The following is a 574,517-nucleotide window of genomic DNA, read 5'->3' as shown; positions in this document are numbered from 1 at the left end:
GTTTTATTGTACCCCAATATCATACAGAACATCGCATTATTCTTTCAAGTTTCATGTGAACAGAAGGACAGAATATTGTCAACCTAAAATCTGCGTCATACGCTTGTCATTTATATTGTACTCAATCCACCAGATCAAGTACTTGCACTTACCACACCCAAAACAAGACAGCCGTTTTGGCCACTGCCCTAATACGAAGACGGTAATTCGTACGCTTAATAGCCCCTATACATCATCAATGAAAGCCTCGAAGAAACGTCTAGGTGGGTAATATTGTAAGTACTCAGAAATAACATTGTAACCCTCTTTTTCTCAGACAGCAAATTAGCAATGCACCCCCGCTAACCAGCACGTAATAAAAATGTTAAAATAAAAGCTAAACGGTGCACGGTTATAAGCCCACGTGATACGCACTTAAACATGTCCAGCACGTCGAGTGGGTCACTTACATGTGTATACTCAATCCAAATTAGTCAGATTTGAAAATGATACCTTGACCACGGGACTACGGAGACACTAGAGATATTTCATGTCGCCTTGGTTGCTTTAACAGTTAACTTTAAAAGTAATATCCAAAAGTAATCTTTAAAAGTAAGTACCAACTACATGTAAGAACCGAACCAGCGCTCTAATGATATTACTCCAGGAACTAATAAAATGCTGTCAACCCCGTTGCAGCACCGTGACCCCCGCTTCAAGTACACCACATCTCACATATCAACTTGTATCATACTAGCCACTCGCATCTTGCGGTCATCGCTCCCCTCTCATTTACAGCTCCTACACTCTCAAACTCTTTCCAAATAATAATAAATTAAATTGAATTTATAGAGTCCAATAAACAGGCGTTTGATGCACGATTCAAAATCTGAACAAGTGCGTCTTTAGTTGAGTCTTGGTGTGGGGCGAGTCTTGAATATGCGCGGGGCGCTAATTCCACAGAATTGGTACAGCGACAGCAAATACCCGCTGACCGTAACAGGTGTTGGTACGCGGGCTTTGAGCAAGATGTAAATGTGAAGTGTAATGAGATCGGAGGCTGATGGACGAGGATGAAACCTTTGACCTGATGAGATCCTTGGGGGCATCGTCAGGTATATCCAGCAAAAAATGAGACCAAGGGGTACCCCCAACATGTCCAATCGCTATGCACACTGCAGACTATTGTTACCTAACACATGCCCCCTGGATGTCTGAAAAGAATTCCTCAGATTCCAGTGAAACAATGACCAACACAAGCACAAAGCAATGGGGTTCTCGATCCGTCTCATATCTTGCTTCAAATTCATCAGGGCAGCAGAAACTGATTATAATGACGACTTACTTCTTACAAAGCAATTCCCGGTTTATTGTATAATTAGATTCTTTGTGTTATTTATGTTAACTGCTGTATCAATAACGAATAGATTCTACATGTACATGTAAAGTACTCGGGGACGTCTGTGAGAAGCACTACATTGGAACCATTTTGTAATAACACTTAGTATTTATCGCTTGTCCATGTTATGTACGAGTTATAACATGGTCATAAATGCTGAATGTAAACATTGCCAACGATTTCCTCATGAACTTGAGCACAAATACGTGTACATGTTAACTGCGTCTCAAAGACCGAGGAAATGTACTGGTAGGCATGTGCAAGCGCAGTATAAACAGTGTGGACCTGTGCACAGACCAGAGATCCATGTAATATTGGGTTAGTTATGGTTATCTGAACTCGCACACACGTCCACGTAGTGTTTTCTCATTGCTGTAAAATCACATCGGGGCATTTTGGGGTCAGTGTCAACTTCGCAACATTGAGGAGAAGACTAGCAATCCAGAAATTCATCATCAAAAAGACTGGGAATTGTCCTAGACTCCTAGTGGGTGAAGGACCACTTTCCCCAAGTTTTCTTAACCAAGGTAGAACAAAGGAATTTTGTCCACACTACATGTTAAACAAGTGTGTGTGGGGGGGTTGCTGTAAGTACAGAACCTATGTAGTGTGCAGATGGCAAAACATGCTGCAGTACTTCATCCTACAGCTATGCGTTCTCAAGGACACAACTCCCCACAACCACTTAAACATACAATGAAGGACATTTTATTACAAGTTGAACCCAGACAGCCTTGCATAATTTATGTACAGACTCACATGACAAGGTGTTTGAATTTACAATATGTACAAATCATTAACTCTGTATACACAGGCCTATGTTACAACTGCAGGTGCAAGGCAGGGAATACATTAGTGATTCGAGATAAACAGAGTACCACTGCATAGCTTAAACTATACATGTGGGTAGACACATGTACATGTACATGCACTGATGTGATTCACAGATGTCTTTATTTACTGCAATAAATATGCATTTACTGTAATGCATATTACTCTACAAAATGGAAGTTACTCTCATTGGCCAAATTTATTCGAGGACTGTTTCTGACACAGTCCAGCTACAAAGAATTAGAAGAAACTCGTCAACAAAAGTGTCTGTCTGAAAGCTATTAGTGGTGACAAAGGAAAGTGCCTTTCATTAACAATGGTGCTGGGAGCGACTGAAAATTGTGGGAGCAACTCAAGACGCAAACAGTAATTCGCCTGTCATTTGACCGCATTTTTCTTTGTTCTTGTTTTTTTTGGTCATTTCCAGGCCTTGTCATACAATTCTCGTATTCTGGGTTAACCCAGGGCATCTTCATCACGGTGTCTCCTCTTGGTTACTGCTTATCCTCACATTACAAGCCTAAACTCTTCCCTTGCTTTCCTGCTTAGGCTCGTATCTTTACAACACATTGTCCCGTGTGCTGCAGCGAAACTACCTTGTCCAGACTGCTACCCAGCCTTCCAATCTTAACTGTCGCACTCTCATACTCCTAGTCCTCATGTTTTCAGATCTGGCCAAAACCTGCCGCCAATTTTCCAATCCTGAAAGTCAGATCATAGTCCCCCCCCCTTTCCCGCTGCCTAATCTTCTGAGCCCTCATCCGGGCGTAGGTACTGCGAAGGGTCTTCAATCTTTTGCAGCTGGGAGGTCTTGAGACGCTCTGAGCACATGGGACAAGAGTCCTCTGAATCCAGTAAACTGTGCAGAGAAACAAAAAATACTCATGGGACTAATGCAAGTCACATGAACACCTTTTTGTTTTATCTTAGATAAATGTCTGCTAAAATGCCTCTGATGGCGAAACTGTTAAAGCAGCATTCTGTTTTTCTTAGCACAGGTGTATGTTCTGGCTACATTTACACTGAATGCAATGACGGAATTTGCCTTCAACTTCTGCATTCAAATTCTCTACACACTGAACATAGAGACAAACTGCCTTTAAATGAGCACACTTCTCATAACAACCTTAATATCGAAGTCTCCCCTCCATTTGTTTGACTCAATCACCTTTTAATGTAATTCCTTTTCAATTCATTTGCTTTCTTTCAACTTGGCCTTTTAATGTAATTCCTTTTCAATTCATTTGCTTTCTTTCAACTTGGAACACACCCCTCAACACCAAGGAGGTTTACATCAATATTTTAAACCTGAATACCTTGAAATATCATTGCTCTGAGCAAATACATTCAGCAAGAGTAATCAGACATTATAATTTTCTTTTCTCACAAAAATACGAAGAATTCATCATAGCTTCATCTGTAAAATCCACAATAAATACTAATTTAAGAGACGACAGAGGATAAATTGTGTCGTTTTTAATTCAAGAGTTGGAAATGAGGGCTTCCATACCTTGTGAACTCTGAATGTAAGGCCGGAAAGTCGCAGTGAGGACAGGCAGAGAAGTCATCTCTCACCACATGCTGTCCCTGTTGCACAAAGAAAAAGCCAGGGGAAAAGGGTGACCCAAACAAAGTGTAAGTTCACAGACCTGTCCATGTAAAATATCTTGATGTATTTCCAGAATACATTGATAACAATAAGAATAACAGGTGTTTTTTTATGTAGCACTTGAAGATCAAATCTCCTATGAAATATTCCAGACACCATCTTAGCTCCCTGGGGAGTGTACAGCTCCATGTAGCTATTTCAGCACAAAGGGCACACGCACCATGACCCCAGGCTAGAGCGCTCTCCAGCACTCCACAATTTCCAAGTTTGTCGCCATTTCGTGTACAAATCAGCAGCAAACTATTCCTACATAGCAGTTGAGAAACTGTACGCACTCCCGTGACTTTGGTGCTACATGTACAGGTATATATGTAATATATTATATTATCATTATTGATATTATATAAGTAACTAAAGAATGAAAATAAATATGTTCAGAGGGGTTAAGTTCCACCTGCTGATAGTTGTAACTTCAGTGTACTGGGGCTTTTTATTTTTTACTAGGAGTGAATTCTGGATTTGAATTCAATCAGTGATTGCCAATGTGAGGTGGTTCTTACAGTGACAATGCAGTATGGGATGTTATTCTTGCACTCAGGGCAGACCAACTCTGTATTCTCCAGGCCATACTTGCAGTACGGGCAAGGTGACGTGGCTTCCTCCTGTTCTGACTTGTCTGGTTTCCTGGAGGAAGGAGTCAAAATGGAGGAGATTGTCGATGAAGCAGAATTTTGCCACTAATCTTCAGTGATGTTTTGGAAATGAAATTACCCCCGTTTCTCAGTATCGACTTCCTCAATGTGCCTCATTTCCTCAAATTACTCGATTTTTCTTGAGAGCAAGCCAGATTTCCTGCAGATATACAATCTGTTTCTAAGATTCTTTGGCAGACTAGAAAAGTCAATAGACTATCAGCACTCCACCAACTTCCATTTTCTACCCAGACAGTACCCATTCTGTGAAGATCAGCCATGAGGTTACATTTTCAGAAATTTTGTTTCTGTTTGCAAGAGAAAGCACAAGCCAGGAATTTTGTGTTAATGTATTCTTCAAAGTGGTATCTATGAAAACGGATAATGTGGGGGGTGCAAGCCTTCCGTGGTTGTGATTGATTTCAATAGTGCAAGACTCTTTAAACTCTTTGCTACGGATGACTGCTACTACAGCACCTTTGTGTGAACATTAGTGCATACCAAGCAGACAGTCTATTCACCATGCAGCTGCTGGTTCAATGGGGCCTGCTGCTGGACAAAGCCCTCCATTCAGGGCATACCACAGCCCAGCAGTCACGGTCAAAATAATCCCATCGTGAACGGGTTAAACAGCCTGTATTATACTCAACACTTATTACTCATTTTCACACAGCACGTCACTTTATCTCGTGTAAAATTACAGCTGAAGGATTTCAATTTTTTTGGAGGGTAGAGAACAGTCTGTGAAAAAAAAAATTAAGAATGAGCTTCTGACTGCTCAGTCAAGATTCCAAGAGTCAAAATACATCAAGAAATTAATCCAAACCTTGAAAAGTGAGTCCAGTCTCTGATTGAAGAAAACCTGTGGCTTTACCTGACAATGGCCTCGATCTTCTTCTTGTACTTGAGGTCAATCTTGTTGCGGTACTCTGGCCTCATCAGCATGGCCGCGTAGCTGAAGGAGGAGTTCTTCAAGCCAGAACGATGGCACTCGATGACTGTAGAGGTTAAGATGGGCACAATGTCTGGGAAAACAAAGATGAAGAAAACAGACTAGTATGCCTCAGCACGAGGACGAAACTTGGAAAGGAGAAAAACTCTGCCATCCTGGAACAAGATGCTTAACTCTGTTGTATCCAAGCACAAGTTTCGGTAGGGTGTAAATGCCATAATGCAGACATGGCAGATGTCATCCACTGTGGATGTCCAAAAGCAGTTACCAGCTAGGAGATATTTATACAAAGTGATTCTAACAGGCCTATCTCACTGACTGAAACTTTTCCAAAAAAGTCTGAACAAAGTTTTCCAAATGCGGACTTGTCCTATAAGTGACCATGTCCTTAAGCAAGAGAAGCACTATGTACCGTTTCTATCCAAACTGGAATGTAATAGGAACCTGTGCGGCCAGATTTGGCTACTGTCCCAGGTAAGTTGCAAAAGTTGTTAACAATGCTGTTGGGATGCTGTTGGAATCAAGATATCAGAAACACTCCATCAATGAAGAAGGCAAAATAATGTGAATCGAAAACCACCTGAAGCTCAACGTTGCAAATCGTGCCCAGATTTCTGCCACTGTTGCATTACGCTACCTCATTGGCCGAGTTCGGGCGGCTTGTTCCCTTATGTTCACGAACAGCTCGATTTGTTGTTCATGGGTCGGCCGCTCGTATGCCGGGAACAAATAACCGGTTATCGCTGGTAGTTAGTGACAAGCAACAGCAACCATGGATGCAGCATGGCGTCGTCCAAGTAGGCTATGTTATTCGAGAGTTAATGTTTTGATGGGCTGAATTCTTTTCTATATAAACAGGAACATTCATTTCTGTGTTACGGAAAATAATTAATGTTAATTTTGCAAAACTTCCCATTGTCTATGGCTTTGGAAGCCATCTCTCTACTTTTGGCAGCTGTTCAAAAGTCAAAATCTCACGAGTTTTTCCGTGTGTTCCTGTAAAACCCTGACGAGGAGGTGGTGTGTGATCCTGATCCGAGAACAGTGTTCTTGAGTCGTGTTCCCGCCGTTCAAGCACGAGAACAAGAAACCCGTGTCAAGAATAGGCCGCCCGAACTCGACCATGGTGTAACGGTGGAGTGCAAAAAAGGGCCCAAACGCACAACTAAGGGAAATCGTTTTAGATGTGCCAAACAAGAAGTAATAAATGGTGCGCCTTGTGCTACTCACGAGCAGGGAACTTGCTGATGTTGTTGGCTACCCTGATCAACATCCTGGCACCCTTCTTGTGATCACCTCGCTTCACGTGGATCTATAGATCATGTCAACAGATAAATACCACTATCTGCCCTGATATCGCAAATGAAATGGCTCAAAAAAATATTGCCAAACTCTGTCAAAATTCAAAAAATTTAAATTTAAGAGACACAGGAGCAGGTTTCCCTTTTTGGTCTGGAAGTTTCCAAGGGACCTTCACTAAACACAGTTCCTCTCTTCACTACTGGATCTCCTTATTTCTTCATACAATGCCCAAATTGCTAGTACACAACGAATCCTTCCAAGAAACTTCTAAAACCAACTGCCTACACGATAACCATGTCACATTTCAGTTTTTTACCCAATAAGAAAAATTGGTGGTGGAAAAACTGTGACAACTCAGACACTTTCTCATTCCATATTGGCAAATGTTGGAATTATTACATTGAAAAAATAGTTTAAATGACGGCAAATAGCAAGCAACAGGTTAACAGGAGACAAACCAAGCACTGTGAGTTTTGACTTGAACCCACGACCTCTTGCTTACTGGTGCAGATGTCTTAACCACTTGACCACCGAGTCTGCTAGGGTCGGCTAGCCGCAGTCAGCTGGCTGGTGTGAGCAAGATGTAGCAGTGGGTACGGCAAACTATTTCAAGATATACCTTGCATCAGGGAGATGTGATTTTTACATACGGGTTTTGCCCTTACCCGACATATAGTCATAAACATGGTATACTCAGAGCTTGTCCAAGGGCTTGCAAAAAAATTGACAAGCTTACATTGGTGGGACTCAAACCCAAAACCTCCTGCTTAAGCCTATTACATCACAAAAAATACAGATCTCGAAAGGCTGCACACAGGTAGAAGTAGACATTCCTGCCAAACCCCAAAAAATAAGAAATTAAATAAATAATCCAATTAGAACCTACCTTGACCAGTATGTAGCTGTGAAGGATCATGAGGTTGGTGGCCATCTCTGTAGGGATTTTAATCTTCTGGCTCTTGAGTTCCCGGTACATGCTGAAGAGAACGTCGTGAGCATTGCGATAATTACCTGAAAGGATGCAAGGTGGAATGGAAAAGATATTAAATAAGGTAAGAAACGAAGACCTCTGTTCAAACACCCAGAGTGTATACAAAGAAACTGTAACAGACTTCCTGACATCTATCATGCAAAGAAGAATCTGGGTTCTAGACTCCAAATAAAAATTAATAGGATCCCTTTACAAAAGCAAGCACAAAACCAGACCAGGATATTTCAGTGAGTGCAACAATGGGAAAATCACACAATCACTACACATGTTACACAACACTATGGTATCTGCCTTGAGCAGGAGCACCCCCTCATCAGTTGAAAAGAGCCATTTGTGAACCAGCGAATTGTGGTTCCCACCAACTGCATCCATTTCGGCCCCCCTCGGGACACATAGGAGGGATCTTTGGTGGTTCAGTTTCTCTCATAGAGTGAATACATACCAGCAATCTGCTCCTCTCTGGCAATGATGATAGCCGTCCTGGCCGCTTCACGATATTGCTTGAGGGCCATGTAGAGACGGAAAAGGTATTTAGCATCCTTGGGCATGCCGTCCGTCTCGCCCATCAAGTAGTCAATCAGCTGGTGGGTCAGCTGGTCGTCTTTGGCACGGCCAACCTGCGAGCGGACAAAGAGGTGGGATTGTGATGATACAGCCTGTGATCAGGCCTGTGGTCTCGACCAACTGGCTATGGACTGCGGTAACACATGCATATCTCTGGGGAAGTGGATGCAGCCACTTGCATAGGCATGTACATGAGATCCAGCTCTAGCCAAGTTCACTTTAACCCTCACACTAAACCCAAGTTACCAAAAAATTAGCATCTCATTTGGGTATTTGAAAAAAAAAGGAAGAGGAGGCTTCTTCATTACTCAAGATGGAATGGTGAGATTTGTCACCCTTTCTGAGGGCAAAATATGAGGATTTTCACAGCAAAAGAAATATTCCAGACTGCCCCAAAAAGGATGCAGGTGGGGACGAGATACTATTGTATTTTTCACATGACCTAACTTTGCAACTCTAACAAACAAGGGAAACCCCCTTCAACCCTTACAGTTTCAATGGCCATCTCCACGGCCTGGTTGTCGTCATTGGTGGTAGGGCAGCGTAGAAAGTGCTTCAGGGCTCGGCCATACTGCTGACACAGTAGGAAGAACTTGCCAGCCATCAGGTGGTTTTTCTCATTCTCAAAGTACAGAGCTATGCTCTGGTAGTCCTCCTGAGTGGCATCTTCACCTGTGCGGAAAAAAAAAACACAAATAAGATCTTGTAGTTAATATCAAGCTGATTACATCAAGCTGATATCAAGGGTGAGAGGAAAACGTAATATTCACAAAATAACCAGCACAGCAGCACAGGGTCTATGGCACACATTTGTGCTTGCCTATAGGTACCCCTTTAAATACCCATTTCTTGTGACCTGTATCAACTTTTATACTTCAAAAACCTTTTAACGCTAACTAAAGATTTTCCACACTTGAAAAAAGATTGTCTGACTAATCATGAAACAAGGAAACAATTCGGACAAAAAACCCCCATTTCGTAAAAAATTCTGATGAGTCCCCCCCTCCGACAGTTGAGCACACCTTCACAACTTATGATCAAATGATACAGGAGATGCTATGCAAATGAGCCAATTGGTATTCCAACAGCGCATATGCAATATGAAGCATGTCTGAGGTCATTTGGACACGCATGTGAAGTCTGTCCTATCAGCGCGGCCATACAGACTTGCACATGTGCTTTGTTCCAGAATGACCTTACTTTTTTGAAATACCCAACTGGCTCATTGTCAGAGCTATGTTCTCACATCTGATTGGGTAAGCCCTCATATGCAAGGTGAGGTCAGGGTGCATTTGAACAACATTTTGATATTAAAGCAGAGACTGTGTGGCCACCAATACACTGGCTGCTCTAAAATGCTTTATTCATGCGAGGGACACTAGGGTTGTGTTCCTACCATCTCAAGTCTTCCTTGAAGATGGAACTGTTTTTTCTTTGAAGGAGCTACAGGCAAGTACACTGACTCACCTTCGTTACTCTCTGTGGTATGAGTAGACCATCATTAAGTTATGTGTGAAGATGACGATGATGGTGGTGGTGGTTAGTGGAAGGAATAAACAAATAAATAAACAAAAGAACTGTGTATCAATGCAGAGAAATAAAAGAGTTATGAAATGAGGGGTGAGGTGATTTTCTGTTAGAGTCATGCAGCAAACTGATGCCTTGGAAATCTTCGAGTGCAGAGCCAATTCGGAAAATAAATGCCTGAAACTGAATCTGGCTTCACAAAAATTACTATTTCTTCTCTAAATAAAAAGAGAGCTTTGATAAGAGTCATTCATCTTTTCGAGGAAAAGACGTGCTGTTGTTAGTAAAGAATTTCAACAACAGGTTGAAGGCAAATGACATCATGTAGACAAAAATGCTTTAAACAGTTTGGTCACCTCAGTCATACATTTCAAATACACGATCCACTGTATCACATATGGCTCCTTAATGACTTGTTCTTCACAATCAAAGATGACAAACAAAAACTCACGTCAAATCAAGTTAGTCAATGAGACACAACATTAATAGAATGGTTGATGAATTTCAATTGTTGAAAGCAAACAAGCTGATGCAAGTGGATGGGCAACGTACCAATGATGTCGGCGTATATCTCCATCTGGTTGTGCTGTTGAGCCAGTTGGAAAGCTTCATCATTGCACTTAGACATGACAAGGAACTGGATGGCCGAACCAAAGTCGTTCAGCTTTTGGAAAAACCTAGCGAGAGAAAAACAGATGAATGGATGATGCATAAGTGGGGAGCCAGGTTGGCGTCGTGCTTTTTTTCTCATCTTTCACCTCCACAGACCAGGTTCGATTCCCAGCTCGGTCCACACATGGATTGGGTTTTCAATCCCTACCTGATTCCATGGGGTTTTACCCAGAATATTCCTCTGGGGTTTTCCTCCCACCTCTAAAAGTGTGAATGCTTCTTATTGTCTCCTCTCTATAGGTTTCTTTAGGCTTACGAGCAACAGTGCCTAGGGCTCTCTTGAGGACTCCTTTGTGTCATTACCAGAAATGATTAAAAATAAGCCTCTCAACTTCAATTCAACTTAAATTTTTAACGCTCTGCTAGTTGGATAAAGACCTCTTTTGAGCAACCGTGAACAACTGTAGAAACTGGGCCAAACTTTGAGGCTCTGCCTAACAAGAAAAGTATGTGGAAATTCTCCTACCTAGCTACCATTTTGGCTCCTTCTACCGATCCTGTCTCTCGGACGATACGTACTGCTTCCTCTGGATTATGCAGGAAGTCCAACTGGATTCTGAAATTAAAAAAAACAGAGATGGTTAACTGTGACCAACACCTGGAAGCATGAAATGTCGTCTTTCAAAGGTAGAACAAAGGACAATGCTTTCGTTTTCTTTTTCTTTCTCTTCCATACCTGATAACATTGTCCCAGTCTTTCGCGTTCTCGTAGGCTAAGGCAGCGTCCTTATGTCTACCATCTGCCTCTTTAGCTTTGGCATACTGGATGTGGATTTTGGGAGATGTAACATTGGGCAGCAGCTCGCCAACTTTGGCCCTGTGGAACAAAATGATGTGTATTGCAGACAGGCATATTAAAAATAGATTTTCTTCTCACTTCCTAAGCCTTGCATAGTCTTGCTCCAAGACTGGGTTTTTCATTTGTTGCCTTTACTGTCAGTCTAGCACGTTAATATTTTAGTTACTTGGAAAAGATAAATCAAGGAGGATATGATCAGTGCGCTTACTGGCCTGCTGATCTCAAGATGTGTAGTGTGTAGCCAAGATATCTGCTCAAAATCTTGTTACAAAGGGCATTCCAAGCATAACTGCTTTCTTACTCTGCTACACGACAATGTTCATTAGCTTTTACAACTTAGACAGCTATGCTTGAATGCCCTTGGAGTATCAAAAGTCACTTTGAGATTTGCAACAAGACTGGTTTTGAACAGATACGTGTACACTACACATGGGGAGATAGGCAAGGCAGCAAGTGTGTTGATTATAGCCCCCTCTATAGAGTACCGAAGTGAATACGTCATGCACACAATTAGTGTGTAAAAGACATTAGCGCAAGAACCAGCGCGTGAACCAACACGGGTGCGTACTCCATTCGTTTGCACTGCACTTTCAGGTTCACAGTGACGTCACACTTCGGTACTCTATTAGTCTGAGAAAGGATCAGGCTAGACAGACAGGTGCAGGGAACAAAAGAAAATCCAGTTTTGGAGCAAAACTGAGCCTTGTATGATACATGGAGTGAAAAGCTGCACAGGAGCACATTTGATTACTTCCCCAGCACTTGTTTTAAGCACGACTGTATCCGATTTGACACTCCGTGAGTTTTCACACTTACTTTGGGCCTGGCTCAAGTAACCAACCTGCCAAGCCATGTTACCTGGCAAGGTATCTCACAATGCAATACAAACACTGGAAAGTTCTTGCCATTACAAATAGTTAAGAAAACTGTTGCAGGTAGGGGCAAAATGCCTGAAGACAAGTAAAGTATGTGAAATAAAGGTAAGATGCATGTATGTGGATGTCCGTTGGTTCTGACAGTTTGAATTCATATTACCAATTACACTTTAGCATGACCTTATGACCCAGTTGAGCACCTTGAGCAGCTAGAGATCTCTCGCTTATTACCACTCATCCCACATGCTCACCTAATGACATCATGGGTAAGTGCAACAGAGGAAATCAAACGTGCTGTTAAAAAGGTCAGGGACAATATCCACCTGGCTGCCAAATACTAAACTTGCTAAGCACTTGAAAGTTCTGCTTGGAAAAAGTTACCAACCAAAACAATACTCCTTGTGTGCTGTCTGTGACTGGTACCCCACTGGCTTTTGTTTGAGAGTCATCTCGCTAAGCAGCAATTCGGCAATGTTAGTCAAACCTAGAAGGTAGTTTCTTTTTGAAAACATGTAATGACTATGTCTGCTTATGACCTACCAGTTTTTGCTGCGTATGTAAACCGAGGCAGCCTTGTCGTAGTACTGTCCCTTCTCATACAGCAGCGCCGACTCTGAGTACTGCTTCATGTTCTCCAGGATGGCAGCGCAGTCACGCTTCAGCGTGCGGCTGGGCATCTTGGTTGCCATGCTAACGCCCCGCCTTATGTCACCCACTCGCAGGGACATGCGAGCCACGCCCGCTGCACACGCCTCATCATGCTCTCGTTGCTGGATGATGAGGAATTTGAAATCAAAGGAAAAACATGAGAGTTTCATTTCCACTTATCACATAAAGTGTCATCAAGAATTGTTGAGGAACGGAAAATTTGGAGGAAGTGCAGATGAAGAAAAACGTTTCTATAAATATTCCGGTTTTAAGAGTATGAATTTTTTTCTTGCTATTCTTTATTCAGAGATACCTGCAGGTGTTAGTAAAAAAAAACTTGGCTTTCATTCTTCCATTTACTCATGCTGACACAAGGTATAGCCAAACCGTGAACAGTGTCTGTTTTAAACTTACACGACTAATCATTACAAACTGGTTGGCCAGAAAATATATCTTCAATCTTACCTCCTTGTCCCTGGTGACACCCTTTTCATAGTGCGCAAGGGCATTTCCATAATCCCCACTGAAACATAGAACACAACCAAATTTATAAAGAACTTTGAAATCAGATTTACAATAATAGAAGGCCTTTTAACACAAGACAAATTTCAGGGTTGACGCAGGGCTGACACAGGGTTGAGGCAGGCTTAAAAACTGGTGAATGTTCACCCTTGAAACTGTTCAACCTCGTGTCAACCCAACGTAGGTGCCAAGGTTCAGTTTGGACACAGTTCAGAAATTTTTGCCGAACTTCGGTTCGGTTCAGGTTGAGACACGCAGACACATATACACTGCACATGGAGACATCGAAGAGCACACTACGACCGTGCCGTATAGTACTTCTGTGTGTAAACAACATTTATACAAGCAATAAATCTCCTCTCCATCCCCATCCATGAGACTTCGAAGTGAACACAACTTTTTTTCTTAACTGTTTCCCCCAAGTTTGTTTAGGAATTAAAATTCCATGGAAAAATGCTGTCGGAGGTGTGACAGTTTCCAACCGTGTTTTGCCGACCCAAAGCGGTGTGTTTGGACCACGCTTGACTCAACAAAACAATCATGCTACGATCGTTTCGTAGGATATGTGAAAACTGAAAGAAAAACAGCATGCTCAAATGGGAGTTTCCTCCTTTACAGGATACAAGATCAAATTAGATTTGGAGCCAACTGTGTTTTGGTTATTTTCGCAAAACAGATTCAACTGCCAAACCATGGCTTTTGATGTATTAGAAGAACTTTGGTATCAAGTCAGCATTGGCAAACATAATATTAAATCTGAATGTGCATAAGCACAATTAGGTGTAGTGAGAATTTCGAATTATTGTGCAGCAGAAATGCCGTATGTTGCATGTTCTTGGTTAATTATTAGCAAATTCTCACCACCGGGTTTTTACAACCATCGCGTGATGCGGGGTCATCGTAAGTTAACTGTACATGTATGTATATTAACCTGTTCAGTACATTTATAGTACGTGTGTACACACAAATGTGCCGAGCAGCAGTGTGGCAGAACTCGTTATCCATTTTCCTTGTGTTTGCTTTTTTATCATGTTTTCGTGGAATATTCGACAATTTTTGGTTCGGTTCAGCAGTTTGGCTGCAGCACTACCTGCATCAAGCACAAGATTGACTTCAACCCTGCTCGAATTCAACCCTGCTCTGGACCAGAGTTGAGATTTTTGCAATCCAGGTAAAAAATCTTTCATGCTTATTCAACTTACCCCAATAAGCTCACTTTGCACAAAACAAGTGTGAATCAATGCCAAACACAGGGTTGAAAAATCAAATTTACAAGGCAAAGCCGTCATGGGTTCACCCAGGGTAAAGTTCAACCTGAATTGGGAGGCTGCAGTGTGAAACCGCCATCATAAATTTGTGATCCAAGTTCAACAAACCGGTCTACTCACGTGAACTCCAGCTGCTGAGCATATTCCTTAGAGATGTATGGTATCTGGGCTGGTGACAACGTCTTGGCCAGCTTGAGAGCCTGATCCCAATGGAGAAGATCTCGCCTCATCTGGAAATCAATCAAAATAACCTAGCCTTACAGAGATCTCAAGAGAAAACGCGCAAAGAAATATGTACAAAACAAACCCAAGTTTGTTTTTTGATTATTAACTGAATATCACAACTTGAATATTCGAAGTTGGTAAGAAATACAAACTCTGTTGGTAAATTATAAGGAAACACATATTTGATAAACTCCTTTTGGCAAATCAAAGTTGTTTTTGCAGGCAACAATTTACAACACCACATTACGGTTGGCTATCAACTGATAACCAGGAACTCCCCCCGTCCCTCACAAGAGTGCGATTCGAGCAAACCTCTAGAGCAGTGATGGGACGGCTGGATGCCAGGAACAGATCCTGAGCCAAGTTGAAGTCTCCCTGGAACATGGCCAGGTGGCCCGACAGGAGATTGCGGTCATCGATGCCCTGTAACGAGTAGACACAGAAATGAGCAATACCCTCACATAAGCATTGGTAATGTAAGGAAGTTTTACACTGCTTTGCTGCCAGATTGAGAAACCCACATTATCAGCAAAAAAAAAAATCCAAATTAAAATACCAAAAACAACAAAAGTCTTTCCATCTGAGAACAATATCACAGCCACCAGTGATCAGAACCAACTAATGTAGGAATAATTTCAACTAATACAAATCAGGAGCTCTGCAGCCCGTAATTTACCTATTTAAATAGGGGATGAAAGACGCTGCGACTGAAATAAACTAATTCTGTAAAAACAAACTAACTTTACATTGATTGCCACTGGAATGATTTACTTTAAAAGAAAACTAAGCTCTTGAAGGATTCCATTTTCATGCTCACCATGATTTTCTGCAGTGACAACACCATACCTGCCTCTCCAATGTTACAGTAGACCCGAACAGCTGTTAAGATTAGAATCAACTTTGAAATCAGCCATACAAAACAAGTGTTGTAGTCGAGACCATTGCAAGACCTGACACAGACTAAGACCAGACACCAAAACCATTCATCCTGTCACAAGTAACAGGGTGAACAATGACAAAGGAATACTGTTGTTGCAGTTCATTTGAATAGCTTGTGACTTGACTTCAGACTGGAGGTCTCGTGTTGGTCTTGTGATGGTCTGAAGAGGTCTCAACTGCAAGACTGTACAAAACTCTGTTGATTTCTCATATTTTGTTTCTGGCAAAAATCCTGTTTCAAAGTTTTAGCTGCAACTTAGAATATGGTGTCACAAAAAAGTTCCAATGACGGCCTATGCCCTTGCATCAATGTATATTCATAAACTCTGTATTCTCAGTGTTGGTCCAAAACCTTTCAAAACACTTTAAAAGTTTACATGGGTGGGACTCGAACCCACGACCTCCTGCATAGTAATGCAGATGTCTTAACACTTGACTACCAAGCTTGCCAGGACAGGATGGCCAGCTCAAGTCAAATGTAGCAGCAGGTACCAAAGATGCCATTTACTTCCAAAGATCACACTTTGCATCACAGAGATGTTCACTTTTAATGCCAGATTTTGCCCTTGAATCCATCCACTTGGTTACTTTTACATTTCCAACGGCAGGACGAAAGCCAAAATGGCCGGGGAAAAGAAACTGAAAGCCACGACATATTAAGGACACAGCTTGACAAGGTGGACTTACCAAACTCTAATTCCAAGTGCATTACAGCTGCCTTGGCCAGTTCTCTCCACAAGTCCTTGTTGTTGGCTAACTGGCACAACATCCAGGCCTCTTTGAAGCGTTTCAACTTGATGCATTTCTCTATCGCTTCCTTCAACTGCAGTAAGGCAAAATGTTTGCCACACATTTTGATGACTGGTTCTACTGATAAGGAATACCTAGACAACTCAAACCACTTCAGTCCTTGGACAATGACCCTGGATGTAGAAGCAATCGTTTCCATACTGAGATTAAGAATTTCTGAAAAGATATCTGCAATCGACCGTGACTGTTTTGCAAATGACTGGGGATTTTTGAAGGCTTCATAGGGCACTACGATATACGTTAGCCAAGGACAACTGCAATGAATATATGCTGTCATTTGCACACTCTACACACTATGGATACAATGCAATGTGCAAATATGGTTACCTCGAACCTTGGCTTCAAAATAATTTGGAAAAAAATGCAGGATAAGCAAGGCTTACATTGGGTGTCATACGGTAGAAAAAAAACTGTGGGGGGGGGTCAGGCATTGCGATCAAAGTTAATATCAAAGACTATATAGAGCCATGTAGCGGTGCAGGACTGAGAACTTCACCATGAATGCGTGTAAAATGTTGTAATCGCCTGGGTGCCATTCGAACAAGCAATAAGCCTGCACAGTGCATGTTAATGCATAGCACCACACCAGGCACGCACACCTGGTGAGCCTCTGCATTGACGTTCCCTGCACTTTGCTTGCTTGAATGGCACCCATGGTGATTACACCTTTTAGGTGGAGTCCTCCATCTTGGCCGCTAAGCGGCGCTTTAGGATCTTTGGTTAATACTTTCATTGCATGGATAATTTACAGGGTGCACCGAATGTTTAGATGATGAAAGTTGCTTACATCATCTGGCTTGAGGTCATGCGGTCTCTCCAGGAAGTTGTGGGAGCTGAGCTGCACCAATGCCGTCTTGCCACTCTGTGTCTGACATGTCATCTCGCCGTTGTACAGCATCAAGGGCTGCTGGGCAAATGGTAGCTTGGTGGTTCCAGCGAGGGTTACCGCTGGGCCTGACAAACACAGTGTGGTTGGTTAATTGGGATGGGTGATGACTGTATGTTATCATTTATATCTGCAAAGTAGAATCGCTTCACTTGAGGTTATACTGGAGACATCAAGTGAGAGATCTTGGCCATGATGTTGGGATAATTCTTGAAGCCCACGTCAGACTTAAAGTCGAACTTTAAGCTTAACAGAGATCTTGGAGCTTTATATTTTGAGATAAATACTTGACAGCAATGGCTTTTCCTCCAATCAGTTGATGTAAACCACCTGTCAAAACGCCCGAAGAAACTGATGAATTACCATCACAATCACTCAAGTCTTAAATACCTTTGATAGTTCCACCCACCTCTCACTGTTTCCCTGGAATACAGGTAGGTGTACAGCTTGTCTTCATCGTACGCTACAAAGACCCCCTTGTCGTAGGGCCAGTTCTCCCACAGGACGCCCTTCACTGTAGGTGAGAAGTCAGGGATCTCCAAGATCTGGTCGTTGACCTACAGCACAGGTAAATGTTGCAATCACGATTGACATTTTACTTTGATATGATAAATTTATTGTCCCCATTCTGAAAGTTGTTTTACACTGGAGTAAGAGTAGGCCCCAATAATCACAATTATTATTACAAACAACTAAATATTACATCTGAACAATCTATTACAACAGACGTTTGTAATGAAATTCTCTTATAAACAACAACCACAGTCAATAAACAATACAAAGTAAACAATGGAAATGGCATTTGGGTAATTCCAGATATTAGTAGTCCATTTTTTCATGTCCCTGTCACATCTGACATATGATTTTGTAAGTTCAGAACACATTTCTAATTTCTAAGAGTGATGAATTAATGCAAATTACCTGCCAAACAAATAGTAATAACTGGAAATCAATTCTGGTGATATTTCCATGTCAAATAATAGGGCTTATTCAATTCGAATAGTTCACTATTCGAATATTCGACCTTATATTTGATCAAATATCAGAATATTCAGTCGTACTGACCGGCAGAGTATTGATGAACAAACCATATACAAAATCAGTTGCAATAACATTCACAATTGTACATTATAGTCAATATAATAGCTTCTCACATCTAGGAGTATCTTCAGCCACGAGTTAGCAAGATTTAGGAGATGAACAATACTTTTTGCCCTTTTGTAAATTTCTGTTCCTTTAAAATTGTTAAATGAATTTACTTTTTGAATCATTGTAAGATTTCTGTCACTTTTCATTTGAATCTGCTTGAAACAAGCCTCCGTATGCGATTTTTCTCATTTAAAAAAAAAAGAAAATTTTCCCTTCCTTTTCATGAATTTTGCATTTGAATATTCAAATTCGAAAAATAATATTCAAATATTCGATAATCGATCAAATATTTGGTTATTTGGATATTCAGTACAGCCCTATGAAATGACAAAGGTCAGATGTAAAAGGGACACAAAAATGCCACACTTTTGGACCCCTAATTTCTGGAATCACCCATTTAGTAGTGGAATCTGCTACAAATGGTAAGTAGTGAAGTCTACTGAAATCTACTCATTTGCATCTTTTGTTTCAATAAGGCCGACACATTATGTCCCTATCATCAAACTATCTGTGCTACTGACATTTTATCAAATCACCACACTGTTGAAGAAATGAATCGAATCTGGTACAAATGACTGTCTATAGCGAGCTTTGTTGCTGCAGGGAACACAAAGGTACGGTACCAGATCTGTTATAACTACAACAGATATGTACATATACATGTACACATAGGCTCCATGCTCAACAATCCACTCACCAGTTACCTGGCTGACTGCCTGATTTCAACCAACATAATTATTCCAAGTCTAAGACAATTAGTCAGGGATAGAAACCACTAGTGTGACCAGGGATAGTTTATCACCTCCCCTGATAAGAAGGTACTACAGAAATGAAGAACAGCATTTGTGCAACCAAAACAGTACAAATACTTACTAGTGACAAAGTTGCTGCTATGCAACACGGAAGCTTGTCATGCCTCTATCTTGCATAGTGTTTTTCCATTGGCCCAAAATAATCATGTGACAGGGTGACATCCAAGCAAGTCACACTCCTGTTAAACATTTCATCAGCCAGTGTAGCATGATATCGCACGCATGCACGCACGTGCCTCTACAGCGTACAGGATAATGCAGGGACTGCTAATAGCTAATGTTCAAGTATTCTTTTGTCAGCCTTAATTTCCCTCAGAAAAGCAAGTGAAAAACATCATAAAGACAGACAAATGATCAAACAAATGACCGCTGTGATGTGGGACATAACGTTTTGAACACCCTCGGGTACAAATAGAGTGCCAAGTGAAAACGTCGCATCCTACCTCACTGCAGTCAACAATTATTACATCTAACACTGAGGCCCTTGCATTCAGCTCTCTGTGTTTCCTCTCATCACCTGCCAACCCTCCAGACTTACCGGGTTGTAGACGAAGCCGTCGCTCTTGTCATCAATGAAAATCAGTCTGGTGCCGCTGGGGTCAGGGAACACCTTGCGGATCCCCACCTCGTGCCTGAATTCATTCACAAACTGCCAGTCCTCAAGGTAGAAAAACATCAGCTCCCCATTCTGCAAGGGAAATGCAGTGTCCAAATCAGAGTGGCACTTGGTTGTAACAACTGTCTCATGACTTGCAATTAACTCTGCAAATTCACCTACATAAAGGAAAGGATCAAAATAGCTCACATCGTTAGAAGTGCTCACCAGTGCCTACAGCTTTGCAATTCTACACACCTTGTTCCTTCCCACACTGGAACTCAGTGGTCTAGACAGAGGCAGGTTGCAGTTTGAAGCATGCAATCAGGGAGCGGCCTACAAAATCTCTCCACATCAAAAGGATGAAACGCTGTTTGTACTCACTGTGGTGCCATAGACGAGGAAGTCAGAGGTGAGGGCGTGGCAAGTGATGCCTCCCTGCCCATCCTCAGGAAACAATCTTGTCTCTCTCTCCTCATTGTCGCCTGATCCTTCTGTTTCAATCTGTTGGGTAATCAATTCACACACCTTTATCAAAGCGCATTTGGAAAGGTAAAATACAAACAAGCAGCTGAAAATACTTTGCTAACAATGACTCGAAATATGATGTACACGTCAAAAACATTCGAGGGCAGTACATTTCGATTCTGGCAGAATATCTCTCAAAGACAAAAATGACAAGGAGACAGAAACAGACAAGCACACGTTGAATCAGCCCAGTGCAAATAAAACCACAGATGCTACTTCAATGTCACATTAGTAGACTCATGAAACTGATCCTGGGTTCCCTGAATTTCTTCCGCCTCATCATTTAAATGTTATTCAGAGCATTTAAACAGAATTTCCTGATCTACACCTGCAACCTCTTCATTCCAGGTCTTGACCTCACTCACCAGATGTAACTGCACACTGTTTTCAAAGTAGACAGCGGCATAGTCTGCATTGAGACACATGCTGATGATGGTACCTAAGTACTCTCTATCCTTCAACTTCTCCGGCCCTGCAAACAGATTTTTTCCCCAAAAAATCACAGTTAGGAAAACAAAGGTTTCCAAATGGAACAATTCTCTGTGCAAAATAATTTGAAGTCTGCAATACTGATTCAAGACACTTTGCCTTTGGAAAAAAGACACAATTACGGGTAAAAACCTTAGTTGATTCTTGGCATGTATTCCTAGAAATGAGATAAGGTAACATAAGATAAGTTGAGATAAGATAAATGAACAGGAAACAAAAATTGAAGAATCAAAACAATGCAGTTAAACAAAAAACACAGGTACTAAACAAAGACGAACTGAATTTCCAAGAATCCAGTTAGCAGCAATGTTAGATTCATTTTCCCTGGCTTTTCCCAGGGATAGTTCCCACTGTCAAATAAACCAGATACATCTTCCCAGGAGACTCCAAGATGAAATAAACAGCATGAAGTCCCTTGAGAGCTTCTTGCTGACCATTGGCACAAGATTTGCCTTCATCCTGGATGATGAGCCAGGATTTATGGCCAGCTGTTTATCCGATATTTCTAGCATCAGTCTTGCAGCATCTTTCATGCTGGGAGTGACGTCAGATGTGGAAAACCAGAGAGGAGCCACTCTGTTTTAGTCATTCATATTTCACACACCAACCCATTCCAATAGAAAAGTTACAACTGCGACCCCCTAAGAATATTTGCTTCTTAACAATGCACCTGTTGTTACCATTTTCACGAAATTTCACGATTTTCCAAAAGAGACAAAAGTCACACGAATTTTAGAGCTGTCATGAACAGAAAAAAGTATTTGTTTACAAAATAAACAAATTAAACTGATTTCTGTTAACATTAGTTTGTAGTTTTGTGTCATTTAAGATCCCTTCTTTCAGCAAGTAGCATTGGAATACTAAATACTGGAGAAATAAACATTTGAGGAAGAGAACACCTTCAAATGTGATTTTGTCAAAAACTGGTTTTTTTACTCTGTGGCGACTTTTGTCTCTTCATGAAAACAGTGACGATGTGTACAAAGGTCACTCATTTGAAAGGTCAACTTTTGGAGAGGAGAGCACAAAATCAAATTACATCAGAATTTGGCATGCCACCTGTTATCAACACAGCATTAGTGCTCACCGACACAAACATGGATATTAAAACACTAGTATGCCATTATCAATCTTAGTGACAAACATCAATATTGATGTGGGGATCAAGTCTATGGGGAAACCACGTAGACCAAACCTATTCTTCCTGCAACGGATCTTACAAGTATAAATCACTAGCCTCTATAATTGTTGGTACACGTACATGTATGTTGTGACGGATTTTGCACGATTGTGATCCTTAATGGACCAGTATGAAAGCTGGAGGAGTTACCTGGCAACCACTGAGCAGTAAGATATCTCCTCATTATGTTTGCTCTTTGTTACTGCCAAATGTGGCCACTTGTGGCAAATTTGTAGAGGTCTGTGAACGCCGCAGGTGAACTTTGTGACCAAAATGCATCATATCCAACCATTCATCAATGCCTCGGACCATGACTGTGTACACGTAGGAAGCCATGATGAAGTGCCTATGTAGCTCTACAACCTCTTTGTGTGCATTGTGCAGCTGTGATAACTTAGTGCCTTTTTAATAATTGAACTGCCCTCCCGCTTAGCTATAAATGTATTGAGAGGGTCCACTCTGATGGATGGCTGTACGTCTTCGTTTATGTGTGACTTGTGCAGAAAGATTTCTTAATAGTGAGCAAGATCTGAAAATCCCCAGTGTCATTCGAACAGTAACACAATTTCACTTTTTTTCTTTATCTAAGTCATATAAACTGGCACAACAAAATTGTTAGCAAACATTAAACAACATATTTGGAAACTTGATGATAAAAAGGACCTCAAATGTTCAAGAGTGGGACGGGAAGATTAATGTTCAACAAGTATAAAATGGTTTCACAAGAAACTTCAATATCACAAAGTAAACAGTAGGGCTGAGTCAATTCAAATAATTCACTATTTGAATATTCGCCCTTCAATTCGATCAAATATCCGAATATTCAGTCGTACCAACCGGCAGATATTGACAAACGAACCATACACAAAATTAGTTGCAATGACACACAATTGTACATTATAATCACTATAATAGCTTCTCATGTCTAGAAGTATTTCCATCCACGATTTAGCAAGAATGTAGAGATGAACAATACTTCATGTCCTGTTGAAAATGTCTATTCCTTTTAAGTTATTTAATGAATAATTCATTTTTAGAATCGTTGTATTATTTCTGTTGCTTTTCATTTGAATCTGCTTGAAACTAGCCTCCATAATGCAATTTTTTTCATTTAAAACAAAAGAAAATTCTTCCTTCCTTTTCATGAATATTCAAATTCGGAAAAAATTGTTCCAGTATTTGATAATTGATCAAATATTCAGATATTCGACACAGCCCTAGTAAACAGCAAAATCTTGTCATAGAATTCAAAATGTGAAGTTGTATCTAATAAACTGTTAGTTATGAACACGAACGATTACTTGTGCCAACTTCATGCAAGAAAAATCAACCAATTTTAACCATTACTATGGAAATGCTTTTTGAGCAATTCACTCTCTGAATACTCAATTCAACCATTTTTGCCCGACTTACGTTCTTCATCTGATTCTTCCGATGGCTCGGATAACTCAGGTTCTAGGTCAAGAGTATGTACAGGGACTTGGGTTGAACTGCCTGTTGGGTTTGTCCCCGGGTTTAGGTGGGGTTAGGTGCAACTGAGTTAGGCTGGTTTGCAGATGGGGTTGAGGTTGGGATGATTAAGATTGGCATGGCAATAGGCTGGACAGAGATGAATTGTTACAAGCTGGGAGTGGGGTGGGGTTTGATCAAGTTGCAAGTACATTGGGTTGAGATTGGAATGAGTAAGATTGGAAAGGGGTGGGACAGATGGGGCTCGACAGGGCTGAGTTAGTCATAAGTTCCGAGTTGGATTGGGTTTGATTGGCTTACACTGGGTTGAGAGATTGGGTAAAGTCTGTTGGGTTCATCTCTGGGGGGGGTTGGGATGGGAAGGGTTAAGATTCTCTGAAAATTCACCAGAAAACAGTTACATTTTGCTGAATATTTTAACTCAAAGAAGTCTTTGCTTTCCCAACATATTCTGATAAGTCTTTCATAATCATAGACAGCACAATGCAGGGCTGGTAACAAAACCCAAGCTGCAGCACAGAGAGAAGCTGAATAAACACAAAGTCCTTTCAACCAAGACTTCATTTCCTACTGCTCACACTTGATTTAGTAACATGCCCTAATTATGTGCCATACAGGAACTTATATAATGAAGGTATGATTAAGCAAACACTGTGACTAGTCACCTGGAGTCTCTTGCTCATTTCCTCCATACACCTGCTTCACTATGAAAGGGAACTTGATAAAGTCAATCATATCATGGCGGGGCCTGGACATGGTTGGTACTAATGGATGGAAGCCTTGTACGTTTTAACTCCAAGGAAACCAAAGAATGGCTTGAATAATGTGCAGTATTATTTGATTTTCTGTCTAGTCTTTGTAGACACAGAAATGCATCAATTTCTACAACAGGTACTCTTACCTTCAATACGTAGGTTTTTGACAACACGCCTTTAATTTCCAGAGTGTTGTATTTTGGTGACATTAAAAATACCACAACATATGAATTCCGATACCTGTCCATAATACATTTTCTTAGCTTCACTCTACAGAATCTTACAGTGTAATGAAGAAGTCCTCTCTCAAAATGTCTGTAATTTCTATTCAGTTTTTGCAAATACACACACAATAGGGGTTTGCACTTCCAGTAACCATGCCAACAAAACTACCTCTTGATTGGAATAGGGGTGTTTAGTGCTTTTGCAAATTACTTCATATTATTATGCTGAGTGTACCTTTTTCTCCAAGTAGGTAGAACCAGGCCCTGTTGTTCATCCCCACTGCTAAATGGTAGGGTCCAAGAGCAACAAACGTAGGCTCAATTTCAATGTTGATGGGGATGGAGGGTTCCTGTTTGGAAGAATATTGGGCAATATTGAATTTTGTTGGTAAGAAATGCATCCCAAAGGGTAGTAAATAAAAAGGCTTTTAAATGTCAATCTGCCATTTCAAAGAACCACATGTCAGAGATTTGTGTGAAAAATGAAAGAATAGCAAAGTGGTACAGAACAGGCAGATTGAAATGGACAGATAATGTAGCGACGCGAAGATTGGAAGGAGAGTCTGGATGCTTTGTGTAGGTCACAGTGGTACAAATGCACAAAGCTGAAACTATGAAGACACTTATAGCAGGTCGTATCAGTACTTGGCATGAAAGTACACAAAAAAACGGCACTGCTGATCTCTGTATCCATTATCGTGGTGAATGAAAACCGTAAAAAAATGATACATTGTTTAAATTTACGGATACAGATATTGTTTCTCGTTAGACTGTGCTTCTCCGTGAACAATTTCAATCAGTAATTGTTGGACATGAGCATCGTGAAACTGAACTTACAAGCTGAGGAAGAGTGTTGAGAGTCTGTGAAGAATTTGATTTGACAATGTCGCAAGTGGACATGGCAAAAGACGTGGTACCGGAGGAACTGATCAAGCACAGCTCAGAAAGCATGCAAAACAGATGTATAAATGGCGACAGACAAGATGGGTGATACACTTTTCAGCATTGAGCTAGGAATGCATTCGTGAACAGACTTAACCACTACACAACAGACTGGCATAGGTTTCTACAGATCTAGCATTGGAAGTTGCCCACTGAGAGTGACATGTCTGTCCGAGTTGAAAGATGGAGAAGAAACATGAACACATGTTGATAAGTAGAAAACTTGCCTTCCGGCGACCAACTCGTCGCTACAGATTATAGATTTGTGCAAAGTATGGGGAAAAAAATTAATCATAAAATACTTGTTTATAAATTCCAATAATTACATGTCAAGAGCAACTACAAAAAACATGTGTAACACAGATTTGAAGTTAGTAATATTTGTCTCAGACAGAATGAAAACCGAAGTACAAATCTGATAAGAATGAAAAGTGACTTCAAGATCTGTGCAGTTATGATGCCTAACTAGCAGTTAGTTCTTGATGAAAAGTTATGACAATGTATTATGAAACCTCATACTGGCAACAAACAAAAACAGGACTCAAAATTTGCATATGAATCAAAGCACAAAATGATGTGCAACAAAATTTCAACCATGGTATTTTTCATTGAACACAACACAACGTTTCCGTTGTGACTAGAATTTGTGACTACATGTGCAACTCATACATTCAAGCAACGCGCTACATGTGACTTAAAGAAAAAACACTCTTGTCGTAATCATTCAAAGCAGGGAGGTCAAAGTTAGGGTCAACGATGAAAACATTGCAAGTAGTTGGTTATGAGTCAGTATGAGACTGCTGAGGGTTAATACTGAAAAAATGGTCCAAAAATCACGCTTCAATTTTCACTGAGGAATTTAAAAAGATGTGAAGGAAATAAAATCCATGCAACACACGCTGACTGTCTCACACCAGTATCAAGACCAATCCTATGAACCTATGAACTAGTCAGTCGGCAAGAAAACCAGTGCTTTTTTTTCCTGACGCTGATCTTTGCTGATATCCATAAGTAAAACAACGGGGGAGGTGGCAGGGCAGCAATTCAGTACTAAATTGGGAATTTTCAAAGGCAAGGACCACAGATGCAACACTAAGACAACTCATCCTTGTGCTGTGCTGATGATTTTTAAAAAGGCACCGATGATGTTCTTTGTCTTAATGGAAAGTGAGTCAGGGTACCTGCTCCACTTGGTTCACCACGGTGACCTCTAGCAGGGAGGTCAGAAAGGCCAGTCTGGTGCCTTGGGAGTCGCCCAAGACTGGTAGCTTGGTCAGGTAGACGTACAAGGAGCCTCGGGATGAACTGACTGCCATGAGTTGGCCGTCATCTGTCCAGCCGATCTGACCCAGACCTTTAGTCTCTTCGTCCAAGGTCACAATGGAGTACACCTCCTTCAAGTCCGACAGGTCGTGGATCTTGACACTGGAAGCAAGAAAAGAACAGACAATTACAAAGACTTTGACTTGAAAACCATTGAGGAATCTGGTTGTGGTGACATAATTTAAGTAACCCTTGCCTTAAAAGATTCCAAAAATTAATCCTAAGGTCTTGGAGGATTTGGCAACACTGATTAAGGTGGGATGTGTCACCACATTTTAACACAAAGGTGGATTTCGGAGAACACAGGACTGGACTGTCGGTCAATCAGTAAAGCCCAAAGGAAAGACCTACAACAGGAATCTGACGCTCACAGAACCTCAGACAATCCCCATACAAATTGCCTTGGGTCTTTAAGGTAACACTTCTGCATGTAAATTGAAGTTGTTGAATCGCGGCCCCTTCGGCATGTCTGCAGGGAGTCTGATTCTAATGCAGGCTGACAAACTTTGGTGTCTTGAAGTAAATCTCAGATGTGAAGTAAACAACAAAAGTGGACAGTACCAGTTATCTCCACAGGAGGCAGCCTTGTTGAGAGCCAGTGATATAGCGATGGAGGACAGGTAGTCCTTGTGGTTGCGAGCTTGGAAGAGCTCCTGGCCAATCTCCTTGAGATGGGTGGAGATGACGATGAAGTAGCCATTGGAGAAACCTAGCATGATGTAGCCATCACCGTACCTAAGCAGAATAATACATGGTCACAGAAGCTGTGCTTACGCCATAAATATGGCGAGAAGGGTTGATGTCATTAACAAGTCTAGAACTGAACAAGGACAAATGCTTATGTATTCCTTTCACTGAGGAAAATTTGAGCGCAAATCAGGCAAAGGTCTGGAAGACCTTGTGACTGTCAACATTAACCCTGCACATATTCACACACAATGAAGATGCTTGATGACTACCGTCAAGCTATGGACACATTCAGGACAGGATCATCCTGTCCTGAATGAAGACACCTGCACAACATTATTCAGGTAGAATGGAGTCCTTTCAAGAGAATTCAGGTAATCCTCTGAGAAAGATCTGGTGAACACTCAACCATGTTTCAGTACCATTTGTAGGCGACGATGGCCCCATATCTCTGTTGGAATGCTAGCTCTATAGGATTGTCAGGATCGTCAATGTTGAATAGGAACAGTGTCTTCTTGCCAACGCTGGCGCTCACCTAAAACAAACAAGATATCACATGATCCTGATGTTCCATCTGGCAAAGTGTGACAGTCAGATAGCAGAACAAGTGAAAGAGTTTCAATATCGTTTACAAGACAGTTAGGCAGCAAGTATGTTATCTCATACTAACAGTGGTTTCCCCTTGGGAAGTTCTCTCATCCGTTTTCATTTCAGAGAACTGCAAGTCACTTGGGTCCATCCTCACCACGGTCTGCACAAAAAAAGTTAACCAAAACATCACCAATAAAGTCAGTCACTGACAATTTGAGGGAAACCTCCAACACACTGAGATGAGCTGATCCCCAAACAAAGTCTGTCGATCCAACTGCTAACCTCGGTTAATTGATATGAGGTTTAAGCATCAGCAACATCATTTCGATTGCACAATTCCGGAGGACAAGAGCCCGCACCACTGTCTGTGTTGTCACTAACGAAGGTGCAACATTGGAAGAAAAAGGACTATGCATTGATGAGTCATGGGCAATAACTACGTGTAGTTCCAAGTGCAGGTTTAAGTACAGACTCACCTGTTTGACAGTATCCCCTTCTGCATTACTGATGGTGATGTTCTTGTCCTCGCTGCCCAGGGCCAGCAAGTTCTGAGCACTCCATGCACCGCACAGGATTTTCTTGGTGTGCTTGCCAAGTATTGGCACTTTCCTGAGGGAAATGCATCAATGTGTTGGTAATGCAGAAAGCAGTTTACTAACGGAATAAATATGTGCTCAGCCAGTCTTAAACATGCATTTAAGACTGACTTTAGGAGAATGGACGTGACTAACAATCAAGCCACAGGCGAGGGCAGTATCAGCATTCTTTCCCCTGAGCAAGGTCTTAAAAGTTAATTTAAGACCGGCCAAGCACATAATTCCCATTCATAAATACCTTTTTCTTCAGAGAGTCAAAAGAAGTCAACATACGATGGATTTTCAATGATTTTGTTCAAAAACTTTACTTTCATTTTCCCGGACACCCTTGTCCATTTTATGGTACATTCCTTTTGAAAGTTGTCCAACAGAATCCCCTTCAATGAACTTGGTGCGCGCATGGCACGTTGCGTGCACACAGACTCCTGACCAAACAGGCTCAATTAAACTGTCTTGTATCCATGAGCCAGCACATGATTTACGCAGCGAGCATTATCACTTCTCAGCAGGCATTTTCAAATGTTAATACACGGTCACATGACACGTTTCGACCAACAGGAATAGAAAAACTGTCCCAGGTATTTATGAATACTCATTTTCACATGTCTATCACCAAAAGTCTTGTATTAAAGATGCAGACACAATCTTTGCCAAGCAAAATCTAGCTGAAAACCAATCACAAACCAAACAACCGCACGGCAGCTTGGCAGCCAACCTGTTTTTGCTATGCAAGTATTAATTTAGGCGCTCAGCCATTTTTTTTTTTTTTTTGCTAAGCAACTCTGAGTGGGACAAGCCAAGCTGCTAAGCTCAAACACACAGCCCTTACCTTGACGTCTGGTGGTTGTATATAAGCAAGTTGCCCTTGCTAGTGCCGATGGCCAGCTGCGGGCCAACCTTGGACCACAGCAGGAAGCACAGTGTGTCCTTGAAGCCGCTGTCCACCTGGCCAGTCCGGTGGGTGTTGGCATCCCACAAGAAGACCACGCTGCTCCGGTCACAGATCATGGCCAGAGTGTCACCGTCCTTGTCCCAGCCCAGGCCCGTGCATGTGCTGCAGGAAGGGGAAAAGTTCCAACTGATGACGGACCCTGACATGGAATGTCGTGGTAGACTGTGCGGTCTTGTTCACAGGGAATGTTTCTCTTGACTGAATGCATATAGCTGGATGTAATCACATTTGAATGAATTTGTCTGACACAACATAGGTCACAACAATGTGTGTTATTTTGCACCATGACCAAGATGATGCATTACAGTGAAAGATTTTGATTGAATACCTTGACTGTCAAGAAGTAAGCAGGATATCGTAAATTTCCTCAGTTCCACTGCCAAATATACAACAGCTAATCCTTACATCAATCAGAAAACAGCAAACTGCACCTCCATTATATGGACAGTATGACTGTTTTTAAAGAGGCAATGGTAGCGAGTTCTAATTCAATCTCACTGACTACTCACCCTGGGAGGCTGATTTCATCTTTGAGTTCCCCATGCCGATCATACAAATGGACTGAGTTGTTCAGACCTGTTGTGGCCAGGTAGTTGCCAAGTGTTGTCTGCCATGCAAACAGTATCTGGCCTAAGCCATGGGTCTTCTCAGTCAGGGTAAAAACCCGCTGCAAAGGAAATAAAAGGGGAAGCTCCAGTGATCCACCAGACTAAAAGGGGGGAGTCTCAAACATGAACTTTAATTTACCATTTGGTGTTGTGTCTTATTACATTTCATGATGCCATAAAGGCAACACTGTATTGTGAAAATCAATGTGCCGGTAATTACAAACAACGCAATTCAAGCAAGTCGGTGACTGAGTCACAAACATTTATCAAATAGAAGCCTGCTGGCACCCGCGTAAATACATACCAGTACAGTGAAATAGCGAGAAAAAATAGACTGGGTCGAACTCCCGTCCCCAATCCCAAAATAATAGTGACTCAGTCTCAATAACGCAATGTACAGAATCCAATGGTGCAGAATGCGTAATTCTGGGGTGCGACTTGTAACCAGTCTATGTATGAAAGTGGTCTGGTGCCACGTTTTTAGAATCACACAACTCAACTACGTTGATACAGTTGCTATACCATGTTGTATATGGGGCGATGCAAAACCAGTCCGTGAAAAAAATAGTGCTTGGTGCGGCTGGCCGGCCGTTGACAGAAACACTAGTGCTAAACGGTAACTTGAAAGTTAAATACAACTTTAACCCTAACAGTCCTCAATCCTTCACCTGTTAGAGGACTGAGGACTGTTAGGGTTAAAATACATGTAGGTGCCTAGTGGTCGTTTAAGAGGGGCACGTCAGCCAAGTGGCCAAAAAGGAAGTGCTATTTTTAAAGGTCATCACAGTAATTCACTGGGGCATTGCGGCAGTGGCCACTGGTGACCGCTGTAAAGATCAAAGCCAGTGCTAGACTGATAATACAGAGATAGACCAATTGCACAGATAGACTGATCGCACCCAACACAGTCACTTTTAGACTATTAACCTCATTCCCCACAAACAACACTTCTGTAGATCCTAAGTTTCACTGACATCTTGACTTCAGTCTTTACTTTGAACAGCTTCTTTGCTACCAAACAACTGAAACTCATTTTATATGTTTTGTGACAAAATACATGTATGTACATAAAAAAGAAAAAGGGGCACATTCCACCAGACTCAAAATAATACCTCTTCACTTTTTCTTTGAAAGTGACAGAATAAAAATTGAGTGACTGGAGAGAATTCTGTATTGGATCATCAAAATTTTTGAGTGCCATAAATACCAACAAAATTTAAGGCCTCTTGTACCCAACAACTACATTTATGAGGCTTTTATATTCAATGTTCATTCATTTATAAAGCACAAATTTCACACAGATATGTTCAAATGCCCTGTACAATGAAGATGGGTGAGCCAATGGCTAACAAGGGCACCTCAGCAGCCGCCAAATGACCCTCTTACAAATAAAGAGGAGACAATTAAAAGCAGGGAGGGACTGAAAACCCAATCTACATGTAAACCGAACTAGGAATCGAAGAGGTGAAAGGTGGGGAAAGAACTTCTTTGCCAACCTGACTCCCCAAGGTTTTTCATTATGGAAAGACGGAATAACCCCAAAGTTCTACAGAAAGGATACGCTCTGGAGTCTTTAAATTTTAATGTTCATGAAACTTGAAATTGCAATGGCCTTACACAGAATTCTTGCCAAACTGTTTAGTTTCATTCAAAGTCAATGAAAATACCGCTGCAGCATCCTTACTCAAAATGTGAGGTAGCAAAATATTTATAAATTCATAGGCCTAACAGTCATCATCTAATTCTTAAATTCATAGATACTATACTTTACAGACTAAACAATGCTGCATAATATTTAATGTATAAAAAATGGGAAAGAATCTCATATGCGGAAAACACTTGATACCCATGTGCACAAACCAGTAGGCCCCAGGCTAGTACTATAACGGCTTCTCTGTCATACATATATTCAGGCTGTGTAGACAGGAGCCAAAGAAATTGTGAATAGACTGTATTCGCTGCGTTCCCAATTTCAGTCATATTCCCCAACGTAGTGTATTTATTGGAAAACATTAAATTCATAGAACCAGACTATATTCTACAGTTTCATTCCGACCCCCCAAAATCACCTGGTACCATCCCATTAGAGGCTTAAAATTTATACTGCACATTCAGGAATACGACTGAAGTTTGGGATTCCACAATTAGGGTCTATTAACAACAGAAATACAGACATAAATCGACTGGTTTGTTTACATAGGGCCTAAGTGATCAACCCTTGAAAACCATCTTGCCAACCCCCTAGCATGGCTTTAATACTAAGGTCCTCCAACACACACTAGCAAACAGTCCCATAGTTTGATGAGTGTTTTCTAAGTAAGCCTAGGGCCTAATGCTTCGGAATTTTCTAAACTACATTTTACTTTTTAGGACAAAATGCTAATTTCACTTTTTTTCAAATATGATGCTATCATCGATGGTGTCGGAAATGCGTGCCTAACTAATGCACTAATCATTCCATAAAATGCCATTTCACGGTTGTTTACCGTTGCTAGAGAGCAATGTTGGGGAGATAGATTCATCTGGAAAACCCTGCCAAGTCACAACATACATGTATTTACTGTTCTTTCAGCCAAAGAGAGCTGAGGAAGCTAGAGACCATTTGCTTCAAAACCTACCTTCATAGTGGAATTACAACAGCTTTTTTTTATCAGTGAAAACAAAACGGGTCGTTGACACTTAACTTCACGGAATTCGGCCCGCTGCAAGTATGTGCATTCCCATCATGCATTGCGAGTATCTCACTCAATGTGGGCGGGGTACTGGGCTCATCAAGGTGTGGGAGTCATTCTTTTTTCTTTTCTTTTTTATTCAGGTTTAAACAAACTAGACTGGCCCTCATACATCATTAACTGTGTATTCACGTTCTTTTCACACGAGGACAGGGTCGCCCTTTGAGCGAGCAGAGTCATCCTGTCGGACCTCTCTCGTAATCCATTTATATTTTAAGGGTAGTAGATTACAGAAAAGTTAACCAAATTCGTATGAGAATGACAGTAACATACAACTTGATCATGCGGTTGCTTCTTCAGATACTCTTGTGATACTCGCTAGTGACGTGAATTCATACTAGTGAGTGCAAGGGCAGATGCGGGGGGTAGTGAGGGCCTGAGAAAGGAAAAACAATGAGGGTGAAGCTTTTTGTTAACAAGGGATATTTCCCTTCATTCGAAAAGCGGGTAAAAGGCCCCTAAATGTAGCCTCACCCCTCAGAAAGGTCATACAAGGTTACACTGGCAAAAAATAATTAGTTCTTTACCCTCCCGAAAAAACAAGTTCCCCCCCCCTCAAAAATTTGGTTCTGGATATGGATCCGCCTTCAGGGGAACGGTGAGTGGGGTATGGCACGGGGTATGGTAGGGCAGGGCACATGCGGTGATCGTGATGAGAAAAGTCCTCCCGTGCTTACACGGCGCTTTGAACATTTTGGCACACTTTGTTCTTCGTTTTCGTCGCTGTCTTGGAAAATCCGGCTTGGGGCTGTTGCAACAAATAACCCCCCCATACAATTTCTATCTCTCATCATGGCACAGTGATGTGAGAGACTAACCAAATGGCCCAACCCCTTGCCACAAAGATAGGGTATACATTATAACCTATCCCCCTCGATTTACGCACACACTTGCCTGCTCTACACCTACACCAACCGTGAATAAAATACATACACATTAAAATGAATAACAGAGTCACAGGCTACAGGCGATGTACATATACTATCTACTGGATGCTGTGTTGAATTTTCAGTGAAAATTTAATTTGTATCCCTTGTCGGAGGCTGTATCGCCACTCTTACGTGTACCCGATTAACTGTGGACTCATTGCGTTCCTCCGGCGGGAGATATTTATTATGAGCATCTGTCTACCATAACCATCCATGTTTGTTTCACTTGATGGAACCCTTCTTGAAGCAAAATTCTATCTCACGGCTGTCGTCACCCATGATTACTGGAAAATGAAAGCTCAACATTCTGAAGTAAAAAAATTAGCGACAGTAATTGAGTATTACTGAAACGAGTCTCGTTTTCATCACCCGATCGGGCGGAGTAAGGACCGCATGCATTGTGTGTCGGTGTCGTGAAAAGCGCAGTCAGTCTCGTCAAAATATAGGTAGGTTCCTTAGGCACTCAGGGCTGTCTTCTTGTGATATAGTGGAATGAAGTACAGAGACAAGATATCACACATCAAGTGACTGGCAATCCCTGTGCTCTGTGTTATATATTTGTTTGTTTTGTTTTTGTTTTTTTGTTTTGTTTTTTCTTTTAATGGAGCTTTCAGCTACTCAGGCTATTTGCGCCAGTAACTACACGTTCATCATAACCTTTATTAAATCAGCGTCACTTTACAGAGATAAGAAGAAGGTCCAGTTTTAGAGGCAGGAGGAAACCGGAGTACCCGGAGAAAACCTGCGAGGGCGAGTATGGACTGGAAACCAAATGCACTTAAAGCCTGGGCCAAGCCGGGACTCATTGGTGCAAAGCTAGGAAAGAACCGCTATGCTGACCCGCTCCCCCTGCTCTAAATTGAGTCACTTTTTTAAATGGGGGGGGCAAATCCCTAATGGTTGGTACATCGGTATACATGTAGACACAGGTGTTACAGGGCAAAGAGACCTAATCGTTGAGAAGGATTCTCATGGTTCAATAAAGTTCGGACAAAAGGGATGAAAAAATAATGAGGTCAATTATTAGTAAAAGTGACGCAGGTGCTGTCCATCAAGATTGCAGGATGCTGCATAGGCCTACACAACGTGCGCGCACAGGGATGGACTAAAATGCCTTCACATGGAAGCTACGTACTTATAGACTACCGAATCATTAAAAAAAATCGCCCCTTCGCGAGTGGGCAAGAGACGTTGCCTTCCAAGAAATACGAAAAATAAAGAAAGGAGGGTGAAAAGAAGACGAAAGATGTTGTTTGAAAACTGATCCGAACTTGTCCCTTTCTAGTCAATACCCCGAGAAAAATCGTGGCCAAGCCCATGCCTTGAGCCTGCATTTGAATGCACGTTGCAAACGTTCTCATTTCATACTTTCAATGTTAATAAAATAGTTCGGATTGATTCTCTCTCACAACCAACGCGAACGAAAACAAATACTATTTCCCGGTACTAGTTTTTCATTAATGAGTGTGGCTCGGGCACAGATCGCCAGGTCAATTGGTGTTACATGTATTTACCCAAGGGAGCTTGTAAGGCGCGACGTACGTCAGCGCTTATCCACAGATAGAGGAGGTCTTGGAGATTTTCCCAGAAGATTGAAGCTGCACGGTGAAAGATGCAGCAACGAAACGAAGAATGCGATTACATCGCATACCGGGGAGCCCGCAGAGATAGAAATCAGGTCACCCGTTCCATCAGATGATAGAAAACCATCAAAGTATAAATCCAATGAACAAGGCAAACCAGTGAAAAAGGGATCTGAATTGGGGATAAGTCTGGATTCGAGCGTGAGTTTCAATAAGAAATTGACATTAAATTGTTCTACTACCTCTCAGCATATTAAGCATTTTGATAAACTGACGTTTTGCGTGGGCGATTTGCCTTGATGAAAGTTCTGTTAGGTACCGTTGCTGAAAGGGAAGGTTTGCTGATCCCGTCCAAGTGCATTCAAGACACGTCTGCCTTCAGCGTTTTGAGATGTTTTTCACTGTATTTCGAGTCCAGTTCGTGCGTTGAAGGGATTCGAATGTTCTGAAATTACGTATACTGTTACTCCGCAGGAAAATATCTTCTACCGGTATTGAGCATTTGGTTGAATTTGAGGGAAATTACTTCGGACCTTGGAAGCTAACACAGTCATCTGTCACAATGAAAGAGTTAAGATCATACGTTTCTAGTACGTGTTCGAGTGTACGCGTATTTAGGCTACCACAATATATGTCATGATTGTCTCATAATCTATATAGAATGCTGGGGCCAGAGAAGAACGATTCCCTGTCCAGCACCCCACCAAAGAGCTTGTTCAAAGGGAATAAACAAAAGAAACTGCAAATACATACTCCTAGACTTATATCATCGTCAGAAAATATGCAGTGGAAGGCATCCTTCATTTTCAGGCAGTTCAATCTGAAAACACGATTTCCCTGCAAAATGTTTATCTCATACCAGAGGAGTGTTACCAACAGTAGTTTACTCTTTGGTAAAAGTGCCACGCTATAGATAATTATTACGGACAAATTCACTCCTTCCCCTTGAGATACAGGCGTGGGATCTAAATGTATTTCAGTCCATTTATGAACACCTCACCTTTACTTGAGTCACCATCAGGCCATCGGCTTTCATACATCGAGGATCCGCCCGTGTTGGCAGTGAGATGCCACAGCTTCGGACCGCCCGTAACCTTTGATCCCATCCCCGGCGAGCAGACGCAGCGTCCGGTGGGGAGAGAGAGGGGGACGTAGGGGATGGAGGAGTCCTTGGAACAGCGTTCTTCTTATCATGAGAGACGGTTTTTGAGGTGGACGCCACCGAACCTGACGCTGAAGTCTTTGTGCTCCGGAATCTGAAGCGAGAGCTTGCCGACATGCTGCCTGGTCGCCCAGGCATCGATTATGGTCACGATCGCTTCGGCGGGCGTTTGCTCTCTGAATATGACCCAAAGAGCCGGCACTTAGATCACACTATTCAGCTTCCTCTCAAGCTTGGCCTGCAACTGACCTCTCCATTGCAAGGTCAACATTCATTTTTATACCTCAACTGCTCCTCATCAATTTTTCTCTTCTATAACTGTACTACCTCCACAAGGTCAAGGGTTTGGAAGCTGGACTGCTCGGCTCGCAAACTCAAAGTCACGATCAATACTCTTATCCGTCACTGCATCTGTTAAGATTCCGATGTCACCACGTCATGGACAGCCTGAGCAAAATTTATCTTCGAGTACCGCATACTCTCGTTGAAGCCGGAAGGCATTCAAGCACGTGTCTCGATCATTTTGCATTATTCTTCCACTGTAAATAAGTACTAACGCTCCTCCACTGCGGCATCGCTTCGCTGGTCAATTTCATCATCAATATTCAGCTGCAATCGTTAGCACATTGTATTTATGGCATTTGGGGAGTACCCGTCCGTTTCATTCAATGTATTTCAGCCTTAGTGAGCCTCTTTCCCTCGAAATGCAGTTTCGTGCTGAAGGGGCACGAAATATTGGTGTTCTTTTTGCTTGAACAGAGGGAAACAATGATGACGACGAAATACTGGTCTCTTGAACCCTGCGCCAATAAAAATAATACGTAGCGCCGCGCAGCGCATGCTCGCTCAATGAATATGATCGCATGCATGCATGCGATCATACGCACTGCAAAGCTCAATATGACGTCAGCGGGCGGTGCAAATTAAGAGCCTGGGTCACCCACGGCACCTGCGGACACGAGACACCACTGAACACAAATCTCATCAAAATCAAATCTTTCCAACAGCTTACAGGGAAGCTGTCAGGGGTTGGTTCGGCATCATTATAAAACTCTGTATTATTCTCTGAATAGTGTTCAAGATATCCGCCTTGAGCAGTTCTAAGCACCCTCTCATCGATTCTCATCGCTTGAAAAGAGCCATGTTGGTCGGGAGTGTTCACCAGTTTTGCTGGTAGCAATGCTAACTTAACGCCTACATTTCATAACCGTTTGTGAACCAACGAAGTGCAGTTCTGACCCACGAAGCCTCCGTCTAGGAAAATTGTGTCCTCTCTTGGTCCAACTTGGGGTTCATATGATTAAAACTAGCTTGTTGAAAATGGTGTGTTTTCATGTGTTCAAAACATAACAAGATGAACGTGATACGAAGAATGTCCTACCCGTTGAGACTGATGTCAAAGTTCACTTTAAACAGAATGCGGAGGTGGTTACAATATTTCAGTCAATTAATACATTAAATGAAACACTTTCTGACTATTTACAGGACCGGTTTTCATCGATCAATCAGTGAAACTGGGAAGTTCAATCAACTAAGCGATATCAACGAATTTTCACAAGAATAACTACGTACTTTTATTAACAAGCCTTAGTTTTAACACCGAAGAAGAAATATGTTGCTATTCCTTCCTTAATGACTTTGAAAAAAGACCCAACTGAACCCAAACTTAAACGGCACTGACCTACTCTGATGGTCCATCATGGACCAGCGAAATCCATTTCACTCAATCCTAGCAGACGACGCCCCGTTGGTGGCAATGAAAACCCGAGAGGGCGCTTGTCAGGAAGCTGCGGCTCCGATTTGGGTCCAGAGTATTCTCAGGCAACAAAACTTTTGACCATGCGGACAAGATGGGTCGACGGATGTGGAAATTACTCATGCTCGTTTTCTTCATTTTGGTGGTCCTTTTAAACATTTTCGTGATTGGAATTTCACCGGAGGAGAAAATGTTTAACGACTTCATCATCAAGTATGGTAAAACGTACAAGAATGGGTCGATAGAATATCAAAAACGCTTTGGAATTTTTAAGGTAAATTGACCATCCTTGTTGACAGCGGATAATTGACAGATCCGTGATCCCTGATCATGTGATTACACAGCCCATGTGATTTTGCAGCGACAGGTCATGTTCACCGGTATACAGATGAGATTTTAAAATTTGTTTTTGGCACATCTGACCGTGTTTGCAGTGATCTTCGGAGCTGTGACTATGTAAATTGAAGTGAACAGTGAAGGCTCCACTGCCTGGTCATCACCACTACGTAGGCCTACAATTTTACAAACCGACATACATGCAGCCTACCCCCAAAATGACTATGATGATAATGTCACGTCTTCCTTTACCCTTCCCACAATGTCTTTCTACCATTGTGCAAAATCACTCATGCGGTATCAGCAATAAGAGTTATTGTTTACAAATTACAGTGTCATGTTTTAGATGAAGTGTCATCTTTTAGATGAATTGTGTTGAGTGTAAGATGCATAAACTTGGATAAGGTTGAGAAAATTTCTATAGAAATTGGTCAATAATAGTTTGGCCAGCCCAACTGCAGCACTACAGTTGGGACTGTACTTGGGACACACACTACTGTTGGAACGTATTGCCAAACAACTTCCATTCAACATGTGGCATATCATTGAATTTGTGTACATGTACATGTATATGAACATGATTTACGGCTTGGGATAAAACTGAAATAACCTCAGGAAAGTTGTTCTTATGGCTTACCATAGTTTCAAAACTTATCATATTTACAAAACTCAGAATCATGGTGGCAATGGCTAGATACAGAACTCTTTCCTAAACTAAACATGCTAAAGCTAAAAGCCAGATGTAAATGCTCAGTACTATAATCTACCAAGAAATGGTACTTGAGATTAATTTTTAAAAAGATGTTTTGTGAGTCAAGTCATTTTTCTCCTAGTTTATGTTATAAATTTCTTATCAATGTTAAATTTTCAGCCAAGCAATATATGGTAGGAAGGTTTCAAATGCGGGAAGATACGGATGCCAGTAATTATTCCCTACAGTGACCCATTAGCCATCAGAAAGCAAAAACATGTTCAGAAAAGTTCAATTTAGGAGGGAAAAAAACCAAGTCGTTCCTGAGAAAACACTTAGAATTTTCAGACCAGTCTTATAGGCTTGGTGCACGGGGTGTCAAGTAGCATCCATATATGGAACTCTTTCTTTCAAATTGATTGTCCACCTTCCTTGCCTGTCCATTACCAGCCACTCTATCACCCAAGTGTTTTGTCATGATTAGTGAGCTTTTTAACCGATAAAGATAAAAGGTGCAGGGCAACATAGTAAAATCTCTTATTGTTTGTTTGTACTTACTGGCTTTTGTTCTTTTTTCACATAAATCATTCTGCTTATGTGCACAAAACACAGGAAAGTCTGGCACGTCACAAATGGTTGAATTCCTATCGTACTGGCCCTCACGATGCCTTTTACGGGGTAACCCAGTTTGCTGACTTGACCCAGAAGGAGTTTGCATCCTCTTTGCTCGGTGGAAGGGCGGGACGACCAGCTTTTGTGTTGAGCAGACCCAAGTCAGACCATCAGGGGAAAGTCACAGAAACAGCCCAGCCGAATAAAGACATCCCCAAAAAGTATACTTTGTGAGTAGCCCTATCACTCCGGAATTCTCTGATTTTTCAGTGGAAGTTTCCATCTACTGTAAGAGTTTAAGAATAAGTACATGTATACCTGAACTTTTATTGTACATAGTTAACTTTCATTAAAAAGCAAGATTGCTGGGACAAGCTAAATGACATTGCCACATCCAAATACGTGTAATTTCAGAACAAACGAATTCAAAAGATCAGGACCCTCAGAAGTTACTCTTTATGATAGTATGTTTGTTTCAACAGTGCTCATCTTGTGAAATAATTGTCATCTATGGAAATCAGAAAAATACCTATAATTGTGTTTACCATGTCCAAGTCCTGCGTCTTTCACCAATTTTTCCTACTATTGAAGATATATCACTTGCTGGCTGAAAATGTGTATTTCAATGCACACTGTGCATTTGTTAGCATTGCTGGTCATTCATCATCTGAACATTCCTTACTTCTATTGGGACTGCAGTAAAACACATTCCGAATTTGACTAATTATTTATGTAGTAATAAGTAATTCTCATCAAGAGGTGATTGTACTATAAATAGACTGTGTGTCCTTTATTAACTTGATCGGGAAAATATCTGATGAGATAATGATTCTTTTCTTCAGTCCAAACACTGCTTGTCTGTTCATTCTTTGCAGACAAGGGAGACACCCACCTGTGTTAACATCAGTCAAGAACCAAGGGACGGTAAGTTAAAGGAACCAGGAAATGAAGTTTTCTTAGAATCACTTTTTGTGTATTTCTGTAATGTTCTTCCTTGTATGAAGACTGTTTGACATCTTTTTTGAGTTACATGAACTGAACGGTGCACTTTTCCAAACATGAAAAAAATAGACCAAGCATTTCTGGACAAGTGAGGGCGCTTTTGCTTTGATGTAAATCCAGGAAGACATGGTTCAGGTTGCATGTTTCCATGTTCAAATTGTGAACCCCAAATTTGCTATCTGGGAACATTTCTGTGAAAAGGATTTTTGCTGGATTATTGCCATACTTACACAGCAATAAATTGCTAAAAAGAAAATAAGAAATTTTTCTGCACAAATCAGTGCAACATTGAGATTCAGTGCCTTGGATGACATCATAGTTTTCCTCATGAATATGCAAATGTCATTAGCATAAAACCCCAAAAGCATCAAAATATGGGTTAAAATTGCAAAACAAAAATTTAAAATGTGGTTAATTGAAACCCAAAGATGCAATTTCAAGGGTTTTTAGTAAAATTTATAAAAATATTTCTATTCCCTTGTTCCTTTAAAGAAGCACAGCTACCCTGGCAGTGCTATACAAATATAATATGGTCTTAGGGTGCATAGTTGATGTTGACAAACTAATTCCTGAGGTAGACCCAAGGAACTAGTTTGTCAACTTCCAATAGAGGCTTTGCGTGGTAGCCATCATTACAGGGCAGTGCTTTTGTTCAAAAGGGCACGTACAAAGGAGATTTACACGGTGTACCTGTGGAGCAAAAGAACTACCCTGCAAGATGGCTACCATGCAAAGACTCAATACCAAGGGGAGCTAATATCAACTATTCGAGCAAAATAAACCGTGTTGTTGTTTTACCGTACTTCATGCATATTCAGTTCACCGCTATGAAAGAAAACACATCCAGTCCATCATCACTGGACTCTCTCAACAGTTATGTATGCTGCGATTTTTTTACACGTGTAGCTAGGGGGATGTCCCCCTCTCCCATGTGTACTACACCTGTGCGATAGTTCCTCAATTGCTTTGTAAAGTGCATACACAGACAAACTAGCATGTGATTAACATCTGCACATGGGTATTTACTCTGTGTCTGAGCTTACCTGCGGGGTTGACAAACTGAGCAAATATTGCGGATGAGGCATGATGGTGGATTTTCCAGTCAGAATTCAGCTCTGGATCATGAATATGTATGAGGCATAGTGATTTTACTTGTCAAAGCATTAGATGGGATAGTGCTTAGAAATCAAATGTACATGTACATTGATCAAACCACATTGGATTGTTTTTGCTTCCTATATGCATCACTTGTCTACACATCCGTTATCTACATGTAAATGCCTGCTGCACATTGACGATGCTTCTGCAGTGCGGAGGATGTTGGTAAGTGATTCAAGTATGTTGGAGTGTGGAGAGTCACTGTCCTCCAGTATCTCCTTAATGTCACACACGTGGCAGAGAAGGATATACATGTACTTTGCCTATTGTGAGCACCAACTTGAGTGTATTCAGGTGGGATGGAAGGGGTGGACAGAATTCTGCCATTCTGCCACCACCTGTTCAGTGTAGTAGTTTCAATTTGCAGCGTTTTATTTACTGATTGAGTTTTATTAACCCCTTCATCCGAACCAGAACTGTCCGCAGCGGTGGCTTTGTGTGAGCATAAGTGCATACCACACATACAGTCTATTCGCCATGCAGCTGTTGGTTCAATGTGGGCCTGCTGCTGGACAGAGCTTTGCATACTGGGCATACCACAGCCCAGTAGTCATGGTCAGAAGAATTCCGACCGGAAGGGGTTAATAAGGTAGTGAGCAATACGACACAAAGAAAATGCTTCAAAATGATGGATACAGTAACAAAGACACCAAGAGAGAAATTCACAGTTAATAACAGTTACATTCTCTGAGGTTAGTCGGTCCACATATTCAGAGCGCTGTTTCTCTAAACACGGAGAACAACTCCCCCTGTCTTTCCTAGTCGAATTCAAGAGAATCATACAGCAGAGTGGTGAGCCTGATGATTTGAATCAAACCAAACCAACATAACCTATTCGCTGTATTCAGCAGAAATGATGCGTGGTGATTGAAACGACTGTCGAGGGAGGAAATGGCACACCAACCAGCTGTGTACATGCAGTACAGTCAGGAATCTATTAAAAACTGTTGTGTTACAGTTCAACTAAACCAAGCCACGATTGGCGACCAAAATGTCCAAACACAAGTGTGTTTGTGTATGTAGCGTGTGCACATAATACCCATTTGTGCAGGCCGCGGTGCTAGCTAGTCAATTTCTGCCCTTACAGGGTTCATCTTCCTCCCACCCCTTCTCCGTGTATCCGTTCAGGGCTTTCAGTATCGTGGAGTGCCTGGAGACCCAGCATGCCCTCAAGACCCGCACCCTGTATGACCTGAGTGCTCAGCAGGTCCTGGACTGCAACAACGTGGGCAGCGATCACGGCTGCAGTGGGGGCAACCTCTGCGAAACCCTTAAATGGCTTAACTCCACCAAGGAGAAGGTGGTCCTGTCAAAGGACTACCCTTACAAGCAGAAGTCAGAGTCTTGTGACATAGTGGCCATGTAAGACTTCTGTTGTGTTACATATCTGATTCCTTATCCTCCGAGGAAAATTTATCAACAGTTAAATACCATAACAGACACAAATTTGGAGCTAGAATTAGAACTCTTTTTACCGTCTGAAGCGTCACAGGAACTGTAATAATTGGTCCAGTACACCCTTAAATCCAAACTTCATAAACTTGCATTAATGTGCATTGTATGAATGGTTTTATGCTGCCACTGGAGGCAGGTCATTCTCTACCTCTGATTGGCAGTTGTTGTTTATGTATTTATATTGAATTCTCCTAAGTATTCTTAACCTTGAGACATACTATTGTAGGGAGGAAGCATTGTCTGTAAAGAAATTTGCTCACTAAGAATATGTGTGATTTACAATAGCACGCCTCCAAGAGTTTGAAACATGTTAGCCAATCACAGTGTGCAAAATCTGTTGACCCTTTCCAAATGTGCATTGGTTGACAAATTGTGTGCATTGTGATTGGCCAATGCGTTGCAAACTCTTGGAGATGCTCTTTTGTAAAATGCCTGTATTGCTGTCTGGTTCCCTCATTCAGCACCCACTTCCTCATCTCACTGAAAGAAATGTAGGCTTACACCAAAAACTTCACATTTTCCTGAAATTTTTCCAACTCATTTTCACATGGACATATGTAGGCTAAAAAATTGAACACTTTTCCCCGAAACTCAGAAAGAATTAGGGTCTCTAAAGTTTATTTCCTTCTGAAAAACATTATGGTTGCCCTAAAAAACAGATCTCCTCTGTGGGGAGGGGGATCTGCAACTGTTTTGGGATGTAAAGAAATGCACAATTACAAAATATGTGTCAGTTGTAAATCTGTAAGGTTTCAAATTTTTTCTTGTTTTCAGATCGCATGGACTGGTGTATCTGAAAAATTATACTTGCCATCAGTGAGTATTCAGATTTTGTTTGTAGATATTTGCCAATTCCTTGTCAAACCTTGAGCCATTTTGAAGTCTAACTGCATGCAATTGTGGAAATTGTGTTAAAAAGGTAGTGTGAGTTCGTTTATTGTAAATACATCTAATCACAATGAGTTTCGATTTAAGGCAAAAAAGTATGGAAGAGCATAGGTATGTACCAATTCGAGTTGGAGGGGAACTTGGCCAGCCCACCATTAGTCGGCTATGGCTTGAAATGACACCAGACTATATAGAAAGTAGCTGTAGCCACTGCCATAGGCACGTGTGTAAACATTAGCCACAGCTACGTAATCCAGACAAGTCCTCTTTTTCTTAACATATCCTAGGTACGCAGGCGAGGAGCAAGAGATGGTGTCCCTTATATACAGGCATGGCCCGTTGCTGGCAGCGATCGATGCAACATCGTTCCAGGACTACATGGGAGGAATTATCCAGCATCACTGTACGGCTCATTATGACAATCACGCTGTGCAGATTGTGGGCTACGACCAAACAGGTAAAGTGGATTTTATTGTTGAAATTCCTTGAATAGGTGAGAATGTCACCGTGGCTCACAGCTTCCCCCCCCAAAAAAAAAAAACCCCAGAATAGGAATGACGATGCTTAAAATTGTTAATTTCAGAGACTTGAGGGAAAAGCTGGAATCAGTTTCTGGAGGACATCCATAGAATCAAATGGGAATTCGAAACACAATGTTCCTGATGCCTTGAAACAGTTCAAGATGATATTTTTAGGGGAGGTAAACTGTTCCCGCAAAATCTCAGTGATAAATTCAGGAGCTAAGGAAGACGGCTCTTCCTCATCCTGCATCTCACCTCTACTGGTGATACATGTACTTTCCGTCATTGCTGCATCACTGAATGGCAGTCAAAAAATGCCTCAAAAGTTTAAAAAGTAATGGTGATATCACTCCATAATACTGTTGAACAAATGAACTGTGAGGTTCAGCCATCTCATCAAGAATGCAGTTAAATTCCAATAGAGGGTTTGCATGACTGTCATGTTGCAGGCCTGTGCTTTTATTCCACACGGTATGCACAAAGGAAGCTTCCCTTTAACAAAACTGCCCTGCAAGATAGCTAACATGCAAAGCCTCTGTTAAGAGTTACATCTTCACTGATCTCCAGCACTGTTTACACCACTCCTTCCATCACAACTCTGCGCATTACAGGTCCAATCCCTTTCTATATCGTCCGCAACTCCTGGGGTGCCACCTGGGGTCTGGGTGGATATCTTCACATCAAGATAGGCGGTAACCTGTGTGGCATTGCTAATGCTGTAGGAAGTGTGAATACCAACTGAGACGTGCTCCTGCCTTCAGACAAAAGTTGCGAAGACAAGGCAAGAAACTAAGCTTCTCATAAGACAGCAGTGCACCTTGGTATTGACCTATTAATTAAACAGCTACACTGATTTCTTGGAGAATGTGTACCACATAATTTAAAATAATGGATATTGCATCCCACGGACAAAAAGTTCCAATAAGAAACAACTCATGGAATTCTGCATGAATTGCTCATAAAATGGGTTTTCCATCTCAACAAATGCTCCATCTCTACAAGCACTGGAGGAGGATATTCCTCTCCTCTATGTGACCACTGCAACATACGCACTAAAACTACTATAGCCTTGGTCAAGGCGTTTGTCATTCGTCACAGTGAAGCGCACGGCAGCGTGCACCTGCCGCTTAAAATCAAGGCGAAGAGAAACCTCACGCAGTCTAAGAAATATGCACCAAGGCGTTTGTCCTGGCTGAACCAGGACGAATGCCTTGGCGCAACTGTCCGTGGAAACTGTATTGGGCAGTGCTCATTATGCTGATGACAAGAGCCAATGTCTTCACCCTAACCTTCCCCAACCACACAGAATTAAACAATAGTAAAGTGTTTAATTCTGTGGGGATAGGTCTGATAGGCCCATAACAGCTGGCTTTTGCATTGGGTTTGGCATACCTCAGAAAAACAAAGTCCAACAGCCTCTGTGCACAAAGTCCCATATGGGTGTTTAACTTTGTACGAATGGGGAAGGTTAGGGCCAGCAACCCTTGGGGGGATAGGGTTAAGTACACTTTTGGATTGGTTCATTGCTACATACTAACCGCATAATTCAAGTTGGTCGTTAGGATAAAGGTTAACTGAACGCACACGTGGCTGTACATGTATATGGCAAGTCGATAATGTTGTTTTTGCCAGCTGATCAGAGTAACCGGAGATCGAGTTTGCCTTTGCCTTGCTTTTCTTTACTGATTGTGATTGATTTTTTTTCAAATGACAAGTACTATGGGCTCTGTATCTGGTCTGAGGTGCTCCGAGCAGACAGGTGCAGCCTGAAAAATAACAGATTTCCCATAGCCTGTTGGCAGATTCACAAAGACATCAAGACCCCGCAGAAAGTATTCGGCACGAAAATCACCCAAAATTAATTCATCTGCAGTGGAATTCAAGCAACAAAATGACTCGTCATGCTGCAGTCGTCTCATAAGCTGGTCCGCCATTAATTTTACATGGTTATCGTACATCCCAGTTCACGTTGATGCATTATGCATATGTATACTTAGCTGTGATTGGTCACTGTGCACTCATGGCACGCCTCCATCTATTCATACTCACATACGAGGTAGTACGCTAGAAATCTAGCACAAAAGTAAAGAAAAACATAAGCTTCCGTGGACGGTTGCACGAAGGCATTCATCCTGGTTCAGCTGATTTGCACATTCCTTAAACCGCGTGAGGTCCCTCTTCGCCTTGATTTCGAGCAGCAGGTGCGCTAAAACTTCCATGACTTCTGTGTGACCAGATTAATTAGCACTCAGCTTACAATATGCTTATATTTCAGGAGTTACGGCACCATTTAGTGTTCATTGTCAGTTTAATCCCTTACGGGCGTGAACTTCTGATGAAAGAATTAGTCTTTACAGTTTCAGTTACATCATAAGAAACTGAATAGAAAATGAAATCAACTTTTTTTTTAATTGTTTAAACTTGTGATTCTGAAATACTTTACCAGTATTCCACTTTTGAACAGTTCACGACAGTCTTCCTAGGTTTTCAGTTAAATTGCAAGTATGCTATATAAATGTTTAATCTGGAAATATCTGGCAGTATTGAAGTGTATTTCTGGGAATATTTCTGGAAGTTGTAACTTGCAGTGTAGCATGATGGTAATGGAAAAGCATACAAGGATACTCTAGCTTTGTTTGTCTTGCTAGACACACAGCAATAAGTCCTCATCATCTACACAATGACTGTCATGATTTGGAAATAAACCTCAAAGAAAACATTTCAAAAAACTGCAAAACCTTTTTTTATTACACTGGTGCTGTCTTGAGTACTTCTTTCTGTCTTCATCTGCCGCTTACACATTCCCAGATTTCATAAAATGTTGTGTCTTCACAACATAGATATTTACATGATTATTGTCGCAGTCTGTAAAACAGCCATTTTTGCCTGTTTCCTTTACACTCTCAAGAGTGCCATTTGATACACCTTTGGTCAATGTGAAAGATGTTTGGAAATGTTACGACTGGTCATTTAGTTTTGTTCCACAATAAATGATGACCAATTCTACAGTCTCCATAACAAATGTGTACAGTATTTTTATCAGTAGTTTTTCTCTTTCAGTACTGTCAGTCAGCATTGACGTGTATGTGTGTTTTGAAAAAAAGATATTGTTTGAGGTAAAGTTCTTTTCTATTTTGATTCTTTTTAAGCCATTTGTAATAACAGTGTGTAATCATAAAATGATTGACTCTTGCTTACCAGTATGCCAAGAATACATGTATATATGCAGAAATCTGTGTCACAATTGTTTTTAATAGAAATGCATTTGAAATGCAAAACATGTAACCAAAATAAAAGGTGAATATACCATACAATTACAACGTACAGTGTAATAGTGATGTTTACTTCATGGATACCCAATACAATTTCCCCCTCCCCAACTTCTCAATACTCCCAAATCCACTGTCTCCTCCCATGTTGTCTCGGCACATAAGTGGAATATAATCTACTGACGAGCTAAACTGCTCAGAGGTATTTCACTATAAATGTACATACTTGAAACAATCTACAGCCAGTCAGGTGGACCTCTTCAAACCAGAGCGTTAAATATATGTCAGTTGGAGTCAGCATGCCTGACACTGTACAGCAAAAAGGCTGTAAGGGTTTCAGCCTGCCTGTGGCATTTCTTTCTGGGTGTTCCTGAGCAGGACACTGGGCAGTAACCTTCCTTGCTAAGCAGTAAACTATGAGAAGACTGACTGTGATAACAATGATCACAAATTTGATTAGCAATACAAGGTTAATGATATGTCAGTAGTGTATCCAGCTTCCAGGATGCAAACTGGAGATTTTTTTTTTTTAAAGGTTGTCCTTTTTTTTTCATCCCTACACAAATGTGACTTGGCACAACAAAATGAATGTCAAGTAGCATTCTGCTCTTTCCTATTTGAGGGTTCAAAGTCAAATATTGAAGTGGAGCTCAATTTTGGCAGTTTGTAATATTTGGAAAGAGTAACCCTTCTGTTTAATTCCAATTTTGTTAGCAGGATCAGATATTTAAAAATGTCATTTTCTCAGCAATTTTGATGATAGTATTATTCGTGCCAGGTCAGAAATGTTGAAACAATGTCAGAAAAAGAGACGCAAAGCTGCCAGAATATGCCACCTTGTCACCTCATACTTTTACCCCATGCACATGTACATACATGTACCATTGGAAAGCTCTCTTTCTGCTGATTTATAAAATACCAGTATCTCAATTTTTGAAAATTCTGACTTTCAGCTCATTTTGTGATGACAGGTCACAAATTCTCTCCTGTTACAAAGAAAGTTTCTAGTACTGTTTGGTGCTTTCAGTTTTTCAAAAAAAAGTTATAAATAAATAAAATTGAAATAAAGTGACATGTCCCACAGGGACCTCTATCTTTTCAACATGGAAAAAAGACATTTCCCAGAGATTAAGCTAGACAAATACAAAATGGTCATCGAACACTAAATATTTCATGCTATTACACTCTTTAAGAATACCCTTATTGAAAGAATACAAAAAGAGGACTTGCAAAATTACCTTGTATAAGAAAACATCAAAAGAAGTCCTTTAAACACAAACTGCAGTTTGTATGAAATTAAGCACAGCAAAAATATATATTTAAAAAAAACCCAACCAATAGACTTCCAGTGTTATGGGATCAAGGTTTCTGTACGTGTTTCAGTACTTACATATAACTGCTAGTCCGTTGGTGCTGAATGACAAATGAATAAAGTACATCTCCTGTTTCAAACAGTTTCATAGAGGTACAAGGGAATCTAAACTTCAGAACTGAATGCAAGACTAAGGGCCAAGACCAGATCAGCCACAAACCCTGTGCTGTAAAAGAAGAAGTCAGCTGTGAGTTGGGCTTGAAGTCTCCAAACACTCCCCTGTCAGTCATATACATGTAGGTTGTGCGTAGCACTGCGTACTGCATAAAACCAAGGACAACCCTCTATGCTCTGGGATTTAGCGGAAATATAGGTACAGTAATAGGTACCAGTGCAGAGTGCGCCTGTCAAATCGGACACATTTTGATCAAAGCTGCCCTTTTGCTCACGCAGTGGTCAGTCTGGCAGATGCAAGCAGGGTCTTGAGGACAGGGTGGCATTTAATGCAGGGAATACTCAGAAAAACTGCAAGTAAATCCCAAATGAACCGCCTCTCTGTGGTATTCCGCAGAACAAGTCATTCATGGAGGAATTTTTTTCCCGATCAACCCTCACAGGGCTAAATCCTCCAATATCAGTATGATACACACATCCTAAGAAGACAGGGTTAAGCTTATGGGCATCATGTGTCAAGGTAGAGGTGCATTTTTATCAAAGCATCTACTACTACTTTTGGACGGCAAACTGCATGCTTATTCACAAGTATCTGGCCCTTTGGAGATATAACTAATCTACCTAAATCTGCACCATTTTCAACTGGAAACTGGCAAAAGGCACAAGACATTTCAACAGACCTAAAATATTGTGATGTCATGCTTTGTTCACCTGTACTTCCCCATAGGGGTGTGGTGGATCCTATCCCACTATAGGGAAAAGTGCACAAATGAACAACGTCATTATGTTACAAGTGTACTTTTGTAACAGTATTTACTGAAGCCTCTTTTAACGGGTATTCAAGTATGGAATGCACAGAGGATGTAGATCAAAATCTACTTAATGTGCATGGCTGGCAAATATTCCACATCATTTCATACATGTGGCAAAGCAAAATGCAAAGCTAGCTTATGAATATGTATGAGGTATGCATGGAGGAATTATTAGATTCTATTTACAACATGGCAATTCCTTAATTATCTGTCAAGTTAGGAAAACGTGCAACAAAAACTGCAACCTGTTATAGAGCGGCTCAAAGGTACACACTGACTTTTGGAGGCCATTTCCCAACCCGTAACCTTAATCTTTGATACAAATTTATGGTAATTCCTAACTGACTTAAATTCATTGAAAAGCACTAAAAAAACAAATTACAGGAAATGACCCTCCATTTCAGAAATTCACTGATTATTTAAGAAACAAAGACACTCACATATCAATGGTAGTACAAAAGGTAAAAAACTGTACAAATACTACAAAGCTTTTCAAGCCTACTTTATATCCAAACCTGCGATTTATATCCAGAAACACCACTCACCTGTTAACTAACTTTTGGGTAATTCTGTGATGTGAAAACAGCACCTTTTCCCGAAACAGCTTGCACCAAAACACACAGCACAAAAATATATATAAATTCAACAAAATAAATTCAACATTTTGGTTTTAGTTCTCAAAAGAGCCAGAAGAGCAATATTTGTAGGTTATGTACATGCATTTATAATATGTCAACATATTTCATATGAATAAAAAGTCCACATCAAAACTTGATGTTCCATCATATTCCATCAGGTTCCATGTTCCAAAGAGCCTGTAATTCAACCCTCTAAGTGTGTCACCTGCAATGCATTCTATGCACAGAGAATCAGGCAATGCCTACATAGTCAGTTAATACCTGGAATTACAGACTGCACTGAAAAAACTGAATTCTTGCTTTGCAAAGGCTGAAGAAGAAATGTTTGTTCGTTCATGGCAAGTAGGCCTATGCTATTAAGTGACGTCGAGAAGCATTATATATGCCCCCTTACAAAAACAGGGTCGTGTCGTGAGGAGCGGTGATTCTCTACGTGAGTTGACCTTTAAACCTCGCGATCTGTCTCCACTAGAGCTGGAGGAATGTGGAGATTGCCCACGTTGCCGTTGATCTTGCCATACGGAATAGACAGACGGCGCTGCATGTCAGGCGTCAGGGCTGGAATGTACTTCCGAGGAAGGAGAAATGTGGACAGATTGAAAAGATCCACAAACACCTTGTAGCGATCACTGTGAAAAAAATTAAGAACAGAGTGACAGGAAGACATATGGCTTATGAAATCGGGGCTCGTGAAAATTTTTAAAATGTAGATGCCCTTGGGCAGGGGAGTCTTAAATCTGGTTGCCCGAATTTCATTTTCAGTTGCCCGACAAGGAAGTTTTTGCCCTACATGGTCTCCAAGCTTTTAGTAATTACAGTCGTTTTCCTCATTCCAGATCGCTTTAAATAAATACCCACCTTTTTTCTATTGCTCTGCAGCATTACGCGCTAAGACGACTTTTTTCGTTAAAGGTAAAATACAAGTATTGCAGTACAAATTTTGTTTCCAGAAAATTTCAAGAAACGGAATTTTGGCCAAATTTGCAATCTGCGCTTCAATGTTTGTTGACGGTTTGTCAAAAACCAAGGGAGCACAACAAAAATCAACACCTGAAAAAATTCCAGGTCGTTAGGTCACTCACTTCGCGAGATTCCATGAACATTTTGCCTAGTCTCAGATCACGCATGCAAGTACACATACGAACGTCATGAACTCAACTACACGTGCGTAATAGATTTGTACATGATGTAATGAGTTTGTCAACTTTGTGGCATGGGGGGATATGTGGTCGACGGTTCGCTGAGCAGCAAAGTCAAGTCAAAATTTATGCAGACTATCCATTTTAATGCACTGAAATTCTAATATATAAACTAATTCCCTTTAAAATAAGACATGCGTTACTAGAAAATATGCTTGTTACACTTTTTTGGCTGGGTTTACACTTGACTATAATTTTTATGCGTAAAGAAATTTTTGAAGTGATCCAGAACTGGCTAAACCGATCAAGAACTAGGAAAAGTGTTGTTGTCACTTTTGTTGATCCTGTATAAAGACAAAACTAAAAGCTTCAAATTTGAAAACATTCTTGTAGTAACTCCTGCATACACGCACAAGGTAGACCTCTGATCCCATTTCATTGGAAATTGAAGATAGTTGAGCTGTAATATGACTGAATATAGTTTTTGCGATCCGGAAAAAGGAAAATGACTAAATATAGACATGGCTGTGGCTGCTGCGTTGTTCATGCCAACAATTCAACCATGGTGCACGATTCAACCGGATGTACGTGTACCACGGTGCACAATTTGACCGGACGTACCACGGTGCACCTGCCCCAACAAGTACAGTCCTGCAACATCAAGGTTAGGATGTCAATCTTTTTTGTGGTCATTTCTTGTGATCTTTTTTCTGTACACGGTGCTGAAATGTCTAAAATGCCGGGACTGAAATGCAACGCAACAAATGTGTTGCCGAAAACAGGTGCTTGCCCATCAGGCTGGCAGCCTGGAACATTTGGTTGTCTGACAAAATATTGGTTGTCCCGTGACGTCGGACTACCGATTCTGTGAGCCCTGGAAATAACTAACTTTGATTAGATGAGCATTTAGGAAGTATTGAGCACAATCTGATAATGGTTGAATGTAGCCCAGCACAGTACATACACTTCCTGTTCAGAAGTTCGCAAGTAACACACCTACAAATAATTTATTTTTGAGTGAATATGCATGAAGCTAAATTCCGGGATTGGTCAGATGGTAAATGGTAGAACGTATTTGGCTAATTGGTTACCAACCTGGCTGTGGCTTTCAAGTACAAGTAACCGGAGGAGCCACCGGTACCCGGCCTGCCACCAATCATCCTCTGCACCAGCTGGACATGATTCACTGAATAAAGCAGAACAGAATTGCAACTAGCAAAAGCATCGCACAAATCTCTTACTGTCAGTTTTTTACTGGTCAATCTGAAAGTTCGAGATATTCCACAGTTATGATGAATGTGTGTAATGTTGAAGGTGATCACTTCCAGATGTCAGAGTTGAGAAACATACAAACTTAAAAGCACAGGATGTTTTAATCTTCAGACTTGCTGAGAGTTTAAACAGAATTCCACAAAGTACATTTTTGTATTAAATTTTGTTTGGTCAAATGTTTGGAGCATGGGAAATCAAGGTACTCAAATTTGGAATCTTGCTCCTCTAAGTTACTAACCCCTGGAAATAATACACAACTTTTGGTTTCTATGTTTAATAATACCATATATGATGTACACATCTTCACACAACAATCTTAACCTCAAGTTTAACCTCTGTGTGTGCTAGACAGTCAATGGGGAAAAACACGTGTGCATGTTGCTGTCGCTGAAGAGTGCAGACTGCAAACAGATTCTCCTCTGAAAACTTCCAGAATCCCCAGGAGGCAGGGCAGGCCAAAGCCAAGGGCTTCATCAAATGCCACTTTAATGCAGCCAACCAACGACTGAGAAAATATGGGCATGGACTGCCTAAGGTGGCAAGCTGTGACAAAGATGGCATCTAAACTGCAACTGGGAATACCAAGCAGCAAAATGCCAAAGCCAGACGCTGACGTCACAAAGCAGTAATGACACAAGTGACCCCCTGTGCTCCCCAACAGGGGCCAATTTCATAGAGCTGCTTAAACACAAAATTTGCTTAAGCATAAAAAACCTTGCTTGACAAATCTGGTTACCAACCAAAACTCCATGTGATGTAAATTGTTTTGGAATGGTATTCATCTGTCTTTTGGTTAGCATAACAATCACATATTTTGAGCTGGTAACCTTTGTTGTCAAGATTTTCTCGCTTAAGCAAATTCTGTGCTTAAGCAGCTCTATGAAATTGGCCCCTGTTCAATGAGGGAGATCTGCCACACCCATGTACATTACATCCTGCAACCGATTTGCTTGAATACAATGCCTGCTAAATTGAGTTACTCACGTCGCCATTTCATCAGGAGGGAGTCTAGATCCATCAGCAGGGTCAGAAACTGAAATGGCTGGCTGAAACGAGACTCCTCACGATACAGGGATATCAAGAGTGCACCCTGGAGTGCCTTGTGGGAGAACCGTCTGTCTCCTAAATAAACACAAAACACAAATTAGAAGCTTGCCCCTCCCCCCTGAAAAAAAATTGACAGTGGCACATTTCTGATTGAAATGTGGAGAAGATTAAATAATCTATACACTGTGCTGTGTTTATTGGAGATTACATGTATGGTTCATCCCACTAATGAAACTATGACCAATATGTGCAATATTTTGGGGCAAATATAATGAGGAAATAACTGGGCAACATTTGCCTGATTTGAACACGAGTTCTCAGTAGTGTCTCCCACTGCTCATGATATTGAGACTGACACCTTGATCTTTCAGCACATACTACAGAGAGTTTGAAACTCAACACAAAATAATGTACATGTATCCACAGCAAAGTACCCAAAGATAACAAAGACTCTCATGAGAAAATGAGCCCACAAGTACCTTTACTAAGGAAGGAAATCTAGCCATGCTAAGCACAACATTTTGGCTTTATCTAAATATTGAGAGCAATACGTGTATTTCAGTACGAAAGCCCTAGGAGGAACAAATTCTACAAATCTCTACCCGTAAACTGTGTTGAGGACTCAATGTACATTTGTAACCACACAGGTTTTGAGTTGAGCAGGACTCACCCCTGCTCAGCATAGCTTTATGCTTTTCGACATCAAAGACTGATGAAAAGCTCTCCTTGGCTATGTTGTGCTCCTGCATCATGGCTTCTTTTTCATGTCCATCCTCAATCTCCTGGTGGGCAGAATGGAAAACAATGCAGGCGATTCACAACACAGAGCGCCATCAAGAGGTTGCTACAGAAGGGCCACTCTTTGCAGTGCATTGTGGGAAACAGTCAACAAATTCTAATTCGCTGGCTACCCGCAGGGAACCTGACTTATTTCCCATTTTTGTCAGAGAAGGAGATTTCTAAGTGTGTTTGAGTTGCGGTTTAAATAAATCTTTCCTTATTTCTAGTGACAGCATGGAATGTCCCCATCAATCAAAAATTTTCCCTAGTTGTCTACATATAATATGCATGTTCAAATGCAACTCGCAACAACTGGCAGTCATGTTTCTACAAACCATTAACTTGGAAAATGGCCACTCTGTGGCAACTTCTTGGTGGTACATTGTATTCCACGTTGCCTGTTTTGGCCTTAATCACAAGTCGGCCATATTGAATTGAAATCAAGGTCAACTGTACAGCAAATACAAATGAAAGCACTCAAATGAAACTTCTTGATCGTACCACCCCAGAACACTGCTCCTCGAAGAAAATAACAGGAATTCTGCATAAAGTAGACACGAAAACCCAGTAATTTCTGCCCCCAACCACCTCCTAATTACTTCACTTGCATGCCAAGACATTAGAAAGTCAGCCAACACAGCTGTATTGTTTAGAATTTCTGATGCAAGGTGAATTGAATTTATACACCCTCATTACAGCCATTGAAAACCAGTTTACAACTCAAGCTTTGGCTGAATGGCAGCATATCATATAACAGACATAATTTCATGGAAAGTTTTCCTGTCTTTAGAGTGAGGGTTTTGTCAAAAGACGTTTGGTCCATATGCGAAAACTCCAGTGCCAGATAATGTGAAATAAAATCAGGGTATTTTGAAGACACAATACATGTATCACGCGACATGGAGGCGTGAAACCGCTGAGAAACTGCAAGAAATTCTAACCTCAATATCCTTCAGGATGTCCCTCATCATCTCATTCGCGGCAGCCTCAAACTTTGCCCAGAAGTTGAAGCCGCTGGTCTCCAGGCCAGGTGTTCTCTCCAGCCATTGCTGTGGATTTTTTTTAAAATAGGTATATACAAAATGCTGGTCATACGCAATCACCGTGATGATAGGACTGCGACTGTCAGTCAGGTCCTGATGCTTTGGACCAAACAAATCATTCCCTTGTGGTTTAATTGCTACTTTGCACCTGAAACAACCTTTCAAAAACAAGATTGTGGACCATTTTATTTTCAATGAATTCCTTGTTAATAAATAGGCCTACATGTACGTACCGAATGACAGCAATCTTCATTTACAGCAATCTACACATGCACTTTCCTATGAAACCAGTGGAGGGGCCCACAGTCCACTGAACACCATAGGAAAGCAAATTAGTATAACAAAGAGTGGCGTCATCCGTGTAAACCAAAAACATGCTAACATCAGTATAGTACAAAGGAAAAAACAATCACATGTACATGTATTTCATATTAGACACACGTACATGGGTTATTCTTTATCTTTGTGGTATATCCACATTTACGTTGTTTAGTGTCCCTGTCACTTTTAACGGATGATTTGTAAGTTTAAAACACATTCTTTAATTTCCAAGAGTGTTTACGTGATAAAGCAAATTATCTGCTAAACAAATAAATACAGTTTGAAGTCCATATCAAATTTCAGTTCAGGTGTAACAGGGACACCACAAATGCCCCATATATATAGGCTTCAGCCTGAAGTGTAAAACACGCTGGGGAAATTTTGATCTGAAAACCTGTAAAAACCTGTAATGAATCTCATTTCTGAGCAAGCCATTTGTGATCTTATTCACTGAATCTGTTTTACATATTGTTAACTGTTGAATGGGATGGTACCAAACTATTCTAAAATTCATGTGGATTCCAAGCCTCCCTTTCAATTCTGTCCAAATTTGGCATCAAACACTAAAATTTTGATTGATCACAAACATGAAATAATTCATCAGACTAGAGATAGGTTCTAGTTTGACTAGAAATTTCATGTCATTCTTTCATTGATGCATTCAAGTTCCAAAAAAATAGGACTTTATAGCACTTTCAATTTAAATATGGCCAACTCATGAATAAGGTCCATTTCTCTCTCTTTAGGTCCCTTTACACTAGAGCCTGTTATACTGTTACACTGTTAGAGCCTTGTGTCTCAGCTCAAAACCCTGCTCCTTACTCAAGCCCCAACTGGGCATTCATTACACAACCTTAAATGAAATGTACTTTTTACCTGAACAATAGACAGAAGTGAGGGGTCAACCTCCGCTCGTTTGATCTCTGCCAGAAGTTCACCCTTGTGGGCGTGCTCGTAGTTCCTCTTTGAGTATTTCACACGCCACTCCTGTGCCAGAAATGGAGCACCAATTTAACAACCTGAAACCTTGCCAAGATGTTCCTTGAAACATCTCCCCGTTAATTATACCAAAGGTTTTATTTCCAAGCCTGCAGCCAACTCCATTACAATTAAGGTTATAAATGGCAACCTCTAATGAACATCATATTTAGATTGTTTGGTTTTGTTTTCAACTAAACAGCAATTATCTATACAACTGTAATCATGCAGAAAATTGAAGTTGCCAGCTCAGCTAATAAAACTAAATAAAATGTGCATGATTGAGCAAAGTATTTAGAGGACAATCTCCACAGACTTGAGTTTAATACGGCAGTTTTTGTCCATCATATCACATGCATCAATGCTTTTTACAAACAACATTTGGTTGATTAAAGGCATTCTGCTCAAAAGGACTCTTCCACTTGAGAACACTCAGGAAGTAAAGTTCCCTCACAGCAAGAGGGACGGGCTTAATTCATCCCATCCAGGGTTTCATCTAGGATTTCTTAACAGCCCATTCTCCATGGTCCAGTTCAAAAGTACTGGTACCCAATTTCCAGTCCGAAAATGACATTCTATGGCCACATACATGCAATATGATGGAAAGAGTAGGCTGGTTCCCAAACCAGCAAACAGCAATACAGTAAGCTGTGTAACCTGTACACTGGTATCCACAATTCTGTGCACACAACACACAAAGTGGTAGTGGGAACCAGCGACACTGTGACCACCAAACGTGTAATGCACACATATACTGTGCCTGTGTGAAGTGTATGCATGCCAATGACTCGGCATGGATCGGCATGGTCAGTCAGTCAATCGCTCATGTTTTTTAAGAACCATTTTATTGTTTTTTATTGTAGTTTGCATACAATTCAGTCGCTTCAACTACGCAAAACTTTTTACCAAAAATCTACCTGCCATTTTTACTGTTGATGTTCCATATTTCTACGTGTTCTATTTCAATGTCCATTTCGCAATGCGCCAGTGCAAGATCATTCACAATGAATCAAAAGACAGATGGATAAGTCACAAGATGAAATCCTGTTCTCATCTCAGGTGGAAAGTTCCCACAAACTTGACCAAAGAAAGGCAAGTTCCAAGTCCAACGACATTCCTAAGATACAGGCAGAAGTATCTCAACCATTCACTTTCTTTACAACGCTCAGTAATGATGATTTTCCAGACTTTACGACACCGCTTTCATGAAAAAAGATGCAGGTAAAATATACCACAGTGATGCTAGATTAAAAACATGCATAAATCCTCAACAGTTGAAGAAAATCAAATCAACAAATTAGACTTTATTATTGAAAATCAATCCACAGGAACAACCATTTTTTGCTTCAATGTCTCAGAATTACACTTACTGGTTTTATTCCAAGCCTGTTTTCAAGGACCCGGAACTGTTGACTCTCAAAGCCTGAGGCTGGGGCCAGGTAGGTGCGGAACTCCAGGAAGTCCATGGGTGTCATGGTTTCCAAGACATGAATCTGTTCCACCACCACCTTAATGAAAAGAAGAAGACTTGAGGGTTCATTCCCAGGCCACTAAGGTGTGAATTGGATGCTGTAACACGACATGGCTTATATTCCTATCAAGATAAAGATCAATGCAATGATTTTTTTCTTACACTGTTCTGTGCACGGGTGTCACTGTGTCTCTCTCTTCTCTTCAATGGATAAAAACTGTTTGAAATCTTTTTGGAGCTAAGCGTACTGAAAAGTGCACTTTAAAATGTTACAATTGTCTAAACTTTTCTGGACAAGTGAGGGTGCTGTTGCTGTGATATAAATCAAAGAAAACTCTGTGCATCTTACAGGTTTTATGTTCAAGTTAATATTGACGACAAATTTTGCTCTTTTACAAAAACATTTGTAAAAAGAAAGAGCTGCTCACTGGCTTATTGCTATATACTTACACAACAATAATTGTGAAAGGAAAGGAAATTTACGACCAAAAAATGTAACAAATTCCATGACTTTTGTGCACAAATCAATGCAAAATTGAGATTCAGTGCCTGGGATGACATCACAGTTTTGCTCATGTATACATGCAAATTTGCATTAGCATTAAAACAAAAAGGCTCCAAAATACAGATTAGGTTAGCAAAATGGATACTGAAAAGAAGGTTAATTAGAACATTGAGGTGTAATTTCAAGGGCTGTAATTAGGCTGGATATAACATACAAATCTTTGGAAAATGACTACAGCCACTTACTAATGGCTTCCATTAGGGCATGCACTCCTTCAAGTCATTATTACATGTACAACACTGCCATGCACCCTAAAGTTCTGACCATGGCTGGAAAGGGAAGGCTTGGACTACCACAAGAATGGATCAAGGTGATGACAGCCACAATGTGGAAGATCTTACCTTCATGATGGTCACAACACGACCCATGCGTTGGTTAATGATGAGTTGCTTCCTCTCATCAAACGGCACTTGGCTGAGCAGACTGCGGACCGAGTCGATCTCGTACAGAATCTGTTTGAACCACAGCTCATAAACTGCATTGTGCAGGACCGAAAAATGAATTCATGCAATGAAAAATGTGAAACATGGACATTCTTAAATAAGCAAAATTGAAACCAAAAATGTTTTATTATTGGTATACATGTAGCTGTTCAAGGTTTGATCTTCTCTGCATTCTTTGGTTGATTTTTTTCCAATATTTCTAATTTTGCATTTCTACTGGAAAATTAAACAATAAATTCCTTTACTGTATTTTCAAATTTGTTTAAAACAGGCTTTGTTATTCTTGTTATACGACAAAAATTCAGGGAACGGAACTTAACGATAAAAACCCTGAACAATGACGTACAAGTCTTTGTTAACCGAATAATGAGAACAGAAAAGAAACAATGAAAGGCAACAGTAAAGCCAGTGATTAATGAAATGCAAACCTGTTTCAATGCACCCAAAAAAGAGGCATCTTTGCCAAGAAGTCAGTCCAGTGAGAAACACTTCTATGTGTATGTCTGACTTTACAAAAAAGCTTGTACAGTCATTTCAGGCTAATTATTCAGGCCAAACAGACATTGCAAGTTGAAGATTTTCTTGTGGTTGAACAAGATTGCATGATTTACAATATGGAACATAGAAACACACAGATTGGATCTTTTCTTTCAAAAAATTTAAAGACAGCTTGCTTTCAAAATCCTGGCAGAGTACATGAATGAATGATCCACTGTGGCTTTTAAGCACTTACCCTGGTGTATGACAATAAACAAGTGTTCATCATGAACTTTGCAACCCTGTCGCTCCGACTCCAGCTGCTGCGAGCTCAGCACTTTCTCCAGCTGCAGGTACTTGTGGTAATGCAGGGCAGGGTTGTCCTCCTTGCTGGGGCCTGCTGCCCTTTGGATGGCATCACCGCCTCCGCCGTCGCACCCATCACTGCCGTTGTTACTGCTGGAGATGGTATCTTCAAGTCTGTCAAACCAGCAATGCAAAAAGCACCCCATAAGAGTAAATGGTGAGGAATAAGAGCGTTCCACCCTCCAATGTAAAACAAATGGGCAGTATAATACAGCATGAAATAAACTGCATGGTTCCTGCCCCCATTTCATACACACTGTAATTTATTCCCAGTAAGAAAGAGGAAAATAATACAGGGACAGGAACCATTCTAACATTGAACAGCACTGCCAGTAGATGGCGCTTCTTGCACAATCTGTTATGCTCCGCAAATAGCAATTTTTTTTTTGCAAGCATAAATGCAAATAGACTGTTTTATTCTACCGCAAGTTAATTTGTTTATCAATTGAGACTTGGAAGTTGCATGCAAACGTAATGTCCGTGAAGATGGAATTGCCAACATGTAAATCACTCTACCATCATAAGAGTATAAACTTCCATTCAAAACAAAATTACTGGTGAAGTACATGTAGATCTATGAGACCACTGCCACACACATTTCCTTACAGACAAATCCAATCCTTTCCCCACAACCATTTAGTCCTTATTTCTAACCATCAAATCTGTACACGTCATCACTGCCCTTAACAGGACTTGTATTTGCTACTGAGTCCTTCATAACTGTTGCCACACAAAACTGAATGGTTTCAAGAAGTACATGTATTCAACTATGCATAAAGACTGACATTGTATTTTTACAAAATGGACACAACCTTGACCTGCAATTTTGTTTAACCCTACTGACCCAAAACCTGCCATACTCTAAGGGCAGGTTTTGTGAGGTTTTGACAGGTTTAGTACTGTACTTGAGGAACTTGTTGAATTTTGTGTGACTTGGGGTGAAAGGCCCAGGGAGATGGTGTTGGATTCTGTGAGTTTGGACACACACAGGTCACTGTGTGCAGTGTCTGGCTTGCTGCACCGTTTGTTGGACTATGCTTGATTTTGTCAGGTTTGGTACTGTTCAGTGCAAGTCATCCTATACTGCATAGACCCATCCATACCATATCACTCAAACTCCAACGGGCTCATTCTGTTGGAGTTTATCAGGTTTGGTACAGTAACCTGCATGTACAAGTACATAAACAAGTACATGAACTTGTTGGATTTTGTGAGGTTCAGTATGCTTTCTAGTGCAGGAGCCTAGGGGTTAGGGATAATGTGCAAATAGCTTACTTCAATCTGTCCTTCCTCTCAACGAGAAGTTACATGTACATGTTGGCAAGTTTTTTACTGGATTTTTCTTTTTCGATTTTTTTAGTGGATTTTTAAAAACTAAATCAGATTTCTAAAACTTAAATCAAGTTTTTTTTGTTTTTATGATCGGACTAGTCAGCTTAATTATCTATTGCAAAGCAAACAAACTTACTTGTAGGTGGGTTAATTTTCTTTTATTTCATTCATTAAAAATTAAAAAATTTGTATTTAAATCAAGAACTTTAAATCAAGTAAATGGATAGCATGCGTGCACTAAAACACCTACATGTACAGAGAAGACATTTCCTTCAGACAGGTTCTAAGGGTAAAGTGCCACATTTTAAACACGGCTTGGAGATTTGACAAACTAGAGTTCACAGGAATTTATTTACAGGGAACTCTACTGTACTGATACATGTACAGGTGTACCAGTAATTTGACCAGTGAGTGACAAAATGCTGGTATTTTACCTTGCTCTAATGTGTGCAAAAACCAGTCTTGTTTGGTTGTAGCTCCTTTCATTTATTAAGAACGTGTTATTACTCATTTTGGTTCAACTGTACAATGACCAACATTTCCAATCTCAATAAAACACATGTACATGCGCAGTTGTAGAGATGAAAGATAGACTGATACTTTACCATGTTAAACTCAGAAGTGGAAATTTTGAAATGGAATGAAATAAAATGAAATCAAGATTTTAAATCCTTCCATGATCTTCACCCACCGAATCTAAACAGCTGATTTAAATACCAGTAACAACTGGTGGATTGAACAGAACCGAAAAATCCTGCCAACCCAGACCATGTGCAACATATGTTTGCATGTTTCTTATCAATAGTTGGAACTGAAAGGCTCACAAAAGGTTATTTGCCATTTCAAATGTGACAAACCTAGAAAAAGTCATAAATCGGCTGAAACAAATATAAAGTTGCAACAGTTTTGCCTTTTAAATAAATATTTTAAAATGTTGATTTAAATCAGTGTTTTTTTAAATAATCATTTGATTTAAATCACAATTTAAATTGGTAATTCAAATCAAGGTGATTTAATTTGACCAACCCTGCTATCCACATGTACAGCACGTCAAACATTGACTTACTTATGATGGTAATGTACCAATTGGGTTTAGGGCTACAATAAATTTTGATCCATTTTCGGACTTCACTTTTCAGTGCTGAGTTTTACATTCCCTTGTGCAGAATGACACTAAAATCTACCAAAAATTTTAAAGGTTAAATCTGACATATTTGGGAATTTCATCTTCCACACAAATCTTTCAAGATTATTCTCAGATAACATACAGGAAGAAAAACTGTGTACAAACTGATAGACGCAACTTTTGATATATAAATATGTAAAAAAGATGAACAGTTCAATGACATCTACAGAGAAATGGTTATGAGCAAATGTGCCTTGGTGTATTGTCAGAGGATGTAATTTTAATTGGAATTATAAAAAAAATTACCAGAAAACCATAAAAAAGTAAAAATTGGTTTAGCAAGTCATGCGTGTATTACATGGGGGGTTTCAAGCCAACCTTTCTCCTGACATGAACGGACAGCTCATGGTGCAGTCTTCAAGCTGTGATACGTCCTGTGAAGATCAGTGGTCAAACTTATCAACTCAGATGATTCTCTGTAGAGACAGGGTGAAAAAACAACAAATATTATTTATTATGACTTCTTTAGCTTTGCAGAGTCAGTGATGGAGTGAAATACACATGGTGTGCAGGGACATTTAACAGCAAACCATTTCGAAATGATGTGGTTGTTAACAATATGTTAAGGAGTGAGACATTCGTTAATGCCTTCAAGCGCATATGTTGCATGTGCATGCTCTATGCCAAAGGAAACCTGTAAAGAAAAATTTTGGGTAAAATCATGCCCCGTCCGAGCAGACTCCGCTCCCGAAATGACACCCTCTCTCTATGAGTTGATTGTAGTCTCCAGGTCAGTTCCCGGTTATGCCTGAACCTAAAGGACTGTTTCAAGTGCATACATGTACTGTATGTTGAACGTGCATGCTCTATGCCAAAGGAAACCAGTGAAGACAAATTTCTGGTAAAATCATGCCTTAAAATACAATAACAAACAAATCCAAAAAATGCACTGGGACGGTGCCAGTGATTAATGACTAGCTGTCTCAACAGTCATCCACACAAAACACTGATTCAAACAGTACCAAAGATGGTTCACACACTCTGATTGGTCTCTGAGCCTGTCACCTGTCACATTGGTGGTTTGAACAAGAACAAGAACATAAAAGTGTACTGGACCAGTTTTAAGGAAGGGTTCACAAAATCTGTCGATCAATGTACATGTATGCTGGGGCAGCTGACTGGTTCAACCGTTGAACATTTCCTTACTATCATCACAAATCTCCTACCTCCATGGTTTCATACACATACATTGTACAAGCAACACAACTTTATGAGAAGTTTGTTTTGGTAGACTTAGCTGAACTACAAATTGACTGCTACAAGGTATACACACACAGTAACCAGCAACCTGTTTTTGTTTTAAATACTGCTCTGTGGCAGGGCCTGAGATATCAAGTTCCTTCCCAGCCATGAAATATGGTACATTGAGAATACAGAGAGTGAAAGTACATCGTGTATGTCTACTCCTCCTTGGATGGGCTGCCAGTCTATTGCAAGCTACATGTATAGTGCCAATCCCACGCTGAGACAGGCAACTTGAAGCTATGGCCAGCTGGTGGACATGAACCCCTGACACTCAGGTCAGGAGTCACAAACTTTAACCACCTGGCCACCTGCACCCCACCCATAAGGCCTTAGAGTGCTGAGGTTGCAATAAGAAACACTGTACAAATATCAAACAAATGATTTTCCAGAATCAGAATGTACTGTAAAAGTGAACCATGTACACGTATGCACGAGTACATTGAAATCCCTGGAAATGTCTGTAAATGGCACAGGTAGGCCTACTGTACGTATGCATGTGTCACCCCCAGGTGGTCAATGTGTATGTTGACCTACATTACAATACATGTACATCTTGTCTTCCAAAAAGAATATACATGTAAACTGCTCATGGTTAAACTATGCCTTTGAAAATGGAAAGGGCCTTGCCCTGATGGTGGACAGAGCTGAGGGTGAGGTCTATTGTCCTTCCTCTATGACAACAATAATGCCATCCAATTAACTGTACCATATAGCATAAGTCTCCCGAGTGCATTGATGTGTTTTGATCTGGGAATTGAAATACATGCACCGGTAAGCTGGAAGCTATTTCGAACATAGGCACAGTATGAATGTACATGTACAGTATTTGGGTATTACTGCATTTCTACTGATATTTTTAGAGATGGATGAAAACACTGTATTTACTAATCATAGGGCATTTTCAAAAGGAGTCGATATGGCTTAGACTTCGGTTTCGCTGGTTCCAGTCAGAGCTTGAACATGTGGTTTTGAACTCTGCTTCAAAACTACTGGAACTAGAGAACCTGAACTTTAAGCTGAATCCACTCATTTCCAAAATGCCCCAAGAGGTTCTTTCAGACTTTGCACTAGTTCTGGCAAAAAAATTGAATAACTAAATTAAAAAAAAAAATCAAATGGAAGCAGGTCTCTATCTTTTTGGTTGGGTTTCGGATATCCAAGAACAAGTACTCATTACATATGGAAAAACTTTGGCAAAGCCTTTTTAAGTGTACAATGCACATTCTTCACATTTTTTTTAGTCACTTGCACACCAGTACATGTGCAAGTACACATATACTTGTTATATCACGGTCATAGATGGTGAATTTTTATTGATCATGAACTGATCACGTGATATCTCACAAGCACGCATGTAACATTCAAGCATCGCACGCACTGGCGATGTTGCCGGGCCACAAAAATGATGGATCACAGTGATCTTTCATTGAGTTGATGTGTCGCGTCGACTGCGTAGTAATTGTGTGACCTTGGGTACATGTACGAGGGTAAATAGCCGCGGTGTACTACTTCGCTTGTGGAACACAAGTATGCTCTGATCACTGCTTCTGCTGTGAATGTCATTGCCGTTTAAAACTCATGCCATTGTACACGAACATGTGTACTCTTCAATCTTTTCCATACTGTTCAACGGATCTTGTTTGTAAATGGGTCATTCCATGAGGTTGGAGCACAATTTGTGACGGTGTTCATTGTTACGTGGGTTCCGCTAAAATGAACAGCTACATGTATTTCCCAGCATGTGAATTCCACATTGACATTGTTATACATCTTGCAAGGTAGAATACAGACATGTGTGTTATTTTTACAGAGTAAATGACCAACCGTACTCTACAGGTGATAAAAGTTACCCATGTAACAAGGACACAGTCACAAAGTGTGCCCCAACCTCATGAAATTACCCAAACAATATCTTGAAATTCAACCACTACACAAAGCCCCAATCTTTTATGGATCACAAGTTTCTCTGGTGAACAAGTTTGTTATAAATCCTAGATTTCTCCCCTCCTGCAAAAAACATAAAAACAATCAAAGATTTTCCTTCAAATCTAGATCTAATTTACTGTTCACATGTTTCAATTTGTCAAAGTGTTTTAATTTACACGTATCTTGCAATAAATTACGGATACAAGATCATTCCAGTGAAATCTATGACCATGGTATAACAAAACAATTGATGCCAGCAGTGACAGGGTCCATGGGTTTTGTACACCCTCGGGGGCAAATGGCACCCTTGGCTTTGCCTCAAGTGCCATTTGCCTCCTCAGGTGTACAAAACACCATGGACCCCTTCAACACAGGTAAATGTACATGCAGTCTGTTCAACATGTCAATCATGGCTATCAAATGTGATGCACTTGTTGTACACTTATACACGTACATGTACACGTACATGCTGCTTGTGTTCTGCAATGACTTGGCCGTGATCTTACATGTACTGTACGACCTCTCCTTCATGTCCTTGGGGAAACAGCAAGCAGCTGAATGCGACAGATAAAAAATGCCACAAGTGATATTTCATCTTTAAATTGTTCAAAATAGAAAACATATTGAAAATTTTAATTGTTTAAAAATGTGCATTTTTCAATTGCAGTACCATAAGGAGATTTCTGACAATTTTATTACATTTCAGAGGAGCAGAAAGTTGAACAAAATAAATATACATATTTGTGAGCAAATTTCCTGCAACAACCCTATAATATATACATGAACATCTACATTAACTTGTAATCTGTTCTGGTCTACCGGATGAAGTCCATTGTTCACAGCTGTTGATTTAATTCTTCTCCCTTTAATCACCAACAAATGGATTGATCACTGTCTCGCAGGCTGTGGAGCGATAAGCTGCTTTCTGCATTTGTGTCCCAGTTATACATTCACTCAACATCTGTCAGAACAGGGAAATGTAATGTAGGTCAACATACACATTGACCACCTGGGGGTGACACCTGCATATGTACAGTAGGCCTACCCGTGCCATTTACAGACATTTCCAGGGATTTCACACTTTTTATATGCACATTAGGCCTATAGGTTGGGGAATGAAAGCCTCACAAATGTACAACTAAAGCATAGGTGATGAATGAAGACTTGGTTTGCAGGTGCTCAATCTTGGACATGCTGTGGGTGTAATTTTGTTTTCAGCGGGAATTCACTCTTTCACAAAACGTAATCTACATTCGAAATAAGTTACATGTATGTATGATGTTGGAAAACACCTGTTCAACTTTCCTTTAATTGAAACATACAGAGGCAAATGCACGCGTAACACTAAAGTGAGCACTTGCTGGAAAAAAAAAAGTTTAAATCACATACGTACATACAGTAAAGTGTACCTTCCAAACTTTCAGCAAAACATTCTTAGCTATGTAAACAGGAAACCACAGTCAAACAGTGGAATTTATGACAAAACATACAATGTATTGCAGGGCACTGTTGCCTTTCACGTTTTGCCTTGCTCATGCAAACAAAAGGTACCAGTAGTATTTTGTATACACATGCACAATAACAGCCATTTTAATGCAATGCTAGTAGGTGAATGTTTTCTTAAAGCAGAGTTCTAGATAAGAAAAAGATTCTTCAACTACATGTATGACTGCTCCTGTGATCTTGAATCATTGCATGCATGGTAGAAATGAATTAATCATATCCATACTGAACCTAGCAGGGTCTAACAAAGTGTTATTACAAAATTCTCAATACTACTTTGTTTAAACTTCAAAATATGGAAGGCCTGACATTTCGATCCCAAATGCCTTTGAGAAAGATTTTGCAAGGATCGAAATGTCAGGCCCTCCATATTTTGAGATTTTTACCTTTGAGAAAGATTCTGCAAGGATCGAAACGTCAGGCCCTCCATATTTTGAGATTTTTACCTTTGAGAAAGATTTTGTTAGGATCGAAACGTCAGGCCCTCCATATTTTGAGATTTTTACCTTTGAGAAAGATTCTGCTAGGATCGAAATGTCATGCCCTCCATATTTTGAGATTTTTGCTTCTGAGAAAGATTCTGCCAGGATCGAAACGTCGGGCCCTCCATATTTTGAGATTTGTATTTTAGGTCATTGTAGTCAGCAAGCAGTTTGCAGCAATTTTGTATTACATATCTTTGTTTAAACTTCATATTTTTAGAAAGAACACCACTGTCACACTATGGACACATTTCAATATAATGGAAAAGGAAAGAGGATACAGGAAATGACAAAAATCCAAGGACACCACCTACGGTAGAAAATATATACGTGTACATACATGCAAGGGGTTTCCAGAATTGTTTGCATTGCACGGAACAAATAAATTCAATAAAAAAAGCAACTGATTAAACCAGGCACTGTACATGTACCTCAGAGGCTGGCATGTTACCCTTCTGAACAGTCCCCAATCCCCCCAATTTTAATATGACTTTTACACACTAGAGGGTCAGGGTTACTGTCCCATCACAACTTAAAAGTGTCGCAAACATGATTAACTTTGACAAGAGACACTTGATAATTTGAGGGGGATGCTAGTGAAGAAAGAAGGGTTCAGCACCTAAAGTAGGAAGATTAGGTTTATGAAATATTGGATGTCTAGGGTCAAGGATGTTGATGACACTCAAAAAATTTAAATCAGGATGATTCACAAGTCTGGAATTCTTTGCTCAGTTTCCTCATCCCTTACATGTAGTTTAGGCCCACAAACAGTGGAGTACACGGTACATGTACATTATGTACACCACTCATAGCAGTTTGTGACTTGTACTACATTAACTTTGGCCTGCATGCGTAACAACAATCTTTTGAGTGAATCCAGATACGATAAATAGAAAACTGACTAGAGGATCGTCAACTACTGTGTCAACTACTTCCAGAACTGTGAGGCATTACTCGCACACAGTGTGGTGCCTCACAGTTCTGGGAGAATGTGTAAACTATGTAGGGGGTTGATAGTATTCCTCTTTTTCGAATTTTGCATGGGATCGGTCATACTTAAATTTGAAAAAGTAGAATACTAAGGCTCCACTGAGTAGACCTACTTTTTCATACTTTTTCCCTCAAAAAGGAAAGAGTTCCCATGTCACAGACCTCACCTGACACTTTGCGAACACACCCTATGACAAAACTAGTCTGAAAAAATCAAGTAGTTTCCAATAAATTTTTGAAAATTTTCCCTGCTATAATCTTGACCTTTTACAGAATATTATCACTTTCTGATCTCTGATAAACCACTAAAACAAGTTCCAGAAAGAGTTCCATTTACAGAAGCTACTTGAAACCTCGTGTACAAACTCTGTGAGACTGGTCTGAAAAATTTAAGTGTTTTCTCAGTTAACGACTTCATGGTATTTTCCCTCCTAAACTGAACTTTACCGGACATACACATGTATTTTGCTTTCGGGTGGCTAACGGGTCACTGTAGGGAATAATTACTGGCGTTCGCATATATGCAACTCTTCCTCAAGTTACTCTATCAAGGTAAGACCAGTGCTTTTCGTTGTCAAAATCCACACACGTTTGATTGTTAACACATCTTCTTTTACGCATGAAAATAACTGAATAATTTGTTGCCAAGTTGTTAATTGATGCCTGCTGAAGCCACAGACATGACAGACTTCAGTACCAGATGACCCTCCCCCCCCCAAAAAAAAATGATTTCTCAACTCTCGCTTTGTGTAGCCCAGCCGTAGTTTTCCTCTATGGTTTTCATGGTCTGAAAATGACAACAATGTGAAGTTTACAAACCAAAAGGAGTGAAATTAAAGTGTGTATACGCACCAATACAACAGCAGTCAGTACATCGATGAGGAACGTTTCTTCGCCATTCAGGGAAGAGTAGGCTTCAAAGAGCAAAGCCTCTTTATAACTAAAGCTAGCGTTCCTTTCAATATGCGCAACGAGCCGGCGCCGGCCGAAGAATTGAACCATAGGGACTGGACATGTGAGCTAGCTGTACATATATGCTCTTAAACGTTATGTAAATGAATGACGTTTACTTGTTTTTAATTTTATTCACGCGAATAGAGTGGCACACAACGGTCCCCAACACATCGTAGGAATTTTTCACGATACATGTTATTCGCGCACACGTTGAGGGCGGGCTTCAAAATAATAATGAATGAAAAATCTTTTACAGCAGGTCTAGCGGACCAAGCTGAAATTGGCACGAAATTCGGGCCGGATTTTCGGCTAGCCTGATTTTCGGCTGGACGCTATTTTTACGGCTGCAAGCAACCCTTCACGTAACCGGCTAGAAATTCTACGGAGGCCGATCACGGCATAGCAGAAAGAGCACATAAACGTCCACAAACAAATTACAGACAAAAAGTAATGTTTAAATAAACCCTTCGCCGGAATATATCTTAGCTATGAAACAACGTGAACAACTGAGATTTTTTTTCACTAACAGGAAATACAGACGGAATGTGTACGAAAAAACACAAAGCCTTCATGCAAAATGGATGAGGGCGCAAGTACAGACAACGATGGCCCCAAAATAATGCCTTCGCGAACGGGTTCGCAATTTGTATACTGTCAATTTCTCTTCTATTAAGGAAGTTGGAGGCACACAAACTCGGTGATTTCTAAAGAAGCATGGAATTTAATGGCAGAAATATAAAATATTGCCGGAACCTATTTAGAAAGTGTGAAATGCGAAAAAGCAAAAATCGAAATTGCCCTATAATATTGATTTCAGGAGTCAGCGCACCCGATTAGGAACACAGACGGGAAAAATCGGTTTCTGGGCTGATGTCCGTTTTCAAACGATTTTGTACCGTCCTAGATTTCAAAAAAGTGTGATTTTCTCTTGAGGAATGTGTAGGGGGGACCCCTGGGCACACTTAATTAGCGCCCCGAATGATTCGGCCAACAGGCTGTCTCAGCCCAATTGATTTCAGGAGTCAACGCACCCGATTAGGAACACAGACGGGAAAAATTGGTTTCTGGGCTGATGTCCGTTTTCAAACGATTTTGTACCGTCCTAGATTTCAAAAAAGTGTGATTTTCTCTTGAGGAATGTGTAGGGGGACCCCTGGGCACACTTAATTAGCGCCCCGAATGATTCGGCCAACAGGCTGTCTCAGCCCAATTGATTTCAGGAGTCAACGCACCCGATTAGGAACACAGACGGGGAAAATCGCTTTCTGGGCTGATGTCCGTTTTCAAACGAGTTTTTGTACCGTCCTAGATTTCAAAAAAGTGTGATCTGCCCATAGGCGTTCTCAGCTGATTTGTATCAACAGTCTCTGACACGTCGTTGCGCCAGCATGCAGATAACATTATGGTTTTGTCAGTTTAAATTCAATGGGGTTGATAGGGAAGAAGGTCCAGTGTATGAGCTTCCCAGATAGAAAGTTGTGCATTTTTGTATGTGAGTAGGAGGATAATGGCTGTCCAGTCTCCTTCAATGCAACGACTGCCTATTGGTAATGTCTGCCTGCCACCATGTACTGTGGTGTATTTGGTAGATCGGAAGTTTAGCTGCCACCCGGCGACGCAAGGGCTCGTTTATTTATTTTGGAGTGTCCCCTTGTAATTCTGTTAATTAATTACTTATACTGTTGACTCGCGTTTGTAAGGTACAATGTCGCGTTTAGGGGTTAAGTGAAGTGAACATTGTTCGCCACCATGATTTTTTCCCGACTGTTTTGTTGATATTAGCAGTTTTCTCTGTGGCTAAGTAAATAACAACGGATATACCGGTATGTTACTCTTGCGAGCAAACTTCTAAGAATGATCAGTTAATTATGATTATTTTGTCGGACTGTCCTAATTGTTACAACAAGCTTGCTGCAATGAATAAGATTTAACAGGACAACGCATGTTTTTCAGCAACATCAAAAGGGCCTGTGGCTAATGTGTTTTAATATGTATATAATACAGTGGGGGACAACAACATGGACAGAAAAATTGATTACTTTAAGTTTTCATGCACTGTTGGGGGTACCAAGGGGGAAGGAAAGTGTATAGGTGAGTTTCATGAAATTTGAAGTTTCATTTGTCATGACTTACAAATCAACAGCGGTCTCCTCCAAGGCCATGATAGAAGATAGGTAACGCATGTCAACACAGCTGGTCCATTAGATTAGTGTTTCCCACCACAGCACAGTACAGGGTGGCGGGCGAATTACGTGTTGACAGACATTACCAATACTCAATAAGCAGTCGTTGCATTGAAGGAGACTGGACAGGTATTATCTTCCTACTCACATACAAAAATGCACAACTTTCTATCTGGGAAGCTCATACACTAGACCTTCCTCCCTATCAACCCATTGAATTTAAACTGACAAAACCTTAATGTTATCTGCATGCTGGCGCAACGACGTGTCAGAGACTGTTGATACAAATCAGCTGAGAACGCCTGTGGGCAGATCACACTTTTTTGAAATCTAGGACGGTACAAAAACTCGTTTGAAAACGGACATCAGCCCAGAAAGCGATTTTCCCCGTCTGTGTTCCTAATCGGGTGCGTTGACTCCTGAAATCAATATTATAGGGCAATTTCGATTTTTGCTTTTTCGCATTTCACACTTTCTAAATAGTTTCCGGCAATATTTTATATTTCTGCCATTAAATTCCATGCTTCTTTAGAAATCACCGAGTTTGTGTGCCTCCAACTTCCTTAATAGAAGAGAAATTGACAGTATACAAATTGCGAACCCGTTCGCGAAGGCATTATTTTGGGGCCATCGTTGTGTGTACTTGCGCCCTCATCCATTTTGCATGAAGGCTTTGTGTTTTTTCGTACACATTCCGTCTGTATTTCCTGTCAGTGAAAAAAAATCTCAGTTGTTCACGTTGTTTCATAGCTAAGATATATTCCGGCGAAGGGTTTATTTAAACATTACTTTTTGTCTGTAATTTGTTTGTGGACGTTTATGGGCTCTTTCTGCTATGCCGTGATCGGCCTCCGTAGAATTTCTAGCCGGTTACGTGAAGGGTTGCTTGCAGCCGTAAAAATAGCGTCCAGCCGAAAATCAGGCTAGCCGAAAATCCGGCCCGAATTTCGTGCCAATTTCAGCTTGGTGTCTAGCGGATACGGTAGATTAGCACCTAGCAAGTGCAGTGACAGCGCTGTGCCACCTCCTTAGCCTCCCTCCTTGGTCGGAGAAAAGTGCTGAAACATCATGGACAGATTCGAATGGGGCACTGGAAACATGCTGCAGGGAGAGACACAAGTGAAGCAGCAGCATGGAGTACGACTTCACGATGGATCAGACAAGGTTCGAGGCAGTTTTGTTGATTAATGGAGTCCATGGAGGCAGTGCACTCGCAGTAGTACTTGATGACTACCACCAGGGGGGATGGGAGGGACCACTACAGTACCTGTGTCGTAGAAAAATATATGTATGAAATACATATGTCATAAACTGCCTGCTGCATGCTGTACATTGACAACAGTGATAAAAACCCCAATCTCAGGTGTTCAAGACTGTGAAGACACACATCGAATTGGAAGCTTATTTCCTAATCTTTCATTTTCCTTTCAATTTTTGGCATTGGCATGATTGGCGGTTTCACATGTTTAACTGATGACATTTGAAGATCCGTTTCGTGATGGTCACCCCTACCCCCAGAACTGTGGGGTCTGATGTCTATCCTGCACGATTTTGGTAAAATAACGAGATTTGAAATGCCGGCAAACAACAATAACATGGCCATCATTGCCGTTACCATTGGAGTCTATGGTAAAATTGTTTTTGATCGTTATTTTGGAAAATTGCCACGGTAAGCATAAAATTTGCCACGGTGAATCGATGGCAATTTTTAATGGTAGCATTTTCATTTATAAAGTAAACCTTGGCAAAACTTTACTTTATTCGCATAAACGTTTTCATTTTCAGAATTGAACTCGCTGGCCCACCAAATTCAACACATCCAGTGAAAATTTCAACCGAAAAATCTCCTTGATCCGTTTTTAAGGATACCAAATGAAAGGAAAGTTTCATTTAGATCTTGGGTAGCATGTTTCCTGTAAATCTGATCAATCAGAGCAATTTGTATTGAAGGTTTTGGCCAATAAGATCGATGTCATCTGCGAACCATGATCTAAAAATAGTTCAAAAATTACGTCATCGTTGCACAAACGAGCGGCGTATGCATAGTCTGGCGGCGTCGCTAGATTGTGGTTTGGTGCCTGACCGTCAGTGGTGCGGACTGGTGCATAAACATAGACAGCAACCAGTCCAAAGTACTAGTACCATAGCCATTCAACATTCCATTGCAAACTAGAGCAGTTTGGAAGCCTCCGTTTTGTCCAGTATTTTCACGAAAAAAAGCTGGTATTCCACTCATAGCTTCTGTCCTTGTTTACAAGCCATCCAGTCTACATAATATGCCCAATACCAGAGAATTTGACAGCAGATTCATTATTTGGTCTGTGCAAGTACTTTTGGGCCTAGTTACTGGACTGCAACCTTCTTACTTGTTCATATGTGTCCTTGATTCTCCCATAAAATCTGACCACCCAAGGCTTTGAAACAGTATTTTCTGAAAAAACTACTTAGCAGTTGAAATTTCTTGAAAGTTGTATTTTTATGATTCACATTCTTTCATGAGAGCAATCCACAGAGCAAAGTTGCTTCCCTATTTGCCCAGGAGCAGAGAGGATTGGACATTACTGTGGTTAAACTTCCTGCCTACATGTAAATCTCCACAGCTGGTGCTCTTGGAAATATGTGATGGTCAAGACAATATATATTTATTTAAACCGCATGTCATGTAAACATTTAGGGGACCACAACTAAACCTTGTGGAACCCATTTATGACAGATCACGTATTCACCGATACCTTCTGCCATAAAGGCTTCAAAAGTTACATCTGCTGCAATTTTCTTAATCTTTTAGAGTGTACAATATACATGTGTACATGTGCGACCACACAGCTGGAACGGCCACACATGATAAACTAGTCGTACTTCATTTGTGTTTTAATGCACAGACAGCAGCTTGTCAGTGGAGGATATGGCACTGTGTAAAGTGTTGTTTGTTTGTTTGTTCTTCAGACTGCTTTTGACCGAGGCATCATCACGCTAACAACCCATCGCATGATATGGACAAACTCAGTTCAACAGGTAAAACACACAAGTGTGATGTACATGTACGTAACGCTTTATCAGAGGTGAAACTCAAAAAGGAACACCATGGAATAGTTTCTTTTACTGTGACATAAATCTGAAAAACGAATGGAGTTTTTACTAGATTTCCAACTAGTCAGCTCCAGTTGACCAAAGAGCAAAATGTCAGGTTTGTTTCAGAACCATGCCACTGTGGAAGAACCCAATACCCATGGGTGTCTCAGCAAAAACATCCATCACTCTTAGGGAAACAGACGCAGGTAACTAGCATCAAGATAATTCCCATTCTTTTGTTTTCTTATTTTTTTCTTTGTTTTCCGATTTTTAGAACTGTAGAAATATAATAATTGTTCTTGCAGACCACAATTATATGCTTACCTTTGTCTCTGGTGGTGTATGCCGAAGAAGTCCCTCAAGGTAGAGGAAAGAGGTAGGTGCAGGAGTGTCACGAGAATGTTTCTAAGAATCGATGACTGGAAAAGGAATTCAAGAGGTGAGACAAGCTTGGAATGTAACTAATTCCTAGCCATATTTTAGTCCCTTTTTAACCAGACATTTTTCCTGCAACTTTTATGTGAAATTCACATCTAGGTATTTGTTCATTGTAACCATTTTATCATTGTAAATCTGTATAACATTTTTTGCAGCAGGTTGAGAATAGAATAACGGTGGGATCAAGGTGAAGGATTTCCTCAAATAAACATCTTGTAATATGCTAATGCTGGAAATTTTGCAGTGTCATTAGAGAAGTTATTTTCTCTTGCCCCTGTTATTTGCAAGCTCGATGGTTTAGAACCTGTGGCTTCAAATTGTAAGGGTCCAGCAATATATTTTTATATTGCAGCCCTCAGATAGCCTGTCATCTGTACCCTTCCCCACCTGACAAGCCCCCAGGCCCGGTCATGATGAGTGGTCATTCCTACATCCAACTCACTTTCAAGGAGGCAGGCGAGACAGAGGTATGTGGTCCTCAGCTTGGATGTCTCAAGAAAAAAATGGCAGGACAGGTTCGAGCGCAAACTATGTTCAACCATCTGTCAATTACATTTTAAACAATGCGCATGCGCAATACAGTTACACCCAAAGGTCCCTGGTCAATCTACTTCATAAAACCTGGTCATTACTTACATTTAGATGCCTGACACCAACTCTTGTGACATACTTAGTCAATGACATCTTGCACAGTTATTTTCATGTGAATGGTTCCCTCTGTACTGATGTATAGTATATTGGCCATTGTTGATTAACCAGCAGTGCGACCGTGCTCCAGGATCTGGTTCCAGATGGTCAACTAGATAGTCCAAACCATCCATGGTTCAGGCAGTGTTTGTCAAACTGTAGTTAGCTTTAGTCGTTGCTTGAACTTGCTGTAGCTGCCGACTGAAAGGAGATTTAACAGTCATGGTAAAGAATGGTTTTGTTCATCAGATATCCACACAGAAAGTTTGACTGACGGATGAGGTGGCAAGAGAATGTATTTCAGGCATAAGTATCATTAGAACACACTCAATGTAGTCACAAATTATTTGCCAAAAGAGGGTTTGCATGGCTGCCATCTTGCAGGCTAAAGCTTTTGTTCCACAGGGTATGCAAAAACGAGGTTTACCTGTAGAACAAAAGAACTGCCTTGCAAGATGGCTACCACACAAAGCCTCTGTTATCTAAAATGCGTATGTATAGAAAATTGGGAACTTGAATATTATCACATTTTTTTAGATTTTGATTGTCAGATCCTGTTCATTCAAGTTGATCACAGAAGCAAAGAAAAATGTAACGAACAACAACTTTTAGAAGCATCGATGGTGGTGATATTTTGTTAGATTGTCACTGTGATCATTATCGTGTAGTTTTTCAGATGCCTCACCGAGGAACTGTCCAGAAAGCGTTGGGAATACATGCCCGCACCAAAAGCCGCTGGAAAGGTTGGTGCTTAGTAACATTCACCGATTATATGGTACATTTTCATTGACAAAATCATCTGTTATCCCTAAACAGAACTTTGTCACTAGAATTTCCCTCTTTTATTGTTGATGCATCTTTTTAAAGCACCTAATCAGTTGTTTGTTTAGCATTTTATGCTAAGAATTTGGTAGTACATGAAACCGGCAATACATGCTTCCAGCCTTATATAGCTTCATCATGTTTTATTTTGTACTGTGTAGATTTATAAATACTGTCAATTACTTTAATGTATGGAACAGCCTAGAGCGATCCATGCTGGTATCGTTGGCATCGAGAGGAACCTTGAGAAAAAGTGGAGGGACACCGATGAAAACATATCCAAGGTATGTATGGCAAAAAATGTAGATCCATGTTCATTTGACGTAAATACCAAGGCATGATTTACACAGTCTTTGAAAGTTGAATTAAAGCTTTTGGTAAAATACAGGGACCTCTAGTTGGACAACAATGTTCTTGGTGTGTGTTCCTTATCCTACCACAGCTTGATAGTGTAGGATAAAGACCGGGTTTTTTTCAGACATGAGAGAAATTGCGGGTTTAATGGAAGTATTTGGAATATTTTGCGAGCACTTCTTTACAAGAATTGTATTGTTCTTCCTTCTAGGCCTTTGAAGACCTAAACAAGTTAATGACAAAGGTGAGTTCATGCAGTTTTGAAAACATCTGTACAAAGTTCTTGTTAATAAAGGGTGAGTCTTTGCATTTTTGTCTCTGAGAAAATTAAGAGGTAACTGGCAATAGATTTGAACCACGAACCTGTTATTCTAGAAAAGCATTCTATTTCACAGCAACTGCTAGTAATGTAAAGCAGAGCAAAAATACAGCTATTTAACCCTAACACTCCTCAATCCTTCACCTGTTGGAGGACTGAGGACCCTAACACTCCTCAATCCTTCACCTGTTGGAGGACTGAGGACCCTAACACTCCTCAATCCTTCACCTGTTGGAGGACTGAGGACTGTTAGGGTTAACATAGTTTGCTCTTAAACCTATTTATTAACCCTGACGTCACCTACTGGTCAAGATTCTATTAAAATTGTAATTTTACCCCTGAGGTTAGAATTAAAGTGGTTTGTGTCACCCAGTGCAGTCATTTTGAAATCCACATTTCTTTATTTTTTATGCAGGCTAAGGAAATGGTTGATTTGTCCCGAACAATAGCCAACAAGATCAAAGACAAGCAAGGAAATATCACTGAGGATGAGGTAACTCTTTCACGTGTGAATCACACATGATGTTCATTTGTGTGTCGTGATTGGTATTTTGGTGTTTCATCGCTAGCAGTTCTGTAGCATGAAAAGAGCCAGACACTTCTAAAGGATATTTGCCGATCCCAGAAGAGACAAAATTTCCGGTAAATGGAGTGGGGTGGCAGGGTGGCTTGTGTGTAAAGTATTCGCCTCTCACCACTGTGGTCCGGGGTTCGATTCCCTGCCCTGCCGTATGTGGGTAGAGTCGTTTGTTGATTGTCTCCTGTGCCACGAGGGTTTTTCTGTTGGTTCTCCGGTTTACCACCCTCTGCAAAAAACCAGCATTTACCATCTCGGGCTGTGCTTCATGGTCAATTTGAGTCATCTGCTGGCTGCCTATGGCACCCAAGCAGATATTCGGCACGACCATGTTGTAGCTGCGTTCTTCGCAATTCAGCCTACGGGCTGCGAGTAAGGATGATTAGCCCCGCCCCAATAATAACAGTAAAAAAATGGCAAAAGGGTATATTCGACAGGCAGATATCGGGCAGCCACTGTTGTGATTCCAAGTAACGTTCTTCCTCTTAACAAGGAGCATGAGAAACTAAGGACATGCTTTTAACCTCTGCAGTTATTTTAAAGTCCTCCTAAACCTCGTCATTTGCATTTGAACTGTGGTGCAGCCATTGATGACAAAGGCAACATGTCTTTTCAATGTGCAGACAGTACAATTCAAGTCTTACCTGTTGAGCTTGGGCATAGCCAACCCTGTCACCAGAGAGACCCACGGCACAGGTACCAAATACCATGAGGAACTAGCTAAGCAGCTGGCAGATGTACTAACCAAACCAATAGAGGTAAGATCAGTCCCTCGCCATCATTTTTCTCCTGTTTGACCCATCTAGTGCCCACCCTGTCGGTTGCCCCCATCTTCTCTTCTTGCTCCAGTTCTTGAAAATATGAAACGGCTGTGCGATGGCAACTTGTTTGCAGTGAAATCTTCATCAAGGGTCTGCCTTGTTTTGCAAATTCTGTAGGAGAGTGGTGGAATGATGGCATTGTCTGATGTGTACTGCAGAATCAACAGAGCACGGGGAATGGAGGTGAGATTCCAGATTTGATAAGGAGGGGAATATTTTGAGTAAGGTACAGTAAGTTACTTTACTATTTACACAGGTATTTTCCTTACGCAGAAGCTTCAGAAGAATGTTTACCTTTTCCAAATATAATCACATACAGAATAATGTTTATTCAGACATTCAAAGTTTTCAGCTTTTATTTAATGTTTTCCCCTTTTCGAACTAGCCATTTCGGAGGTTCCACATTTTATGACTTGGGCAGCATCCAAATCTGTGGTCCAGAACTAGGTCTATGTCTTTGCTCTGTTGGAAATACATGGAGACATACTGACAGCAGACCTCTCCTACATACAAAAGAGGTACTAGAGTGCTTTTGCTTGTCTTTGCCGACAGCTGCTTTCTCCCGATGATCTGGTTGCCGCCTGCCAGCAGTTTGAGGCCCTTAGGCTGCCCCTCAGGCTGCGGGTTTTTAGCAGTGGTGTCATGGTGATTGAACTGATCTCCAAGGGAGAGGAAGCCATCATCAGACAGACAGCTGAACTGGTAAGAGCAAAGCCTCAGCCTCTTTTGAGCGCAATGTCATAAAACCTGGTCCCATCTACAAACGTATATACAGTGATTGTTGCTTGTAAGGTTAAAGCTATGTAAAGTACTAAATGATCATACGTGGTTGTCAGTTTTTATTCATTTAGACATGAACTATAAACACCTGTTCTTGTCATGCAGTATGTTGTAATTGCTTTTAAACTCTAATAACTTTCAGTTTGGATATTTTAATCTTCATTCAAAAACAAATTGAAAGTGGACTTGAAGCTCTCTTAGTTCACATCGATGAAATACTATTTCCCACATTCAGAAAACCTGCCCCTTTTCCCCCAACATTTTGAAGGTACAGTCCATCATTTGCCATTTGTGCATTATGTTCCTTTATTATGGCAACAAAATTACTCAAAATCTAAAGAAGGGAGCCTAAGAACAAACGTGAAGAAGTTTCAGCTCAGTGAATACTGTATATTTGAGAAAAAAAATATTGTCGGATTATGATGTCACATCAAAAGTTGCCGGGTGACATTTTAAATTCTACTCAAATTCAGTGTCTGGGGCACATTCTTACACTCAGTTGAATGCAGCTACACAATGTCACACACTGAATTGACGGATTAAAGAATCGCATATGTTTGTCATGGCAAAACACATGCGCAAGCTTCTAATGGTGGCTTTCCAAAAATGCATCTTTAGATGCATCACGGGAAAAGGCCTCCTTTCATTGTTATCTTCAAAATGATAGCCTCTTAGAAAGAATAATTTCACAAGGAATTTAGTCCCATAACTATCTTTAAATCAAGTATGCTTTTCAGTAATAATTTTGTCAGTTACTTTTTGGATAACTGCAAATGATGGACTGTACCTTTAAACCCAATACACATTTTTACTAATGTAAAACTTTCGACTTCTTTCAGCTCGGAGAAAAGACATCTCTGAGCCCAGATGAGCTTTCCCAAAGTGCCGGCATCTCCATTCTACTGGCTAAAGGAAGGTGAGGTTTGTTATGATGACCATACGGTGTTGGTAGAAACATTTGAGAATTACTGAATTGCCCATGTAGTTTTTAACAAAGTTATTGAAGTGAAAGGGAAGAACACCATAGTGGAAGCAGCCAGGTTATGTCCCGTTTATATTCTTGCCAAGTTTGCAAAGTCCGTGAACACCGTAGTGTGACCAAGGCCACTAACGAGAATTGTTTATTGTTTGCAAATTCACTTATTTGTCAGAATTAGCCTCATACTTTTCATCTGCAAGAAAAATGATGTCAAAACTAGATTCTTTGGTACATGAATTAAAGATCAAAACAAATCGCATTATTTTTTTACTCGTGTTCCTTCTCAGTCTATGTTCCTTTGATGATGGTTCAGTCCAAATGTTGATTGAAGCATACATTCCCCTTCATTGGTTGGATTTGCAGGTTGTTGGCCACCGAGGAGGCCGGACAAGCATGCCGGGATGAATCTGTCGAGGGGATCCGATTCTTTCCAAACCTGTTTCTCAATCCGCCGACCAGATGATCTTTCCACTTGCGTTTTTGACTGGTGATTATCTGGCAGTGGTTCTTTGCAGCTCTTAAATCTGTTTATATGAAAAATGGCTGTGTGTGGCATATCAACCCCTGCATTGAAAACACTGGTATTGTTTCTTAGAAAGTAGAAAAAACCAAATATGAACACTGGGGCTGTGTGGCCAATAGCCTGTCTGTTAGTGATGTGAGAAGTCTTTATAATTTAAGCTCCCAATATAAGTTGTGCATCTACTGTAATCCAATGGATGTGCAGTCGGTCTGATGTCTAACTCTAGGTACTTTTAATCATGCACTCTTTAGGCCCCTTTCTCTAAACTCAGTCCTAGGACTCTGTTTAGTCATTGTCTCATATAACTTATTATCACTGTGCACTTTTGTCAGCCAAACGTACTGGTTGTCATCAAAAGCAGATAAATACTTTTTACCAACAAACTACAAGCAAGCTTTCTCCTGAAAGGTTTGTCTCATAAAGATGTCCATGATTAGCCCGATAAAGTTTCAGTGTGGACTGGATCCAGTTAATAAAACAAAGGAAAGGCCTGTGGTACAAGGAGTTTTAAAAAAGATTAATTCAGATTTGAATTTAGTCAAAACAGTGCTACATCAATGAGGTGGAATCTTTTTTTTAAGAAACAATCCCGTTTTAATCAGCTGGGCAGCTTTCTGTTCTCCCCTCAGACACTGCCCCACCTGCTTATGTAGGGGGCTGGTTACATTTTCCAAGCCGTGGGGAGGGAAATCAGTCACAATCATGGTGAACAACCGGCTTAGTGCACCCAACCTATGCACATCAGGGTATGGTCAGGGATTATCACTTGAAGTTTGCCCATATCTTGGGTTGGACATTCCAGTGGGGAAAGACAGCAAGAAGCTTCAGAGGCATGTAACTATGGCCGGTGCATTTCATACTGAGACATGTCCCCCAACTCTCCAAGGATCATGTTGGAAATTGTGATAACCAAAGAGATGTGGAGTTTTGGCTTTGTGGACAAATAAAATATATCATGTTCAATTTACACTCATTTGTGTATTTGTATGTGTTGTTTTGTTTGGTATATCAATGCTGCAATGTAACTTAGGCTTGACAGCCTTGAAAAAAATTAACAACGTCTAGTTCCTGGATTAAGAAGATAATGTTTTATGAGCTACGGTCGACATGACAACATGGCAAGATGTTTTAATGTGATAACTCCGATTGGCCATTATTTACAGGTAACTGCTTGGAAGCAGTCTTCAGTAATTTTCCTAATGCTAACATACAGCCTTTGTGCGAGGAAAATTAGTCCATAAATAGTAAATGTAATGCCAAAGTTTCTGAACTTTCTCTCAAGTTATCCCAGAAAGCAGAAAGAGCCCTATGATTTCAATATTGTCCAAGGGGACAACCCCAGCCCCCAGCTAAGCCCCTTCCTCCTGGTGAGCAGCTACCCCTCCCTCATTGACATAAACCAAAAGCATCTACTTGACCCCCCCCCAGCTGGCACTGTTGCCGCCTCTAACACCAGAGGCTCGCGACGGGATGCCCCCCCCCCATCAAGACGTGATCTATGTCAAGCCCTGGCCCCGTGCCCTGATAGCAAGATTTGCCCCTGCTCAGTTAACCATTCTGGGTTTTATTTGTTTCTTTCCCCTGGGGGTACAAACTGGTTAGCAGGCAGGGGGTGGGGATTCATCCATGCAGGCCCCCTCCACAACATGCATTGTGATTTGTTAGATTTCGTCAAAGGTATTCCAAATTGATATACATTCCAATGTATTTTTACTGTTCTTGTTTATTACGAGAACAATCATCATCCAAAACCACGGCCTCTCCCCCCTCCAATATCCTGCTGACATGTATACATCTGGTCCCATAATGAAGACTAAGAAAAAGATTCTCAAACTTCATACTAAAACGAAACGCAGTACCTGCGGGATTTCTGTGTCTCATTAATCCCTCATAAAGATAAATGACCCCTTGACACGCCCACCCCACTAGACTTCTTTCCTCACCTCTTGTTTGGGGGTACAAATTCTAATCTCTACTTCTTTCTTGATGGAATAATTATATCATATGGTTCCTTTCCAATTACAGACTCCCATGCAGCTTCCCTGTAACTGTCTTCATGACAAAACTTGAGTTTAAAATGGGGAAAGCGAGCGTTTTTGGAAACTCCATCCAACAAGCTATAATTTCCGGATAGTGGTTCGACTGAATAAGTCTATGGAACCAGTCCAAACCGGTTTGATGACAGACACATTCCTCAGCCCACCGGACGCAACTTATTTAAATGAGCAATTGTTTTAGACCAATGAAGTTGGCCATATTGACAAGCACCGGTTTTCCATACACTTATTGGTTACAAGTGTTTCAAGAATGACATCACTCATCCTACATCGTCTGATTCGTGTTGGTAAAAAAGTAGGGCCTCAAATTCAATAAAATCAATACTTTGCACCACAAATGCTAATGAATTTATTGGTGGGATTTTGCTCAAAACCCCACCAATAATGCCATCCGCGTGCATAACGTGGCAGACAAAGTTTACTTTGAAGAAAAAGTCGCACAAATTCTTCAAGCGGAGAAATACACTCAGGGTCATCAACCGGAGACGCAAACCCAATGCATGCACGTGTATGTGCAAAATAAGCCCGCCGATCTTTTTACTTCTATCTCATTCCGCGACTCACTTTCATCGAAGCAGGACCTCCAGAATTTTGCGCTCCGTCTCGCCTGGACATTTTCAGACTTTCGAAACGTTCATGAAACGTCAAAGTTATCTTTCCTTGGATGTTATGGACGGGATGATTTATCTCCAACAGCTGTCAGTGAAAATTTCAAATGAAACACATCTTTTCTTCGGATAATTGAATTTGTCTCACCATGCTCATCTCCAGCCACCGTGTGCGGATTCCTCTTCCTCCCAGGGTCGATTTCCCGCCGAGTCAACCCAATTTCAATCTGCGAGTCCGGCACGTCCGAGACAGCCACTCGTTTTTCAATTCCTTGGGAATTCCTCAAGCTCACAGGAGTAAGTTTAACATCCGCAAAACTGAACTGAAACTGAACTTAGCTTGCAAGCTTATTTCACACTGAACTTGAACTGAATTAACTTGAACTAGAACACAACTGAAATGAAACTTTTAATGTACTGTGGATTTTTGTGACATGTCTGCTCATCGTGCCGATGTCGTCATTTTGGGGATTGCTATTCAAGCTTAGGTACATACCCACAATGGCCAGCACGGGTGAGTCTTTCCATTAACAAGACCGGGGTAAGTGAAGCTTAAAATTTCCTTGAAAAATATTCACGAAATATCATGGTAGAGCGTAAACAAAATATTCTTAAATCCAACTTTGCCTTAACTTTAAAATGCCTTTTAAAGTTGTGTTAAGTTTAAAGGCCCAGGGACTTTGAATTGTCCTCAGCAAATTGCTTAAAATAGAGATACCACACATAAGGACTTTGTTGAATTTTGACTAATTCCAGACGTGCATGAGATAAGGCCGTTTATAGTTTCAAAACCCATTCAGCGTTAGTCTGAAAGTTAATTTGCATATCAATTAGTGGAACGTGCACTGACATTGCGTTGGCACGTGCTGATAAGATAGTGGGCGTGACTACAGGCTCTGCCAATTCCATGTTGATTGACAGTTGAAATTTGAAAGACATTGGAATGTTGGCGCAAGCCAGGTGCTGCTTACCAAGCGAACTTTTTCTTGGGTTCAAAATGTAGCTATTCAACACAATTAATTGTTGCCCATAGAACCAGGTTTTCTTGTTAATAAAACATCCATTGTCATCACAGAGCAGAGAACTCCTTAAAAGTGAACCATGGGTATTTATGAAATAATTGGACCAGTAGAGTGGTAATGTAAATTAATGACTGAAGCAGCAACACCTCCCATTGAGTTTTTCTTTTAACTCATAGTTCTAAGCTTGCTCTTATCTCAATTATAACTACGTGGGCTAAATAATTGTATTCAGCAGGGTAGCATTCCAGTGGTAATTGTGCAATGATTGGTATTTTCCTTGAATTCAAAGCTTAATAAATAACACTGCTCATCCTATGCCGGTACTTTCAGGAAACTGTTTAAAAGAATCGACATAAATCGCGGACAGCACGAATAAAAAACGGAACCAACAATATTTCCCACATTGTCAAACCGACTTTTTCTTGGGAAACTCGTTTTCTAGAAGAATATGACATTTGGCAGAGTCAAGGTTAATTTAAATAACTCCATATCATTGGCGCTTTAGCAGATACTAATACACAAAAAAAATGATGGGCGTTTTTCAAGTATGCAGACTTCGGGTAGACTTGCAGACTTTTTCATGGATGAGTGGAGGGTTGGTAGGGATGCAGAGGCAGCGTGCGTGCATTCAGCGACTGCAACGCCAAGCAGCAGCTTCAAGTAGGCGGCAGGTTGTTGAAAGTGCGGTTTTGTGAGTGTATTAGTTAGGTGTTCAGTTTAGGTGGTAGTTAACTTAGACTAGGTATCTCCGGAATCTGTTTGCTTTTACCACAGAAAAACCTTACCCCGTCGCGAAATAAGTCGGGTCATGGCAGGTCAAAGTAAAATCCAAGGGAAATGAAATCCGAAATTAAAGGCAATTGGTGGTCAGGTCAGTGTTTGTTTTACGTTTAACCGGACGTAACAATCGCGCAGCTCGAAGTCGTGTTCGCATAATTATCCGCTGTATAATATTAATGTAGGGAAAACTGTGTTAAACTGTGAGAGGAAGAGCAGTTGCTGAAGGAAATGGTGAGCGAGAAAAGTTCGCTGCGAACATGTGCATAGCCAGCGTGCCAGCAGCGCCATGTAGGGTGGAGGGGCAGTTCAACTAGTTTGGGGTGTGAAAGACATTTGAACAAGCATCTATATGCCTTCGGATGTTGAAGGTTGAAACACGTGTGAACAGAGATCACTCTGTTCATAAAATTACCATGATTGATTTTTTATTGGTCACATTTCCATCTTACATGATTGAATTCGTCTATTTTGTTGAAGAAAAAGTGTGCATCTTAATTCATGATTTTTAACTAAAAATCTGGAAAGGGCGTTTATCACCAAAAAAAGAAGGTTTCTAAAATAATATTAGGTATTACAACTAAAATTGAGCAGACAGTTAAAAATATGTAATGACAGTGTCAAGAAAACCGTAAAAGTGCTGGTGTTGAGCTTTTGTTACAAAAGGCTTGCATGAACTCGTTGAAACTGATAACTGTTTTGTGAAAGTTTAAAGACCGCTGGAATACTGCCCTCTGTCGACCAGGTATGAGATCAAGATAAGTTATTGAAGCCAGCTCAAAGACCCATTATGTAGGAATAAAAAGTTATAATTGTATTAAATGAGACATTACCCGATATAAGAGTAGTCTGCTTGGGAGGCGACTTGGCAAAGAGAACGATAAGTCTACAAGGAGGAAATTTCAGCACAAAGATTTGAAGACGATTTTAGCAGCGTCTGAAACACTGTTTTCACCCACGTAGAATTTTAGCAGTAGGTACACTTTAAATGTAAAAGATACTCGGTGTTAAATTTTGAAGATGAACTGTGGTGAACATCAGTGACAGCGCCTGGTACGTTGTCCATCAAAAAGAACTAGAATCCACATTTTCTATCAAGTATTTTAACCGAAAAGTAAACGATTATATTTTGTATAAGTTAATTTTTGAACGTATGGATCTGCAAACAAGTAGTAATTACACGACTTAGACAATTACTGAGATGAACGTCAATGACAATGCCTGGTACGTTGTCCAACATCTAAAAACCTCGAAGTAACAGTCGATGAGAACCAAGAACTTTACTGTATTATATAAGTTAATTTGAGAATGAATAGAAGTGACAAAAAGAGATTATTGTTGCAAGAGGAAGAGACGAGAAAGAGCTGAGATGAGCTTCAACTACAACGTCTAGTACGTTGCCCATTATCTTAAAAAAACTTATATGAGTTATGTCCAATAACTGACAAACACGAGGTTGCTTATGATTGTATATGATAATTTTGGATGATACAACTCTGACAGGGACAACGAGAAAGATATGAATATGGCAACGCCTGGTACGTTGTCGAGCATCAAAGGAACCGAAAGGAATTATATTTCATAAACACTTATCAGATCTTTATATTCTTTATAATTGTATAAGGTACGCGTATAATGACAACGAATCGGTTAAGAACGAGGAATTACATGGCAAGGAAGACGGCGAACACAACAGACAGTGCCTGGTACGTTGTCAAAATGATTTCATTATTATTGTATAAGTGCTCAGTAGTAACGACTTCCACGCGTAAACCTTATCGTAGGCATCAATGGTAGTAGAAGACTGGAACCATCAATACGGACATTGGCTGGTACTTTGTCCACTTGAATTATTACAATAGAAAATAGGTCAACAAGCAACAGGTACAATAACCAACTTGGAAAAGCGACAATGCCTGGAACGTTGTCGCTCATAGGTCGCCCTCTAGGTATATTACTAGCGGCGATTTCGAAAAGCCCTGTTCTACAGGAGGTAAGAAATACTCAATTCAGCATGGGACAGATGCAACATTAAGCACTTCTCAAAGGAAGACATGACTATTACCACTCAAATTTCCAAAGGAGTTCTCTGTGGAAAATGATAATCAGCATGGAATGAGAAGAAAGAGAAATGGTGGTATTAACCTAGCTGTCAAAATGTGGGATTGGTGCTGCCTGTGGACATGCAATTAAAATGTATTTCCTGAAACTTGGAAGAGAATTTCTGATAGTGTACAGAGATATTTTAAACACAAGTTACTTCAAAGGATTCTCGACATAATCATCTCAGATAAAGAAAAAATAAATGTAAACAGTTTTAACAATAGAAATAAATTAGGCTCATTATAACTGTATAAAGGTTACAACTCCGTAGAAAATAGTATTCAAATTAACATTCATTTGTAATATATATATATATCCATAAACTTACGCAGTTGGTTTTCCGAGCGACTGCAATACTGTGCGGAAATAAAATGAAATTAATAAAGTGGAAGAAAATTTTTTTTAATTTAAACATTTACCTAAGCTTATACGAGGATTTGTTCCCTTTTAAGTGTTGCACGATCGTTGAAGTTTGTACGACGGGAAATAAGAAGCTAAAGCGAAATTTAGAAAATATCGGCCAAAAACTTCTTACTTTTGGCCTATCTTAACTTCATCGCTGCAAATATTACGCCCTGAGGAAGTGATGAAAAATCACAAATTGGAGAAGATTCTTGAAATCAGTGTTGTTTTCTTCTCTCAACCGAAATTCGAACGATATGGCTACAAAACGAAAATGAAGGCAAGTTTCACGAAGAAAATGACGCAAAAATCAAGGGTACTGAAAGAAACAATGCTTGACCAATCAGTGTTGTTTTTTTCTCGACTGAAATTCGTCCGATATGTGTACGAAAATGGCGAGATTACCGGCAAACTTCACGAAGAAAATGATGGTCTATATCACAAAGAAAATGACGCAAAAATCAAGGGTACTGAAAGAAACAATGCTTGACCAATCAGTGTTGTTTTTTTCTCGACTGAAATTCGTCCGATATGTCTACGAAAATGGCGAGATTACCGGCAAACTTCACGAAGAAAATGACGCAAAAATCAAGGGTACTGAAAGAAACAATGCTTGACCAATCAGTGTTGTTTTTTTCTCGACTGAAATTCGTCCGATATATGTACGAAAATGGCGAGATTACCGGCAAACTTCACGAAGAAAATAACGCAAAAATCACGTTACTGAAAGAAACAATGCTTGACCAATCAGTGTTGTTTTTTTTCTCGACTGAAATTCGTCCGATATTTCTACGAAAATGGCGAGATTACCGGCAAACTTCACGAAGAAAATGACGCAAAAATCAAGGGTACTGAAAGAAACAATGCTTGACCAATCAGTGTTGTTTTTTTCTCGACTGAAATTCGTCCGATATTTCTACGAAAATGGCGAGATTACCGGCAAACTTCACGAAGAAAATAACGCAAAAATCACGTTACTGAAAGAAACAATGCTTGACCAATCAGTGTTGTTTTTTTCTCTACAGAAATACGTCCGATATGTGTACGAAAATGGCGAGATTACCGGCAAACTTCACGAAGAAAATGATGGTCTATATCACAAAGAAAATGACGCAAAAATCAAGGGTACTGAAAGAAACAATGCTTGACCAATCAGTGTTGTTTTTTTCTCGACTGAAATTCGTCCGATATGTCTACGAAAATGGCGAGATTACCGGCAAACTTCACGAAGAAAATGACGCAAAAATCAAGGGTACTGAAAGAAACAATGCTTGACCAATCAGTGTTGTTTTTTTCTCTTCTGAAATTCGTCCGATATTTCTACGAAAATGGCGAAGTTACCGGCAAACTTCACGAAGAAAATAACGCAAAAATCACGTTACTGAAAGAAACAATGCTTGACCAATCAGTGTTGTTTTTTTCTCTACAGAAATACGTCCGATATGTGTACGAAAATGGCGAGATTACCGGCAAACTTCACGAAGAAAATAACGCAAAAATCAAGGGTACTGAAAGAAACAATGCTTGACCAATCAGTGTTGTTTTTTTCTCGACTGAAATTCGTTCGATATGTCTACGAAAATGGCGAGATTACCGGCAAACTTCACGAAGAAAATGACGCAAAAATCAAGGGTACTGAAAGAAACAATGCTTGACCAATCAGTGTTGTTTTTTTCTCTACAGAAATACGTTCGATATGTGTACGAAAATGGCGAGATTACCGGCAAACTTCACGAAGAAAATGATGGTCTATATCACAAAGAAAATGACGCAAAAATCAAGGGTACTGAAAGAAACAATGCTTGACCAATCAGTGTTGTTTTTTTCTCGACTGAAATTCGTCCGATATGTGTACGAAAATGGCGAGATTACCGGCAAACTTCACGAAGAAAATAACGCAAAAATCACGTTACTGAAAGAAACAATGCTTGACCAATCAGTGTTGTTTTTTTCTCGACTGAAATTCGTCCGATATTTCTACGAAAATGGCGAAGTTACCGGCAAACTTCATGAAGAAAATAACGCAAAAATCACGTTACTGAAAGAAACAATGCTTGACCAATCAGTGTTGTTTTTTTCTCTACAGAAATACGTCCGATATGTGTACGAAAATGGCGAGATTACCGGCAAACTTCACGAAGAAAATGACGCAAAAATCAAGGGTACTGAAAGAAACAATGCTTGACCAATCAGTGTTGTTTTTTTCTCGACTGAAATTCGTCCGATATGTCTACGAAAATGGCGAGATTACCGGCAAACTTCACGAAGAAAATGACGCAAAAATCAAGGGTACTAAAAGAAACAATGCTTGACCAATCAGTGTTGTTTTTTTCTCGACTGAAATTCGTCCGATATGTCTACGAAAATGGCAAGATTACCGGCAAATTTCACGAAGAAAATGACGCAAAAATCAAGGGTACTGAAAGAAACAATGCTTGACCAATCAGTGTTGTTTTTTTCTCGACTGAAATTCGTTCGATATGTCTACGAAAATGGCGAGATTTCAGGCAAATTTCACGAAGAAAATGACGCAAAAATCAAGGGCACTGAAAGAAACAATGCTTGACCAATCAGTGTTGTTTTTTTCTCTACAGAAATACGTCCGATATGTGTACGAAAATGGCGAGATTACCGGCAAACTTCACGAAGAAAATGATGGTCTATATCACAAAGAAAATGACGCAAAAATCACGTTACTGAAAGAAACAATGCTTGACCAATCAGTGTTGTTTTTTTCTCGACTGAAATTCGTCCGATATGTCTACGAAAATGGCGAGATTACCGGCAAACTTCACGAAGAAAATGACGCAAAAATCAAGGGTACTGAAAGAAACAATGCTTGACCAATCAGTGTTGTTTTTTTCTCGACTGAAATTCGTCCGATATGTGTACGAAAATGGCGAGATTACCGGCAAACTTCACGAAGAAAATAACGCAAAAATCACGTTACTGAAAGAAACAATGCTTGACCAATCAGTGTTGTTTTTTTCTCGACTGAAATTCGTCCGATATTTCTACGAAAATGGCGAAGTTACCGGCAAACTTCATGAAGAAAATAACGCAAAAGTCAAGGGTACTGAAAGAAACAATGCTTGACCAATCAGTGTTGTTTTTTTCTCTACAGAAATACGTCCGATATGTGTACGAAAATGGCGAGATTACCGGCAAACTTCACGAAGAAAATGACGCAAAAATCAAGGGTACTGAAAGAAACAATGCTTGACCAATCAGTGTTGTTTTTTTCTCGACTGAAATTCGTCCGATATGTCTACGAAAATGGCGAGATTACCGGCAAATTTCACGAAGAAAATGACGCAAAAATCAAGGGTACTGAAAGAAACAATGCTTGACCAATCAGTGTTGTTTTTTTCTCGACTGAAATTCGTTCGATATGTCTACGAAAATGGCGAGATTACCGGCAAACTTCACGAAGAAAATAACGCAAAAATCACGTTACTGAAAGAAACAATGCTTGACCAATCAGTGTTGTTTTTTCTCTACTGAAATTCGTCCGATATGTGTACGAAAATGGCGGGATTACCGGCAATATTCACGAAGAAAATGATTTAACTTTGATTTTTGAAATTGCAAGCCTCCGCCTACGAAATGAAAGATAGTCTATGAAATAGTGGACATTATGTGATTACAGAACGTTTTCAACGTATGAAAATGTTATTGCTGATTCAAGTCCGGTCAGTGCAAAGATTGCCAAGTGATAATTTGTTTCACCTTGACTAACTCATGAATTTTGCTCCGTGTGAGCTGAGTGTGAAACAAATTTTTAATTTTCTTAAGGAAAATGAAACTTTTTTGGAAATTGTAATTTTAAAGATTTTAACGTTCTTCCAAGTCAATGTACATGTAAGTCCGATTTACAAAGATCGGCGGGGAAAGTTACAGCTCATATGCTTTCTGTTTTCTTGAAAATATTTTAGAGCCTTTGTAAGACCGGCAGAAAAGGTCGGCAAGAGGTGCATTTCCTCTGTAATTTGTTATATTTGCAACTCGCCATATGATCTTTGTTATTGTAAGCCCGATCTTGAAGTATCGGCGAGAAAATTAACAGCATCCTGAACTCCTCTGTAGAAAAGACGAAAAGTCTGTAAGAATTCGCCACATGTCCATAAGCAGAGCCAAATTCAGCGGTAAAATCTGGTTAAAGAGCAGCTAGCACGTGGTTACTGTCGTAATGCCCATGTAAAGCTGATTTATTTTACGAGGAATATTTAACCAGCCTCGGTACATCTGTGCGTACTTCCAGCCACATCAACTGTAATGTATTAATTCTAGTATTTTTTTTTATAAAAAAGGTAAAATAACTACTGAACGGTGTTTTGTTGAAAGGTAAACTATTACCAAATTGTGTTTTGCTTTGACTGACATAATTCATTTAATGAGTTGCCTACTTGGCTGGGCTTTAGTATTTTATTCCAAGCTCACTTAGCCTAGGTATCCGGGATATGAGGCCAGAGGTCAGGTCAGATGTGACATTGATCAAACAATCATCCTGCTGTAGATGAAACCAAGGAACCGGAAGCAGGGAGGAGGACCAACAGATGAACTGATGACCCTGCTTGTAGAGCATACATTTCCTCATTTTAAGGGTTAGTTTGTTAAAACATGCATAGAACGTATTGTAAACATTGGTGATCCATACCTACCTCTTGATGGTTTTGCCTCTGCATTCACCTGACTGTGGGTTTTTGACCTCTTATTGCAAAATCATCTTTCTGGTTTGTGATTGTATAAATTAAGACTTTCAAAATGCAAATAAGGATGGAAGAAGCTACTTGTATGCATAAAAGCAACACCAGCCAAACAAAGGCAGAGGATAATGAATTGATTTCTCTTCAAGTAAATTAACTGAATGAAGAGACAAATGAAAAGTTAGACATTATTTGTGCCATCTTTCAGTATTAACTGATTCACAAATTTTCTTTCCTCTTTTTGTATGTTACAGAACTTTAGCCAAGAGATCACCAATCCTTGACCAGAGGCCGAGAGAGGTTGGTCCTGTGAGACAATTGAATGACTGCTTCATGCCACCAAAGGCAGAAAATTTGGAACCAACTTAGAAAGATAACCAAGAGACAATGGTGAGATAGACACATATCAGTCCCTAGAAAAAAATGGTATCACTCTAAGCAGGTTGAGCAACTGCTTGAGTGTCTGGTAATTCAAGATTCTGCGGACCTGAACAACAACAAAGTAGCTGAACCTTGAGGTTTCCTTTAATCACAGAATTGAGACAACTAAGCAGTTTCAATCTTGATGTTACATGAACAGTGCATTAGAGCAAAGTTCTATATACATACTAGCACTGATTTCTTCGGAAACCCTCCCCAACAAAATTGCTCAAGATTCTAATCTTTTAAAGATGCTGAACTGAAAGATCATGTTACTAATGCCACCTAGCTCGCCTAGGCCAAGATTTTTTTATTTCACAGATACTTACAAGATGCCACACAGGAAGATGAAACTCAAAAGGATGACAAGTCGTTGATTCAGAGGAGTCAAGAAGGAGACACTGACGAACCCATAGTTGCATTGATGCCGTTACCCATTCTGGAGGTAGGTTCACTTCCAAACAAAGAAATGAGGAGGAAGAACAGTGATTCAAATATTAAACATTCAATTCAATGGAAAGGAGAATTGGGTACTTGAACTGTTAAGTCTGAAACAAAATGTGCATGCACTGTATGTTTGTCATGTGTTCTGATCCTAAGTTTATTTCCATTGTTATTGATTACAAGAAGAAATAGGCCATTTGCTTGGTAGTAACTTTCACAAACTATACATTTGCAATGTACAAAGTACATGCTTGTACCTTCGCTGATTTTCAAGTTGCCTTTCTTCATTAATGCTCTACAGGGTGGATTAAGACCTCAAGGCCTGAATGATAAATCTGGTTGGATGAAGATGAGCCTGCAGCCCATCTGGACAAGGATGACCCATGGCTACTCACATCATAAAAGACAACACTGAAGAACTGGAGCTGGAACTTGGAGGAAGACAAACAGATGAACTGAGGATCTTACTTGTTGTGCCATCATTCAACAAGTCTCTGGGTGAGTAAAATTATTCAAATCTCTTAACTATTGCCTGATTACTAGTCGCAGAAGACACTGCTAAATTATTCTTTCTAAACAGGCCAATAGCAGATTTTATGTTTGTAGCTTAACCCGAACATGACTGTAAACCGAACTACTGAAGATGTTTAAATATTATTGACTCTGAATGTTCACTTTTGACTGTAATTGTGAAATTTAGCTTCAGCTCTCTAACTATTCAGGAACATACATTTTCTTCAAAATCCAAGATACGAGGACCTGTCAGGCCAGAGGAGATTAAAATTGAGCAATCATCCTACTTGGATAAAATGAAGGGACAGAGGAGGGTCACCAGATGAAGTGAGGACCCTGCCTGAAGAGTACATGTGTATACATCTCCTAATTTGAAAGGTTAGTTTGTTAAAATAAGCATAGAGAAAGTATTGTAAATATTGGTGATCCACAGCTCCAATTGCAAAACCAAGATGGAGATGAAGAGGCTACCTGTGTGCATGGCAACCTCACCCAAACTTAGAAGAAGATGGGCGAATTAACTAAGAGACAAACTAAAAAGGTGGATTCATGAAATTGATGGCTGACGGTGTCAAGAATTACTTGTTCCTATAAAAGGTGTTTTGAAAGTCCTTAGTGATATATCTCAATACTGACTGATTCACAAGTTCTCTTTTCTGTCTTTAGTGCATTGCAGACCTCAGCTGAAAGATCACAAATCCTTGACCTGAGGCTGAGAGAGGTTGCTCCAGTGAGACAATTGAATGATTCATGCCACCAAGGGTAGAAATGAGGATTATGAACCAATGCGGCATGATAGCCAAGGAAGACTGGTGAGATGCACACATACCAATCTCTAGACGAATTTTCTCACTGAAAAGTGTTGGGTAATTCAAGATTCTGCTGACCGGAACACTACAGTAGCTAAACTTTGAGGATTCTGTATATCACAAAATTGAAATAACAGAGCAGTGTAATTCGTCCTTGATGGTATATGCAGTGCCAATGCTCAGTACATTGTCATTTACAAGATCAAACCTGTACATGCATACTAGCACTTTTTTCTTCAAAAACCTCCAAGAAAATTGCTCAAAATTCTAACCTTTGAATAAGCCGAAATCGAAAATCATGTTACTAATGCAACCCAGCTAGCCTGGGCCGAGAGTTTTTTTTTCCACAGGAATTTGAAGGATAGCAAATGGGAAGAAAATACTTAAAAGATGAAGCATCATTGATTGTTTGGAGCCAGAATAGCGCTGATGAACCTATATGGTAACCTTGATGCCATGACCAATTCTGGAGGTAGGTTCACTTCCAAAAATAAAAAAAGTGAATTGGTCAGGAAGGAAAGTGATTCAAAAATCAAACATTCAAGTGAATGCCTTTAAGTTATACACCATCAGGACTTCAGAAGAGAACTGGGTATGCCAACTGTTATTTCTGAAACAAATTGCATACTATATGCTTGTCCTATATTTTGATCCTAAAGTTTCCTTCCATTGTTGCTCATTACGAGAATAGTATGTCCTTTGCTTACATAGTTCCTTTATAAATGTTGTAGAACAAGATGAAGACTATTGGGCCTGGACGAGATGGACTGGATGAAGATGAGCCTGCACCCTCCTGGATGAAGACGGGTCTGCACCCTCCTGGATGAAGACGGGTCTGCAGCCTCCTGGATGAAGACGGGTCTGCAGCCTCCTGGATGAAGATGAGCCGGCACCCTCCTGGATGAAGACGGGTCTGCAGCCTCCTGGATGAAGACGGGTCTGCAGCCTCCTGGATGAAGACGGGTCTGCAGCCTCCTGGATGAAGACGGGTCTGCAGCCTCCTGGATGAAGACGGGTCTGCAGCCTCCTGGATGAAGACGGGTCTGCAGCCTCCTGGATGAAGACGGGTCTGCAGCCTCCTGGATGAAGACGGGTCCGCAGCCTCCTGGATGAAGACGGGTCTGCAGCCTCCTGGATGAAGACGGGTCCGCAGCCTCCTGGATGAAGACGGGTCCGCAGCCTCCTGGATGAAGACGGGTCCGCAGCCTCCTGGATGAAGACGGGTCCGCAGCCTCCTGGATGAAGATGAGCCGGCACCCTCCTGGATGAAGACTGGTCTGCACCCTCCTGGATGAAGACAGGTCTGCAGCCTCCTGGATGAAGACGAGCCGGCACCCTCCTGGATGAAGACGGGTCTGCACCCTCCTGGATGAAGACGGGTCTGCAGCCTCCTGGCCTGGATGAGACTGGCTGAATGAAGATGAACCTGCAGCCCATCTGGACAAGGATGACGCATGGCTACTCACCTCATCACAGACAACACTAAGGAACCACAGGTGAAACTGGGAGGAAAACCATGGGTGTTAATTGGTGGGGGACGGGGGGGACATGTCCCACTTTTTCAAGTGGGGGGTTACTATATCAATTGTCCCCCCCCCACTTTTTTCCCAAACCTAAATGAAAATGTATAGGTTGCAAAGGCAATTGTTAAAAAACTGGCTAAAATAGATAAATCATTGTCTCAGATCACACCACAGAGCAATTTATACTCCAAAACTTTCGGGGACCCCTGAGTGGGCCCCGGACCCCACACTGCTCAAAGCTTCGCGCTTCACGCTCACATTTGTTCTGATCAGAACTATGTCCCCCCCCCCACTTTTCAAAATGGATTGATGCCCTTGAGGAAAACAAACAGATGAATTGATGATCCTGCTTGTTATGCATTCAATCAATGCAGTTCTTTGGGTGAATAAAATTCCATTCAACTGAATGAGAAACTACTGCCTGTTTACTAGTAGTAGAATATTCTGCTAACGTACTTCGCGTTCCAAAATGGCCAATCACAATTTTTGTTTGCCATCCTATCAGGGTTTATCAGTACCATTCTGCTTGTGGGTTTAAACTTTTGGTTCTTATTCTGAAATTTAACTTCAGCTCTAGAAATATCAAGGAGACATACCTTTTCCTTAAAAAAACTAAAACAAGGGAGCCCAAGAAAGTGTTTCTGTTTGGAAAGATGCAAGCCAAATGATGACAATATTCTTCTGCTGACTTAATTTCTGCTGATTGAGACTCACTTTTGAAGTAATTTTTTCCACTTTCTCTTTTTTTCTGTAGATTCTTCAAGGCACACATCATCAGCAGATAAGAGGACGGCGAACTACAGCTGCTGAATATAATCACATCCGTGTCTTACTGAAAATAGTGCTTTTGCTGTGTTGTACTTAAGAACAGTGGCACACCCACGATTTATCATGCGGGCTTAGACCAGAATTTACCTCCAAATAGCTCAAGATGCTAAAACCCCTCCCCTGTTTCTCCATAGAGGACTGGGATGTATGTATGGCTATCTATCAGAGCTGATATTTTGAAGTTAAGGCGTATACTGCATCTTTGTTTTTCAAAAAAAAGGAAAAAAAGAAAACCTAAAGGGCTCCCCAAGGTACATCCCCCCCAGCTTGGGTGTGACACTGTTTATGAATGGTCCTTAGTATACAAATAGTGAGTGCTTCTTCACTCCTGTAGTGGAAGGAATAGTTATGAGATGACAGGTGGAATATTCTCTTCCAGAAGGTGAAGCCGAATATTCCATTTCATCTCGTAAAAAATGATCCATTCTGTTGCAGGAATGTGAAACATTCACACCTGTATATTCAACGACTGAATAAAACCTGGCAAAAATCCCCTCATCACATAAAAAAATTAATATAAATTCCTTTCAAACAAATCTGCATAACTTTTGTGATCACGCCATGAATGATATGAACATGAAATTATGGCAGGTAGAATGTTGATCGATCCATTCCTAAACATGGCCAGGTAGATTATTCAGTCGTTAATTAACACAGATGATTCACAATGCAGTTTACCACCCAAAGGTTGTCATGGAGAGGCATTTTTCATGGTGTATTATGGGATGAATAGTCCACAAAATCTCATTCACTAACTGAGCTGTGCAAGGAAAACTTGATTTTTTTTCGAATGTTTGTTTATCATCGTCTTGATTGAAAATTCAAAATTCCTTATTGTGAATAGATGTTAGGTCGTCAAAATGATAGTTTTGTGGGTGCAGAAAACGCCTCAATCAACTATCCCCAAATTACATATAAAATGCACTTAATCATGGCTGCGTGTCGACCTTCAACTTGAAAGTGGCCTGTCCATGGTCAACTCTTGGTGGCGCACTGTATTGGAAATCGCCTGTATTATTTAATACTTAATCATATTATTACAAGTAAAAATCTGTTCAATACTGGGAAATTTCTGAAATTTGTCAAAATTTGATAATGTCATGAGGTGGTTATTATAAGATAAAGGCCTTTCGAGAAGTCTTCAATTTTTTTCACATACCCATCTTTATGTGAAAGGCACAGCTGATTAGAAACCACTTCACTAATCACAAGTAACTGCTTGTTTCTTGTTGGGTATCCAAATGATACATTGGCTCCTTGGAAATCCCATGTCGGGAAATATACAGATAGCAGACATTTATTTAGCCAAGATAATTGTATTTGTAAAATTGTAAATGTAGATTTAGCTTAGAAAGCTTTCTTGATCTCCTGTAAGGTTTTTATTTATGCACACAGAAATTGACTACCTAATTGAAAGAAGGGCCCAACTCCAACAAAACCTTTTTTGAGTTTAAAAATATTCATTTCATTTTCTATTGAAGGAGTTCCAAACGAGACCAACTAACTCTCCTAGGCCAAAATGTTGGAGTTGGGTCTTTCACTTTCAAAATGATTGGAGAGTATTGCCAAAATGAAACAAATACACTACTCAAGAAAAGTTATGGACTTTTTATTTTGTCATTTGACTTTTCCCTGAAACTTCCATTTTGAGAATGTGCATTTGATGTTTTGAAACATTTTTAAATGTTTAATTCCAATGAGAAGACCATCTAGATAAACAAAAATGAAAGAACTAGACCCCACTCATTGCTTGGAAAAAAAATTACAAGTTCAGAAAAAAGTGGTCCTTAACTTTTTTTTAGTACCATAATTTTATCTTCTTTCTTGTCATTCTATTCGTTTGGTTGTCATGTCAGGGAACAAGTTAACACATGACTTAAAATAACTGCAAAATAAAGCTATTATTTTAATGAGACGTACACATGTTAATTAAGTGATTTTTAAACTTTCCTCTCAACATGTTTAACTGCCTTCATTTTCTACAGAAAATGTTCCAAATTTTGTTTTAAAAATGTAAAAATCAGTTCCTCAAAGAAGAGAGGGAATAGTCTCTTTATTCACAACAAGCATGGGTTATTCTGATGTCGGAAATGACTTTTCTCCATAAAGTTAAAGGAGGTGCTTGGCTTTCAGAATCTAAAAGATAACAAGTTTGAAGAGTTTGGAATTTTTGATAAGTTTAGGGGCATTAATGACTCGGAGGGATTCATAACGTTTGTTACCATGAGAAAAAAATTTAAGGTTAGGGAATCTCCCCCATACACAGAGTAAATGTGTTTGCCTGGTGGACTTAAAGCCCTCAATGATGCCATCTGAAATTTTCAGGATCCTTTTTGTCTACATATTCATGGATACACTCAAATGGGTGAGGACATTCTAATTACACGGTGTTCATCAGTTTGTACAGTAACGCTTGTTTGCATGAATTTGCTGAAGCTTGCTCCTATTAACCGATTGTTTGTTTTCTTTTGTTCTGCATGCTGTGTTATGATGTATTAAATTACTGACTGGTTGGTTTGCTTCAAACTGGCAAAAGGATAAACACCGTGTGTTCTGAATGTTGCAATGATGCATTTGAAGAACCCAGGATTGAAAGAAAACATTCGTGGGTTAAAACAAGGATGTACAAAATAGTCAAAAGCAATCTTTCATTTGAACGGTGGCCGGGGGGGTATCCCTGTACTTTGTATCTTTCTACAAATTTCTGTTTTCGCTAAAAGTTAAAAATAAAGTTGACAGCTGTATCCTGGTTGTAGGTCACAAGCAGCTCAACATTAATGGCACCCTTCAAAATTAGAAAATAAAGCAGTAAATTTGGTAGCCCAAAATTCGTAATATCACTTCCCAAAGAAATTTTCTCCCAAAATTTATCTTAACTGAAAGAAAACCCCAAAACAGAAAATCTATTCCTAATTAAAATGTGTTTTTAACCTAAACTGATGGAGAATATTTGTCCTAGCGATAAGATGCCACTTATCAGAGACCAACATTCACTGGGTCTAAACTTGCTCGATAGGAGAAACCAGCACATGATGGATATAAAAATGTTCACTGGATTTCTCTGAAGATCTTGAAATGTAGGGGTCTTGGGAAATGTTTCATGGGAGATACTCTTAATTTAACTGCACTTGGTGCAGAAAGAGTGCATTTTTCATTATTAAACTCAATTATGTAGTTTTTGCCCAAAAAATGGTCAAATTGAACATTTATACTGTAACATTTATTTGTAGTCAAAACCTTTTGTACAAGAATAAATTGTACAGTTATCAGGCAAACTTTGGATGCAAATAACAGTTTGTTTTGTGCATAGTTTAGGGAACCAATTCCAGTGTGCTTGTTTCCAGGAATGGTCATACTAATGTTTTGAGTAAATGTATTAATTATGGTCAACCAACTTACCTCTGTGCATACCATATGCCAGCTTGATTGTTTTACCGTTGACCTCTGCCCTGTCTCCAACAGCTACTCCAACCATCCATACAAGTTTTACTCGTGTTCACAACCCAACAACCCTTAACTTTCCATAAAAACCCATGAACACCAAAGGAATCTTTTGCCACATACCTTATCACCCCCCCCAAAAAAATAAGCTTGCAAAAAATGCATATAATTATAGCATATATGACAATGACAATGAGGGCAGCATACAATATGAACGGTGCCAGGATATGGCTAGTTTCAATCCAATTTTCGCTTAAGTAGCCTTGTTTTAGCTAAGGTAGAAATGACCAATTACTTGACGCTGGGGACAGTTTTGATTTTCTGATGGCGAACTACAAACGGGTGTTCTCGATTCAAGGCATAATTTCCTATACATGTACCTTAGTCACCTGTGGGACTAGAAATCACGATGACTTTTCCATGGGTGCCATTACTCAGTGCTGTAACTCTGAGTCGGGCTTTTGTCCAAAGTTGACCAAATGTTGGCAGAATTGTCTTTGAACATGTTGAAAGGGGAGGTAATGACCAAAAAAGAAAAAGGTAGAGGAAGAAAGAGAGTAATCTGATTTATTTGTAACAGACATCCGTATTAGCCCCCTTTTTACTGTTCCCCAAAAATCCACGATCTACACCACTTCCCACTTGATATCTCGAATTCCCAACAATCATAAAAATGAGGTTGTAACATCTCCTACTTTGCTTGCACGGTGGATGTACCTCCACCCCCATCTCTTCCCAGGGTCATGCCCTGGCCCAGGAAAAATTTGAAACTCCCATCTTCGAAACCATTCCTTTATTTTCTTAAAACACGCAAACTAGGTAGAACACCCCTCTATCTGCGCCGTGCTCGCCCCACCCATAGACCTGGAGGAGAAAAAAACAATATGCCCCACCCAACCTTAAAGTTTAATATAGTACCTGACGATGAGGGCAGTATACATGTACCGGGATCTTTTGATGACAAACATGGCGACTACCAGGAGCGCGGCGAAACGTGCAACAGAAGAAGCAGAACGAGAGCGAAGGGGCGATATTTCGCAGGATGAAAAAGAGGAGAGTGTCCAGGAAAGTGAGGAGCCCGTAAAGCAGTCTGAAGATGCAGAAAAGCCCAAGGTTTTGCCCGTCAAACCAAGAACTTTCCTACGGGAGTTGCTTTCGGAATCCATACTGGGTACGAACTACGATTTCAACAACTTGAACATGTTGAACAGGTGTCGGGACATCTCGTACCCGGGACAACTCGAACCCAAAATTTCACACCTGGGACATCTCGTACCCGGGACAATTCGCACCCGGTAATAACATATACACTTAACTTGCACTTAACTTGATTTACGATTTTGATAAATGTGCTCCAGTAATTAAAACACTTCGGACAATATCACCATACTAGCATGACTAGATTGACTTTGGGTTTTCTTCTTCGTGTGAATTTGTTTCCTAAAAGATTAGTATCAATCACAAACAAGACAAGTAAGGCCCTTTTTACTGTCTGCAAATTGGTGGTTCTGCACAATTCAAGTTTCAGAAATTTGTGTCAGTCACAAAAAAGACAAGAAAAGCTTAATTTTCTCTTGGGTTACAAGTTGTCCTGGGTACGAATTGTGCCGGGTGCAAGTTTTTCCGGGTTCCAGATGTCCAACATTCATTGAACAGATGAACAAGCTCAGAAACGGTCGGCCAAGAACACTATTTGGGACTGCTGTTTAGTGTCACCAAGTGTGGACACACAATTAAAAAATGTTAGAGTTAACAAAGCGTCAAAAACTTGAAAATACCCTCTAAAGATTCAAAAGTAATAATAAAGCAACAGAGGTTTCAGTACTCCAGGAATTTAGGTTTTAGTACTCTAGGAATCATTAAGTTTTTACAGACCTTGAGGACTGACATTTGCAACATACAACTCACTATAGCAAAGTTTTAGCTATTCGGACTGTACCAACTTACTCTGCCATCACAGATATTTATGCAACAAGAGAACCGACGATGTACAGCATGTACAAGTGTTCTGTCTCGCTGTTGACAGCAGATTGACAATTACAGTTTTATCAATCACAAATGCACTTTGTATGCATCACACTGCACATGTGTTGGGCTGATGGCTGAACCATTATCGGAGGATGGGGGTGGAATTCCTTTTTCAAAGCACAACTGTCCATTGTCTCTGTAAACAATTTCAGTTTCCAAATCTGCCTTTATATACAAATTAAGTGTGTGGATGAACCTCCAGGAATACCCCATCTTTTTACAGTGCATCATACAGCTTGCCTCTGCTATATCAGTTCCAAGATAATGACAGAAATAGGGATTTTATTTATTATTTTTTCAATTTTTTTAGCGTTGATATTCAAGAGATATTTGTTGAAATTATTTGTTGAATTTATTCTCCAGGTTTTATATTTTGGTCAGTGTTCCATGGTCTGGCTCCCATGGTGTGGTTTTACCCCATGAATGAGCTTCAGATTACTGGCTACGAAGCATTGGGCCTGATCTGGCTGCTGCCGGTAGTATGCACTGTTGGGGCCATTAGGAATGCTGTCGAAACACGCTGGGGGTTGTTCGTCTTGAGGCTTGTGTGCGTCCTCAGCATTGGGTCATTCCAGGCCTCCACAACTCTACAGCGGCTGGTGTTTCTGACAGTTGGGAATGGAGCAGCGACACTCCTCCTGTGTGGGATGCTGTGGAACAGATCGCTTCACCAGAGGTGATACAGCTTTTGTGTTTCGTCAACAAATTGGTCGCTGTTCAAACTTATCTATACATGTAGGTTTGGCACCTGCTGATGATAATGCAGCAGATGCCAGTGTACATGCAGATGTTATTGGTGTTGAGGTAGAACTTTTGCAGCGCCGCCTACTCTTGATACTTTTTCACTGTTGATGCTTGCTCTGCGTTTGATGTTGGTGATTGTGCTGCTGCTGCACTTTGAGGCTGTTGTAACATAACAGCTGTGCACAGCCATTCACATCTGACACATAGTTTGTTTTCTCGTTTCATTTGCAGATCTTCATCCTTCTGGGGCCTTATGATTGGTTTTTTCGCACTGTTAGTATCTAGAGTATGGTATGTGTCCCTCAACCCAACATGGAGTGATGCACGAGCTAACTCTATCATCATAACCCTGGGAGTCATAGCCACAATTGATCGATTCCTATCAGGTAAAATTGAATTCTGTTAAGAATACTTGACTCTATTTGTGAACTTGACGGGGTCTGTTTTTGTTCACAAGGGAAGGAGAATCGTACTCTAGGTCCAGTATGTTTTTTCTTTTCCACTTTAAAAACACTTTTCAGAGAGATGCCAGGTTTTAGGCAAAGGCCTGATTTCAAGCTCTTTGCTTTGAAATGTTGGCCTAAGACTAACGTAAGGCCTTAAAAATGAAGTATATTTCGGCTTCTCTGGCCTTATTTTTTGGGGGTATGGACAAGGATTAGATTGGCATTCATGTATTCAAGATCTGGGGAAAAATTGACTATCTAAGCCTACTGAGAACCAGTCAAGGTCAGTATCCAATGCAACAAATTTTAGCCTGTAACCAACCATTACCCCTAGTTCAAACAAATTCTGCACCCCTTTTCCTATACTGTGCTTCTACGCAAACTTTCCTGAGAACAGGAGTCCTGGCGTTCAAATAATACTCCCAATTCTTGTGACCGTGTCAGTAAATACGAGCGTTTACTATTTGGGAGTTCCGCAGAATGGATCCATATGTGGAATTTATGGGTACAATTTTCATTAAAACTAAACGTTTTTTTTGCCAACCAGTCCTTTTGCTAGCCATATGTTATCTTTTGTTGAAATTGAAGAAATGATTGATTTACCCTTTTTCTCTGCTACAGTGGAGTACCCTGAGCCCCAAGCAGAGCCTGACCCAGCCATGGCAAGCTCATGGCGGCGGACAGCCATGGGCTTTGGTAGTCTGCTTTTCCTGACCCACTGGCTTTTTGGGGAGGTGTCGGTAATCTGTCGTTGGACAGTGAAGGGGGTTCCATACCCAGGACCCTCCCCTTTTCCAGGAGGGTGAGTAGAAAAATTCAGATCTTTGTACAAGTCCATCCCTCTCCTTACTTCCCTGCCTGAAGCATGAAAGAGATTAGATGCTTTACGATTGGAATGCTACAAGGAAGTGTAGTTTGGGTCAAAAAAGCTGGTCTCATTTTTTCTTTAATTGATGGTTGAAGCCCAAAAGATTGAAGTTGCCAATATTAATTTGAGGCCAAACCGAACAAAACTGTCTGAGCCATTTTTGAGGTTAAACGATATGTTGCACAGGATAAGACAGCAGCAATTCTCAACAGTTTTCACCCACATAATATCTATTTTCATCAAGGTTGCCAAACTGTGTGAACATCAAAGCTGAGATCTGTTTGCTCTAGATAACGCAAACTAACAAGATTACAGAAAAAAATAGGGCACAAGACTCATTTTGCAGATCAGGTCAGTCTTGTTTCTAAGAATACCTCTGCCATTTTTGTTTCTGTTTTCATCAGTGCGGCAGTCTTTGTGGAGCTCCTCACAGGCATGCTGATGTCTTCCAAGAAGGACCTTCCTACCAACTTCCTGTGGTCCTGGTTTATCGGCCTGCACTGCTTTCTGGGCCTGTACTACCTGAATGCCTATCTAGGCTTCTTCTGCGGCCTAATGCTGTCTATGTACGTCATGTCCATCTGGCCTGAGATGGTTGACCGGTTGACTAGCTGTCCTCCAGCCAAGACACTGACTGCAGCCATGGCTATCTACCTCTTTGCGATGCTGTTCTCTGTTTGGACGACAGCTTACAATTTTGTACCTGGTGGCGTTTATACAAGGTCAGTCTAATGCCAAATTTTTTCACACCAGAGATATGTCTAGGTGGACGAGAATATCCAGGAACTTCAACTATTTCTTGATCTCATTCCCAGACTTCTTGTCTTGAAAATAATCAATTCTTGAATCTGTAATGCTGAATAAAAACAGTGTCTGAAAGTGTGTTAGAACAACATTCCACTGAGACCTCACCCGATTTTAGTCATAGTGAGACATTACCAATAAAACCTGTAATGTGTTCTCCTACTGCATCAGGAAATCCTTGTCATAATTGTAAGTTCATCATTTCCACCGGGAACAGTCTTTAAATGTCAGGGTTTGTTACAGAAATATTTGTTTGTACGTATAATGTATATGCTGACATTTTGCCCTTCTAGTTAAAACCCTGGACAGTTTCATAAATTGTTTCAGTATCAGCTGGATGCATATTTGAAGTCCCTACTTAACTTGATTAATTTCCTTCCCAATTTCCTTTGTCCCGAACAGCTAGTACTTAATTCCGAAACCATTTGTTAGCAGGATATGGCTGGCATTTGAAAACTTGTTGTCCAAATTGGGCGTGGGTGGGAAAATTAGAGTGTCTGTAATGGCTTGCAGGGTGTTGAAGAGATTCTTGAACACCGATATCTGTTCAGAGCCACAACCAGTCATGTTTTCTTCCGCCACTTTCATCTTCTTCCAGAGAGCAGACTGGTCTACTGGGTGCCTTTCTCATGTTCAACATTGTTCGAGCGTTACTGCAGGGCAAAGCCAGGGATCACCAGAACCCACTGAGCAAGCACATCGCCTTCCCCAACCTGGATGGAACGGGCACTTATCAGATTTTTGCAGATGCCAAAATATGTGAGTTTTTTAGATGCACCTCTCCTGACCACAAGTAAACTGGTGCTCTCCACTGCCTCAAATGTCAGTATGGATTCTTGAGGCAGTGATGCAGGGAACCAACAATCTCTCTGAAACATTTCCTCACAGAGGTTGCAATTGCACAACACATGGAGTACCAGGTGTTCTTGTGTTTGAGAAGAATGGGAAATACCAGATGGAATACAATTGCCAATATACTGCATGCTTTTTTTGCATGACTTCGTAAACCATTTTTGCAAGGGAAGTTTACCAACAGGAATGGAGATTTCAAGCCTTGAGATCTTCAAACTTTTGTTATTGTTCTGCAGAAATCTTTGATACTAAAAGTTCGTTCCCAGAGAAGTTGTAAATCTATCATCGGTCTTCTCCGTCCAATTTCGTTTAGATTTTGTCCTCCTCCTGGTCATCGGAGGCGGAGGGTTCTTCTCCCGTTTCCACCCCGAGAAGTACCGAGCTCCAGCAAAGGCCAACCCGAGAGAGTTTACCGGCATGGTATGGACGGCTCACTTCATGTATGATAACAGGGGCTGGCCCAGCTATGAAAGGTCTGCCAAAATGATAGAAGACTCAGGTAAGAAGATCTCCATCAGGCCAGCAAGCCAACTAAGCAGTCAGTTTTAGATTTATCTGTTCACCCTGCTTCTCCTACAATTCACCAAGTGATTGCTTCTACCTCTTCAGGATTATTGGCCTCATAACTGACACTCTCTGACTGAGAACCATGCACACTAATGTGAAAGTTAGAAAGCTATGTGTGATATTGATGTGGCCTGTACCTAAAGTAAAACAGGGGAAGTAAATTGCTTTTGAATTTTGTGACTCCACAAAATGGGAGGGTAAATCTCTTGAATGATTATGTGATCCAAAAATGGTCTTTAAGTCAGCCATTCACTGTTGTTCATTAGTCAAAAGACTGACCTCAGCCAACTGAACTGCAGAGAGCGGCACAGTGTCACAAGGGGCAGCACCAGTCAGAACAGGAAAACCTGTGACACCTCTTGTTCCCATTCCAGTGAAATCAGGTGTGCCAGTCCCCCCCCAGGTAGCAACATGGAATGCTACATTTCCTTGCCATTTCTTGTCACTAGGTGCTGACGTGATAGCTCTAATTGAAGCAGATGCCTCTAAGCCGTACCTCGGACTGAATGACATCAGCATGTGGTTTGGGGAAAGGCTGGGAATGTACGATGATTTTGGGCCCTCCACAAAGTCCCACACTTGGGGGTGAGTATTGCACATCACTCAGTTTTGTGTGCCTGCTTATTGATGGTTTGAGGAATTATAAAAAAGAATCAAATTGGTCTTCCAGGGATTTGTGAAGAACGCCGTGTAGGATAATAATTTTCTTTCAAAATTCTTTGAAGAAAACTTGTATTCAGTCTTTGATGCACTGATTGTAAAGTTTCTTCGAAGAATATTTCTCCTGGCTCTCATGCAACACTGGAGACTCAAAACTGGGCTTGACCTTTACAACCCAGACCCCGACCTGGCCTTTGTCTTCTGAGTCATTGTGATTCTTGTGATTCATGGGTCTTGGATTTACCTTGCATAAGCCATTCATTTGTGCTGAATCTTTAAGACTCATGTCCCAACTAGGATTCATGTCTCAACTTGGACTCATGTCTCAACGTGGACTCATGTAAAATGTCTGGAGAGTGAAATATACCTTGGACCACTCCTTGACTTGTGACCACGACCTGATCTTTGATCTGTGTTACGAGGTCATAGACTTGATATTTTCGCATGTCTATTTCTCTCACCATTCAGGAGTCTTTTCCTGTCCAAGTTTCCAATCGTCTACTCAGATCACCTGCTCCTACCCTCTCCCAAAGGGGAATTGGCCCCTGGCCTTCACATGACGGTCAACATATCTGGCAGTCTGGTTGACTTTGTCACCGCTCACATGGGCAACACTGAGTAAGTGGCACAATAGGGTCTGCTCTTTTGATGTCACAGTCATGTTTTCTCTCCAAGGGGCTACTAAAACGTCGGTACAAAAGTAAAAGAGTAATTACCAAAGTGTTCCAAAATCCTACGCACCTGTCAGAACACCAGATAATAACACACATACTACTTAATACTAAATGAAACTACAACCCTATTTGAAGTCAATGGGACAATTGTCCAGTTTAAATGCATGGAGGTTTGTGGAAAAACTAAAAAGTGATATTTCTGCAAACTTCAGCCTCCCATACAACTTGTAGGCAAAATGAGAGTTGTCTTTTGCCAGTCTTTTGTGGGACAGTTGTTGCACCTGGGATCATTTCAGAGAAAGATTTGAGGCTCTGGGTTCTGAAAGTAAGGTTTAATAAGCAAGAGTCAGATTTGCTGTTGGGAACTTCCACTTGATTCCATGTTTCCAAGAACAAGACTTCATTGGCTTGTTATCTTCTGAATATTTTCAAGCTGGTTCATCGCTGCACCTGCTTGTGTGAATTTTCAAAAACATGTTTGTTTTTCAAGATCACATGTTATCCTTGTCTTGTTGTTTTCGCAGGGATGATGTGGACCGAAGGCTGCAGGCCGAGGTGCTCTCTAATATCACCAGAAGGAGGTAACAGTTGACTTTAAAACCATGTACTCTGTGAAGTGAAAGAGAAGTCACGTGATGCTGGGGTTCACCAGCACTATTGATCTCTTTGCATGGGAACCATGCGATCCTCCATACCTTCATGACACATTCTTTGATTTGTGAATAAATCCCCTCGTCCAATACGGGCGATTCATACTAGTGCACCTCTAAGAGTTTACAATGCATTGGCCAATCACAACGCATGAAATCTGTGGACCCTTTTCAAATATGAATTGGGTCAACAGATTCCGCGCATTGTAATTGGTCAATGCGTTGCAAACTCTTGGAGGCGCACTACATGTATTGTGAATCGCCCGTATTGACAGACCAGGTACTGCTTCACTTATCTTCCTTTCTAAAATTAGGACTTGTGGAGGGATACAGAGTGTTAAAATGTATGCAGGAATAAAGGTTGCAAGACGGGATTTCTACACTTGGTTGTTTCTTCCTTGATTGGTCTTAGTTCATTATCCAAAAATTGATTGGAAATTGGAAAGAAGCTATAAACGAAATAAATGGCAACCATTTTTAAGAACCATATCTGGCTTGGAGGTCACATACATGTATTATCATATGTACAGCAATGGTTATATCACCAATATCCACACCACTTCATCTTAATTAATCGTTTAACAAGCATGATATATCAGTGAATGGTGCACGTCAGGGTTGTAGTGGAGACCACTTAAGACCTGCACAAGACCACACAAGACCTCAAGTTTGAATTCAAGCCGCATGCTACTCAAATGATCTGCATTCCCTTGTCGTTGTTCACCCTTTTACTCGTGTCTGGGCTTGTAATGGCCTCAACTACAACACTGATGCAAGTGCACGCATAAGGTCATGATAAATTGTTTTACTGAAGGTCCCCCTCTTACGTCAAACTTTACAGCAAAAACCCTACCGTCTTTATGGGCTACGTCACCTCAGAACCTGGCAGCAGAGACTACACAAAGTTCACCACATTTGGAAAACTCTTGGTAAGCCCAAGCCTGGGTCATATTTTCTCTTCAGTGGTGGTGCAATGTTCATGGGGAGTGGATGATTACTCTTCACAGGGAATTTATGATGGAGGCCATGCCTCTCTTGTCCTAGTAATGTATCCTGCTGAGGAACACAAAATCCATGCATCATTGCTCTTTTGAAATCATTTGCTTCCAAGTTATTCTCTTTTACAAATGTTTTATTGTCTTTCCATTTATTCGGTCCATTTCAGGACATAGATCCCACCGATAAAGACAGGTTTTGTGAGTACATATTCTACAAGGGATTAATCAGGTAAGATGCACAGACTGTGATAACCTGTTGGCTGAGCACAACAGGGAAGTATTTGGCTGAGGGACAAGATCAAAAAGGAAAAGGGTAAATGAAAAAAATGTTGGGGTGAGCTCAGCCAAAATGAGTCTCTGTATCTTTTGTGTTTTATATTTCTTGCTATTATCCTTTAATCTTTTGTTGGTCCTTGGAAAATTATCAAGTTTCAAGCTATTTAAATCCTCCTTGACAAAGGTATTTTGAAGTTACTATTCCTTCCCAGTTAATTTCAAACTTCCTACTTTTGATGGACCTAGTAACAGCTACAAGCTGAGGCCAACTCTTGCCAACTATTAAAACTCTTTGAATCAAAAAGTGGTCCTCGTCTGATGTGCAACAATGGGTCTTCTGCATGTGTTCGTCCACAGGAAGGCTTATGCACGTATTTCCAAGAGTGATCTGAGTGACACAGAAGTGCAGTTGGCCAAGTTTGTAATCCCTGACACCAAAACCTACAGAGATAACGATGCAGTGACAACAAACAAGGAGGATGTGCATGAATCTGAGTGGCTGCCAAAAGTGTAAGTCCTTGCCTTATTGGTTCAAATTGTTTAAATGCTGATACTGTGAAAGCCGTGCATTGTGGAACACTTTTTGGGGTTCCATTTTGCTTTTAAGGATTTTGTTTAGCATAAACTCTCCCAAAGTGTACAGCTAGGTACAACTTCATGGCATTATTTCTGAGCTGTTCGTCAACCTTAAAAACAGTTTTGACATAAATAATTTAATTTGGTTTGTGACGCCACAGATTCGGTTCGCACTACGTCGGTGATTGGCACCAAGACAGTCATCACTACCACATGGACACTCCAAAGTACTTCTACCACAGCAAGGATCATGAGGAGGCCACAAAACCACCAGAGAAACCTAAGAGGGGCGATTCCTAGACTTCAGAAGAGGCACAGTCAACTGAAGTGGGTTTTTTGTTAGTAACAGATGGTTTGGATTTCTAGAAGTTCATGAAAAAGGACTCTGGGTGGGTATGTTTAAATGCAATATTATACGAAATGATTATGCAGTATTTTTGAAAGTTCTTGGTTCAATAGATTATTTCTTCGTGTTTTTGAAAGAGATTTTAATTTTAACCACTTCGTGCCGAGCCAATTTATCCATGTTGATTCTGCTGGGCTGGGTGACTTTTCATTTTTTCTTTTTCAAAATTCTTTAAAAAGTCATAACTTCATTTACTGGATGTTTACACCCACACGAATGACTGTCTGGTGGTATACTTTAATCTCACATACGACAGCAATTGATGCCCGAGTATTTCAGCCAGGCCTGCCGCCTTGTAAAAAGAGCCCAGAGTGTGCGGTATTGTGTAATTTTCTTTTGTTTTCAAAACTGACACCGTGCGCTGCTGATGTCTTTTCAATAGGGGCCAGACTAGAGTGCAGCGGTATTGTATCGCTCATCACTGGAGGCACTTTTATTCCACTCGCACTGAATGCCAAAAACAGTGGTATAATCTTTCAAACAATGACAGATTTCTTCGCTATTGACAACTGAAAAAATGTTGGCAATGCCCAGTAGCTCAGTCTTTTGTTCCAAGTACAGTCTTCGTTACAAGGCCAAGCTCTTTTGTCCGGCTTTGGGCTCCCTGGCGTCATGTATAAAGCCTATGCATCCGAAACCAGGTACCCCAGCACAAAGTGGTTAAAAGGCCTTCCCAAAACACTCTTTCATGAAGTAATAAATTTACAGAAATCCAGGCTTTGGTGTAAATTTATAACTGCCTCCAAAAGTCAGAGAGATTTTTTTTTACGTGAGATGATCAAGTAATGTATTTGTGGTAATTGTTATTCCGTGTTGGTGCATACATTTTTGAGGTTTGTGAAACCTGATTTTAAGAATTGTGAAAAATCATGTAATTTAAATGTTTAATCGAGCAGTGTAATGGTTTCATTCTGCCAAGTTTGTCAGTTGTGAATAATTCATAAAACAGAGGGTTTGGGAAACTTGACAAATATATCTTTTCTAAACAGAATAATTTGGTATCTAAACAAAACAGATCTATCAAAATAATTTTTGTAGTAACAATCATTTTAATAATAAAGTGAGAAATTGTCTCAAATATTTGTAGGCCGGTGTAACAAAATGTCTGAAGAGAAATTCTGTGCCCCAGACTGCATGCATAATTTCTTTATGAACAACTCAAAACAACAGAGCAAGTTGCAATTATAGCAGTTGTTGGTTTAAAGTTGAAGCCTCTGCTTTGGGACTGCCACCCTCTCCTAAAAAGTCTCAGTCAACTTTTGGTTTGCAATCTCAAAGTTACATCCAGCAGTTTTAGTGAAGTATCTTCAGAACTGTCACAGTTGTGAAAGTTTCCCCTGAGAAAAACTATTGGTAAAATGTGGGTGGAAGTTGAAACCTTTTGTATATTGTGGACCATTTTCTCCTAATGCAGTACATACTTGGCCTCTCTGTGGCAATCTCTGAATTACTTGCGTTTATTACTGCATACTGAAAGAGCGTGCAAATTGTCACCCCATTCAGAAAAGCCACCATTCACAAAAGTTGGAATCTTCTCCACATGTAACTTTGAAATTATACCGAAAATGCCTCCTTTAGAGATTTTCATGAAAATGATTCCCTTTTCTTTGCATTATTGCCTCTTTCACGGTTCCTTTTGTGCTTGTAATTTTGACTAGTTTCCCAGAAATGTACACTCTGTTTGTATTTCCCTGTCAGAGCCACTGATCCATTCATTATTAACCAGGAAATATTTATTTCTGATATTTTCTGGCTTTCAAAAATGTACAATGCACAAAAATATTGCAATTAAATTGTATTATCTTTCTTTTTAAAAATACCATTAATAAACCTTTTTTGTGCACAATTCTTCCAGTTTTAGTGATGATACAGCTACTTTTTAGTGAGCAATATTTAGTTTTTGTTCATTCTTTTAATTAAGATTGATGTCACTGGAAGGAAATGAGGTTTCAGTAATGGTATGGATATATACATGTGTGTTACGAGCTTTAAAAACTCATTGTAGTGGTGCTGGTCTGAAGTTAATATACATTCAGTTTGGTTCAGTCACGTAGTAAGTTGAAATGTTCGTTGGGTTCATGTTTTGCACCATTGAGTCCAATTTTTTTATTAACTATGGCTCAGGTCTTGGTCCCAGTAAATGTACAGGGTCCAGTAGTAAAGTGCCGGATGGCACTGGAGAGGTATTTATTCACAGCTTTTAGCCAAGTAAGGACCTTTGGGTGCTGTTTGTAGCTGTGCAGAATTCATCAAGAATACAAGTTCTTATTAGCACTTGGAAGGGAGTGCAGTCTTAAAGGTAGACCTTGACCTAGTACTGCAGGAGAAGTATTGATACATTTGGTTCAGTCTTCTTTTGACTTTTCCTTTATGCACTCCTTAATGTTGATCCTTGACAGTGTAACATTTCATATTGACCCTTGGCCTACACAGAAGCTATCTAACATCAACAATTGTGTAAAGTTCCATTTGGAAATGCAAAGATCTTCCAATTCAGATCTTGTCAAATTGTTTGTATTCAAACTTAAGTAGCAATATGTTTCATATTTAGTGACTGAAATATATCATGGTAACGTGTCGTAGGCTCATCGTTTGTGAAGGCTTCACATACCAGAGTATTAATTACCAGTCAGGATGTGTTGTTTCGAAAGTTAATAGCAAGAGAACCCAAAAATGTGGTGTAATTTTTGGACTCGTAATTTGAATGACTTCTCGTAGATGTGCCCCAGCACAAGGAATCAAAAAGAAAGGGGATATGTAAATTTACGTAGTGTCATTCTTATAAATTTTCAAATTTAGTCGTAGTTGAATAAACCTAGTTTGATAAACAAAGTTTAGAAGTAAAATGTAGCCTTTGATCAAGGCGCCCGCAGCGAAATGGATAGACATCACACTCTGTTCACATGTGTGCTTTGGAGCTGGATTGCTCCCCACCTCTCTGTCATAGGGAAGTGCACATGTAAACAAAGCATGGCGCCATTACGCTATGGTCTATTATTCCCATTGCTTTCATTTTCTGTACCTGCCGATTAAGCTGAATATTCTTGTGTTAAATGGTAATCATTTGAAAGAAAAAAGGGGGAAATTATATTCGCTGATTTTAAAATTGTCAGTGTACTTGGCAGATATTAATGCAAGGGTTGTGTGTGTAATTTTTAGGTCAATAAACTTAGGATTTCAGAGACTGAAAAAATGAAATTTCACTTGTGAAATATTTCACCACTTACATGTTGAATTTCAGGACAGTTAACACAAAGTGCATTCACAGCTTATACAAATCGAACATTTACAAGTACATGTACATACTTATTCGGTATTGTTCATGAGAGTCTTAACTCGACAACTGATCAATATCAATCATGCTCACAAATACTTTTTAAAGTCACTATCTGAACCAGGCTTCTCATACAGGGCATCTTTTCCACTTTCGAGAGAAAAGATACTTCCTTTTTCCCAACCTTTTTCCCTTCTCCTTTGTCATGGTTTCATCACATGCATACAGATTCATACTCCACAAGAGTTTCAATGGTAAGACTTTCTCACTGTAAAAAAGACACTTTTAAATGCATTGATCTACCACCAGGTATTGAGGATAATAACACTGCTTTCTACATATATGTTCTTTTTCTAATTTCCATTTTTACAAATCAGGGTTTCTTTGTCATATAAAGTGACTTTAATTACTTCAAGTATACATGTACACAAGTGCTACCAACTGCTTTGAAAATTACATTTAATGCTCAAATGCATCTTCCTTGAAAACCAAATACAGATCACTTCAGGAAAAAAGTACACTGGTAACAACAACACTGGTAACCATCATTGTTTGATACAGAAGGTTGCCTTAGAAGTTCCTGTGCTGGCCCCTTTTAGCAACTTAGAACGATGAACTCGCTGTTCAAGAAGTACATGTTCATTGTTGACAGTGAGATTGTTGCAGGTTTGACAGATCAACGTCAAGGAGCAGAAGTAGCTAGCAAAAGACATCACTAAACAGCCAAAGCAGGAGCACACCAATCCAGCAACGTCAATGAAATAGAAATGGGCAGCCTTCTCGAAGCTGGGACGAAAGATTGAGAGGTTTTATGCCATATTTGACAAATGTATAAACCAGGCACAGTAGGATTAGTGGATTCAATGATAATGATGATTTATGGGTGAACCCAGAGGACAACTTCTGTGACAAACTCAGTAGGGACAAAAACGTAGCAACTAGAGTACCTTTTTGTACAGGTTAATTCTTCAATCAAAGGGGAACAATGGTTAGGAAAACAATGCAGCACATAGAATTCAAAATGCCAAAAAAAGAGAGCTTCAGCAAAACGTTTCTACACTCCTGGTAAAAACTGTGTAACAAGGCTGGTGCATTTTTGAATATAATGATACTTCAGGATTAATTTGATACAAAGCAAGACAGACTAAATGAGAGCTTGTGATTAAGCAACGAAACAATTTGGATCAACTAAATTTGAACTATAACTAAGGCTTTCAGTAGAATAACCTAAAGTAATTCATGGGTATATATATAAAAAAGAATTTCAAGAAATGCCAACCAAACCTCAGATTTTTTCCTCAAGTTCGTGAAAATGAAATAATTATTGTAACTTCCAACACAGATAATGTATTGCACATTTTCAAATACCTTTCATCATTTGTTGCAACTTTTAGAAAAAATAAAGAAAATCTGATCTAACCGTTCGTTTCATCATTTCTCTACCTCTTTTTAGTGTTGCAGTTTTCAAGGCCATTTCACAATTTACATATGCTGCTAAATATTGTACATATACAACATTGAAATTTTGCAAAGCAATTTTAATCAAATAAACAGAACTATTCCACAAGTACTATCTGTGAAAACTGCATTGATAATTAGTAGCTGGTATAAAATTGCTTAGATTTTTTTCCATGACAATTTGCCCCCCATTAAAACAAAACCTAAATCTTTGGTAACAGAAACTTAGTATACCAATGCATTCTGGGCTTTGAACTTCACATATAGCAGCAAGTCTTTACAATCCTGAAGTATCCCAAACTTTGCTCCTGGATACAGGCAATCAAATTAAATCATACACATCTTTTTCTTTTAAAAAACCTCCATGTTTGGCTCTTTTGTTTTTGAAATGACTTTGCGCCAGTGCGTGATTTGACTACCTTATTCCTAGCTTGAGGTAGTGGTGTCGTCAGATTTGTCCTGATTTGATTCTGCCTCTGTTACATCCTTCTTCTGGCTTGCTCTGTCTGTCTGCTCTAGCGTCTCAGATGATGTGACGGTCGTCTCCTCTCCCTTGGGTCTCTCTGTTTCTCCAGCAGACGAGTTTGCCTCAAAACCAACCTACCAAGAAACCATTTCACCAATGATAGAATCTCTGGAAAGATCCAAGGCCACAATGTTTTGCCAAGGTCAAACACGTGAATTTCAACAATAAAATCATACCATAGTTTACAGGGCCTTATATCAATTGTGAAGGTTAACCAGAACTAACATCTTCGCCTGATTTTAGCAATGTGATTTGTGAAACCGAGGACCAGGCTTGTTAATACCACTTACTCTAAATTGCTCACAGCCAGGATATTTAACCTTTGGTTTTTGCCTGGTATTACAAAACTTGTAAAAATCATAACATAAAGACACTAGACTTGTTGATCATGGAAATCACTACACAAGAAATGGATTAAGTCACTGAGAGCTGGACTGTTTTTTGAGGACTTTTAATTTTAATATACCTCGGTGAAAACTTTTAAAGTTTATATACCTCTTTGAGAACTTTTAAATTTAATATATCCCTTTGAGGACTTTTACTTTTTATGTACCTCTTTGTGTTCTCCTGGGTTGTCTTTCGACTGATCTTCAAAGATGATGTCTTCGGGCTCCGGTGCTGCTGGGAGAAAGTCTTCATCAGGACAGAGTCTCTCAAACAGCCGCTTAGCCTGATGAAGCAAGACAAGACAGGAGACAATACAAGCAGCTAGCAGACATGCTGAATGGAAACATCAACGGTATTCTGCTTGTAGGGATGATGAGCAGTTTAAGTCCTCAGACTGAGTCATCAAGGGGTCAAGAAACCGGATTTACCAGCAGATGTCGTGCTAGAGCTCCTCAATGTAAGTCAAATCGTGAAAGAAATATCAGTTACATCCATGGCTTTTTCTTTGGGGGCACTTTTGCAGATAAGCAAGGAAAGTCAGCTATCTAATGCTTTACAGACACATCCTAATGGTGTTTCAGGTTGAATGGCTTCTGGCTAGTGCCCCCCAAACAGAGATATTGACAAATGGGAAGAGCCACCAACATAAGGCTGGGTAACTCAGTTGGTAGAGCACTGGTGCGGTGTTTCAGAGGCTGCAGGTTCAAATCCTGCTCCAGTCATTTCTTTGTTCATTTTCAAAATCATTCATAAGCTTTCGCTATATGATTTGTTTCATGCTTTACAGACACGTCAGTTGCTCTATTCCTAGGCAAGACTTGGCAACGGCAAGAGTTATTACAACTGGAAATCCCTACTAGCAGAATAGACTTATATGAAAGAAACTTAACAATACCATTCAACCATTGCAGGCCGAATGAAGTAATTAACATGCGATTAGTTTCAGTTGAGGTCAGGTCAGCTTCCAAGTTTAAGGATATTTCCAAACAAAGCTAATGCACTTGTTTGCTGTACCTGTCCTGCTTTTTCTATGTTACTTTCATTTTAAGTTGAAAAGTGGAAGACATGAACAGCTATTCTTTACAAATGACATCTCTCTTGTTACGATGCAAACCTGGAACCATCTCATTTGAGATCAAGTATTCGAAGCTGACATATTCACACAGCATTGGAAAGCAAAACCTTTTCCCCACTGCAAAATGCAAAGCACCATGCCGTCACTACAACACACACCTGTGCTACAGCATGCTCGAATCCTACTGAGGTCCCCGGTCCAGCAGTCACGAGCACGTTACTGGGAAGGCCCACAGCAAGGGCCGAGTCCTCACACACTGAAGCGTCCACCTGGCTGAAGAATAAGGACCAGAGGACCTTGGGCTTGGTGCTGGACTGGTCAGCTTCCTCTGTGGATGTCAAAGTAATTGTGGACAATGTTTGAGGCTTAGCAAGTCTCTTTCATGCTTTAATTTAGTCTGCAAACATAAGTGTTACAATACAAACATAGGACAGACAATTAAAAAGTGAACTAAGACAAGCAAATCTACAAATCTGTTTCTTGTAACAGTCCAAATCAACACCTCTAACTTTTTCTTACTAAATTACAAAGTTTCAGTCACTGGTGCCAATCAAAATCCACTGACACTATTATTTTAGTTTACTTCACTTAAACTTGAGAAACAAGATTTCAACATGTTCACAGCAAACGGCTGCAATTCTCACACATCGAATGACTTCTTTCCAGAGACGTTTTATGCAACGGCATTGAAATAAACCTGCTTGCTTGACTTTTTTCTCATTCTATATTTACCTGAGTTCAGTGGCTGAAATAAACTGTCCAGGGCATTTTGTACATCTGCCTTTGCCTGCCCTGTCCCGGCACATGTGAGATGTACGACAACTACAGCAAAAAAAAGATTGTACAAAATGTCACAATCAATTTTTTGTCTCTTGGGATATGGGAATTTTGAAAGCACCAACAAAATCTGGACACAGAAGCAAGAATTGAAGACTGATACATCAAGAGATGGCAACTGACAGCAATACGTACACATTTCTCTTGGGCAGGCGCATGACCCTGCTCCAAGTTCCAACACTCTGACAGGGTTATTCTGACCAGCAGGGGGCGGAACAGTCAACAGGGTTATCTACAAAATGAAAAACGTGAACTTACTACATGTATTTGGTCTTTAGCAATAGATGATTAACATGTACAATGCACATGGGTTGCATCAATGACCATCACCAAAGCTTTTTTTCAGGTCCTGGGGCCAATAAATAATTCATGAAAGGTAACACCTCAGTGGTGCTCAGGCTTTTCATCATGAAGACTCATTTTCCTTGGACATCCTCTGAATAGAAGTTTTAAATCCTAACCAGAGGAATTTCCCTGCATGTTTACTGCACAGTGGGTTCCCCCCACCCCAGTGAACATTTTTATGTTGTCACCTCCCCTCACATTTCTTGGATCTCAGGTGCTTCAGTGGAATAGATTCTTCAAGGAATCCTTGATTTCATCTGCAAGTTACTGTTATAATAAAGGTACGGCTAATCTCCTGACAAACTGGAAAGCGTACCTCTTCATTGTCTGTTGGTTTGAGGGACCGGTCTGTCAAAAGGATACCTCTAGAAACACTCCTGGGGTTGTAAAAAGGATAAAATATAGTAAACGTAGCTAAAAACATCTGTACATCCAATCTACTCTGAAGTCAAACACATTACAGATGGAGAAGTTTGTATTTCTCTTGAAGGAACAACAGCAATAATATATGCAATGTCTCAGGCTTACCCTAGCGTTGTGTTGGTTGCATGCTGTGGGGCATAGCTACTTTCCATGATCAGGTTGCTGTTAACAAGAAACCAAAACACAAAGCAGGATAACTCAGGGATTACCACTACTCCCTGTGACACATCACATTCCAAACATCAACCATACATAAATTATACCAAATGGTAATGTTGCTTTATACATTTGAAGTTAACTGCTTCGTGCCAGGCCCATTTATCTGTGTTGATTCTGCTGGGCCTGGTGATTTTTTTTTTTTTTTCAAGGTTCTTTAAAAATTCATAATTTCATTTACTAGACGTTTACACCCGAAAGAATGATTGTCTGGTGGTTACTCTAATCAGACAGACAACATCTATTGACACCCGAGTATTTCAGCCAGGCCTGCCACCTCGTAAAAAAGGCCCGGATTGTGCAATGTTATGTAATTTTCTTTTGTTCCCAAAACCGACACAGTGCACCGCTGATGTCTTTTCAATAGGGGCCAGACTAGAGTGCAGCGGTATTGTATCGCTCATCACTGGAGTGCTGGAGCGTTTTGTACCCAGTGGTAATCCGCTCGCACTGAATGCCACAAACAGTGGTATAATCTTTCAAAAAAATGATGGATTTCCTCCGCTATTGACAACTGAAAAAATGCTGGAAATTCCCAGCAGATCAGTCTTTCGTTCCGAGTACAGTCTTTTGTTACAAGGCCCAACTCTTTTTGTCTGGCTTCGGGCAGCTGGCATTCGGTATAAAGAAAACGAACCGAAAGCCAGGTCCCCAGGCAGCAAGTGGTTACGGTCAAAAACTTACTTGCATGTCAGTCTTCTCCCTTCGGAGTCAATGGCCCCTTTGCACCTGGAAGAAAGTTCAAAGGTCACATTTATTAAAAGATCATTTCCTCAACTGGCAAACTAATATCTGAGAAAACAATTTCTGTTTTCCAGAGTAATGTGTTCCTTCAAATTCTGGAGACAGTGGATCTGAATCCAGTCACAGAAAGTTTGGGGGAAAAAGGGTTTAAAAAACCAGCAGGAAACTTACACGTTGTTTTCATCCACGATGAGCGTCTTCAGGTTGGTCCTTAACATGTAGATACCGGCAAACACAGCACACATTCTGCAGAAACCATTGATAATTACAATTTCAAACACTAAACAGAATCTTTTCGGATTCCATAAAATTTCAAAATCAGCCATTGTGTAGAATTGGTTCCATGTACAGCAAAAAACATGGGTCATTTTTTTGTTTCAAACATTCCACAAGAGTATCTTTAACTAGTAACTTGAGAAGTACTAATTTAGTGCAAAAAAAGGAGAATTGAAACTTTCATGAAATCCATTTTAGGAAATGTACCTGCAAAAACACTGAGGAAGCTCGCCACTGCCATAGAGAGTCCAGAGGAAGGCTGTGTTGCCATAGCGACCCAGAGAACGAAGGAAGAACTGCATCGATTTGAGAGCCTGAAAATCAACCGTTACGTTTATGTTGTTGAGACTGGTTATGACTAGCCACTTTCCCCAACAAATGTTCAACCTAAGGCTGAGTCTTAAGGCTGAATGGACTTCAAGAGCTACGGCTACTTCTATTGTCAGCTCTTCTCCATGTATTTCCAATGGAGCAAAGACCAAGCTCTAGACAGCAGCTTTGAATGCAGCCTTAGAGCCCTTCTGTGTATAACAAATCTGCTTTAAAAAACAAATTCTCTGACATTTAGCATAATTTGCCTTGAATTCTATACAAGATATCTATGTCATGTGAGGTACAGCTTCACAAACAGTAGGTTAGTACATTTGGACCAAAGTTGAAAGATCCAATTAAATATAAAAGGAAAACAAGGCAAGAAAGAAGTATTTCATAGTGTTTCAAAAATGCCATTTACATTTCACCCACAATGAGTACCTCTTCTGTCGGAGTGTCTGCAGAAACCATGGCGATGGAGTGCATCACAAAGTGTTGGAGAGTTGGTGTGAGTTTCCTGGACTTCAGGAAATCCTCAAAGGGTCTGTCCCGGAACTCTGACATTCAGAAAGACAAACAAATAAATCAGCTTTAGCCAGGAAGAAAAATATGGTATTCTATGTCTCGATTAACTTTAATCTGTACGCTGGTTTACAAGAGCAAACAGCCAATTTTATGTTCATACATCTCTCACATTGACTCATAATGTTAAACCAAAGCGCAAGACACCATATTAGAAAAGAAAAAATGGTGATATATTTCCATAAATATGAAAAGAAGCCCTGAAAAATGTAGCCTTACCTTCATAGTCTTCGAGTCTATCCTGGTAATTCAGGCAGAACTCTATCAGACGCATCAGCATACGTTTCTCCAGCACACTCACGTACTTGCTGCTGAACACATCTGATCTGGAACAGGGAACCTGCATCGCCCCAAAATGCAGAGTTAACAAGAACTACTCAACTGCATTCAAACACCTACTTGTTTGTCCGTGAAGATTAACAGAAAGTATGTGATCATCTCTCAGATGTATTCCTCTAGGTTGGAAAGAGGCAACATTTTCTTGCAAGTCCTCCTTGTCCTTGTTTGACACACTATAAAGTAATCGGTCACGTATTCCTAGAAATACTTGGATTCACAACAGCTATCTTCGGATAAGCAACTGAGTCTATATGCTATCATCGGATACATACACAAAGTCACTCCATTAGTACCTTTTGTTTTAATACTCTCCATGTGCACAGTAGTGCCATGTCAGGTTGACTGATATAAAACTACACTGAGCATACGAGGATTCATGCCTATCTTACCAGTTCTAGTTTGTCCTTGATGACTGTGAGAATCCTGGTGACTGCTTTGAATTCTGCATATCTGCTGATTCGTGAGGACACCAGCAAATCAACCATGGAACCACGGCAGAACATGAGCTGCAAGTAATATACATGAAATACAATGCATCTCTTTCACCCAAGGATGTACTCTGTCGTCTATCTTTACAGGCTAACATAAAGGGATTTCACATTAGCGTCATCTGCGCATATCAGCATCGATACTGAGGCTCTCTGTGTTGAACTTTTAAGTAAGTTTGTAAGTGTGGCACCACTTCAGTTTAAACCATGCCCACTGCACATGCAGATACATGACCATCGCAGGTACGTTAGTTCGCGGTACACTGCCGTCATTTTTTTCTTTTGATTTTACATGTCGAGTCATCCTGAAAGATTCTTCCACAAAATGTGCAGCCTGAATAGCCTGAATTTTACATACCTTTATGTATTTTGTGTCTTGACTCCTTACTTTCAATCGTCTGATCGTTTTAAGAATTGAAGCTGACACATACAGCCTCGTTTTCAAACAAGGAAGTGCGCAGATCGACGCTAAAAGCGTCGCATTGTGATCCCTCTGTTATAGTGACCAAGAAATCCTACTGAATAGAAAGATAATGATGCCACGTTTTGTTCACGTGTGCTTTCCTATGGCAAAGAGGTGGGATGCAATCTATGTAGTCCCCATAGGAAAGTGCACATGTAAACAAAAGGTGACATCATTATGTTTCAGGTCTTTTAGAACAACTACCTGTTGATTTAGAGTAATCTGGGGAGAAAAATTAGAAGCCATTTTTGCAGTAGCACGACGCTCGTGGACAGGTGGTACCACTGCATTACATGCCTCTTCGATCAAGAGGGTGTCATGATTTGCCAAAAGCAATAAGCATGTCAAGCTTAACCACTTGCCACCGGGGTTCCCAGTACCAGAGAACTGGGCCTTTATTCAAAGCCAGGGTAATTCATCATTGTTTTGAAACAAAAACCATTGTTTTGCCGCTGCCAATGCCTGTGGATTATCCGCGGGGACAAATGCGCTCCAGCACTCCAACTATAAGCGATACAATACCGCTGTGTGCTAGTGAAATCCTGCCGCATTAGTAAAGACAAGACAGCAACACTCTGGGCCAATTTCCGGGACAAAGAAGAAATTATGCAACAACGCACGATGGGGCTCTTTACTGTGCAGCAGGTGTGGCGCTCACGCGTCAATGGAGGGTGCTTGTCAGATTAGACTAGCCACCGGACAGTCATTCATTTGGGTGTACACGTCCAATAAATGAAGATATGAATTTTTAAAGAATTTTGAAACCCCAAAATCGTGAAAAATCGCCTGGCAGTGGGTCATGCATGCCGCTAACTCAACCCAGCATGAAGTGGTCAAGAATGTGCCTCTGGGTACGGTGCTAATGCAGTATGGCGTCTCCTGTGATTAGTCAGTATGGGATATATGAATCCTCATTTAGATTAAGAGAAGTAAAGACAACAGGTGTACCTTTGGTGTTAGGTCAATGTTGAACTTTCTCCACAACTGGCTGATCTCTGCCCATGTCCAATCTCGTCTCTCACTTCTAGTTGCACTTGCACGTTGTCCTTCATCTGCTGAACTCTGACTGCTTGACCCTTGACCTTCATCTCCTTGTGCTTGTGAATCCTGCTCCTGTTGTCCAGCAGGCTCAGGTTCTTGCTCTTCTGAGGGGGTTTCACTCGAACTTGAACCTTCACCTTGTGAATTACGACCTTCGACCTGGTCAGATGACACTGGCTCTGTAGCTGCTACATCATTAGTCCCCGGTTGGTCAATGGAGATTGATGGTGACACAGAACTTGAGGACTCTCGGTCCTCATTGGCCGAGTTCTGGAGAGCCTCCGCTTCCTCGTCCCCACCCTCCGAGTGTGATTGGTCAGCTCCTGTTTGTGCACCTGCAGATGAGGCATAAGCCTCTGGTGCATTCTGGGAAGGGTCCTGCCCCTCTGCCCCCTGTAGATTTGGCTCCTCCTCTGGAGTGGACAAACGAGGGGGTATAATTACCCTCTCAAGACTGGGCAACTCCACACCTGCTCTGAAGTATGAAAAAAAGCAGCAGAAACAATATTTGAAAGGCTCATTAAATTAGCGATTTTGGGAGAACAGAGGGAGTGAGCAGCTTCCCTTCATTTCCATTTTTCCTAAACCTTTGAACTACTCTCTCACCTCACATAGCATGTGGCCTCTAACCCTGTCACTGTTCTACAATTCTGTGGCAGTTCCAGAAAGCTTTCTCCCTCCCCCAGCTGACTGTTATCATGTGGTCCTCCTCCATCTTGATCATCTGAAGCACCTGGCAATACTCCAGTTTCCTAAATTGCAAACAAAAATCCAGAAAACTTTAGAAATCAAATTTTTACTATCCCAAAACTAGTACACAACATGTTAACTCGAACCCTTGAGGCATACCCACAAAGTAAAATCAACATATATCAGCTGAACCCTACAAGTGTTTATACGCTTGACATATTTCACTCAGTTTGTGTTGATACTTAAGCAAATGCAATTAAACTTAGCATCAAATCATCCAGAATCGATCAATACCACAGCATGCTTTTTTCAGCAAATATGGGGCAGGGTTTCCACATGCAGCAGACTTGCTGCCCACATGTGGAAAAAGTAATGGATGGGGAAGTCAGGCAAAACATACTTCTGGAGCCTTGTGTTTGTCGATCCACTCCAATAGACTGCGCAGATGGAATGTTGCCCAGTCTCCGCTGTAGTAATCATTCCTGTGCAGGAAAAGACACAATCTGAATTAGTATCAATACAAAATTGTCAAAGTGCTGTTCTTAACATCACCACATAAAATTCTTTCAATTTTTTTCTTTAACTGTATATTGTTTTAAGCATTTAATGAGAGTTAAAGAATAAATCTTTGGTAGCTGACTCGAATCTTGATACTTCTTTCCTTTGACACTCCCCAAATGATTTCTATTTGCTGCTCCTTAATTTTTCATACCTTTTTTTGTATTCAGAGTAAATGCTGCTGAATGTAGCAACATAACTGTCATATTCTTAATTGCATCACTTCCTCTTCAGGCAAATTATCCTAGATTTACACGTGTACCTGTCAAGATGAAGAACCCTGTGACCAATTCTTGCTAGAGCAGCTGCCAAGATGCTCTCTTGTAATCCTGCCAAAGGACAACACCACTAAACTGAATTCACATTGATGAAATCCTCACACTACTGGAGTTCAGGAGTTAGATTTGTCAAAATCTGGATGCTTGGATCACAGCAATGAGAACTGATATTAAAATACATGTATTATTGTCACAAAATATCTGCACACAAATTCCACAGGAAATAATAAAAAATAGACACTGCCTATTAAAAGTAGAAAAATTCCCCAACACTGCCAGAACATCATTACCAAAAACAGTTCAGCTTTATCATCTTCAAGTTCAATGATCCTCACTGCAACAAACAGGACAATAGATCATCTGAATCCAAAGTCTATCGGCTGATACTGGAGACAACATTTGCACCATGAGGGGGGACATGGACAGCGCCTGTCTCTTCCCCCCTCCCCCCCGGAAAAGGTGAATAATAAAAAAGGGGGGATGGCAAAAAGAAATGACAAAGAGACTAAATTGGGTGAAAATCACCAATCTGCTTGAAAATATCTCAACACTGACCCCCTCCCCACTAGTCATTTCTTAGCTGATGAGTGCTTTGCCCCTACCCTAGACCCCCTCCCCCGGCCCTCCAAACTAAGCACGCAAAGGCCTACCACTGCCACTAGGGCCTAGTACCATTGAGAAAAAAGAAACAACTAAGACAAGACAAGTAATTTTCTAATAGGCCTATGTTAAACAAATTGAACATTTTGGAGTTTTATCAAAGCGAACTGTCTCATGATTTTTTGAGAATTTGAGTGCCTTTTTCATCCGTTATGCTCTGTGAACATGCATCACTGCATGATCATCTGATCATTCATCATTCAATTCATGGGCCCCTTGCACGGAGCAGAAGGCCTATTCTTCCTCACAAAAAAATCCACGATCAAAGGATTCCTATAAAGTGAAATGATCACAAAGTGCGCGGATAATATTCATTAACGATTTTCCGACGCAACTGATAAGCATTCACCTGTTCCGAGCACAATCTCATCATATTCTGTGGGCAGCTCGGGAGCAGCCATTTCTTCGCAGGCATAGAAAATCAGTAAATCACGCCTTTCAGTGTGAATCTAAATCCTTGACTGCAATTTTTGCTTGCGTTAAATGCGCGCTTCTCTTGCTCACAGCTATCGGAACCTGACTGCTGCGCCCCCATCATTTCGTGTCGAAGCAGTCAACAGAGGGCGGTACATTCACCGGTTTGTTAACTGGTTCCCGCTTCCGGCCGGGCGAAAAAAAGAGCTCTAAATGCAGCGGGTACCATCCTTTCCTTCGAAAATTGTATGGCACGTGAAATTTTCCTGAGCTGAATCGCGGACACACACTGCGACAATTCACGCTCTGTTTTTTCATATGTAGGCCTCTGCGTAAACATACTTTACAAAGTTCCAGTTGCAGAGATTGTGGCATGTTTGAGAGAATGATTATCTTTAAAAAGTAAGGATAATCGTGAGAGAGGTAACCGTCGTTAAAAACTTTACTCTCACTTGACGTTTGGTTAGAACCTAATGTTCTCAGCGTTGTGCGCGTATATGTATGCGTAACGTCGTCAGCTCAGCTCAGTCAACATTCATTCACTGATTCAGGTCCGTCTGTCCAGTACTACCTGCCTTAGTGACGACTTCATCAAGCCAACACTGTACTACTGGTACTGTATTCATTATTACTATACTAAGCCTACTGAGTACTCACTGCCACTGTCTGCTCGAGTCTGCAGCTGGAAAATGGCTAGTGCTGACGGAGACGGGGTTGGTACGGTCGCCGACCTGCTTGAAAAGACCAAAGTGAAGCAATTTAATGAAGTCTCTTTTGCAGACAAAGGACTGAAGCTGAACACTGCAGATGATGGTATGATTACATCAGGGAATTTCACATTTTTCATTCGTCCATTGTATGATCACGCTGTTTTTTTTATGTACGACATCGGACCAAATGCCATCTCATTCCCCTCGCTGGATGATTGAACATGTACAATGTAGCCCAGTCATTCACTGCCAGTGTTATGAATCTCTCTGTTCCAGTAATGCAAATTTTAATCTGGTCTGTAATCACCTTTTTCCTACCATATTAGTGAGGCCAAAGTCTAAATAGGCCTATTAATATTGCCATTTTGTTGCTTTATTATCCTTCTGTTACTTTCAAACAAATCCTACTGTATAATTTTAGGATATTTCATCCTTTTGTGAATCAAATATGAGTTGTGGCTCTGGCATTTGAGGATTACCAACATAAATTATCCTACCTCATCAAAATCTGGGTATCTTTTTTTACTGGTGTCATGCCACCACTTTCATGATTTTATTCAAAAATCATGCTTCATTTTACTTCCACTTTTCACTCAGCCAAAGTCATAGTGAAAGCTATTGAAGAGTGTAAGGACATTCAGTCCTTGAGACTAGAAGGAAACACTGTAGGAAACCAGGCAGCTGAAGCCATAGCCAAGGCACTGGAGAAAAGACCCGAATTTGAGGTATGTTCCATTATTTTCCAACCATGTGAAATGTACCCTATCTCTTGATACTAAATTATACAGTCGCACACAATTTTCTATTCTGTTAATTGTCATTTATATTAGAGATACCCTGAACATCAGGCCAAGAGACTACTGTATGTTCTGAAGCACCCCCCAGACAAAAATCAGGCAAAATTTACTTACCTCTTCAGCCTAAAACTCTGAATCTTCCAAAGGTTTTGATAACATTAATAAGTATGTTTTCAGTCAAACATTTCAAAGTCTCAGTTCAAAGTTTCAACACGTGAAATGTTACTTAATATAGTAGCATACCCTTGACCTGACTTCAACAACATTACTTTTGCTTATAAACTCAGAAAGGAGAAGACCACTCTATTGTTCCATCACTCTAATTGTGCAGATCTGAACTTTCTTTGCTTCTGGTTCTTTTTTTTTAGCGAGCCAAATGGGCCGATATGTTCACAGGCAGACTTCGCTCTGAAATCCCCCCTGCTCTAGTAAGTGTATTGCATAGTCCACCAATACTACTTCTACACAGCGACAGGTTTTAGTTTATTTCTCGAATTCTGCATTTACATCTGTTGGTCAGTGAAACTGATTTCTCATTGGGCATGGAACCTTGCTTTTAATATTGTGACTGTATGTGACTATTTTGGGAATGAACTTGCGAGTTGAATAAAGAAAATTAGCAAGAAGAGAGAGCAGTGATTTAACCTATATGTATGACTTTCAGATTAGTGTCACAGAGCTGTGCCGATTATCATGCCCAGAGTCATGATATAAGTAGATTGCAAAGACAGGTTGTTGCAATTTAGAGTAGGTAAGTTTGGAAATATACTAGATAAACCCGCAAGAAATTTATTTTTTAAAAAGACTTACTGGCAGTCCTTGTTCATGAATACAAGATGCAACAAGTTTGTGCTGCTGCGTACTTATACCCACCTCTGTAGGTTTCAGGTGAATAAGCTCCCAGGTTTACGAATAGGTGCACTGTACATCTAATTTTGCAGAGAAGTCTAGGAGCTGCCATCATGACAGCAGGTGCCCATCTGGTAGAGCTTGACCTCAGCGACAATGCCTTCGGTCCAGACGGCGTCAAGGCTGTCAAGGATCTCATTGAGAGCCAGGCCTGCTACACCCTGAAGGAGATGAGATTTAACAACAACGGGCTGGGAATAGGAGGGAAGGTATGGGACGTCTTGGTTAAATCTTCAAAGTCACCATTGAAAGCTGTCACTGGGTTTCAGAGTTCAATGTCAATCTCAGTGGCAGTGTCTTCTGCCTAAGCATCAGGAGACATGTACATATGCTCTTGATAGATACATCAATGCAGAATTGAATGTCTTGGTTGAAGTACATGTAGTTGTCAAGAATTTTTTGTTCAGGATTTTAAAGTTGAATTTTGATCAAACCAGCAGTTCCTTTTCTTTAGGTGTCAAAAGAAAAGCAAAAGCAGGCATGTATTTCAGGGATGAAAGAGCCTTAACAACTTCTTTACCCTGTTGATGTTGGCGGCGGTACATTCTGCCAACAAAGGTTCAGATTTGCTTAGAATTCCTAATTTGAGTCCAGTAGAGCCGCTTTTAGTATGGCACAAAGATTATTTCCCTTGCTGTCAGGTGAAAAAGACTTGACAGTGAAAATTTCTTTCTAGGAAACCAATAGATGTCAGATTTCAGAAGATTTTAACCAGGTTTTTAGATAGCTTTGCAAATTTCTCAAGAATTAAATGTTAGTAATGTTTGTGGTTTTTATGTATAAAGATTCCAAGACTTACGTGATTGCATGCAGACTTTCATTGCATTTCTTGCAGCTCTTAGCAGAAGCCCTGATCAGCTGTCACAAGAGCAGCTCGGCTGCAGGCAAACCCCTGGCTCTCTCAGTGTTTTGTCGCTGGACGGAACAGACTGGAGAATCCTGGGGCCATTGCCCTAGGCCAAGCCTTCAAGGTGGGATGATTGTTCACAGTTTAAAACTCAGTTCAACATTGATGGAGTTTCTGAAGCCAGCCTACTCACTTTTCCTGTTTGAGCTAGTAGCATCTAATACATTTCTGCACTCACAAAGATGTTTATTTTGACCCAGTATCTCCAAGGCTTTTTGCCAGGAGCTGTCCTGTCTTGTTTTTCGCTGAGGTCTAAAAGGGCATGAAGTCCTGTGCATTGGTCATACTGCCTGTACTCCACTCCCTGCAGTCCCCCATAATGCACTAAACACTCTGGTAGATTTGAAGGAGCTAGATGGATGTGGATTGTTTGTACTGGGTACATTGAAAATTGAAATTTTGAATCCGGTTTTCTTTGCTTCTAAATTTGTAACTAATTAATGCTGTGTCTTTATTTTTAGACCATAGGGACTTTGGAAGAGGTAGCAGTGCCTCAGAATGGTATCAACCACGAAGGAATAACAGCTCTGGCAGACTCCTTCACACACAATAAGAACCTCAGGGTAGGCACTTTATTGCCAGCTTTGTTCAGTTGATGCTGTCTTATATATTCAAGGGGGAACTAAGTAGATTCATTTATTTTTTTCATTCGATTTTGCAATGGAATCAATGATGCAGGTTTTTGAACATGTGATTATCAGAATGTAGTGAAGACACTGCATCAATGGATCTGTCTCACAGACTTACCTGTCACGCATATTTCACCCAACGAATTATTTCATCTTTTCACAGAGTATCAATCTTCAAGACAACACGTTCACAGAGAAAGGTGCATCTTCAATGGCTGAGGTAAATTTGGACTGTGAAATTTGAGTTAGTGTAGCCATCCACATTCTGTGAAAGTCCTTCAACTACATGGCCTATAGGCTTACATGCTGATGATGTCAAACTCTGTTTAAATGTCCATTTTTCCCTATGAGGGGCCTATGGTCTACTAAGCATCAAGGGCAAGCACACATGTAAACAAAGTGTGGTGTCTTTAGTACAGAGGTATATTACCGGATGTGGCCCATGTTGTATCGTACGTTCAAATTATTTATTGCTAAGCGTCTCTGAGCTGATAAAACGGTGACACGGTATTGAGAGTAATGGACATGTTTGGCCACCATTGTTTGAGAGTAATGGACATGTTTGGCCACCATTGTGTCCTCAGTTGGCACATAGAATAGCTCATGGTTGGCAATATCAGCTTTGAAACAGTGCCTCCCTGGGGATTGGGGATTGTTTTGAGCAACAGTGGTCTCATATCAACTGCTCCTGTCAGGACAAGGTTCCTGTAAGGTGTTTACGGCTACTTGACCCCACAGATCCCCACAATGGTGTAATCTCTGTATTTTGAGCAGGCCCTCAAGAAACTGGAGAAATTGGAGTCCATTAACTTCGGGGACTGCCTGGTGAGGTCGGACGGTGCCATTGCCCTTGCAGAAACCTTCCATCACAGTCTGCCTAACTTGAAGGTGAGCTGTCCCCCCCCTGCAACATGCAGATCAAAGGATTATGATTGAATTTAAAGTCAGATTTCTGCTGTAAAAGATGCTCATGTTATGACACTGCATAACAAAAATGTTGATTTTGACAACTGGAAAATCTAAGAACCGTATCTGTGTGTGTTAAGTTGTCCCAGTCAAACAACATAGAAACCAAAAACATTTTTATGGGAATGTTAAATAGACAGTATCGATGCTCTTAAGAGAGTACTAGTTCCTTCTCAGGTGAAAGAGCGCCCTCGTCAGTTTGCGCACAAAGCACATGACTTACGCTTCCCTTCCCTTGTACAGGAGCTGAACCTGAGCTATGGGGAGATAGACAGGGAAGCCGGCATAAAGCTTGCTGAGAGTATGGAGCGCAAAGAGGCACTCACAGTATTGGAACTGAATGGTGAGATGGCAATTGCTTCAGTAATTGAGGAAATGGTGGATTTGCTTGATGTCTGTTGAGCCGTGACTATTGCCTTGAGAAGAGTATAAATGGAGTGGACAGTTTGACCCCACTGTTGCATAATGTTAAGGTCAAGCAACTTTGTGTGGTGGGCTCTTGGCCAGCGGGAATAACTTGTTGTATAGCGTCATAGCTGTAGCATCCATGTGGCTGAAAATGTAACAGGTCTCATAAAACGAGCTTTGAAGGTTTTTTTTTCAGTAATTTTTGTTGTAGTGTATCGGAAAAAGTGAACTCCGGTCAACTTTCAATCTGATGAAAATGAACGCTTTGTTGGAATAAAAGATGGAGAGTTTCTACTGATTCCCACTGCGCCAAATTCTTTTCATAGCCTCTGGCAGCTTCCCACTCATTTTCTATGGTTGGGTCATAATTGAAAACTGTGTACTGACATTCATTTCCAATCTTATTGTCTTGTTCCTTGGTTTTATAGCGTCACTCTTTTTTCCACTTGAACAAGCACAATTAGAGTTTTTTACACCCTAGGGTCCAGAACAGCTTTCAGCGTAAATATAAAATCTAATGACCTCAATACAGAGTCCCATGTAAGCATTGTAACCTTTGAATATTACAAACTTGACAGTGTTAGTACTTCTGAACCACCCTCCACCTGCTTTTCGGAATGTCATAAGCACATTGCAGTGTTGTTGTGTGTTAGACCTACTGCCACCATTCAAGGGATTTATTGTGTTGTTTTGTTGATAGGAAACATTTTCGGCGAGGAGGGTGTGGAGTTGATTCGCGGTGTTCTGGAAGCAAGGGGTCAGTTGGATGCCCTCGGCTCCTTAAGGTAATTCAGCAGCAGTGTGTACATTGTATGCGTGTTAATTTAAAACTCAAATCACATTTTTAATTAATTACGCTGCATATTGCTGTGGCCATCAGTGCCGGTTTCAGAAGAAGAATTTGGAAAAGGGCCCTGAGTGAGTTGTCACACATATGTGACCTGCCATGGCATAATGAGGAAAGATCCCCATTTATGACTTTTTGAGATATACATATGAGAATAAAGAGAAATGAATGGGCTTTCCAGTGATACCACATTTGTACTCGTAGGCAACTCTGCTCCAAAATACGATGCAAAAAAGACGATGGGAAACATCGCTGTGGTCAAAACTACTTTAGGAGAAAAACAGCTTTGAGAAAAAAGCATGCAACAGTGCTGCAAACGTTAGCCACGAGCATGTTGTGTGAGCTCCATAATCGTTCTCAATCTACATGACCACAGCATAATTATATGCTTATGTCAGCATGAAATGGATGAGTGTTCAACTTTTCTTTATTGAAACTGCATTTGCTGTTCATCTTTTATGGAGCGCTGTTCTTATTTTCTCAAATTCTAGTAACAATCAAAAACTTTGAAGCAACCATATACTGTGAAGATAACAAATGAGGAAATCTTGGCCCTGTGACCACATAATAAAGGATCGTTTTAAATTAAGGATAGATGGCATCACAAGACACATTTTGTATGAATTCCATAGTGATGATGAAGGCGATGACAGTGATTATGAAGATGTGGATGAAGATGAAGACACTGAAGAGGCAGAGGAAGGTGAGGAGGAGGAGGAAGGCGAGGTGAGCACCGACCCAGAGCTACAGGTCAAAGGGGTGAAGGCTGTCATCTCACCACGAAAAGAGGAGACCAGCACAGATGACAAGGAAAATGTGGTGAGTCATTACTTTTTTCTGGAAAAAAAGAATTAGCTTGTGAAAGTAAATGGTAGGCTGGTAGTTGCTGGAATCAAAATTGCTTGTACTCTCATCCTTCAATACCTCTCTAGTTATATTAGGTATTGGGAATTGTGCAGAGGATGGGTGGAGAATCAAAAGGGAAATCCATCTCCATGGCATGGCATGGGACTTGCTACCTTTTTGAAAATTTTAGGACAGAAATGATGTCACTTGGTTTGTGCATGGTGGCAGATTTTGAAGGAATGAGAAATGTTTTCAAGCGAAAGAAACAAGAGGGTTGGATACAGTTCCTCACTCTAAGGTATAAGCATAGAAATAACTGCTCCAAAGAAATAATAAGTTAGATTATCTTTAAAAACTACCCAAAAGCCCCAAACTCTCAAGGATAAGCAAATGTCGCTTGGAATCACACTGGATTTGGCATGGCTTGGGTTGAGCAATCTGTGAGGTCCTCTTTGAGACATTGAAAAAAAACTTGCATAAATTCTTGCAAAACCAACTTTTTTCCTTGATTTTTGTTCCTTCCAATTTGTTCAGAATGCTGGTGGCACAGAGGATCTCACAGAATCATTAGGAAAGCTTGCACTATGAGCCCAGCAGACGCCAAACTGGAAATTAACCCCAGCAAAAGAAAGACGAATGTGATATTTTGCATCTGGACAGCAATACATTGTAAAAATTATTTCCTTAAAATTCGCCAAATTTCGTACATTTCTTCATCAAGGTGTGTAAACATTCATGAGGTCTTTTTAAGTCAAAAATCAGGCATTCTACATTTCGAAAAATTTTGCAATCTGCAGACTTAAAACTGCTAAAACGTTGCCACCAAAACGTGGCCCAAAGAAATATGTCAGGGGCATTGATATTATTTTCAAATGTACATGTATTTTATCATACTATCATACTTCCGCCTTAGAGAAGACTTTGGAAAATGCATGCTTAGTTTCTTAATGAAATATGTGAACTGTAAATCTTGGGGGAAAACTGTTAAGCAGAAGAGTTCTTGTGAATTGTTTTTGTACATATTGTATTTTGAACTGTGTGCCTTGATAAATTATTTAGGTAATATTTCATCTCAGATAGCTGCTTGCTTTTATTTTATTTCTGTAAGAAAACCGTGCGTGTATATTCAAATTCTGCACATGTGCTTTTTTGTATTTTTGAAGCTTTAAAACATGATTGCATGTGAATGTTTATTTGAAAAAAATTTTTTTTATTTCATTTTAAAACATTTAAAAATGTTACTTGTACAGTTTTTAGCACTTTTTAAGGAGACTAGGAGAGGTAAATTTTGTGGTGTTTATATGGAATTTTTGATGGGAAGGAAATACTTGTGCATTGAGTGCCTATCTGCCCATCGCTTCAAAGACAGCAGAGTTGAAAGCTACAATGTATATACAAAATGTCCCTTGTGTGAAGACATACCACCCTCATAAGTTTAAGTACACAGAAAGCACAGATGAAAATGTTACATTATTGTGTCTGTGTCTGTTTTTTGTTTCAGTGTGTTGCGTGATTTGGGGGGGGTTGTTTTTTGTTACATTATTGTGTCTGTGTCTGTTTTTTGTTTCAGTGCGTTGCGTGATTTGGGGGGGGTTGTTTTTTGTTTTAAAGTTAAATAAACGTGTAAAAATGACTCTATCATATCTTTGTCCCACATTTATTTCCAATTGTGTTGTTGAAAGTGAGGTTTGTCAGAGAAATGCAATGGGGGATAGCTGTGAAATTGAAGGCAACAGAGACTTGACAAAGTACATGTATCAGTAATTGAGGCACCATAGTCAAAGAACATGATACAAAATTGCTGGTACCTAGAGGCATTTTATTGTGTGCCTGTGGCAATACAAATCTTTGTAAAACAATTGTATCAAAATAAGGAAATTTATTTTACAAAAACTCTAATTATTCATAAAAGCACATGCTTCGGCATTAATTTAATATTCCTCATGTTTCCTTCATTTCTTGGGTTACTTACCAGACATGCCTTTGTGGGTGGGCTTATTTCATGCTTTGTAGCCCTGTGACGTGGAGTTAGCTATCCTGATATGAAATGATGTCAGAACCAGCAAACGTATGTGCAAAATGCACACATCTGCAACAGTACAGCAGCACCATACAGTGTAAAGGAGGTCTACCAATCCAAACAAATGAAAAAACTGCCAAAAAATAATATTTGTGAGTGGCATTTCATAGAAATCTGAACAAATGTAATGTCTAATCACTTGAAAAATGGAAGACATGGGAAAAACTCTTTTCAAAAATATCTATGACATCTGTAAAAGTTGGAAACTTGGCTTCCTTAAAAACTATGGGGTGGAACTTGTAACTAATGGGTAAGAGTGTCCAGTGATAACCCAGTCACAGAGTTGAATGATGAAAGCCAGATGATTGGTTGCTTGCCAGGTACTAGCCACTGCAGCAGAGTTCCTCTCATTCCCAAGTGCAGACAAGCTAATGGGGATCGGTAAAGACAGGGGGCGCCTCATCTTGAAGGAGCTTGGGGTAAGTTTGGGGTTTTCTTGTCTAATTTCCATCTGAAATCCCAGTATCTTTAGTGTCAATATCAATTTTATTAGACCTTATTTGCAAGGAAGCCATTTTGATCATGGTCTCTGAAATATATCTTGTTCAATGTAATCTGCCAAAAGGGGTGGTGCCAGACTATGTTGGGTTTCACGTTTTTTAAATGTTGCTTAAAAAATTTGATATATAATCACAAATTTAAAGTTTTGAACTTTGTAACTGCTTTCACTTTTATGGTTCATCGAAAGTCCAGATGTAATGTTTTACTTATGTTTGGGCTTGCTTTTTCTTTCAGAGTAATACTGGCGATTATGAGAGGGTCATCCAGGTTTTTGTCCAAGTGGCCTCTGTAATTGATAGCAAAAGGGAGTCTGTGATACAAGCTGTACACGAGGCATCAGGTATGGCATTTCTTCCTCATGTAAAGCTTCTACTCTTTAAGAAACTGCACTTTATGGAAGAAAGAATAAAGAATGATACATCAGTATGTCCATATTTGCAAAGGAAGGAAAACTCATATTGCAAGAATGAAAAGTAGGGAATTAACTGGAACGAATCCCACAAAGAGAGTGATCAGGCCATTTTCCAATCACTTTATTTTAGTTTGTGTTACAGAAGAGTGTATAGCGCACAGAAGCAAACAAAAGGCTGGTCAATAAAAACTCATCACGCTTCATCTCGAATGATGTTCCGAGTAATTTATTGTGGTAATTCACTTTGATAACTGTTAACAGATAAAAGCAATTAAAGTATCATTTAGACAGCTAATAATTTCTTATGCTCTTCTGTTGAATGACAATTATCACAGGATTAACCAAGAATTCGTAAGAATGTATCCATTATGTAAGCTTGTCATTCAAACAGGTGAGACTAAGAATAAATTAACATGCACTCTTCAAAGACAGAAACTTCACGCGAATAATAAACTTCATCTGTGGAAAGGCAAAGTATCTTAAAGTTCTAATATCAGTGATATGGTAAACTCATAAACTATTCTAAAAAATACTTGTGTGTCATACGGCTTACTCCTTTGACCAGCATAGAATCCTTTCCTAGCCCTTAAACATCCCTGTCTAACGCACCTGTGTCTAAACAAACAAGTAGCAGAATATAACTCAAAAGCTCACTTGCCTGAAACTAATACATAACCAGATAAAGCACAAATTTTAACAGTATTTGTCAATCAATTTGTGTAACCAATTAAACTCTTTACATACTATTAAAAAGATACGACAACCTAAAAATGATCTGACAATACAAATGATATCTTTAGTATATGGGATAAATTAACGATTGTATTTTCTTACCCAAATGATGTCAAACGGCCATATCACATCTAGAGACTTCAAAAGTCAATCTTGAAGTGAATTCAAACGGAATATCAAAGTAAGATTGTGATACGTGTGCAAACGTGCCATGTCTTAGAACGCGCTGTAAAAAGTAAAATTAACTGAGCATGCTTCATTATTCAAGCAACATGTGCGCATCCTAGACAGACCCTTACAGCGCGAGTTTTTTATCTTGATATATCACTGTTTAACAACCTGACGGAATAAGGCATGTGGCTGAAAAAGGTTTAGTTCCTGTTGATTTGTATTGCACCAGAGTCTTTTAACAGTCCTGATTCCTCTGATTTAAGAATGATTTTACATATGCCCAGTAAGGGGTAGAGTTAAACCAACAGTGACTCTTCCAACTCGGGACTCTTTTCATTGGTTCGGCGTGCAAAGTTTTTTCTTGTCTAAAACATCCTGCTGGGGGCCCTTATCTGGATTGTTTCAAACCAATCTGGAGGGAGAGCATAATGTACAGATGACTCATTATTGTACTTTGATTTTTTTTCTCTCTTTTTTTGCAGTTAATTTGGTTAATAATTGGGATTAAGCAAACCAGTCATGAAAGTATGTCAAGATATTCATCGCTGTAACTCTGAATGTAATTTTAGTAATTTTTTGCACCTTTATCTGCCTCCATAATTGCTTGAATCACAAGGTTAAGGACTGCATGGCCTGACCACAAGATTGAGTGGATATTTGTGTCCATCTAAGGCAAACAATCACCTTTGGAGAGCTCACAAAATGCTTCCGATAAAAGTATCAATTATTGTGCGCCAAAGAAACCAAGTATGCCATGCTGAGATGATAGGGATGATGATGACATAACCTTGGATTTTCTCTTTATTTTTTCTGCTGTTGGTGTACACAGATGTCATCCTTGAAAAGCTGTTTACCATCGATAAGTGCAATCCTGAGGCAATCGCAAACAGCATTCTGGTTCATCTGGGACTTATCAAGGTAACATTCATTGATATACCCCCTTATGAGCACTGTGAACAAGCACCCACTAAACAGTGAAAGTATGCTACATTATTGTCCTTGTAGGAAAGTCCCTGCCAGGCCATTAATCCAGATGTCTGACAATATTAGTATAAAGGTCTCAATTTAAGCTGGTGTCATACTTCCTTCCCCTTTACTTTTGAGAGTATAACTAGGCTTAGGAGGTTGCCCGGATCCCTCTTCCTCTTAATTCATCTGGGATTTTTTTTGGTTTGAATAAGCCATTAATGGACCTTACTTTCAGCAAGATCAGGATTTATCCAATTTGGGATGAATCCTTGGTAGTAAACAAGACCAGGGGCTACCTTCAGGGGCATTGAACAAGTTGAGGGTCTGTCCAGCTCTGAACCATGCTAAAGTCTTCCATTCTCTGAACAAGCCCAATATCTACCAAGCTCTGAAACCGGTCCATGGTTAGGAAACATTCCTTGACCTACATGTACACACCTGTAAATGAGTCCCAGGTGTTAAGGACTCTGGAACAAGTGTCCATGGTCTACCACTGAATGAGTCTTGATGTTAACCCTCCTGAATCCAGTGAGGTTAATGGTAATTCCATGCAGATATCTTGGGTTTGAAATTATAATTTTTCACAAAAAGTAATCATGTTGGGAAAATAGGCACTGTGGTGAAAGCAGTGATGTTGGAAAACAATGGACATTACATAAAGCATGGCCCTATCTGTACAAGATATTCGTGTGGGATTGCTTTTTGGTGAAAACTTCAGTGAGCTTTGTATTCCACATGATACCAAAAACAGGAAGGTTGCAAAGTTGTCAGTCTGTTACCATAGTAACACGTAGCTTTACTTGATCCTTGTAAAGTCCAAATTTCAAAGGTAATCTCTATGATAGAGGGACACTCCCAACCAAGAGACATCACCGGAGGCTAAGTCTTAACTTAATTGCCACCATATGATGGAAGAGAATGCAATGGGAAAATCCCATCCAATATGCCAGTTTGTTACCCACATAATTGCTCTGAAAAGAATAATTCTTGAATTAGTGTGGAGCACAGTTCATGTGCGATTTCTCGGGAAAAAAATGTCATCATCTACTGCATCGAATCCCTGTAATTTCTGCAATTATTTCCCACTTTTTTACAGAGTGAAGACAAGATCAAGCCTGTACAAAACCCCAGCGGGTTGCTGTTGGCCATGGCGCATGTTGTGAAACAGGACTATTTCCCTAGACACCTGTCGCAGCTCTTCATCACTTTTTTGTCGAGGTAAGTTACTTTCTTGACTTAACGTTGAACACCTCAAATGCAGGAAAGAGACTGTAAAGCCTGAGTACAACTGCCTGATGCATGGATTGTAGTGATCAACCTCTTTATGTGTGAGGTCTTGGTGTTAATAGGCTAATCCAAGAACTTTTTGTTGGTTCACTACGAAGTACCGGTTTTTATTGACTTCAGGAAGTTTCCTAGAGAAACTGCTAAGTAGGATCCTACTGCCACAGTGTGAGAGGGATTTAGCAATCTAAACATTATCAAAGCAGTGAGGTGGCTGTCCTTCATATGGCTCATTGAAACATCCCACTGTCTGTCTTGAAGGTTTTACCCATCCTCTTGAAACAGGGTGTCTACAGTTGGCCCACTGGGTGTCCAAAGACACCCAGACGCCACTCTAGCTAAAATACTGCTCACCATCCCTCCCAGGGACACCAAGAAGTGTGTCCTCAGATCTTACACAACTCATCACTCAACCAGAACAGACTGCTTGAAATTTTATCCATGTTCGTTATTTTGTGCAGGCCTCACCAAGGTCTGGATGTGTGCTTTCAGCCTAAGCATCAGTTTCTTCAGGCTCTCTATTCAATCTGATTACTACTAGTACCAGACGGAGCACTTGTTGGTAAAAACAACGCCACTTGACATTCTTGTAAGACAAACTTTCTCATAGCTTTGATTATAGAGTCACACCAAACACCCCTATGCGCTGAATGGTTGAGCTGGGCCTTGTGGCTGTTGGGCTGAAAGTGAATCTGGTTTGATTCTTGATTACTGTGAAGTTAGTTTGTTAGTCTGCACTCGATGCTCTGGATTTTCTTTAGGTTGAGTCCCTACAATTGAAAATTGGTACCCCAAGCGTGAGTACTGATTACTCCAGGACCAATTGTGCAAAGAAATTGACCGAAATTAAAAGAAATTTAAAGATTAAACTTCAACAGTTTAGCTAAAGATATCTATCTTATTGATGGTCACACAAGGGAGGTGTTGATCCAGTGTGTGAGCTAATTTAAACCCACATCTTTCAAAGAGATGCTGGACTAATGTTGTTTGCGTCTATTGCATGAATGGGCAGTTCGCTCATCGTATGAATCCAAGAAACCTAGCCAAACTTTCATAACATCTAAACACTCTCTGAAATGGAGTGCTTAATATTTCCTCTTTGTGTGCAGTTCACCTTCATTTACATCTGTGTTGTACATGTGTATTTTTAGAGTGGCACTTCCTGTGAAGACTGTTCAAGTGAACTTAGAGAGAAAAAGCATTACCTCGCATTCAGGTTGACACTTGATCTCTGATTTCAACTTCAGTCAGGATCTTTGACATATTTGCACACATTCCTTGCTAAGGTGAGGCCTGATTCTAGAGCTTCATCTTTCCATAGGCTATTTGTTTGCTACAGCTGAAATTTTCGTTTTCAACCAAGATCAAATTTTGAGATATAGTCAGCTCTGTGTTTATACCAAAATGTTACGGCATTTAATCTCACAACAGCCTAGAGGGACTGGAAAGTTTAAATTTACTGCCTAAATTTGACCTCTCCAAAGCAAACTTGAACACTCTGCTCATTCCATGGCCATTATGACTCTGGATTGATGTTTGTCTCGAAAATGCCAGAAAAATTCTGTGAAGCAAAATTCAGTGGGCTATTTTTTCCCGAGATATGATCAAAAAGTGCATCGTGAAGATCCCATAATCTCAAAACTTGAATTTAAATCACTCCATGTAATTTTACACCCTCTTCAGTACATGCTGTTTGAACTTTATACCACTTGACCTCATAGCTCTTGCATGTCACTGAATTAACAAGCACAAACTGATTCAATTTTAGAAAAACCTGTGTAACAATTAAGCAAACCTCAATTCCTCCCAAATATCAAATTTCCACACTGAAAGGAAAACATATTTCATTCAATTTGGAATAGGCAAGATGGGCAGACTAAGATCAAGTGTAATGGGTGATGCCAGCTCAGAATAGACTTGCCTTGTTTAGCATCATGTTGTAAAACAGCTATTGATAAAGAAATACAGCCTACAGATGTGGATGGTCACTGAAAATATTGTTGAAAATTCGCATTTAACACTACCTTGAGTAATCTAGAGAGATTTTGAGAGAGAGTTCTAGAATGCCACCATTTTAAATTTTGTTTGTAAGACACGAATTATTTTTCTTGCGCTATGCATTCAGAATTTGAAAGAAAACAACATCCATTCATTTAAGTTTTATTTCATTACTGGCTCTGTTTTTATGTTGAAATTTTTGTGGGAATTTTACAGCCAATTTTTTTATGTTTCTTTAGCAAAAAATGGTAGAAAACAGCTCACTGATGCCATTTTCAAATTAATGTGTGAGATGTAATCCTCTGATATGGAAGGAACATTCTTTCGTCTGAAGCATTATTTAATGAGTGCATAATTTCTTTGTAAATAAATTAGCATATTAGATTTCATTGAGCAGTGTTGTCTTTGTACATACTTTGGCTTCTCTCAACCCAGATAAAGTTTCGGGAAAAAACAACCTATTAACAATGTGTGTCTCATGCTGGCACAATGTAGGATCTTTTAATAAGGGAATTCAGACTTGGGCTATGTTTGTACTGTGTGCAATTATGCAGTACAAAAAAATGATGAAAAAAAACAGATTTAGACCAAATCTGCATAAATTCACAGTTCACCTTTTTTAAAAGTTCCCAGTTTGTTTATTTAAAGCAGTCATTTGCTAAAACTTTGCACATACATTTGAAACTATGGGTAACTATGAAACTGATAACAAAAGAAATAAAATTGTTAATTTTTTGTACAACCAGATACTTTGGTTCTTTTCTTATTTTTCTGATAAGTACATATTGCTTTTAAGAAACATCACATAGTTTTATTCAAATTTTAGCCAAAAATACCCAAAAACTCAAGAGTTTGGGCGAAAGGAATTTACTAACAATATTACTGGCCTTTTTGTGATTCAAGTTTTTGTGCATAATTAGCCGATTTAAATCACCTTGATTTAAATCACAACCAAAGTCACAATTTAAAGCAATCTTTGAAAGTTATTTCATTTACATCAACATTTTAAATAAATTGAACAAGGCAAAAATGTGCCATAGTTTTTCTACTGATTTCATAACTGTTCCAATTGTTGTCAGCTCTTCATTACACACTGAAGGTTAAACATTGTGGATGCACCTTTGTAACAAGGAATCTATTAGTAGGTTTGTAGATATTTAGTTTGTTCAATCTAAGTCACTTGTTTTGATTGATATCAGCTTTTTGGATTCCATGCAGGAGTTAAATGACCAGTGCATAGTTACTTAATAAAATATAGAAAATGTAAATAATCATAAAAATAATAAAAGTGGTATTAGATATGATATAAAATACACCCAATAGACCTGTCAACGGGTAAAAAATGTACCCTGAGAGGAGCCGTTTATGCACAAATCAGACCAGTTTCAGCTCTCAGCTCACATTATATTATGAATAAGACAGCTTTTTACACACATCAGAGCCTTGTAAATATCAGCTACACGTATTTGTATTTAGCTATGTACATGTACAGCATGTTTGATGGCATTTCCTTCACTCACTGGTCTGTCCATTTTGTACCTCCCAATTAACAAATCCTGTGAAGTCTACTTTGACCCAAACTTTGATCATGATTTAAGGTTTGATATTATACCCTTGGCATCTGTATGTCTGCTGCACGGGTACAAAAACAATGTATGTACTCTAGGACATGCATTTCATGTGGGCTAGACAGTGAATGTAAAGGAAAAAGTTCAAGGTGGTTCTTACTTGCCTTTATCATTTTATGTGACTTTAAACAAATTACTTTGATTTTAATCTTTTAAAGTTAAAGGTACAGTCCACCATTTGTCATGTGTCCGTTATGTTCCTTTGAGGCACCACAAATTATTCAAAATCTAAAGAACGATGCCAAAAGAACAAACTGATTCTAAGAGAAACAATATTCTAGAATTACAATTTCAGATTAAAAGTCATGTTTTGAATTGCGCCCGAATTCTACGTCTCTGACACGTTCTTACATTCATTGGATGCAGCTACACGATGTCACATACTAAGGTGATTATTAAATAATTTAAGGTGCATTTGGGGAAATTTGCCATTAGAAGCATGTGCAGAGCATCACTGGAAATGACCTTTTTTTTTTAGTTTTCTTCAAAGTGACGCTTGCCAGAAAGACTAATTTAAAGGGAGTTGTACCATGACCGTCTTTAAACCATGCTTGTGCAACAGTAATGTCGTCAATGATGGACTGCACCTTTAATTGAAGTTTAATTTACATGTATTTGATATTGTAACATAAGAAAAATAATTGAATGGAATGCACATACAGCTAAATTTGCTTGCATTTGAAAATAAAGTTATCAGACTTATCTTCAATGTAAAAAGATTAAAATCCGATTGGAATCTAATTTCAAAATCCAACTTAAATTTTAAAACGTTTAGGCCTCACGTGTCAAGGAGTAAAACCAAAATGCATTTTGCTTGTTGAAAAGTCTTCCATTCTTGACCAGATTTCCTGAATTCATTCATCTGGTGCACTACTTGATTTTAGTTTCTTAACAGGTAAACTCTCGAAGCCCAACAGCTTACCGCGGAGCGTAGTGCTCGATCGCTGCGCTTTCACCGGCTCTAGTCACTGTGCGAGCAGTGCCATAGTACATGTACACTGTGTATGTGTGTACGTACATGTGCCAGACATCGACAGTGCGTGCAAGTGCAAGCAATGGCGCCACCAACCTTTGAACGTAAACATGACGTCATTTAGTACGGTCTCATCCCGAAAGCGCATGCGCGCCAACTTAAAATATCGCCCAAGAATCTTGTTGCGCATGCGCGTGGATTTTTTTTTTTTGATTGCGCAATCTGACTCGAATCTTTATATATTACTTCCAAATGATCTAAGTAAGAAGAGCGTGTTGGCTTAGTGGTAGGCACTCTAGCGCTCAGACCGGAGGTCCCGGGTTCGAATCCCGCCTCAGACATATGAGGGACTTTTACTTCTTTTTACGTATACGTAACCAGAGCAAAAAGGTGTAAAATTTCCATTTTATTTTATTTTATTTTATCTTCTTCCCTAGACGAACGCCACGGAACTCGGACCTATCGCAGGTCTCCCTGCTTCGGTCATCTCTGGTCCCGGGCCGGACTCGAACCCGGGACTCTCTGACCAGGAGGCAGTATCTCTACCGCCACTGCTGTTCGGGTCCCCGAAGAATCATTACTCGTTCCATATATTTATCTATCAGACTCGACTGAAAAGATGAAAATATAAAAAACCGCCTCCGGGATTCGAACCCGGGTCTCGATGACTAGCAGTTACTTGCCTTACCGCCCAGACCACTGGTGCTTCAAATTAAGCTTTCGGATTTAGATATATAAAGCTATGGTTCACGCGTGGTTAATACAACTTCAAACCTGGATATCATCGCAGTGGACTTCTCAACTCGGAGATAGATCTAATAAGTGGCGCCACCAATATTGGGCAGTATTAAGCATTCGCTCGCATCATACAACCGGCGCTTTGCTCTTAGAGAATTAAATTCCGTGCCCAGTTGACCCCATGACGTCTTGATAAAAATACCCAAATGGATCCCGTGACGCTACCTCCAGCCCTTGGAAGATGGTTGTATCTTGGAGATACAGAAAGTGAGATGTAAAATTAAAGGCATGATCAATCTGACGAAATGGGTGTCCCGAGTGTTGTGCAAAATCGCAGGTGTTTTTTTCACCTAACGTCTGCTTCTATACATCAAGTAAAAGCAACATGAATAACAATCCTGCTGGCTCTGAGCATTTTCTCAGTTGTCGAAAAAAGGTTGACTTTGTATTGGGGGGTTAAGTCAGGCACCAAAGAGGTGCTTTTCCATGAATTTTGGAATGAAGACAACTTGCAGTTCTTGGCCGAAGCTGAACCTGTAATTTGTGACTTCCAGATAATCCTGGACTGAGAGTACAGCTATCTTCCACGAAGCAACAAAGAGGAGGGAGTTACGGCTCAAATTTTAACAATGTTTTCAGCTTTTTTAAGGTAGATTAAATATGTAGTGCGGAGGTTTTCCGCACATGTGGCCCCTCTGGAGTGTTTTCATGCAATTCAGCCATTTCCAACGGCTAGTGTAGCTCTCAGACAATTGTACCTTAAAGCAAGCCACTCCATTTTGTAATTTTTATTTCAAAGCTCTTAACGCATACTTCTCAAAATACATGTATTCGGAGGTGATGTGTAAAAACACTTTCAATAAAGAAAGATGTACGTCTAAATTACAATTCAATTACATCATGTTCACGAGCGCCCAAACCAAAAACTGCTATCAGGATGGAGTAAGCGAACAACATCCTGTTTTTTGGAACTTAAAAAATGACAATGCACAGGAATCATTACCACCCCCTCGTCTTTAGTACTGCAGGGAGAAAAAATTGTTTTGTATGCTTTATGGCAACGATGGAAAAATATTGTTGGTCCCTCAGTGGTTTTTTTTTATCTTGCAGTATTTTTTCTCCAAAAGATGTGATCATTGTCATATAGGAATTGCACTGGGTTTGAAAACACACAATACAGCACAATTATCAGAAGGTTAGCTCTATATGGCTGCATGTCCAAGTAATTTGAAGAAAAATGAATTGGCCAAAATTTGATAATGGTAAATTCCCAAAAATCGGAAATCAAATATCTGAAAAAAATGGAGATTGGAGAAAAATGAAAAATAAATAAATAACTGGTGTCTCAAACATACTGCCAAATTTTTCTGGTATTAAAATCTGCCCAAAAACTGCTTCGTGGGTTAATTTTTTTTTACTTTCTAAAAATCAATAAAAAATGATCTGCTGCCAAAAATATATGATAGGCCTATGCAATGTTGCCTGGGAAGTATCTTCAGGTCAAGTTATGTAGAGATGAAATAAAAATTGAGGTTATCTTACCTGTTAATTTTTAATTAAAAATAGCTGTAAAGCTTTCACAAATACTTTATGCATAGAGCATTAATTACAGGTTTTAAGCTGGATGCTGTCATGCCCACATTATAGACTTTCTTTTAAAAATTTAAAAATTTTTGTTGAAAAAAATCCTTTTGTTCATGGTCACGCACTCAACCTTATTGAAATATAGGCATTAAAAGACGTTTGGGAAAAGTCTTTTCAGGCCTTATTTTATTGCACTGCCATTCAAAAACTGTGGTTGCTAAAGATGATGTAACATTGAATCTGGCTTGAGACCCAAAAATATTGCGCATTTTCTTGAAAGATCTTTTGGGGGGGCTGAAAATGCATCAGGTGATTTATTACAATTTTTATCAATGACTGAATCAAGGCTGCAGAGAGATTATGAAAAACTCCCACAGACTCTGTTTTCCTGATCATATGTCACTCTCTTCAAAGAAATCTTCCTTCTTGCGACTAGACTCCATTCCAGTCTTATTCTTGGCCATCAGTGGTTTCATGGCGGCCTGCAGGCTGTTGTAGAGTCTAGGAAATAGTAGCTCTTGAGAGGCAAGCAGCTGTTTGGTGCGATGACGCTCCTAGAATGACAAACAAAAAAATCACATTTGAATCATAACAAAGGGCTTATTTTACACAGAGTAATAAATGACTGCATGCAAAATTTAATCCTCAAAAAGCCACTTTTTGGACCACCTCACATGTTGAGAGGGGCAGATTCCATCCCAACAACTTCGCTGTCTCTAAAACTTTTTCAAACTTGGCATGCATTTAAAGACACTACTATTCAATACAAATGTTAAGTTTCAACTCGGTCAGACTGATGATGTTGTAATGGCCAATTGAACTTCAAGGCCACATGCAGGTTGACCCATGTACAGTCGAGCACGTCAATGAAAATATACATTTTTATTTGGCTGACCTGTCTCGGAAAAAAAACACTGCACAATAACAGCATGATATTTCAGTCAAAATGACTGCAAGATACTGTTGGAAAACCTCCCAGATGCTCAGCACTGCAATGATATCAGCAAAATGTTAAGGGTAGATTTCAACCCCCCCCCAGCTCTTTTTGGGTTAAACGTCACCATACCTGCTAACTTTGAAAAGCCAGAGATGGGACCACCCATTCTATGAACCTATAGCAAAACAAGCAGCCACACGAGAGCACCCTATTTGCATGCACATGTACACACATGCATGAACATACACCTGCCATTTTGACAGAACAAATGGCGCCTTCGTTTTTGCAAACAGCACCCTTTTTTCTGCAATAGCACCCTCTTTTGCTGGGAATTTTCAATTTTTTTTTCTTTAAATAGAAATTGGAACACTCCAAGTGTAAGTGGTCTGAAAACTGTAAAATTTGAACAATTTCAATTTATTCAGAACAGTTGGCAGGTAAGCATCACAGGCTCTGGAAAAGTAGAACACCTATTGAAAATTAAGCTTTCAGGTTTCCATGTCATTAGTTTCAGGAGCAGGATTTCAATGCTGTGTTGAAATATAAACGTGATATGCTTCACTGAACATCTAATAACGTTGTTGATAAAGCATTTCAGCGCAATAAGCTATGAACAAAAGGTAAGTTCATGACCTTTAGTTATTCATTAAGGTAAGTTCATGACCTTTAGTTATTCATTAGCAACTGAGTACCTTTGGAGCCTCAAAGCAGGCAGGGCAATTCTCTGGAATCACAGGTAGCTTAGCCTGCAAGAATGAGAAGAAAACGGTAAATGGTGGCAAATCTTTTGTTTGTTTTGCTTCTTTTGAGGCCAAATAATTTGCACGCAATAAGCTATTCAAAACATACAAGCTTTACAGCTGAAATTGAAAGACTTCTTGAGGGTGTTGTTATCAATGCAGAAACTAAATTAAACCCCCCATGTGATCATAGTGGTTACTACAGTAATGGGTAGTCGATTTTTAAATGGTCCAGGACCTAGACCTAGACTTTTCACCCTTATTTTAAGAACACTCAATGCTGTTATTGGTAAATTAAGTAAATTAAGTCTTTACCAAGTAATGGCACCGACACTTTCAAGGTATACACACATTTAGAAAATCTACATACCAAAGTAGATATAAGATCTAACTGCTGTTTCAAAACTGACATGGAGAGAAAAGACTCAGAAAAATTGTGCTATCACCTTTTCAGCGAAGTCTCTCAGATCTTTTTCCCTGGTATACACAAATGGCCTGATGACGCGCAAATCACCCTCCCTATACCAACAAAAAGAAGACAAAACACTGTAATCAGATTACATGAAGGTCTACATGTACATCACTGAAAGATGAACATTAAAGGTATTACTGTAACAGACAGAAAGAAGCCTCTCTTTGTAATATTTCTACTTCCAAATTTCTAGATCCTCTGAAATTATGCAAGATAACGGCAACTTGAAAGGACATTCAATTCACTTGGAAGAATTTGCTTACTTGACAGTGTAGTTGGCTTTCATGGTGCGTAAAAGTCCATTGTGAAAGACAGACATCAGGAAACTGTCATGGAAATGGAATGAAGATGAACAGGATGAGGGGTTGAGGGCATTAGCAAAACTGTGACCAGATCTGACAGAACAATTCTCAAGGCCATTTCATTTCATTTGCAGTTTGGAAACTGAACTCTTTGTTTCACTGTTTTTAAACAGTATACCACTGTTTTGGGCATAGTGCGCCTGCGGATTAGCACCGCGCACAAAAGTGCTGCTGGGTCGCACTGATGAGCGACACAGCACTGCTGCATGCTATCCAGCCGCATTTGAAAAAACGCCACTCGCATTCACTGGGAACAAAGGAAATTACGCAACACCTCACAATTCTGGGCTCGCTTTACAGGGCGGCAGGACTGGCTGAAATACTTGGGAGTCAATGAAGGTTGCCTGTCAGCTTAGCCCACCAAACAGTCATTCATGCAGGTGTAAACGTCCATTAAATGAAATGATGAATTTTCGAAGAATTCTGAAAACTGGAAATCTTGAAAATGGCCAGTATGTGCGCACTGCATTTTTAAAAGCACCCAGCAGAAAGTGGTTAAATGGTCTTTACCTCAAAAGTGCTTCTTGTGACTTGCAATTCATTTCATTAGGTAAGGTCAAATCAGCAAGACCTATTCTCTTCATTTTCTTTTTGGTTTTTAAAAACCTCACATTAAATGTTAATAGTGACAAAGCCTATATGCAAAACTTTGACAATAAATCAGGCATATGTGGCTGACGTGAATATCACATGAAAAGACAGCTGACGAGCTTCTGACACCACAAAATTGGACTCCATGCTGTAAAATGTCAGACGATGCTGTGTAGCTTGCTGATAACGACACACTGCACATGTGCAGTAGAGTGCATATGCCAACAATGCATGCAATCGTTTTCCACATGCATTAAGTCCTAACTTGTGGTACCTGAACAACAGACAATTTTACCAGATCAGGAGTCAGCTGTGGTGTTTTCTGTCACATTCAGGATATAAAAAGTCATTTCAGAATAGGATGTCATATCAGAATATCCAATGTCCTGTCAGGATATCAAATGCCTGGGTTTTCAGATCTTTGTAACTATGATACTCATTTAACTGGTGTTGCAATTTCTGCGATGGTAACACCTGTTCAGAACCAACTCACCTCTCCGCTAAGTCATCCAGATGCTGCCCCATAGCCAACACATTGTACCCTTCCCTCCGAGCGCAGGCATAGAGACGGCCTCGCTTCATCCGAGAGCAGAAACTGCAGATGGAGTCGCAGCCACCTTCAAGACCGGCTGCTGTGTCAATGATGCCTAAGAAGGCCAAACCAGGTAGCTCTTCAAACTTTCAAAATGGCTTTAAGTTTAAGCAGTCCATGTATTAGATTTGATATATTTTTCCTTTGTCTTTCCTCAGTTCAACTGGTGTGAGTCTGAAAAACATTTTAATTTACTGTGAGTTTGTACAAGGGTGGACACTACTGAAGATAAAAGTAACACACACCACACAGTAGGCTAATTAATTAAGCAGATATTTTGGAACAGAAGTATTATTTCCAGTACCTGAGGACTAATTTTCTCTCTAATTCCCTATCCTAACGTGTACCTATTTCAAAGTAATAATGTACTTTCCTTACATTGTTCTTCAAAAAAGTATGGCATTCTCAGATTTGCCAAGTATGGAATCAGTGGTCGTGGGTCATAGGCCGAAGTTTGGGGGTCAACTGTTACTCCACCAAGTTCAAACCTGATTCCCTGCAAACAAATACCAAAGTCATTGGAAATACATCAATCAAATGAAATGTTGGAAATGTTGTTATAAAAATAAGGGCAAACACCCGTGTTTGTTTTTTACGAGCCTTTTGGTTAATTTCCCGGCAGCCCAGTTTCATAAATGAAATGTGTACCAAAGTCTGCACTGATAAGAAAGGAACATGTATGTCTATCCCCAGCTACTGACCTTGCTTTTAGCATAAAACTGGTACTGTCTGAGAGTATGCAAGAGAGAGAGACTATCTTTCCCTCCTGACAAGCAAACCAGCACACGGTCACCATCCTGAATCATCTTGTACTCTTCTAAAGCCTGAAGGAAAGCACAATGAAAGCAAGAAAGAAAGCCTGAGAAGTTAAGACACCGCCAAACTCTCCTGACCATTTCTGGCAAAGAATCAGACATGGAGTGAAAATAACCGAGTTGATGAACAAGCAATCTTTTTGCCTCAAATGAAGCAATGTTGTCTTGAATGGTCAGTGTTGGTTTCCTGGACGAAACAAATGTCAGGTTTTTGGAGTGACAGATCACACGTAGCCTGGCATCCAAATAATAAGGAACAGGTGTCTCTACTCTGAATTACTCTTTCAATCAAAAATCGGACCCTAATTCCATTCATTTTGATTACCTGTACTGTTGGTTTGAAGATGCATTTGGGCGGTCTCTGAAAGCCTGACACTCTTCCTGCCACACCACTCTTCTGATCCTTAGATAGCTTTAGCTTTTCAGTACTAGAAGTTAACTCCTCTGAACACAAGTCATGTGGTGAGTTCACAGACTGTGGTAAAGGTATCCTCTGGGAAATTTTGTATGTTTGCTCGGTGGAGTTGGTTCTGCACTGCTCTCTCTTAACATCCACTGACCAATGTTTCTCTGATGTCCCTGTAACTTCCTGAGAGTCATTCATGTTAGGGCAACATCCAGAACAGCCATTTGATTCATTTTCTGTCCTTTGCAGATTATGTGAACTATCCGAGAGATCTGCCCTTAATCCTAGAGCAGTAGTGCTGCTTTCCCGACTAGGAATACTATTTAAAGTTTGCTCCACTCCAGAGAGAGTATCCCTGGTGTTATCTACAACTGGATCAGTGGTTCTCTTCTCCACTGAAAAACTAGGCTGATTGCAATTGGATTGTATGGTCCCAGACTTCAATTTTTCAGTGTTACCATCCCTACATGCCTTTCTTGTTATTGCCGCTGCAGGTTTATTGAGCTGGTAAGCTGAATGGTGTTTAATAATGTTGCATGTTTTACCACTCAAAACAACTGCATCATCGCAGGAAGTCAACAAACATGTGCGAGAAACTGAACTCTGTTTGTCGTTTTTAGCATTCTCTGTTGACAATGACTCATCACTTTTGCTACTTGGAGTCTTTCTAACAGCAATATCCTTTTCTTTATGCTCAATTTGACCTTTGGCATCAGCAACCATTTGGTTTGGAGTTGTGGAGGGGTCATTACCATGCCCTTGTCTAATCTCAACGTCATTGTAGGCATTCTCAGTAAATCCATCTTCAACAGTATTCCGGAATAGCTCAGCACAGCTCAGTTGGTTACAAGCATCATGTGACACCTCCATAGCTATGCACTCAGAGTTTATCTGACTCTCTGTATTGTCACTGGTGAAACACTCTGATGTTGGCTGTGTTGTTCCCAAAGTTTCTTCTACACTGCCAACCATGGAGCAACCTGAACCACAATGCCGTTTCTCGTCCATTTTCGAGTCAAAAGCATTGGCAGGATCCTTCTTTTGTTTGTACTTGACAGGCTCAAAAGGCAGTTTTTTGCGCAAAGCACTATGGGAAGACAGTGACTTGTTGCTCAGTAGACTCCGTGCCTCACTAGGTAACATGAACCACCGCAAGTCAGCAGCCTTGCTGTCAAAGAGCAAACTCTGGTCTGGTAACTGGACTCGCACCTGTAAAGAGAATTATATGAAAATAAAATATTCCAAACAACCTAAAATACACTACTCAAAAAAGTGAAGGACCACTTTTTTCTTAACTTGTAATTTTTTTTCCAAGCAATGAGTGGGGTCTAGTTCTTTCAGTTTTGTTTGCCTAGATGGTGTTCTCATTGAAATAAAAAATGTTTAAAGTATTTCAAAACATCAAATACATACTTTCAGCTGTAAAATATCTCATGTCAAAAAGTATGGACAAAATAAAAAGTGGTCCTGAACTTTTATGAGTAGTGTATAAAAGTGTATCATTAATTGCACAGCTACCTACACTTCTTTATCCAAAGCATCAAACTCAAGATTGTAATTTCAGGCTTGGAGATTTAACAAAGGCAATGACCTCCACCAGTCTCACACTTGATGTGATGTTTTGAAGACAACAGTTTTTTGGGTTTTCTTGAACAGCCTTCAATTAATTTTAATCTGTTCAAATGGTCCTACCCTGCATAATCAAACGTCAAGTAAGAAAGAATGGTTTGTGCATACCTTTTCTGCCTTCTTGAAGATTTCTTCACCAAGTCTTAGACAATCCTGAGAGGGTGAAAGGCAAATTCATACGCCTGTAGCCATGTACATATCCAGAAAGGAATGCAACCTAAGAGGCTCCAATTGCACCGAGTGGCAGAAATACTCACTACCATGATGCCATTGTAGTGATTCTTGGCTGTTGTCCATACACACAAACTTATTACTTATTTGCTTATAAACTTATTTTAAAAGGTTTCAGAAAAAAGATGTCCCACTTTATTACTACGGGTGATTATACCAAATCTGCCAATGTGACCAAAACGCTCTGTACCAAGAGAACAAGTCCCAACCTCTTGCTGAAGTTTGCAGTCCTCCAGGGCAAAGAGTGTAGTATTTGTGCAGCAACACATCATACACATTAATGAAAAAGCCCACCTTTATGGCACTGGGCTGATTTGAGTGCTTCAATCTTCTTTGCATCACGATGCAATTCAGTCAGCCTACATGTATGCGTCAGCACAAAGAATCCTTATCAGTAACCTCCTTCCCTAACCATTCTGGATTTAAATCTGCATATTACCTTATAGTCTGCTGGAAGCCTGCCTTTTGTCTTTAGCACTGGTGGGTCGGGGTACATTATCTTGCCCTCAGAGTAACTAATAGAGCCCAGCCAGCGTCGATCTTGGAATACCTGGTGGTTTCTCTGCTTCCATTCGCCAGTTTCTGGATTAAAAATATACTGTGGATGAAAAAAAGACTTATTATTATTTTTGGTATTTTTTGGTTACACACAAAAAATATTTTGATTAATCAATAATAACAATTTATGGCGAGAGGATATTAGTCAAACAAAGAAGTTTGAAGAGTATCAAACATTTTACTGTGGTTCATGCGAGAATGACCAATGGCTGCATATCATACATCCAGGTCATGTCTTCACTCCAGTCACCTGTGGTAAGAGCTTCCAGGCATGTTGTGCTGTCAAGCTGACAGCATCCAGAACAAACTCAACGCACTCATCATCCATGAAATAGGGAAGGTTAAGTCGCGTAAAGCCAGGTCTATAAAATACAAAAATAACAATCTGCATTAAAATGAACCAAATACATGTAAATTTCTGTATACTGAAATCCTGACCCCAAACAGGAGAGATTACAAATGACACAAATGCTTCTCTGAGTACTGGAACAAATAAGTAAAATGTGGGAAAGGAAACCATTTACAATTCCGCTTGCTAAAGTAAGCTTATGGCAAACTCTGCTACCTACAACTGAATCCTGACTTATGACATATTAACCACTTCATGCCGGGGCATTTTTCAATGTTGATGATGCTGGGCCGGCATGACTATCATTTTTTCCATTTTCAAAATCCGTCAAAAATTCATCATTTCATTTAACGGTCGTTTATAGCCACACCAAGTAATCTTTAGGGACTACTCTAATTGACAGGTGACCTTCATTGACGCCCGAGTATTTCAGCAACGCCAGCAGATTGTAAACAGAGCCCAGATTGTGCGGTGTTGTATAACTGTCTTTTGTTCACGAACCTGGCTCAGTGCACTGCTGACCTCTTTTCAATAGGGGCCAGATTAGCGTGCAGCGGTGCTGTGTGGCTCATCCCTGCGGTGGTGGAGCGCCTTTGTCCCCAGTGGTAATCCGCTCGCTCTAAATGCCCCAAACCCCGGTATACGGTTTCAGAACAAGGCTGGATTATCACCACTTTTGAGAGTGAAAAATGTCGGTAATGCCCAGCAGCTTGGTCTTTTGTTCGGAGTACGGTCTTTTGTTACAGGGCCCTGTTTCCTTTGTCCGAGTTCGGAGACCCCGGCAGGAAGTGGTTAATTAAGTCAGATATTCTTTTTTTTACCTTTGGATCAAAGAATCAAGTACCTTAGTATTTCTCTCTCTGAGTATTCAGTGTAACGTCGTAGGTGTATCCTGTCCAGACGACTATGAGGGAAAAAGGAAACATAACATGAACAAACAAATTGGTTTCAGGGAAAAACATATTTGTCAAATTGAAGGCCCTCAGTGAAAAAGGCTGGGTTGTGTGAACTTGTGGATGGTGTGATTTTTTTGAAATTGGCTTAAAGACTTGAAGATATGATTGGTTGTGTTCTGTAGCTGGAAAAAGTTAAACAACATATCATTCTTTGGGTAATTAGAGGAGAACATGAGTGTGGGTGATGATGCAGCCACAGGAAACACAAGAAAAGGTTGAATAAGCAAGGTTCGATCCCTCAACAGAAAGCGGAATTTAATAAATCAAACCAAAATTAATGGAGGTCAATTCCACAGGCACATTGGCTTACAAAAACTTTTTTGTTTTATTTTCTCTACCTTATCCTGGAAATCAATAATGAAGTAAATTCACCTGTCTTCTAGAAGCACTGCCTCTATCTCCTTGGCCAGTTTCGTGTCAATCCCGAGCAGATCCTGCAGAGCAATTTGGAAACAAAACCAGCATTGACAAGAAGCCTTTTGTGAGTTAAATTTGAATATAATCTGGTATACTGAGTTATCTGGTTGCACATAAACATAACAATTTGAATTCCCCAGACTAAACACACTGTTGCCATACCTCATGATTCGGAGCAAGCTTTTGCTTGTTACATAAGAGACGCCTTGCCTTGATACAGTGTTTTCAATGGATAAGTGTCTTTAGTATGGAGAATTCAAGTTGTTATACTGATGTGAATTTAGAGAACTCTGTGTACCAGATTTCATTCAATTTTAACTCGCAATAGGCTTATTTTGATTCAAATTCCCAACATGCCCAAACGAACCTGAAACCAGTTCAGCTTTTGGCATTACTAATGACGTGCTTTTGGTGAAGCTTGCGAAAAAAATTTATTTCTCGATGAATGCTTTTCTCAGGATTTACTATCATATGGGAGAATGTTCATGCCGAAAAATGTCAGAGATACCTGTGCATAGGGTCCAGCACACGCACAACCACCCCTGGCCTGTATGCCAAAGACATCGTTCAGAACAGCACAGACAAAGTTGTGGTGCAGAAACTGCCCAGTGGTAGGATGTCTGATCAGGAAAGAGAATATAGGAAGACGGGGCACAGCAGTGTTGCCCAGAAGAACCAGACTAGAGCAACCAGACCATCTCCCAAAGGCTCTCCTGAAAAAAACAACAACAAAGAAACATTATTGTGGGAGCCAACTGTCAGGCTGGAATCAAGCCCGCCATGATTAATTTTCATTTTCGATGCAAAGCCCCTCCTGGAAATGTTCTGCTACTTTCCAACCTCAAAGTTCACTGGTAGTTTGAGTAAGTCAGATCACCTCTCTTCACATACAAATTAGACAAGAAACACCCATGGTTTCAATGCCACTCAAGACAGCTCTTGAACCTACTCTCACATAAAGAGCCAAGTCTAACAAAAAGCACTGGAATTGCCCAGCTTACGTTACATGTACAGTGGTGGACAGACTTTACACAGAATACCCACTATCCCATTGCAAATACCCACTATCCCATTGCAAATACCCACTATCCCATTGCAAATACCCACTATCCCATTGCAAATACCCACTATCCCATTGCAACTTCTGTTATGGGTAATTCCAGTAATTAGAGTGCCATTATTTTATGACCCTGTCACATCTGACATATGATTTTGTAAGTTCAGAACACATTTTCTAATATCCAAGAGTGATGAATTCATGCAAATTACCTGCCAAACAAATAGTAAAAGTTTGAAATCAATTCCGGTGATATTTCCATGTCAACTAACAAAGGTCAGAAGTAACAGGGTCACAAAAATGTCCCACTTCTGGACCCCTAATTTCTGGAATTACCCATATATGACTGCAAACCATGGCGTTTACCTGCAGAGGTCCTGTTCCCTGGACATGATGCTATCAGCCCCTAGAGCAGCCTTGAGCTGGAAGACCAGGCCAGCTCGGATGGCCCCAACAATGGACGGTGTGCCCCCTTCCTCTCTCATCTCCACCTGCTTCAAGTACCGATGGTCCTCATGGCTGACCTAAACAAACCAACAAATACACACACAAAGCAGAAAGTTAAGTGGCTAGCGTTGAAGAAGATGGATTTGTGCTGGTCTCTGTCTCAGTCTACAACATGATGGACACATACTGATGTCTCTTTGCATTATACACCTGCAGATGTATAACATACCTGAAACTAATTTCAGCAAATTTTTGTGAGCACATTCACAAACCCTAGACTACTCATATAAGACAGAGAGAAATCCAGAGAAGAAGTTCTTTTTCATATTTACAAATGCATACTTCAACTTATAATTACAGAATTTTTTACATCAATTCTCCGAAATCTTGACGTTAATATTTACTCACATAAACTATAAACTAAAGATACTGCTCCATAAATCCATTTGGCAAAATTATTATTGTTACATATATGTATCAGAATCTGATTTATGAACTCACACCGCATCAACTTTGGTATAAACTTCAAGAAAAGAAACGTCTCTGTCATTTTTTTTCACAATGTATAATTCCCTTTTCTTTCCACATGTGAAAGATATAAGACACTTACTGGTCACATTTAAGATAAACTTTAAATTTTTGAGCAGCATTCCATAAATTACAGAACAATAAAAGGGTTTTCTTTATAAACTCTAAAATTCAAATAAAAACCAACTTCAAAACATTTGTTCCTGCACATTTTCTTGTTTCAGGATGAAAATGCAAAGCTAACTAGGAAACAAATACTGGGAGTGCTGAAAGAGATTAATATCATTGGAACAAGTTGGTCATAAATAATCGAACTTCAAACTGAATTGTGAATTCATCACATTAAAATGAACTCATTGATTCTGCTTTGCAATGTACATGTGCATGCACACTGAACATTCAGAACAAAGTTCAATATTCAGTTTACTGGGTACTGAATGGCATTAACTTGACGTGTGATCCTGCTACATTGTAACACTGAGCCACCAGTTTTATTGTATTCCATGAACAGCATGCATGCACAACCAAACACTACGCCTTCTCAAAGGGCCTACAAAGCCATAGCTCTCCAACAGTGAGATAAACTCCCCTTCTTTAAATAACTCAGCAATCCCTGCCCCTTTCCTTTCTCTAGCTGTCCTTTTTGGGAGGTAAAATGTGGCCCGTGCTGGCATAAATTTCTATAAGTTTCAAGGGAATGTTATTAAAAAGGACATAGAACCATGACCCCTTTTTATGTACATTTTTCTGTTGCCTACTGTACAGTGCAGCGTTTAGCATGAATATATGGATCACTGCACCCACTCATCACAGGAACTGAATAGTGCAGTGTTAGGGCTCATAACACACGTATCTAAGTAGGTACATGTAGGTATAGTGACAAAGGCAATACATAATTGCTCCTATACCTTTCAGCCTGTCCGCCATATTTGCGTTTACTGTTGCAACGTTCACTGGTGAGTACTTTTGCTCTGAATCAAATGCCATGTTTAAAACCTTTGCCCCAAAGATGCCAATTAAGCTGTTTTCTCCACTGTACACATCCACATGTCTATGACCAGGCATGCTTTGATGTCTAATTCTGGGAGCTATGAAGAGGGGTGTGTTGCAATAACCATGTCCTGGTTTGGGGAAGAAGTGAATTACAGAGACAAAGAATGAGACATTTAGTCTTACTCACACAATACAGGCGAAAGGATGGAGAATTAGGCACAAGATAATGCCCATTGAGTGTCTGAATGTGGAATTTGATTTTCAACGATTCCAACAATGCAATTTTTGTTGCTAATTTAATCAGCACTCAGCACTGTCCTCTACTGATTTTTTATTCAGTTTAAAAACAATCTCATTTCTAGAAAAAATGAGGGAAATACCAAAGTCTAGGTTTCACGTCTACATCTCACATGTGTCTCACTTGTGTCAGCACAATTTGACTATACTTTGTCCACAGGTCTTTACACCCTGTGCATATGGAAGAGATTTTTTATCCAGGGGACTGAAAAGGATATCACTCAAGAAGAAATCTTAGATGTTCTACCTTCAATTTCAGTCTATAACTGGTGACTTGATAGTACCGTTATAACTAGTCATGGCTGGTCTGCCGGTGAGTGCAGAGATTGTGCTGGAGAATATCAGCCAAGGTCACCTTGAGTGCCCCATTTGCTGTTGCCGATTCAATCAGCCTAAGATTCTGAACTGCCTGCACAGCTTCTGCAAAAACTGTCTGGAGAAAGTGGTGGCAGGCCATCCAGATCAGAAAGAGATCACGTGTCCTGTCTGCAGGCAGCAGACTGCCATGACAGAAACAGGACTAGCGGGCATCCTCAACAACTTCTCCTTGATGGCATTGGTGGAGGAAGTGGCTCAACAAGAACATCTGGTCAAGAGTCAAAGGTCGCAGGTCACCTGTGAGGAATGTGATGAACAGGAGGTAGCAATATCAAGGTGTTTAGAGTGCAGGGAGTATCTCTGTGATGCTTGTCACAAAGCACACCAGCGCAGCAAGAAAACCAAGAGTCATGAGACAGCGTCCATCGATGACCTCCGGTCTGGGGAGGTTAGCTTTGAAAGTCGGCTGCGGCACGAGGTGCCAAAATGCCAGAAGCATGCATTTCAGGATCTAATTTTCTACTGTCAGACATGCACTAGTCTGATTTGTGCCGCATGTACAGCGCTCGATCACCGTACGTCAGACCATGAAGTTTGCGACGTCGCCGATGCTCTGGCTTCCTGCCAAGAGAAAGTGGCAGAGCTTGTACAGCAGGCAGACCAACACCTCACCACATTCAAAGCCAAGAGAGCCAAGGCACAGAATAGGTATGCTGAGCACAAAAAAATGATTGCCGAGAAGCACGGCATCATTGCAGAGAAGGCAGATATCGTGGTGGCAAGAATCCGCAGGAATGAGCAACTGCTGAAGGAGAAGGTGATCAAAGCATGCAGTGAGCAGGACAAGAAGTTTGAGGATGTACTCAGCCAGCATGAGAAGAATGTGAAGGAGACTGCAGACACACTGGAGAGGGTGACAAGTGTGATGGCCCAGCTCGGCAAGTATGATCTCCTGAAACTGCAACAGTCTCTCTGTAAGAACCTGCAGGATGCAATAAGGAGAACTACTCCTCCAACAGTGTGGGACCTGACAAGGGACGATTTCAGTCAGTCAGGCATGTTCACTACAGCAGAGCTTGGTAAGTTTGGTATTATCAAACTACACAACCAGCTACTTCTCAAAAAGGCCTCAGCCGTTGAAGCTTCAATATTTCCCTTCAATATTTCACTTACTGGTGTTTTAGAAAAAAGCTGAAAGCCTTTAAACATTTCCATAACTTCAGGTAGGGGCTTCCACCTAAAATCCAAACGACCAGCTCCTGTAGGATTCAAAGCCATGTCACAAAGTATATCCTCTTCCAAACCCAAGTCAGTGGCACTAGTTTCCAAAGTTTCTTTTACTTCTCATGAACAACAGCACCTACCAAATTGGACACTGTTGCAGCATGAAGTGCAAATATTCCACCAACTTATTTTCAATAACCCTCTTATATTAGCAAAACTTTCTGGAAAGTTTCTCTTATGAAATCTACAATGTTGCTTGCAGAACTACCTCCACAAAAAATCATTATTTGGGATAGCTTGTCCAGAGTTGTAGAAGCCTATTTTCCTAGTAATTTGATTTACAACCAAATAATTGAACTGTTTGCAAATAAAGTCAGTGGTACAGAAAATAAATAATAAACTTGGGCCTTCAGCTACTAACAAGTGCTTTCCAACTAAACTTTGGGAGCAAGATTTTGATTAGAAAAAAGTTTTCACTTCTTTTCTTAGATGCTGCCAGACCTTTCTTTTGACAAACTTTACTAAATTACCAGCACATGTACTCTCTGCTTGCCAGATGTCCTGTTCAAAGATAAGCCACTTCCTGTGTCTGAGCAAGCCAATCTGATGAAGGTTGGGACCAAGGTGGTGAGAGGACCCGATTGGGAATGGGGCAATCAGGTAAGGTAGGTTCTAGGGTGGTGCAGGTACCCGATTGGGAATGGGATAACCTGGTACATGTAGAGGATGTTCTCGGATGGTGAGGGAGCTTGATTGGGAATGGAACAATCAGCTAAGATAGGTTCTTGGTGGTAACGAACAGACCAACTTGGAATGTGGCAACCAGGAAAGCAAACTGTGTCATTGAGTCACATGATGTACATAAATCTTAAGAAGTAGATGGCTTGACGCGTTGTTACGAGCAGAATCTGTCTTGGATACTGATAGGATCAAATACCATGCCTTAGATTTTATCCAAGTGCAAAATAATAAAAACTGAAACAAAAACGTTTGTATTTTTATAAGGAGTCACAGGTCTTGGTTGACAAAAACACACCTACTAATATGCTTTCTGGGGGCTAAAGATAACAGGAATCTGTCAGTATCAGAAAATATCAGTGACAGGAAAGCATTGTTTATACACAAGTGTGGACTTCTGTTTCAGGATGGCTACCCACCCGGTGAAGGGGTGATCAGTAAAGAACTGAGCACCAATGGCTGGGTCAAAGTACGATGGGACACCCGTCATGCAACAGAGCTGAACTATCGAATGGGGGCTGAAGGGAAATACGACTTGCAACTGGCTTCACACAAGATGTTTGGTGATGGTCTGGATCATTTGGGATAACCCAAGCACACACCCCCCCCCCATCAAAATCCACCAGGAATGTGTCAAAAAAAATTAAAACAACACACTGGAACTTTGCATGAAGTATGCTATAAAAGAATTGCCTGGTTTTATTGTAAAACAAGACTAAACAATCAAAACTACAAATGACAAGGGTATTAAATTCCAATTCAAATGTCAGCTGACAAAAGCCTAAATTTCAGGCTAGTGGATCTGCTTTCACTGTTTCCGTTCTTACTTTAGCTACTCATAAATCATGGAATACTTACAAAGAAGACTGATCCACCACCTCCATCGCTGGGCACTGGGTTCCTGAAGAGGGCTTTCTTGGCGACGAGAATGCCGGGGGTCTCAACACCCCCAACAAACTTGTGAGGCGACAGGAATATTGCATCCTTGTACGCCAGCGAGTGCAGACCCCCACTATGAGCAAAAAACAAAAATTTTTTAGTAATCTGAAGTGAGCAAGTTGTTCAATGCCAAAATTAACAATGGCTGTTTCAGGTCACTTTGACCTCTAACCTTGGGTCACAAATGTTTCATCATGGAAGTGCTGATTCTACCAAAACAATTCAAAAAAGTATTTGCTATGGTCTCAACAAAACATATAAGGATATATTAAAGTCGGAAGGAAGAATAAAAAAAATTCCCTCCCCCCAAAAAAGAAAAGAAGGTATCCCCACTGCTTACTGCCAGGGACAAGGAATTGAAATCAGGGACTTTGCCATTGATAGGACAGCAGAGCCAAAAAAAAGATTTTCTACATTTGTACCGTTAAATTATCTGGCTAATCCGAGACTTCTCAAAATAAAAACTTTCAATTCTGAATCCAGAAGACTGATCCTAGCACCAACTTCACCTAATAATGACTATGGCATACAGTCCTGAATTTGCCGAAGTGCAAGCTAATCAGATGATTGAATCAAGATATTTAATCACTGTGTACAAATTGTACATCAATATCATGAAATACATATAGTTCACATTGTTACCTTCTATGTTGAACAAATGATTGACAAACAAAGCAGGTTAGCCAAACAATAAGTTGCGTGTTCCAAGTAAGAAGGATTTTGATATATTTGTATGCAGACAATTGGAAGCATTATGATTTGTGCCTCTCTCTCATTTATTGTAGATAATCATATGGTTTCTATGTACCGTAAGAACTGTAGATTACACATTGTCATCTTCACACAAGAGTGGAAGTGGGATACCACGCATTCATAAACTGGTTTATGCATGAAATGGCACAGAAAGCACCTGACTGATTTTCAACCAAATGTGCACAAACCAGTAGTGGTGTACATGAAAAAAAATGAACATGCATGCATGATGGATATGTATAGCATTACAGCGCCCTAAATTGTTTTGGATTGTGATTGCTGAGGTTTGTAGTCAAATGAGCACAGTGTTGTATTCGAGTCCATCACAAGTCCAGTCATAAGTCCCTTCAGAAGGCCAGTCCTAAGTATCAGGGTGACCAATGACAAAGGAATGCTTTTGTCAACGCTCATTCGAATAGGTTGTGAATTGGCTTAAGACTGAATGACTTATGATGGACTCCAATACAACACTGCCTGAGCATCAATATGCAACACAAAGAACCTTATCCCTAACCTTCCTCAATCCTCCAACAGGTGAAGGATTCAGGAGGGTTAGGGTTAAGGAAGTAAGTCTTTTACCTGTTGTACATGGGATTCATATTGATGTCTACGTAAGGACCAGCGGTGGCAAAGTCCCAAAATGCAAAGGCTCCGTACTGATGTAGCATCACTGTCACCTTGATGTCATCAGTCAGGATACCAGTAATATTAGAGGCAGCTGAGAAGCAGCCAATTAGCTGGTGACCAGAGGTGTGCCACTTCTGAAACAAAGACAACAAAACACACTTGATGAAGTTGGTGAATCATGAATCAATTTGGTGAATGAAAAAGGTAGCATTTCAGCCCAGCAGAAAACAAACTTACAATACTTTAAACCTAGTGGTTTTTAGGTCAAATGCCCTCCTAGATAATTTGAGCAACAATGCTAGGAATTGATTCTGAATAAGCCATTTGCGAGTTCAATTTGAATAAAATCTAGTGCACTGAGTTATCAGACTGCACATAAACATAACGATTTGAATTCCCCAGACTAAAGACACTGTTGCTGTACCTAGTGATTCGGGGCAAGCTTTTGCATAGCGACCACCATCTCTGGAATGGACTGGTTCCTTTATGCCCTTCTTATCCATTGAGAACAGTGTATTGTTGCAAGGCATCTCTCATGTAACTAAGCAAAAGCTTGCCCCAAATCACGAGGTATAGCAACATTGGTTTTAGTAAGGAGAATTCAAGTTGTTATGTTCATATGAATTTAAAGAACTCAGTGTACAAGATTTGGGTCAAAGTTAACTCGCAAAAGGCTTATTGCACAAACAATGTACATGTACACTGTATGCATCTAATAGTCTGCATGAACCAGAATTTCAACTAAACTAAGTGCTTTAGAGTTCTGTCAGGTTATTTTTCAAACAAAATAACAGTAAGAAGTCTTTTGCAATTTAAATTTGAATAAAATCTGATACACTGAGTTCTTTAAATTTGTGTGAACATAACAATTTGAATTCTTCATTCTAAAGACACTGTTGCTATACCTTGTGATTTGGGACACGCTTTTGCTTAGTTACATAAGAGACGCCTTGCCCCAATACAGTTTCCAATGGATAAGAAGGGCACAGAGGAACCAGTCCATTTTTGAAATGGTGGTCGCTATGCAAAAGCTTGCCCTGAATAACAAAGTATAGGAACCAGAGTTGTAATCCACTCCGTCACAAGTCACTGCAAGTCACCACAAGTCATTCAGCTGCAAGTCAACTCGAATGCTATTTAAATGAACTGTGATAAAAGCATTCCTTTGTTGTTCATCTCTTTAGTTCTACACTGACTCGCAAAATGATTTGTGAGTTGACTTGTGGACCGACTTGTGACAGAAGATCTACAACTCTGATGGCAACAGTGTCCTCAGTCTGGGAAAATTCAATTGTTCTGCTTATGTGCAATCAGATACCTCAGTGTACCAGATTTTATTCCAATTTAACTTTTCATTTCTTTTTTACTTGAATCATTGCCTGGAACCATGTCCAAAACTGCCCTTCTCAGAGAGACAAAGGGGAATCACATACCTCAACTAGAACTTTACCGCACTCAAGTAAATAACCTAATGATCTCATGTTCATATCAATCTAAAGTAGAATTTCTTGGCGAATTCAAATAGATCTCAATTCATTCTTTTATTCCAAAACTCACTTTACCTTTAATTCAGCTTCCAAACAGTTGGTATCAACAAGGCCATCTGCATCCTCAGGGATTCTAACGACCTTGTAGATAATATTAAATAGGAAAAAAGTAAACACTGTTGTGAAAACCCACACATTATAGTTTGCATTTGACTTTAATTCAATATCATGTATTTGTGACTTTTGTACTGAATTTGTTCATTTTCTTAAAAATCAGTAGATTAAAAGATTCTATACTGATCTCTATCAAGGGAGATTGTTTTTACTTCTGTCCCACTTGGAAACAACTGCCTCACTGCCTTGTACTAGAATGAACAAGTCACTGCACTTGATCACCGACCCACCAAGCAGGTGATAGGGATTAACTCAGCTATTGGTCAGGCATACCTTTGCTCCTATCTCTCTCCAGGGTAACAAGTTGGAGTGATGCTCAAATGGACCAACAAACACAACCTTTGGGCATGAAATATGAACAAAACAGTTGTTGAAAAAGTCGATTGGTAGGACATAATTTTCAGTCAGATTAACTTTTTACAAGCATTAATGCCGATCACTCTACACAGCTCAATGAGGCAAGTCCTGTTCTAAACAAGGTGGCAGCTGGTGACACAGATAAATGGCAGAGCATATCATAATTCAAAATAACATTAAGGGCCAGATGATGAAATATATTTCTGATTTCTCTGTTTGTTTTTATAACATATATATATTAAAGTTAACAGTCCTCAGTCTATCACAAGTTAGAGGCTTAATGACCGTTACGGTTAACAACAAAGGTATCTCCATATAACTGTTCATGAAGTTTGCCACTGAAAAATCATTTGCAAAACCTTTCATTACATCTACAATCGCACATTTTCATGATTTAAAGACTCATTCCAAAAATCATCACAAGGACAAACAAATTGAAAATTATATTCCATCTAAGACTGCGATAATTCCAAATCACCATAGACTTTTTGTTGTTTTTACTAATATTTTTAAATGAACCGCTTTCTCTCAGCATCGATGAAATTAGAATATGGCACTCAAGACAAGAATGAGATGAGCACTGTCTCAGGCTGGCAAGTGATTTCATAGGTGTCATACTTTTGAAATGTGCCTCCACTCTGCCAATGAATATGCATTTCAATACTACTGATGCCATTGCTACTTTTGGATGACTTTTACTCTATTATGTCTAAAGGACATGGGATTGCTCGGCTCTGAACTCACTGGTGGGGCCTGCGGATGAAGGCAGTGGATGAGTTTATGAATGGCTGCCGTGCACCCAGTTCCAACAAAGATGACAGCATCATGCTCATTGGCATTGACAGAGTTACGAATAATATCCCTGTAAAAGACAGTAAATAGAACTCTTCAGAGAAAAGAAAGTAAAGGAACTCTTGCAAGCAAAACATATGCAGGTATTCCACACTAAGGTTTCTGAGAATCTCGTCATTCCTTCCATCAGCCACATACTGAGGTATCAATGGCACATTATTACCCATGGTACAGGTGATCTACGGACAAATGGAATTCTGCAATGCAGCACAAGCTGGGGATATATCTGAATGGACATCTTGGATAGACATGAAATGTTTCCCACTGCAGCTCCTATTGTTTTCCTAAGAACATGTCTAAAATTTGTTTGTCTACACTGTGCTCTCAACATTTTCCTGATAATAAATATTAACTTTTGAGTCTAAAAAGTCTGAAATTTGATTATAAAATTAAGATTAGATGCCAAATTTACATGTGAATAATGTTGGCAGTACAATCTGCTTTGCTGACCTGAGCTCCCACACACACACCCCATAGTCTTCTGTTGATAGAAAACTCTTGGGGGCATAAAAGGTAAAGATATAAAGGCCTGACCCCTAAACAGCTGGCCTTTATATTCAATCATCCTGCCAATTTGCCTCCTTATACCTTTTGTAAATAATGCATATTTTGTTTCTAGTTCTGTGGGCAACTGGTACTACCAAATAATTAATCAAATAGAAGTTCCCTTACCTGGCTTCATGTCTGTACAGCGTGGTTTGTAGCGAGGTGACAGTGGTTGTGGTATGGGTGTTGCCATACAGAGGCAGAACCTGACTCCTGATGTAGTCTTCAATCATGTCCAAGGACCTAAATTACAAGTACAAAGACCACTTCATCTCTTCCCCAAAAACAACTGTTCAGCCTAATTGGCTGAAAAAAGTACAAAGAAAGAAGAATGAATGAAGCAATAAAATTCAAACAACATTGGAACTTAAGAAACTGAAGAGTTCTCTCACCTCCCAGATGCTGTGTAATCACAGTATACAACTGGAAAGAAAAAGAAAAAATATATTTGACAAACAGCATTTAATCAATACAATGCATCTTGATGTAAAGTATGATTGACTACTATGATGTCTTGCTGATATCATAGCTGCATTGGGGAATGTCCAAAGCATTCACCAATCACCAGAGACTCAAAGAGCACAGGAGTTTAAGATGAGTATCACTGTGATGTTTGTAGAGGGGGCACCTCCTCCCCCCATCATGACACCAAGGAAGTTTACAATAGGACTGGGCGAAGAGGGCTTGAAAAATCCATGCCTTCACAGTGTGCTCGATATATGTCAATCGTTTGAAAAAAAAAATTGTTTTCAAATTTTTGGCGATTCAGTTTAAATGCCAACGTGTTATTTGATACTTGAAATTATTTTCCAGGAAATGAGATTTGAATTGCTAGTTCTGTTTCTTCTGCTTCTGACAATACGCCAGAGGAAACAAAGGAAACCAGAATTTTGTCCTTTATGTATCCTCCTCAAATTATGGTTACTAAGATGACCAACCATTTTGTCAGTTTCCATTGTGATTCAACTTCAAGCAATTTTTAATAGCTTATGCTTATTGCAAAATTACAGACACTGAATAAAGGGGCTGGGTACACTAAAATGAATTCTTTTTGGATCAAATGATCCAGAACAATCCATGATCCAGAAATGCAGCACCCAATGTACATCTTCAATAAGCAGCTGTAGAGCTGTGTTCCTGTACGGTGTAGAAGAACACTGCCATTTTTGGCTGGGATACATACAGGGACTTGTTGCTGCATTTCCACTCCATCATACCTTCTTTGGCAATGGTGCAGTGCAGCAGGAATCAGTGCAGCGTACTGCACATGTGTTTTCACCATCGTGATTCATAAATGTTTGTAATAAATGGATCGTTAAGAATGGTTTTTCAGGCAACACCAAACAGACCCACAAAAACCTTTTGCTGTAACAGGAATTTTCATGCGATTTCACTGCGACAGATTTTCTCCCCATAGAAATTTGCACATTTTCACCGGGACCAAAGAATTTTATCATAGTGAATTTTGTAATGACGAGAGTAACCAATACTGACAAATAAACTGTGTAGGCCCTAACATGCTAAAAATAAAAAAACAGGTCAAGTCGCCCCAGTTGTTGAGTTGACTTTAGTAAATGGTCAAGTTATCTAATATCCACATAAACTTCAAGTTTTCAAGTATTGTTGATGTAGCCTCACATGGTGGGACCCCTAATGTAGCACACTTTCATTTTTCACTTTTTGTGTCTTAACCACTTCGGACCGGGGCATTTTTCAACGTTGAGGATGCTGGGCCGGCATGACTATCATTTTTTCCGTTTTCAAAATCCTTCAACAATTCATCATTCCATTTAACAGTCGTTTATGGCCGCACGGAGTAATCTTCAGGCACTACTCTAAGTTGACAGCTGACCTTTATTGACGCCCGAATATTTCAGCCAGGCCTGCAGCCTTGTAAACAGAGCCCAGATTGTGTGGTGTTATACAGCTGTCTTTTGTTCACGAACCTGGCTCAGTGCACTGCTGACCTCTTTTCAATAGGGGCCAGATTAGCATGCAGCGGTGCTGTGTGGCTCATCACTGCGGTGGTGGAGAGCTTTTGTCCCCGGTGGTAATCCGCTCGCTCTAAATACCCCAAACCCTGGTATACAGTTTCTAAATAACGCTGGATTATCACCACTTTTGAGAGTGAAAATGTCGGTAATGCCCAGCAGCCTGGTCTTTTGTTCGGAGTACGGTCTTTTGTTACAGGGCCCTGTTTCCTTTGTCCGAGTTCGGAGACCCCGGCCACACATATAAACCATATGGCTCCGATCCCGGAGTCCCCGGCTGGTAGTGGTTAATGGTTATGTGGGTTATGTGTGTGAAAATTCCTTGAGAAGAATGTGACACTTTGACCATTACCTGGCTATGAGGTCGATCAAGCGGAGTGGCAGGGTATGCTGCGATAGTGGGGAAATCCAATTTTGCCTGACTTTCCAACATGCGAAATGAACTCTTTCAAAATGTGCCCCCAAAAGGAAAAGAACTTTCTGATAAACTTGTGAATGGGTAATTGAGAGGAAGTATTGATGCTTTACAAGAACGCCATGGCTGTTGTTATGGCAGCCGTAACACATCTCCCATTTTCTATCATTACGGCACTGCAACTGCACAAGCGCACCAACTAAAGTGCAGATTTCAGACTTTATTTCCCTTAAAAAAACAAATCCTCCAAAGCCTCTGATAAGAAAAGAAAAAAGATTCCTGCTTAGGCCTATACAATTAGAAACCAACGTAAATAAACAATTTTCATATAAAACATGAAATTTAGGCGAACAAAAATAAAATGGTTCAAGCGCAGAGTCAAACTCACACACCAGTGCCGTGGTTCCAAACCTTCCACCTTGACCACTCAGCCACAAGCATTCAGCAATCAAGGTAATTTTAAAATATATAAACCGTTGTGATGATCAACTACATCATCGCACTTGCACAGTTCAGCGCCGTTACAATAGCAAATGGGAGATGCGTTACGGCTGCTGTAAAGATAGACACTTCGTTACACGAATTTATCAACTTCAAGGGATTGTGTAAATGTTCTTGTGGGATTTTCTGGTTTTTTTAAGTGCCCTACATCAGGGAACACTGAGCTAAATTCATGCCCAATTTCCAAATGCCAACACTAGTTTTGGATTTTGAACAAATATTCATGACACCTTAAAATTGTTCACAAACATGACAAAAGCCAAAGGTTCAACACCATCAGTTTTAACTTTTGACCATAAGGAAACCTTGAGGCCACCAGTTTTTAACCAAATGGGTTTTAACTTTTTCAAGAAAAGAGGTTTGGCAATGCTGTGTGAAGAAGAAAGTCATGTGAACGTCGAAGTGACTTAATTGCACCACGTAAGGGACTCCATACCTTTTCGTTTACCAAATGGTCCGTAGAAAGTCGACTCTCTGCCGATAACACTGTTGTTGATATACGAACAGATTTCCGTTATTTCCTCAAATTTTATGACGTTCTTCTTTGAAACGACACGCTCGCCACCTTTTTGTGGCAGAGTGTAAAATGTTCTTTCGCCATGAGGCAAATGGTCAACCAGTTTTCCAAAAGATTTTGCACAAACATGAGTCTCGAGTTCTGCCACGGGAGCTGCCATCTTGAACAAGGTTTTGTACAAAGATCGAAAGAGCGCCGCGTAGCGGCGCTCTTTGGTTTTGTACATGGTTTCAAATTGCCTCATTATACGCGTACGAGGGAGGGCGCTATAAGAAAATAACAGTGACGCATGCGGTGATTGCATGAGTGGTGAGACCAAATAAAAGAAGTCATCTCAGTAAAATTAATGGCTTTACATGAAACAAATCAAAGGTGACAATAAAACAGTAGGCACTGAAATAAAAACCCGGCCTAAAGTCCAGAAGGAAGTAATCTATTTTAAGATAATCCAAACACGAGAGGGCGTAATATATGTTGCCAGGCGTAGATGACTTGCCAAAACTTTTCACCAATCAGATGACCGAAAATAAATGCAATGCAATTCTTTCAGAGCATAGTTTGGTTCCATGACGCATGGACTGGGAATTTCAAGGGCAAACAAGGAAAAACACACTTTCAATCTGTCATGTATTCACCTATGTTTGACACCCTTTTATATCCTTATCAGCATCGATCATGTGTTTTGTTCACTCTCCTGAGCCCTCTGGTTCAGTTTATTTCGAATAGGAAAATTGTACTGAAAGCACAGTGAAGAGAAAAACTGACAAACACTGACACTTTTTCACTACATGGTGAACAACAATTTAACACTGTATTAACCTTTACTCCAAACTTTTAGAAGCAAAAACAAAACTTCAAATAAACTAGCATTTAAACAACTATTGGCATAACTGCTAAACAAATTTTTAAAAGTAACTTTTAGATTCTGGGACAGAAATATCAGCTACTGTTTCAATAATCTGCCAGAAATTGTACATGACTTTTTTCTGATCTAACTGCCGTTTTGCATTTGTCTCCACCCACAGCAATTGTACCACAAACCTTGATAAAGCTTATTATTTTGTCATTAAAAATAAAAACACTTCCGTTTGTGTCAAACCAACTTAGAATGGTCAATAGTGCCACACACATGTAAATGTGCTCTGCATACACAGTAACTTTGCAAAATATACATGTATGGCAATTTTCCCAAAATATCCAACAGCAGTTCTTTGCTGTAAAATTTTCAACTTATTTTATACTAACTTGAAGGTTACACAGTACTTTGAAATTGCAAAGTAAACAATGAAAATCTTCCAAATAAAAATTAATAACTTCTGCCTATTGTGCAAATTTCAAATCTCTGTACACATCAAATATTAATATTACATTAAAAGTGGCCCAAGTGAAAACATAAAAAGTAACAATTTCATTGATATCAAATTCATGTTCCCGCAAAATCACAGTCAACAAACTACAACAAAGATTAAGAGCTATAAACTGCATGTTGCAGTTTGGTGCTCAGCATTTCTTACACGGTAAAAACTAGAACTTTATTTTGTAGTTTGTTAGACTTCTTCTCCAGTTCTTGCATGATTTTTGCAAGGCTTCAATAACGTTACAACTTTTAGGGCGAGTGAGAATGGGGACTAATACCAGAAAAAGCTGGCCAAATTATTGTCAACATTATGTATGCACGCATATGTTCTCTAGTTGTGGGAACAAACACACGTTATTTCACCGATTACATGGGAACAAAACATGTGGGGAAAAGAAAAGTCTCCACGTCTCGGTCCTATTGCCTTACAAAGAAATTGGTACCTTATAATGTATTAAAGACCGGCCCAAGCTTATATTTGTATCTTTGTGGGGAATTTCTATGTTCTCGAGTACTCAAAAAACTTGTGTGTGGAGTGCAGGTTTCAAATCACACCCATCTGAACCAGAATCACTTTCCTGGTGTGTGTTTAAGATCAGAGAAATACACTATGCTTCATTTACAGCTCCACTCATCAGTGAAAGTAAAATTCATATCTGAAAAGGAAATACTTTCTTGAACCTAAAATATGTATTAATGTTTTAAAATGTGAATTCATTATCATTCCAGACCGTTAACAAAGGTTTTGTGATAATAGGATGCAACTAAGCCACCATATAAAATTTCAAGATGGCGTGTCATGGGCGCCGCCATCTTGGATTTAGGTACTGTGCAAAGCACATAATATGCAGTTTCACTAGCTAAGTTTTTCAAAGACATGGTACCACATGAGTTTCTAATCCCAGTTTTCATAAATTCATGTACATTATAAGTAAAATGTACAACAATCGTTTATGGGCATACTGCTATTCTTGTCTAATGAGCTACCACATTTGCACATCGTCACTGTTTTTCATAAGTACATATCCTGATTATACATTCAATGAAAATAGCAAACATAAGACCACTCCGTTATATCTGTGCATCCTTGCAACTCCCGCCACCAAGTTACATTTGGACAGTTTGCAGTTATGAATGTTTGATTATCTCTGAGAATCCTCTTGACTCTTAAAAAAGCACCACAGCTGGTGCGAGTGATTACTAATAATGTGTTCATGCATTCAATATACATTGTGCATTCCAAAGACTTCACTTGGAGTGAATCATGTGTGGCCGTTCAGTACTGTGAACTGTTAATTGTGATGCACTTCATCAAGGCACCTCTCTGCGTGGATGATTTGTCAAAGTGGCGCTGGTCACAGTGGAAGCAGTGCATGGCCGCTCACCTGTATGAATCCTCATATGCCTCCTCAAATCACTACTCTGGGTGAATGATTGATCACAGTGGCTGCATGCATATGGCCGCTCACCTGTATGAATCCTCATATGCATCCTCAAGTTACCACTCCGTGTGAATGATTGATCACAGTGGCTGCATGCGTATGGCCGCTCACCTGTATGAATCCTCATATGCCTCCTCAAGTGACCACTCAGTGTGAATGATTGATCACAGTGGCTGCATGCGTATGGCCGCTCACCTGTATGAATCCTCATATGCCTCCTCAAGTGACCACTCCGTGTGAATGATTGATCACAGTGGCTGCATGCGTATGGCCGCTCACCTGTATGAATCCTCATATGCATCCTCAAGTTACCACTCCGTGTGAATGATTGATCACAGTGGCTGCATGCATATGGCCGCTCACCTGTATGAATCCTCATATGCCTCCTCAAGTTACCACTCAGTGTGAATGATTGATCACAGTGGCTGCATGCGTATGGCCGCTCACCTGTATGAATCCTCATATGCATCCTCAAGTGACCACTCAGTGTGAATGATTGATCACAGTGGCTGCATGCGTATGGCCGCTCACCTGTATGAATCCTCATATGCCTCCTCAAATCACTACTCTGTGTGAATGATTGATCACAGTGGCTGCATGCGTATGGCCGCTCACCTGTATGAATCCTCATATGCCTCCTCAAGTGACCACTCAGTGTGAATGATTGATCACAGTGGCTGCATGCGTATGGCCGCTCACCTGTATGAATCCTCATATGTATCCTCAAGTGACTACTCCATTTGAATGATTTATCACACTGGCTGCATGTATGCAGCATTTTTCCATTTTCTCCATCAACATAACTCTTCATAGATTCACTGCAAGTACTCTTCTTTGTTTTCTCTTTCATGTTGGTGCGTTTTTTATTTGCAACCTCTTGACAAGTTTTTGATAGATGTGTTGCAACTTGATCATGGTGTGTTTTTTGGTTGTGCTCTGTCAAAGATACATCGGTGCTGAAAAACACTCCACACAAACGGCAAACGTACTTCCGCCTGCACTTGGCAGCAGCACTGGGTACAGCTGAGACTGTGGGTTTGAAATCAACTGAAGATTTTTGCTGAAAAGTCCTTTTCCTGAGCCACTTCTTCTTACCACTGAGAGAATGATTCATTTGAGAGGCCACTTTGATGTTACAGGCATTGACATTAAAGGTAGACACCTTGATTTTCTGTGGCTTCAGGTAGTCATACCACTCTTTTGAAGACTGGTGGGAATGCCGAATGTGTGCTGCTAAAAACTTGTAATCAGTGAAGATCTTGCTGCACTTTGGACATGGATGTCGCTCTTTATCTGTGAAGAATGACCAACAAAAAAGATGCTAAATAACAAAAACAAAGCACTTCTTACATTGAATTAAAACCTTTTCAAAAATATTGATTAAGTTATCAGTTTGATATTCAAAGATAAATTCTGCCACGAATAAATCCAAATTAGAGCATGAGAATTCCTTTCAATCAGCCTCCTGCTTTTTTAATATCCAATTTACTACACCGTATCATTCATAACTAATACATATTTCACCATATTCGGTCAGTAAGGACAATTCAATGCAGACAAAAATTTAGTGTTAATGACTACTTGGAAGTTGTCAACATGTTTTATCTTAAAAGAAACACTGACATTGCATCCCGTTTCCCTGTTTTAAAAGCACATGAGTAAAACAAATACAAAATCTTTGATCTTTCAAAAGTAGCTTTTAAATATCAAAACTGCCCACTTTTTTCATTTTGGACATCATCAGCTGTAGTCATCACAATTCCTAGCTCAGTGGCGTATTCCTCCCCATAGAATACCAATAACTCCTGGCCTGGGTGGATTGGCTTGAAACTCCTGTAGTAGATCTGGCCACAGTACTGGTAGGCGATGAGGTTCTGCTCTGCTTCGGAACACGCGCAGTTGACGTATCGCATCCAGTTGCCTTTGTTAGGGTTCTTGCCATCCACATAATGGCTTTTTCCACTGTGACCAAAAACCTGTTAAAGAGCACGTTAAAAATGAATAAATACAAAATCACTGTCTTTTGGGAGGCTTGAGTGAATAAGTGCATTGATGATACTTTGAGCTTGTATATCTGTAACTTTTCTTTTCTTGAAGTACTGAAGGTAAATAAGACTGCTGCCTATACCTCCCATGCGTAGCCACTGTCTTGGCCTACATCTTCTCCCACAATCTCTCCTCCATAAGGTCCAAACCTCACACCTTTGGGAAAAGATTTCTCTGCCCAAACCCCCAGACCAGCATTCTCAATCCCGGCTTCTTTGACAACCAATCCCTGGGGAAGACTTTGCTTGGCGTGTTCTCTGCACCCTTTGGGGACCAGAGAGTCTCCAATGATGGTCAATGGGTGCTGCGGACAGTCTTTCTCGTACAGCTCGTGACAATCTTCACAGTCTGTATTTCAATTGAAAATTCACACAAAATAGCAAAACTCAAAAAATCTACCAATCTATCCCAGATCAGCTTACTCCAAAGGTTTCAGTTTTTAAGATTACAGAGAATTAATGGCCCATCCTCAACAAATAATGACTGCTTTTTGGAGGAAATGCTATGGCACACTATCTTGGTACATTTTGAATGTGGAGTTTTTTTGACATGTTCAAAAAATCATAACTGAAAACTATACGGCAACGTACACACATAGCTGTCATCACTGGGCCCATCCAGTTCCTTGTAGCTTTTTGTAGCACCAACTCGTTGAGGGTATCGGCGTTGTGGTTGCTTTGACCTGTCCAAACCTTTACATTTGTTATGGAAAATGAACACCTTTAGAATTTAGGAAGTTTCAACTTTTACCTGTAGACACTAAACACATTCTTTGTGTGGATGCAATGGGAAAACATTCCTGCTCATACATTTTAATCCATCAAACTTGAAATTTAACAACACTTCCTGATTACAAAGCATAAAAATAATGAATTTCTCAATCAAAACAAAAATTACAAAATATCTATCCAGCCTCCCCCAAAAACATTAGTAACCACTTAAAGTAATTTATATTATATGAGACAACAGACAAATGTGCTATACTACCCACAATTATGAGAGTTTACAAAAAAATTGAAATAATGTATCAAAGTGAGGACTTAACTATTTTGCTGGGGGCTTCAATTGGAGCAATCTCCAGATTTCTCATTGACAGACTGATTCAATATACATGTACATTCCCAAGACCCCTTAGTTCCTCAACCTCCCTTGTGTCATACCTGTTTTTTGGCTCGACTTCTTTTTCAGTTCAGGAGGTGTCAGATCAGATTGGGGATTTTCTACTGGTATTAAGTCACCGTCATCGTTGATTGTCACACGACCAAGGTAGTCAAAAGTGTCTTCATCATCTCTTTGCTTGGGTGCTTTTGAAGAGGGACCCTGTTTCAAATAAAGGTGGGACAAATTGAATGAACAGCAAGTTTACATTACATTGATTTATTTATTAAGAGTATGATACATTTATAAACATGTGCTTTTAACATATAGGAAAAGGTTGTAAGGTTTTATACGGCTAGAGCAGAAGCAATGTGACAGGCTGGTTCCAATAGACACTGCAATTCAAATTTAGACTTTAAAATACGACAGAAAAGACCAGAGTGAAGGTTTGTGTCCTAATGTTTCCACTGAAGGTCCTTAATTTCTGCAATTGTCATTTAAGTGCCCTTTCCTGACAAAGTGATTTAAATTTCATCTTCATCCTTGACGGAAATCAATTACACAATTTCTTACAACTAGTTATGCTGGAACTTTGAGCTAGACACAAACCTTAGATTTCTCGAAGATGGAGCCCAGTTTCTTCTGCTCCTTCACTGGAACAGAAAATGCCCTCTTTTTCCGACACACTGGGAGTCCTGTCAAAACAATTTCAAGCTACTTAAGTATTTTGCCTTTACACTTACATTCCTGCAAATAAAATTCATTTCATGAGGTTGAGCTGGTCAAACAAGCCCAGAACCTCATAAGCATGTTGTTCTTCTAATCCACTTAACATCTTTTTTAGTGAAGAACTTACAATTTACAAATAAAATACCAGTAACAGAAGCCTTTCTGAATACCTCCTGGTGTCCATTCTTCATCACTGTCACTTGAATCCACGTATTTTGGCTTTCTCTTGCGAAATGGCCCATTCATGAACTCTGGCATAGGTACCTTCAGTCCTGAGAACAGATCACGACAAAAAAATGCAATGGACTATCAGAGTGTGACATCATCCCAGTGAACGCCATACAAACGAACGGAGTAGGCACGCGCATTGTCTCACACATGCTGGTTCTTCCGCAAATGCATTTATACACATTATTGTGCTTGTTACATATTCACTTTGGCACTCTATAGATTCCGATGATCTTCTGGAAAATTCACTTATATTGATAAACATACAGAACTTTTCAGCCAAACTTATTTGAATCAATCTGTATTCGGACACTTCTGCTACAAAGGTGATGAGCAAGTTTGGCAGTAAAGTTGAGGAATAAACGTTTTTGGCACACCATCACTTCAAAGGCTAATAAGGAAACCCTGCAATCTAATTCATTCCAAAGGAACAGTATTTTTCAGAAATACATATGAACCTCAAGTCCTTTCATTTTTGGTGAAAAGTCAGACACTGAAATGAAAATCTTTGCAAACTCTGTACTGTCCGTTGAAAAGTGGAACTCACCAATTTCTGTCATCATGTCATAATTTTCTTTGATGTTTCTCAGTCTCAGCTTCTCATATTCTGACAGTTCTTTGTACTGAGCAGCTGTGAAGAATTGCTCAATGTCATCTTCAGTCTTCTTCTTTGACACTGCCATGATGAGAAATATTTCTCCCTCAAGATCAGCAGGGGGAAATGGCCCAGGGATGAGTGTCTCAAGTACCTACAATGAAACAGTAATTTAATTACGATGTGCCACCATATATTTGCAGTTTGACAATTTGTAGTACATGAATGGCTTACATCAGAATAAACAAGGAATACCGTATTAGCATCAACATGACAAATGTTCTTGTTATATTTTTATGTTATATTTTATATATATTTTTATATTTTATAGTATGCTAAAATCTTCTTATCTTTTTTGAATAGAGGCAGATTCTTTTTCTTTTCTACAGAGTGGATTTCTTTTCCAGAGAGGGCAGATCTCTGAATTCTTTTGCTCATTCTTTGTGTCTAAATTGATGGCTGGCATTCAACATGATAAGACACTATTCTAGAGAGTCTAATTTACTGTGTCCAAAATTGTCAGTGTATTAATTCTGCGGTAACTCAGCAGCTAGCTCAACGGCAGTGGAACGGTTTTAAAAGGGGGCCAAGCCCCAGCCATTCTACTGAAAAGAACACACTTATGAAGTTGCAATGTACCTCCAACAGCTCGTAAGCTGATCTACATTGGGGGGGAGCAAAATAACTAACTTTTCAAAGGTGGGGGGGGGGGGGAATGGCCCCCTCTTCTGCTGCTAGTGAGCTAGCTGTAACTTAATGTGAGTTTGGACTTCACAGGACACCTCTGAGTTCTACATCACAAGTGGTACGGTACAATGGACTATATGATTTGTACCTTTCCAAGAAATAACCAACCAAATGTTTCAAAACGTATAGGCCTAAAAGTCTAGGGTGGTAGCTAGGTTTATTCTAAAGTTGGTTCCCACAGTAGGCTCAGGGCCGGTTCATACTCACTGCATATGCACACACGTAGCACGTAATATCATGAATGCCGCATTTGACGTTCATACTTTCATGTTTTCTCAAGTCTCGGCTGCGTGTGGGTATACAACAAAAGTTAAATTTTTCTAATTAGTCCGAATACGCATAGGCCTACATTTGGTGCATATGCACTATCCATTATTTTCACAAACTGCGTGTAAAGGTGCGTATTTTCATTACACACTGCGCTTTCGTTCAGGCACTGCAGCCGCCTCAAAATAGACCTTCGCATTGCGTACATAGTGAATACGCAGCAAGTATGAACTGGCCTAAATGTCCAGTAAAATTATTCTTCTTACACAGTATGCTGTTGGCTCTTTTCAATGAAGAAAGTGATGAAAAATGTCAGTTCAAAACGTGTGTTAATGGCACACTTGTTACAAGATTCAACACCGAGGCTAACAAGTTAATGAATGAAGTTCCACCCTGTAGTTTTGCTTGGATTTATGGGTTCCTGTGACTCTTGACAAACTGTCCAACGTGTCACTGTGTGCGTCGGAAGTCTTGGCAAAATTCTTTCCTAGTAGTAGGCCTAGCCTAGGCCCTAGTAGTAGTAGTACTGGGCATGATGCGACCTAGGCCTAATTTTCTGAAAACAACATTTGTACAGCAAGCCTAGGCCTAAATTCCTTTTTAGATAGGGCCTAGGCTCCAGGGCTACCTTTGAAAACAACACTGTCCAGCTGTCTGAAATTGAAAAACATGAAAATGAAAGCCCTGGGATGCAACAGCCGGCTCTGCATGACAGTTACTCTCAATGGAAAACTTGATTGAAAAAGCAGAGTTTGCGTCACCGGATCATTCAGCCTACCCTATCTCAACAAATTGATTCAAAAAGGCCTAGGACCTAGGCCTAAGTCCTAAGCCCATGCTAGGCCTAACGTTACGTCCTAGCGTTTGGACAGGACCTACGTCTACCACTCAGTACCAGTCTAGGCCAAGACTACACAGTCAAGTGTCGATCTTGTTCATTGTGTTATTTGTTAACGCTTTAGGCTTCCTACCTCAATAACAAACTGTTCCTCTAACAACTGCTGATTGGAGCTGAACTGAGCATTGGTAAATACAAAGAAATAGGCCTAAGTTTTGAAAGTTGGAAATGACCAGCTAGGCCTACTAAGTATTAGCTTATCCCAAGGTACAAACGGACATCGACACACTACATACTACACATGTAGTGTACTGTACTAGCCGCACACGTACGCACGTACTGTGTGTACGTACCACGCGCCGATATATCGTGAACCCAACTTGAAGTTTCCGCGCCTTTCCAAATCTACATTGTACAAGTAGATGATGTTTCCTAAATCTTTACATTGTATTACGATTGAAAATTCACTTCTAACTGCTCGTCTGAAAACCATAGTAAATGATGTCGTCTGCTGCTGTACTTGTAAAGTTTGGTTCGAAGCGCCATTTTCCCTAATTGACCGAGCTCCGTGGCTGCCAATTAAACACGGTGCCGGAATTTCGGTTACATTGTAAGACCTAAGGATATATTATTTCAATAAACTTTTCGGTCCAATTAAATCTTCAGGGGTACGTCGTGAGGGTCCCTCTGAAGCGAACATCAGTTTCGTGCAATACAATACGTGATATTTCGATGTACGTCAGCACAATTTCCACGGCGGACACCGACAGACCCATTGGGAGATTCACCCCCTGAAGTTGATGTGTGTAAACACGGTCCAAGAATTACTTCAAAATGTTAGGGAGATAGGTTTTGGGTACTGGATTTTACGAAGGAGGTAACCCTGAATAAAAGACTGAAACGATCTTCAGTAAATGGTATCACAACAGCGGCGTATCCAGCTTTTTTGGTGTCGGGGGCCAGAGGCCAAATTCAAAAGCAAAAGCGGCTTTCGCACTCATTCGTCATGTTGGGAAGAATGATTAAAAACTCAAAAGGTTTTTCTCTCGGTCTGGATATCCTTGCTTTTATTTGTTGGTGTTTTCTCAGGGGTTTTTAATGCTAATATATGATAAATAAATATACCGATTACTTTTTTTTCTTCTCATATATGAAGTATTCTTTGTAAATAAAAACTTTCCGAACGGCAAGCCCCCCCTCCCCCGCTGGATACACCACTGTACAGGCAGAAACTCACTGTTCATCAACATTTCTAAGTCGCAAGATTTATTGGGTCCTACACAGGTTTATAAGAAATAAAATTACTACAAGCTGTACCAGGTGAAAACATTTAAACATGGTAAAACCAGTATACTTCAGAAACGAGTACATCCAGTGTTCTAATTATTGAAATTAACAAAAACATCTGTGACACCTGAAAGTCATGAATTGACAATATTCTGAAAACATGTTTAAGCTTCAAACCAAGAGTAAATTTTGTTCCGTTCATGTGATGAATATCACAAACATTCATTAAGTTCAAATAAAAGCGCACTGAACCCATTTTACTCCATCATCAGAAATACAAGTGCTAAAAATCTTATAAAGACCGCGCTGCTTCAATTTGTTGTTCCCCTGAATAGTAATAAAAATTATCAAAGAGGCTGAAAAATGTATTCACTTTTAATGGAATGTGTAAAAATTCAACCACAAGCTGTCTGTCTACATGGATGTGTGCCTCACATGTACACTACATTTGAGAGTAGTTGCACTTTTGATAAATTGCAACATTTTACAGTATCAATATAATTTACCAGTTTTGTCCAGTTTTTCAGCTGCTTCGTACCGTCCATAAAAACTGTCTCTCACAAACTATGTATTCAAATATAAAAATGTGATCTTGGCCAAAACTTCTGATAGAAAAGAAACCAAATGAAACACACGGCACTGGCTGGTTTTATACTCAAGTGAAAGTAAATTCCTACACTTTGCTACAATTAAAAAAGTACAAATACTCCTTATATGTAAAATTGATCCTAAAAATCAATCCTCACCAACTCATCTATGCCAGCAATGCTTTCTAAACTACTTTTTTTTGTTTTATAAGGCACTCCGTAAAATACCACAAAAATAGAACTGCAACATAAAACACATACTAGGAATAAAAACATTCTTCCCAAACTGAAATCTTGACTCATAAAGCAAAGAACCTTAAACCAAATATTCCTTCCAATCAAGATATATGTGAAATTGGTAAAATTAAGGAGCATTTCATTAAAAGCCACACTTGACTAACAAAACTCTACAGAGGACTTCGTAACAATAAAACAAAAGATCCCAAACAAACACAAAATCTGAACAGTTGCGTAGGGTATATTAAAAATCCAACCTAAAATACATTTACTGAGCAAACTTGATGTAGCGCTAGACTAAGAAAACGGAAATAAGGGAAATTTACCATTACACAAAATACCACCTCAGTTCACTGCATAAATGTTGTTGAGTTTGGACAAAATTTCAGAACACCTCAAAATGAAGTAAATGTTCAGCATACAGAAAAGCCAGTGATTGATCACGAGGATGACAACTGGGCGTATGCTTTTTATAAACACTTTAACAACTTCTAAAAATCCTATCTCAGAAGGAAATAAAAATTTCATTCATTTTGACTGACAACTTTTCAGTTCTCATTCCTAGAATAGCATTCTAAAAATTCATGTTCGAGGGTGGTGGTAAAAAAGGGTCCCAGATAAAAATCACAAGTCCCTGTGAAAAGTATAATCTTCAAGCATCACAAGATTGTAAAATATGAAGCATTCAAAAATCACTCTTGTATAATCACTCTCTGTAGAAACTGAAACAGTTACTTCGAAGACACCATTCCTGGTAGTGCACAAGTGGTAGCAGGAAGGGGAGAGAGGTGGGGAAACCCTCAACCAAGTTGGCACTTAAGCACTCTTGACATTCAGAGTGACGTGGGCCTTAATACCGCTCAGCTGGGAGGAAGTGAAGCTGACGATGAGGTCGCAAGCACCGACACCCTTAGGGATCAGAGGCACTCTTTGGGTCATCCGACCATTCACTGGGATATGTCTGTCATGACCAAAAAAGAACGCATAAAAAGCGCAGGTTAAACAGAGAGACTGTCTGACATACCTGATGACTGCACAGACAGCAGATATCCGCCCTAATAACATGGGTCTGTGTATGAAACTTTGATCACTTCTCAGCAAATTATTATCCCCATGGTAACTTAGAAAATATTGCTGATCATGATAAGAATAAAACAAAGATTTGTTTCTCATAGAAAAAATACAATCAGAGAAATACTCACTGGTTTCTGTTTGCACTGCAAACATCATAGATTAATTTGCATCTCAAAGAAAATAAATTCTTGTATGTGCTTTTATCCTTGTTATTTTTACAAAAATAATGGAGGAGTTTATTATGCCTATTTAGATTTAAAATGGGGAAAAAATGCATGAAGAACACAATCAAATTCAACACAAAGGGTCCGTTAAAACTTACGGTGCCTTAATGCGTTTAGCGCCTTCCATGATGGATCCCTCCATCAAAATGCTGCAGTCAGTCAATGGGTACGGAAGTGGGTTGGTCAAGGAAATAACTGTAGTCAAGGACTTGCCACGAACTCTTAGTCCCTCTGTCTGCATGGACAAAAATTGGAAGAAATATCTAAGCAGGGTAGTGTACGATTCAGGAACAAAGTAAGCTTATTAAATTTAATACCGACAAACAACTCTTTAATTCAAATAGGCTAATGTTCCATTTTTGATTGTTTTCTTCCAACTATTTAAGTGGAGGGAAATGATCAGTTTCCTTTGCATTGCATTGCTCCCACTGCATGTAAATGGATGAATAATTCTTACTTTGAAACATTTTTTTCTGTGCATTTGCATCTCAAACTAAACCATGAGTAGGAATTTATAATAATATGGAACACCATCAAGTACAGTGGGACGTTACTGTAAAAAATATTAGCATTTGTTCGTTATAACAATTTCAGTTACGGATGTGCACGCATCCGTTCCAAGTGCTAATCCACATTCAAACATGTGCTGGTATGCCCTACAAAGTGCTTTGATTTAAGGATTTGGGGCAAAGCCTACACGAAAAAGGGTGAAAACACCCCTAAAAGAAAGAAAATTCCTGCATTTTTTATTATGTTAATCTCCTTTCATGTTTCACCCTGGGGGTAGTCATCACTAGAAGAGCTGTGAAAAGAAATCAAGTTTTCCTGGAGTCACCGCTTTAAACCGTAATACCTGTTAGAAATGTTTAGTAACGTACCAAATGTTTAGAATAGCGGTGTTCATTATAGCAATGTTCCATTGTATCTTAGTTGATTTCATGGGTATATTTGTCACATTAAATCTGTATTTTTCTTTTCTTTAATCAGATTACTTTTATGTATATATTTTCCCTACAGGTGAATAAAAGTACCCAGTGGAAACCAGTCTTTCTGTATTTTATTACCTTAATTTTTATTGGTTAGTAGTTAAGGCCTAATGGATGTTCAACATACCCTAATTTCACTATGGGGTGTTTTCCTCGTGGAACGAGCCCCACCTGCACCATACAACGATGGGTATGTGTAATGGTTGAGAGGTTAAGTGTGTACAAGGAATGTGTCTTTGTGTTCGGTGCCATGGTTAGATAGCAGTGACATTCTTGCCAGTTTTTTTTTTTTGGGGGGGGGGTGCAGTCCAGTCAGTTGAGACCAGAGCTTGATGGCAGAAGGGTCATGATTTTTCAAAACCATCAAACAGAACGTGACTTTCAAACCTAATCCAGTGTATCAGTGACAGAATTGTTGAGTTTGATCTACATCCTTTTACAAACAGAAACCTGTCTATCATTTCATTCTGATAATGCTGCTTCACCATGGCATGTAAATATGAACTTTGAAGATCAATTTTTGGTATCGTCTTCAAGAATCTGAGGGGTGGTGTAACTGCTGTGTCCTTGTGGCCGGGAAGTGGAGCATAGCACAGTGTACAGAGTGAGGGTCTGCCTGAGCATCAACGTTATTCAGAACTGTGCTTAACTTTTGATACCTTAAGAACATTTTGAAATCATTAACATGTTGTTTAAACAACTTGCAAAGTTGAATGATTAAGTGTACAAAGTCACTAGAAACAGACATCTCAAAAGCTGAATTTCAAGTTGGTCTGAGATTAAGGATTTTGGAGATGAACTTCAGAACTGAATTTTGTGAGAAAGAAGTGAATTGATATCTGTGTTATCGTCGAAATGCAGACATTTGGGAATACATGTAGTTGAAAGTTAACCTAAGTTGGAAATTGAAGCAAGTGGATTGTATGTTAAATAATGGTTATGGTTACTCTGTGTTAAAATTTCAAAACAGCTTTAATTTCCCAACTATCTAAGAACAAGTAAATTTGGGTTGGGAAAGGTCACGTTAAAATTTTACGGAGGAACGGATAATTAGAAACTGTGCAATTACATTGAATCTTAATCCAAGAGTGCACCCACAATTTTTGTGAACTGAACATATTTGTTTTAAAAACCTAATTTTTTTGGGGGGGGGTGGATTTGGTGGAAATAAGTTCATTTAAAGTGTACACAGATTAAAGAGAATTGCCAAGTGATGTCTCATATATGTCATGGGAGTGTATGGCATATTTCTTAACATCAGTTTGTCTGACAGTCACCAAAAATAACTGTGTGACAACAGTGTCCCCTTTTCCATTATTGAGGTAAGGTGCCAAACAAACACCTACAGATTTTGCACAAATCAGTATTCACTGGAAAAAATATTCCCAGCTCAATCATGGATATCTAAATGCTAAAATGTTTCATTCTTGTTAACTGTTACGGCAAACTATATTGTTGGAATTGTCACTGATGTGTTTGTGCATTTTGGATCAATCACACTTATCTACTTTCAACATCATAAGAAAGCAATGGTCACACTTGATGGTCACAAATGAAAACCTACCGTGACATCCAGGTCGGGTTTATCAAGGACACAGTCATACTGCCTGCTGAAAGGCTGCTTGGTTTCCTTGACGGAAGCCATGATGAAGAAGGACACCCCAGCATAATCGGTCAACTGCGGCAAGTATTCAGATGCAGGCACAGTCACTGGGACCACTCTCGCTGGAATACAAAATGACCCAAAACATTTTTCCAAGTTCTGGCATTAGAAATATTTTCTATATTTGTTGAGAAATGTGAAGCTGTCCACACAACACTGTTAGGAGCAAACTGCAGTCAAGCTTTTCTGAAGTTTGCAAAGGCTACAGTAAAGCAGCCACGGAAAGGCTGGTAGTCGGACACTTCTAACTGAAATCAATTAATCAATTGGAGAGACAAAGATTTGATTGAGGGCTGGGGTGGGACTTGGTAGCCCCCTAAAATATAAAGCTGTACATTCCCAATAAGCCTTTTGCAAGTTAAATTTGAATAAAATCTGGTACATTGATTTCTTTAAATTCACGTGAACATAACAATTTGAATTCTGCATACTAAAACCACTGTTGCTATACCTCGTGATCCAGGGCAAACTTGTGCTTAGTTACAGAAGAGACGCCTTGCAACAGTACACTATTCTCAATGGATAAGGACACAAAGGAACCAGTCCATTCCAGAGATAGTGGTCGGTATGCAAAAGCTTGCCCCAAATCACGAGGTAGAGCAACAGTGTCTTTAGCCTTGTCTTTAGTCTGGGGAATTCAAATCACTGTGTTTATGTTTAATCAGATAACTCTGGTACACTGACAGCGTACCAGATTTTCTTCAAATTTAACTTGCAAATGGCTTATTGCCAAGAAACTTGTCTTTTTAAAGTATTTTTAAATCAATAATGAAAGCTGAATTGTGTAAAGTTTTTTAGGTTATTCCATCCTACATTATGCTGGTGCCCTCCCCAAAAAAGGATGGTGGCTGTGCTACTACTGTGAGACAACAAGGTGTTGTCTCCATGGAATGAGGGATGAAGCTTACTCCACACTGACACCAATAATTTTCAAAATCAGCTTCCTCTCAGGCAGCATGATGCCCAACATTCACTCCAGAAATCAGACAGCAATGTGACAACTTTTGGGCCTCAATTGGACGATCTGTCTCTGTTCCTGTTAAAAGGCTGGAACTGAGGAGACAACTGAGGAACTGATGTGAGCCTCTGCAGAGGTCCTTACATTCTTTGCCCTTGAGAGTCAGTACCCCATTGTAGGATGAAACCTTGGCCTTCTTGACTCCTGTGTAATACACACTGTTCCCTGTCACAGCCAAAAACACAGAGCGTGCCTGTAAAAAAGTCAAGTACAGATACACCCATTAATTACCAAGCTGACAGATGCCTGGCAGAGCCATATTCATGTCCACGTACAAAGAGATAATTTATTTTTCCATTCCATTTTAAATGAAGCATATACAAAACATTAGTTACCACCTGGCATGAACTTCTTGTGTGCTACAGCAAACTAACTGTATAAATACAAGAGGACATATCTCTACACAAAATGTTTCAATCCAAATTTATAATTTGCAGCATAATGATAACTTTAAGTTCTCCTAAGCGAGCTCTAAGAAACTGCTTTGAGCAATTCTGGCAACAGCTTTGCCAGTGAAGCACAAGGTCCCGTTTTTAATCAAAATCTAGATCCCCTTAATGGAAAACTTCATTATAAGTCTACAGTTCCAGTAACTGATGACCCAATCATCTCACCTGTTGTGCTTTGTTCACCAAGGTGATGGTAAACTTGATGTCTTTCCCGATGGGGAACTGCTCCGCCATGTCCACATCAAAGACAACATCTCGAGTGAGGTTCTTGAGAATTCTCTTGGCCTTGCGGACATGACTACTGGCCTCCCTAACAGCAATGCGCTCCAACTCCGAACCTGAAACAAGTTTTTCAGGGATAATGGGAGACTGAGACATTGGTGGCAGCAGACATACTGGTCCTTTTTCAAGGTATTGCACATGCTCAGAACTATCCACGCATGCTCAGAACAACATCTGCATGCTCAAAAGTGGTAAAAAGGACCATTTGTCTTTGTTACCACCAAGCGTCTCAAAGTCTCCCATTAATATTCTCCACATTTCATTCAAATTACTCTCCCCAAGTAAGGATTTTTCACTGATGTAAGACAATACCAACCACCAAGCAAAGTTCTCTGTGAAGATAGACAACTTTCAGATCAATCAAAAATAAAAACTGGCAAACTGTCCACAAACCTTCCTTGTACTTGTACTGCAAGGTGATATCTTCACGCTCAAATTTCCCAACAGCTTTCGTGCTGATTTTGCATCCAACATCATCTGAGTCAATATCTATGACCTCTGGAGCCTGGTAAAAAAAAGATTCAGCGTAAAATGCGGAGGCAAAAATTGAGGAAGTAACCTAATTTACAACTACTGCACAATTAATTTGCTGGATTCTTCAGTGACCACCCACAGTCTACACCAAGAGACCAATTGTGCTTGCTACGTCACGTGACCTATACTGCAGTGTTGTAGTCGATTACTTTCTGAGTACCAACGTTCTCCGCAACTGGGTAAGAGGGAATAAGGCCAGAGTGCACAGGCATTTGATGGTAAATGCGCAAAGGTATGATTACAAAATAAATGTTAGACTTCAGACACTCCCAGTTATGTAAAATTTAAGTTTTAAGGAGAAAAGTACTTGGAAAGTACTCGGCCTAGACAGTTAATTTTAATCAAACAGTGATGGTCTGAAGTCATTATGTTGCTTTGTAATTGTAGGGATCTGGGAATTCCCCATCTAATTTAGCGAATTGTGTGACCTTTGAACCTCTTGCACGTCTTCAAGACGTGATTGGGCCTACATGCTTAGAATGTACATGTACAGTACAACTATTTTCTGTAAGTCTTGCCTTTCGGCCGGAAGTGGCCTACAATGTGATACTTTTTTCGGCACAGAAGTCGGGCGGGTTTCCAAGGTTTTTTCGGGAGAGCAGGGAGTGCTGTGCGAGACGAATGGGTGCGTAGACGCCGTGATGGCTCGGCCGGGAATCACACAGATTAGCACCGGTTTAATTGTCCAAGCAGTTGTGATTATAGTGATGGCGAAGCAAAAGAAATCCAGCCTGCTCGAATACCCAAGTCTTTCAGTACCTGCTGAACTTTCTTTTTGCCTGCCTGGCCTCTAATTCCCCCTTCAGTGGCGGACAGACCGCTGCCCCCGAGCGATTGGCCGGGGGCCGGACCGCTACATAATCTTACCTTTATGCATGTACCATCAAATGCCGATGTACTTCAGCTTTGTTCCCTCCTAACTAGTTAAATATTTGGTAGAGAACTTGGTTCTCAAAAAGTATTTGACTACATCACTGGTATACCTGGTATCAAACATCTACAAACATGGCGTCCACCCATAGCAAAGTGTGTTTTAAGTGTTGTTTACCAAAAATAAGGCCAAGTTTCGGTATAGTACTCAGCACATCAGTAGTCCGAGTACAGTACCAACCGTTGGTAAATGACACACTCTGCTATGGAAGGACTCTATGATTGTATGATATCCACTACAGGTCACATAACTTAACGGGCATAATCGACACAGTGTTCCATGATCCCCCAGACCAAGGCTGTACCTTTCTGGATTTAGTGAAGACCTTCCAGTAGACCTTTTCAGCATTGACCTCTGCAAAGGAGAACTTGGTGTCGTAGTTTAGGTGCACGTGACCCTGCTTTATGGCACGCAAGGAAGAGGGACCCATGCAGAACACCCCTGACACAGATATGAAGTCAAGAAAGGAATCATTATTGAAGCAAGCTCTGTTAAATTGTAAGTCATAACAGGACAAAAACCAGTTTGCCAGTGCAGTACATTTGGATACGAATTCCGTGCATTATTCGTAGTATTTTGAGAATGTTATGAAGTGCCTCTGGCCAGGGCCCAATTTTACAGTGCTGCTTACCGCAGAATTCCGCAGTTACAATCTCCATTCTGTGCTAACCGTGCTAACAGGAAAATTCTGCACTGACATTTTAAGCAGAGAATCCTTAGTAACAGGGTGTACCTACGTGCACAAGCATAAATTCCTTGCTAACCCGAGACATGAGTTCACCGTAACCACAGAATCTTCTGCTATGGTAAGTGCCAATTTTTGCTCGTGGTAAGCAGCGGTAAATTGGGCCTAGGGTACACCGATCCAGTCACAGCAAGATGTACTGTAAAACAGAACTAGCATCTATTCCCCAAATCTTTTTTTACTGTTCAACTTGGATAACACTGAGGATACAGTGTTTATAAAAAGGACTAAATAAAATTTTCCATCTACCTGATACAAAAATTATATGTCTTTGAGCTTAAATTTTAGTGTAAGGAGGCAGAAATCAAAGAACCCTTTTATTCTAAAGATAAGATGCCCTTCCATCAGGCAAAATTTGGAGTAACAAAAGTATACTACCCTGTGTAAAATACGCTTCACTCAACAACTTTCTGAAGGCCAGGTGTCTATTTGTGACCCGGTACATCGTAATCAGGAAAAAGTCACCAAGGCCATTTTACATAATGGCCAAGTAAAGTCAGGATGCGTGTAAATGTTGAAAAAAAACAATGTGGCGGTTTCTGTATATTTTGGAAGTGTATGTATGAAAGGTTACCATCAACACACTTGTGATGTGTACCATTTGAAAGCTTATGAAATTCTCTTTCTGACCATGTACATATATTTATACGAAAATGTCAGTTTGAGACCTATTCTTGATTTTGATGTACTGGGTCACATTTTAGGTTGCCTTGTAGGCTACAGAAACAAACACATGAGAATGCCCTTGAAGGGTACAGATGAAGATGACCTTTCTCACCATTGCTGGTCTCCTGTGGTGTGGCATCCACAGCTTGCCAGCCCCCGTAACCTTCTTCAAGGTCTGGCCTAGCCATCCAGCAGTCGTTCCACACGTGGAAATTCCTTCCCAAAACAAAAAAGCAGGAGGATTTCTTTGCTACTTTTCATTGGAAGACTAATCCAACACCAACAAATCTTTGTTAACGACTCCATTCTTCTTGCTAAACCAATTCAGTAAAAACAAAAATTAGTTCTATTTGTGAAAAGTCTGGAGGGGATGTCCTGCAGTTTTATGTGGTTCAAGTTTTTCTGAGATTTAAAGATTTTGCAAATTCCTGCAAAACTGTATTAAAAAATGGGACTTCCATGTTATCTCTAAGCATTTCTTAAATGTAGGCCTATGTTTGACATTTCTCTCACCTTTAGTTTCAAACATAGGCCTTCAGTGCTATCAGAGCAAAATGCAACTGTACCATTTAAAAATACGGCAATTTCTGAATGAAACACTAAATGGATCATTTGCATTTCTGTCAAGGAACAATCTAAACAGAAATGGCATGCAAGTTTTCCAGCCTTGGCAGTGTAAATATGCATAGCGTCAGGCCTGCGTCAAAACACGATGTTGAAAAGATCATGACAGATATCCATACCAGATGCTGTCTTCATCATAGTCATCCAGTGGCTCTGAATTCTCATCATAGTGATAGTCCAGAGTCAGGTTGCCATCCGTGTCATGGGCAGACGCAAAGTTGGTGATAGTCCTTGTGGGTAAACCGAGACTCCTCAACACTGGACAAAGACGTTAACAAACAACTCACACAATTACTGAGGAGAAATGCTGGCCTTTGAAGTTGTATTAGCTGAAACAAAAACTGAGAAGTTGTCACGTATTCTTATTGAGTTGAACAATATTAATAATAGAGTATCTGAAACAACACGCACGTCCAGTCAGGAGGCTGCCAAACACCCAGCACTGGCCATACTTGACAGACTCCTGAGTCTTCATGTACTGGGACAGGATGGCCACACTGCCAGTCCAGAAAGTTGGTGCAATTCCGTCATCATATTCCCCATCCCATCTGCCAAACAGCACCCCATCATCATCCTGGGCATTGACCTATCAACATATCAAAGATGAACAAAAATCAGACACAAGACTTAATGGGACAGCCGAGTTAGATCCTCTGACACACCGTGTGCACTGTGCAGAGTGTCCACTTGAGGTCTGGGCGTGATAGAATCTGGTGTTTTCAGTAGTAAGTTAAGTTACTGCTTATTGTTTTTTATGACATTATCGACAACGGTAGCCAACAATACAACTTATATTATAGACATTCTGGTATCAAATAATGGCGGGTCACAGGCACTGGCGGAGGAAGTGGGGGGGGGGGGGCCAGGGGGTCAGTGCCCCCCCCCTTTTTCCAACTGGGGGTCCTGTAATGGGGTGGGGCTCAATGGATCAACCTATTAATGGCTGATGCCTGTTGGTCTAATAACTGGCCCCCCCCCTTAAAATCATTCCGCAGCCAGTGTTCAAGAGAAACATATGACATCGATGCAAAGGAACTACAAACAACATATCTTCACGACAAGTGAGGTTAAAGAAGAACATTACAGGGTATGCCATTTATTTTTAAACAGCTTCAGTACAGAATGCACTGTACAGCCGACACTTACCAAGGCAGACATAACTCTTGAGACCTGGATGGGGCTCTTACGACTAGAGTCAGGCATGCCTGACTTTTGCAGCAAATACAAGGCACAATCCAAAGACACTTTCTCAAACTACAGGCAAGAAGAAAAACAATACGTACGGTGAACATTTACTTCAGGGTTAGAAATTCAGATAATTAGAAGTCTTAATTCGACTCTATTTCAATAGGAGATATACGTTCAAAGTATTTATGATATTACTGTGATCTTCCAAACAATTGACAATTTTTCACATCTGTGTATACACACAATTTTCTTTTCCAATGAGTTTTAGTGTTTTGCAAGAGGAATTTTAAAGTCGTGATGAGAGGAAAGAGCCGCAGACCAAGTGTCCAAAAACATTTAAATTCCAAGTTTTTAAAATCCAAGAGCAATTTTTCACTGTCCTGCATGGGTCATGTTGGGCAACCAATGTGATATTCATTCAAATTCAAGAACAATGCAAGCAGAGGAAAAAAAATGACAAATGACACAATTTTTATGAAAGTTCATTGTAAAAGCATACCATTTCAGAAGCACAAAATCTATGCAATTTGGATACCTCTGATTTTCAGTTCAGAGCAATCTTTGACACCCAAAACTTTCAGTACTGGCCCATCAACTTATGGCTTTCAACCTGGGCCAATTTCAATGCTTACTGCAAGTGAAAAATATTTCACAAGTTAGCGAGGAATTTCGGCTTGTGTACATACGTACATCCTGCAACTAAAGATTCTGTGCATGGTTAGCGCAGAAAGGAGATTGTAAGAGCAGAATTCTACACCATGAAATTGGGCCCTGACCTCAATGATAATAACACTGAGCAATCATGCACGCACCTGCCCGTAGTTCCACGGTGAACTGCCAATGCGGTACTTGGAGCCATAGAAGTACAGACCGACTTCACTCATGACGTACTCCTGTCGCTTGGCTTCCTCCGCCATATATACACCGTCATCTGAGCAAACATCAGAAGCAAACGTTCCCAAAGTAATTGAGAAATGGAAGAGTACCTCCCAAGATTGTGACAGGCAGACAGTAACACATAATGATGCTCTACTAGAGATGGATATAGTAAGGAGCCATCAGCATTTGTCTGTAATTGTTTCCCATTAACAGTCCAGTTATCGGGATCCACCCAGCCTGGTTTGGAAGATTTACAGTAGGTAATATTTTGACTATTCCTATTATTCCTGTCGAAAAGAACCTGGTGGAATTCATCTTAAATTCCATTTGCAATATGTCTACAGTTGGAGTGCTCTTTGGCAGACCTTTTTAATTGATGGACCAATGGATAGATATACAATAAAACCGATGGAACTCTGGCTCTGATAGAGTTTATGATTTGTAAATATAACATGAGTGGGTTGGCCAATCTGCATACCACACTTCACAGACACCACTTTGCCAATGGCATTAAATAAAGAAGAAAGTACACTTATAGAGAGTCACTGGGTTTTTTGACAGGGAGTGTTACTCACCTTTGCACCATGGGTTGAAAATCATTATCAGCTCCTCAGGAAACTCATACTCATACTCGTCCTCTCCCGTGGTGGTCACAATGAACAGTTTGTAGTAGCCAATCAGAGCCTGCGAGCTGCAGAAGACCTTCAGGGTCACATTGGGGCCCTTGGCACTCTCCACCTTGATGCCCCAATCATCATGATCAGGGTTGGAGGTAACCACAGGGGCCACACAGCGGGTGCCTCTGGTCAAGTTGGCACGGCTCCCTGCCGGCAAACACAGGATATCATGGCCGTGAAAATTTGGAGTCACCTTACGAAGTAACTACAAGTATCTTGTATCCCAAACTTCAAAATTCAGCACCTGTTTTCCCTTGGTTCTACAGATGTGCCGTATTGATTTAAATGTTTCTATTTATTGATTACTGATCACATCAATTAACATACAAAAACAATAAGGTCACTTTCACACAATACCACACACGACATCAACGCTTGAGGGTGCTATTACACAAAAGCAAGGAATGCATCATGGACTTAGATGGAAAAATCAGGAAATTCCTATCTTTACAAGACATAGTACAGTGTTTTTCATTTCTCAATGGCATAAGTGTGAAGTGAAAAACAAGTAAATCAGCTAAACACAGGAAAAGTTGCACGCCTGAAACCCATACCCAACAAGGCCTAAAGGGTTAAGTTGTCAACTTTGCTGCCTAAAGGGCTTAAGTTGTCAACTTTGTTGAACATAAAGAGAGGTAATTGGCAAACTGCACAAAAAAGAAGTCCGCAAATTGATCCAAAAATTTGGGGTCAGTCAAATTTGTCACTGTTTAAAAATTCCCATGTCTATTGCAAAATGGAGTGGAGTCCAGGGAAAATGACTGAAGATTGAACTTTATTTTTCAAGTTGAATATAATTAGATTTCAGGCATTTGGGGTATATGCAGATGTTTCAAATGCCAATAAGTTACTGAAAATGGCTGAAATTCTGTTACTTTTGGCAATGCCTGGCAATAAAACAGGTTTACTAGATGTCTCCCCGGGGAATGAAGAAAACAACATAAAATCAAAGACCACACAGGGGCTCTTCCTCCTAAAAACCATCAGGGGAACACGGCCTCACCCATTCGCAATTCCAGGACAAGCTCATCAGTGCTGGGCTTGTAATCCCTATCAAACTTGACATCGATGTGGAAAGGCTGGCCGCGACGTAAGACCAGACTGTCTACCTTGTACTTGCCGGTCTTGTGCTCCTGCTGGTTTCGATCCCGACACAGGTTCACGGACGACACCTTCAGCTGGGTTTCTAGAGGGAAAAATTGAATGCATTCAGACTTCAGCGCAGGGTCTGATGACAAAAAACGCTGGCACATCTGTATTTGACTTTGGGGAAAGAATTGATTGCTATTACACGTGGTATTTCTTTGTGATAAGTAACCATCCGGTACCAGCATTTTGTAAGCAGTAGGTTGAACAATTTCATTTTCATTGCTGCGTTGTGAAGGGGACCTCAGGTAAAATGAATGCTGTTCCTCAGGTCACCATACAAATTACAAAATATGTTTTTTAAAAAGTTGTTGATGCTTTGCTTTTCTTTACACCTTTCACAATGAGCAGTAGGCAATGAAGAGTCCACATTATACAACTGAGCAATTGAGTGTGGAATCTTCCACCATAAAAGGGAAAGTAGTGTGTTTAGTCTACACAAAGTAGTATTTGAAATTTCACTCTGTGCTTGATTTTGTAATTGTTGACCAAGATATCAAGCTCAAATAAGCAGAGGCTAACAATGAAATTTCAGAGGGCATTATTTCTAAGAACTGATGAGTTTTCCACTCTTTTCAATGCTTAAATAAACTGGTGACAACTTTTCATGCAACTTACTTTTCTCCTTTAAAGTAGGCAAGGTAAGTGGTGTTGCCGGCACATAGCGACGTCCCTGAGAGCGGACTGTTTCCCGTCTGCGTGAATGCGCGTAAGGCTCAAACCTGTCGGTGTAGCCAAAGCGGACAGGTTGTCTGCGGGTGCGTGAGGAACGGCGAACCATTTTTGCTGATTACTGCAGAAAAAAAAAAGGGAAACGAAGCACAACTTACAATCTGAAATTCGTACACACATATATTACAGGGACTGGGAGAAATGATACCTGTCCTTGACTGAGCCAAAGTGGCTTTCACCATGACTCAAATCATATTCTGGTGAATCAAATTTGAGTAATGAGGAACAATAATGCAGACCAAGATATACATGTATTCTACTTGGAAGTTTTCTGTGTAATTCAAAAATATAAAACATTGTACAGGTAGCTATTTTTCTGTATTTCATGAATTCAAAATCCCTGTGCTTTTCAAAGCACGAGAGAATTGTAAGATTCTGTGGAATTGAGCTACGTGATGGAGGAAAATCTTGTGGTAATTAGCATAACCAGTAAAACAAAGAGGTCCTAAATAAGTAATGGCACTTCTAGCACAAAAACATTTGACATTAACCTTACCTATGCCATTAAGCAACTGAATTGACAATATACAAACACAACCAAATGGAAAATTAAATACAAAGATAAAGAACGAGATACATGCAGCATTGATGAGACATCAGACAGTTCCACATACAAACAACCAAAGTTTTAAATGTTACAACGACCATTTAAAAGTGACATGTCCTAAAAGTGAAATTTAGCTGCAAAAAAACCAAAGCATTTCCTTCAAAAACACTTTTATGGAACTGTTTCTGTAACATCATATACAGATGCTCACTTCACAACAAAGTTCATCGTGAAAACAGCCACAACTTGTTACCTGGTCAAGAATACGATAGAGCCTTTCCTACAGAAGAAAAGTACGGAGCAAGGAAGACTGCAGGACTAGCCTCACCACCTGGCAAATGGAGAAGGGACGCTATGATCAATGAACCATGTGTCTATCATGTGTATCCAGATCCTTGGGATTCAATCAGCTTTAGAAGCCTAGGATAATGGCCAAACACAATAGCCATCCGTACTCTACTGGTTCAGCTCACAATACGATACCATCACAATAATGCCTGCACACAATAGTCATTGATTAACCAGGCACCCAAGCTACATGTGTATGGTCACTGAAGCACAGGAGAACTGCATGCAGGGAAAGAGGTGAAGCTAAAACGAGGAGGGGGGCTTATTCCTGAATTGCTGGCTCACTCAAAGCCATCAAAACTGAAAAACAAGCGATCATGATCAATGTTGCAAGAATTGAGGAATTAATCTAAATGGGGGTCGGAGCTTCTTATGGGACTGAATCAAACACCTGCAATGAGAATTTGAAACACAGTATATTATGCTGTTGTAGATTTATTGCTATATATGGCAACTGGTGCCCTGCGTGTCATAAGCAGCATAATCAGCGTCACTCGTAGATTGAGTCTTCATCTTACATTCTGTGTAACTACACAAAGGACGGAGAAAGATATGCAAGAGAAATGCATCAGATAGTTAAGGAAGTCTGCAGAAATGAATGATGGCAAACTAACAACTGTCTTCCCCCAAACAGGATCACAGTACATGTATATTACTTTGAACAAGCACATATTAAGCTCTGTCCGAGAAATTGTATACTGAAGGAGTAAAAGTGAATTTTTTTTACGTACCCATGGTAACTTTTTGAGCAACACTTACAAACCCTAATATGCCAATATTTTCATTTGTATTTTTTTTACCCAGAAGTTTGCTCTAAATATGTATGAGAAAACATGTTAATTTTCAGCACATTTTATTTGTCAAATACATCTGCACTGAGCAAATGGGATAAAACAGAGTCCAATTTGTGACACCAAAGTCCAGTTTTGAATTTACAACATATTTCATCAGTACTTAACAAGACTCTGATCCTTGTACACAGATACATTTGAAGCAACATATCAAGTTATTAGCATTTTTCACCCTCTCCAAATGTAATGAAAACTACAGGACTCTCATCTTTGGAAACTCAGAAAGGGGAGTATCTCAGAATTGTGAGGTCTTCATTTCTTTTTTTCCCTTCTTAAAAGAGATCCTTATCTCTTAAGGTCAACATCTAATGGCCTGCTAAAACTATGGTTGGCCATCAGAACAAAAGTAAAAGAGTAATTCTCTCTAATCTTATGCAACTATCAGAACACCAAATAACACATAATGCTGAATACTAAATGAAACTACACCCCTACTCAACATTAATGTGACAAAACTTTGAACAAACTCAAAGTAAAATTAAAAAACAATCAAAAGATGATATTTCTGCAAACTATGGTCGCCCATTCAAGTTGCAGCACAATGGGATACGGAGTGATCCACACGTATTAGATAAATACTGGTAGTCTGGCCAGTGATGTGCAAGCCACAAAAAAGCTTTCAACGAAGCATGGTGTGAGTGTCTAGTACAGTGGCTTGTAGTAAGTAGTGCATGATTTGGGGATGTGATGAACTCAGGGCAGATGTGCCAGAAAAGCAACAAGTAATAGCTGCACTGTTAATGCTGATTTTTGTATACTGGGACTTCTGAGTACCTATCTAACAGTACCAATTCAGGTTTACATAATCTACAAACATCAATGTACATCACTAAGCCTTTTATTTCATCATTTAAAATCCCCCCCCCAAAAAATAGTATGACCTCAATGCCAGGATACTTCACTATAAATAACTGAATTGCCCTTTGCATTACTATCACGAAAATGCTGAGTGATACAATTGACAGTGGTTAGCTCTCTACGGCAGACCTTTTTTTTTTCTTTCATTTCAACTGCTGTCTGAAATTTAAATAAAGTAACTTTCTACAGCACAGGCCCAGGAAGCAGCATGTCCCGAGACCACAATAGTCACACTTTCAGTCATGCATGGCTTTCATGGACCAATAGGGTACTTGCAATAGAGATTGCTTTCTGAAGAGGAACTCACAATGGAACAGGGCAAAGAAAGGCAGGGAATGGTGGGGAACTGAAAAGCAAAGTACGGGAAAGGAGACAGGGATACCATCCAAACTGAAAACAACAATTAAGGTGGCAAGGGTTGCTCTCAAGCCTTCAAGGGATGGGAGCAATACATGGATTGACTGATACAGGCTGGTGTATATGAGGTAACCAAATTACTTGAAAGGGAACCTTCAAAGGTACCATTCAATGAAAGCCTGAAGATGGAGACAATTTTTAATTGGAAAAGGCTCATTAACCATTTAAGTTTTGTTGTTAGAAGGAATTGGTTCAATTGGATACAAAATTGGATACAAAAGTGGCAATGGGAGGAGGAGACTGGATTCCAAGTAGTGGAAGCTGATAAAGGACACATCTGAGGAAAATTAGGAAACTAAAAGCATGACTTCATCAGAACTACAAAAAAATTAGAGGTCTCCAAAGGTACCCTGCACTCGGCCACATGACTTATAAGTTTTTTTCACAACATATGACCAGAAATGTTTCTAACAATCACTGGATTCAAACTGAATACACTTTCCAACTGATATGAAGAACTACTGAAGGTAAACAGCAGATTTGGCAAGACCACATGCTCTTTTTTCCTTCCAACTCCAGCATTTGAAGTTTAATTCTAACATTTTGGGCAGCTACTCTGCGAACCTTCACACAGCAGGCTACATTAGCATGTAATAAAACAGCTTCATTCTTTCATCAACTGAAGTTGAACAGCCTTGACCCACCTAAGCTTGCCTGTCTGTTAGTAATGCTCCCCAGCCAAAAAAAAAAACCAAGGCCACCTTCTATGGACCAAGCCAGTGACAGGCTTGTGAGACAGCAGAGAATTGTCACTGGTAAATGATGACAGATATTTCAATAAATTAAATCCTTCAAATTCAGCTTCAGATAGTTCTAATATAACCCCATAACAGAACAGCATGCCCACATCAACACAGGTACCTGTGTGTGTTTCCTGTACTCTATGTTACTGTCTATCATCATGGCTTCCATGTAAAATGGTGACATGCTGTGTGTTAAAACAGGGTCAAATGAATATGGTAACATAAATCACTAACCACAGACAGAATGAGCAAATTTTCAATGCCAAAAGTTCACAATTGAGAAAATAAGGTGGATTTACGGAGCAACAGACTAGCAGCTAGAGAAGGACACAGGATTGGCTGGTCCCAGGAGCTGAAGGGGTAGTTGAGTACATCTGCACTTTTGAGCATTTTTAGATCAAGTGCCCCATTTGGCTTATATTTATAATGCATTTTTTTGTAGCTTGAACAAACAGTAACCATAACGATATAAACAGGTTCTGGGAAAACTGAGTTGTGAGGGAGCACAAATTTAACATTCATTTATTGGACATACCAATAGCAATATCTTAAGTCAACAGAAGGCATATGATCTGAGTGGTTCTCAAATAAACTGAAAGTTAATTGTTTGAATTGTTAATGTACACTCCTTTTAAATAACAGCACAAGACAAAAGAAGATTGTTTATTACTGATTCCAATTACAATGGTTTAACCTTATTTTGGATCTCATTCATATCCCAGATACCCTCACCCAAAAAAATCACCATTTTGCTCGAAAATACCACAAATTTACCCCCTCCCACTGCCAATGATTTTTGCTGATAAGCACTTTAACCCTCCCCCAGAAATCCCCTTCCTATGGGAAAACTGCATGATCCCCCCCCCAAAAAAAAACCCTGGCGATGCCCATGATTACAGATTGTGGCCACTATGTTGGAAAGAGGGAGCTAATGGTTTCATCCAAATAAACATGGCCAGGAGCCCTGGCAGCCACCCGGTTAACTTGTATAAATTATGCATGTTTAATTTCTAGTTGGTCCCTACTAAAACACTGGAGGAGGGTCCACCACCTGGAACATAATTGCTGATTCCCACAGAGGCCTTCAGATTATAAACTTTCTATATTATATTACACATGGACATCACTTGACACCCTGTGAACAAACCCTATGAGACTGGTCTGTTTTCTTAGGTAACACCTCAATATTTTCACTGCACAAGTTGACATTTAGAACATTTTATTGCTTTTACATGGCTAAAAGAAACTGCAGTGGAAAATCATACAGTTATGTGCATATGGAATTCACCCCCTTTTTTATGCTAACAATGCAGCATATTCCAGTCAGGACCATGCACAACAATGCCACAAATTCACAGAGTAATGTAGGGTATCATAGTAAACTAAACGTGTGTTTGCATTGTTTGCATGACCCATACCATGACCCCAAGCTTCTAAATCAAGAATCACTGGAGTTTAGGCTAGTGCATGTGCCCAATTTCAGATTTTATGGTTGTTGTGTGTACATGTACAATGTGATAAGTTTGCAGTAGCCCCATGCAAAATATCTCTATCACCTTCAAATCTCAATTATCATGCAGCAGAAATTGGGTTGTTCAGAACAGCTAGTTCATTAAATTCCAAACTATATAAATTTACTAGCAATAGAACAAGTTAACAGAGTTGACAGCAAAAGAGGACTTTTCTATTGACATGCAGAACGCAATGTACCTGCTTCATTGGAAAATTTAACACTTAACAAGATCTTCCTATTACAGAGCATTTTAGGCTAGGTGACCTTTGATAGAGCAAACAGGAAACTGGGCAGTGGAACAATCAGCCAATGACCTCGGCAGGTAAAATGAGTGTGAGCTATACAAGGCATGATTTCAATAAACATATGCCCCTGCATGGCACTAGATCTACTCTGCCTGCAACTCAGGCATCCATGAGGGCCCCTCAACCATTTCTTTTCCACTTTGGTGCGGGAAAAATAATAACCTTAACCATGCAATTGCTAAGGGTCAAAGGTCTTCATATTAATTCAGTTGACCTTGCACTGGCAGGGGCCAGTAAGGACTCCTTTGTTATTGTAGCTATCGTCCATATCTGATCGGGCATTTACCTGGTGCACTGCATAGCTTTGTATTTTCATTAATTATGAAACACCTCAGGCCATATTAATGAATAGGGAACTATACTGTATACAAATATGTAATTATGATTATCATTATTAAAAATTGCAGAGGTTCACAGCATCTATGTTTTGCAGTCTTGAAAAACTGTTGAACCTCATAAGCTATGCCCCAAGTTTACTACAATGTAAATGTTAAATTGTTCATATTAAAATGTACACGCAAAATAAAGTTTTAAAAGTTCTCACCATTAACAAAAGTTGGACGCCATGACAAAACGGACGGCTAGGTAGTAATAATTAGACAAGTCATAAGTGCGGCCAGGGAATTCCCTAGTACAGTAGTAAGTTCCTGGACTACCATTTACAAATTACAATATCATGAAAGTTGCAACTTGCATGCTGCGCTTTTTAGGATGCGCTTGATTTAGCAACATAATTACCCCAAAAAGCACCCGTGGGAAACTGCGCCAACGCCCACATACATCTTTATGATAAACTTCAATCACGCTGCCTAAATGCACTACACTGACGAATACTGTTATTACTTAACGTAGGCTTACCGATCGACATTAACACTTAGAAATCAGCTCTAACGTTACTTACATAAGTTATCACAACTTCACAAGCCCAAAATCATCAGTCGTCGACCGCACTCTCCAAGTAAAAAGTTAACTCCAAGCTTGCTAACACTACAGCCAAAATACCAGCAACCTTTGTGAACCTCCAGTGAACAAAAGGATTTTCGCGCCACATTTATACCACGCGTACGAGGCTACAGGTAGTACGGAAGCGTATCAGGGCCACTTGCACTTTTTTCGAGTTACTATTTCACCGCGGCGAGTTATACGATCTTGCATCAAATTGATATCCCTCCGCAGCGAATATTTCAAGAGTTTCATAAGTCCTATTCAGCGCGCCATCGTTTTTAAATGTATGTACATGTATATTTAGTGTGAAATGCAGTGAGATTTGGTTTTATTTAATTGGAACAAAAGGGAATGTTACATTTCAACAAAGCTTGTTCTCAAACACAAAAGAAAACAACAGAAATCAATTTTTTTGGTATGAATTTCCAAATTCATATGAAGGGCAGACTGTTTTTAATTCCTTCACTGCAAAAACTGTGGTGTTGAAATCAACACTTTTTGGTGTCATCAGATGGACACACCATGGGATGTTACTTTAACACCGCCGGTGTTATTTTGCGCACCTATAAGTGTTACAATGCACTGGAGGGTAAAAGCAACACCAAATAACACCAACATTTTAATACATGTACCAGTGAAAAGTGTTATAGACCTCTGATAACACAGGGGTGCACCCCAGTTGTTGCGGTGTTCCTCCGTTTTCTAAGTGCCAAACAGAAGCAAGCGGACTTGAAAGTTACATTTGAACTTCTATCAGTCGAAATTTATTCATTTATAATACTTAAAATGGAGAACAAAAGCGATACTTTGCTTTGGACGGTTAAAACATTTAGGTTACTTCGTGCCTTCAAGTTAAACCTTTGAATATAATATAAGTGCACACGTGCCATGCGCACTGGGCCGGAAGTGCTAACCCATGTTCAAACGTTAAGATAAACTCCATCCAAGCTCTCGACAAAAAATATGTCATGGATTTGCCCTTCCTGTTACAATGCATATGATATCAATATGGAGGTTTGGTCTGAAATGGTAACACACACTGGCTAAAAGTATGTATGGGCGTTGCCAGAATTTTTTTCGGCGGGGGGGGCAACCATCTGGGTGGGTCAGTTTTCTTTTCTGTTTTTATTAAGCAAATTGATAATTTTGGTACTATTTCATTTCTATTTTTCATTTCTTTGGCTGTCACGGTTCTTTGTAAAAATTTCTTCAGGGTCCCCCCTCGCGGCGCATGAATATTGGCACCGTAATGCTTTCAATAGGCAGTCTGCAAGGGAATCAAAGTAATCTACGACACTTCCGAATATGGAAATTCACACCCCAAATGAGATTTCTTTTTTGTGTATCAAGCTTTGTTGAAATACAAAAACTTTTAATCAATCTAAAATATGTACTGCATTCCACCCTAATGATACATCTGAGAACAACAACATGCTAAATAAGAATTATGAAGCTATAGAAATATTCGCTGGGACGGGATATCAATTGACTCCACGGTAAGATCGTATAACTCGCCGCGGCAAGATGGCGAGTCGCCGCGGCGAGATAGTAACTAAAAGAAAATTGCAAGTGGCCCTTAAACGCTTCCGTACCCCTAGCGCGTTGGGTAAAAAAAAAATCACTTGACGGATTATGCACCCATTCGGTGCGTTCGATTAGCTTACACGTGTAAGTCAAACTTACACGAGAGCGTTCGTTTAGCCATCACGTGATGTTCGTGCCTGCCCTGGTGTCAGCCACCAGTACCCCACCTGGCGAGTGGGTCTCTGGAGGCAGCCCGAGTGTAATGACGTCACGGATGGACTGTTCGAGCATGGACGACCTACATGTGGAACGTGGCGGGGACTTAACCTTTTTCCCAGAATGCCTTTGAAAACACACTGCAGGGTGCAGTGTCCCAATTCAAGGAAAATTCTCCGCCAGGCGGAGGCGCACAGAAAGTACCCGCAGAGATTGTTTCAAAAAGAGGGGTCTGTTTGGGCCAAGAAATAAAGGGAGTGTGTCAGTATGGCCCAGAATTATCTCTGTAGATTCAGGGGCACTCATCTGGGGGCAAAGCAGACAAAAATGGGATTGAAAATTAGTCAGAAGAGCCCCCGCAAGGTGAGGGATGTCATTTAAAAAATGGCCGCTGGGTGGGCTTGGCAACATTCACTTTTGGGGGGATGAGTTTGTTTTGGGCGGATAATTAAGAAATTCATTGGTTAACCTACTAAAAATTGAAAATCAAATGAAACCTGAAGAACCAAACAACACATTGTTTTTTTGTTTGAGAGGCCTCATGGGGCTCCAAACTTGGTTGATTTTACACTATTTTCAATGGAGCTTGAATGGGGTCAGTGCACCAAGTGAGGCTTCTCTTGAGTGTAACACTGGTGTGTTCAGGGAAGCTAATCGAACGCACCCATTATTATTAAGAGCAAGCAAGTGGTTGTTTGCACGGCCTTGATCCGATAACTCGATAATAATGTAACTGGGATGTGTGCGGTGAATCCAGAATTTTTCCGGCGGAGTAAGACCGAAGTCTCATTTTTGCGGACAAAAGGAACAATGAAAAGCATAACATAACACACATTGTTTACAACGGCATTTAGTGTATACGTAAAAAAAATCTGCAGGAAGCTATCTTGTTTTAAAATTAAATTTAGTAATTTTTTTATCATTTACTGAATTTTTTACATTTTTACATCTTTCAGGGTTTTGTCTCAGATCTGCACCTGGATGTGGTCAACAGACCATAACAAAAGCGTTTACACAGACATTTAATAAAAGTTTAAGACTACCAGGACAGAACTGCATTACCCGAACAGCACGTGGGTGCGTTTGCCCACTGGCATAAATGTTTCTAGAGGTATTAGGAAAAACTTGAGAAGTGTTTAAAAAGCGTTGAGAAGGGCAAACGAACAAACTAAAATTTCTCAACCAACAGCCAACAATACTGCACTGGAATCTTTAAAGTAAAACGGTCCCTAAAAACACAAGGATATTAGACCGATCACCCTTTTGACCCCCAGTGACGGCAAAAAAGACTACGAAAACAATTCTTTGCGCTATTTGCGCAATACGATCACGAGGTCGAGAGTTACTAAAGCAGATAATAATGAAGTTTGATGAGTAACTTTACTGTAGGCCTACCTATCATAATTTTAAATGGGTCATCACAAGGAGATCAAATTAGATATTACAATGAGAGAAAAACTGTATCGATATGCTCAAATTTTTCCCTTTGTATGTAGTGCAGAAACGTTTTCCGATTTCTGTAGGATACGTATTTGAACTGATGCGGGGTACCATGTCAACAATTGAACAACTTTATAGATGGCAAATTTCAAGAGCTCACATGCATTCAGTTACAACAACGACCATGTATTCGTGCCCATCTGATCTCCCTTCCCTTCAAGCGACATGGGCACTGACCTATTTGCCGAAGAGGCACATAACGCGCGCGCGCATTCAACGGTCAACTATTCTTTACTCTACACGGTGTGGTGGACGGCTAAAATGCACGTACGCGCCAAGCTTACGAACGCGCCTGTGAGTTGGCGCAACTCAGTTATCTCCCACAATGGAGATTGATGGTGTCACTGTAGTTATGCCGTCTCCCTGAAACTGTGTATATGGGTTCATACACCCCCCCCCCCCGAAATAAATTAAATTTTAAAAGGATAAGTAAAAGATATACAACAAAGAAGTGACGTAAAAGGGAGTAAAAATAAAAACTTTGTTGAAAATGAATCAAAATTTACCATATACACTATGGTTTTTCAGTTTGTTGCTGATGTGTGATGAGTGCTTTGCCCCCCCCCCGAAATTCTCCACCGTAGAAAAAAGTGCTTCCCTGAAAAAAAAAAATCCTAGCAACACCGATGTAAGGGCACCTGGCGCGGGGAGGACCCCCTAATGTGATGCACGAGCTATATACCCTCAGGCTCTTGTGCCTACTTCACCCCCCCCCCGAAAAAAATCTGAAAGGAATTCCAAAGATTCCGCCGACACAAAAGAAGACGCAAAGAGGGGGTCCCCTTTGTCACATATCGCGCACCATATGTAGGGCGGCACAGACAACCCCCTCCCCTCATGCTTACGCCGTGTGATATTGATAATGCCTTGGGTCCCCGACGATTCTTGACGTGCGTTGCGTACGACGGATTATTTAGTAGAGGGCGTCCTGCAGGTTTATCGGTTAGCTATTTTTATCTCCGTCAGACGGGTGTCGGACAGCATAAGAACACGATCGATCACACACTCCTGATCCTCTGCCAATGGGCACTAAAGCAAGCCTAACCAGTTAATCATTTCAAATTATGTAAAAGTATGTGGCCTTATGTATTTGATTCCATTACTCCAGCCTGGCCTAGTATCGTGACTTTTCAGGTCTGTTGTATGCAGAGAGTATAGTTTGGATCTTCGGTACACTTCTGACACAAAGCCAGTCGAAATGCTCAGTATTACGAATGAACCTTAGTTGTTATTCGTGGTTATTTTGCTATGCATCTATTCTGTCCCAGTGTATCGATTTTCATTGTGTCAGCTCTTCTTCAGAATTATGATCGAAGATTCACTGTGATGTTATAGCCTGGTCAAATCCTATAGATTCAGACAATACTTTGCTGAGTAACATACCAACGGACTTGATGCTCATGCCAGGCTATCTGGTCGTCTTGTTGGAGATCAAGTGTTACTGAAGCTGGAAGAGCAAAGGAACATCGAAGTTCTAACTAAGAAATAAGACAGAGCGCATCTCCGAAGAAATTAAGCTTACAAATTGTTCACCGCCGCGTCGATGTAAATAATTATTGTAGTCAGTTGACGCGAAGAACGCGTCCACAAGAAGTAACTTCCGCGGCCTCAGCAAATCTGTCGCAACTGTGTCAAACGGATTTCTAATACGAACTACGGCTGATGATATAGTCACAACGACCACGTAACCATTAACTTCGGTAGCTTGGTTGCAAAAGTTGTTAGATATTTCTGCTTTAGATAATCAATCAATCCATCATGCTTGTCAGGATGATCCTCACCTTCTCCATAGTTTTTTCCCTTCTTCCTTCACTGACCACGGCACAAGGAACCACCATCAGACGAGGAATGGCCAGTGAGTATGGCTTCGTAGAGACGGCTCGCTTCCCGGACTGCGGGGTAGGGGGCTATGGAGCGTTCCTCAACACCACTGCCTACAGCCGGGGCGAGTGCGGGATCAGATGCCTGATGGAAGACGACTGTCTTTCCTTCGAGTGGGGAGAGGAAAATTCCACGTGTAGCTTGTTCGACTACGCTGCACTGCCGCACTTGACACCTAAAAGAGGGATTGTATTCGCCGATAGCGTCGATCCCAAAGTGGTAAGTTTGTCGTTCAATACGTTTGCCAATTACACCTGTGATTTATACAATTGTTTTTTATCAAAAAGGCAAACAATATTTGTGATGTTACAGAAAACACTGCAATGTTCCCTTTACAAAATTTATTCTACAAAATATGTTTAAACACCAGTCAAGGTCTTCACAAAATTCCGCTACGGAACCTTTTGCTGTAAAACAAATATTGCAAACAGATTATTAGAACTCCGCAAATATGAAGTCGGTCAACGTTAAAAAGTGGCTCAGAATTGGTGCAAAAGACAGCACAAGCGTGAAACTGTGACGTCAGGTTTTCGTGCGGCAACTTCGCAAAAGCTGAATACATTTCAACTGGAGCAACATTTCCTGCAAATGCTTCGTGACACCTAAGGCGCCTCGCTTTCGTCTTAATATACGTCCGCTCTTCGAGGGAAAAATTTCAAGAAATCCTCCAAAGGAAATGCGTCACAAGGACTACAACAAATGGGTTGTCGTGACTTACGCATGCAACGCGAAGAGCTAGCCCCCTCCCCCCTCCAGCAATCGTCGCACCGATGTACGCGGGAGCTACCTTAATTTGAGTATGATCATTGTGTCCAGTTAGTTTCGGAGTTCAAGAATGAACTCGCGTTCACATTTTCAGCCTTTGTTATGGTTGCAGTTAAATCCTTTAAATCTATTTCACATTAACAACAAACGTTTTAAATGGAAACAAACGAGTACAACCAACTAGTTTTGGTAGATCGTTCGTTGATCTCTCTCCTTTGCCTTTCATAATTTTATCGGAACTTTCAGCGTACCGGATTACACGTAAATAGGCCTAATATCGCCCTTCGAATTATGTACCTTGACGCAAGAGGTTGAACTGCTTACCTTGGATCGAAACTTGGATTTACATCAAGGTATACAGGTAATTTTGAGGAGAGGCTTATGTTCTTCCTTTTTCAGGGTGAGCAACATCCCTGTGCTGATGACCCGTGCCTAACTGGAAATATCTGCACCGAAGAATGTCATCCTCATGGATATAAATGTCAGTGCCCACCAGGCCTTCAGGGAGACACTTGCAGCGGTAGGTTGGCATTCAAGCTGGTCAGAATCGGGTGTCACCGATTGGCTCCTTGAACTTGGTACAGGACTGATGTTTCACAGATGATCGAAGATTTCAATTTCTCCATCATTTTGCTTAATCGAAACATAATCAAACTGACACATATAATCGGATCAGGACGCTTTACTGCATAATAACGCCGCTAAAAGTATGCCGGGAAACTGTGAGTTTGAAAACTTTTCCCTCTAAGACAGATCTTCGAAGATTACACGGACATGCATTTTGGGTTCTTGCAGATCTTGCGCCAGTGGATGGGGGTTTCTCGGACTGGGGCAACTATTCCGATTGTTCAGCGGTCTGCAGAGCGGTCAGCTACCGGAACTGCAGCAACCCGTGGGTGGTGGCTGACGGCAAAGACTGCGTGGGACCCAACACACGCGAGAAATCCTGCGCCAGTCAACAGTGCAATGGTAGGCCAAGAAATAAATTGGATAGCGGTTATGCTTAGCTCTTAATGGTGATGTCTCTTATTTACAAAAAAAAGGAGATAATTACGAAGATTCAACAAATAAAAAAAAAATGAGAGAGAGAGGGAAAATTCTGTTTATGGATTAATGTTAAAATTGGACCGATTAACCAGGTAGAGTTCTCATTAAAACAGTACAGTAAGGGACCTTATTCCAGCAATCTGGATGAGAACATTGACAGAAACCAAATGTGTAATTGTTCTACCACAAAGTCTGAGCAGAATTGTTAAATTTCAATGCGCCAATTCTAACTAGAAGATGAAGGATGAGAGACCAAGAGCAAACAGTGTGTCAAATTGATAATTTTCTTCCCACGAATTCTTGTCTCTTTTTATTGTTTTAATTTGTACTGTCTGTGTTCAGTGTTAAGTGTTGCAGGCAGCAACATGTCGTTGAGGTGTATAAAGTGTTGTAGAGTAGCATGCCAAGAACTGGAAATTGAAAAAAGCTCATTGTACAAATATTTTAATAATAGTTCTATTTTGATATGAAATGCCAGTAAATGTGAGAAGCCTTTCTGCATATCATTTTATTTTCCTCACAGGTAATCTATAATCAATCAACTATGATGATTTACCTTTGTTACGACGACGAAGGAGTCAACAGTCATAATACATCTCAATCAGTGGCCTACTTCTTTCATAATACTAATCAACTTTTCCTCTTTCATTCCTCCCAGTCTATCCCTATATAGGTTGCTACAAGCACAGCCAGCTAGAGGCAAACTACGATGTTGCCTTGGAAACCAGCAGTAGTGACATGGACATTCCACTGTGTCGGGAAACGTGCGCTGATAGTGGCTACAAACTTGCGGGTGAGTTTTATGATGTGTCAGGGTGAAATATTTCCCATTCCAGGTCCTGCTCTTCTTCCATCTCACTACCAAGTCCAAGACGGGCAAGGGTGTAATATGTTTGCAGAGATGATGATGATGATCAGTAAAGACTTAAAAAAAACTCTTCATCCCTACACAAAGCAAAGGGGGAGACTTTTATATCAAAATATATAAGCCACTACATGTATATCAAAAGCCAATACATCACATGTTTTATCCCAAGCATAGCTCATTCCCACAGAAACCAGTTTTAATGTTGCTTACTATTTCTCCACAAAATATATTAGTTTTTGGTTTCCATTATCCTCTGCATAAGAGTTCCTTTTCCTTATTCCTATTTGCTAGCTCTGAAGGGTCAAAACTGTTACTGCATTCGCAGCATGCAGGCTGTAGACATCTTTGATGAATCCAAATGCACGACCAACTGCCCTGGTGATTCTAGCCAGAAATGTGGGGGTAATACTTACTCCTCTGTGTACAGTGCAGGTAAAGAAAGGATGTTACAAGCCTTGGGTTTGGAAATTACAAAGAGCCATGGAAGACAGGTCAATTAAAAAGAGATTAGACATAATGCCTTTGAAACTCTCAGTAATTCAATATTCTGACAAACTTAAAACTTACAACAATTAGTACATTGTTTCCGTAGTTTTCGAAAGCAACAGCCAAACATACATGGGGGGGCTACTGAGTGGCCTCCTTACAGAGCAGAGGGTGCTCTTTTGGGTGGGTAACTTCCTCAGAACCTTGTGAAGAATCTTCATTCTTTACTTCAGGAATCTTTGCCAGAAGAAATAAGAACAATGTTAGGGGATTTAGGAGAGTGTAAAACCTAAACAGAAATCTTTACTGCTGTCAAATGTGTCAGATCTTTGAAAAAGATAGACAAATCCTTGCCACATTATGAACTGCAATGTTTGAATTTCTAAACAATAAGTTTACTCCCTTTGATTTTGCTTCCATCAGGAATATCCTACTCTGGCACATCCTACAAAGGCTGTTTTTCTGGCAGTATCCAAGATGCCATGGTTATCCAAACCTACACCCCAACAGTGGCCAGCTTGCCCGCAATCAGCAATGGCACCACACCTGAGCCCCCCTCCACCACCCCAGGCTACACAGGCCTGACTGTCCGTGAATGCATGGAGGAATGCCGGGCCGACGGGTACCTCTTTGCTTCCCTGTTCAACAAGACCACATGCAACTGCCACAACTCCCTGGAAGGGATGGACATGAGTTATTCCGAAGGGGCTTGCGACATCGAGTGTCCCGGTGGAGATGACCAGGGGAAGTACTGTGGGGGAAGCCTTGGCTATTCGACATTTCAGATGAACACTGAAGGTAGGTTTTAAAATGATGGTGTATTCAGTGTTCAGTGCCTTTGGCAATACATGTATATTATATCTGGAAGAGATCTACGAATCTATTTGCCAAGTCTGCAGTATTTATGAAATGCTATAGTGCAATCTCTGTTACTTCGGATGCATGCTTTCCAACAACTGATCAGATCACATGGGAGACAACATGAAGCAACACTACACTAGATAGCTCAGCTGGCTGAGAGGTAGCTGATAATAGCATGTAGAAACTTCCAGATTCAAATCCAGCAATCAATTTTCTGTGGCAAACCAAAAACAAAACTTAAGGTTTAGTTTACTCCTGGGTAAAATGAACATTGTAACCTTTAACTCTCAGATACAGAGTTTTGGACTGAGTGGTTCAACTTTGATACACCCTGGGCCGACGGTCACGACATTGAGACCACAGCAGAAGTTCATGACACCATGCCTTGGATCTGTGCCAATCCTGTGGACATTGACTGCCGCAGATTTGATGATATTCCCTATGACCAGACTGGTGATAAATTCAATGTGGAGTGCACTGTCGAGGGAGGCCTCAACTGTACACAAGACTTGCAGGTAGAGAAATGGCTTTCTATAATTCTTTGGTACTTTGTAAATTCTCAACCAACGAGCCACCACAGAATCTTGTGACTCAAAGACAAAGGACTCTAACAGACATTCCTGACCCTGCCATAAAGACCTGAGACACCTTCAAAGTGCTCTCATATATCCACTACAACACAGACATACATGGCAACCACTCAAGATGTTCCTTATCTTGTCCGACATTTTCCACATAGACTTTCCATCATCCTTTACCTGAAAAAAGCCTCTTATGTGTTGTGTTACCTAGAAGGATAATTTGATTGATAACTTACTGGATCATATATTACTTGAAACATGATTGTAATAATTGAAATTTGTATTCCTCAAATTGGGCTCAGTAAAACTACTGAGATCACTTTTGCCCCACGTGTAGAATACAGAAATCAGTGTTGCCAAACAGCTAATTCAATATAACCAATATAGAGTTTAAGGGGATAGTTCACTCTAGATCCAATGGAGAGAGGTATACAGTGAACCAACCAGACAGCTGCACGACAACAGCAAACCAAGATTTGGTTTGCAATAATGACAACTGATTAAATGCTACTTGAAAGAAATACATACACAATAGCAGATTTGCTATGCGATGACAACCACATTACATGACACAATTTCTTTTTTTTGTGCAAGGTGTATTATGTCAACGTGACTTTCAATGTTTCTGACTGGCGCCTGGTGGGAATTGAGGAATCCTACAACGACACGGAACTGAACTGTGAGTGGGTCACACCCACAACTATGGCAGCAAACCTTACCATGGTAAATATAACCATGGGTAATGAGACAGTGGCTAATGAGACCATGGCTAATGAGGTGACTGGAAATGGCACAATGATGGACACCAACGGAACAGATGCCAGTAATGGGTACTTAGTCTGTAACAACCAGACCCTGGTGCTGCAACACAATGTTACAATAAATGAGACATTCTCACGACTGACCTGGAGGATGGATAGGATGTCTCCACAGTGCCAGGACTACAAATTCCGCCTCAAGTGTAGAAACGGTAAGGGGAAAATTACGCCCTGACTTGGTTTCTTGTTTGTGGCTTGAAATTACGCACAAGTCTATGGTAGTGGTTGCACCCACCTCCCACAGAGTCATGTGTAATTTCAAGCTGCAGGCATTCTTTTCAACCAAAGTAGGCTAAGAATTGAAAAAAAGGAAGCCATAGCAACAAAAGACTCGAGTCAGACATGGCTTTATTCTGGCTCTTGCTTCTGGCAGGGGTTATCATATTCCCTTTCTTTTTCATGCAGACAGAGTTCATGTCGCCACATTTGCATATTTTTTAATGCTTTGCTTCAATACAGAACCGGAGAAGATGATTGGCTGCTTCCATGCCGGTGATGTCAACGACACCTTTACAGCAGCTATAGGACTGGACGTGGGCAACTGCAGCAGCCACTGCAGCAGCCTGGGCTACCCGCTGCTGGGCTTGTCCAGTGAGCTCAACCGCTGCTACTGTGGCAACTCCATGAAGAATGACCCCGCCCCTACCAGCCAGTGCTTCCATGCGTGTGGAGCAGCGAGCTATCCATGTGGAGGAATTGCGAAGCAGTCTGTCTACTACGCTGGGGGCAAGTTTGGTCTTGTGTAAAAGGACAATTACTTGCAAACTGTATGAATTATACTAGTAAAATACTGGCTTGTACACTTTCTTATTACTGCCCTCTGTGTCAGCTATTGCAACTCAAGGCAAGAGCAGCAAAGTTTTAGACAATGGGAACAGGAGATGTCCTTTGAAGGACAGTGCACTCGTCTTGGGATAGAGAGAAGTAAGTTTCAAAAGAGCCTACTGCATGACAACGTTGCCAGCATGCTAGGGCTGAGTCACTTCAAATCATTCACAATTTGAACATTTGACCTTCAACTCAATTGAATATTTGACTTTTCAAGATTGGGCCTCGGAAAAAGGAATTAATTTTGCTAGTCCTGGAAAATATATCAAAACATATAAACTAAGGGAAACTTTGTGCTGACATCAAACTGGAACAAATGCCCTCAATATACTGTATTTCATAAACAAGTAAGAAGCAGCACTCTAATTCTTTTTCTGAAAATTATTTCATCTATCTTTCTGTGAACAGATTGTAACCTCGCCTTCAGCATCACCAAAAATCAGATGTCTGGTACCGCAATGCATAACAACGATGCCACAGATGAATATGACCTGTGGTTTGATGCACTGGACCAGAGCCCGACCATTGAACTGAGTAACTTCACCAACATTGGGGTCAACATCCCCTTCCAGCTACAAATTGATCTTGGGCATGTGCGATCCTTCAATAGGGTTAGTTTGTCGTCCAATATGAGGAAGCACCATTGTTTTCAAGTCACGTAAATTCTTCCTTTGTCCTTCACCAGGAAAAGAAATAAACAAACAACTAATGCCACATACTACATAATCCCCCTTGTAATTGGACAGAAATTCACAGGTGTGTTACTTTTGTTTTCAAAAGATGGAGACCAAAGGGATGTACATCTCTGGCATAGCAGCGATGACAGGGGTGACCCAATTCAGAATTGGACACAAGTTAGACCTGAATCATGATACTGAGCTCCTGACTGACAAACAGTCCTTGACAGCAAAGGTAAGCCACAAAATCTCCAGACTGAGAAAGTCAACAAAAACTTGGTTGTCAGATTTTATCGCTTTCCCTCACACTGGGATTCGTATCAAATCAATAGATACACAATCATTCCTTGATCCAAACAGTGCCCCTAAAGTGACCTCAGGATACACGATCACATGATGTGGTTATCATCTTCAGCAAAAGCACAGCAAGACTTGAGACCATTTTAGAATGTACCTCACATATCAGGAAATATCTGTTACGGATAAAAAATAACATGCACTACTTTTCCACAGGTTTTTACGGTGTCTTCTGTTTCTGCCACTACCTCTCACACCATGGGACAACTGGTGACTGCACGCTTCGTCATCATCTATGTAGATGACTATGACATGTTTCCTGGGATCAAACTGGAAATGTATGGCTGCACAGACACCTAGTTTGGTTGGCAGACACTTTCCTTCTCTCACCATGCTTTGGGAAATGGGGGTCCAGTGGGTGGAGAAATGCTTGGACAGATTCTGTGAAGATAGAATATCACTAATGGATAGGGAGTATCATGTAGAATAATGTTTAATTTGTGGGCGTTTTGAGTTGAATTGATTGAGTTTCAAAGTATCTGCTTCTCCCGAGGATGAACTGCAACATTTCATCCTGTTTAATGCTCAGAACAAATCACCTGTACAACCTCATATCCAACCCATCGCCTACCTATTTTGTGGGATAATTTGCAATAGCACTATCTTTGAAGAAATTGATTAAAGACTGGTCAATGCTGAAATGGCAAGTTTGAGTTTGTGGAATAACCCTCTTCTAGAGAATTTAACACTCCTGAATTTTAACAAATTTGCCAAACTAACAATTGGATTAGACAGTGTGAATAGCAGATAGAAGTGATTTCTCATGAAGGAAATTTTAAAAATGCAAAAAAGAGATCAGACTTTTTAAAGGAACAACATTGTAATTTCAGATTATGTCATGGTTTATTTGACCGTGTATATTCTTTAATATGCACATCATTTAGAGGATTTATGTAAGAAGGTTAAAAAGTGTTTGTAATCAGTATGTATACCATAAATACTGAATAAACAATGCTGTGCCTTGAACCTTGGTTTACATTAATGTGCGTTTTTAAAAAGTTTTCTTCATAGCCATTTTCATTATAAAGGAGAGCTAGATTTTATCGGGCAGATAACGCAGCACTGGCAAGAGTGACAAATCATTACAAGACAAGTGCTGTGATTGGTGCCGATCTCCAAGCACAAATCACAATCAATGAAATAGTCCAATCGTAGTGTCCATGAGATGAAAGCAATATGTTGCAGTTCATGTTTTGTATATTGCTACTTCTGTACATTTTAATTGTTCTGTGCAGAATAGAAACAAATGTCAATTTAGCTGCAAAACAATGAAAGCAGCAAAGCAAGCACTCGTAGGCTGATCCTGATCTGTCACATTCTCCATAAGATTCACTGAAAGTCACTTCAGCCATCTTTAACTGCACATTCGAAAGGCAAATGACACATTCTAAGATATCATGGCTAGAGCAAAACATATGTACACAACCTCCCCAACATCTTGAAAATATATGCCAAATGATCACGTCGCTATTCTTGACTTGTACCTTGACACAATTCTGACTTCATGAATAAGTTGGACCAATGTTGAGATGAGACAGATGATCAGCCATATCAGTGTCCTCCTCATCATCTTGTTCATCTTCGTCGTCATCTTCATCATCTTCATCCTCATCACAGTAGGAACCGCCCTCAGCAGCTGCACCATAGTAACCTGCCGTAGAATCAAGTGTACGCATTACTCCCCCGTTACACCCTAGTATGGAGGCAGCATGGCATTGAACCTTGAGAACTAAAGGCATCTGACCAGTGCATGCACCTCCGTGCCTTTGCTTTTTTGTTGCTACCTCTTTTGGGGAGACTGGAGAATTAATCTCCTTAAGGCTTTGGCCATAGGAAATTAAACTTACCTATGCTTATCAATACACTTTTCAGGTTTCAGGTTTATTTCCACAATATATGTAAGTTAAATAATATAGAAGTTAACAACACTAAATTTATAATATTATGGGGAGGTCTGACAAAAAGCTGAAGCTTTTCTTAAACTGTAACGTTAACCGTAGCAGCCCACGATTGTTCACTTCTTAGGAAAATGAGGATTATTGGGGTTAGTTGTTCAGAGCGGCTCTATGTTTCCTTGTGTTTATTTTGGAAAAGATAGCACTGAGCATTTACCATAGCCACCACCATCATCATCATCGTCGTCATATGTGTACCCAAAACTCTGTTCACCACCATCATTCGTCTGTCGACCATAGGCTACTTTCCTCGCTGTAAGGAGTTCAGATGAAAGAGCAGATCATTGCACTTTCTTAAAATGCCAGTTTTAACGACAGGTGTCATGTAAAAAGTCTGGACTCGCAATGCCCTTGACTGGCCCACATACCTCATTGAAGCCACTGGCAGCAGTCTTTCCAAACCGGCAACAAACGTAATACAAAGGCTTGCTCACCATTGTTAAGCAAATCATTTGTGGTTAACAGTTACTACGGCACATCAGCCAATGATCAACTTTGTATCCGGCACAGTAAGATGGCCACCAGTGACCTCAGTGGCTTCAAAAGCATTGCAATTAAAGACATCTTTCTTTGAGGTCTGCAGTTTTTACAGTAAACAGCCTGTGTTTTTATAAATCAAAATGGCTCCTGTATGATATTGTGAGTTCTGTGAAGACACTGTAAATGATTTCAGGAACAATCTATGAAGATCCAGTCTCATACGTGTACTTCATACTGAACAAATTTAAAAATAAATAGCTATTTTAAAGCTCATCAAACAAATATTCAAAAAGCTGGAAAAGTGTTCAGATTAAATGTTTTAAGTTTTTCAGTATATCCGTCTATGAACTGCAACAAAATACAAATCCTGCCACTCTGTGCATTACATCACAGAGTAAAAATAGCATTAACTTTAAAGATGAACCATGAAAAAAAAAGGGAACAAACTGTCTAGAGAGAAAGTTCTGAGGAGGCACTCACTGGACATGCTGAGATCCTTGGTCTCCTTAGTGTCATAGCTGCACTTTGGACAAGGTATGGGCTCCCCACGGTTGTACTTGAAACCCTTGCGCCGAACATGATCCTCACAAAAGCAGACCTGTAAGGAGACATAAACACTCCCAAATTACCTCGTTGTTCATCCAAAGTCAGTAAATTAATATCATTAAGACATGAGACATTGTCATGACACTAAGAAGGGAGACTTGTTGGAAAATGCAGTAGTCAATACACAGCACATGCCCCTATTTGATATTGCTCTACCCGCTCAACCAAAATAAGGAATGTCACCAGTCCTGTCCAGAGCAATCATGTTCTCATTATGATAGTGTACTTATTACAAGACTGCTAAACCCAGTTGCATGTGGTGTTTACCTTACATCGGAGGCAAGAGTACTGGCCCAGCTTGTTACATGATGCACCTGTGAAGCATACAAGACAAAGGACTCTTAAATGGTTGGAGCATCAAGAAGAATATCCGTGTACCATTGACTTTGTACATGGAAGTGGTGGAGAAAGGTAAGGTAACGATGGTTTACAGATAGCGATCCCAACTGTTCATCCCACTGCCAAATGGTTGCATAGCCACCAGGCAGGTGCTACCAGGATAAAAGATTTGGGGTAACATGTACAAAGGGGAACAGTGCATGCTTCCAAAAGGTACATATATGTCCTCTCTCCACCATTATGTTGTTTGTGTCCTTTTCTTCTGTTTTTGTTGTTGATATTATCTTTTATTCACAAATGCTGTTGTCACAAGTTTCTTGTATGGCCCTCTTGTGTTTGGTGTTCTGAAATCACCATATATCACATCTAAACACACATAAGACGAGACCCACACTTCAAGGATTCTGCTTCGACTTGCTGGCACATAGCCTGGTGCTCAAACTGGTCGTCCTCACACAGTGCACAGTCACAGAATGAACACTTGAAGATTCTACCGCCTGTGGGTTTTTCAGAATGACAATATTATACACCGAGAATACTTCATACAGTTGACACTACACATCTTAAAGAAAGATCATATCGCAGTGAGTTTGAGAAAGGTGCTTTAGTATCCTCGAAAGTTTCAGGGAAAAAAAAGTCAGTTTATCATTTGAAATAATGTTAGTAAAACTGTTTCATCGCAGGTCACGAGTGAGGGGAAGTGAAATATTGCAATATATGAAGAGTTCATTTCTTTACCATGGTCCCATACTCCACGCTCACATTCTTTGCATTCCAAGTCTGCAAGTGGGCATTCACAGGCATGGGTTGTCAGACACTTCCTGCCGTGACAGATGAATGCCTCGCAAAAGTCACAAATGGCACCCTGTTTACAAACAAAAGGAAAACACTTCATTGCAAGACCTTTGGAGGGTGCGATCTGGGAGTGCCACATCTGGCTGCCTGGGCAAAAGTGCCACCATAAGAGTGAGGGATGAAAAAAATCTCATATACTTATTCCAAGAGGATTGCTTACCACCATACCAAGCCCAGTAGTGAACTGTCCTGGATGCTTGATGACACAGTCCCCCGTCTTCTGCATGCATTTGACTTTGGCTAGTGGGAAAGAAAACAGGCAAGGTGAGGGACGTGTTGCTTGGCGACGGCTATTTTCTGCAACTGTGAACTTGGCCAAAATGCACACACAATGCAGTTTCAGTCAACTCTGTCAAACATTGGCCACACGGCTTTGTTTGGATGATCCAAGACCACGAAGTAGCATCACTGGTGGTTGTTGGTAAGCACAGGACTGTAGGGTTGAGTCAATTTGAATAATTCACTACTAAAATAATATTCGATCATTGATCGAATATTTGGATATTGCCTAACAGTAACCACAAAGACAGGAAACCCAAACTACTGAAATTATGCTAAAGCCATTGGATTGGTTCTCAGAATTATGCAACAGAGAGAAATACCACATAAAATAACTTTGAAGATCAGGGTTTCAGCTCCTGATTCTAAGCAAGTGTTGAGTTATTCGAAGGGAATTTCTCTTTCAAGTTGGAAACCTTTTTCTTCTCTGACCCTTGTTTAACTGTGGGCCACGATCAAACACGATGAAGTCAAATACTGGTAAACTTCTCACCACAATGCCCACAGACTGGAAGCTTCTGAACAGCGCTACAAAAGTAACAGAATGCACGGTTCTTTTGTCGCCTGTGTCCAAAAAAAAGAGAACGCACTGACAAGAGCTAACAATGAACATTGTTACAAGCCAAAGTGAACAAGCATTGACACAAATGTGACCCAGCCTAACAACTGGATGTTGTCAGGGCTTCTTTTGAGTGATAGGCCTTGACAAGAATCTTGTACAATGGAGACCAATGGGAACCCTTGATATGTTTCACTCACATAGTGTCTATTATCCGGATGACAGACTGAGCAATGCAACCAAAGGGCATTTGAAAACGAGTGGATTTGGCTGAGATTTCGATTTCACTGGTTCCAGTCAGAGCTTGAAGATGTGGTTTTGAGCGCTGCTTCAACATGGCTGCAACCATGGGAACCAAAGTCTAGGCCGAATCCACTTGCTTCGAAAATGCCCAAAGACAGAGCTCACTTTGCTCTTTCTCCATATGCGAGCAAAACTACTGGGGAAAATTGGCCTTAACCCTAACAGTCCTCAATCCTCCAACAATGTGAAGGATTAAGGTCTGTCTGTGTTAAGGCTTATTTTGCAGGATGCCGTAACAAATGTGTCTAGCTGATGTTTGCCAAAGATATATGCTTTCAGCAATCGGCTCTTAGGCAAAATTAATTTGGAACTGGCAGATCAACAAATTCAGAAATAAAAAGGCAACAAAGAGCATTTTTCAAGGGTCTCTTCCCATGGGTCACGACTTCAGGATTGACCTCCAGTTACAGGTACTGCTGTAAGCACAGTAAGACTATGAAACTCTAGCTTCCCTTGCTTGATTTAATGTCTGATAACAAAAATCAAAGGAAGTCAAATGACTGACCTGCCACACTTGTCACACTCCTGTAAAAATCAAAAGAAACAGGAACAAACTTTAGTGATGTGTTTGCACAATGACTCCATTGCTGTCTCTTAATCACAAGGCTCTCTATTTCAAACATAATTGTTTTACCCTTGACTACACTGCACACAAAAGTCTTCCTTGGTTTTTACTGCATAGAGTGACCAGCAACTATCCGGTTCATAAGTGACTTTGTCACAAAGGCGGTCGTGCCATGATTTCCGGGCTCCCATTGGATGATAGTTGTAGTTGCGCTTTAACTTCAGGTTCCATGTTTCATGTGAACGATGATCAGTGCATGTAACTCTATCTGCAGTGCATGTGCAATGGGCATGGTTTAAACTGAAGTGACGTCACACTTACAAACCGGATAACAATAGATGCCCAATTTTTTTCAGAATCATTAACGCTTCCAAGTTTTATTAAATGTGCAGTTTGAGAACTAAAATTTCCCTGAAAATTGAGTCACCAGTCGCTAGATTGCTTTAAAATGTCCAGCAGCAATGACAATGCACATTTTATTTTACCAACAGTATAGTTTGATGTCACTCAGGTCAAACTGTAAGGATTCTCTAACCAATTAACAAAGAACTGTGAGTGGGCACATACCATTGTGAAGTTGCATGGCCATTGAGCAATCTGCCTCTGCTCTGCTCCCTTGCGAATCTCTCGCTGGCGCTCTTTTTGCTTCTCTGCCTTCTTCCGGGCACCTGTCTTCTTCTTTGGCATGATTGGCACGTAGATAGGACTACAAGAGGATACCCTTTAATCTACATTTTGAACATGTTGAAGAAATGAGCTGTTGAGTCAAGCCTCCTGATAATCCTCAATGATTTTGCAACCATAGATAATCACATACTAAGATAATAAAAAAAGTTACTTTGCATAATTGAAAAACACTTTGATTGGTTTGGCATGGAACATGATCAGATGTGATTGAACTTCGCTGATTTACACCCAAAGGAAATGATCATGAGTACCACTTAAGTTGGTTCCCCTCTGACATGTACATACGTACATATGTAATCAACCTGATAGGGTTATAGGCCTGCCAGAAACTGCCCTCTGGATTCTAGAAGTATCCATCTTGAGCAGAGGCACCCCCTCATGGGCTGAAAAGAGCCATGTTGGTGGAGAATGCTCATTTTGTTGAGAGCAACACGACCATTACACATGCATTTCATAGTAATTCGTGAACCAGCCAAGTGCATTTCCCATCAAAGGAACCTCTGTTGCCAGGAAATTTGCGCCCTCTCTTAATCTACCTCGGGCCAACAGGTGTGTTGAGTCTTGAGTTTGGCACTTTTTGGAGCTGGAGTTCATCGTAACAGTGGTAACATAAACATTAAAAGAACACGCCTTTCACTGGAGCACAATGACAACCATGGGAAAAAAATCCTTTAACGGAGTACAGCTTAGGGCACCCTATGTGTAAGCATAGCTCCATGACGTAGGTTATTGGGTCCAGTCAACATAAGTTACCTCTTAACTGTGCGGTTCATCATCTGCCAATTTAGTGAATTGGACAGAAAACCCAGTTCCAGGGGTAAACAGTAGTCGCAAATGGAGCAGCACGGACATCCGGGAGTTTCACAAAATTGTAAGTAGCAACCACACCGCACCAATGAAGACAACTGCAACGAGCGAGCACATACGTACTGATCACAGAAAAGATTGTATAACCTGATCCTCAGACTGGCTGGGGCTTGCGTACATCGCCATGGTTGCTGTTTTCACCGGCACGGTACCTGCCATTTTGTGAGAATCCCAGATGTCCGCACTGTCTCATAGTATGGTAGGCATAACACTGCACTGAATAAGCAATAATCATTCTAGCAATGTGCTTATCCATAGCTTCTTCCCTATTTCCCTCCTCCAGGATGCACTATCCAAGATGTGTTTCACAAAAGTTTTAACAGATTTCCATAGCTTGATTCACCATTGTTCACATGTGATTAGTGAACCTCATACAAGGGCAGTAACATTGAGTCAGGGCCCTCAGTACGTTCCTGTGGGGAGTCATCATGCCACAGTTGGTGGTTGAAATGTTGGGGCATGATCGGCTTAGTCAATTCTGTTTGAGTGAAACTTCTCACTTCACTTCCCCTTTTTTGAACAGTTTTTTCACAACCACGAAGGAGAAAGAAGAGGCAACTGGGTGATTGGCAGAATTATCAACATATCGTGTTCTGAGATGGAGCAATCATGCAAAGATCAAGCAATCATGCCTAATAAAATTGGCGTAGTGCTCCGACTTACCCAACATAGGGCCTATCAATAAAGTTAGGCTGCATTAATACTTTGCTTATTCACTCTTCGTTGAAACTGCCAAGGGTAGGTTTTACCAGGGATTGTATACACAATGGTATACTCGGGGACCCCACAAGTTTTTGGTCATTGCAAAACTGGTGAGTCCCCCAAGAAACATAGGCAACACTCTCTTTATTGCACTGACCCTATTTTTGGAAATTTCCAATTGTAAATTATGAGAAAATGTGGCTTTCTTACTGATAAACTAGCCATACGAATTTGAATCCACCATGCATGTCATGTGTCATATGCATGTTATGTGTCATATGCATGCCATGTGTTAAAACACTCAACAGTTTCCCCTCATAATTTCCCTCAAAACCCTTGCCATTTTTTGGACATCAACCCTACAGTTACTGAGCATGATGTCACAGCACCGAGCATCACCTGCCCAGGTACTTTCTGAACAATAAACCACTACTCCGTAGGCCTACGGAGTAGTGCCTTGCTGCTCTAGGCCTACCCACGTGACATGCATGACCCAGGTGAATTCAAAAATTAAAATGTACTGTGTTATGTGTGGCTCTCCCTAATATTAAAGGAACCAAATTTACAATCCCCAGTTTTACCGTGCAATTATTACGAAGAAATGGGTCGATCTTTCAAGCAATTAACCACCTGAAAGCTGGAGAATGGGCAATATCATTACCTTCCCGTATGACCCCTATGCGCCGATGAAAGTACAAATAGGTCTAAGCTCCCTCAGCCAAAGATTATATAGCGCCGCGTAGCGGCGCAAGATGGGTAATTTGGCCATAAAGGTGTTATCACCATGGGCGCCATTCGAGTGTGAACGTTCATCCGTGTGCGTGCCTGTCGAGGCGCCTGCGCCAGCGCATTAACATGCACTGCGCAGTCGTAGTCCAACCAGAATGGCACCCATGTGATAACAACATTTTACGCGTATTCATGGCGAAGTTCCCCATCTTGCGCCGCTACGCGGCGCTATACGATCTTTGCCTTAGCTATAGCTACGCGGCGCGCACGGTACGTAGTCGGGCTATTGCTGAAAGTACTGTAAAATCTGCATACTGCCCTCACTTGTCAGGTACTCACCAGCTAAGTGTGGGGCTGTTATGCCCCAACTATAGCATAAGTCCCAACTATAGTTGGGACAGTCCCAACTGTAGTGCTGCAGTTGGGCTGGCCCAACTATTGTTGACCAATGTCTGTGGGAAATGTCTCAACATTATCCAAGTCAATGTGTCTCACACTTGAGACACAATTCATCTAAAATGTGGCACTTCATCTGTTCATCTAGCCCTACATGTATGACCAATGACATGATATTTGTGAACAATATGACTTTGGCACATGCTGGACATGGCACGTCATGAACACAGGACCTCTCTGCTGTAGTTGGGCCGGCCCAACTGTAGCGCTCTAGCTGGGACGGGCCCAACTATAGTTGGGACGGGCCCAACTATAGTTGGGACTGATGCTATAGTTGGGGCGTAACAGGGCCAGCTCAGAGGGTAGTAGGCGGGGTAGTCTTTAGACATGAGATTGTCTTTTCACTCGTGCTGTTCTCCCAGTTGAAGAAATATCATCAGTAATACCTACCCTCCAAGGAACAAAATTACAAAAGCTAATTTGATGCTCAAGATGGCAACAGGTCAAGGATAAGTCCCCACACACCTGAAAATGCCTCTCTTTTTATTGTTTGCTAGAAACTTGACCTACACGATTCTTTCATTTCAGTTTGGTTTTGCCAGGGGCCTGATGCTGGGCTAAAGAAATTCTTTTGAACCAAACGGTTCCGTTTGGCTACTTAAAGGCTTCAAGGTGATTGTCCTAGTTGTGTCGTCTTTATATCCTTAATATAATTTTATGTCCCTAACTAGGTGGTCAAACTACTGCACGGTATTAGTTTGCGATACACTTATTCTTGGTTCTCAAATAAAATACATGATACAACGGTAACGAAGTCAGATTATTTCTGGAACGATGTTAAGTCGTGCTAATTGATAATCCCCGTAGCTTATACTTTGTTCATGCTATTGCATCTTTTGTTAGTGTCAAGTACTGTGCCTCGTAAATTTTGTGCGACATGCAGAGTGGTATTCCTCCGGGAACATACACAAATAAAATGGGACACAATGAATTGAATGAAAACAAATACTACATCCTAAACAATGTTGTTCCATGTAGAATTCCTTTCATTCATAGTATTCATATCTTTCTTGGATGATTCAACTTGTTGATTGTTCAGTAATCCCCGGATTGCACTCCGAAGGCGGTATTCCAATGGCCATTCTCTATAAAGATTTCTCTAAAAGATCTTCATAAAGCATTGGTGTAGTGAAGCCTAATAAGAATGACCTTCTTTCGTACCAAAAAAGAGCACAAAACAAAACATTGTCAGCGTAACATAAAAGAGAAAGGAAGACTAGTCTTACATCAACACGTTTAAAATCTACCTTTAAACAAAATAATTGACGAGAATACAGAAAACTAGAAAGCACCGACATCACCTAAACTTGTTTCTATTTTACGCATTTTGTCCTCTTCTCTATTTATACTGATCTGTCCCTCAGGCACGTGCTCTCCTTAACTGTTCAATGCTGGACTCTCTGTTCCTGTTAACATTATTTTGAAACTTCTATGCACTTACTGTCATCATTTTTCCAGTTATGGTCAGTAAGTCACCTGAAAATATTGGTGTAAATTTTTCATGGTCGTTTCAAATTTTATTTCAGGGAGACGGTCAAAACTTCACATATTTTCCATCGGAATGCCACCTTATTGAGAAAAACTACGAACAAGTCCAGGATAATGGTTTCAATAATTGGAATTAAGCTAATGACTATTTCCAAACGGAAACGCGCATTGGGTCAACAGATTTCTCGCATTGTGATTGGCCAACGCGTCTGTAAACTCTTGGAGGTGCACTATTGTGAAAGGCTCGTGTTACTTCTTCATTCCACAACATCTCCGTATTTTACACATACGCCCTCTTCCGGCAATTATTTTACAAGCTTATTAAAAGCACAACGGACTAAAACTAACCACAATGTTTTTATCGGCACGCGTCAAAGTCTACTGCATGTGTCATATTTCCTTGTAATGCAAAGTAAATTGTCTGCTTGCTTTAGACAGACTTCTGACAAACTCACTCTCTAAACAATAGGCCTTCAACTTAGTTCCAACACGTCTGTATAGTTGTTTTAGTCGTGTTTATTACGGCACGGAGTAAGCGGTATTTTCATAACCTCCTTTCACCATTCTTGTACACAAAGATTTATTTGAATTTAATTACATTTTTCCTTCTCAAAAGGGTAAAACTGTCTTGGTTTAATTAATTAGCTTTAATTCGTTTTAGACTTACCCTTGCTGATCATTCCAGTGCATTCTTGTTTATATCTTGATCAGAAAACCGGAAAAAACACATAATCACTTCACAGCAGAATTATGTTCATGTTGAAGTTGAGGTTTAGGTTCAACGTGAAATTAGCTGCAAACATAAACAGTTTAAGTTTGCCTGCTTCATTCCAAGTTCTATCGAATTTCATCAAGTTTGACGAAATTTTGAATAACGGAACCATGGTTCTACGAGAAAGAGTCGGAGACGGAGGTTCTTAACGATGACAACACATTCTGCTCGGCCACGGCGTCTCCACCCAACAGGGAGCACTGCATGCTGCATCTACTGTTGAACTTGTTGAAGTCTTGGTGTGTGGACTCAGTCCTCTTGAGGAAAGACTTCTGGGAAAAGTTTTTAACTCAAGCTGTTGAGAAAAGTCCCTCGGTCAATAAAACACCACGCAAGCGACATCGAGAGTTGACTGACATCGAAAAGAGAGCTTGACTGTAAACATGAACGCGAAATTGGGGCAGACTTTTTGCCAATATCCTTCCTCGTGGAGTGAGTGAGGCGCACAAGTTATTTTTGCACGAGCCTCGTTTCACATCATGTGTTTGTAACCGATGGTGTATTTCCCCGGCTCCGCCAACGCTCTTTCCACGGTTACCTGTCATTGGATGATAGTTCTGGCATCAGATTGTATACAATGAAGTCTCAAGTTTTCAATAACGCGAAACCTGTCAGATGTTTAACGAGTACTCTGCGGTTCGTGTGACTTCCTCATACACGCGTTCGCACCACCGATCGCAGGCTACCATTGGACGAATGTTAGTTGCGTGCCATGCCGTGTAACTCTATGTGCAGTGGGCGTGGTTTAAACTGAAGTGATGTCACACTTACGAACCAATTTAGGTGCATGAGGGTCAGACCAATTTCTCGCATTGTGATTGGCCAACGCATTTGTAAACTCTTGGAGGTGCACTATTGTGAAACGCCAGGATTTCTTCTCCATTCCACAACATTCTCCGTATTTTACACATGCGCCCTCTTCTGGCAACTATTTTACAAGACGATTAAAATAAAGATCAAACGTATTATAAGGCGGAAATGTATTGTTATTTCAGTGCTCTTTCCTTTAGCAGACTCCGGAAACAACATACAAGACGTATCATATAGAAGTGTTATTAATTTAGTCAAAAGAATTTCATTTTAGATCTTATAAAAGGGCATTGAGCTCTACAAAGAGAGATACAAAGATGTTTCTTGTTTGCCCTCTCTTAAAATTGACTATTTGCACTCGCACTCGGAGCCTTAGTCCTGCCAGTTCTTCTCCTACCTGAATATGGTTTGCTGGCCAATCCTGTTTCAACTAATTGTCTGAATTCATCGCAGGTTGTCGACCTAACATGGCATATGAAGCAAGGTATGGGACGGAGAGCACCCCCACCTTTGTGTTGGTCATTGTTTGATCAGAATCTCAGGAATTCTTTAAAGATATCTGGGGTTAACTATAGTCTAGAGTGTGTGTATACTACGGATTTCGAGATACCCTTCTGTCCAGTATCCTGCTTGGTATAAAACATGGTCCTTCCTTCTGTTCCTCTAGAATATCGTGCCAATTGGGAAAGTTTGCTGCATGAGCTAGTTTTAGGAAAATGACATGAATCTCACACGATTTTCGTAGGAATGACTTTAACATGGAGTGCCATCTGTAACTATGATGCCAAACCCCACCCCCACTATCCGGCCGCCGGAGCCTCAGGCCTAGTCTTTTTACCAGTCTGAAGAGACTAGACACAGGAAGCATTCACGCAACACACCGGCGGCTAGTGACGACATCGCGAATGTCATGCGCAAGCGCATTTCAGTCTTTCGCCATATTGGGAAAAATGGGATGGGACGAGTAGATTCGTTGTCATCAATGAAGCTGCCAAGCCGGTTATCACCCATTTCTTAAGAAAACCGAAGCGGGAAATTACTATAATTCACTGCCAACAGCATGCCACAAACTGTCTGAACCCTGCCAGCTTGTGAAAGGGTCCTGTTTTGCAGCCAAGATGGTGCTACAACCGCTGGAATTTAGCGAGTGCTATCTAGACAGTCCCGAATTCAGGGAAAGTTTACACTCGCACGAAAATGAACTGGAACGCACGAACAAGGCGATTAAAGAGTTGATACGGGATGGAAAAGCGCTGTTGAACGCCGCTAGAAGTGAGTACAAAACCTGGGCACAACCTATGAGATGGAGAGCCCATGAGTTTGTGTGCAGAATTTGTTGAGTTTATTAAAAATCATTTAGACCTAGCCTAAATATCGTACGAGATTGATTTGAAAATGGCCTTTTTCATTTTTCTGAATGTTGTCATCAATAAATCTTTTCGACGTTCGCAATGCATTATGGGTGTGGATGACAAACAAGTGATGCATGTTATGCACAACCCTATGGGGGAAGTGAACCAGTCAAAAATTAAGTTACAGTTTTCTACAAAATATTTTTTATGTAGGCCTATCTGCTCATCAACTCACGCATGCATGCGTATTATCAGATTATAGGCCTATAACTTACAAGAAACAGTTTGAAATACTTTTCCAAATATTTATAGGAACAAATCACCCTTAATTGCCCTTTTTTAAGGGTACCAGTCACTCTAAAGGCTGAAAATGAACGTGACTGGTCAAAGCGAGATGAATGAGCTGTAAGCGTAATTTTGATTGGACAATACTAGAACATTAATATTCACGAATTAGTCAAAGCATGATTGTGACAAAAAGTGGTGTTGGTGGAAGGAGTTTTTCAAATTTTCCTTCTCTGCCAAGCTTTAAACTTCGAAGTTGGTGAATATCTTTGTCCCAAATCAATAATCCAACACTTTGTCAGAAGGGGGTGGCTTGAATTGGAGTATAAAATAAAATGGAAACAGATTAATATTTACACTACTCCCATAGGGTTGTGCATGAAATGCATTGCATGTACGTCATCCAAACCCACATTGCATTGCCAACGTCGAAAAGGTTTATCGTCAAGGCCAGGGAACAGGCCTAGGGCAGCAGGCCCGGCAGTAGGCCTTGGCCCTTTTTGACCAGTTGACAGGTTATGACAGAATATTTGGGATTAGGCTTACTATAATTAATATTGTTACATGTTGTACAGTGTAGGCCTCCTATGTGTGTTTGTGACAGTTAATAGTTATGGATCACTTGATTAAATAATTAATTCTAGACTACAGCATGTCATGTAATCAAACCTTTTTCAAGAATTACCTACACTTACTTCATAGTCCCCGAGGATCCCTAAGTCCCTTACCAGAGAAGGATATCTCCATGCCTTTTTCCCCGGACTCTACACCCTTTCATAAAGAAACCTAGGGAATAGTCTGTCTTTTCTGAAAATGGTCACAATAAGCCCCGCAATTTCTTATACAGCTTTGGTAACCTAAACGTACTATGTACTTCAAAACAGCAATCCTCTGATTTTTTCTTCTTGGGAAATTTTGGTCTCAAAAGTATCCTCTCAACTTTGCCATTCATCACCACATGAACTTTCTCCTGATCGTTTCATTCATAATAAACATGTGCATTCTTAGTGCTTGATGTGGCTTCAAAGAACTTCAAGAAACACTGCTCAGGAGTACTTCTTTGGATCGTGTGTGACATCAGTGCTGCATGTCACAGGCATAGCTCAGTGTGCGACCCTATGGTTGGGGGCTACATAAATGTTCATGTACATGTACTTAGATCTGTGCTACAGCTGTATCCACAGTTAACATAAAATCCAGTGTGGGCCTTTTGATGCTAAAATATGGGGTATTCTCAAAAGTGCACTTCCAAGAGTTTGCACCACGTTGGCCAATCACAACACGCGAAATCTGTGGACCCTTTCCAAATGCGCATTGGGTCGACAGATTTTGCGCAGTGTTATTGGCCAACGCGTTTCACACTCTTGGAGGCGCACTATTGTGAAACGCCCATATTACCCATGTTTTGGAAAATTGAATTTCACTCAGTGTTACAAGTGCATTTTGTTTTGCTTTAAAATTTCTTATTTTAATTAATGTTATTTTATTCACCGTGGAAAGAGTTCCATACCCTGCTATCACTTGACACCTTGTGCACACACCCTGTCAGACTGGTCCAAAAACTGTTTTCAAAGGAAATGTTTCAATATTTTCCCAACTAATGTTGATGTTTTAGGACATGTTCTCACCTTCTAATGACTGATGTGTCACTACATAGAGAAATTAGTTATGTCTGTATACAGGAATGGAATTCTTCCCTTAACTGTAACCCTTCATTTTCCAACCATATCCAAAAGTGTGTAATAGACCTGTAGCAAAGTGATGTCATGCCTTGTTTACATGGCACTTTTATATGGCAGTGAGCTGGGACACGATTCATCAAACCTCCAGTTAAAAAAGTATGACATCATCAAGGTTTTGGTCTGTTGTCTTTGGTTTTTGTATTAGTCTCAGCAGTCAAACCAAAAAATCTTGGTGGTAACATATTTATTAAATATGCTAAGCATCACACCTGTTGGATTATATGATTGTGCTGGACTCAGCTGAGTACATGCATTTTCAAGTTCATGTTCAGCAGGGTAGGGGATGTTTTACCCAGTTTTCAAAGAAAGTGCAGATTTTTCTGTAGTTGGTCAATTTGTGTATGTTTGAATTTGTTCGGCTATCAAATACATGTAGTAAAACCCCAGCAGTAGAAACACCAAGCATAGGGTAACACTCAACTTACAAACATTCTCGCCGCTCCTCAGAAATTATACAGACAAACCTATTGAGTAGTGCTGCTGTGTTAATTCCTTGCATTCTATAAAACGTTCAGCAGCATTGCACAGTTTCAGTAAACATGACTTGGCTAATAAGATCTTCACAATAACACTCTCTCTGTAATGACAGCTTTACCGGCAATTTTCGTCGAAAGATTTCACGGACTTCACAAGAATTTCCAATGATGTAAACAACTGGCACATTCTTCAAAGTCTAGTGTAATTGCCTCATCCAGTTTCCTTTTGAAAGGGGAAAACCTTTGGAAAAAACAGATACATGGTGAAGGCATTCATTTACTACAGATACATGGAAGTGTTGCCTAGTGGTAGGAATAAAAAAGAAAGTCTATTTTGAATGCCTCAAATCTAATTAGATCAAACATCCTGTAGCATGCTGCTTTTTTTCTGAGAAGCTAATCACCTGTTGTATTTTCCCGTTGTTAATCAGCGTAATTTGTACATGTACCTATATGTACATGTTTAAAATACAGATCCAGAATTAACTTCCAAGTAAATACAGCTTCCTCTGAAAGACCCTGACATTTATTTAAAAAGGCATCCTGGAAAAAAAGGGGGAAAGCCATGTTTGCACCCCTACAGTATGTGTACATGTACATGTTCAAGGATATGATACAGCTCAGTGATATCCTATTTTTCACATGAAGTGCATTGTTTGTCTCAAATATAAGTAAGGGCTCGTTGGTAATGACAACGACATGTACATGTATTTCAGCTCCTTACTGTGATCTTTGTTTTGCCACCATTGGTGTCACTGCGTTTTCATGATGATGATCCTGTTATCTTAAATTTGCTGAAACCAACAGCTTTTTTTTTGTTGGATGAATTAAGTTGTACAGGGCCCAGGTGCATGTACCAGTATTTCTCAGTGCACGTACATGTACATGTACATGTATCGTACCTGTATAGATTAAGGTTTGATTTCTGGTTGAAGTTTGTATTATGAAGACCCATTGGTTAACTGAATAAGGGGATATGGTGGCAAACTTGTTTTCTGTACACATTTTTATCATTTGGATCATTACACGAGTATGTGTCTCACATCTTAAAACAAGGAAATCTACAGATACTGATACAACAGCCATACTGACATGTTTTGAGGGTGTCTACTTTCCTGCATCTGTGTTTAAAAACAGTTCCTGAAAGTGCTTTTTAATAACAGGCCAAATTCATCATTTTGATTTCAGTGTACAGGCATCTTGGGACTTCAGAGTGGTGAAAAGCTTTATATATTTTTTCTTGCACTGTGTTTTGCTTTCAGCAACTAAGTATTAATTGTGCAAAAAAACGTACATGTAAGTAGATAATGAGGTTACATATGCGCAGAATCCTCCAAGCATTTTTAGGGGATTTTGAGGACCTTGGATATTAGGATACATGTATAATTGTACATATACTGTATGTATTTGCAGCTTTAGCTCTGAAAATGCATATTGCTTATAAATATTTATCACTGGAAAAGCCTTGAAATAGTGAGTAAGCCTTTCCTGTATTAAGGGAACAATATTCTTTTGTTAGGAAAGTTGGAACCCCTTTGTGGGGACAAAAAGTTGTCCCCTTAACATTTGTGTTCCCAATTTTAACTTCTCTATTTCAACAGACGTGTAGTCCCCACAACCTGCGAACATGTGAACATGTGAAACATAAAGAGTGTGCAAAAACAGAAGTAAAATTCATCAAGAACATCTGAATAACACCTGTGCTGCATCTCGTCTGATAATTAAATGCATTTGATGTGAACTACAGTGGAAAAGAAAGAAGAGGAGCTGGCCTACTGGCCAGTGCCTTGTTTTCTGAACACCTGATAAACATCAGAATACCCACCTTTCTGGCCATTATGCAGTGCGTGTCAATCAGGATATTCCACCTGTGGCGATGGTATATAGCTGTCTTGCAGATGAATGATAGACAACACAGAAGATGAGTCATCCCCTCTTCCAATGATGGAATTGAAAATGACAGCTCCATCTCTTTTAAGGGAGTGCTCCGGCCTCCATGGGATGGCTCTGGCTCTGGTGTGTGTGTGTGTGTGGCATAATGTACATGTAATCCAGAGGATTGACATCATCAGGGGAGCAACTTTGAATCCATGTCATAATTGTGCAATAATTTTTTTTTTTTTTTAATCTTTACAAGATGGACTTCTCCAGTGTCGTCCTTGTAATGATGACCAGTACCCTTAAGATACTGACAGTCTTTATTTCCTTTGATGGCCATTTGTTTCTGTGTGTGCTACATTTACACATAGATGTAGTGTGCCCTGTACAATACTGAGAGATTGAATGTTGCCCTCCGATGAAAAAATTAACTACACTGTACAGTATACGTGTACTGTGTATGCATGTAGTCAACCTACGGTATGCAGCAACAATCTCTCCTGGAATTGTAGTATGTGCCTGTCCCTTACCAGCGAAGGTTAAAAACTGCCTGTCCACTCCTCTCCCATGAACATGTTTGAAACTAACACCCCTTGGCGGAAGTTGGTGCATCCAGTTTCTGAGCCCAGAATTTCCATCGCACCCAGTATTTTGGAAGGAAATGTCACCAGTGCAACGGTTTGTCCCAAACGTTGGGGCTTGTAAATTTTCAACCAGCAAAACTGCCTGTCCATTTGTTTCTGCCTGACTTTAGGACCAGTGGATGGCCGGCTAGATGAGATGCCATGCGCAGTACATTTGCATATCGTCCATATACATGTACATGTATGTCCATTACATGCAGATACCAACCAAATCTCATAGTGGCAGGGATAAAAAATATTGTACATTTTGTATCGATTATCTCATCAATAGGCATACATGTAAAATTGGTTGACTACTTGGGGCAGTGCAGTTGGGATAATGTTTCAAAATGAAACCAAAATCGAAAAAATTAAAATAATTAGTGTCTTTACATACTTGCAAGTCTCTTGAAATTCCTGTAAATTTGGACTGTAGTGTACAGTTGAACATCTACTGCAACTGGTGTATGTACATGTACTCAATGTTTGTCCAGGTTTAAAAGACAAGTTTTCAACAATAATTTCATGGTATTAATTTTTGAATCATCCCCCCCCAGATTGTAGGCTTGTTGCATTTTCCTCAGCTTGTACACATGTATATGCACATACTTATACATGTAGTATTATCTGGGGATAAACAGAAAGGCTGTTTGTGAAAATAATTCACTTACACAGCGTATAATTCCTGTCAAAATCAACAGTGCTTCACCAGAACCTGTAAGTACCTGTACCTGTACATGTAGTAAATGTAGGTGTGAACTATGCATGCCAAGGTCAGCACACAATAATGGTATATTGATTGAAATGACCAACCTCACTTTACTTTAGTGACACATCAGGGTGACAAGTGCACTTACATGTATATCGTACTGTATGTATTGATTGTCAGTGCATGCCATTAGATAGTTGTAATTGAACTGTCCTTATCGGTTTAACTGGATACAAATTAAACTGCAATATGTTTCAAATTTCTTTTTTACCAGGACCCATTAATTGCAACAAGAATGCAACACAGATGATACTTTATTACAAATCTGTTTCGCAGGTTCTGTGTTTTTAAATTGTTTGGATGTTCTAAAAGGATTAAAATGTGAATTTAATAAATGGTTACATCAAGTCCTTAAACCTTATTGAAATATATTGGTTGGAGGATTTTCAAACATTACACAACTGCCTTAAGGACCTTTTGCCTGTAGCTCTGAGCCGATGAATATTAGATGGAAATTAGGTCGGAAATCTTGATACATACTCGTAGCAATGACTTTAATGGCACAGCTACATGTAAAATGTCCAATGCACATGTACAGTAATCTACGTTATCTGCAAGTGAAATTTAAAGGTCTTCCACACATGAGTCAGTACCTTTCATTGTCCCACCAAACCAAACCTTGTCTTTTTGGCCTTGGATTATGTTCCAATTCCAGTCAAGGTAAACTCTCCAGCCTCAATGGCTACTCTACATGTACATGTCCTGTATTGGAGTAGTGCACCAATTCATGTCCCAATATTAAATTTACACGAAGTTCAGAGCTCAATAATATGCACACCAACATTACTGGGGTTTCTCATACATGTACAAAATTTAAATTATTGTCTTGTCCTTAATTTCTTTCCATTTCAATTCGATTGTTGGTGGGTGAGCCAATTACCTTTTTAATCATTCACACAAAACCCCCCAAAGTGATACGCGTATGGTTCCCAAGCCTGCTCGCAGCAAGTTTCAAGCGACATCCCTGTACTTTCTCTGGCACTCAGGACCATTTCTTAACTGTGATTTTATCAACTCTACCCTTGGATGGAAGCTCCTGAAACCAAGGCGTTGATCTTGGCCTGTGTTTACACAATCCCACCACATTTTGGGGCCAATTAATCTCCTCTTTTCTCTGAAGAAACTGTGGTGTGGGTATTCTTTTCAATTCATGCTAATGAGCTACCCGGTAAGCACAAATTATCACCGGTACATGTATATGTATATGACTGTGCAGCATTTATCACAGTGGCCACAAGTGCAGCACAAACAAATTGTAATGTACATGTATGGTACAAGTACACATCAGTTAACTGATGCATGATATTTTTTGCATTATACTGTACAGTATTGTACATAATGTGCAGGATGCATTCTGTACAGGCTAGGCTTTACCTGTATATGTCCCTGCATGAGTCACCAGTACAGACTGTAGATGTACATGTACATGTAGTAGAGGCAGTCAGCCTATTTGTTATTGTGCTAATTGGCGTGGAATTGAGAAAGCTGTAGCACACTGATTGATGAGTGACATCATTGCTGGGACTTTTTTTTTTATTTTGATGAGTAATGAGCAGAGGGCTACAGTTTATTTTGATGGTAGATATATACATGTACAAATGTACTTGCACATGTACATGTATGGTACATGGTGTATTGGGCAATAGAACGTCAAATTCAGAAGCATTGGGTAACGCATTCTCCATGTATGTACAATGTACATTATAGAAAAAGGCTGTATTGTGTCATGGTTTTATAGCTGCTTTCGCTGCTGTATAGTAAACTGCACAACATTTCTGAGGTTTTCCACATGCCTTCTGCCATTAACGTACATACATTTAATGTGTGATAGGGGTCAAGGTTTTTGTTGAGACGTTTTTAGTCAAGAAAGAATTTACAGGACAAGTACTTGTAGGTTTCATGAAAGCTTGAGTGTGAACATACCAAGCAGGTTACCTACAGGTAATTAATGCTTACATTTTAAACCTGTTCAAAGTCCAGACTGATGCATACATACATACATGTATGGCTACCAGAGAGGTAACCAGGAATACATGTATAACAACTGTGTAGATGACCACCAAAATAAAAAAGGTGAGTAGTGTACATTAAATGTACTCAGATACCATAGAAAATTACATGTACTGTATGCTAAGCACCCACTCCTAAAGAAGGGGTACGTTCCATTGAAAAGAAAAGTAAGTTTTAGAACGTACTAAAGAAAGGCTAACAATACATACATGTTCATTCTATTTTTAAAGTCAGGATCAGCAGTTTGAATTATTTGTTCGTGGAACAGAAAATGTTTGCTTGTCTTGTCTCTTTGCATATCAGCAGATAATCAGACTATACCTCACACAGGCTACTTGATGGTTGCCCATACCTACACGTACATGCATGACCTGTTCAGTACCCCCACCTCTCATGGTACCTGTTCAGTACCCCCACCTCTCATGGTACCTGTTCAGTACCCCCACCTCTCATGGTACCTGTTCAGCACCCCCACCTCTCATGGTACCTGTTCAGTACCCCCACCTCTCATGGTCACCAATTGTTTGTTGCCCTCCTCTCCGCTAATCTAATTACTGTGTTTGAACCTACATTTACGTGTACATGTACCAGTACATGTATGTTAAGGTTGAACATATTTCTTATGCCCTGCATAGTGTGCTGTCATTGGGGAAGATGCACAATAGCAGCATCACATAAAGGTACATGTACATGTATACTGGTACATGTACTTGTATTTGAACATTGTTTCTGCCATGTGTTACATATAGGTTGGGGCAGTCTCCAACTTCTCATTTCTCATACTACTGTATCAAGTGTAGTGTAAGTTATGCATCCCGACTTACAATTTTACATGTTCATCATTCTTACATACCCAGTGAATGTGCCCCTGCAGTGTTCTCCTGGGGGAGGGGTACGGTAAATAGGCACCTCACCCATGCACCTTTCCCTGACACAGTCCTTACCCTTGCTTACCCATGGTAAGCAAGGGTAAGGACGTATCTGTACATGTAATTGCTTAAGAAATGACACTCAAAAACTGAGACTCAAAACCAAGTTTGCCAGCTGGTTTTAATGGTTTGGGTTTTAAAAGGTAGAGGATTACATGTACATCTTGAAGTACCGGAAAATGACATTTGAATGGTATGAAAACAAATTTTGTTCTATTCAAGTACATGTACAACAGACTTTGTAGCTACATTGAATAGTAGACTGACATTGTTGAAGATACACGCACTGATACATTTAGCCTGTTTCAAAAGGTTTGTTTTTCAGCCATCAATGTACCTGTTAATGTAAACCTGTTCAGCTATTTTGTATAAATTTCCTTTTGGGTCTTTATGTTCTGGTAAATGCTGGTAAATTTTTGTTCTGCATGATTTTGTACCGTACTGGCAACACAGTTGACAACTCCGGGGGTTTGAACTTATATTATGATGCCATGTACACTGTATATGTACTGGTGCCCAACATGTACAGTATGCACACGTACAGTACATACCGGATATCTGTCTTCCTGCCATTGGGCAGCACATGTACATGTACTGTACATTCATTTATCATACGCTGCCCTCCACCTTGGTTGTCGGTCATGATCTCTCCTCTGCAAAGCAAAGCATTTCCTCGAGTTTCCTGTCTGCCATAGAATCTCTGCAGTGTTTTGAGGCATACATGTACATATGTACATGTACCATACGCTCGATACATACTGTATGCAGGGTCGGGGCAAGAAATAATACTTGTGCATAGACACGAAGCTCCACAAAAGAAGTCTGAATTTCTTCAACCTCCTTCCCGTGGGTGTAATTTTGCCGCACCCGTGTTGGTTCCCACCATTCCTTGTGCAATCTTTACCCCTGGTATTGTAAGATTTAAATATCCCACTATTTGGGAAAATTAAATTAGGACTGCAGTCAGTGTGTTTTTGTGCGATGCAGACTTACTATGGAGTCGAGGTTGGAATCGTTTAGAATCATGACTGTGTTCATCATAGAATTCGATTGATGGGGGATGGAGGGGTGTGTCCCTCCCCGGTCCCCCACTTTACCAAGCATTAAATTAATTTCCCCATAGATGCACATAAGTGTGTTTGCTGGCCTTTTCTGACCTACATACATGTGTCCTCCCAGGGGATCAGTGTCCATGCGCCTGTAATAACTTCAAAGCTTGTGTCACCAATGTCCATTTTCAAGAAAACAAAAATAGTATTTTACATGTACATTGTACATATGTAAATGAAGCCACATTTGATGATGCATGAAAATGAGGGCTATAAATAAAGGTCAGTGACTCTTCATACATTCAACTTTGTTCTCAACACTGACAATTATACCAGTACCTCTCAACCATGACTTAAATTTATGAACCACTAAATTAGTAAAAGTAAAAGACATGATTGAAGTTGAAGTTGAAAACTATATTTTGTTCTCTTGGAATGTTGGTCTTTTGAGTAGATTTGTTCTTAGTACAGTACGAGATACTGGTTTAAAACTCATGTAATGTGGCTGACTTTAGCAGGCATCACAAGTCTTTAGCTGAGCATTGAATTCTGCTGGATCCTTCAAAGTGCTTGGAGAATGTACATGTGCACAGTACATGAACAGATTGTAGTTCAAAGTTGGGTTAATATGATGAAGGCACCGGTGCATGTATTTGTGTTCATGTACTTGAATATTGCCCTCACGTCAGCAGTTCTGCATGCACACTCAGCCTATAAATCTTACAGTTGCCAGAGACACATGCATTGATGAAACAACATGAATAATGTTGTGGAGACATACAGTACATGAGGTACATGCAAATACCTGTATATACATTTAATGATGAAAAATGGCCAGGTTTGCTTACACAGTAGGCATCCTGTGCAAGGGTTCATGTGGGGTGAGACGCAGTTCTTCATGTTCCCCGTATCCTATTGTTCCTTCTGTCATGCCTCTGCCAAAAAACACCTGTCCCCTCCGCCTCCCCCAAATGAAAACTTGATTGTTGATTGAGCTCAAAGTGCAATGTACGGGTCCCAGTATGGAGTCAATCTGATAGCTAATATTTGCTGTAGTGGGATCCTGTTGAAGTTTATAAGGGGTTGATGTGTCAGTAATGCAGACAATACACTATATCATTTCCTGTGTCTAGCAGACAAAATTCTTTGAAACTAGATGCAGCTGTTGATTTATGATCATTTGTGCATTGTACTGAGGAACAAACAGCAATTTTTGTGAATTGTGCTCTGAAAATATTCCCAAATCTAGTTTATCCCAATCATTATTGGAGATCTATGGTATGGTAGTTTTGAATGGAGGTTGTTTACATGTAAGAGACTTTCAACAGGAAATTTGTTCAAACCTGATTGTGTTTAGGCAGCCTTTGCAATGTTGTGCATGAATTAACCCAGAACTTCAAAAGATCATCGCGGAATGCCTGCATCTCCGTGACACTAGCTGAGTAATTACTGATATCGTGCAGCATTTTCAACCCATTGCATTTTAGCATGTGATAATAAACACATGATGTGGCTCTCCCTTTTGCTGCACAATATGTGCAGTGTTTATTCGATTACTGGCATGCAGGGCTTTTAAACCTCACCAAACAGGAAAAAAGTGGCCAGATTAGATTTGCATGTAGAACATGTACATACATGTATGTGATCACTTCTGAGAAAATAAAGGGTCAGGTTTCATTTTCATGTTCTTGACCTTTTCTCCCCCATGAGTGAAAGTTTATGCAAATAAGAGCCAGGAAGTTTACTTTAGATGGGATTGGATATGATAAATATTGAGTGTGGAGGCACATGCAATTCAAAAAAATGACATGATATCAAAATCCCAATTACATGCACATGCTGTAATATGAGTGAGAAAAATTTGATTTTTGAAGCTTCATGTTTTCTCTGCAGGGCATAGTGGCTGTGGGTAGCTGCAAAAGGTATAGTGCACAGTAGGTTTATAAGCTCTCAGACCTCGAAAACAAATATTCATCTAATTAATCCACTTGGGCTTGGGTATGACCCCGAGGTAAAAGACCTCTTTAAGAATTGTATTTGGCCTTTCGGAGGAGGGCCTGCATTTTGGGCCTTGATTTGGTGTATGTGCTGGGATCGTGGGGTGCCCCAGGCCTGCCCACTGGCCAGGTGACGTCAATGACAGCATGGTATAATGTTTAGGCATGCGGTGTATAATATCTGCCTGTGGTAGCCCTGTGTAGATGTTGATATGGGATTACAGGGGAACCAGGTAATAAATGTGGCACCCATTCAAGGTGCGGCAGTCTGGGTCGTATTTACAAGTACATGTACTTTGGTTGACAGTGGTTCAAATGCACAAGAGATGTGTTGTTCGATTCGAACTTCATGTATACAAGTGTGTGTGTTTGGAAATGTGCAGATGATATCAATGTTAAATCAAGAATCTCGACAACTGTACACAGCTGTACATGTATTTCTTTACTGTGCCAATAGCACAAACCGTTTAATAGGGTACAGTGCACATGTGAATGTTGCCGGCAGTACATGTGCACATATGTATGTTTTGAGAATACATGTACTTAATATTAATTAGTTCGCACGACAGCTCACGTTATGCTGGTTTTTTTTTTCATACATAGGTCCTATAGGGGTACTTTTCACCTGCTTTACATGTATTTATTGGTCATGAAATATCGGTAGCAGCGGCAAGTACGGTGGGGCCTACCCATTGGTTCAGTGATCACTGTACAGCTGTATGGTCAGTTCAGCCCTGAACACATGTACTTTGTAGTGTGCATACATGTACATGTACTAGGGGAACATGGCCCTAGGTACACATGCATGACCTTGATTGCTTGCAGTTCCATGTACATGAGGGGACAAGAATACACTGTAGATGAATGTAAATATATACATGTATGTGTACGTCAGGTTCCTCAAAATAGGGGCCATTAGATAATGTTCAACTTTGGGATTCATTTTTCCTGAAGTGAACGCAGTGAATTAATTCCCAATGTCTGATGAAATTAGGGAAGCCGTGGCTGATATCTGGAACAATGATGACCGTGCCCATCTTTCAACTTAATTGGAGTTGATTAATTAAAGTCTCGAACATCACCATTTTTGACGGACGTGAACAACTTGTTGAAATTCTAGCCAATAAAATCACATTTTCCTCAAGTACGTTTCCAAAAACGTTTCAAATATGACGTTCGCAACTAATGTATTATACTCATACATTTTTGATGCAGCCAAACTTAAAGATAATTTTCAGTGGTTGAAAGGTATAAGACCTGGCAGATATGCTGGTATAGTGAGAAAGATTTTAAACGGTAAGAGAATGAAGAGAGCCAAACTTTTCTCATCATTTTCCGTCAATTTTGTGCCCTTTTTTTCCCATGGCTTATATTTTTTTAGAGTTATTTCTTAGGTGTTTTAAAATACATCAGTTGAAAAATATGCTGAATTCTCCTTGTTGTTGAGGGAACCTTTGAAATCAAGTCCTCTGGTGCAAACGTTTTGGCGTAAAACTTTAAATGAATTCAACTCCATTTGATTTACACTGGTAGCCAACCAGATGTCCACCAAATGTACATATTATGCCTAATTATCCCCAAATAATCATTTTTATAAATCTGAAGGTGGTAATTTGTATTTTACATGATCAAAGTCACTCTTTTAGAAGTTTTGAAAAGTTACATGCGGAGTTGTTGTTGTAGGTTAATGGCACATATGGCAAACTGATGCCACACTTTTGGACCCCTAATTTCTGGGATTACCCACACATGCTTCCTTAATAGAGTGCACCAATGCATGAATCCCATCGTTGCAAGATATTAAAAATTATGCGAAATGTACGTACAAATTTCACTCTCTCTTTTCAAAACCGTTTCCATAGTGTATGATTTTTGCCTACCAGTATACATGTACATTGCACCTCTGTATTATGTACATTGTCCAAATTTTATCATTTATAACCCATTAAAATCGCACACAGCAGTATCCAACTGAGCTAAACATACTGTGCTAGAACTGTTTAATGTACAACAAAATGTGTAATGTCTTTGTTGTTGAACTGGTAGTTCAACTATTAATTAACATGTCCCAGGGTATGATGCATGTATGAATTTTATACTGAATAAATGAGTATCAAGAACCTGATTAAATTCAAATTTTAACATGTAAATCAAATTTGATTTTAAATTCAGTAGTACATGTACATGTACCATACGTACATGTAAATTGCATGCATTCTAACGTCCAGTTTAATGTTTCAATTTATTTTTGTATGGTACACTACTCATACTAGTTCATGATCTTCCAGTAACTTGCCTTGTGATGATACACAGATGACCAATACTGTATTTTCTCAGCAAAGACATTACAATTTTTTTACACTGTACTAGTACATTTAGCTGAGTTGGATACTGCTGTGTGCGATTCTAATGGGTTGTACAAAATGCCAGACATGTCTGTACATGTTTGAAGGTCTGTGAGCCTTCTTAGAAAAGAAGAGCTGCTCATCATATTTGTTTGTGATTTCCTTCCACTTTGAAGTCTGATGGTAGACTGTATTTTTCATACAATTCAACTATGTCGTGTATACATTGCGCTTTTAAATTTTAGTCATAAAGCTGTCTCATATTTTTTAGAAAGACTTTCAAATGTAGTTGCCCAAATAAACAGGTTTTCCCTTTGAGTAAGGAAAATAAATATCTGTATTTTTAGCAAGGTTGTTTCTGTTACATGTAAATGTACAATTTACAAATCCTCTTGTACATGTTCAGCAGTGGGAGACTTCTGAGACTTGGTACATGTAGCTACAAATATCACCCCTTTCTTATTATTTGCCTCTGCAACGGTCTCATTCATCCACCGTGCTCAGGTCACCTGATTGTAACTGCTTGCGGCCGAGTGACCTGATCTGTAACCGGAATGATGCTCAGTGAATCACCATTTAGGTTCACTTTATGGGTGTGATGTGGTCCTACATCCAATTGTTTTTCTGTGCACGTGGCACTTACATGTACAGACGGCTGTTGAAGTTGGTTTTGCTGTAAGTGGTCATGGGTCCAGTGTCAGATTTGAATTTAGTGTGTTAATACAGTATCTGCGAAATGGGTAGTATCCTCTCAGTTCCTGGGAAAACAGAATTGGCAGCAAGGACCAGCAGGTCCCAGGCCAGCACTATATTAAAAATATGCACCCCCCCCGTGCATCATGAATGTGTACATGTATGTGTGTGGGACTGGAAAAATCAGCACTGCATCTGGTGCATTCTGCCGGAGATCCAAGCATACCATGTTCATGGTGCATACATGTACATGTAAAGTGTGTTGAGTGATACTCTGCAGATATGGAGTACATGTACATGTTCATGCCTGGCACGAGAGCATTGGGTGCTCACAGTACACGCCCCTTTAAGAAGTGCTTAATTTACGAAGTGACTACAGACTGCAGGCTAGGGATGCAGTATGCCAGCAACCACACCATGACCCATGGCAAGGGGGGGGAGAGGGGGAGACTGCAAATCATACAGGGGCAGGCGTCTGGGATCTGAATGGACCATGTAGAGATAAGGCAATGTCAATATTACATTGTGGGATTAAGGACTCTTTGCTTGCACAGATGGTATCCTTGCCACATACATGTACATTGTATGAACCAGTATGCAGCATGCCCTAGGGTCGTGATCCTAGGCACAGACTTCTCTTTATAGTTTATTTTGATATGGTATTCTAAATGGTATTGCTTTTCACACCGTTACATGTACATGTACTTGGGTATTGTGATACACTGTGCATACACCGGTGCTACAGAGGTAGGATGTGCCCATACATGTGGACTTATGTTATACAAATGCACATGTACACATGTAGTGTACCTGTTAAGGTTTGCTCAGACAGATGTTTTGCACACTTGTTTAGGTTTGCTCGTATTTTTAATTTTTGTGTACTATACATGTACATACACATAGAACTTGTACATCCATCCAAGATTAATGTACATGAACCAATACTAAGCATTGCTTTTACACTTGACGTTGTACAGGGTTTGTGACTATTCATATTTTGAAACCTTTGTGACAAATGGCGAGTGGAAAGTAAATTCAAGTAATTGACAATGCAGTTGTTAACTTAATGATGGATGACTGCTTCTGTAACCAGTAATTTTGGCCCGAAAACAATCCACAGTGGCTTCCTCATAAGTCCTCACCTTGACATCCTTGCCTGTGAACCGGTATCAGAAAGGCTCACAAAATTTTTATGAGATTTTCTAGATATTTTTTTCTACTTGAAAATTGACTTGTCACTCACACATGATTAGACCTTGCTTGGATACATGCTACATGTAGTATACAAGTACATGTACTGTTCAGGTGAACCATGTTAATACATGTAGGTCCTTTAGACTTTGCCGTTTACCTGGTTATAGCCGGAAATTTGTATTATTGGGAATGAAAACAAAGAAGAACAAAAGATTAGGACCTAAACAAGTTGTTGTTATGGAGTACCAAAATGTGATGTCACTGTGAGCCAGCAAGTGTAGTGCAAAGGAATGGAGTATGTGCACGTGTTGGTTCATGTGCTGGTTCTCACACTTATGCCTTTTAGATAGATACCGGTACATGTAGATATATTTTTTGTCATTTCCTTTAAGCATATAAAAGAAAATAAAATTTGGTTTCCTGCTGTTATAAATATACATGTACAATCATATTACACATAAATTCATGAGCATAATGTAAACAAATTTATGTTGATATATGTATGACAGGTTAAACCACACAATTGTGCATCTGACGTATTCACTTTGGTATTCTATACTGTAAGCAGAATGTTGTATTACAGAAACAGTGCTCTCATTGATGAGGTTCAACTGTATTGGTTAACTTGAATCTTAACTTAAAACTTAAATCTCATCTGTTTCCACTCTAGGTTTTGGTCATCTGCTCCCACTGATTTTGTCTTAGCACTTGGTTTACTTTCCTGCAGTTGCTTTTTTTCCCAGCGCATTGTAACCTTCGGAAAAATGCGCTTTATAAATGTTATTATTATTGTTATTATTGGTTGAGCTTTGATCGGAGAATTTTGGGGCCTGTCTTTGCCTTCCGATAAACAAAAGTCCTCTTGATAAAGTTGTTACTGTAGAGCTTGAAGTGTAGATAAATAACGAATGGTTTTTCTTTTGTCTCTCCTTTTCTGCACCAGATTTATCCAAAGCCCAGAGGGCTTTCTCAGACACACTCATCAGTTTTAACTTTGAGTGCATCGGGATGTCACAGACAGATGATGAAATTGACATTTGTGAGTATTTGGGAAGGAACTTTGCTCTCTTTGGGAGAAATGTTAAAAAGTTCGTCTTTTGGAAAACGTCAGCTTGGCCTGTTGGTACAGGGAAGGATTTTGTAATCACAATGCAGTCAGATTGTGATAACAGTTACAGAGGATGAAAACACGAGCGTACGTGGACAGCTCCCTTTTGACATACATGTAGATAGAATGTTTACTCTTTCATTTGGCACCATGGGGCTTTGTTTCCAGCTTCCCTGTTCTGTTACAAAAAAAGGGAAGAATTGCCATGTCGGAAGTTTCGGCTGTGCCGGGTTTAAATGTACATGTACAGAATGTGTGATTTTATAACAAAAGCAACCCTTCCTCCCTGCAAGTCAATCCTTTCAGGGTAGATGATGTTCCTGAAATCTTAGAGAGATTTGTTCATTTCATTTCTGTGTGGAGGAGTCACATTTGATGTTGCTGTGGGCTCCCCAATTAAAAGCTCCATGTAGGAATTGTGTTAGCTTTTTTTTTGGGGGGGGTTATTTTGCTTGGATAGCCTGATATCACAGGAAGTATTTTGTGGGTTTTACTGGGGTGAACAGTTGAAGGTGAGGCCCTTCAGTTTCATATAGAGTTTCAAGGGACCTACATTCTATATACTGAGGGGCATGAACTGTTTTTTTGCGTGATGTCCAAAGACAATGTCAAGTGGCATTATGATGTGCTAGTACCCCATACATGCTCTCCACCTGTGTAACATTGAATGGCCTACATGTACATGTATTCAACATGTTTAGAAATTACATTTACAGTCATTTTGATTGGCACCTTTATAATGGATTACCAATTACATGTATGCTGATATACATGCATGTACATGTACAGTGTATGTGTACAGTACATGTGTACAATACGTCCACTCAATTATCAACATGTTACTTACGCATACACCATGTACATGTAACTTCACTGTAGGAAATTAATCTGCTACACATGAACAACAAGAGTGGCACACACACACGTTTCATTCAGAAAAAAAACATGTGTATGAGTCCTCACTGAGGCGTTGGTATTTTGCAAGTTGTCAGACATTGCGCCATGCCAAGCGTCATAAACCAGACCAACGCATTATTGCTTGTAGTAGGTGAGGTTGGGCATTTCCTGTCTGCTGTGTAATGGAAAGCGGACCTTTGACAGCAGGCAACATGAAATCAGAACATCGTTACTATAAACCCATATATACATGTACGTATGCATTGTAGATTTGTATTTTTAAAAAAAATTTGTAACCCACCCTGTGTGTGTAATTCAAGCACTTGCCTTAAGTCACGTGATGTACATGAAACAACAGTTCTGCAAATTTAACCGAAGAATTTAGGGTTAAGATGTGTCAAAGATGGGTCAATCATTTACATGTAAGGTCAACAGTTAAGGTCACATGAAAAGGAAATAGCCCTTAAGTCTAGTTGTAATGGGATAGGAATATAATGATTTGAAGCAGTTCTAGCAGTGATCAGGTGAATATACCTGCCTGGGAGAAATATGAATGTGAGGTTACAATTTAATTGAAGTCAGGTGTGGTTGTGCCTGATAACATGTACCATACATGTGCATAACTCTGTGGCACACGGAAATATGCACAACCATATTGTGTGTATATACATCCGGATTTATTTTCATTTTCATTTCATATCAGTTTCACTGTTGTATAGTATATCATTATCTAGCATTTATGGGGATTCTTTAACAGAGATCAGAAATTCTGGCCTGCCATTTGCAATCAACATTCCAGCATTACAGATGGGACAGGTGGAAAATGGATGAATGTTCTCCAACCATTCTTCTGCCAATAAAGCTCCAATTGGGGTTTCATGAAAAAAGGGGAAAAACACATACCCCTCCACCCTCCAAAATAAAATAAAACATCTAGAAGCAAAACCCTACTTCTTGCTCTGTTCTGATGACAAGAAAAAACACTTAAAGAGAATTTCTCATTCAAAGCTTCAGGGTTTACCCTCAGAGTGTTTGATGATATATTTGCCTTCATGCTTTTGTTCTGCTCTGTGTATTTCGCTTCAGCACAATCTCTGAAGGAGTTTGGGAGGCTCATCGCATCCATCGAAGATGAACGAGATCGCATGGTGAGCATCCAGAGCTTTGGTATTCCATAATATTTTATGACCCAACTTACATGTAACAAAACCAGTCTGAAGTCACCAGGACTCCTTTTAGCAATGCTTGTAGTATAAGATTCCTTCATAATGGAAATCAGTACTTCCACATTTTTAACCTATGTACGTAACAAACAGTTTCATCAGAATGCCAAACTGAATGAAACATCAAAACCTAGAGCCTCATTTTGTGAGATCCAGTCACATTTGATCAGCAACTAGTTGGTTGTACATGTACTGTGCACAGAAACTGATTGCTTGTCAGGCATTAAAAATTTGGTACATTTGCCTGATAAATGTGTTCAATACAATTCATTTTCAGTGTTAAAAAAATGACTTCTGCATCTTTTCAATATCCTACAAAAAGTTGAAAAACGCCCTGAACACTTTCCAGTTCATCCCTATGTAATCCCTTCATATTAGACACCTTAGTTAATGTGTATCTTGAGGATACCATTGGAGTGGTTCCCTTGTCGGTATCGCTTGTGTTCTGATGTCAACGCCATGTACAAGTACCTAGTATTTGCCGAAACAATAAACACAGCAATTGCCAAATGGTCCTTTGACGTTGAAGGATTACTGGGGTTTGAAAGTAAGGCTGTCTAGTTTATTCCAACGAGATCCTTGTTCTGGTTTGGTGTGGGGCATTCTGGTGTGATTCCAAGCTGGGCAGCCTCCGTCATTCCAAAATGGTTAGGATTCCATTCTGACATATTCAGACATATTGCACTGTACATTGTATGACTACGTGTACATGAAGGAACACTTGCCTACCTATTGCCACCAGTGTGTGGCATAATTCACGATGGGTACTTTCGTACATGTACATGTTCACATTCATACATGTAGGTCTACACACACATCTATACATGTAGTTATTTATATGTACGTGTACCGGTACATTACTTAAAGAGGAGCAAGTGTATCATTTTGATATGCACTAATGAACATTTATTGCGCAGTACAGTTGAACTTCATTAATAAGATGTCCTTCAGACTTGGAAAAGTACGTGTACCTTGTTATAACAGGAACCTTGTATTATCAGGAATGAAAAGAAAGGATTGGGACCAAAACATTTCCTTGTTATGAGCAGAATCTTGTATTAACAGTGCTCTTACATATGTATTAATGAGGTTCGACTTTATGCCACAAAAAATATGTACAGTACATGTTGTACGGTGTATACATGTACATGTATGTGGAGTAGCCTGCCTGATTAGTTAAATATCTATTTGTAATGACAAGTATTAAAGTATTAGTACATATATTGATACTGTTCAGTTAGTGAGCTTTGTGGGGAGATTTTGCAGGTAACTTGATTGGAAATGAACCGGATACTTCTGTTGACTAGCGTGGGCACCGTAATTACTGGAGTGTAGAGCCTGTCAGTTTGACATGTACATATGTACATGTAGTGGCAGCAGTTCTACCAGAATGATCCAACCTTCCATATCCTTGTAGTGAGTTCTGAAATTCCTTTCACACTATCAATGGTGTGCATGTTCAGGCTGCCCCTTTTTCCTTGAGGTCTTTCTGATTTCTCACTGCAGTTAATGAATTGTTGCAACTAACCATATACACGTATCTACCAAATACACGGTATGTCTACAATGTACACATACACAGTGTTGTTTTGACTGATGGGCATTTTGCTGGCCATTTGGTCATTCATCCATGAAATCCCAGCACCCCAGCGTTTTTCTGACACACAAGTACCCCTACTTTAACGACAGGGCTCGCAGTCAGTGAGCCACGATTTCAAAACAACCTCTTTTAGGTGATTTACTGAGGCAAATATCTCATTATACACGTTCCATTCCAGCACAATTCCCCATATCCTGTTGCGAAGAACATGTACATCTCTGCCTCATTTAGGACCCACATACTAATATGTATGTGATAGAGATCTATCACCAAATAGAATGCACTTCCTTTGGTATGATGTGGGTTGGTTTTGATTTGGTTTTATTGCCATTTCAAACTACAGGGCTACGTTATTCTTCTCTCAAAAATAACAATGATAGGGTCATGGTGGGGAAATCAATACTTCCAGTTATGTATGAGTACATGTGAGTGAAACCATAGGGCTGTTTCCTTGCTCTATGGTGAAACTCTTGTGGTTATATATTGTGGTGAAGAGAGAAGCTTTATTTGACTCCTTTAACTTTTTATCACATGGCCAGGGTTGGATGACATTTCCATGTTGGGATATACAAGTATTTGCCATTTTTATTTTATCTTTTGTAGATGACTTCACATATTGAAGAATGCTTGAGTTCCAATTAATAACAATAATGGTGTGACTTCATTTAAAATAAGTCCTTAAAAGTTGAGGAACATAATTTCCAATAAATGAACACTGTTCCTTTGAAAATTTGGCTTGAAAGTCAGCTTGGAAATGGAATTTTTTTATGTAGAGATCAAGTATGTAAAAGTGAAAGCTGTCTCTGAAAAATTCTGAGAGGCATCAAAGCGTACTTCAGGGCTCAGTTGATTGGACATTTGAATAGGCAGAAAATTACTACTGTGTAGAGTAATGAATGGAACTTGTGTGCCAACATCACACACATGTACATGTACCTGTACCTACTAGGAGTGTAGACCCGTACACAAAAGAGGTCCACTCAACACAGGTTGTGTGAACCTTCTGTGGACTAAGCCAGGTCCACACAAGATCCCCCCCTCTAAAAAACTGGCTTAGAGGCATTTTAGTGTCAGGGATGTGCAGAACAAAAGGAAGAGGAACAGTGAAGGAAACCATCAACAAAACACCAATTTGAAATACTTTTCTACAGTCAAAGAAAAATTAGTGATGTTATCATGTTTTCTAAACAACACAAAAAAGGAATGTCCATACTGCTGGGTGTCCACTGTAAACCGTGGTGTGTTAGCCTGTGACACGCAGTACACAATCCACAACATCATGGCTGCTACACATGCTCCTGCCAAGCACAATTTCTGTATTCTGCAGCCGGGGTGTGCCTGGTAGCTTTTCACCTGGTACAAGAACAGTGTTGGCCACAGGAATGTGTGCTCAGCCCCTTGGCCTCCGTACTGTGAGTCACTCCACTGAGAAGTTCAGTAGCCTGCAGTTCTAGCAACTTCGGCTTCTATGGAAGAACCCACACATTCTGTGAAAACTACATGTACATGTACTGTACATGAAAGCTTAGACATACATGGACCGCATTTCCCAGTTTTTAGTATTTAATGTAGATTTTATTATTAAAGGTCTGCACCTTATTACAACAATTTCTCACAACTACATGTACATGCACTAATGGTTCTGCTCTGGGGTAAGCTCGTAATTTTTCCGAGTAATTTCTTTTTTTGAGGAACATTTAAGAATGGCCTATACACTTAGAAAGGAAAAGTTTAACTTGACTAGTCAGTATTACTTCCTGGATCTTGAAATCTTGAGAGCAATTGCTCTGCCAAGTGGGTGATTGTTGGAAGAATGCCATGGCATTCCACGAGCATGACCTTTCTCACGACCCTCGGCTGGAGTATACTGCTACCATTCCCTGCTACATGAACTTGTACATGTACATCTGTGCGTCTGCTGTGTTTTATTACTTAAAGTAGGACACTTACTTATTGCCATTGTAAAACTGGAAATGAAGATGTGTTGAGTGATGGGTCTTAGGCTGTGTAATTGCTGGTGGCATTGATTGTTCCTTAATCAGTGTCAGTGCAAATCATGGGCCACATGACTGCCCACACTGCACATCCAGTCATCCAGATTTCAAGAGTTCAGTTTTCCCATCGCTCACCCTGTGGGCAGTCAAGCAAAACTTCTAAACAAAAGTTAAAAAGTCAAGATCCAACACTTGTAAACACGCACATACATGTACAAGTACATACACAGTGTCCCTCAATGCAATATTAATGCAATAATAATACATAAATACCACAAATACTGGCATACACACTCACATATACCATAATTAACTCAAACATGATGAACAACACTTTTAATGCAACAACAACAAATACATACAGGTGGCAATTTGATACAGCCATTTATAAATTAATGAGTACTCATTGGTAGTGGTAACGATTTAAATGGGAAATATGGTCTTTTAGCTATACAATAGGAAATGGTTAACTTTTCCTGTACAGGAAATGTACGCATCTTATGTACGTTATTCTCTCTGTTACATGTACATAATTATTATTTTTTTTTCAATTTTGATTTTTTTTCAATTTTATTATGTGTTGTGAATTCTTTGTTTTGAAGCTGGAACATGCCAAGGATCAGCTCATTGTCCCTCTGGAAGCCTTTCGCAAGGACCAGATCGGCTCAGCAAAGGTAGGCCCTGAACTTACTACGCAGTGTCAAGTGCTTTTGTTTTTTTTTCAACAGAGTCTTTTACCTCTCCTCTGTAAGACCATTGCCCTGTGCCAAAAGAGCTTGCGGTAAGCAAATGACAATTATTTTACCACAACCCTTGAAATTGCTCCGAAATGTGTTTCAATTAACATGATTTTCTATTTTTTTGTTTTGTTATTTTTTGGTGTATTTTGGTGCCCTTCTTTTTTGTTTTATGCAAATGAAAATTTGCATATTCATGAGCAATATCTACATGATGTCATCCCAGGCACTGAGCCTCATTGTTCCATTGATTTGTCCACAAAAACTGCTGGAATTCTTGTTTTCTGTGATGAATTTCCAATTCTCTGGCAAATAAGACTTTTATGAGTTAAATTTGAATAAAATCTGGCACACGCTGAGTTCTTGAAATTCACATGAATATAATTTGAATTCCCTGTGCAAAAGACACTGTTGCTTTACGTCCTGATTGGGGTAAGCTTTTTAGTTACATAAGAGACGCTTTGCACCAATACACTGTTTTCAATGGATAAGAAAGGTACAAAGGAACCAGTCCATTCCAGAGATGGTAGTCGCTGTGCAAAAGGATTTCAAACAGTTTTTATTTACTGATGAAGAATACAAAGATGCACAAAATGTGAGTCCAAGAGGATTTCATGTCATGGATCCCTTAAAATGTTCATATTTGGAGTCCCGTTTTTATGAATCTTTTAGTTTGGGTCAGTTGTTTATACAAGGTTTGTTTTAAAGGAGTGCCACCGTTAATATTTAGCTGCTGCAGCAATTTTGTTCAAACAGATGTTCTATTTTTTGGTTCCTCTCCCTACCTTACTGTCCATGTTATTTTTTTGCCTCATGAGACCCCTAATGATATCTGACCTGTTTAAAAAAAAATTTAACTTTCAGTAATATTTTGGCAAAAGGGTTTTCCCTTTGGTAAATAATAATCTACAATGCTCATTTATTACCCTAGTCTACATTTACCAAGACTTCCCACACACATAAAGCTAAGAGGTACCAGGTACTAATAGAAGTTATAGAATAACAAAGTTTGTGATGATCCCTGAAATTACATCTACCGGTATAACAACAATCCTGATACCTGAAGATACCTTATAATTCCATAACAGTTTTGCCCAAAAGGGAATTTTGTATGAAAGACATTAGAGTTCCACATATTCATTTGCTTAACATGATTTCAGAAGGAAGATTCTCAACTTTAAATCAACAACAATCACAACAGTGATATGAAGCAATCTGCAGACAGTCAACAAAAACAGAAGGGAAACAAATGTGGCAAAATGTTTTTCCTAAGTGATTGAAGTGGAATTCATTGTTCTGTTCCCTCCCTCAGGAGGCCAAGAAGCAGTTTGAGAAGCAGACAGAGAAGTTCTGCAAGTCGCTGGATAACCACGTTGGCCTGACAACGAAGAAGAAGGAGACTTCTCTGCAGGAGGTGAGAGCAAGGATGCAAGATGTCAGGGTGGTTGGTACAGAGAAGACTCCTGCCTGGAAAGTTCTTGGAAGCTTAGTTGAATCCTGAAAGGGAAAAGAGCAGAAGCATCATTATTGGCAGTTTTATTTTACTTCTTTTTTGTTTGAAAATGTCACATTTCTGATGTTGGTCATGAAAACTCTGAATTGCTTTGTTGCCTTTACACAAAAAAAAGTACTCATTCATGAGCTTAGATGTGACGTCATTATCTACTGTAATAGTAAAAAAGCTTCATTGGATTGGGGGAGGCTGTTGTATTAAGCAGCAGTGTGTCTGAGCTTATATAATGAGGTCCAATGAAGTCCGTCTTTGCATGGCAAGGTGATGGTTTCAGAAATTAGCTGTTTTAAGGATTCGTGTGTTTCGAGTGATGTATTTTCTTCAGATTTGTGTGCGGTTTGGAGACTCCAAAGGGGGAGGCACATGTACCTTCAATATTAGAGAATACCAGGGGTTGGTCTCTAGTCGTAACGTGTCTCTTTGATACCCAGGCTGATGCAGCCCTGGAGTTGGAGAGGAGAGAGTTTCACCGAGAGTCCCTGATGTACGCCCGCATCCTGCAAGAGGTCCAGGAGAAGAAGAAGTTTGAGTTTGTGGAGACGGTAAGTGTAGCTACCAGCTTTTTCAGACTTCCATCAGAATTCAGATCTTTGGATCTGGCTTTCAGGTCCGTGAGGTAAGAAGAACTGGACTTTGGGCAAGCTCCGTGCATACCAGACACACCTCATCGCTGGTGTCTAGTCAAGGGAGTGCAGCATGTTAGTATTTTGCCTCTCCTGTGCAGAGGATCAGGGGTTTGAATCCTCTAGTCATATGTTTTGCCCCTTTCAAGTCACTCTATCCTTACTCAGTTTATCCCTCCCCCTCCCCAAGCAAATGTATTTGCATTAGCCGGAAAGCAATCTTTAAAGTGATGCTGCCTGTACTTCATTCACTGCCATTCTGTCTGTGGCCGTTTGAAGGCTGGTTAACTGTGTAATCGCCTGTGTAGTTGATGTGAGAAAATTGACAGAAGTCATTACTTTCACATTAAGACATGTTTTCTGTGAGCAGTCTTCTTCGAATGTAAAGGAGCTGCAGCGCTTATTTTTTTACATGAAAAAAAGTGAACAACACTGAAAAGAAGACTGAGTTTGAGTTCATCTAAAATCAGTCACTCTCATCCTGTGTTCTGATAAGCACACCATGTGGCGTTATTGATTATATGTACGCACTGCATAGACCATACATGTATGTGTACATTCTGACTTACATGTACTCCTTTAAAAATCCTGTCCCTTTAGTATATCGATGCGTGCATCTTTGACCTAGGTTGGTGGTAGAATTTATTGTAAAGAGACATGCTAAAATTTAGAAATACAAAGTGCCATTCAACCTTCGTTGACAAAATTTCTGCTATTGCTGAAGTCGAGATTTTGGAGTGGAAAGTTAGCTGGATGACTCTTAATACTGACTGGTACATGCTCATGCTTCGTGTCACAGTTGAAAACTCAGTCATTTTCACATGGAGACATCAAAGCTAGATGTACCCACAAAAAATGCAAAATATTGAACTAGCAATGACAGGCATTTTATTCCAGTGAAGATGGAGTTGTATTCATATCTGGCTACTATCTGTATTGTAAGAAAAAAATTTCTACCAGATCCAGCACAAACTTTTTTTGCTTTGCTCACTTGGGGTGAAAAATCAGCAAGTTGCCTGTTGGTTTTCCATCGTACAAGATCTACGTGCATAAATCAGCTGCCACAGTTAGTGAATCATTGCATTATTACTGTAAATCCCGTTGTACACAGTGCACATGTATAACTCTTATTTTTGGAAACATTTTGAATCTAAGTGCACCATATGACTGTTAACATTGAGTAATCACATTTTAGTGCCACGTTGTACCCAGCGTGTCGATCCTGTCGTGCACGGGCGTGTTGTCCAAAACAATGATGCATGCTGCTGGTACATGTAGGTTTGCCGTTATCAGATTACCAGATTGCTTTTTCTGTCTTAGTTGTCAAATTCAACATATAAATGTGCCCTTGCAATGAGGAGATGCATTCTAGTTTACTGGTTCCTTTGAAACTGAACAAGTTACATGTATATGTCAATTAGAATTATTCAAAGGTAGACTCCATTATGGTGGCAGCAGTCAACACTTATTGTGTAGGGCCAGTGAAGTTACAAGTCAGAACTTCCTTCATGTAGCAGTCTCTCAGTATTAAGGCAATGCGTAGGGATAATGAAAACAGACTAGTCTTGGTTCATACTGCCTTTCCTCCGATCTGAACATTACTACACCATGACTATACATGGTGGAACTGATATTCTGTTAGATTCTTGGCATATTTAGTGCTGGCCATGAAGACTTATCCAAGGAGACACCATTACCGCGATGGCACCATACTGTCGTGCACGCCGCAATCAGTCTTAAATTTGAGACCCGTGTGCAATTTGGCTAGCCACATTACCCTGCCGATTGAAGAATCATTTAACGTACAGACACTGTGTATGTACAGTGAGAATCCCATTTGGGTTTCCACGCACACGTATGTCTATCCACTGCTGTTCTCCTAAACAGATTGTCCAAAGCTGTCTGACACATGACTTTGATGACTTGCAAAAAGAAAGTCCCTCCCCCGTTGAGAAGGAAGCTGTATCACATGCTCTTTGGTCATAATTCTAAATGAGGAAATAAGCATTTCTTTCCTGTGACAAGCAACCTTTAACAAGAATGTTGCACGTGTGTATACGTGCTTCCCAAATATAGGCAAGCAGTTTTTGACACCATTACTGCATATAAATGTAGGATCTTACTGTTCTTTAGAAGCCCTTTTTTTACCCACTGCAATATCCATCTTTTGTCGTTGTATTCACGTTATATAAAAGCCACACAATTGAGGAAAAACCCCCAATCCTGCAGATGACTGATGACACATGCTTGCCCTTTCCAGCTGAACAGCAACCAACTGTTGAGGTTTGAATCCATATCTATCATTAGTCAGTCTGTAAACACGGTTGAGTGGTTCCAGCAGGTTTTGGTCAGCGATTCATCACTTCACCACCGAACAAACGGGCAATGTGTCACAGGCATTTCATAACTGATTAACCCAGAGATTGGTTGACTTTGTTCTTTTTTCTGTGTGCACAGTTATTGGGATTCATGTACAGCTGGCTGACGTTCTACCATCAAGGTAAACAGACTCTGTTCGGGGAATATATTAGGGTCCAATTTGACAGAATTGCTAAGCAAATGTTAAGGGTTAAAAGGTTAAACAAAAACACAAAACCAGCATGGTGGATTTTTTTTATGAAATAAGCTATCTGCTGGTTATATACCTGCACCTGTAACATGCAATATATAGGTCTTGATTTGTTTGGCAATAACTTGTTTTTGGCTTTTCCAAGTTTTTACAAATGTATATGCTTAGCACATTTTGTTCCTATCAGGTTTATGAAGTGGATATATGAGAAATTGCACAGTAAGGGCAATCAGCCGAAGGGCTTGTTGACTGATAGCCTGTATGTTATTGGTCAAGTCAGTTTTCTGTAGGGGCTTTCACACTAGACGAATTCCCTGGGAAATTCTCGGGGAATTGTGGTCGGTCTGTTAACACAGCCAAAGAAATTCACAGGGAAAAGGTTTTCCCGGGGAATATTTACCCCTGCGCAGGAGTGGGGTTGAAGGAGTAAACCCCGGAATGTTTTCCCGGGGAAAAGCAACTAGTGTGAACTTCAGTCGGTTTGAACGTACCCCACCTTTTTGCGTCAACGGCTAGTGTGTTGAGCCGTAATCTCGAAAGGTCACAGGGTCACAAATAATGCACTATGTAATTGGCGCAGTAATTTAGTATTGTAATGCAGTACCTTTCAAACTCACAACATCACCTTGGAATTGCGCGACGTAAACAACAGCAGCTTGTGCATGTTCGTGGAGCATTGCCAGATTGGACTTCTGTCCACAAGTCATTCGGGAACTTCTGGATGGGTACCCTCCATTTGCACATTTCTGAGGGTTTGATTGCCAGTGTGAAAAAAACGTGCATATTCCTGGGAAATAGTGTCCCTGGGAGTTACCAAATGGGTCTGGTGTGAACGGTTGCTGGGGTTCTGGTGGGGTTAAAAAATCCCAGGGATTTTTCCGGGGATTTACTTCCTGGAGATTGGCTCTGCAGCGTGAAAAGGCCTTTTGAAGGATTCTGTAGAACTCGTAAAACATTCTCAAGAATGAATGAGCTTATGGGATTCATGCTGTTTGCCAAGTTTCAAAATCCTCTCCTAGCTGGATAGGGGTTTTGTCTCTGTTGCGGTAGTTTACGTGCTCACCTTTTGCAATCAGTGTTGTTGTCCATGCAGTTGTCTGTGACTGAAATCTGACGTATGTGATTACTTTTTCATGGTCAGGTCATGAGGTGGCCAGGGAGTTCAAGCCGTACATGACAGAGCTGCAGCTCAAGTTGCAGAATGTAAGTTCTGAACGTGTCGTTGCTGGCTGAAATTTTAAACTCATCCATGACCCCTTATGCACTTGTGAGATGGTACCACCGAGACCCTCTTGTAGTAGAACAGCATTGTGTGCCCACCTGAAGAGGAGAAAGGTGAAACAGTGCGAAGGCCAAAGATTTGTGAACAGTAAATTACCATTGAATTATGATTGATGAAAATGACAGAAGTGTTGCTATTCTTTAAGTGGACTGAGGGATGGGGGAGTGGCCCAGATTTGAAGAAGAGGACAAGTAAGTTATGAAACTTGGATGAGGTTTTCCACATGCCCTTCCGCTCAGTCATTTAGACCACACCTGCTTTATACTCTCTTGTTTTGGCAGATTCGGGCCGGGTTTGACATGACCAAGCAAGAGGCGGAAACTCTGATGAATAAGATGATGGAGGTGAGGGTGTGTATAATCGTTCCCCTTTGTTGTCTTCTTGCATGCTGCATGCCACACCCACATGCCACACCCACTGAAAGAAAAAAATGGATCTGAGAAAAGTGCACTTTCTTTCACATTAGCTTCAAAACTCTCTTTCCGTTGGTGTAGGGTTAACAAGTTGGAAAAATGCAGTTCTTAGAAAAAAAAGGACCTTATATCCTTTTCTATGGTTGGACTGACTAATATCAGGAAAACATTCAAAACTTTTTTCAGAAATTTTACTTTAAAAATGTTTCGCACTGCTACTGAGCAGTGGTTGGCAGAATTCATGCTGGCAAGGTCAAGGGGAATATATGTACTGGTGTATGGTGATTAACTTTGGTATTTCTGTGTTACAGGTGGATGGTATCTTATTGTTTCATGTCTGTTTCATGTTTAGAAAAACCGCAGAAACTGGGACCTGCCTGTGTATAATAAAAACAGTGTCACCAAAATATTGTAAACACAAAGTTTCCTGAAGCCAATTGCGTTTTAATAGTACCTGACCCCAACTGACCCCTCATATTATCACACCTGTTCCACCATGGCTATTCGTGGCACGCACACGCAGGCACATGTATCTACTAACCCAGCCAATCATTTTGAACACCAGAGCCATTTTGCAACATGACATACCTTACAGGTAGAGATCATGATAGCACTCTGTGATACATCCCACATGTGCCTACATGTACATGCATGACAATGTATTGAGTACATGTATGTCAGTGGCTGCACCCTGCCACAGTCCCTGACTAAGGTGGGGTTGGCAGAACACTGAGACACAGGATGTGTCTGAATTGGCAGGCTAGGGCTAGCAATGGCACAAATTGAAATAGGTTTAACCACTACCTGGCCCAGCCACAGCTAACATGCACATGGCCAGTGTACTACTGGTGCATGAGATCTCACCTTGCAAACCAAAGGGGGCATGATGAACTGTAGGAGTTACTCTGTGATTGAACTGTAGGAAATGTTCAATTTTAGAGTTGGCCAAAGTTATTTTTTCACAGTTTCTCTCATTGTTTACTATGAAAGTCCCCAAAAAGCTTCATGTCTAAGAAATGGTGTTGCTTTTTTCTTCAATTAACAAAATCCATTGCTTGATCATCAAGTTTTTGCTGTGAAAAAGACCAAATGTTGTTGGTTTTTTTTTTCCAGAAACCTCATGAACAACTGAAGTCCAACAAAATTCAAGAAGGCTACCTATACATCTACGAGAAAAGTAAGTGTTACCAATTCAACACGCTGTGATTGAAATTTTGAGACCAAATCATGGAGCTCTACAGCAAAACATACTTAAAATTTTTCACAACTGACCACAGTGCTTGGATCATTTTCCTTTCACAGACCAAAAGTGTACTAAATATGTATGAGCAGCCGACTAACAGTTTTCAAATGAAAATATTTGTTCCAGAAGATAATCTACAATATTTGACCGTCGTAGTTGATTTGAACAGGCCCCTCTCTGTACAGTAATTTAATACATTATTTTTGTTTTGGTTTCTGACCACAGATTTAAGAGCAAATGACACAAGTTTATTTTTCGTGTTTTATTCACCAGTGTTTTTTTTTTCTCCCTGAGATATATCCCATGACAAGTAGCACTGCTCGACATTATCCAAAGCTGAAGCTTAACGTGTGCTAACTTTGTCGTTATGTGCAGGGGCACTCGGCTCCAACTGGGTGAAGAACTACTGTCGGTACAACAAGGAAACCAAAGTTCTGAGGATGATTCCCTTTGTCCAAACACTGCCCAGGCCAGTAAGTATCTCTACCGCTGACTCGCCATGTTGTACAATCTTTTTGCCTGTCAGCAGATCCTGAGGAATCGGGGCTCAGTGAACGAGTTCCAAAAATAAATCTATTGTCGGACTCCAGGGAAAAACTAAATCAATGATTTCCCTCGAATGAAAGGAAATCGGTCGGGTTTTAATTTGTTTTATGTGATGCCCACCCAAAACATCAATTTTGGATCTGTCTTTATACATTACAACCTGTCTGAGCATAGGATGACTGTACACTGATAAAAGTGTCCAATAACAGGCAAGCAATATTGTCCCCCTTTTTTGTCTCAGTTAACAGAGGACAAGGTAACGGTCACATCCTGCACAAGGCGAATGACAGACTCCATAGAGAAACGATTCTGCTTTGATATCAACAGCATGGAAAAGTAAGCCTGAAACTAATGATGTCCTTTGAATTGACCATGGTGAAGGTAGATAAACAATCACAGAGCTTGTTCTTAGCGTTGAATATTTTTGCAAATCTGTTGTGTGTAGTTGCTGGGAGATCTGGATGACCTGAGTGATCATAAGAAAAACTCCCAGTGTTTGGAGTTGAGAGGGCTCCTCTGTTTTTGAATTCTTTTCAATTATGAAAGGGTTTCAAAAGAACAGTAATAGGGTGTGCAGTAGGAATGTCACAGGATCATATCCTTTGTGCAGAAATCCAACCCTCGTCCTCCAAGAATGTCAATCTCTGGGGCAAGTACTCCGGTGGGGTCTAGATCTACTCCACAGCCCATGAAGAACCACTGCATGTAACCCAACATGCCTTCTTCTTTATCCCCCCAGGCCTCACATAATCACATTACAAGCAATCACAGAGAGAGAACGCACACAGTGGATGACAGCCATGGGAGGCAAGGAGCCGGTAAGCAACTCAAGAAATGGTGGGGCCAGTCTTCCTAGAGTTACCAGACTCAGTTTTGCACATGTCAGATCTATTTGACCTTTGACCAGTTGTTGCTAAGTGTCAACCAATAGTAGCACCAGGAGTAGCTTTTCTGCAGTTGATGGTCGAAGCTAAGTTTTCAGAGAGGCAGACTTTCAAAATCCAGCATTTCTGGTTTTTACTGTTGCATTTCCAGGTTGGTATCCAGTGATAATTGTAGGCTTATGCCATTTTCAGTAGTTCATAAAATGTCTGTCTTGCGCAGTGTGAAGGCTGTCTTTTGAATTATAATGGCCTCAACTGTTACAAGCCTCAGTCTGTAAGAGTAGCACTCTAAAATGAGGACATCGAGTATCTGTGTTCCCTGTAATCTTCCTGGGCCTGCTGATGAGTTCTCCTGTGTTCGTATTTCTATTTCAGATTTACATAAATCCGGCCCACATCTCGAAGAAAGACGACAGTAAGTAACAGAAAAACGCATTCCATCTTTGTGTTGTTTTCATCTCGAGTCGCAGAAATGGAAAACATTCATTTGAAGACGTTGGAAATTTCTAAGAGTGGCTGTCGCTTTCTTCTCCAACAGACTTGCTCAATGACATAGGCTTCCATTTCATCAAGAAGTGCATAGAAGCCATCGAGAGTCGAGGTGAGTTGGCCACACAGCCTCTCCTCCCTAGAAATTATCCATTTCCACACTGTAATTCCAAGGGATGATACATTGTGAACGTTTCAAGGGGTAGTAATATTCCAGGTATTCATTTGTTGTCTTTAATGTTCCAGGTTTAGATGACCAAGGTCTGTACAGAGTAGTTGGTGTCAACTCAAAAGTCATGAGGTTAACATCTCTTTGTCTTGGTAAGTTCAACCCTCCTTACATATCTGCCAAATCCCACAAGATTCAATATAATTCACAGTAAACCTCGTTGGTTTGGATACTTAAGTAGAAAGCTCTTATAACAAATTCTGCTTCACAGAAAATGTTAAGTGTCGTGGGTGTGTTAGATTATGGTACATATTTTTCTAATTCATGCCCTGCAGTCTTGTCAAGAAGTAAGAGGTATTTTTGGCCCCCTTGTATATAGGAATGCAACGTTGAAGCACGGTAGATGCAACCATTGATTATGTTGTAACAATTGATTGTTCTTCCCATTGTCTGAAGCAGACAAGAGGAAGCCGCAGAATGTCAACTTGTCCGACTCAGGGGAATGGGAAATCAAGACAATCACCAGCGCTTTGAAGAACTATTTCAGGTAGGGAAAAAAGCTAATCTTGTCTTGGATTTTCCCCACAGTTGAACCCTTGAGTCCTGTCAATTTCCCCCATCGGTAAAAACAAAACAAAGGCAAAATGGCTTCCCTTTGATTAATCCTCTTGTTCACCCCTTATACTTTATTTTTTTTGTTTTGCAGGAATTTGCCAGAGCCGCTGATGTCATTCAGGCTGCACGATCAGCTTATAGCTGCAGCAAGTGAGTACCATTTGCCCAATTGGGAAATAACCCATTTGAGAACCACAGTCACACACCAGGGAGCTACATCCAAAGTTTTTTGTGTTTGGGTATAAAATTCTGTCCGATTTACTTGGCTGCAGCTCACACTTACACACAAGTCTATGACAATGGTTGTAGTGATTCCCATGTAGTCGTGTCGAATTCAAGCCCCAGCCATGTAATTCAGACACTGCTTAGACATGTGTGTCTCTGGAAGTTTACGGCTGCATTCCACATTTTCAAAGTAGCGCATAACTGCCAGATACTATCAGATGATCCAGATAAGCCCATTTCTAATTTTGTTCTGTCATGGCAGTTAATGTAAATTGTGGCTGCTTGATAAGTCTGTTACCCAGCAAGTCTTCACAAGGTACCTGCTCTCTTTTGTGTTCGCATTGAATTTTGATGTCCAGTATGCACTCAGCTTTTCAGTTGGTGCTAAAGTGTTTCAGCGTGATGGTCAACGGCATCATTCAAGTGTTATGCACCATCAGTCGGACAGATTTGTACAGGTCTACCTACCTTCCTGTTGGTTTAACTGTCTGATCTGCGGAAAGGTCTTCATATTTGTCCTACATACTGCCAGGTAGCAAAATGGCATTCAGCCATTTCCTGTGCCGTTTTGATGCACATTATCTGTTGAGCCATTTCTGACGTTGTTGACTTTTTGTCTTTTGTCCACAGAGCAAGAGACAAAAACATTAAGAGTGAACGACATCCACGGTCTCGTCCACCAACTAGACGAGCCCAATTTTGAAATGCTGGATCTTCTTATAGCTCACTTAAGAAGGTACTTATTCCACCCCGCTAGCATTCTTTATTAGTTAGCGGTATCTTTCTTTAAAATCATTCACTCAGTTCGGTAATTCCCATTAAACGCGGGCTTGTCAAATTGTTACAGATGCTACACTTTGTTTTTGTGTGTGCTTTCCTACGGTGCTCAGTGGACTGTAAGCTCCACTGGCTCCATAGGAAGGTGCACCTGTCAAAGTGTGATGTCATCACTCATCAGTACAGGTGTGTTATTTTGGCATTGTATACCGGCTTCATTTTTGAGGTAAGCCGATACATAGATGTACAAATAGCTGAGAACCTAGGCAACCTTTGCTCTATTTGGAACTTCATATCTCAAGTGAAGAAGTTTCTCTTAAATGTTTTGAACGGTGTTAGTGTGATGATGGAATGAAATTAAAGGTGTGATTATGGGAACTTCAGTGGCCAGTTATAGCTGGAGCCATTAACCATGGCCATATGCCACACTTTTAATCGTTATTGATGTGACAAAAGAGGATGTCATGTTAACACCCTTGCCAAACTGTTCTCGGCTCACCAGGGTGGCAGACCACTCTGAGGTCAACCTGATGACGGTGACCAACCTTGGCGTGTGCTTTGGGCCGACGTTGATGCGCCCGGAGGAGGAGACAATGAAGGCCATCATGGACATCAAGTTCTCCAACATTGTCATCGAGATCCTCATCAGGCACTATGAAAAGGTGAACTGCTGTTGTAGGTGGACTTCAGAGTGATTGAGATTGACCGGACAGGTGAAATTGAACCAAGTTGGGATACTGTTCCAAAAGATGACAGGGACTTGCAAGATGTACCTTACATTATGAAATGTTCCCACATGATGAAACATACCCAATTAAGACTATTAACTGTTAGCCCTGAGGAACAGAGACCCCCATTGATTTGAATCTTAATCGTGTTCTTTACTAGGCTTTTGGTAAATGCAGTACTTTACAAATTGCGTTAACCCATAATTTACACCTTTGTATTGGTCATCAAGGGCTCACAAAGCTTCTTTCCAATTATATTCAGCAGCTCTTACAAGATTCAGTACAAGGTGTTTTCAAATCACGGTTAGACAGGGTAATGACACTAAGACTATTAAGTGTTTAAGAACAGAATCTGTTAAAATGTTTGCTGTCTTGTTCCTGATGGACATGTTGCTGTTGAGGTTTTCTTGTGCACCAGTTGATAGGATAAGGTTATGGTGCCCTTTGAAAGTTCTTTTTCAATCCATGTTGTTACGTAAGTTGTCCTCATGAAAATGTCACTGCTGACTAACATCAACATTGTTTCTCGTTAGATTTTTAAGACGGCACCAGACAGCGGGGGCAGGTCACAGTTTCGCAACGTTGTTCCTCCTTCCACCTCTGTGCTCCCCAACTCAACTGCCTCGTCCGTCTCCAGCACCTCCTCAGCGCAGATGTCACCCAGGAACGGCAAGCAGCAGCAACCACAGCAGGTGTCCAGGTCAGATCCCATGCCCACCCGGGGCTACCACACCCAGATATCGGCCGGTGGGCGGGACCAGTCGCCCAGACGAACAGGTGAGAAAGTCACCCCTCCGCCGAGACCCGCTGCCCTTCCTAACCCCCCCTATTACACCTCTTCCCCAATCGGCCGAGATGGTCGCCGGCGGTCTTCCCTCACCTTGCCACCTCCCACATCCCCTCCGGTCAGCACGCTGATAGGAAAGTTTGACACGCCCAGGAAGAAGAGCATTGATGATGAATCCTTGAATTACACCAACACACCCCCTAGTCGGGCAAATGCATTAAGGAAAGGTAAGGGAGTGGGCCACCAGGTGGAAAAAGTGCAAAACCCAACCTCTGACAGCGGGAGCAGTAAGTCTGGAATAAACCCTAAACCACTATTGAATAAAAAACCTGAGCATCTTGTCCTTGGACTAGCTAATGCTAAGAATTGCAATGCCCAGACCCCTTCCCCAAAGAGCCCGCTAGAGGGCTTTGTTAAGGTTGACTACCCGTATGCTGATGAAACTCCTCCCGAAAGTCCGGTCTCCTCCCCACATAATCCCCTGGAAAAGAAGGACCCAGGGGCAAAAGCGGTTGCAGCGGATGTCGGGGTAGCCAAGGGTTTGCATATCGGCGTGCGAGGCATTGTAGGGATAAGCATGGGATTGGGCCTTGGTAAAGGCAATACGTCACCAGCCGAGAAAGAGACCACAGTGAAGAACGGAGATGGGGGGAAAGTGGAAAGCCCAAGGGTGGTCAAGCGGCCAATGTCACCGGTCAAAGAGGGTGTTAAGAGCAATGAGGGGGTCAGCCCCAAGAAGGATGGGAACACAGACCCAAGCGGTGATGTGGTGCTGCGAAAGAATAACGGCAGGAAAGCCATGGCCCCAGTATTATCGCGAGTGTCAGGGGTATTCTGTGCCGATCAAACCAATGTTTGAAATCTGAATCCCTTGCATAATGCAATAGAATTTAAAAGCAAAAAACCAAAACGTTAACCACAAGGATGTTTCCACATTTTCAAGTTTCTGTATGGAACTCCCATTTTTAAGAACCAGCCACGGATCCCATTTTTGTGCTCACATTTGATTCCTGTCATTTCTGATCATCCAAATTGACCAGTTCTTACCCCACTTCACTTTCAAAATTTTCAAATTTTCACTGTCAAAATTTGACCTCCATTGCAATTTCACCCAAGTTCTGTCCACTTCCCTGCAGTGTCCACGACTCCCTCTCATTCCTTCCCAACACGCACATGCAAAGCACTTGGGGGAAATACATGGTCTTGCCCGTGGTTTTGCTTCTGCATGTTTCATTTTGTTCCTTGGCACGTTTGTTCTGATTTGTTTTTTTCCCTATTTGGAATGTTGCTTGTTCCAGCTTTGTGGATGCTAAGCATTTTAACAAATTTGTTTGATCACCAAGAAATACGACTTTAGATAATTTATATAAACCGTAGTTTGTGATTCATCTTCTGTGAGTAAAGTGTAGGGTCTAGTTGAATTGAACTTTGAAAAATAGATACCATACTTAGAAACTGTTTCCATGATGTCTCATAAATGTTGAAGTGAGGTGCTGTTTGTGCCATTCAAAGTGTCTGTCTTGTCATGCTGTGTACACATCACCAATATTCAAGTTACTGTGAATGCTTTCTTGTTTGAAACCAGTATACTTACCAAAGCGGCATGCATTATGCAGTAGTTTTGTCCCAACCGTTTTTTAACTGCCCTCGTTGCCGTTTGTAAATTCCACAAGCAAAGGATGATCACTGTTTCAGTTCAGTACTTAAGAAGTTCAGTATTTAATGCATACATATATGTTCATCTGTGCAGATTTTTTATGATCTTCTCATGCCTGTTGTCTCCATATGTTGTAACTTCCTTTGTTTAAAAAGTGTATCTTCCATGAACCTGTACTCAGTGGTTTTTATATTTAAAAGTAGACGTTTTATGTACAAATATTTACAAAACTCAGTTTATTGAAATGAGAATTACTGCCTGAAATAATGTATTTATCTGGTAGGCACTATTTCCCTTAAAATCTCTCAAAACAACACTCAATAAAATGTGAATTTGAAACAGGCTTTGAAGTAGGCACCTCTGCCTAAGATATGCAGACGTTTGGACCTTGTTAATTTTCTGCCATGAAAGGAGGAGGTAAAAATTGTTTTTTTTTAATCGGATGTTATGGTACATCAAGTTGTAAATGTTATCTCAGGGTGGGGGGATTTTTCCTGAGTACATTCCCACTCATTCTCAAAGTGAGGTTAGCTTCAGTTTTTAAATGAAGATATAGGCGTGTAACAGATCCATCAGTGTCGTGTTAATGAAATTTGATTTAGTGTGTGCCTTTGGTAAAATGTGGATTATTTGTAAAGACGTGACTATGCTGCCCTTTGCATTTTGAATTTAGGTTTGGTTTCTTCATTTAAATCAGAAATTACTTTCAGTAAATTACTTCAGTGTCGTCAGGTTATTTGCATACAATGTTTATCTGCAGAATTCACGTCAAACTTGGTGCATATGCTTGCAAGGAATCTGGAAATTTGAAACAAATGTTGTGGAAGGGTGTTTTGTTCAAAAGTCTCTTTGTTTTGTTTGTTTATTGTTTGCTTTTTTTATGTTTGCATTTTTGATTGTTGGAAAAATAACCGAAGCTGGCAGTTTTGTTGGAGTGTTTTGGACTGTAACATCACTGGAGAACAGTATCATTTGGAATTGATGGCACAATTGTCCAGGGTCTTTGCAGTGAAAATTTGCATGCCCCAAGTCAAGTGACTGACATCTGCAGATATCCAGTTGTGCTTGATTTTTAAGTGTGTAGTTCTTGCATTGCCGTCATCACCCACCCATCTGGCCCCTCGCAGCCTCATTCCCGCTAGCTTGCCGTGTCTGTCTCAAAGTGGTGGTTTTATTTTCTCTCCTCCTCCACCCTTGTCATTGTCTGGTGCTTGATCATGTTAACACTTACACAATGTTCAGTGCACTGACCGCTCCGCTTTCAAACTGGATCCCTCATTCTTTGGCATTTGTTCTTTGGTCTCACAAATTGCTGATTTTTTCCAAAATAGAAAATGTCAGTTAACTCCTCTCTTATTGGGGCTTTCTCCATTTGGCTTTTCACCTTTTGCCGTTTAGTTTGCCTTTTTGACTTAATCCCCTCCATTTTTTGGCATGTAACAGTGTTGAACTGAAGTTTTCTGTTAGTTTTTGCCCTAATCGATGGAAAAGTCTTTATCAAATGAGACATAGGAATCTAATGAATGTGAAATATAAGTATGAAGAGTTGAGCGATTATAAACTTTAAAGTGTTGGAAACATCCTGCACCAAAATGGAGATGCGGTCTTCCATAACAAAAACAATGTTAAATGCAAACCAGAAAAAGTTTTGCTTAAGATAACTGTCCAACTTTCAGAATGGCAGTTATGCAAAATAGTGAAGAATTCAGTGCTACCAAGGCAGATCCTGCGAAGCTTTTTTTTGGGGGGGGTTGGAATTTTTCATGGAACCTACTATGGCCTTCCTGATGGGTGAGGCTACACTTTGGGGCTTTTACCGAAATTTTTTTGGGTGGGGGATGGCCTAGATGACCCCCCCTCCCATCCCTGGATTTGCCCTTGATGATACCCTGGCAGTACAGTATTGTAGATGCTTGCTTTCCTGGTATCCTTGGCAAGAAGCAAGGGGTAGTTCTCGTCACCTTTTCACGAGTGCTGTAAGAATGCACGCGCATATAATTTCTAAACAGCACCAAGAAAGATGAAATTTTATGGGTGGCTGATTGGTGGTGTTGCAAATACTACGCTCCTCGTTTTTGAGAGCTATCTTTGTGCCAGATATTTATAAGCTAATTTCTGCATAAATTTCAACTGATGTCCAGCTTTGCAAAGGTCTGCAATTCTTTTCTCGCCAACGTACTCGGAAGACAATCACACTTCATTAGACTGTTCTTCGTATATTACTATTTGAGAAGCAAATATGTGTGAATTTCAAATTATTTCACTTAAAGCAGATACTTCTCAGAACATCTGTAGATTATAGAACCAGATTTATACTCTTTAATGTGTATATTATATGAGGAAATATAACTGTTCGGTCCCTAGGGACCGTCCATAAACATTCACTATAGCCACAGTACTAATGGCATGCATATTGATGGAGCATGAGTATTGGTGTTTGCCTGCCAGATTGTATGCTCTTGTGGTATCAAGCATGCCTTGTGTCATTGGTGTGCATGCATGAACACTGCTGTCTTGCCTGGGAATGAAATAAAGAAAGGCAATGGAAGTTTTTTTCTTGAAGAAAAATGGTGTACATTCTTGTGCAATGTTTTGTCGCGTGCGTGCATCTGGGAATTTTTTTTCCATATTTGAAGAAGAATCGTGTAGACGTGGTTTGTTTGTTAATGCCTGCATTTACTGTATTTAAAAGACAAAAGTAAAAAAAAAACATGGAAATGTAATAACAACCTAAAATCAAATTCAATTCAGGTAGGTAATTGTGTCCTTAGAGGTGTGCACTGGAAATGAAGACGGTGGAAATCTTAGAATTAGTTCAGACTGAAAAGCCAGGACAGTCAAGAAATGCAGAAATGGATTATGGGATTGGAATTTTTAAATGAAAAACTCTTTACCTGATGAAACGTGTTAAACTTGCTCATTCTCATGTTGTCGCAGAATGGATTTCACCTACCGAATTGCTCTATTCCCCCCCAGAGGGTATCCCCCCCCCAGAGGATGCTAAATTTGCTCTCCACGGTCTGTTGTTACCTTGTCACCCTTACACCCTTCCAACAAACACTTGTATCTCTTATCGTTGAGATGTTTCCCTTGTAATGCTGTGTGTGAATTGTTTGTATTGTTTTTGGAGTGTTTTTGATATATCTTTCAGTATTAGTTTTGTTTTTATTGTTTGATAACCTCATCAATACTGATCACTACCCTAATTTTCCAGATTTTTTAGAAACATTGGAGATGCTTTGCGTCAAAGTTTGTTCGAACCTCTGAAATTCAGACTTTGCATTTCACATTTTGCAGGACGAGCGCTACTTATCCATTCTGTCATCAAAATGATTATTTCTACTTGTTTTGTTTGTTCAAGTTTTTTTTTTTTTACTATTCGGCTGTGCACTTGGCACTCTGTAAAAGGAAAAGGGCAAAGAAAATCTTGCACACCTTAACCACTTGCTGCCGGGTGGTTTTAAAAAGCAGTGCACATAATCGGGTCTTTTTCAAGATTTTCAGTTTTCAAAATTCTTTCAAAATTCATCATTTCAATTAATGGACGTTTACATCAACATGAATTACTGTCTTGGGGCCACTCTAGTCTGACAGACAAAATCTATTGATGCCCGAGTATTTCAGCCAGGCCTGCAGCCTTGTAAAAAGGGCCTGGATTGTGCGGTGTTATGTACCATTCTTTTGTATATGAACCTGGCACAGTGCGCTGCTGACCTCTTTTCAATAGGGGCCTGATAAGCATGCAGTGGTGCTGTGTGGCTGATTGCTGCGGTGTTGGAGCGCTTTTGTCCATGGTGGTAATCCGCTCGCAAAACAAGGCTGGATTATCTCCACTATTGAGAGTGAAAAAATGTCAGTAATGCCCAGCAGCCTGGTCTTTTGTTCCGAGTCTTTTGTTACAAGGCCCAGTTCCCTTTGTCCGTTTTCGGAGACCCCAGCCACGCGTATAAACACACGGTGCCCGAAACCCGTGTCCCTAGCGGCAAGTGGTTAAGAGAGGTTCCAACCCCCCAGTTTTCATCTTGCTAACAAGAAGCATGCAGAAACTGCATTCACTTCCACCAGAAACACTCCATTTTCAAACTGGGATAAACCTATGCGTAATAACCAGTGCAGTTCTCGCATCTTTGCTCGCTGCCGTGCTTCATCTGTGGCCACAGATTGAAGGTTGTCTTCTGGGTTCAACCCCACCCCCGCCACTGTTTAGGCTGTTCACTGTTAGGTTGTGCAGAAGAGTAAAATTGTATTCAGTTCACATGTCTGTTGGAAACAAAATCTTAAAGAGGTGTTGTCTGAACGTGAGGCATTTTTGTCCTGATTTTTTGTCTTCCCCAAACCCATCCTCACCCTTGACCTTACAGTGGAACCTCAGTACAGTTCCAGCAGCAGTCGGGAATCCATCAGCTCCCAGTCCTCCATCTCAACTCACTCATCCAGCTCCTCACCACCAACCAATAAGAAGGCCAACTCACTGTCAACAGGTAAGGATCCACCTGCTGAGTGTTCTTGTGTCAAACTGGAAAGAGTTGTTAATGAGGGTATGGTGCACACTAGGGTACCTGTCCTTACACTGACTGTCTGGGTCCATAAGCTTTTCAGCTTTCAAAACTTTTGGCTGCTCAAACAAAATTGGAGTCCTGAAATTCGTATGCTCTAGTACTGCAAGCTGAAACATGACCTTTAAATCTGGGTCCTCATCCAAGTCTAAATTCCTCAGATTATTTGATGCTTTGGACACTTTCCTTCACGCAATCATCAAACTTTTAGTCTGCATTGATATTGAACACCACTTACAAGCAACAACACCAAATCTATGTCTGAACAAGGGCATGTAGACTTGAGTATAAGTCTGAATAACGACCAATAAGGAATTCACTTCAAATTACAAAGGATATTCTGTTATCTCCTTGAGGTATATTTTGAGAATGGCAGTTCGATGTAGCATACATGTCCCGCATGTTTCTTTTTTACTCTGGAAAAACCTCAAGTACAGGATGCATTGTACAACCAAACTCCAGTCAAGCCTCTTTAAACATAATCCTGACTACATGTTGGCCAAATCTGGAAGTACTTCGGTCTTTCAATAGTTTGATTTTATGCGAGCTGTAAACACCTCTATGCTGATCTAATAGTTGGTCCAAGCCCAAGTCTCAATGTTACATACCACTGCCATGTCTTTACTTCCTCTCAGGGTTAGATTCCTTACCCAGAGGCACACCACCCTCCATCAGGAAAATTTACACTTTTTTCTTTGGCAACCGAGTGCAGGAGAGACAGCCCTCTCCCCTGGGTAATAAAGAGATTGGTACCAGGAATGAGCATGATTTGCCTCGTGACTTCGACCTTTTTTTATTTGGTTAGAAGGGTCTTAGGGGGTTTGTCTGTGGATTAAACTATAGGGAAAAGGCCTGGTAGTATTATTTCTATAATTGAAGAGACAGTTTATCAAGTTGGTTTACTCTGACATTGGCTATCTTTGTCATACCCAAGGCTTTTTAAGTGCGCTGATCGGCTGATGACCATTCCGAATAGAATGCCAAATGTTACAACCAATTTTGACCGTGCTTTCAAGGAATCACTGTCAGTGGTTTCACTTGCAGAACTCAAAATTTGAACTAGATTCCAAAGGAATTGAGCAGTGATTAAAGAAGGTCTGCAAAACCAACTCTTTCTGTAAGAACACCATTTGTACAACCCAACTAACGAGGCTCACCCTGTTGATACAAACTCTCCAAGCACCTGGGGAAGGTACTCCCAAACTAACGAGGCAGACAGAGCCCCAGTGTAAGTTTTTTTCTGTAAGAGTCTTCAGTTCCGCATCCCTGGTGCCTTGGAAGTCTCGGGCCTCTGATTCTTGGTGGATGATCACTACTTATCTGAAAAAGAAAATCACATAATCATTTCTAAATCTCTCTATTCCCTTTAAGCACTAGAGCTTAATTAATTTTCAGTAATCTCTGTGTTGTGTGGGCAGATTCTTAACAAATGGGAAACAGAATGGCTGAATATTTTTGATACTGAAATGCTGCATGCATTTATAGCAAAGCTCTGCTTGTGAGAAGAAGAGAACAAATGAAAAATGAGCATTTTTAGCATGTGGCTTTTTGCTCGCTCCGTGCATGCAAGTTATTTTGGGATGCCTTTACTAGTCTGGTTCCTGGTGTGTCTGGTCTCCTGTCTGGACTGATGCAGTAAAAATGGGTGATTTCATTTTTGTTTTCAAGTCTCTGAAAAAAAAGAAAGCTTGAAACTCATGCATAATTGCACGGAGCAGAGCTTGTCCACCCAAAAACAAGAGGATTAAGGGAAGGGATTCTTCTCTTCATGAATTACAAATACCTACATCCTTTCAAGTGTATGGTCAGTAATTCTGACATCTGGGTTTTTGTTTGCCAAGAGAAAGATTGACATCTGTCATTGCATTGCTATACGCATTGATGACCTGTGCAATCATCTACTAACCCTTTGCCATTTTTTTCTTTCATTCCATTTCTCTCTCTCTCTCTCTCTCCATCTCTGATTGGTCCCACACCCTCTTCTGAACCTCTGCATGAAAATGGTTGAACACTATGATTTTGTTACCGCATCTGCCACCTGTACTTCATCTCTTTACATGGGGTTTTACTCCTGAATATTTTTATCCTTAATATCAATCCACAATTTGTTGATTCATTGCTTCCTTTTCATGCGTTGTCCTTACATCCGCTTATTTCATCTCTTTCATATTTTCCTTTACATATTTGACGACCTCATCCATTAACCGTTCATACATCTCCATGTTTAATTAACCACTCAAATTAATCCACCATTTCCTACTTTTTGTATCACATCAACGTATCCACATGTATCCGCCACTATTTATTTTACCCATTCACTACTTATCTTACCAACTTATCAATCATGATCCGTCCACACACATTACTTGTATCCCACTATAACCCATCCACCCTCTGTCTATGTGCCCATCCATGCTTCATCCGTCCAACTCTCCATCATCTTCTACTTACACTGTTCCCCGAATCAATATCACCATTTTTAACCTCCCCCTCCCCACATTTCCTTGCCTGTTTTCATATTTCCTCTCTTCACACCCTCCTGTCACCCATGTCCATAATTGTTCGACTTATCCCTCATTTTTCCCCCCCTCCATTAATGCTGCCATTGCCATCAGTCTTCTGGAGGTCCATTCAAATGCGGAAATACCCCAAGTACCACACATACCACGGTAAAAAGAAAATTGCAGACTATAGATGCCAACACTCTGCATCAGAGTGTTTTTTTTACATGACTGAGTCTTCAGCTTTTTTATGCATTGACTCATTTTTTGTCGCTCCTAGAAGTTCCTTTGTTTGTTAACATCCTTCATATTTTTGAGGTATTTACTTTCTTGGGGAGGTCATATGTCAAGTTGGAAGTTTTGGTTTTAAGTTCCACGTTGCATGGCATGGCATTGTGCATATTAGCTCTTCCGTTGTACAAGTATCGTGTCATTTTGTCGCGTGTAAGTTTTCTTGCTCTTGTGTAATTCGATCTTTGTGTCAATGACAGACTAGTTTGGTGATAAAAACTTGCAGCGTTTACTGCAGTGGAACCATGGTTATGTGCAGGTGATCAGGACACATCAAATACTCATGAACCAACTGGATACTCTGGCTTCGGCTTGCCATAGTGCATGTGCAACTCACTTTCAAAACTTGCTCATGACTTTTGAACTGGTTCCACTGCTGTAACTGTTTCTCCTGAAATTAGTCAGTCTACTTGTAAGCATCTTCCAAAGTAAATTGCATAAACCTGGCAGTCAACGGAAGTGAGTTTTCTCACTCGTTTTGAAAATCTTCCATTGAAGAATGTCCAGTATGGTTGAATTTAATAGTGTCTTTGAGAAAAATTTTTGGTGCAAGAATGGCACTTTAAGAGCCACAGAAGCCTTGCAGCCTGTGTATTTCGCAGTAGTTGTTCAACATTGTTCAATGTAGGAGTCAGTATTGGCAGTATCTTGAATATTCACAGAATTGCTGTTGGTCGTAGAAAACTTTTGAAGAAGTTAGCTGTCCTGAGATGGGCCAAACATTTGGAAGACAGAAGAATCTCCCTTCCTGTATTTTTTCCTTGACTGGTACTGTAGATAGAGTGTTCTGTGGCTTGTTGTTTTTGCATTTGTATTGCCTCGTTTGCTTTTTAATCATGGCATTGAGTTCACCATTTCTTTCAACGTTGTGCATTTGATAATCCTACATGTATCTTGTTTTGATGGAGCTGCTCTTTTTCAGTCAGTCTTGATTTCTGTTGGCCGAGGCTGCCTTACGGTGTTATTGCTTCAATGTGGAAAATTGCATTAAGCTACAGAATGATGGCGTGTTAACTGCTATGCTTGAGGCTGATATGTGTGTGATATGTTCAGTTATACTGAATGAGCTTCAGAATTGATCAGGTGCTTGGCTGGCCGTTCTGTACATCAGCACATTGGCCCTGTGCACAGTGGCACTCTCTGACAATAATACTTTCTGTAGTATGGCTATCTAATGATAAGAAACCAAGGACTTGTTCCAAGGTTCACTACAGCTTTTAGCCCTGGAAACAAGAACAGAAAAAAAATATGATTTGAATGTGAGAAGAAAGTGCATGTGTCTGTCAGGACTGAACACTAGATGGGTGTACCGGCCTACATATAACTGGATGTTAAACTTGGGTAATATTATACAAAATTACCCCCCTTGTCAACAGAAGTATTCTTCATTTGTTATCCATCTTTTTAAGTAGTAGGTATGCAATGTCTACATTCACTGTGCACAGGGTCAATATATGCTGCCTGTGTTGTGATAGCAAACTTGCAAGTTGGGGATACTAACCTGAGCTGTAGGCCTAAAACAACCAATATAATACTGAATTAACTATTTAAAAGTAGTAGATTAAATAGGTTTAATTTTCTCAGTGTTTCTCTTCACTCCTTTTTGGTGATTGTTTAAGGAGACGACGTGTTTCATGTATTTGGTCTTGTAAAAGACCAACTTTCCCAGAACCTCTTGTAAAGGATAAGTTAGTTGTCTTGAAGAATTACTTTGAAACGACTTGATAACAACTTCTCACTTTCCTTTCAAATTTCTTGTTGATCCTTCTTCCTGGCAAACCAGGCAAGACACCACCGTTGAGTCTGCCTGGAAGTCTTGAGGATAACAGGCAGTTGTCTATCATGCCTATATTGAGGCAACCAGGTGATCTGGCTCAGCCTGTCAAAGGTAACTCAGTTGACTACCTTCTGAAAGTCAGTTGACTTTCAGAAGGTAACCTGGCCGGCTGCCTTTTGTGTCATTTACCATTCTAACAACAAGCTGTGGATGAGTGAACAGTTTGTTTAGTGCATGAAAATTGTGCAGTAACTTTGTTTCGTTGCCAAAGTTTGGTTTTGTTTTTTTTGTTTGGGGACTGTACGTGTTGTCCAAACATGGTCACATCATTTCAGGCAGTAATTCTGGCTTCCTGGAGAGCTTCACTTGACAAACCCTGTTGATCACTCTGTAGAGTCAAGCATAGAAAACCTGGTGTCATTTTGCCATAGCTGCTTTGTTTTTTCCTTGTCTTGGTTCTGCCATATTGTCTTGAGTCCGACACAACTTGTGACAAAGTCCATCAAATAGCCCACTAGATTGCCTTCCACAAGCTGTTGGACTTCCTTGGTGGATGACAAGTTTTGGTTAAAGCAATAACTGGATCCTTGCATGTTATGGTATTACTAACTACACAGTCGGCTGGTTATCTTGTGCCCCAGGGTTACTATGCTTATATGGAATGACATGTAGCCAGACTGAGTTAAAAAGTATCCCTTCCACCATGGCGATATTATAGATGACCAACAGTTATTAACCGTAACATGTCTGTAGCTGACAGGAATCACTCTAAGTAGATGTTGCTGCTTTTTTCATGGATAAATCTTGATGTTTCGATGCAGAGTGAAATTGTTTAAAGTATCCTCATCAAGTACGCAGCTTATTCTTTTTTAATACATAGATGGGTATCATTGTTTTTCTTATAAGTTTGCATGAAAATGTCCCTTTTCAACTGCAAGCAATGATGAGTTTAGCAGGTTTCTCTTTGTGTTATGTCATTGGAATGATATTTGGCATGTTGTTTGGCTCATCAGGGGACACCTACTTCAAAATTGTTAAATAGTCTGGTTCTGCTGTTTCAGTGTTAAGACACCAGAAAGTCTTACTCAGAAGTTGTTGAGATGTAATACCACACATGTATGGTGATTTGTGCAAGATGGAAGATACACGGTCGTTACACCTTCTCGTAATTTGTCAGAATTAACTGTTTTCAGTCCTGTAGATTTGTTTCTTTGAAGTTTTAAGTCTCCTTGAGTTGTACTTCTGTTGCTTTGTGTTAGCCTTTTACCCCACTAACCAAACTTTGCATTGCATGGTATATTTACGTACTTACTATGTCTTCCCAATCTGCCCCTTTGTTGCCAAGGACTTGAGCTGTTTGTCAATTCTGGCCAGACTTTCAATTTTGAAGGATGCATACTCACACTGTAAATAGTTTCACTCCAAAATGTTGGATGGAGGCCTGACAACAAAGAATAGCAAACACAGCCGAGAAAACGTTCCTTGTCTTCAGCAGATCTTCCTTGCTTTGCATTTTAATGATATTTTGCCCTTGATGTAAGGGGGGACTGGTGTATTCTTGTGGAAGAAGTAATTAGTGTGTTAAGCTTTGGTGGCGGCTGCAGTGCACACATAGTGTCTGTCACTTGGTCTTTGTGTCTTTTACACTCTGTTTGCAGTCAAAGCTGTCTGTGTCAATTGGGCTTGAAATATGTTAACATTATGTCAGCACAGTTCTGCAAAATCGCATACATGAGCAAGTATTCTTGGCTTGCCAAACTGTGAGGTTTTGTGACATGTTGTGTTATTGCTTATTGGTTCATTCTGGTTCTTGACATGTGTTGTTTATACCTGTGTATTTGTTCCTCGCAAGACCTGTGCAGTTTTTTTGTTTGCATTGAAGCAATTCTGTCTCTACCCTTTGTTCGTTCTTGTTTGACATTTAAATACAACTTTTTTTCCTCCTGTTTCATATGAAGGTGCACCCAGCACTATAACAAGACCTCCGTTAGCGAGAGCAGATGAAATGTGAGTCTATTTTGTTGGTACTATGAAGTTTAGTTCACAATTCACTCAAGAGTCTAATATTGTAAAAACAAAAATGAATAAGGATTTTTTGACAACACATATTGTCTGGAAAGGCCCTCTCTGGTTATAGGCAATGGATTGTTTGAAAACTGCCCTGGAAATAAGTTAGGTAAGTAGAATGGAAGATTGAGCAGTTATTTTGAGTCACTGCTTGGGAGATGAGAAGATAATTAAGAGGGCACAGGATGGGAAAGATTGGCAGAGGAAAGCTATGGAATCAGGTGTATACTTTCAAAAAGGCCACATGGGGACATTGGCTAGGGTTTTAACCAAGTTCACCAGTGTTGGCAGATGATGGGAGGACCGTGTTAACTTTGACTCGAAATTTCTCACATTCAAAGTTCCCCTCTCCACACACAGATTTGATAGGGAGAGCAGAGATGTTCAGATTCGCAACAAGAGTGCTTCCGCCAGCTCCAATACGAGTTCCTCATCAGCCTCACAGTAAGTCCGCCACTTCTCATCGCAGCTGACCCATACAAACCTAGAAACAGACAACCACCTCCGCACCCTCCCAAAAGTGTTGAGGTCACCAACATTTTGTTAGCGATTTGTTCAGTGGTATGGAGTAGAAGGCAAACATGATGCAGGACCAACACACTGCACGCTTCCATTTTTCCCAATGCAAGGAAAATACACATTCGTATGTGTAACTAACAGCTAACCTTTTTCCAAATACACAGGAGCTTTTGCACTTTATAGGCATTCACCAGCTGCCAGTACTTATTCAGTTGGGTGTCACTACTGATAACTTTGATTTTTAAACTAATATAGTTGAAACAACCCCAACAGGCAATCTTGATAAATCTTGACACAATTCTGCTTATTGTTGTATTTGAGAGCTGATGGGGCTCTGAAATTTGAACTTTGGAGTTAAAACTAAATCTAGTCCTTCCTCTAGATAATCCTTTTCAAGTTAGTAAAACACTTGTTTAATTACACCATGTTTTCAAGTGCACAAAGTAGAGCATGATTGACAGTATTAATTGATATACCACCTTGTGACAACTTAGATTGATCACAGATATCCAAACAAAAATAAAAACCACAAATTCGTTTCAACCAAAAACGAATTGACAGCTTTATAGGTTTTTTTTTTATTTGTTAATTAGAAAAAGCCTCTTTGTTGTCCCCACCTCATCAGCCATTACTAATGTCACTGTGCTTCCATGAGAAAAGGATCAGCTACAGCGTTTCAAAGAGTATGAACATTTAAACCAGTTTGTGGTATCAGTACTTCCTTCCGGACACATCCCAATTGACAACTGATATCACTCAGTGAGAAGCTATTAAAGTGTAGACATAGCCTCTGTCCATCAGGTATAGAGTCAGATACCAGCCATATCATTGGAGAAATTTCTGAATGGGATGAACTTCAAGAGTTGACATTGAAGTTGAGCCTCTCTATGTTTAGGTTGAGATTTGCTGGTGATTGTTATAAGGACTCAACAATTATTACATGAAGGCTGATCCAGAAACCAATTTTTTTTTTTGGGGGGGTGGGGAACATTTCTTTGGGAGTACCCGAGAACTTGGGGAATTTCTTAATGTAACCTTGTGGCCTTTTTTTGGGGGGGGGATTTGGGGGGTTGCACCATTTGCAAAGGATGGGAATTGAAATAGTCTCTCATACTTGGCCCTCATTCTGTTTCAAGAACAATATGTGCTTTTGCCCGTCATAGGGCTCATGGCCTCAGTTGTCCCCTGCTCTTAGATCTGCCAGATCCATGCTTAGACTGTGTTAGATATCTTTCCATACCTGTCAGTTGCTGACAAACAAAATGTCTTAGGATCCATACATTCACCCACATTGTGCAGTGAAATCTGAATACTTTTAAACCCAACCTATCATGACCCTTGCTGTTAGTGATAAAAATATAACGTAGAATAGAGCAGCTTGCTTTGTCCTGATCAAAGTGAGTGTCACATCGCCACATTATATGATTTTGTAAATGTCTTGACAGAAGATCTTGACAGAAGAAGTCCATGGTCATCCGCATCATCCGTGTACATGTGTCAACTTCCATATAGACTCTCCATTGGCCATTGTGCAGTGCACTTCTCCTTTTGTCGCTCATCATGGAATCCAGACTTCAACATGAAACATCTCATGCTCACAACATACTGTGCATGCCATGTGAAAAAAAAATGGACTGCCATGAAGTCAAACTGTCAAAAACGATGTTTTTTTTTTCACCGTGATTTTGTTTTTGTTTATTCCTGACCTTGCCTCAGATCCAGCAGTTCTGATACTTCTGGATTCCAACCTCCCAAAAGTGAAATTAGGCGCTTAATTGAGTCAGATCCTAGTAAAAAGTAAGTGAGATGCATGAGCATGAGATAAGTGCATTGCATGGAAAAGAAAAAAGCCCCCTTGTGTCTGCTTGTTAACGTGCCTGTGGTCATCAGATCTGTAACTCTTCTAATAACAAATTAAGAAAAGCCTCTTCCTTTATTCATTGTTTTGTTGTTACGCTCACAGTAGAGTTGACCTTTGAACTTCCGGAATGCACATGAAAAGCCTTTTTCTTTACATGTTTCTGCCAATTAAAGGGTCATAGCGGAAAGTCACTTGTGCAAGTAATGATCTTTTTTTTGTTCTGAGGCTATTACTAAGGTTTCTGAAAAGACTGCCTAACTTTTTTTTGTTGTTTTTTCCTTTTCAATAAGGATTCAAAATAATTGGTTTTCCTTCCCATTTTTCAATAGATTTATGAAGTTTCAGAAATGTGAACTATTAATGAGCAAGACAGACTAATAGATGATAGCTAATGTTGGTGATACCTAATGTAGAGAGATCTGTTGATTGTACACCTGTAGAAGAGCATTGTTTTGGAAACTGCTGACCAAACTATTCATGTGTAACAGGCATAAGTCGTGTGTGTCTTGAATGGGAAATAACAAATTCTGGAATTTTTTCTTGATGTTTCTGTTGTACTACGTGCTGCATAAGACATGCAGGCATGAATCTTGGAACGAGGGATATTTCTTTGATTTTGAACTGTTGGTTTTGCACAAAGGTTTTTCCCGTTTTTGTGTGATTTTTTCCTCCTCAATTTTCTTCTCCCATTTCTCCTCAAACTCCCGTTTCTGTTCATCCGGTTATGCGCTAAAATTAGCTATGTTGTCTTGGCAACAGGGACATTTGTGTGAGGACGTTATATGCATGCGATGCTGACAACGAATCCGAGTTATCGTTTGTTCCCAATGAGATCATTATCAATGGTGAGTTTGTCTGTTTGCATTGAGATCCTCCCCAATGACTGCCTTGATCCCCTGACACTTGCCTGGCTTGAGGGGGGAAAAATGAATTCCCCCTGAGTCTTCACCTTATGTTTCTCTTTAAAAAATGGCGTGCTGACTGCTCCTTGTAATGTGCCAAGCAGCAAGGTGTTCAGACAATTGGCCCACACACATTGCTGAAGCCAGTTTGATTTATGCACCTCTGCCAGGTATCAGACATCCTGTACGCTCAGGTCAACTTTCTTTGTTACTTGTTAAGCTTGGTTGTTCTTAGCTGTTTTTCTTTTTTTTCCCTCCAGTGCTCAAAGCCAGCTGCTAAGAACAGCAGTATGTTGAGCACAGACAGGTTTACATTGCAACAGACCCGTTCCCAGACAAACAAGTTATGTGTGTTACTGACTTTTCAGCAGAGGGTCTTTTTTGTTTGCAGTTTTCACTCAGGAAATAATGAGGATTCATGTTTTAACCAGTTACAAACAAATGTACGCCCTACTGTGTTTGCACTGGTGACCTTTATTTGCTTAAAAACTGTTGGTGCTGAATTTTTTATGCCAAATCTTGCCCAGAAGTTGACATGCTTCATTTAGGGGACATTGGTTAGCTTCCATAAATTAGGCAGAGGATGTGGCGGCATAAAAATCAAGTGCTCTGCAACCCCAATTTTGGAATGTCCTTCAAGCTTAAGAGTCAGTGTTAAAGAAGTGGTGACTTTCATCTCCGAACGAGAGAATGCCCAAAGGTACGAAGTTGTCACTTTTTTGTTCAATGTTTCTGTTTCGTTCATTCCCCAACACAGTTAGAGCTTCAAAGGAGAAAGGCTGGCTACTGGGAACACTGAATGGCAAAACCGGCCTCATCCCAGAAAACTATGTAGAGATACTACCAGGACCAAGTAGCTGCACCTAGCATAGACCCAAATTCTGCTTAGCCTCCATACAAGTAGTTTATAACTAATATATGATATTATGTAAACAAAAATGCATACAGTTTTTAAGAACTTTCCCAAAATGTGTATGTAGTCTGGTGCATCCCCTTAGCAGGATTTTTACCCCAGGACATTTTTAAATGGTGCACATAATACAAACATGTTAGACATTTCTGATGGGAAATTAAGTAGAGTCATGAAATATTGAACCTTTTGAAGGTAAAGATAGGCTGTAATTGTTGGATGTGTCAATGTTTAATAGTCAGGTTGATGTCATCGCCAAGGTAATGGGTTACATGCAACATTTTTCAACATTGTTCATGTTCAATGCCCAATTCTTCCCCATAAAACAACCACCTGTAATAACACTCTAGAAGCAGGACAGACAACAAAGGGCTTGTTAAGAGGGAAGCTAGTCCCAAATATTGCCCTACATATGCCCCCTTGAAAATCTGGCTTTTTTTGAATGAAAAGTGAAAGTATGTTTGTTTGTTTGTTTCTCCTTACAATGAGACCTGTGTACCATAGTTCCTTTCTTCTCACTGACTAGTCTGTGACTCCCCTGAAGTTCAAAGAGAGCAGAGAATTTCACTGACATAATATGGGCCCACAAAATCAAGTGAAAATCTTGAGATTGCGGATTTTCCCAGATTTATGACAGCACTATTAATGCACAGCTCAAGAAAGAGGTGACTTTAAAAACTGCTAAGAATTTATGTAAAAACTTTAAACAAAAAGACAAACACTGCAGTTGCCAAGTTAAGAACATTTGCAACTGATTTATTGAAATGTGGAATCTGATAGAAAACTGTAGTCAGCATTTGATGTTTTTTTAAATTTCAAAATCAACAAACTCAGTGCATTTGAACTTGGCTGTTCTGTCAAACAACTTTGTGCAGCTTTGTCCTTTCATGGGCACGGGTCACTTGTGCTGCTGGTTCCTACCTCTTCCCAGTGTAAGCTAATTATGTGTTTCCTCATTATCAATATTACTCAGTGTCCGGTGAAAAGCAGACAAGATGTAGAAAAGATCCTTGTCTGTGGCATCTGTTCTTTGTGGTCTTTTTCTTCAAAGAAAACTGAATGTCAAAACAGAAGATTTGTACTTAATAGAAAATTGTTTGTTGTAAAGCTTAAGTAACGGATTTCAAATAAGAACTTTTAAAAATATTGTCTACTTCATCGTATTGTGTCAAATTTTGAAAAACAGCAGTTTGGTTTTGGTATGAGTGTAGAGAGTAAGAACTGAATTCTGTTTTGATTTTAGAACACTGTGGCAGGTGTTAAAGGTTGGTAAATGGGGAATATTTGTACTGCAGTAATACACTGTCTTGTTAAATTACAAAAACAATCGAAAGTTATGTATATAATATATTGGTATGTGAATCTGCTGTTATCTCATTGCTGCAGTGTTCTACAGCAGGTAATGAGGGGTGTGTGGATGATCAGTTTTATATATAGCCCCACAGGAGTGGCAAGTAGATTTACCTTTAAGCTTTGAAATTGATGGAGGCTGTATCCAATATATGGGTAATCCCTTGCTGATGGAGGCAGGAATCTTGAATGCCCATTTGCTCAGTCACAGCCGTAGATGTGACAAACCCAATTCCAATTTTGGGCCAGTTTTAATTTGGACCCAGGATGCAGTTTGGCACTGTAGCCCAGTGAGTGATAGACAGGAGTGTGTTGCCTAAGCATCCCTCATCCAGAAAGATAGATTATTGGGGGGGGGGTTGAAGATATTTTGGAGGCACAGCATCCTTCCTAGCAAGATATGACAAACAAATATCTCCCTCCCGTCTATTTATACTACATTCCTTGATGGTGTAGACTTCGTATGTGTAGCTGTACATAGACAAGGGAACTAGTCTAATTCTTTCCCTAAAACTGCTACTTTTTTTGTACAGAGACAATGGCTTAGGCCAATAGAGCAGTTGTGTGTATTTAAATGTTGCCAAGTTCTGTAACTTAAAATTTATTTAAAAAATCAAAATTTTTTATCTTCATGATATAGGGAGTTGTTTTCTTCGTTATGCGTGTGCCGTGGCTCCATTCTTTACCAAAGATGCTTCTTTTTGTTTGAATGACTAGACTGGCTGTATCATGTAGCAGATGTCGTGCATTGCTGGTTGGCATTTCAGTTTATTACAGATGGCTGCGACATGTCAGTCTATGCAAAATCAGTGGCTTTAGTTGTGTGGGTGAAAAGAGAAGAAACTCAGCATGTACATTCTTTTAGAATGCCTCTTCCCTTTTTGGTTGAGTGTTTTTAAAAGCAATTTTTAGCTGATCATTGTGTACAGATCTCCCAAGGGAACATGATGATATAAGCATGTGACTATGTACCAAGAGGTCAATTTGAAACCATTTTTTTCTATAAATTTTTTGTTCGTTTGTTTATTTTTAATTCGTTTATTGTTTTGATTGATCTGGTCTTCATTGGAATAAATGAAGTCCCAAGCATCTTTAATCAGCAGTAGAGACATATCAAAAACGGGGTTTCGTAACTTCAACTTGTTCAAGACTTTTTTGAGTTACTGTATGCAACAGATTTGTTAAAGCAAATCAAAGGATTTCTGAAGGCAAATGTAATTTAGGAAGTTTTTTGTGAATCTCGGATTAGTTTTCTTTTATCGTTATTAATCATTACTCATTAATTATTGTAAATCATTACCCAAATGCAGTGAAGTTCAATGTACGTATCAAAAAATTCTGTTCTCTTTCCTAGTACGTGGCAGGCTATCTCTGAACTGAAATCATATAGTTGTATACCTAGCCTGCTCACTCGAAATAATTTATTGATGTACAAAAAGAACTAACTTTAAACTCCAGTATAAAACTGAGTGGAAAAAATTAATGTGAATATACGTTATGTCACACATCAATGAAATATAAGGCTTGCAGTATGTGAGCCATCCATTTTAAGCCTGTGATTTTTTTAATTCTCCATCGACTCAGCAGTGGGGATTATTACAGTCACAACAGGTTTGCCAACTGTAGTTTTACTTACCACCGATTTTTTTTTCAAAAATTAACACCTATTTTCCTGATTGATTTACTGGCTGTGCACTTTTACTGTTTTTGATTTCAGTTGCAGCTTTTTGTTGTTTTTGATTCCCAACAGTTCGGAAATGTATTTGATATACCTGGTTGTCAGATATTAAAATGTATTCTGTTGTACTCGGATGTGTTTCCCACGTAGGAACCAGACTCTTGATTTAAACCATGTTGGGCAGAATACCATGTCTAGCAGAATCGCTGCATGAATTTTGTTTTGCCATGGCTAGCTCTGCTGTCTGTCTTGTTTGAATATTTTTCTTTCGTATTTGTTTTTTTATCTTTTTCCCGTCAATCATTTTAGGTGTTATACACGTGCACTTTTCTTGTTTGCTTTGCTGGTTGAATCACCGCGATTAAATCTCTTTAAAACAGAACTAGCTTTGTGCAAATAGTGAGGACATATGGATTGCTGTGACATCAGTACATTCAAATAAATCTCATTAATGACTTTTTTATGCTATAGTTGGCCAAAGTCAGCTCATGTTTTTATGGTTACTTTTATTTTCTAGACCATTCCTGTCGTAGATCACTCTTATTGTTGTATAGAGGTACTTTTCTTGCTTACTGTCAGTAAAACAAACAGCGAGATGCAGAGTTGGTCTTAAGCTAGTTAGGCTTGCAGTAAATTGCTTTTTCAAATTAAGAGGAATATTTAAAATTGAATGCATGGATCATAAATAGGTACACATTTGGGTATGTCAAAGCCCTTGGTTGTCGCTGGTTTCATCGTTAATTTGCAATATCTGATTCCGTCATGACGCTTTTTTAATAAACAATTTGTATTTTACTCGCTTAGAACACAACTTTTATTGCTCATCTAGCTGGGCTAATAGAGAGTTTCTGTAGAGTGTCTTTATTTTGTATCTGACTTGAATATTGAGACGTTGTGTATTTTACCTATTTCGGTTTTCATTTTACCCGATGACTGTGAAATAATACGTAATATTGTTATTGAATAATCAAGTAAATTGCCATCATTACTCGAACAGAAGTGGATTTTCCCCCTGTATTATTTTGACTTGTATATTGCCAAATCTGTGGACGCCCTGAGCGTTGCGTTTTTCTTATTCAGTTGAGATTAGCTCTGATAATAAAGAACGGGTCTTGAAACAAAATGGAGGAAAGAAAGTTTTCCTTTAATCTTGAAAAGAATATGTTTTAGTTAGATAAGAGATTCTACGCCTGTCTTTAGTTTTGTGCTCAGTTGCAACGTGTGCATTTCATTAACCCTCCCTCCAATCTTATCTGTCGTGCTTCTGAAGTATTTGCACCCTCCACACATTTACCCAAACCACGATGTTCCCAGGCTCTGGCACTGACTGTTCTTAATATGTTGGGGGCACAATATGTGCAGTCACGTCTGGCAAGGAATTGGAATCTGACGAATAGGCTCAAAACCTTGAGGTGGACAAAAATGACCCCCCCCCTTGCATTCGCTGCCACAGGCTATGGGTCATATCATGCAAACCTGGCATCTCCCTTTTGGAATCCATATCTCGAGTTTATTTCAGACCTGTTTTCTTCTCGGCCACCTTGGAATGATTTCCATACCTGTGATTTCCAAACAAACTTATCATGTATTGTTTCAGGTTTTCCACCACACGCATCTTAAGGAAGCTTCACTCATTTTGAGACTATCCAACCCGACAATTTACCGAATGAACTCCAAACGTTCATTCCCAGGAACCGGGGATATTCATTCGCAAGCACAATACAATGCACTTAGCTAATGTGGGAGAGGTTAGCTGGTTGTTCAGCCAGGCGTGAACTTTGCTTTGCAAAGCCTGATAGCTGCGGAACTCGATATACATGTACATATATGTAACATGACTGCCTTCGTTACTGCGGATATTGTCAATGGGTTTCAAAACCATAAGCTACAACGTGCTAGTTGAAGCTTTGAACATTCAGGCACGTTGTGTCTTTGTATTTAGCAATGGTTACGTACTACATGCAAACGTTATACCTAGTCTTGTACATGCTATCATGATGTGAAAGCTTGACACCAGGTTGTTTGTGCGTGTATCATCTTGCATGCAATGGCTGCTGACGTTTCTACTAGTTGCACTAATAGGTTGGTTAAGATGCTAACTCTCAAATGTCACTTTCAACCAGGACAAGCATGACAGAGGACAACCTCATTCACTGGTTTATCCAAAGTGTTACAACTGAGTTCGGATGCCCCATTTTCAAGACGATGGTGTTCAGTCATGCATGACAGGAGGGATACCATCAAGGTATCATTAGAAAGAATACTGCTTCTACTTTTTGGAGATCCTTATACATTATAATCATATCTCATAGTTTGGGCATATTAACCCCTTTCCTCGGGGTTTGTTTTTTCTGGTGCACCCTGTATAGTGTTCCTCTTAGGTCCGGCGTCACGGTTCGATGACCCCGTTCCCAATTAATAATGCATACACTGAAAGAAAACTCTAATGAGCCCACTACTTCACTTTTCCAGGAGACAGGCCAAGGACTGTTTCGAGTTCACAGTGCACATTCACTCGGTCATAGGCCTACTTCAGTTTCCTGCATGCACATGTGTCATTTTCCGTATCTTTACATCCAGAACAGTTCTCAACTATTGTTAGCCCTTTTCCGGACCGGTGTTCAACCCCCTTGTTCCAATTTCTTGAATCGTTATTAGTTTCTTTGTTCTACTCCTCTTATAATTAAGGAATGTGGTCCCTGCAACTTTGTTATAACGAGATCTACTGTACATGTAGGCCTACGTGTACTTCAAATTTCAAACGGGGGGGGGGGCATAGAGGTATTTAGCCTGGACCTCCGGGGGGCACTCATTGCAAAGTAGGATTTATATCACCACGCTCGTGAAAAGGTGGTGTGCGCATGCCTCTTCGATTGGTCGGGTTTTGTTGTTTGCCAAGTGCACAAGTGCGTCAAGGTTTATTGCCTGTGAGAACGTGCCGTGAGTGCGGTCCCTCTGCACGGTTAGGGCGTCTCTTCGCGATCGCCGACCCCTAGCTACAGGCTGCCCCGCAATACCACAGTATTCCCTTTACCGTGAGCCTATGCTTCCTCATGGGAGAGTCCAACCCGTGTGCGTTCTCAAGAAAATCACAGCTCACTCAATGAAAAAAGATTGGTGAGACACTTCCCCCATAGCCCATCAGCTGGAAATGAAGTAACTTTCATATATCACGTTGACGGTTGTGATCAAAGCTAAATTAGGTCTTTGAAATGCAGTTAAGGAATGTAACTCTATGTAACTGCAAACTGTGAGAGACTACAGATTTCTCATACCGTAGACGGAGTTGCCATCATATCATGGAACATTTCCTTGCCAAACCCGCCTCACCACAGTTTGATGAGTTAACTCGAGCCAGCCGACTGGGCTTCCGATCGAGTGCCCTTAATTAAACGACTACGTACATGTACATTATATAGTTGGGCCACAGCCAGTTCCACATGACGGAACTGTGGTACGTTATGAGGAATGTCACATCGTTTTCAAACGTTATAATTTTCGAACCCATTAAAAGATTCCTTTAGTCACCCACAAATGAGGCCCAAGCCCTGTTCGATTATGGAATGCAAATTTCAATTTCGCCGCGAGTATTTTTCCAACTCACGTGACCTCACCACGTGCAGGGAATTCGCGCTAGCTGTAACGTCATTACATTCCCAAAATGCATTGCTACATGTTGCATAGGAAATGGCGGAGAGATATATCGCCGTGGACGCGGATGACTGGAAGTAGTTTCGTTCAAAATCTAGTCGATTTTCTTCCACGTGTGGTACCTTGGAAGTCATGGCAGCCAATATTATGGTCTGATAATAGTTTCTGCACAATTGATTGAGTTGTACTGATAGTTCAGGTAATGCACAGAGTGATTTTGGGCGGTTATTTCGGGACGAAAGTTCGCGTTTGTTTGACATTCTTGCAGTGCATGCATTGAATAGCGTGCTCGAAAAAGTTTGCACGAAGTGCTATATTCTACGGCTTGTAAGCAAGAAATCACTCCTCAGCAGCTGCCAAAAACCGACCCCTAAATTTAGATACTGTTTTAAAGGCTACTACTAGTGGTAAGGGCTTTGAATCGTGGGTGATCTGCTTGTATGAGTTGTATTTTGGTTTAGTTATATCGACCTCGTGGTGGAACCAGCCTGGTCGTGCTAGTGTTGCATTGTAATTGTGTTCGCCGTTCGGCAGTGTGTAGAATGCCATGCGGTCAATCTCCGTTCATGGTGTACATGTACTGTACATGTACAATGCTGGCCTGGGTTACGTACACACCTGTAGTTTCAGTGATGGGGTGTACATATGTACATTTACAATTCCGTAAGATCCCTTGGTCTATATTTTTGGTTATATGTTTAGGAACAATTTTGGAGCACTTGTAAGAAGATAGGCTTGACAGCTTTGTGATACAATCTCATAGGCATACACATTACCTTGCTCATGTCTATATGTTTGAAGGGACGATGATTAGTACCATGCTATGGGGACATTTGTAAAGTCGTCCTATGCCATTAGCCATGGGTTTTCTATATAAATATCACAAATGAAAAATATAAAAACTGCTGTAAACTGCTTGCTTACTGCAGTAACATGGAATACACAAATCTAGTTCTAGGGCCTGACATTACAATACAAGCAGAATGTTTACATGTACCTTTGAAAGAGTCCGTTAGGATAGAGATGTCAGTGTTCTTATCCAACAATTCTGAAAATTACCACATCATTAAGGTTCACACTTGGCACAAACACGAATGTGAATTGGTGACAAATTGCTGCAAATTTGTAAAAGTTGATCACATTTCACCTCAAGTGAATATTGCAAACATTATTTTGAGACGCGCTATTAAATTCGCTTCTCATTCAGCTTTTACCTGCAGTACGAACCAACATTAAAGTAAGAAATGGTGAAGTAAATTTATTGTGCTGCTTCAATATAGGAAACGTGCAAACATAATGCAAATTGGTAAAATGAAGTACACGTAATGTACATAAGGTACATGTACCGTACCTTGCCAAAGTACACATTACAATACAAAAAACAAACCTAACTGCAATACAACCAATAAAACTGGTATTGAACATGTTACACATTTGCAGAACGTGACTAATTACGATTTGGATTAAGATATCTTTACATGTGATTTGACCTGCAAGTATGCAGTGTTTATAGATTACCCATTGCCTTTTTGTCACATAGGTTTCAGATAATACAAACAGTACTTCTTTTGACACCAATAATCAACCCATTGCATGTAGTCAATGTTGAAATCCTCACAGGAAATATTTGTGCTATAAGTATACTGTACATGTACCTGTCAACCATGTGTACCGTTTGTTCAAGAAGAGTGCGCATTTGTTGCACTTGTAATGAAAAAGTTTCATCTGTGGAAATTTTACGCTGGCTAAGCAAATTTCTCAAAAGTAACTCTGTTTTTCCTTGGGATGTTGCCAATACAGTGATTGTCAAAATAGAATGTATTTTTTCCAGACACCAGCTGAGGAGATTGTTTGCAGTTTCCTCGTAAACCGCATAAAAATTGTGCACAAATTTCCCGACTACATTTCAAATTCTCATTGAAATTAGGTGTCCCAAAACCATAAATGTACATATGTGCCACAAAGTACTCGTACATTACCTCAGTGTCTCCAAATGCATCACGTCTAAACACTTGAGGTGCACAGTTTCAAATTTGTAAATGTGTTTTCTGTCATTTGATTTTATTTGATTTGGTTGGTTCTTCATGTATGGTTCTTCATGTATGGTGTGACAAGACGACACAATCATTATGCAGTATTTTGACTTGTACTGAATGCGAAACTTTCAGAGATAATTGTTGGTACATTTTAAACACATTGTCATGGTACATGCACATATCCTTACATGTCTGGAATTGACGTAATCATGTACGCAAATGGCCTTTCTGAAGTCAGTATAAATGCATACTGCTCTGGAAAATGCTGAAGACCCATTGCCGTTATCAAATCCCTTTATAGCACTAATGGAACAAGTGAAATATCTTTTTTCTCTCGCACATGCAACAGGTACATGCAGCTATATTTTCTTTTATGGGTATTTTGTGACTCGGCATTTTTACATTTTGAGATATCTCTAAAAGCCACCCTAAAATATGGACAACACTAGTCAGGTAATCACTACGGGAAACTGGCAAACAATGTCGGTATATTGCAACAGTGGTAAGCATGCGTGATGCATCTAGAGGGGCAGGCGATAAAACCTTATACTGCGACAGGGCAATACAACCTCAAATTAAATTCATGAACGCTGAAATACATAGACAAGAGATCAAGTTCTGTGAATGCAGAAACCTGCAGCAATTTTGCGACATCAGTTTTTTTCAGTGTGCAGCTATTGAGTTGCATGCATGTACAGTGTAGTGTAAAGATGCTATTTTGGCTTGGATGCATGCATGTAGACTGGTTGCTGCCTTTTGGTCATGCCTTCTTATGCAATGGCACGGCGCAGCAGAAACCGGTGCAGCATTGCTTCAACGCATTAAGCATGATTGCGCATGTTTTTACCACCGCAATAGCGAAACCCAAAGAGAACTGTTGAAAATATTGGAAACATGTACATGTAAGTTCAAATGTTTTGACGTAAAAACATTGTTTTGTGAAGCCAGTGTGTGAATGCTCAGAATGATGGAAAGACTAATGGAGTGGTCATGTTAGAATGGTATGTTTGCTGCCACCAAGCATCTCAAAATTTCCTTTTGTGCCATATTTTATATCTTAAAATGGCACTTTTTCCATTTACGTTTCATGTCAGTGAGAGAATTAGAATGCTTTTTACATCTGTTATATTTGGAGAATTTAAATGAACAACACAAGAACCAATGCTATTCCATTTATGAAATGTACCTCTTTTGTATGCAGGTGTGTCATTATTTCACAGCCAACGATGTCGCCGCTCTCGTTAAACTTGGGTGTCGGATCAAAATTATGACAGGTACGGGCTTTGCATGTACAGTAAATGCTTACATTTGGTGTTGTGGCATTTTCTATGATCTTGCATGGTGATTCGTCCTCGTCATTCAACCAAGAGGGCCCTTTGTTGGACAACAGTGTCTGTGTCTGTCCCTGAATCAAGTGGCTGTGGCTCAGAGCAGCACATGCGTCTATAATAAGTGGTTGCAGCTGCTAGCCAGTGCGCATGTCATAGTCGGCTCCAGCCATAACAGATTCAATTAGTGAAGGGCATTTTCACTAGTTTGCACCCAACCCCATTTGAAATCATGCATACCACTGAAAGTGGGTTTAGCTTAACAGGGAAAAAGTTTCCCCTGACCTGTTAATTGACCTGTCATGCTAAAATTTGTGAAATGTTGCCCAATTACATGATGCAAAATGAACGCAGGATGTGCAAGATCAAAAACAAAATTCAATGTACAAAATGCCACAAGGTTGTCTGAAGGGCATGGCTAACTCACAAATGACAATAAGTCAATTCTGTCTCCCTGTAGGTTAGTCTGTGCCTTCCAGGTAATTCTGTCTCTCTGGCTATTTCTACAAGAAATCAGAAGCAATTTGTATTTTCAAACATCTCGGACGTGTAGAAATTCTCAATCAGATACATTATACATTCAGGGTTGGCCAATTTTAAATCACTTTAATTTAAATCACCAATTTAGATCAAATTTTTAAAAAGCTGATGATGTAAAATCATTTTGAAATTTATGTTGAAAAAGCAACGTTTCAAACAACACAAACTGTTTTTTTTTTCAAGAGGTAATTTTTTTCAGGTTTTGCAGATTTTAAGTTGTAAATCCCCCTGTGATGTCTTGAGCAACACTTAATCTGGGTCGGCAGATTCTTTTTGTTCAATTCAAGCTACTTATTTTGATTTAAATCAGCTTTTTGGATTCAGTGCATGAATTTCATGTAAAAGAATTTATAATCATGATTAAATTTACGTCATTTTAACATTCCACTTCTGACTTCAACATGGTAAAGTATCAGTGTACATGGACATCTACCTTTCATCTCTACAAGTACTCGTGTATTTTATTGAGCTTGGAAATGTTGGTCAAAATTAGTGAAACCAGAACAAAATGATTTTAACCACTTGCCTCCAGGGTTCCCGGTACCGGGTACCTTGGGTTTGTATGCATAGCTGGGGTGTCCGAAATCTGACAAAGGAGCTGGGCCTTGTAACAAAAGACCGTACTCGGAACAAAAGACCGAGCTGCTGGGAATTGCCACCATTTTTCAGCTGGCATTAGCTGAGGTAATCCGTCATTGTTTTGAAACAGTATACCACTGTTTGCGGCATTCAGCACCCGCGGATTATCAGCGGGGACAAAAGTTCACCAGCACTCCACCAATGAGTGATACAGTACCGCTGTATGCTAATCTAGCTGCATTTGAAAAGACGTCACTGCAAGTCAGCAAGCACTGGGCCAATTTTGGGAACGAAGGAAATAATGTAACACCGCAGGATTCTGGGCTGTCTTTACTGGGTGGCAGGCCTGGCTGCAATAACAAAGTGTCAGTGGAGGCAGAGTGGAGGTGGCCTGTCAGATTAGAGGAGACGCCAGACAGTCATTTGTGTGGGTGTGAGCATCCAGTAAATGAAGTTATGAATTTTTGAAGAATTTTGAAAACAGAAAATCTTGAAAATCACCTGGGAACTCATCCCGCATATGCATATTCCACCCAGCAGGAAGTGGTTAATAAAGTTTTAATCAAGCCTTAGTCATTACTCTATTAATCACAAAGGAGCTGGATCACCAACAAAACGAGACTGTTTTTTGCACACATTAGAGCAAAGTAAAATACCAGCATTTCGTACCTACATGTAACTCTAGCATGTAAAATAAATATGTACGTATGTACATGTGGTCGATGGCATTTTTTCACTCATTGGTTATTAGGTTTACACAAATTCCCTTGCTACCTGTATCTCTGACGGAACTTTCTTCTATGCGTGTACATGTAGATGCTACTGCATGCATTTCACCAGGGTTTAGACATTTTATGAGGTGGTTGTGATTTTAATCAAATTACTTGAATTAATTTTTTGATTTAAATCCTGATTTAATTTTGTAACAGAAGAAATAAGTAACAGAAATTAACACACATGCAGCTAATTTGCTTGCTGTGGAATAGATAATAAAAGACGACTTGTCTCCAATATTTATAAAAATTAAAGAAAAAAATACTGATTTAAATCAAAACATTTTTAAAAGTTGCCAACCCTTGTACCATTATGTCTGCAGGTGTACATAATACATTTGACACCCTCGCACTACACCATCATCGCTGCATGTGCTGTAGGTCCAACTAACCTGCTGTACCACAGTGAACCGTCTGATACCATGTCCAACATAGCTAAAAAAAAGTTGATACAATGTAATACACTGTCTGGGGGCCAGATTTAAGACGTTGCACAGGGACTTTTTTTACTAGAAAGACACATTTACTGTAGGGTGGGGGGGCACAATAATAAACAGAAATTTCTTGTCAACTGAGCTAAGAAACGTGAGAAATGTGGCATAATAAATGGGCTTGGGCGCTCTTTCCAACACGGAGGGTTTCTTCCATAAACATTTGTACTGTACAACTTTTAGAAATGTGAAGTGATTTGGGACACCCCCTTTGCATTTGAGTCAAAGAATTTTTCAGGCACTGCTACAAAAAGGTGGCTTTATGTATGCGTGTGTTTCATAGCATGCTGGATGCATGCGTGCCATTCTCTAGGTCACACCCAAATGGAATTAGTAAAAGGGTTGTCAAAATTTCGGTTTTAGATAAAAGTTTAAAGTGTACACAATTTCTTTCAATTTTCACAGCTTAACTTTCAATCCAAGATGTTTGCAGCAAAGTTGAAGATAAATGCAAGGAAGTCCACTCACAGTGGCAAGGTGCATCTTGGAACGCCATCCTTCCAAGATCGACACTGGCAGGATGCATCAAGTTACTCCCCTACTGCTGCACAGGATAGGACAGCAGGCGAGAAGTCGTCGTCTTCCTCGGCTAGCAAATCAAAAGAGAGAACTGTCTGGGATACAAAGTTCACACAGCCTGAACCAGTGCATCCTGAAAGTACTGACGACGTGATTTGGGTGTCAACGAGAACCACAGTAGCTCCCAAATCCTGTCTGAAGCAGAAAGTGAAAGAGGGCGTTTCCAGTTTAGAGCCTCAGTCAAAGCCTGACCGAAATATCTTTTCAGCTCTTGGCAAGCCTGTCAATACCAGCAAGAGGGTGTCTGATAAGAGGCCTTCAGCTGTTGATCGTGGGAGTTTCATGCCACATCAGTCAAGCAGTGCTTCCAGAAGCCTCTCCTGTCCCGGAAAAAGCAGCAGTGAGTTTGTTTTCAAGAAGCCCACAGCACCCCCGCCCTTTTCTCGCACACATATGTCCTTGGCTGGTTCTGGTAACAGAAAGCAGAAGCTTTCCTCAAGCATCACTACACTGTCCAAATCAGGACAGGATCACCCTCAACAAGGGAATAACCTCAAGAGTGGAGGCAGTGTTACCTCCACAGCAAAAGCTCATGCTGGAGGAAAGAACAAGAGACCGCAGTGCAGCATTTCTCTTTCTGAGTTTTCAAAGTCTGATGGAATTATTCCCATTTTGGAAAGGAAAGAGATTTTTACTCCAAAAAGTGCCTTAAGTGGACTCAAAAGTTCCATTGACAGTTCTCTAAATTTAGAACTTGGTGGAAAATGTAAGATGAAACTTTCGTCCCGTGGGCAGCTTGGAAAAGGCAAACTCCAGAATTCAGGGCAAACACAAAGGAAAAGTACAGGAAAGCCTGGTTCTGGGAACCTTGGAAAAAAAGGAGAACGTACAGAGAGCTCTTTTGATGCAATTGAGTCAGGTTTTCACAAGCTTGGAGATATTCATAATATTGAACATTGTGGAGGACTTGGAGATATCGGCGATCTTGGCGGACTTGAAGAAACTGAAGGAGAATTTGGTGGCCTTGGAGAACTTGGAGGATATTGCAATCTGGCAGGGCTTGAAGATATTGCTGGATTTGATGATGTTGGAGATGAAATGAATGGGCTTGAAGAAATTCATAGATGCAGAGAACTGGAAAAACACACGAGCATGAGGTTGAATGCAAGACCAAAAAAAAGTATGGGTGTAGACATTCCCCATTCAACCTTGTCTTCCAAATCACATAAAATTAGTACAGCAAGAGTTGTGTCTCCAAAGCCTTGCCAAACAACAGATAAATTTCATCCAAGGCTGTTGAAGACCATTCACACCAAAAGCACAAGCAGAAAATCTGTGGCCAGAGGTTCCTCCTTAAAAGTTGTGACAAATGGGCCTGCTGTCAAGAAGTCATCAGTCACGCAGAATGCATCAACTGTTGCAAAGAGCCATGTTGTGATTGACCTCTGTAAGCCATCATCCTCACGGAAATCTGTGGGCACACGTGTCAGATCCACAGCAGCTAGCCCTCATCGTCATGGTTACAATTCTCAATTAGTTTCTCATCTTCAACCCAACATAAGCACTGCTCCTGCGATGAATGATGATTGGACACAGGTCCAAAAGAAAGGGTCTACAGGAAGGCTACAATCATCTCATAAATGCAAGTCATCAACAAGTAGGAAGGATGTCCTAACTTCTGAGATCAGTGGTATTTCGCAGAAGACCTCTGACAAGTGTCGGTCACAAAATATAGAAAGCAAAAGCAGTTCTTCAGTAGAGGACACAAGCAATGCCCATATTAACAAAAAAGTATCAGAGAAGATAACCAACTTGGATAAACCAATTGTTCCCCTGGAACGATTGGAAATCCGTTTGAGCCCCATGAAAATTCAGAGTGGAGGCTCGTGGGAGCAGGATGAAATTGACGGTGTATTGTTTACATCCTTCAGCACACAGTATGAACTTGAATCATATCTCAAAATGCATCCTCAAGAGATGTCAGCACATCAGGGTACAGGCACCTGTTGCATGCCCTCCCAACTCCAAGCTAGCAGTCCTGCTGGTAGCAGACCTCCAAATCATCAAAACAAGGTCAAACAGCTTGAGCAGCAACTTACCAAATATTTACGAAGCAGTGCCTGCAATGAAGTCTTGCATCCAAGGCTTGTGCGCCGGGGCTTGTCCATCAGACGTGACTTAATTGGAAATAGAGTGAATAGCATTAATTTGAGAGTATATGGGATTCGCTGGGAATCCAGGAATAAAAAGGGTGTCCGTAAGTCTAGCAAGAGGAATCGTTTGACTGGGTCCAAAAGGCTTAAGCCTTTTTTCAGGACTGCGTGTAAAATGAGCCCCATAAAGAATTGTTCAGCAACTCCAACAACAGGACTGAAAATTAAGTTCACTATGCCAAGGAAGGACTCAAAGGAGGTCAAAGAGTCCAAGGTGAACACAGAGCCTCCCCCTGGCAAGCACACTGAACTGTCAGTGGCAGAAGCAGAATCAGCTACAGAAAAGACAGTTCAGAAAATGCCTCCTGAAGAGAGTATTCCTTTCAAGCCCTTTGAGAAGGAAGTCTTGTCTTCCAAGTCTGCCTTTGTCAGTGATGCTCTGGACAAGTACTTGCTGGATTTGGAAAAGCAGTCGTCAACTGTGACTAGCCCGAGCCATCCTCTTCTCCAAAGCAAGGCTTCCTCAGTCACCTTTAAGATGCCTTCCAAGCAGTCCAGCTACATTAAGACCTTAGACACGGCCCTTAAAGAGAGGCAGATGGCTAAAAACAAATGCAAAGTGCCAACAGTGGCAGAAACAGCTCAGAAGCTTGCCAACAACTTGAAACATACCTCTGCTGTGTTCAAACTTTCAGACCCACAATCCTCCCCTGTGGAAAAAGAATCTCTCAGTTCCAGTGTCAAGGCACTTTCATCAGATTCTATTAAAGCAGGAGATACAGAACTTCCAGTGCAGGACCAAACAGTGAAACCCGACCACCGAGATGTACAAATCAATAAAGTGAATATCTCACCGAAATCCAGACGCAAAGATGCATATCTGGAAGAGAAGAAACGCTTCTTGGAGGAGAGACTGGAGAGTGTGAAAAAGAAGTTGAAAGAAAGCACTGCTTTTCTCAAGAAAATTCCGAATAAAAGCAAATCTCAAACAAGTTGGGCCACCAAATTGAAGATAGTGAATAGCCGGCTGGTTCAGCAGCTGAATTCCCCTGGCCAAAATGCTCATCTCATCAAGGCCAAAGAAGCAGCTTCAAACATCAGTCAGCGGACAGGAATTCAAATAAAGACCGAGAGAGATGCCACAGCAAACGACCATTCTTCAGATTCAGAGCACCAGCCAAGTGTTGATGCCAAAAGTGGAAAAGTTACTGGAAGAGGAAAAAGTAAGGTCACACAGGAGTTTGTGAGACTTGACCAGCAGACTACATGCAACAAGGACTTCTGCCGCCTTGGGTGTGTCTGTGAGAGCATCAACCTCAACTTGCCAGTGGAGCGTTTAACCAAGCACTGTAGGAAGGCGGACTGCATGTTTGATTGCACTTGTCAGCGCAACAATATCCGCATTCTCCGCAACAGGAAGAGGCCCACTATCTTCCAGGAGAAGTCCATGCTCTTCTATGATGGAGTCGGGATGTTCAGCAACAGTAATGTCGGTTTTGTGGAGGAGCCCACTAGCCCACTTGAAGAAAGGGAAAAGCCGGGAATACTCTCAAAATCTGGTGTTGGAACTTGTGCACGGGCTACCATGTACAAGCCGAAACCAAAGCACCAGCCAAAAGAAACAAAAATTGAGGATACTCCAAGCAAACCGGTATCGGGCAATCCCCAAGAAAAGCAGCAGGTTCAAAGAGCAGTCAGTACTGAACCTGAAGCTGCACCACAGCAGAGTCTTCCCAAGCAAGATCCTAGCAGTTCCCATTTACAAATTGTTCCAAAAACACCTTTCCCGATGGTCAAACAGGAGACAGCTCAGTCACAAAAGGGCCGGCCGCCAAACACCTCTGAATCGAGTAAGGCTGTTGTCTCTGAAACAAAGGCTGGGGAAGTGGTTCCCAGTGTTCTTTATGCTCCACTTCAAGTACCACTCTCTGGTAAGAAAGGCACAGTTGTCCTATATGCACCTATCAGCACACTGCCGTACATGGTACAGAAAGTTCCAGTTGTTGCCAACTTGCAACAAACATTCAGCATGCAAGCAGCAGCTGTAGGCAAACCTACCCCAGTATCTGCACTTAACTCTGAACCAAGTGTACAAGTCACTGTGAACAGTGACCCAAAGATTCACAACAATAAGGTGAAGCCTGTAGCTGTAATAAGTCCCACATCTGCAAGCCAGACAGATTGTGATAAAACACCAGTAAGTAGCACTGCAGTCAGTGTGCAGGATGTTCATTCTGTATCACCAGGTGGCACAGAAGATAGTTGTAGAGTGTGCAAGATTTCGGAATCTGGGCAACTCGGTGGTGTTTTTAAAATGTCTTCTCATGAAACTGTAACAAAGCATCACGCATGTATAAAGGAGGTGAATAAACTGTTGAACAAATCAAGTGAGATGCCTGCAAATGTCAGTGCTACGGAGAAAGAAGAAGAAAGGGGACTTACTGTGACCTGCCCCAAGAGTACTACATGTACCGAAAACGACCTAAATGGCAGTGTATGTAGGGCAGAGGGAGCCAACAACCAAGAGTCTGAATCCTCTGAAAAGCATACAAATACCACCATATCGTCATCTTCCCTGCAGGAAGCCAAGGAACTGACCAAAGTTACTGAAAGCAGCACTTTTTCTGATTCTCAAAAGCCCAAGGAAAATGTATCTTCTGAACTGACTAAGAAACTTGAGATTAGTGCTGCCACTGAGCAGAACCAAGTGGACAATCCCACTTCTGCAACCAAATCAAGTTTTGATAGTACCTCTACTTCTGCTACTGAACACCCAAAGACTGTCTCCACATCAGGTGTCCAAGTAAAGGAAGTGTCCCAGGATACTGTGGTAGCATTGAATAGTGTAAGGGAAAAGATAAGTGCCGTTGTTACAAAGATAAAAAGTCCAGTTGGATCACCTACAACCAGCCCAACTGCTGGGTCTTCACATGTCCCATTAAACCTTGTTAAAGCAAACAAACTTTTAAATCAGCAGTCTGTTTCAGAAACCTCTGGTGCTGCAGTTGCAGATACGAACAAGAAGCTCAATTCTATTTCTTTAAGCCTTCCAAAAGTGATTCCAACAAACCCAAATACAACAGTGAGCATGCCTGGCAAGGCTCTAAAAGTTTCAGCATTTTCAAATACTGCAGAGCAAAAGGGAATTGAAGCAAATAAACCAAAGCTAACTAAAACACAAGTCTTTCTCCCGGGGTCGTCGATGTCTGCCATCAACACAAAAAATTCAAGTTCAAGTGCTCGTTCTCCTCTTCTGATTGAAATACAGTCAGAATGCAATTGGTCAAATACAAAAAATGACATTCTCAGCTCCATTGCCAAGCATACATCCAAAGGTGACGGTGCCCCCGGTGTCATCCGTGTTGGTAAATTTCTTGTCGAGATACTCAGCAAAGAAGAACAAAAAAATGTTGCTGTATCTATAAACACGAGTACATTCAAGGAGGGGACACCACTAACTGTGGCAGCCACTTCTAGCAAGACAATTGAGCGTACAACTCCATTTCTTAAAACACCTATAACTTCCCCACTTCAGCTGCCTGGCCTCAAACAGCCTGCCACGAAGCCAGGTCTTGGAACGCATGGTTTACCCAGCAATAACGCCCCACTGACGGACTTCAAGAAATTCACGTTCCTGCCGAGCAATCCTGTCAGCAAGGGGATGAACTTTGCCAAGGCTGGGACCATCACCACCGCAGTGAAACCAAGTAGTGCCCCCTTATTAACCAGCCTTCCCCCAGGAAGCATCTTGCTGTCTGATGGCAAGAAGCCCTCTGGATATCTAGTGCCACTAAAGGCTGTCCAGGATCAGCTAAAAGGTTCATCATCGGCTGCCAGTAGAGATCCTGTTGCAAAGCAGCCACCAAGTCTGTCAACTCCAAGCTCAGTGAATGGTGCATCTGGTGTACCCACAACAGTAATGCCAAGATTGGGCCCAATTGGCTCTGTCAGTTCACAGAATATAACCACAGCAGGTTCCTCCTCTGAACTTTCTTTGAGCAACCTGCAAAAGGCACCAAACATAGCTACTCAAGCCTCTGCAGTACTTACAATCACATCTCCAACTGCAAACTCCCAAACTCAAGCTGTAACATTGACAACTTCTACAGCAAGTTACAGGTGCACTGAAAACACAGGAAAAGCATTTGCTGAGAGGAGCGAGATAAGCAGGACCCCAACCAGTTTGAATCCTGTGAAATCAAATCTCGGGCAAATCACAACAGAAGTGCCTGCAATTGTCCCAGTTTCTGAGAGCCATGTGAGCAACAATCAACACGGGCCTTTCTCCAAAGATCCTGATCCTCTTAAGCTTCAAGATGCCATTTTTCGGGGGGGTACACCTGAAGGGACACATCAGCTTCCTCCATCAGAGGCTAGCCAACCAGAAGTGCCCACAGAGGCTCCTGACTGCGCCATTGACTCTGATGAGTTTGTCGATGTTGAGAGCCTTGATGGCGTGCAGCCAATCAGTCTACTTTCCAAGAAACACAAGCCCCATCTGTTAAAACCCAAGCCAGCCTCACCGAGTCCGCCGATTTTCCCTGTTGCGCTCACCTCGGATGTCCCCCAACCACCAACAACTCATGTTATCATTGCCCCAAAAAGCTCACGCCGAAAGATGGAGCACAAGATGCGCCCCTCCTTGCTCAGTGATGACCCAGTGGAGGAGATTGATGTTGGAACTTACATGGTCCAGAGCCAAGGCCCAGACAAGTTTTCTTTTGGAAAGACAACACCTGCCAGGTTTGCTGCCCCTGGTGTCGGCCAGCCTGGCAACTCCAGACGCGGCAAGAGGAAGAGGAAGTCGCCTGTGATTCAGCAGTCTGTCATGGCACTGGAAGAACCAGAATTCATTGAGTCCTACTACGAGGTTTCCTCTGGTGAAGACGATAAGGCAGAGGATGAACCCAAGCGTTTCAAGAGGGATAAGCCCAACAAGGTGAATGAGTAAATGAATCCTTTTCAGAGGACATGGGACCAACTTAAAGAAACTTTTCATTGGGCATTTTGAAATATATTTATCAATATAAACTACAAACAGATACAGACTGCCCAGCGTTAAGAAGAACATCATCCAAAATAGATCAATCTTCATTGGAAGAGCTGAAAATTTTACCCTATATTTCTGTTATGTCAGGTTTTTTGACAGCAAATGTGCATTATAAGTTGAGAATACCATTTTAATTTTATCGAACATGAATCAAACTTTAAATGGCATGGTGCCAAGTTATACTTAGTATTTCTGTATGTGCCTGAAAATATTTCAAGTATAGGAAAGTACTGTTTGTGCAAATTTTTCCAGGTGTTGCATCTGATCAAAGAGCGCCAGCGACGCAGAGACCAAAGTGACCTCTTTGGAGGCCTGAAGTTCGTCTTGCTGAATGATAAAGACACCAAGGTATCCAAGGTTTCTCTTCTTGCAAAGGTGAGTGTGTAACATTTTCATAATCTTATTATCAAACACTGATCTGTCAGACTGGAGTCTTAAAAATATGTATAAAGTAGATTAGGTCATTGCTTATGAACAGATGAACAAGTCAGGAATGGATTTGGATTTACCAAGGCTTTTTGGAGGTACTACAATAGTGTCAACTTCTAAAACACAGTGGAGTGCGCATGGAAGGTGACTGTCTGCATGCGTGTACTTCCAGTCTACATTGCAGATGTTACCAATGTAGATGGTACCATCTACATTGACAAGTGGCCATGCTGTATTGTCACAATGTTTGTCAGGTTTCCGTTTTACAGTGAGGACGTCTGTTTTCAAAAAGCCTGACCTGTTCTTTTTTTCCCATCGTTCATATCAGGCCTTTGAAGAAATTAAACAGCTGGAATTTAAAGCATTTGAAATCGAGGTGCAGGAAACCAGATTGAAGCAGGAGAATTATCAGAAGCGGAGTAAACTGGCTTCACTGCTTGGTAAGTCCTGAAGTGTAAGAGGCAAACCATTCTTCAAACGTATTTGACTGTTTATCTTCTATTCAACACCCAGGGATCTGCCGCTGCCGGTCGGCGCTGGTCGGGCCCGACCGGCACGCAGAATTGCCGACCGCCACAATCTGCCAAATCAACTTTTCCGACCGGCACGTATTCCCGATAAGAACCCAAATAAAATAGCATCTTGGTCGAGGGATCGATCGTGAAGATATGAAGATCGTGAAGAAACCGTAAAATTTCTTCGTAAATTTCACTTTGCACTGCCATGCATATCGTCTGCGCACCCACGTACGTGCATATGCAACATATCTGGACCAAATATTAACATGAACCAATAAGAGGCTTTGTTACGCGCAATGCACGTGTACATAGTGCGTAATGAATCTTTCCATTGGTTGGAAGGCCACACATAGGCTTGCATATGCAACGCTCTCAGTGCGCGAAGATCGGAAAACCCCCTCTCCATTATGTACAGCATTGTTTGTCTAGTTCCGCATTTTACCCAGTTCCACAACTTGAAAAGAAAATTTTGCTTAACTTTCAGAAAGACAAAATTGCAAATGACCCCATTCACACTTCGTTTAAACACTTAAAAATCTGGCAGAAAAACAATTTTACGTGTACTTGCAAAACTGACAATCGACCGTGACTGTTTTTCGCCGCGCCGACCACGGTTAGCAACATTCGGTGCATGTATTTTCTGCTCGATGTTACATAAAACGATCACTGCGATCGTTTTTTAAACCAACGATCGCACCGCATTCGTTAATTAATGTTTATCCCACGGTGAAAATATTAACTCCGCAATTTTTTTATTCAAAAGTAACAGCATGATTTTGCCTTTTCCGTAAACGAGTACCATATGGCAAGATACACACGCTCAGTATGCACATGACACATGGCCAGATGTGTCAGAAAATCAATATTTATTTCTACTCTTTTTTTTTAATTCAATTGCCCGTCTAAAATTATCACCTCATCCTAGTTGACCAAAATTACAAATTTTCAATTTTTTTATTAAATTTCAGAAATTTCAGACATGAGATCCCTAATTCAAGGCTGTGTATACACAGCTGAAAACACCCAGAAAGTGCTGTTTCCGGACATCTGGGGGCTTTTAGATTCCAAAAATTTTCTGGTACGCTCCGCGCCAACCGATGGTGGCACTCCGCTTAGATAGTCCTGCCGGCACTAAAACCATCCTGGGCAGAACCCTGAACACCCCACCATCACTAATCAAGCAAAGTCTGTCTTGAGCCAGCATGGCTCTTAAGACGTAGGCTGAATCATTTTTATCGGCAGTTTTAATTTTGTTGTATTTTAATCCAAAGGGTGGAGCATTCATATTCTGTAACATTTAATATATGCTTAAGCTTGTCACAAAATATCTGACTGACTAAACTAAAAATCTGAAAAAATACCTGATTTGTTTACTTTCTTTTACTTTCTCAAGGGTTTAATTTACACAATAGTGCACTTTGGGGACTTGATATTTTTCAACATTTTTCCTCTGCAGTTTTCAAAGTGTCATAAGTTATTGGTTTATGATGTTGTCCTTTAATCACCCCAGACTTGAACATCTTGGACTTCCCTTCACCCATCACTGGCCAACAAGACTGTGACTTCGCCGATTATATTGGAGACCTGAATAATGGCAGTGATGGCATGGCATCTACGGCACAGAGTGAAACCACCTCTCAGGATTCTGAATCCGTTGACATGGACACCTCGGATGACGATGCTGACAGGGCAGACTGCGAGGAAGGAATCACGAGGGAGCAGTATGAACAGATGATGGGTCTTCAGTCGCAAGCACCTAAGGTCAAGCCGTGTAACAGTGAGAAAGAAGAGCTGACAGCAGATGTCAGCAGTGATAAACTCCTATCTCAGACACTGAACAGTGATCTCCCCTTGTCAAGTTGGCAGGCACCGGCACGCCATCCAGGCCTGCCAGAGACCGTCCCAGGAGCTAGCACTGTGGCGAGGGTAGTTCCGAAGTCAAAACCAGCCACCAATTCCAAAGAGAACTGCATTGGGGTCCCCTCCAAGCACCCAGTCCCCGTTGCCCTCACCGCACTGCCCTTTGACCTCCACAAGACTAATCCATCAACAGACCCTGAGGTGACAATCCCCATGCCAGATGTAGACCTTCTGATGGAAGTTAGTTCGGGGAATGTTTCACCAGATCCGGAAGAGAAACTGATGGAGTATAGGAAACAAGTTGACTCAAACTCCCCTCCCAGTAACACAACAGAAGTTCTTCCTGTTCAGAGTTCCAGTGGAACTAGTCTACCTGCAAATGAAGTTGGCAGTCCAACTCCTGCTGATCACTCAGCAAACCACTGTAATCAAACAGGCAGTGTTGATACTTCATGCAGCAGAGTTCAAACTAAAGCCAGTAGTGAAGTGGAAATTGCTATTAATGATGCAGACCAGAGTACCCTTAAATTGACAGAATCTCTCAACAGGAGCAGTGATGCCTCACATTTGTCATTATCGGCTTCAGGTGGAGATGCCTCCACAACAGTTGTAAACAAAACTGCCCCTCAAGACGAAATCAGTGTCTTGTCATCAACAGAAGATGAACCCATGGGTAATATGTCTGATCTCAAGAAACTCACCAAAGACATTGAAAAAGTACAGTCAGAAGATACGCACAACAGTGTCGTGACAGAGAATAGTTCCTGTGTGTATCTAGATAGAGACAAAGAAGATGAAGTCACACAGACAGATTTGCCGTCTACCAGTAAAGGGGATGACTTTGGTTTCGTACTCCATGAGGAACCCAGCATAAATCCATCCTTGGGTGACAAACAATCCAAAGCCCCGGGAGAACGCCAAGGATCCCCTTACAAGAGCAACCCATCCAGAGCAGCTGATAGCAAGGCTGCATGTCCAGCTGTAGCCCCCGTCTCAGCCAACCCAGCCAATCTGAGTGTAGTCTCCATTGAAACAAGAGGGGGCGTGGTCCGTGTCACCTGCAACAGTGGGGAGGTCATACCTTTAGCCGTTGTCAAAGCCAGTGCCGACGGCACTATGCAGGTAGCGGTTGAGGGTGACATTTCCTCGGAGAAGGTGGAGGAGCTCTTGTCCAAATCTGAAGTGATGGAGTGCTTGGAGAAAGTGGCTGACAGTGCCTGTGAGAAATTGGAGTCCTGACAGAAATTGGACTTGTGATACTCCTTGGCTACAAAGAGGAACTTTACTGTAACAGTCCTGAATTCTCCAATGGTTGCAGGATTGTGAACTGTTCAGATCAATCAACGTTGTACTTGCAGTTGGGATTTGAAACCATTGTGGTCTCTGTGCACACTATAACCTCATCATTCAGTGAAAAAGTTCAAGTTCAAACAGCTGCTTGGTCAGGGCTTGCTGGCCGTTCCTTTTACATGTATACGCACATTTCTCCCATGTGGATTTGTATGCATGCAGTTGACAAAAATTACCACTGTTGGCTGAAACCAGTGCTGCAGGTTTACGTACTGTGCTTTCATTCACCTCTCATCGGTGCAGTGTCTCTCTTAACCTCCTGGCCCGGAGACAGGCAAAAACTATTTAGGATGGGTGTGTTCAAAAGTTTCAACCCCCCCATCCGTTTCAGCTATCATTAAACAACGCATGGAAATAGGGGCTCAGACAGCACCAAGGGGCTGTCCGTTTCAAAAATGTTGCTGGGAGTCGACAGGCAGTTTTTAATATGGCACGAGAAAGGACGGGCAGATATTATAATCCAAGATGAAACCCTGCATAGGTACATATATGTCAGGTAAATGTGGAATCTCTCTCACAGTTCAAAATCTGTTAAGATGTGGCCTCTGTCATGAAGGCTGTGGGGTTGCGGACAGTTTGGTGTGGAATTTGACGCATACATGTAACATGTCCTTGTTTGACTCTTGGTCAGACAAAAGCAGGATTTGTTGCTGAAATTCGTGATCAGGTTCTGTTTCTGTCGTATTTCTTCCAAATCATGTAACTGAAAGATTGTCTTGGTACATGTATTTTCCCTAGTGCATGAATTTGAAGAGGGCAGTTTTGATGCCAGTGCCAAGATGTTAAAAATGGGAAAATATCTGTTTGGTTTTGGATCCAGCTTTTGTGGAAATCTATATTCATTGCATGAGATCACTGTGCAGTTTCCTAATTCTTTGCAAATAGACATTTGTGTGCATATATGGCTACAGAGAAGCTTGAACGTAAACCTATTCCAATCCAAAATTGATGCTACAAACAATATTGCACCCACCGATGATGCGAGGACAGATTCCATGCAATAAAAGTGTCCAGACCTTTCTCTGTTGCAGTATCCTCATTAGAGTGTGCTTTGATCAGGAGGTATTGTGGGGAAGAAGTTATGTGTATTTATGTTCATAGGTGTCATGATTTCGTTAGTTATTTGCTTTCCACTTGAACCAAGATTTGCATGATCGGTACAAAATGCAAACCAAGTACCAACAATTACGTCCAGTCAAATGTACTTCAAACTTAGTTGTTCTCTCACAGTTTTCTATAAGGAGTTAACCACGTCAGGGAACAGTCAGTAGATGCATTCAACAAAGTATTTCATGTAATGTTTTGGCCCAAAGCAACCCATGCTGGTGAGAGCCATTGCTTATATCACAAAACCGTCTTTAGCTCACTCTTCTTGAAAGGTGTCATAATGGTTTTGTTCTCTTGTAAACGCTCTGAATTAATTTATGTTGCTGCTGGGCTGTCTTCCCTCAGTGTGAAACCTTGCATGTGATATAAACATCTTTGTAAACTGTAAAAAATGATTGCATTGAATCATGTTAATATCGCAAACTCTCTTTCTTGAGTATGAGGGGATTATTTGATGTAAATTTTTTGAAGGCTTCACGTTTTTCTCCCTTTGAGGAATTATGTGACTGGTTGTTTCTTTCTGTATTTTGAATTAAAAAAAAAAGTAATCATTGGAGAGAAACTTTTTTATTCAAAATGGAGAAATATGAATTTGGATTAATTCTAGTCACAATCTTAGCACCCCTTAAACAAAGGTGGAAGGTAAATTGACAAGGTGTTCTGTATGTAGCAAAATTTTTATTTTCTTATACTTGGTTTGTTGTTATTTGATAACATTGATTGAATTATTGCTTGGAGCAAAAGTGTCCACAAAAAAGAGAAACTTTAAATGGGCACTCACATTTTAATTTTGCTTGTGAACTGTTACTTGCATGTTTATTAGTTGTGTTAGTCGTATGTGTACTTTCGTTCAGCAACATATGAAATGTTGAGTGCAATCGCTCATTGTGCGCAATGGCTCGATCTTTGTGCACTATTTGTTAATAATTCTGCCATCAGCCAATCGCGTTTTCTAATTTTCGGTTGTGAAAGATTTTTTCAAAATAGGGACAAATGGGGAGGTTAAAGTTGGAGGTTTCATGCAGAATCGTCCGATCACGCAGAGCAATGTGACCTAAGAATCTGACCTAAATCTTAACAAATATTAAATGAGGATGAGCAACATTACTGAGTGAATTAAAGTAATACTGTGGGAAAGCTATTTTAACAACTGAGTGTAAAATATATTTAACCAAATTGTAATCAAAAGTTAGATGCAGAGTTGAAAAGCAAGTGCTTGAAAAGAGTGATGTACACCAGATGTCGGTGTGTTCTTGTAATATTGTTTTAATATATTCAAAGGAAGTCTCGCTTTATCTTGAATGACTTACCCTAAGCATCTAAGACATTTGGCATATGCACACCTCTGGAACTGACAGATACATGCACATTTATAGTTGGTTGGATTGCTCCCTGGAATTGTGTCTGTACCTGAACAATGCTGATGAAGGCTAGTAGCCAAACAGTGTGCTTTGGACACAGCCTGTGCATAATCTGGTTCCTAAGCCCCCCATTGCAGACCATAAGTAAGGAAGATACCAGTGCTGTATATTGGCAGTATTAGTTTGGACTTTTACTGCTGTTTCCCCAAATGCCAGGACATATATAAAATGTTTTAATTTGGAGTAGCTGTATTTAATTTGAATGACCTGTTTTGGTTTTAATGAACAATTTTTAAATTGCAAGGAAAGTTGTATTGCTTCTCAAAGTAGTAAGGACTTTGGAAGAGGATTTGGTGTAAAAATGAATATTTTGAAAACTTTCATGCTTACCGTAGGTTTGTGTAAATATAAATACATGTACGTGTATTTTGAACCTTTTGATTCTTTTAAGAGAGCTTAATTGTGTATGTGTGTATTAAAAATCTGGAATTATATTTGTTTAATAGAGTAGTTTTGATTAATATGCAACTGCTTTCTTGAGAATCCCATATTTTCTTGTACATGGGTAAATGTACAGGTTGTAATATCTTTTGTTATTTGAACTTCCCTCATGAAGAACTAAATCCTGCATTAAAGTGCACTCCTATGATCAACAATAAATAATGACAAGGAGAGACACATCTTCCACGATCAGGCATAAACTAAAAGGCATTGTTGATGATTCAGGTTTCAGATGTTATGTGAAAAGTTGTATACTGATGCAACTGATATTAGTGTTTGGGGGGGCCTGATCTCCCCCTCCCCCCGTACTTTGCATGTATTGGTAACACACGTCAAGATTTTGCTCGCCTGTCCACGCCCCCTTTAACTAGTCTGAAGACTTTGGGGAATTTTACAGGCTTTTTACTCATTTTTTCAGAGGTTTGAAATGGACCAGGCACACTTTTTCAATCTCCTCCATAGATTTGCAAGGCAGACGCAAATGGCATTTTTTTAGGGGTAGCCCAGATCATGAGGGGCAATGACATTTGAAATGAATTCTTTTTTGTTTCGTTTCTCTGTATTCTCACCGAGGATAGGAAAGGAAATTCAGAAACAGCCATGCAGTTCCACTCCACGTCCGAAAAGTTAAAGATAAATCCCTTGTATTGCAGTTTTCAGTTGATCACTCTGCATTTTTGATGTTTTTTTTAAGTGGAAACTGAACCGTGCCATGCAGAGTTAAGATTCATTATCATACATGGTTAGCGGCAGTGTAAAAGCCATCCAATCAGATCGGACAATGCACCTGCTATGTGTGATGTTTATGCTAATGAGCAGCACGCGCGTTTATCAGAAGCAACTGTGTGCAGTGTTAAATCTGTGATTCAGTAGTCTGGCACCCTCACGATTGTGTGCGTATTTGCGGTCAGCATGCAGAGCACCGATTACTAGTCACTAGGGCAAACATTCCCCAATGCTATGCATGTCACACGCGACTATCGGGAGAGCCGGTGGCCGGAGGATTTCCTTGCATTTGCTTGTTTAGAGCGAAGAGTAAGGCACTCCGAATTCTGAGCCCGTTGAAGAGGCCCAGTCTGCATTGTTTTGATGCTGACCATCGACATCGGTCTAGCATCCGGATCGTTTGCTTGGCTGGTGCTTTTTGTGGTAGCAGCACGGGGGTGTAGGCGATCACCCTGATCACGGTGACTTGGGGGAACGGGTATCTAACAACACTTGCTGTATTTCAGGTAAACTGTTTAGTCAGTTTCTGTGATACAGATGCCTATCCATATCCATGGCTTAGTATTATGTTTCCCATGACTGAACATTACTATTCTGCAGTATTTCCTGCCATATAATATTGATGGCTATGGAAAGTTCGATCATTTTGAAAAGAAAAAATTCTTGTACTTTGTAGGCCTAGTGCGGCTTAAGCATGGAGGAAGGGCTTTCAAATTTGTTCAGTCACTTTTGAAATTAGTGCTGCTTAATAAAAGTGTTGACAGTCGATACAAAATATATCGTCTTCCTCCATAATTAAAAAAAATTAAAAGGATCCAACGAGTGAATTGTTTTTTAATGTTTTTAATGTTCTAATTATTGTTTTCCAAATGTATGTACGTTGATGTGTTCAATGTGGAAAATTAACCTCTGTGCTACAAATAGTGATTTTTATTTAGTAAAAAAATAAAAGGAAGAATGTAGCATCCCAAGAAGGGCACCCCTTCATAAAAGACTTTGACAAGCCATTAGGCCAAGTAAAAAACAAAGTTTCTCGTTGGGGTTTCTCATGTAAGAGGAGGCGGTGCTTTTTATTTTTTCTCATTGGCCAAAATTTGAGATTTTGGGAAATCCTTGGTTCAACAAAATGTTTGTATGATAAATAAATTGTGTTTACACCCCACCCTTTGTTTCCACTGAGTACAATGTACACCTAAACATGCAGCCATAGTACAGACTCTCATGCCTATGGGAGCACTGAAGCGAACAGTAGCTAAGCCAGCTACAATGTATGTGATGTAGAAAGTTACCAAGAGAGTCTGAACAGAGAAGCAAAGGACTTGCACGGACAATCATATAAGTGCATTTCCCATGGATTGTTAGGGATTTTTTTAAACTTTAAAGACATTGTGGTAAATAAAAAATAAGGATAAAATGCACGTGGGTCCAAAAAAGGAAGCGAGAGGGGATGAGAAACAAATTTTTTAAATTTTACTTCGCCTCAGATAGTCATGTTTTGTCAGTCAACCTCAGACGAAATCTAGTGGTGTGGCTCCAGTAAGTAACATTATTGCCCGAGTTTTGGGTCATTGAATGGTTGATCATTTGCTAGTTGGGGAAGAGGCAACCAGTGTTCCCAGGCAAATGTGGAAGCACATTTATAACGTGTACATGTAGATCATAGCAAGCCGTGTGCAATGTTGTTCCCCCACTGTAGATCACAGTGATATTGCACTTGGAAAACAATATTTACCAACCAATTGCCGACTTTGCACCAATTCTATAAACTGGTTGGTGTTTCTGGTGCAAATATGTTGAACAAAATGCATATATGGCACTGTGACAGGGCTCAGTGCCCCTAACGTGGTGTAATTTGATATTTTTGCATTTGGTGCCCTACTAGAGTAATGTTTTTACCTCAGATTTTACAGTAAGTGAAATGTCAACAATCTCTCAGTCTTCCCTTTCATACGAACATGTAGTTGTACCTGCTACAAAGTTCCAAATTCTATGAGCCTGATTTTATGGTTTTTTTCTTTTTCAAAGTGCACAATGAATTATGTAAAATGTGCTCAGAAATAAGAAAATGATTTTCTTTACAAACCTGCAGTTGGGTATGTGAGTGGAGGTACAGGTAATAATGATTTATCAGAATTTACCAACTTTACAGGAATCCTTAAATGTCAAATGCGGGATTTTCTTAAATTTGTTCAAGTGTGCCACATTAAAGAACACTTAGCTGAATTGCTGCCAAATTTTTGGATGCTACCATTTTGAAATTTTCAGCTAAATTTCATGGCGCTGAAATCTTTTACAAAGGTTCAGATCCGTGTACATGCACATATAGCTTCAGTATTTAATGAAGGAATTGGAAGTTTTTCAACTTTGCACTGACACGGAAAGTCCAGGGAAGCGTTAAAATACACCATGCTAGGGGATTCCTCCATATACTCTGTAGTTTGCTTGCATTGTCAACCAAGTGTAATCAAAAATTAGAGAACCTTGAACTTGTGTGTGATGGAATTCTCCCCCCCCCCCAAAAAAAAGTTAGCATTGTGCATATACTAGTTGGTTTCTCCTGGTTACATTATTTACAGATCTGGTTTAGTCAGCATTGTGTTTTCTCCATTTGCCCCTAGTTGTGATCAAATTGTGTCAGAAACAATGCAGATGCTCTAGTAGAATATGGGTGATTCACAATAGTGCGCCACCAAGAGTTTGCGACACGTTGGCCAATTATAGCGCGCAAAATTTGTCGACCCTTTCTAAACGCACATTGGGTCGACAAATTTCATGCACTGTGATTGGCCAACGTGTTGCAAACTCTTGGTGGCGCACTATTGTATTATTGCCTCTCATTGATCTTGGCCTTCATACAATACACGCATTGATTCAGGTTGAGAATTTGATCCCTACGTAAATGAACCATTCATCATAGGTCCACTTATCAAACGTCTCCTACACACATATGGACCACATATGTTATTTTTCTATCTTCTAAAAAAATTCTAATAACTGGGTCCTATTGATCTTCCAGTAACCTGTAAAATCTGTCTTCAGATTGCTGAAATTTGACCAGATGTTTCTGAACTCCTTGATCTGACTTTGAAATCCTGAGTGCTGAAATAAGCAGCATTAAATATTGAGAGTCAAATAGTTTCATACTGCATGTAGGTTTTAGCTGACCCATTGAACTGGGTCAGGAGAAAACATTTCTCAGTTAAAAAATTAAGTATGAACTAAAGTCTGATCCCGTAAAGCCCATACCAAGGTTTGCTGGAATGTCATACATGTTTGTTTGGGATTATCCCCAGTAGCCTTAACATCATTTCTCAACATGAGGACTGATGAAAATATTTCACAGAGTTACTGGAGATAGTGTTAGAGTGGCTTCAGGGATGTTTTCTTGCAAAATTCTGTGGAATTTGTGTGCTAACCATTACAGTTCACATTACAATTCACATTTAAAATAAGGAGCAGGAAAGCAGCACTTTCAGCGGAACAGTATGGGTGCAAATGAAGGCATGATGAACATTGTAGATCTCATCATGGCTGGGCTGTCTGTAACAAGATCAGATGGTTAGAAATCCTCACTAGAAAGCCTGTGACCTGTACAGACAGCATGACTCATGGATATTACGCAAGCATGCAATTAGGCTCTCCCATTGATCAATGTCCGTCCAGAGACAGTGAGCACACACACTCCCTCCCCTCCCATCACATGCAAGCTCGCATTATGCACTTGGGCCCACGGTGTAAGCAGCTGAATTGCTTAATTATGTCAGATTGTCTCCTCGGCGTCTGCGCTGTAAGGTCCCGATGCATGCACGCTGCTGTGAGGACTACATCATCAGTTATATTGGTCCCGCATGAGTCAGTCGGAACACAGGGAAACCTGAGGCTGTTTATGATGCTTGGCGCAGCGATTCCTTGAACCATTTCGTCATCACATTGGACCAGACTGGTGCAGGCAGATTTTCTCGGTGGCACATGTGGATATTTTTCTTTCGTGCTGGTGAGGTTGGGCCAGTAAAAGTGAGCAAACAGGTGTGTGTGTGTTGAGTTGGGGTTTGGGTAAATATTAGACAGAGTCATGGGTTTTTATTTATAGGGCAAAGGTGATATTTCATTTTAAAAAGATTGATCTGTGTTTCACCTTTTGGAGCAGTGCTAAAAAAATCTGTTTTTGCCATTTTACTACGTCATGGTAAGAAATCATCCTTTTGTCTTCGCTGTTAAATGTTGATTTTACATTGTGTTTGTCTGCAAAGAACTTCGTTTTCAAGAAGTACAATGTACTGTAGATTCTTTTCATTGACCATGTTTTTCCATTCACTATTGATAGTTAGTGGATGTTAGATTACTACATGACACTTGAGACTGTTTGTTAAAAAGGCTTTCCTTTTGCCTTGTACCTGCACCGATGGATATTTTGATCATAGAATTGATGGCAGTATTCTTCTCTGTTGATGTGCCCAGGTGACTTGCTACATTTTGGCTACATTTTGTCCAGTCAAGAGGCCGCAGTATCCATCAACATGGCAGACTTATCTCTGACTGAGTTTGAGCATTTTCGGCCCCAGGCAGAGCGTAAGCACCATATGCGCAACGGTATACCCAGTCCCTGCCACAGTGCCCACAACCTCCTCCTCCGCACCTCGCTCCAGAAGCGCACCCTGGAAAAGAAGGCCAAGAAGGTCCGCTTCTACCGCAATGGTGACCGCTTCTTCAAGGGGATCGTCTATGCTGTCTCACCGGAGCGCTTTCGCACGTTTGAGTCGCTCCTGGCCGACCTGACCCGGACGCTGTCGGACAAGTCGCATCTGCCACAGGGGGTCAGGCAGATCCTGAGCATCGATGGCTCCCACAAGATCATGAGCCTGGACCAGCTGGAGGCAGGCGAGAGCTACGTCTGCTCCTCCATCGAGGTCTTCAAGAAGATTGACTACCTCAAGAACAGCGATCCCAGCTGGCGTGTGGGCATCGTGGCCAAGAAGGAGAAGGAGGCAGCAGCAGGGGGTGGGGGCCGGGAGAGCAGCACCCCCATGCCCCGTACCACTGAGGGACTGATCGAGGACAACCGGGAATTCATCAAGCCTAAGCTGGTCACCATCATCAAGAGTGGGGCCAAGCCGCGTAAAGCAGTCAGGATCCTGCTGAACAAGAAAACGGCCCACTCCTTTGATCAGGTGCTGACAGACATCACCGACGCTATCAAGTTGGACTCGGGAGCCGTGAGGAAGCTCTACACACTAGATGGACGACAGGTGAGTTTCACCCACGTACTTTGAAAATGAAATGCAAACTCACCCAATGTTTGACAGGTGATTTGTGGTAGTACAGTTATAGATTGACATTTGGACTTGATCAGACATCAAGCACATAAATGGGGACCCATATATTGAAATCCATGTTACTCTCCACTTGTTTTTATTTCTGAAGATAGTTGTTTAAGATATTTGATTGTGCATGCCATTGTGCAATCGGAGCTTAAATTTATGAATTATGCCAGTTTAGGAGTGACTTGTCCTGAAAATTTTGTGTAGACTTTGTACATTGGTAGGCCTACCATGGAAGTGAAACTGTGGTACAAGTAGAACCCCCTGAAAGTACATGGTAAATTCATTATACTGTTTTTCCTAACTTGATCTTGAAAATCCCTTTCAATTACTGCTTGTCTAATAAAGTGGCTTTCAGAAATTCCAAAGCTTATTATCTTACTAGCTGTGTGCATGATAAATCTAAAAACCAAAAATGCCTGGTGCAGTCTTGCATAAACCTTAGTTATAACACAGCTACGCTACATGTACATTGCTTATTAAGCGTGGGAATATTATTGGATTCTGGTCTGACCACAACTTAACAAAGGATTTGTTCGTCAGCATCCAAGTAGTTCATTCCTTTTTTTCTAAGAGGCACTAGGTGCACATAATGCACATCGTGAATATTTCTTGTTTGTAAATTTTGTTAGATAAAAGTTACTATATTTATACTGTATGTAACCAAAAGCTGACATTCATGTACATGCAGGGATGCATGTTGATGTCTTCAAGAATATGGGCCTTCATCATTGGCTCAACAAGAGAAAAAATCTTCATCTTAGTGGGTATCACCATAGTCCCATGTATTGTCTTGCCCTAGGCAACAAGTTTCACTTTCAGGGGATGTTTGAACAAGAATTTTGCATTCATCTTTCAAAGATGCTTTGATGCATTTGTAGTGTAAATATCAGGTGAAGACAAACTAGAGCTAAATTCACATTGTTAAATGTAAATCTGAAGATAGCTGTCCATCAGTGCCACATACATGTAGGCAGAACAGTCAGGTAATTGCCATAGAACTTGGATACATTGCTAGACTTTTCATTCCCAGCAAGGAGAAGCTTTGGCGCCATCCTGAGGGCAGACATTTTGAATTCACGTGCCTGTGTATGGAAAGACAGTGAAATACATGTAAGATGGAACAAATTTAGCATGAACATGCAAATACAACATGTAAATGTATGCAAATAAAATGCTAGGGCATTGTATCATTCGTATGATGCATTAAAGGCCACAGCACATTTCATCTGCAGCATACAAGTGCATGCGTTTGCACCATTTACTTGATCTGAGCAAAATGACACGCTCATTATAATGATTGTGCATTTAGGTTTCATTGTATCGGCTTTGTTAACACATTTTTTAGAATCCAGACTTAAATATACATGTACAAATAGCCATACAAAAGCCGCACAAAATGTCAAGCTTTCAACTGGTTTTTGATCAAAGGTAGATGCACCTACATGTAGGCTCTAATAATATGTACATGTACAGTGCTGTGACAATATCACCCATTCCAATTATCTTGGTGTTCAGCCCGGCCAACTTGAATGATTTCTTTCCTGAGTGTGTTAGGAGTAGGAATGTAAACATTTGTCTGAAAGGCAAGCTGGTCATACCAGCTTCTAGTGTGTGCAAGTCCAATGATTAATGGATTTATGACTTTCCAGCCAAAAATTTGGAGGACCTTGTTGACCGATTAAGTTGCCATCAATAATATCTCAATTATTTGTTCAGTTTTGTTTTTTATTGGTGCAATAGAAGGCATGTGCAGTGGTGTTGACTCAGGCCTGGCTCAGATGTCAGTCTTGTTGATTCATGGTGCAGATTGCAGAAATTTGATTTCAAGAGTTCACCACACAGACTTTAAATGTTCTCATTTTCACTCAGTGCTTTCTTTGATCTATTAGTTTTTTTCTTTCTTTGCCTCAGATTTTTTTTTCATTTTTTACAGATAACTATTTTTGGTAATGCTGTAATGTGGTTATGATCATGATGCAGTTAATTCTTAGACTTCAAAGAATTCATTATTTTCTTGACATATTACAAATGGCATTTTCAATCTGTTCTTTACCACACCCTTCAAAACTTTTCCACCTTCATATTTGGCTGTTTTCTTCAGTGTGCTTACAGCTTTTAAAGCATAGCCCTCTGTGGTAAAAAGTTGAGAATAGCATTGTAAACAACTGTGTTGCATAGTATTACAGTACAGTAGCATCATGAACTATCATTTTCAGGTAGGTTTAGGACTTATCGAAATCTGTCAACAGATCATTCACCTGTTTTACCATCATTTATTATTAGAAAATGCCTTGATATGGGCTGTCCTTTATTATTCAGATTTTGTAGTCTCAAGTGGGTGTTTGGACTTACACGTACATGTACATGTATGTGTAACTTAATTGGGCTGAACAGTGGCTATCAGTTGGCTTGAAAGGAGAAAGTAGGAGAACATAAATCACTCAGATTTGTAGCATTTAAAAGAGAGATGTGATGAGATGTGAAATGCACTCACATGTTATGTCATGAGCGGATGCACGTGTGCATGGCTTTTCATGACCACCATCACAAGTTCATGAGTTTTGTCTGATGGCTCTGTGGTCTTATCAAAACCCTCCATGATTCAGGGAGGAGGTTTCTTTTGAAATGCGAAGTAACTGTCATCACTGACACAGCTGTGAATTAGAGCAGGAAAAAGGTCAGGATATTAGCCTCATTTTGGGGGCCTTACAATGCGTGCATTACTGGGCCACATTCATTATGTGCGGTTTGTGCCTTGGGCTTCTGAGACCAGACAGGGATGCAAAGCATATTGACACTGCCGGCTCTGTCTCATCCATGACTCATCCCTTTGTGTTTACATTTTCACCTGAAACTCATAAACGCACTTCATCTCCTGCTTGTCCAGCCCATAGTGACATTTGTTACTCATTTTTATAATGAAATATGGTTAATATCTCACCATCATACACGTTATGACAGGTTTGTTGACAGGATTTATGACGAAACGGCACAAACTTATTAATGGATTTCCACTTCCTTTGGGGTTTATTTGTGCAGGGATGACCCAACTGATATTATTAGAGTGCATGTACTTGATCAAACGTTATTAGGATTATAGCACACCAAAGAAAAACTTTTTGAAGTTTGTGAATCTTGCATACAGACACATGGTTCCCAGATGCCAGACATGAAATAATTTTGATGATGCACATGCACAATACCATTCCTCAGTGAGTGTCACATCAGCAAAAGCAAGTCAGTAATGGTCATAAAAGTCAGTGTTGTTGTAAACGTGTCTGTCAATCTCCAGCATCCTTGTGTAAAAGAATTTGCAGTTTTTCTGCTAGGTTCCTAATCAACCAGAGCCTGTTTGTACTTATCAGAGTATGTTGGATTCAGCAGGTTTCACTTAAGGGCAGTGAGGATTGGGGCTTGCATTCCAATCAACTGAATTCATCCATGTAGGATTCTCGTTTCCCTACGGAAGAAGTTCTCTGCCATTTTCATATTTTTCAGGGAAACTAAGGAATGTGGTTGAGCCCTGTTCAAATAACCCAAGATCTGTTGCCATTGTTTTGGACACAGGGCCAGTGTATTGATTCTGCATTTAATGTAACTGACTGAAATGTATCGCACACGCACCACTAAACGCCGTGCATCGATCGGGCATACAACCTGTGCATCTCATTGACAAGTTCTTGGATCTTGCAGCAGAAAACTCATCACTGAGAAATCCCTCATGAAGCTATTTTTACCACATTGGGACCAAATTTCCAGATGAACAGGACAATTACATCTTCCAAATGATGTTAAATATGATATAGAGGCTTTGCATGGTATCCATCTTGCAGAGCAGTTCTTTTGTTGCACAGCAAAACCTCCTTTTGCATACCCTGTGGAACAAAAGCACTTGCCTGCAAGATGGCAGCCATGCAAACCCTCGATGTTAAAATATTACAGGTTCCAAGTACATTCTTTGAAATGTTTGAGAAATCTAATGATCTGGAAATGTCAAAGTGATTCATGAAGCAGCAGGACAGGACATAGCGTATACTAGTGCAGTGTGAAGAATACGGTGTACATACAGATACAATACAGATGCATCAAGAAATATTTATTTTTGTCATGTTGTGAAGCGATCTCATTAAAAAACTGTAATGAAATTGGTATTATAATTTATAAAGTAAATATATTGAGAAGGAATGTTGCTTGAGGGTGATGATGCATCACTCAGACTACAGTCATGATATGTCCAATGCCCAGAATTGGGTTGTTATAAGTTACTGTCTGAAGTGTAATTGACAAGCACTGCAGGCCAAAAACTACATGGAACGTTAAGCCCTGTTTATTGATTCCAGTTGGACATTCTGCATCTCATTCCACATTGACCACTGCAGAATCTCAGGGAATGCGAGTCAGATGAGCTTGAAGGGACAGAATTCACTATGGAATCCAGGTTGGATTTTGAAATCTGACATTCCTTGAACAAAAATTAGCAGTCAAGAAAAGTAGCCTTTGCAGCTGGCAGTTGTTTCTCATTGGCCGTTGAGACAAGCCTTCTGATATGTGCAGTGATGATACTTTATGCTCTTTGTTTTTTTAGCAAAGCTGGAACCATTCTGGAACTGACAGCAACTACGTGTACATATATATTAATGAAAAACAGTTCTACCCCTGTCCATAGACTTACCAATTCCTTTAAGCATGTTGAGCTGACCTGTTATTTAGTATACTCATTACTTCTGGGTTTGCTCAAAGTACAGTTTGCTGCAGTTTAGTCAGTTTCACTGAAATGTCCAGTCAATATCTATATCTAGATTGTACATACGTGTTGATAATAAAAATCCTTCAGAATGTCGAAGGAAAACATTTACAAAGCGTACCACGTGTAGTCATAAATGCTGTTGTTCATTTGTCATTTTTTTCATGTGCATAAATTGCTACATATATTTTTAATCACGTGAGCAGGATTCTGGTTCTTTTTTTAAAAACCTCATGGTTTTGGTTTTTCAGTAATTAAAGCACTTATCAATTACTCTTAGTGCATAGAATTTAGCAAGGGCTATATGACTTAAATAGAAAAGAATGTACATATGCACTTTGACTGCCCTTCTGATGCATCCCAACAGCTGTCAAGCCCCAAGGATTATCAGGGAATGCAGGAAGTACATGTAAATCACCACAGTCTTCTTAATTGGGCAGATCATATGCAGATATAGGCCTGTCATTGGGAATGCATTAAGTGGCTGCCAGTGCAGTATGCAAGGTAATTTACATGCACATGTACAGTATTGTACACATATTGTACACAACAGAGTACTCATATATTATATGTATGCTACCTAGCAGGTGCTTTGTCCAGAAGAAAATGTTCTGATTACATGAAGTATTGACCCAGGCATCACAAATGCAAGCCATATACACAGGTTGATTTAATTATCATATTCTTATGAAAATAATTACATTTATATGCCTTGGTAGTGCATTGTACACTGAGATCAATGAAGAGTCAAAAATGGGTTCGGCACAGTCAGTCGTTCATGAAAAGTGGATATGTACATGTATTAATTATTTCTACATACATGTACATGTAAGTAATTTAAGGTTTTTTATTTTGTTGTAGCTGTCACACTTGGAAGATGTTAATTGTAGACAGTACAAATAAAGACCAATCCCCATAGTATGTGAATTTGTAAAAGCATATTATCACTTGATATAACTTTTGTCTGAATTTAAGGGAAAGAATTCACAAGATGTTTAAAAATACCACATCAAACTTATGAGCCATGCCCATAAGTAGATGCAAAGAAATGGTGGATTTTGTGTGCACGTGGACAAGTTGTATGCAGGTATTAAGTGTCGTTTTTTTTCCACACACTGCAGTGAAATCATTGCCATGAGCAGGGTGTTAGTTTCAGTGGCCTTTCAGAATCTACTTAAGTCAGTGCACTGAAGCACAGATAGCTGGACCTGCATCTTTGCACTTTGGTCATTCGGTTTACATCCAAACAGGGAGACTGTAGCCCCAGGGGAAACTACAGAAACAAAAAAAATTGCCTTTGACTGTGTGATGTGAATGCAGGCTGTCAAGAAAGCTGAGTAATTTAGCTGACAACTTAGGTATAAAAATAAGTTTTATTATCCTAAAGGTGCCTTTCAAAGCTACAAGAATTTGAATGTTATCATCTAGAAAACATAAAATTTTGTGTTGATGGACTTAAAATTCTCCACATGGATGGCATACGTCTTAATGTTTTATTCCGGGGGGGGAGATTTGTAATCTTAATTTCAGATTTCAATATTTTAAATGGCACGTACTGATGCATGAAGAAAACATGGAATTTAATTTGTTGTTAACCCTGTATTATTTAAGTAAGACTTTTTTTGTTGTAAAGTAAAGCATTTCAAGTGCAAAGTCCTGCTTTAAAATCAAAGGTTCTAAGCAATCTGATATTGTTGTGTTTGTTCCATGGCACCGAAAAAAGAAAATTTAAGGCAGAACATCTTGACTAAATCTGCATTAGATACTGGTACATACATGTATGCATGCATGCATGGCCCTCACCCACAAGGAACCTGTAAGTTGTAGTGTGGATTTCCTGTGGGACCATCGGGTAATTAATGAACACCGCAAGCTGAGTAGAGAGAAGCTTATCCAGCAAGTGATGGATAATGGAGATGCTGGAGGATTGATTGCTGGGAAAGTTTGAAATACATTTGTATTGTATTGTTTCACAGTACTTTCTTATCACTGATCTTAGCATCCTGTTTGTTGCAGCAGGTTTGCAGCAAAGTTAATCTGTCCTTTGGGTCATCGCACTTTCACGCATTGAATGTCTAACTGGACTGAGCCTTTGTTCATTGATGGAGCAAGGCTATTGCCACTTGATAAAGGTCACCTCCAGTAACTCCCCTGAGGAACATCTCATAGGGTACCAGGTACCAGTGCAAAGACCAGTGTTGATTGAGGCATCAATTGCTTCTGTTACACTCACAGATGGTTTGATCAAACTTATTCAATTGAAAACTCCCATCCTGGGATTCCTTGATGACATCTGAGAGAAAAAACACCAAAAACCAAATTAAACCTGCTCAACCTCGCCACCCTCTCCAGATGTCCACAGATATGTAAAGTGCTCAATTGGGTAAGGGTTTGAATCCAGGGGAAAATGGTAGTAAATCTCCCAAGCACGACCGTTCATCAAAGTTGGGGGCTAACAAAAGGCCTCAATGTGTGGCCGAGGGATAGAATTTCATTGACAAGAGGCAGAAAGGGGTTCCCACTTGGTGATTGGTATGGGGGAAAAAAATTGTCTGATGTTACTGATCACTGGAACTCCACCCAAGCTTATCCCCAAGGGGGTGAGCCTTGAAAGCCCCAGAAGAGAGAGATGATCTACCCAATTGGAGGAGTGTCACGATTGGCCTGTTTCTATGATTAATTCTTGAGGGGATGGACGTCCCTGTGTTCTCTGTCCAAATTCTGCACATGCAGTAGCCAGAAAAGTGTGGGTTCCTCTTACATGGGCAATAATGATCGGTTAGTCCTTGGAAGAACTCTGCATTTCTTTGTTTACAAAACACAGTGGTCAGATCCATTCAAATGAACAAAAGTTTCCATCCTCCCAATCAAACAGTGGAATAAATGTAAACAAAACATTAATTTACCTGAGCTGTAATGCATCTTGACAGGAAAAACAAAAATTGCAGCATGTGCATTGCTCACAAAGCAAGTCATTTGTCCAAAACTCAGCAGTGGCCTTTCATTCTGTTGAGACTGTGTACATGTACATGTATGTCCTGAGCGGGTAACTCTGAGTGAGGTGAGTCACCCTGCTCAAGTTGGCCTGAGCAATCAATAAGATCTGTTACAACAAACAATCGGCCATTGCCACCCACCCTATTTTACTCACTCCATCAATATTTATGGCAAATTATCAAGTCAGGAATTCCTCCTGGGGAAAAGGGGGGCATTTCACTTCACCCACCCATCATGATCATCCCTCACAGCCCAACACAAAAGATCCGCAGCCTTTGTTTGCGTGCAAATGATAAATTCCTTGAGGAGGGAGACAATCGTGTAAAAATTGTGATGATGCAGGATCATGGCACGCTTGACCATCTGTCGAGAAAATTTCAATTTCCATGTCTTGTGCTTCTGGACTGTAACTGATAAACTCAGAGATACCGGTTCTCCCCAGTTGCCCTGCCGAACCAATCTCAATTAAGCCCCAAATGTTGTACATGTACGTACCTAAACCCATTTTTTTAATCCATACATAAATCAATTAATATATTGCTCCACTGTTTCCATTAGCAGGGGGTCCCGTGAAACTGGTCCCCCTCATTTGTTTGTTTGCACATATGTGCAGATGTTGCTGGGAGATACCGGTGTAATTTTCTCAAAGCAGTTACCATTCTGCATTGGTGATAAATCATTGTGAGAAAAGAATCAATATATCTGGACTGCTGGGAGGTTTTCTGTGATAATCAAGAGACAAAAAGCACTGAATAGTTCACCCAGAATCTGGGCTCTTGATCTTTTGATCTTAAGCGGGAAAAAAAGTTTGTATTGCCATAGAAATTGATTAACTGGAAGGACGAGTGTCTACTTCTGAGCTGTATATACATAGAGAGAGTTGAAGTGCCAACCTCAGACTCTGGAACCAAAATGGCTGTTCATTATGTGGGCATGATCCACTGCCCACTGAGCAGTACACCATGTACCTACAGTGTTCTAATTGTTCATGTGTACTGATGCTTAATCCACCATTTTGGTTCCAACAATTGAGACACTGATGTCACAACTTCCTCTATAAGCAGCTTTCAAGTCTGCCTGTATAAAGAGGGCTCTCTGGTACATGTAAGTTTCTTTGTTGGCATGTTTCTTGTTGATATGTACATGTAACATGAGATTAGGCCAGAGAACCTCATGCCAAATTGTTACAGATGTGAAAAACTTCAGGGTTGGCATGAAATCTAAAAAACATTTCCTTCGGTTTGTCCTTTTTAAAGATCGCTGGACTTCAAGATTTCTTCAAAGATGATGATGTCTTCATTGCTTATGGCCAGGAACGGTATTCTCATGATGACTTTGACATTGCTGCAGAGGGTAAAGCATACATGTATCTCGTGACTGTGTGTACTGTATAACTATAAGTCACATATGCAATCAAAATGATTGTCAATTTAGGATTTGCACATCTTGTGTGTGTCGTCTGCACAGTTTGTCCTTTTCTTAACTATGTTGACCAACAGAGAGTACCTTACATTTTTAGAGGACTGACCTCATCCAAATAATCTGCCTGTCATCATGTGTCAGGCCAGTGTGTTTATTTTCTGTAGGTGTTCTACTGGGATTGCAATTTGCTCATGAGCTGTAAATGCAATGAGTCATACCCTTGTGTCCTCTAGTTCATCTTTGAATGCATGGGTTCTAAGCAAGAGTTAAAGAGGCATTGAATGCAGTCAAAATCCATCTGGTATAGGAGGAAGAGGAGGAGGGGCTTGATAATGCTTCAGCCCCTCCTTCCACTTACTTCAACCACCCCTTTATGCCACTAATGCCTAGTTATCACAGCTGTGCAATGCATTTCAGTTTGTTCAAGGCATAACATGAAACCAATGATCACAGTCCTGCTTTCCATCTACATGTGTAGCAAAGTGCCAAACTTAGTCCACAGCCAGCTTTTTCAACCTCTCGCTGTATTTTATGCTAACCTTTTTGACACTTTGTTGTGTTGAATACTGCCTTTAAGTTTACTGTATCGGTGCACTTTTAGAGGGTATACAGTACATTCCAGAGGCCCTCATGTGATGTCTGAAAAGTGTAAAATTTTCAGCTGTCAAGCCTGTCATCCATAAGTGTGTGTGTACTTTCCACTCGTGAGCACATGAGACCATTTTAAACATCTATAAATTAATGTCACTCCCTGTCACCCTCCAATGGTGATGCGCTAATGTGGACCAGGGACACCTCTCTAATTACTTGCCCTGGACATGCCTAAGCTTAGTAGACTCTGCAGTGGCAATATCAATGTTAAATTAACCATTCTCACGGCACCTGTCACATTTCTGCTTGAGTGGCATCCAGTAGTGAAATTAAATACCATCTTGTTGGCACTTATTATATTCACATATTGTCCTAGAAGGGGAAACCCTTACGATGTTGTTCTCAGTAGGTCATTACACTTTACATAATTGTGCAAAGGTATAATTAGACCCCCCCTATATACAATTCCACTCTTGTGGGCATTTTTGGAACCTTGTGGCACCTGAATTTTTGTTACCATGGGTTATGGACAACATTTTGATCAGTTTGAAACGATTGATTGTATAAAAAGTATAATTGTAAAGTTTAATCTTTAACCCATTTTCAGGTGTGTTAAAAATAAGTCTTGATGCATTGGCCTTTAAACGTTTTACATCATCTGCCTGCCACTTAATTTGCAGAGTGTAAGATTGTCTCTCCATACCGCAACACAAAGCCCAAACAGCGCGTCATGATGAAGAGCCCTGGTACCCCTCGTCGTGCTTCCTCCCCACGACTAGGTGAGTGACCCGCTTGATTTGAGCCCCTTCAGCTCTACGGCCTGGCCCGAACTACTTGAGAATGACAGGGCAAATCTTGCATGTTTACATCATCAAAGATTAGGCTCAAGCAACAGCAGCTAGTTTCATGTACAAGGGTAATTCCAGAAATTAGGGGTCCATTATTTTTCATGTCCCTGTCACATCTGACGTATGATTTTGTAAGTTCAGAACACATTTTTTAATTTCCAAGAGTGATGAAGTAATGCAAATTACCTGCCAAACAAATAGTAATACAGTAAAATCTCGATAAGTCGAAGCCCATTAAGTCTAAACTCCATTTACCTGGACGTCTTTCTGTATTCCTGACAAAAGAATAGGCCTTTATGTACAATAAACTATCCATAACTCGAAACATCAAGAGATTTGGATGCAGCCATGCACCCTCAAGCACTTTGTACATGTATCACGTGACCCAGCACGGAAACCCTGACCGACTGGCCCACGCACTGCGTTATGCGGTAACAGCCCGATCAAGCAAAGCAAATGAATGAATTCTCAAGACGTAGACACAGGTACCGGTACATAACTTCATTGGTTTATTGTTTATTAATGTACCACATAAAAACATGTTTAATGGTGATGTTTGAGGAAAACTTGCACAGTAGGGATAGCCTAAAATCCACTTCCTGTTCAACTCAGCTGGCAGGCCAACTGCCGTAAGCCAGTAAGGTTGCATGTGCACTGAAGCGTGTAACTTTCGATAACTCGAAAGTCGGATAACTCAAACTTTTTGTCCATTCCCCTGAGTTTTCAAGATGTATTTTTGCGTTGGGGAGATGTTAATGTATATATAACGGGTTTGCCCTTACCCAACGCATATTAATAAGCACTGTATGCTCGGTGCTTGTCCGAGAGCTTGCGAAAAAACCTCACAAGCTTACTCAGGTGGGACTCGAACCCACGACCTCCTGCTTACTAGTGCAGATGTCTTAACCACTCGACCACCGAGCTTGCCGGGGTCGGCTGGCTGGTCCGAGTCAAATGAAGCACCAGGTACCGCGAACTATTTTCAAGATGTATTTTTGCGTTGGGGAGATGTTAATTTATATATAACGGGTTTGCCCTTACCCAACGTATATTAATAAGCACTGTATGCTCACTGCTTGTCCGAGAGCTTGCGAAAAAATTAATTGGGTTCGAGTCCCACCCGAGTAAGCTTGTGAGGTTTTTTGCAAGCTCTCGGACAAGCACTGAGCATACAGTGCTTATTAGTATACGTTGGGTAAGGGCAAACTCGTTATATATAAATTAACATTCCCCTGAGCTTGGACTTATTGAGATTTTACTGTAGTTTGAAATCAATTCCGGTGATATTTCCATGTCAAATAACAAAGGTCAGATGAAACAGGGACAAAAATGAGTCTTGGAAATTTTAAAAATATTTCAGATCCTTACCACAAGAACTAAACCCTCTGTAAGTCTAAGGAGTGAGTAGGAAAGTTGATGGAAACATCATTAGCTCAACAACGGGGATAAATTTAGAGTATGTTACGCATGTAGAAGACAAAGAAATGTTCCGCTGTTTGACTTGTTGCAGCTGCCCGCCCTGAGGTTCCTTTTTACCCATCATCAGCCTCCCCTAAGCCTTCCACTGCCATGCAGCTCAAGCCAGTCATCCCAACAAAGCCTGTATCCCAAAGTGGCGTGAGACCTTCCTCTATGGTGTCATCCAAGTCCAAGGTAAGGCAAAGGAGGCAACCTTTGTGCACTGTGTTTGACTTGACTTAATCCCAGCTGAGCTGTTTGAAACCAAGCTCTGTAGAAACCATGGATTAAGATTAGTGCAAGCCCTTTTTTCAGTTTTTCGGGGTCAAAATATTCAGCAAATTGTATGTCTTTTTAGAGGTAGATTGATGCATTTATAAGAGCTCCTCCCCCTTTAGATGTTCTACTGCTGTTCATCACAGCTACATTACCAAATCCACAACCCAGTTTTGAGATGTTAAAGCGGCCAAACATTGAAACAAACCTTGTTGATATAATGTTTTCCCCCAATTTTGTCAATCATTCATTTTCGTTTTATATATAACTATCTCATGTTAGAAAATCCTATATCCTTTTTTATCCAACCCTGTTGATGTTCTCGTAATTTTGTAGCATAAACTGAAACATATTATTTTTTCCTGTAAAAATAAACAAGCAAAAAGTGTGAATCCTCAAAATCTTTCAATGAAATTCTCCGGAAGACATGTATGAGCCACGAAATCCCACTATAGTACTTTCATTAATAATTCCAGTGCTGGCAATTCCCCAGAAAGCCTTTCATCTTCCATATCTTTCATTTCCGGCACACCCCTATTGATCTGTATGTTATCCCAACATCTGCACGGCACATTCAAGACGACTGCTCTTTTTACCAAAGCATCCCCCCTCATTAATTTCATTGATCTGGCTAGCTTCATAATGTCGGTTTCGTATTACTGGCAAGGTGATATGTCTTCATTCTTGTCATGTGTTATGTATTACAGTCTTCAGATGTTGTTGCACTGAGCCTTAGTGATCATTTTCAACCTGCCCTTTCCATTTTATAGTTTTTTTCTTTTCTAAATTGAATATCAAACAAATTAAACTAAGCATATTGGTTACGTCTCTTCACCGACTGTTAATGGATGAGTAAAACATAAATTGAAAGCAAACTATGTTGTTTTGGGGTTTATTTTGGAGAAGGCTAAAAGGAATTCAGATATTTGGTGTCCTGTGTTTCTTCTGTGACACTTTCCAGAAATAAACAGAAAGATGCAGGCAAAACAAAATGTCTTGAGGAGTCCAAGAAAGCTCATTTGTTCTTGCATTCATATACATGTAGGAAGAAGACAGATTTTGACATTCCAAGATTCCAAGTTCTCTTTCACTTAAATCTAGCTCCATCAGTTAGAATCCATCTTCCTTGTGCCACCCTTACACTGAATTTGAATGAATTTTTAAAACTGTTTTCACGCTACAACATTAGAGATTAGATGAGTCACAAAGCCAGTATTCGTCAATGACATTATGGTGACAGATGTTGGATAATGAAGTAGTGTGAGGTTCAGTACCCAGTATTTACCTCTTTAACGGTAGTTTAACCACTTACCACCTGTGATTGAAGGGCACTAAGAGAACTGTGTTCAGTATGTATTTGAGGGAGTGGTTTGAATTTCAAACACAGTTTACACCCTTTCCCTCTTGGTGTGATACTGCAACAAAAAAGGGATATTGCTCTCAGGAAGTGTGCAAAAAACTGATTACAGAATCCAGCCCGAGCATGAAACTTAATCTAAGGCACAAAAAAGATCTTCAATGTGCCATCAGAGAAGCCACCTTCCACCCCACCCCCCTTTCAGAATAAATAATTTATGCTTTTAAGGTAGGAAACGTATACTGCAACACCCCCCCTTCAAGCTTTGTTGCATTATTTCGGAAAAAATGCTGAGCATTTTAATATATTGATACTATGGCAACAGTGTCTGGAGTCTGGATAAGCCAAAGTTCAAATGAGTCAGAGGTTAGAGTAAGTCTATGGACAAAACAAATCTGAATCAAACCCATGCAGGAGGACATATGCCACTTGAAAATGGCTTGCTGATTAGGAAATGTTACTAGCCACTAGCAAGCGGTAAATGGGACTTGATGTTCTATTCAAACGAACATATTTGAAAATCCAGATTGTTTGTCATTTTGTGCACAGGGTAGCAGACGAGGCTCAGGTACTTCAACGAGCACCACAGGGACAGGTGAGCTTTATGTTCCTAATTCATTTTCTGGATGGGCAGAATATTTAATCTTGAGCATCTGGAAGTCACTGGTACCCATCTGTAATGGTTCTGTCCACGTTAAAGTTTTCTATCAGAGAGAATGGTTGAGGCAGTGGACTTTGCTTATTTTTTTCTGGGGTAACCTGTTATTACACCTTTGAGCACAACAAGAAAATGCGTGACATGTTCACTGTCTGTGAAAGTTGGACCACCCGCGTCACTTAACATGCTTTCTTTTGATGATTCCTGTACATCGTCAAGACAATAACTGAAAATGTATATAGATGAATGCTTTTGAACATTGGTATTGTGTACATGCACATAGATGGTAGGGAAGACTAGTATAGCCATGTGGCGCATGTTGAATAAAGGTTGAGACCAACCAACTTCTGTCAGAATCAGCTGCTGGAACATGTCTAGACATTGTCCTGAGTAATCCACGTCTTGCTCTGGTTAACTTGATTGGCCGATGAGTTCATGCATGGTTAAGCTCGGAGAGTGTATGAGGTTGGCTGTTCTGCCTGAGCAGTCTTTGTCTCTGCAGTACTCATCAGGCCCATAGGCCTTTCTCTGGAGTAGCAGTTTGATGTGAGAAAGATCAATTCAGCTGATTACAGCTGATGGCAGGAAGCCATGACCTGGTTTAGATGTCACATGATGAGGAAAACATCCCAGAAGAAGGTGGCAAAAGGGGAACCCACAAGTTCTCACTGACTGAAAAATTTGGGGCTGTTGAATCAAGAGCAAATATTTACTTAGAAAATGAATCATCTACATGTTATGCTGCTACACAATATGTGAAAATGAACTTGAAATTGTTATCTGCTGTATGGTGCATTTGGGGTTTCTGTGGAACCCATGGATTTGACTCTTGGAATGTAATGGTATTGTTTAAGTCCTTAATTTACTGCATCTTTTTCTATCATGGCATTGTCCTAAGTGAGTAGAAGCAGTTGGCTGGATAGCTCAGATAGTTGAACAATGATGCAGTATTCAGAGTGAACTCAGTATTGCCAGTTACTACCTAAGGTTAATTTGATTTCTGTTTTCTTCCTTTGTTTGCACAGGACAAGAGCCTGACCTATCACCCCATGAAGATGGAGTCGATGACGGAGAGGGCGCCCTGTATCAGAAATATGAGGTGGGACGCGTAATCGGTGACGGCAACTTTGCAGTGGTCAAGGAATGCTTGAACAGGTGAAGTTTTTCCATTGTAAAAGTTACAGTCGAGATGGACTGGGAGTGTTACATTCTTAGGCCAAAGAGTAGCTGAAAGAGTAATCACAATGTTGCAGTGCTAGCTTCTTTATTTAAATCTGTTGAAAAATTTTCTGACACTGCGCCATCATGGTATCAAATCTTAATGTTTTTACTTGATCAGGAATTTGAGGGACTTTGTTCCATAAAATTGGCCCATCTGTTTTTCATTTGTGGGGGCTTTTTATTAACTGTTAACAGCAATATATAGCATGTTGTTTCAAAGAGGAATTCATTAGCCAAAGCAACCTCTTTTGTTTAGTGTTCAGTTCAGCTAGATCAGTGGAAATCTGTGTGATCTCATTAGGGTTCAGATTGCTGATTGATGATGGCCTCAAAAATGGAATGCATTGTCTTAATATACATCATATATATATCAAAACCAAATATTTCAGCTTGAGGAGAGGGAAAATGTGGGTTGTGTTCATGATTGTAGACAAAGAAATTCTGTGATGCCAGCTGTGATGATCATTTACATGAAACAGTTATTTTGATTGGCCTTTTTTATCTCAATTTTATATCTCAATTTAATGAAGTTGTTGAAGCCCTGCCAAGTATTTCATTAAGCCCAAAATGCTGTGATAAACATCAAACTTTATTTCAGTAACAGGATTTAAAAGTAAAATTTTCAAAATAGTTTTACTCGAAGACAAAAACTAGACTGGTTAACTTTGGAGTTCGAAGGTGAAGATCCGTAAGGGAAAAAGTATTAGCATAAATGATATAGACATTTTTTGGAAAAGGTTGAAATTTCTTGTGAAAGCAGGTAATTCAGTTATGTACTTCAGCACTGAGACAGCATTTTATATATTCTAGTTATTATATGGAAAGTTATTTTGTAAAAAAAAGCATTGCTTAACATAATTTATTTGCCAAACAGCATTTAAAAAAAGAGAAGGAAACTTGCCCTGGAAAATTGACATTTGCTTTTTGCAAATTTACAGCATTTGGGCTTTTGTTTATAAGATTTAGTTACCAAAAGCTTGCCCCTTTTGTCCGGAAATATGCCTCTTTTGAAATAGATAGAGAAAGATTACCTCATGAGAAAGTATTACAAAAGTATTGAATGCCTTCAAAAGGAAGTGCTTGAGATCAGAACAATTTTATCCCAAATTCAGTATTTTTAGGTGTACTTGCCAAGTACATAGAGTGTTTGGTCTTTTTGCCTGAAATCTCACCAAGTGGAAAAAACGAATTTAATAACCATTTGCTCTATTTCACCATGCTAGAAACTGACACAAAATGCGCTTGGCAAACTCCCTTCTCATCATTGCATGAGTAGCAGTTTTGAAACTTGTCCATTATTCCAGTGTTGTGCAACAGATGAAATTTATTTTGCCTATTAAACTCCATTATCAGCACAGACCATTTTGCTGTTGTCTGCTGCATGCCACATTTTGAACACCCTTCGTATCTTTGTCCATTGTAAGTTCATTTGCCCTATTTCACGGTGGTTGCACAGTGGTTGCCATTGCTAGCTTTTTTGTGGCTGTATATTTTAAATGTGTGGGGGTTTTTGTTTGTTTTTGTTTTTTTTGCTGTTTGTTGCTAATTTGAGTTTGTATATTTTGTATCAGTTTTGCTACTGCTTTTTTTGTTGTTTTTTTCATTTGTAAGCACATTTTCATTTATTGTATTCTTTGCAAGTCATGTCTCACCTGTTCGATGTGTTGGAGTTAAACCTGCCTTTTGTTAAGATTAACATACAATTATTTATCACTAAAAACAGAGGAGTAAAGTAACAGGAAGTAGACACATCATGAAATGTACATATGTGAAGAAAGTTGTTAGTCCTAAACCTTGGATATGAATTCTTAGAAATATCAGGAAACTAGAAGAATTCAACACGGCATTATTCTGCACATATTTTTATACCATCTCTAGTAAAATTGTGGCATTAAGCCCCAAGTAAAGTAATGGTAGTTAAAGCTCTACAGACTAAGTAAATTTCTTCCTGGGAAGATCATGTGATGGAATGGTATAGTTTGACTCTCTACATTTCTAAATGTTCACCATCGTTTTCATGTGATCAGACCTGCTCAAGACTGAACCAGCTGGTATTCATTTTGATACATCACTAAAATTGGAAGGGACCGTTCACTTTGAATTCCGGAGATTAATTTCCTGTCACTGTATCATATGATAAGGAGCAAGCCGTGCACTAGTCACCCTCTGCAGTTGAAAGTCTTTTTTTCCAATTCTGATCTCAAAAGTTGTGTTAACTGTGTGAAGGGTCAGTGCACCAGATATTAGGTGTAGGTCTCATATATGTGCATTGAATTCAAAGGAATGTCCTTCAATGTCCACTGTACTGATAATGAACATACACTGTCTCGCAAAGATGAGTTTGATATGTGCATTATAACTACTCATGTGCCACCCATGTGATGCTGCACATTTGATTCGGCTGGACACCTCTTTGCACCATCTCAGCACAATAACACAGGCATTTGGCTTAACGTTCCCTGACAACTGGTCGCCCAAATTGTGCCAGCTCGGAATTCCGAACGCGACATCCTCAGGCTATCGAGATCAATCAGGCTCACTTGCCGTTAATAATTGCGGGTGTTTGCCCTCTTATTCGAAACAATCCACTGTGGCGCCATAGTTTGGTTTTTGGGGCTCATATACATAGGTTCTATTGGGGGATTTTTACATCGGACAATAATTGACATTGATAGATCGAAGGACAACAGATGAGACAGGAATATTCTTTGTCATTGATTCATTTATTTGAAATAAGTGCCCTATAGTTAAGTCTCTTGGAAACAGTGAAATGTCACTTCTGAATTGAAGAAATATAATGATTTCTCAAATTTTTTAAGAAAGTGGATTCAACATTTCACTGGAATATATTGTCGACTAATGTTTATGTATAGATTAGGAATATACCAAAAGGAATTTGACTTGCAGAAGTCTTTCATAGTATTTAAAACAAAATTAGTGATGAAAAGTTGTCTATTTATCAGTCATTTGAATACATTTTATTCATGACAGGAGTATTGGCCTTTTTGAGAAGAAAATGAATGAAATACAAATATTTTTGGCTGCTGTTTAAGGATAAGAAGTTGTATAGAAATCGAGAGAAGATTGGCCAGCTTAAAGCATTTATTTTATTTATTGAATTTGACTAGTTGCAATTAAGGAGAATATGAGCAAGTACTGATGCAAATTGCTGTCAGAAGGAAACTAATTTTTTCATTTCTTGAACGTATGGTTTAGCATTTGTAAATATTGTACAAAAAAGGTCAAAAAGTGTTTGCTGTGAGGTCTTTGTGCATTAGTAGTAACAAAAAATATGTGAGATAGGTGAAGCAGGGGTAATCGTCTTAGGTAAACATGTGATGTGCAATATGCATGATATTTGTTTTGGGAATTAAAGATTGCAAATGTCATAGTGTTTTGAGAAATTTCATGGTAATTAGTGGTACATGAAATGGCAACTGATACAACGTGATTGTCTGTTCATTGGCAAATTTCAAAGAATTAGGTTTACAGGTAGAAAACATGCTCAGTCTTATTTATTCAGGATGATTGCATGTATCTGATGTAATTCATATGCATTTTGAAAGTTATGACTTCGAGTTTGAAGTACCATTTGAAGCCATGTTGGTGTGTATTTTTTCATATTGGTAGTCTTTCTTTGAACTCTCTACTGGTTAACTTCAAATTTTATTATCTACTTCACAATGGCAATGCTTGGCTGCATATGCATGTGAAGTGACATTTTTTATTGTAAGAAGAAATATGTACACTCCCATGGGCATTTCAAAGGGGATGGGGCATTGCTTTTAAAAAAGAAAAATAAATAAAAAGCCCCAAAAAAGGAACAGAATAAAAAGGGTACTGCAAGAGCAACATAAGGAGGAAAGTAATGAAAATCCCCTACTCAGAAAAACATATATCAGAACTTACTTGTCTACTTCTGTCTATGGTTTAGCAGTATGTTGGAGATGAGCGCCTTGCCCCCGCTCCTCCTAAAAAACTCCTGCCCCTCCCCTTTGAAAGTTCCTAGTGACACCCATGAACACTCCTGTCATCAGTTCTACATAGTGACACCCGAATGAAGAATTCTTTATTGCTGTATTCATTTTCACAGCAGTTGATTAGAAAAGAATGCCGTATTTTGCATGGTTCATATTTTACATAAAACTAAAGGTAAACAAAATTTATATTGACATCAAGAGCCGTTGGTTTTATTTTGACATACATATATATATCAACCGAAGTAAATTACACTCTGCTATTATGTGAAATCTGAGTTGGTCATCCCAGACCCTATAGGCACTGTTTTGACCCTGTTTATGCACTGAATTGTCTGTTTATGTGGCACTTCTTGAGCAGCTTTTGTTTCAATAAATTGTGCTATGCATGAACCAAGATGAAAGCATGGGCTTTGGTGTTCCTTGTATTTTATTTTTGTTGTTGCTTTGTTGTGTACCTCATGACTGTTACTTTTGATTTCACTTATAATCCCCCCCTCATCTGCCCTCGTTACATCTGCCCTCTTCAAAGGAGACTTATTTTATCCCTGGCATCACGTGACTTCCTGTATAAAAAGCAAGCATGTGGCAAGGTGGATGGAATAGAGATTTTGAAAAAATAATAGCGATGCGGACAAGAGTAATTCCAGACATAAGGGGTCCATTTTTTGTGTCCCTGTCAAATGTGACATGATTTTGTCAGTTCAGAACACATTTTCTAATGTCCATGAGTTATGAATTAGTGCAAATTACCTGCCAAACAAATACTTTGAAATCAATTCTGGTGATATTTCCATGTCAGATGTAACAGGGACAAAAATATGTCACACTTTTGGACCCCTAATTTCTGGAATTACCCACAAACAAAATCAACATGGCAAAAGCAAGTAAATTGGACAAAAGTTCTTTCAGTAGGGCAAGCAAACTTGGATGATATGCTCAACTTTGGGGTAAAATTCTCAGCAGAGAAAATCAACAAGTTGTAAAAAGTCTGAGCAAGTTGCTATAAGCAAATTTGTATTAAGCAAGGGAGATTCTGATAATTCAAATCATGTCCAACCAAAGAGTGCAATATGTTTTTAATGTATGATATACAGCAGCTCAACACAATACAGGTATTGAAAAAATTATGAACCTCCAAAATAGCCTTGGACTTTTCGGGCAAATTAGAGAACAAACACAACATCTAACATATCTACTTGTCAGCAGAGCTACATTCAAGTAAGTCACTGTTTAACCTCAGCCAGTCCTTTTCTGGCAACAAAATTCCTTGCCTGAACAGTTCTAGAATGTAGGAAATCGGACAGATAAACAGGCAGGATACATATAAGTACTAGTTTACAGAGCTGTGGGCGAAGAGATATAGGCTCAAAATTGAAAGTGGGTTAATGCAATTTGCATTGCTTAACCTTTGCAAAGGAGTCAAAGAAGTGGCAGCTGACACAAATGCCTTTATAATGTTTGCCTCGTCATAATTATGTTCTGTCTGAAGAAAACTCATCCTTGACTTGTTTACATTATCTCCATTAATGAACGTTTTGAAATGTCTTGCAGTAATTTGTCCAAGTGATAAAACTTGCCCAGGAAATTTCTTATCAAGTTAATCACACAAAATATGTCTTCACAAACCCTGGTTAAGGGGCCAAAATGCCATGTGATCACTAGTACTAGGTTGCACTTAGCTGGAATAGCATATGAATTTGACCTTTACTGAATACTGCATGGCAAGAATCAGTAATCAACACAACACTCACCAACACATTGCCACTTTACAGGGTAACTCACTGATTCTGCAGCCCATTTAATATTTAACTTTGATTTCATATTAGCTGCAATGGATGACTTGTATAGCACCTGAAATTGCTTTCCAGACAGGAAGGACAAATTCCCAGACAGACAAATTAAATCAAGCCAGAGTTATTGAATTGAATGAACATGTATATATATTAATTTGGAATGAAAACCTTTGTCGTCATATTTCTAACAGTTCGAATGAATTGAATCAAAAAAGTCAAAGTTAATTTAGAAGGAAGGAATGTGTGACTCAGATATTGAATTATGTTATAACAAGATACAGAATATCTGTACTCATTATAGGGCACTCATGTCCCCTAATGAGTGAATTGACTAATGAGAAATGTTTCCTAAATTTTTTTTTTTTTAAATGTCGTTCTACCCAAAGTGCCAGAATATTGATAAAGTTATTCAACTACAAGTAGGAGAAGTGAGAAAATAACGGTTAACATCTTAGGTTTGAAGCAAATTTTCCAACAAAAATTCTACAAGACCATTGTCAGTAACAAAACATATGGACCATTGACTGACATGTGGTCTGTAGAGAGCCAAGTTAGTGTTGACAATAAAATTGAATTTTGTATACACTTAATTTAATCCACTACATTACTCCCAGGCATTTCACAGCTGAAGGCCTGTCTTCAAAGAGAATGCATTTTAAGTACAAGCGTGTCAAAAGGGAAATCATTAATGGTCAGTTATGGTCCCTCTCGGGTATTTTTAGTGTCAACATATCAAAGGCAAGGTTTTACCAAGTCGTAAATGAAATCTAATTTAAAACTGCCAGTGATGAAACATGCTATTTCTTAGATTTTAGTTTCAGTATAGCAATTATCTTTCATGGTCTCCATATTCGCTTGCTTGACCAGTTTTTAAATGTATTTCAAGTTTGTAGATCTAAATTTTTATAAGGAGATCTATTTTTGATATATACTTTAATTTTGCCAATTTTTCCCCATTTATATTGAAAAAAAGACCTCAGGCATGGACTTTGCACTCATCATGACTTTAGTCTTAACAAACATACCATACCAAGTATGTGGATTAGATTTTTGTTGAAAAATGGCTTCTCCATGAAGAGAAATGAAGTAGATGTAACAATGCTGGCATTCCAAAATCTGTCCACATCACATAATCATTTTGAGGGCTAACTTTTCATTGAATGATAGATGGTGATACTTTTTGACAAGCATTCTTTGTCAGACGGGTGTCATATTTGACGACCATTGTATTTGTAAAATTGTTATCAAATTGATCATCTAGGACAAAAAAGAAGTACATCTGAAGGTTTTAGTGGTAGGATTTCATACTGTAGGCAATTGCACCATTTAGAACCTCTCTTAACTTGTCGGTGATGGTGGACACTCTTTCAAAGTTTTAATCCTTGATTTGCAGGAGCAGCAAGAATGAATTTGCACTCAAAATCATAAATAAGAGGAAATGCATTGGAAAGGTAAGCTGCAGATACAGATGATGCACATATAAGATTCTTTAAATATCACAGTGCCTTCTGTCATGAATGATTTCACTGCTCACTTTATTCGATTCAGCAGCAATTTTCTGAAAACCCTCTTTGCATCACTTTCTGATTTCCAAAAAATTTCCAATCCTCTTTGTGTCACAGGAGAAAATGATTCAGAGTGAAGTGTCCATCCTGCGCCAGGTCCAACACCCTAACATCATCCGACTGATTGAGGAGTTTGACACTCCGTCTGAGTTATTCCTAGTCATGGAGTTGGTTAAGGTGAGGCAAAATGATGTTGATGGTAAATGTTATCTTTGTTCGTAGGCTTGAATGGTTTGAGTTGAATTGTTCAACTCAAACCAGGCAGCCATGGAAGGCCTTATATGTGCAGGTGCAAGTCTAAAATCTCATAGATTATCTTCCAAAGTGAAGCCAATAAATGTATTGTATTCACTTATCAATCCATAGTTACAGCTTGCGTCTTCCATGAATTTTACTTTAATCCCTAGGGTGGGGATCTGTTTGACGCTATCACCTCTGCCACCAAGTACACAGAGCGAGATGCAGGCTGCATGGTCCACAATCTGTGCAGTGCCCTGAAATACTTGCATTCCATGAACATCGTTCACCGGGACATCAAGCCAGAGAATCTCCTGGTGTGTGAACATGAGGATGGGACTAAGTCACTGAAGCTGGGAGACTTTGGGCTGGCGACCAAAGTTACTGGGCCACTGCGCACGGTGTGTGGGACACCAACTTATGTGGCCCCTGAGATTATTCTAGAGACAGGGTGAGGATATTGCTAAAATACTTTCATTTGTCCAGGCATGGATCCGGGGGGTCAACCCCCCTGCTCTTAAAAAAACAAAGAGAAATAAGGGTTTGTAAAATGGGGAAATTGTAAACTAACGTAAGTGTACTAATACCATTGTAAATGATGTACATCATGTAATTTTTCATCATAATTTCGTGTCTGTAGAAAAAAGACATTAAAAAACAATCCCCGGCCTGACCCCCTCCCGGAAAAATTCCTGGATCCACCCCTGTTGTCCACCTTTTTTTTAATAAACTTTTTTTTTGCAAGTCAGAAATACTCCCATCCATCATCTCGTCATAATTTCAAGATAAGGTTATCCACTTTAATTTAATAGAGGAGAGAGGCAGTTGGAATCTTTGTTGCCGTGAGTTTATACTTTGTAAAATCAATTCTGATGCCTATACAGTTCTGATGTCATATTTCTGAAAGGATTATAATTTGCTCCTGAAGTTGGTAACTCATCTCAAGCTTCTTGGATGCTGATGTGATTGGGGAATACTCTTTAGTCGTATCTTTGATATTCCCCTAGTCTTTTCGATAGGAAATCTTACTATGCTTATATTTCCTTTTCATAATTTGATATTTAAAAAAGATTACTCCTTTGCTCCTGGATTTGCTCTTACATTGAAAGTTTTTTCTCCTTCTGCCCAGAAATGCTGCTGTTTCTGCAGCAAGTTTGTATGATAGAAGGGTTTAAAATGTGATATAATCTAATTTGTGTGCATGACCCTCATTTTCGTTAGGTATGGTTTGAAGGTTGATGTTTGGGCTGCTGGGGTTATCACTTATATCTTACTTTGTGGATTTCCACCATTCAGAAGGTGAGTTGATGACAAGATCTCTAAGAAAATGGTTTAATTCTACAAGAGGGAGTCACAGTGGGGCCTCCTTGATAAATGCATTTCTCGAAAGAGTTTAACTTCTGGATAAGACTGAAAGTTTGTTTTACCCATTGTGTATTTGCAAGAGTGACAAAAATTACAAACAACACTCATGTAGTTTTTTGAGGAAAGAAATAAGACAAGTATACATATTTACGGGACACAAATTATATAATTTTCATGATCTATGGAGTTGTGCACTAAAATGATGGAAATTATGTGGTCTCCTTCCATTCAGAGTATGAGTGCTCGATTTACGTTGTATGTGATAAATTTCTATGCACAGCTCAAGCAATTATTGAGCTAAGGCCCTGGAAAAGTTTAATTCAACAAATTAGTATCTCCTTTTATGTCTTTCCTGCATTCCACCAGTGAGACAAATGACCAGGAGGAGTTGTTTGACCACATCATCGCTGGTGAGTTCCAGTTTATCTCTCCCTACTGGGATTCTATCTCAGAAGTAGCCAAAGACCTGATTTCCTGCATGCTGGAAGTGGATGTCGACAGACGATTCTCAGCCATTCAAGTCATGGATCACCCCTGGGTGGTTGTGAGTATTAACCCACCGTTTTGTTAGCAACCATTGTTTTGGGCTGGAAAAACTGTTACACTTTGGTTCAAGAAGGTACAGGACTACTAATATTGCAGCATTTAGTTGGCAAAGATTTACTATGGAGTCTTTCTTGCCTTAATCCGTCCCTGTCAATCCTCTTGACTTGGAAGATATGCCATTTTTCTGGAACAATTAACTGCAAGAGATGTTTCTTACAAATTCAAAGTTCTACAAATCATAATTGGCTGAGATCGTGTTAAGTAATCACTTACTCTTGTGGGTTTGGAGCAACCACTTATCATGCAGTTCTCTGAGACTGCAAGTTTGCCTGGAAATAAAGTACAGTGCCATTTCCACATCTCAATTTAGAGTGATGACGGTGGGGTTCAACAGCAGATTGATGTCTCTGACAAGCTCAATACGCATTTTAAGATCAAGCCAAAGCAGTCCATCAAAGCCGCTGGCATTGCACTTATTGCTGTGAGTATAATAGTTCATGTTTAGATTGTGATCTAATTCATGCAGAGTTTGTATAACCCTCACCCATTGTACAGACACTTTTGCACCTCATTCACCTTGTACTTCGCACTGAACTCAGTGATTATTTTAACAAATCTAATATAACGCATACAATAGCACATTCATTTAATGCTATAAGGGGCCGAGGGAAAATGTGATCCACCTTCCCAAAAGTAGACTGATAAGTTGGTAACTTCATAAGCCTAAAATAATAACTTCCACTCTTCAGATTTTCATGGGAGTTTTACAGCTATCACCTCCCGTAAGAAGCTTACTGCAGACAGAATTTCGATTTAACATGGATCACTTTAAAGCGTAAAAAACCTGAAGGAGAGGAATTGTCCAACATCACAATTACCGACTTCAGCCTGGTTTTGGGATGGTGGGTCACAAATGTTCACTCCAGCCGTTCAAGGAGACCACGTTAGGCAAAGTTGTTTTGAATTTTGGGTTGAGCAAATTACATTGATTGAAGCATAATATGCCAATACAATACAATACTTGCTCTGGAATAATTGTATGCCAATGAACAAATTGGGCATATCCAGCCCTGTGCTGGCAGACTAAAAATTCATGTAAGTCAACTGTCTTTGTTCCGAGAGTACTTTTCTGAGGCAACATTATCGATACACTGGAAAAGAAAACTGTTAAATACAGTTTTTGAAAAGCTAAATTGTCCTTTTTCCGCTGAAGGCCACTGCTCTGGACAAGGATGGCAAGTTCTTCCAGGGACGTCGACCTAGAGAGGGCGCTGATGGAGCAGAACACACCCCAGATGATGATGAGTACACTTACTGAAGAAGTATCATCATGGTAACACCAAATGATGACTTTCAGTTTAGGGATACAAGGGATAATTTGGGGGTAATTCGGGGAAGAGACATTAAAAACTTTGCAGTGAGATTGTGCAACATCATGTCAAAAAATATCAACATGTAACAAATCATTGAAATAGATACCAAAAATTAACACATTTTTGCATGGAACATCTTGCAACATCTCCCGTTGCCACCAAAGCTTATACTGTCTTGTAATGAAATTGTGTGAATGTTTGCAAAAAGTGTTACAGACCTTGCATCAAAGTTGTGCTTTATTTGCTGACAGCAGAATTTCAATTAAGGCATTCCATTTGCAAACGTTCATATATCAAATAAAATGCTCGTAATTAAAAATCAAACATCCCCCAGAAAGGAGAACAACGTTATTTAATTTAGAGAAACTTGCTGTTTTTTGTAACTTATAATATTCACAGTCAATTGAAAAAAGCATTAACAACAATACCAAAACACAAAGTTCTAAACATTTTTGTAATTTGACTTCAGGTGTTTTTTAGGCATTTTATTCAATGAAATATATTTTCCTCCAAAAGGCAATCATTGGAGAAATCTAATAAATAACTTTAACAAGAACAGTATTTCACATAATGCGCACTGTGCAATATTTTGACCAAGTAAAACATTTTCCTCAATGTAGTTAAATATTTTACATGTAACTCTGCAAAAGCAGCAAGGTCTTTGTTAATTTAATTATAAAAAAATGTGCAATTTGACTAACACTGTATATATCATTAAGTAACTGCTACAAAATATGTTTCAACTTCAACTGAATAATTTTTCATATACGTATACGTAAAGTGATAAATTTCATGTCTCAAGACTGTAGTCAACATGTACATGTATTAAAATTAATGTGAAAAAGGATAAGTGGTTTTTAATTTCGTATTGCTGATTTCAATAACATTGTCCTTGTGTTTAATATTAAGAGCATCATTATGTGTTTTGTTTCTTTTGTCTAATTTCAGTAATATGTTGAAATTACAAAGAAGATATGGTTTGCATTTTTAACAGTTCTTAGTAATTTTCAGCCAATTGTATCCACACAGGAAAAAAGGAGTTCACTTTGCTAATGTTTTTTTAAATTTTAAATGAAGTACTCTTGTTCTGCAGCTGTTTTTCACACTTCGTTTTTTCTCTAATTTACGCTTACAATTATGTATACCTAAACCTTTATCATCAGGGAAATGGAGTGACAGTTCTCGTGGTTTTGGGTGATAGCCGTCTTCTGATATTTATTGGCCATTTCTAACTCAGCAGTTGCATTTTATATGTATATCACCTAAGGATTAGATTCACTTTTGTCTGCACCCTTAGCTACAATCACTTCACCGTTTGAAATCTGATACCGTGAACACTGAGTACAATTATTGGATTGCTATGTTGAACAAGTTTGCCAAAGATTTGTTGGATTTTGGTTTCCCACCGATTATAGGAAGGTCATAGTCATGACGGTCCAGGGGTTGAGATGAGGGCTATGCAAGTACTGAAGAAATTCACGCTTTTGCTTCCTTTTAACAAAAAGAAGTATTTGTAATTTATTGGATGTAGATGTGCCTCCATCATTGCACAGATTGCTGAGCATGATGCATGTAAAGTCAGACAGTTACGTAAAAAATGATGCGTGATTGGGCTGAGGGGCTGTGTTCTCTCAACGGCAAGAGTGAAACGTACTCTCAAAAAGAGTGAGTCTTGTTTAAATCCACTCAGAAAGTGAAAACCACTCAAAGAGAAAAGCCATATAAGGGACAACTTTTTTTCAGTTGTGCCTTATTATGCTCCTTGGAAGAGAGGAAATTTCACTTTTGTAGATTGGCCTTTTTTTAGAGTGGTTTTTCGGATTCACCCTTTTGAGGGTGATTTATTCACTCTTTTGCATTTAGAGACCACTAAGGCAAGAAAAACATTGAATCCATGCTCACATATAATCTTTTTAATAGTCATCCAACATGTTTATTGTAAGATTGCAAAATTTAGAAGCTTTCTAAACGTCATCATTCCATAATCGGAGTGTGCTCTCCAGAATTCGGTTTGCAAAAATGGCTAAAGTGACACGTCCAGTCCCTCACAGTGCCAACTTTGAACAATGCTAAATTTGAACAAACTTTATCTAATGATGATGTAGCCTACTTGATTTTAATACTTTCCAAATGACCATGGACAAAGGTGTACATACTTACTTTATATGTCGCAATCACTGCCAGACCTGTAACTTTGGTACACGTAATTTGCATCAGTGGTTTGGACTTGTGCTTGATTTTAGGCTGTGCAAGTGTTCAATGTGAGTGGTACTGTAAAGCTCTTTAGAGAATTATAAGTATAGTTTCGTTAGTTGGTACAGAAGCAGCAGAACATCACGTGGTTTGTATCTGTGTTTCAGTAGTTTTCAAGTGCAATAAAGCTGTGTATGAAACAAAAACCAATTCATGCCTATTTGCTTACGAAATTAAAGTTGGAGCCAAGGAGATATATGCAGCATTTTGAAATTAGAGGAACAATGCATGACTTGTACTACACTCAAGCAGCTGGTTCATGTGTGTGTCTTTACAGTAAAGTTGGAGTTAATGGGCTAACTTTATGGGAAACTAACTGGGCAAACTGGTGATTTTCAAGCAAAATTTCGTATGTAAACTCTTCATGATAAAGCGTTCACTGATCACCGCGGGTGTATAGCCTTCCTCCATGATCCAACCCCACTTCACAGTTTTGAAGTAATAAACTTTCTCGTATTTTTAATTTTTTAAAAAATTTATTTCTTTTTTATTTTAAGTAAAATTCTGGTCACAAAGGATATAAAGACTTCAAAATATTCGCATTAGAAAGTTATTTTTATGGCCATATGTTTAGACAGTGTCAGAGCGGAGCCTGCGCACGGGCAACGGCGTGCGGTGTGCAGCGTGGATGAATACTACTAGTATTGATTGTCACAACATGAACTGCCGGTTTAAAATTGGCGGGCTGACCTGTCAAAGCAGGTTAATTTTTGTAGCCAATTGGCCATGTTTTTGGAGTTACACGAAATAGCATTGTTTATTTAGTTTGTTATAAAGGTGAAAAAATGGTGGACAAATAACCAGACAACCTGCCTGTTTGTCTGATCAAAGAGCAAGGAAACAGAGTGCGGGCAAAGAAATTAATTGGATTGGAACTAGCTGACTGCCGCTCATCCGGCCAGCTGGCTAGGCTAAGCGTTTAACATGTAATTGTACTGTACTCATACATACATTACGTACATGTACATGTTCGTACATGCTTACAGTACACGCGCATAATACATGTTGCTGTGACTCCTCACTGCCACTCAATCCACTAAAAAGAAGTAGTTCTATCGAACCATTTCTAGAACATGTGGCATAAATTTTGACTTCTGTCGTTGATTTTTCTTTTTCCCCCGTAAAGCTGTATTACCTGATACAAGAAAGGTTTAAACAAAGAAAGGGGTGTTTATTTCTCACGGATCTACCTTTAGCGGATGGATATCCGTTGATTGGATTTGTAAACAGGATTGGTCTTGGTTAAAAATGTACGTGTAGATCAGCTGTGCTTCGTCGTTGACAACGGGCGAATCTTTCCTTTTTTTTTCTTCCGAAATTTGGAGCAGTTATTAGGTGAAAATGAATGCTAAGATGTGCTAATTGGGGCTAGGAGTCTTCACAGACGCTTATGGATAACGCTGATTCGTTCAGCTGTTGCATGTGTCGCTGTTCAGGGCAGAAGGTAATTTTTTCCCGATCTGTACTTTGTCATGTTTGTAATACCAATGTCATGAATGTTGACAACTGCTGCCCAACTGCCATGCCTGAACAAACAAGTAGGCGAAGAGGCCTAGCATGCCTAGGGAATAACGTCGAAATATGTCATGATATATTCTCAAATTATCTGATTTATTTCGGATATCTCATTGGTTCTTAGGCAGAGACGTTGTTTATGACATTGGATGCTGAAATTAATTAGGCCTAGGCCTATTTTTAAATTCAAATGTGCATGGGTTAAAATGTTTGGCGGAAAACCATTAGTTACAGACATCGTTGTTAATCTCTTGGGTGGAGAATTCGGAAGGAATTTGTACCATTTGGCCTACTACACCCCTACTACCAGTCCTAGTAGTTAGGACTCTATGAATCGTCTGTTTAAACATTTTGAGGAAAGAGTTCCATTTACAAACGCCACTTGACACCCTGTGCACAAACCCTATGGAGTATGGGACTGGTCTGAAAAATTCTGTTTTCTAAGTAAACAATTTGATTTTTCCCTCCTAAATTGAACTGTTCTGGACATGCATGTTTTTGCTTTCTTCCGGCTAGTAAGACACTGTTTTAAGACATTTTTAACATAGTTGACAATAGTAAAGTCCAAGAACACTTCATCATTTTCGTAACTACATATATTTCCTCCCATGCTTCCCTTCCATTAATCGATTTCAATCAATATATCCTTGGTCCTCTTATTTCTACACACCTAAGGTTTTGAAACAAGATTTCCAGAAAACTACAATGCGGTTGAAATTTCTTGGAGGTGATTTTAGTTCTACAACTCACAGTCTGTCATCGAAGCAATTCACACAATATGTAATTTTTTTGTGTGCCCAGGCAGCTTTAAATTTTAGTGGGTTCGACCACGTGTGTGTAAAAATTGCTGCCGAAATCTACGCAGCTGGCAGCCTTTGAAATCTATGGTGGCCAAGACATTCTACACAAGATATATTTATTGAAAGAGTGAGTCCTGGTGTTTGGCATCGCAACAGCACATATTTTTTGAATTTTTAAAGCAATTTAAACAGCTTCAAATTGCAAATCTTCCAGTAGTCATTTCCAGTTCATTTGAATAACTTTCTTAAATCAGTAATGGGATGTGAATTTTAATAAAGAACAGTTGCTTTTTATGATATGAGGTTCCTCAGTCTGTCTGTATTTGACACCCTAGCATAATAAATTACAAGTAAAGTTGGAAAGAATTCCATATACGAAGTTCACTTTTTAGGAGAAATTTTTGCTCCAGGACAGATTTAAAAAGGGGCGACATTTATTTTTGGGGGATAGAGATGTGAAAGGGGGTTCAGTAACTTAGGGGGACAGGTTTAAAAAGAAGGGGCCCCACGCAATAAAACGGCAAAAAAGTGAGTCCTTTTGCCGTTGTTTTCCCCGACTATATCCTCTACCGTTTCCATTTTCCTTCACTATCCCGTCCTTTTATTTCTCCACAGTTTTCCTGTCATTAGTACAAGGATTATCACAGTTAGTATACACATTTAATACATTTAATCCAAATTGTGTCGTAAAGGGGAATCGAACCTGCAATGAAGAGAACTGTTAGGTACAGAAATACAGCAGTCTAACTGACCACGCCACACGAGCGCTTGTTGCCGGAGGAAGTCGATATGTTCCATATAAAGTTACGGTTGAATTAAGGGAGGTCACGATGAGGTCAAGATGAATATTTAAAAAAATTAAATATTTATGAAACTGAACATGTAATTATTCACGAATATTTGTATAAATTGGAATATTTAAATATAAATAAATGAGGCTATCCGTTGTTAATATAAGTAGGTTGTGCCAAAGGAAATCAACTAGGTAAGGTACATGTCTGAGCACAATTGACTGTATGACGTGAGTTATCTCCGTCGTATTATGTAAACCAAGAGAGAAAGAACAAGTAGAAATGCAGTCGGTCGTACGAAAGAAGGAATTTCAGTCCAATGCTGTATAAGAACTCAGGCTAGGTGGAGTCTTGCTTCATCCATTAGCAATACATGCACTATGAGCGAGAATTGGAGTCTTACGCGCAATTGGTGAGAGAGGTGACTATCCACACCAGTGGAAGTGACCAGTTTGGGTTCTACCTGGCCGAATACATGTGGCGCTGCCGACATGCAGGAGTAGACCACTTCAATCAAATCCTTCAGGATGTTCTGTACAAGCCTCCCCTCACATTTTAGAGCGCAGATAGCCACACAATAATCTAAAGACAGGTTTCAGCTCCCTTTTCCCCTTCCCTCTGTATAAATATAGAAAAAAACTCCTCCAACTGACAAGCACTCTCTAAAAGAAATTTGCCCCTTTTTTCCTTCTAAACAAATTGTCCAACTTAAACATTGTCGCAAAACACGCACTATTTTCCCCCAAGTAAAAATTGTACATGTACATGTACAGTAGGGCACATTGCGCAGCATTTCGTGAACTGTGTTGATCCATCCAGACAGATGACGGCCCTCTACACTCCTCATGTTGCGGATTCATGCATAAAATTACCTCAATGCTTGTGGCAGCCCAACCCCTGTTCCATAATAGTTCTTTCCGGATATGATTGGGTTCATGCGCACACGTCGTGCGCATTGGCCATGTTCTTCAGAAGCAAAGATGGCCGCCTGTCGATGTAAACCTGGTCCATGTGTAGCTCCAAAAGTGTGCCAAAAACTCCACATTTCTGTCCTATGATGTTCAGCTTTTCAATGCCTATTAGAATCGTCTTCATTCAGCGATCAAAGTAAGGATACTTTTGTAGTAATTACGCGATATTACAGTGAACTTCGTATATGGAATTCTTCCCGTAAAGTCCCTTAATGTGTCCTTTTCTTATTTACTTGTCAGTTTTGACAGGCTTCAGTAGCCCAGCACTGAATATGGTACCCTGTATCTTCCAGTGGTCTGTCCCCTCTTCTGTGCACCCCATGACTCTATATTAACCATCCACCTTGTCTCCAAGTCCCCTCAAAAAGTAAATCTGTAATCATAATCGTGAACAAATGATTTTGTAAGAGAAGAGAAATGTCCTCCGAAAATACCTTCCACACCCCCCACACCCTTGGGTTTATGTCTGTGCCCTTTCACTTTAATCAGATTTGTGCATATCCCACCATGGATTACCTTTATTCATGAATATGGGCAACCCAGTATCAACCCAAGTAATCTAGCTCTCTTCTTGGACAAAATGAAAAACAAACACTAAAAGTGTATCCACCACTAATTTTTATTCACATTCACTCACCTGACAACATAAACAAAAAATTAACATTTTGAAACTTCAAATATAAGCGAAGGGTCCTGTTTGGAACCCTGAAGGGTTGACACCAAGATGACACAAAGAACTTTTAGTTGGGACTCACGACGCGAACTGAAGTATTTGTGTCGGGAAAATTTGCCCAAAAAAGGGTTGTTTATTTCTTTTACACATAGACTAAGATAAAAGGATTAATTTCCAACATTTTGGGGTCATTTGCAAAACTTTTGAACACGAACAAACGATACAAGTGACTGCTGGCTGTTCAATAGGGTGCACGTCAAAAAACGTTCACTGAAAGGTGAGTGTGTAGAAATTAGACTGCGTAAATTTAGGGGGCCTGACAGTACATGTGCAGCCAAGCTCGTACCTCAAATCAGAATGCCCAGATTCACCCCCAAAACAGTGCTAAAATTGTCTGTGTCCACTTAAGGATTCTGTGGGAATCTGCCATTCATTTAGGCTTCTACACTGATTTACATGTACTTGGGATCATCGAACATTCATACCACTTTCTAGATCAAGATGTAGAGCCTTGATGCTGCAACCCATTTCATCCCTTTTGCATAGGCGCACAAAATTTTTGGGCAATATCTGATTGTTACTCATTAGCTTTTTATATATTTAATCTTCCTGAAGTAAACCTAGTTGTATATAATTGTTTTCAGGTGCCGGTGGTTGCTGTGTGTGGGGTGGGCCATGTTACGTTCCTCAGGGAAGGGGCTTCAGGGGAGCATGCTGTTCGGCATGCTCTCTGAGGCCCTGAACAAGGAGCAACAGTTGTGGAGGCCTGTTCTTCTCAAACAGCCCCAGGGAGAGGTATGAATATCATTTTAATTACTTAACGTGGCAACAGTTTTAAGAATGAGCAAATTCTTTTTTTTTTTTCCTTAGAACCTTGTGAGAATAACTGTTTTAGGATTAGGAGATGCCTTCTCAAGAAAGCCAGTTGTCAGATAGACCCGTGTTAAATTAACTTAATTTTAGTGATGTAAAATAATTGCTACTCGTACACGTCTGCTTGGCATTATTACAGAATGAATATTGAGATGAAACAGGGAAAGCACCATGCAAAGTTGACTTGCATCTGTGAGATTACAGGTCAACTCAAGCATTCATTGAAGTGAAAGGATGATAAAATACAGGCCTGATTAAACAGGTTTGCCCTTAACTTTTTTTCTCACCAGCCGGACCAGCAGTGATGGCTTTTTACTAGTCCGCCAGCATTTTCACTAGTCTGTGTCTTCCCCCACATTTCAACAGTCCTTTTGGCACTAGTGTTTTCTGCTCCAAACATCATGCATAACAGTGTGCACTCAGTGCTGACTGTTGTTTAATTGTTGAGTAACCATACATGTACATGTAAATGGCCATGGGAATTATGAATTTCCGGAATATTCCTGAGTATAACTCTACTCAAGCAAATTAAACACACAAGTGGTTACCTGCTGAAAATGGTTGTTTTATTCATAATCCAAGAGACAGAAAAAAATACATATCATTATGAACAGTTTATGTACATACATGTACGTTTTATGCCGAATGCACATGTACACGCACATATGTACTGTACATGAACGCCCAGCGAAATGTACACACACAACATGTTCGTTCTAGACTGTGTCCAGTACCTGTGGGGTGTATTCCACCAAATAGTTGTATTTCTGCGTGTAAGCTCATTAATATTTTGTGAACCTATGGAGTGTTTACAATAAGATATGCCATAATCAAGAGGGATCATAGGAATATTTCTATAAATCCCGAATTTGGGACTGATAATTTCCAGTTCAGGATAGTTCTTTCAAAAGTGATGGAGGCTACATTCAGAGCTGAGTGCATAGTTTTTCTCTTATTTTGGAGGTATCTTCGGTTTTTACTCAAATTTGGCTGGCTGACCAGCATTAAGGCCAAACCCTGTTAAATGTGTTGCGCAGAAAAAGCAGGCATATGCTATTGCTGTTCTGAGGTACTAATTATAAAATGCTAGAGCTCTCATCATGGACCAAGTAATGAAGTTCTCGCCAATGTTAAGGTCAACAGCCATTAGCTTTGATTGCATGCTGAGATTTGATGATCATACATCATCATTTGATTTGCACACTTTGATGTCGCATGGCAACTGTCAAATTGAGGTTAAAAGCAACAGCTTTGAGTATCTGCATATAGATATTTGTGTTTTTGCCACTTTCTACAATTGTTCCCCACTAGCAGTGAATTTATAAATTTTATTTTGACAGAAACACAAAGTGTCAATTTGAGGATATGAAAAAATTACGAGAGAGATCTGTGTTGCATGTGTGAAGTGTACTAAGGGAGAAACTTCAATTGTTTTGGGGAATGAACTCTTTTTTTTATCTTAAATATCATCAAGAAAGTAGGCACAAAATTTCCTGTTGAAAGGTTGAAAACAGGTCAGTTTTTCTGTCAGAGTCGTTTTGGGATCAATTTTCTGTGTAACCAGCTTAAAGCCTGGGAGACCTGCACACTTGCAGATTTTTATATTTCTACAGTGAGTCTGTAAACTTTAACTGCTGGAAGAAAGTTTTTCATGATCTAATTTATTTTTCAAGGAGAATGAGATCCAGCCTAGTCAGAGGGATGAAGCAGTGAAGTGGCTGCTTGAATGGAACCAGAAATTCAGGTATTGCCCCGAAACATTCATGCAAAGCACTGGACTGCTAGACCGGTTCCTCATGGCTGTTAAGGTAAGATACATTCAAAAGTTCATTTGCTTTGAAATTGGAGGTTGCTTGTAAATAGGCTTGCATGTAACACCCACAGGAATGGACACCTGTGTGAGTTTGTTGAACGAGGTAATTTGTTTTCACAGCAGTCAGAGCAACACCTGCTATAAAATAAGAGGGGTCTGTGTACATAGGCATCTTCACTTGCAACAATCATACAATATTTTGAAATGATGATGACCAAGGGATAATGTTTCTGCCACACCTGTAATAATAAACTGTATTTCTTTATATATCCTATTCCTAATGGAATGCCAAAGTCTAAGTCTTGATAAATTCAAAAGTGTATTACTACATGTATCGTGAAATGAAGTAGACATTGAAATTGACATTAGTCAAAGCTGCTCTGAAAAATCTGATCTTTTGACATGCTTGGACTTTTTTTCTGAATAGACAGTGCGTGTGTGTGTGTGTGTGTATGCACTGTGAAGAATACAGATGATTGTATTGCATTCGTTTGCATCGAGTGTTTAGTCACAGGTCAAAGTGCAGCCGTTGGCATTTTGGCTCCATTACAGTTTGTCTGTTGAATTCTCTGCCTGTCAGCTTGGTGTAGTGCAAGCAGTTTGAACACTGTGTAAATGTACATGTATGTCGGCCAAAGGTGATCCGTAGCAAGTCTGTGCTTGACGTCGCACATATTTTGTGAAATCCAACAGGCATATTTGTGGTCACTTTCCTGTCAAAATGTACCTGTACTTCTTCGTGTACTCAGTTTCCAGTACATAGCGGATCAATCCGCAATGGTTAACCCTAACCTTCCCCAACTTTATAGAATTAAACAGTAGTAAAGTGTTTAATTCTGTGGGGATAGGTCTGGTAGGCCCATAACAGCTGGCTTTTGCATTAGGTTTGGCATACCTCAGAAAGAAAAGTCCAACAGCCTCTGTGCGCAAAGTCCAGTATGGGTGTTTAACTTTGTGTGAATGGGGAAGGTTAGGCCAGCAACCCTTGGGGGGGATAGGGTTAAGGAAGTTGCAGGTTCCCCCAGAGGATTTCATCATGACAGAGAGATGCCAAAAGGAAATCCCCAAACCAACAGACAAGTATTGTTGGGTCCAGACACGGTCATCTCCTATTTTTCAGAAAACTCTCTTTCCACAAAGGCCCCAAATAAAAGATCTGATGTACACTTTTTAAAGTTACTGCTGTGCGGTGTGTGAATGTATAAATTTACTGATATTCATGTCTTTGTCACGAATGAGTGGTCTTGCTGGCACAATACAGAATGCCTGCAAAACTGCCTGATCTTTTAAGAATTCCTGTTGTGTTCTATATATGTGCCATTGTACGCTGTGCATTTACACCAGAGAAGGGAAAGCAAGAATACATTTAAAACTTTTATAAACATGTATGTACATTCAAATCGTGCAGTATTTGCAGCCAAAAGTGCATGTGGATAAACTTCTTGGCATTGATTTCAATGAATGTTCATGTGTTAATGCATTGCAGTCTAGGAGTTTGTTCCTCTTTTTTTTATGGTGCCACATATGTACTAGTATATCTTTGTAGTAGCATTTGTTTTCTTACATAAACTTGTTAAACGAGATCATTTAACTTAAATAAAAAATCTCTCCAGGTCTTTAGAATCTAATAATAAATCACTGATTGTGTAGCAGTCTCAGAGGGCAGGGAAAATTTAAGCCCAGGAAAGTTTGAAAGGGAAACAAAGACAACAACATGTGACAGATGGAGAGAGCTAGCAAAGTCCGTTGGTAGGCTTCAGTTCAACCATGTGTACAACACTGGGACACTGTGTATATGGACAGATCAGATTCCTTAGTATAGGAAATGTTTATGACTTGTTATATTTCAAGGCTAACCAGTAGTCATCACATGTACATCACATGCAAAGGAAGAAAAGTCAGTCAGCACGCAGCCTCCCTGTCAGATCAATACATCCATGCATGCAGTGCAGTCAAAGACTTACAGTGCACTATGCGCTCATCAGTATGTCCTTTGTGTTGCCTTCAATAACAAACTCATTTACATTAGAAAGATGGCTTGGTCAATATGGGTTTCCGGCCAACAGCTGTTTTGACAGCTGAGGCTTCATGTGCGCCTATTCGCAGAGGGATATTAAATTATTCTTGTATTCATCTACCAGAGTGCATAAAATTATTGCCTAATTGCTAGGGATATAATGAAATAGTGAATATATTTAAATTGAGAATATAAAAGCACCTTGTTAATTTTGTCAAGCAATTTGAAATATGAAAAGGATATGAGCATTTATTGTGGGTCCGTTGACGACATTGCTTTAATGAGTTTTGCACATTGAGCCGAAACAGTGGATTTTGTTGCCTTTTTTTTTTACTGTGTGTTTGTCTTTTTACAGGCAAGACCCAAGTATTTAAGATGCATTGCCTTCAGTTGTTTCTTCCTGGGTGCCAAGCTAAGAGAAGAAGATGAGGTAACATTTGCTGCCAATTTATTCTTGTGTGGTATTTATTCACTAGCCTTGTTAATTTCACATGTGGTAGAAATCCATTGCCAAATCATTGATTGTTGGAACTTGTTAAACCACCTTACCTTTATTGAGCAATAGTGCTCAGTAAAGGCAAGGTCCACATGCTTGATAACTGTGCAAGCAAAATGGGCTTTTTCGTAATTGTAAATTACCCTCAATCCAAATTTTACAGACTCACGTGCAGGAAAACATGTACAAATAGCAAAAACAGTGATTCATTTATTTTTTTTATGTAGAAGTTAATTGGCAGTGCTTGCTTGACTTGATGCCTAGTTTCATCCATTTAGGGCCCAATTTCATGGCACTGCTTACTGCAAGCGAAAAAATCGACACTTACCATAGCAGAAAATTCTGTGCTTATGGCAAATGTATTTCACAGGTTAGTGTGGAATTTTGGCTTGTGCGCATGCGTACATCCTGTAAACTAAGGATTCTGGGCTTAAAAGGTTAGCGCCATGAAAATAGGCTCAGATGTTACATTAAATCTCAAGTACTAAGTTTAAAGTGCCGGGGTTTTGGTTGACATTTACCTATTTTTCTTCTCTTTCCCCCCCCCCCATCTTTCTGCCAGGATGTCCCGGCTACAGAGGATCTTGTCCAGGGGAGTGGTTGCAGTTTCTCAGTGGGAGAGGTACTTCGAATGGAACTCATTGTCCTGGACAAGCTCAGATGGGACCTTGCCACTGTGACACCACTAGACTTCCTGCAGATTGTGAGTTGAAAACTTGTTTGTATTTATGTTATCTCAGTTTGTCTGGTTTTTTAATAGTTTGGGTGAGTGTTGAGAGGCATAGTTCTATAAAGTTTTGGTATATTGTTCAGTGTACTCCACAACCTAAAATTATAGCAGGGTGGCACACAATGCGAGCACGGAGTGCGAAGCCATTACAGCGTGGGGTCCTGATTCTAGATGCTCCGTGGTGCAATCTGAGGTATTTCCTGAGCACTTTCTTCTGACTCTTTGAATCTAATTTGCTCGTGGTAACAATTTGAAATGAAGGTAAGATTATTATTGGGAAGCAGTGATGTAGTCGAGTACTTTTTGAAAACCAAGTTCTCTACCAAATATTAACTAGTTAGGAGGGAACAAAGCTGAAGTACATCGGCATTTGATGGTACATGCATAAAGGTAAAATTACAAAGCAACACAATGACTTCAGACCATCACTGTTTGATTAAAATTAACTTTTTAGGACAAAAGTACTCGGAAAGTACTCGGCGGAGTACTTTCTGAGTACTTTTCTCCTTAAAACTTAAATTTTACATAACTGGGAGTGTCTGAAGTCTAACATTTATTTTGTAATCATACCTTTGCACATTTACCATCCAATGCCTGTGCACTCTGGCCTTATTCCCTCTTACCCAGCTCAGTATTTTGCGGAGAACGTTGGTACTCGGAAAGTACTCGACTACAACACTGTTAGGAAGTCATCAAAAGTTGATTTTTTTTCTGGTGCATTTTCCTTTTTTAACCAATCGGAACTCGCCATCAAGCAGATGGTTCAGGGATTACATGTACGTACGTGGAACAGCGCGAATAGATGATGTACAGTCACTTCCCCAATTGTGGATCTCAAAAGTAGCGCCATGGTCAGATTCCAGCGACAAAATCCTATAATTCTGGTGAAAAACATGTATGGTCAGTAGTTTACCTCATGTATTGGAAAACTTACAAAATTACTTCAAAAATCTAAGCTTTTAGTTTGGACTTACCAAATTGTCAAAAGTGACAACACTTTCTCTAGATCTGAATTAGGCTTAGGCGGCTCCTTAATTCTCAGAGTCCGTTCCGGCTCCAGCCAAGAATCGCAATTCTGAGTCAGAACCGGCTCGCAAAGATGTCAGGAAAAACATAAGGATTTGATGTTTTGGAGTTGTCACTCATGGGCGTGTGCAGTAGGCCTGCCTGAGTGGTGACTTGGACTCGGATTTGATGTTTGGAGTCAGTTCTTTGAATGTGGAATCGCCGATGGGGGGTACCTGGTTTTTCACAAAAGCAGAGAAGCCGATTCCAAATTTTTTTGGAACCGTGATTCCTCTCGGAAACCGGGAGTACCGCACCAAACTAATCCGAAACGGTTTAACCAGGTCTGAATAGCAAAAATTTTTTTCTTGTATAAAAAGTCAACCAGAGCCATTATAGCAAGCTGATTTTCTAAGTAATAATTTCTTGATTTCGAGAAAATTAGTTCATAAGTAACAATTTCAGTGAATTAAAAAGTGAAACTCGCATAAATTTTGATGAGAGTTTTCAGCTGTACTGCGATCAATCAGGGACTATCCCCCGTGCTACACAGTTGATGAACTCATTATGTCACATATTGTAGTGTGGAATCACTAGATACCCCCTGGTAATATGTTCAACCTTCTGTTTGTGTCTTTGCAGTTCCATGCCATGCTGTTAACTCAGGCCCCTCAGCTGCTGACTGCCTTGGGTCACATGACCCCCTCCCGTCACCTATCCCTACTGACAGGCCGGCTGAGCCAGTGCATGGTCAACCACCAGCTGGCCACCTTCCGGCCCTCGGCCCTGGCCCTGGGCCTGCTCAGCCTGGAGCTGGAGGTGGTCAGTCGGGACTGGCTGATGCTGTCCATGATGTTCCAGAGGCTCATTGGTGTAAGTGGTAGAAAGAGACTCCAGTTCTTCACAGAACTGAGAACTGTTGGGGCTAAAAAAAAACACCACCACCACACTATGCTATATTTGAAAACTTATTTCACTGTTAGTAAATCTGCATATGATGATACCTCAGATAAGGTGATGTTTTTAATGGAATTCACTGGTTCAGAGGTTAGGCAGTGAAACTAGATTTTTTACCAGTTGCATTCATTGAATTCTCCATTACACGGTACTTGTGCTATCGAGCCCTCAAGTGAGGTGACACTATAAATTCAAATGGCTTGTTGATTCGCATTCAAAGGAAGGCCTGTAAGAATGAGAGTATAATCAATTGTATGCGCATGATATCGCCAATTGCTTCCCCGATGGAAATGCCTAAATGTGGTCCACTTTTAAAACATCTGTTGAAGGGATTACGTTTGCTTTCCCCTTGAAATTAGTTTACTTCTTTGAATGCGCAGGTGGATAATCAGCAGCTGATAAGGTGTCGTGAACTCATCACAGCCTCCCTCTTGGGCCATCCAGGCCACAATGCGGTCTACATTATTGCCCCACCCCAGCAACCACATAGCAACCACCACCAAGCCACGGCCAGGGGTCCCCATCCCCATGAGGACCCCAAGACAGCCAAGCGAAAGAATCAGACAGAGGAGGACGACGACATATACGCAAGTATCAAGCGTCTGTACAATGAAGACACAGCACCTCCCAAGCCCCCACCCCAGGGGGATCCACCCCCACCACAGGGGATGTCATCCTCTGTCCTTGGGTCCAGCTGCTCCTCTCAGATGTTGCAGGATCAAGAGGAAGGGATGGCCCCCTGTCCCCCTCTGCAGTCCATTGAGGTCACTTAGTTTGAGTTCATGTGGACTCGTGGTGTGGAACTATTTAGTTCAGTCAGTGAGTGTTCTTGGTGTCCATCATGTCACCTGTTATGATGCTTGGTGTTCAAACAGTTTACCTCAGTTTGTTTGGGTCCTTAGTTGTTTTAAACAGGCTTGAGTTTGAAATGAACATTGAAGAATGAGTTTTATTTTCTTGTCACTTTTCAAAAGTTTTTTGTTCTTTTGTAAATTTTAATGTGTGAAAAGTGTGGCAAAAATGGATAGCTTCTGTCAGTCAAGAACACTTCCAGAGCACTCGCTGGCAAACATACTGTTGGATATTTGATGTTAGTAGTTGTAAATATTTTATTGTGAAAGATAAATGGACAAACATGAATTACAAAGAAGTTTATAAATTCATTGATTTCGTTAAAAGGTAAATGAAAAGGTAAATGAAATACTTTATGGCACATCAGGTAAATTTGGGTTTTGTTTGTGTTGAGAAAACATAAAAAGACACATTGAAGCCATTCAGTAGGAGACTGATGAGACATTTGGTGGCGGTAAACATACTGATCCCATACTGATACCGGTCCACTATTGTTTGTGTCATTTTGAGCTTGCTTACATCCCCTCAAATGTGACACAAACAATATTGGACAAGTCACATGGGACCGTTTTGTTCACTGTCACCTGATATCTCCAACGTCTGTAACTGCTTTGTTTGGGTTTAGGTCTGGTGTCTTAATTTTGCTGCTGCAAGTTAATTCTTGCAAGACAAGAAGGAAGGATGATAATGGGTTTTTTTAATATTTGTCAATCAAGTGCTGCAGCCTGTGTTTCCGTGGGCCATACTTTTTAATCTTTTGAGGGCACTGTTGCCTAATATTTCAAACAGACGTGAATTCCCTTTCATTAGTGTTTTAATTAATTTAATCCCTTGACGTAACCTGCAGAATCTGCAAAAGTGGTCCTGAAGATGTGATCAGCCTCTTTACTAGTTGACAAACAGCTTGTTAGGTGCTCAGATCATCCACATTTATATATTTATTGCAAACATTGTTAAATTGGAAGGGAAGAGACAGATTCATGCGCCTTTTAAATTTAAGAAAGCTTGCAATGTATTAAAGCGCTTGGGCACCTCAGTGATGTTGTCACTTAGGGGTTAAGGGGCTGATTAGCGATCAGGCCACAGGTTTTGGCTGTGACATTGTGCTAGTTATTTTGAATAAACTTAGCACAGTGATTCTGCCCAAACTGAGATGTTCTTGAATGTGTAGTGATCACATGCCTAGAGTTGGATAGAAGCAACCAAAATTCACTGTTTGAAAGCCCTCAATTTGGTCCAGGATGAATGAATTAAGAACATCAGGGATACTGCAAGATGGTTCATACAAGAACCCTCCAGCGATAGTCGTAGTTATTGATACTCATTACATGGTATAGATTCTGGGATATTTTCAACATGCAGACATTTTTCGGGAACATGCACTGTTGTATTAACATAAAAGGCCAGTTGTATAAAATAGTCAATTACACAAACCTGATCAATGCAGAAATGATGTGTCGTAAAAAGCTGTGTGAGGAACATGCACAGCATGGTTTAACTTCGGTTGCAAGTGGATCTGAGTACGCAAATCTACTGAACAGTATTTTTCTCCTCAGCAGTGCCATGAAGATTTTCCTTCTTCAGACAACAGTGCATAATATGAGATGACATCTAGATGGTTTCAGTCTCGCATACAGCCAGAGCCATTTTTGAGAGCTTGATAAATGATGCAGAGACGAATTATAAAATTGCTTTAACAAGGAAGGATTGCTAGCCATTGTAATTTAGCTTCAAGCTTGCACTGTCTGAAAGAAAAAACTAATTAACTGTACATGTATATACACTGTAATAACAAGTGATCATATGCTAACAAACAACCCTACCGTTTTTTGTTTTTTGCAGTGTACCTGATAATCCTTACCAAAGGCTTAAAACATAATATATGCTGGAGTTAGTAATTTATTCGGACGAGTGGAGGGTTTTAATAAGAGATCCATTCTTTCAAACAAGTAATATTTCATGTGAAAGTTTCTACTCTTACATTAAGAGTGACCAGATTGGAAAATTAAAGTAGGTTCAGTTTTTGTGTAAATCTCTAGTGTAAATGGGAAGATTAGATTTTTTCAATTAAGCAAATTCCATCTAGTTCTGGAATCAACTTCGAAAAATTACAGCTCCCTAGGTGTAGTGAAATTGTTAATCTGATATTTATGCATGTGTGTATATTTAATGTTATTTATTTTGGAATTTGCGTTGGTGCTGGAGTGATAAATTATTTCAGTTACCCTTGGGGTTGAAGTATCACTCCCCGAACAACACCTATGTAAATGATTAGGAGAAAAATCAGTTGTAAACTTGTAAAATAGACATTGTGAGATATGTAGTATTTATAAGGATCACTTTTGACAAGTGAAAAAAAAAATTCAAAACTATTGGAAAAAGTATGCAACAAAAATGTCCATGTATTCTTACTTGCCAATTTGTAGGAGCAATGTGAAAATAGTCACCTTGTGTATGAATGTATGTTTTAGTTTTTAGATGTTTTGTACTGAAAAGACCTGGACAAATGTTTGTTGTCATGTTGACCTCTGGAATACATGTATAGATTAAGAACAAAGGTGGAATACATGCATGTAGATTCTGGGGCTTTTACAGAATAATGGTTTCCCCTTTGAACTTTTGAGAACGCTGATTTAATGGGTATTTTAATGGTTCGGTGTTAATTATAACATCTGAACTTGCACCTGTCCTTTTACTCTTGTTTTTAGAGTGTGTCTAAATGTAACTGAATATCTTGAAATAATTCCTTTGACTTTGAAGAGACATCAGAGTATATTGAAGAAATTATAGGTGACCTCCCTTCCAGTTTTGATGTGAGACGTTTTCAGGATGGACAAATTCCAGTTGCAGATCTAAGGACAAGTATATGCAACATTGTATTCAAAACACAGCACAGCACAGCACTTATTTGTTTGGCAAAAGAAAGCTTACGAAGCAGAACTAATGTTATGCCTTGTTAGCGGTTTCCAGCCAACTTTCCTCTCAAGTTCTGTGTGCATTTCTTTATCAGTTGCCAATTTAGTTGCTGTTGCGCAGCTTTCATGGTCATTGGTCCTGTGTATTTGTCCTTCATTGCAAACGGGCTTGTGATACTGGCGTTTGCTTAGCTGTAATTGATATCCTAAAAGTGTTCCAAATTGGATTGATTTCAGGTCAGGTTTGTTACGGTACCCAGTACCTTCTTTTATTCACTTTCCTGACAACACCTAAATAAAAGAAAGAGGAACTTATCTTAATCTTTGACCTGAAATTGTTTTACATTTTTAATTTGTGTTTTGCAACAGTTTCATGGCAACTAGAAATCTGGCTTTTTAACGACAAACCTCTTTTCATTAGAATTTTTGTGACCTAATATAACTTGAATTGGGTGTTTCTGAACAAAATGAACAGGGACGTGAGACTAATAAAGTTAATTTTTTTGGAGAGAACTATTGTGTGAATGTACTTTCATGGTTATTCATTGCATTACGGAACTTCCAAATTCCAATGGATTACTTTGAGTGTCGTACGTATCACACTGCTCAATTCAACTGTATTATGATCTTTCAAACTCGGAATATCCTACAATGTGCCCAAGTTGTTCAATTTACATGTACAACTCTTCATTTATTTCTTTATCAAATGTTTTCTCCAAGACCGTTTCGTCTTTTACTTAGTTCTTTAAATATCTTTTCCAGCAATGAAGTTCCCACCCACACATTTCTGGATGAAAAATTCTAACTTTGAGTTTACTAAATTGTACGGTAAACGAGTACACCTGCAGTCATGGTAGAAATTGTTTTACTCTAAGACAGAGCGCTACCAAGCGACATCACTAATTATATCGCTTAACTTATGTAAAGCGGTACCTATTTTCCATCTTTTTAAAAAAATGTCTCCTACCTCGACCACTTACCATTCATATAATTTATTTTTCAAGCAGAAAACTGGCTTAAAATGAGGGGGTGGAGTGTTGGAGTACATCTTCCACTTCCTCCACATTAAAACAGGCCCCATTCTTCAAATGCAAAAGTACATCAACGGCAGCACAATCCCGGTTAAAGACCCGTTAATAGATTAAAATACTGACGTCTTTCCTCGGCAGTCCTCCGTTGGACTGTGCACAACACACGCTTACATTATCTAATATTTATGTACAAGGTGGTTGCCGGGTTGGTGCTAGCTATTCCCTCTGATATCTACCGGCAGTTCACTCATGGAGGATGGAAAACAGATCTGTTTTCCTTCCTCCATGGTTCACTGTATCATCAAACAATTAATTCGTGCCCATGAATAATGTCATGTAGGTAAGAAGAACAGAGCCTAGCACTGCCGAAAAGCAAAAAAAATGCGAACGTTTTTGGAAGCACATGTAAACGAATAATGGCAATGTAAGTGTAATGCGCACTGAACGCGCTGCCGTGCACCGCTTCGCCCACTGTTTGCCTACAATTTTCAAAATCACAGTGTTATGCGCAAGACTGATGGTCTATGCGTTTGTCTGTGAAAAAAGGGACTGTTAATCTTAAAGGACGCCCTCGTGGTCTATGAAAGGGCGCCCTCAAAATTTCAGTTTTGTCAAAAAAGGAGTTTATTTGAAATGACACCCTCTTTAGCTTTTTCGTTGGAGTTGACAGTTTTCGTGAAGGGCGCCCTCACAAAAGTGTAGCTTCTTTGTAGAACCGACCGCTGGTTTTAAAGGACGCCCCCTTTAGATTCGCCTTGTCCGATCCGGTTCCCAGACCCAATGAATCTGCCTATCTCTTTTCTCTTCGGGCATGGTCTTGGGTCATGGCGTTACTTGACAAAAACGGAGGATGATTCCACTGTTTTCCAAAATTATCCCAAATATTCCGAACTCGTTGCCGTTGACATTCGACTAGTATCGTTAATGTTCGGATATTTTTGTGCAGTTCATTCAACCGACAGGGCCTCCAAGTATCTGGTGACCTTCGAAATAAAAAAAAATCAATGGATTTTATTAAGAGTCTTCAGGAATCTTTAAGTCTGGCATGTCTGGGAACCAGACTAGCAGTGTGGCAGATTCGTCGTGATGCATATATCATATGCCTCGCAGATTCAATAGATTCAAAATGGTTACATAGTCATTGCTAATAGGCCTACAAATTCCAGTTACATATTGAAATGAAGGTAATTTGGGCTACATTTATTTTATCTGGGGTCTAAAAGTTAAACTTATGTCAGTTAACTTTGAATCATCAGGTTGATACAAGTAAGCTGGGGCTGTTTCAACAGTGAGAAGCGTGCATGTCAGGCATCGGGGGTTTACTACTAATCAGTGTCAACACGCCGTCAACATGCGTCAACACAATGATAGTAACGTCAACACTTACAATGCATTGAAAACAGACGTATCGAGCTGTAATGTATACGCTTAGGAATAATTTCTATTTAACCGAGCTTACATTTTACCACATTTCAAGGGAGTTTTCTCATGCGTTTGGACCGTACCATGGTTTACTGTATAAAGGTGACCCCCTGTAGCATAATGGTATGGTCTGTCTGACCGAGTGGCAACATGGCTACCGTCTTTTGTGGCTGTGCGGAGGCTGTTATTTTCGTGAAATAAAGTGGCTTTTGGCCCCAAATGTCGCCCACTGTTGTTAGCCAAATTGTATTTTAGGCATCATATTGCTATCGAATTTAGAACATGATTTGGGTGTGTCGAAGGTGTGTTGACGTTACTATCATGTGTTGACGCGTGTTGACGTTGTGTTGACGTTAATTAGTACGATCGGTCATGGATGTTGGCAACTCGACAACTGTAATCTATATAGGCCTACAGGCCATTATACGTGAGGCGCGGGTGGAAGTCCGATCGATTGATTGCACAAAGATTTGCTACAGCCACCTTTTTTATAAAATACCTCAGAAATTAGGCTTGTTTATCTACTACATGAAATTCTGTCCCATCATTAAGGCCATGTATAGTATTTTACACCATGGCCTCAGCAGATGACTGGGCTGAGCAAACAGTGTCCCAACGGTTGACTTGTCTCACCCTTTTAGGCATGGACGGTTGAGTTGTCTCAATGGTCGAGTTGTCTCATTGGTCGAGTTGGCAAACAGTTGAGTTGTCCAGGCCCGATCGGTCATAGTCGTGCCTGTAACAAGTGTAGGTGTTCAGTGCAATTTTGAAACTTGCACAAATTGATTGTGTAACTTAGCTCTACTGATGGAGCGTTAGTAGGCTCCTCCGAGGATGCATGCATGACTGCCCTGTACGTGGTCGGGGCACAAGACTTGTTGACCATAAAACTGTTGTCGGTCTTTTGGTAGCACAGTACTCCTAAACGTCACGGTCATCTTGTGCTCCGACCACGTATAGAGCACTCATACATGTGTCCTTGGAGGATCATGTTTGTCCATAGAGTTAATGCGCCAGCAAAATCTAGGCACGCGTATTTGAATAAGAGGAGGCGTGGAGAAGTTAAGTGTTTTAGGCTTTGTGTGTTGAGTGAAAACAGTGGATTTTGACAGATTTACAAGTTGGATATACCACCGAAGGTGGCAAAATTGTCTAGTGTTCAGTAGCCATATCTGGGGGCCAGTCAATCGGTATTTGACCATGTGGAACCTAGTTCATTACATGCGTGGTGAGGCCGAGTTTGGGTATGAACTATACAGTACTTCAGCCACTAGGGTGAACTCACTCAAATGGCCGTAGATTGGTAAAATCTTTCAATTTGCCATTGGCAATGACATTTTGTACAGCTGTTTTCATGATAGGTTACACTGGCTGTTGATAATCATTGGCACCACCACCCAATAGGCCTGGTTCCTAATAGGTTCCTAGATGGTCCAAACCATCAACTATTTGGTGTGGTGTTAGTTAAACTGTTTTCAACTTTAGTCCTTGCAGTAAATCGTCCGTGGCAGTGCCTACCTGTCTGGTGCACAGTGGTCACAGAAACTCATTCTCTGCTATACATGCGTGTACTTCAGAATGAAAAGGCTTTAATCTGAATAGACAACTTGATTTCACTCTTCCATTTTTTCTCAATCGATGACTGGTCTTACCAGTTGCACGTATGGTTGAGATTGTTCCAAGGGTCTATATTTAGGTGTTTCATTCATTGAGTTTTTGCATATCCTGTTTTTCCCTCCAGGATTTCTGACAGTCATCAGCTACATGGAGAGAGCATCCACAAGAAAGAAAGGGCCTCGAAGCACCTCATGATAGCCAGCCACATTGTCAAGATGCAGTAAGTTACTCCAGCAAGGGTGGGGAGGGGGGGGGCGTGGTCTGTACTTTCACCTGTACTACCTCCACCAAAGAACAACATGCACTCGAGGGCCATTAACGAGCTCCAAGGTTGAGTGCTGTATGGCAAGACTTGAAGAAATTTTTGTTTTGATCAGAGCTTGATTTTTGAAATTGAAATTGAAAAAAGCCCTTAAATTTTCCAGGGAGAAGAATTCCTATTGCATAGACTTCCACATGAATTAAAAAAAATCCAAGAGACATCCTGAAATAGTTTAGTTATTTTTGAGCAGGAACCAAAAAATCTAAAATGAATTTGCCAAAAAGGGTTAATCCGTTAATTATTGAAGATAAAGTGGCCCAGCTTAGCATTTTTTATCATTTGAAGAACAAATGCAAAACTCATTAGTGACAGGGAATTTGAACCAGAAACTGGACTCTTTTGGCTAATCTTACAAACTTGATTTGTGTTGGCTTTTGAGATGAACTTGCGAGATGGACTGCATGCATAACTTGTGATTTACTGTTCCTGGCACAGCATGGCTCAAGCAAATCACAGAAATTTTCCAAATTAACAATGATCTCTCATCTGACTGTTTACTATGTGCTGCTCTTTAATTTGTTTACAAACTTGAGTCCTGTAAGACAACTCACTTTTTAAAAAATTATTTTTGATAGAATTCAAGCAAATGATGAAGAATATTTTAGGTAAAATAGCCTATAAGCAAGAAAAGGATCGAGTGGCTTCTCATAAAAGATTTTCATTAGTTGTATATGGAGGAAATTATCTTATGATTAACATTGATTCATACATTTAGGAAAGTATTTTTTTATTTTGGTAAACAGTGTTGGGTTGTGCATTGCTCGTATTACAGTTTAGGGTTGCAGACTGTTTTATAATTAATTCTTAATTGAGCATCAGGGTAAATAAACTTAATTTTTGGTGTTCTCTGTTTTTGTTTGAGTTAATCATTACTTAAATAAAATATAAATTCTATCAAATTCGTGAAAAAAGGAATGCAGAATCCTTTTATGTTTCATTCGTTTCACAAGCCCCCTTTTAACATGGACTGAATCCCCTAAGGGTTAAGATTTAATGTAGATTCTTGGCAGAGATATGGCAGAAAAACATACATTTTTTTAAAATGATCAATGCCACTGCATTATTGTATTGAAAATTCGAGTTTGTCCACTGCTACAGTGAAAGATGCTGCCCCATGCAGTTCTTGGAAAATGGCACAAAAAGGTCTGCCACACGTTAAAAGCAAACTGAAGAAAAACACTGTACAAATATCTGTTGAATGCCTTACATGTAGGTGAAATTAAAAATTATGGTATAATCGTCAATTTTTAATGAATTTCTTTTTGTCCACTCAGAAACACAAAACTACTTTAGGCCATTTTTTTCTGCAACTTGAGGAGATTTTTCGGGGGGGGGGCTCTTTTTTAAGTCATGCAATTCAAGACATATTGTTGGCTAATCTTTTTCATGGGCATGGTTTAGAAGAGCAAAATATACAAAAAATTTACATTGAAAAAATTAAAATTAGGATTTTTGGACGGAATTTCAATTTTAGGGGCATAACACATTCCACAATTTAGGTATTTGGTAAAAGAAATTGCAAAGATACTTCATCATTTAAACATTTTTTTACTTTCATTTTAATTTAGCTGAAGTAGTTAAAGCAGTAAATCCAAAAGAAAACTCATTTTTCTACTTTTATTGAAGTACATTTTTGATGAAAAGAGCAGCTGCCATTTCACTGAAATCAGTAACAAAACAAATCCAGCGCGTAAATCCGATATTTACATCATTCAAAAGTTCCATATATATACACATATATATATATATATGGGTAGAAATCCCACTGACCATTAAAAAGTTTTACGCTATACAAAAGGTCACGCCAAACAGAGATATAATACCCGTAGACGGACAACAGCGGGCGCAAGACTGTATAATTTCAGGAAGGTACCATTTTGAAACTGCTACCTAAACCTAAACTCCAGGGGTTGCACACTACTTACTGACCACTCAAAGGGACCAGTTTCTTCTTAACTTGTAATTTTTTTTCCAAGCAATGGGTGGGGTCTAGTTCTTTTCTGTTTGTTTGTCTAGATGGTGTTCTCATTGGAACAAAATTTTTTTTTCATGCTTCAAAACATCAAATGCATATTTACAGCAGAAAAACATCTTATATGAAAAGTATACACAAAATAAAAAGTGGTCCTTGACCTTTTTTTGAGTAGTGTAGCTGACCACAAAATGTGGTCCGGAGACTGGACGACTTTACAACGGAGTATATGTACTATGTATAAGCGTCTGTTTCCAGAATGGCAGTGGACTTCAAGACGTTAGTTTAAAGGTGATCATCTTATTAAAGATGGAAATATCTTCAAAAGTCAAAACTGAAAAGAGGGAAAAAGGTCTTAATATTAAGTGTATTTTGAAGACTGGAGAAGTTTGTCTTCCCGGACTTCTTGAAACAAGTGTATTTATCATTATAAGCAGCTTATGTACTGGTCTGTAACACCAAGGTGCGTAGGTTGTGTTACCGTTTTTATGGATCGGGCGCCGTCTTGATGTAACCGCGACATCATCTGCCGAACCAACAAGTTATTTCTGCAGTTTTGTGTTGAACAGTCTGTAAAACAATTTAAAAAGTGAAGTTGAAAGCAGCAAGTCTAACCCAAATTCAACGCCTCCTTGTCTAAAAAGGCTTGTCGGTCTTTTCTTTGCATGATCTTACAGTACATGTGTCATACAGGACAAGTGTCATTCAGACTTATGTGGGATGTAGCGGTTATGTTGTGTGGATCCGCGGCTGTTACATTACGCGCGGATATGACTTCCCCCCAACTCTGAATGAAATCCATTGGCAAAAAATGACAAATGGCATGGGTGCAAAATAACACTTGAATGTGCCTTTTCATTGACGGTCCAAAGTTAAAAAGGTCAAGAACCCTATAAATGAAATTGTGTGAAACCTAATCGAAGGCTTTTCCAATCAACTGACAGCAAAATACTTGGCACATTAAACCCAGTCCGTACAGTTAGGTAAATCGCACAGTGTGCGGATCTGTATTAATGATCAAACGCATTGTATGCTGCGGATCATAGAACGTTTATCGTGGATAAAATGGAGGGACAGAAATAAATGCTGCCTTGGGCTACAAAAGGACAATTTTATTTGCAGTTTTCGGCAAGGTTTTAGGGCTCCATTTTGTTAATTAACAAGATTTCTGTTTTTTTTTTCGGAAAAAGGCAATGAAGCGAGTCACTGAAAACTGGAATATAGTTTAAAAAAACAACATAAAAACCAAAATAAATCATTATTAAAAAGATACATAATCTATAACCAATTTATGCAAGAGACTTGTAATTTTATTGCTTCTTAAAGCTTTCATAATTCCATGAGTTAATAGACTTGCTGGAGTCTTGTTAAAAGGGCGCCTGCGCTGACTGGCATTGAGCAAGATCTTGTTTGAAAATTACACATACAAAAGCGTCGGGGACCGCGAATTCCAACTGTGCGACCGTAGAACGTTTTACTGAATGTTTGGCGTAATTGTGCATCTCTAGTCATTTTTGCATTCAGGGCCACTCCGCGTGTGCGCTGACTCGAAAGATCGCGCCCAGCGCCCGAGTAGCGCCGATGGCCATGCATAGATATACTAGATTTCTGTGAAGGAAATACGTCACGCTAGGTCACAGCTGACGACGCGCAGGGCATTGTGGGTAAACTCTGCCAGGCGCGCGAGCTCGCTCAATGTGGCGGTTAGCAGTTCGATATTTTTCTTTTTCTTCCTCATTGCTGAAAACATTCTCGCTACACTTTATTCGTTCATCCAAAATTGACCAAGATAACCAACGATTTATATGAAGTATATCAGGGAAAGGCACGCGATCAGCGATACTTAAAAGATAAATTAACACTTTTTGATTGTACCAAAGCCATGTTTTTATCATATAAATCGACACTTTAGCCCATGCCATGGCATTGCTATTAGCTAACCCAAAACTTAAATAATGCTTCGATCGCTACCAGGAAGTGATAACCTCGCGGTTGGAGGTCGTGCACAAAGAGGCTAATCACGTTGCAAAGCCAGGTCCTGTAATTCGGGCACCGGGCGACGAGCGAATCCTTAACCTGCAGTCTCATCAAAAAGCGCAAGCGCGTCGACGTATTTTTGTAGAAGAGCGCATGCGCGCTGACTTTAAAACTGGCCGAAAGTAGATACAAGAAGAGCGCATGCGCGAAGTAGATACAAGAAGTGCGCATGCGCGTCATCTTATTTTTTTTTTGATTGCGCAATCTGACTCGAATCTTTATATATTACTTCCGATGTTAATAAGTAAGAAGAGCGTGTTGGCCTAATGGTAGGCACTCTAGCGCTTGGAACGCTCGGACCGAAGGTCCTGGGTTCGAATCCCGCCTCGGGTACATGAGGGATTTTTATTTCTTTTACTTAGAGCTTGCCAGAGTAAAAAAGTGTAAAATATCCATTTTATTTTATTTTATTTTATCTTGTTCCCTAGACGAGCGATACGGAACTCGGACCTATCGCAGGTTTCCCCGCTTCGGTGGTCTCTGTCCCCGGCCGGACTCGAACCTGGGACCCTCTGACCAGGAGGCAGTATCCCTACCACCACCGCTCTTTGGGTCCCCGAAAGATCAATGTTCGTTCCATATATTTATCTTTGAGACTGGGCAATGAAATTAAAATAGCGCCCTCGCGGCTCGTACCCAGGTCACTATACCAGAATGATCGCGCTCCCGGGATTTCAACGAACACAAATCAGATATGTGTAAACCAGCGGCTTGATACTTTGTCACAAGGGTATTGCACGATGTTTCAGATAGGTGGTCTGGCCCCCACAGTGCACAAAGATCTACAATGCCTCTGTCGGTGCTTCTTGAGTTTGTTGGCAGGCGCATTCAAATAGAATGGATTATTCTGGTAGTCACCTCATTCTGGATCTTGGAACCGGCGCAAATTGTCCTTATGGGCGCAATAGTCTTTTTTGTGCTTGGAAACGCTGGCCTAAAAATATAAATCTGCAACATACACAGAGCTTTGGTTTGGTAAAATGGTACAGGTTTTTGGTTACCGCTGTCACATTTTTAAGGAAAATCTTGTTTGACGCTAACTCCCAAAGGACCATTCAAATCATGCCTGTGCTTGTTGGATTTAGAATGGTTAGGGTTAAATAACGTCTGATGTTTCTTTTTTGGCTCAAAATGCAACAAATTTTAAGCAAAACATTTCCTGAAACAGATCTTGAAAAATGCTGGAAACATTTTGGACGTATAAATTCACACGTACAAGCCTCAGTTGTACAACTTATAACTTACTGAAAATTTTATTCAAATACTTATTTCAATTCTATACCATGAGAAACTACCAAACGTCAGGGGTTTTCAGCAATTTTTACATCAATTCAATTTTAGTCTTTAAACTTCATCAAAATTTACTGATTCATTTTTCCAAGAAACACTTGTCTTAACTTGCAGAGCCTCCCCCCAACAGTGCTGTAAGACGTCCTGGGTTCAGAACATTTATCAAGCATGTATGACACACGGAAAGATACTACTCAATCTCTATCTCCAACTTGACCATTTTTCTACTTAGAGCCAATGGGGCTTGCCTCATTTCCACAAGATTGATGTAATGTCACAGCCTTTTGGTGCTATTTTACTTCAATTAGTTGTATTCTGGAGCTTCCACTCCAAGTTTAAAGAACTATTCATTTTATTCAAAAAGAAAAAAAAGGATTTTCTTTCATATCAGTTGTTGGACTAAACACCATTGGTGCGTGGAATACAAAAAGCTAGGTCAAATGAAATATAAATCAATATGTTGGGCTGCATTCATGATACACAGGCACAATTTAAAAAAGAAATACGAGATCTATGATTCAAACTTATGTATGTATTATACGAGTGACTTCTTCAATTTATTATAGACAAATCGATTGTAATGTTTAACCTTGTCATAAAGAGGTTCCGTCACCACATCCCATTCTTTGTCCTTTCCAAATATCATAGAGAAGTTTGGCAACAGTTAAAACCATTTGACAATTCATTTCTCAAGTATAAAGCACCACATTGGGCCTGCTTCCTGGTCTGACATTTGGAACATTTCCCTCTTTTGGATTTGCATAATGAAAAAAAGACATCACTCATCGGTTGGGGTAGGGGAGGTTGTATATACAGGCCTGTTGCCTTGTTGCCATCTGTATTGCCATCAATAGGCTGCATGTTCCTGCCAATCAGTGATCCTGAGGGTACCTGCCAAGCACTGTCCACACCAGCGTCACTCTTGTGGAAAGATCAAGAAAAACTTAAGACTTCAGTTTGTGCACCTCCAAACCAACTGTTTCTGCATTGTCTAGCTCTTTTCAGAATGGTTAAATCCAGAATGGTTGAATGAGGTCCCAACTTTTTTTGAAGGAAATATAAAGGGGGGGCTGTTTGGTAACCTCAAAGAACTCACTGAAATATGAGATACTGGTCAATTTACTACTCAAAATCAAAGATTCTTCTGACACATTTAGATCGTGGCATCATAATGCAGATTGCTGATGGGTTGCTCACCTTTGGCAAGATAGAGGAATTGGTACCAACATCCATAAGATGGAGGCTTGTAAGTGTTCCTTTCAGTCACTCCTCCATGCATCAGGGGCCACCTACATAAAAACAAATTTTAAACAAGCATTTTTCAAAAATCCTTTGGTCACAAAGACTGTACCAAATGTAATCAAACTCAGATCTGATTCCTATTCATACCCATCTCTCTCACCTTGCATTTGAATCTTATCAAGACAAAAAAATGGAACTATTGAGGGGTTTTCACCTCAACTCTATTAATTTGCCCCCATCCCCCCAAAAACTCTTAAAGGCACAAAAGCACTACTGCTTAAGGGATTGAAGTTCCCAGTGAACTGTGATGGGGATTTCTGCCTTACTTTGTGTAGAAAAGGGACTTACACACTGCTGATATAAACACGACAAAATGATTCTCTAGACCATTTCCGCATTAGTTACCATTAACAGAGAGCATCCACGGCACGTCATTTTGACACACCCTATTCATGTAGTTTGGTATCATTATTTATATGACCATCACACGGATCAAATATTTCACAGTTAGTACTAATCTCCAGGGTGCAAGATGTGTTTTAGCAGCTGAAGCTCAAAATAGCTCTGGCACTTTGTTACTTTGGTCTTAAATGTTCAACTTTTTACATGTACCTTACACATCATACCTCTCCTGGATGATGAGCAAGAAACCTTTAGGCACCAGTGAGCCCTCAGCTATTATTCTCTGCTTTACTTTAAAGTTTTTCAAACAACTTACCTCAGGAAATCCACTCCTTTCCTCCATTGAATCTTGATCTATGAGGTCATCATCTGCTGAATTTAAACTGGACAAAGAATACATACCCCTTAAGCAAAGAAATTTACATCTTTTTTTGAAAATGGGTGGAGGATGTTCGATTGTGCAAAAACGACGATATGATTTGTTGTTACAAATGGATTTGGGGGACAATAAAAAAAATTTACAAATAAAATTTTTATTATGGGTTTTTTAATTTGTTGTTTTTTTATAAGTTCTATTTATAAAAACACCTTTCTGGTGTGTCATTCAAGGTGGATTGGGGTACACGAGTCAAAATTAAGAGGTACAAAGAAACTTCTTGGGTGAACTTGAGTCGAAAGTCACAAAAGGTTGAATTTTAGGTTCATTAATTAAAGCTTTTTAATCAAACATTCTTCATTAAATACTTAATTTGGCTGAGAATAACAAATTTTCGGTCACATGCATGATTACAAAAGCCTCTTCATTTTACAAAACTTTGGAAAATAACAAATTTTAACGTGCCAAAACGTTTCTTTATACAATCCTTTAATATAAAGATCTCTGACATACATGAATGTCTATATTGAAAACTTGCTTGAATTTTTTAGATAGGTGATTCAAAACACATGGTGCGACATTTGACTGATTTCCAATTCCAGAAAGCAGAGAATATATTGGGAAGGTCACGGAAAATAGGCCCACCTTGTGAAGGTCCCAGCTCATCGCTATGACAAGGGAAGCCCCTAACAATGCATTACCACACCCATTACCACTGATTGGTTTGCCTTCTCCAAGAACAGTGCTCTACCTTACAGCGTACCACCCTCTACCCCTGAACGGATGCAACAATAGCAGCATTTGCATTAATTGTGGTAACAGAGCCAGGCTCTTATTTGGCTCGAGCAGAGGTACCCCCTCATTGGTTGAAAAGAGCTATATTGGTCGGGGATGCTCATTTTGTTGGTAGCGACACGGCCCCAACACGTGCATTTCAGTCATTTTGTGAACCAGCTAAGTTCAGTTTCCACCAAAGGTGGCTCTGTTGCTAAGAAAATTGCGCCCTCTCTTGATTCAATTCAAAGCTCATAGAGAGCCACATGACCTACTGCACCTGTACAATTGGCATCCCACATTTGTGGGTCATTGTTAGGACCCCTTTCGCCATTTGTGATTGTTCGCATGTCTTGCATTGGTGTCCAGTGAACTCTGTTATACAGCTCTGGGAAACGATGAAGACTCATGGTTGAGTTTTAAAAATGAATGCACTTGTACAATTTTGAAAATATCTTAGTACAGTTGTTTTAATAAGTTACAATAACAGGTGCACTCTGATTTCACAAGAAAAAACTTATACAACCATAGAATGCTGGCCCTCAGAATTGTTTTTAGTTCATGTTTTTTGTTGGCATTTTAACAATTGTTTAAAACACAACAAAAACCCACTGATACTTTGCCAGTCAATCAATGCAATATGGCACATCTTCCCAGAGTTGCAAACAAAAGTTTCAAGAACTGGTCAAAAGTTTCAAGAACTGGTCAACCCTGCAAGTGGCGCTTCTTGAAAAACTTATTCTTGGTTCTTGCATTCCCGAGTCTTATGCTCACAAGATCCATCTGCACCCTCATGGTTGAAAAAAAAAGGTTGGTTTACCTTTCAAGTAAGCAGATCCTGCTTGTCTCTGTCTCGTTTGGTTTGCATCATTCTGCCGATCATCAATATTCTTTGACAGGAAACAAGGAGAAAAGTTTGGTTTTTGAGTTTTTAAGAGGGGGTAAATGGGAGGGTTAACAAACACATGTGCAATGAGGCCTGTCAGTTCAAATGACCAAAAAATGAACAAAAGTCAAAATACTTTAATACCCTATGGTGAGGTTAATCCTGGAAGGGCTGGGTTATTTTGACCTATCTTACCACTGTAAGTGGGGGCATTCCATGTGCCATGCTGGACTTTTAACCACTTCATGCCAGGGCATTTTTCAATGTTGATGATGCTGGGCCGGCATGACTATCATTTTTTCTGTTTTCAAAATCCTTCAAAAATTCATCATTTCATTTAATAGTCGTTTATAGCTGCACCAAGTAATCTTTAGGCACCACTCTAAGTTGACAGGTTGACCTTCATTGATGCCCGAATATTTCAGCAAGGCCTGCAGCCTTGTAAACAGAGCCCAGATTGTGCGGTGTTATACAACTGTCTTTTGTTCACGAACCTGGCTTAGTACACTGCTGACCTCTTTTCAATAGGGGCCAGATTAGTGTGCAGCGGTGCTGTGTGGCTCATTGCTGCAATGGTGGAGCGCTTTTGTCCCCGGTGCTCTCAATGCCCCAAACCTGGTATAAGGTTTCAAAAACAAGGCTGGATTATCACCACTTTTGAGGGTGAAACATGTCTGTAATGCCCAGTAGCCTGGTCTTTTGTTCGGAGTCCGGTCTTTTGTTACAGGGCCCTGTTCCCTTTGTCCCAGTTCAGAGACCCCGGCCACCCATATAAACCATACGTCTCTGATCCCGGAGTTCCTGGGAGGAAGTGGTTAAAACTTGGCATGCATGAAAAAGCACTCCTTGTTATTTCACGTGAAGTTTGAACTCAATACATAGCGATTCACAATAGCGCACCTCCAAGAGTACACAATGCGTTGGCCAATGACAATGTGCCAAATCTGTTGACCCTTTCCAAACGTGCATTGGTCAACAGATCTCACACACTGTGATTGGCCAATGCGTTACAAACTTTTGGGGCGCACTATTGTGAAACGCTTGTATTGGGCCACAGCGTATGGTTTTGTTGTTACGGTCAACTGAAGTTCAAGCCTACACGTGTGCCAGCCTGTGTACACTGAGCACCACTGTGGAAAAGTTTACATTTTTGGCTGACCCATCTTGGAAAAACTGATGTGGCGCTAGAATGGCATGTTCGATTTTCACATAACTGATGTCAAACTGGCTGCAAAGAGTTACTCTAAAAGTCTAAAAAGCTCAATTCCTGATAAAATTTTACTGGGGCGATATCGGAAAAAATTGCCCTCCCCCAAGGTCAAGGGAGCTTTTTACTGTTACTTTTATACACACACAAATCAAACATCTCGTGTTCTTATAGCTTTTGAAATCAAGGTAAATAGTTTCCTATTATTTCAAAGTCACGTAGGGCTCTGAGCTGTCAATGCATCATTATTGCAAGTAAAATTCCATTTTTATCCATCAAATTAATAACAAAGTGCTATCAAAAGATTTTGCTTCAAGCTTGCGCCGTTTTTAAGAGAATGCTCATTTGGGAGAATGGTTTAAATATTTTTTCCTTACAAGCAACCAAAAGCTAAGAAAAAAAAATACAACAGATTTTGTCTTGTTTTAATACAGAATAAATTAAATACAAAATGTAAAATATGACAATATCAGAAAAACAGAGTTTCTTCAGAGAAGATAAAAACTTTAAAACTTCATCTTTTAACCACAAACTGTCAGCTTTATCTGGAAATGAGGGTATTCAGTTAATATGTAAACACTGATATACAAGTACAGTGGAACGCCGCTATAACGAACAAGACGGGGTCCAAGCTAAATGTTCGGTACAGGGGTCATTCAGTATAGCGAATTTAATTGCCAAATGTTTCGGTGCCATGTTGAACAGCGCCCTCTCTTGTCTAACTGAAGTGCACCCTCTTGTGATACTATATAGTTCGCTGTTTTCAAGTTTAAGGTTTCTAGAAATGTATCTGTTAATTATATATTTTTTTTATTTAATCGTGAGTCTCAAAATTGATACCAAGTTTATCGTAAAAGTCGTGAAGCTACCGCTCAGGATCGATCTCTGATGCATGCTGTGGCAAAACCAGTGTCTATTCAATACCATTGACAACTACTGGCTTTCCCTTTTAATCCTTGGGGAAATAATGGCCACTAGTCACTTTCCAACGTAAAAAACACCAACTGTTTTATCATGTTGACGTTATGGAATTACAAACGGCAACTGAATAGTGTTCGGTAGGTTCTGTGCACAAATTATTGGGAGCCAAGGATGATGTTCGGTACAGCCGAAAGTTCGGTATAGCGGTGTTTGATATAGCGGCGTTCCACTGTAACTGCATACGTGATGTGCATTTATGAAAATAAACGGTTATTCTAGACTGATTTTTTTTACCATTCATCTATGAACAATCAGTGCAAGCTACTATTTTTCCATTAGTTTGTTGCAAAGTGGGGACAAATATTTTTCCAATCAAATTTGACATAACATGCATTCGTACATATACTACAATTGTTGATACATGTACAAGAGTTCTTTTGCAAGAAGTTCCAAGTCTAACTCTTTGTCCATGTTGCAGTGGAATACATACATTCATGTTTTCAGACAGTATTCCGCTCTTCAACTCCTTTGGTCAACTCCATGGACTGCTGTGAGGGGAGCTGGGAGCCCTGTGCAAGTCCACACCTGCAATATTGGTCACCTTGCTCAGCTTCCTTTCAATCTGGTGAAATAAAGTAAGCAAGAGATTCTATTACCACACTGACTTTACATGAACAAGATGCAAGAATGTTTGAAAGAGGAGATACATTTTCCACTTTTTAGAAACTCAGTGTAGAGTGTATAAAACACTTGTAATCCTTACTTTTAGGAAAGGTCTGTTTTGAAATTTTTCTTTCATACATTTAAAAAAAAGATTTTCACAATATCTACAGGTCTAACAATTACCTTTTCAACCTCGGCAGTCTTCTTTCCGTATATGGTACGGTTATTTTTTGGAAATTATGCAAAATATGTACCAGTTTTGACAGTGGCTGTTCTCTAACGTAATATAGGGCCAGGATCCTCAGAGTAAGAAGAAAACTGTATAAGAGTTGAGCTGCTTGCCGGTAAACAGTAATGAAAGAGGAAATGGCGGCATGGCACAGTGTTTCAACAAAAATTACACCTTTAATCTCTCCTGCAGTTTTAGTTTCTTTCTTCTACATCAATACTCTGTCATATTAATGAGTATTCTAGCCTGGAAAGTTTGCTCCCTTAGCATCTCAACAGGCTTCTCCTTTTACAAAAAAATGGACTCTTCCAATTTTCTATTTCATTTATTTCAATGTTTATAATAATTCTTTATTTCTCAAATTCAAGATATCTAAAGTTCAAGATATTTATCTTCATCAGCTTGGGTCACTCAGGTCCCCCCCCCACAAGTTCTGCTTCAGTTTACACACAGGGTTGCTAGATCAGAATATTTTGGAGCGGGAGGTCAATTTTTTTGTGCTAATTGTATGGAGTATTTAGCTAAATTTCAGCTTGGACTAATTCCATTTGCGCTATAAAAAACTGATAAAAACTTGCCTTAATTAATGTAAACTGTTTGAAAAATAATGGAAGTTTCTTTTCAAAAGTCATTAATGTAACGAATGTAACTGGGCAAACATATAAATACAAACATTTTGTTGTGAAAAAGGTTCACGAGAGGTGTTTTGCTAGTAAAAAAAAGACAACAGGATTAAAAAAAAATGTGCAAACTTGTTTTTCTAACTTGCCGAAATAAAATCAGGGTGAGTCAGGAAACCAAAAGCAAAACTATTTTGGCTTCATGTATTGACCTATTTCTGGTATCTCACCATCTTCTAGAAATGTAATTTTCACCCAGAATCTTGATGTTCATTCCTATTTAATTCTTCAAGTGTCAAATTTTCATCTAGATGCGACTCCCAAACCTTCAGCCCCGACGTATTAAATAGCCCATGAATAAATATTTGTCAACTTTCAAAACAATTATACATCAATCTTGTTGAAGAATTGTGATACCATTTAAGTCATTCAAAAATTCTATGGGAAACAGAATTGTTGACTCGAGTCACGTGACTTGGACTCGAGTTGGACCTGAGTCGTTATTTTTGTGACTTGTTACTTGACTTGTAAATACCAACTTTGACCTGTGACTTGCCTTGGACTTGCAAAAAATGACATGTTACCAACCCTAGTCAGACGCTACTCGACCGGCGTCATATATCTTAAATTAAGCTATTCAGTTTACACCTTACGTAAATAAAAATGGACTTCGGCTTGCACGGCTTCTATTGCACCTACCTGCAGCTGTAGATCAGGGCAGAATGCATATCATGCTGTAGACGTGTGACTAGGATAAGCAGCGCCCTCAATACGTCATCATTTCATTTCAATGCTTATTTCCATCCTGCAAAGTACATTTATTAAATTAGAGTTCCAATATGCAACAGATATGTGATAAACTGCAAGAATAGTAATTTCAACACAAGTGAAAAGGGGAGTTACAGAGGCATTGTCGAAATAATTGGAGAAAAGGTGTTCATCTGTCCGAGATTCACAACTCGTGAATTCATAAGTTGCCACCTGGTTCTTTTTGCTTAATATTACAGATGGACAAAATAATGGGCAGCTTGACTTGTACTTGGACAAAGAGACTTGTGACTTGACTTGTGTTTAGACCAAATGACTTGTGACTTGACTTTCCCTGTGACCAAATGACTTGTGACTGGACCTAACGACTTGCGACTTGACTTGGACTTGCATATGACGACTTGTGACTTGACTTGGACTTGCAAAAAATGACTTGCTGCCACCTCTGGGGAAAGAGTTTCATATATGCATATAACTTGGCATTCTCTGCACCATGGAGCTATAGCTCCATGTCTGCACAAACCCTTTCATGCCTAGTATGAGACACGTAGGAAAAATTCTCTAAGTCTATTGTAGGAGGAAGGAAAACGGTAGGGCCTACTTTCCTTCGAAATTTTCCCTGTTTAAACTTTAATTTGACTCTTTAAGACATGCTACTTTCTGATGGCTGTAGGGAGAATTAAGAGATGTGTATGGAACTCTTTCCGAGCGTAGCACTGTGGAAAAACAAATGAACGGTGTTCATTATTACGGCTTTCCAAATCACATACCCCCACAACCAGACAACTGTGGGGTTTGACAGCTCTGGGGGTACCATAGACAGCTAAGCTACTGGGGACCATTTCTCTAAATTTTCGGAGATATTTTCGAAACTTTCTACCAAAGGTAACCACCAATCAACCAGCAAGCCTTATGTTGGTATTTGGATGCAAAAAGGTTGGAATTTCAGGACGAAACCTGCAAACATACCTTAAGCTTTCCATGGCTTGGTCTCATCGACATTGCATTCCTTCGGAGCCCGCGAAGTGCATGGCGTACCATACGGGCACTACATACACGTGATAGTCTTCAGCTTTAATTTTCTGCGTCGGACTGATATTTCAGGGGGAGCTCGGCCTGGTTTTGAACGGGCTGCGCTGTCGGTCTACGCATGGAGAAATGGAGATGGTCTAAGGTTCCCTAAGTTGATTTCACTCTTCGTTAGTAACCATCCCTCCCTTCTCCTGCAACCTCGATTTAGTAAATTCCAAATGAGATTAACCGATGTGAAGTTAGTTCCTCGTTCCTCGTTTGACGTTCGACATTCAACGTTGAACAAGTAACTGTTCCATATTCGAACGTTGAATAAGTTATTTGCTAATTCGAAACTCAACCTCGAATAAATAATTTTCTATCGCGCCACCTCGCCTACTCTGCCCCCCCCCAACCTGTAAGAGAAAGAACATGTGGTATGCAACAACTTGGGTAACATCGTTCTTCGGCGACGAGCTACGGGCGAACAGCTCCAGCTACAGGTCTGCCTTATCATAGTTTTCACTATGCTGTGAAATAGTTTCATGAAAGAAAGGACGTTTTTAGTATTAACCTCTAGTTCTATCTATTAAACGGCAAGTCTTGCGTCCGGGGATTGTTCCACACCAAAGAACCACATACGCCGAGATGGGAGGAGTCCCTCCCCGATTCAAAAGACCAATGACATCAGCTCTGGGCGGGGCATGGGGTTTAGGTGTTTTATATTCATTGTAAAAAAGTTTGGTTTAATTCATTCGTTTTTTACTCTGGTTTAAAGACAAAGAAATGCTCCAACATGACAAAAGGTTGTGAGACCCCTATTCAGAGTCGAAATAGTTTTTCCCCTGGTTGAAATTAAGGTCTTGAGTCTAGCACCCTCTCCAAAGGACAGCGAGAGTATCCTGACCGAAAAGTCGAGTCAGCACTTACTGGTTCTTTTAATAACCACACATCTTCTCAGAGACTTAGTCCATGCTGCAACGGCAAGCCTATTGTGCTATACATCTCATGACTTCACCATGCAAAGCTTCAAATCAACATATATTGGAAACAGCTTGTTTTTTGTCCCTGTTGCACTCCATAGCCATTTAGGCGAGTGCACCCTGAATGTCAAACGGTTACTTATTCAACGTTCGAATATGGAACAGTTACTTGTTCAACGTTGAATGTCGAACGTCAAACGAGGAACTAACTTCACATCGGTATGAGATTAAAGAGAACACCTCGGTCATGGTGATACCTTCATTATTCAGTAACATGTACAACAAAGTTGCTTAAACTTCAGACAGTAACTGTCACTGAGAAATTCGAGATTTTCTGTGAATTTGTTGTCCCTAACACAAAAAATAGAAAACAATAATCGGCTAAGAATTTTTTAAACGGGTGGCCCCCTGTAAGTCCGCGCGCAAATTGTGACAGTACCCAAAAGTTCAAAGGTGACAAGGGGCGGAAATTAGCCTCTATACTGTACTGTCGCAGAACCGACGGGTGAAGAGCACGGACCTTATCTGTGATGGCTCATGTTGAAGTCAGCACCGTTAATTTCGCATACTGCCCCCATCGTCACGAAGAGGTCAGGAGGTAATGTCGACCATGGCAATGGGCGTGGTAGAAATTGTACGCACTTATGAGAGGACCGTTAACTTTGAATGCCGCCCTCATCGCCAGATATTGGTAAGTCTTCGCTGAAGGGAATTGGGCCGGGGTACATTAACTTTGCATACTAGTGCTGCCTTCAGTGTGTGATGTTGGTCATAATTTGGTAAGAGGATTGGACTCGGACTTTAAACAATTAAGCAGATTTTCATTTGGGCAAAGGGCTTGGTTACGAATCGTTGGCCATTTCTTTTGACCACTGAAACAGCTAACTTTAGAAGGCAAATAAAAGTGGTTGCATCACGTATGAAGCTCCGCCTAATTTTCATGAATTCCCCCCCCCCATTACCCGAAGATCCTGCATTCCCCCGCCATTTTAAAACATTATTTTAACTTATTTTTGCATTTTTTCAGTGTATGTGAATAATTACAGTCCCCTGCCACGACCCCTCTCAAACAGATTTTAAGAAGTAAACACAATATACATGTATGTAATTCAAATTTTCTTTCTTTTAATTCTTAGAATGACGTGTAACTGATTTTTTACAAACTATTATTGTGAAAAATTTGATTATGAACAAATAAATAAAATTCCAATATTCAGGGTACTTAGACAAACTGGTTATACTATGATTTTTAGGAAATGTACAGAAATTTGACATTCTTTAAAATTAGATGTTACTTGAGGAATAATACTGCTAAGAAAAATGTTAAAGATTATAAAGGTAGCCCTGCATCCTGGAGAGGACACAACCCCAGAAATGATAATTTTTTTGTGAAATTGAAGACCCGGGCACAAATTGAATTGGGGTCAAAGGAAAGGCAGTGGTGAGCAGCTAGCCCCACTAGAAAACAGAATGTTTAGAAAAATTGTCATACAACACTCAAGGCTTTACAAACATTTTTTTCTGAAAACATTTGGTATCAAAAAACACTCTAAATAACTGTGTTTATCCTTTTGCTTGAAAACAAGGTTAAAAACAACAGCAATCATAAAACTCAAAGCAACCAAAAATTAAAACTTTAAACAAATATAGAAATGCATGCAAACAAATGTAAAAGAAGGATAAACACAGCGTATTATTTCGAGTGTCTGCACACTTTGTGATGTGCTCTCTGAATCAAAAGGAATCCTATTATGTGTAAAGAAACACAATGGGGCTGAACTCTCCAGCCTTCCTTTTAAATTGACAAAGTTCTAACTAGTTTGAATTTCATTCATGACTATTAACTTGATTTGTTTAAATAAAACCAATCTTCACCTCTGAATGTGCATGTAACTGAAAAGTGATTCCAGCCCCTCTATAAATGGTAGCCACTTAAGTCTTTATTTACTCAAACCTTTTTCACCAGCTAGTTCAAACTTTGATACACGTGCTTCATAAAGTGTGTAAAAGTCAAATATCGTCGGGTCAGTGCTATAAGGCCATTATGGCAGTAACAACCTTATAGCACTGATAATTTTAAAATAATTTTAGGGCCCTATTCTAAGCATGAAATAATTTTATAAAGAAACAGACAATGTTTCACATTACTTCATTGATAAAAATCATTTTGGGGGACTGTTTCTCAGATCTTCACCAGGACTTTGCTAGTATTTCAAGTTTTAAAACAATTTCATTAATGACCTTTCAGTGCAAATATTTTGTTAATGACCTTATAGTACTAATACGACGATATATTTGTTGTTTATTAGGAAGTTCAATCATAGCTTTTAAAAGAATTGATTGAAATTGATAGGCAATTTGTAAAAAAATAAACTATTTCTTCAGAAGTTGTCGGTCCTGTGAAAATTACAAAAACCTTCCCTTTTTTTGTTGCCAGAAAGAAAAAGTTGAATCTTATTTATTTTATCATTATCTGCACATAAACCTACAGGCTTCAAACAGAAAAAGGCCTCTTTAGTATTTACATAATTTACTAGCATCAAGCCTGATTCTTACTTCAGGCAAACACGAACGCAAACTTTGAAATTATAATTTGAGATTATTTGTGCTGCACACATTTCAACTGAAGAGAATTTCTTGGCAAATTTTAGTGATGTTAAATTTGTTTCCCTTTGATGTTCGCCTGAAATATGAATTAGCCTTTATAAACCCAAAACCAGTTTCAAAATGTTGCTCAACAAAATGAGTTGCAAGTCTCTAGAGCCTCTTTTAAGGTAACACCTTTGAAAGGATACAGCACAATGTAAATCAGAAAGACTCCTCCGCCATTTTTACCCACATAATGAAAATTTTCATCAGGGTGCTGAACTTAGTGTAATGTCAAACAAAGAGCTCTTTGATCTATCTACTTAATGCAAAAAATGGTAGAATATCTGGCCTCCGGACTCTGAATTTTCACTGATAAATTTGTAATTAAAATGCTGCCAACAGTAATCCTGGTTAATTGCTCAGAGCAAATCTGCATAGAATCTGAACCTTTAGGGCTGATATTTGACTTCTCCAGTCTGCTAGTTGATGCCCACAGTTTCACATGACTCAATTCCAGGACTCAGACTCCATCTTGAGTTGCAATATGTGGCTCAGACTTGACACATCAGGAGAGGACTTGGGTGACTCGAGTCTGGATGCATGTGCCGACAGTGTACTTCCTGCAATAAGAAACAAAGAGGAAAACAAAATGCTGACTCAGTTGAAACTTACTTCATGATGAGCACCACAAGCTCTAACACTTTGTAAGAGTGTTTACAGTGTTGGAGTAGTGTCCTCAAAGCTGAGTACAAAGTACTCTCAGTACTTTAGGTGCTGAGTCCCAAGCCTTTGCAATGGCAGATGGGGGGCAAACAGAGCCATTGACTCCCCAAACGATGCTTTTTTAAAGATGATGAGAGATGGATAGTTTAAAAGAAGCCCCAAATTTGCGGACCCCACCAGAGAAAGCGCATAAAGATTACATGAACAACCTTCAATGCTTTAGCTTCTCTGTATCTTTGCAATGAACTGCAACAAGGATGGTAAGTGTGAACAGGTGCAATGATCACTCACATCATGATCACTCTTCCCTTTCCGTAAGCCAGTATCTACCCCTGTTATAGTGAACCTACCACAACAATCAGCATTGGGGAAGGCAGTCATCGGTCATCTGCAGGTGAGGCTCCTTCCTCATTGGCCAGGGTGATCCTTCTCTGGAGGGTGCAGCCTCTCTGTCCATGCAAATCCATCCAGGTTCCATAGTCTGCAGCTTTTGAAACATCCAAAACAAGGAGGTATCCTGGGTAGAGGGCATCATCCGTATCATAATTTTATTCTTAATTACATTAGTCCAATACAGGATTGTCTTCACCTAAAAAATTTTACACACACAAAGAAGAAAGTCACAGAGTAACTCAAGAAAAAAATGACGGTTTGGGAGTCATCTTTTCTTCCTCACTGTCAATCTCATCCCCACCAGTCATTCCTTTATAATATCAATAGGGGGCCTACACCCATGGAGTATGTACGGTACTTGCAATGCAATCTGGGTCATCAGCCATCTATCGTTCAGCGTTCAGCATCCCTCCTTTCAGTTCCTTAGTTCTGTTTCATTGGTTGAGTTGCAGACACAAAAAGTAGCCTGCTATCCTCCATTGAATCAACTTTCCCCAAATCTGCAGTCTTTATGTTATTAAAAATTATAACAACATTTTTAAAAATCAAAATTAGTACCCACAATGGTATGAATAATTCAGAAACACTCATTTCTGGAAAGAGAGCAAAACCAGCACAAGTGAGTGACTGATCACTTATTTTAGTGTCGTTGAAAGTAAAACAATAATTTCCAAGTTGGGGGGGGGGATTTGTAAGACCATCACGCATCAGCTATTAAAGGACCTGCCCCCTGCTGCTGTCAGTGTCTGGTGCAAGGATATTGTTTTACACACTACTCTCCTCACCTTTGCAAAATAAGCACTGACAAGTACAGCAAGCAGGGTCATCAGTTCATCTGTAGGTCCTACATGCTACTGGTTCATTTGAAAGGTAGGGATGTCATTTCATCAAGCAAAGAGAGTAGCCTCTTCTTCATCCAGCCAACCTTGTCCAGGTTTGCAGTCCTCATCTTTTGGGGAAAAAATGCTGTTAAAGGCCTTAAAATGACGTTTCCACATAGCAGCACAGGGGGGTGGCTGAGGGGCACATTTGCTGCCAATAAAAAAAAATCATCCCTCTGCCATCTTCATCCCACTGAAAATTTGGAAACAAAGAAAGTAATAGTATTATCAAGAAAATACTGGGCCTCGTGCCCCCAATTTAACAATAAGCTCCCCACCTACCCCTGACAGAAAAACCCAGATACCACAAAGTCAACCGATGATTTCAACATTTTTCTGTCAGGTGATGTCCATTTTTATTAGGATGCCAAACTGAGTGACACATTCAAACTCATAACTGGAAGATGGCTAAAACAGTGGTGTAACCAAGGGAGGTGATGAGGCAACTGCCTTAAGTTGAGTTACTTTAGTGTGGACTTAGGCTAAGACCTACAACAGGGTTGAAAAAGGATAAATACAGTTATACAAACTCAGCGGTGTAGTCAGAGGGTGTGGGGACAACTGAGCATGATCCCCGTGGGACCCCCCCCCACAGCCTGACTACAAAACCAGCATTTAAACTCATTTAGTGAGATTCGATCACAAATACGAGAGAAATTCAAATATTATTAATGTAAACAACAAAGCAATTATGAACCTCAGCACTCACTATTTTCTTGGAGGATCAAAGCAATCACCAGTGAGTGCTAAATCACCCATTTTGGTGAAATATTTCTTTCCACATTATTTTTCAATAAACTAACCTGGAAAAAAAAATGGCAAGCACAGCAAATAGATCATCAGCTCAACCGTTGGTCCTCCTCCCTACTTCCAGTTCCTTGGATTCATCAGAAACAGCCCAGGGATCCACGCTGGTTCTAGTGAAACAGTCTGTGGAGTAAAAAAAATCAGCCACTGCATTCTGTGACAAAGTTTCACCACACACTTCTACATTCATCATACCATTACATGTTTATCTCCCATTTCTTGAGGTCCTTTATTTTAGTAAATTCACCTCAAGAATAACAAACAAGCAGCACTGACAAGCAACTAGGCTCAGTTCACTCTTTCATATCTTCCCACCTCTGGCTCCAGTTTCATCTGCGTGATCTTAAGGTCCATCTTCACCCTTGGGAAGCAGTCTCTTCCTTGTCCAATCAGCCTCCACTGGGCTTGTACACCCTCATCCTTTTAGCTGCATGTTTGCTCCAAGTTGCAGTCTGATGGCTTAGCTTAGTGAATGGGGATATAAAAATACTGGGCCTAGCCAAGCTAGGTCACTCATTAGAGTAAACATTATTCCCATTTTATTGATTTAAGCTTACCTAGAAGTTAGGATGATCACCAGTGACAGAATGGGGGGGGGAACCATTGCCATTTTGCATGCCCCCATGCCCCCAGCTGCTCAATATTGAGCCTAAAAACTCACAAAAAATCAGAAAAATAACAGGATCTGTGGAGGGTGAAAGATCAGACTAGCATGGTCAATAACAATTTGAAAAATGACTCCATGGCAATTCAACTTACCATCTTCCAGATGACCCATATTGGTCCAACTGTTTAAATTCAAGGTAAGGATCCAAGACTTGTTTAAGTGTCCTTGCTGATCGGTTTGGATTGCATTTGTAGTAGCCCCGAGTCGAATTTCTTTCATTGCCTTTTTCGTTTATTACGTAACGCGAGTGGTGATGAGGCGCGTCCCATTTCTCTTTAAATAGCCCCTATTGCCACATGTCTCTTTTTCATTCTTTCCTGCATTGCTGATGATCACAGCGGTCGTTTCACTACTCCGCCGCCTGTGCTTCCTTCTGGGTGATTCCGGTTGTTAATTTTTATCCTTCGCGTTTGTCGTCGTGCTGAATTGGGTTGTTTGGCAGTAGCATACAGCTAATATTTTCTGGTGAGCTACAGCGGAGGCATTTTGTTTCATATCTTATTTTATTTGTTACCAAGGTGGTCTATTTATTTTCCTCTTGATATAAAAATTTGTTTACTTTAGTTTGGGAAAGAAGAAAGCTGCATAAAGAAAAACACAGAGAGAGAGACTTCAATTTTTTTTATTTACTTTCTAAGGCGAAGTAGCCACCCAATTATTTTCAAAGGCTAAGTTAGCCACTGTATTTTCTGAGGCAAAGTAGCCTAAAATTTAGCATTCTCTAAACATTTACCTTTATAAATGCAAGTAAAACTATACAAACAACTAATGACATTGACGTGATACTGTGTGACTGCCCTTGCTGATTGACTTAGATTGGGCTTATTTTTTGTAACTTACATTAAATCTGTGGACATTAATTTTGAAGTTGACTTTATGCTGCACTGTCTTGCTGATCGATCAAGGTCAGTCTCAATTTTAAATCAAAGCTATTAAGCGTCCCTGCAGCGATGACTGAAATTTGGATTTTGAAATGGCAACTTCAAAGAGGCGAGTACAAGTTAAAGTAAATGAAATCTACGAATATAAGTCTTAAAGTTGACATGATGCTACATTTTTCTTGGCGGTCAGCCCAGATTTGATTTACTTTTCAAAATTCAATATAAAGACATTACTCTTGAAGTTGAAGATGACATAATGCCTTATTGTCTTTGTACATCGACCCAGATCAGACTTACTTTTAGATTTCAAGTTACCTAAATTCACAAAAATGCTCTTGAAGTGTCACATTGTCTATGTTGATCGATCCAGATCATATTTAATTTCAATAAAGCAAAGGGCCCTGCTGATTGGGGTGGAGTGGCTTGCTTTTAAAAAATGTAACAAACTGTAAACACTACTCTGAACTGTCGTGTTGTCCGCGCCGATAGACCCAGATCGGTAAACATAAATTATTCCCTTTAAGTTGATATGTAACATTTCTCTTGAAATTGACAAGATGCTACACTCTTCTCACTAATCGACTGAGATCAGACTTACTTTCCAAGCTTAAGTCACTTGAATCTACTCTTGAAAATGACGTGTTTTATGTCCTCCTGCCAATTTGCCATTGCCACTGCCAAGTTGGTATGGAATCTGAAAGTATAATTCTCTTGATATTGACGAGATGCTACACTCTTCTCACCGATTGACTGAGATCGGACTACCTTTCAATTACTAATTACGGGCTTACTCTTCAAAATTCAGTTAACAAAATCTGCGACTAATACTCTTGAAGTTGGCCTAATATTTCAGCTTTCTCACAAATCAACCCAATTCGGACTTACTTTCCAAACTTTAACACATGGACACTAGTACTATGGAAGTTAAAGATGATGTAATGCTATATTATTTTTTCTGATCGACCCAGATTGGACTTCCTTTTCAGATGAAAGTTACCTATTGCTTTTGACATGTTACCTAGTGCTGATCTCCAGACTTAATTTTAATCAAATCCAGGAGTCCCTCTTGATGGGGGAAGATTGTCTTTTATTTAACAACTGAAAGCTCTAGACACAACTCTGCAACGTCACATTATCCTCGCCGATCGCCAAAATCGAACTAAGCTTTCTCAGGCTGAGATTACACCCAAGCATTTATTCTTCCCTTTCAGTTGATATGGAATCTGGAAATACTTCTCTTGAAACAGACAAGATGCTACACTCTTCTCACCGATTGACTGAGATCGGACTACCTTTCAATTACTAATTACGGGCTTACTCTTCAAAATTCAGTTAACAAAATCTGCGACTAATACTCTTGAAGTTGGCCTAATATTTCAGCTTTCTCACAAATCAACCCAATTCGGACTTACTTTCCAAAATTTAACACATGGACACTAGTACTATGGAAGTTAAAGATGATGTAATGCTATATTATTTTTTCTGATCGACCCAGATTGGACTTCCTTTTCAGATGAAAGTTACCTATTGCTTTTGACATGTTACCTAGTGCTGATCTCCAGACTTAATTTTAATCAAATCCAGGAGTCCCTCTTGATGGGGGAAGATTGTCTTTTATTTAACAACTGAAAGCTCTAGACACAACTCTGCAACGTCACATTATCCTCGCCGATCGCCAAAATCGAACTAAGCTTTCTCAGGCTGAGATTACACCCAAGCATTTATTCTTCCCTTTCAGTTGATATGGAATCTGGAAATACTTCTCTTGAAACAGACAAGATGCTACACTTTTCTCGCCGATCAACCCAGATCGGGCTTACTTTTTAGAATTTAACTTGTAAACATAACCTCAGAAGTTAATGATGGCCTCATATACATGTAGTCTTTGTCCCTGCTGATCTCCACAGTCCAGACTTAATTTTAATCAAATCCAAAAGTCTCTCTTGATGGGGGAAGATTGTCTTTTATTTTAAAATTGAAAGCTGTTGAAATAACTCTGCATTGTTGCTTTTTCCTCGCCGATCGACACAGATCGGACTTACTTTCTCAGGCCAACATTACACCAATACATTTATCCTACCCTTTATAGTGATATGGAATCTGGAAGTACTTCTCTTGAAACTGACAAGATGCTGCACTTTTGTTGCCGATCAACCCAGATTGGGCTTACTTTTTAGAATTTCACTTGTAAATATAACCTAAGTTAAAGATAGTCTCATATACATGTAGTCTTTGTCTATGCTGATCTCCACAGACCAGACTTAATTTTAATCAAATCCACAAGTCACATCTGAAGGGGGAAGACTGCCTTATATTTCAACAGTTGAAAGCTCTAGAAACGACTCTACAACCTTGCTTTTCCCTCGCAGATCGACCCAAATCGGACTTACTTTCTCAGGCCAAGATCACACCCGAGCATTCATTATTCCCTTGAAGTTGATATGGAATCTGGAAGTACTTCTCTTGAAACTGACAAGATGCTACATTTTTCTCGCCGATCAACCCAGATCGGGCTTACTTTTTAGAATTTAACTTGTAAACATAACCTAAGAAGTTAATGATGGCCTCATATACATGTAGTCTTTGTCCCTGCTGATCTCCACAGACCAGACTTAATTTTAATCAAATCCAGGAGTCCCTCTTGATGGGGGAAGATTGTCTTTTATTTTAACAACTGAAAGCTCTAGAAAAGATTCTACAACCTTGCTTTGTCATTGGCGATCGACCCAAATTGGACTTACTTTCTCAGGCCAAGATCACACCCAAGCATTCATTATTCCTTTTAAGTTGATATGGAATCTGGAAGTACTTCTCTTGAAACTGACAAGATGCTACACTTTTCTCGCCGATCAACCCAGATCGGACTTACTTTTTAGATTTTAACTTGTAAACATAACCTCAGAAGTTAATGAAAGCCTCATATACATGTAGTCTTTGTCCCTGCTGATCTCCACAGTCCAGACTTAATTTTAATCAAATCCACAAGTCCCTCTTGATGGGGGAAGATTGTCTTTTATTTTAACAACTGAAAGCTCTAGAAACGATTCTACAACCTTGCTTTGTCCTTGCCGATCGACCCAAATCGGACTTACTTTCTCAGGCCAAGATCACACCCAAGCATTCATTATTTCCTTTAAGTTGATATGGAATCTGGAAGTACTTCTCTTGAAACTGACAAGATGCTGCACTTTTGTCGCCGATCAACCCAGATCGGACTTACTTTTTAGAATTTAACTTGTAAATATAACCTAAGAAGTTAAAGATAGTCTCATATACATGTAGTCTTTGTCTATGCTGATCTCCACAGACCAGACTTAATTTTAATCAAATCCACAAGTCACATCTGATGGGGGAAACTGCCTTATATTTCAACAGTTGAAAGCTCTAGACACGACTCTACAACCTTGCTTTTTCCTCGCAGATCGACCCAAATCGGACTTACTTTCTCAGGCTGAGATCACACCCGAGCATTTATTATTCCCTTTAAGTTGATATGGAATCTGGAAGTACGTCTCTTGAAACTGACAAGATGCTGCACTTTTCTCGCCGATCAAACCAGATCGGGCTTACTTTTTAGAATTTAACTTGTAAACATAACCTAAGAAATTAATGATGGCCTCATACACATGTAGTCTTTGTCTATGCTGATCTCCACAGACCAGACTTAATTTTAATCAAATCCACAAGTCACATCTGATGGGGGAAGACTGCCTTATATTTCAACAGTTGAAAGCTCTAGACACAACCCTACAACCTTGCTTTTTCATCGCAGATCGACCCAAATCGGACTTACTTTCTCAGGCCAAGATCACACCCGAGCATTCATTATTCCTTTTAAGTTGATATGGAATCTGGAAGTACTTCTCTTGAAACTGACAAGATGCTAAACTTTTCTCGCCGATCAACCCAGATCGGACTTACTTTTTAGATTTTAACTTGTAAACATAACCTCAGAAGTTAATGAAAGCCTCATATACATGTAGTCTTTGTCCCTGCTGATCTCCACAGTCCAGACTTAATTTTAATCAAATCCACAAGTCCCTCTTGATGGGGGAAGACTGTCTTTTATTTTAACATCTGAAAGCTCTAGAAACGATTCTACAACCTTGCTTTGTCCTTGCCGATCGACCCAAATCAGACTTACTTTCTCAGGCCAAAATCACAAACAAGCATTCATTATTTCCTTTAAGTTGATATGGAATCTGGAAGTACTTCTCTTGAAACTGACAAGATGGGGGAAGATTGTCTTTTATTTTAAAATTGAAAGCTGTTGAAATAACTCTGCATTGTTGCTTTTTCCTCGCCGATCAACACAGATCGGACTTACTTTCTCAGGCCAACATTACACCAATACATTTATCCTACCCTTTATAGTGATATGGAATCTGGAAGTACTTCTCTTGAAACTGACAAGATGCTGCACTTTTGTTGCCGATCAAACCAGATCGGGCTTACTTTTTAGAATTTAACTTGTAAACATAACCTAAGAAGTTAATGATGGCCTCATACACATGTAGTCTTTGTCTATGCTGATCTCCACAGACCAGACTTAATTTTAATCAAATCCACAAGTCACATCTGATGGGGGAAGACTGCCTTATATTTCAACAGTTGAAAGCTGTTGAAACAACTCTACAACCTTGCTTTTCCCTCGCAGATCGACCCAAATCGGACTTACTTTCTCAGGCCGAGATCACACCCGAGCATTTATTATTCCCTTTAAGTTGATATGGAATCTGGAAGTACGTCTCTTGAAACTGACAAGATGCTGCACTTTTCTCGCCGATCAAACCAGATTGGGCTTACTTTTTAGAATTTAACTTGTAAACATAACCTAAGAAGTTAATGATGGCCTCATATACATGTAGTCTTTGTCCCTGCTGATCTACACAGACCAGACTTAATTTTAATCAAATCCAGGAGTCCCTCTTGATGGGGGAAGATTGTCTTTTATTTTAAACACTGAAAGCTCTAGAAACGATTCTACAACCTTGCTTTGTCCTTGCCGATCGACCCAAATCGGACTTACTTTCTCAGGCCAAGATCACACCCAAGCATTCATTATTCCTTTTAAGTTGATATGGAATCTGGAAGTACTTCTCTTGAAACTGACAAGATGCTAAACTTTTCTCGCCGATCAACCCAGATCGGACTTACTTTTTAGATTTTAGCTTGTAAACATAACCTCAGAAGTTAATGAAAGCCTCATATACATGTAGTCTTTGTCCCTGCTGATCTCCACAGTCCAGACTTAATTTTAATCAAATCCACAAGTCCCTCTTGATGGGGGAAGATTGTCTTTTATTTTAGCAACTGAAAGCTCTAGAAACGATTCTACAACCTTGCTTTGTCCTTGCCGATCGACCCAAATCGGACTTACTTTCTCGGGCCAAGATCACACCCAAGCATTCATTATTTCCTTTAAGTTGATATGGAATCTGGAATACTTCTCTTGAAACTGACAAGATGCTGCACTTTTGTCGTCGATCAACCCAGATCGGACTTACTTTTTAGAATTTAACTTGTAAATATAACCTAAGAAGTTAAAGATAGTCTCATATACATGTAGTCTTTGTCTATGCTGATCTCCACAGACCAGACTTAATTTTAATCAAATCCACAAGTCACATCTGATGGGGGAAAACTGCCTTATATTTCAACAGTTGAAAGCTCTAGACACGACTCTACAACCTTGCTTTTTCCTCGCAGATCGACCCAAATCGGACTTACTTTCTCAGGCTGAGATCACACCCGAGCATTTATTATTCCCTTTAAGTTGATATGGAATCTGGAAGTACGTCTCTTGAAACTGACAAGATGCTGCACTTTTCTCGCCGATCAAACCAGATCGGGCTTACTTTTTAGAATTTAACTTGTAAACATAACCTAAGAAGTTAATGATGGCCTCATATACATGTAGTCTTTGTCTATGCTGATCTCCACAGACCAGACTTAATTTTAATCAAATCCACAAGTCCCATCTGATGGGGGAAGACTGCCTTATATTTCAACAGTTGAAAGCTCTAGACACAACCCTACAACCTTGCTTTTTCATCGCAGATCGACCCAAATCGGACTTACTTTCTCAGGCCAAGATCACACCCGAGCATTCATTATTCCTTTTAAGTTGATATGGAATCTGGAAGTACTTCTCTTGAAACTGACAAGATGCTACACTTTTCTCGCCGATCAACCCAGATCGGACTTACTTTTTAGATTTTAACTTGTAAACATAACCTCAGAAGTTAATGAAAGCCTCATATACATGTAGTCTTTGTCCCTGCTGATCTCCACAGTCCAGACTTAATTTTAATCAAATCCACAAGTCCCTCTTGATGGGGGAAGACTGTCTTTTATTTTAACATCTGAAAGCTCTAGAAACGATTCTACAACCTTGCTTTGTCCTTGCCGATCGACCCAAATCGGACTTACTTTCTCAGGCCAAAATCACAAACAAGCATTCATTATTTCCTTTAAGTTGATATGGAATCTGGAAGTACTTCTCTTGAAACTGACAAGATGGGGGAAGATTGTCTTTTATTTTAAAATTGAAAGCTGTTGAAACAACTCTGCACTGTTGCTTTTTCCTCGCCTATCGATACAGATCGGACTTACTTTCTCAGGCCAACATTACACCAATACATTTATTATACCCTTTATAGTGATATGGAATCTGGAAGTACTTCTCTTGAAACTGACAAGATGCTGCACTTTTGTCGCCGATCAACCCAGATCGGACTTACTTTTTAGAATTTAACTTGTAAACATAACCTAAGAAGTTAATGATGGCCTCATACACATGTAGTCTTTGTCTATGCTGATCACCACAGACCAGACTTAATTTTAATCAAATCCACAAGTCACATCTGATGGGGGAAGACTGCCTTATATTTCAACAGTTGAAAGCTGTTGAAACAACTCTACAACCTTGCTTTTCCCTCGCAGATCGACCCAAATCGGACTTACTTTCTCAGGCCAAGATCACACCCAAGCATTCACTATTCCTTTTAAGTTGATATGGAATCTGGAAGTACTTCTCTTGAAACTGACAAGATGCTAAACTTTTCTCGCCGATCAACCCAGATCGGACTTACTTTTTAGATTTTAGCTTGTAAACATAACCTCAGAAGTTAATGAAAGCCTCATATACATGTAGTCTTTGTCCCTGCTGATCTCCACAGTCCAGACTTAATTTTAATCAAATCCACAAGTCCCTCTTGATGGGGGAAGATTGTCTTTTATTTTAGCAACTGAAAGCTCTAGAAACGATTCTACAACCTTGCTTTGTCCTTGCCGATCGACCCAAATCGGACTTACTTTCTCGGGCCAAGATCACACCCACGCATTCATTATTTCCTTTAAGTTGATATGGAATCTGGAATACTTCTCTTGAAACTGACAAGATGCTGCACTTTTGTCGTCGATCAACCCAGATCGGACTTACTTTTTAGAATTTAACTTGTAAATATAACCTAAGAAGTTAAAGATAGTCTCATATACATGTAGTCTTTGTCTATGCTGATCTCCACAGACCAGACTTAATTTTAATCAAATCCACAAGTCACATCTGATGGGGGAAAACTGCCTTATATTTCAACAGCTGAAAGCTCTAGACACGACTCTACAACCTTGCTTTTTCCTCGCAGATCGACCCAAATCGGACTTACTTTCTCAGGCTGAGATCACACCCGAGCATTTATTATTCCCTTTAAGTTGATATGGAATCTGGAAGTACGTCTCTTGAAACTGACAAGATGCTGCACTTTTCTCGCCGATCAAACCAGATCGGGCTTACTTTTTAGAATTTAACTTGAAAACATAACCTAAGAAATTAATGATGGCCTCATACACATGTAGTCTTTGTCTATGCTGATCTCCACAGACCAGACTTAATTTTAATCAAATCCACAAGTCCCATCTGATGGGGGAAGACTGCCTTATATTTCAACAGTTGAAAGCTCTAGACACAACCCTACAACCTTGCTTTTTCATCGCAGATCGACCCAAATCGGACTTACTTTCTCAGGCCAAGATCACACCCGAGCATTCATTATTCCTTTTAAGTTGATATGGAATCTGGAAGTACTTCTCTTGAAACTGACAAGATGCTACACTTTTCTCGCCGATCAACCCAGATCGGACTTACTTTTTAGATTTTAACTTGTAAACATAACCTCAGAAGTTAATGAAAGCCTCATATACATGTAGTCTTTGTCCCTGCTGATCTCCACAGTCCAGACTTAATTTTAATCAAATCCAGGAGTCCCTCTTGATGGGGGAAGATTGTCTTTTATTTCAAAATTGAAAGCTGTTGAAACAACTCTGCATTGTTGCTTTTTCCTCGCCGATCGACACAGATCGGACTTACTTTCTCAGGCCAACATTACACCAATACATTTATCCTACCCTTTATAGTGATATGGAATCTGGAAGTACTTCTCTTGAAACTGACAAGATGCTGCACTTTTGTTGCCGATCAACCCAGATCGGGCTTACTTTTTAGAATTTCACTTGTAAATATAACCTAAGTTAAAGATAGTCTCATATTCATGTAGTCTTTGTCTATGCTGATCTCCACAGACCAGACTTAATTTTAATCAAATCCACAAGTCACATCTGAAGGGGGAAGACTGCCTTATATTTCAACAGTTGAAAGCTCTAGAAACGACTCTACAACCTTGCTTTTCCCTCGCAGATCGACCCAAATCGGACTTACTTTCTCAGGCCGAGATCACACCCGAGCATTCATTATTCCCTTGAAGTTGATATGGAATCTGGAAGTACTTCTCTTGAAACTGACAAGATGCTACACTTTTCTCGCCGATCAACCCAGATCGGACTTACTTTTTAGAATTTAACTTGTAAACATAACCTAAGAAGTTAATGAAAGTCTCATATACATGTAGTCTTTGTCTATGCTGATCTCCACAGACCAGACTTAATTTTAATCAAATCCACAAGTCCCTCTTGATGGGGGAAGACTGCCTTATATTTCAACAGTTGAAAGCTCTAGACACAACCCTACAACCTTGCTTTTTCATCGCAGATCGACCCAAATCGGACTTACTTTCTCAGGCCAAGATCACACCCAAGCATTCATTATTCCTTTTAAGTTGATATGGAATCTGGAAGTACTTCTCTTGAAACTGACAAGATGCTACACTTTTCTCGCCGATCAACCCAGATCGGACTTACTTTTTAGATTTTAACTTGTAAACATAACCTCAGAAGTTAATGAAAGCCTCATATACATGTAGTCTTTGTCCCTGCTGATCTCCACAGTCCAGACTTAATTTTAATCAAATCCACAAGTCCCTCTTGATGGGGGAAGACTGTCTTTTATTTTAACATCTGAAAGCTCTAGAAACGATTCTACAACCTTGCTTTGTCCTTGCCGATCGACCCAAATCGGACTTACTTTCTCAGGCCAAAATCACAAACAAGCATTCATTATTTCCTTTAAGTTGATATGGAATCTGGAAGTACTTCTCTTGAAATTGACAATATGCTACACTTATCTCGCCGATCAACCCAGATCGGGCATACTTTTCAGAATTTAACTTGTAAACATAACCTAAGAAGTTAATGAAAGTCTCATATACATGTAGTCTTTGTCTATGCTGATCTCCACAGACCAGACTTAATTTTAATCAAATCCACAAGTCCCTCTTGATGGGGGAAGACTGCCTTATATTTCAACAGTTGAAAGCTCTAGACACAACCCTACAACCTTGCTTTTTCATCGCAGATCGACCCAAATCGGACTTACTTTCTCAGGCCAAGATCACACCCAAGCATTCATTATTCCTTTTAAGTTGATATGGAATCTGGAAGTACTTCTCTTGAAACTGACAAGATGCTACACTTTTCTCGCCGATCAACCCAGATCGGGCTTTCTTTTTTAGAATTTAACTTGTAAACATAACCTAAGAAGTTAATGATGGCCTCATATACATGTAGTCTTTGTCCCTGCTGATCTCCACAGACGAGACTTAATTTTAATCAAATCCACAAGTCACATCTGATGGGGAAAACTGCCTTATATTTCAACAGTTGAAATCTCTAGACACGACTCTACAACCTTGCTTTTTCCTCACAGATCGACCCAAATCGGACTTATTTTCTCAGGCCGAGATCACACCCGAGCATTCATTATTCCCTTGAAATTGATATGGAATCTGGAAGTACTTCTCTTGAAACTGACAAGATGTTGCACTTTTCTCGCCGATCAACCCAGATTGGGCTTACTTTTTAGAATTTAACTTGTAAACATAACCTAAGAAGTTAATGATGGCCTCATATACATGTAGTCTTTGTCCCTGCTGATCTCCACAGTCCAGACTTAATTTTAATCAAATCCAAAAGTCTCTCTTGATGGGGGAAGATTGTCTTTTATTTTAACAACTGAAAGCTCTAGAGATGCTTCTAACACTTGCTTTGTCCTTGCCGATCGACCCAAATCAGACTTACTTTCTCAGGCCAAGATCACAAACAAACATTCATTATTTCCTTTAAGTTGATATGGAATCTGGAAGTACTTCTCTTGAAACTGACAAGATGCTGCACTTTTGTCGCCGATCAACCCAGATCGGGCTTACTTTTTAGAATTTAACTTGTAAATATAACCTAAGAAGTGGTCCACAGACCAGGCGTAATTTTAATCAAATCCACAAGTCACATCTGATGGGGGAAAACTGCCTTATATTTCAACAGTTGAAAGCTCTAGACACGACTCTACAACCTTGCTTTTTCCTCGCAGATCGACCCAAATCGGACTTACTTTCTCAGGCCGAGTTCACACCCAAGCATTCATTATTCCTTTTAAGTTGATATGGAATCTGGAAGTACGTCTCTTGAAACTGACAAGATGCTGCACTTTTGTCGCCGATCAACCCAGATCGGGCTTACTTTTTAGAATTTAACTTGTAAATATAACCTAAGTTAAAGATAGTCTCATATACATGTAGTCTTTGTCTATGCTGATCTCCACAGACCAGACTTAATTTTAATCAAATCCACAAGTCACATCTGATGGGGGAAAACTGCCTTATATTTCAACAGTTGAAAGCTCTAGACACGACTCTACAACCTTGCTTTTTCCTCGCAGATCGACCCAAATCGAACTTACTCTCTCAGGCCAAGATCACACCCGAGCATTTATTATTCCCTTTAAGTTGATATGGAATCTGGAAGTACGTCTCTTGAAACTGACAAGATGCTAAACTTTTCTCGCCGATCAACCCAGATCGGACTTACTTTTTAGATTTTAGCTTGTAAACATAACCTCAGAAGTTAATGAAAGCCTCATATACATGTAGTCTTTGTCCCTGCTGATCTCCACAGTCCAGACTTAATTTTAATCAAATCCACAAGTCCCTCTTGATGGGGGAAGATTGTCTTTTATTTTAGCAACTGAAAGCTCTAGAAACGATTCTACAACCTTGCTTTGTCCTTGCCGATCGACCCAAATCGGACTTACTTTCTCGGGCCAAGATCACACCCAAGCATTCATTATTTCCTTTAAGTTGATATGGAATCTGGAATACTTCTCTTGAAACTGACAAGATGCTGCACTTTTGTCGTCGATCAACCCAGATCGGACTTACTTTTTAGAATTTAACTTGTAAATATAACCTAAGAAGTTAAAGATAGTCTCATATACATGTAGTCTTTGTCTATGCTGATCTCCACAGACCAGACTTAATTTTAATCAAATCCACAAGTCACATCTGATGGGGGAAAACTGCCTTATATTTCAACAGTTGAAAGCTCTAGACACGACTCTACAACCTTGCTTTTTCCTCGCAGATCGACCCAAATCGGACTTACTTTCTCAGGCCAAGATCACACCCGAGCATTCATTATTCCTTTTAAGTTGATATGGAATCTGGAAGTACTTCTCTTGAAACTGACAAGATGCTACACTTTTCTCGCCGATCAACCCAGATCGGACTTACTTTTTAGATTTTAACTTGTAAACATAACCTCAGAAGTTAATGAAAGCCTCATATACATGTAGTCTTTGTCCCTGCTGATCTCCACAGTCCAGACTTAATTTTAATCAAATCCAGGAGTCCCTCTTGATGGGGGAAGATTGTCTTTTATTTCAAAATTGAAAGCTGTTGAAACAACTCTGCATTGTTGCTTTTTCCTCGCCGATCGACACAGATCGGACTTACTTTCTCAGGCCAACATTACACCAGTACATTTATCCTACCCTTTATAGTGATATGGAATCTGGAAGTACTTCTCTTGAAACTGACAAGATGCTGCACTTTTGTCGCCGATCAACCCAGATCGGGCTTACTTTTTAGAATTTAACTTGTAAATATAACCTAAGTTAAAGATAGTCTCATATACATGTATTCTTTGTCTATGCTGATCTCCACAGACCAGACTTAATTTTAATCAAATCCACAAGTCACATCTGATGGGGGAAAACTGCCTTATATTTCAACAGTTGAAAGCTCTAGACACGACTCTACAACCTTGCTTTTTCCTCGCAGATCGACCCAAATCGAACTTGCTCTCTCAGGCCAAGATCACACACGAGCATTTATTATTCCTTTTAAGTTGATATGGAATCTGGAAGTACGTCTCTTGAAACTGACAAGATGCTGCACTTTTCTCGCCGATCAATCCAGATCGGGCTTACTTTTTAGATTTTAACTTGTAAACATAACCTAAGAAGTTAATGATGGCCCCATATACATGTACTCTTTGTCCCTGCTGATCTCCACAGACCAGACTTAATTTTAATCAAATCCAGGAGTCCCTCTTGATGGGGGAAGATTGTCTTTTATTTTAACAACTGAAAGCTCTAGAAACGATTCTACAACCTTGCTTTGTCCTTGCCGATTGACCCAAATCGGACTTACTTTCTCAGGCCAAGATCACACCCAAGCATTCATTATTTCCTTTAAGTTGATATGGAATCTGGAAGTACTTCTCTTGAAATTGACAATATGCTACACTTTTCTTGCCGATCAACCCAGATCGGGCTTACTTTTTAGAATTTAACTTGTAAACATAACCTAAGAAGTTAACGAAAGTCTCATATACATGTAGTCTTTGTCCCTGCTGATCTACACAGACCAGACTTAATTTTAATCAAATCCAGGAGTCCCTCTTGATGGGGGAAGATTGTCTTTTATTTTAAACACTGAAAGCTCTAGAAACGATTCTACAACCTTGCTTTGTCCTTGCCGATCGACCCAAATCGGACTTACTTTCTCAGGCCAAGATCACACCCAAGCATTCATTATTCCTTTTAAGTTGATATGGAATCTGGAAGTACTTCTCTTGAAACTGACAAGATGCTAAACTTTTCTCGCCGATCAACCCAGATCGGACTTACTTTTTAGATTTTAGCTTGTAAACATAACCTCAGAAGTTAATGAAAGCCTCATATACATGTAGTCTTTGTCCCTGCTGATCTCCACAGTCCAGACTTAATTTTAATCAAATCCACAAGTCCCTCTTGATGGGGGAAGATTGTCTTTTATTTTAGCAACTGAAAGCTCTAGAAACGATTCTACAACCTTGCTTTGTCCTTGCCGATCGACCCAAATCGGACTTACTTTCTCGGGCCAAGATCACACCCAAGCATTCATTATTTCCTTTAAGTTGATATGGAATCTGGAATACTTCTCTTGAAACTGACAAGATGCTGCACTTTTGTCGTCGATCAACCCAGATCGGACTTACTTTTTAGAATTTAACTTGTAAATATAACCTAAGAAGTTAAAGATAGTCTCATATACATGTAGTCTTTGTCTATGCTGATCTCCACAGACCAGACTTAATTTTAATCAAATCCACAAGTCACATCTGATGGGGGAAAACTGCCTTATATTTCAACAGTTGAAAGCTCTAGACACGACTCTACAACCTTGCTTTTTCCTCGCAGATCGACCCAAATCGGACTTACTTTCTCAGGCTGAGATCACACCCGAGCATTTATTATTCCCTTTAAGTTGATATGGAATCTGGAAGTACGTCTCTTGAAACTGACAAGATGCTGCATTTTTCTCGCCGATCAATCCAGATCGGGCTTACTTTTTAGAATTTAACTTGTAAACATAACCTAAGAAGTTAATGATGGCCTCATATACATGTAGTCTTTGTCCCTGCTGATCTCCACAGACCAGACTTAATTTTAATCAAATCCAGGAGTCCCTCTTGATGGGGGAAGATTGTCTTTTATTTTAACAACTGAAAGCTCTAGAAAAGATTCTACAACCTTGCTTTGTCATTGGCGATCGACCCAAATTGGACTTACTTTCTCAGGCCAAGATCACACCCAAGCATTCATTATTCCTTTTAAGTTGATATGGAATCTGGAAGTACTTCTCTTGAAACTGACAAGATGCTAAACTTTTCTCGCCGATCAACCCAGATCGGACTTACTTTTTAGATTTTAGCTTGTAAACATAACCTCAGAAGTTAATGAAAGCCTCATATACATGTAGTCTTTGTCCCTGCTGATCTCCACAGTCCAGACTTAATTTTAATCAAATCCACAAGTCCCTCTTGATGGGGGAAGATTGTCTTTTATTTTAGCAACTGAAAGCTCTAGACACGACTCTACAACCTTGCTTTTTCCTCGCAGATCGACCCAAATCGGACTTACTTTCTCAGGCTGAGATCACACCCAAGCATTTATTATTCCCTTTAAGTTGATATGGAATCTGTAAGTACGTCTCTTGAAACTGACAAGATGCTGCACTTTTGTCGCCGATCAACCCAGATCGGGCTTACTTTTTAGAATTTAACTCGTAAATATAACCTAAGAAGTTAAAGATAGTCTCATATTCATGTAGTCTTTGTCTATGCTGATCTCCACAGACCAGACTTAATTTTAATCAAATCCACAAGTCACATCTGATGGGGGAAAACTGCCTTATATTTCAACAGTTGAAAGCTCTAGACACGACTCTACAACCTTGCTTTTTCCTCGCAGATCGACCCAAATCGGACTTACTTTCTCAGGCTGAGATCACACCCGAGCATTTATTATTCCCTTTAAGTTGATATGGAATCTGGAAGTACGTCTCTTGAAACTGACAAGATGCTGCACTTTTCTCGCCGATCAAACCAGATCGGGCTTACTTTTTAGAATTTAACTTGTAAACATAACCTAAGAAATTAATGATGGCCTCATACACATGTAGTCTTTGTCTATGCTGATCTCCACAGACCAGACTTAATTTTAATCAAATCCACAAGTCACATCTGATGGGGGAAAACTGCCTTATATTTCAACAGTTGAAAGCTCTAGACACAACCCTACAACCTTGCTTTTTCATCGCAGATCGACCCAAATCGGACTTACTTTCTCAGGCCAAGATCACACCCGAGCATTCATTATTCCTTTTAAGTTGATATGGAATCTGGAAGTACTTCTCTTGAAACTGACAAGATGCTACACTTTTCTCGCCGATCAACCCAGATCGGACTTACTTTTTAGATTTTAACTTGTAAACATAACCTCAGAAGTTAATGAAAGCCTCATATACATGTAGTCTTTGTCCCTGCTGATCTCCACAGTCCAGACTTAATTTTAATCAAATCCAGGAGTCCCTCTTGATGGGGGAAGATTGTCTTTTATTTCAAAATTGAAAGCTGTTGAAACAACTCTGCATTGTTGCTTTTTCCTCGCCGATCGACACAGATCGGACTTACTTTCTCAGGCCAACATTACACCAATACATTTATCCTACCCTTTATAGTGATATGGAATCTGGAAGTACTTCTCTTGAAACTGACAAGATGCTGCACTTTTGTTGCCGATCAACCCAGATCGGGCTTACTTTTTATAATTTCACTTGTAAATATAACCTAAGTTAAAGATAGTCTCATATTCATGTAGTCTTTGTCTATGCTGATCTCCACAGACCAGGCTTAATTTTAATCAAATCAACAAGTCACATCTGATGGGGGAAGACTGCCTTATATTTGAACAGTTGAAAGCTCTAGACACGACTCTACAACCTTGCTTTTTCCTCGCAGATCGACCCAAATCGGACTTACTTTGTCAGGCTGAGATCACACCCGAGCATTCATTATTCCCTTGAAGTTGATATGGAATCTGGAAGTACTTCTCTTGAAACTGACAAGATGCTACACTTTTCTTGCCGATCAACCCAGATCGGACTTACTTTTTAGATTTTAACTTGTAAACATAACCTCAGAAGTTATTGATAGCCTCATATACATGTAGTCTTTGTCCCTGCTGATCTCCACAGTCCAGACTTAATTTTAATCAAATCCACAAGTCCCTCTTGATGGGGGAAGATTGTCTTTTATTTTAGCAACTGAAAGCTCTAGAAACGATTCTACAACCTTGCTTTGTCCTTGCCGATCGACCCAAATCGGACTTACTTTCTCGGGCCAAGATCACACCCAAGCATTCATTATTTCCTTTAAGTTGATATGGAATCTGGAATACTTCTCTTGAAACTGACAAGATGCTGCACTTTTGTCGTCGATCAACCCAGATCGGACTTACTTTTTAGAATTTAACTTGTAAATATAACCTAAGAAGTTAAAGATAGTCTCATATACATGTAGTCTTTGTCTATGCTGATCTCCACAGACCAGACTTAATTTTAATCAAATCCACAAGTCACATCTGATGGGGGAAAACTGCCTTATATTTCAACAGTTGAAAGCTCTAGACACGACTCTACAACCTTGCTTTTTCCTCGCAGATCGACCCAAATCGGACTTACTTTCTCAGGCCAAGATCACACCCGAGCATTCATTATTCCTTTTAAGTTGATATGGAATCTGGAAGTACTTCTCTTGAAACTGACAAGATGCTACACTTTTCTCGCCGATCAACCCAGATCGGACTTACTTTTTAGATTTTAACTTGTAAACATAACCTCAGAAGTTAATGAAAGCCTCATATACATGTAGTCTTTGTCCCTGCTGATCTCCACAGTCCAGACTTAATTTTAATCAAATCCAGGAGTCCCTCTTGATGGGGGAAGATTGTCTTTTATTTCAAAATTGAAAGCTGTTGAAACAACTCTGCATTGTTGCTTTTTCCTCGCCGATCGACACAGATCGGACTTACTTTCTCAGGCCAACATTACACCAGTACATTTATCCTACCCTTTATAGTGATATGGAATCTAGAAGTACTTCTCTTGAAACTGACAAGATGTTACACTTTTCTCGCCGAACAATCCAGATCGGGCTTACTTTTTAGAATTTAACTTGTAAATATAACCTAAGTTAAAGATTGTCTCATATACATGTAGTCTTTGTCTATGCTGATCTCCACAGACCAGACTTAATTTTAATCAAATCCACAAGTCCCATCTGATGGGGGAAAACTGCCTTATATTTCAACAGTTGAAAGCTCTAGACACGACTCTACAACCTTGCTTTTTCCTCGCAGATCGACCCAAATCGAACTTACTCTCTCAGGCCAAGATCACACCCGAGCATTCATTATTCCCTTTAAGTTGATATGGAATCTGGAAGTACGTCTCTTGAAACTGACAAGATGCTGCACTTTTCTCGCCGATCAATCCAGATCGGGCTTACTTTTTAGATTTTAACTTGTAAACATAACCTCAGAAGTTAATGAAAGCCTCATATACATGTAGTCTTTGTCCCTGCTGATCTCCACAGTCCAGACTTAATTTTAATCAAATCCACAAGTCCCTCTTGATGGGGGAAGATTGTCTTTTATTTTAACAACTGAAAGCTCTAGAAACGATTCTACAACCTTGCTTTGTCCTTGCCGATCGACCCAAATCGGACTTACTTTCTCAGGCCAAGATCACACCCAAGCATTCATTATTTCCTTTAAGTTGATATGGAATCTGGAAGTACTTCTCTTGAAATTGACAATATGCTACACTTTTCTTGCCGATCAACCCAGATCGGGCTTACTTTTTAGAATTTAACTTGTAAACATAACCTAAGAAGTTAACGAAAGTCTCATATACATGTAGTCTTTGTCCCTGCTGATCTACACAGACCAGACTTAATTTTAATCAAATCCAGGAGTCCCTCTTGATGGGGGAAGATTGTCTTTTATTTTAAACACTGAAAGCTCTAGAAACGATTCTACAACCTTGCTTTGTCCTTGCCGATCGACCCAAATCGGACTTACTTTCTCAGGCCAAGATCACACCCAAGCATTCATTATTCCTTTTAAGTTGATATGGAATCTGGAAGTACTTCTCTTGAAACTGACAAGATGCTAAACTTTTCTCGCCGATCAACCCAGATCGGACTTACTTTTTAGATTTTAGCTTGTAAACATAACCTCAGAAGTTAATGAAAGCCTCATATACATGTAGTCTTTGTCCCTGCTGATCTCCACAGTCCAGACTTAATTTTAATCAAATCCACAAGTCCCTCTTGATGGGGGAAGATTGTCTTTTATTTTAGCAACTGAAAGCTCTAGAAACGATTCTACAACCTTGCTTTGTCCTTGCCGATCGACCCAAATCGGACTTACTTTCTCGGGCCAAGATCACACCCAAGCATTCATTATTTCCTTTAAGTTGATATGGAATCTGGAATACTTCTCTTGAAACTGACAAGATGCTGCACTTTTGTCGTCGATCAACCCAGATCGGACTTACTTTTTAGAATTTAACTTGTAAATATAACCTAAGAAGTTAAAGATAGTCTCATATACATGTAGTCTTTGTCTATGCTGATCTCCACAGACCAGACTTAATTTTAATCAAATCCACAAGTCACATCTGATGGGGGAAAACTGCCTTATATTTCAACAGTTGAAAGCTCTAGACACGACTCTACAACCTTGCTTTTTCCTCGCAGATCGACCCAAATTGGACTTACTTTCTCAGGCCGAGATCACACCCGAGCATTTATTATTCCCTTTAAGTTGATATGGAATCTGGAAGTACTTCTCTTGAAACTGACAAGATGCTGCACTTTTCTCGCCGATCAATCCAGATCGGGCTTACTTTTTAGAATTTAACTTGTAAACATAACCTAAGAAGTTAATGATGGCCTCATATACATGTAGTCTTTGTCCCTGCTGATCTCCACAGACCAGACTTAATTTTAATCAAATCCAGGAGTCCCTCTTGATGGGGGAAGATTGTCTTTTATTTTAACAACTGAAAGCTCTAGAAACGATTCTACAACCTTGCTTTGTCCTTGCCGATCGACCCAAATCGGACTTACTTTCTCAGGCCAAGATCACACCCAAGCATTCATTATTCCTTTTAAGTTGATATGGAATCTGGAAGTACTTCTCTTGAAACTGACAAGATGCTAAACTTTTCTCGCCGATCAACCCAGATCGGACTTACTTTTTAGATTTTAGCTTGTAAACATAACCTCAGAAGTTAATGAAAGCCTCATATACATGTAGTCTTTGTCCCTGCTGATCTCCACAGTCCAGACTTAATTTTAATCAAATCCACAAGTCCCTCTTGATGGGGGAAGATTGTCTTTTATTTTAGCAACTGAAAGCTCTAGAAACGATTCTACAACCTTGCTTTGTCCTTGCCGATCGACCCAAATCGGACTTACTTTCTCGGGCCAAGATCACACCCAAGCATTCATTATTTCCTTTAAGTTGATATGGAATCTGGAAGTACTTCTCTTGAAACTGACAAGATGCTGCACTTTTGTCGCCGATCAACCCAGATCGGACTTACTTTTTAGAATTTAACTTGTAAATATAACCTAAGAAGTTAAAGATAGTCTCATATACATGTAGTCTTTGTCTATGCTGATCTCCACAGACCAGACTTAATTTTAATCAAATCCACAAGTCACATCTGATGGGGGAAAACTGCCTTATATTTCAACAGTTGAAAGCTCTAGACACGACTCTACAACCTTGCTTTTTCCTCGCAGATCGACCCAAATCGGACTTACTTTCTCAGGCTGAGATCACACCCGAGCATTTATTATTCCCTTTAAGTTGATATGGAATCTGGAAGTACGTCTCTTGAAACTGACAAGATGCTGCACTTTTCTCGCCGATCAAACCAGATCGGGCTTACTTTTTAGAATTTAACTTGTAAACATAACCTAAGAAATTAATGGTGGCCTCATACACTGTAGTCTTTGTCTATGCTGATCTCCACAGACCAGACTTAATTTTAATCAAATCCACAAGTCACATCTGATGGGGGAAGACTGCCTTATATTTTCAACAGTTGAAAGCTCTAGACACAACCCTACAACCTTGCTTTGTCATTGGCGATCGACCCAAATTGGGCTTACTTTCTCAGGCCAAGATCACACCCAAGCATTCATTATTCCTTTTAAGTTGATATGGAATCTGGAACTACTTCTCTTAAAACTGACAAGATGCTACACTTTTCTCGCCGATCAACCCAGATCGGACTTACTTTTTAGATTTTAACTTGTAAACATAACCTCAGAAGTTAATGAAAGCCTCATATACATGTAGTCTTTGTCCCTGCTGATCTCCACAGTTCAGACTTAATTTTAATCAAATCCAGGAGTCCCTCTTGATGGGGGAAGATTGTCTTTTATTTTAAAATTGAAAGCTGTTGAAACAACTCTGCACTGTTGCTTTTTCCTCGCAGATCGATATAGATCGGACTTACTTTCTCAGGCCAACATTACACCAATACATTTATTATACCCTTTATAGTGATATGGAATCTGGAAGTACTTCTCTTGAAACCGACAAGATGCTGCACTTTTGTCGCCGATCAACCCAGATCGGACTTACTTTTTAGAATTTAACTTGTAAACATAACCTAAGTTAAAGATACTCTCATATACATGTAGTCTTTGTCTATGCTGATCTCCACAGACCAGGCTTAATTTTAATCAAATCCACAAGTCACATCTGATGGGGGAAGACTGCCTTATATTTGAACAGTTGAAAGCTCCAGACCCGGCTGTACAACCTTGCTTTTTCCTCGCAGATCGACCCAAATCGGGACTTACTTTGTCAGGCTGAGATCACACCCGAGCATTCATTATTCCCTTGAAGTTGATATGGAATCTGGAAGTACTTCTCTTGAAACTGACAAGATGCTACACTTTTCTTGCCGATCAACCCAGATCGGACTTACTTTTTAGATTTTAACTTGTAAACATAACCTCAGAAGTTATTGATAGCCTCATATACATGTAGTCTTTGTCCCTGCTGATCTCCACAGTCCAGACTTAATTTTAATCAAATCCACAAGTCCCTCTTGATGGGGGAAGATTGTCTTTTATTTTAAAATTGAAAGCTGTTGAAACAAGTCTGCATTGTTGCTTTTTCCTCGCCGATCGACACAGATCGGACTTACTTTCTCAGGCTGAGATCACACCCGAGCATTTATTATTCCCTTTAAGTTGATATGGAATCTGGAAGTACGTCTCTTGAAACTGACAAGATGCTGCACTTTTCTCGCCGATCAAACCAGATCGGGCTTACTTTTTAGAATTTAACTTGTAAACATAACCTAAGAAGTTAATGATGGCCTCATATACATGTAGTCTTTGTCCCTGCTGATCTCCACAGTCCAGACTTAATTTTAATCAAATCCAGGAGTCCCTCTTGATGGGGGAAGATTGTCTTTTATTTTAACAACTGAAAGCTCTAGAAACGATTCTACAACCTTGCTTTGTCCTTGCCGATTGACCCAAATCGGACTTACTTTCTCAGGCCAAGATCACACCCAAGCATTCATTATTTCCTTTAAGTTGATATGGAATCTGGAAGTACTTCTCTTGAAATTGACAATATGCTACACTTTTCTCGCCGATCAACCCAGATCAGGCTTACTTTTTAGAATTTAACTTGTAAACATAACCTAAGAAGTTAACGAAAGTCTCATATACATGTAGTCTTTGTCCCTGCTGATCTACACAGACCAGACTTAATTTTAATCAAATCCAGGAGTCCCTCTTGATGGGGGAAGATTGTCTTTTATTTTAAACACTGAAAGCTCTAGAAACGATTCTACAACCTTGCTTTGTCCTTGCCGATCGACCCAAATCGGACTTACTTTCTCAGGCCAAGATCACACCCAAGCATTCATTATTCCTTTTAAGTTGATATGGAATCTGGAAGTACTTCTCTTGAAACTGACAAGATGCTAAACTTTTCTCGCCGATCAACCCAGATCGGACTTACTTTTTAGAATTTAACTTGTAAACATAACCTCAGAAGTTAATGAAAGCCTCATATACATGTAGTCTTTGTCCCTGCTGATCTCCACAGTCCAGACTTAATTTTAATCAAATCCACAAGTCCCTCTTGATGGGGGAAGATTGTCTTTTATTTTAGCAACTGAAAGCTCTAGAAACGATTCTACAACCTTGCTTTGTCCTTGCCGATCGACCCAAATCGGACTTACTTTCTCGGGCCAAGATCACACCCAAGCATTCATTATTTCCTTTAAGTTGATATGGAATCTGGAATACTTCTCTTGAAACTGACAAGATGCTGCACTTTTCTCGCCGATCAAACCAGATCGGGCTTACTTTTTAGAATTTAACTTGTAAACATAACCTAAGAAATTAATGATGGCCTCATACACATGTAGTCTTTGTCTATGCTGATCTCCACAGACCAGACTTAATTTTAATCAAATCCACAAGTCACATCTGATGGGGGAAGACTGCCTTATATTTCAACAGTTGAAAGCTCTAGACACAACCCTACAACCTTGCTTTTTCATCGCAGATCGACCCAAATCGGACTTACTTTCTCAGGCCAAGATCACACCCGAGCATTCATTATTCCTTTTAAGTTGATATGGAATCTGGAAGTACTTCTCTTGAAACTGACAAGATGCTACACTTTTCTCGCCGATCAACCCAGATCGGACTTACTTTTTAGATTTTAACTTGTAAACATAACCTCAGAAGTTAATGAAAGCCTCATATACATGTAGTCTTTGTCCCTGCTGATCTCCACAGTCCAGACTTAATTTTAATCAAATCCAGGAGTCCCTCTTGATGGGGGAAGATTGTCTTTTATTTCAAAATTGAAAGCTGTTGAAACAACTCTGCATTGTTGCTTTTTCCTCGCCGATCGACACAGATCGGACTTACTTTCTCAGGCCAACATTACACCAATACATTTATCCTACCCTTTATAGTGATATGGAATCTGGAAGTACTTCTCTTGAAACTGACAAGATGCTGCACTTTTGTTGCCGATCAACCCAGATCGGGCTTACTTTTTAGAATTTCACTTGTAAATATAACCTAAGTTAAAGATAGTCTCATATTCATGTAGTCTTTGTCTATGCTGATCTCCACAGACCAGGCTTAATTTTAATCAAATCAACAAGTCACATCTGATGGGGGAAGACTGCCTTATATTTGAACAGTTGAAAGCTCTAGACACGACTCTACAACCTTGCTTTTTCCTCGCAGATCGACCCAAATCGGACTTACTTTGTCAGGCTGAGATCACACCCGAGCATTCATTATTCCCTTGAAGTTGATATGGAATCTGGAAGTACTTCTCTTGAAACTGACAAGATGCTACACTTTTCTTGCCGATCAACCCAGATCGGACTTACTTTTTAGATTTTAACTTGTAAACATAACCTCAGAAGTTATTGATAGCCTCATATACATGTAGTCTTTGTCCCTGCTGATCTCCACAGTCCAGACTTAATTTTAATCAAATCCACAAGTCCCTCTTGATGGGGGAAGATTGTCTTTTATTTTAAAATTGAAAGCTGTTGAAACAAGTCTGCATTGTTGCTTTTTCCTCGCCGATCGACACAGATCGGACTTACTTTCTCAGGCCAACATTACACCAATACATTTATTATACCCTTTATAGTGATATGGAATCTGGAAGTACTTCTCTTGAAACTGACAAGATGCTGCACTTTTGTCGCCGATCAACCCAGATCGGGCTTACTTTTTAGAATTTAACTTGTAAATATAACCTAAGTTAAAGATAGTCTCATATACATGTATTCTTTGTCTATGCTGATCTCCACAGACCAGACTTAATTTTAATCAAATCCACAAGTCACATCTGATGGGGGAAAACTGCCTTATATTTCAACAGTTGAAAGCTCTAGACACGACTCTACAACCTTGCTTTTTCCTCGCAGATCGACCCAAATCGAACTTACTCTCTCAGGCCAAGATCACACACGAGCATTTATTATTCCCTTTAAGTTGATATGGAATCTGGAAGTACTTCTCTTGAAATTGACAATATGCTACACTTTTCTCGCCGATCAACCCAGATCGGGCTTACTTTTTAGAATTTAACTTGTAAACATAACCTAAGAAGTTAATGAAAGTCTCATATACATGTAGTCTTTGTCTATGCTGATCTCCACAGTCCAGACTTAATTTTAATCAAATCCAGGAGTCCCTCTTGATGGGGGAAGATTGTCTTTTATTTCAAAATTGAAAGCTGTTGAAACAACTCTGCATTGTTGCTTTTTCCTCGCCGATCGACACAGATCGGACTTACTTTCTCAGGCCAACATTACACCAATACATTTATCCTACCCTTTATAGTGATATGGAATCTGGAAGTACTTCTCTTGAAACTGACAAGATGCTGCACTTTTGTTGCCGATCAACCCAGATCGGGCTTACTTTTTAGAATTTCACTTGTAAATATAACCTAAGTTAAAGATAGTCTCATATTCATGTAGTCTTTGTCTATGCTGATCTCCACAGACCAGGCTTAATTTTAATCAAATCAACAAGTCACATCTGATGGGGGAAGACTGCCTTATATTTGAACAGTTGAAAGCTCTAGACACGACTCTACAACCTTGCTTTTTCCTCGCAGATCGACCCAAATCGGACTTACTTTGTCAGGCTGAGATCACACCCGAGCATTCATTATTCCCTTGAAGTTGATATGGAATCTGGAAGTACTTCTCTTGAAACTGACAAGATGCTACACTTTTCTTGCCGATCAACCCAGATCGGACTTACTTTTTAGATTTTAACTTGTAAACATAACCTCAGAAGTTATTGATAGCCTCATATACATGTAGTCTTTGTCCCTGCTGATCTCCACAGTCCAGACTTAATTTTAATCAAATCCACAAGTCCCTCTTGATGGGGGAAGATTGTCTTTTATTTTAAAATTGAAAGCTGTTGAAACAAGTCTGCATTGTTGCTTTTTCCTCGCCGATCGACACAGATCGGACTTACTTTCTCAGGCTGAGATCACACCCGAGCATTTATTATTCCCTTTAAGTTGATATGGAATCTGGAAGTACGTCTCTTGAAACTGACAAGATGCTGCACTTTTCTCGCCGATCAAACCAGATCGGGCTTACTTTTTAGAATTTAACTTGTAAACATAACCTAAGAAGTTAACGAAAGTCTCATATACATGTAGTCTTTGTCCCTGCTGATCTACACAGACCAGACTTAATTTTAATCAAATCCAGGAGTCCCTCTTGATGGGGGAAGATTGTCTTTTATTTTAAACACTGAAAGCTCTAGAAACGATTCTACAACCTTGCTTTGTCCTTGCCGATCGACCCAAATCGGACTTACTTTCTCAGGCCAAGATCACACCCAAGCATTCATTATTCCTTTTAAGTTGATATGGAATCTGGAAGTACTTCTCTTGAAACTGACAAGATGCTAAACTTTTCTCGCCGATCAACCCAGATCGGACTTACTTTTTAGATTTTAGCTTGTAAACATAACCTCAGAAGTTAATGAAAGCCTCATATACATGTAGTCTTTGTCCCTGCTGATCTCCACAGTCCAGACTTAATTTTAATCAAATCCACAAGTCCCTCTTGATGGGGGAAGATTGTCTTTTATTTTAGCAACTGAAAGCTCTAGAAACGATTCTACAACCTTGCTTTGTCCTTGCCGATCGACCCAAATCGGACTTACTTTCTCGGGCCAAGATCACACCCAAGCATTCATTATTTCCTTTAAGTTGATATGGAATCTGGAATACTTCTCTTGAAACTGACAAGATGCTGCACTTTTGTCGTCGATCAACCCAGATCGGACTTACTTTTTAGAATTTAACTTGTAAATATAACCTAAGAAGTTAAAGATAGTCTCATATACATGTAGTCTTTGTCTATGCTGATCTCCACAGACCAGACTTAATTTTAATCAAATCCACAAGTCACATCTGATGGGGGAAAACTGCCTTATATTTCAACAGTTGAAAGCTCTAGACACGACTCTACAACCTTGCTTTTTCCTCGCAGATCGACCCAAATCGGACTTACTTTCTCAGGCCGAGATCACACCCGAGCATTCATTATTCCCTTTAAGTTGATATGGAATCTGGAAGTACGTCTCTTGAAACTGACAAGATGCTGCACTTTTCTCGCCGATCAAACCAGATCGGGCTTACTTTTTAGAATTTAACTTGTAAACATAACCTAAGAAATTAATGATGGCCTCATACACATGTAGTCTTTGTCTATGCTGATCTCCACAGACCAGACTTAATTTTAATCAAATCCACAAGTCACATCTGATGGGGGAAGACTGCCTTATATTTCAACAGTTGAAAGCTCTAGACACAACCCTACAACCTTGCTTTTTCATCGCAGATCGACCCAAATCGGACTTACTTTCTCAGGCCAAGATCACACCCGAGCATTCATTATTCCTTTTAAGTTGATATGGAATCTGGAAGTACTTCTCTTGAAACTGACAAGATGCTACACTTTTCTCGCCGATCAACCCAGATCGGACTTACTTTTTAGATTTTAACTTGTAAACATAACCTCAGAAGTTAATGAAAGCCTCATATACATGTAGTCTTTGTCCCTGCTGATCTCCACAGTCCAGACTTAATTTTAATCAAATCCAGGAGTCCCTCTTGATGGGGGAAGATTGTCTTTTATTTCAAAATTGAAAGCTGTTGAAACAACTCTGCATTGTTGCTTTTTCCTCGCCGATCGACACAGATCGGACTTACTTTCTCAGGCCAACATTACACCAATACATTTATCCTACCCTTTATAGTGATATGGAATCTGGAAGTACTTCTCTTGAAACTGACAAGATGCTGCACTTTTGTTGCCGATCAACCCAGATCGGGCTTACTTTTTAGAATTTCACTTGTAAATATAACCTAAGTTAAAGATAGTCTCATATTCATGTAGTCTTTGTCTATGCTGATCTCCACAGACCAGGCTTAATTTTAATCAAATCAACAAGTCACATCTGATGGGGGAAGACTGCCTTATATTTGAACAGTTGAAAGCTCTAGACACGACTCTACAACCTTGCTTTTTCCTCGCAGATCGACCCAAATCGAACTTACTCTCTCAGGCCAAGATCACACCCGAGCATTTATTATTCCCTTTAAGTTGATATGGAATCTGGAAGTACGTCTCTTGAAACTGACAAGATGCTGCATTTTTCTCGCCGATCAATCCAGATCGGGCTTACTTTTTAGAATTTAACTTGTAAACATAACCTAAGAAGTTAATGAAAGCCTCACATACATGTAGTCTTTGTCCCTGCTGATCTCCACAGTCCAGACTTAATTTTAATCAAATCCACAAGTCCCTCTTGATGGGGAAAGATTGTCTTTTATTTTGAAATTGAAAGCTGTTGAAACAACTCTGCATTGTTGCTTTTTCCTCGCCGATCGACACAGATCGGACTTACTTTCTCAGGCCAACATTACACCAATACATTTATCCTACCCTTTATAGTGATATGGAATCTGGAAGTACTTCTCTTGAAACTGACAAGATGCTGCACTTTTGTTGCCGATCAACCCAGATTGGGCTTACTTTTTAGAATTTCACTTGTAAATATAACCTAAGTTAAAGATAGTCTCATATACATGTAGTCTTTGTCTATGCTGATCTCCACAGACCAGACTTAATTTTAATCAAATCCACAAGTCACATCTGATGGGGGAAAACTGCCTTATATTTCAACAGTTGAAAGCTCTAGACACGACTCTACAACCTTGCTTTTTCCTCGCAGATCGACCCAAATCGAACTTGCTCTCTCAGGCCAAGATCACACACGAGCATTTATTATTCCCTTTAAGTTGATATGGAATCTGGAAGTACTTCTCTTGAAATTGACAATATGCTACACTTTTCTCGCCGATCAACCCAGATCGGGCTTACTTTTTAGAATTTAACTTGTAAACATAACCTCAGAAGTTAATGAAAGCCTCATATACATGTAGTCTTTGTCTATGCTGATCTCCACAGACCAGACTTAATTTTAATCAAATCCACAAGTCCCTCTTGATGGGGGAAGATTGTCTTTTATTTTAACAACTGAAAGCTCTAGAAACGATTCTACAACCTTGCTTTGTCCTTGCCGATCGACCCAAATCGGACTTACTTTCTCAGGCCAAGATCACACCCAAGCATTCATTATTTCCTTTAAGTTGATATGGAATCTGGAAGTACTTCTCTTGAAACTGACAAGATGCTGCACTTTTGTCGCCGATCAACCCAGATCGGACTTACTTTTTAGAATTTAACTTGTAAACATAACCTAAGAAGTTAATGATGGCCTCATATACATGTAGTCTTTGTCTATGCTGATCTCCACAGACCAGACTTAATTTTAATCAAATCCACAAGTCCCATCTGATGGGGGAAAACTGCCTTATATTTCAACAGTTGAAAGCTCTAGACACGACTCTACAACCTTGCTTTTTCCTCGCAGATCGACCCAAATCGGACTTACTTTCTCAGGCCGAGATCACACCCGAGCATTCATTATTCCCTTTAAGTTGATATGGAATCTGGAAGTACTTCTCTTGAAACTGACAAGATGTTGCACTTTTCTCGCCGATCAACCCAGATCGGGCTTACTTTTTAGAATTTAACTTGTAAACATAACCTCAGAAGTTAATGAAAGCCTCATATACATGTAGTCTTTGTCTATGCTGATCTCCACAGTCCAGACTTAATTTTAATCAAATCCAAAAGTCTCTCTTGATGGGGGAAGATTGTCTTTTATTTTAAAATTGAAAGCTGTTGAAATAACTCTGCATTGTTGCTTTTTCCTTGCCGATCGATACAAATCGGACTTACTTTCTCAGGCCAACATTACACCCATACATTTATTATTCCCTTTAAGGTGATATGGAATCTCAAAGTACTTCTCTTCATTTCGACGAAATGCTACACTTTTCTCACGGTTCAACCCAGATCAAGCTTATTTTGGGAAATTTTACTTGTAAACATTACTTTAGCTGAGCGCACTCGCTTGCAGCGGGGTATCTGTGCTTACCACCTCTTTATTCCATTTTTTCTCACTCTATACTTAGGCCTACTACCCTACAAATATAACTATATTATTTTACAGGCGATATCTGTACCGCGAGTACACGATATGGAAGCTGCACAAGAAATGATATTCAGAATTGACTTCTTGACCATATCAGACCTACCAGAAATCAGCCCTTATGTACTAACCTTTGACTTTTTCTCTTACTTTCCTTTGGACTCTCTTTAGCCGATTTTACTTGGACTTTATGAATACCGATTCTCTTCCGCGTGTTCCGAGATGTGGACGATGAGCGCATATAAACCTGAGTATTGTACCACTTGGCTATCTTCAAACATATTACCGCATGATAAATATTTGTTGTCTCATTTTTCCTAATTGCGGCAGACACTAGACCCCATTCTTTCACTATTATCAAGCCATCGTCACGTATGGGTTAATACCTGATTACCTTATTTGAAACAGCATTTTAAGAAATATTTTCACATCATAGTTATTTTTCTCTTACATTGTTATTTCAAAAAAGGTATTGTAAAATTTTGGCACATGTGCATTAAAACGATATTTCAAGGAAGCAATTGAGAAGAAGATTCATTAACTTCCACTGGAATACCAACCTCTCTGGTAAAGTTACTATATATACTGATTCTACAACTAGAAGATCAACTTCTTGGAGTATTTCAAACATAGGCTACATTGTATTGAGTCAAGCCCTAAAAAGCTAGTCAAAAGAAGCTGAAGTTCAACCACAACACAATGAAAACCAGGAGTCTTCTGTACTTCATGACAAAGTTTCGCATGCACGCCACTAGTTTCTTAACAAAAAGGGCCCCAGCTGTTGGTAATTCTCGTGAAGAAAATATGCTGACTGGCTGGTCGGGTCAACCAGGTCAACACCTGGCGGAAAAACTTTTTCTTTGGCTTGAAACCCCAAACTGTCAATCAACAGGATGTAGCCCACGCCGTAATTCTTTTGTTTTCTTCGCACGTGCCAATACCCGCACGCGCCAGACGAATTCTTGTGCCGAATAATAGGACACGTACCGTCAAATGATTTCTTGACCGTTATAAAGTTATAAATCTTAGTTCAACTTGAAATTTAGGACCTAGTTTGTGGTACATAAGCAAGGCAACAGATAACAGGGGGGGAGGTCGCTTAAAATTTATTCGAAGGACACATTTGCATGAAAACTTTTTTAACATAGTTTAGTAGGCCACTAGGCCTAGATCACAAGCCAAAGTCAAGGCAAAAAGTAATACATCTTACTCACCCAGTTTGTGCTCAGACTCACCTCTGCCGACCTATCAGAAGCTCCAGAAGATTTGAACAATTAGGCGGCGGCTTCCAAAACTGTGAGGGATTAACACCAAGTCCATAGAGCTTAAACAGTTAAGGGCCTACGCTTGACGGTGCAGTTCGTTTCGGTTCACTTTGGCATGGGAAGGTGCAATTCAGGTTCAGGGAGAAACGAGCGGCAATTTTCAATTCAATGGACTTGCCTTACAGTTCAAGTCTAATTTCAGTTCACCGTCACACAAACACACCAAGAGGCTGTGCCAAATCTTGAAGAGTGTATGAGCTCCAAATGCCCGTTTTCTTTTGCTTGAAGTCCGCTGTCCCTGTTCAGAGTTTGGATGATCCGTACCGAACACGCTCAATGTAGCCCGTAGTCGACGAAATTCCACTTTGCAGAGTCGCTACTTTTAAGAGAAATGTTCCAAATAGGTTCCAACTTTTGCTAGCGAAGACAACCAGGTTACTCAACTTCAGTGGCAGGTGGTCATGCCAAATGTATTGCCATTTCGTGACAAATTGAATGCAAAAATGTTGCCAAACGTATCCACAATTTTCCTTAAATTGTGCGAATTTGTGCGCTCCAGAAAGTGGACACTTCGAAAGTCCTCTCCTGTTGAAAGTTTACCGCGGAATGAGATAGAAGTAAAAAGACGACAAACCATGTATGCCGCGGACCAAAGATCGTATAGCGCCACATACCTCGTGTGGTGACCCCGAGTATATTTATCCGCCGATGAGAAGTTATTATGATTTTCTGTCTTTATCTAACAAAACATAAGGCAGGATAGGTAGATTAATTAAATCATGAACGATTTGAACAAGCAAATTAGAAAATATTCATAGCATGTTGCGAAAATCTATTTTTTATGAGGCCCTATTTTCCAGAAGTAATTAGAAGCGCTTTGGCGGGACGTTCTGACGTAATGCTGAAACATAATTGCGATTGGTCACAAGTTGGTAGGATGACTGCACCTTGCCAATTTGTGCAACTTGATTGGACTAAAACAACTGCTCAAATAAATTGTGGCAGACGAACACAGGTGGGTTTGGCAGGCTGACAAATGTTAATTTGACACCCCAGAACCGGTTGGAACCGGTTCCATAGACTTATCCAGTCCTTCCATTATCCAAATATTTGTGCTTTGAATCGGCTGAGTTCAGGCGGCTTGTTCTCGTATGTTCGAGAACAACTCGATATGTTACTCTTGCGCTGGCTGCTCGAACGCCGGGAACGTAAAACTAGTTTTCGCCGGTAGTGGTACTTGTACTAAGTAAGAAAAATGGCGGCGTCCGTTACGCTCTTCAAGGGGTTAATGCTTGAATAACTGGGCTGAATTTTTTTCTATTTAAAAAGGAACGTTCATTTCTGTGTTGTGGAAAATTAATGCTGTTCATCTTGCAAACTTCTCATTGTCTCCGGCGTCTGGGCGTTGTAAGCCATCTCACTAATTCTTACGGCTGTTCAAAAATCAAAGTTGAAGTCAGGGATAGTAGAGTATCGAAACATGTATCAAAATATCAATAGCTTAAGCCAAATGGTAATCGTGGTTTTAAAATAGACTAAAGAATGTGAAAAATGTTTTTTAAGGACTGAGGAGAACGATGCTGCTGCATGATTGAAAATTCTTAAACAAAAACCCTGTGGTTTAATGTACTGGAGGCTCACTAATTTCGTTTTTTAAATAAACGGGTGGGTTGCATCACAGAGAGGGCTAGGGATGGGCAACGCCCCCTGTTTGTTCAGGAACTGTGTCCCCTTCACACTCCACTCTCCACCCCGAAATTGGAGACAGGAAGGGTAAAAGAAAAGTGTAGAGATACATTACAAAAGGCTATTCATGGGCGGAGATTTCTTGTCACATGTGGGGTGGGGTGATTTTGTATTCATCTATCGAGCCAGCCTCCATCCTGGGTGAGATCATGATGCTCAGTGTCAAGTGCGGAGTCGGCGGTGCAGGCTACGGGTGCACATTAAGTCAGTGACTTGAAAAGTGTGTGTGTTGGAGGGGGTGATTATATTGGTAATCCCCCCCCCCCAAAAAAAAAAAGTGAGGGGGGATATATCTCTCTTTCCCCCGGTATCTCCGGTATCTGCTTCTGTCCGGAAAATGAGGCCCAAGTAGGCTTGAAAGCTGGACCCAATCATGCACTGACACGCAGCTTTGAATTCAAGGCTTACTTTTGAAGAAAAAAACGCGTCTTCGATAAATTCTTTCAGCATAGAGGTAGACTTTTTTCCTTCTAAGCCGTGTCCGAACGGGCTTCAAGAACTACGGCTAGGTGTACTGTCTGCTCGTCTCCACGCATTTCCAATGGAGTGCAGACCTAGACCTAGCTCTAGACAACAGATTCGGATGCAGCATAGTTTCATGCGGTACCGAAAGCTACCACAACAATGGGGGCGCTTTTTGTGTAAAAGTCTGTCAATTTATCAAGTGTGCATGTGCATGGTATATGATCATCGTGACCATGCAATGATGCATTGTATTTTATTCAGCGAGTCGTCACACTCATGTTGAAGGAAACATCACACACTTTAATTTGATGACATCGAACAGTATATTCACATAGATCTTGATATGTAGCGTCAAGTGGAGTGACAAGCAAGTGATCGGTTCTCTCTGAATATGCTGAACAGAGCTACACTCTGACAAAGGGAAAGATCCACCATTCTGTGAACAGGTGAATATGAATGGAATGTGTAGGCTACACGTAGACTAGTTAGTGGAACACTGTTTCAGGTCCTGGGGACTTTACAAATTACCTGTAGGGCCTAGGCCTACCTTGTTATAATATTTGCCTTGTATAATACTTCTATACAAGGTGGTTGCGGGGCTGGTGCCAGCACTTTCCTGTGATTTCTACTTAAAACACAAAAAAGGCAGAAGAATTAGACCAAGAAAGTCCAACAGTGACAGTTCACTCTCATCAAATGTATTCGTTCTATTGCTGCAAACTCCAAGTGCTTTGAAGTGTACCGATGCAACACAGATCAGCTTTCTGCAGTAGATCAATTATTGACTTGAATTACCTCTACGACACCTTTGTTCAAGCATATAATATGACCTTGTATTAAGAGCACTCTTCTTATCTGTGTTCGACTGTTTTACATCATACGGCATGATATGATGTACGTGTAGCGTATTGATTGCATTGCTCACACCATGTCGTATGAAAATTTACTGACACCAACAGCACATGTAGTCTGACCCCTTCTCTATAGCCCCATAATGTGACCCATTACATCATTACTTTTAATGTATTTACTTAGTCTGTCGCATTTTGACTACTGCTCTCAAATTTGGTCAGAAAGATTGTCTTCACACACAGACAAACTCAGTAAGCTCCAGAAGTATGCCACCAAGTTAAGTTTGAATAAAAGATGTGACACACCCTCAAGAGAATTATTTGAAGAAATAAGCTGGCTTCAATCAGCAAAATGATTTTTATATTTGAGAGCAGTATTCATGTACAAATGGGTAGGCATTCACCGCGTTCAGGGGACAAGTTCTTTTGCTAGGGAAATTTGAACCGAGTTGTGGGGACATTTCCGAGTCCTCACAACATTTTGGTCCCCACAAAATAGGTGAATATCGAGTGTATGTCCGCACAACTACAGCGTATCTTACAGAACATTGTGTTGAAGTTGATTAGATGCACCGGCACGGTACGAGACAGATCAGGTCAGAGCACTTGGTTGTACCTAAGTAAAGAACTGACAGCCATAAGCATTGGCCTTTTGTAACAGCTATTACCATTTGGAACAATTTAGGTTTAAACATTAGATGTTCACCTTCACTGGACATGCTGGAGCATTTTTAAAAGGCTATGAAACAAAGTCTTTCGTCATCTTTTTAATACTCTAGCTATTTTAACGTCCATTTTTTTTTATTCACCGTCTTCATAGCATTTGCCACTTAAGATTCTTTGTAATTTTTCAACTACGTGTAGTTTAATTAATTTTTGTTTTGTTTTATTAATTCAACTCTTACTTTTATTTTTATAATTCAATTTATTATAGATATTCCTGGGTATGTTGTTGGTTTGGTGTTTGCTTGTATAAAGTGTATGTGATTGTGTTGCATTACACTACATTATACTTTTTGCACATCATGAGCTATACATGTATATGTTTTGTTTCTATTATTTTTATCGTCCAGTTTTCATTACTTTTTTATTCCTTGCGTATTCTCTTATCCAGTGTTTTTTTAGTTTTTTAAATCATTTTTTTGTGCTTAGTACTTGTTTTACTATTGTTTTAATGTAATATAATTTGATAACTTTTTCTGCAGGGCCCCATGGAAGACCACATACATGTACATTACTAATGTGAATGGGCAACCCTGAGTAAATAAAAGAAATTAATAAGTATATTACATGTACTGGACTACCTCCCTACATGTACATATAGACAAATCTGACGACCAAAATGAGAAGCCATTACTACAGGGCCATCCTGATCACATACAGGTGGTGTACGCACGTGAAATTCCTCTCAGCGTCTCGTCAGATTTTTCTGAAAGGCAAATGGTATCGACGCTATCGTGTGGCGTGCTGCGATTTCCAAAAGGATGGACTAGTACTACTAGGCTGACTGTTGCACAACACAGTGTTGGGTGGGTTGTGGGTTATATATACTATTATCGTGACAGTTATCATGTTTCTCAAGCGGAATAAAGATTACCTTGATATAGCAGACTTGCTCTGGTTTAATTTATTTTTCTCAGAAAATTTGTGTGCCCATGGTATGCGAGCAGAGATGGAGTCTATTATTCTACAAGGCTTGAAAGCAGAACTTTTTGTTTAAGAATACATGTTAAGAATGGATACTGCTTTGAAAGGAAACAAAGTACATGTAGTCTCATTTTTTTATTTAATGTGTCATATGACTTGTAATTGACTCCATTCCCAGTCGTCTGCTTGAAGATGCCCTACGCTGAGAGAACGAGATTGGGATTAGTTTCACTTCGTCGCCTTACAGTAATTAATAAGGCAAAGAATGGCTTCAAGAATTTTTGCCTCAATCCCAAATGTAGCAACGACTTTATCACTTCAACTGGTATTTGCAGAAGGAATTAAAACGTGAAGGTATCACAAATTTTGCTCTCTTTGCAGACAAATTCTTTTATGGATGCCTGAACAATCCTCAACAATGTCTGCTTTATAGGTCTAATTCTCCAAGAATTATTGTCATCTCATTAGGCCTGAACTTTTTTATTGTGAATATGAAACATTTGTTGCTTGTTAACCTGAATTTACCCTTAATAAACCCTTCCTCACCTGTTTTGGGTAAGGAGCTGCAATATGGCCACCAGCATTGTGACCAAGATGCAGCGGATGGAACTTCAATCAATCAATCGATCAATTTGGCAATTTGGGGGGCATTTTCCAAAGCCAAGGGCCATCTACTGGGGAATGGTACGGAGCACCTATTTTTTGCTACATGGCCATGTGTTGGAACAATGAAAAATTCAATCACACATGATTAATCATCAACCAGTGAGATGACAAGGATTTTTTTAGGCACTTATGAAGCTCATGGCATTTGGATATCTGTTGATTGAACTTTATGTTGTGACTCCGAGTTGTATTTATTTTGCAACTTTGGTTGTAAATTCAAGCTATACACTTGGTTCCATATGTACTGCTGGAGGACTGGCCCAACTTCCCAACTTACAATTTTGCGCTAGTCTGAAGCAGGCTATGTTTAGTAGGCTAGGTCTGATTGGGCCTGGTGCTGATAGTACTTTGACATGTAAGCAGATGATATTGATCTGTGCTAAAGTTAAAGTCAATCACACTGCACTTATTCCACAGTCTTACTTTTGTGCGATGATCAGTCGTGCTGCCATAGTTCAATTACACCATCGATGATCATGCAACTTCTTAACCTAATAGTTTTTTTTTTCAAGAATGGATTTGTGCTGGGGAGATGTTAATTAATTTTGGATTTTTGCCCTGCCTGACGTGTTTAACACTATACACTCTGTGTATGCCCCCTGAAGGCTTGTGAAAAAGATGTCTGCACTAGTAAGCAGGAGGTTGTGGGTTTGAGATCACAAGCATTCAGGGGGCATACACAGTGTCAAATACACGTCAGGTAGGGCAAAAATCCAAAATTAACTAACAGTTTTTGGCATTAGTAATCTCTTTCAGCTGTTGTCTTTACTGTCGAGCCAGACACTGTCAGGTTGCATGTAGCAAATGGAAGTGGTATATTGCCAGCATTTTTTTCTAAAAGCCACATGTTACTTCTGGTAACCTGATCTTGCCCTAATGAAGAAGGGATAGCGTAATGGACATCTGGTAATTGAGCACAAATCATTGCTCTTACCAAACAACATTTAAAACAATCTTCTGCCGCAACCCTATAGAACTGACAAGTTAGCTTATTACTTGCTCATGACTGTCTTTTTGTCAGTTTAAGCTTTGTAACAAACAAGGCCAAGAGATGCTTGTGTATATGTAAGAAACCATGGTACAGTATATGTACATGTAACAGATTTGTTTCAGCTAATGAACACAATGGGAAGGGGACCCCTACATACAATCAATTATCACTGAAAAAGATGAAACGCAACATCTAAAATGCTGGGTAGATTTATTTTCTGTTGTGTTGTACTGATATGTCTGCAATCACGTGTAAATCAATGCTTTATTTATATAATATGTGATTATTTTTGCACCAAAGGTACATTTTTCATGTTTTCTACAAACATGTACATGTACCTGATAGTTACGACAACTGTTTAATAACTTACTTAACTTTGATGCGTGCATAGCATCTGTAAATAAAGCACATTGTAAACGTGTAACATGTGATTTTTGCCATGGGGTTCTAAGTTTTAATTCAACAGTGATACACAAAATAAACACCTTCATGTATATGAAAAGATGATGCAAAGAAATACATACAGTACTAGTTATACTTTCAATTGTGGCCCATTTCAAAGAATGGGAATATGTCGTTCTCACTATTTGTTTTTGTTCTTGAACTGTGTGCAGTGTGAGATTTTTCCCAGCCTTAAATAATCCACTTATGCAAAGTGCAGTGAAGTTCACAGTGTCATTGATTTGGAGAGAATTGGGGAAAGAATAAATCATTAATCAGTATTGATGTCTTCCTGGTGTCTGTGGTCAGGTAGTATATGAAAAATTTGAACATCCAACCAGTTTCACTACGGTATGAGAGCTGCTGAATAGAACGGGGCATTTCCTCATTGAATTGTCACATCACCGATAAAAGCTGAATGTACACTTGAAATATTTATCATGAGCAGGTCAATCAGTGTTCAATATAAGCAGCACAATCCACATATAAGCAACCCTGGCCCCATTTCTCAGTGTGGACAGTCCCAATCAGCCAAGCCTTGTGATGATAACAGGTTGTGTTTGTTTTTCCCCACTCCACAGTTCCAAAGATCACTGCTTTCAGAGGGAACACCCCACAAACATAAGTTCATGCAGTGTGCTTGCTGAGTCCACTGTAGTCTTTCACACTCCCACCGTAAACTGACAGAGCGTTGAGATTTTTGTCTAAAGGAAGAAGTACAATCACTTTAATGATGGGTAAGTAATCCGTTAGACCCAGAGTTCTTTTCATTTTTTATTTTATGTTCACTTTGCACACTAGTATGAAACTACATTGTGCTGTAGCTCCAGTGTTCCGCTTGTGTTGCATTAGTAAATATGAACTTAAATTTTGTTCATATATATACCAGTACGTAGGCATATGTATGGATACATCATCCAAATTACAGTTTTTTTTTTACTGCATTTGCATGTTAGACCTGTGCATGGATCCATACTCAGTCTGGTACTTGCTCACCTGGTGTATAAAGCAAAATGGCAACTGCCATTGAATGGAATGCCATTGAACATGAATGGACCAGTATCCGGTTTGTAAGTGACTTCATCATACATGCGGACGTGTCACGATTTGCAGGCTCCCATTGGTCGATGGCTGAAGTTGTGCATTAACTTGCGGTTCCATGGTTCCATGTAAACGGCGATCAATGCATGTAACTCTGTGCGAAATGCATGTGCAGTGGGCGTGGTTTAAACTGAAGTAACGTCACACTTACAAACCGGATAAATTTGACTTTCAATCGTGAATATGTATGAGATACACATATGATAATCATGCACGTACATGCACAGTACAGTTTGTATTGTTGCAGGCACAGCTCCAACATTCATGACTTTTTAAAACCCTACTAACCTAAATCTAAAGTTTTCTTTTACTGTATTTCATTTTACTCAATCTAGACTATATGTATATTCCAGCTTTTGTGAAATCTTTTTCACCACGTGAGAGTAGTGTTAGTATTTGCATGTTTCTCCCAATGGTTCAATCCACTGTGACAGAATCTCTGGTTCTTTAGGAATGCCAAGTTTCACAAAGCTGTATTAATTACATGTACCACTACCAGAGTGCTAACTCGTCATTCCCTGCACAGAGAAGCTTTGACACCTCCTTTGCATAGACATTTTGAATTCATGCACGTGTATTTGTGGAACATATCGAAATAAGATGGAACAAATTCTAAATTACGTACATATGCTATAAATGCAAAGTTCAAGAAATGACATATGGCCCGTTTTCCATCATTCAGTTATTTTTAAAGTAGCTGCAGCTTATACAAATTCGTTTGAGCAAAACTAAATGCTCATTTTGCATTTCAGGTTTTTTTGACATGTCAACTTTTTTGACGAATTATTTAAGAATACGGACATGCAACAGCCCCACAAAATGTCAAGTTTTTTATAGGTTTGGTCATAATGTGGAAGCGCCCAGCAGGCTGTACTTTGTACTGCAAGTCAGCACTCTATATATACAGCACTATGGCATAGATATTCTGCTTTAGATTGTGGCAATCTACATAACAACCAAGCTTCACTGCTGTACATTGGCTTTTCCCTTCAGTTTAATGTGAATTTCGCATATATGGTGATAGACATTACTCTAAACAAAACATGATTTGCATGTTTGTGTTTGCTGGTATCACATAAAAAGGGTTTTGATTTCAGTTTGATTTCCCCAAATGAATCACATAATTGACTTATGGAACTGACTTACAAAATGGAACAATTTGGTAGAATTTGTGCAAGCTTACTTGGCAAAATGAGGGGCTGAAAAGGAAAACGGTACTTGTTCAAAATTTCATTGTTTGAACTTGCTAAATTTTTTCTTTGTTGTTGGTTTGGTTCATTCTGCATACTATATGTACATTGTACAATCTTCAGTAGATCAAGTTGACAAGGACTACATGAAAAGAGTCAGACATGTTTTGTTCTGTATTAATGATTACATAATAATGTCACCAAAGTCTCATTTGAAGGAAGGAATTGTAATTTGGATGGAAATCCCTGTGATGTAATATTTATCCCCCTCCCTTGCCTCCACGGTATGTGAGTCAGGTGTTTCAATTATTACATGACCACTCTAATGGTTACTGTGTATGTATTTTGTACCTGCATCAGCATGGTCAAAGTCTACATGGATACTGATTATTAAGTATGACACACCCCACCCTATGTCCAGTGTATGTACATGTGCGTGCATTGCATTACATGCATTATGCTTGCTTTTACAGGTAGTTTATTAGCCCAGTAAAATTTTATTTATATCTAAAAAATCCCCTGGTTACAAAGGTAAATTTTTACATGCTGTCAATTAGTCACATGCTGAATTCCTTCAACAAGATCTCTTCACTGATATCCACTTACTATGCTGCTAGGGTAGAGCAATATCAGTGTGTTGTTCAAATGATGATTGACCCGTCCTTTGTGTTAATACTGTGATAAATAAAGCCACAAAAAAAATTGCCTTGTTTCAATTGACCTTGTGTATGGATTGCACTAGGGCACCACACCCAGTGTTGTGTGTGTGCAGGTGTAATTATTGCTGTGCGTGTAAAATTCAGGCTGTAACATGCTAATTATGTGAAGGATAATGATATGACTTTAAATTCCCCATCTGAGTTTGTAATTAGGAAGGACATTAGTACATTTGAAAATTCAAAATATCTACAAGTACATGTATTGTGGCCGCTTAAACTTTGTAAACAATCCATCAATCCTTATTGAGTTGTGTAAACTGTACATGCACTATGGTAGCTCACAGATAGTTAACGGTATGGTACATGCATGTGTACCAGTATGTGCTAGAGCATGCCACTTAAGATGTTTATAACTGATAATCTCCAGATACATGTAGTACCAGAAAACCTCTGCAAAACCAAAGACACTTCCAAGAAATGAGGAATGTATGTTATTATAACGTTTGAAATTATTCTCAGCTGGGATTTTGCAAAAGAAAAACAAATTGTTTTGCTTCCTGTTTCCCTTCTTCACCTATATGTATTTTGATGGTGCATTAAGTTTCTAGGGGAAATATTTGGGAAAATTGTAAAATTTTAACATGAAGAAAAATGTGGCTGTTTTAGTTTGAATGTGGTGCAAAAGGTCCAGCGGACTTGTTTATGCATGCAACTACTGGTAGCACCCTGTAAAGTGTTTGTCATTTCATTTGAATTAAATGGCAGTTGATTTCACTTGCTGTTACCGTATTTTTAACCATGAAACAAATCATATAGCAAAAGGATGAACAAAGAAATTGACTGGAGCAGGATTTGAACCTGCGGCCTCTGTAATACCGTACCAGTGCTCTACTAACTTAGCTATCCAGCCCCATGTTGGTGGCTCTTCCCATTTGTCAAAAATCTCTGTTCGGGATTTGAACCTGCGACCTCTGGAATACCGTACCAGTGCTCTACCAACTGAGCTATCCAGCCCCATGTTGGTGGCTCTTCCCATTTGTCAATATCTCTGTTCAGGGGGCACTAGCCAGAAGCCATTAAACCTGAAACACCATGTAGCCAGGGATCACACCCTGTTACTTTTAACCGGTTAGCAAAATAAATCAGTATAAAACATTGAACCCCCTCCAACAAAAAAACCCAAAAAATCAAACAAACAAATTGCCAAATATCCTTTTTCAGATGCCATGTACATGTAGTTGGAAGCTAAGCTATTATAGTTTTTGTTTTTTTATTGTCTTGTTTATTCAACTGCCATTGCAGGCTGAAGATTTCAAAAGATGTCTGATTTAACTTGGATACTCCTTTTCTTTCTACTCTGTTAAAGGATGTTCAATGAAATACCTGCCCTATGGCTCCATTGTGGCAGCCTTGTTTGTGTACTGTGGCATCGGGCTTTTCTGTGGAGCATCCCTGACCGCACTGAGGGACACTGAAGATATGTTCAGTAAAACTGGACTGGACGCAGAAACAGTGTAAGATGCTACATACAGTTTAACAATGTGTTATGTTATCAATTAATGCAGGGGTGAGATCTGTCAGGATTTTTCCATCAGAATTTTCCCGATTCTCTGGATATTTCAAACAGTCTCTTTTAAGATTTGGGAAACCATAAGTTTACAGGTGAGGGCTTTTTCAAATAAATGTTAAAATAGTACACAAGAACTGGATATTTTTAAGTGGTGCCTTGTATACTATAGCCGACTTGCTGCTGTAGGGCCCTCAAAGCCTCTGGTTTTTTTTTCCATGAATATTTCATTTTCTCTGGGGGAGGGCCCTCCCCCCACTGAGAAATTTTAAAAGGAAATAACCTGGTGATCTTCCACCTTGGTCAATGTTTTAACTGAGTGCCCCCTTCCAGAAAATGAAGGCTCCCAAGTGCCCCCTGTAAGTTGACATGGGATAACGTCTTCATCTGATGTGTTCTACTTGTACATGTACACGCACGACTTTGTGGCCATATAAAAAATGGACATGTTAATATTGGTAAAAGCATTTCCCAACAATTTAGATTTCTAAAAATTTATGTTAATATCCTTGTAGAAAAATCAATATGTGCTGATATATTTTCTGTTAAACTTGAGTACCAGTGTAAATGCATCAGTGGATTAGGATGGGGTGGGGTCGGGGGCATGGCTCCCCAAAGGAGCTGTCCTTTTGTTATTGAAAAATAATGATAAAGGTACACTTTGGGGGGTTATTCGACATACGTTCCCTCTAAAAGCATCCAAAAAGACACAAAATTTAGCCTCACTTCTCAGGACGGCCATAAAATGTTGAAGAAATCTTTGTTTACAGTTAATTACACAAATCTGAAAATAAAACAAACAAAGGTGAGTATCACAAGTACACTCTATGCCAATAATGCTACAAAATTGTTTAGACATTCCATGTACATTTTGCAAGGGTAGATACAGATCTGAATTTCGGGGGGGGGGCAAAATTTTTTGGGGGGCCAAAATATTTGGGAATTAGTCTGCCTATCAATTTTAAACCCTAATACAGTCTATGAGTACATGTCTATACGTGTGTGCTTTGTTAGCGAATGTTATTCAGAACGGTCTCTGTTGTTCCCATTTTGCAAAAACAAAAAGGTTTCAAGTTGGAACTTAAGCATCATACACATACGTGTATATGTAAATGAAAATGTTCCTTTTGTGGAGCACCCTTAAGCAGGGTGCATTAGGTATATATCTCAGCCCTGTCTTGACTAAAGAGCAACAGAAATGAGTTTCTGACTTGCTTGAAGACTGGAAGTTTCTTCTTTCTTCTGTTCTTTACAGAATTTATGCCCTCCGGATTTCTGTCTATGCCATCACACCAGTGGCTGTAGTCATAGCATGTATCTACATCATATTAGGCTATGCAGCGACAAAGCAGAGTAAAGTCCAAGTGTATGACGATGAAGATGTGTGCTGTGGAGGGATGGGCTGTGTCAGCCTGGTAAGTCAAAGTAACACACTGACAGCAACTTGCAATACTAATGCATCTTCAACTACCATGTGTATTTACTTATACTCAGGCTGTGCATATGTTTGGTAGACAAAGGGGTTTTCTTTTGCAAATGGTCTCTCTCAAAATTGGTGCTTTAACCCTTTTTTGCTGCTCCAACTTAATTTCCTGCGTGCTTTCCTATGACGCTAGAGAATGCAACCAGGTACCCGTCAAATCCAAGTCCTCCACATTCCACAGTGACAACTCGATTATGTAAAAAGTATGTGAGTTTGCTAATCTATCCAACCCACCTTGGGTCCATTATCGAGTGTCAGATCAAATGCAAAAAACAATTACTTGTGTATGTATGGTGACTTTATTTGTTTTCTCAACTGCTTGTGACTCAAATTTCACTCGGGTGAAGTTACTCTAGATTACCCAGTTGTGGCATTTCAGTGACTTAACATCCATTGCACCATCTTTTGTGGCACTATTGTGGATACCTGGCTCACTTGTCAGGAAGTTTTAACCCATATTAACTCTTATTCAGATGTTTTAACTGAACAAATTAGGTCTCAAAAGTAAGGCAGCATTCAGTAGTGCAATACTATGCATGCATACATGTATGCATACCAACAACTAAAAAGGCATACATGGTATGCTAATAGCGTATTGCATGATTGAAGGTGCCCAAGGGGTGTACTCATCAAGCATTCATCTCGGGGTGAAGTTGTCCCAAAACTGTCAGACTTTGCAGTAGTCCAAACACTACAGTGGTGTTTACAGTGATTTGAACTTGGTCCACTTAATTCCAAAAATGTTATTTGACTTTGACACAATCTCTGAATCCATTCCCTAAATTTGACTTTCAAATCTTCACCAACTCTGTACAAACCTGAACTTATAGGTCTGTATTAACCAATTAACCAAATCTTTTTCTTAAGCTTTTCAACTCTGGATTCTCTTGTGTTTTCAAACCCTAGGCACTCTATATTTTGTACCTTCTGACTTTCATCTGGCTAGCTCTTGGTGGCGCTTGTACTATCCCCGTGATCTTTACTGTCATGGTGAAAATGTACACAGTATCAGTTACTGGTGCTGATGGCATGGTCCCTGATGGTTCATGTATTTATCTGCAGCAATACGGTAGGTCTAATAGTAGTACTAATCTTGTCTTACCTCTGGTCACTAACTCATCCAATTTTGTGTCTTTCCAGAAACATGATTACCAGAAAGATGGTTCCGGGCAAACTTAAAAACTAGACTCAGTTTTGTTGAGCTGATAATTGTACAGAAATCGGCCAGGCAGCAAAACATCGGAAAATATTTTCTAAATTTCGTGTTGCTTTATCCCTGCTTTTCCAATGACTGTTTTTCTGGCTGTGTTCCACCTTCATCTGTATCTACCGATACATGTGTTTGTATTGTGGAAAAGCAAATAAATCAAATCAAATCTAATCAAAGATTGCTGGCATTTGGCTTGCCTCGGTGGATTTTCCCACTGCTTTTCTGTTTATCAGAGCTAAAAGCCTAAGAGTACAGCTCTCAGTAATGGTTTCACTGTAACGACAACTGAAAAAGAAAAAAGTTTTATGGTACTTTCTTATACATTGTCGGCATTACTGCTAGTTTTGGTTTTGCCGGGAACAAGATCATCATTATTTCACTGTGTGTGTATTTCAACTTGCACAGGTTTTGTTGGCGGAGTGAACACAACACTGTGTGGGCAGACACTGAAAGAATTTGGAGACCTGGTGAGTATTACACAAAGCTTATGTCAAGTGCCATGACAGGAGACTCAGTTTGGAGCCAAACTTCCCAACCCCCTTTTTTCTGTTGTTTGTCATGTCCAAACTAATTTGTGCACAATCAAGCACAGATCAAAAAGTCACCCAGCTTATTGATTGAGATCTGTTGGAGGTACATACTCTAGAGGAGAGCGATAGAATATGAGTTCATAATCTAGATGCAATGTTTCTTGCTCACTGGCTCTTTGCACAAGGTAGGCTGTGTCTAAGATACATGTACTTGGCTATGGTTCAAGATTGCACATGAATCTATGGTTGTGCCGGTGGCCACTTCTAGTGGAGTCTTGTGTTATTTCATGCCGCAGCCAAGCAATTTGGACACAGTCTAACTTACTAGAGTAGAAGAGCTGGGGCGAAGAGCTACCTGGTTCCTGTCTCCCTTATTACTTGCATGTGGAGTGAGAGCCACCACAGAGGACTGGGAGCAGTCTACCCTGACTCCCCGGTTCACGTTCATAAAGGCTGCATCCAAATCTGTTGCATAGAGTTAGGTTGAGGTTTTGGCCTCTTGGAAATGCGCAGGGACATGCTAATGAGTGCTGTGGCTCTGGAAGCACATTTGGCACTCCAAAAAATAAATGAGAAAGTTAATGCTGTACAGATGATTGTCATTGGGTGTCAGCCCAAAAGGGAAGTTGAAACTTGGTAACAAGATGCCTTGTTTGCTGACAGGAAAAACTCATTGGCTTAGCACACAGCCCAGACAAGGGTAAATGTACATTTGTGTGTTCACTAATAAATGGGAGATTTCAGTCCTTGAAAATTTTTCATTTCTGAAGAAACATTCGCACTCTTCATATGTTGATCATGTTACATTCTTTGCTATGTGTTGTTTTGTTTTTGTTTTGATGTAAATTTTGTCAATTCATTTTGGTGTAAGTTTTTTATTGTCGATTAAAAAAATAGAAGACCCTTACTAGTTTTTAGTGGAAATATTTTCCACTCATGAGTATTATGAAATACCATCACAGGTTTTATAGTTTGTCAGTTTTTCGTCAGATTTGAAAGGACCTTGTCATTTTTCTGCTTTTCTATAACAGGCAGGATCCGCTCTTGTCATGTACGCGATTCTGTTGGGGGGCTCTGCTCTGGTTTTACTGGGCCTGGTAAGTAGTATGTGCCAGGAATAGTTTCATGGGAAATGATGGCCAAACTGTCAGGGTTATAGGAGCTCTAATAATTGTATGAAGTCAGCACTAGCACCGTGCAGCTATCTCTTTTTTGAGATGTGAATAATTACATAGATAATAACAGAGAGTTACTACTGCATGGTGCTTTTGCAGGCATCACCTTTTTGTTCAGGGGGTTGAGGCACAAATGTATTGTTGCTCTTTGGATGGAAGTCATTGTCATTTAAGTCCTCATGAGAAATGTGGCTACTTTTTAATCTGTTCGTCCGTGATACTAATTATGCAATTGATTGTTAAACAAGTTCCTGGCTTGGATTTCTATCTAGATTCACTTCCTGATGTGTGGGTCGGCCAACTGGGGCCACGTCAAGGATGGCCTGAAGCGTCGGGACTATGAGTCCCGCCGGCGGCAAGAGGAAGCTGAGCTCCACGAAATGGGCTCTGGCTCCTCCTACTCCAGGGGCCCCCGGGCCAAGGTGTATGACACCAGTATGTCCCAGATGGCTTACAACCCCCAGCTACCCCCCATCGGTGGGTTTGGCGAACAGCAGTACACCCACAGACACCCCTCACAACCCACGCTGTCCACAGAGAGACTTGTGAATGACTATTACTGAAAACAATCGGGGGAAAGCAAGTGGCAGTGCTTGTCAAGAGACAGTGGTCAATTGATCTTTACCCCTCCTATTATCCATTTTTATGTGTACAACTGTATGTGAGAATAGGCATATCATCCTGCACTTGTAATGCTGCGAAATATACACATGTGCAGGCCAAGGGTGGATGGAGGGGGGGTGCATGCCCTCCTCCCCCTGCCCCCAAAACACAAGAATACTATTTTTTTATTTGAGTAATTACAGAAAGGGGATTATTTTGGGTGTCTATTTCGTTTCTCTTTCTTCAAAACACACATAAAATCCCAAGATGTAGCGTCACTCCTCAAACAGGCCATGAAGAGTTACATAACAAAAAATTTGACCCCTCCCCAAAAAAGTAGATTATGGATCTACCCTTGGTGTGGTCAGGGTTCCATGTGCTAGATGGAATCCCTTTTGTCCTTTGACTATCAGATGAGGTTCTGTGGAATATTGGGGCTCTATCTTGTGACTGTATTATACATTTTATTTTAAATGCAGTTCACATTTACTCAGCCATTAAGTGTTCATACTTCAAGACTCTTACTCAGATGTCATTTTTCTGCAAAGCCAGAATAGTGTGACGTCTGGAATAATAGCCAGCTTGCTCATCTGTTTTTTTTCTGTTTTAGCCAAGAGTCACCCAGAATCGATTTAAACCAATCACTGGATTGGGACTACTCGTTAGTAGTGTGTCAGGGGGCCTTATTGCCTCATTCCTTTTTCGTAGATTGAAAAAGGTTCTTCAAGTTAGTGTATAATGCTTTAGATGTGTTTTGCACAGTGTCGAGAATATGCCAAGAATGTTTTCAGCCTTTGCCTTTGATCGAGTCTCCTACAAAGTGTCTAGCTCTTCACTGCAGCTTTGTGAAATAAGCTGTGATGGCAGAATATGTTGAGGCACAAAGTTTTTTTTTGTATTTTTTTTTTATTGGCAACTGATCAGTGAAACATTTCCATTTCTTTTCAGAATGTACAATGAAGGTTTAAGGCCTCAGAATGGGTATCCAGGCACAGGCAAAGTTTTAAAAAAATCACATTTGTAAGTCTTTTGTCCAAACTTTTTACTGACTGTGTGAGGAAAAAGAAATCAGGTTTTTGGTTGAATGGTTTTTGGACAGCCTTGTAACATAGAAACTATTTTTATATTACAAGTAGTGGTTCTCTAGTATTGAAACTGATGTTGACTTTAATGCAGTTTACATGTAGGCTGTATCATGTGATTTGTATTTAAAGTGTATGATAAGATGTTAAGCATGCAATGTATAGTGTGGTGTCAATTGTGCGAATTATATATATATAAAAGATGATGAGCTTTGAGGAGATATTCAAGAAAGTGTTTTTATGTTGCCCTCTGTGAGTTAAACGCATGCCATTTTACTTTAATGCTTCATCTACAGAAATCATTTTCACTTGAAGAAATTTGTTAGATGGTGGATTTTATAGAATTGAAGTTGTGCATGCTCTTGGTACTCCTTGATTAGAGTATTATTTTTGAAACTCAGAGCTGGTACATCAGACAGTAATAAATGACCTTGGGAGTGTCATGCCTTAGTAAACTTCGTTGATTTATTAATAACAGGAAACTTGATGTACAAATAATTGTTAAAAGTGATTGCCAACTTGACGTCATAGATCTTTAGAGCAAGTCATAAGTGTACAAATGACTAACAGCGAGTACTACATAAATTTAAAGGTTTATAATTCTAACTAAATTTGTCGTGTCAAGATGTGAACTTAATCTGCTGAGTGCATGAGGGTTGTTTCATTGACAAAAGTGCGTTGTAGTCAGATTCATTTGGTTGTGTTATTTTGATTTTCGCTTCGCTGTGAACATAATAGTTTAAACAAGCATGTTTGTGAGGCTGACAATTAGGTTAATGATTTTGTCATGAGAATAGGGCAGTTACGCGCTTGTAGTGTTCGAAGATGATTTTAATCTCAAACGATATAGCAATAAAAAAACAAGGCCAAATTTACTTTTAGTATTTATTCATTTGCATATAACTTCGTATAATACTGGGTGATATTGCTGGATGGTGTGTATTTACATGTATACTTTGAGGATTGGAATCCAAGCCGTCCATGTTTTAGTAATGGTTTCGACTGCATTCACTCGACATCGTAAAGCATGATAAAAACTTGCCCGGTAAAATATGTAGTTATATTCTGAAAGATACGATGTGGAAAAAAACAATTCATTTATTTACCTTTTAACCCTTAGGTGTGGGCAAAATGTATAAATTTATGAAGCATTTATTTAAAAAGTATTCAAAGCAGTGTTTAAAAATCAAGCAAATAAGTAACTGAAATTAATATCCCACCTCAAAATTAATTGTGAAGTGCTACATTATGTTTCAGTCTGAAATTTGTATTAATCCTTAATGCTGTTATCAATTATGTTATTTGGGAAATAAAACCACCTTGAGGAATGGAAGAATTCGGCGATTGTTTTCGTTTTTTTGTTAACAGAAAGTTTAATTCCTGTATTGAATTTTGTTACGTTGTCAAAAGACGTTTTTGCGCTTTACAAGCGCCTTCATTATTGAAAATCAACCCTCGCATGTATTAAAAATGAGATTTCTTCTTCATTTTCAAATGTGCACACCATCCACCTGCACCATCATTTGCCTAGAAATTACGGAATTCCATATCTGCCGTCGTCCGTCGCATTTTGCTTTTTCTTGTGTCCCAATTCTGCCATTTACCAGTTCCAAACATGCCATTTTCCGTCGTGCGTCGTCCGTCGTGCGTCGCCTATCAAATGGGTTGCATAGGACCTGCAAAAGCCGGGGTTTAACAAATGACAATGTGACGATTCCATTCACTTCTAAAGATCTTTTCCGAATAAGGCAAGTACAAATCCCACCTGCAAAGCATATACTAGTCACATAATTAATGCCAATAATGCTAGACTACCCTGCCCCTTGACAAGAAAATATCGCCTCTCTGAGAATTCAACCAAGTGTTTTTTAGGGCAATTACCACTTGGTTTAAGTTTAAGAAAATATGACGTGTTGATTTTTGTGGGTGTGTATGCCAGGGTGGATAGACCAATGAGAACAGGTTGTCCAGCACATCAGCATTATTTATGGGGCTAACAAGTAACGTTACTGTTTAAAAGACTTCTGTGAGCCAACCTGCAACTAAAGTCATGTCTAATTTGGAGTATACAGCAGATTTCATCATAGGTATACCCGCCCTCAAAATAATGTTGAATCAGTTCGTCTCTTATGAAAACTATTAAGGAATCAAACATTGTAAATAATCTATTATTTACATTTCGTTCTGTGGGATATCGTGCAGGGACAGACAGGAATATTACATAGGCTATAGACCTAAAGTCAGGCTGTTAACGAGTAAAGTTTCGTCTAGAATAACTAAGTTATCGAGAAAAACAATCTACCACAACAAAAGTCTATTTTGTTAATTTATTTATGTAACCGAAATGGTATTATTTCATATACACGTTACTTAACCGATGTCAGGATATTATTTCTTCTTTCAATTGGAGTTTGACGCTACTGCAAAAACGAATACATGTACAGTACATCTTCTAGTTCTATTGCTAAAATGAGAGTCAGGCATGGTGGATCGATCGAACAAGAACATGTATATGTGAAACGATCAATGGTAAAAGTTAAAAGTACCACTGCGCAATTGTGACAAAAACAAAAACCACGGGCGACGGACGACGGACGACGGGCGACGCACGACGGACGACGGGCGACGCACGACGGCAGATATGGAATTCCATAAGAAATATATATTTATACGAAACTACATGATTTACATTCTTACACCAACAGTTAAAGGTTACACCAGGCGCATATACGGACACACCCCACCCTCTCAACGCCAGCAGTGCTTCCAGACTTCCTGGCGAAGATCTGGAACACTTGTGCCCCCCCCCCAACTGACCCGCCCTATCCAGGCCGCCGTCACCTTTCTTGTGCAAGCAGCACGCCGAGGTGGCCAAACTGCGTGGCCAAACTGCGTTGGCATTTCTGTTATCGAAAACGTAAGGGATGGTGAGGAAGACATCGTCCGAGATATTCTCATCCACACACCTTACAATACACCTCCTTTTAGCCTACTTTTGCAAGCGGGCTTCGGCTGCGGGCATATCCGAACTTAATGGGGCAAGGTTTAGGCAATCTAGCAACCATAATGCAATATTTTCTACCATTCGCCTTCCTTGCGGGCAGCTTTACCTCTTGTGTATTTTTAGATAACCATCCTTATTACCTTCCATACCCCCAGAGATAACCGCTATTTGCCTATGTGATAAAGCTTGCAGTTCGCCATGTTGTTGGCCTGGCTGACCCTTCCCTAACTTCCACCGGAACACATTCACATCTCATCTTCTCTCGCTCAGGTACAAGCGTGATATTCTGAGAGGATGGTCAACCGTCAGGTTAAACTTCAATATTAGAGGACTAGAAGATCGTGTAAAATACAGTTTAGAAACGCACAGTTTTTGTGTTTTTTTGTTATTCAATGAACTCCAAGATTATAAGCTTGATACACATAATTAAAATCACCCATTGGATCAGACCAGATTACCATCTGTTTGTTTGTATACTCCATGGAGACTAGAGAACATCATTAACACTGGACAATATATAGGCCACACCTTGAACGGGCATCTTCATTTATCGTCATCGCACACGATAGGACTAAACTTGAAAGGAATCGATTGTGGCTGTCATTTCATAACTTCGGGGAAGGAGAAAAATTACAGTTGAACTACAGTTCGGCAGACTGCCAAGACCACGGTTTCAAATTGAGGTAACAGTGTTTTAAAATGTCACGTTGAACATCATTATGTTTTCTCCACTGTGACACTGGGTAACCATGATCAATTGGCTCAGGGACATGTCGTCGCGCAACGATCGTCTCAGTTTTATTCAAAATCAGAAATCGAACTTCTGAGCGACTTCGCACTGTAACCCACACAGGACGTTAGATTACTTTACGTCGACATATTTTTTTCACAGTGTCACAAAAATATAGCATCACGGAGCATATGCGCAAGACCAGTGAACTAGCCGATGTCTTGTAACGCCCATCCCTAATGAGTTTCTTTTCTTTTGAAACCTATTCCCTTGGTGGGTTGAATCTTGAAAAAAAAGGCACAAACCTTTATTGAGGAAATCATTGTTAGTTGAATCATGTCACACACTCTTCTCCCTTTAATCACGAGGGTTGGGGATTAGTTTAATTCTCCATGACATTTATCAGTGATCAGAATTTTCACAATCCTATTAGGTCGTGCAGGTGTATTGGTTTCAACGAGAAGTGTAAAGATACTGCATATAGCAAAATAGGAAAATACTTTTGTGTCGACTCGCTGAAAAGAAATTTTAATCTTATCTCCCCACCATGCTAGAATTTAGAGGATCGGCCTCCCTTAAAAACAGAATCAATTATTCTCTTCATTGCTCCGTCTGAATTGAGTGACTACGAACGATTGGGCTCAAACCAACCTGCTTTCCGAGGGTATGAAAAGGAAATTCTGCTCTTCACAGCAAAAGGGAGAAAAACCACACATGTATTCCAATTGGCATTAATTTAACATCGTTCGTGTTCATTAGCAGTATTGATTTTATTTTCTTGCAGAAACACCAACATCTCCCCTCCAGACAACAATGGTTATGTTTCAGTATCCTTCCGTAGTAGCTATGTGCCTGCTGCTAACAAGCTCGCTTGGCGTTACTCTGGCTCAAACAACGGCTGGAGTCACTATGACATTTTTAGGAACTGGGGAACTGACCATGGGTGCTACGGCAACATCTGAGCCACAAACCACGACTGCCGTACTGCAGACCACAGCCGGGCCCGAACCACTGACCACAGGTGTGAGGGTTGGGTCCGAGCAACCAACTACACCTGCCGTACTGCAGACCACGGCCGGGCCCGGACCACTGACCACGGGTGTGAGGGTTGGGTCCGAGCAACCAACTACACCTGCCGTACTGCAGACCACGGCCGGGCCCGGACCACTGACCACGGGTGTGAGGGTTGGGTCCGAGCAACCAACTACACCTGCCGTACTGCAGACCACGGCCGGGCCCGGACCACTGACCACGGGTGTGAGGGTTGGGTCCGAGCAACCAACTACACCTGCCGTACTGCAGACCACGGCCGGGCCCGGACCACTGACCACGGGTGTGAGGGTTGGGTCCGAGCAACCAACTACACCTGCCGTACTGCAGACTACGGCCGGGCCCGGACCACTGACCACGGGTGTGAGGGTTGGGTCCGAGCAACCAACTACACCTGCCGGACTGCAGACCACTGTAGTGCCCGAACCACTGACCACCAGTGCCGCATTGCCGACTACGGGCGGACCCGAGTCTCAAACCACGGGTGGTTTGCAGGCCACAGAAGCCTCCTCGACAGACCTTGCCTCACAGACTACGGCTCTTTCAAATGGCACAACAGACCCCATAACAAGATCCTCGACAGAGACCACTGGCTCCCAACAGACCACGAACAACACTTTACAGAATACCACGCACTCTTCACAGACCACGGAGATCCCACCAACCACAGACACATTACGGAATACCAAGGACGCCTCACACACCACAAGCAGCTCTGGCGAAGACGAAGGCCTGTCACCTGGCGCGCTAGTCGGCATCATCATTGGAAGTGTCGTAGGCGGATGCCTCATCTTAGCGTTAATCATCACCATTTTCCAATTCATCTGTTGCAAGAGCAAGCAGCAGGTAGGAGATATTGAGATGGAGACAAGCAAGTCGGGGATGTCTTCCAAGACGGGCAATGATGACAAAATGGATTTGATAGAGGTTAAGTGAACTTGATGAGAAAGGACTATTAATTATAAAATTCTTAATTGACACTGAAATGCGAGGCAAAACCAGGTTGGTTTCCTTGACAATAAAATCACAGCCATCAAACTACTTGGAGAAAAATAAAATTCTTCATTAACCCTAACAGTCCTCAATCCTCCAACAGGTGAAGGATTGAGGACTGTTAGGGTTAATACACAACTCTATCACACGTTTCTGTTAATTTTAATACGGAAAGAACTATTTCAAGTGGTAGGTTAGTATTTACCATTGAAACATTAGACAAATTACCCGAGTTAGCAATGAAAAACTCTTCAACTGATTATTTTCCTCACAGAGGGCCAAGTTTGTTGAATAGACAGACACCTCTCGACGAATAAGAACACAGATATTTTTCAACAATTTATTGATATTTGCATAAAAATGTACATATTTTGGTAGCTGAAGTTAAGAGTCTGAGTATCTTAAAATACTGATAGATTGTATTGTTTTCAACAAAAAGTTACACTTAAGCTTCAATTAAAAAGAACAAATCATCTGTTCAAAATTCATACTCTAATTCATGACATTTTCACATTCTTTTAGCGAAAAGAAAGATAGCACTGTAAAAGTTTAAAAGGCCAGTGTTGTATTTTCATTTACACATAAAGATTTTACTTGCATTCACTTTTAAACTTTACCATTGATGTTGTAGAAATAAATCGAGTTTGTTTTTACAAAACTCAAATATCGGTTACTCTAATCAGTACATAACTGCTCATTAAGAGACAAAGCTTTTCAAAACCATTAGTCTTGGTTGACAGTTTTAAAATATGAACTCAACTCTGAACTACCATAAAAATTGCAATTTAATTTCTTTTTTTAAGCTGTTTGTTCTTGATGTGGTTGTCAATTGGGTTCTGCAAGGAATTTGCAGTTAACTATATGTTTGGCTGGAAGTGGTTGACAAGCATCACCAATTATGCTGACCTAAGCACTTACAACTTGAACAAAACCAAATACCTTATGAAGCTGGCATGCCATTTTCATTACTCCAAGCCCCTCCTCCTGAACATGGCAGTTGGAAGTCTGAATTTGATTAGACCTACTCAATACTTTTCTGAGGAATCATTCAAAAAATCTGCTTCTCTTCTATGGCCCATCTCTCCAGTAGGCACCTCACCACATGTACCAATTACCCTGTGTCCATATTTCCATGATTGGCATACTGCTGTCTGTTCTTGGATATCCACAGTGACACAAACTGTTGGCATTTTTTGAATGACGCTGCTTCATTTTCATCTCCAGGCAAAGTAAGGATGGTCTCAATAGTCTCCTGAAAATAAAACCGAAATAATAAACCCGTTTTAAGCGACTGAGTAATGTCTCAGTTAATACCAAATAAGATCAGGATACCTGTGTGCTCCTGACGGACTGAAATGAATTGTGTCAAAGTACCTTGCTCAGCGACATAAGTATAAATACTGATGAAGTTCGAAACTGAAACTTAATATCGCCTGATATCAGTTTAATGTAGTTACTGTCCATGCAAAGGCCCTAAACTTTCATAATCCCTCAATTTAAATTTGGATGGGAAAACTAATTTTCAATTCTCTTACAAGTCCATTTGGTAGTTTGACAACAGAGTGCAAACGCTGGTTTAGGTAGTTTTCAGTTCTGCCAGGAAAAGAGAAAATACAGAATAAATTTAATATGACAAATTAATTATTATTTGAAAAATTTTGATGTTTTGAATATCAGTTGAACTGAGCTATAATTAAAACTCACTTCTGAGGTGATTGGCTGCCAGTCAGGTGATGCATCAGGTGATCTTGAAGCACAGTGGCATCTGTTTCCATGGCAACTTGATGAACAGATTTTCCTATAGAAACAGAGGAATTAAATTCTAAAGATATCTCAAGTGAAATACTTGGTCAGATCTCAAATAAAGCTTGGGATATCTGTTGGTTACAGGCTGAAAGCACCCTCACCAGTAATTTACCTTCGATATTCAGGTCCTCTTTCAGGGAACTGGATAGCCTGGATCTCATCTCAAGCAGGTGCATCCGCATTGCTTTGGCCTTGGCAAATCTGGAGACATCCTAAACGTGACAGGAGGGGGAAAGTTAGTCACATACATGTTCGTATCAAAATGACTGACCAAAAAGTGGAATTGACAAGCTCTGCTAGGAAGCTGACTTTGAAGGAAAAAAATGGCTGTCATCATCAAATTCCAATCAAGGGCATGCAAGGCCAAAGGGTCAATTCTTTTGCTAGGAATCTTTGTTGTTGGGATACCACTAGCTTTGATGCACAGCAACCTGCAGCAATTATGGCTTTAAATTGCCAATGTGTGGGGCTCCTGCAGCGAACAGCTGTGTGAATGTACTATCAATCATCACCATTGATAAGTAAATCAGAATGCATGATGAATACAAGTGCATTATTAACAGTTGGTGCACTACATGAGAGCTGAATTACCAAAGGAAAGGCTCACAGGCACAGGGGCAGCCTCTATGATGTTAACACCACTGAGCAGCGAACAGCCACCACTGAGATTTTATAAGTTTTAAGACCATGACAGTCTATCCTAATTTACATGTGTGAAATGAGGTCAATGTTTTTGTAAACCCTGGCAATGTCTACAGCTTTAGCTGTAGTTTTGGCTTAATGCATTCAGTGGTTTAATGAATCTCTGATGCACTACAAAGACACCAAATTGTTCACTCTGAGGCCAATGCTTGGAGCATTTTCATTCACTTTCAGCAGCAAATGAATAAAGATAATTCTTTAGCCTTTAAATGAAGCCTAAACAGGAGAAGGAGCTTTGATTTGGAAAATAGTTTAGTCAGGTAGCAGATGAGTCAGTGACTTCCTGATCAGTGAGTTCCTCCACTCAAGCAACTTACTGAAGATCTCCACAGAACCAACAGTTGATAAGTGAGTTCCCTCACTCAAGCAGCTCACTTTAAAAGCAGTCTACTGAACCAACAGCTGATCAGTGAGTTCCTCCATTCACTGAGTTCTTATCTAGGAATTCACAAGTTGAAACTCCTACTAACCTGCATGAAGATCTGGCTCCTCTGGCTTGCTGCATTCTCCTCTTTAAGTATGGAATTGCTCGCACAGCTGCCATCAGGCATCACATCTTGGTCCAACAGAATGTATTGATTGATAACCTCTCGGTGAAGATCCTGGCCCAGATGAGGGTTCTGCAGTAATGCCTTCCAGTAAATAATATGAAGAATGTTGTAGAAAATTATCACTTTGGTTAAAAAAAGATAAATCACATGCATGGAAAATGTCATATGATTTGTAACCTTTAACTTTGAATGAGGAAGGTATCAATTAAATAGTGTCCCGACAATGTTTTGCAACTTGTAGCTTTCCTTGAATTTTAATCTTTGACAATGGCTGTTCATCACCTAGAACCCAGAAAAACTTTTTTTAACACCAGTTTACCAGGGCAGCAAGTTCTACACACATTAGGTTTATATACATTGAGGTGATGTTGCTCTCCCCTACCCGAAGTAACAACCTCACTGACTGGCCCAGACTTTCAAAGGTAACTTCTGATTGGCTGACAGCTGCTCTGGGCAGATGACCAATCAGGTGCAGTACTCGGTTGAGTTGCTGGATGTTTTGGGGTTTGTTTGCAAGCTTCTTGTGAACCTGTGGTTTTGTGTTTCAAATAAAGAAGATGAAATGTCACCAATTAGATATTTGTGAACCAGATTTCTTGGCTTAATGATCTATGGTACACCAACCATTGGACAATTTAAAACACAGGCAAATCCACAGCGGAAAGAGCCACTCCCCTCTCCTTGCCCCTAACAAATCATATCGAAAGTGACACGACTGCATAATCAAATGGTGGCAGCGAGACCCCTCCCCCTAGTGGCCCCTCTGGCTCCACCCACAGAAATTTACCTGTTCAAAATACTTGGCCCACTGGATGGCTCTCTGCAATGCCTCTGCATTCCACTGCTTAACCTGCTCCCCACCAGCATTCTGTAATGTCTCCAGGAATGTTTGCACATTCTTGGCGATCTCATTCATTGTGTCCAAGGTTGGTGGTCTACAGGCCTGATGTTTCACTATTCACAGCTAGGATACTTTCACCTTACTGTCTAAAAACAAGAACATTACATAAATAAGTGACATCCAATTGTCCATGACAGTATAGTTGCCAAGAACATTACATAAATAAGTGATATTTAATTGTCCATGGCAGTATAGTTGCCAGGTCCCTTATGTTGCCCCTTACTGTGAAAGCCAATCGCACTTGACAATAGATGACGGAATTAGGGACCTGGCGACTACACGGTCATGGACTAGCCTACATGTAGGCCTACTTCCAGGACTGTTGTAAGGTTTTACAGAGATTATTTGGAAGTAGGCCTAGTATAGTAATGGGCTTTGTTTTGCTTCCTCCATCAGTCCATGATCTACATCAAGTACAAAAAGTAAAACGCCTACTTAGTACTAACGCTTTATAGTATCAGTAACAATAACATGACTACAGTAGGCCAACGAACGTTATGCCTAGGTAGGAAGAGACGAAGTGGCACAGTTTCAAAATATATTTTTTCCAAAACATTTTAGGTCGTTTTGCTGTTGTGTAAATTGCCTATATTTACCATTCACCGATGTTTTCTTAGTCCATGGAGCTATCACGGGGACATCTTTTTCAGTTCATGTGGCCGCTGGCTGCTAGCTAGGTGAAAACTGCCTGTGGTGGAATTCTTAATTGGTCAATTTGTTCTAATGGCCCGTTCACCGTACATACGTCACACGTGTTAGACTTCTTACCTGTCGAGGCTTTTTCCTGTGTTGTTGCATGAAAGGTTTGCAAGAAAAAAAAAAGATATGAGATAAACCACTAACCCTACCGTTGAAGCATGATAATGGAAATGATATTTGTTTCTTGTTTTTTAATGTGGTACATGAATAAGTGTAAAATCCCCAGAGTACAATAATACGACCTACCTCCATAAATTCCCTGGAAAGACTTTAATAAACTTTATTTTGCTGAAGCTCTAATCGGGCTGCCTGCCGCAAAGTGGTTCGTATCACATACTTTGTTTATCGTTGTCCTACCTCCGGAGTGTTGTAGCACTAGCGGGACTTGGTTGAACTGACAAGTATGCCTACAAAACTGTCTGTATTTCTATTTGTAAGATGATTAGTAATCATGGCAACTAAATTTGAGTAAGTCTTTCAGTTTGGCTTTTCTTGATAATGTTGAAAAACCTTTCAAAGGTATAAAACTCACCGTTGAACAAGTGGCTGTTGTTGGCGAGGGACGGTGCCCGGCATCTTTGCCGCTGCATCAAATTCGTGAACAATTAGAAAGAATTCCACGCCTGGCTTTAGGCTATAAATAAGTTTACTACGGTCGTGCTATGAGCATCACCAAGCGTCAGTAAGCGTCAATACACACAAGTAGCGTCAACAAAGTGTCAACAACTTGAAAATATCCTCCAAAGATTTCAAAATGGTTTTAGGCCTAGGCCTATCATAATTTTACCGACTCTAACATGTGCTACTTTTTGTGTAAGAGTAACAGGGATTTTTTTTCACAAGTTTCAGATTCACATAGGAAAACGAAAATTTTTAGCAATGTAGGCCTATTATCTTTTCTCTGCAGTCCACATGAAAACAAGATGTCAGCCGGTTGGGCTGCACGAGCAGATCCAACATTGTTGCTAAAATATTATGTTAGATAAATGTCTATAGGCCTAGGCCCTATTGATTATGTAAAAGCCTACTTAGTACTATAAATATGCTTGAATAACTTTTTGATACCTCGTTGATGCTCATTGCTGTTTGTTCATGCTAAATAGCATGACCCCTTTAAGAGTTTTTCTATGTTACAGCCCAACTATAGCATAAAGTCCCTACTATAGTTGGGACAGTCCCAAGTGTAGTGCTGCAGTTGGGATGGCCCAACTATTGTTGACCAAAGTCTGTGGGAAATGCCTCAACATTATCCAATTCCAAGTCAATTAGTCTCACACTTGACACAATTCATCTAAAATGTGGCACTTCATCTGTTCATCTAGCCCTATGACCGATGACATGACATGTGTAAGCAATATGACTTTGGAACATATGCTGGGCACATCATGCACACATGACCTCTCTGCTGTAGTTGGGCCGGCTCAACTGTAGCACTCTAGTTGGGACGGACCCAACTATAGTTGGGACAGGCCCAACTATAGTTGGGACTGACTGATGCTATAGTTGGGGCGTAACATCTGTTTATAAGGCCTACCATGCCTAGGCTACAGACACTGCTTGACACTCTGTGCACAAAATCTATGAGAATGGTCTAAAATATGCTACTTGTTTCCCTTGTGAACACCTCAATATTTTCACTCCTAAGCCTAATTTTGTCTTTTTGGAACATTTGTTGCTTTCTGATAGCTGACAGAAGACTGTAGGAAAAAAATGAGTGGCGATCATATTTTTCAACTTTTGGATTTCAAGTCCAAAATTTGAAGAAAAAAGGTTAGATACATGAAAATGTCTTGGTCCAGCAGTTTTTGATCGTGTAGGCCCATTCACACTTTATGTCATTGTTTTGCAATTAGTTTGGAATTTTTCCCATTACCCTCAAAACTGTGGGGGGGGGGAGTTTCCCATTAAATTACATTGGCGTACTTAGACCCTAGGCCACCATAGCCACATGTAAACTGCAGCGATAGTGTAGGCGCTATATCATTCAAGGCCTACATGTATGACATCTTCGAATGCCAAAATTGTTAAGAATTAAACATTTATTTTCTAGCAATGGCCTCCCATGATTAACTTTTCGGTCCTCCAGACCTTTGCATTGCCATAGAGAGAATACCCATAGCAAAAATGTATTAATCATTTCATCAACCTTAGATATAAGCATGTACATGTATGTGTAATTTGAATTTTGTAAGGAGGGTCAAATGACCGTTGTCCAAAAGAGTAATATATCTGCTGATAATTATATTACATACATGTACACCAAGTCCTAACCCTAGAACAGTGGGGTTCATCGCGTAGATTCGCAGACACAGAGTGCACACTGTACTACCCCATAGTTTAAGGGATCGTCAAGTCCCTTATTTTCTGGCAAGTTACGGTACTGTATAGGCTGGTCACCTGTTTCTCACTCTCTTCACAGAATGAACAACTTGAGGAAGGAGAATGACAAGCTGGAGCAGGATATTGCAGTGATGGAGAATACCCTTTATCAGCAGAAAGCCAGACTACTTGAAGACTCTTCCATCAGTAGTCAAATAAGGTACCAGTAACAACTATTAATGATTTTGTATGAATTTCTTTCAAGACTTAAGAAAACTGTTCTAGTTCTTAGCAGGCTTTGTATGATATTAGATCATGTTCTCTGAAGCAGTGTGGAAATTTAGGTTTTAAATCCTACTTTTACCCTTTCCCTCCATTTGTTTGCAGCAAAGCTACTGGAAACTCAAAGTGGCTGTCTGGTGCTAAAGGTCAGATATCTGGGTATCGATCCCACAAGGAGCTTCTCCAGAATCAAAACCTGTCTGACAAAACTTCAAATGAGCTGGCCAAGCAGGTGACACGAGCCAAAAGTGCAGGGGTCACAGGTCGCTGCAGAAGGGGCCGAACGCAGAGCTTCACTCCAGTCGCATCCAGGAGCCAGGAAGATGTGGCTACTTCACAACCATTCAGGAAGGAGGATAGGGGTGTGCAGCTCACAGTTGCAAAAGGTGTGAGTGGTAGCGAACAAGGGAGGGGGAACATGAGAGTGAAGTCAGCACCAGTGCGACATGGCACAAACAGGAAGGCAGGAGGGGGAGATCAACACAAGAGGGCGCAATCATTGCAGGGAGGCATAAAGATTAATACACTTCTACATTCCCAGAAAACGAGCAAACGGGATAGTCTAATACAGTCAGGTATGTAAAGGGCGTGTGCAATTGTGAATAATAACCTAGGTATTTCAGCTAGGACCCTTCTCCTAAGTCCACTAATTCATCTCCTCTATTACACTAGAAATGTTTAGAATATTATAGACCCATCATAAGAATGTCACGTTCAGTGAGATGTGTGTTCTCATTTTGATTTGCAGGTAAACTAAGCAAAAATGGAGACAGGAGAGTCTCCTTTGACCTGAGTAAGGAAGAGGAATCTCCCTCCTCATCAACATCTCCGAGTAACCCCGTGTCTGACCACGGGCAGCCTGTCATCAAGACAGTGACGAGAAACCCAGCTAATGAAGGCTCCACATCAGTTGAAGGTGCTTCATACTCTGAGAGGATAGCATACCTCAAAGCCAAAGTGATCGCCAAGGCCAGTGCAAATCTGAAACCTGAGCTCCTGTCAAACTTTCCCAAGGAAAAGAAGAAGTTGGCCTCTGGGGGAGTAACATCACAGAGTGGCACTAATAAAGGAAGAAAGAAGGGGGGATATACCTCAGGGTCCTCATATGCCGTCTCTGGCGGAAACACCAAACATGTCCGAAATGCCAAAATGGAACCCACAGCTCAGAAACACAAATCTGCCATTGCAGAAAATCATCAACGCAAACCTATCTCCCATCAAGACTTTTCGGATGCAGCGGGTCATCCCAAGAGGGAGCTGAATGAAGATGATGATGTTGCAGACTTCTTCTTTGATGCCCCTGTCGAGCTTTGGCTGTGCTCACTTCATGTTGAAGACTCGCTGGAGTGTGTCAAAATATTCCGGCACTGCAAAATCACCATGGACAGGGTGCCTACCCTGACAGAGAACCAGCTTATTGAGATGGGTGTGGCTCCTGGGCCATCTCTAGTTAAAATTCTTCAAGGCATTGAGGAATTGAACAAGTCTCGGAAACTGTCATCAGGAGATGCCAAAAGATTATCCCAAAGAGGAAATGAGAGCAACGGACAGTCACTCACCAAGAAATCTGAAGAGACACCTCCAACAACCAAATTTCTAGACCTCACAGGGCGTGACACATTTGAAGAAGTCCTGACACTCAAGGATCCCTCATCACCACCTGCAAGTTCAACTCCTGCCTCGTCAAGTTGGTCTAGCCATGCCCATCTGAATCCAGAACAAAGCAAGAAACCCATCACAGTGGAAATGAGCAGGGACTTGTTGGCCACCGAAATAAAGGGTTCAAAAGAAAGTTGGCTCGCGGAAGAAGACTTGAAAGTTGATTTGCAAGAGGGCACTTGTTCACCAGATTTGAATCGAGGGGAGGAAGATAAGAGTGGTACACACAGGACCAAAATTGGGAAAGGAAATGTCAAAAAGCGGGGAAAATCGCTGTCTGCAGACGTGGTCAACCGCACACTGACATCAGGTAAGGAATCTAATCCTGTGGGTTTCAAAGTGCCCTCTAAGGAGATATTAGGATTTTTGTTCCACTTTGTAAATGGCTGATGAATAGGGCCTTTAATGGGATACGTGTTCAATACAGACTTTGGCTATATAAAAGCTCACATCACTTGTGAATGCTTACTCATGTTTATTAGCTGACTTTACCAATGAGCACCTGTAGTGTTCAGTCACAGTTCATTGCCTGTGATATTGAGCCTGGGCTAATAAGGCTGGATTTTACAGCCCTGAACCTACATGTAAGTTAAGTGGGCAAAAGCCTTGATCTTTAGGATCAGGGACTTGTGAACATCGGCCAATGCCCTTTAATGTGGAGAGAATTTTGCATTATTTACAATGTAGGTAATGTTTTACAGAAACCTTGCCAATAACCTGAAAGACCGTTTTCCTTTGTTAATGATTTGCACTGTGTGCCACTGTGTGAGTTTTGCTTGCCACTTTCATGTTTATTTCATGATATGCAGATTGTTTTATCAGTATGGCCTTCCTTTTGCTTGCTGGCTTTAAATATATTGATGCATGTGCTCAATGAAAGAAATCCTCTATAATACATGTTACTGTTTAATCAATATTGCATTAGTTCTGCTTGTAGATTTCATATTTATTTCATGTCATATTACAGAAACTACCAAGTAATGACACATCAAGAAACAAGTTTTTTGTGCAAACTTTTTATTTCGTGTTCTGCGCAAGGCTTGAATTCAGTACACCTGTCTAAATATAAAATCTGTTTGGATCAATCCAAGTTGGTCTCAGTACAGTTGTGTACAATTTGGTTTTGATGGAACTCTGGTACAACAGTGTAAACTGGGTGTAATGGGTTGTGCACAGAAGTTCACTCTAAATACCGAACATACAAGTGAATGCTCAAGCTTCTTTTCCATCCGTATCCCGTTCAAATCAAAGATACCTCTGCTACTGACAGTGCTGTGAACATATACAAGCATGAGATCATGTTAAAATATGTTATGGTGTGTCATAATTTGTCTATTTCCCTAGATTATACAGTTTTGAGTGCTTCACATGGGTAGAAATACATGTAGTAACAGTAGCCTCAGGAACTTATGCTACATAAGTTTCATGAACTCACCATATGGTCTGATTTTTTATTAACAAGTGACACATGACATGAGGCTGGCAGGAATTACTAATGATTAGCTGATAAAGTTAGTGGTAGGCAGGCAGGCTCTAGTGAAGATTAGGAGCCTCAGCTCAGTGGTGCTATTACCACATGAAATGTTCATACATGGATTTGTTGATGATGATTGGTGATGATATACTTGGTTCACATTCGTATTGAACCAAATGTGATATAAATTGGGGCCTTAAACCCTTGTTAATATTTACATTGTTTAAGGGGCAAATTATGGTACCGGAATCATTGGAATCATGAGAAATCTTCACCTTTGACCCTAAAATTTGTGTATTAGCAGAGGGTGCCCGAACAGATTACTAGTGAAATATCCTGTTGATCAAATAACTTTCGCTGGTTACATACAAACATCAATAAAGATTAGATGTGATGCAAATTATAGAAGAAGAAACAGCGTTAACTAACAACAAAAACTAACAATTTGTCACTAGTGTAGCCTTTGCTCCAACACAGGTTATGCACAGTCATGGTTTTTGCCAAAGTAAGATTCTTTTTTTTTTGGAGAGGTGAATATAGCAGTGTCATAAATTGCCCCAGAACTGCCCATGAATTCTTTTTACAATTTCCCAATCATCTTTCTGTCAATCATCAGGGATCCAGTCAGCAATGACCAAACTCCGACTGAAGCAGGAGCAAGAGGCAAATCAGCAAAGACGCCTGGACCGACTCCGACAGGCCAAGCGGGCCGAGAGAGACAGGCTGGCCCAGCAATATGCCAGACGACAACAGGAGAAGCTTGAACAGTTGCAGGCTGGAGAGGGGGAGGACAGAGTGGGCAGAGCTGGGGAGAAATCAGAGGGTGTGGATGAGAAGTTGTCCTCAGTGGTGGCAAGTGCTAAAGAGCTGCAGGACCGAAGCAGTGAGACGGACGGATTGCCAACCAAAGATATCATGAAATTAAACATTCAAGGTTGGCAGAAGATGTAATAAGTCAAGATTTGTTCAAAGTTTGAGGGTTTCAGTAAATTTCCAACATATCAAGAAACTGAAAATAGAAGAAAGTTTATTTGAAAGAAGGTTCTCTGGCTTAAAAATTTCAGGATTCAAGATTCAGCTTCAGGATTAGTGGAAAACATGATTAGGATCGTTTTTGTAATTTTGGGTTTCGGTATTTTTCCAAACTATAAAGAAATTAAAACTAGTTTTCGAAAGGTATTTCTTTTACTTTGAAGTATTAAAAATGCCTCCATTGCATAAATTTCATTACCTTACTATACTGTTTTGAAGCACCATTCTGTCCCTGTTTTAAAATTCATTTTTTTTCCAGGGGGAGCCCTTCTATCAAGATCTGTGTCATCGAATCAAACTGACCAAGATGATGTGATCACTGAACCTCCCAGAGCCAGGAAGAGCCCGAGACAAACTCCTGAAGAACGACTTGAGGACCTGGAAATAAAAGTGAGTCCACAACTTTTTGTTTGTAATTTCCAACCATGTTCCCCCCTCCCCCTGTGGAATACTCACAGAAGTGACGTCTTTGCTTCTCTAACAGATCCAAGGACTACAACATAAAGACTTCGCATCCACTGTGGCAAGCCAAGTGGAGAAGCTGCAGCAGCAACTGGCATCTCTGAGGAGGGACCTGGCAGCCGCTCACACGTCAGTGTCAGCCTCCTCGGAGCCGGTACGGGCCTCAACTAGGGCAGAGGGCCACATCAAGAGTGCAGGCCCAGCCAGGGGGGTTTACAGCTCCATGTCCAAGACTGAGCTGATGCGGGAGGTTCGGAAGCAGAAGGAACAACATAAGAAACAAATCAGGTGAAGAACCCTTAAATGGCATACAACCGAAAACGTTTCTAACTGAATGAGTTAGAAAGCTCTAGAAATCAATCCTTCAGTTGTTTTGGTATGATATTACAATGTTGGGTGTAACTTTCTGCTGTTGTAATTTGTTGCAGGTTATTGGAGTCTGAATTGGGTCGTCTGAAGCACCGAGATCCAGTCAAAAATTGTGAACTGCCAGAAAGAGACATACTCTACCACGAAGAAGGTACAGTGAGAATTTTGAAGATGAAATGATAACTCACTGAAATCCAATAATTGTAGGGGTGGTAGAGTATCCAGACTCTTTTCTCCTGTTGGTGCTTAAAAAGTGGCTCTTAAAAAGTTGAGGCTGCCGTGTTTGCGTTCATCAATCTGGGGAAATTACTCACAGGGTATTTGTCCAATTCCTTTCAGATCTTATTGGTGAGGGCACATTCTCAAGAGTGTTCCACGGCCTTTTCAATGGTTCAGAGGTCGCCATTAAAAGATTAAAGATTCCACTGGATATTGCTGACCGCAACTATTTTGCAGAAGAGGTTGGTGGAACATTTTTAATAAAACTTCAGTAGTTGTCTTCATGCAACTTGGTGAACTCTTCTTTCAAGCTGAAGTGCCTTTCCTGACTTTGTGATATATATCTGAATCCTTGATTACATCAGGTGAGTCTCCTGCATGAGTTGAGGCATCCTCGTGTGGTCCTACTCCTAGGGGTGTGTGCCACTGGCACACTACCCCTGATGGTCCTGGAGTACATGGCTGGTGGTAGCTTGTATGCTAGAATCCATGACAAGTTAAGGTGAGAAACTCCCAGAAGATCCTGTGCATCACAGTGCTGACATTTTGTGTAAAATGTTTTGGGAAAATGTGCGTGTTTTTTGTAGGTAGGTTGCTTTACTTTGTGTTGTTTGAAATTGATCAAGTTTCAGTCTTCAAGGGTCAGTATTCAGAATGAGGAACTGCAGATATTATGTAAAAAAATCAATGTATGCAATCTTGTGCTTAACGACTGTAAAATTAAAGCAACCATGCAGTAGAACGTTAACTGTGAATGACATTCACAGTACTACTCCAAGCTCAGAGAATTTCCATTGTGCCATCATTGCCCTGATGGTTTATGATTATGATTATGTGTGATGTAGATTTGTCTCTACCTGTTTTCAATGCCACTCCCCACAGGGGTTCTTTAGACCATGTTGCCTACTACCAGATTGCCCGTGACATTGCCCTGGGGATGAATTACCTCCACCGCCATCATCCCCAGGTCCTGCATCTGGACCTCAAGTCCATGAATGTGTTGCTGGGATTGCACGGGAGGGCCAAAATTGGAGATTTTGGTTTTGCTAAACTCAGGTAAAGTTTTTAATACTTCTTGAAAGTGCTGAAAAGTGAAGCATCCTGACAAAGATATTTTGTCTTGTACGGAGGATAAACTCGCACGCTTTTGCTGACATTCGTTTTGAATTGTTGCACCATTTTTTGTGTTGGTGTACAGGTTATATTGCATTGTTTATGCAGATTGTTTAATGTTCCCTCCTATACCAGTGTATCCATTCAGCATCCAGTAACCATGATTCCTTTTGCATACAGTTGCTAATTTCTCATGACTTCAGCATATGATCATTGGAAGTGCTGACAAGGTTGGATCATTACCACAAAATCCCCTCATTTGGAATTGCAGTATCTACTTGCCAGTTGCCATCAGACTTGGTGGTCAAGTGGTTTTGACGTCTGTAACACTAATCTTTCTTGAAATAGACTTCTAAGAAACATTGCTGTCACACAGCAAGTAAATTCAGCATTGCATTATATTCAGTATTTAGGCTTTGACTGGAACAGACTTCCAGAGCTACAACTATGTCTATTGTCAGTGTGCTTCTGTGTATTTCCAAGGAAGTGAAGACTTGGGCCTAGCTCTGGACAAGAGATGTGGATGCAGCTTAGTCTTTTAAAACTTGACTGTCTTGCAGGCATGAGGCAGAAAGCCTGGAGAAGAGCAAAGTTCAAGGTACGCCGGCATGGATGGCACCGGAGCTGATGGAAAATACTGCAAGCAGCCTCACAGACAAGGTACAGGCAAAGCCATATGATGCAGACTGGACACCAGACTGAAAGCGCTTGAACAGGAGGATACTGGCATTTTTTCCATGTAACAGAACCATTGTTAGAGCTAATAGCTTTGTGTCTTTTAAAATGAAGAAAGTAAATGTCTTCCCTGCAAAACTATTCCTGGAAATTCATGATTTTTGTTCCACTAGGTTGATGTGTACAGCTTTGGTGTTATCATGTGGGAGATGCTGACTGGCTTGATTCCTTACAAAGGGCTCTCTGTATTTCAGGTATGCTGGGGGAAAAGATATCAAACTTGAATAGTATCCACTGTGTGTTCAATCCCTGTGTCTCTTATTTCTTTCTAAATGGAATCGGCCTGTCAATTCAGTCTGGAATGGACAAGGTCATGTAAACTATGTGAGGCAGGTTTGGATCTCCCATGGTGAGGTAGTCCACTGCCTCCACTGATGCTGTGCTGTATTCCCGGTCCATGAGCAACAGCACTACATACGTAGTATGTAACATATCCACTGATAAAGTGCACTGACACATACAGAATCTGGATCACAAACGCTGCCCATATGGTTTGCTCAACCTTAATGTGGCAACCAGATTCTGTTATTGTCATGGTAAAGGGGTACATTGGTATGGAACCCACTTTTCAAGACTTAAGTAACATTGCTATATATTCTCTGTAGTTTCATGAGTTTCAAAGCCTTAGATGTGAGTATCCTTGTACGTGGACATGAGCCCAAGCAAACGTGGCTGTCTCAGTTAGGCAGAACCAAGTCTTTAAACTGCTTTGTAATGCAGGTCTTGGATGCAGTGCAGAAAAAGAAGCGGCCAGACATCCCTGAGTCCTGTCCCCAACCCCTGCGATGCCTCATCAAATCTTGCTGGGAACACAAGCCCAACAAACGGCCCTCCTTCAAGGTAGACAGCATTTCTTCCACCACACAATGACAAATTAAAATTTGCAGCTGCACTGCACAAAATGCACTATCATTTGTTACATAGAGCTGGGATCATCTCCTTTTGGCACCCAGCCAGACATGGCATTGATCATTATTCAGAGCAGTAACTGCTTCAAACTGTTGAGCTAAAGGTGCTTATCGTAGTGCTGTAGTACTGTGTACCTTTAAATGAAGAGCTTCCTTCAGTCAAGAATGTCTGTGACAAAGTAAATTCAAGACCTTCAGTTACGCATCTCCTTCTGGTTATCTGCATTTGAGGGTAATTTGACTTTTCTAAATACCATTATCTATTGTTGTAAAATGTTTGAATGAGTTTGATTTAGCATTGAATACTTCGTATTGGAATGCAACATTTATAGTATTTAATATTTAACATCCTATTTAACATTAAATACGGGTATCATTTAACATTAAATAGTTCCTATTCGGGGTCTTGCCTGGTCCTTCTCAGTATCTTAGCCAGCTGATCTCCCTCAAGCAAGCAGGTTGGGTTCTCAGATCTTGTGGCTCGTACTTGTTAACAGATCTAAGAGCCAGAACTATCCACTGTGGTTGGTGTGTCTTCTCCAAAGCAGTGCCTACCATGTGGAAAAAATTCCCAGCTGCACTCTGCCCAAAAAATATCCCAGGACAACTTCAAGAGAAAACTGAAATCTCATTTCGTTCACCAGTTATTTCACTTGGTCTAGAGCATGACTGTTGTCTGTGTGTAGGGGCCTTGGATGGGTTTCTAGATGAATGCATTATATGAATGTATATTGTTGCATTGACCATACTGAGGTAAATATATGCAAAATGTTTTTAACTTTCTTTTGAATACTTTTGAGTGGACTTTATAGCCATATGCTTCATTTCATCAAGACAAAGACAGTATGGCATAAAAAGTTGTAAATATTCTTTTCAAATTCCCAATAGTGACAGTAGTTTTAGAATTTTAGTATCCATTTCACAGACTTGATGATTGAATCCTTGTGTTGCTTGTTTCATCCCCAATGCAGGACATTCTGATATCACTTGAGGCTCTTGCATTCCCGCCGGAGTGGCGGTCTCTCCTGTCAGCTGCCAACATTCCTCGGGAGGCAATGGAAGATCCTGCATCGGCTCGCTCCATCATCGCCCTCGTGGGTGGATCCATAGAGATGACGCAGCGAGAACTTGATGAGGCTGTGCTAGCCTCCCACGAGAGGGCTGTGGATGTGTCAGACGAGGCCCACCCAATCAGGAGGAATAGCAGTAGGTCACCTTCAGGAGGCCGTGAACAGCACCTGGATGACAGGATTGCATTAGCTTTGACTTCAGATTCTATCAGTGAGGATATAGAAGACGATAGTCTGGATGAAGAAACCGATTCTAGTAATAAATACCAAACTCTGCAGGATAGTGGTGATGCTGCCTCAAGACTAAGACTCAATCAGGATGATAGTAAACAGACACCGTCTTCATCCAGGCAACCCACAGAGACTAAAGAGGAATCATCATGTTCTCCCCCAAAAGATGCAGGGATATGCCGCAGCATGGCTAGGCAAGAGGTCCCAGCTCCACCCCCAATCCAGTTGATGGTAGCAAAGCCCTCCCCCATTGATAACAGAAACAATAAGCAGAACCCCGGACAGAGTCCATCCTTCCCAAGGACCAGGTACCAGGACAGTCAGCAGCCATTTGCAGGCCGTGTGAGTCTGGACTCTGGTCTGTTGGCTGCACAACGCAGGAAACTCAGGAGCACGGAGGCGGGTCCCCATCCCAGTCAGCTACCAAGTCTCTCTGAACTTGGAGAGCAGCGGATAACCAGCATAGCAGAAATCCTGAAAAAAGTGCGAGACTTATGTCATTATCTAATCCTGATTTTTTGGGGGGGAGGGGGCATCTTCAGCCTAGACTCGTTGTACAGTCACCAATGATGTGCAGTCACATGGAAAAGTTATCATGACTTTATGCAAACATAGATAGTTGGCAGAGTTTGATCATGTTTAACTTTACCAGTTGTGTGGAGTCGTCAGGGTTAGCCAATGGAAACTCACACATTGACATGACGGGAGTACAACACCCCTCTTGCTTGAGTACCAGTTAGTCAGCCCACCAATCTCATTTATGGCTAATAACTGTCAACAATATTGTCAACAAAATACCAGACATAAATGAAATGATACCAGACATAAATGAAATGCTAGTTAAGCTTAAAGAAAGGACATAACTACCTAAAAAGGCAGTTTACAAGAAAATTGTTCGGGGTTGCAGATTCCATCTTGTTTTGACATTACACACAGTGTCTTCCATGACTGACTGCATATTGACAGTAATTGTTGGGACCAAATTGAAAGGTGGCTTTAGTTTGTCATTAGATTTAACCATAAAAATCCTGTGTAGTGACTGTAAAATCATAAAAGTGCATGTTATGTAAATGAACTTGAAACCTGCCGATCAGCCTGTCATTAAGGCATCTCTTTCCATTTTTTTAAACCAGGCTTTCACTTTTGTGTCATTAAATCAAAGCTGTATAGCATACTGGCATGAGCTGTACACAAGCGTAAATAAAAAAGTATGAGAAAAGCTATGACTCTTTTTGCCTTTTCCCTTTTGCATACTACAGGCAGTGGCTACGAGGAGAACTGCCCTCAGGGAGGATGTTCATAGCCTGGAATACCCAAACAGTGAATCTGTTTGGTCAGCAACCAGTGAAGGTAATTGATAGTACCGGTATTCAATTAACTGAGGTCATTCCATGTGAAGATTGTTTTATGTTTTCATTGCATAATAGACGATCCAAACAAATGATATGAAATATTTCATTGATCACATGCGTAAAAAATCAGCCGTATTTATTTTAAAATGTACTGTGTAAATTTTTCTCAGGAAAAATGGCAATAAGGTTTAAAAAATCTGTCCACAGAACACCCCCCGAAAACAGATATCTAATGGCATTCATGTTCATGTAATGTAGCCTTTTCCCTAGATGGTATTTGGCCCTGGGTACCTTATTTGAACGTTTATCCATTTAGGTTATATCTACATGTACATGATTACTTGGTTTCATTTCATTTCACATTGAGTTGGCGCTTGTTGAGTTTGTGTTAGTTTAGTTGTGCTATGTGAGTGCCTTCAGAAGTGGACACTAGATGTCTCACTGTTAGTTTTCAATTTTTTTATGCACGTCAAAATTGCTTTCGAGGGGAAGGTAATATGTAGCCAGAATGTGGAAACTTGTCTGAAATTTTCCCGGCCGTTGATTGACTGTCTCCATATCAGATCGTGTAAAAAATAGCTGCAGATGAGTACATTTATGAATGTACTGATGTTATATGAGGCACAATGTTTGCAGTGCATAAATGCAGACGGATACAGAGCATAATTTTGATTTTTGTGAGAAAAATGCTGTTCCAAATATGGTTCATAAATTCATAAAACTCCCTTTCGTTCAAGCTGATGTGAGTGCAATAAAGTAATATGTATAACTTGAACATGTTTAATTACCTCAAGATGACTTTATTTTTCTTAATGCCTTTATACTGGGCAGTGTACACATTATTAATTAAACTATGGAGAGCCAGCATATAAAAACAGTTGCAAGGCCATCTTTTCTTTAATTGAACAGCAGAAAGTACAGAGCATAGAGAAATTAATTTAAAGGTCAACAAGATTCAAAAGAAATCATCGCCCGTGACACCTTCATTTTCAAGGGAAACGGCATATCGTTAGATTGTAAATAAACAGTGTGGCGAGTGGAGAGCTACACTTCAAACCGAAAACCGGGATGTATAGCGAACTTGCCACGAATCAGTGACACCAAGGTCAGAAACGTCAACCAATAATCTAGATTTGCTCAACGTATTACTATCAGTTGACGACTGTCTGATATTAAGACAAAGGCCTGAAGCTTGATAACTTGTCAGGTTTTCTGTAGATGACACTAACTGAAGAAAAACGCATTTTTGTGTGTTGCAGCGGATGACATTGATTAACCAGTGACCATTGTATTGACGCTTTTGACCGTCTGTTATTTCTCAATTGGCCTTTGCAAAGAGGAGACTATGAACGGATTAAAGGATGTGCTTTTGCTGTTTTGATATTTGTTTCTGTAGAGTCTTGACAGGAATTGTACCATGTCTAAACTGATGGTGCTAGACTTAGCGTTTAATTCTTTCTAAAAGAACTGTTGTCTAAATTGAGGTCAGTAAAGCTCGAAATATGCTGGTACAGTCCCAACTTTGTATCTGGTCAATTTGCATTGTGCCCTGAGTGTTGATATCTCAACTGGCCAAAGCCTCTCCATTCCCCGGTTAATGTAGAGCTCCGAGTGTCACGTCCTTGACTGCGCGTTATGGTTTGCTGCCCGTTTTTCTAAATCGCTTTAAACTCGCCTTAAGTTCACTGGGCTTTCTTGTATCTTGGTTATGTTATCCATGCGTTTTTAATGTTTTGTTTTGTATCGTCTTGGTTCGTTTGCCTGTTTGCTTATTTGCTTGTCTATTTATTTTGTTTGTTTTTGATAAGCTTGCATGCGTCGTTATTGCAGGCCTTGTTAAAACCCCGTGTGCATTTGGCAAAGGGTTGCATTGAAAGTGTTAACGCTTTGATTCATATCTGAGCAAAACTAAGCGAAAACAACAAAATTACAGTACACAAATTAATAAACGTTTACACATAGTGATATTTTTTCAAGTTTTTGTACCTTTATGTATAATTGGACGTAATGGAGATAATATTGTTAATCAACCTTAACACAGCAAAATTTGAATATATGTTGTAGCCTACAGGCCTATAATAGTACTGCTTTTTAGCAAATCATAAATATCATTGGTCATCGCACAAAATACCCAAGTATGCCCCCTTATAAACATTGAAATCAGTATATAGGTCCTAGAAGAATCGCAAGGTTAATTTATGATACATTCAAGAAGACGCCCTGAAGAAACCCGATCCAATATGAAAAAGACTGCTCGTGCCACCGGACGATGGACCGATAAACAGGTTTAAACCTAATTGTCATCAACCCATGCTTAATACCAACTTTAAGATACATGTATTATGTGATGTTGGTGGGGGCCTATGCGCGGAAAGACGAATAATATTAAACTTATATTGTGCCGAGTGACTACTGTCAGTCTGTAACTTCTGATTCGATTCTTCTTTTGTTCCCTTTTCTGCCCCCCCCATTTCCTTATTTTGCTCCATGTGTATTTTCAGCTTATATTGTCACATGCATGAAAACGTGTAAATAGTTAGTAGGTTAAAGAAACAAATAGATGCTAGACTTTTTAAAAAATATAGAAACAAACGAGAAAAGAGTTGATATTTACACGCCGTGCACAATGCCTGTTTTGTTTCTCAATATTTGAACGTATTTCATGCGTGCATTATGATTGGTAGCTTTTATTGCACGGTTGTGATGTTTTCAGCGTTCGTTTAAGCTAGAATAAACTATACGAATAAAGAAAGTTTCACAAAATATTCTTAATAGGAGTCACTTTTAAAATTGTTCACTGTCAGCCGCCCCAAATGGCCTATTGTACGCTTAATTGTACCGCGCTACTTTGCGTTTATAGTTGACTTCATTAGGAGACACGATGGATAGAAACAGTGCTACATAGCCTATAATAATATACTACAACCCTGCTGAAAGTCTGCCACACAAAAATGTTATAGTTCAAAAGAAATAATTATTACCATAATTAGGGAAGAAACCTTCGAGGAAATTACGTCAAGCAACCTGAACAAAGCATCCCATCCGTCCGGGGTCCTGTAATCTGTGGATATAGGCGAATGGATTAAGGTCCTAAATACACAGACTTGGCCAGCGCATCGTCATCCTTCGAATATTGTAACTTGGAGTACTTTCGTTCGGTCTGGTACCAATCCGAGGTCTCCACGTATTTCAAGTATGCTGGAGATCCTGGCCTGATCATGTTATCAGCCAGGATCACAGTGCCCTTGTGGAGGAGGCTATTTTCCTCAAGAAGTTTGAGATCACGCTTGTAGACGTCTTTCCAGTGGTCCAAAAACACGAAATCGAATGTCTTGACGCGGTAGACTTCGTGCATTAGTTTGATGACCTCGCGAGAATCTCCTTGAATAAGGGTTACCTGTTGAGGGAATTCGAAATACCGGGACTATTTTGACTTCTAGTTCTCTCTCTTAAAATAATGCGGCTCGATGTAAAGAGTCAGCCTCACGGGAAAGTCATTTCTATATATATAAAAAAACAACTTAGGACGAAATCAATTTTAATTTATGTACTATTGACTGTCGCTCCCTAGTTCGTTCATATGTTTTTGCTTAACACTTTGTGCTTCCCTGTCATGTTTCATATTCAAAAGTCAAAAGAATCAAGACTATTCCGTCTTACTTTATCGTCCATTCTGGCAAATTGTATAAACTTTCGGGCGATGTCAGCGTTTTTCTCGTTGAACTCGACCGTCAGAAGCTGGCCGTCCTCGGGCATGACACTAGCAGTCAGCACGGCTGAGTAGCCAAAGTAGGTGCCCAGTTCCAAAGCAACCTTTGGGGCTAGCTCTTTGACGACTGTCCGGACTATTTCACCTGACGTGGAAAGGGGGAGGGGACCCAGGGTGACATGTTGCTTCAAAACTTCGCTTCAAAGTAAGCATGCATGCGCTGAGTCATAGCCATGGCCACTTTCTTTTCAGTTATTCCCTCTTGAAATTTTTAAGAGTCCAGTCACGTAACCTTACCAGAATTCAAAAGAATTTTTTAATAAATTTGGACATCGTATCAAGAAAACACATCCTCTGCGCTGCCTTAGCTTGAACCGTGTATTCATGAATACATGCGAAAGGTGCAGGTATTTGTTACCGGGAATATGGAACTCTGCCGATTTAAAGTTGTTTTTGGTTAATGCACAACTGGCCATGAGTTAACCCATCTGCACAAGGTCTGACAGTCTTGTTTCCCCATCCAACCAAAATACCTTTCATGGCACCAACGTGCATCATCTGTTCGCACTTGTAGCCGTAGTCGTCAGCGGCGCGTATGATGCTTGCTGCGTCTCCCTCCACTGCGTTCTGCACGACGTAGTCCAGCATCTTGCCGGCTCGTTGGGTCATTGCTTCTGCCTGCTCGACCATGCTTGGTGTGCTGCTGTTGCTATGTACGGAGATGCTGCCGTTGGCAGTGTGTCCGGCTGTCGAAAGTGTAGCTGCAACCAGCTGTGTTTCTGTAGATTAAAGCACTCTTGTGACGTCACTCTAGATCTATTCAGAGAGAGTGGATTATACGATCTTGCTATGTATGCGAGCAGTGATTAATAGCCTATTTGTAAATTAAAAATGTGCCATGCCATCCATGAAATCAGTACACAAGCCCCAAGATTTCCATCGAAACAGGCAAGGAAAAAGATAAACGCAGAAAGAATTCAAGGCCAGTTTGGGATCCTTTTGGATTCTGCGTGTGCGAGTTCATTTATTTTGTTTCTACATTAACCCCAACAGTCCTCAGTCCTCCAACAGGTGAAGGGTTGAGGAGCGTTAGGGTTAAGTCATGGACGTTCGACAATAGATGAATGACGAATTACTAATTCGTTATTTCGGATTAGTATCCGAAATAACGAATTACTAATTCGTAATAACGAATTACTAATTCGTAATAATGAATTGCTAATCCGAATAACGAATCACTTGAGACTCCAGGTGGAGCTGTTTTGCATTGATTCCCATGTGATTCGAGGCATGCATGTTTCATACGTCGAAGGATGCACCCCTAAAAATTTATTCCCATAGACACCAATGATAAATCCTTTTATTTCAAAATTATTTCTAAAATACAACTCTCACAGGTGTCCAAGCTGGACAGCAAAATGATATTTGACATGTCGTCTTTCGTGTTCCTTTCAATTTTTGTGGGTTGACCGATGATTTTTGAGAAATTCTCACCCACAGCAGACCACTCCTAAAATAAAGGGAATTTCACTGCCCGGAAAAGTAGCCATTTTCAAAATGCATCCCTCTTCAAAACGGCTAAATAGAGCCTGAAAGTATAGGTCACGCAGCTAGCTTCCGGAATCCTCGCGCGGTCTGCCCATGGGGATTTTACATTGGGCCGTCCTATCACGTTCGATAATTTTTGGAAGAATAATTCCTAACTCAAACCACCCCATGAAACACTCGTGTTGGAATTTAACTTTGTCTTCGTCAAATAATATTTGGGTAAAGTCACCTGGAGATGAGTAAAAAACGAATTTCCGTAACGACCTTTCACGTCCGGCGAAATCGTACCTAGGTCTCCTTGTTCACGCACGTTTGTTTTCACTCCCCGTGCTTTCGTGAAAACGAGATTGTACAACGTTGCAAAGATTAAATACCTACCTGCAGTTGATGGGTTCCAGATTCCGGTGAGCTGACATCACGTAGTTGTTGTCAGCAAAGGTTAGATAAAATATTAGAGTTTTTTATTAGAATTTTTCGTAAAAGTAGAATATTGCTTTAAGTTTATTATCTTATAACTCAATATTATGCAGACTCCATAAAGACTAATGAAAGCCATGTTTGATTCAATATTTCGTTCTTTATTCAGAACATCTTCATTCCTGAAGATGTTCTGAATAAAAAACGAAATATTGAATCAAACATGGCTTTCGTTAGTCTTTATGGAGTCTGCATAATATTGAGTTATCTGAATATTATCAGTGGATCACCTACTGGTTATTATCTTATAATATTCTAAAAATTTTACTGACACACTACCATAAAATTTCAAACTGTAAATGTTTATCTGCGTACGAGACTGCCGCATTGCACTGTTCTTTATGCATTTTAGATTTTCGGAAGCGATGGGTCAGTTTTTGGCAGGTGATTTTTTTTTAGGTCAGGTGATTTTTCAGTTTCTATAAATTGATATAGAAATTTTTCCAACACCCCTTTTGGGAGTTAGATTTTTTAAGAAGTAATCGAACGAAAAAATATTACAAATTCTAAAATCTTTGCACGTTATTATTCCTATCCAAGGGTTCCGGAAGCGCGCCATCAGGGGTCAACTTTCAGGCTCCATAGTGCCTCTTTCGGATCTGACTGCATTCATATTGCTCAGAATTTGAAGCCCTGAGTCCGGGCCAGAGGTACAGAGCCATTTTCTTCAATTCCCCAATCCCATGGCTCTCAAATATAGAATAGTTATGTATAACTCTTATTAATGAGCTCAGTGGACATATTTCTGGTCCATATGCGTGGGTGCACTCCTAATCTCATACAAATCTCTGTGATTTCCATGGCCACGGGTGCCTAGCTCCTGCCTGATGAAAGAGCGCCATTTAAGGGCTCTGTGTATCAGTGTGTAGTTCGTGATTTCGAATTAGCAGTTCGTTATTACGAATTAGTAATTCGTTATTTCGAATTAAAATTTGTTATTTCGAATTAGTAATTCATTATTTCGAATTAGTAATTTATTTCGAATTAGCAATTCGTTATTTCGAATTAGCATGTCGTTATTTCGAATCAGCAATTCGTTATTACGAATTAGCAATTCGTTATTCCGAATTAGTAATTTAGTATTAGGAATAAGTAATTCGTTTAAAAAAGCGTCATGCTAAAAATTATACATCATTGTCACGATTGGGCTTTAGTAGAATCTGTACAGCTCACAGACATATATATTAGGGTATATAGGTCTATGGTACAGCTGCATTGCACTACATGTATTTTCCATGTAGCCGGAAGCAAAAGCAGAAACTCTGACGGGAAGTCTCCATCTTGCCACAAAATGACTTACTACTCGTAAGTACGAAGTTGGTGGGGTATCAACTGTAATATTATTAGTGCTAAAGAAGTGGAAGTAGCGACAAGAACGTCAGGATTTAAGAACTGGGGGAAACGTATCATTCAAATAAACGGGCTGGTATGAAGTACCGAAGTGAATACGTCATGCGCACAATTAGTGTGTAAAAGGCATTAGCGCGAGAACCAGCGCGTGCGTACTCCATTTGTTTGCACTGCGCTGTCTGAGTATGCAGTGCACTTTCACAACAGTGATCACACTGTTCCTTTCTGAATTTAACATCTTATTTTAATGCCGGACATTTAATACATTTATAAACTTTTAACGGCAATGGGCGATATCGATGGAAATGTGTATAGGAGGACGCGACTTGTGCATGACTTCCGGCCAGCGCGGTAAAAACAACCCGAGGTCAACGCACCTTTGCTATGAAAAGCAACGCGTAAAATGCGTTGTTTTCACCTCGCACTGACCCGACGTCACGCAAAGTCGCGTCCGCGAATAGGGGTCACGTTAACTCCAGTAGTGCATTTTCTTTCCACATTCTCTCATGGAGACTCCATGGCTAACAGCGATGGGATCCAACTTTGGGGGAAACAGCACGACCTAAGTTTGGCCCATGAAAATTAATTGACCCATGAGACTTCCTTGGGCTAATGTCTTGGGCAAATCATTACTTTGTCAGTGCGTGGCCCCATTCACGTGACTGTTTAGCGCGCCCGTGCACTCTAGCAAGACAATTTTCTGCACAAGCAATGTCTCATACTACATGTATACATGGCTCACACGCACGCGTTTCCCATCTAGTTTTTATCCTTCGCAACGCAGGGGTGACCGCGCGCTGACAGTGTTGTAACCAAGTCATTTTTTTCCAAGTCGAGTTAAGTCTCGAGTCTTTTGTTTTCAAGTCAAATCTCAAGTCATTTTTCCCCAAGTCAAGTCTCGAGTCTAAAAAATAGCGACTCGGGTCTGACTCCAGTCCGAGTCAGCGACTCGAGTCAACAACACTGCGTGCTAACCACACCGTTAATTCAAACATTCCTTTGTCGCCCTTAATTTGCCTCAGAAAAACACGTGGGAAACATCAAGATAGATAAGACTGAGATATGAGCAAACAATTATTGTTGACTGCTATGATGTGATATGACATTTTACACGAAGGACGCATAGCGCCTAAGCGGTGCGCAGCGACACGTTAGAAGCAGCCACATCCCAAGTTCAACCCATGCACGCAGCAGGTCTAACCATACTTAGCAAATACATACCCTTTAGGCCTATGCTTGTTCAGTTCTAGCCGAGTCCCCTGGTCCTCCACACCAATTCAGCTCTCCACCAATTAGCCCAGACGTTCAGTCGCGAGGTTTATGGAATCTAATAATTTTTGTTACTATTTCAGAGGCACCTTTATTTTCACCTGGGTCACACTCGCACAGTTATGAGAGTCGATGATGACGCAGCTCGAAGACATGTCACTATCCAAGCTGAAAGTCCGTTGTGGCTGTAGGCTTATTATATAGCTCTGTACCAGTTGTGACCCCAATTTACTGTACTATTGTCCTCATGTCAGAGTAGGAGAAGGTCACCTAGTGACAATGATCGCAGTTTCCTCTATGGTCAAATTGTGACCTGAGTGGCCATGACCCCGTGATCACTATGATTAAATTAGCAGTCGAGTCACGTATCATATAAAATTTAAATTGATTTAAATCAACAATTTAAACAACCAGAGCAGAACATAATGTTAAACGATTTACATATCCATCGGGGAAAGGGTTGGAGTGAACATCAATAAAATATTTTGTGCTTTTTACCAGACATAATTGTTTTTTGTTCATGTATATAGTCAATGTTGTTTTACTTACTCGTTTTGCGAGGCAGGACACAGATCTCAAAACAAATTAATAATAACATTTTAACATTTCAACTATAGCCACCACTTCTGAGATGTTGTAACACGCTGATTTTTAAGGACAAAATGTTGGAGGTGACATCCGGCGGTTATTCTCAACTTAGAGTTATAACTCATCTAAAACCATATAGCTCCATGCTAGAACCAACCCATGATGGTGCATCGCGTTGCCAATTCACCATCCACGAAGTTGTTGGACAAGAAATTGTTGCTTATACTCATGTACCTCTCCATCGATTATTAGGGAAGAAAACACTAGACAGTTGTAAAACGATATGTTCACCTTTAGAAAGTTAACTTTTCCCCGAACCACTTCGCAACAACATGCAAGTACATGTGCATGTGTAACGTGCTCGTCATCTCAGTGATACATGTACTGAGAGTCTGTACCACAGATTGTATAGCTTTAGTATAGCGCCGCTCTGGGTGCAGACCACTAATTCAAGTGAGAATTTCTGACCTGCTCATTAGCATTAAAAGTGCCCCCTTCCACAGTATCTTTTGAAAAAGGAGATTGTTTGGCCCCCAAAATGGTGAGATTGTGTAAATCGTTGCTGGGATCAACTCCCTGGGTCTTTGATGAGCTTTCATATGAGAGCAAAATGGCTAAAAACTACGATTGAAAAATGGTCCTAAGTGCCCGAGAAAGTTGAGGGTTGCCACTTGAAAAATGGCTGCAATCAGACTTCGGAAAAATCACTTTTTAAGGGGGTGATTTTGTTTTCTGGGAATAATTAAAAATGTTATTGGTTAACCCCCTAAAAACTGAAAAGAAATTGAAAGATTAGTGACCAGACAAGAATTTCATTTGTGTTTCAGAAATCTCAGGGATGTTGGCGTGCATGCTATTGGGTCCTGAACAGTGCTGATTTTACACTGTTTTCAATGGGGCTTGAATTAGACACATCATGGTTTCAACGTCCCCCCCGCGTTGTGCAAAAACTGCCTAGCCGAAAAACGACTTGAGATCAAGCCGAAAAATGTAGGTCATTGCGCGAGCGCGTGAACGCTTCATTTCCGCCAAGCCTGCAGGAAAAAAAATCGCGGCAATGTTGCGACCAGTGATACGCAAATGTTGGCGTCAATATTCGCAACTGAAGAGCAAGTCGTGAGTTCTGGTCGCAAATATTCGCGACCTGACAGCGAGTCGTGAATTTGGTGTCAATATTCGCGACCGAAGAGTGGGTCGTAAATTTGGTCGCAAATATTGACGTCGATATTGACGATTGGCGATGTCTCTCCAGGGTCACCATACTATATCGCTCATACAAAGCTACAGGTTCAAACGTTTCGGGTAACGGGTTGGAAGCGCAAGTAATTTTCCAATATATTTTATATATGAACTGCATTGTACATTGAAAAAGTGAAATCTAAAAGCAATTCTATTTAGTAGAAATGACTTTGCAGACAATGTATTAAACTTAATTTTGTTAATTTGCCGATGCTGTATTTATAAAATGAGAATGACTGGCGGAATGCCCTCCTTCGTTGTCTTGAGAAAGGATTTAAAGAGTTATTTGTCAACTGAGAAATATGATTTTATGTGTAACGGAAAAAATGGGCTCATTTTATTATAAGTGGGATTCTTTGTTGGTACTTTTCATTGATTAATTGATTTCAAACTATGTTCCTTATGGATTGCATGAAATTATGAATCAATGTTTGTTTGTTCAAATACACTTAATACACTGTCCTGCATGTGAAAAATTACGTTCTTCTACCTGGAATAAAAAATAAATAAAAAATAAATGAAATTGCATTTGAATTACATTGCTCAGCTGTTGCTCGATATATATTTTACATTCATTAATAACACCTTTCATTTCTTGTATATGTCGGGAGCCTTGCTGCGAGTGGCGACCCGGGTGTGATGGCTACGGTCGCTCGCCACCAGGGGCAGAAGAGCTCTACTCTTCTTGGGAGACAGACTTAAGTGGACTCGGGTGAACTTACATATGTTTTATTCCAGCCTCCAGAACTATACAGTCAGGACGTTGTCAATATTGAGGACCAATACAGTAAAATAAAGAGTTCAAGTAAGTCGCTCGCAGCTCCCACTCCCTGCCACAGAACAAGTGACAGATGTCCCCAAGGGAATGATGTCAGGTATTGCGGCCGCTAGCTGATTGAATCGAGCGTTTCAGATAGCTAGAGAGACGGAAGAACTGGTGTATTACATTGGATAGTCATAACTTTGTTTACATATTAATACGCTGTGGAAGAATTCCTCGTACAGAAATATTTAGCCTACATGTGCTTTCATATTCCCAAGTTATAAAGTTCGATGAATTCAATCAATAACTCATTATAGCTTCACTACTTTGCGGTCTCCGACATATACATGTGTTCCCTTTTGTATTCTGTTGTTTGTTCTGGTTTTGTTAATTCCTGCCTCAGGCAATGCTTTCAATGTTTTGTTACCTTTGGTGGCTTTATTATTACTGGCACACATCATAAATACATACAAATTACCACGATGAATAAATAATTGTGATTAATGTAATGTAATGATATACAAAATCAGTGAGAGAGGTGATTCAAATTAAAATACCTTGATTAACCTCAGGAGTCTGGCTATTGAAATTCACACATAAACCCCCATCTCCGTGATTTCTTTTCTATCCCATATAAACTGACTTTGCCACGGCATCTTCCCTGTCAGAATACTCAAATGTAGAGTGGATCAGCTCCGTCTGGTATTTCTCCGAGCTCTGCACGTACTCCAGGTAATCTGGAGCCCCAGGGAAAATGATATTGTCTGCCACGATGACGGTTCCCTTCCTCAGTAGGCCGTGGGACTCCAGGAGTTTCAGGTCCCTCGTGTACAAATTTTTCCAGTGGTCAATGAAGACAAAATCCAAGGTGTCCACGGAGAAATCCTCTCGCAGCTTTGGTATGACGTTCTCTGAACTCCTGCCAACAATTGTGATCTTTGAAAAAATATTTTAAAAATTCTGTAGCACGAAAAAAAAAGAAAAGAAAAGAAAACCCAGCAAAAAAAAATGGGGGGGGTCTGGACGAATTTGTTGCAAAAGCTAGCCACAAGATAACCAATGTCCAATCATCTCCGTGTGTACTGGCTTCACGTCGGTTTAGATTTGAATTAGGCCTATGTCACGTGTTTGTTATGATGTGTATGAAAGGCATCACAACAATTTGCATGACAATTTGTGTGTGATTTAAAGAAATAAACAGCAAACTAACAACATGAAAAGTACAGCCTGAATTCAAGCCCATACATGCACTTTCAACCTCTTTAAATTTTGTCATTGTTGGGAAATCGACTCACTTTTTAGCGGAAGGATAGAGTACTAATGAAATAAAGTATGAGCGTCCATTTTTTGCAGAAAACAGCCAACATGAGCTGCCATGGTCGAAATTATTGCGCCAACGCAGTTAGTGGAAATATTGTCCACTTGCATGATACAAAGGACACTGGAAATGCAAAATCTGAGCCTAACCTCAAAATACCCTAGGGTTGTCTAAAGTGCATGGCCAACACGGAAACAGTTATAGATCAATTCCGCTATCGGTGACAAAAAAATCTACAATTTATTGACCATGATCTACACACCAAAACCCCATTCTGCATACCTTTCCACTCACGTCGGCGCCAGCTAGTTTCACGAACTGCCGGGCAATTTTTTCGTGCTCTTTATCAGCCTCAACGGTGATGTACCGGCTTCCAGGGCGTAAGACACTTGCTAGTAACACTGCTGAGTAGCCGCAGAATGTGCCCAGCTCTAGGCACGTGTTCGGGGCCAACTCTTGGACTAGCTTGCGTACGATGGCCCCTATGATAATTAAACAGAGCGAAACGAAACTCTTCAAGTTTGCCACCGTGGGGTGACGATATTATGTAACATACAGGAAAAAAGTCCTCTCTAATTAACTCAGCAGACTTTTTGCTGAACTCTGCACAGCACAAAAAATGGTTTTCTCGCGTCCTGATGAAAACTTTCAACGTTGAGGGATGTGGTCGAACAACACTGCAATGCATCGTACCTTTCTTATCTCCGATGTGCATCATTTGATTACCCTCCTGGTAGCAGTACCTATCGGTAGTGTCCAGCAGAGCAGCAGCGTCTCCGTCGACTTCTGCGGTGTGCTCCATGAGGTAGTCAAGCAGAGCACTGCCTTTGTTCACATAATTCCTCTTTAAAACAGGCTCTTCCGACATGCCCACGTTTGTTGCTATTGTTAATCCTTACAAGAGAATTCGATGACAAACATGGGTTGAAAGACGATCATTTTGAAAACGGCGAAGCAATTTATCTTTTTTTTTGCTCTTAAACTAAGCCAAGAAGGGCAGTTAATTTGTGCTTCTTTATGCTCCAACGGACGACGGACAAAACAAGTCTGAAACATGGAGTCCAAGGGTTCTTTTCTTTCCAAAACCTCAGGTACTGCACCCCCCAAAATGAATAAACTGAAATACATGTAAATGTGCGATAATGCTACCGCAATTAATTTAATAATTATTCAAAGAGCAATATACATACCTGTGACTCGAAACTGAATTACAGTAACTCTTCGCTTTACCAATACAGATTAATAAGTTAGACGTACACTTCATAAGAGTTTAAGCACCAACTGAGGCGTCGACATATTCCATCGCTGTACATGAATGCCTGCCGTGTCAAGAGGTACCTGATACCATTTTCAACTTTAACCTGTATCTACTACGGAAGCGTAGTTAGAACATTACCGGGTGCATTACTAAGCCTCTCAGGCGAATTCCTATTTCGCCTGGGTAGATTAGGCCTACTCTCGAAATTGTGAAACACACCTGTAGACGAAATACTAATCCGCCCGCGTAATTTTTTTCCTAGCAGGGTTATGGGTAATTACAATAAAATGGGCCTACGTGTATCTTAACCGTTGCGCATGCGTTTTTCGTCTAGGAAGGTTGGGGCAATTATCATAGATGGGGTCCACGAACTTTTAAGTATTATGAAACAACAAAACCATTCCTATGGCTGGCTTGCATGGTAGCTCTGTTGAAAGAGCATTACACTAAGAATTAACAAGCCAAGAGTTCGAGTCTTTAAGTAGTATTTTCCTTTTCTTAGAGAATGTTTGTATAATAGGAAAGTAAAGCCCGACATTTACCTTGGCACTGAAGTTTGTGAGTGTAAACTAAATTGATCGAACTTGCAGTTAACCACTCCCGCATATGATAATTACCCCTAACCTTCCTTGGAAAAGCAATTAACGATCCGTCCTGGCCATGAGAGGGATTTTTTAAAGCCATGTCCAAAGTGCACTTCTGTAATACCATTAGGTAAACATATGAGTGAAATGCGATGGCTGCACCGGTCACTGGCGGATTCACCTTTGGTATATTGCGGTTAGTGCAGGGACCATGCACCGCAGGGTTTAAGTCCCTTCTTATCATAAAAGCAAAAAACAGACGATACGATGAATTTTCCTCTCAATTATTATCTATTTTATTTCGAGGCGATTTCTCACTTTTCATTTAATTATTCAGAGCGTTTTTCTTATGCCCCTTTAGGGAAGGAAATTAACTGCTCACTAAACTGCTTCCGTACTGGCATTTACAGTTTTATCCTTTGTAACAGATTGGTTGGAGTTGATTCCTGTTGCTTTTATCCTAGAGTTTTTTTTTTTACAAGACTCATGTTTTGGTGTGTCTTTACAATGTGTACATTAATATTGAAAATGTTTTAGATATTTCAAGTTCATTAATGCCCATAGTCATGTATATTTGATATTTTAATTTTATTTTTTCTAAATCCCCGTAAATTGCAGTTAACTGCTGTTGGTTACATAAATGAAACAAATAAAAAATAAAAAGTGCCTGCTTTCAAGTAATGTATATTAATTATCATGTTAAATGCTGATAAAAGATGCTCTTTGCCGATTATATAGCAGCATGTATCTGTTTAAAAACATCACATTCAGTTCCCACAGCCAGAGAACAAACATTGACATAAAAGTCGAATAATTTATATACTAAACTCTCCTGGTTTGGAGTGAATAATGCCCGGTCCATTCCTGCCGTTATACGGTCGAAGGACGTATTCGTATTGCAGCTTTTTAAATTACTCTTTTTCCCATCAGACATCGGTCAGTAATTAGCACGAACAGCGACAGGGTGTGCTGGCGACGTGTGAAATCCTTATCACCGCTTTCTCCATGTAATTATTTTTCACTTTCCCAAACATGACACACACAGGCCATCAAACTGTGCTACTCCTCGTAAATGATATTTACGCAAAAACCTATATATGTCTCCGTGTTTCTTTTTATCCAAGATAAACCGACTTCGCCAAGGCATCTTCGATGTCGGAATACTCAACTGTCGAGTGGATCAGCTCCGTCTGGTATTTCTCCGAGCTCTGCACGTACTCCAGGTAATCTGGAACCCCAGGGTATACGACATTGTCTGCCAGGATGACGGTTCCCTTCCTCAGTAGGCCGTGGGACTCCAGGAGTTTCAGGTCCCTCAGATACAGCTTTTTCCAGTGATCGATGAAGACAAAATCCAAGGTGTCCACGGAGAAATCCTCTCGCAGCTTTGGTATCACATCGTTTGACATCCCACCAATAAGTGTGATCTGTGTAAAACAGAAAAGCAAGAGCTTTATACAAAATAAATGCGCAAACGAAGCAGCAACGATCAGGTCAGGCGCCAGATGGAGCGTGGTGGTTGACTCAATGCCAGTCTTTAAGTGCTAGGATAGCTCCAGTTCCTGTACACCTCACCACACACAAATGAACGGAAGGTACCGGTATCGCAATATTTTGTTCAGAGACCAACAGACAATCCGGCGTAGATCCAGGGAGATGAGAATGGATCTTAGGATCACTCCCCTATGTAAAGCCCTTCTAATCCACCCTACTGTCAAACCCATGCACCCCAAAAATCCGGTTAAATTGAAACGGGAACTTTGGTGGATATTAGGTCTAAAACGCGGGGTGAGTTGTCTAATCTAAGCAGCGAACGCGGAAGTCTCTCATATTAGGAGCTAGAAATAAAAAAGGCAAAAATCTGACATCAACGCACACACACTATATCCAGCATTACCTTCTCACTCACGTCGGCTCCAGCTAGTTTAATGAACTGCCGGGCAACATTCTCGCTCCCCTCCTCGGCTTCAACGGTGATGTAGCGGCTTTCAGCAGGTAAGGCACTCGCCATCAAGACCGCCGAGTAGCCACAGTATGTGCCCAGCTCTAAGCAAGTCTTAGGAGCCAACTCGTTGACAATTTTCCATACAATTACACCTTTTACAGCATTTATTAAAAATAAAGAAATCAACAATTATTCAATCAACTGCCGCTCTGCAGGGTATAGTTAAGAGATGTTGCATATTCCCATGTAATTTATGTTTAGCGTTTTGAAAACAGCTCCAAGAAACTGCCGTCCTCCGGCAAGTGATATAAATGAGCGTTTATTTTGCTCTGCGTAGTACTGAAGAGCGTCAAAGAAGCGTAGAGAAAAATTGAGGAGGTGCTCGCCGGATGGTGTGTCCCAAGCTTTCGGTGCAAGGCACCTTCATCAAGGGATTATGGCTTGCTGTAAGGTATACTGTAGGTGGAACAAACGCAGTACTTGGGACACTCCATCAGGTGAATACTTCTTCCAAAAAATTTGTCTACGTTTCATTTTGCTCTGCGTAAACAACGCAAACGCGTGCGAGTATGAGCTGCAGATAATTTTGCCTCGACTTTTTATTCGGGTTTTATCGCTACCCGATGCGCGTTATATTAAGAGTACATAATTTGATTTTCATTCTGATTTCGAATGTTCCACAAACATGCACATCGATTGAAAATGTTTGCCTAGGACGGTGTCAAATTTTCTCCGCTCGGAGAATGAGAAATTTGCGCTCTAGCTCTATGCATGGGAATAATACGTATTGTGATTGCTGTATGTAACATGCAGATCAATGGTTTTGGCATAATGATGTTTGATGTCAAAGAGGATATGACGGACAAAGAAGATGAGAAGCAAGTGTCAACGAAAACAGATTGTGGTTGCAATGGGTGAATGTCTGGATATCAGTGGTTTAGACAGGACTATGGGGCTGCGTGGACATCCGGGAGTTACTGGGAGTTACCGGGAGAATCCCCATAGACTGATCCGATTAGCTAACGCCCGGACTGAAGTGGCACCGCACTCGTACTTGCACATTCTTCAGCTTGACGCACGCGTGCCTTGGCAAATCATGACACCCTATTGGTCGAAGAGGCATATACGCGCGCGTACTGTGCTGCCCACGAGCGTTGTACCATCGCAGTACGTTAAGCGCTGCTTAAGCGAAAAATTTGTTTAAGCGTGAAAAAACCTTGTTTGACAAATCAGGTTGCCAGCAAAAACTTCTTGTGATGTGTATTATTTTGGAATGGTATTTACCCGTCTTTTGTATCACTGAGTTTGAGCTGGTAACCTTTGTTTTTTAAATAAGATTTTTTCGTGCTTAAGCAAATTCTGTGCTTAAGCAGCTCTATGAAATTGGCCCCAGGTTGTCGAATTACACTATCTTTCTGTTAAACTGTCACAGACGAACTAACTTTATACTTTTCCCTACAATCTTGATGTTCAGACTTCCCCAGTTTACATCTAAAGTGTACTGATGTGACCACGCACCTTTCTTGTCTCCCACGTGCATCATGCTACAATTCTCGTAGCAGTACTTGTCAGTAACAGCCAACAAGGCGGTAGGGTCTCCTTCGAATTCTTTGACACACTCCTTAAGGTGGGCCAGTAGTTTCTCTGCTTTCGCAACAAACCCTGGATTCAAGGGCGCTGCAGGCCTACTCATGATCTGTTGAACGCCATACAAAAATGATTTAATTGTACATTTTTTTATGTGTGCATGTATTATACACAGTACATGTATACGCCTTACGGCGACGCCTCCTCAACACGCGAAGCGATCGACTTAACGCAGCGACACGCGACGATTGCATCCTGGCGTGCTGTCGCTCCCTGTTCGTTACTTTTGTATTCTGTTGTCATACAAAGCCATCACCCCTTGCATCGTGGTAATAGCTGTGACGATTTCAGAGGTTTTTCTGGAGAAAAGCTGAAATGTCACGGAAACTTTGCGAGAAATGACCGTTGGCCTACCCCCTTGAACATTTTCAGTGCTGTTCACGCTGTGTCGCCTTGCCCATCATTTCTGCACATGCATGCATATTCAAACTGGGTCTATTCTTCTGAATCGAGCAGCGCTGCAGGTGCATTATTTTGTAGTCCAAATGACAAGAGACTGAGAACTACTGTACATGTACATGTATATCAAGGACGGGGACAAACAGGCCTCAGGCAAAAACAGAAAGATAGAAACAAAGAAAGAAGCAAACGTCGCGTGCTGTTTAACAGGAGCGGTGTACCTTGCGGCTGAGGCTGCTCCTAGTGTACAAATTAGGATGAAACTTCTGGCGGGCACCTGTGGTTAACGTATATTTTTCCTGAGGGTTCACAGAAAGTGTATTACTTATGGATTTCATATGGATTTTGTTTAGGGGTCAGAAGTTGGGAACACGGCAGCGACCGAGCGCGAACTTATATACACTAATCCAGTCCCATTCCCGGCTCACGTGCAGCCAGCGTCACGTGCAGACCTACGAACAAGCATAGAGGAAGGACACAGGAGTATGGTGTACTATTTACGACAAACATTTCTCTCTCTCTTTAGCCTCCCTCCAGGCGACGCAACTACACGACGCGACGGCACGACGGCTCCCTTGCGTCGTGCCGTTGGGTCGCACCGTCGCCTTCTTGCCATTACGTTTGTACACACATGACGTGTCGCGTCGTGCGTCGCGTCGTGCTGTCGCCCGTCGCGTCGTGCTGTCTCAGGTCCTTTCCATGTTGCATTTTTTGCCGCCTAAACGTCGCCCCTTCCGTCGGCCGTCGCGTCGTACCGTCGTGCGTCGTGTCGTGCATTGCATCGCCTATTACGTCCCCAGAAGCATGACGCGACGCACGACGCGACGCGTGCTGTTGCCCTTTGCTTCATGGTGTTAGTAGAGGGCGCCTTTACTGTTTTCCTCAATGTCTCTTTCTTGTCTCCCGTGCTTGCAAAGTACATGCTATTTACTCTGTGGTGTTGATTTGTTCTTGTTTTTATCTCATCCATTCCTCGATTAGGATTAATTTCTGTCATATTTTACTAAGAAAATGAAAAAAAGAGCAAAAGAGAAAATCGGCATACGTAGGAACTGCTCTGATCTCTAAGTAGTACTCCCAATTCTCCAGGCAATTTGTCTAGCAATTGTACGGCTGCAAGTTTCACTACGGGTTTAGGGAGTTACTACCGAGCCTGGTCACTGGCTAGGGAAGTTATCAGCTCCTTCTCAAGGATTCTTGTGACTGGTTGCAAGTTCTGCTACCAACTTCCCACAAGCGCTGCCAAGCAACCCACACAAATTGTATGACCTAATTCTGGGGGAGTTAGGATTTCAGAAAGTGGGGGAGCAAAATCAATTCTATTACATAATTATTAGGAGGATCAAAATTAGAGCAGGAAAAGTTAAAACAACGTTGTGGCTCATGTTATTTATTTCCTGGAGACAAGGCTGATAGTTGGTCGTGACGCTCTTTCTAATCACATTTGATTAAAAAAACAAACCTTTGCTTCAACAACTCACTCTTCATGAAAAAGAGGAGATTGTTTGGCCCCCGAAATGTGAGATTGTGTAAATCGTTGCCAGGATCAACTGCCTGGGTCATTGAGCTGTCCTATGAGAGCAGAATGGCAACTACAACTGAAAAATGGTCCTAAGTGCCCGAGAAGGTTGAGGGTTGCCACTTGAAAGATGGCTGCAATCAGACTTCGGAAAAATCACTTTTCGAGGGTGATTTTGTTTTGTGGGAATAATTAAAAAGGTAATTGGTTAACCCACAATAAATTGAAAAGAAATCGAAAGATTAGGGACTAGACAATAATTTTATTTGTGTTTCAGCATCCCAGGGATGTTGGTATGCATGTTATTTGGCCTAGAACAAAGCCGATCTAATACTGTTTTCAATGGGGCTTGAATTAGTGGACTGTACCTACTATGCAAGTACGAGGCCGGAAATGAAAGAAAAAGTAAAGGCGCCCTCTATAAATACCAAGAAACAAAGGGCGACGCGTCGCGTCGTGCGTCGCGTCGTGCTTCAGGTGAGGTATACGGGGGTCGCGATGCACGACACGACGTACGACGTGACGCACGACGGTACGACGCGACGGGCGACGGAAGGGGCGACGTATAGGCGGCAAAAAGTGCAACATGGAAAGGACCTAAGGCAGCACGACGCGACGGGCGACAGCACGACACGTCGCACGACGTGACGCGACGCGTCGTGTGTGTACAAAAGTAATGGCAAGAAGGCGACGGTACGGCACGACGCAAGGGAGCCGTCGTGCCGTCGCGTCGTCTGGTTGCGTCGCCCGGAGGGAGTCAAGAGAGAGAGAAAAATGTTTGTCGTAAATAGTACACCATACAGGAGTTTGAACTGCCTCGTCTACAACATACAGGCCAATTACCGCTTTCTGGCCATGACAAGAGTAACGGTCTCATTTTTCCAGCGTGCTCGGATTCCGGGCACTAACCGAACACTTCCGAGCGACCCGAACTAGCACAAGGAGGTATGCGCAGTAAGTCCGATTTGTTAACTTTATGGGTGCGCCGAGTTCCTACATCAGAATAATTGCCCGTACCAACCTCGACTATGGGCTACGCGCGCGTTCAAATTAAGATCGCTCAAGGCATTTTAGGCGCCGTCCAGTTGTGTTCTTCGGGGCATATTATTGATAATGTGTACATGATACTTTTTTTGCCATTTTCCCTTAATTGCCTTTTAAATATGAAAGCCGTATCCTCGTACATAAAGGCGGGTGTACATTCGGAACAGGCATTCGATAAAAGGCCCGCCCCACTCCCCAGCATTACCGACACTCAATTCCAACAAATGCATGATCCCCGAAATAAACACCCGTTTGTAAAGGTCTGGCAAGGGGCAGAGTAACTATCTTGCTGAACATTCAAAAATAATGACAGGGGCAAAGTCAAAGTCATTCAATGATCTTCCAGTCTGCTCTGCATAATCTTTCCTCATATGCCACTTAACAATCTTAATTAACAATTAATGCCACTTAACAACCAAAATTTAAATACCCCAATAAAGAGGTATTTCCATCGAGGAAATACATGATTTGTGCAAAAAAATGACTTTATAAAATATAAATCAGTAATGTATAATAAATATTTAATTACACAATTACATTCGTATCCAGAACTAAATTGATTTTAAGAACTTTGGACATTATTTCCACGGATAAATAGCTTTCCCCTCGGGCAGGTTGAGTGCATTGATATATATGATTTAAATACTTACTAAATATATGGGTGGATAACAACAAGCAAAAAACAACCCTAAAAATAAAAGTGGGCAAATTATTTTAAAAGGTAATTGTATTCTTGTACATGCACATTATATGAATGTACTTTTTCCAACGGGAGTCAATTTGAAAAGTTTAACTCTAGGCTGTGGAAGAAAAAGTTGTTCCCATCCACTCATCATGAAAAGTGTATCTCCAGTTGCTAATATTTAAGTTTTAAGGTTTTAAACTTCGTTATTTTTATCGATTTGTTTCTAAAACCACATACTAAGCGAGCAAGACGGACTGTCATCGAGTCTAACACTGCCTGTCCGACCAGTCAGGCACCGCCCCATGTCTGAAAACCAGTCTCTCTTCATGCGTTAGCTGCGTTCAGCACGGCTGCAAACATGTACTGTACAGTACAGGTACATGTACACCGTACATGTACAGTCTGTGAGCGTAAAGCATAGCAGCCGAATTGCAAAGGTTGTTCTCGGTCTTGCCGCGCCTGATTCCAGCAACATGGAGGAAGTTGATAATATAATTATCCACACATTTCGCCAAGTTGGATGGTAAGATATCAGGGGAAACAACGTTAATTTAATTACAAACATATATGTTTGCGCACGAGGCCTACATTTCTGAACTACTGAGAACCGCAAGTCACTACATGTATTCGTGTGAATCGTCCGTTTCCTGCATGGGCTATCTATAGTATCATGACTAACTACTAAACTGGTACTACTAGTCCCTCGACTTTTTATGGGTTCGTAACGTTATGGGTTTTTAAATGCAGCAATACATTCCATAAATTCTGCTTCCAGTTAGGTCAAAAATGGAGGAAAGAAAAGATCAATGCTGCCTGAGTGTTTTCTAAGTAAATGCTTCGGACTTTACTTACCCATTATGACCAATGGTTTACATGGCCCAAAACAATCTGCCTTTCCAAAATAAGGTCGGTCATGTCGTTAGCATATGTTGTAGGCCTATTGTTGGTCAGTTGGTTTTTTTTGTGCTGATTGAATGGGGAAGAAAGCTACCCCAAAAATGCTACAAAAGTGATTAAAACTTATCTTAATAAATTATTCTTGTGAAACACCTACAGTGGACAATTCTTTAGAATAATGCTATTCGGGTGATCACAACGGGAAAATGGCAAACAAATGTCTGCAGGCCTGGGCCTGTATCACGTCTTCTAGCGGGTCACGCGCGCGGCGATAAAACCTCGTGCCGCAGCAGGTAATTTTGCGAAACACGCTCGCTTTAAGTACGAGCAATACAACCTCAAATTAAATTCACGAACAAAGAAAATACATACGTCGACAAGAGATGAAGTTCTGTGAAGCAACTTGCAGAAATTTCTGGCACCTTCGCTGTTTTTCGACGTGCAGCTGTGGAGTTCCGTGCGTGTACACTGCAGTGAAAGGATGCTGTTAAATAACTTTCGGCGGGCCGGGATGAATAGACTGGTTGCCGCAATTCCATCATGCCTTCCATGGCAATGGCACGGCGCGGCGGACACCAGTGCAGCATTAATTAAATGCATGTAGCATTTACACTGCAGGGGTTTTTACCACCGCTGTAACGAAACGTGGAGAGAACTCGTGAAAATAACAGAATTTTTTTTTTCAAAAGTTGAGAATGTTGGTAGGCAAAGTTATAAATGGGTCTATCCACACTACAAGACACATTTGCATGACATTCAATACAAATTACATTACTTTTTGCTTACATGTGTTCTCTGTTTCTGATTATTGCCCCGTAAAGGTATAGATAAATTGAGCAGTATTTGAGGATTTAACATTTGTCACATGGACAGACACTTTGTTTCTTAAATGTGAAAATTAAATTCAAAACACAATTTAAAATTACCTGCAATGTATCAAATACTCTTTTCAGTTTACTTCAGAAAAAAAAATGATTATGTCATAAAAATAATTCCAGTGTAGATAACACTGAAATTTATTTCAAGAAGAAAAATGTAATATTTGTAACTGGACAGACATTTTTCTGGCGTTTTAATTAAAGTATGAAGACAGAATTATTCACAAACTAAACTTGTTTGTTTTCAGTCTTCAAAATCATTTTTGTTAAAAAGACTATTAAACTTCAGCTAAAATGAACACTATGTAAGTTTTTCTCAATGAGTAATGCTTGTTACATGGATAGATGCAATGTTTGTTATGCAGGGGTGTGAGAATTCAGCCTTTTTTGTACACCTAGTCTGAACAAAAGTATGGGAACGTTTATGTTTTAGCTGTTTGCTAGCTGTTTTCAGCTTTAATTTTAAGTGGCCACTCACACCTCTGGTCACATATAATCTGGGGACAGACAGTCTTCTCACTTTCATTTCTGCAAAATGAACTGACTGTCTACTGAATTGTTCGTTATTTTGTTTAATTTGGTTTTGTAGTAAATGTATATGTACTCATAAGATAAGTCTTCCACATTGAGAGGAAAAAATAGTTGTGACAGATGTTACAAAAAAGTGGACAAAAATGTGCACTTCTTAAAATAAAATGGTAGTTTTGTCGTCTGATAGAAAAAACACAGATATGATGTTAGTTCTTATTGTAAAAACTTGTCTCGGAAGAGATATATTTTTGTTGAGGTTGTCTGCTCAAGAAATGGCAAAATCAGCCTGTTTTCATGTTTGTCACTCTGTGGACAGACACCGTGACATACATTATTCCTTAAATAGCTCTCCTTAAATGCCTGCTTAAGATAACTTAAACCTAACCTTCCCGAATCACACAGAATTGAACACCAGTAAAGTGTGTGAACTTGTGACACTGGGAAATGTACCCCTAAATTGTCCAACAGTTTTGTGCACAGTTTACCATATGGTGTTGGAATTTGTGTGAATGGGTATGGTTCTTAGTAAATCACTCTGGGGAGTTACATGTAGGGTTAAAGAAATAAAAAGCCATAGAGTTGGACACATTTCTCAAATGTTACACCTGTAGTACCCATTTTTTAACAGATGAAATGCTTTTCTCCATGAGGATGGTAGTAAAAAATTTAGAAATTTTTGTTTAAATTTGTTTTTCTAACTTGCCAGTAAAAATTTGAGGGTCGCGCTGAAAAGGTTAATTCTTTTAATGGTCAGTCGGGAAATTAGAAGCAGAACTCCTGGGGGGAGCAAAGACCGTTTCCGACTGACCGTTTCCTGAAAAAATCTGAGGTTTTACACACCATCCTCTCATTATCTTGACAACAATGATCCAACCACATTGTGCACTGTGCATGCATCACACAGTGATGTCGAGTGATGTCCATGTGTAGAATTCGTTCAGTGTTTTGTACGCAGAGTTTCCAAGCACTGAGCAGCCATTGTTTGTCTGATCTGTGCAGTGACATTGATGAGGATGTTGTCAGCTTGAGGCAGTTCTCCACCGAGTTGATTATTGAAGCCACAGTCAGATGCCTGAAGATCATCGATGATTCCACCAGCCTCCCCTTGGCTTTGCCTCCGGGCATGTCCGCCCGCTTCCGCATGGGAACAGACCTGGCTAATGCTCTTGTGGTGGGTTGCTTTTGTACATGTATATGTAGGGCATGATAGATCAGCACTATTGCATGATTGTGTCGTTAAATCCAATATGAAATCTGTGATTTAACTTCCCTATTTTGAAACAATGTTCCACAACTGCAAATCAATAGAAAAGTGATTGGCTGATCGTAGAATTATCGGCAAATTGTGAAAGAAGATAACCATCGTGCAAGGGTTGAGCAATCGTTCAGATTCATCGATTATGTCCAACATACACTTATACTTTGCCATTATCAAATCACACATTTTTTTCTAAACAACAGGCATTGAACTGATACCATATAATTGCCCAATTTCACCTTTTACAGCAGGGTGAATGCATGGCTGTGCATCAGGTAGGCTGTCAGCCAGAAAGGCGTGTGATCGCTGTTCAATCTCCATGTCAGATTACTGAGCAGATTTTCAGCTGTTTCTTCTTAGATAAGATTACACTATTTGAAGACTATCTGTACTCACAAAACAGGTTCAGTTTGCAATATTTTCCACATATCATTGCTGGTATTTGTTTTCCATTACACATCTCAATCTAGCCAAATACTTGTTAAGAGTCATTACAAATCTATCAAATGTCTGTCATGATATATTCTACACCGATTTCCCAATGTTTGCTCGTTTAGTCTCTCGGATACAAAGGTGAGATGGGATACCAGACCTTTCTCTACTCCAACGAGGCTGACATCAGGCGAGTCCTGATGTTCTTGGTCGAGAAGTTACCCAAGGACACTGCAGTCACCTCAGATGAGCCGCTAGGTAAAGATGTGCTTCCATTGCAGTTGTGTCCATATGCAAGGCACTTTACTACAATTGCTGTATACATGTAGGAGTAAATGGGAATTTGTGAAGGTGTTGGTCTTCAAGTATCATTTGTTGCAAACCTAGCATGACATAGAGGCTGTAGATGTACATGTACACGTAGTTCAAAGCTTCAGTAGCCTTTGATATCTACTCTGTTTTTACCCATCGTTCTTCTAGTGCATTTGCCCTTTTCAGAAGAAAACTTTTTTATGCCTTTTTTCAGCTGTTTTCAGCTGTCTTTATCATTGGTCAATCTCACCTCTGTAATGCGTGGGCACTGAATGCCGCAAACAGTGGTATACTGTTTCAAAACAATGACGGATTACCTCAGCTAATGCCAGCTGAAAAATGATGGCAATTCCCAGCAGCTCGGTCTTTTGTTCCGAGTACAGTCTCTTGTTACAAGGCCCAGCTCCTTTGTCCGATTATGGGCACCCTTGCTATGTGTACAAACCCAAGGTATCCGGTACGGGGAATTCCGGAGGCAAGTGGTTAATGAAACAAGCACCACAAAAGTCTCTATGACCAGAAAAAGTGGCAATATTAGATTTTTTGTAGCAATTAGTATAATGTCCAAATATACAATGAAACATTTTTAACCCAGCGTTTACACACTAGACTGAATAGCAAAACGTTTTTAGCAGTTTTTTTGCAATCCATGAATTTCAGGTAAATCAGCATTGCTGAATCGTTCTATTGCGGCCAGTATAGCTGATCAAGTACAGACACCCTGGCTTCCCCCATGCTGTAAGAAGCGGGGGATACGATGGCGGACGCCAAAACAGTGGAACAGGGAGGTGAGTGTGCCCTCAGGATTGTTCTATGTGTGTTCGAACCCACCAGCTGTGGCTTGGAGTAAGACATTAGTCTATGGCAATAAATAACAGCTGCCAGCCAGTGGCATTCATAGATAACAGTGTTATTTGTAGCCAAATTCAATTAGTTTGATCACTTTCAACAATTAGCTGAGCACTGAACAATTTTGGCCCAGCAGGAACTGACCAAGCAATTTCTTTAATAGTTGTATTTTTACTTAATATCGGCTTTCCCGGTCAAGTTCACTTTTTAAAAATTGTTCAGTACAGTGTGAGGCTAAGTTGTTTTAAATGGAATGCGCCTTTAGATATACATTACATGTCAAAAAGTGTCATTCAGTTTTTTCCAAGCGGTCAGTCACAAAATAAGTCTAATTCAAACAATCCATTCATTCATTTATTCATTCATTTAAATCTGTCGTCAGCCTTGGGGAGTAGTCGCTCAAGAATTCTAGTTAATCAGCCATCAAACAGGTTTTATTATGCTTCCATTCAAATTCATTTTTTTAATATAGCATGATTCCTGATTCATATTTTATTTTTCTAAGCGGATTTTCTGGGGAAGGAAACAGAAAAGACATAGACAAATACACAAGGAAGCAAGAACAAACTTTGTGTGAGCTCTTGGTTATCTGTGGCATATACTGTATGTACCTTTGATTTCAATTTGCAGATATCTCTTTCAAAGTGTATTTTCCCACAAAAGGAGAAAACAGTGAATAAATGCACAGGGAAACAAAACCATATTTTCATGTTCAAACAGTGGGCTAGCTTTTACATCGCGTATGTTTGGTCCCCATAAACTGCGTGTGTATTTAGTTTGTGTTTGCACATGTGCAACAGTCACATGTGGTCGTCGCCTAAAAAGTTATTCTAGCAGACATATTGGTAGTGACCTACGTGAGGGAATTGTATTGCCGTTTTCCTAAGACCTCGTGTGTGAATAAATTGCCAAGAAGCTATCAAATCTATTTAATAGCTTTTGTGCAAGAAAGACCTTCGGAAAAGAATCAATGAAGTGGGAAGTGAAGTGCCAATTTTACGACAAAGGATATTTATGAAAAAATTAACATTTTTGTACCTAAATTTGTATCTAATTTTCTCAGTTTTGCCGGGTTTACCTTTATGTAACCTTGATGCCTCATGAAAGACCACTAACTCTTATGATCCAAAAATTTAATACTTCCAGGAAGAAAACTATTTCTTTGAAATTCACTTCGTTTTTCATTGGGACCCATTTTTGTCATTTTTAATGTTTTTCACCTTTTTAGTGCCCAATTTTCAGCCTTTTTTTGAATTCCCCCAGAATATCCGTGATACTGTTTGGAAGACTGATGAATCAGAGAGATGCTGAAAACTTTTCATACTTTGGAGAAGAGTACAAAGTTGCAGAAAAACTGTGTCCAAGAAAAATTCATTGCAGCTACACTTTAACTTTCAGATCTGAAACTGTGGGTTTCCTGGGTTCATTATGTCAAATCCCGTCATATCCCAGGCACTAAATCAACTCAAGTCTGAAATCAACGTTGATTTCATGTCCTCACTGCCATAACACCTGTCATAGGTGTGGCAATGTTTTGTACCTATGAATTGTATCTAGACAAGTGTAAGGTCACTCTCCTACTTTATTATTCCAGGGTGCTAGTGGCACACATTTGTTTCACAGTATTGTGGTCACTGTCCCCAGTGGGCTGGATGACCTGTCAAGAAAAATTCCTAAAGGTGAGCAAAAGTGTACCTCAGTTCTCTCTTTCCTGTATGGAATTTATTGTTCTCTGATACGCACACACACATACATGTGTAGACTGCAAAAACAATACATACGATTCACAATAGTGTGCCTCCAAGAGTTTGCAACGCACTGACCAATCCCAGTGCGCGAAATCTGTGGACTGTTTCCATTAAGGCGACAAATTTCACGCACTGTGATCAACAGAAAACATTGTTTGAGAAATGTAGGCACTGACCAAAAAGAAGAGGGGAACCAGTCTCAAGATGTACCCAATGCAAGGCAGTTTGGTTGACAGACCATATTTACTAAACAAATTAATTCTTGGCTTGCCAAATTTCTGCACTCGACCGGTCTATGAAATTAACGCCATGTATTTTGTGCAGGAGCTGTCAGTGTGCATTTGCCATTACCTTGGGACTTCCAGATTCATATAGGTAGCTCTAAGGTCGTGTCCAAATTATTTGGATGTGGCACAGGTGTCTGTGGAAAGTGGCTACAGCCATTACCGTAGACTTGTGTGTAATTGCAAGACACGGCCAAGTAATATTGACACGGCCTAACTTTAATTTTAGTCATGTTGTAAACCATAACTTGTGTGTCGTCCCTGATTGCAGAGGTCAAAAGCTACTACTCTAAAGACCTGCCGCTTGTGTCACAGCAGCCGTCGCGCCACGAGGACACGGCAGCATCGTTGCTTGAAACCAATGCTGCTGAGGTGACAGCAGCGCAAGAGTGGGAGGCAGAATGGAACAGCGCGGGGCTGCAGTCCAGACTGACACCTCAGGTAACCATGGGACAAGTTTGTCAACCGCCAGTCGATTTTGCCCGGTACCCATGTTGTATATGCGCACAGGCTATCATGGAAAATTGATCAGTGGTCGGCAAACGGTTGTCGCTCGAACCTACCCTGTGTTGTGGACTTCCTGTATTTAGCCAAAAATTGTAGCATGTTTTGGCCTTACAGACATGGTTCTAAAAGTCAAATATGGAATGTATTGCCTCAGGGATGTGGTGAACTTTGATTGCAGTGTGCATTTGACTTTCATTTGTATTGAATTTACTTTATAACAATGTGCTTTGCTAGTTCAAGGAGAATGGGGCTAAATGGGATAGACTATGTACAATAGAAGGCAACACTTTGCTTAAGTCCTCCTGTGTTAACCAATGCTGCGTGTGTTAAAATCTCACTTTTTTCAGCACTCAGGCATGTTTCCCCTCAGACCCATTGTGTGTGTGTGACCGATTCACCAATGCCTTATGAGGGGAGACATTCCGGGCTGACGATTCTGTCGATCCAACTTCACAGGAGTACAAGGCCCGCAAGAAGGAGCGGCTACAGAAGAAGATTGCCAGTCAGCTGCAGCAGGACGTCCAGAAGGCTGAAGCAGGAGGAGCCACCACAGTGGGGGCAGCGGATCTACTGCAGTTCCTCAGCAACTTCAGTGACAGGACTCCCAGCAAGCAGCAAGGCAAGGGCTCCCGGTTCACCCACACCTCTAAGCTACAGTTTGCTCAGGTGAGGGCTTCGCCTCTCTGTATTATCCAATGTCCAAATTATCTGACGAGATGAAGATTGGTTAAATGAAGTTTGGTGATGTGAAATGAATGATTCGTCTTATGGGTGTCTTCAGGATGACGACAAGGCCATCTCTCAGATGGGCATTGGGGAGGGCGTGCCCAAGGCAGACACGGAGGAGGAACTGCGCCAGAAGAGAGAAGAGGAACAGCAGGGCCTGCGGGATCAGCTGACCCAACTCACCAATCAGATGGACGTGCTGGAGCTGGACATGAAGAAATTCACAGCCGGAATACAGCAGGTGAGTCGAGGGATTCCTTCTGGTACTCACACTATATTGCTGAGGAAATTCAGTTGACCTTTCCAAACAATTTCACAATTTTAGCCCTTGTTAAATGAAGGGTAAGTTGGTTTGGGGCACCTCAGTAAATGCACATGCAGACTTTACCTGGCACAAGAACAGGTATGCTCTGACACTTTCTGAAGCCATTCATCTATCAATGGTAGTTGTCATACATCCAAATGATTCTGTAGTTGCAATATTTATTTTGGCCTTGTTTGCAAGTGTGCAAACACAGTTCCCAAATCTGTCTATGAATATTAAAATGCAGTGACCCTGGTGTCAAAGGTCATAACCACAACTATTTCTGTTTGAACCCTGCTCTCAACAGATGGAGGAACAGAAGAACCTTGAGGAACGGCAAAATGCCGAGAAAGAGGACACGTACAAAGTCAAGAAAAGAACCATGGATCTTCTTCCTGACGCTGAAAATAACATAGCAAAACTGCAGGTATAAAAACTGTGGATATAAAAAAACATGAAGCCCAACCAGAGGTCTGTGATTTGCGTTGTATAATGTACAGAACAAGTCCGCTGTGTACCATTTTGGCAGAAACCTGTCTGTTGTCAATTGGTGAATGACTTGAGGTTGGGATATTTTGAAATCCCATTTCTTTGCAGTTTCTGTCGATTGGATCTAAGAAAAAATGACTTGCAAGCTTGAGAAATGGGTTTGCGGGTGCACCATGCTGTGATCAAAGTCATTAACCTGGTAAAAGAGTTCACCAGGGATAGTACAAGTTGCTGAGGCGAACCTCGGCTTAAATTAATCATCAGTGAGTGTATTTTGTCCAAAAGACCAAAGTATGTGTGGCATAAAACAGGTTTTATAATTCTCTGTATTTGTTTTTCCTCATCAGGGAGTAGTGGAGTCGAGTGCTCAACGTCTGGTGAGTCTAGCTAAGCAGTGGGAGAAGCACAGGGCTCCCCTCATCGAGGAATACCGGAAACTGAAGGAACAGAATGCTAACAAAGAGGTAAGCCATGCCACATTGAATATCTTAGAAACAAGCTTTTCTTAAGTTAAATATTGTTTTCTTCAGTTGTGTGCTGTTGAGCAATTTGTATTTCAAACTGGTCCCCTACATGAATTTGAGGACCAATTTTTTTTCCTGTCTGTGTCACATCTTCAAACTTTAAACTGTGCTTCGTATTTCAAAAGGTGAATAGTAGATGCACTGAGCAGTTGTGAGGAGGAAATTCATAGGCTCACTCTACTGCGGGAGGAATATAAATCTCCTATTTGAAAGCTTGGCTGGGTCAGCTGCCCAGAGTTACACACATGCAGAGAATCTCTAGCACCGTTTACAAGTCTGTAGATGCTCTGTTTACAAGGACGTTTGTGTTTTGTAGAGTGAGTCGCTGAAGAAGCTGGAGGATATTCAGGCGTTGAGGGACAGGATGAAAGAGGTTGTGGATGAAACCAGGGGCAAGGAGGAACTGCACAAACAACTGGTAGGATTGCTTACTTTATTTCTACCCATCAAAGTTGTCAGACATCAGCCCTTAGGTTGCTGAACCCAGCAAGGTGCAACAGGTGTAGAGATGTTCAGGACCTTGTTGCTTTGGTAGTCGACATCAACAGAATAAACTGCCAGTTCTCAGTGTTTCTGTTGGATCCTGTGGTGACTGGCAGGCTGCGACTAAGACGGCATGGCGTCGGGGATAGTTGACCCATTGGATCAACTGTCTTATTACATCCAGCAGATTTCTGGTTAACATTATACAGGGTCTCAGTGCACTGTGAGGTACTCGCCATTTATTTATCCGAAATTGGCTTCATTGCATTATGTAACATTAAACCAGAAGTATGCGTATATAGTAATATGACTGATTTATCATTGAAAAGATGGCTAGAAACCCCTCCCCAAAAAAACTGTGGTGTTACGATCTTTCGATTATTACAGTCTTCCAGCAGTGGACATTGTCCATCACTCAGTGTTAGAAGAAATGCAGTGAAAGATCTGTAATCCTGTGATTTGACGATTGATTTTCCTCAATTTTGGTTTTGTTGTAGGTCTCCGAGTATGAGCGCATGACCAAGGATGTCAATCGGTCAGCCTACACACGGAGGATATTGGAAATAGTGGCAAACATCAAGAAGCAGAAACAAGAAATCCAAAAGGTAATGATCTTTGTTGTAAATAAGCATATCTGTGTACGTGTCATTCCTGCTTCCATGATATCCTTGAATGTATGACACTCATAAAGACCCAATGATGGAGCACATTTTGATGTTTCCCAAACACTACCTCTGCTGAAATGAATTTATATGACAGGTTAGAACTTTCCAAAGCTGTTGTTGAAATTTCAATAAATGCTGCCATAACCTAAGATGTATTCCCAGATGTAATATGAAAGTAACATGTACTAGTTTCAGATGGGGGATATTCACAAATTAGGTGAGAGTTCATTTGCTATAGAGGTTAAATCTCTCTTTAGTTTTTAGTTTTTTCCATGGAAGTGACCAGTGTTGTAGTCGAGACCACTTAAGACCTTCACAAGACCGGAACAAGACCAACACAAGACCTCCAGTCTAGATTCAAGTCACAAGCTATTCAAATGAACTGCAACAAAAGCATTCCTTTGTCATTGTTCCCCCTGTTTTGTGCCTGGTCTTGTGGTGGTCTCGACTACAACACTGGAAGTGACTCAAAGGCTAAAATGGGTAACATGGCCATAGTAATGGTCAAAATGGGATGAGACGCATGTCACAGTATGATTGTTGGTTTGGATTTGACTTTTGTGTAGGTTCTCGTCGACACCAAGACACTTCAGAAGGAAATCAACCACATGTCAGGGAAGCTGGACCGAACTTTTACCGTCACAGATGAACTTATCTTCAAGGTGAAATATTTAGTTATAGAAATCTTCCTTTTACTCTCTGCAGAACCAGGTTTGTGCAAACCTCTCTTCATTATTGTTCCAGTGTTACATTCTTTATGTTTACTTCACATCTCCAGGATTTTCTTTGTAACTGATTGCAGTATTTCTTATCTTAAGTGTGACATTTGCGAAGAATTGTATTGATGGCTTGTTTTGTGCAACTCAGTGTAATTATGCATCGTCATGTGTAAATATTTGTTCCAAAGAGGCATGGTTTTTCATGTTACACAGTTTTATCTTGCAGCTTGAATGTTCTCCCTGCAATGGCAGGATATAATTGTTGAACTTTTTGTGTTGTTTGTCTTGATGATGCAGGGATTTCACATTTTTAACATTTAATCTGAAAAGATGGAGTGCAACTTCAGTGCCTGTTGTTTCTTTGCATTTAATTCTTGTGTTCTGTGTAGGATGCCAAAAAAGATGAATCAGTCCGCAAGGCGTACAAATACCTGGCAGCCCTTCATGAAGTAAGAAGCCTCTTGGGTTTTCTATTTCAAAATGTGTTTGATTTTTCATCATTTTTAGAAAATATTTCAATCACACCTCACATCTACTTGCATGCTAACAACTTTCGGCCTTCTTTGGCGTACCCTATTCATTTGCCTACCTCTTTGCTTTAACCACTTTCTGTCAAATTGCAGAATTTTGACCAACTCATTAAGACTGTGGAAGAGACAGGCAGCATTGTCAGGGAGATCCGAGATCTTGAAGACCAGGTAAAACTCATGGCATATATATCAAACAAAAAAATATTACATCAGTAATGTATACACGCCGTGAGTGCTATACTTGGGTGAAACCTGCATTTCCAACAGTGAGGATTGAATTTTCTCGACCCTAACCCCCAACCCAACAGCAAGGAAATTTTGAAGCCTGCTGAACCTGACAGAATCCAACAGCTAGAACAAAAGGCCTTTACTGCTCACAGTAACAAGATCTCTAAGAAAGAGCCCGCTGTTGGATACATCATTGGTTTCAGCATGGTTAGGGTTAATCTCCTGAAATGACATTTGTCAAGTTTGTCTGCAAGTCCAAGTTTCCAGATTTAGAATGCAGTCAGTCCACAGGTCAGTTTTCAAGTTAGTTTACAAATCACACCAAAATTAGAGAGATGAACAAGGAATGCCATTGCCTCGTCGCTATCGATCTTTTAAATCACTTGTAAGTTTAGTTAGGAGTGACTAACTTGTGAATGACTTAAGGTGAGTTGTGACTGACTCAATTATAACACATACAATCAAAGCAAAACATACACAGTGCAGAGATACAGCAAAATTCATCACTCTTTCAGAGTTAAGTATTCTGTCATGCATATTTTGTACACTAGTATTGTGCATTACACAAAATATATCTTGTATAATGTAATATTTTCCATTGTGTCTCAGATTGAAACTGAAAGTAACAAGAAAACGATAGCCAATCTGGAAAAGATTACTGCCGACTACAAGGAGATGAAGAAAGAAAACACCGTCTTGATGGTCAAGGTCAAAGGCAAATGAACTGACTCAGCATCATAACTTCCATCCTTCTCATCACTGACAATATTGTGCACACTGCCGGCTTCATTTCAGCAGTCATCACAAGAACTAGAAATGAATTTCCTTTAAGTAGTTTTGTTTCATTCTTTGCTTGAGAACTTCCCCAAAAAGTCTTTAAAAAAAAATCCCTGTGTATTTTGAAAATGTTTCTATTTCCAGAGTGGCATTCCATTGTTCACATGCCTCTGCAGAAAATGATCTAATCATCGTTTTTGTTTACGCCTAAAATAAATTGTTTGAGTTATGAAGTAAACCATAACAAATGGCAACGTGCTGGACAAATGAACATTTATGAGAAGCCATAACAAATTGCGAATGTGCAGACATTGTCCAGCCTGTGTTATCCCAAAACTATTTTGCTAAATGTTTGCTGACTTGCCAATAAAGAATTCTTGTCAATGAAAAGACCGCTAGTACCGATGAGTCAATGAAGACTCATACATTGAAGTGATAAGTGAGAATGTGTATTTTAGCGATGATAGAACTATTATTTTATACAATTAAGAGACAAATTGTGTTGTTATGCCAATGAATTTAGCAAAGTAATGTTTGAGGGATGTTGAATAACAAAATACCATAACAAGAACAATCTAACATACTAGTTACCTTTATTAGCCTCTTTATGAAGTAATGCTTATAAAACTTCGCAAAATAATTCTTTACCATTGTAATGGCCTACATTGTTTTATCTAATACCTTTTATTGTCGGCCGACAGCATAAATTAACATATTCCTTACATGCAATGCTTATTTCAACGTTTCTCAACAGTGAAGTATCTGATATGACTTGGAAGTATTTCAGGAAGAAAGTGCACTGAAGAATTCTTTGATGATAATAAAATGATATACCTCATGTTACACAAACGACACCAGCAAAAATTTTGTACCTGTTTGAATAATTTCGAATTCATGCCAACTATATTACAGTTAAGTCTCCACAGGCAGTGTCAACACTACCTTTTGCCAGCCATCCAAGGACACTGTAGCTAACATCACGACCTTCAACCATTGATCCCCGAAATCACTTTTTCTTATTTTTTCTTACTCCCTGGTCGGTAAGGTTCATCTTTACCCTTATCTTGTGACTCTTTCCGGTAATCTTCCAGTACAGCCTTCCCAGTGTCCTTTGCAGCTCGTTTGGCAACTGCTTTGACGCCAATGTTATTCATATTATTCACGGTGAAACCGATATTTGTGGCAGCATCTAATGAGGTGTCAGTGAAACGGGCAGCATCATCCCCATACCTGAAACAAAGGAGTGGATTTTCTGTGAACATTTTTGCCAATGCGGCAATTTTTTATTTTCCCATACAAACATTCTGGAGCTGCCTTCGAAAAGGGTCAGGGAGTTTCCTCATCTTCCACCCCAGTGACCAAGGTCTGAATCCCACCCAGGTCAGCATGAGGATTTGCATTTTCAGTCCCTACCTGACTGTGGGTTTCCCTAGAACATATACCCAGGGATTTCCTCCCACCTCTAAACTGAATAATTCTTTATAACCTACACTGTACAGGTTTCTTTAGTCTTGAAAGCTACAGCGCCAAGGATACTTTTGAGGAATCCTTGGTCTTGCTGCTAGAAATAGCTAATAATAATAATTGTAGTGAATGCTGCACAATTACATTTTCATTCTGCTTTTCTCAAAGAATCTCCCAGGGTTGTTATTCTTTTTCATTTTTCCTGTTAGTTTTTATTTCAAACTTGGGTAATTGTTAGCTGGCATATAGAGTAAGTGTCTCATCTGTCTAATGTTTGTCTTTTGTGTATAGTAATTAATTAATAGTAACCATGAACTGATTTTAGGGCCCACAATCATAAGATTTGCTTTTAAGTGGGTAGCTCCATGGCTTTCCCACCGTGTCAAATATATTGTTTGAAAATTGAGATGTATGTATGCAAAACTGTGGAAATAAATGATCATGAAAAAAGATGAAATAAGTCAGCTTATATGCACACTGTACATGTTGCAGTACTCGAAACAAATAGGCTTAGACTTCTGATATTCTTGGTCGAAATAAAATAGAATGCTTGCTCATCATTCCACCGTGACGTGCTTAAAACAACAAATTTATTGAAGTACTTATTTCACAGTACATGTATTTGTTCTCTTCAGAGATCTACTCACTTGTGCTGAACAACTTCCACAGTGGCATTGGACATGCTCTTGGCAAGTGACTTAGCAGCTGTCTCCAGCCCATTGTAAACAATACCAAAACCTGCAAATGTCAAAATATCTCCTTTATTTACTGATTTGCCAACACATTGACTTTCATTTGAGATTGTGGAATGCTTTCTTGGAAACTTCAACAATTCCTCTATCTTTTCTTAAAACAGTATCAACAACTCGTGAAACACTTAACAAAGAGTGGGTTGTACCTATCACCACAGTCAAAGAAATTAGAGTAGCTATCATCCAAATATAGATATGTATATTAACAAGTCACAAAATAAAGCTTGTGTTCCTAAGCTGGACACATTGTCATAATTCCTTCTCACCACTCAGGATAAAGACCATTATTGGTGTTTATGATCAAGATTGATACTCAGTTATTCCACACACCTTGAAGACCACTGGCTGCGACCTCCATCACACCATCCACTGTACTGCTCTTCTTTCCATCCTGTTGGTCTTTGCTCTTCAAGAGTTTGTCACTCTGCTCTTTGATGTAGGGGCTCACCTCCTGGGCTAACCTCTTGGTCAAGTAGCAGAGACTGTCCACCATGGCCCCACTCACCTAGAAGAGCACAGATGCATCAAGAAGTTACAGAGTTCCTTCTGCTTTGCTACAGATACAAAATCTACAAAGCATATGCACTGTTGTTGATCTTTTCACACCCCTGATGCAAATCAGAAGTGACAGCAAAGGGTGATTAGCTTGCCTTTCAACTTGCATTAGCTTCTGGAAGTGCCTGAATATTTTTGAAATCTCTCGAACCAGATGTTAGACAACTTACGTAATGGACGCTGCACTATTTGATCATGCAACCTCTCTCATTGGACATTAGTGTGAGGCTGTTATATATCACACAGTGCATGGCTCAGTCCAGTTTTAGGATATAACCCTTCAACAGTTGGAGAATATTGCAGTTGGAGATGCTACACCATGTCAATCCTGACTTTGCACCAGACCATGGATACCGAATCCAAGAAGTCAACAGTCTATTCATCAGTCTGTACCTTTACAGCAATCACCGAGGCTTTCTGAGCATACTCAGCCCCCTTTTGATACTTCCCGTCAATCGAGGCAGGCGCTTCGTTCGTCTTGAGGTTCTGTTTCAGTTTGTCCTTGCCGACACCTATCAGGTAGCTTGTGGCCTCGGCTCCCTTGCCTAACCCCCAGGTGATCCACTCGGCACCTGTGTTTGATTTCCAAAACAGGATCTTCAAGGTGAATATCCAGGCATATATTTTGTCAATGGTAATTACACACAATGCAGTACTTTTCCTAAATGTTTTCACTGATCAGAATTACCTTTGATAGCTCAGTGTTGATAGTGTGTAGATTGGGCTGCTTTTGTAGAATCTTTTGTGGATTACTGTGACTTTTGCTGAAGGCAAATTCATTGACTGATGCTGCTGTGTCATTAAAAATAACTACATGTACTTAAAACCCCACTCTTTTCATTGCCTGTTGCCTGCCTCGATTTAGGCTGCCAACAAATATGGCTCATGTTTATTCATCTTCACTCTTAAATGCCAGCTGAACTACCCACGCTTCTACATCCATTAAGTTGACTGATAAGTTCCCATTTAAATGATTATTGATAATGATCACCGAGTAGTTTGAACACAGAGGACAGAGGAATGAATCCAGTTGCAGGGTCCCAAGGAAATGCCATCTTGCAGAGGAATGTTGGTATTACAAAATGGAAGATTGCCATGGTCACCACTATAGACTGACAAGGGTTGAGCCCGTCACTTTATCATCATTCCATTATCATATCAAAACCAGCCCACAGCTCATCCCCCCCAAAAAAAACTTGCATGATCTTGATTTCCATACCTTTTTTCCCTCTTAAAATAGGATGCCATGAAATCCTATTTTTCCCATTTCCATGACTTTTCTATTACTTTACTTTTCCCCACTGGCTTTCCTAGATTGTGGGAATCCTGCAGTTGGCACCAAGCCCTTACCTACAGCGATGCCCTTGGCTATCTTGGTGCTCACTTTCTCCCCTTCCTCCTCCTTTGTCTGTTCCTGCCCCTCAGCTGGTCGATGCCGAGGGGGTGGGGGTCGGGCTGGGGCTACCCGCTGCTCTCTCAACACCGTCAGTTGCTGGATTGTTTGCTCAAATTCTTGTGTCTTTGATCTGTTTTCAATTAAGAGGCCAGCTTTTTCAGTACACAAACTATATCATGATATATACTCACATGGTGTGGTCATCTGTGAGTGGAATCCAAGAATTACTAGGCTATTAGAATATTTATTCTTACATGTAGCAGTGAAATAAAATGTATGAACTTCTTTTAGTAAATGTTTCATGTTAGAAACTCACACATTGTTTCAGTAGGTCTACTGAATACTGAAATTGCTATAAAATCAACTTTAATTACTTCTTTATAATGTTGACAACTAACCATTATCTGGCAAAATAAAATTGCTTTTACATTTGAAAGACTTCTTTATTTGATCTATGCACACCATGATCATAAGCTTCTGCTTGTACACATTTGTAGCCAAAGGGCTACATTTAACCCCTAGGATGTGTGAAAACTTGTCTTTAAATTGTGGAATTTGGAAATAATTACGGTAAGTAGATCAATTCTAACCTGTCAATGTTTGGATCAAACATCACACCAACACTGGCCCCAGGTACCCTGGACGCCACATCCGGGAAAAGGAATGCACCCTGCCTACTCCTCAGAGCTGGGGATTCCCCAGGAATTAAGGGGTACAGCCAGTCTCCAACCTGCAAGAAAGCTGGCGGCTGATTGGCCCCACCGACGAGTCTGCTGTCCTTGAATTTGTAGATGCGCAGTGCCTCCGGTTGACTCGGTGCACTTACATGCCCCTCCGGGCTGATGAAGAATATCTGGACGCCGTCTGGTACAACAAAGACTTCTGCTGCATCCGCCTGCGTCTGATCGTAAGATGGCGGCTGCTCCAGCTCCAGCAGCTCCTCCTCCAGTCGCAGATTTTCTTCTAGTTCCTGCATCGTCCCTGGGCTGAAGGCACTGTGATGCTCTGTTGAGGGCACCCTCTGCTCTATCTCACGCTCCAACTCTTCTAGTCTGGATTTCATCTGCTGGGTGGTTCTCCGCATCTGGCTCTGCATCCTGTGGGCAGACTCCAGCTCCCTGTCCCTGGGATTGGTTCCACCTCCAAAGGAGATCTCGAGACCCTTAGCGAGATACCTGAGTCCTTCGCTGTAGAGCTGGACAGCCTGGTCCACATTGCCAGCTTCATCTTGTGTCAGAGCACTGGCAATTGCCCCATGGGCCTTCTGGTGGTACTTTCGCAGCAAGTTTAACTGGTTCTCCGTTGCTGTAGTCACAGTTCTGATGCCACTTTCCTCCACTTCTGCCATGATATTGCCCGGAATGCTGTTACCGAAGCAGCTATAAAAATGACACCAAACTTTCATTTAACCCTCCTATGCAAAGATGCAATCTGCACCTAGTTGTCCTATCTGTCAAAATCAGTCAAATGGCATATATGATATGTCCCATTGTCTTTGTAAAGTAGAGAGAGAAGTAGAAGGAATTTTTGACTGGCAGAAACTGTTACAGCAAACACGGCAAAAGGAAGGTTACGGAGCAGAATTCTTTTTGAATGAATCTTATTACAAGTGCATATGCAATGTGTCCTTGCTCTATTGCTCTATGGTAAAATCATATTGAAATTGGAGGATTAAGGACCGTTTGGGTTATAACTGAAATCTGGAAATGTAGATAATGTATATCATGGAGAAAGGAAAACTACTTCCATGTGTATATATAAGTCTAGTATGAGGTAGTTGTCACAAAGGCAGACTCCTGAAAATCAATCAATCAATCCTGCCTGGTTTCCGTTGCTTTCTGCAACACAACCCGACTCTGACTGCAACAACAAAAATGCATGAATTACACCACGATATGATTGCAGGAATTAAAAGTGTAATTTTTATTCCTCCATGACGAATCGCGATTTACAAAGTCTTGCAAGATGAAAATTTGTATCAGTGATCACTTTATTAATTTCGATAGAGTGTTCCTAAACTGGTTTGGGGAATGATCATATCGTCTACGGAGAGGCGTGACAACATTAACATGCGACCCACCACGTGATGATGACGATTCACTGCTTCACTGTATGCACAGCCGAAAACCGTGCACCTTCATGTAGTAGCCTAGGCCCCAAAAGTAAAACGGATAACATTTACTTCGGAGAGGAGGTTGAACACGGCCCGATCTGTATTCTAGCTCTCTTGGGTTTGGCTTGGCATGGTCTGAAGTGTTTATCAGCTCAATCTCTGGGTCTAAATGTCGGATTCGTCGCACTTCCTCCCGGAAGTGTTTCAGTTCTAAGTTAGAACTGGATGTCTTGTATGTACTCGGGTTGTTTTGATGGCGCCACCAATCAGATCTGATTAACAGTAGGGGGCGCTAGTAATATTGCACATCGACAGCACTAGCGTGGGAAATCGCTTTGCTTTTTCCAAAGATATAATTATGAAGAATATTTGTTGGACATCAATCATGTGGCTCTTTTGACACCTGCACTGGCTATCGAAGTAACTACACGTAAAGTAGTATTTTTATATTTACTGTACGTTCATAAGTGACCGGTATCCAGGTGAGATTCTTCATGCTGATATCAAACAAATTATGTAACAATTGGTTTCAAAGCAGTACTAAGGGGCCAGTTTTCTCAACATTACATTCAGACTTATGGACTTTGTAAAGTACAACAGAACAAAAATGAAGGAGGCACGAAACCCAAACAAAACTGTCGACTATGAAAGTTATATAGGGCGCCCTTTGCAACTGTGATGAGGCTTTAAAAAAGACAAAGGTAAAAGACCCACTCTTCTGTCAAGCTGCTGGTTAATGGTATCAGGTAGTTTGAAAGTACCAAGTGATTCAAAGGTTCGTTGGTTTAAAAGTATCTGTGCTTTAAAAGTATATTTTGGTAGTGAAAAAAGTAAAACTGTAAAAACTGTTGGATGAAAAGTATCCGGTAGTCAAAAAGTAGCTGGTGGTTTAAAATCAAAGTAGTAAGCTTATAGCTGGTATCTCGGAAGCAGCTTGAGCTGGTGCTCTAAACGTAGCTGCTGCAGGCAAACAAAACCAGCATGATTGGAAAGAAAGCAATAGAAAATCATGTATGGCTATGTACATGTACTTTTATTGGAATATTGCTGAATATTATGCGTCTCCTGACGGGGATAAGGGTCGTCTTGTGAGTCTACGATGGCTTAAAATTTAAGTGATACTCGATCGTGGCACTGGCATTATTGCAGAGTGGAAATTAGTTCAGCCAGTGTATATTCATATCCCTTACTTTCTAAAGTCACCCTCCTAATATGCATTTGCAATCCATTTGCCAACCCAATCATGCCTCAATTTTGCACCTTTATTTCCTTTTAAAATTATTGGGCAGCAATGTATGGATGACTTTGAAAGGCGCATTTCACAATATCCGCTCCGAACGGAACAAAAGAGGACATGTTTTTTGGGGAGGGGGTACTCACCGCATAGGCGCGCCATCAGGGGCGCAAGTATATGCGCGTTTGACGCGGAGCACGCTGAGTACGCGTAACTAATTTACTATATTTCGGCATGTATGGTCTTTGCGTACACGCAAGAACCCGCTTGTAACCACTTGTCTTTCTTTTCGCCGATTGGGGGTGCACTTCAGCTCGGGACGAATACTCTGGGTTTGGTGGAACGTATGGACGTCAACTGTCCAAAGACTGTTAATTTTGAACGTGTAGGGCGCAGCCTTCGGGAATCTAGGTTAGAAAAAGTCCTCATTCACGTCGATTACGCTGTTTATATTTTTATAGTTGGCATTTTGAATTTTATCCGCGTCTAGCCTACTCTCGGTTCAGCACCACATGTCTGTTTCCATGACTAGGAGAGCTTGTATTCTTCAGCCGAAATTCGTAGGCACAGCTGTTGCATATGCGCATAATTATCTAACGTAAACGTGCCAATTTTTGACGGTAACACAGTACAGTGTAATTCAACAAAAGCCATTACTGTGGTGGCACAATGATCGTTGATATGTGGTACGCGTGCGTTACATGCCTCTTCGACCATGAGGGTGCATTCCACCAAATGGTTGTATTTCTGCGCGCGAGCTCATTAATATTTTGTGATCCCACGGGGTTTTTACAATAAGACATGCCATAGTCAGGAGGCATCATAGAAATATTTCTGTAAATCCCGAATTTGGGACTGATAGTTTCCAGTTCGGGGTATTTCTTTCATAAAAAGCACCAAATTGCGGGCCTATTTTGGATAGGGGCAGGCGGCTACATTCAGAAACGAGCGCTTATAGTTTTACTGCAGTTTTGGGGGTATCTTCCTTGAAAAGCGAATAAAAAAGATTTTCGTGGCTAATCCCCATGAAATTGAAACGAAAAGTGATCTTCTGGCCATAATCTTGAATTTTCAGTAAAAAACGGAGGCCAACCTCTTCACGAGAGCCAACAGGCGGCGCTATTTCGGTCCAATTTTGCACCGTTTTCTACGGGCGCGTATTTGGTGTAGTGCAACCATGATGTCGTGATTAGCCAATTAAGGGTACGCGTGCGTGAAGTTGAACTTGAGAATGTGCGCGTTGAGTACGGTGCCGTCGCAGTGGTTGCGTCTAATCGGAGTAGTCTTTATTATGGAGATCTATTGGAGTGGGCTTTGAATGGTCGATCACGTGCGTGGCCGTGGCATGCCCGCTTGAAGAACAAATTAAAACCAATTCAATGACCGACTGAACCACCAAGTCATGGGAGTAAAGCCCAGCGGGAATGGGGTATTTTTACCCCTTTATTTACCTCGAGGAGGATGGGCTATTGAATCATGTGCCCACGTTTTGTGGTGAGAGAAAAAATAACTGAGGCGGATTGTGAAGAATTTTTCGGACTTTGCAACAACCAAAATGTATTCAATAGTTTTGGTGAAAGGTTTTTCAGGAGTGTAATACATATTACAGATCTCTATTATGAACATACATGGTGTCAGAACCTCTCCCCCACACACCGTACACACGTTTTTTAAATTTTCAAGACCGGTCATTAGTCAAGTCATCTCCCCAAAAAATCCCACATCCCCCATGCATCTCACCCCACCCCCATTTCATGGCAGAAATTTATGCCACTGGTAAAAGTCTACTTTTAGAGCTCCAAAAAGTCGTCGCAAATAAAATCGAAATTTCTGCCAACAGAAACTTGAGATTTTTTAAAACGGGCGACGTGGCTTCATAAAATCTGAAATTCTGCTGACAGAAAATAGAAAAATCAGTCGACAACACCCTGAGTATCAGTTTGACATCTGCTAAGTTTCTAGTTGTCCGCTTACTGTATTCTTGTATTGTATTCTTCCCCTCTGCACCGCCTTGGCTAGTACTGGGATTGTAGGTGTCATGGCGTTGATATGCTTTTGTTATGACAAAAGTGACAACCAAATCGACTTGTTTGCATTAAGTTGCCATACATGTCATCATTTATTTCATGAATTTCATGCACACTTTGCAAGGTGCAATAGGCTTATCTGATATGGTTGTGCAGCAATCCTACCGATGCCCTACGGTCCTGCCGAAATAAAGTTTGGACTTTGAAAAGGTAAATACATAATAGTTGTGATCATAAGCATCCTCACGAACCTTGTCCTAATAAGAGAAGGGTTCCCTATGTAAACGGAGGTCTGACTTACACAGTCACCCATAGGTTTGGGGCTGCCGATTAAAGTGTTCGTAAACTAAACAAAAATTCCAAGAAGAATGCTCAGGTGATTAGTACAGGGCATGAGACTGAACTTGACAAAGACTGTAATTAGCTCACCGTCTCATAGGTCCACCATTGGACATGGAGATCGACCGTGATCCCAGCAGCGTTGAGCAGGGCCAGTCAACCCCCACGCCCTTAGTGCAAGGCGACTCAAGCCCGCGGTCCTGTTGGGCTAATTGGCGGCGATGGGTCCGCCCCGCCTTTTACGTGGCGTACGCTCTTCTCGTTATTGCTACCATCCCGCTGATAATTCTCGACCTCGTCCATGCCAAAAAGCAGAATATTCAGGTCACGCTGGCTGCTGTTGGGTTCTTCGCTATGGTCATCTGTATACCGATATCGCTATGGGGTATAATCAATCACATCGTATGCTACACGAGACCAGACCTCCAGAAGTACATTATCAGGTAAGTCGGCTTGAGTAACTAATCGAATATCGTCTTATAAAATGTGAATGATGAATATTCAGTACAGAATGGTTTCATTTTTACGTTGGGTTTATAGCGCAATCTTACTCAGTATTTTTCCCTTACATTTTCAGGATATTATGGATTGTACCAATCTACGAGGTAAACTGTGTAAGTAGACGAATTGAGGCTTTCATGTTTTTGTAATAATGGACGCGTAAATATCTGCACCAAAAGTGAATGTTTGTCAAGGAATTATTCTGTGATTATCTCTGGCATTCGCGTTTTCCCATAATAAGCCCCCAAACGTCTTGTTTTTGATGTAGTGGTTCGCCCTGCGTTTTCCAGCAGCGGAGATATATTTGGACACACTTCGTCAGCTCTACCAGGCCTACGTTATCTACAATTACGTCTTCTATCTTTTGACATTCTTCGAGGAGGTGCCGAATTTCAAGGAGCGACTGCTCGCTAAACCTCTGATCAAGTCCCCAGCACCATGCTGCTGTGTCAAAGCGGTACCCAATCAAAGGTAAACTGTATACGATTAAGAAGGGGTGTGGTATGTACCTGGCCGTTCTTCATGATGATTGGAGTATTCTGTATTGAACCCTGCTGCGTATAGAATTCCTAGAAGTGTAATAAGTCTTGTTATATCCTGCCTAGTGTTGAAAGCCTTCAGAGTGTTGTTAACAAGAAAGTTGTCAACTAGCAACATTTCTAAGATTTCAAGTGCAATTTATTGAATTTTCTTGCGTTTGAGTAAACTGAGCTTCTTGAAGTTTCGTTTTACAATGGTTTGCATGGAGCAAGCTTGTACCTAGTTAAAAGAACCAGCGGCGCATCCAGCTTTTGGTGTCCGGGGGCAAATTCAACAGAGAATGCGGCTTGGGGCTTGTTCAACATGTTTTTTTTTGGAAGAAAAGAACATCAATAGCCTTACTCACGGCGCTGAAATCCTTGCTTTTTATTTCTTGGTGATGTTTCTAAGGGTTTCGGTGGTAACATTTGATAACTAAACTACCGATATCTTTCTTTCCTACTCCCCTATAAAGTATTCTTATAGTACAAAAGGGAAAAAAATGAGAAAAAATCCGTCAGGGGGTCAAGTTGTCCCCTTCCACCCCCCGCTCGATACGCCAATGAAAAGAACTTTTAAACACTTTTTAAGACGAACTTCCTCAACTGGTGCGCTTTCGAATAGCTTTGCGTAAGAGTAACTTGTGTTGCAAGTACATGCATGTCCGTGTACCACTGATGTGTTATATTCTGGTCCGTAATGAATTCCCTTTTTGAAGCACAGTCATGCCAAATCATCTCTGAAATTATTCAGGACTCAGAGCCAGTCGCTATCTAATGGTTAAGCAAAATCAGCTCTGTTTAGACAGTTTATCTTTTGTTATCAGTCGTTTTGTGACGGTCAACGCTAAACGTCGTCACTCGTGGCATTAACTTTTATCAATCAGACTTTATCTGAGAAGCTTTGCGTCGCCAATTTTGGTTCAGTGACTCAATTTTGGCTCCTTTTTATACAGTTTCTTTCCCCTCACAAACAGTGTGTCACTTTGTAAACAGTACCATGATAAGAACGTTTTCATGATAATCTATTCCTTGAAATTCCAACTTGCGGCTTTGCACATCATATGTTTGAAATATTCCATATTGACTTAAATTGTAAGAATGTTGTGGTGTTTGCTGAGTTTTGTTTTCCACAATAATTTCGGTGGACGACTTTTTGTGCATGTACTGCTCTTTGACCCCCACAGGATAATCAACCGATGCAGGAATGGTGTTCTCAACTATACGGTCATCCGAATTATCTTTTCAGGGATTTCATTGTGAGTACATTGTACGTTCCCTTATTATTGACATGTCAAACTGTTCGCGTGAACGCATGGGGCATCTTAAGAGAGACAAAGCTTTCAGAAAACATCAACAGCGAAAAAAATAAATGAAGGAAATGAATTATAAACAACATTTTTCGTTTCTTCAGAACCCACTTCATGAACATAACGTATTTCTGATTCTGAACAAGACCCCGAAAGGGATTTCTTTATTTTGAGTTCCAACTTTCTCCAGTATCATTGACTTCCCCATTCCATACATGATAATCAAATACTCTTTGTTTTAACTTCCGTAGAGTCACCGATCTTCTTGGCAAGTTCGAGGAAGGAAACTATTCACCCAATTTTGCCTACCTATGGGTGACAATTTGTGTCACTATTTCGCAGATTGTAAGTAGTACATGTATTTTTTCGTCCATATAGTACATATGTCTATGGAAGTTCGTGGGCCCACCATGTGCCCGAACAGCGGTTCTGAATACACTGCATAAGCCGTAATGTTCGTCCTTCCAGTGGGCTATCTTCTGCATGGTTCTCCTCCGCAAGGCTACTCTACAAGAGCTCGAGATGCTGCCCCGCTCAACGGCTCAATTCGTCGGAATACAGATGGTGATCTTCGTTAGTAACTTCCAGTCTGTCATCCTCAATCTCCTGGCCCAGTTCGGGGTCTTCGAGAGATTCGAGGATCCTTTTGCCTTTGCAACTATGCTACAGGTAAGTCTGTGACATTGAGGCTTGTTTTACTAAAGGTGTAAATTCTTGTGGTTTGTATCTATGTTATCTTTTATAAATGTTCATGGTATTGCATTTCACACCTTTTTCATAATACAACAGTGATCTGGCACCAACTGAAGTTTACATTAGAGTCACGGTAAAAGTCAATAATTATGACCAATGGTTCTTGAAATCTCTCGTACAACTACAGTAGACCATGGTGTACTCAACGATATAAGCCATGATACTGTATAAATGGATAAGCATGGGCATAACTAGGATTTTTTTCAGGGGAAGACGGTAAATTCTGAGGCTGTTTTCAGGCAACTTATTTATCATTTATTATTTTTCATCCATTTTCATCTTCCTTTTCATTTTATTCTTTTAAAAAAAATTTTCCCCTCGCGGTGGGTGCAAGCATCCTCTCACCCATTGTTATGTCCACGTGGAAAGGTTAGATGAATGAGAAACTGAATAATGATTGGATAATAATGCTGTATTATATATTGGCTATGAAGTATGCTTTATAGTGGTAAATTGACGACCACCAACCACGAGAGGGCGCCGCCTCTACGCATTATTTCTTTACTGCAGGATTTTCTGATCTGCCTTGAGATGGTCTTAGGCGCCGCTGTTTTCTCCTATTCGTTCGACTATCAGCGCTATAACACCGACAGCGAGCATAAGATGATACTGTCCAAGTCCTTCAAGCACATGTTGAATGTGTCTGATGTCAAGAACAACATTATGGACCACCTCAGATTTGGAGGTAGGGCAGTATATACAAATCTCTCCGATCTTCACAGAAGCCCAAAACAACTCATCAAAAGTGCCTAACGATACTGCTTTTATCAGTTATCGATTTGTTCTGATCATTACGATTTCGCCAAAAAGGTATCGACAGATGGTGAAAAACTACAGTGTCACCTTCTTCTCTTTAAAGCGGTTTTTTTTTCTTCATGACATTTTAAGTCAGTTTCTGTGGAATTTTTCAGACTTCTTCTAGTGGTTTTGACGAAATAGCATCATAAGTATATCAACCAAAAATTAATTTGTGACAGGACATACCTTCCAGAGGAATCATAGCGAAGCCGCAGCCTGGGCAGAGCAACTCTCGCCCAGCACTCCTGATTCTCCTACATCCATACAAGACTTTTTCCCACCGCGAGATGCGGTTCTGAGACCTCGGATCAAGACATCTAGGAAACAGAAGCTCACCTGTCAGCCTGATATCGTCCTGAATCAACAGGGCCGCCCAGACTCCCCAGTCGACGAGATGCATACTCCTGACGAGCAAAGCGGCAGGAAAAAACAAGACGGTGCTCTTCAAAATCGCGGATTTGAATATCCAGAGGATCAACAAGTTTTGGATCCCCAAGAGGATGATGTAAGCGGTGATATGGACGACCTGATTGGTGAGGAGTTTCCCGTCGACGATGATGACAGCGACGAAGACAGTCATCTACCCGTCGATGCGCGGTTGGACAAACCCCCTGCCGCTCCACACCACAGACGGGTCAAAAAGGTCAGCTTCTCTGGGATGAATTTTGACGACATGGACGTCGACCACATCAAAAACCACCGATCCCCGACAATGGATTCCGACTCTTTTGTTACCAAGGAAACGGAGAAGGGTACCACTGAGGGTAGTGAAGGATTCGGTAGCTCGGAGGCGTAGAGCTCACAGGATGCATGACGCAGGGTCACGCGGCACGGCATAGTGAACACCCGAGCGGCCTAGCCTACACTCTGTCACAGTTACGTTCAGTTTCGGCTGATGGATATACACGTACATGTAGTAGAGTTGGTGTCTAGGCCAAAATAGTTCATCCGTGATCACCAGCAGTCCTTAAAATCAATAAAGTATGGAAGAAGGAACACCTGAAAACTGAGATGAGCCAAGCGAAGAAGGTGACCAAAATTAAAGCGATCCGAACACAAGTGGAGGCATCCGAGTTTATCTCAGATGGGCCCTCGCCGCTTTTTACACTTGTACATAATAAATAGGTACAGTAATTGGATTTTTTTCAAGCAGCAAGAAATTGAAACTTGACCTGAAAATGTTGGTCGCACCACTCAGTGTATTGTTTACTGTCTTTCGCAATGACTCCTGAATCTCTTAGTTGGCTGATATGAGAAAATTGATATTTATGGTCGACAAAATGCCTATTTCAGTATGCAAGCAAGTTGGTGAGACAGCGCACTTCTTTGCAGGCACTTGGACCAATCACTGAGGGCCAACGATACAGCCAAGAGGTATAATTAAATTGATTGTAATCTAAAACCCCTGCAGATACTTTACCTGTGTGTTATTGAAATTAAATTTAAATGTAAAAATGTATTCCTTATTCTAAGCATTCGGATGTTATTTCTGTTAAGCAAAATGTTGAAATTAGAAGGGTTAACTAAATTGACGTTAAGAGTGTACCGTTTTCCTTTGTGCGAAATAAGTTTGTTTTTATTGCTGTTTTTCTTTTGTTTTCGAGCATTTTGAGCACGGTATACGAGTAAACAACAGTCAATCTGTAGGCAGCCGGTCTATATAGAGACCATGTCCATTTCAAGTTGAAGTGAATAAACTGGACTACATGCATGCACGCTAGATAGTACGTACCCCACCATGCCTTGTGAACTGCTGACCGCACACCCCTCTCCCCGCCCCTTTAGGATTCATATCTCGCCAGGTGGTCCGAATCAATCCATACAAAGTTTGGAGATCATTGTTAAAGGCTACCAAAAAAAACCAAGTAAAAAATTCTGTATGTCGCGTGAAGAATAGCCCTGCTTCAGAAAAAAAGTGCCAACTGGAAGTCGACCCCTTGATTTATTGTCTGAACTGATTTTTGCTTAGCTCATGAAATTCGCCATCGAGCCTATATAGCCGCAGCCCCGCCAATTCACTAAGCATTTGATATCAGCGCAGTGAAGCTCAGCCCAGTAACCCTGAATTCCCGAAGGCCTAGTCTTCCAGACTCAGAGTTCAAGGGTAAAAAGCCAGGTAAATTTCCATCCGAAACATCTCCCACACCCGGACGTACGAGACAGTGACATGTACATGTGTATGTACTGTACTTGCAAACAAACAGTACCTGATGTACATGTGTACAATGTGCATGTACATGTACACGTACAGCGCATGTTTATGATAGCGTCGGTCGGACTTCGATGCCCATTTCGACAATCATGGCACAGGTAGGCCCTAAGCTATCTTATCGCAACTCTTTGAACTTTGTATGAATAAATAAAATCTCGCCAATATTGAATACCTAGTACTTTGACGGATTAGAGAAATGCGTGTTAAGATCACTCCGCCAGAGACATGTATTTATGCTGATAATTTCATCGGTGGATTTTATAGTTAGCGTCCAATTAACTTCATGCACAGTTCGCCGTGCATATCCGGGCCCACTTTACTGGTGCTGAGTTACATGCATAATTATTCTGGAAAATTTTGCTTAAAGTCGAATTTCCACTCTTTTGTGTTTGTTATCATGGAAAGCTCCTTTGCCGTCTGAATATTGGGACTCGACCAGTCCACTTTCACATCATGGAAGTCAGCTCCGGTGCCGCTGACGTTGAGCCGGACCAGCCAGTTGCCACCTCCCCACAGGCGAGCGGCACAGGCTCCACGTCTTGTCTAAGCAGCTGGCGGCTGTGGATCCGTCCTGTCTTCTGCGTCATCTACGGACTCTGTGTTTTCACCGCTATCCCGCTGATCATAGTTGATGTGATCCACGAGGCGCAAGGGGATCAGCGTTTGTTGGTTATTCTGTCAGGGGTAGCTTTTTTCGCTGTGATCATCTGTATCTTCATTTCGGTGTTGGGGATCACAAACCACATCGTATGTTATACACGCCCACCGCTGCAGAAACGCATTATCAGGTAAAGTGTGGGGAAAAGTACAACTTTGACCGTATGTACTACAAATGGAAAAATTCACTTTGAGAAATGTGACAAGAAATCTGTCTGGAGGTCATATTCGCTATCTGGAATCTGGGCATTTTAAAATGATTTTATGTTAGGCACTGCACCCCGTGTTGCTTTGGAGTTGTACGCGGAACGCACTCGTCAAATCCAAAACCTTTTCAAAACCGTGGAGAAAATTTTGCTGGTTTACAAAGTAAACATTGCATATGTATATGAAATGAAATTAAAAACTGACATAAAGTACTTTTATTTATTTCAGAATTCTCTTGATTGTGCCCATCTACGGGCTAAATAGCGTAAGTAGAATAGATTGTCGAAAATATCTGGCATAATTATTGTCTGACGATAATTTTAACCAATTTGTGATTTTTTTCAAAGAAAAATAACGTCTTAATATGCATTTGACATGTTTGGCCTTAGTTTTGGGTTCAATTCCCCCGTCTGTTCGTAACATTGTGTTTTGTTATCTTGGCGATCCTCAGTGGTTCGCACTCCGTTTCCCAGCCTCTAACATCTACCTCGACACCTTACGTGAGTTTTACCAGGCCTATGTCATCTATAATTTCGTACTTTACCTGCTGGCCTTTTTCGAGGAGGTGCCCAACTTCGACAATCGACTAACCATGAAACCGCAGATCAAGGCGCCGTGCCCCGCCTGCTGTGTCGTGGTGTACCCGAGCCAGAGGTATGTTGAAAAAAACAGTGCATAAAATAGGGGGCATTTTCTGACGAAGGGTAAACTTCGCGCGGTGGGTTTCGACCACATGGAGGTTACGCCCGTTTTGTTTCCAGCTTATTTTCTTGCAAAACAAGCAGCACAATTGGGAGTGAAAAATGGAAGCCCATAATGGTAATGCGACATGACAAACAGAAAATGCATAAATGCCCAAGAGAAAAACGAACAGAAAAATAAAAGCATTCTTTCAGGGTTAAATACCGGTAATACCGGTAACTTTTAACCAGTTCACCTTTTTTCCCGGCAAAAGCCGTATTTAAATTGGGTCCACTTTGCAGACAATTTTTACCACGGTTTGAAATTTGATAATTACCCACACAAAAGATTTTGAAATACAAAACTCAATTACTTCACAAGGCTTTGCTTTCAAAGATCCATCCATGTGTTTTTCGTTCTTGAAACTAGTTTGAACGTTCCGAAACATTTGACAGAACAGTGGCTGCGTGCGCCTTATGACCTCCTTTAACTGTTGGAAACGAAACATTTCTAAGTGCGCGTGAAAACTACCCTTTCCCCTCATTTGGACGAACTTAAAATTTTAACATGGAATTTTCTGAGCTTGACTGCACAGTTCCGCTAGGAGAGCAGTTTTACAATCCCTTCGTATTCTGAACGGATCTCGTACAAGCATCGTCTCCTTTGATTTTTTTTGACGCAGTGTTATCCGGCGATGCAAGAGAGGTATTGTCATCTACATGATCATCCGAATTGTGTGCACCGTGGTCTCCTTGTGAGTTCAAGCATCCTAAGATCAGCCAGAAAACTCCGATTATAAATCCACTTCAGCTAGTATTACAGTATTATTACAGAATATTACGGTTTGGTTTTCTTACAGTTTTTGTCAACTTACTCCACTCTTCCCACTTGAATTTTGTTCATGTGAGAAAAACGTTGATTTTATCAGATGTCCTTTTAGCAAAGATAAAAGTTCCTCTCGTTTTTATTTTGGTTTCTCTTGTATCCCCAGAATTACATATTTTACCAACACGTTCAACGAAGGGAACTACACACCTAAGGATGCCTCGCTGTGGGTGACGGTCATTTTAACCACTGCTCAGCTAGTAAGTAATCTTATGGTTGTCACAATGGCAGAAACATCTGCTAATTTTGGTTGATGACATTCATAATACATACAGTGTTTAACAACTGACTAAAATTCATGAAAAAGGTTACCCACTTTTATCAGCTGTGCGTCATCAATTTCCATGCACCACCTGTTAAACAGATATTTCTGTAATATTTTGTGCCCAATTTGCAAAAACATTCTCACTATGTTCTCTTTTCACCCTTCCTGCAGTGGGCCACATACTGCCTAATACTACTCCGCAAATCCACCTTTGACGAGCTACAGATGCTGCCCAAATCCACTTGGCAGTTTATCGGTGTCAAGTTGACCGTCTTCGTCGACAACTTCCAGTCGGTCTTTCTGCATTTCTTGGCCAACGTGGGAGCGATCAAACCCACATCGGATTGGGGCTTAACCCACGACGGAACGGCTTTTGCTACCATGTTGCAGGTCCTCAGTCCGTTTCGCATCTAAGAATGAATACCAATGCCTTGATGAAATTACGACATTTGTATTGACAAGCTTGTTCCATGGTGATGTGCCAATTTAGTGCCAATTATAGTTCTATTGTGACTCTTTACCTTACTAAAAAAATTGTGGACCGAAGAATGTGTTGACAGAAAGCAAGACCCGTGATTTTTAACGTCTGCACTGTTAAACCAATCTTTGAATATTGAAAACATACGACTGGTCCTCCGCTATTTTTTTATGGATAAACATCACATGGTGATTGGTGATGTCCACATTATCGCCCACGAAGCCTCGTTATTAAACTATAATTGGTTAGGGCGAGAAACAATACAATAAGGGCACAAAATAAAATTCAGATTCTTGAAATAAAATACTTTGAAACTTTCCCATGCTGTTTGATTTTTGCTCGTTAGGATTTTCTGATTTGCATCGAGTTGGTCTTTGTCGCAGTCTTGTTCTATTACTGCTTCGACTACCAGCGCTACAACGTAGACGGCCACACCAGACTGAGCATTGCCCAGTCATTCAAGCAAATTCTGGGCTTGTCCCGGGCGACATCCATTCAAACAGGTCAACTAGGACCCGAAAGTGAGTTTTTGTCCATATTATGCAAATTTATGCATATTTTATGCAAATATGTGCAAATTTAAAGTTTTATTTTACTTCCCATACTTCCAACACTAATATATATATAAACTATCCGTCGTCCCTCTCAGTTGATCATCGATAAATAAATAAGTAAATATTTAAATGTGTGAAAAGAATTATTGCCACTCAATTTTGCATTAGTCAAGTTGCTTTAATATAAATGTGTTCAATAAAATTGTATTCATTACTCTTAATATATTGATATTGCACGTTCGGAATAAAAAGCACTGTCATTATAAATATCACACCAAGTGCTCCGTGCAAGGAATTTTTTTCTCAAATGATTATTTTATAGTAAGTACATGAAAAGCAAAGAATGCCTCACGTTCGACATCATCCACACATTACCTAGAAAAAGTCGACCTTGATAAAAGAGCAGGCATTTATCATCTTGATTATCCAAAACCTTCTATTTTGTCTGGGATTGCAAGGAACAACTGCCCACCCTCATGATTTGGGTTGTTTTTTGAGATAGGTAGATATTCAAACCAAGAGGGCATTGAGCAGTCTCCAGGGAACTCTACAGAAGGTGAGGAGGAGGCCCCATCAAGGAAGGAAGATGCTGAAGTCCCGCGCAGGAGGAAGACAGGGCACCAGTACATCTCCATGCCAGACATCATCCTGAACCACATGGAGGAATCCAACCAGCTTGACCGGATTCACCATCCCAGTAACCAACTCGGAGGCGACCAGTGTCGAGATGACGACGATTCGAATCAAGATGGCGGAATTGGAAATCCCGGGTTTGAAACAGAGGTGAATCCAAAGGAATTGGAAGCAACCCCCCCAAACGACGACCAGTCTAGAGACGATATCAGCTGTGACACAGATGACTCTCTTGATGATGAATTTCCGACAGATGATGACAATGACAGTGACAATGACCTGCCCATTGATGGGAGGTTAGATGCGCCGCCACAAAGGAGGCGAGTGAAAAAGGTCAGCTATGCAGGCATGACCTTCGACGATCTAGACGTGAACAAACTGAAAGATCCTTCCCAGAATACCCCCGTGGCAACTAGTAAGAAGCGAGCAAAGAAGGTCAGCTATGCCGGCATGACGTTTGAGGACATGGACTGGGAACAGATTAAGAGTCATCGGTCTCCCACGATGGACTCGGAAATGGCGCACACTGTGACGAGCATTATGGAGGAAAATGAGAAGCGTCGCGCGGAGGGCAAACAGGGCGAAGAAGGTTTCGGGAGCTCTGATGCCTAAAAACTCTCTTTCCTTCGAACAGATGAAGTTTGTCTCCTTGTGTGAAAATTATTTACATCTGTCTCTAAACAAAGAGGCTGTAAGTGTGGGTGCAGCTCACACACACACACACACGCTGGTCTTTTATGAATATTAAAGACTTATGACCCATTCAGTTTGAAGAAAACAGAGGGGAACAAAATATGGCAGCGCAAGAATTTCTTGATGTCAGCACCTGCCTCCTGCTTGTACTGTGCATCATGTTTGAACTGTTTATCTCTTTTGGTATCATGACCTTCATCATGCAGATTTAATCCCAACTCTGATCGGTTCCACTGTTGATGCTAACTGCTGATTGGTCCGAAGATTTTTGTTTTGGTCTACTTACACTTATACTATTGAAGAAGGTATTGGTAGATGTATTCTGAGAAAAACTTTCAATACTACGATTTTTCACATGTACCCGAGTTTGTTGAAGTTGGACTAATTTAACAAATTCACTTCATGTTTAAATAAAACACCAATAGTTTTAAAAAAATAAATTCAAATATGCAGCATTCGTTTTCATCACCATTAAAACATAAGAATCACAGGAAAATTTAAACCGCAAAACATGAGCTGTAAAGGTTATATGCCAATATCTCTACATATGACAACATTTAATGCTTTTGATTCTTTGTTATTTACATAACATTTAAGTTAACACACTCTTTTAAAAAGGCAACATTGTGTTACAGTTTTCAAAGTTTGGTGATATGGCATTGCAGATGTGATACAGGAGACAAAAATCTATTTCACTGAAAAATATATCTTATTTTTTCCACTGAGTAATTTGCATATTATTTTGGGTATTAACGTGAGAAATACAATCCCCTACAATTATACTCTAGGTGACACAGCATAAAATCTATGTGATTCCATTTCATAATCCCTACTTGGAAATATAAGATATCTGCATTCTCACACACACAAGCCCTTTTCACATACTGACCCTTATACCCACTTCACTACCAACTCCACATATCTGTGGAGTTTTACACTGAAATATACCCCTATTTTTACAATGACCAGAGAGACCAGACTCATCAACAATTCTAGTTGTACTACTTGAACTGTGAACTTTGAGATAATATTTAAAAAAGGACAGAGGTGAAACTAAGAGAGACATGTAATATTACTAACAAGATTCTAGTAAGATCAATGGTGCCTATAGCTCTATTGCTGCTAACTGGCTTGTTGTTTCTTGCATTTGAGTCCAAAGGTACAATTACATGAATATGATTTCTTGATGTTACTTCAATATCTGCCTGTTGAAAGATAACGAGATATTTCAATGAGAAAACATTGAAACAGAAACCTAATTCATATGTGTGTGATGGCATTATGGTACATGATGCAAGTGTCATCTGGTACATATAACATCAAAACTTGTCAAGTACTGCCAATTTTGATTTATTTATATAGTGTTAGTTCTGATAAAAAAAAATGGGCGGGATTCACACTATACTCCTCACCTTTTTAAAAAATAGATACACAATCCATTTTTTTTTGAAAAAGCACGGTGGATTAGAGTTAATAGTCTAAAGCACTTAACTGCATGCTCAGTCGTGTGCTTAATGCGTTCACTTTGAGAGTTCATTTTACATATAAAGGTTTGGAGAGACAAAAATCTACGAACATGAGGTAAGGAGGACTGGAGGAAATAAACATTTATCTTTGCCACTGCAGTTTTCGAGGTTTGTGCATTGTGAAGTTGGACAGCAAGTGAGAGCAAACACGTGCCCCATAAGTTGAGTTAACTCTTGTAAATTCTGCTCGGAGAAAATCTGGATGTTTTGTTCTTAAAAATTGCTACCTCTTCAACTCAACAGTGAACAAAAAGGAACTGTCCTCAATTCTAGCAGTCACTTTCACCTGATCCCCCTTCCGGACAGACTTCCCCTCTGGAAGCAGAACAGCTGCCTGCCTCCAGTGTGTCTCATTGTCAAGTGTGTTGACGTGATTGGATGGGTCCAGGCCAATGTCGTACCAGAAGGGTACAGCTGTGATCTTGCCATCGTCAGTGGCCTCAAACTCGTTGGTCGTGGTCTGGTTGACGAAGCTAGGCAGATCAGCAGTTTCAGGGTTTGGTGTCTCATTGAAGTCAAGATGAAAAGCCAAGAAGGGTCTGCTAAGCTGCTTGTAGGCACGCGCTGATAGATGAATGTCTAGAAATGTGGACACCTGTAACAAAATTTCAGCTTTCAAGAATGAAGTGTACTGTAGAATCAGAAAGAATTTGGATATGCCACTAAAGTTAGTAATGGGAACCTCTTAAATAAAGGTCAGGATTTGAGATAAACTTTTTTACCAAATACAAACCATAAAAACTAGAAATTAATGCAAAGCTTGAATATTCATTTTCCCACCTTGTATTTGTTGATCAAGTCATGAATCTTCAGCCCCATGGTGGAGTCTGTGCCCAGGACCGCACTGTCTCGCTGTAGACTGCTACACTCTATGCACATGGCAAACACATTTACCGTGGCTGGTAGGACTCGGCCTGTGGGCTTCAAGGCGCACACCCTAGATACACAATACAGGTACATGTATGAGATTTGGGTCAGAACATGATTTTAACTTGGGGGCAAGGGTAGTGATTGGAGATGCCCGCACCAGAAAGCAGATGGCTGTGGGTTAGAATCCCACCTTGGTTCTTTAATTTATACTTCAGGGTATTTGCAGTATTTGTGTAATACATGTTGCTAGCTGGGGCAAACAGCATAAAAGGTTATCTAGAGCAGATGTTTGGGTGTTTAGGCTTCCTGCATTGGTATAGTGAAGGGTGTTGCTGGCTAGGTCTATGGAGTACTTTGGTATACGATAAGATCAATAAAGAAATTTTAAGTCAAAGTATCAATCAAGCATGGTATGCGCATTTTTGGGATGCCTGCACTAGCAAGCTGCTGGTCACAGGATAGAATCCAACCATGTTTTCATTCAGAGACAGCTTGAGGGAAGTTCCTGGGTGACTGAGGCTGACCTGCCAACAGCAATGTCCTCCAGCACACGTTCCCTCAATGTGCCACAGGGTGCCACCAAGTCTGCCACAAGCACGTCCCACGCCGCCTCCGAGGATGGACTCAGGGGGTGTGGCTCTGCCCTAAAGTCCACACAGTCCTCCATCCTATTGGTTGTAGCAATAGTCTTGATGAGAGATCTGACCTTCGGTTGGCTATTTGGTAAACAGACTCTTGTTGATGGGCAGTACTTGGCGGCAAAAAGGCCGGTTAGTGAAACACAGCTTGATAAGTCCAGCACAGAAAGCTGTGAGGGTCTTGAAGAGGTTTTGGAACTGTGAGAAGATGTGCTCTGCTGTTTCATCAGGACTCCTGGTTTTCCTGATGACGAGTCTTTACTTGCTTGCAGTCTGCTTTCAGAAATGATGGTCTTTATTGCACTGTAACAAGCACTGTGTAATTTGTGGTCATTCAGGACAGCAATCGTATCTGATTCCCACATATCAAACATATACAAAGCCTGGATATCAATATCGGAAACCCCAGCCCCATTTTCTTTCTGAGTTCTTTCAGGTGAGTCTGAGGAAGTGACAAGATTTCTCTCAAAACTAGTCACCATGTGGTCCATATCCTCATCATGGGTCACAGCTGGTGCACTGGTCGGGGAAACCTCCATCTTGGATACGGCCTGATGGGTAATCTTTTCACATCTGAGATGAAGGCACTCATCTTGGCAAGATACAGCTACAGAAATGTTGTCACATTTTCTAACACAAAGATCCTCTTCAAAGTCCCCTGTATGCAATTATTTCGTAAGCAAAAATGATTGGTAGGGATGAAAGCTTTATGATATCAACTTATCCATGTTTGCATGCAAAGAAAACCTGGAGCAAATGGGTGCCAACAGTGCATGCGAAACTAGCTAAGAAAAGTCTTTCCTTCTAAAAACTCCCGAACATAGCCGCAACATTGATAGTTAAACGTGTGTATGTTTTTTCCAAACTAAGCTAGCCCCTTTAAGAAACAGTTATTTGGTCCATTGGCTCTGGGGTGAGTTTTAATGGTGCATCATTCACTCTCTTTTGTTGGTACTCTCCTCAGCTTGTTGGGACTTAAGATGAAATTACACCAGTGTTTTCAGGTCTGCGCGACCAATGGGGTAGGCAGCCTAAATTCCCACAAAGTTCATAAAGCAAGGTGTGGTCAGAAAGGCGTGGTCACTACTGCGCTGTGCACTTGTTTGTGAGGGTTTTTTACTTTACTGTGAATAATTTATGTTGTCGTTCTCTCCAGGTAATGTGTCACCCTTTTGCAGTAAGTACAAGATTTTAGAATTTATAATTTGCACTGGTTACACCGCTTTACTCTCCCTACAATGAAAACTGAGAAGAAGATGCCAATGATTACAATATTTGAACAGATTGCAGCAATCTAAAAGGCAAGCCTCTGCTTCTTTCTTCTCTTCTGTCTTCTTTGTTTACAGCCCTGGACGCTGATATTAGAATCTCAATGTATGCAACTCAGGTTTGGTTAGTATTGGGATTAACCTCAATTTATTTATTTGTTTTCAGCTGCTAGGCTTCCCACAGATAAGTCCCCCAGTCCTGAACCACAGGAACGGGTCTATCTCTACAGTCACTTACCCCTTAACCCTGGTGGGGAGTAGTTTTGAGGGGTCACAGGGAAGACTGCCTGCTCCCAGCAGGACCCACTGTCCGGTGAGCTGCTGAGTGTCTGCGTCTCATCCAGAATGAGCTCAAACCAAGACAGGATGGCATCCACTTGGCCACTGCTGGTGACGGGGAAGTCAATGTGCTTCCAGTCACTAGTCGGATGGTCTGCTGTGAGAATCTACAAAGTACAGAAACAAGTTTGATGATGTCCTGATGTCCAAGGATTACACGATAAGTCCAGATTCATAAACATTTCCTTATACACTGCCACAAAGTCCTACTTAAAACTTAAGAAAAGGTTGGTTGCCTTGAGATTAAACAAACTTTGTATGCATTCATACAACATTATCACATTCACCGCCTTATGCCTAGTGTGCTAATGCACTTGTCTATTTCCACCAGATTACATAACTAATTGCTAGCTACGGTACAGCACTAAATGATGTACATTGTAAAAGTAACATCCTGACCATGTAATTGGATGGTAAGTTTGTTGACTTGTCAAACAGTGACACACCTTTTCTAATCAACTTGTCTCACGACAATTGAAAAATGAATGCCAGGTAATAAACCAATCTGCCTCAAGCAACATGACAATGAAGAGAGGACAAGCAGACTGACTTCATGTTATTTTGGCCGAAATGAATATTACAGTGTGTCAGAATAGACGGACCATATTTAGTTGTTATCGACAGAAAAAAGAAAGACAAATCACTAGACATACACATATTTTGTACCAAATTCAAATGCTTGTCTTTACACTTGAAGTATGTGCAAGATTTCTGATGCTACTTGTTCATCAAATCATCATTTCTCACTCTTCGCTTATTTTCAGATACTAAGTAAGCTGCAAAGCCCTGGACAGTGACAGCCCTGGAGATGAGGAAAAGCAATTTGGAACAAATATCCAGTGAAAAAATGCCTGGTTGGAAATGGTCTAGCCCACTTGACAATACTTCAAGTTGAACTTGACCATATGAATGTGATGCACATGTAATTCTGAAGCCTTACATACATGTACATATCACATGAAGATGTGTATTATGCCACTGAAAAATACGAAACTGAGCGCATCAAATGAGTTATAACTCAAAATCTCACTGCGTTGTATTTTAATTATCAAACAATTATACCAGCAATATTAACTTTAAACAATTGCAGACAATACCATTAATAGCTGGGTAATAATAAACTGAGTCCTTAATTAGAATTTAATTTCTGACATATCTTGATTGATGGGCATGACGAGTAATAAATGAACTCCATGCAAGCATGCCACATGGCTAAATTGCAGTTAAAAATTGCTGGCCAAATAAATTTGCCGACAGCCAGGGATTTATTGACACAAAATGTAATTGAACTCCACAGGCCAGTTGTGGATCTGGGCATAATTGAGTAGGGGGAGAAGAGAAAGGTACTTCAACCCCATGTACATGTGGGCATGTGCAAAGAGCCATAAAAAGGTAACTGAAGTACAAACTCTGGCCACAACAGCTGTGTCTCTAAGTTTGAAATGATAAGAGCATTTAACAGTCACTATGGATGAGTGCTAATACACATATACTGACAACAGCAAGTGTGATAAAACAATATGTTTTTATGCATGGTAACATGTTTTATGCACATGATGAAATTCAGAATACTTTGCATTTTCTGATCGTTTTGGGAGGACTCCATCTGCAGTAACTGATGAGCAACAACAAATGGATTATTGAGATTTGAGTACAAAAATGAATCAAACAGCAGGCCACGACTTGTTGGAAAGCACTTCTGCTTCCACTGAGTCTGATGAATGCGGACTTGTGTATTCGGTTACTGATATAATTGTAGCATCTGTTATCGGAGTCATCGTTGCACTGATCATCATCCTGAACACTCTATGCCTGTGGGTGCTACGGCGGGTCAAGAACATCAATGACACCTCCAAGGTGTTCTTGTATTCTCTGACCTTCTCCGACCTGATGGTGGGGATTTTCCCCGGTATCCCTACTGTGGTCCTGCTGGCGTCCAAATCGTGGCCATTTGGAGAATTCCTGTGCACTGTGCATGCTATGTTTGGCCACTACACCCATGGAACGAGCATCTACTCTTTGTTGCTACTTACTGTTGACCGTTACATCTCTGTGGTGTTCTCACTTAGGTATCCCTCTCTGGTGACCGTTGTGCGAGCGCGGATCATGGTGTGCAGCATTTGGATAATCTTTTTCCTCGTGCTGACAGTCTACGGTTTTGTTGCCGAGTGGGACTACAGGATAGTGGACCCTATTCTCAAGTGTGGTTGGAGTGTCAGGCATGGGGTGGTGTATAACTCTGTAGCAATAGCATTCTTGATTTTTGCACTAGCCATCTTTCTGACCTTGTATGCCCACATGTTTGCAATAGCACGCCGTCAGAGACGGCGTATCGCCAACCAGGCCCAAATTGCCAGTGCTGTTGTGGACATTGCACCGCCTCAACAGCACAGAATCATGATAAACAGGAGTACAAAAACAGTCTTCATTGTCACCATTATGTTTGCAGTCACTGTCATACCGGCAATCGTCATTCTGAACTCAATGGAAGAGAGCAGTACTTCATTTGACGTTACAAATTTCAGCAGTTATGCGCTACTGTTATCTAGCAACTGGATTAACGTTGTGATTTATTTCCTCAGGAACAGGGAATTCCAACAAGAGGCACGTCGAATGATTACCCTCTGCTCACCCATTGCAAATCATCCTGAGAATCCTTCTACCGTCCACGACAGCAATGAGGAGCTTACCTCCTACGAATGAGAGAAGCATGTTCCTCATCCACTGGTGCATGATTGAAAGAGGGTGCTCCATTACCAACAATACCAAACAATGTCTGTTAAGGGTTATTACTGTAAATTATGATAATTTTCACTGAAAAGACTACATAATGACCAATTGGGGTCATGGTAGTGTACTCACCAGACATGCATCAATGCCAGGTGGTCAACTTTACACTAAAGTTTGAGCTTTTCACTTCAAGTTTTAAAGAAAAATTGAACAACATAATCTCTGAAAGCAAAATGTAATTATTCGTGGATATGCTAAGCTGTGTTAGGACAGACTAATTTTAATGCATCATTGAGAACTGGGTGCGTTAATTCTATCAAAGGATGCTTTATTTGCCTGAATGCAAACATGTGGATGACTTTTTGAAAAAAATGTTTAATTTCACTGCAAAATGACCACTGTGACAAAAAGTTGACTTTGTTATCAGCAGGGTCTACCCGTACAAATTCCGGAATAGACTTGTGTTGTTGGGACTTTACTAAGTTGCTACTCCACTGACCTGAGGATTCTCAAAGTTTACCTCCAGCACTTTGATGGCTGGAGTCAATGCCTGGTAGCTCAGAGGAACCTCTTGGAGCCTCTCCGAGGTGTATGGTTCTCCACGGCTGACCTTCAATGACCTCTGGTCCTCGATATTTGATATCGGTTTCCGGCAGCCCATGTTGGAATGAGGTTCTTCCTTAGAGCCTCCCAGATGTCTTTGAGGTCCAGTTCTCTGTGCCATTGCCTGGTCCCCCGATGAGGGAGGCTCTGTGGGGCTCTCTGAGTTCGAACATTCCTCTTGGAATCCTGACATCTGACATTTAGAGCCAATCTTCCCTGTCCTCATGTCCAGGTTACAAATTGTCTCACTCGATAATCTGTATATTGAAAAAAGAAGAAAAACCAAGATTTCAATCTCTGATTAATGAAAAAATATACCAGTGTTCTATCCAACCTGCCCCACCCTACGTTGATCTGTCTGCCTTAACTTTTAACATTATAAATCATTCCACAAAATGCTATGTACTTCGTTGAACCTGTGTGGCACTATGTAAAACGTTATACAGAGGAAAATCAAGAGCATTTTTTTTCCAGTTTGCCAAAACCATTTTGAAAAACAGCCATTTCAAAAGAAAAATCTTCAAATGAACAGGTTTTCCAGTACTTCATGGACCTAAACAAATGACATGTAAATGAAAAACACTATCCACCTGTATTGCTTTCGTACGTGCTGACACTGAACAACTTGGGCATAGACAGTAGCTCTAGCAGGGATCACTCGGCCGTAAGACCCTGGAGTCTGTAGTCAGATAAAAAACACCTGTTTGAATAGCATTCACAACTACCACCAGCATTTTGCTGTAATACAGTGCACGTATCTGTCCTATTCACACAATGCCAAATTTCACACACATGAGGTAGAAAAAACTCACTGAGTTGGCCATAACAATTTTAAAATTAATATGACAGACACAGGTCACTAAGTCAGCTTTTCTGTATGCTGCATTAGTAGTGAGAATCAATTGCTGTTAAGTATCTTGCTCAAGAACACATATCCTGTCAGGCTCATATGATTACATCTTTGGTTATTGAATTACCTGTGGGCTGGATGTCTTGGGTGGCAGTAGCAGGTGTTTCCATGCATGCTGCAGGGTAGTAACAGCTCCTTCTCCGAAAAGTCCAGCATCAAAGATTTCCGTCACCACAAGGGACACTCTGTAGATTTCAGAAACAAATTATTATTTTGTTCTTTTCAACTTAACAAATAAAACTGGGTCATCAAACCTGCTGCGTTCACTCCTTTCTTTAGATCTTTTCCAATCTAAAGAAATGATTTGATTGAAAAAAAGTGATTTTGAAACTCTGGTTAATGTTACAATTACCTGTTTGGTATATCATCTGACACCGCCATGTCTGTTGATAATTTATGCAGCAGATGGACTCTACCTTGCATCTCATTGGCTGTGAGGATATCTTGTGAAAGTTTCAACATTTCCCTTGATTCTTCACAGGCATGGACAGATATGGCCCCAGCATTCACAGCAAACATACTGGATTGCATAATGAAAAAAAAGTTCCTGCTGAGGAAAAGTGGTTTCGGTATTTTTTTGGCTGCAGTGATGATGTGGATAGGAATTAATTCTCTTCAGTTCTGAAATTAGTTACAAGAATTCTTTAAATATTTTACAGACTTGCATTTACAGGTGAAAAATAAACGTGAAGGTTAGCAAACACAAAAAGGCACAAAGTACCATTATCACTCCATGTTTTAAACTTATATCAGTTTCATAAAACCTGAATCATGTTCTGAACAGTTGTCCACTTTCTCCTTTCGATCTGCCTGCAAAAAGGCAAGATATTGAGATAAGTCTACAAAAACCCTTTGCTCTGCAGCCATTGTTTTTTCTTAGACAAATCGACACAAAATGGATGACTTCCAGGGGAAAGTTGGAAGTTGCAATTTTGCAGACTAATTACAGATCAGATGGCAAATCACTCAAAAATATTCCATCAGGATAATGGAATTCAAAAAAGTGTGCTTAGGGAAGAGACTCCCCTCGTCGCTTAAAGGCCTTCAATCAGTGTTTATACCAACCTTAGGAGTCCGGTACCAGATCCGATGTCCAGTACCCTATCATGCCCACATGAAACGGCCTTGGCAATGGCAGTCTGGTAACCTAAGTTCCTTCTCTTGTCATTGAGCATTGGGAAATGCCAGCCCAGGAATGGGGAACTGACCATATTGGTCAGGTTTTTCTGGGCACCGGTAAATCCAGGGTCGATTTCCAGTGCCAGCTGAAAACATGACGCTGCCTCTTCTTCCTGGCCTAATCTGGAACATTGGAGAGTTTGAGTTCAAAGATCACTGTTAAAGTTTAGGGTTCTATAAAGAGAAACATGACTTCCAAAAATCACAATCTGAAATGATGAACAAACAAGATAAAGTTTCATTTGTGCATAGTTCTCACTTGTGAAGGAATACTCCCATGCTGTTGTGTATCTCAGCATTCTCAGGCCACAGTCTCCTGGAAACTTCGTAGCACCATAGAGCCTCCTCCCTCCTGCCAGCAGCCTCCTGCTGCTCCGCCCACTGATGAAGAACCGTGGTGAAGTCATCGTGGATGCGATCCCTGCATGTTCGGTTATCTTGGAGCAGGAGGAGGTAACCGCTGAAGGCGTGGCCAAGATCACCAGCTGTAATGCTGGCATCAATCATTGCTAGGACTTCTTCCATGTTAGCTGACAGGAGATCATGGGATGACGAGGAATAACCAGGCTCTTCATCCATCTTGTAAACACTGTGGGATATAATGCTATTTTTATACGGTTAATAAAGTGTTCCGATAGAATAATAATAGGTAAATTCAGCTTTCAGTGATAGGATGAGAGCTAAATTGTGGTTTACACATGAAATAATGCACAAATGAACTTTTGTGTGAAAATTTAAAAGTGCCAGATTTCAAGCATACTACACCTGTTGATACAGACATGTTCATAAAAAAGGTTAACGGTTTGAAGACTGCCCAAATCACTTCCTTAACCAGTGAGTTACTAATTAAATCAAAGCCAGAGCTCTTTTTGTTTGGCAACATATGTACAATGTCAATTATTTCTTCCTCAAAAACAGGACTTAAGAACGTAGAATTAGGTTGAGGGTCCAGTAAATAATCAGAATAATTGAGATCATTAGAAGGAATTTGATTACAGAGGTTTTTACCAATATCTGTACGGTAAAAACTTCATTAAAATGATTAGTGATCAAGTGTAGATTGCTGGTAGCAACACCTTCTATATCAATAGTACTTATTTGCAGTTTAGAGTTAGTGTGGAGTATATGATTAATTATCTTCCAGGTATTTTTAATATTACCCTTTTCTTTGTTGAATTGTTTAGTATAATAATTACGTTTAGAAGTACGAATAGCACTAGTTAAGATGTTTTTATAGCGTATGTATTTAGTACGATTTGCATCTGTGACATCATTTGACATAAACCTATGATTAAACTTATTCTTACGCTCAATAGATTGACATAAATTAACAGTGACCCATGGCGATTTAGGAGTGGATTTGCGTGACCTGGATTGATTATGTTTATAAGGGATATATTTTTCAACGTGAGTGTTAAATACATCCATGAACTTAGTAAATGCCAGATTAGCGTCCTGCATATTAAAGAGTGAGGAACAGTCATATTTGTGAAGTGCTTGTTTCAGGTTGGTTAAATTTTCGTGAGAATAATCACATACGGAAGTGACGCGTGGACTAAGACGATTGACAGTCAAGCTAAAGGAAGTAAATATAGGAAAATGATCAGATATATCCGTAACAAAGATCCCAGATTTAGGAGGGGGTAATATATTAGAAAATATATTGATTCAAGTTGCAGATGTGGAAGTGACCCTTGTTGGATTGGTAATAAGTGGCAAGAATTACTGAGACTGGCTATTAGTATTAGAATTGATAAGGTTTAGATTAAAATCTCCTGAAATTAAGCAAGGCTTATTTTCATTTGTGACTAATTGGAAAAGGTTTTTAAAGTTAGTAATAAAACAATCAAAGTTTGCATCGGGGGTTTATATACAATCCCAGTTATAAGGTTCTTATGGATTTGTGGTGTGACGATTTCAATAAAAATGCATTCAAAAGAGTTGTCCGATAAAGCGTTCAGGTCAGGTCTAAATACATATTGGAGATTTGTTGATAAATATAAGGCAACCCCTCCATCTTTGCCAACTCTGTCTTTAGCCAGAAGAGTATATCCAGGTACATGTATGTTTAAATTATTTATATAGGAATTTTCATGCAGCCAGGTTTCACACAATCCGCTGACAGAGAAATCATATAATTAACTGAATATAAAATTTTTTTAGGTGGTCTATGTCTTTGGGTAAGCTACGTGTATTTAAAGAAAGAAGTGAAAAATTACCTGTATGGACTTGATTAAAAAAGTCCACAAATTTATCATATGAATAGTCTATTAAACTATTCATATGATACTAGTACTAACTGGAATGATTCACAATTTGATAAGCATTATCTATAAATTCTGAAAAAAATGTCCACAGGGCAGATCTATCTAGAATTGTTTGTTCGGGGTGATGTTACTCAAAATTTCAAAAGTAGGCCCTGCTTCAAGTTGAGAACTAAGGTACATTCTGCGTATATGGATTTCATTGGAATTATGAAGAAACGCCCCATTAATGCCCCGGCTGGGCCGGCACTGGGCCCCAAACATAAAATGAGCCTTAGCATAATATTTCCAAATACATGTAGGTCACTTGGGAGACATTGTGTTGTAAATTTTTCAACATTAGGGAGACATCGGTCATTAGGGAGACATTTCAATGTCTCCCTAATGCTCCAACTACCAAAAAGAGGAAAATTTTTACTTTCCACATTTTGAGAGATGATAGATTAGGGTCTGAAAGAAAAACGTTCAAAGTTTGGTTAAGATCGGATTAGGGAATATTGAATTATGGGACGGTAAAGTTTGCAAAAATTTGTGCACGTTCCGGTCCTATGGGAATGTCTCCCAACAAGTGACCCATTTTCGGTAATATTCAGTTTATCATGTTTGTTCGAATACTATACCTTGCCTTCTACTGCGCTTCCTGTATGTTAAACTTAATAGTTGTGTACTGTGAGACATACGAAGGAATCATACGTTAACAAGGTGCAAAATTGACCATGGAGGAAGGACGATTCAATTCAGGCGCTTAATTTCACGGCAGTCGATCATGCATGCGTCTGTTTCATGTGTTTACGTGCAGTTGTAATTATCGTCCAAATGTTATGCTGCCCTCAACCGATCTACACTGGGTTTTTTTCCGGGCTGCAATATGAGTCTTATTTCTGAACGTGCGAAACTTACAAGGAGACTATATTAGTCGGGAAATATTCATGCCCCGGTGAGGGGAGCCGACTATTGATTTTGGCGTGAAATCTACGAGCGGGTGGCAAAAAATGTCTTCGTCGCAAAAAAATCTCACCTCATATCTCAATAAATACACGTTTATGTTTGGATGCTATGGACTGGCTGCATCAATTATTCATAATGCTCTTATGAGAAGGCCTGCAGTGTCTGGTAAGGGTTGAAATTTGCACAATAAACACAAATTAAAGATGGACATGGCTTTCCGCTAGTGCCTGACCATGGCCAGGTGGTGGTGTTCACATTTTTCGTCGTAGGGATGGTAGGCATGGTAGGTCATGCAGTTTGTGTGGGTCGTACTAATCAGCGTCAACAAATTGATAGTAACGTCAACACACCTTCAACACTTACAAAATGTATTAAAAACAGAAAACAGACGTATACCGGCGCGGCCTGCCTGGCCTACTCTGATCAGTATCCAATCAAAATTTTTGCACCGCCATTTATGACATCAGTGGCCTAATATGAAACTTACGGGCGTGGTTACCGGAGATTGGCAAACATAATGCTAAATTTGAATATACATAAGAACAACTGGATGTAGAAAGAATTTAGAATGGTTGTGCAGCAGAAACGCTGTATGTTGCTTGTTCTTTGTTGATTATTAGTGAAATCTCACCACATGCTTTTTACAACCATCGTGTGATGCAGGGCCATCGTAAGTTTACTGTACATGTATGTACTGTACTGAACAGTTAATTTATAGCACATGTGCAGAGCATCGGCTGCAGCACTATTCTAACGTATGGACTTATCCTGGGTACGAGTTGACCTGGGTACGTGATGACCTTGGTTCGAGTTGACTGGGGCGGGAGTTTGGGGGTACGAATTGACCTGGGTACGAGTTGTCCTGGCACAACTTGACCTGGTTCCATGGAATCAGGTCAACTTGCCCCCGGCCAACTCGCCCCTTACCAACTCGCCCCTTACTGACTCACCCCTTACTGACTTGTCCCCTTGCCAACTTGTCCCCTGACAATCTTGCCGCTTACCATCTCGCCCCATTGCCAACTTGTCCCCCAGCTCAGTTGCCCCCTTGCCATCTCACCCCCTGTCAAACCTGCCTCCTAACCAAGTTGCCCCCTCAGAGGAGAGTCCGCTGGTTTGGACCATTAACTACATTTCTAAGTAAGTGTCCTTGAAGAAGTTAGGATAATAATTATAAATTATTATGAAAATAATAATGATGGTCATAACTTGGTTATAATAAAAACAAGACGAACACAGCTTAATAGTTGAGAGTAAAGAACATTTTATTTCAAGTATATTTAAAGTGAGATTTACACAAAATCAGTTGCACAGAACAATTTAAATACCTGTAGGTCGAGGTAATGATGTGTGCCAGACAATGAATTCTGATTAGCTAATCAAAGTGATTCTGATCACTTTGGATATGTAGTTAATGGCCCAAATTTCCAAACCAGCAGACTCTCCTCTGAGGGGGCGTTTTGGTCAGGAGGCAAGTTTGTATGGGGGAGAGTTGGCTTGGGGGCGAATCGGCCAGTGCGCAAGTTGGCTAGGGGGCGGGATAGTAAGAGGTGAGTCGGTCAGGGGGTGAGTCAGTAAGGGGCGAGTTGGCCAGGGAGCGAGTTGACCTACAATCCCAGTAGTAGTACTAGTAGTGTAGTCAATCAACCTTTTCGACATTAACAATGCATTATGGGTTTTGATGACAAACAAGCAGTGCATTTTATGAACAATCCTGTGGGAGAAGTGCCTGCAAAACATGAATCTGTTTCCATTTTATTTCATACTCCAATTCAAGCCATCCTCTTTTGACATTGTGTTGCATTATTGATTTGGGATTATTCACAAGCTTCAAAGTTTAAAGCTTGGCAGAGAAAAGGAAAATTCAGGACACACAATTTTGTCATGGATTATGCTTTGACTAAGATCATAAATAGGCCTATTGTCCAATCAAAATCACAACTTGTATCTCATTCATCCCGCATTGATCAGTCAAGTTTTTTGGGCCTAGAATGACTGGGGCCCTAAAAAAGACAGTTAAGGGTGATTTCCTCTACAAACGTTTGAAAATTATTCGTAATTTGAAAATGTTGCTTTTATACATTGTAATACATATGCATCTTTGAGGTTGTGAGCAGATATATAAAAATTTTCTGAAGAAGAAGTTAACTTCCCTGACTGGTTCACTTCCCTCATAGGTTTATGCATAAAAATGCATGGCTTGTTTGTCATCCAAACCCCAACATGCATTGCGAACGTCGAAAAGGTTCCTAGATTGGCATCTGAAATGTTTGTAAACACATCAGTCTTTTTTTCATATTTCGTTAAATAACACTTCTTCCATTGTTTGTCACAATGTTCCTCCATCATGTCTTTGGTTTCACAAGCAACAGTCGTGACTTTGTCTATAAAAGTTGAAGGTCGAGAATTTCAGGATTTTAAAAGTTTTTGTGTAGTCAAACCTCCATTCTGTTCTATCAAACTTCCATTAATTACGTAACGTGAGTCAAAATTCTGAATAAAAAAAAATTGGTAGTCATGATGTTTGCACTTTTTGAGAGGACTGGGCATTCCATCTGTGGCCAGGCAAATGATTAGTAATGCTAGTTGAGTCACAAAATGCCTTTTTTTTGTAAAAATTAGTTTGAAATAGTAAATAATGAAATTTGTTAGTCCTGTGCTGGGTACCCACCCATCGATATCCAAACCAGATTCTATTGTCTCGGGCTGAGTACCCATAAAAATATCATGTATGTGTATAGAATGTATCTGAACTTTAATAGTGCAGGGCAGAATTGCTGAAAAATCAGCGTGCCGCTGAAAAACCTGTACCTGCAGTTATAACCCAGCTTCAGAGACCAACAGAGCTACGTTTATTACAAATCAGAGGGAACATTTCATTTAATAAAAAGGTGGGGGAGATTCCCCTCTAATGTTTAGAACAATGTGCTGCTTTCTATGTATGAAAACAGAGCCGTGATTTGGGCACATGGTCCGTAGGATCGCACACAATGGCATTTGTTAAGAGTTCTTTGTATATTAACCCTAACCACCTCAATCATTCGAAATCTTTCGGGTGGTTTTGGAGGATTTTGGAGGGTTGAGGCTGCATGGCAAAATTGCATTGCTGATTGCAAAGGATGCATTGTCTCAAGGTTGTGGGTTAAACCTTGTGTTGTTGATGTCCAGCCATACATAAAATCATGCCCACGTTATAATAAATCCTCCACACTGCATAATAAGAAGAATTGCTTGATGATTTTGAAGGATTGAGGCAGTGGGCACCCCTCCTCAGAACATATTCAAGAAATATTGGATGGATTTGGAGGACTGAGGCTGTATCCATTTTTTTTCATGGGGTAGTTGGAGGATTCTAATGGATTGAGGGTACATCCTAGCTAAAAGGGCCTAGGCGGTCAGTGTTAAGGGTACCCAGGTACCCGGTATTGACATAAAATGGGTACTTGGTTCCAAAAATACCCATAAACGCACACCCCTAAAATTTTCAGCATCAGCTTTCAGGGCACTTCCACACTCATGCAGTCATGGCCTTGGCTTTCTTGAAATGGTCAGCCAACAGCCTAAATATAAAAAAACTGCTGGCAGAACATACATGTACATGTAACATTCTTTCCAGTGGTTTTTCTTGCCGGTCTTCATGGTCTTGAGAGGAAACTAGTCTTCAAGCCTTGTGGGAGCTTCAACCCCTATTGAAATTTCGGCCCACACTTGGAGGCCGTAGTCTGTATGTAGGCCTATATTTACACATGTGAAATCCTTTTCGCACATTATGGACGTTTTTTATTAGTCAACTAATACATTTGTCAACACACATTTTTATAAATGACATTGAAACTCTTTCTTTTACCAAGTTGTATTGTAAATGGTTGTTCCATTAGGCATGTTAGGCCTGTCTTCAAAAGAAATAATAGCTATGAGTAAAATGATTTGAAAGTTTCAAAACACATGCCTGAGACAAGGCATGCAAAGAGTGAAGTTGGGTCATGCAGTTTAGTGCAATCCTGAATCCTTCATAAATGAATTGCTCCCTCGTAAGTTGATTATCCTATGAATGGATTTCATTCCAAGGCAAATCAGCTCAGGATGGAGTACAGTAAATTTGCGCAAGATTCAAGGTTTGACTTTCAGTTTAGTTCTGGCTTAAACTATAAAACTTTTTGTGCCAAAAAGCAATAGTGCATTAAATTAGGGGACGCGTCACATTGGGTTCCTCAATAATACTAGTACGTGGGCCTACATGGTTTATGAAAGTTAGAAATAATGAAGGCAAAGTATAAATTAATCTGTTTGAGTAATTTTGTAGAGAACAAACATGGAGCATTCCCTGCATAACATTTGGCGTAATTTGAAATGTTTGTCAGTCATGAACTCCAGCCCTTTTTATTTGTGATTGATTTTTAATTTTTTATTGTAGTTAGATTTTGTTTATTCAGTTCACTCCAGATTTAAAATTGTTTTACATGTACATAAGTTAAAGTGCCAAAGGCATATGAGTTCACTTTGATTCAATTTGATTTAAGGTTCATTGGTAAAGCTTGATTGCATTCAAAATTTAAGATATGCAGTGTACATGTGCATGTAAATTTCAGTTTTTACCTTTAGGCCAAACAAAAAAAATTAGTTGTGTTTCTTCTTACACTGAAAAATAAATCAGAGTGGTTAGTTGGAAAAAAATATTTTTTTTTCTCCAAATTTCTATAGCCCAAAAAATTAGAGTCGGATGATGGGTCTGTATTTTTTTTTGGGGGGGCACGTACATTTGTAACTGGTACCGGTACTAAGTTAGTGTGAGATTATTACTCGTACATAAGCACATCAGTATCATATATCAGCAGTGTGATTGAGTAGTAAAGCCGCTGGTTGTTGAAATACAAACACACAAGAGCCGTCCATTTTATGCTAAAAAAATTTAAACAATACAATGTCCAGGACGATGTACACAAAATTAGGCTTGGGGCAAGGCACCGTAAGTTTTTATATTTGATTGATTTGTCGAATAAAAAGATATAGGTTCTGTGTGATTTTCTAGGTTGGGTAGCCAGAGAAACAGCTATTTTTTGTTCGGCCTTATTAAAAATGCTGACATCACGTCACCCCCATCATTATAGGATCACAGCCATAACTTGTACTTGGTTGCTCAATTGGTGGATCAGTGCATACACTATTTGGTCACATTTTTTTTCAATTATTTGAAACCCCGAGTGGAAAATATGGCTTCCTTCATAAGCACAAGAACAGCCCAAAATTTATGCCATAGTCTCAAACTTAGACCATGAATAAAACTCTCCACGACGGAAGAAATATTGAACACAAAGCAAGTTTTATTGAAAGGCATTGCATGAAATACACATAGAAGAAGGTTTGGTTGCTGGCACCACAGCACAAGTGGACAGTGAGTGTACATGTATGTATAATAAGTGCCATATGATTCATGTGAACTAGATATCTAAAAGGGAACAATTCATGAACAAAATAAATTGAAAAAGATAAAGGGCCTGATGATGTCTGATCCTGGCAGAAGGCCCCTCTAACTTTTCTGATTGGTACATGTATATTTTAGGCCACTGTAGCCAGCAAGCAGTTAGTAGCAGTGTTTGTGTTTGACTTTCCTGGAATTACAAAACATTTGTTGTTTTACTTGTCAGAGGGGAGATTTATCTGGATTTTTCCTGATATCAGGATTTTTTCCATCAGGATTTCCTGATTTCAGGATTTTTCAAACAATCCCTTTTAAAAACTGGAAGCTCCATAGTGCACCAGTGAGGCGTTTTTAGTCTACAAAAGTTGATGTAGAACACAAGTTTGGAAACACTAATGCACACATATACCATAACCCCTACCCCGCACTAGGATCCTCAAAACCACTGCTGATTATTTGGTTGACATGTAATTTCCACTAATCTCACCCCTGACTTATGACCCTATATGTACGTTAGTGTGTTAATGCAATTTGACACGGGTATCAACTGAAGGTGGAAGCTGGCAGCATACGTATATGTACCAGTCGTTCTCATTCCTTGACTCCACTCATTAACCCAACAGTAACTCTTGGTCTTGGCAGGGATGCACCGTCACTTTCTGTACAGCATGTTTGGGGCTGGCATAGGTTCGTTCCTTGGGGTGTTGGAGAGAGAACGCTTCGGCAGGAGAGATTTCTACATTGATGACTACATTGAAAGGCACCCGGAAGACTTCCAGAAAGGTGCGTGCATCAGCTAGTTGCCAGAGGGCTGTGTGGGTTTCAGATTACTTAAAAATGTACTAATAAAAGGAATCACTTTTGCCATGCCTTGTCTTGCTAGTTGCTCCCCTTGAACATGCAAGCAGTTTTCTATTCGTAGTATATTACCAACCCCAATGTTTTTTGCTGTTGATGACTCTCTAATAAGAAAATACAACAGGTGCTTTGAAAGCACATTGAATTTTGTAATGCTTTTCATACAATAAACTGTTGTCAAAGTTTGTTTTCATACGCTATGACTTTTGTGGTCAGTCGTATTAATCTCTTGATTTGTGCACTTTTTTCTCAGATGATCACGCTCATAATGTTTAGTGCTCAATTCTGCAACAAATGTTCCTCCAATGAAAGTTGTTTTTTGCATTTGTAAAGTTCATAGCCATTGCTCTGATAACTGTTTTTAGATGTGTAGGGTGCAGAGGGGCTGGGATTAAAAATGCTACCTACAGGTACATCTAGGGAGCATAAATATTACAACATACATCCATGCAACTCGCCTCAAAATTGGAACTGTGTGTATCAATCCATGACGGTGTGAAAAGACAACTCTATGACCTTCTATTTCTGCTCATAAGTGCCCAAATGACATTTGTGGTAAACTGCTGTTTTCTTTCATGTGCAGAACCACCCAAGAAGATGAGTGAGCACTTTGAAATCTGGGTGCCTGTTCCTTAGCACCGGGCAGCAGATGACTTGTGCAAAATCTACTGATGTCTGCAAATGCAATTTAGTTCAATTTTATGTAAATTCAAATCACAGATTTGTGTTACTTTGAGCTGTCGTGTTAAGATTTTGTTTTGCCAATAAAATCAAACCAAATACAGTGAGATTTTATTGATTTGGATTGCCATGTAACTGTCCTCTATTTCCTCCACTGTCCTTTCTAAGGTTGCACACAGACCACTTCAAATGTATATTCCAACATCATGTGAGAAACAACAAAGCTATTCAAATATTCTTGATAAGCTATGAACATGAGTAGCATTTAATTTTTCAACAGCCTTTTGGTCAAGTACATCTACAAACCTGGGCACAGCCAGGTTTTCTAGGGGAGGGTCGTCACTCACCACGAAATCCAGCACCTCATCCACAGCCAATAAATCCTGACATTTTGTGAAGGATTTCTGGGAATGCATTGTCCTCCCTAGAGAAATCCTTTCCGCTATTAAGACGGTAAAACGTGACAACTGCCTTGCAGTCATGGGCTTAATGTGTAGACTTCAGGAAAACAGGATCCACAATTAGACTGGAACACAAGACAGTTTAATCTAATTTTAGGTACTGTCCTGCACAACCGATACCCACAGGTCCGCAAAGTATTGGGTTTCTGTGTGCCCAGCTCTAATTTGTTGCACAAATCTTAACTACTCTGGACGTTGCATTTCTGAACTCAAGAAAACATTGCATTTTTCTGCAATTGTAAATTTACTGCTTTCCACAATACATACACTCACATATAAGCATTAAAAGCTATTTATAAACTGGCTTTTAGGTTCAGCTGAGATTCAGTATGATTGGAACCATTCTGTCTTTGACACAAAAAATACTAAAAGATATTACAAATCATTGTTCCCTTCTTCACTCACAAAACACCTTTTTGTTGATACTTAATCAGTAACTTATAACTAACATACTAGGTTAGTGAAGATATGGACGTTTCTGAGTTTGTAAATAAAATAAAATGAAAACCTGCAATAATTTGTCGGAATGTGTCCTTTAGTTCCTTTGTCATTAGTATGGAATCTATGTAAGACTAACGTCAAGTTACTGCTTGATTGCTGTGTAATCAAGCATTCAACGTCGTACATCTCACTGTACTTATTGTAATTCTGATGGAGAAATGTGGTTACGTAAACAGAGTTGTAGACTCAAGTCACTTTACTTGGACTTGTCTCGGACTTGAGTCACTATTTTTGTGACTCATGACTTGACTCGTAACTATTAGTTTTTGACTTGGACTTGCAAAATTTGACTTGTCACCACCACCACCTCTGTTGAGTAATAAGTATATTAGTTGTCAAGCCGTCGTAATTCTTTCTTTACAGATTTTTGAAGGCACATGTGCATGTTGACCGTAGTGCCGGTATAATGGAAATGTATTGCTTATTAGTACTACATTCATAAGGTTACAAGTGAGACAAAACACAACCATTGTTTTAAGTAGACGCTGTGTATTTACTATTGTATATTGCACTGCCCAAAAAAAAGGTCTCCTGACAAGAGTTTAAGTCTTGAAAAGAATTTACATAAACTTTATTTTTTAGCGGCGATGCATACACCATGTATACTAGGTTTGTGACGGATGTCTTCTTGTTGTGACTTCATTGTGTTTAGCTAGTGCCCAGAGTTAATCAAGTAAACATTACATGATGGAAATCCTGTATACTTTTGTGAAGCCCCCCAAAATTTCCAACTGGAAATAAACATTCAAAGAATTTGATTGCAGCGTAATGTTTCTGCTGGTGCAGAACCATGATTTCTTTGGTTGGCACCACGAAGTTGTACAGTGTATGATGACAAACACAGTGGATATTACCACAGTGCTAAACTGTATTAGTAAATCAGTTTAACATGTTTGTATTTGATCACTAACCCGTCCTGACTACCAGTAGTTCTTGGAACACCCTTTTGATGTCACAACCCCCCCTCCACCCGTGAGCACTTAAGGCACTTGGTCAAGCCTGATGAAATTAAAGCCAAGGAGTTGTGTGTCAGATTCCGCCATCCAATCCTCCCATCTGCATCAGGTGTCAAGCTTGGGCAGTTTCTTGATGGCAGCAGTCTTCTTGATGGGACCGTGCTTGGGGTCTAAGATCCTCTGGTCATCAGGAACGCTGAAAACAAAATACGTATTTCTGGTTAATGCAATACTTTATCCCCAAGTAGTGGCTCAGTGCAGTTCACTGCCTATTAATTCAGAGAATTTTTTTTATCAACCTAGATTCCAGGAACAGTGCAAGAGCACACAATTATGCGTAACTTGGCATCATGGACAGGAATACCACATTTTAGGCCGAGTACAAATTTGTATGCACAGACTGTAGGCTGGTGAAGTCCAAGTTTCTCCTCTGTGCTAACAGGTAACCACGTGCTTTATCAGTGACACATGAATGTAGCTGAGAAGCCCTTTCAAGTTGGACTGACCACATCCTAGTGCTTTCTGCTTTTGTTTCACAACAGATCAAGTGCCTTCCAAATTGATCAAATGTCTGTAATAAATCTTGCTGGCCATTTGAAAAGGATTATTTTATGTTGGTCACCATCATACACTCAATTTCTGTACGAGTGTATTCAGCATCTTCACTTTCAGCTGAGAGATTTTGCATTGTATCCTTTCCCAACAGGCCTGTCAAGGGGTCTAACACTATCAGGCTGCCTTTAAAAGTGAAACTACACTCAAAGCTTTGTTCACAAAGTTCATGAATGTCACAGTTTTTAATGAGTACATTTGAAAGCACAGTTGCCATGTTTTCTTCCCCCATGCCTTCTTTCCCCAAGTTAACTCCTTTCATTCCACAGCTAACTTACAGAGTTCTTCACTATCACCTTACCAGGCCCCCTTGGAAGTCAAAAATGGTCTAAGCCTTTTACAAGCACTGAACCGGTTCCCCTGAATGTCACTTACTTCTCTTCCACTCCACGCCCTCTCTGACTAGTCCACTTCTTCTGTGGACTATTAGCGTTGGGAGGAAACTTCAGCTCTTCCAGTTTCAGCTTTGCCTGAAATTGAAATGTAAAATTATACCATTATGTGCACTTGGTTTGTCCCAGCTAACCTAATAAACAAAATCAAAACATTCTCATACTTATTAAAAATGTGCAAAAGGTTTCAAATGTAGTTATTATTTTTAAATCTAACTGAACTTCTAAAGAACTTTTCCAAAGAAAAGTAGTGAAATAAAAATTAAACATTTCTCAGAGTCAATAAGGCATTTGACAAACAGTTAACTGAAAATGTTAAATACAACTCGGTCAATGGGTAATACGTAAAAAGATGTTTTCTGCCACAGAAAAGTATGTAAACCCTCCCTGTTTATACTGCATGATGAGTACCTGTAAGAGTTCTGTCTGCAGATTTCTCCTTTCATCATTAGCCTTGTGGAAAGCCTACAAGGAGATACGAGTTACCATACAATGTATCAATAAATGCTTCATTACATTTGATATCAAGTAGAAAACCAACATTTCATACGCTGCAATGGTACACTTTAAACACAGGCTTTTTCACATTAAGTTATTGTTTCACCAAAAACTAATTTTTATCATGTCGTAAATGCCAAAATGCTAATCACGCTTCACATCAGTTTCCTAGAAAAAAATGGAAACATGAATCACTAAACATGATGAACCTTTGATTCTTGATCAAGTCTCCACTCGTAATCCTTCAGCTGGCTTTCAAGGCTCTGCTTCTCTCGCTCGATTTGTTTCAGTAATTTCCTCAAGCTGCCCTGCACAAAAGAATGACCAAGGGGGGAAAAATAAAATGCTTGACATTTCTGTCCCGACCTGTTATGCTGTCTCCATGAGTGTCACAACATCCTGCAAATGGATTTGGGCACTCAGGCACAGAAAGAAAATGCTGAATCCCCCACTTCGAGTTGACTCAGTGTCTGGAAAACATGCCATGGTCACAAATGGCACATTGCTCAACCAAGAATGCTCTGCCATCAAAATGTGGGTTTCTGTATTCCTTTCCTCTTTTTGAGCCCAGGCATCCTGTCATCTTCATTACATGACGGTCATCTGCTGCTGTTCACAAACCCTTCAGTTTACACTTTACAGTTTACACATGTACATATATACCCTCTGTTGAATGAGACGGAAAGCAATAAATAGTACATAGTGAATATTCTGAAGACCTTGTCCTAATCTCAAACTTTGGCAGTATTTGACATCCTTCAAAAATGGGGATTATTTTACAGTTGACAAAGCTGCATGACATAGCTTTTTGTGTTGTTTCCAGCACTGTTTGATAATTGATAATTTACATATAAGTTTACCTTGACCTTTTCTACCTTGGTCATCTGTGTAAAAAAACATTTAATAATTGCCAGGGCAAGCCATTTTTTGTCTTGATAGGAAAAAAAATTAGTTTCACTGAGATCAAGACACTGTTTATCTGAACTGTAGCCCACGATTAGATTTCCTTTGCAAGATACTGTTCAGGGCAAATAACTTCTTTTTTGGGGGGGAGCAAATGGGGATACAGGAGCAATGACACTTGATATCACTGCTGTGTAAATGGCCCCCTGCATTGCCATGGCAACAGTCGATCCTTGTCTATGCAAATAGAATGACCTGGTTACTCCTAGCCATGCCTGACATTCTACGGTATTCACCATAATGGATTTTTTTCTTTTCCTGTTACTTCAGGGACCTGATCGATAGTAGAAGACCATTTGAACAAATGGGGTAATCTGTTGCATTTTGGCTATTTAGGTAGCAAACTGCATTAGGGGAAAAGTGTTTTCAATGAAAGCAACTACATGTACATTCACTTCTGAAGATGCAACTTGATGCGTTATTTTTATTTCGCAATGCCCCACAAAATGCGACATTTAGAAGTAGCCTTCTTCAATATACAGGTCTACTCAGTCTAACAAGGTTATCTATATAGATCACCAGTTATATCGAAGAAAATAAAATGACATGTTGCAGATAAACATGCTCTCCTCATATCTGAAGTGATTTGTGGAATTTCCAATCATTCATGATTAAATCACGAAATTGTTTACTGTGTACAAAAGGAGAGAAGACATGCCACCATACAAAAACGGATAGGGACTTGTGTGATTTTGTCTATGGTGTCATGAGTTCATGGTTATCACTAAGTGCTGTTTTTTCACAGTGTTCTTCAAGAGAAATAGCAGGTATTATTACATTTACTGAGGCAAAAGGACTAACTCGCATAATACTGGTACTCTGTTCTCCACCTGTTAGGGAATACAGTACTCTCCCTCACACGAAGAAAAGTACAATACCAAACAATACTGAGGGCAAAAGAATATTGTACTCTACTCTGAGCAAGGAAGTGGGAAGTATTGTAGTCATGGCTTGAAGAAAATTATCTTAAACCCTGGGAACTGCATAATGAACAGTCAGTCATCACGCTAATCAAGAAACCATCCGATCTGCCAATCAATCAGTGATCAATCAATACATTTCTGGCACTGACCTCGGACAGTTCCTCATAAGAGCGCAGGTCACTTTCGAATCCATCCTTGGCGCTGTCTCTTGACTGGTCCAGCCTGTCTCTCAGGTAGTCTATCTGCTTGTTCAGCAGCTGGTTAAGTTCTTCTTGTGTCTCACACCTGGTCTTCCACTCATTGTCTGAAAAGAAGGTAAAGAACATGTTCACCATAACTCAGTTCCTTTACATGCACACACCCATGCAGATTTCCCACAATCTTGTGGCCAGCAGCAGAAATTCTTGGTGCTCTGAAATATTGAATTTTCACACATCACTGCATGAAACAGCTGTTACAAAGTGTAACTATTTCAGAAAGTCATCAGCAAAACTCATTGCACCATGCACCTCGTCATTGCTGAGGACTTTCTTAGTGCGCAACTATCAAGTGCTTGGATCTGTCTGTTTTGTAATAGTTATTACACCCGTCAATCACAATGGAATTGCTGATCACAACCTGTATGTACCAATATGGCCCTTGCCATGCCTGTCTAGACATTCCCTGTCCTTTTTGGGGGCATCTTGATCACCCACAATGCTCTTTGAGTGTTACATGTACATTCATTATAATCAATCTGCTTTCTCCAGCCACTTTCAGCACAGGGGACAGATTTCTGCCAAGAGATAATCTCTACTAGTCAAGCCCATGTTTAAAACTGATTGATGATTTGTAACTTGAGCGCGTAAATGCATTTTTTAAAAGTCACAACACCCTATTGGTCTGAGAGAAATGTAACATGTGCATACCACCTCCATGCAAACAGAATGGCCCGCAGTAGTGGTTTCTAATTCTGGTCTCTGAAGTAGTATGAACAGTAAATTTACATTCTGAAAACTTACTAACCAGTATTGCATCATCCACTTTTCAATGCATACCTTCTTCATTTGCTAGCTCATATCTTCTTTCAATTTCAATGACAGTGCTCTTCAAGTCTCCCACTGAGTTTTCCAGCATTCCACTTCAAAGATGAAAAGAAACCAGAAAACAGGAACTGTGTGCTTAAAATAGTTTTAACAGTTGCCCATTTTAAGCAATGGTGGTTTTGCTAACTGTATCCTGCAACAGTAGAAAAAGTGCAAGACCTTCATGGCTTCATTAATATTTTCAATTTGTCATGCTGACAAAAGTATATGTACTACTTTAAGCCATGTTCAATTGTCGATTTTCTGTTATGTAACCTTTTCTGTGATGTTCAGTATACATGTACATGAATTCTGTAAACTGTTACATACAAACTGACATACATGTACTTTATGTGTACTATAATGTAGGCATACTCCTCGCATTCATAATGCACCACTGATTAAAGTCCCATCATTGCCTGCCGTAAAATGAATTTTTTTTTCTGATGAACATGTGGAGCATAACCCTGATTACTCTTTCAGTACATGTAACATGTGTAATGTTTGGCCAACAAAATTTTCTGTCTACGTGACGTAATGCAATAAGAGCCACGTCGTGTAGGCCTAGTTGGTCACCATCATAGACACACACTTCAACCAATTAAAATTCAACATTCATTCGAGAGCGAAAGGAAACTAAAAAGAAAGAGTTGGGAGCCACATTGTATATGTTGTAATTGGTACAGCAGTCATACTGCCGACAACAATAACCTTTCAAATGACATACATGACCGAGTGAGCAGCTGCTGTGGGGGTTGCGTGGTGTAATGGGCCACAGGCCTAGGCCTAATGTCAACGAACCCACCCATCCAATATCAAACTGTATCCCAGAAGACCTCTAAAAATTATACTCAGTTCATAGAGATAACGTCTTTAACGACAGAGAAATTCCGTACAAACCGAAGTAGGCCTAGGCCCATAGCACTATTTCGGATGTGCCCTATTTACACTGCTGTCTAGGCTTAGGGTTTGTAGGTCTGTTCTTGCGGTTGGTCATCCGGGAACTGCTGTACATTATTGAATAGCACGAAGTTGCCCCTTTGCCGCGAGTTAAAACATGGAGGAATAGGCCTAGGCTATGGCATGTACGCCTGGTTAACTTAAAGTGACGTCATGCCGGGGCTGCCTTTCACGTTTTTCGCAACAGTAAACAGATAAATTCCCCATACTTTGACCACGAATTCTTACTAAATATCCTTCTCCTGTTCAATCTCAGCCCGTAGACGATCTAAATCGTACATTTCGCCATCGACAGAGGTTGACGCTGACGAATCTCTCTCCTGCCTGTGCGCCATCTTGAATTCATGTGTACGTTTGCATCTTTTGCTTTGTAACGTGTACATTGGTGCAGAAACGGTACTGCGTGACGCTGTGAATTTGAACTACACGGTGATATCATTTTGGTAAAACAGCTTCGTTGATGTTGTTATGGAAACATTGTACGTTTAACCATATGCAGCAAGGTATGAGACGGAGATAACCCCCCCTACTTTGTGTTGGTCATTGTCTCGCAGGAATCTGGGGAATTCCTTTCAGACATCTTGGGGGGATGTGTTAAGTAACAATAGTCTGGGATGTGTATAGGGAATGGACATGTGGGGGGGGGTACCCCTCTGTCTCATTTCTTGCTGGGTATACGTTCAACAGGTTTTATCATTTTTATTGCTCACCAAGTCTTCAAACCGTCCCGGCGTCAATGGAGGCTTCATATGCTCCATAAAGTCAACGAATTTGTACTGAAGAGAAATAGAGGAACAGACAGGATCACCCTTGATTTGTCAGGGCTTAAAAAGCACTGTACCCACCTTGAGTGGCATCGAATCCGGGAATATGGAGTAAGATTTCCAATTAATCGAGGATGCGAGGTATCGATTTCCTCTCCTCTGCCCAATTCGCTTCAAGGGATGGTAGGGGGAGAGATTTGTCTCTTGGATCCTAGCCGGCTCTTCCCTACTGTGATTATGGTCTAACGAAATCGTGGAGGCAGGAAAAAATGTTTGCTCATTGTGACGGACGAGACCGGATCATTGAGGAGGCAAGAATGGACTTTTCAATCCATTTCTTGGTTTAACATTAGCTGGGAAAATTACTCTGACTCACAGGTCGTGTAAAACCAAGGGTTTTATGTTTGTAGTGTCATTGAGATTGTTGATTTGGGCCAATTTTAATTGTAGGCCTATTCGGAATGTCGTTGGGATTGTTGATTAGGTCGATTTGTTATCGGGATTTGTTAGGTCGATTTGTCATCAGGAAATGCCGTATATAAAGTTGTTCTGCTTGGGAAGTTTTGATATAAAATGTATTTCCTTATGTGTATAGTCTGCCATCAATCGAGTTACATTTCCTCTGATAATCCATTTATCCTTTGTCTTCTGTATGCAGGCTGTCCTTGTCTCGCTCGCTGCCAGGGCAGCGCACAAATTAAAGCTTCTAGTCCTATTCGGGGGCACATCTTCGTGACATTTTGAAAACTCGTGCCCCCTAGTGACGATCATAACACCAATGCATACTGATGGCCCTGATTTGGAGAATGGAGAAGAGATAGAGGGCACTCGAGGACGCGGAATTGTTAAACCTCGCATAGCAGGAAGGATTTCAAGCACCGTCTGGGGGAGTATTTCTCACCGGATTGTGCGAGACTTGCGGGCCCGTGGCGACGTGCGTCTGCCGCGGCCGTTATCTTTATAAAATCGCGACAAAACTTCAACAAATATCATCATCGCCATCGTTCCTCGTGAGGGTGAATAAGGTCAGTGATATTTCACTGTTTATGGCTATAGTTCGATACACCGGTCGTGCGTGGTATGATGACAACTTTGATGCATTTTTAGCAGATTAGGAACACCAATATAGACAAAACAATCCAAACGCTTCACCCACAAGAACAGAATGTGGCTTTAGAAGGGAGAAATATTGATAAATCTTCATGTTACAGGCTTTAGAATATCTGTATCTTTATTAAAATACCTGTAGCTTTGGTGCTGAATAATTTCTAACTGCATCTGTATTTGAGCCTTCATCTTGTTCGAGGAGCTTTTTGTACCTTTAATAGCGTGTTTATAACTGGCAGCATACCTATCCATACATGCATCATGATATGTGATCAGCGATACCGCGGTGACTGTGGTAACATTGGTTGTATCGAAATAATATCACGTTAAACAGTTTCGGTGACAATCGTGGTGGAAGAGAGAAAATGTGGGCAGCGAATAAAAAGGAAAGAAAAGGGGGGGGGATTCGCTGACCTTGTTTACTCTAACAGTCGCTGGGATTGCTAACACGAATGTTTTCCTCGCGTTAGCTTCTGACAACAACGAAGGATTTTTTGTCGAAAAAGACTCTCATGCTCTTAAATTACATTAAGTCTGCACTTGAGCGAGAAACACCGCGTTGGAGATAAGACCCACGGGAACTGTTGCTGAGCTCTTGTCTCCGCGAGCCGTTCCCCCATCGCCACGCGGTCAGTCTCGAGCCTCATGGCGTCCACCAGGAGGACCCTCGGAACCGCGCTCGTTTACGTCATGTTATTAGTAACATCTTGGGACGTAGCAATACGAGTGCTCTGTACTCAGAATCATGTGATGATCATGCATGGGCATCTTTCCTCGGGAGGCTAGGATGCCTCACATTAAAGGGAAAGCTGAAGTAATACGTCAGCACCAGTGCTGATTTCAGCAAGACGAAGTGAAATCTTTAAAAATCCACGGTTAACCAACTTGACAGTCTTGCTTGAGTGCTCTGAGATGTAATTCGAAAAAGTGTAAAAGTTGACCAGACACTCACACTGTTTAGGTTGCCTACGAATTGTTACTTAACTTTCCAAATGAATATCAGTGGTTCCTGCCTTTTAACTGAAAAGGAAGAGCAATGAACTAAAAATAAAACCAACATTATTATCGCTCATTGCCTCTGGCGACTTTTGTGTGCGTCGAGGTATCTCTGATCACTATACGGGAAATATAAAATTCACAAATCGTATTCTCCTAGTTTGGATATCCGAGTTGCTCTTCGATCATTTTGACCTTTTGGCAAGTTCCGAAATAATGTTGTTGCTGTATTTTCGGTGCGATAAATGCTCAACACTGCCTCGCCGTTGTCGGGAGAATCACGCTGAAGCGCATCATCGGATGTCCTGGCTGAAATTTCCAGAGACTCTGCTGTTACAACTAATTGCAATGGTGTCGGTTCCTCTTCGGGTACTTAAGAAGCATCTGGTTGCTTTGGGACATCCACCGAAGCGCGGACAGGGCACTCCGACGGCGCAGCATTATCGCTCGAGCCCTGTACAAAGATGTGGGGACTTCGAGCCCGAACATCAATTTCTCAAATCAAATTATATCAAGGAGTAGAACTTTCACACAGGCTTTCGTCTGGCACCGTCTTCTAATCAGACAGTGGTCATTTAATTAAAGGGAATATTAGCGAAGTGGTCAGTGAAAACCAATCCATCAACAGAGCCGAGGCTCACAGCACAACAGCGACCTCTGCAGGTTTTGGCATTCAAAATCAATGTGTTACGGACCATTTCGTTGGTTTCACCACGAAGTGACGTAACTGGGATAGTTTTGGTGCACCAGGAAGTGACGCACCGTCCATGAACTCTATGCTTCACTGCAGGGAACTTTGCCACTCACACAGTGTCATCTACGCTAATGTATCTTTGTTAAAAAATACAGCCACTGGAAGTGGCAAAAATGATGGTGATAGATATTAAGGTGAAAAACAAATACGGTGACTTCTTCAGTGACAGCCAAAAGAAGGCGGTATATTATGCCTAGGTCTACGTATAATAACACATCCTTCAAAGGCTATATACAGAATGCTCCATACTGAAGCTGGAAAGAACAAAAACGTGTATTCAAATTTTTGTCTAAGTGGTGTATTTTCTCCCACTACCGAGGTACCAGGTAAATTTAGACTCGACAATGCCTTGATAAATCACGGATTTCTTGAGAGCTAAAAGTTAGAAAAGGTAGACACCTTTTTACTTGATCCATTTTTAAATTACAAAATGTCGCTTGAGCAAATATAAGTCGCAGTTGTGCAGTATTTTCGTGTGCTTTATGATGCCCGTCCTCTATGCGACAGTTTAAGTGGTTTTTCGTGCAGCGAAGCTGCTTTCGATCGTGAAGTTTACTGCCGCCTTACTTTGCCAAACAAAACTCCAATTCCCAGCAATTCCCAGATTTGTTTACTGAGAACGAACCATCGAAGTCACTTCAAGAGGGTATTACCGTCCGGCCGGCCCACTAGCTCCGCAGATTCGATTACCTACTCGATACCCCATAATCGTGACACGTCGACGGCTGGCGCGCTAAACAATTAGAAATTAGACTGTTTCAACAACTTCGGTGACTTTGGAGAGGGCGGTTGACACTTGGCCAATCAGGTGCATGATTTCAGTTAGCCGGTGGCGCACCGACCAATCAGGATGATGCCCTGACTTCAAGGTTGTTTGGGTGCGTGCGCAAATGAAAGCCTATAAAAGATTAAAGCGCAGATTCTCGATCGTCTTTGAATCGCATGTCGCTCTATCGGCTCGTAAATTTGCCATTGTGGCCGTCCGCTTACCTTTATTCACCTTTTTTTGTCATCTTACACTTAGCAGAGATACCGACAACAATTTCTGATTTGGCAGGACTCTAGCAGATATTCTTGCACCACGTTTATTTCAGCTAGGGTGATCTTCCCCTAGAAGTCGGCGCCTCAATTTGCCAGTTCAAAACAGCAGTCCTCGCACATCCGCATAATTTCCGGCAATAGTCTTGTTTTACAGTGAAACTGAGGGGAGATAAATACATCAGCTTGGCAGCACCAGATAATCGATAATAACTTTCGAAGATGGCTCGACGGCGGGCGAATGGTTTCATTCGTGTTTGAACAAACCAAACGGCTACCCATAAACCCGTCCAAAACCTGCACCATGAAGGGCGAACACGATACAGTCGTTACCTACATTGCGTTGCTGCTGATGTGCCGTTTTCTATGGTTCCTAATCGATTTTTCCAGCGAAGACTGCTGCTCATTCCGACAGCGGAGAGGCAGAGAGCAGTGATTTGGTATGGAATGGTGAGCTCGCGAGCTATCCTGAACGCTACATACAGTGACTGGGCTCGATGCGTTATTAGGCCTCGGTCGACATTCCAAGTAGGCGGGGAAAGTAACAGAGGAATCTGTCTCTGTTGAACTGCTCCAGGTAGGCAGAATTTAATTGGAGTCTTTTCATCTTCTATACAAAGATTAAAATGGATTTCTGGTTTCTGAACTGGACGGTAGTTAACGGCAGCGGACATTTCATCCAGCATGGACGATTAAACGGGACATTCAACTTGTCATGTGATACTGTTGCGTTTATCGAGACAGAGGACGAGGTAGAGCGGTATTTGTACAGCTCTATGGAGAAGATTGTCAACACTTACATCCTGCCGGTCATTATGGCCATTGGTCTTCTGTCTAATATCGCTTTCCTCTTCGTGGTGGCTCGCGTCCACCGGATGAGGACGGTGGTCAACGTGTATTTGGTCAGCCTGGCCTTTGCTGATATCCTCTTTCTGGGTGCCGCCATGGGTCAGGACATTGCCCACTTTGCCAGCTCACCTGTCGCTAAGGACCAGGGCAATGTCAACTTCGGCCTGTTTATCGTCATGTACGTCTTCACGTACGTTGCCTTCTTCACCAGTGAATTTCTGGTGACGGCAGTGGCGTTCGAGAGATTCTACGCCGTGTGCCGCCCCATGAAGGTGTTTGTGGGCAACGCTGACCCGTGGAATGCGTCCAAGTTAGTGGTGCTGTCTTGGGCAGTGGCGGCCGTGCTTGCTGCGACCACGGTGCCGTCGCAGTGCCGGACCGTCGTATATTGCATGTTATGGCCGACCAGAGAACTGGAGGCCACCTTGCCGGCCACCCTGACCGCTTACGTGTCCACCTCCGAAGCGGCCTTCCGCTACGCCAGCTTCATGCAGACGTGCCCTTTCTTTGTGGCCATGGCTGTGAACAGCGTGCTCTTCGTGCGCGTCATGCGGGCCATGAACGACCGGCTAGGCGTGATCGGCCGCCAAGCTGCTGGCGTTCGCAAGAACTTAGAAGTCCGCAACCAAATTGCACGTATGCTCGTCATTAACGGGGTCATGTTCTTCATACTGATGGCACCATTCCAGACCCTGTCCCTCTACTGGTTCATTCGGCGACTGACAGGGTACACACGATACCAATCCAACAAGTCGTTCGAAGCTGGCCTTCTGTTCAGTCACCTGCTGACGTATTGCAACTCGGCCATCAACCCCATCATCTATAACGTGACCAACTCCCGCTACCGGAGGGCCTTTTACGAGGCCTTCAACCTGACCTGTAGGTCCACATGCCGCGATGATCCATCAGCCCAGGGTGAGACAGGGAAGAAGGACCGCCGAGCCATCTTCGCTACCTGTAGCTCCATGAAGACCACAAATGGGTCACTGCGAAGCGCCATGAAGAGCATCGATCGACTGACAACTGAAGAATCCCGAGCATAAAGGCCCCAGCAGTGATTAGATAGATATTGTTTAATTAATACAGTTCGTTCCTTTAAATTGGGCAAAACGAGCAGTGATATTAAACAATTGTAGGTTTGTTGCAAAATGTAAATTGCTGCAGGAACAAGAGTTGCTAAATGTTAACTGTAGCTCAGTATTCTAGCACCAACAAAGCAACATTCAACAGCAGTGCTTGCATGATGGGGGACGGCAAATAGAATTGTGTCGTCAGAAGTCATTCACTAATAAAAGTGGAATTTTTGTGTCGTCCAAGTTGTCACAGACCTTATGTATGAGCGCATGCTTTGGCACCTGTATTCCCTAAACGTGCTTGTGCTTAAGTGGCTTTGCTGTGACAATAGACAAGAGGACTACATTATCATGTCAAGCAACAGTTTCTGCCACAGTGCCGCTATTCGTAGTGATGTTACCTTTTATTTGTTACCTTTATTACTCTTTTATTGCTCCATTGTATTTAGAATGCATGTTTTTAAAACATTTTTAAACCAACACATTAAAAATCCATGTTATACTTTCAAGACAGGGAAGGGAGGTCAACAGCTTTTTTGTAGAACGGAACTATATTGTAATGATTGTGGCATACATTGACAGGTTTCAATCGCTTTGTAAGATGTTTCATAGGGCTTTTGGCGTACCGCAGCAGAATGCGACATTTAAGTGTAATGTGTTTACACAATGTAAACCTCATAGGTGATAAGTATATCTGTGGGCCATCTTAATTAGAAAGAAGTTTTGTATTGTAATGGCATTATCTCTAGGAAGTATATTTATTACCCAATTTATCGACTCTCGGGAAAAAGTGCGCCCTCAATTATTAAGTGAAGTTCCAGCCAAACACGAGAGTCCTGAGCCTCAAAAATTGTCCCTTCAAGTCCATTCATCAATTTTAAACTACATAAACCTAGAAGTTTGTGATCGCGTAGCATTGATTTTAAGATCGGTCCTATTCTGTCGTTTCATCCTCTAGACTGTGAATCAAAAGTCTCACTCATGATTGGTTCACATAGGGTCACATTTTACCACGGTTCAAAATGGTTCCTTTTTTCGTCACGGTATAAGTTTACTAGTCCAGGAGAAGATTATTTTACACAAGACATTAGGAAAATCTGACTTGAATAAAGGCTATACTCGTATCTCCGAAGGTTTTTTTCAAAAGGAAGAAGAGTGCGACATTTCAACAGAGGAAGCTTCCACGAGGACGACTAGTCTCCTCCCAAGACTGCAATAAAACCATGTTCCCGTAGGAAAATACATAGTGTATTCCCAAGACAGTTTTGAAAAAGAAAACGCGTCCAAATAGGAGAAGTTTAGTCCAAATAAATTGTGCAGGTGTCGTGCTATGGGTTTCTCTCATGTCAGAACAGGGTGTGACAATAACAAACGTTGCCAAAACGTCTAGCAGTAATGTTGGAGGAAAAAATGACATTCATCCTTTTTCAAAAGGAGGAGCGAATGTAAACTGTGACCCTCACTCCGCGCCCTGCTTCCACAGTACGTGGGAACGATATACTTCCTGCAGTCGTATCAATATGTTGGATTCCTGTGCAAATTTTATCATTGGTGGATATATTCAAAGATAGAAATCGTATCTTTCAAAGCATGCACACATGTTAAACGCCAGCTTGGTTTCACCATGGGCGAAACTGTTGTGTTAATGATTAAATGACGCATATATCTTTCAACATGGCTTTGTATTTGTGATTGATCGTAGAAAATTTTAACAAAACAACAATTGTTGATATCGCGATTTTTTGAAATGTTTGAAGTTATTGTTGCCTTGAATAAAAGCGTCCTTGATGACTTGTCCGTAGTGTGATTTTTGACATGATACCAACTTCATATGTGTTTAGTGGAAAGAAAGAGAAAAAAACGTTTTAGTGAATTTTTTGTACGAGAAAGGGCAGCTATTTATAGAATAAAAGATACAATACTGGGAACAAAAACGACACTTGTTGAACCATGCTCAACACGACAACGGCATATTTCCCTGAAAGCAACTTCGGCTGGCCCTTCAGTATATACGCACATCGAAGAAAGAGCGTATCCGGTTCGTAAGTGTGACGTCACTTCAGTTTAAACCCCACTGCACATGCAGTGCACATAGAGTTACATGCATATTGGTCGCTGTTTACATGGGACCATGGAACCGGAAGTTAACGCGCAATTTCAGCGATCGTCCCATGGGAGCCTGAGGTATGTTTCCGTCCATTTTTTGTGGATGTTTGAAATTTAATAACCAGCCCAACTCCTCACCCGTGTCCCGTGTTTCTTGCAACCCGATGCCTATGCGCGTTTCAACGAACGCCGCCATTGCTCCTCAGTTTCCAAAAAAATCCCCTATAATGAAAAGCTCCGAAGGCCAGGAGGTGCAGAGGGTTCTCACCGACCCATAAGCTGTCGCCTGGCCGATATCGATAGCTTCAGGGCCGAATAGGACGAAACGAAGCCCCGGCCGATTGCTGTAGAATATTGATGAACTGGCCGTTGGACGTGGCCGCCGGCACTGGAGTCAACAGGGCGCTCGGGACGATCAACTGACTAAACAAGTTGTTGCGTCCTCTGCTTCTCCGCGCCTCGGGCCTTCCAGGTGTGACAGACAGCGAAACAGTAGCATCGGTCTGCTTCAAAGTTATAACCAACATTTTAAGTTATATACCAACATTTTAGGGTCTGATACTCGTTCATATAGCTGCTATTGTTCACGAGAGGGCGTCACAACACTGCTGTGTAGAGTAAGGCATCCATTCATCTCGATGTAATTTTAGTTGGGCCAATGGCACTGACACTTTCGTGTCATCCTTCAATTCACCTTTTACCTGGAATTAATTGCGAAACTATCCCTCCCAGCAATTGGATTCTATAACCGCAGATTCTTACAAAAACAATGTCAGTTCCTTTATCATAAGGTAGCACACCACGAGAGTGCTCCACCGCCGGGGGGAGGCTATATTGCCGCCGACATGAAACCATCCAGACGTCTGTAAAAAAGAAAGCAAGTTCCAGGTTGCAACAATGAAACTCTATCAGTTTTGTTTCGCACACGCGATGCGTGATGTGAAATTCACTGGCAGCAAGATTAAATTATTTAGTATTCTTGTTACCTTTACATCACAGACACAGCGGGAGCAGCATAACCCAGAGCAACGGCCTATATTACGATACTCAATGTTCATACATGTATGGTTAGGCTGCACATAAGCGCAATAAACTAGAGCTACTATGTCTGTTTGCCACAGATCATAGGGTTTTGCCGCATTCCTAAAATGATGAAAATGAAGTTGTCATTCGTGCATGCCTACAAATCATGTGTAGTAAAACAAAAAGTGTACAAAGTCAATGCGATACACACGCGAATCTTTAAATCTAAAGTTTTCAAAATACTGTAAGAAACGCAATGCATACCCGGTACCGCTATAAATTGCCACGCTGGACGTCTTCTTATTTGGCCGCTAGCGCTTCAAGTGTATTTGCATTGAAACAGGATCAGGCGTGGCGTATAGATGTACTAGCGTCGTTTGCTTGGTCGTGCTGTACTTTTGTTTGTTTGTTTGTTTGTTATTTATTTTTAAAAAAATTTTTGTAGTGATGATGTTGATGAGTTTGAAGACCTGAACACAACATCCACGGTCAGATCCAGGATTTTCGAAGGGGGGGGCGTGAAGTAAAGAAGTAATGGTAAAATGCCCATACAGCGTCGGGTCCGGAGCCATTTCGTAATTTAGGCACTCTGTGGTGCTATTTCAGGCAGTATAACCCCTCTCTTTTCTTTTCCCTCCCTCTTTTACTTCTTTTTTATTTATTCGTGTATTTTTTTGGTTGATCCCCTGGATCTGCCCCTGACATCTTACAAGTACACAAAACAGATTTACGTGCATCATTATGATGTCGTGTCTGTAGACGTCGTATAGGTCGTAGGGGCAGGATATGTTGCGAAAACTTGCTTGAAATTCTCCTGCCGGCGGGAAAAATTCAAAACCCGGGATGGGGAGGCTGGACATCTTACGACACCAGGGACGTTACCAAATTATCGTATAATCAACGGTGTGCGTAGCCTTGGAATTTCCCCATATCAGTTACCACTTTCACAAGTCGGGAAGTTTTGGTTTTATAGGAAATTGGTCCACTAGCTATTTACTCTCGCGATCGATCATAAAATGAAATGCTATCCAATGAGATGTTTGTTTCATTTTTACTGCAATGACTTTGTTTTGTCGGGTGATACACATTTTCCTCGAAAATAGACCTCTACCTGCATGCTGTCCGTAGTATCAGAAAGAGTGAAATGATGCTTAAAATGCGATGGTATACAAGTCAGACCACTGTGTCTTAGAACTGAAGCCGACAGTCTGTCGACGTCTCAACAAGAGCCGCTTCCTTCAGATCTGGTACATCTCTGATGTTGACAGTTTCCTTTTACACAAACTGAAGCAAATAAGTCAACGTACAGAAATTCTGAACGCATCAGTGCCGAGACCTTTTGGCTATAACCTCGCTAAAGAGTGTCAAATGACCGACTGGTGCTCATCGACCTGCTGAAGGCAACATTTAAAGCGGCATATATTCTCTCCTCCAGCTACAGCTGCTATCCACCTCGACCGGAGAGTCCAGTGTCATTTTGACACGGCGGAGTATATCTACTACGTGGCTTCCAATCCTAGACCCTCCGAACGGTACTGGTAAGGGCCGAGGCATAACCCTTTCAACTTAGCCTCCGAACACCACCCATCAGGGAATTGGATAGGCAATGTTTCTTGGCATAGCCTCTGGATGACATAAACCTCACCACCCTTCTTCGCAGTCAGTGACGCGAAGTTATAGGGAAGAGTTATCCAGGCTGGCGGACCATCGGAATGAAGTTCCCAAGTTGACTGATTCTCGTGGCAGAACGTTATAGTGCACGAAATGTTCTTCACAGAACACACACTTTAATTACAAGTTCGTTGTGTGCGTTCAACGTTCGTTGTGTGTTGTTTCAACTGCTATCTGTAACCATTCATCTGGAGTTCAAGGAACCAAGTCAAATTTTGCAGCACCACTGTGGCACAGTCATTGCCCTTCAGTTAAACACTATGCTGAAACCGGCGGAACAGCCAATACCTTCTAACGTCTGAGCTCCACCAACAAATATGCTCCAAGCTATGTCCACAGAAAATCCTCGTTAACTGTTTATGACTTATAACAAATGTCATTTTCGAAATTCATGGCAGAGGTCAATATCATATTTCTTGTGTGAAAATTGATAAATTGAATGTGAACGAGAGGGGAAACACTAGGCGATAAATCACAAACCTAAAGGTAGACATCATGTCATCATACAGTTCTCTGCCTTTAGTTGAAGTAGCGGTTTATGGGAACGCCTCAATGACTCATGGTCAGCTTGATTTATTAGTGTGTACATTTTTGGTGTGTGTTGCTCACAATGGTACCAGTTGTGGGATATCAGCCTATGATAACCTTTGTCACCCGCTTACCTTAAGTTACGAGGATTTGTCCAACGCCACGTGTAACTCACTTTCTAGAGAGAGTAGCACGCGCCATTCCCCAAAGAAGTTGTTTAATCACAGTATATTCGCCGGCAAGATGACAAAAGAGGTTGCCGAGGCCTCTGAATATGGCACTCTTGAGGTAAGCGTTTTTGGATATGTTGTGCCTACTTTGAAAACGTTCGGTATTTTGGCCAACTTTGCCTACTTGTTTACACTGTGTCGGGTCCGAGATTTGCACAACTTCACTAACTTGTATCTAGCCAATATAGCAGTGGCCGACTTGATTAGTTTATTTACTGCATTCACTACGCGGCAATATCAGGTTTTGCGTACATTCCACCCATTTGGCTTCAAAAATCTTGGTCATGCCTTCATATTGATCCATCTCGTAACGCGCTGCATACAAATTGCAAGCGCGTTGACGGATTTTGGGTTTTGCACGCTGATATCAGTAGAGCGATACATATCCATTTGCCATCCACATAGATACAAGCGCATTCAGTGCAAGAAAAGGGCCGTTACACTGGTAGTTGTTACGTGGATAATAACGGGAACAATAGGTGTTGGGCAGGTGATTTTACATAAGTTTTCAATCTTTAAAGTATGCATTGCTTGGCCCGATGATGAGAAATATCACTCACTCGATGGCCTGACGGAAGGTGTGACAGGTGAAAACGAGTTCATATCAGCAGTTTCCATATTTATGGTTTGTTTATATCTTGCAGTATTTCTGGTAAATACTGTCGCGTACGTACTTATCATCAAGGAAGTTCGGAAATCGCCACCAAATGCTTCAGAGCAAACCAAGAGTGCAATCCGAAGACGCAATCGTGTCACGCTAATTCTCTTTGTTCATTGCGCTGTATTTTTTGTTTGTTATCTTCCTGGGGTTGCTACGATTATCATGAACACAAACTCAACTCTGGTAGGTCATCGGCCCAGGTTTGTGGTGACCTGGAACTGCATTATGGCCATTCTTTTTGTACTGAATTCTTCGATCAATCCAATTATACTCAATGTCGGAGGCGAGCGGTTTAGGCAGGCATTTATAGAAGCATTCTGCTGTAGAAAGCCTCGGAAAAAAGGCGCCAGTGTCATCGATCTTCAGACACTGAGAAAGAGAAACGAAATGGTTAATTGAAAAAAAATATCAAAATTGTATACCAGGGGCGCTCGAAAACTACAGGGAAGGAGTTTCCCGGTTTTCGTAGAGGCTTTTTCGAGAACGAGAGTTCTAGTAACGATCTCATTGTATGTTGTTAAATGCAACGTTGACGCGGTGTGGCAGCCTAAATTTCTGCAAATTGAAGAAAACATCCATTTCCCCGAAAGCGTCTTTAGCTTAACTTTTCGTCAGTTTGTGAAAACTGCGCTTTCAATAATTTCAGTTTCACGAACAAGCACCTGGTAGTGCGTGCGCGCACATCGGACACTGAAGCGAAATGACTGGTTTTTGTTTTCAGGAACTGGCACCCAAGCTTTGTAACGGCAATTCAGGGCGAAGAAATATGTTAAATCCGTGTCTTTATTTCCTATTCAAAAGAATGAAAATGTGGCATGATTGGGCAATATTTCATTTGAAATTAAAATTGCTTGCTTCCAAATTATACTTGGTATATTTAAGCGTCCAAATGACATGTGCGTGAGAAATGAAAATTTAAATATAGAAGACAATCCGGTTCGTAAGTGACTTCGTCACAAAAGTGGACGCCCCATGATTTGGAGGCTCTCATTGGACAATCGCTAAAGTTGCAATTGCCCGTTAACCTCCGGTTCCACAGTTCCATGTAAACAACGATCAATGCATGTAACCCTATATGCAGCACTAGTGCACGTGTGCAGTGGGCGTGGTTTAAACTGACGTGAAGTCACACTTACGAACTGGATACGAGCGATTCACAAGAACGCGCCTCCAAGAGTTTGCAACGCGTTGGCCAATTACAATTTCGCGCATTGTGATTGGTCAACGCATTGCAATCTCTTAGATCTTAGAGGTGCGCTGTTGTGAAACGCCCGTATTGTAGAGAGAAATTTAAATTATTTGTAATTGTACATTTTAAACGAATATAATAATGGGGAACATTGAAAGCAGACGCGATTACAATTCGAATGCAGGAAAACTCGACAGTTTGGTTTGTGTAAATGCATTTTACTTTCAATGAAACGTTGAAACTACTTTGTGATAATGACTGCAGTTAGAAAGTTGAAAAATAGTTTGTTCCCTCCGTCAGCTGTTAAATCCGTGGCAAATCATTCTTGTAGAGGACGCAATACATGTATAACAAATTGTTTGCCATGACCTTATTTGCTGTAAAATAAAAGCGCATCAGATTTATTGCATGCTTATTTACAGTCTTTGCTCACTGGTGCATGTGTTCACCTCTTTGTGTCTTGTGGTTGGGGATGAGAGGAAAAATAGTTCACTATCACTGTACAGATAGTTGGCTCCACGCAGGTAAGGTTGCCAATGCCTGGCCTGTATGGCTGCCTGTCCTTAGCCGATGACTTCCTTTATTACAATCAACACTTGTCAGTCACGTCGGTTGCCTTAAGAATTGATACACATTGCTGACTGTCAGGCAAACCGCTCTGGCAGGCGACAAATCTCATTTCTTTTTTTCTTTGAAAATTCTACCACCGTCACGGTTTTCAATACCTGTCCAAATTTGTTTGAATTTGAAATAATATTTTAAGCAGCTTTTTTTCCTTCTTCTTCTTTTAATATATTGTGCGGTGACGCACCCATTTGTTTGTGTGTGGTTGGGTGGGTGAGTTTGTTTCTGCATTCAATTGGGGACCTTGAACAATAGAGGACAATAAGGTCCCCGATTGACAGAGGTCCCCGATTGACAACTGTGTACAAAACATATGGGTGGTCTTCTAAAAAAGTTAAAGTACAAACAAAAGAGGAACAATAGGGGGTCCCCAGTTGCAGGCAAATACACACTTGAGTGCGTGTGTGTTTGGGGGGGCTTGGACTCGGACCGGAATCTGCATTTGATATTCAACCCAACTCATATTGTGTACATTTCACTTTTGCTATTCAGTAGACCCTATATCTGCCTTCAGCAGTAGCACCTCCTCATCGGTTGAAAACAGCCATGTTGGTGGAGAGCTTTCATTTTGTTGGTAGCGACCCAATCGACCGCAGCACTTGCATTTCATAATTGTACATGTATGTGAACCACCAGTCAAGGGCATTTCCTCCAACGGAGACTCCGTTGCTGGGAAAGTTGCGCCCTCTCTTGGTCCAGCTCGGGGCTCATAGCAATTATTTACAATGAAGCCAACTTAACTCTAACTAAACCAGTGGCGTATTTAAGGGGGGGGCGTACAGGGGCACAATCGTCCTAATCCTAGTGGAAGTCCGGTCCCCGCCCCCCTATATTTGAAATTTTAAAATGTTCGCAGCCAATGTATAAGCCACTGTTAATTTGGTTTCAGTACCCCTTAATGTGTGCACCCCGGGTGCCCCCTCACAAATTTCACCCAAGTAATGCCGCTGATAAAGTCCCAAGAGAATCTTGTGTTGCTCCCTAGTCCAGGTAGGAGTGAGGAAATCGGATTACGTGGTGTGAATTTGCAAGAGAAATGAGCTCGAATTCGGAAAGACAATAGTTACGTGAACTCGCGTACCACGACCTAGTGTTCGCCATAAGGATAAAAATAGCTGGTAACACGGCGAGTACTGCCGTCGCTGTGGTCATTCACAAGTTGTTTGTCTTCATAAACCCAATTAAAGTTTTCGTGTCCTCTTCTCTCTGCTTTCCAGCCATACACATTATTCGTTACTTGCGATTTGAAAGCAAGTTGTCTGAACCACGTTATTCGTGAGTGTCAACGAGCAGCCCAAGCATCACTTCAGTAACACTTAAGGACTTAAGAAAGATTATACAGTCTGAAGCGTCACCTTGTTTTCGAGGTCACATTATCCATTTCCCTCAACTCCCCAGTCCCACCCTCTTCTCTGACTATCAGTATATGAACTCTTCCTAGTCGCAGTTTGCAATTCGGTCTTACCTTTTGGACCGATTCCCTAACAGTAATGTGTAAGAATCAAAGTTTGCCTTCAGAGAAGATACGATTTGACTCGAGTGTGGAGTTTTGAAAACCCATGCAATTCATAATCAGCAAACAAAAAAGCTGTTAATCTAATTCCAACTGAGAAACGGGCTGCGTAAGTAAGATGCACTTAAGGGAATGGTCATGGAAGCCCTCTCAAACACACCGTGACGAAATGCTATACAATAATTGAGCGGTGTCCTATCACGCGGGTCATACTTCGCTAGTCCGTCTCTCTGAAACATGATGCGAGGGGATAATTGGCAATGAATTACCGTGACCCACTTGGAAATGATTCATTACAATTTGACCGATTTGTCCGTGCAAGAAAGGAAGGTTGCTTTGGATCATAGCTGTAAATCCCATAGCTCGGCTCGTGTATGATTTCATCTGACTTCCAGAGTATTTCTTCGCGCAAACAATCTGAGGCATTATTGCGGTTTAGGAAACTTCTTTGCTCAGGCAACTCCATGTGAGGCCGTCAGCAGTTTTTCCTTGTGAAATAATTCACGGCGCTGAGTACCTTGACATGTTTGCTTAGCTCCGGTTACGCGTCGACCTAGAGCATCACTCTAAAGTCCGCACAGACGACGTGGTGAGCGCATTTTGTTCAATCCTCACGAGAAAAATCATCTGAAGCACAGAAGCCGATTTAAAGGACGGTCATGAAGTCTCATCTCAGGCTAGTCCCGATTCCCATTTGCTATTCCTCCAATTTTTTAATTAAACAAAATTCAAAATGTTTCTTGAAGCTTTTCTGCACACACATTCAGGCCCGGATCGGGGGGCGGGGGTCACCCCTGCTCACTGCCTTTTTAGGGGCCTCACCCAAAGGTTGAAAGACCCCCGAAAAGGCAATGTAACAAAATCCACCCACAAAAACCAACCTGGACTCCCCCCCCCCCGTTAAGGACAAACCCACCCCGCTTTCATGCAAACGATATTACCCCCATTCTGTGGCAAAGACACCCCGACTCTCCTCCACGTACCGCCTTGATCTGAAGCACCCCCCTCATCGGCTGAAAAGAGCCATGCTGTTGGGAAGTCCTCGTTCTGTTGGTATCGTACCGACGCAAAGCACGTATTTCAGGTTCCAGTCCACTAATTCAAGCCCCATTGAAAACAATGTAAAATCAAAACCGTTCAGGGCCCAATAGCATGCACGCCAACATCCCTGAGATTTCTGAAGCACAAATAAAATTCTTGTCTGGTCTTTTATCTTTCAATTTCTTTTCAATTTTTTATGGGTTAACCAATTACATTTTTATTTATTCCCACAAAACAAAATCACCCCCCAAAAAGTGATTTTTCCGAAGTCTGATTGCAGCCATTTTTCAAGTGGCAACCCTCAACTTTCTCGGGCACTTAGGACCATTTTTCAACCGTAGTTTTTAGCCCTTGTGCTCTCATATGAAAGCTCAAAGACACAGGGAGTTGATCCTGGCAACGATTTACACAATCTCACCATTTTGGGGGCCAAACAATCTCCTTTTTCAAAAGATACTGTGGAAGGGGGCACTTTTAATGCTAATGAGCTGGTCAAAAATTCTCACTTGAATTAGTGGTCTGCACCCTTCATAGTCGAACGTGAACCAGCGAAGTGCACCTAGTCTCTCTCCGCACGGCCCGTACTGACCATATGAGATCGCGTCCCATCCCGTTTCCAAAGCGTCTCTGCGCCTCACCTTGGAGTATTATAATCCTTTCCCCGAAAATAAAAACAGGAATAAGTTTGAGTCATAAGATGGTAACGTATTTTCTTATCTTTTTTTATTATTAGTTGAATCTTCACGGTTTTAAGTGAGCACAACCAGCCCAGATATAGGGTCTCAAGAGGGCGCTTTATAAAAACGCGCGCCATGCCCGGGCCCATAATCCTCACGCCATTTAAAATAGCAAGGCCAGTGCAGGTATTACGAACTACAAAGTAAAAGAAGAACCAGTTGACATGGCTGACAGAGCTTGCCTTGCGTCTGGTACATGTAAAATATCTTTATCATTTTGTGGTTTGCAAGTTAACAGAAAGGTGATAACAACTGAAAATATGGACTAGGCCTACTCCGAGTACTCGTGATGGAAATAGTTTAACGTTTGTGGACAAAATAATGGTGGACGTCATAATTATTCATAACCCGTGTCGTAACTCTAAGCCATGGATATATTAGCTTTAACGTTACCATGGTTACATTAGTCCCAGTAATTTGAACCCTTCATGTCATTGGACCTGAACTTTTTAATTGAAACTAATATTAAAAATTTTAAACATCCACTGAAAATATTTTAAATTGTGTAAGAAGAGCAAAAAAATTGAGACAATAATGCTGACGTAATTATTCTCAATTGACTGCCATGGTGGGTAAAAGTACAATTGATACAAGTCTATTGTAATGGAGATTGGGGACGTGCTTAAATGCATTTCAATGTTTTTCAGCGTAGAAGCTCTTATTTGGACTCCGATAAAAAATGGGCACTTTCGCAGTTAAAGTATGCCTTCGGACACTTTTGGTCATTTGAAATTGACATATAGGAACCTAGCATCGGGTATCCAAGGGCAGGGCGGTGTCAGAAATAACTCTTAAAGAGATAGACGGTAGGTAATGACAGACACTGAAGGACATTTTACAAATTTTGAAAAAACTGACATCTTTTATTAAACATTATCAAAACTTACAAAAACTTACAAAATTGTTCACTCTCTATTTTATAGAACTAATCCTCAGGCCCCAGGTTATTGGTAACCTGGACGAATATTGCCGACTGGGAACTCACTGGCAATGCAAAATTCAAAATTTCCGATACCGCGCTAATAGAGTGACCACGATAATACAGGAACCGAGTATACCTTCCATCATGTCCATGGGCTTTTGCTTCCATTAATGTTAATTCATTTCACTCAAACTGGCTTGTACCCCGAACATACCAAATCAAAATCCTCCAAATTTGCCTCCAAATTGGTCCTTAAACTGTCTAATGCATCTGGATTAGGACATGTAAGATCAAGTGAGAATAGGCATGATAGGAGATTCCAATAATGATGACAAGGTTTATTCACATTTGGGAAGGAAAGAGAAATTTCCCCTTTAAATTGGAAACGCTCTTGTCATTGAGCTCGAAGACGCCATCTTTCCTCAAACAGGCCTAGCAACTTTTTGATTTGAACTGTATGCGGCTAAAATGTTGCATCCTGACTATACTTTTCTCTACTGAAGTGGAATCAGGATGCAACATTTTTTCCCTGTATGCTGATATCCTGTTGACAATGTCACGGTGTGCCGACCTGGCGGACCATTCACCGAAAGCACGCTGTGTTGGCGCAAGCATGCCGATAACTGTTTCCTGAGCAGCATAATGTTCAGCGTACAGTTTTGATATGGTCATAGCCACCAAACTTTGCACCGCTCAGAAAACAGTCGTGGTGCACGCTTACTATCACAGCATACTGTGAATGGTCCACCAGGCCGGCGCACCCTGACGTCATCAACAGGACATCAGCATACAGTTCAAATTGCTATTTGAGGAAAGATGGCATCTTTGAGCTCGTTGACAAGAGCACTTCCTATTTAACAGAGAAATTTCTCTTTTCTTCCCATACATGTGAGTAAACCATGTTATCATTATTGACATCTCTGATTCTCACTTAATACACAGACGGGCACGTTAGACATTTTGAGGACCATTTTTGAGGTGAATTCGGAGGATTTTGATTCAGGTTACGAGCTATTTTGAGTGAAATGAATTAATGGAAGCAAAAGTATATGGAAGGGACCCCACTATCGCCTGACCATGTCCAAATGTTAAAAAAGATGATTTGTAGGGTCCAAATTGCTTGGAGTAACGTTACGTTATGAACATGATGAACAGAACGTGACTTCCTCACACAGCATTGCCAAACTTTTCTTGAAAAACTTAGAACCCATTTGGTTAAAAACTGGCACTATTCCCTTGTTATACATGGTGTTGAATGTTGTGAACAATTCTTTTCCCGTATTTTTGGGTTGCGCATTTTAAACTTGTTGGAAGAGTTCATTTTCCTTGTCGGGGAAAAATGTTATGTAAATTGTGTGAATTATGAAGACATGATACTATTTCTTACCAATTGCATAATGTTTACAATGTTGATTCTAATGATGAAGTTTGTTTTTTGTTTGCTCACTTTTAAATGTATTTACTTGAGTTTACACATAATTTTGTGTTTGTGTAACCCTGTGCAATTCAGGCGCATGGCAGCAAAACATTGGATTTGAATTCATTACATCTAAACTAAAACTAAGTTACCACAATACTAATAAATCTTTAACAGTTCATTTCTGAGTTGATGTGAAATATTGTTGAAAACCATTCTGAAATCGTGCCAAAACATTGAGCTGTAAAACATCGTAAAAACGATAAGCAAGTGCAAATTAGTTGTAAAGAAATCTGACATGACTTAACTTGAGGATCATACAAATGAAGATAAATCTGCCTCAATGGTTTGTTCTCTTAACTACAAAATGAAAATCATTTCAGCAAAATCTCTCCCAACAAGTTAGGCAGAGATCAATGTACATGAACGCTTTGAGTGACCATATCTAAAACAAACATTCTTCCCTTATACTGCAAAAGGTTCCTTGTTAAAGTCTCAGTTTAAAACGTTGTTGTGAACGAACACAAATGGATGGTCACGTGCATGGTTCCAAGGTTTTGCTCTTCCAGACTGATTCTGTTGGGGGTATTATGATTAAATCCTTTTACCCAATCACTAGTGAGTGTTCGTGCCACACTAGTGGGGCTACCCAATCGCATGCTTAATATTTGGGCAGTGCTTTTGTGAGTTTCAGATTTAGCTTGAAAACTCTGGAATTTTTCATATGATTCTCTACCACTATTCTTAAGGTAAAAAAACCCGACTATTTAATGGAGGAGTTTGAGCTTTGAAGCCCACTAACAAACTACTTGTGGTTTAGCAACCCTTGTTGAGGAAACTGAATTTTGTTTGATGCTATTTTGCACAGACACGCAGGGTTTCATGGGGAAGAAAGCTAGATGTTCTTTGTGTGCTCACTTTGTGAAAAAATAGTGGGTTTGTGAAATGTTGACCTTAGGTTTACAAGCCAAGAGGCAGTAACTCCACCACATAAACTTGTGAAGCTTCTGCACATTCAAATCAATATTTCAAAAAAATGGAAAAATCACTGAAATAATGATGATGCCTTATATTGCGATGAGTATTCAAAACTGAAAAACATCTCCTTTTCTTGTACATGTAGCTGATATGGCCTTCGGATAGATCTGATTTCCCCCTCCCCCCTCGGCACATGGTAGATGCAGCATCATGAATGGCTGTGACCAGCAGGCCAGCTTCTGCATCAGGGTAGTGCCAAAATGGGTAAGTTGCTGGTTCTGTAGCCGCCAGGCACTGTTGCCTTGAATACGTGGGTAGTAATGAGAACAATGAAGGCATCTTTGAAAGTGTGTACATAAAATGTCCTTTAACTTACTGGTGCAAATCACAAAAAGAATCGCATACTGTATTAATCAACTGGGTATTATCAGTTCATGTCAAAAGACGTCTCTCCGATTGTCTGGAGAAAAGGTGGTACAGTACGTGATGATTTTAGGTCTAGCAATAAATGATTCACAATCAGACTAATGTAAAGCCACTCAAGAAAAAACTGTTTTCTTTTTTATTCCCACAAAGTTGAGTACAAAGGGAGCTTTTCCTTTTGTGACACCACTAACCTGCAACAAGACAATCAGTGTTGGCACAGTTTTTACCTCATATCATGGACTTATTTCATTGCATGAAATAACAGTGAAAATGAAAACTCTAACCACTTACAGGAAACAAACTTTCGGCTGTCGCAAGTGCTTTGTGGATGTCATATGTCCGTTTTAGTCTTTCATGAATTTTTGCACACCTTTGGATAGGCTTCCCAGTGCAAATCATAACCAGACCTCTCAACAAGTCGTCACTACATTTATGCATAAAACAACACAGTCTGTTATCATTCAAGTGAATGTTTGATAGTTTAGCCGCTGAGCAGTCGTGTGCCTGACCAGCAGGGTGCACTTTTTGCTCACTCAACCGCAAAACTAGAGCCGAAGCCTCTTCACATGTGTTGTGTAAAATTAGGTCACTTCTAAATAATGAACTTGTGGCTAGTATTGTGCTTTCTGCACTACCTGAAGACTGGAGATGCACTCAGCCAGCCGTAACGTAAGGGTTTGAATTAACATGGACAAGCAGAGTAGATATCATACGATTGCATTATTCATGTAACATCAGCGCTGCGGGGCTCTGCTGTTCTGCATGCTATTTCAGCGCTTGCCCCTTTTATTCTCCAGGTTATCGTGGGATGCAGTATCATCACAGCCTGAAAAATAATGAGAGATTTCCAAAGATATAATAAGCTCAGGTTTGAAATTTACTGTCTGTTAATACTCAAGAGATGATTTTGTACCCAGAATTGCATTCTTCCGGTGTTGCATCCCCTCATTTGCACTGTTTTTAGAAAAAAAAAGAGGTCAGGGCTGTTTGGTTTACGACAGTAGTGACTGACTGCTTGAACCCCGTTAGGACTGCAGCTTTTTTTTCATTAATGAATTTGCTTTTGTACATATTTTGCAGATGGGCTACGTACTTCTCTATTCTGTAAGCATCACACTTTTGGTGACTTTTTATGCCAGTTGGGATAGCTGGCACTCACCAGCCAGGAGGCTTCTAGGGACACACCCAAAGCACCTGCTAGACAGAGACAAATTGTTAGAACTTGCCAAAGAAGTTACTCATGAATACATCAGTGTGAACAAAAAACTGGTAAGACAATTCATTCTTTGTTGATGTGTTGGCCTTATGTGTGCAATGCTGTAGTCCAACTTTACTCAGTTTGTAAATTTCATAAAGTCCTACAAATTGGACCAGGGTGCTGTATTCCTTCTCTATATTTATCCCGCATGTTCCCCTGTGGAGCTTTTAGAGTTGGTAGAGTTCATGAATTTGCATCAAAAAGAAGGTTTTCCCTTGGCAATGTATGGTTCAACAAATTTAACCCGAATTTGAGTATGAAGGACTGCATATTTATTCCGCTGTATGTGGGGTGTTTTCTATTCTGTCAAGTATTAATTAAATTGGGAATTGTTTTTATTGCTTCATCTTTAGCACTTTGACCACCACTGCTCCAATTGTTCCCTTGTGGTCAGTTCGGGCCAACTTATCAGCACAGCAGCAGGCAAAGAGATTGACCGGTCTGCTTGCGTGATCCGCATGAATGATGCTCCCACTGTGGGCTACTCAACTGATGTCGGCCGCAAGACAACTCTCAGGGTTGTTTGCTTCAAATCGTTGCCTTTTCTCACAAATGCTGTCCTCACAGGTAGAGGGAAGACAGATATGGTAAGACTTATTGCAAAGCAGCAATAAGTTAGCTCAGTCATTCCTAGTTAAATTGTCACTAAGACCTTTCAAAAGTTTTTAAACCTAAATCCATTTCTAACCCCCTGCACCCATACAGTGTTTTACCCAGGCATTCTTAAGCATGTAAGGCCGATACGCTGTGCAAAAACCCCGACACACTGTCCATCCCCCTCCCATACGCAATTGATACACTTCTATTTCCTTTTGAAGAGTTGCTCATGTTAATTAAATCAAAAAAATAATGCAATCAGAGAACTGACATAGTCTTCGAAAAAACTGATGAACACACACAGCATGCACAATACTGGTTCCCACTGTGCCATTAAATAGATTATAGCAAGAGTAGACAGGTTGGAAGCCAGACTACATCTCTGGGTGCCACATACTCAGCTGCTATTGCATGGCAGTGCTGGCAGCGCGGTAGTTGTCCAAACTTTTCAAATAGTGTCGCCCTGGAAAAATCTCTGACGAAGTCACAAAACTTGAGCTGTAGTTTCAGTGGTTATTTTGATATGTTTTGTTATAGTCAAGGAAGACAATTTTTGGTCAGTCTGTGGCCGGCACAAACACTTGGTGGCCCACGAGTTCATAACCTGCATACTGCATGGTAGCCCATCTTCATGGTGTGTTTTTGTGTCCCTTCTGGGTCTCTTCGTGTATATAGTGTGGAACAGAACATCTTCCTCCACTTTTTCAGTACTGTTGCTGTACTTTATATTCATTATATTTTGACCAAATTTTTCTTTTGTCTGCACAAACATTTACTTTTATACAGTTGGCCATACCCTTGTGATGAGAAGAATAAGATTGATGGTTTCTTTTATTCTTTATGATGAAAGATTTAGAACCCAGCGAGAAGGAACAAATGATGATAGGTGAATTATACATGTTAAATTTTAAGTAGGCATGCCTGTTTTTGTACATGCACATGTATACGTAGAAGAATTGTACATGTTGAGCTAAAACCCCAAGAAACTGTTCAGATTGAAGTTTCTCTAAATAAAATGAACACAGGTGTTTTATAGCTCGTTATTTTTTAGTGATGCGCATCAAAACAGTTTCATACCATGGAGATTCTCCAAAAGAACAAGCACATGTAAAATACAATTGTACAGTAATCAAACATGGATCATATCCCATTGTTTGTTAGATTTTGCCCCTTTCCTAGCAAACGCATAATTTTTTTCAACACAAAAAAGGAGGAGAAAAGGGCAGAAGTCAGTCACAAACTGATCATTTTGCTTTTTACAATGACTGACTGAATGGGGTGATGGGGGCTTAAAACAGGCGTTATATTTAAAATAATAAATGTTGAATGGCACCCTCAGGTGGTAAATAATGTCCAGTTCCCCGCCCCCCCATGGAATCTGGCAAGTTGGGCAGATGGCCCTATCCTTTGATTTTATGCTGGCTAGAACCCTGCATACATAATACCTTATCGACTCATGAGACCAATAAAGGATCCCATTTTTAACAAACTTTACATCCCAGTGATTTGAGTTCTGAGGGAAGCATTCTCTTACAGCACTCTTCTTCTTTTTGCACAGGCAAGGAAATCTTTGAAAACTGGTTGCCCCCAAAAGGCAACATGAATATAGGATGTGACAGTCTCCTCTTACCTTCATACATGTTGATTGTATTAAATATCCTCCTCCTCCCGCAGGTGGCTGTGTGGGGCGTAGAAAACCCTCATCACAAGGGACGAGCCACTTACATGCTAAGGGAGGTGCTGAAGGCCCATGAACGCACCCCTATCCAGTTCTTCTCCATGCAGAATGAAGGGGAGACTAAAGTGGCAGAGTTGTTTGAGAATGAGCTTGGGATTGACAGGTGAGGGCAAATGAAAAAAGTAGCAAGTGGTTTAAAAGCAGTCGGTGGTTAACCACTTCAGGCTGGGGGCATTTATATAAATGTTGATTCTGCTGGGCTGGACTGTTTTTCATTTTTTTCTGTTTTCAAAATTCTTAAAAATTTCATATCTTCATTTACTGGACACTTACACCCACTCCGATTTCAGACACCCCTGCTGTACATATAAAGAATATGTGTCAGAAACTGGGCTCACCGGCAGCAACAGGTTAAAAAGTTACTGATGACCCAAATGTAGCTAGTGGTTAAAAACAACCAGTCCCCTCAGAAAAACAAAACTGTAGGCTTTGATTTGAGTTTGCTTTTGGTACTTTTCACCTTTATTTAACATGTTTCATCAGTCAGATTTTTTTTGTAATTAACTTGTCATCCATGACAGAGCTTCATAAATTTTGTCATCTGAGGTAGGCCTCATCATTCAATTCTTCAGAAAGGCTTCTCTTGCTGTTTGTCCTTGTTTGTGCTAATGTTGTTGGCAAGTTGTTTTGATGAAAATTTCAATTATTTTGGTCTTTGGAACTGAAGTTGAAATTTTCGTGTTGATTAAAAGTTCATGGAAGTTTCATGTTGAATTTGTGTACATTCTTTCCTTGCACAGGGTAAAGACCAACACATGGGTTTCCACCGGCATGTTTACCATGCTTCTAGCTATCCAGATGTGCGATAGCATTGTAGTCTATGGTCTGGCAGATGAAAACCATTGCAAGTAAGAAAAAGGCAGGAGTTTAGGCCCCTGTACACCTGTGTTTTTGAGCAAGACAAATTATCGCAATTGTTTTTTCTACCCAGGAAAAGGGAACCATTTAACCACTTGCTGCCGGGTGGAATTTGAAGTTGTAAAACTGGGAGATTTTCAAGATTTTCCGTTTTCAAAATTCTCAAAAAAATCATAGCTTCATTTACTGGACATTTACACCCACAGGAATAATGGTCTGGTGGTTACTCTAATCTGACAGACAATATCTATTATAAAAAAGCCCACATTATGCAGTGTTATGTAACTTTCTTTTGTTCCCGGAACTGGCACAGTGCGCTACTGGCATCTTTTCAATAGGGGCCAGATTAGCATGCAGCGGTATTGTTTAGCTGGAGCGCTGGAGAGCTTTTGTTCCCGGTAAAAATCCACTCATGCTGAATGCCACAAATATTATTGACAACTGAAAAAAATGTTGGCAATTCCCAGCAGCTCGGTCTTTTATTCCAAGTATGGTCTTTTGTTACAAGGTGCAGCTCTTTTGTCCAGTTTCGGGCTCCCCGGTTTCGTGTATAAAGCCTATGTGCCGCAAACTGCCCTGGCAGCATACGATTAATAGAACTATTTTACTACAGTGCTTCAAATTGCATCATTTTTGTTTTAATTAAGCTTATTTTTCAATTCTGCATTTCATTGTGAATTTTGGGGCCCTCTAGATTTTATGGTAATGCTTTGCATAATCATGAGCAAATGTGTGATGTCATCTAAGATACTGAATATTAGTGCTGCATTGATCTATGCCCCCCTCCAAAAATAATAATTACATAATAATAAAATAATAGGTCAGTGAGCACCCTTTTCTCAGAAATGTTTTCAAAGAGCAAAATGAGCTCAAAAGCAAAACATAAAAACAAGTAAACTGAACGTCTTCCCTGATTCACATCACAGCAACAGCGCCCTCACTCCTCCAGAAAAGTTTAGACAACATTAAATGCACTTAACTTAAAAAGGAAGTAAATTCTTTTCAAACATTTAAGAAGAGTGTAAAGAGGCATAAAAAAGTGAGTCAAAGAAAACTGTCATATGTTTCTTTTGAAGAGCACTTTATTTTGTCATGAATGATTATGATTACAAAACTTTGTAATTTATTGATGTGTTAATCAGACTGCATGAATGTTTGTTAGTATCACATTTCTTCATGAAATGTGGATACATAGTGACAGCTGAAATACTGTTATATAGGGTCAAATTGTTTGGGTGATCACTGTGAGATATTGAATGGGTTTCAGTCGTAATTTAGGAACAATCTTCATGTATGCACCGTATCAAATACATGGTTTGGAATGTGGTCAACAAGCGAGGGCGCACTTATGTTTGCTCTAAGTGAAGCAATATTGGTTGGATCACAGAGGAAGGACACAGAAGGAGTTGCAACTTCAAAGTGTTCAATGATCATCGCCGCTGAGTCGGAAGAATAATAGAAAACATTCCAAAAATGCCCGAGTACTGCCTGCATATTAGCCGGAGAAGCAATGCCAGCAATATCCTTGCAATGCTTGCAGTGTTTTGCTTGCAATTAAATACAAATTATAGCTGTCATCAGGAAATAAAGAAAAATCCCTGATATTAGACCTACTTTTGCCATTGTGAATAACCTTTTTAACTTTGATACAATGTTCCATTATCCATGCAAAGTTCGTATTTTTTCCAATGCATCAGTTCTCGAAAGCTTTGATACAAATTTGGCTAAGTCTGGCCAACAAAATGTTGACTACTGTTGAAAAGCTAAGTTCATAAGGAACAAACTCTGCTATTTCATCACAGAGAGTGATCTTGAAATCTTGTAAAAAACACTTTTGTGCAAATGCCATTATAAAAATGATTCAAACAAAACACAAAATCTTGTTAACAACTGGGCAGTTTATTCCCAAAATAACTCCAGAAGAAAGCATTCATTAAGAGCAATGACTGCACCTGTACATTTAGGCCACACAGCGTAGTACAAGCAACTGCGCAAGCATTAAATTTGATGTTGTCATGAGATCATACCAAGCACCAACAAAGGCATGAATATTCAATTTCCTATACCTCAGTACACAAAGTTTTATGGATGCAGATTACCAGCAACAAATTGCGGTGGCGATCATAGGGTACAAAGGGGTTTTGTGGTTGTGAAACAGATGATTCGTAGTGAGTGCTCGCTGTGCTGTGGCTATGAACATACTGGGCATGCCAAAAAGTGGTAACTGGCCAGATGTTATAGCCCGGGCAGTTCAAAGTCCTGTGTCCTTCCTCAATGGTTGGATTGAGAGTAGGAACGTACATCACAATCATGTTGAGAAATTCAAAGAGCTGTTCAGAGCTTGCATTAGTAAAAAAAAAAATCTTTGTGGCTCAGCAGCATTGTAGAATTACTGTTTAAACACCCCTTTCTTAACCCCCCATGTTGACAGGCTCCACCCTGACAGTCGTATACCCTACCATTACTACGGCCGGTCCATGCTAGAGTGTGAGATGTACAGGCAGCACCAGGGGGAGATGAAGCAAGGCAGTCATCGCTTCATTTCGGAGAAAGCGCTGTTCCGCCGCTGGGCCACCATGCTGGACATCAGGTTCCGTCACCCTGCCTGGAACTTGACACAGCTGAGGGCAGCAGATGGGCAAGCTTGAGACGTTTGAAAACATTATTGCACAGAAAAGGTAGTGTTTATACACAGTTGCAAGGGGCTTCCCGACACCATTTTTAGATTTTGACCAATGGTGTGTTGAGAATAGCCAGACAATTGCCACACTTTTCTTGTTATTTCATGAGAAAGGGGGACTCATGCACTGCTCTGAAATATTTGCTGTACCGTGTTGTATAGTCGTCACAGGTGGGATGACCGATTCATGTACGCTGAACAAGCTGCGTCAGGAAATGCTATCCACTGAAAAAACTTCTATTTTCATATTTTCTTAGACCTGATCACAGCATGGTGTGACTGTGGTCAAGTTGAGTTGCATAATTTGGAGATCTTCTCAGGAACCCCTGAAGATTTTTCACGTAGAACTTTTCAATTTCTTAGTTGTACTGCATCGTCCAAACTACTTTCCACTGATACAGTGTGCTTGTAGTCTCTGATTAGCAGGACAGGATTAGTGTTAAAATTCTCTACAACATGTGCAAATATATCAGGAATTGTAGTTTTATATAGGCCAGGCAAACTCAACCTAAGTTTCGCGTCCTAGACTTTACACCTGCTCTCTGTTCTTTGAAGCTCACTGAATGCCTCTGAAAATCTACTAAGACATTAATCTTGGCTGGATAAATAGGATCGAAGGGGTTTGCATGATGAGTATGGTTACTTTCGAAATGCAAAAAATGAAACATTTTCCACCCGAAATGACTTCACAGCCTTTCCTATTTTAGAAATTAGTTAAACCTCTTCTTCAGTTTACTTTTGCTATTAAAAAAGATTTCAAAATAAAATGTGTATGTCTATAGAGGACTGAAACGAAACAACTGTCACCACAGGTGCTATTATGCAGACTGTTTGCAACTCACCAAAAATGTGCCTTTTTAGCTTTTTCATGAATAAAGTGTTCATCCAAAAGCTGGGCACACACTTTCCGCAGTTTTCTATTTCGAAGCATCTGCACACTCATTTACGATACTAGATCATGCACAGTTTGGGTAGTTTGTTGGGTGCTCCTCACAAATGGAAAAAAAGCATGGCTTGAATTTTTTTTACTTAGATATAAAATTGAATCATGTATATTGTAGATTCTAATTTCAGAATGAAATATATTTATTCAAAATTGACAGTATTCAAATGAAATTTATCTCAGTACTGAGAGTGCAACTGAATCAAAATGTTATTAATATTTTTATCTGTTACAAATGTTATCTTTTACATGACGATGATAAAATATATTTCAGATCATTCGATTTTTTTCCCAGTAATAGGTGTGTTTGTAAGTTCTAAATTTTTAGCTATTTAATTTTGTTAGATGCAGTGACATACTTAGTATGACAGCAGTGCCTGTGATCTAAAGATGAAGTGCCAAATTTGTATTTGCTATTTCCAGTGTCAATATTGTGTAGATAACCAAAAAAGTGATTCGACTATTTCAAATATTTCTCAGGTACATCAAAACGTAAAAAAAATTCTATAAAGCAATATCTGTATTCCATGAAAAGGTAACAATGTAATTTCTAACTTCTTGACAATTGTTCAAAGTTTAGCCAATTGAAAAGTAAGGTTAACCCCCGTACAATATACAAGAACCGTTCTACACACTCGTGAGCATTACTATACACTTGTGTTTATCTTGAATCGAAGATAAATTGTATTTAGAGTTGATTAGAAAAAGGCCAGTCTTTACCCATTGTCAATAAAAATGTATTAGTCAACCCTTTTCATTTTCTCAAGTTCGGCTAATTGCACTTGTTTTTTTCCTCTGGTTAATCTTAGCAAAATGCGCACTTGGCATCGAAAGGCACTGTGAAATTCCAAGATGATTTTAAGAAAAAAATTGTGCTGATTGAAAAATGCAAGGTTAAACATTTACCATTTTCGACAACTTATAAAAGCCCAGATAAGGAATTTCGCAGACGTTACGAGTGACGCAGGAATATCTTGCTTTACTAAATGCGAGACAGAATGAAACAAAATCACTTCGGCGATTTTGCGCAATACATATGACACCCATTTTCATAGTCGTTGGATTGATTCCCGCCTCGTATACCACAGTTCATATGCAATAGATTACCCGGGACGGTGACGATGTTACGGGACCCATTTGGGCATTTTAAATCTTTACATAAAGGAGAACGCCCGCTGTACGACTCGGTACCGATTCTGCCTAGTGTTGGTGGCGCCATGAAGTAGATCTCTTAGAGCAAACTGGGAGCTCCTCTCCGTAAGGGGGTTTTGTTACCAAGTACGAGGAGCCGCTTTATCTATTTGAAATTCCAGCGCCAATTCTGAGTGTCAGTGACCGAGGCAGTAAGGCGTTGAACTGCTGTCCCCGAGACCTGGGTTCCAATCCCGGAGGTTCCCTTTTTATGTTGCTTTAGCCAAGTCTCAAAGATAAATATATGGAACGAGCATTGGTCTTTCGGGGACCCAAAGAGCGGTGGCGGTAGGGATACTGCCTCCTGGTCAGAGGGTCCCAGGTTCGAGTCCGGCTGGGGACAGAGATGACCGAAGCAGGGAAACCTGCGGTAGGTCC

At 40.2% G+C, this 574,517-nt stretch overlaps 33 protein-coding genes and 5 long non-coding RNA genes across 89 annotated transcripts; 21 read left to right on the top strand and 17 right to left on the bottom strand.

Moving 5' to 3' along the window:
• Positions 1-2,063: 2,063 nt before the first annotated feature.
• wdr19 (WD repeat domain 19) lies at positions 2,064-37,594 on the bottom strand. 10 transcript variants are annotated; one of them, XM_087132943.1, is made up of 34 exons: positions 36,636-37,590; positions 30,293-30,450; positions 29,661-29,885; positions 28,712-28,844; positions 28,315-28,395; positions 28,067-28,179; positions 27,519-27,692; positions 26,816-27,059; positions 25,862-25,882; positions 24,928-25,042; positions 23,657-23,698; positions 20,940-21,046; positions 20,431-20,550; positions 19,990-20,139; positions 17,900-18,047; positions 17,392-17,558; positions 16,482-16,617; positions 15,673-15,734; positions 15,168-15,278; positions 14,751-14,860; positions 13,306-13,363; positions 12,733-12,962; positions 11,195-11,335; positions 10,985-11,074; positions 10,399-10,523; positions 9,787-9,798; positions 8,810-8,991; positions 8,198-8,372; positions 7,651-7,775; positions 6,693-6,774; positions 5,385-5,535; positions 4,379-4,502; positions 3,720-3,796; positions 2,064-3,068 (listed from the first exon to the last, which is right to left on the bottom strand). In XM_087132943.1, exons 1-34 carry the CDS (start codon positions 36,933-36,935, stop codon positions 2,951-2,953), a joined length of 4,407 nt encoding a protein of 1,468 aa, XP_086989069.1. In that variant the 5' UTR covers positions 36,936-37,590; the 3' UTR covers positions 2,064-2,950. The 10 variants fall into 10 exon arrangements, 9 of the variants coding, with proteins under 9 accessions (XP_086989069.1, XP_086989076.1, XP_086989070.1 ...); XM_087132950.1 differs by lacking the exon at positions 36,636-37,590 and adding an exon at positions 33,010-33,111; XM_087132944.1 differs by lacking the exon at positions 9,787-9,798.
• Positions 37,595-38,586: 992 nt separating this feature from the next.
• ctso (cathepsin O) lies at positions 38,587-48,536 on the top strand. Its single transcript, XM_022230773.2, has 8 exons — positions 38,587-38,827; positions 40,193-40,422; positions 41,068-41,116; positions 42,504-42,517; positions 43,481-43,714; positions 44,582-44,623; positions 44,983-45,152; positions 45,828-48,536. Exons 1-8 carry the CDS (start codon positions 38,648-38,650, stop codon positions 45,956-45,958), a joined length of 1,050 nt encoding a protein of 349 aa, XP_022086465.2. The 5' UTR covers positions 38,587-38,647; the 3' UTR covers positions 45,959-48,536.
• Positions 48,449-71,036, bottom strand: tdo2 (tryptophan 2,3-dioxygenase). 2 transcript variants are annotated; one of them, XM_087133020.1, is made up of 12 exons: positions 70,840-71,036; positions 67,886-67,973; positions 64,160-64,257; positions 61,214-61,437; positions 60,379-60,512; positions 59,372-59,509; positions 57,900-58,010; positions 56,601-56,708; positions 55,550-55,661; positions 54,817-54,954; positions 53,656-53,746; positions 48,449-52,050 (listed from the first exon to the last, which is right to left on the bottom strand). In XM_087133020.1, the coding sequence occupies exons 3-12, from the start codon at positions 64,186-64,188 to the stop codon at positions 51,867-51,869; spliced, it is 1,269 nt and encodes a 422-aa protein (XP_086989146.1). In that variant the 5' UTR covers positions 64,189-64,257; positions 67,886-67,973; positions 70,840-71,036; the 3' UTR covers positions 48,449-51,866. The 2 variants fall into 2 exon arrangements, with proteins under 2 accessions (XP_086989146.1, XP_022086345.2); XM_022230653.2 differs by lacking the exon at positions 67,886-67,973.
• Positions 71,037-74,068: 3,032 nt separating this feature from the next.
• LOC110976974 (vacuolar protein-sorting-associated protein 36-like) lies at positions 74,069-83,463 on the top strand. Its single transcript, XM_022230713.2, has 13 exons — positions 74,069-74,288; positions 76,071-76,139; positions 76,502-76,572; positions 76,987-77,101; positions 77,990-78,064; positions 78,344-78,427; positions 78,709-78,741; positions 79,232-79,309; positions 80,017-80,151; positions 80,332-80,397; positions 80,767-80,916; positions 81,834-81,910; positions 82,337-83,463. The coding sequence occupies exons 1-13, from the start codon at positions 74,193-74,195 to the stop codon at positions 82,434-82,436; spliced, it is 1,149 nt and encodes a 382-aa protein (XP_022086405.2). The 5' UTR covers positions 74,069-74,192; the 3' UTR covers positions 82,437-83,463.
• Positions 83,464-93,098: 9,635 nt separating this feature from the next.
• Positions 93,099-101,999, top strand: LOC110976838 (uncharacterized). 2 transcript variants are annotated; one of them, XR_002597868.2, is made up of 8 exons: positions 93,099-94,069; positions 94,426-94,561; positions 94,913-95,036; positions 95,337-95,533; positions 95,785-95,926; positions 96,215-96,829; positions 97,089-97,853; positions 98,635-101,999. It is a non-coding gene; the product is annotated as an uncharacterized LOC110976838 (long non-coding RNA). The 2 variants fall into 2 exon arrangements; XR_002597866.2 differs by having other exon boundaries at positions 94,426-95,036.
• Positions 102,000-103,087: 1,088 nt separating this feature from the next.
• On the top strand, positions 103,088-115,896 carry cwh43 (cell wall biogenesis 43 C-terminal homolog). The gene is made up of 14 exons (XM_022230772.2): positions 103,088-103,320; positions 104,541-104,853; positions 105,153-105,307; positions 105,989-106,169; positions 106,640-106,957; positions 107,638-107,798; positions 108,205-108,390; positions 108,908-109,043; positions 109,587-109,736; positions 110,317-110,373; positions 111,284-111,371; positions 111,608-111,669; positions 112,074-112,226; positions 112,454-115,896. The coding sequence occupies exons 1-14, from the start codon at positions 103,089-103,091 to the stop codon at positions 112,590-112,592; spliced, it is 2,331 nt and encodes a 776-aa protein (XP_022086464.2). The 5' UTR covers position 103,088; the 3' UTR covers positions 112,593-115,896.
• Positions 115,897-115,910: 14 nt separating this feature from the next.
• LOC110976921 (rab proteins geranylgeranyltransferase component A 2-like) lies at positions 115,911-128,157 on the bottom strand. Of its 2 annotated transcripts, none has more exons than XM_022230637.2 (18): positions 128,020-128,157; positions 126,995-127,061; positions 126,575-126,656; positions 126,091-126,236; positions 125,392-125,959; positions 123,882-123,998; positions 123,373-123,493; positions 123,013-123,128; positions 122,467-122,573; positions 122,155-122,229; positions 121,924-121,968; positions 121,129-121,185; positions 120,917-120,977; positions 120,391-120,487; positions 120,151-120,240; positions 119,577-119,746; positions 118,510-118,626; positions 115,911-118,030 (listed from the first exon to the last, which is right to left on the bottom strand). In XM_022230637.2, exons 1-18 carry the CDS (start codon positions 128,069-128,071, stop codon positions 117,857-117,859), a joined length of 2,262 nt encoding a protein of 753 aa, XP_022086329.2. In that variant the 5' UTR covers positions 128,072-128,157; the 3' UTR covers positions 115,911-117,856. The 2 variants fall into 2 exon arrangements, with proteins under 2 accessions (XP_022086329.2, XP_086989434.1); XM_087133308.1 differs by having other exon boundaries at positions 126,995-127,080; positions 128,020-128,132.
• A 163-nt stretch (positions 128,158-128,320) lies between these two features.
• rangap1 (Ran GTPase activating protein 1) lies at positions 128,321-143,992 on the top strand. The gene is given in 17 exon segments (XM_022230471.2): positions 128,321-128,897; positions 129,392-129,519; positions 129,960-130,019; positions 130,533-130,709; positions 131,336-131,407; positions 131,409-131,471; positions 131,869-131,970; positions 132,200-132,256; positions 132,811-132,924; positions 133,246-133,345; positions 134,111-134,195; positions 134,890-135,076; positions 137,504-137,602; positions 137,919-138,024; positions 139,829-139,917; positions 141,065-141,186; positions 141,714-143,992. Coding segments are annotated over 17 exon segments (1,755 nt in total). The 5' UTR covers positions 128,321-128,773; the 3' UTR covers positions 141,784-143,992.
• A 2,252-nt stretch (positions 143,993-146,244) lies between these two features.
• LOC110976840 (uncharacterized) lies at positions 146,245-172,166 on the bottom strand. The gene is made up of 23 exons (XM_022230469.2): positions 171,909-172,166; positions 168,958-168,988; positions 168,692-168,808; positions 167,912-168,029; positions 167,084-167,149; positions 166,712-166,777; positions 165,102-165,283; positions 163,689-163,842; positions 158,652-158,809; positions 157,737-157,941; positions 157,184-157,245; positions 156,700-156,759; positions 155,757-155,868; positions 155,388-155,546; positions 154,826-154,870; positions 153,008-154,297; positions 152,569-152,691; positions 152,246-152,363; positions 151,769-151,922; positions 150,586-150,648; positions 150,297-150,369; positions 149,803-149,856; positions 146,245-148,727 (listed from the first exon to the last, which is right to left on the bottom strand). Exons 1-23 carry the CDS (start codon positions 172,147-172,149, stop codon positions 148,566-148,568), a joined length of 3,813 nt encoding a protein of 1,270 aa, XP_022086161.2. The 5' UTR covers positions 172,150-172,166; the 3' UTR covers positions 146,245-148,565.
• On the top strand, positions 160,115-163,690 carry LOC110976842 (E3 ubiquitin-protein ligase TRIM56-like). 2 transcript variants are annotated; one of them, XM_022230472.2, is made up of 4 exons: positions 160,115-160,216; positions 160,711-161,947; positions 162,649-162,752; positions 163,237-163,690. In XM_022230472.2, the coding sequence occupies exons 2-4, from the start codon at positions 160,849-160,851 to the stop codon at positions 163,417-163,419; spliced, it is 1,386 nt and encodes a 461-aa protein (XP_022086164.2). In that variant the 5' UTR covers positions 160,115-160,216; positions 160,711-160,848; the 3' UTR covers positions 163,420-163,690. The 2 variants fall into 2 exon arrangements, with proteins under 2 accessions (XP_022086164.2, XP_086988774.1); XM_087132648.1 differs by having other exon boundaries at positions 162,649-162,757; positions 163,237-163,408.
• Positions 172,167-172,612: 446 nt separating the features above from the next.
• On the bottom strand, positions 172,613-181,680 carry LOC110976954 (histone-lysine N-methyltransferase PRDM9-like). Its single transcript, XM_087133625.1, has 9 exons — positions 181,470-181,680; positions 179,437-179,638; positions 178,832-178,933; positions 178,542-178,627; positions 177,995-178,154; positions 177,425-177,526; positions 176,917-177,182; positions 176,509-176,764; positions 172,613-176,081 (listed from the first exon to the last, which is right to left on the bottom strand). The coding sequence occupies exons 2-9, from the start codon at positions 179,570-179,572 to the stop codon at positions 174,658-174,660; spliced, it is 2,532 nt and encodes an 843-aa protein (XP_086989751.1). The 5' UTR covers positions 179,573-179,638; positions 181,470-181,680; the 3' UTR covers positions 172,613-174,657.
• A 905-nt stretch (positions 181,681-182,585) lies between these two features.
• Positions 182,586-203,913, bottom strand: tgm1 (transglutaminase 1). 2 transcript variants are annotated; one of them, XM_022230529.2, is made up of 17 exons: positions 203,749-203,913; positions 198,066-198,143; positions 197,152-197,326; positions 196,391-196,573; positions 195,286-195,534; positions 194,644-194,762; positions 193,790-193,897; positions 193,055-193,229; positions 192,763-192,901; positions 192,132-192,235; positions 190,913-191,049; positions 189,537-189,648; positions 189,027-189,199; positions 188,497-188,605; positions 187,296-187,456; positions 184,844-184,980; positions 182,586-184,408 (listed from the first exon to the last, which is right to left on the bottom strand). In XM_022230529.2, exons 3-17 carry the CDS (start codon positions 197,312-197,314, stop codon positions 184,264-184,266), a joined length of 2,214 nt encoding a protein of 737 aa, XP_022086221.2. In that variant the 5' UTR covers positions 197,315-197,326; positions 198,066-198,143; positions 203,749-203,913; the 3' UTR covers positions 182,586-184,263. The 2 variants fall into 2 exon arrangements, with proteins under 2 accessions (XP_022086221.2, XP_022086223.2); XM_022230531.2 differs by lacking the exon at positions 198,066-198,143.
• Positions 203,914-208,025: 4,112 nt separating this feature from the next.
• LOC110976873 (uncharacterized) lies at positions 208,026-216,618 on the top strand. Its single transcript, XM_022230527.2, has 12 exons — positions 208,026-209,132; positions 210,078-210,198; positions 210,474-210,647; positions 211,384-211,518; positions 211,885-212,025; positions 212,503-212,877; positions 213,232-213,455; positions 214,116-214,491; positions 214,799-215,065; positions 215,576-215,778; positions 215,948-216,079; positions 216,358-216,618. The coding sequence occupies exons 1-12, from the start codon at positions 208,791-208,793 to the stop codon at positions 216,499-216,501; spliced, it is 2,634 nt and encodes an 877-aa protein (XP_022086219.2). The 5' UTR covers positions 208,026-208,790; the 3' UTR covers positions 216,502-216,618.
• Positions 211,208-225,329, bottom strand: znf330 (zinc finger protein 330). Of its 4 annotated transcripts, none has more exons than XM_087133479.1 (12): positions 225,060-225,329; positions 222,710-222,870; positions 222,083-222,102; positions 221,209-221,279; positions 220,597-220,676; positions 220,320-220,446; positions 219,974-220,078; positions 219,510-219,556; positions 219,117-219,234; positions 218,314-218,409; positions 217,686-217,852; positions 211,208-212,316 (listed from the first exon to the last, which is right to left on the bottom strand). In XM_087133479.1, exons 2-11 carry the CDS (start codon positions 222,827-222,829, stop codon positions 217,704-217,706), a joined length of 933 nt encoding a protein of 310 aa, XP_086989605.1. In that variant the 5' UTR covers positions 222,830-222,870; positions 225,060-225,329; the 3' UTR covers positions 211,208-212,316; positions 217,686-217,703. The 4 variants fall into 4 exon arrangements, with proteins under 4 accessions (XP_086989605.1, XP_022086226.1, XP_022086225.1 ...); XM_022230534.2 differs by lacking the exon at positions 211,208-212,316 and adding an exon at positions 223,583-223,734 and having other exon boundaries at positions 217,020-217,852; positions 225,060-225,328; XM_022230533.2 differs by lacking the exon at positions 211,208-212,316 and having other exon boundaries at positions 217,020-217,852; positions 224,980-225,328.
• Positions 225,330-229,575: 4,246 nt separating this feature from the next.
• On the top strand, positions 229,576-287,609 carry LOC110976839 (rho GTPase-activating protein 26-like). 15 transcript variants are annotated; one of them, XM_022230458.2, is made up of 30 exons: positions 229,577-229,925; positions 246,939-247,034; positions 249,087-249,148; positions 253,420-253,491; positions 254,867-254,968; positions 255,499-255,609; positions 258,148-258,190; positions 259,401-259,462; positions 259,823-259,891; positions 261,068-261,131; positions 261,573-261,670; positions 261,985-262,079; positions 262,483-262,561; positions 263,003-263,042; positions 263,166-263,228; positions 263,363-263,437; positions 263,742-263,832; positions 263,992-264,050; positions 264,756-264,861; positions 265,405-265,564; positions 266,164-266,407; positions 272,436-272,555; positions 273,811-273,858; positions 275,246-275,299; positions 277,206-277,310; positions 279,158-279,206; positions 279,627-279,710; positions 281,502-281,582; positions 282,406-282,491; positions 283,306-287,609. In XM_022230458.2, the coding sequence occupies exons 1-30, from the start codon at positions 229,772-229,774 to the stop codon at positions 283,413-283,415; spliced, it is 2,682 nt and encodes an 893-aa protein (XP_022086150.2). In that variant the 5' UTR covers positions 229,577-229,771; the 3' UTR covers positions 283,416-287,609. The 15 variants fall into 15 exon arrangements, with proteins under 15 accessions (XP_022086149.2, XP_022086148.2, XP_022086147.2 ...); XM_022230460.2 differs by lacking the exon at positions 273,811-273,858; XM_022230461.2 differs by lacking the exon at positions 275,246-275,299.
• Positions 254,085-255,564, bottom strand: LOC147800154 (uncharacterized). The gene is made up of 2 exons (XR_015424222.1): positions 255,437-255,564; positions 254,085-255,051 (listed from the first exon to the last, which is right to left on the bottom strand). It is a non-coding gene; the product is annotated as an uncharacterized LOC147800154 (long non-coding RNA).
• A 2,544-nt stretch (positions 287,610-290,153) lies between the features above and the next one.
• On the top strand, positions 290,154-310,938 carry LOC110976893 (uncharacterized). Of its 3 annotated transcripts, none has more exons than XM_022230588.2 (6): positions 290,154-290,287; positions 293,375-293,447; positions 296,290-303,495; positions 303,859-303,981; positions 304,364-304,475; positions 306,064-310,938. In XM_022230588.2, exons 3-6 carry the CDS (start codon positions 296,308-296,310, stop codon positions 307,650-307,652), a joined length of 9,012 nt encoding a protein of 3,003 aa, XP_022086280.2. In that variant the 5' UTR covers positions 290,154-290,287; positions 293,375-293,447; positions 296,290-296,307; the 3' UTR covers positions 307,653-310,938. The 3 variants fall into 3 exon arrangements, with proteins under 3 accessions (XP_022086280.2, XP_086987109.1, XP_022086281.2); XM_087130983.1 differs by having other exon boundaries at positions 290,154-290,336; XM_022230589.2 differs by lacking the exon at positions 290,154-290,287 and adding an exon at positions 290,354-290,544.
• Positions 310,939-311,609: 671 nt separating this feature from the next.
• On the top strand, positions 311,610-345,613 carry LOC110976863 (serine/threonine-protein kinase DCLK1-like). Of its 4 annotated transcripts, none has more exons than XM_022230509.2 (14): positions 311,610-311,964; positions 315,917-316,704; positions 325,777-325,873; positions 327,214-327,312; positions 328,892-329,034; positions 331,022-331,067; positions 332,156-332,285; positions 339,518-339,575; positions 339,747-339,866; positions 340,097-340,377; positions 341,148-341,225; positions 341,658-341,835; positions 342,208-342,318; positions 343,051-345,613. In XM_022230509.2, the coding sequence occupies exons 2-14, from the start codon at positions 315,976-315,978 to the stop codon at positions 343,153-343,155; spliced, it is 2,175 nt and encodes a 724-aa protein (XP_022086201.2). In that variant the 5' UTR covers positions 311,610-311,964; positions 315,917-315,975; the 3' UTR covers positions 343,156-345,613. The 4 variants fall into 4 exon arrangements, with proteins under 4 accessions (XP_022086201.2, XP_022086203.2, XP_022086200.2 ...); XM_022230511.2 differs by lacking the exon at positions 311,610-311,964 and adding an exon at positions 315,242-315,484 and having other exon boundaries at positions 328,928-329,034; XM_022230508.2 differs by lacking the exon at positions 311,610-311,964 and adding an exon at positions 315,247-315,484.
• Positions 345,614-346,702: 1,089 nt separating this feature from the next.
• ccni (cyclin I) lies at positions 346,703-362,384 on the top strand. The gene is made up of 7 exons (XM_022230597.2): positions 346,703-346,907; positions 350,858-351,008; positions 352,760-352,894; positions 355,272-355,346; positions 355,975-356,115; positions 357,790-358,020; positions 358,485-362,384. Exons 2-7 carry the CDS (start codon positions 350,889-350,891, stop codon positions 358,875-358,877), a joined length of 1,095 nt encoding a protein of 364 aa, XP_022086289.2. The 5' UTR covers positions 346,703-346,907; positions 350,858-350,888; the 3' UTR covers positions 358,878-362,384.
• A 1,286-nt stretch (positions 362,385-363,670) lies between these two features.
• LOC147800153 (uncharacterized) lies at positions 363,671-372,179 on the top strand. 2 transcript variants are annotated; one of them, XR_015424414.1, is made up of 3 exons: positions 363,671-364,086; positions 366,066-366,161; positions 370,701-372,179. It is a non-coding gene; the product is annotated as an uncharacterized LOC147800153 (long non-coding RNA). The 2 variants fall into 2 exon arrangements; XR_015424413.1 differs by lacking the exon at positions 363,671-364,086 and adding an exon at positions 364,130-364,626.
• Positions 370,657-380,757, bottom strand: LOC110977012 (uncharacterized). 4 transcript variants are annotated; one of them, XR_002597894.2, is made up of 8 exons: positions 380,620-380,757; positions 379,582-379,687; positions 377,861-377,992; positions 375,177-375,246; positions 374,228-374,357; positions 373,523-373,589; positions 372,760-372,851; positions 370,657-372,483 (listed from the first exon to the last, which is right to left on the bottom strand). It is a non-coding gene; the product is annotated as an uncharacterized LOC110977012 (long non-coding RNA). The 4 variants fall into 4 exon arrangements; XR_002597893.2 differs by lacking the exon at positions 374,228-374,357; XR_015424415.1 differs by lacking the exon at positions 379,582-379,687 and having other exon boundaries at positions 380,620-380,685.
• A 2,012-nt stretch (positions 380,758-382,769) lies between these two features.
• LOC110977014 (uncharacterized) lies at positions 382,770-389,356 on the bottom strand. 6 transcript variants are annotated; one of them, XR_002597897.2, is made up of 6 exons: positions 387,353-389,356; positions 387,034-387,160; positions 386,135-386,298; positions 385,708-385,856; positions 385,307-385,473; positions 382,770-384,853 (listed from the first exon to the last, which is right to left on the bottom strand). It is a non-coding gene; the product is annotated as an uncharacterized LOC110977014 (long non-coding RNA). The 6 variants fall into 6 exon arrangements; XR_002597898.2 differs by having other exon boundaries at positions 385,307-385,443; XR_015424552.1 differs by having other exon boundaries at positions 385,712-385,856.
• Positions 389,357-421,506: 32,150 nt separating this feature from the next.
• On the top strand, positions 421,507-437,831 carry LOC110976940 (neuronal membrane glycoprotein M6-a-like). Its single transcript, XM_022230667.2, has 8 exons — positions 421,507-421,745; positions 426,477-426,632; positions 430,212-430,359; positions 431,668-431,827; positions 432,802-432,964; positions 433,511-433,572; positions 434,667-434,732; positions 435,083-437,831. The coding sequence occupies exons 2-8, from the start codon at positions 426,626-426,628 to the stop codon at positions 435,371-435,373; spliced, it is 897 nt and encodes a 298-aa protein (XP_022086359.2). The 5' UTR covers positions 421,507-421,745; positions 426,477-426,625; the 3' UTR covers positions 435,374-437,831.
• Positions 437,832-439,820: 1,989 nt separating this feature from the next.
• LOC110976953 (uncharacterized) lies at positions 439,821-442,627 on the top strand. The gene is made up of 2 exons (XM_087133468.1): positions 439,821-440,182; positions 441,014-442,627. Exon 2 carries the CDS (start codon positions 441,043-441,045, stop codon positions 442,213-442,215), a length of 1,173 nt encoding a protein of 390 aa, XP_086989594.1. The 5' UTR covers positions 439,821-440,182; positions 441,014-441,042; the 3' UTR covers positions 442,216-442,627.
• LOC110976919 (uncharacterized) lies at positions 442,599-446,967 on the bottom strand. The gene is made up of 8 exons (XM_022230633.2): positions 446,829-446,967; positions 446,119-446,318; positions 445,714-445,860; positions 445,251-445,412; positions 444,191-444,290; positions 443,977-444,070; positions 443,808-443,865; positions 442,599-443,524 (listed from the first exon to the last, which is right to left on the bottom strand). The coding sequence occupies exons 2-8, from the start codon at positions 446,245-446,247 to the stop codon at positions 443,384-443,386; spliced, it is 831 nt and encodes a 276-aa protein (XP_022086325.2). The 5' UTR covers positions 446,248-446,318; positions 446,829-446,967; the 3' UTR covers positions 442,599-443,383.
• Positions 446,968-447,242: 275 nt separating this feature from the next.
• On the top strand, positions 447,243-462,582 carry LOC110976918 (uncharacterized). Of its 2 annotated transcripts, none has more exons than XM_022230632.2 (16): positions 447,243-447,332; positions 449,351-449,470; positions 449,638-450,107; positions 450,281-451,501; positions 453,282-453,599; positions 453,957-454,087; positions 454,182-454,447; positions 454,588-454,679; positions 454,868-454,989; positions 455,113-455,249; positions 455,630-455,803; positions 456,421-456,520; positions 456,709-456,789; positions 457,316-457,435; positions 458,475-459,287; positions 460,064-462,582. In XM_022230632.2, exons 2-16 carry the CDS (start codon positions 449,352-449,354, stop codon positions 460,160-460,162), a joined length of 4,263 nt encoding a protein of 1,420 aa, XP_022086324.2. In that variant the 5' UTR covers positions 447,243-447,332; position 449,351; the 3' UTR covers positions 460,163-462,582. The 2 variants fall into 2 exon arrangements, with proteins under 2 accessions (XP_022086324.2, XP_022086323.2); XM_022230631.2 differs by having other exon boundaries at positions 447,274-447,399.
• On the bottom strand, positions 462,122-468,730 carry LOC110976920 (catechol O-methyltransferase-like). Of its 2 annotated transcripts, none has more exons than XM_022230636.2 (4): positions 468,462-468,730; positions 464,399-464,681; positions 463,817-464,010; positions 462,122-463,553 (listed from the first exon to the last, which is right to left on the bottom strand). In XM_022230636.2, exons 2-4 carry the CDS (start codon positions 464,553-464,555, stop codon positions 463,239-463,241), a joined length of 666 nt encoding a protein of 221 aa, XP_022086328.1. In that variant the 5' UTR covers positions 464,556-464,681; positions 468,462-468,730; the 3' UTR covers positions 462,122-463,238. The 2 variants fall into 2 exon arrangements, with proteins under 2 accessions (XP_022086328.1, XP_022086327.1); XM_022230635.2 differs by having other exon boundaries at positions 464,399-464,644; positions 468,462-468,726.
• A 2,319-nt stretch (positions 468,731-471,049) lies between these two features.
• Positions 471,050-474,009, bottom strand: LOC110976995 (catechol O-methyltransferase-like). Of its 2 annotated transcripts, none has more exons than XM_022230751.2 (4): positions 473,895-474,009; positions 473,111-473,311; positions 472,700-472,899; positions 471,050-472,035 (listed from the first exon to the last, which is right to left on the bottom strand). In XM_022230751.2, the coding sequence occupies exons 2-4, from the start codon at positions 473,283-473,285 to the stop codon at positions 471,724-471,726; spliced, it is 687 nt and encodes a 228-aa protein (XP_022086443.2). In that variant the 5' UTR covers positions 473,286-473,311; positions 473,895-474,009; the 3' UTR covers positions 471,050-471,723. The 2 variants fall into 2 exon arrangements, with proteins under 2 accessions (XP_022086443.2, XP_022086442.2); XM_022230750.2 differs by lacking the exon at positions 473,895-474,009 and adding an exon at positions 473,608-473,888.
• Positions 474,010-474,546: 537 nt separating this feature from the next.
• On the bottom strand, positions 474,547-482,918 carry LOC110976994 (catechol O-methyltransferase-like). Of its 2 annotated transcripts, none has more exons than XM_087133469.1 (4): positions 482,351-482,662; positions 477,723-477,900; positions 476,157-476,356; positions 474,547-475,686 (listed from the first exon to the last, which is right to left on the bottom strand). In XM_087133469.1, exons 2-4 carry the CDS (start codon positions 477,895-477,897, stop codon positions 475,375-475,377), a joined length of 687 nt encoding a protein of 228 aa, XP_086989595.1. In that variant the 5' UTR covers positions 477,898-477,900; positions 482,351-482,662; the 3' UTR covers positions 474,547-475,374. The 2 variants fall into 2 exon arrangements, with proteins under 2 accessions (XP_086989595.1, XP_022086441.2); XM_022230749.2 differs by lacking the exon at positions 482,351-482,662 and adding an exon at positions 482,768-482,918 and having other exon boundaries at positions 474,551-475,686.
• On the top strand, positions 481,862-495,503 carry ccdc22 (coiled-coil domain containing 22). The gene is made up of 16 exons (XM_022230745.2): positions 481,862-482,021; positions 484,804-484,975; positions 485,620-485,752; positions 486,467-486,594; positions 488,250-488,334; positions 488,959-489,128; positions 489,651-489,860; positions 489,976-490,161; positions 490,532-490,651; positions 491,061-491,177; positions 491,554-491,655; positions 492,218-492,325; positions 492,952-493,047; positions 493,494-493,553; positions 493,728-493,802; positions 494,472-495,503. The coding sequence occupies exons 1-16, from the start codon at positions 481,879-481,881 to the stop codon at positions 494,583-494,585; spliced, it is 2,019 nt and encodes a 672-aa protein (XP_022086437.2). The 5' UTR covers positions 481,862-481,878; the 3' UTR covers positions 494,586-495,503.
• Positions 494,210-504,726, bottom strand: spart (spartin). Of its 2 annotated transcripts, none has more exons than XM_022230747.2 (7): positions 504,610-504,726; positions 499,397-500,185; positions 498,761-498,936; positions 497,804-497,982; positions 497,186-497,360; positions 496,751-496,841; positions 494,210-495,869 (listed from the first exon to the last, which is right to left on the bottom strand). In XM_022230747.2, exons 1-7 carry the CDS (start codon positions 504,633-504,635, stop codon positions 495,656-495,658), a joined length of 1,650 nt encoding a protein of 549 aa, XP_022086439.2. In that variant the 5' UTR covers positions 504,636-504,726; the 3' UTR covers positions 494,210-495,655. The 2 variants fall into 2 exon arrangements, with proteins under 2 accessions (XP_022086439.2, XP_022086440.2); XM_022230748.2 differs by lacking the exon at positions 504,610-504,726 and adding an exon at positions 500,887-501,182.
• LOC110976992 (transmembrane protein 184C-like) lies at positions 504,634-509,931 on the top strand. The gene is made up of 8 exons (XM_022230746.2): positions 504,634-504,962; positions 505,097-505,133; positions 505,289-505,491; positions 506,726-506,797; positions 507,100-507,193; positions 507,317-507,517; positions 508,112-508,286; positions 508,579-509,931. The coding sequence occupies exons 1-8, from the start codon at positions 504,634-504,636 to the stop codon at positions 509,193-509,195; spliced, it is 1,728 nt and encodes a 575-aa protein (XP_022086438.1). The 3' UTR covers positions 509,196-509,931.
• A 137-nt stretch (positions 509,932-510,068) lies between these two features.
• Positions 510,069-516,104, top strand: LOC110976952 (uncharacterized). Its single transcript, XM_022230688.2, has 9 exons — positions 510,069-510,709; positions 511,017-511,399; positions 511,704-511,740; positions 511,927-512,129; positions 512,839-512,910; positions 513,148-513,241; positions 513,478-513,696; positions 514,131-514,305; positions 514,841-516,104. The coding sequence occupies exons 1-9, from the start codon at positions 510,683-510,685 to the stop codon at positions 515,581-515,583; spliced, it is 1,953 nt and encodes a 650-aa protein (XP_022086380.2). The 5' UTR covers positions 510,069-510,682; the 3' UTR covers positions 515,584-516,104.
• Positions 516,105-516,176: 72 nt separating this feature from the next.
• LOC110976990 (protein arginine N-methyltransferase 9-like) lies at positions 516,177-528,799 on the bottom strand. 2 transcript variants are annotated; one of them, XM_022230742.2, is made up of 11 exons: positions 528,612-528,799; positions 525,987-526,331; positions 525,614-525,850; positions 524,901-525,068; positions 524,616-524,733; positions 524,229-524,317; positions 523,535-523,895; positions 520,205-520,412; positions 518,585-519,356; positions 517,971-518,127; positions 516,177-517,785 (listed from the first exon to the last, which is right to left on the bottom strand). In XM_022230742.2, the coding sequence occupies exons 2-11, from the start codon at positions 526,304-526,306 to the stop codon at positions 517,414-517,416; spliced, it is 2,802 nt and encodes a 933-aa protein (XP_022086434.2). In that variant the 5' UTR covers positions 526,307-526,331; positions 528,612-528,799; the 3' UTR covers positions 516,177-517,413. The 2 variants fall into 2 exon arrangements, with proteins under 2 accessions (XP_022086434.2, XP_022086435.2); XM_022230743.2 differs by having other exon boundaries at positions 525,987-526,316.
• Positions 528,800-528,909: 110 nt separating this feature from the next.
• Positions 528,910-536,875, top strand: LOC147800152 (uncharacterized). The gene is made up of 3 exons (XM_087133470.1): positions 528,910-529,104; positions 535,001-535,141; positions 535,800-536,875. Exons 1-3 carry the CDS (start codon positions 528,984-528,986, stop codon positions 535,850-535,852), a joined length of 315 nt encoding a protein of 104 aa, XP_086989596.1. The 5' UTR covers positions 528,910-528,983; the 3' UTR covers positions 535,853-536,875.
• Positions 536,133-543,606, bottom strand: LOC110976926 (coiled-coil domain-containing protein 169-like). Its single transcript, XM_022230640.2, has 7 exons — positions 543,456-543,606; positions 542,241-542,323; positions 541,353-541,507; positions 539,527-539,625; positions 539,231-539,284; positions 538,803-538,897; positions 536,133-538,011 (listed from the first exon to the last, which is right to left on the bottom strand). The coding sequence occupies exons 1-7, from the start codon at positions 543,560-543,562 to the stop codon at positions 537,921-537,923; spliced, it is 684 nt and encodes a 227-aa protein (XP_022086332.1). The 5' UTR covers positions 543,563-543,606; the 3' UTR covers positions 536,133-537,920.
• A 3,940-nt stretch (positions 543,607-547,546) lies between these two features.
• LOC110976828 (thyrotropin-releasing hormone receptor-like) lies at positions 547,547-551,615 on the top strand. The gene has a single exon (XM_022230438.2). It carries the CDS (start codon positions 548,513-548,515, stop codon positions 549,776-549,778), a length of 1,266 nt encoding a protein of 421 aa, XP_022086130.1. The 5' UTR covers positions 547,547-548,512; the 3' UTR covers positions 549,779-551,615.
• An 11,174-nt stretch (positions 551,616-562,789) lies between these two features.
• On the top strand, positions 562,790-573,714 carry LOC110976973 (alpha-N-acetyl-neuraminyl-2,3-beta-galactosyl-1,3-N-acetyl-galactosaminide alpha-2,6-sialyltransferase-like). The gene is made up of 7 exons (XM_022230710.2): positions 562,790-562,941; positions 564,594-564,712; positions 565,955-566,143; positions 566,486-566,719; positions 568,404-568,570; positions 569,208-569,315; positions 571,757-573,714. Exons 2-7 carry the CDS (start codon positions 564,659-564,661, stop codon positions 571,971-571,973), a joined length of 969 nt encoding a protein of 322 aa, XP_022086402.2. The 5' UTR covers positions 562,790-562,941; positions 564,594-564,658; the 3' UTR covers positions 571,974-573,714.
• Positions 573,715-574,517: the final 803 nt, after the last annotated feature.

This window comes from Acanthaster planci, linkage group LG02 (genome assembly GCF_054643075.1).
Source record: "Acanthaster planci isolate LZ-2023a linkage group LG02, COTS_SCS, whole genome shotgun sequence".
In the NCBI taxonomy this organism is placed as follows: Eukaryota; Metazoa; Echinodermata; class Asteroidea; order Valvatida; family Acanthasteridae; genus Acanthaster; species Acanthaster planci.
The sequence above is the reverse complement of the archived record's forward strand: the minus strand, read 5'-3'. Positions and strand labels throughout refer to the sequence as shown.

Coding starts and splice junctions, on each gene's coding strand:
- LOC110976952 (XM_022230688.2), top strand. CDS start 510,683: ATGCCCATTTCGACAATCATGGCACAG. Junction 511,741..511,926: donor CCATCTACGGGCTAAATAGC/GTAAGTAGAATA, acceptor GGCGATCCTCAG/TGGTTCGCACTCCGTTTCCC. Junction 512,911..513,147: donor GTGTGCACCGTGGTCTCCTT/GTGAGTTCAAGC, acceptor TTGTATCCCCAG/AATTACATATTTTACCAACA.
- LOC110976840 (XM_022230469.2), bottom strand. CDS start 172,149: ATGGCAGCTCCCGTGGCAGAACTCGAGACTCATGTTTGTGCAAAATCT. Junction 154,298..154,825: donor TCTTCAAGAAGGCAGAAAAG/GTATGCACAAAC, acceptor TTCTCTTTACAG/GTGCGAGTCCAGTTACCAGA. Junction 152,364..152,568: donor AGTTTTATGCTAAAAGCAAG/GTCAGTAGCTGG, acceptor ATTTGTTTGCAG/GGAATCAGGTTTGAACTTGG.
- LOC110976940 (XM_022230667.2), top strand. Junction 432,965..433,510: donor TATTTATCTGCAGCAATACG/GTAGGTCTAATA, acceptor CAACTTGCACAG/GTTTTGTTGGCGGAGTGAAC. Junction 433,573..434,666: donor TGAAAGAATTTGGAGACCTG/GTGAGTATTACA, acceptor TTTCTATAACAG/GCAGGATCCGCTCTTGTCAT.
- LOC147800152 (XM_087133470.1), top strand. CDS start 528,984: ATGTCTTCGTCGCAAAAAAATCTCACCTCATATCTCAATAAATACACG. Junction 529,105..535,000: donor GAGAAGGCCTGCAGTGTCTG/GTAAGGGTTGAA, acceptor TGGTCTTGGCAG/GGATGCACCGTCACTTTCTG. Junction 535,142..535,799: donor CCCGGAAGACTTCCAGAAAG/GTGCGTGCATCA, acceptor TTTCATGTGCAG/AACCACCCAAGAAGATGAGT.
- LOC110976995 (XM_022230751.2), bottom strand. CDS start 473,285: ATGTCGGAAGAGCCTGTTTTAAAGAGGAATTATGTGAACAAAGGCAGT. Junction 472,900..473,110: donor GCACATCGGAGATAAGAAAG/GTACGATGCATT, acceptor TAATTATCATAG/GGGCCATCGTACGCAAGCTA. Junction 472,036..472,699: donor GCGCCGACGTGAGTGGAAAG/GTATGCAGAATG, acceptor ATTTTTTCAAAG/ATCACAATTGTTGGCAGGAG.
- ccni (XM_022230597.2), top strand. CDS start 350,889: ATGTTACGTTCCTCAGGGAAGGGGCTTCAGGGGAGCATGCTGTTCGGC. Junction 352,895..355,271: donor GGTTCCTCATGGCTGTTAAG/GTAAGATACATT, acceptor GTCTTTTTACAG/GCAAGACCCAAGTATTTAAG. Junction 356,116..357,789: donor CACTAGACTTCCTGCAGATT/GTGAGTTGAAAA, acceptor GTGTCTTTGCAG/TTCCATGCCATGCTGTTAAC.
- tdo2 (XM_087133020.1), bottom strand. CDS start 64,188: ATGAGCTGTCCGTTCATGTCAGGAGAAAG. Junction 61,438..64,159: donor CCGTTCATGTCAGGAGAAAG/GTTGGCTTGAAA, acceptor CTGGTTTGACAG/ACTTGAAGATACCATCTCCA. Junction 55,662..56,600: donor ACATCCTGAAGGATATTGAG/GTTAGAATTTCT, acceptor TCTGCCCACCAG/GAGATTGAGGATGGACATGA.
- cwh43 (XM_022230772.2), top strand. CDS start 103,089: ATGTACCGGGATCTTTTGATGACAAACATGGCGACTACCAGGAGCGCG. Junction 105,308..105,988: donor AATTGATCGATTCCTATCAG/GTAAAATTGAAT, acceptor TCTCTGCTACAG/TGGAGTACCCTGAGCCCCAA. Junction 109,737..110,316: donor GCTCACATGGGCAACACTGA/GTAAGTGGCACA, acceptor TTGTTTTCGCAG/GGATGATGTGGACCGAAGGC.
- LOC110976994 (XM_022230749.2), bottom strand. CDS start 477,897: ATGAGTAGGCCTGCAGCGCCCTTGAATCCAGGGTTTGTTGCGAAAGCA. Junction 476,357..477,722: donor GCACGTGGGAGACAAGAAAG/GTGCGTGGTCAC, acceptor ATGCTGTAAAAG/GTGTAATTGTATGGAAAATT. Junction 475,687..476,156: donor GAGCCGACGTGAGTGAGAAG/GTAATGCTGGAT, acceptor TGTTTTACACAG/ATCACACTTATTGGTGGGAT.
- LOC110976839 (XM_022230455.2), top strand. CDS start 229,772: ATGGTGCTACAACCGCTGGAATTTAGCGAGTGCTATCTAGACAGTCCC. Junction 259,892..261,067: donor ATAAGATGATGGAGGTGAGG/GTGTGTATAATC, acceptor TTTTTTTTCCAG/AAACCTCATGAACAACTGAA. Junction 263,833..263,991: donor GCTTTGAAGAACTATTTCAG/GTAGGGAAAAAA, acceptor TTTGTTTTGCAG/GAATTTGCCAGAGCCGCTGA.
- spart (XM_022230747.2), bottom strand. CDS start 504,635: ATGTCCAATGGTGGACCTATGAGACG. Junction 497,983..498,760: donor AGCCAAGGGCATCGCTGTAG/GTAAGGGCTTGG, acceptor AATCAAACACAG/GTGCCGAGTGGATCACCTGG. Junction 496,842..497,185: donor CGCAGCCAGTGGTCTTCAAG/GTGTGTGGAATA, acceptor TGACATTTGCAG/GTTTTGGTATTGTTTACAAT.
- LOC110976919 (XM_022230633.2), bottom strand. CDS start 446,247: ATGAATGAGATCGCCAAGAATGTGCAAACATTCCTGGAGACATTACAG. Junction 445,861..446,118: donor GGGCCAAGTATTTTGAACAG/GTAAATTTCTGT, acceptor ACAAAACCACAG/GTTCACAAGAAGCTTGCAAA. Junction 443,525..443,807: donor TCAAACTACCAAATGGACTT/GTAAGAGAATTG, acceptor TTTTATTTTCAG/GAGACTATTGAGACCATCCT.
- LOC110976954 (XM_087133625.1), bottom strand. CDS start 179,572: ATGGCAGTGTCAAAGAAGAAGACTGAAGATGACATTGAGCAATTCTTC. Junction 178,628..178,831: donor TGAAGAATGGACACCAGGAG/GTATTCAGAAAG, acceptor TTGTTTTGACAG/GACTCCCAGTGTGTCGGAAA. Junction 177,183..177,424: donor CAGTGATGACAGCTATGTGT/GTACGTTGCCGT, acceptor ATTGAAATACAG/ACTGTGAAGATTGTCACGAG.
- ccdc22 (XM_022230745.2), top strand. CDS start 481,879: ATGTACACCGTACATGTACAGTCTGTGAGCGTAAAGCATAGCAGCCGA. Junction 484,976..485,619: donor ACCTGGCTAATGCTCTTGTG/GTGGGTTGCTTT, acceptor TTGCTCGTTTAG/TCTCTCGGATACAAAGGTGA. Junction 490,162..490,531: donor TCACAGCCGGAATACAGCAG/GTGAGTCGAGGG, acceptor TGCTCTCAACAG/ATGGAGGAACAGAAGAACCT.
- LOC110976926 (XM_022230640.2), bottom strand. CDS start 543,562: ATGGCGCACAGGCAGGAGAGAGATTCGTCAGCGTCAACCTCTGTCGAT. Junction 541,508..542,240: donor TGAGCTAGCAAATGAAGAAG/GTATGCATTGAA, acceptor CCTTCTTTTCAG/ACAATGAGTGGAAGACCAGG. Junction 539,626..541,352: donor CTTATGAGGAACTGTCCGAG/GTCAGTGCCAGA, acceptor TCTTTTGTGCAG/GGCAGCTTGAGGAAATTACT.
- LOC110976920 (XM_022230636.2), bottom strand. CDS start 464,555: ATGGTCGAGCAGGCAGAAGCAATGACCCAACGAGCCGGCAAGATGCTG. Junction 464,011..464,398: donor GCACGTTGGTGCCATGAAAG/GTATTTTGGTTG, acceptor TTTCCACGTCAG/GTGAAATAGTCCGGACAGTC. Junction 463,554..463,816: donor TTGCCAGAATGGACGATAAA/GTAAGACGGAAT, acceptor TTCCCTCAACAG/GTAACCCTTATTCAAGGAGA.
- LOC110976828 (XM_022230438.2), top strand. CDS start 548,513: ATGGATTTCTGGTTTCTGAACTGGACGGTAGTTAACGGCAGCGGACAT.
- LOC110976863 (XM_022230509.2), top strand. CDS start 315,976: ATGGCAGACTTATCTCTGACTGAGTTTGAGCATTTTCGGCCCCAGGCA. Junction 329,035..331,021: donor TGGTGTCATCCAAGTCCAAG/GTAAGGCAAAGG, acceptor TTTTGTGCACAG/GGTAGCAGACGAGGCTCAGG. Junction 331,068..332,155: donor AACGAGCACCACAGGGACAG/GTGAGCTTTATG, acceptor TTGTTTGCACAG/GACAAGAGCCTGACCTATCA.
- LOC110976921 (XM_087133308.1), bottom strand. CDS start 128,085: ATGCCTGCGAAGAAATGGCTGCTCCCGAGCTGCCCACAGAATATGATG. Junction 123,129..123,372: donor TAGACTCGAAGACTATGAAG/GTAAGGCTACAT, acceptor TCTGAATGTCAG/AGTTCCGGGACAGACCCTTT. Junction 118,627..119,576: donor TCGAGCATGCTGTAGCACAG/GTGTGTGTTGTA, acceptor TTGCTTCATCAG/GCTAAGCGGCTGTTTGAGAG.
- LOC110976974 (XM_022230713.2), top strand. CDS start 74,193: ATGGACAGATTCGAATGGGGCACTGGAAACATGCTGCAGGGAGAGACA. Junction 76,140..76,501: donor GGACAAACTCAGTTCAACAG/GTAAAACACACA, acceptor TTGTTCTTGCAG/ACCACAATTATATGCTTACC. Junction 77,102..77,989: donor AGGAGGCAGGCGAGACAGAG/GTATGTGGTCCT, acceptor ATTATCGTGTAG/TTTTTCAGATGCCTCACCGA.
- LOC110976918 (XM_022230631.2), top strand. Junction 454,088..454,181: donor TTGAGGACCTGGAAATAAAA/GTGAGTCCACAA, acceptor CTTCTCTAACAG/ATCCAAGGACTACAACATAA. Junction 454,680..454,867: donor CATACTCTACCACGAAGAAG/GTACAGTGAGAA, acceptor AATTCCTTTCAG/ATCTTATTGGTGAGGGCACA.
- wdr19 (XM_087132943.1), bottom strand. CDS start 36,935: ATGCCTGGGCGACCAGGCAGCATGTCGGCAAGCTCTCGCTTCAGATTC. Junction 16,618..17,391: donor ATGACCTCAAGCCAGATGAT/GTAAGCAACTTT, acceptor GCCTTACTGCAG/TTGAAGGAAGCGATAGAGAA. Junction 12,963..13,305: donor GTGTCACCAGGGACAAGGAG/GTAAGATTGAAG, acceptor CTCATCATCCAG/CAACGAGAGCATGATGAGGC.
- LOC110976953 (XM_087133468.1), top strand. CDS start 441,043: ATGGTTATGTTTCAGTATCCTTCCGTAGTAGCTATGTGCCTGCTGCTA.
- LOC110976973 (XM_022230710.2), top strand. CDS start 564,659: ATGAATGGCTGTGACCAGCAGGCCAGCTTCTGCATCAGGGTAGTGCCA. Junction 564,713..565,954: donor TCAGGGTAGTGCCAAAATGG/GTAAGTTGCTGG, acceptor CATATTTTGCAG/ATGGGCTACGTACTTCTCTA. Junction 566,144..566,485: donor TCAGTGTGAACAAAAAACTG/GTAAGACAATTC, acceptor CTTCATCTTTAG/CACTTTGACCACCACTGCTC.
- LOC110976893 (XM_022230588.2), top strand. CDS start 296,308: ATGTTTGCAGCAAAGTTGAAGATAAATGCAAGGAAGTCCACTCACAGT. Junction 303,496..303,858: donor AGAGGGATAAGCCCAACAAG/GTGAATGAGTAA, acceptor AAATTTTTCCAG/GTGTTGCATCTGATCAAAGA. Junction 303,982..304,363: donor AGGTTTCTCTTCTTGCAAAG/GTGAGTGTGTAA, acceptor CGTTCATATCAG/GCCTTTGAAGAAATTAAACA.
- ctso (XM_022230773.2), top strand. CDS start 38,648: ATGGGTCGACGGATGTGGAAATTACTCATGCTCGTTTTCTTCATTTTG. Junction 43,715..44,581: donor TCTTGTGACATAGTGGCCAT/GTAAGACTTCTG, acceptor TCTTGTTTTCAG/ATCGCATGGACTGGTGTATC. Junction 44,624..44,982: donor AAAAATTATACTTGCCATCA/GTGAGTATTCAG, acceptor AACATATCCTAG/GTACGCAGGCGAGGAGCAAG.
- LOC110976990 (XM_022230742.2), bottom strand. CDS start 526,306: ATGGATGAAGAGCCTGGTTATTCCTCGTCATCCCATGATCTCCTGTCA. Junction 525,851..525,986: donor ATGGGAGTATTCCTTCACAA/GTGAGAACTATG, acceptor CCAATGTTCCAG/ATTAGGCCAGGAAGAAGAGG. Junction 524,734..524,900: donor TCAGATGATATACCAAACAG/GTAATTGTAACA, acceptor TGAAATCTACAG/AGTGTCCCTTGTGGTGACGG.
- tgm1 (XM_022230529.2), bottom strand. CDS start 197,314: ATGGTTCGCCGTTCCTCACGCACCCGCAGACAACCTGTCCGCTTTGGC. Junction 195,535..196,390: donor TGTCCTGGAATTGCGAATGG/GTGAGGCCGTGT, acceptor GTTTGCCGGCAG/GGAGCCGTGCCAACTTGACC. Junction 191,050..192,131: donor ACCACAGGAGACCAGCAATG/GTGAGAAAGGTC, acceptor TATCTGTGTCAG/GGGTGTTCTGCATGGGTCCC.
- LOC110976992 (XM_022230746.2), top strand. CDS start 504,634: ATGGAGATCGACCGTGATCCCAGCAGCGTTGAGCAGGGCCAGTCAACC. Junction 505,492..506,725: donor AAAGCGGTACCCAATCAAAG/GTAAACTGTATA, acceptor TGACCCCCACAG/GATAATCAACCGATGCAGGA. Junction 506,798..507,099: donor ATCTTTTCAGGGATTTCATT/GTGAGTACATTG, acceptor TAACTTCCGTAG/AGTCACCGATCTTCTTGGCA.
- znf330 (XM_087133479.1), bottom strand. CDS start 222,829: ATGCCAAAGAAGAAGACAGGTGCCCGGAAGAAGGCAGAGAAGCAAAAA. Junction 222,103..222,709: donor GGCCATGCAACTTCACAATG/GTATGTGCCCAC, acceptor TGATTTTTACAG/GAGTGTGACAAGTGTGGCAG. Junction 219,235..219,509: donor ACTCTTGCCTCCGATGTAAG/GTAAACACCACA, acceptor GTCTCCTTACAG/GTCTGCTTTTGTGAGGATCA.
- LOC110976842 (XM_022230472.2), top strand. CDS start 160,849: ATGGCTGGTCTGCCGGTGAGTGCAGAGATTGTGCTGGAGAATATCAGC. Junction 161,948..162,648: donor GTTCACTACAGCAGAGCTTG/GTAAGTTTGGTA, acceptor TCTGCTTGCCAG/ATGTCCTGTTCAAAGATAAG. Junction 162,753..163,236: donor ATTGGGAATGGGGCAATCAG/GTAAGGTAGGTT, acceptor CTTCTGTTTCAG/GATGGCTACCCACCCGGTGA.
- LOC110976873 (XM_022230527.2), top strand. CDS start 208,791: ATGCTTGTCAGGATGATCCTCACCTTCTCCATAGTTTTTTCCCTTCTT. Junction 210,199..210,473: donor TCAGGGAGACACTTGCAGCG/GTAGGTTGGCAT, acceptor GGGTTCTTGCAG/ATCTTGCGCCAGTGGATGGG. Junction 212,878..213,231: donor ATTTCAGATGAACACTGAAG/GTAGGTTTTAAA, acceptor TTTAACTCTCAG/ATACAGAGTTTTGGACTGAG.